The 456,889-nt window shown below is 40.1% G+C and overlaps 5 protein-coding genes across 9 annotated transcripts; 4 read left to right on the plus strand and 1 right to left on the minus strand.

Moving 5' to 3' along the window:
* Nucleotides 1-31,581: 31,581 nt before the first annotated feature.
* On the minus strand, nucleotides 31,582-299,556 carry BASP1 (brain abundant membrane attached signal protein 1). Of its 3 annotated transcripts, XM_053466321.1 has the most exons (3): nucleotides 299,542-299,556; nucleotides 63,444-63,627; nucleotides 31,582-33,194 (listed from the first exon to the last, which is right to left on the minus strand). In XM_053466321.1, exon 3 carries the CDS (start codon nucleotides 33,182-33,184, stop codon nucleotides 32,468-32,470), a length of 717 nt encoding a protein of 238 aa, XP_053322296.1. In that variant the 5' UTR covers nucleotides 33,185-33,194; nucleotides 63,444-63,627; nucleotides 299,542-299,556; the 3' UTR covers nucleotides 31,582-32,467. The 3 variants fall into 3 exon arrangements, with proteins under 3 accessions (XP_053322296.1, XP_053322295.1, XP_053322297.1); XM_053466320.1 differs by lacking the exon at nucleotides 299,542-299,556 and having other exon boundaries at nucleotides 63,444-63,634; XM_053466322.1 differs by lacking the exons at nucleotides 63,444-63,627; nucleotides 299,542-299,556 and adding an exon at nucleotides 46,307-46,488.
* On the plus strand, nucleotides 118,977-233,968 carry MYO10 (myosin X). Its single transcript, XM_053466323.1, has 41 exons — nucleotides 118,977-119,377; nucleotides 142,405-142,503; nucleotides 166,287-166,445; nucleotides 186,133-186,320; nucleotides 187,864-187,998; nucleotides 188,960-189,084; nucleotides 189,430-189,443; nucleotides 189,536-189,620; nucleotides 190,136-190,239; nucleotides 191,727-191,856; nucleotides 192,238-192,356; nucleotides 193,184-193,330; nucleotides 194,006-194,106; nucleotides 194,675-194,741; nucleotides 195,793-195,885; nucleotides 196,955-197,023; nucleotides 197,359-197,441; nucleotides 197,550-197,655; nucleotides 197,956-198,036; nucleotides 213,058-213,182; nucleotides 213,326-213,440; nucleotides 214,054-214,160; nucleotides 216,044-216,358; nucleotides 216,506-216,545; nucleotides 217,634-218,539; nucleotides 219,254-219,377; nucleotides 221,240-221,483; nucleotides 223,120-223,215; nucleotides 224,812-224,905; nucleotides 225,465-225,520; nucleotides 225,677-225,819; nucleotides 226,454-226,648; nucleotides 227,054-227,211; nucleotides 227,753-227,876; nucleotides 228,269-228,566; nucleotides 229,796-230,003; nucleotides 230,451-230,587; nucleotides 231,370-231,490; nucleotides 231,673-232,125; nucleotides 232,308-232,499; nucleotides 232,867-233,968. The coding sequence occupies exons 1-41, from the start codon at nucleotides 119,357-119,359 to the stop codon at nucleotides 232,975-232,977; spliced, it is 6,288 nt and encodes a 2,095-aa protein (XP_053322298.1). The 5' UTR covers nucleotides 118,977-119,356; the 3' UTR covers nucleotides 232,978-233,968.
* RETREG1 (reticulophagy regulator 1) lies at nucleotides 236,898-286,362 on the plus strand. Of its 2 annotated transcripts, XM_053466316.1 has the most exons (9): nucleotides 236,898-237,297; nucleotides 244,726-244,832; nucleotides 245,751-245,781; nucleotides 279,614-279,737; nucleotides 282,970-283,054; nucleotides 283,595-283,732; nucleotides 284,096-284,160; nucleotides 284,529-284,652; nucleotides 285,525-286,362. In XM_053466316.1, the coding sequence occupies exons 1-9, from the start codon at nucleotides 237,101-237,103 to the stop codon at nucleotides 286,004-286,006; spliced, it is 1,353 nt and encodes a 450-aa protein (XP_053322291.1). In that variant the 5' UTR covers nucleotides 236,898-237,100; the 3' UTR covers nucleotides 286,007-286,362. The 2 variants fall into 2 exon arrangements, with proteins under 2 accessions (XP_053322291.1, XP_053322292.1); XM_053466317.1 differs by lacking the exons at nucleotides 236,898-237,297; nucleotides 244,726-244,832; nucleotides 245,751-245,781 and adding an exon at nucleotides 271,281-271,510.
* ZNF622 (zinc finger protein 622) lies at nucleotides 296,366-303,872 on the plus strand. Of its 2 annotated transcripts, none has more exons than XM_053466315.1 (7): nucleotides 296,366-296,406; nucleotides 297,676-298,313; nucleotides 298,632-298,898; nucleotides 299,735-299,897; nucleotides 301,394-301,509; nucleotides 302,939-303,082; nucleotides 303,697-303,872. In XM_053466315.1, the coding sequence occupies exons 2-7, from the start codon at nucleotides 297,701-297,703 to the stop codon at nucleotides 303,822-303,824; spliced, it is 1,431 nt and encodes a 476-aa protein (XP_053322290.1). In that variant the 5' UTR covers nucleotides 296,366-296,406; nucleotides 297,676-297,700; the 3' UTR covers nucleotides 303,825-303,872. The 2 variants fall into 2 exon arrangements, with proteins under 2 accessions (XP_053322290.1, XP_053322289.1); XM_053466314.1 differs by lacking the exon at nucleotides 296,366-296,406 and adding an exon at nucleotides 296,565-296,669.
* Nucleotides 303,873-350,021: 46,149 nt separating this feature from the next.
* On the plus strand, nucleotides 350,022-376,648 carry MARCHF11 (membrane associated ring-CH-type finger 11). The gene is made up of 4 exons (XM_053466319.1): nucleotides 350,022-350,376; nucleotides 361,198-361,353; nucleotides 371,240-371,432; nucleotides 376,144-376,648. The coding sequence occupies exons 1-4, from the start codon at nucleotides 350,212-350,214 to the stop codon at nucleotides 376,467-376,469; spliced, it is 840 nt and encodes a 279-aa protein (XP_053322294.1). The 5' UTR covers nucleotides 350,022-350,211; the 3' UTR covers nucleotides 376,470-376,648.
* Nucleotides 376,649-456,889: the final 80,241 nt, after the last annotated feature.

A 456,889-nucleotide genomic window follows, 5' to 3' on the forward strand; every position in this document is an offset into this window, starting at 1 on the left:
TGTTGAAGGCCAGAGGATGAGTGATCTCCCCAAAGAACGTGTGGAGCCTTCTCCACCGTTTGTGTATTGCGGTATGGATTGCTTTGGTCCTTTCATGATTAAAGAAGGAAGGAAACAGCACAAAACTCATGCAGGTGGTGAATGGGAGCATCAAATTAAAACCGTAGGGAGTGTTCTTATTACTACAGTTTCCCTCTCATCAGGCAGACTCAATGATGCTTCACTACGCACTTTGTTTAATGAAGCCATGGCTATAGTCAATAGTCGCCCCCTTACAGTGGACAACCTAAATGACCCCAAGATCTTAGAACCACTTACACCTAACCATCTGATTACCATGACATCCACCACAGCCCTTCCACCACCAGGAGAATTCACAAGAGAAGATTTATATGGGAAAAAGAGATGGAGACGAGTACAGTATCTTACTGAACAGTTTTGGAGCAGATGGAAAAAGGAGTATCTTCTCAACATCGCTACTAGGCAGTGTTGGCATGCTTCCAAGAGGAATTTTCAAATTGGTGATGTGGTCATGGATGCAGATGATAATTTGCCAAGAAATGAATGGAGACTTGGACGGATTATAGACACCATAATCAGCCCAGATGGACTAGTAAGGACGGCCACAATAGCACTTGGTGATAAAACACTAAGCAAGAAAGGAGAACGGATAAACAAGATCTCAGCAGTAGAGAGACCAGCACAGAAGTTGATCTTATTATTGGAAGCTGAATGACTGAATGTTCTAAAGGATTTCACTATAATTTATTATAGTTATTAATGTGTTATTAAGTGGAAATTACTCATGTTTGGAAAACATGTATAATTTGGTGGGAGTGTAACAGACTTAACTCTGTCATTTATGTTATAATTTGTTGTATTCATGTTCTCATAGTTTTTGCAAGTTTTAAATGTGGATAGGGTTTACACTGTCCATGTTGCAGGGGGAATGTGTTTGGGGTAGGACTGTTACTCAGAAGAAAATGGTCTTGGGATATACTGGTCATAACAGTCATACTGGTCATAACTGTAATACAAGAGAGCCAGCATATCAACAAGAGTTATCAGAGTCCATCCTCATATACAAGGTTGTTTAGCAAACCCCTGAAAAGGCATAAGCTCTTACGGTTAATTTTTGGAGTTAAAGGAAAGTTTACAATAAAGCTTTTAAAAATCATCAGTAAAGTTTTAGCCATCATTCAGACGGGGTCTGCTACAATGATGAAAGGTATACACAGAGGCATGAACTTTGGAGTTACCTTAGGAAAACCCCTTTCCAGTTGATTTCCTTGATGTTAAGAGCTAGAATATGACATCATATCCTGCCACCCCACCAATTAAGAATGTGCTGCACCTGAGAACAGTGTGCTATGGAGCTTGTAAAGAAAAGACAAGGATTATTCTGTTACTTATTTTAATGTTTACTTTTTTTAAAACAAAATGTGCCCATTGTCAGCCATTTCTGTCTTTTTGCAGATATCTGCAGGTGTCAATGGACATAGAGTTAATGTTTTTGCTTTTCAAAACATAAATACTGTAAATTCAGATTTCCAAATAGAGCATTACCTTATAGGAGAAAATAGTGCACTGGTGTAACTACAGTGGTCCCCTTTTTCCTGTCTCCCCATGCCGGTTCAAAATAGTTTAAAATGGGTCCTTCCGAACCTGGACCACAACACTCCAGGTCGGGAGGGCTCTTTCTAAACTATTTTGATTCAGCATCGGGAGGTAGGAGCGTATCGATGTCACATTACGTCACGTGACCCTGCAGTGAAACTGAAGCTGCTCGCACAGTGTGTGAACAGCCGGAAAGCAAGATACAGGAGCGGTGAGAGGTAAGCGGGAACGGGTGGCTTCTATGTACAGTATATGTGTTTGCTTTTATGTATATATGTGAGCATGGATGTGTAATTGTGTATGTGTATGAGCATGGATGTGTAACCGTGTGTGTGTGAGTGTGCATGGATGTGTAAGTGGGGTGAGATTGAGTGTTTGTTTTAGTATGAGTAAGTGTGTGTAATTTGTGTAAGTGTGTTCACATTGTACAGCGCTACGGAATTTGATGGCGCTATATAAAACAATAAATAATAATATGTTGGACACTGACACGTTGTTTGGGGGCAATGATGGCACAGACCAGCTGTTGAAGTTGGGGGGCCCGGGCTGACTTCGGCACCAGGGCCCCATGGTTTCTAGTTATGCCCCTGAATTTGTGCTATAAGTCCCACCATACTGGCAGGTGTTCTTGTATGTTGAAACGAAAAAGCTTTCTTCAATATTTACTTGCATGAAAGCTTAACAATGCTAGACTGTGCTTTCTTTTTTGAGGTTTTTGCCCCAGCCTAAGCTGTTTATTGACTGGGTGCCATCATTGCACAGAGGCTGGGCACATAGTCTTCTTTCAGTGATATGTTGCAGACATGTGTCAATACCATGGAAAAGTCATGATATGGTCAGCAGTTTGACCCTTCTCACAGGAAGACTTGTCAAAGTCATTTCCTACCACAGACACTGTGAATCCAAGTTCACTGTGAGTTACACAATTGCATTCACAACTCACATGTGCTTAAAGTGCTCACCTCCTCTAGCCACTTACAATGTCTCATCTGTTCTATTAACATACCTTTAGCAAAGCTTTGTTTTGGGAATACACCCTTATGTGTTTTCAATTAAGCTGCATGACTATCTGACTTCACATTTGGTCATGAAGATACATTTTTAATCTTTAAATATGCCTTTAACTTATTTTTAAAATAAAAAGAGGAAGCTGGGAAATGTGAAAAATCATGCATACCTGATCAATTTTCTGTCTTGAATGTCTTCCTTCTAACCCTTTTCTATCTTACCCTTTCTAAATCTGCCTAAACTGCTCACCAACAATCAGCAATTTATCAATAGATGAGAAACCAATCAATGATGCACTTTGGTCCCTGATTTAATCAACAGATGAATTTCCACAAGAACAAATGTCCTCTGTTGGCCTTCCTGTTCTACTGCTGCCCACCAACTCCCTTCTACCTCTCCCCATCCCCTCCAGCTTCTGTCTGATCTTTTCCAGCCCCTTCCTGTCGCCTAAGCTCATCTCCCTCCAGGGTCTCTCTACTCTGACTTTTCTGCGGAATGGGGGGAAACTGGCAGTGTGTATAACTCCAATAAATATAATATAACAAAGGTAAATTGACTGCAAATGTTACTGTTGGGTCACATACAAGAAAACCTGGGACAGGTTCCAAGTGATTAAGTTAAGGAGAGGAACGGTAAGGATATTAGAGGTGAATTGAAGAGGAGACGAGGAGGGGAGGGAGAGAGAGATTGAAAGGCGAGAGAATTATTAGACTTGTGCATTCGTATTCGGGCAAACATGAAAACGAACACGAAGGGTGTGTTTTCGTTGTTCAACTCGGATACCGAAGAAACTAACATGGCGGCCGCAAAAGTACATGAAGACACACAACACGAAGAATTTTCCTGTTCATCTTCTTTAATCTACTAATCTCCCTGATCCCTTCCCCATCTAGCCTACCTTATCTATGCAGCATCACAGGGGTTAAAGGCAGCGGAAATCCGTAGGTTCGCACGAGGAGTCCGTGCGAGTGACTCTTTTGGTCGCCTGCAGGGGCCTCCTCTGGCATCAACCAATTGGCGACCAATAGAGTCGCTCTTCTAGGCCTTTAACTTGTGACGGCGAAACACAGGCCTAGTTTTGGAGTCTGGATTTAATGGTCGCTCGTACGGACTTTTACCTCCTGGAGCAGATTGATCTCCCCAGGCAGAGTTACACCGTCGGGAGTTAAAGGTCTGTACGAGCGACTCTATTGGTCGCCGGCAAGGAACTCCCCTGCAAGAGTTGGCCGGCACCCAAGTCTAGTATGTTTGTTACAGCTGTAGAATATACATTTCCATTATTATCCATTTTTAAAAGAGACACTCCAGTGTCCCATGCCGCCTCACCAAAAAATAAGTCGTTTAATACGCATTCTCCAACCTGTTAGTAAAACATCACAATGATGCTTTGATATTATGGGAGCTTTGCTAAAGCTTGACAACACACACACTCCTCTATATCAGCAATATTCTGCAAACTTCTCCTTTATGTAAGACTTTAAACATTCCCATCCAAATTACCAGTGTAGCAATTGACTAGAAATACATATATGGCTAACCCTTGGTGTGTTACAGAAGTATTCCTGTTTAATGTAAATTTACCATAACGGGATGCAAACAACAAACCTCATAAACACTTAAATTACGCTGCAGTCTTTCTGACTTTTTATATCTAGGCAGCTATAAAAAAATCATTTTATTTTTTTATTATATTGAAGTGACGTTTGACACATGCCTGCACTTCCTGTATCCTCTGACACGACTGTGGTTGATGTGGAATTCAGAGGCCCAGCTATGCAATATCCTGACCAACCGATATATATATATATATTGCTGCATTTCCTAATATTGTTACTTCATGGCTGCAAATAATAATAAAAAAAATTAGATAACGTTATATTTACAGACAAATAAAAAACGTTCATTCTCAGATAAAGGTTTTCAGGGCCGAATGAGTTAAGTGTGGAGAAAAACAGCATGAGTCAAATACTAGATTTTCCATCTATATTTAGCCTCTTTTGTTAATAATTAGGGGCTGTATGAGTAGCAGCATTTCATTTTATGTTAGAAGGAGTCAGGGGAAAGTAATTTGCAATTTTTGCACTCAGCGAAAAACATTCCAGGGTTATTTTCTATTAAAAAAAAGCAGTTTTGGAGCAAACTAATAAAAATGGGGCAATTACCATAGCAACCAATTAAATATTTTGTTCCTAATTATTCTACTCAAAAGCCCAACGTGGGAGTTATAGAGGTTATGATGACAATGAAGCGAGACCTTAATTGTGATTTAATATGTTTATTATCAAAGTGATAGCATGTGTATTCGTATGAAGTGTAGCATTTTAACTGCAATCTAATTCCTGTGCAGTTGTGTTAAACTGCTTATGCAGAGGACAGCTGATTGTAAAAAAAAATGAATCCTCAGAAGGTAGCTATGTTAGATGCACTATAGATAAAGTGTACTATGTTGGAATGCAGCTATACCATATATGTAATGCTATGCTATTTATCATCCATACTCATATGTTAACATTCAGTTACCTATGTTAAAGAAACATTTCCTTTCATTTTATATGGAGATTTAAGGAAATAAAGCCAATAATAAATATACACCAGACAATTGAATTCATACTAGATTATGTGGCCCAGAGTCTTAAAAAAATCAGGGGAGATCATTCAATCAGCTGTTTCCCAAGATGGCCCTGTATATGTTCCTTTTTACTTGTGGCCTCTCCATGATGTCCAAGGAATATTGGAGATCTATGTTTTTTAGTCTGTGCAGAGTTTTCAGTTCTGTAACATATTTCTATCTTATATATATATATATATATATATATATATATATATATATATATATATATATATATATATATATCTTAATTTAAACCAGAATTACATCTGAAGAAGTGACCTCTTAGGTCTTATTAAGGTCATCTTAGGTCTTAAGCTTATTCAACTGTACTTCTCATTCTATGAATAGAGGTCCTCTAAAAAGAACGTTCATTGGAACTCTCAGAGTTTGAACTGTCTTCTTTAGTTGAAGCACTGCTTCCTTGGGTAACAAGGTCAGTTTTTCTTCCTCAGGTAGGGGTACTACCCACCAACTTTCCTCCATTGAAAACTCTGGGGCTTGCCCAGCCCTATATGCAGTTAGCCTCTTACATACAGTTAGCCAGGGGAGGGCTGGCAGCCTACAGCCTGGGGGCAAGTCTAGTCAAGTGGCCCATTACGCAACCGAATCAGCCCACCATCCATGCCCATCTTTTCCTGATTTTTTAACACATATTGATGCAATTTGATGGGATTGGGAGTACATCAGTACACTAAAAAAGTCATCATGCATGGGATGCCTGAAGCCACAATTTAGTGCCACTAATCCTTTTTTAATAAGATATGCAGAATGAAATAGAGTAAATAAAACAAAACCTTTACTTTTCCTCTCACTGATTTCTGGGCGTAGAAAGTTTTGTCCTTTGAAGTGACTACATATTCAGGAGGGCATTTTATCTCTGAATAAGTAAAAAAGCTCCACATTGTATATTTGTCCCACCACCTAGCCCCCCTTTAGTATTGATTTATGTGATGCCCCCAGCCAGCACCCCCTTGTGAATTAATGCCCCCAGCACCCACTTGTGAATTAATGCCCTCCCCTTTAGTATCATGTCAGTCCTGGTGCCCTGATTGCATTCACAGGATATACCCAACACCTAGATTGGAAGCATAGGACTTGCCACCTTTGCCCCACACAACCTGCCTGTGGCATCATAGCCTCAAACAGCCTCCCTGTTCAATGCTTTCCCCCCACTTACACATCCATGCAAACACACACATATTCATTTGTTCTTTTACTCATTCACAAACATTCATTTACTCATATATTCATTCACATATACTTTTCAATCATGCATACTAATTCATACACCCTCCCCCACCCCATTACCTGAACTGCAGATCTCTCGCTCACCTTCTTCCACAGGGGGCGCTGTTGCCCTCTGCACAACTTCTCTTGTACTGCCAGGGAAAGCAGGAACGAAGTGTCCTGAAGGAGTCCTGAGTTCCTGCTTGTTCTGGGCGGAACAAGAGCACAGGTAAGCAGCAGGGCCCCTGTGGAAGCAACCCCCACGGTTGCAGCAGGCTTTTCTCCTGCACTAAAGATGGCCCTGGTGGCCAGTTGTTTAATTTAGATTTAGGGTGGCCTGGGGGGCAATTGCCCCTCGGCCCAGCTCGCCCCTGGCCACGCTCCAACGTGTGGCTAGTCGCACTTCTTCAGAGTGCATGTACATTGAAGCAAATAATCATTGAAATGGCCTGAATGGCAGAAAAAGTATACAACTACAGTTTTGGACAAAGGCAGAGCAGAGCAGTGAAATCATAAAGAAGAGCTCCACTTCAGAAAACCAACGTCCAAAGAAGGCCTCAGTTCAAAAGCTTACAGTCTAGCTGCAGTTCGCTGCTTCTGGTACCAAACAGATATGTCCAAGATATATTCCTTTTAGATTAAGAGAAATACAACCTGCGCCATGATTGGGTGTCCATTCTCCTTTTAATTACCTTGCTTCAGTGCCCTCCATTTCCTTTCCCTCCATGTTACATGTTAGCAGATTTTTCTTCAATCCTTGGATTTTTAATCCATCCCTGGTTAAATCCTTACTGTGCATAGGAGAAACAGCAAAATAGATCTGATTGTCCCAAAACCTGAATTCAATGTTCAGGTATGCACAATTTATGAGCAACAGACTCCAGAAATGTCATGGGTATTACTCTGGGAGAATGGATATTAGGATCTAAATGTCTCAGCAAAAAAATAGGCCAAATTTGGCTGTGAAAAATAAGAAGTGACAAATAGATGCAGTGCAATTATATCTGTTTAACTGCTTAAATCTCTGCTTAAATTAAACTGCTTGTTGCATTTTTATATTTAAAATCAGAATTGCAAAACTTTTACATTCTTTTAACATCTAGTGTTACTTGCAGTTCTATTGACCACATGTCTGGATACAATCCATCTCTTTAAATGATTTACTGCTTCCTTTGGCACTTAAACTCTTATTGTTAAATAATAGAAAATTCCAAGATTCGCATTTCTTTTGAGAATTCTGGGTTATGATTAAAAAAAACATCTCATATATCGCAATTCTGGCTGGAGCCTGACTGTAGTATATTTCCAAGGATTTCATTTGAAAATATACAGAATTGGCAGCAAATTAAATAAAACACACAGGATTCCAGTTAAAGAGATGCACCACATTTGCTTATGTGCAAAATATTGCCACCTCAAACACATACCTCCCGAGAAATGGCCAAAGACCAAAACTTCTTTTTGGTGGTGTGGTTAGTAGAGTGGCATGAGAACCGAGCTTTCCACATTTCTTATAATCAATTGATAGATGTTTGTGTAACTAAGACATTTAAAATACTCTTCACACACATAGTGACTTTAAGGATGCAGAAACATTATGTGCTCCTACAAAAGAGGGTTGTCTTCCAAATCAGAACACCTTTGTGGAAGTATGTGGCAAGGGGCAAGAGTAGTGGGGCAACTTCCAGAAGTGGATTGGGCTAGAGGCATGCATGGTCATTACCCACCTTACCCAAGGAGTCACCTTGCCATGCTCTGTACAACAGCCCAGACATATTTTGCCTTTACATCTCTTTTGATTTGTTTATATTAAAAAAAAACTGGTTTTATATGATTTTGTTTCAATAAACATATTTTATCTTCAAATCTAGAGACTGTCATTGAAGCCAGGAATGTGATATTTTGGAAGACTTTTCATGCATCAGGCACAGGTGCTGGGCATTAAAAACCCCTGGAGCCTGATATTCAGAGAGACTGTTGGGGGAAGAGGAAGTTTCCCTGAGCTCCCAGGGCAAGGAGAGGCCCTGAAGAAGACAATCCCTGAGCCAAGTGAGGCAATACCTGCCTGGATATTTTGTGTGCTGTCTGGGGGAGGTTTTCCAGAGCCTGGCGTAGCTGGGTCTGGTTGGGAGGTTGAGGTAGTGGGTGATTAGGCTGGTCAGTTGGGCCAGCATAGTTTAGTTAGAGAGGGCTCCAATTGGGAGCTAGATTTTGTTTTTATGATTTGGTTTTGGGGTTTGGCGATTAAAAATAAAGCACTGTTTTGCTACAACTGGTGTTCCTGACTCTGATTGCCCTAGAGGGCTGTGCTTAAGACCCCTTACTGTGATGTTTATGGCCCTCGTGCTACAGGGTTTGTCACAATATATATATACATATATATATATATATATATATATATATATATATATATATATATATATACATTAAGTTCTCTTTAATCTGTAAACACCATTACATTTATTTATTTAGTCTACGGAATTTGAAAGGTATGATTGATAACCCAATGTGGATACAACTTGTGATTTAATAATGGTTAACGCAATTATACCCAAATTATTTGTAAATAATAATTATGCAAGAGTGTTCTGTGTATTTTTTAATACATATTCTGTGGGTTAAATTGAGTACTTTTTTATTTATCAAACACATGGAGAAATAAACTGTAAAGTAATGAATAGTATCTCCAGATGTTTTTTACATTTAAAACAATGTCACAAAACACTCAAAACTTTTCTCAAAATCCATTCAAAGGCACCTTACAGGAGATGATGCAAGGCTTGTAAATGAAACCAGTCTAAAATCATAGCACGTATGATATATTAATGTTTAATAGTGAAAAGAAAATATTGGCTTTATATTTTTATGACATGGTTTATATGACAGTACTAGTCCCCTGAGCAGACCTTGTGTGATCCAACTGTCCAAATATTTATACTGTACTCTTTATTGATATTTATAATAAAATAATGCTAGGTCAATAGAACACATTTAAGATGCCCTTCTAGGTTTTATGGTTAATGAAATTCCTCGATAGCCATACTTCCCAGCTGAGATGCCCTCTCCAAGTCCCTCTGACATAAGAATTAGGTTGCTATGGAAACACCAAGAATGATGATTAAACAACTGCACACTGTACTTGCAATAAGCTGTAATCAAGCAGAAACCATAGATTTGAAGCAGCATTTTGATTTACTTTAGTTACTCTGACAATTAAAAAGGGTCACGGAGGAATCAGAATTGCTTGGCTAACTCCAGTTCTCAGGATGATAGTGTGCGATTTCTATATACATCAGTCTTTATAAAAGAAAAGAGTTGTGTTCCTCTTAACATGCACTTATATGACACAAAAGGAAACTAATACCTGCCAGCTTTCCAAGGAACAGGCTGTTATTGCCTAGAATCTGAAGGAGCTTGCTGTGTCTGCTTCACAAAATGTGTTTATTATCTCTTTTTTTTTTGAGAAGGAGGGAGGGCCACAAGTGAGCTGCATGAATTATCAGAGAAAATGAATGTTAGTATGTGGTTATATGTGTATGTGAGTGTATCGTTTTAGATGTGTGTGTGCATGTTTGTTTAATTGTATGGTGTTAGAGTGTGTGTGCATGTAGGCATGTATGTTTATATATCATGGTGTTAGGGTGGCTATGTGTATGTATGTATAAGTGTATGGTGTTGGAGGGGGTGTGTTTGTATGTATGCATAATTGTATGTGTATGTTGTAAAGAGGTAGTGGGTATGTGAATATCATTATGTATGTTTATGGTATTAGAGTGGCTGCATGTATGTATTAGTGCAGACCTGCCCCTGACCATCATCATACCCCCAGCATCTTAATCCATTCTAATACCCAACCATAATCAGTATTCCCCAACAACCATATTCATACCCGAAACTAAAGTATGATATTTACCTGACTTTGATGAATCCTGGTGATATTGATGAAACTTCTGCTTTGGGATTCAGAAAACTTCACTAAAAATCACTGAAAAGGATAAGCTTCACTTTGTACTTTTGCTAGTCAACTATGCATCCTGTTGCAAATAATAGCCATTAATCTGCAATGTCAAAAAAAACCAACCAAAAATGTGTCTGTGCACCTAAATAAATAAATAAATAATAAATAAATGTATCAAACAAGTAAAATAATATATAATATCCCTTCCAGTGGGAATATGCACAGAAGATATCCAATAGGCTCATAAAAAGGAAAAAAAGATAAACAACATATAGTATGTTAAATAAATCCCATGGATCACTATAAACCAAGACAGACAATAAAGAGGCCATTGATATGCCCATATGTAAAGTAGTATGCTCTCCTGCGATCCTAACGCATCCCTCTAATGTCATCACGTTTCGCTTACCGCTTCATCTGGTGCTTGGTTACAACGAGAAGTCCAGCTGGTAGTGTCAATAGTCCAACTTATTTGTGAATCTTTACTAAGATTAGTTATATCAGACAATATATAAATAAAATATATACATGTGTAAAACATCACCTTATAAGTATATCACCTATAAATATAGAAAAAAAATAAAAATCATTCATAAATACTCATATTCATATATGAATAGATAAATACGCATAAAAATATAAAATATTAAAAAATATAGCACTGTTCAGCCCATTAGGAATTAAGGTCTTAAGTCCAAAACTCTATTCCATCTGCTGTTGTGCCAATTTTCTAATAAAAGTATCTCCTCTTTATTTATTTTATTTACAATTCCACGAATACACTTACTTTACAAAATTCCTATAACTATCAGCATTAATCAGGATGGCATGTTGTATTGACCTCAAAATGAATAAGTAAGCCATTATTTTTATACCGTCAATACTATTTATTGTTTCAATGTGATACATTCTTTAGTTCAAATATTTCACATTTTTATGTGTACACGAGTAACACATATTGTTGAATTGTGTTTTACTTTAAAAAAAAAAAAAAACTAGATAAAAATGAAAGTAACAGATGCAGCAGGATATAAAGGCTATTGTTCCATTGTAGAAAGAGAACAGATAATACTGTTTAACTATAATCTATCCATTGTCCCATAATACTTCATGGGTTTTGTCAAGACAGCTCAATTAAACACAACATTCCCAGTGTTTCAATGCAATCTAAATCTTAACTGCCATCTTCAAAAGAAAACACTCAGCAGCAAGGTATGAACCAGACTGTTTTTAAGTTGAGTATCTGGAGAGCTTTCATCCTGAATATTAAACTAAACATATTGTATAATGTAAATGTAAGTCACAAAGAGGTGTGGAAATGTTTTCACTTTTTTGATGTTCCCATTCCATTGACCCAATAGAAGATCAAAATGATAAAATCATTTTGAGGTCTTGCATCCCTAACTACATCCTTAAATCTTGCGTGTGTGCGAGTGTTATAACCAGAATGCAGAATTTGAACGTTTTAATACTAATAATCTATTCCTTAAGGGTGTTTGAAACAAGCTGCAGTGGATTTCATCAACATTTTTATGGATCCACATATTTTGTGTATAAGAGTGCTCCATTTTCAACCATGCCACTTATTTTATGAAAATATTTTCCCAATTTGGGAGGTATGATTTCCTAAAACCAAATTTTGAGCTGTGCCATAGTATTCTTTAAGGCTTAAGTCCTTTATTCCATTGCTGATGTCCTATGTGGAATAATATCTGATACATGCTGTGCAGAAACTATGAACCCCCCCCCCCCAGTTAGCTGCAGAGAAAGACAATTTATGTGGCTGTATTAAATTATAACCTGTCATAGTCTTCATTTGAGACATTTGCTATGAAACAATACAGTGTTATTCCAATAAGCATGATTCACAGAAGGTTCACAGAAATGGGCACAGACCACAGTGAATAATAGCTTACTCAGAACAGTAAGCTATAAAGGTGAATTACAGTAAATATGGCCATTGGTTATTTGAAAGCTAGTCACTGACAGAATGTTATGCATTGCTCATATGATCCCTTTGTCTGTTTTTGGCAACATACTTTAGCTTTTGTTTAATTCTGTACTAGTTTAATTCATTATTTTTTAAACTTTTAAGTAATAATGAATTTACTCAGATAGCTAAGCATTGATCATTCCATATAATGAAAATGAAATCATAATCATAATAGTTTTTAGTTAATTTCAAAAGGAATCTTTTTGTTTGTAATGCTCAAGACTTTATACTCAAGAATTATACTATCATTTTGCTACTTTGCCATTCTTCAGTCTTGTACATGATCTGGATATGTTTTCATAAGCATGTACCACAAAATGTCAAACAAGAAACACGAGATCTGTGATTAGGAAATAAAATACCACCAAAAATCTCTCTGGGGATATTTACCACCAAAATATGCTGTAATTTACAATAAATTGTGCAAGACCTTTGACTACAGTATATGTCCTACATAATCTAGATTGTTTACAGCTTGTTAGTGTCTCATATGACAACTAAATAAATGATCAGTTTCACCCTATAGCATGTGCCATTTCTGTGGTCTAGGTTGTTGTAAGCCACTGCACATTTTGCAGTGCAGAATCAGATAGATGACGTTTGGCATAGGGAAGAACACTGGGCATGCTCCAGCAGACATGTTGACAATCAGATCCTGCTGTGGTGCATGGCCCACCCCTCTCCTCTCATTTCTGTTGGCTGTCTTATTTTCATTCTCTCCTTTCTCTCTCATCTTGTTTCGCGCTCATCTTTTTTCTCTTTCTTGTTCTTTTGCCTCCTCTTGTCTCTCTCTTCTCTCTTTCTATTATACCCTTCTAATCACCCGGTCTGGTGACCTCCTCAACCCGCCGCAAATCTTCTGAGGCAGTGGTACCATCTCCCAACCTGCTACCTCGCTGACCTCAAGGCTTCTTTTGGTTCTGACCCGGCTCGCTTGACCACGTTTCCTTCGGTTCTCCTGTCTTCAGTTTACGCTGTATTGTTGACTGAGGCCTGGCCTATCCTGCTTAACGGGATCCTCTTCTACAGACATTACAGATACATGAAAGGCAAAAACTTAAGGAAGAAGTTAAGATACATCACTACTCTTGTTGGATTAATGTTACACTACTTTAGCATCAACAGCAGCCTTATTTTCTCCCCAACATGAGCTAGATGAACAGTATCTCTCATATGTTCTGTTAGAAATAGTGGGTGCAATATCACTGGTATTCTAGAATCCTCTTGGTGCTTAATTTATTCATCTGGTACTAGCATGAGAACATCTACAAAGACATATAAATAGGAATCTTTATATCCTGTCTCAGGAGAGGACTGGCAGGGGGGGAGGAGGCAATTGAAGACTTTAAGCCACAGCCAAAAGCCTTTTCTGTTTGGTTTACTTACAGTTACACATATAACCACAAGGGTCTCTAGGCTCCTGGCCTGGCTAGCAGTTGTGCCCCCAACTAAAACACTGTCAGGGATGCTGGATAAGTAGGGCCAGCTGATGAGATCAAAGACCGAAGAGGAACGAGGTCTGTTTATATAGGGAGACGGTGGTTTGCATGAACAGGTAGCACACACTGAATGGAGCAGGGAGACAGCAGCCTCCATGAACAGACATGGCTCTCACACTACAACAAAAAATAAGCTAGTGAAGGAGAGAGCTAGATGAGGTGTAAGGAGAAAGGGGACAGTTGGAGAGATGGTGAGAATGGGGAGAGATAATGAGAAATAAGATAGATGGAATTAAAAGAGAGAAAGCTAAAAGATTCGGAAAAGGTTGAGATATAACCAGAAATGGGAGAGATAATGAATACGAGGAAATATAGGGAGAGATGGGGACAAAGGGGAGAGATAAAGAGAAAGAAGAGAGATGGAGACAAAGAGGACAGATAAGATGAGAGAAAAGAGGAGAGATGAGGGATTAAAGAGAATGAGAGATAAAGAGAAAGGGGTGGGCTAAGGAGAAATAAGAGAGATAGAGAAAAAGGGGGGGAGATAAAAGATGGTATAAGAGACATTGGAGAGATAATAGAAAAGATAATGATCAAAGAGAGGGAAGAGATAAAGAGAACCAGAGGGAAAGGGATGAAGAGATAAAGAGAAAGAATAAAGAAAAATAAAGAAAAAAATGGAAGCGAGATAAAGTGAAAAGAGAGTGCTGGCATAAAGCGAAATGGGAGAGATGATAAGAAATAGGAGGATCAAAGAGAAAGGGAGAGATAAATAGAAAGGGGTAAGGAGAAAGAGGAGAGAGATAATGAGATAGGGGAGAGGAGGAGAGGAAGAGGAGTTAGAGTGTGTGTGTTTTGAAAGTGTTTGTATGTTAGAGCAAGTATATTTAAGGGCAAGCAACTGTGTGGATGCAAGACCAAGTATAAGGCAGGATGTTTGTCAAGTGTGAATGTGCATTTGTATGTATGTGTATATGAGCAGGTGTTTGTGTGTTTATGGGCAGGCATTTGTAAGGGTAGAGTATATGTGTGTATTCTGGCATTACATTGTAGTTACTGCTTTGGGGCTTAGAGGCATGAACCAATAAAGGCTGAATGTGAGCCACACCAAGAGAAGCCTTAACTGAGAGGAGGCCATTGTGTGTCAGGACTGGGTTGGGACCTTTCAGGCAGAAGGTGTAGACACCCAGAAGCAGACGGTCCAAAAGCAGCAGTCAATTATCAATCCAAAAGGTCAAAGGCAGGCAGCACAGGATCGTAAAGGGTAAACAAGTCGAGGTTGTGGAGCAGGAGATAATCAGGATAATTGTATAACAAGCCAAAGGTAAAAAAAAGTTGGGAGGTCAAACGAGGTCAAATGGGTTAATGAGCTGTTGCAAGAACAAGGAGCTGGTAACTGCACATGGACAGGTACAACAGCAAAGTAGTGAGGGTGAGCACGGTTTAAGTAAGGCTGCAGGTAACTGTATCCTCCCAGTCATTAGAGTTGATTGTCTGCTACAGGCCTGGTATGTCCATCTGAACTATCCACAAATGAGAGCTAGTTGGACACACCCCTCTGCAACTGCAACCTTTTCACTCCATGTGGATATTAATGATCTCTAGGTCGAGAATGCGGCCTATACTGCCTCCGTGTCAATGGATGTGGTGCACCTTCTACTTGAGGCTGGAGATGCGGTATGTTTTGTGTCCGGGGGTGCGGCCTACTCTGCAACTGCCTGGACGGAGCATCAAGAGGCAGGGTGCTGAGAATGCAATCTGGGCATTTTCTGGGTCTTTGTGTAATCTCAGTGCTGGACCAAGTCCATGTGTACATATTATATAAAGTTAAATGGGATATCTAAATCAGATAGATTGACTGCATATTTCACAAAGGTTGTTAATTTATAAATTTGTATGTGCGGTGTGTTTAATTTAACGCTTTTGTAGCCAAATGCTGCATTAGAAATATAATTTCTTTAATTATTCAAACTTTTGCTAGGTTGATAATTTTTACAGGGAACGATTAACTCCTTAAGGACCAGGCTAGTTTTTGTACCGTTCGTGACCAAGGCTGTTTTAACACTTTTGAGGTGCTCATGTTTAGCTGTAAATTTCTCCTCTCTCATTTAGTGTACCCACACAAGTTATCTATTGTTTTTCCAAGACAAGAAGGACTTACCATTTTTTGATCATATATATATATATATATATATATATATATATATATATATATATATATATATATATGTATATATATATATATATATAATGACAAATTGAAAAAAAGCACCTTTTCTCACTTTTATTAGAAAAATCTTTCGCCCATCTTTAAAAGCTAATGAAAAAACCTGCTAAATAGATTCCACTATTTGTCCTGAGTTTAGAAATACTCAATGTTTTTATGTTTTTGGGGTTTTTTTGCAAGTTATAGGGCAATAAGTGCAAGTAGCGTTTTGCTATTTCAAACCCATTTTTTTTCTAAATCTGGTCATCCTGCCCCATGTGCTATTTGGGACATCTTTGAAGCTGGCCAATTAAATTTAGCCCATCAAACCTTATATTTTTGAAAACTAGACACCCCAAGGTATTTCAAATGCTTGTATTTTAACCGATTCCATGCACTAATTCTACTACTTTGTGGTAGTAATTTATTTTGTGTGTTTTCATCACACAAATTGTACTTCAGGTATGAATTTATAGCTGGTATATGGCACTGTCAAACAACATCCCAATATGTGTTGAGTAACATCTCCCGAGTAGAGGGATACCAACCATGCATTGGTTTGTTGGGTTGCTTGGAAGCCCTCTGGCAGGGCACACGGCTTGGAAGCCCTCTGGCAGGGCACACGGCTTGGAAGGTAGGTAAGTCTGGGACACACCTGGTCTGGTACACAAATCAGGATTGAGAACATAGCCAAGGTCATACACAGAACAAGTAAACGGATCTTTAGCTGCAAGCATACTAACTGGGACCCAAGCGAAACAATGCAAAGTCCCGTAACTGAAGGGCAGAACAGGTATAGAAAGGGCAGGGCTAAACTCAGTTAACGAGGCTCAGCTGTCCCAAGTAATTGGATATAGGTGCTCCTGAGAGGGAAGGGTGACCAAGAGTAGCTGCAGGTAGACAAGAGTTAAAATAATTAATGCATTGTTCATTCTGCATGTTCTATTTGGGACATCTATGAAGCCGGTCAGCTCAATTTACCCCATCAAATCATATATTTTTGAAAACTAGACACCTCAGGGTATTTCAAATGGTGGTATTTTAACCCTTTCCATGCACTAATTTAACCACCACAAAAGGTGTCAAAAGATAAAGCTGACTGTAGAGAATATAGATCAGACACGTCTTATTCCCTAGTGAACCTTACAAACAAAGTCCATGCCCTGCCACAAATCTGTCTGGTACTATGCGACAATGATTTATTGATTGATCTAATAACCTACTGCTGTTAGCTAAGACTGAAGTTAGTCAAAGATGAGCTGATGGAAAGGAGGTGGTAGTGGAGGGGGTTAATTGGTCCTAATGGCAGATAATTTACCATCAGGGTTCTTGCTAAGCTAGCTGGGAGCCTCTAGGGAAGGGCATATATTGGCCATATGTGCCATTGACTGTCAAATTGAGCTTGTCGGGATTTTAAATCATGCAAAATGGCAACAGAATATTTTGTTTCCTTGACCAAAAAGGATCTACGGTGCCCCCATATTTATAGTTAGCTCAACGCTTTTATATAGATACAAATCCAGCTCCTCTCTACAGTGCGGATGGACCAGGTATATGACAACCTATATAGTCTTAATGCTAACACAAACTCATGAATTGACTGTCTCTGGATTTAATGACCACTATTTTCTACTAATTCGTGGGATGCAATCAGAAAGGAGACCAAACTAACATCTTTCCCCTCTAAGGTGTCTTTCCTCAAGTTGGCCAGAATAAAGTGCGCAGGCATGATGATTGGAGGGTTGACTGTGACCATACCTTGAGCAGCAGGCCCTGGGGCTGCCTCTACATTTAAGGGCCTGTGCCAAAGGGGAGGACCAAGCCTCTAGGGATGCCTGTATGTCCTGAACAAATTTCACCATAGTCTGCATCTAGGAAAGATGAGTCCTCTTGAGTTTCAGAAGTGGACACTCGAAATGGTGAGGCAGGAAAAGCAGTTCAAATAGCTGCTGGATACGGAATGTCCTTGTGTGTCAGCTCCGTCATTGGTTGAGGAATTGTCTGTGATCTGATCGTGACCAGGAGTTAGACCTGTCATACCCTGTGGGTGGTGAGTAGGGGTACTGGGAATTTTCAACTAATCTGACTGGACCGACACCTCATCATCTATCAACACCAAGGAGAAGTAAAACAAATGATTATGTGAGATAACCTAGGGGTTACCTCCCCTTTTTTTGTACGCACATTCCTAATCACGGAATTCTCGTGACTGCCATTCTTGGGCCGTGGGAAGGATGGCCTGTAATAAAGTACCATTTACACCTAAATGTACCTGAGCCCCCCACCTGACACTACTGAATAGGGTTGATTATAACTATAATGTTACCCCAAAATCCCCTATGCATTGTATGGTCACATGATCCTCTATCTAGCCAACGAGTAATGGAACACCCCCGACAGATGAGCCATTGAAACTTCTCGAAAGTCACAAGAAGCAGTGCCTCAAGGGATGATATTCTGAGGGGGGACTATAAATACCCATGTGACTCTCACAAATATAGGATGCAAAGAGTCTTTAAATTAGCACACTGGAGAATTAAATATATGTGTATATATATAGACATACAGTATATATGTATGTACATCAATCAGCCATACCATTATGACCACTGACAGGTGAAGTGAATAACAATATAATTCTTGTTATCTTGGCACCGCAGTGAGTGGAATATTTTAGGCAGCAAGTGAACATTTCGTCCTCAAAGTGGATGTGTTCTGGAGTGTGTTCTGTACCAAAAGCGGTCCAAGGAAGGAAAAGCAGTGAACAGGCCACAAGGTCATGGGAGGCCAAGGCTTACTGATGCACGTGGAGGCTGAAGGCTGGCCCGTGTGGTCAAATCCAACAGATGAGCTGCTGTAGCTCAAATTGCTGAAAAAGGTTAATGCTGGTTCCGATAAAAAGGGTGCCAGAAAACACAGTGCATGGTTGTTTGTTGCGTGTGGGGCTGCGTAGCCAAAGACCAGCAGGATGTCCATGCTGACTCCTGTCTACTGCCGAAAGCACCTACAATGAGCAAGTAAGCATAAAAACTGGACCACGGAGAAATGGAAGAAGGTGGCCTGGTCTGATGAATCATGTTTTCTTTTACATCACGTGGATGGCTGGGTGCGTGTGCGTCGCTTACCTGGAGAACACATGGCACCAGGATGCATGCATGGATGCCCCACCTCGCAACTTATAGGACTTACAGGACTAGTGGTGTCCATGCCTCGACGGATGAAGGCTGTTTTGGCGACAAAAGGGGGACATACACAATATTAGGCAGGTGGTCATAATGTTATGGCTGATCGCTGTATAAAATAAGGTATAGGTAGAACACCACTAAGCTCCAGAGAGGCGTCCATATAACAACTTTTGCAAACCAAAAAAGAAATGTTTCTTTACTTTTCAAAGCCAAACTATTACATATAAATTTGGTATTTTTTTAGGACTAATTTATGTAGTTGGGTGTGCACAGTAATATAATAAGAACAGTAGGATATGTACATTTTGATGAGGGTACAATAGGCATAGCCAGAGTCTGCGGTGAAATGCAGCTTCCCAGGGTCTCTTTTCCGGGCAGTGTTTGGTCATGCCAACTTCCTGCCTATATCCCTTCTTGAAGAATTTTATTAATAGATTTCATGGACACTAATAGCTAATTTGATAATAATGCAAAAGCACAATGAACACAACCAATGGGTGGAATTCCAAGTGAGCATTCTGAATTATAGTTGTGTAGTGTACTGTGGAGCATATGCTTCCTGGGGCCATTGTGTGAATGTAAATTCAGCACTATATAGCACTGCTGTGTTCTAAGGAATCTCTTGGTGAGCACTGTGCTATCAGCTGAAGCATCTGGAGTTTCTAACTATCAACATAGCTTTGTTTAACTAATCTGAAGTCGCAGAGCAAGAAAACCTAAATGAGGACATTCTTCACAATAAGAAACCAGGACGGTATTCAATCCTGAAACTATATTTAGGGCTTCAGTTGAAAATAATGAAAACAATGTGAGTTTCATGGTAGTTGCAATGGAGACAACAGAATAGTCATGAACAGTTTATATAATGCCATTGGATTACCATACTATGTGAGTTGCATTTATATATTATGAACTGTTTCCTTGTGATCTTATGTTGCTTACAAATGTATTTCGCATATAAAACAGGATTGATAATGAACTTACAAAATATTCATTGGGTATAATGAACTTGGACACAAAGCCAAATTCTATTTTCAAAGACCTGTCCATGGTAAAGGACTGTGGGTTGTGATAAATGCACTACTCATGTTAAAACATCCATTTAAAGTATATGGTGCCAGTGTTAGAGTAGATTGGATAAAAACACATGCTCTTTAAAGATTGATCATACAGCAAAAGTAACTATACTTGACAATTCCCCAGGGTTGGCTGCCCAGAGTGCCCCCTCTTCTGAAGATGTTGTTGCTACCAGGAGACGAGGCTTGACACAGTTAGACTTTTAATGGACACAATATAGCCAGAGACTATGACAAGGAATTGGCATGAACAAAGATTTCTCCCAACCTGTAGACTAATCCATCCCAGAGTCTATGGGTAAAACCATACAAGTTCCTAGGTATGCAAATAACCCATTTCAATTTATTAGCATAGCAGGGTAATAAACTCCAACATTAGACAATTCTTGCAGCTTGGCATTTTTATTCAGAGGAAGTAAGGTCTATGGTGGCTCCTGGTGTGTATTGTTAGATGGCAGTAGACTATCAGTCCAAGTTATGAAGGTATGCAGAACAACTGCTTGGTATGGCTTTCAAAGTAAAACTATTTGTCTAGATGTGGCATAGCGCTGCTCTCAACAAGGAATAAAGTGTATACATGAAGAATAAATGTTGTATTACTTAACTATGAGCCATAATGTCTACTCATTTTTAGGATTGTATGTCATGTGGCATTCTAGTATCCATTTCTGTTAAGCTCAAAAGCTTAGATCCCATCAAAACCATTGTATACTAATCAAGTTGGTCTTTCGCCAAAAATCAAATAATATTAATGAAAAAACATAAAAATGCCTATGCATATTTTAGATTAAGATTTGTAGCTCGTAGTGAAAACATAGTAGAATTCATGATTTCCCCCCATATTTCCTGCTGTCTACATCAAAAATGTTACAAAGATTTAGCAAACTATTAAATGAGCAGCCAATCAAGGAGAAGATAAGGTACACGGGGAGACAGAACAAGAGACAAGATATTACTAGTGTCTATGTGCATGTCCCTAATCTAAGATCTGTAGATTTTTATTTTAACCATAATCGTGTAGATATCGCATGCTGTACTGGAATATTTAAGCCTTCAAATAGGCCGTGATGTTTTGGAATTCCTATGACTGAATATACGTGACACACAAAACGAAACCATCGCTGTTTGATTTTTAAGAGGCTTTTTAGTCCTCATTTCAAGACCTTCCTGAAGAAAAATGAAAAATACAGACATTGTTTTGCATTACTGATTAAAGGAGAACAACACACACATCAGCAGGGATCCCATTTCCTGAGCCTTGCGTTGGACTTATTTGTAACAGTCTTCTTCCTATGTAGGTCAGTAAGCAGCATCTGTTTAACCACTGAACTGCTACACAGACCAGTAGAGCATTCCTGAAAAAGAAGCACAATATCCACATTGACAGCAACCTCAGTATCCAGTATGCTCTCTCAGGATTGTGTAGTATAAACAGCACATACAACTGATATTCTAATCAATAAAAATATATGGAATGCCACCAGCCTACCTTGGGGACTACGATCAACTTTTTGTAACTCATGGGGATAGTAAATAAGTAAATACGTCTCATGATTTTATTGGACTGCCCTTTAATGAGTCAACATTATCCGATGTCAGTATTAGTTTTTCATTTTCATTTTATGTTGACTGTTTCTCCGGCTTTGGATTCTCGAAACAAACAATCCCCTGATGGCAGCCACTTCTAGGGGATTACCAGTGAGTCATGCTGTGGGATCTGATAACGCTGCATAAATTCCTTTACACACTGCAAATAAACAAAAGGGAATCAATGATAACAGAGATAAAAGTGTGTTTTAACCCTTTAGGCCCGAATCAGAAACACAGACTTTACATTCCAAAGTATCCAGTAAAAGACAATGCAGAATGAAAACATGATTTTTGGCTGATCTTGAAAATAAAAAAATCTATATTTCATGGGCTTCTTCTGGGCACACAATGTAAATTAAGTCATATTAACATAGGTGTGTAGGAAATAACGTATAGGTACATAACTAAGTGGCGGTAGCCCAATGCTCTAAATATTTTGAAGACCCCTCTACGCTACTCATCTCTTCCACTTTATCTCCATTTACAAAGGGTGTCCAGGGCCCATAGTGTTGGTGGGCTAGTGGGGGAAATAAGGAGATCTGTACCTCTTTCTACACCAATCCCTCTACTCCTGCCAACTGCAAGAGTAACAGATAAGAACATGGGACCATAGCAACACATTTACTGGTGATTAAGAGAACAAGAAAGATCTGTACTGACATGTTACATAAGTCCGAAAGCACACACTGTGGAGAGCCCTGAGACTCAAGACTGGCAGAACTGTACAAATCCACATTAATACTGTGGGATTGTGCAAGTCTGCAGGCAGGGGGCACAGTGGGGACTTGTTCCTCCATGATGTTATGGCCAGCGAACCTCAGTCAATTTCATGATATGGGGAAGCAACTATGGCCCATTATAAAGAGGGAATATTAAGACTATTTGGTGCCATGTGATAAAGGTTAACAGGAGAAAGAACTTGTTTAAGTAAAATAAGGTATGGAAATGAGAGAATAAGACATAGCGTTGGGACTTGATAAGGAGAATGAATATTTTACACAATCCAAAATATATTCAGATATACCTAATGTCCCAAAAATTGTGGAACTACCATCCATGCATTAAAGTACAGTATGTCATGTCAATTTTCCATTAATGTAATGTAGAAAGTTGAAGATAATAGCCTGGGCCTTGCATATTGTTTTTTTATGTATGTATGAACATATGTGGGGACTTGACTCTTTGTTTTGTTAATAGCCATGAAAGAAATCACTATAGGTTGAGTATATATTATACATGTTATATGTGATCATGCATGTCTATGTATAAGTGTGTGTGTGACCATGGATGTGGATATTTAAGTGTGTTTACATATGTGTGCCATGGTGTGAGTATGAGTAGTGGGACAAGGGGCGCTGATGACACAGACAAGCTTTTTGGTGGCACAGATTAGCTGTTTGGGGCACTGACAAGCTAGAGCAAAGAAGGCACAGGCAGGCTGTCTGAGGGAACTGATAAGCTGCTTGAGGAAAAGGTGGCGCTCACAAGCTGTTTGAGGGCAAAGATGGAACTGTGGGACATGTTGTTCCCATCTTGTGCATCCCTGGCATTAGCACGGCTGCATCCAGAAATCTCACTGCCACCAAAACTAACAACGATCTTTAGAAAAAGATAAAGTTAGATATATAGACATATAGAAAATGGATAGATTTACAAAGTTTACAACTTTAACTGTAGTCCCACCAAATGAAGGGAACTTGTGGGGCTCTCAAATGGTGGGATATGTTTCACTCAGGACTAAATTGGACCTTCAGACATTTTTGTGAGTAAAGTGAGATAAAAACTAGGTGTTTCTTCGATATGACACATGGATATTAATCTGTTCTGTCCATTCAAGATCAAATTGCCCCAAAATAGTTCTAAAATGTGACACTGCATTGCAGTCTATTTCAATCTTGTTTGAGCAGGGCCCTCCCTTCCTTTTGTTTCTGTAAGTGAAAATTATATGCTATACACTATTTGTTATGTCCTATTTACCTAGTCTACAACACTATGTGAAATGATGGTGCTTTATAAATTATTAATATTACTAATTTCACTCGTAACTGCATAGGCAACATCACAATGGATATTCAGAAAATTCCAGTTGTTCCCCAGCTGCATTTAGCAGAAACCCTTAAAACCTAGTAAGAAAATAGTGAACTTTGTAAACTGGGGGCAAAGAACTCCTTGGCTTGGAATAGCTCCGTAGATACAATAATTAGCTTTTGGCTATAGTCATCCAAGACTGGTAAACTTATAACATCTAAAAAAAAAAAAACAGATTCATGTTTACATCATTCCTCTAAAGATTCCAACAGTGGCGTAAATATAGAGTCACAAGATGCCAGCTGGAATTCAGTTTGCAATTGATCTACTGCAGCATACTCATAACAATTTAATAGAACACGGTTGTATGTCCAAACTTCTCCAGGATGCTCCTCTTAAGAAGCTGACATAAACCAGCACAGAAATAGCTCTATACTTCATTAGCACTGCCACAAGCCCTTTAGAATTAGCAGCTCTGACAATGAACATCCATTCCTCATAGGGAATCCAGTATTAAATAGCTACATGGGCAAGAATACTAAGGAAAATGATGTGCACTGCATATACTTCCATGTTCCCACTGAATGGTGGGCTATGGACTTAACTTGCATGAAGGGTACCTTGAAGAAGCTAATGTGCTGTGTTAAGAATGCTTTAAGATTTTAACTGTTTTATGTTTTTTGTATCATGACTACCGTTTCTTCTTTCAATGTTCAATTTTGAATTTAGTGTATAAGCAATATTTTTTGTTAAGCTGTTAATGTTGCGTTCTAAGCCACTTCTCAGTTTGCTGTGTATATGATATGTATGTTCTGACTTGGATTAAACCCAATCGAGCCACTCTGTAAGGTGTCTGTAGTATCTCGGAGAAAATACCTGCATGCTCAGGTCTTCAAAGGCAAAGATCTGGTTTAGCATCTTGTTCTCTGAGTTTATTCCCATTTAAGCCACTTTTTAAAGCATACATTTGTCCTGGCTTTGTGCACAGATTGCTGCTGGTAGTCCCCTCCCTGTCCTTCTGCCTTCAAAGTACCCTTTTATTTATCAACCTGCCCCAAGTTATGCACATCTGCCCCCCAGAAATGCCTTATACCCCGTATATGCCACTCTCCCTCCCTAATAAGCCACTCTGCCTCCGGATATGCCTTTTAACCCCCTATTTGCCACCCTGCCTCCCAGATATGCCTTATATACCCATATATGCCACTCTGCTTCCCTGACATGCATTTTAACCTCCTATATGCCAATCCCCCCCAGGTATGCCTTATACCCCCTATATGCCACTGCCTCCAGAAAACCATTGAACCCCCCACATGCCACTGTTAACCTCCCTGCGACTTACCAATGCATCCCTTTACTTGTGACCCATGCTTCAGACTCCCTGGTGTCTAGTGGGGTAGCCGGTGTAGGTCTCCGTTGCTGGTGGACAGTACCGGAAGGTCATGTAATGCCGGCTTTCCATCATAGAAGCCCCCAGAGGAAGTGCCGGCAGCAGTAGAGGCTGCCAGAGAGAAGGATTCGGATCCTCTGCAGTGCTGCGGGGGATCTGGATCTTAGTCTCATAGTCAGACCTCTATTTGAGGTCTGATTAGAAGACGTCCTCGAATAAACCTTGTCTTATAATAAATTACGGTAATTCACATGTAAACTATTTTTTTCATATTTAATAAAAACTATGACTGAGAAAAATGAATTTTTTGCTTTTTATTTCCTTTTATTTGTTAACCTGCCCCCCGCCAGTTATGCACATCTGCCCCACAGCTTGCGACTCTGCCCCCAGATATGCCTTGTTCCCCCTATTTACCACTCTCCCCCCCTGATATGCCTTATTCCCCCCTTTATGCCCCATACCTACCGATGCATCCTGAGGTTTGTCCCCCGTGCTCCAGACTCCCTGGGGTCAAGTGGGGGCAGCTGGTGGACGTCTGCACAATGCATCCCGGACTTCCGCTGGGGCTTCTATGACTGAGCCCCGGAAGGTCACACCGGTGGTCCGTCACAGAAGCTCCGGCAGAAGTGTCGGGTAGTAGTGGAGGTTGTACAATGTATACAAAAAACAAAAACTGTCTGCGCTTCTTACCTTAATAAAGTTGCAACAAATATATAAACATAATACAAATGAGAGGTTTTGGTTATATGAATAGGCCAAAGCATAATTAAGCTCACCCGCCACGTCAAGGCACACTCTCAATAGGGTGAGAACCTACTCTCACCTCCTACATAGTGGGCACACAAAGCAGTTTATACTGCTACCAAAACCTTATTAATGTGTTGGGGAGGTGTAATTAAACCTCCTCCCCACTAACCCCTGGACAGCAAGCTGCAGCCAGACTGATGAGGAGCCAACAACCTCAACTATGTGCAAACAGGGAAAAGAAAACATTTTGGTGCGCTAGTCTCAGGCTCAAATAAGTAGTGGAGGTTGTCTGCACGCATCGCACAGACGTTCACCAGCTGCCAGAGAGGAGGATCCAGGTCCCCTGCAGCGCTGCGGGGGAATTTGAATCTTAGTCTTGTAGCCAGACCTATATTTGATTATAAGATGACCTCGAATATAAGACATTTACTCTGAAAAAAAACTAATCTTATAATTGAGCAAATACGGAACATCATAAAAAGCAAAACATAGATAACAGCAAACTAAAAGTATTCTCACTTTTATGTCATATCCATCTTCCACAAAATATGACAAAATACTGTGTTAACAAAGCACAATTTCAATTAATGAAAATGTGTTCTCATTTATGCCCACAGCCTTTGAAATTAAAGTTAGAATATTTTATGGTTCAAACTTGTTTGGATGTTGAGTTTCCTGAGAATTGCAGATCTGGGAGGAAAAGCAAAAATTCACTTCCTCAGAATTATCATTTTTTTCACTGCCCTGCATAATCAAAATCGACCATTGTCAGTGTTTCCTACTTTATGTCCTTTACATTTCTTTCAAAGCCATGATTAAATATCTTGTTACAGTGTACAGAATAAAAGTCTTCCATTCTAGTCAAGTCCTAAAATAAATCCTTAAAGAGGAACTCCTACATTTGTTTTTGTTTGTTTATGGAGGTTTCCTTATTATAAAATAGTTCTAGTTTTTTCATAATATAATATTTTTAAACAGCTGCATTTTAGTCATTTGTATGTGTTATATCTCTGTTACCTAAGACCAATCTACTAAACAAACTCCTTGGCCAAGGCAGGATTAACCAAGAGGCATATGGAGGAATTGCTTTGGGGCCTCAGAGTGGTAGGGCATCCTAAACTCCTTATGATATAGTAAAATTCCTCGACTTGTAGTCAGGGTTGTCTTTAATATTGATTGGATCCTGAGCAAGCATTATCTGGACCCCACCCTCCATAGCATGGAATTATGCAAGTGACCTGAAATTGACCTGCAAGTCGTGATCAGAGCCGGCCTTAAATGTGCCCCCCCCAACATCCTCAGGGCCCCTTTGTCCCTCTTTCACTGTGCTACACCTCTCTTGGAAACACAGCATTGCAGGTATTTATCCAGCTGAGCACCATTAAATCCATTATTCAATTATTAAGAAATGGAAAGAATATGGCACCACAACAAACAAGCCAAGACAGGGCTGCCCACCAAAGCTCACGGAACAGGCAAGGAGGGCATTAATCAGACCATAGATAACTATGAAGGAGCTGCAAAGCTCCGCTAAGGAGATTGAGTACTTGTCCATAGGACCACTTTGAACTGTACATTTTGCAGAGGTGGTCTTTACGGAAGAGTGGCCAGAAAAAAACATTGCTTAAAGAAAAATAAGCACCTTTGCCGTTCACCAAAAGGCATGTGGGAGACTCAAACATATTAAGAAGGTACTCTGGCAAGATGAGACTAAAAACACTGTGTCTGGCCCAAACACCTCTCATCATCCTAAGAACACCATCCCACCACTCACAGTGAAGCATGGTGGTGGCATCATCATGCTGTGAGGATGCTTTTCATTGGCAGGGACTAGGACACTGGTCAGGATTGAAGGAATGATGCTATCCATCATTCCTTCAATCCTGACCAGTGTCCTAGTCCCTGCCAATGAAAAGCATTAAATACAGAGAAACTCTTGAAGGACTGGAATGTTGAGGGAGGTTCACCTTCCAGCAGGACCGTGATCCTGAGCATGCTGCTAAAGCAACACTTGAGGGGTTCTGAGAATCTGTGGTATGACTTAAAGATTGCCGTACACCAGCGGAACCCATCCAACTTGAAGGAGCTAGTGTAGTTTTGCCTTGAAGAATAGGCAAAAATCCCAGTGGCTAGATATGCCAAGCTTATAGAGACATACCCCCAAGAGACTTGCAGTTGTAATTGCAGCAAAAGGTGTATCTACAAAGTATTGACTTTGGGGGAGGGTGTGAATAGTTATGCACACTCAAGTTTTCTGTTTATTTGGCTTATTGCTTGTTTGTCTCACAATAAACATTTTGCATCTTCAAAGTGATTGGCATGCTGTGTAAATCAAATTATATAAACTCCCAACAAATCCATTTTAATTTCAGTTTGTAATGCAACAAAATAGGAAAATGCCAAGGGGATGATACTTTTGCAAGACACTGTATTTGAACTTCCCTATCATACATCCACCCTCTATATCAGGGGCGTCCAACATGCGGCCCGCGGGACCTCGAGGTGCGGCCCGCGTGAGATCGGCAGCCAGGATCGCAAGAGCCCTGCTGCTTACTTGTGGGAGGGTCTATGCTCTGCTTCAGTCCTGCCTCCTCTGTGGGGAGAACGAGGGAGGCCGCGCCCCCTGCTGAAGTCAGTGATCAGCATTGAGAGAGCTGTAATGCAGGTAAGGGGGTGGGGGAGTGTGTTTGAATGAATATGCCTGATTGAGGGAATGAATCTGTGAATGAATGGATTTGTGTGTGTGATAGCATGGATGTGTAAAAGCTGGAACATAGGCATGATGGGACTGTGATTGCTGTTAACAATCCCACTCCTATCATGCCATGTCAGCCAGTACATGCTGAAACCTGGCTAGCTGCCCCCTTGTGTATTGATGCTGCCAGCAGTATGGGGTCTGCACTGTACTGGCTGACTTGGGATGATAGGAGTGTGATTGCTAACAGCTAACAGCAATCTGCTAACAGCAATCACAGTCCCATCATGCCTAGGTTCCAGCATTTACTGGTTGCCTGGGTATAAAAAGAGTGTGTTTGCTGTTAGCAATCACACTCCTATCATGCCAAGTCATATTGTTGATTTTTTTTGTCCAATTGTGGTGTGTTACTTTTAATAAAAGCATGGTTACACACTAAAATTGGACAAAAAATACCGGTACAATGCCCAGCCAACCAGTACATGCTGGAATCTGGGTATGCCCAAGATTGCTGTTAACAATCATAATATATAATTTTTTGTACAATTTCGGTTTGTAACTCACTTTTATTAAAAGTGTGTGGGGGTCATTTTCAGTTTCGGCTAAGTGAACCCTGAATTTTCAGTTTTGGTCCAGAATTTTTATTTTAGTGCATCGCTAAAATAAATAGAACTATTTTATTTTTTACTTATACAGAATCCTGCATTTTAGTCACAAAACTTTCTAGGCCCAGAAATCAGTGAGAGGAAAAGTAAAGGTTTTGTGTCATTTAATTTATTTTAATCTGCATATTTTATTAAAGGCCATATTTTCTCACAGTGAAAAAGGAGTGCGGCCCGCGCACGTATACAATTCTGATGAAGTGGCCCACTGCAGAAAAAACTTGGACGCCCCTGCTCTATATGTTTAGATCAATGGTGTGCAACTGAAGTGCTACAAACTGGCCACAAGTATTTTGTTTCCTAGCTTCAGCATATGCATCTTATTTTAAAAAAATACATTAAAGTACTTGTTTTCAGGCAATGATACACAAGGATGCGCGATGATTGGAAATATGTATCCCTGGTTTAATCTTATCATTCACATACAAATAGTCATCTTTCATTGAGTTCTTTCCAGAACATCTACATTATTTTGGATGGGGCCATCAATTACTGCACACAATGCTGTAGATGAAAACTGACCAATAATATGTAAAGTCGACTACCCCCTTCATCCTTTTTCTCTAGCTATACAACTTTACAGTTTCTTGCCTTTGTTGCAGGTTTGTCCACAAACCCATGTCTTTTGTTGACCCCACCATTGAACAGAAGTGGAACCCATCCTTCACATGCACATTGGCACCTACAGATATACCTGAGGATCCGAGCCCACCCCTCTTCCATTCCAACAGAGAACACTTGTAAGATGATGAGCATCGGCACCCAGGTACATCAGCTGTGGATATCTGCAGAAGACTTTACTGAGCAGATCCCCATTCATTTTTTAAACAGTGCCTACAGCTTTATTTTATGTGCCTTTACGCTCCTCTCCTGCATCTTCATATTCGTTTTAATTAAACCTCCCAGTCTGATTCAAAGCTATCCCTTTATCATGCTAGAAACCCCACAAGAGTAACGCAGTGGTACTCAAGTGGATCAGTATGCAAATTCTTATTACCCTCAATTCTATTCTAATGATCAAGAATACATTTTATGCATTGGTGTGGTTTTCAAGTTTGTTTTCCCAAATATATATTTTTATGAATTTTAATGTATTTTTATTAGCAATGCTTGGGGTTAAAAAGCCTAATATTCAACCACAGATGGTTTCTTGGTGTAAATAAAAAAGCATTAATAAAAAATGTTCAATGCAGACATTTAGTAACATATTAAGCTATAAGACCATATTAAATTCCACATAGATAATTCTGACTACACATTTCCCTAAACTTGCTGGTTTCTTTTTACACATAAAGCCCTCAATTTAAGAGATTAGGAATGTGCTAGTTGCATAAAGTAAAATAAATGTTTATGTAAAGACCCCATGGCCAATAATACTTTTCAATCAGGGACTGAAATAGGGGCTGCTAACATATTGGAAATGCTATTCATTACTTAGAATAGCAAAAAATATATATCATCTGGTTTAATCGCAATTTAATTTAAATCGCTGCTCAAAACAAACCTTCTAAAAACTTGACTCAATAGTCTACAAACTAAATGTATAAAAAAAAAAATCATTTACATACCTGGTCTCTTGTGCAACGTTCTCTTGGCATTCTTGTGGTGGCCCATTCTCTCCTTTATCACCAAAATTACTGGACGTCTTTACTCCCAAACAGTAAACTTAGAGGAACATAGATTCCAAAATTATTTTATACTTTAGTTGGCATTTGTGCTAAAGAAAATCACCATGAGAAGTCCTAGACATGAATTAAATGGAATCCAATTTTTATGGAACGTTTGTTACCCTGGAGTGTAAGCTCCTGTGCCTAATGTATTGCTTTGTCTTCATCTGTCGATTCTAGTTTTGGCATACCCCTTGTATTGTAAGAACCACTGTGTTAATATAATATATTAAGTTAAAGATAATACCTTGCTTTAATTTGATTTCTACTTCCTTGTGCTTCTCTACCCTATGTCAATAATAACCCTCAGCCTTAATTGCCTCCATTATCTCAATTTACCAAGTGTATTTTGTTCATGAATTCCTCAACAGCCAACCTGGCTCCTCCCCAAACATTTTTAATTAAGCTTCTAAAAACATGACTACAATCGAAAAGTCATAAAAAATAAAAATATGGGAAAAAAATGATTCAACTTTTAAACATTTTTGTCTTAATTATTTTACTTTTATTACTGTTGCACCATTTATACAATTACATATATTTTCAATGCATCCATTTTACATCTTCCTTAATTTTTTTTTTGTATTTTTATTTTTTTTATTTTTTATATTACTTGTTTTCCAATAAGTGTTGTGTTGGTGTCTGTGACATAGAATGGAAGAAAAACTGGAACTGCAAATCAACGCAGACTTTTTTTTTTTTATTATTATAATTTCCACTGACCAATAAACAGAACTACAGGTGCACCCAACCACAGACATGCATTAATTCATCATGAGAAATCTAGGTAGACTAAGATGAGGATGCTTTTACTCCCAAAATATCTGGAGAGGAATAAGAGACAGCTAGAGTGGGTTCATTTGGAAAAAATTTGGCCATTATCCACTGCATTTAAAAAAAAAAAAAAAAAAAAAAAAAAAAAATACTATTGACTGCAAATAAAAAAAATAATCTTGTTTTAGAAAGATTTGATTGCCTTGGCACAAGCCCTATGGGCAAATTCAAGAACATTTCTCCTGCAATCTTATTGCAGAAGAAACAACAATATGCTGAATTACTTTACTTTGCAGCTGTTTAGATGTAAAAAGATTCACAAACAACTATCCTAAACTGGCATACCTTTTTGCTTTAATTTACTTGTTTTATTAACAAGAGTAGGTGGAATGTGTATTTTGTTTTTGTACATTTTTTCCCACAAAAATACTATTTGGATTTTTTTTTTTATATCCCATCTGGGCATTACATGTACTTATTTCAGATCTAAAATCAAGTTTGTTAGTATAGCTGAAAAAAACAAATAATCAAAAACAAAGAAGAAAACATCATTGCAGGTTGTTTTAAGTGGTTATTTCAAACAGGCTGTCCATTTTACTCTTGAACTGCTACGGTTTGATCAGAATTAGCTGCTGCGGCCTCAGGTGCTTTAACTTCATCAGCTGGTCCTGCAGGCTCAGAGGCCTTGGTAGTAGAACTAGGTGCTTCGGTTTCTGGAGACTTCACGGAAGATGGAGCAGCCTCACTGCTAGGTTTTGAGTCTGAAGCTGGGGCGGCCTCACTTTTGGCTTCTGGGGCTGAGGGAGCCTCAGTCTTTTTGGCTTCCCCATCCTCTTTGCTCTTGTCGTCTACTTTATTTGCTGCTGGTGCTTCTGAAGGCTGGGATACCTTTGCCTCAGTACTGGGCTCAGAGGCTTTTGGCGCTTCGCTGCTGGCAGCTGGAGCAGGAGCTGCAGCGGACTGCTCCTCTTGTTTAGAGACGGGTGGCTCAGTGTTCTGAGGTTCCACCTTAGCATCAGAGGAAGCCTCGGTCTTCTCACCCTCCGTTTTTTGCACTGTATCTTTATTTGGTGCATCATTCTCTCCTTCCTTGACTTCTGTTTTGTTCTCTGCAGGTTGAGAATCCTTATCATTCTTCTCATCTTTTGTTTCCTTTGCCTCTGCATTCTCTACAGCAGATTGGTTCTCCTCATTAGCTTTGGGTGCTCCTTCTTCCTCTCCATTCGCTCCTTCTGCCTTTTTGTCTTTGTCTTTAGATTTGTCATCATTTACATTGTATCCCTTCTTCTTCTTGCTCAACTTGCCTCCCATTATGAAAGCCCTGTAAATAAAAACATGCAAAACATTAAAAACTTTGACAACATTGTCAAAACAACGTATTTAAAATCATAAGGTCACTAGTTCTATTGGCAATGTCTGAATTAGACCTTCTGGTAGCATATTCTACACACAAAATCTATAAAAAAGGGTCTTGACACCAAACGTGTTTTTTCCCCACCAAGTAACTTCTCTACACAAGTGCCAAAAGGTTCCACGTAAAAATATTATTTCTTTAATGGTGACAGGTCCATTAGACTGCTTGTGTTCATTTTACATAACCATGTTACACAAAAACATTGTACCTTTTACCTTAAACAGACATTAACAGCACTTTCTACAACTATTTCAAATTTGCATTAGCCCAAAAGGAAAGACATTAACAACATTTTTCCCAACAGCAATCTTAACGGGAGTATAGATCACTCTAAGTCAGCCAATCCGCGTTTAAGCGTGACCTCATTCTGCCACAGCAAAACACTAACACAATCTTCCATCAACTCCAGGCATGACTAAATGTCACAAGCGATAAGCGTAAGCATACAGATTTTTAATCTCTACTGACAGGTAGGCTAAAACATTTTAGGCTTGATCTTCTTACATCACAATTTACTTGAGGACTAATATACCCTAAGAAAATGAAGATATTTGATTTGTTACAATCAGAGGTACTTTTCAAGAAAGAAAGAAAAAAAGTTACGAGGTGACCTCAATCTGGGTGGTCTGTTTCCGCTCTACACTTGCTGTGTTATGCAACAAGGGTTGAGTAGCAGCTAGATATTACTTGAATTCCAACAGTGGTCAGAGTGGTTGTAGAAAGACAGCAATGTCCCTCAACTTAAAATCCTATATGCAAAAGGCCAGGTTGGAGCGACTCTCTGGAAAACAATGCTGGCTAGAAACATAGTTTGGCACAACCTTTTACTCCCAAGGAGGGGATATAAACGTGCAAGACTTTGCCGCCACAATTGAAGAGATATGCGACGGCTGCTTGCCTACTGAGGTCAAGAGGAAATCACAGAAACCCACACACATCCAAAACGCAGAATTTTGCTGACCAGTTATTAATACATCTAAAATCAGGACAGTATAATTGAAAAGCAAGTACCTGAATAGGTCACACATTTGGGCTGAGAGCAGCCATAAGGCACACCGCGCGAACACCAAATGAGCTGTGCCTGACAACAACTCAAACCTACTTTTAGTGAGCAACCGCACATCTGTATTTTATCAGCTGCTGGCCTTAAAGTGCCAGGACTGATTTTACCTCAATAGCCCAGTACTGCATACAATAGATTCCTATTGACAGTCTCAGACTACATGGTTGTTTGAAAAAAAGAAAAAAAACGTGTTACCTGTTGTAGTTAAGGACAGTGAGAGAGACCATCCTTAATAAAACGTTTGCCTTTTATTTCTAATCTTCAAGCTAAAAAATATGTCCCTCCATGACACACGACAAAAAAAACCCCCCAAAAATCCTCAATAGAGTAGTAGTCACCGACTCGTTTCATCCATATTGCTGGTCTCTCTCACTGTCCCTAACTTCAACAGGTAGCACGTTTTAAGCCTGATTTTTGTTTTAAATGACGACTTGAAGAGGCAACAACTATTTAAGTGGAGTTGCTACACTCTATGGTACATAGTTGCTTGGCAAAGGAAGAATGGGGTTTTAAACTATAAAATGGTACAGGGAGCAATGTTTTAATGCATAAATAAGACAGCCCCATTCTACATGAGTAAAATAGCTTATTGATTCAAATAGTTGTGCTTTACTTAACACCACTGGAGTGTTAAAAGGGCATGCTTTCCTCCTGGCATTTAAAAGGTTAAAAGTAGCCAAGAAGTGTGTTTCAAAGATTTGGTATCATTACCACTCATACCCCCAGTAAGGAATGGCACAAAAAGATCCAAAACCCAACAAACCATCTATCAGTTCTAAACCAGTGGTTCTCAAAAGCGGCCTGCAAGCAGTCTGTGGTCCACAGAACTTTTTAGGTTTCCCATTAAATCATACATTAATGGGAGGATATGATGTTGAATCTAAAAATATATCTTATTTTTAGGTGAAAATCAATAAAATGTGACCTGCAGTGTATATGAAGACTGCAAGAGCCATAGGTCGGATGATCTTTGGTTTTGGTTATAAATAACTATATTGTAAAAGTTTGAGATTTTGAAATATGCAGAATATTATTATTTTTTTTTTTTAAGGACTAATCAGAGGCACAAGATCACAAATATTAGTAGGAGCAGTGAAAACACAATCACCGTTTGTAAAGAAGGAAGCAGGATACAAAATGACAGAAATGTGGATTGTGGTATAACTGCCGGGGAATAAAAACTAATCCTCTGTGACTCATGATTGGATAATCCGTTCTGCCAGCGAGAGGATTAAAATTAAAAATGAGAGTCATTCTTGTCATAGCCCAGCTTTGCACAATTACCAGAATCAATGAATTTACATTCCAAGACTACAATGTTTATTAGGGGAGGATGGGTGTTTAACAGGTAGGGACATGGGGTGTAATATGCTGTATATAGAGTCAAGAATAATCATTATAACCCATGTATTAATAACCAAATTATCCAGTACATGTTTAGTGCTTCACCTGAAGTCACTTATTTGTAGTTTTACATGTTACCTGGAACTTGCTGTAGATATCTTTCCATAAAACGTGTGGGGTTAAAATCTTTGCATAAATTATACTAACTGCCTTTGTTTGTATATCTAGGAACAGACAACAGAACAGGTGGAGGAGCTAGCTGCCAAACTCCTAGCTGGGATTAGCTTTTAAGAGACTTCCCAGGACAAGAAACCCCTCACCCCAAGAGCTCCCATAGAAGGTGCAAGGCTAAGAAAGTTCTAGAAGCACATAGGGATTAATTAATTAAATTTATAGCTGTTATGGTGAAAGCATTACCATTTCAAAATTCATTCTGAAGGGCCAACACTGGGAACTTTCTCCTGCAAGAAGGACTGAGCTGGTCCTACATAATGAATAGTTTAATGCGTGAAGAGGCTTTGAAGAAATCGCGCTGATTTATACATTATACAGGGTGAACTATGCTCTTCCTGTAGCAGAAGTTTTGTCTTGCAAATAGATAACATAGTTGGGGGCTAGCCCCAAATAGCATTGGAAGGGACAAAGGGTAGGTGGGACCCACACAGGTCATGTGTGCCTGGTCAAATACTGCTCCAACATTCAAAGATTAAAAGGGACACTTCATCATATGACATGTTTAGGCTGTTGCTTTTGGAAATGCATGGGGGCATTCCGCTGAATTCCCCATATGCATTTGCCCCTACCTCCTCCAGCTATTTTGCATGCAGTAAATTGTCCCTTTTAATTTATACAAGAGGACCTGATAATCAGATCTGAGTTATGAAGTCTCTGGATGGAATACTGAAGGCCCCTGGGTATGAGGATCAGAGAAATACACCTTTCATTGTAGGCTGATGGCACAACTGCAAATACTAGACACACAGGACAAAAAGGAGTACGTAAGGATTATAAATATCTTTTTAAAACATTACATTGTACACAGGTCATAAAAATGGACATATCTGGCCCAAAGCAAAGCATAACATTTTGATTGATGTATGGGATTCCAGCTGCGCAGTGCCTATTATCATGGCTGTTCAGGATCTGAAGTCAGAACTAAAATAATGGAATTTGCTACACAAAAACATACACCTTCCAGCCAATAACGGAGATAGTGGTTCACCTCGTTACAGTGTTTGCTTGTTGACAAAACTGGGCTATGTTCAGTTACTGGAGATAAAGCTTAACTCTAGGAAATGAAAATGCATTCCACCATACAAAGCAGTGGCACTGAATTCACTGCGATATACCACCTCTGTTACTATTCAGCTACTAGGCTACTCAATCATAACTATGGTAACCATTATAGGCCTCTCCCACTGCATCAACGGGGTCCGTCCACCGAACAATCTGTTTTAAAGCAAATTAAACCGTCAGCAGCCAATCACACATTTGTTATTTCAATGAAAGCTTAGCCCCTACTTCCACTCGACTTCACTTAAAGCTTATCTCCCGTTGACTTCAGATGTTGAAGAGCTTTAAAACAGCACTTATAACGTTAACACGTAGTTTGGGTAACATCAACGCGTTGGTTATCTCTCTAGCACTCAAAAGAATTAAAAATTGTGGCCGCTTCATCTGTTGTATTCAGCATTAATTCTGAATTCTTCCTCAGAAAAGTATTTTTTTTAAACATTTGCTTTTTTAATACACACCAAATAGTAGGTCCCAGTTTCATACCAACTATTGTATTTTCCTTCTCAAGCATATTAACCTTAACAATCACTCTTTGTTTTACAACACACCTGGGCATGAAGAAAAAAAAAAAAAAAAGGTTTATATCATCTGAAGACGACGACAACCTAGTGTAAGCTATGTAAATATATCAAAATACACTTAGGAAATGAATGTCTTAACCATTCATATTCTGTAAAGAAATTAAAATTTAAGTAGTTAATTTTTATTGTTTTCACATACTTCACAAAAATAGTCCAAACTAAAAAGTTGAAGGAACACAAAACTATTTTATCATTATTTTCCATTAAAAAAAAAAAAAAAAAAGAAGCTTATTAGAAAGGACACTACAGCACTTCAATGCATGTGACAGCTGTGTGGTCCATTTACATTTTCGGGAGGTCCCCCATATACGTGTGCAGTAAGGGGGTTAAAATTAGGACTAGAAATATTTAATACAAAATACATGAATCTGTGGAATTATCAGCTGCATGCTCACCAGCAAATATTTTGGGTTGGAATTACAACATCCATTGTAACCATGTCAGAAACAAGTACAGGTCTATTGTCGGTTTCACAAGTAATAACACATAAAAGTAAATACATTATTGGCTCAAACACTGCATCATAAAAATCTTATTCATTACAAATAGATTTGCTTGACTTGCCCTTGTTTGGTAAGCTGCAAAAAGAACTACCGTTATATGGAGACATGGAGCGGTCAACAGCGCATTTCTTTCTTCACATACCGAACCTTTCCAGCTAGTCTACTTGACATGTTGTAAGCTTCTGACCCTGAATACCTCAACAGCAAGTAAAAACACTTAAGAACAAATCTGGATCAGAAAATCAGTGGGTGGGGATGATAATGTCGGAGAGTTGGTGCAGATAGCTTTAAGGAGGCTTGGTGTCTTATTGGTTCTATAGGTACGGTATGAATAGTAGAATCTCAGAACAAAAGGACTTGCCCAGAGCTCTATCCCTCACTCTACCACATTGTATAGAACCCAGGAAAGAGTAGAGCTGGATGTAAAGGGGGTAAAGCCATAGCCTATCATTTCAGGTACCCATAGCAGGACAATGGTAACAGAAGAATACTTCTTTCTAAAAAGAATTGTTGCAACTGAACTATTGAATTTTTTTTTACCCAAGTAAGCATCACCAAGAGAATATATTTTATCTAAATAAAAATGTACCTTTACACAAAAAAAGAACTGCCATGTCAAAGTTCAAGAAAAGGTCAAAAAGCAATATAGGTCTCAAAATATGTATTTAGCTATACCAATTATATATTATATATAAACTCACAGCCTATGAGTGCTAATAAGAAATATGATATACACTTAAATAAAGAAAATATTCAGAGGCTGGGCAGACTAGATAGGCCGAATGGTTCTTACCTGCCATCACTTTCTATGTTTCTATAAGCAGAGGTTACCAATAAGAAGTTTGTAGCCAAACACATTTAAAGTCAAGTGAAAAATGTGTATCTGTATTCCAACAAAGAACGGATTCATACAGATCCTAGGGTTTGGCAATCAGACATTTCTGGCCAAGCTTCTAAGGGAGAAGCAAATGTAATTGGTACTTTGGACACATAAAAAGGCCATGGCACAGACTCCAGCGCCCTAGATTTGGCAATCTCTAAGAGCTTCCGACGAGTGTCGTCAGCAGTAGTTGAGAAGTTCACAACCTTGGTCTCATGGCCAAAATGGTTTTTGCAATAAAGAAAGGGAATTATTACAGTCACAACAGTAAATGTTGTTAACCTATATATTATATATATATTGCTGCATATTTTCTGCATATATAGCTGTATTTGTCCAAGAAAAGATTGGGTCTTTAGCAGAAAGTGATACCTTTCACATAATCCTTCAGGACCTCGGATCTCTTCTTCAAACTATTTTGCAAACTTTCTCTAGAGAAAATTCACCACATTCTTGAAGTGTTTTCACATTTCCTCCATTAAACACGATTTGAAAAGTATACAATAGGGAAGCCTATTAAATACATCTCTACTTGGCTATTGTTTGCTTTGTCAGGCTATGTGAATATTCCTATTTGAGATAAGCTTTTACACAACAGAAATCACAGAGGCATTGTTTATTTTCATTGATTACCGGTGGGAGAAATGCTTTCCAAAAGGGACTTGTTTTTAAGCTTGTGTATGGGAATGTGGCGTAAACACGCCTTGTTGGTAGACACAGTATTCTAGAAAACATATCCAAAGACTTTTGTAATTTGTACATTTTTTTAAAATAATATATTTTATAGTATGTATATTTTCTGCAATTAAATGGTTAAACAGCAATGTAACCAATTAATCAGGGATAAACAAACTTAGGTGCCAAGGGAAGGCTAGCAACCATCACCTCAGAGGCAAGCTCATTAATATTGCGGCTAAAGAAGAAACACCTGGTCCAAAAGATATTTTATCCAATGAAAGCATATAAACGAAATCTAGGAGACTACCTCATATTTCCAACTGCAAGACGGAAACAAAGATCAGGTTCTAAACCAAGCATAAACAGTAAAAAGAAAATAATAAACTCAGGTCACAATTATGAGTGGGTTACATAACTCTTGTAAAAAAGAAGAGACGTACATTTCTATGGTACTTATTAGCAGCAATATATTTTTTTTTTAAAAAGTGGGGGGAAAACATAATCCGTGCTTTTGCAATAGGCCCAGATATACAATAAAACAGTTATATATATGTATGTTAAGGGGGTACTTTGACCCTCTAATCACATCTCCTAACTGTCCCATTTTTCCCAGGACAGTCCCCTTTTAGAGGCACTGTCCTGCTTTCCCAAGGAGCAGTGAGGATCAACAGCCAATTGGGGAGATCCTCTTACCGCTACTGATCAGCCTACTGCTGCAACACAGACCTATTTTACAGAGGCCACAATGCCACCTAACAATGCTGGGAAGCTGAGCACTGCAAGGTGGCATGGCACTTAAGTTAAGTGGGAGGCTATGCCCTGGCATACCCTATCCAACATCCTAATGAAGGGTCCTCTAACAGACCTCTAACAGTTTCTCCCTCATCTCCTGTGCACCCCTTGCACAGACCTACACTGTGCATAGTTGGGTTCCATAGACAGCCCTGACGAGAACTCTTATCTTAACATAGTAAAGGTGCTCAACCCCAAATAATTTTTTCCTATATTTTATCTTAAGACAACAAAATTGCTGATGATGAAATATTTTAGACAAAGACATCGCTCAATTTTGTTTATAAAAATGTAGGGCTGCAACAACTAATCGATAAAATCGATAATAAAATTCGTTGGCAACGAATTTCATTATCGATTAGTTGAATCGATTATTATCGATTATAAAATGAGGGTTTTTTCAGAGCAAACGCTCTGAAAAATCCCCCTCATTATATAATCCGTTTAGTCTGACTCACCGTCTCACCGCAGCAGCTCCTACTTACTCCCCCTCCCTGTAATCACTGTGACAACTGGCCCCGCCCCTTCCTTCTCCAGGCCAGAACCACATGGCTGTGACACTCATCTAACTGTAAGTATATGTATATATATATATATATATATATATATATATATATATATATATATGTGTATATATGTATGTAATATATATATATATATATTTGGGCTACTGAAAGTTAGGGGAGGTGGGGGTTAATTTAGGGGCAGTTATGGTTAGTGGGGTGTTTAGGGTTAATTTAGGGGCAGTTATGGTTAGTGGGGTGTTTAGGGTTAATTTAGGGGCAGTTATGTTAATAGGGTGTTTAGGGTTAATTTAGGAGCAGCTGTGGTTAATGGGGTGTTTGGGGTTAATTTGAGGCAGTTGTGGTTAATGGTGTGTTTAGGGTTAATTTAGGGGATGCTGTGGTTGATGGGGTCTTTAGGGTTAATTTAGGGGATGCTGTGGTTAAGGGGGTGTAAGGGTTAATTTAGGGGCAGTTATGGTTAATGGGGAGTTTAGGGTTAATTTAGGGGAATCTAAATCCTGGGGGCAGTGAAGTGACATATCTGGGGGTATAAGGCATATACAGTATATAAGGCATATGTGGGGAGGGCAGTGTGGCATGTCTGGGGAGGACGGAGTGGTGTGTCAGGGTGTATAAGGCATATCTGGGGGTAGAGAAGTGGCATATCTGGGGGTAGAGAAGTGGCATGTCTGGGAGGCAGGGTGGCATGTCTGGGGAGGATGGAGTGGGGTATCAGGGGATATAAGGCGTATCAGGCACAGTGGCAGATGTGGGAGGCAGCGTGGAGTGGCAGATGTGGGAGGCAGCGTGGCATTTGTGGGAGGCATTGTGGAGTGGCAGATGTGGGAGGCAGCATGGCGTGGCATATGTGGGGAGGGCATGGTGGCATGTCTGGGGAGGATGGAGTGGTGTTTCAGGGGGTATAAGGCGTATCAGGCACAGTGGCATGTGGGGGGTAGAGTGGAGTGGCAGATGTGGGAGGCAGCGTGGCGTGGCATATGTGGGAGGCAGCGTGGAGTGGTATATGTGGGAGGCAGCGTGGAGTGCTGTGGTAGGCAGTGTGGCATATGTGGGGGGGCAGCATGGCATGTCTGGGAGGCAGCGTAGCAAGCCTGGGCTCAAATGTGCATATATTGGGGGGCTGGTTGGGAAATAAAGACAAGAAATGTATTATCAAAGTTTTTTTATTCTGCTGTTTGTATTTAACATCATTTGTTTAGTAAATTATTTTAAATAAATGAAAAATTTACATTCATTTTTTTTATCCGATTAATCGAAAAAATAATCGGCCAACTAATCGATTATTAAAATAATCGTTAGTTGCAGCCCTATAAAAATGTAGGCACAGCTTAAGGCCATGTGACCACTTTATCAGATGTTGCTACGGTAGGAGGGATAGGTGGCCATGACTTAAATGCCGCATGAACCAACATTTTCCCAGGTGACTCATGGAGTGCAGGTCTAGAAGTAATGTTCTTCAGTTTTATGCCAAATGTAAATAAACTATTATATGGTTAATACAGATGAAACTGCTTTTACAACAAAACACGTTGTTTTTACTGTATTGATGAACTAAACAGTATATTAAAGAAAAGGGTTTCTAAAATTCTACATAAATGTAGTTTAGTGGCATGGCTCGCAATAGCTATTCAGTATAAGAACACTGCCACTTTCCAGAAAAACATTTGGAACTCATTAAATTACTTGAACTGTGTCTGGAACTATCTGCTTCCAACCTATTTGGCACCCAACTATCTGAAACAAGCCAAACTCATCGTTTTTGTGACTGACAACATTCACTTCACTGCACTTCTATAATACATAATGAGTACATGTTGGCACAGCAATATTTTGCGGCTATTACCGGTGGTTCACATGAAATGCTACTAGTATATTAAAATTAAAACATTTATTTACACAGAGGCTAAAACCTACATTTATATGTACATCTAGAATTACATAGAGAGCTTGACAGTCCCAACACGACGTGGTGTTGGTTGGTCTTCAACTTTTGACTTGTTTCTGATTTTCAATTTTACTTCTGGGTTTTTTTTTGTTTTTTTTTTTTAATACTGGCTATTAGAAAGTAACAAAAAACCCTCTATGGTGGCATCTAGATATTTCAAGGGGCACTTTATCGATTTAGAGCTGTTTTGTAAGGTGGTGACACACTGCCAACTTCAAAGGCTTTCACCACCCTGTAGGTAAACTCAACTCTGTTAAAAGAAGCCGTGTGAACATTAATTTATGCTTAATTTAACCCCCAAGTCGCCACAAAGAAACATTCTGTGGAGACATTTAGTACTGCTCTTTTTGGCTTGATGTCACTTTCACGTCTCATTGTTAAACACAGTACAGAGATAAATTCCCACTGTTTGTTCTCTTTACCTATTGTTTGCTCATAACCTCATATGCCACATTTCTAGTTTCTATAAAAGGACTATTTAAGAATTACAGTCCTTTGTTTTATCTCATTGACCATCACTATAAGAAGCACAGTCATCCCACACCCATGCACATGAAGTTTGCACCGAGTTTATTGAACACACCTAGAACAAACACATCCCACTTTTGATATATTTTATGAATGTGTATTCATAATGTGAGTCAGTGTCCCAGGGAAATTATCATTGCAAATAGTTACCCTGGCAAAATCCAAAAAGCATGGTACAATGCAAATATAGGTGAACCATTTCTACCTCCCTTACACTACTAGCAAAAGCCGCCTACACCCGGTTTCTCTTACTAGATTTCGAGCATATCAGCTTTTCAAATGTCTTCCAAACATCTCCACCAAAGCTTGATTATTAAGCCTACATGACATGTATACTACATATAGATTATTTTCAGATTGCAGGGCGAGGTTAAGAAAATCCTTAGATATAAAAGATGCCGCTTATACTGAAGATCAAGGAGTCAGAAGGACTTTTTAAGGAATCAAAACTCAAAATTACGATTTGTGTTCTAAACATTAATCCAAATGGGGTTCACTGAATAAGAAATACGAGTTTTTACAAGTCATACAAGCTTTCTGGATTTCAGAGGATTACTCTTTAGATAGAATGAGAAGACCCGCATGTCCCTAAACTTATTTGCCTCTATATCTTTTTCTCTGTGGTCCACTAAAAGGGATCAACTTCAACTAAAGACTAATCTCTCTTGGACGGCTTTACCAGATTCTCCTTACCATCCCACCCTGCTACTTTCATTGTAACTTGTCTTCCACAATTATGTTTTTCCAGTCTCTGGCACACAGATACTGGTTGATCATGATGGAAGTTGCATAAAACCAGGACTTCATCGGAATGGCCATAAATCATGTGCTCAGCGTCGTGCTTGGTTGTAATCAAATATCACATGGCTGCCTACAATGACGACCTGAAGTTGAACAAAGATTATAGAACAATGTGACCTGATATCTTCAATGCTACAATATACTACTATATAGAAATAATAAAAAAAAAAAAAAAAAAAAAAAAAAATGAAGAGACTTTTCCTTTTTATATTACAGAATATAGGCCGCACCCCTAAAGTTTGGCGTTAAAGAAAATGCAATAATAATAAAAAGCAAAACAAGGAAACATTACTAGAAAGCGACAGTGTTTTTTCACTCAATGTCTACCTTCCTTGTCAGCTGTCTTTCATTTGTCCCTATGTGTTCAGTCCCGACTCCCAGCACAACGGAGCTTCCAGGAACACCTGCCCCCTCAGTTGTAGGAACGGGGGAGAGGATGTACCAATGACTGCAGAAGTACCCTAAGAAGCCATAATGTTGTAGACAGATTTGGAGCGAAAGTGCAGAATTGAGTCTCTTTCTCTGCAAATCCGTATTCAATATTATGGCTTCTTGGGGTACTTCCGCAAAAGAGCAGAGTAATGGGGACAACCTCTTACGAGTTCCTCCAAATGGGAGCATGGTGTGTCCAGAAGCTTGACCTTTTTGCAGAAGTGCGGCGGAAGTTAGGGCTGAACACACACAAGGACTAGCGTTAGAGAAGCGAAGCCACGTGAAAGGAGACGGAAGTGGTCTCCGCATAAGGGGGACAGCCTTAATTTAAATAGGGACAATGAGATGCTTTATCACTAAACCATAAGGTAATAACTGAAGTGCAATTGCCAACCTTTATCAGTTGTGCCATCACCAAACAATGAGAAAATGTAGACGTTATATTTTTTTCTGAGATAGAAGCTAAAGAAACAAAAAAACCTGAAAAGCTATAAAACACTTTATACCCGAGGGGGCCATAGCCCAATATTTTATTGTTCGCTTATACTCTTGGGTTTATTCACTTATGGGAGAGCTGAGCTTCAGCTGCCTTACTTCACTATTAATTATGAGGTCCAAGCTCAGTGAGCTTCTACTGCAGGAGATAGCCTTGCACTGTATAATGTATAATTCAGTGAGTTCTTTAAAGCTACTTACACATTGAATAACCCAAACATATGAAAAGATCGTACCTAGTAATCTAAACAGCAAAGTGAAAGTGGTGGTATCATATGTCTTTAAATCCTATATTGTAATGAACAAGATAAACATTTTATTTATTCTTTTATCTTATGCAAACTGGTGGTTCTTAGCCACTCAAATGACTTCTGAACATAATTTTGGAGAGTTAAGCTAAGGGAACTGGTACAACATATCTGCAGAGTTTGGGGGTGCAGTGCAACCGCTTCAAAAGCCAATAAAATTCTTCTCACTGGACCATACCATTGCTGTGGTGATAGGACCACTCTACCCAAGAAATTGAAGCCCCTGTACCATGTTCCCTTCAGGACTTAACTATGTTTTTATCAGAGAGGAAAAAGTTACAGATCACATAACTAAGTTACAGGTACATTTAATAATAATAATTTAGTATCAAATTAGGACTCAAAATAAGGTTCTCGCAAACGCTGGTAAACAAATTACATTTTTAATGCATTTGCTGTCTAATTTACACCTGATGGTTTGGCAGTTAAATCAATTTTTTAAACACCCAATTGAGGTCCAACCCATATGCTTACTTGCAATATTGTATATTCAATAGCTTAAAACACCTGATCATGGACGTCAGCCATGCAGGACATAGACAACAACTCTAGTCTATCCATGCCAGTTACTCTCTGGTAATGATATGAGTTGCGGTGTTAAGCTCCCATCACAAATATCCAGCCAGATGATAGGAGTTGCTTTGAGAGTTAAAGTTACCTAATCAGCAATATCCACTTGCGGGCAATTAGTAAAACAGTAAATGAGGCTACCTAAAGTGTCCTTCAAATATAGAAAAAACTGCTAAGTGCTGCTTAAACAACAGAACATTGAATCTGATAATATGGCATGTATAAAAGATATTGGAGAGAAAAGCAAGTTAAACATACAGAGAAATAAACACTTACCCGGACAAACGGTACTATCTATCTGTATCAACAAGCACGCCGGCAAACGCAGGAGTCATTTGCTGAAAACAGCAGGCGGTGGAACGGTTCTGTACTTTCTTTCAGTGGATCAGGTGCTGTCTTCTGAACCAGTTTGGTCGCTGCGAGGCTTTGAAACGTAACCACCCCTAACACGATATGACCAAAGCTGCCAGGAGCTAATCTACACTAGAATTTGCAATTATCTGGAACAGTATACACACTGTTCTTTGTATTACGGAGGTGGGGTCGCTATCAGCCCTCTCTACTCAATGAAATGAATCGTTGGAATCTATATGAAGGTTACCAGCCCTCCCCTTAAAAAAAACATATTACAAAGGGGGAGGTAGTGACTAATTAAATTACAACATTTCGGAACTAAACCAATATATAGTAACATAAAGTACAGGCTTTGATCTAAGGTACATGCGTACAAGTCCTTACGTAAAACAAGGTGATCCAATTATTTTTTCTTGTTTTATATAACATGAGTATTTATTAAATAAAGGGGCAGTGAAATTCAAAGTGAACTTCTGCCTATTCTGCTGAATTTAAAGGGACACTCCAGCCATAAGCACTTTAATGCATAAGATAGCTGAATGATCTTTTTATTTGTTCATGTTTCCATTACCTATTATTTGGGGTGCAGCAGATGGGGGGGGTGCAAAACACTGGCTCACAGAGGAGGCATTCTGTTGCAGCTGGGGAGCTGCAGCTTCTCACTATGGTAAGTTCTATTATTGTTTCTTGTGGCAGGATTAAAGAATGCATTTTAACCCCTTAATGACAAAGCCAGTAAATGTACGGGCTCAAAATGCATTGTTTTCAATGGGTTTAGGGACCGCCCATTGTCCTTAAGGGGTTAGAAATGTTTAAAAGTATTTTTTTTTTCAGGAGGTTGAAGTGTCCCTTTTAACACTAATCGCCAATTACAGAATTAGGAACATTGCTCTATTATTGTAACCACCATGGTCATTTCCCTTTAACTCAAATTTGACGACAGTATGTCGAAATACCGTATTACACATAATGACTTGCATTAGCCGTAATCCTATGTGCAATGGTTGTAAACTCATGAGAGGCATCACATGAAAGGATTGCTTTATGTGTATACATCTTACGGATATAGTAAGCAGGATATACACAATATGAAATTTGTGATGGGGATTTAGCAATTGGAACTCTGAAACATGTGAGTACAGAATGTCAAGGATTGACTAATAATTTGAACTACCAACACAAATCAGTAGTCAAGCATGTGACCGTTATGAGTTGTAATGCAAAGCATGATTATGGGTTAATTTGTAAGCTAAAGTGGCCAAATTTCTACACACAAAGAAGAGATTTTCTGTGTGGTTGCGATGGTATCAGTGCTGCCATGAATGATATATTTTGTAGGCATTGCCAGTTAAAGAGACACCTGGATACGTTACCTTGACCCACTAATCAGCCATCACACTGCAGAGAGGGTATGTGGCGAGACCACCTTCTTTAAAACTTTGTGATTTTTTTGGTTAAAAAGGTCGTTACCCAATCTTATATTTTACAGTTCATAGTCTGAAATATGCCTGTATAATGTGTTTTCTTAAACTTATATTAGAAACCCTTGTATTAGTATACCACATCAGCAGCCACCTTAGCTTCCAATAATTTGATTATTCCTCCCCATTAAGTTATTGCTGCTCTGCTTCGTAGCTTTTATTGGTGAAGCTGTGCTACTTAAGGTAGTTCCAATGGTAAAGCAACGCTGCACGCTCTCCCCCTCATCTGTTAGTAAGGATTAAAATGCATGATGAGCTGAACACACCTGTGACAAAGGCTTATACAAATACCTGTCAGTCTAGCCCAAAGGTGCTATTCCACCTCCAATCTGTTAACTAGATTGTTAAGTTTGATTGCAAAAAAGATTGTTTCTGGATCGAGTTCAGGTTTTGGGTAATAACAGGAGTGGTGCGTCTAGGTCTTTAAAGCATTCGGTTTAAAGAGCCTGATGCATAATCCTGTTATTACCTAACACCCCAACTCTATCTATTAACAATCTTTTTTTCCATATACTTAAACCTGTAGTTACACGACACACTTAGTGAATAGTGAATGTAAAAATGTAGAATAGCGAATGTAAAAATAACATTACATGGTTCTACTTTCCTGACAAAGTGGGGACTCAACAGTGCTTCACAGACTGAACAGCGCTTTGCTGACTGGTACCTCAGACCAATAAGCTTCATTTTATAGATTTTGCCCACAAATACCATCAATTGCCATGGTGAGTCTGACATTGTTCCCAAGTTTGTGTGTCATTGCTCTACACTGTAGTCTAGAGTTGAAATAACTTTTGAGCTAATTAGGATGATCACACTGTCTTTCACTGCAAACCTTGGCGAACTTCAACATTTAGTCCTTTTTTTTCCAGAGACATTTAATCAATATCACCTTAACAACCAGGAATACTGTAGGACTTTCATTCAAAGTCCCCTTAGTTAGGTTGTGTTGGCCTTCTGCCAAGATCACATTAGTTACGACTGATAACAATGGTATGACACCTGCTTAATGAAACCTGACCTGTAGATAATGTATCCGTGGGCCTCCTGCAGTGATTGCAGCTAAAAAACTCAAAAAAATCTGCCTGTTTAGTATTTGTATTAACACAACTCTCTTTTTTTTAATCTCTACCTAAAATGTCATAGGTTGAGAGTTGACATAATGATGTACGGTTAGCTGAAGCACACAATGGGATATGCAAATAAGAATATATTGTTTTCTAAAATAATGATGCAAACAGTTAACATCCAGTTAACAGCTACTGTATGTTTTAGAAATACGCACACTTGGGCGATGTAAAATGTAAAGTTTAGCCATTCTCCTCCCCTGTCTCCTTGCTTGAGCAAGCGTATATCTCTCACACAAGGCTCAGAGAACCATGTGCTTTACAATAGGGAATTGAAATGCCTGTTGCAATCCAGATCACATGCCCTGAGTCAGACTGACGCTTTCCTTAGTGGCTAGTCTGTATGGTTTGGGTTGATAACATTAGGGACATGTACAAAATAAAATACTTCTAAATGAGCTTAAAGGGACACCCCAGTCATCCTATTTACTTTAATGCATGAGAGGTACGTTTGAATTTGTGACCAGTGCAAATACATGGAGGAAATCCCTCCATTAACTACCACCCCCTCCAGCTATTTATCATGCCAGAGATCAGTGGCGTAACTAGAAACTACAGTGCCACATTTGCCCCAAACAGCTTGTGAGTGCCAACTTTTCCCCAAGCAGCTTCAGAGAAACCCTAACCCCAAACATCCTGCCTGTGTCATCTTTACCCCCAGCTTATCAGTACCCCATATAGCTTATCTGTACCATCTTTGCTCAAAACAGCTGTTCTGTGTCATCATTGCCCTCAACCAGCTTGTCTGTGCCATCATTGCCTCCAAACAGCTTGCCTGTGCCTTCTTTGCCTCTTGCCCGCCCTCCAACATACACTATGACACACATATGTAAACAAACACAAATTTCCACATGCTAACACATACTTACCCATACTCACTAATACACATGTACACACTCATTGTAACACACATACTCCCTCTTTCACCACTCCACCTCACACTACTTTCACTTACATGCACACACACAAGCACATACACATGCATGCTCACACACACACTTCCATGCTCACCTGCACTTACACACAGACTTCCGTTTTGGTGGACAAAATGGAAATGTGAGGCACTCAAGTTGCTTATACTGTAAAACTACTTTGAAGTATAAATGTATTTTAATTAAAAAAAAAACTATACTGTTTAATAACCTGCTCCAACCATTCAAGTTATATTTTGTATTTTATAAATACTGTTCTCGAAGCATTCACAGAGACACAACATTAATTTATTTATGTATGATGTAGCCTACATGTAGAGAGACGGGTGTCTATGCAAAAAGGCAAGTCTGTAAGCAAATTTCCAGACAAGTGTACATTAAAATAGGGTTCTAAAGAGCAACATAACCAAATTACATAGACACACCCAAATCTTTTCAAGTACTAGAATCCAAAACTATTGTCCGAAAGAGTATTGGGCTCTCGTAGCAAGTCTAAGCTTTAGGGATCAAGCAAAACCAACTCCAGTTATGAATATGTCAGCGTGATTGGAATTATTTCCTGTGATTAAGACTGTTGGTGTCACCTATTTTACTGAGTAAACAATTGACATTTTTAATTGTTTTATGACTGTTATCGGATCCTTTGGCAACCCAGCCAATAGATTTGCACATAGTGAGTAATTAAATAAATAGCAACGGTTAAAAACAATTTCAGTGACGGGTAAAAACATTTTCCTATTGCTGTCCTGTCTTCTATTTAAAAAATTTAAGCAATTTGTATGTGTGTGTAGTATACCGTATTTATATATATATATATATATATATATTTATAGCACACGCATACATACATACATACATACATACATACATACAATGGAGTTATGTTTTAAGAACCACTGTTCTATAAGTTACTAACTAGACCAAACTTAACTAGTAGTGTTGCTTGTTCAATAAGACAACCGCCACTCTTGTCAGCCATGTCTGCTCTAGAGCAGTGATACATTGGTTATCAACATTCTTAAAAGGAACAGAGCAGTCCCTCCAACAAAGGGAGCTTAAAGGACAAATCACAGCAGTAAGCCAGCTGTGAATAATGTATAGCTAAACTAGTAACTTTTAAGGAATAGTCTATATTACCTATGCTTTCGTACATTTTGTTTTTAATGCATAGAGATTTCAGTAAGCTGAAATGTTCAACTCTCCAGCAAACCCTTTTTTTAATAAATAGACTCTATCATGTATGAACCCAGAAATTGGTTGGTATTTCCCAGGGATATATCACAGCTGATGTTCGGAATTCACACTGTGAATTGAGCTATTAAGCTGTGCAACAGCCAATGTACAACGCCTGCCAATGTTGCTACAGTATATTAACACTCAAACAATTTACAGTTATGGATTAAAAAAATAAGTGGCAAGGTAGCTTAATAACCATGGTGATTATGATTTGTTAAATGGGCACTTTGGCCTTAAAAATCGCCTGCATCAGAAATAAGTTAATTACTTTTTGTATCCAGTATTTAATATGCTGTGAAAACACTGAGATTGGCATATGGATTCTAGGCAGGACTCTGAGCTGCTTCAGGTCATGTAGTTATAACAGGTGGCAGCATTTCAGAATTTATTTCAGCTTTGCCATGTAGTACTTCATAAATTAGTATCCTACTAGGATGTATATTGATTAATTTTTCTCATATTGTTAATATTTCATGTACATTATCCTTGGATAATTAAAATTATAATGCTGCCAACTATATAATTATTATAAGTGTCTTCATGCTAACCTTCTCCACACCATTCTTGGTCACATTCTGAATAGATGCGGGTCAAATCACTCTTTAACTGGGCACCCGCAGGTTTTCAGGGGCTGCCCTGAGTGAAATATTCACTGTTTGGGTTCAAGGTACTGAGGGATTATTAGAGGTGGACAATTTGGCTTGGCTCGTGCTTGTACTCCTAGAATCCTGATAAGTCAGGCAAGGTGTCAGTTTCTAGCTTTAGTCCATACTAGCTTGCCAACTGTATTTCCTAAATAGGTTGTACATGAAACTTATCTGGGCTCTTTATGTTTTCGGAACTTTTAGTGCATCAAACCAACTGTTGTATTTATGAACTTTAGTTATAAAGGACGACTTCAAAATTCCACATCAGCTTTCTACTCTCTTTCCTTGTAGTACAGCCAAATGATTCCCTAAGGCTTCACACTGTAAAGCAGATTATCTTTATGAGAAGAATTTTTAATTTTACCATCTTAATATTTTTACAAGCTTACACAAGAAAATATTGCCTGAGTATTAATATAAACAAAATCTATATAGCAAAAGCCGCATAATTTTAACATTAAGATTATACAATCTAAGACGTAGGCAATTTTGGGCTGAGCAAGTGAGTCTTACGTCCTTAATCTTCATAAGACTGACTATCTCAAGGACGCATTAAGACCACTAGATAAACACTGATTTGTCTGCATGCAATAAAACAATTATAGATTAGAAATAAAAACATCGAATATTCCACATCAAATAAGCATGAATATAAACACATCTTACACAACATGCTCACGGTCCACCATACAATCAAAATATAAAAAAGAGGCAATTGCACAGTTGAGCGTTTTAATCTTTGATGTTTTATTGGCATCCTGAAGCAAGTTTCTCTTCAACTCAAACTAGAGTCATTGATTCTCATTAAAATTTGAGCTGCACAATCAAACAAAAAAGCAAAAGATGTCTAGGGGAAAATGAAACGCATATTGAGATTTTATAGGTAATTCATTACTTTCTTCACTGTAACGTGTAAATGGTAGAGGACATTATGTTATATCAGTACTATAGCCAGTTCTGTAGACCTTACACCTATTGACAGCAATTCAAATGTTATGGTTGGCTTGGTTCAGGTTCATCAAGCAGGACAGGTCTATATTCTTTTCACAGGGTTGGCCCAACATGACCCTTAACACTGTACAGGTCCACTCAGCAACGTTAAGTGGCCCCCACAGTGGTTGTGTGGCAAGGAACTGAAGCTAGGTAAGCTTACATGTGATGGAGTGAGTATGTCTGTGCCAGTGTACCTACAAGTCATTGCTTAGTGATTAAACCTCAACGTGTTATTATGCGCTTTCTCCAAACGTGTTCTGCATCTGTATGAAACTTGAGATACTAATTGTCCATCAGATTCAAAAGACACGGACAGGCATAGATGATATAGTTCTAGATATAACATTTCTGGACAGTTAGAAGCAAATTAGATGAAGAAAATGAGAATTATAAATTCAGAAGTGCTATATTTGGGTGAACGTTCTCTTTTCACAAGCAGTTACAGATCAACCTAAAACACCCAATTGGCATGTAATTTGCCTACATGGCTAGTATAAGCTCCTCAACTGCTCCAATGTTTCTGTGAGTTTGCTCATTTTAGGAGTTTATTTGTATACTCTTGCGTGAGTTTTTACAGAACAAAATACTTTGCAGGATAGCGGTTACTTTATATCCCTGACTCCTGCTGACCAATATACTGACTGCTACGGTGATAAGACCACTTTTCAAACGCTGTACTTTTTATACATAACCCCTATTATACCCTAAATTGTGTAGCGCTGGTACTTTGCCAATTGGGCCCAAAGCATTACTATGCATTTGTACTGAAGCCATTCTTGTGTCTCCTAACTGCCAGGACACCCTGTGTGAGGCAAAATAATATTCTTGTGCGAAAGCGGATCACAAGAAGAGATTCAATACTACTTGAACTGATGCCCATTAGTGTTAGTGTTTCCTGTATATCTTTAGAATGGTGGTTTTGTGTCCGACATGCAAATCTTCCTATTTTACTATTCGTCGGGAGTACATCAAACATACTGTAACATTTCATGTGTATTTAGGAAAGAGACAGATTCTTTTCCTTCCTGTTATTCCTTCTAACGTCCCTTATGGTTGCAAATTACAGAGGCTTTATTGAGGTGATTTCGGAGGATTACCGAGCTCCAAACGCTATTAAATTCTCCAATGTAGCAACGGCCGAGCTTTAGAGAGTGAGGTTAGTTCAGCCCATAAGGATTGTATAAGGCTGACAGTAAATTTCAGTCCGAACGCTATTAAAATCATGCATGTGTATATATGCATAAAATATATTTAAACATAACCAGACTTTTTGCTTCCAAATATAATCTGTGAAGACATTGGGATTTATTCACTAAATGAGGAGTTTACATTACAATTAAGATTTTAACTCTCTGGAGGGTTTCTTCAACAAAAAGCTAAACTGGCCCCGTATAATGCATAATTGAAACCGTGATCTCACTAATTTAACATGCATAATTATACATGGCCAGCCAAGCTAATCCTGCAACAGAAGCTCACTGGGGTTTGAACCTTCATATAGCGAGGTCAGGGAGATGACACATAACTCTCCTGACGACTCTTCCATTAGTGAACAGACCCCTTTGGAACAGTCTCCATCGTACATTTCAATTAACACCACTTAACACATTAGATTAGCGATCAGTGATTACAAAGAGTATGTCAACGGGAAACTATAACAAACGATAAAGAAAATGGGGTTGAAAAAATAGTTATTCCCCTGCACTGCTTTATCTTTTTTTTTTTTTTTTTAGCCCTAAAGGGGTTAATGCAATGTAAAATCCTAATATGCAGAGGCATGTGAACAGCTCTCTGGAAATAACCCCGCATTATCAGCATGAGATTATTTGGACAATCACTGTAAACACTTTAAACCGGAGCTATTATTGTGGAATCCATTTACTGTTACACATTGCTACACTACGAAAAAAAAAGGGAGTGTATAACTAATTATGTAGAAAATAATATATATGTGTATTGCGTGTATATATATATATTTTTGGCTTCCATGCATTATATACCCCTGGGGCAGTTTGCATTATAAAGCAGGGTTACAAATTTGATTGCTAAGATAAAAACATATTTTCAGAGGAGAAAAAGATACTTCTGTAATTTTTGTAATCATGCATCTTCCAGTGCTAACTTTGCCTTCTGGAGTCTCTGCAAACAAAACTGTGTTTTAAAATAATAACCTATCATAAGTGTAAATAATTACCTCAGATTGCTAAGCAAACTTTAGACATGTGAGTCTGTGTCAACACATATATAAATGAGACGAACTGACAAATATTCAATCTTTAACCAGAAGCTTATTTTATGGGAACTGTGCTGCTCGATAGAGAAGAGTGTTAGTATGATTGTGTGAGCGGATGGATCATAAAATATTTACTACTGAATTCACAAATTCCAGAAATGACCATATCCAGATTAAAACTCTAAACATCCAAACTATTGACATTTTTAACAATATGTTCATTTCAGAATATATTGATGTTATCTGTTGTGTACATAGCAGGCATTGTAAGCAAAAGCTCCCTCCATCAAACAACTGAGAGTTGGAATTGTCGGTAGTGGCCATGCTTGCCGCATAAGAAATCACACATCAGTCACTTGTTACCTGCTCCTTTCTAAATACTTGGGCATTCTGTGCAGGCCCTTTTTATTTTGACACAATTTGTAATTCCTCTACATTGTCATGCTATTATTGATTTTATAGCACCACCGTACTCCCTAGTGCTGTGCAATGGTTAAACAGCCCATAACAAGTAGTGCCTCTTATAACAATTTGGACTTCTCCTGCAGGCCTCACTGCTACAAAAGGCTAAGTGTTGTCCTGTTTTTCAGAGGACAGTCCTGATTGTCAGTGTAGCTGATCTAGTGGGGACCAGCTGCGGACCTCCTCTAAAATCAATGGCGGCCTTTAGGTTTGGGAGGTATGCATAAACTCTAAGGAAGACATACATAATATGCTTGTGTGCAGCGTATAGTGAGAGCATTTATGTTGTAATGTGTCCATGGTAACTAAGTGCAAAGGGAATTACCCCCCCCCCCAAGCCTGCCAAAAACTGCACATCCCTGATAGTACACATCGCACTTTTGGAGATGTATTATAGGACTGTGAACCTAGCAGTGGCTGGGTTTTTGCCTACAATACCACCATCAGCAAGATGGCAATTATTTCTTATTTTTCTGCGTAGGTCCCCATAGATTTGGTGGCAGAACCTGCTAAGCCTATTTTATATTAGCATGAGTATGATTTAAGAAGTATACCAAATAACTGCTCTGTAACAACATAACAGGTTGCGTAAGATAAACACATAATAAGCAAACACAGGCATTCCCCTATTCAGCATTCAGTTAGGCATTTTAAACATTGATACAATACAACACATCACTTGGTGTTCTTTGTTCAGTTTAAAGCTGCAGAGACAGATAGGGACGTTGGGAAACATGCTCAATAATAAAATTAACCCCTTCTTTAGTGTTTTTGTGCCCAAAAACCTGACTTTTTTTAGTATTTTTACAGTGTTTCATTAACTATGATTCTTCATTTAAATTTTTTCGTGCACCCACACAAATGGTTTACCTGTCCTTGAAAAAACAATATATATATTAGTTCAGTTGACCTAAATACCACAAAATATATGAATGTGTCTTGAAGTTGAAAAAACCCAACATGTATAGGTTTTTTTATGTTTTTTTGAAGTTACGGGCACAACATGTTGGTTCCCTTTTCCACCAATCCCTGGCATTTAACATTCATTTTTGTTTTTTTGCAGAGGTTACATGCAACTGCAGAGAAACCCACCAAAATATATCCGGATGCATCTACAGATTACACAAATACCCCACATGTATACGTTTTATATAGGTTTTGGAAGTTACAGGGCACAACATGCCCTTTGCCAAACTTTTTCCAAACCAATTTTCAAATTTAATTATGTGTTGCGTATGTCTCATTTGGGACATTTTCACAAATGTGCTAGCCTTTTTGCTTTTGTCGTGCACCTGCTTTTGTGAGCCACAACTTCCATCACCCTTATTATCTGTTTGGCTGAGGGTGATGTGAATTTGTAATCCACAAAAGTGGGTGCATGAGAAAAGTCAAAAGGCTGGCATCAGCCCATTTCTAAAATTAATAATAATAATAATGTAGGTGTAGGGTATTTCAACTTATTTTTGTTATTTGTTACATTTGTGTATTGTTTGTGTGTACATGTTATAGATTTTAATTTGCAGGTGGGTGATTGCTGGTTTTGGCTTAACTTATATTTTAATTTTTTACTTTATATATTTATTTAATTATGATTAATATTTTTAGTGTGACAGATCAGGAGAACTCACTTTACATGAATAGAGCATTACATTCATTGACAACGCGATGCATCCATTCATAAAGGAAGCTTGCATGACTTCCGGCACTAGAAGGGTTAATGACGGTTCCCGAGGATTGCCTAAGGTGCAAGGAACAGGGAACTACAATTAATGGACAACTGGATAACGGTTCTTTTCATTATATATATAAAAATATATATTTTATTTTTGTTAATTTTTTCACTTTATTGAGGCTGCTGATTAGTCTCCGATTGATCAGAAGCATTCACTACCTATGAATGGATCTTCAAGTTCGTTGAGAATGCAAGGCATCATCCATTAATAATGAAAGTCTTTTTTTGCAAGTTAATGGTGGAGCCACTGTTCATGTTGATCCAGTATAAGTTTTATTTTTATTTTGTAATAATTTTTTTTACACAAATGCATCCATGATGGTGCTAGACTTCTGGCTTGGGGATCATAAATGGAAATTCCTCAGGTGAACCACCGGATAGCGATGTGAATGGAAGAGCATACAACTACTTTCTTTGACCTTCCAAGTCATCATGATAGGTTTTTGGGCAACTTTTTTCATGATGGCATGGAACGTCATGAAGGTTTTAACGGGTTAAAAATGAGGTTGTAAAAAAAATGTTTTTCAGGTTGTTTTTTGAGCATTGTGCTGTCAAAGTATTTCTTCAGTTCTGATTCTATGATAACATGTCATATAAAAAGTCCGTGATCTGTTCAGATATGTATTTAGGTCATAAAGCAAATCATGAGTGAATTGAAAACGTAAAATGGTTAAATCCGATTCACCAATGTTTGGAGATGCTGTTGGCTTCCAAAAAAATGGTAGGAGACGCATATTGTTAGGCCAATTGAACAGGCAATGTTGTATCTTTATAGTGTGAACTGAAGCTGTCAACCATTTTGTCTGTGAGGCAATGTAATGGTCTCATTAAATCCTCAAGTTGCTACACTGCTTTCTCACATTTATTTCTGTCTCTCGCAAAGGCAACTGCCTGCATGTCATAGTGAGTGCACCGTATCAAGCTTACGAGACACTTCCAAATCCATTAGTCTGGAAGCCCACATTAAATCTATAAAGGGCTAAATTATATGATGCAACATGGAAGTTACACTGCAGCAACATCTTCAATAGCTGTGTTACTCAATGAAGCATATCTAACTGATTTTAAGCTTTTTTGTTTGTGGGTTTTATAGCATCCCCCAGGAAATAGACCCTGCTTCATTAAATACAGCAAAAGCTATCCAATATATCATCCTTCACATTAGGATTGGCTTTACTGCTATGGAATGTGTGACTGCATTGGCACCTTGAGTTAGGGGGTGTAGATTTCACTGTGGCCACAATGTACATCCACAGATCAATGTAGAATGCAATGGGGGGCACTGTGGGGCAAAAAGTGTGATAACCTGCTAGCCTTTCTCTTAGCAGGTCCCATAGGGCACCAGCATCCTACATGCTTGAAAAAACTAAATGGAAAAAGCATTATAAAATGCATTTTGGAAACTGTATGTGTGAATGAATGTGGCTATATTTGGTGTGCATAAATCGGTTTCTTTATGTGTGTGAATAATCAAATGGATTTTACAGTGTATATGAATGCGTACCAGATGTATGTATGTGTTTGCAACAATATTTGTGTGCATACATGAATATGTGCCATGAATGCTTGTATTATTGTTAGTGGCGTGTATTTCCTATATATATATATTAGTGTGAATGTGTGGGTGTTTATGAGTTCCCTATGGGGATTTTTGTGGGTATTGCAAAGGATGCCTGGAGGCCTAAAGACTACCCCTGCCTCACATATTCAGCATCCTTGAGGAATTAATAGACTTCACTACAAAACCCTCATATTTTTGTTTTCCACACAGTTATGAAAAATAGGTCTTTTCTTAACTGACGTTGGACTCCGATATCCTCCATCAGTCGTATCGGCCAGAAGTGGATTTTAGCTGGTACCATACATCATATAACAGACATACAGGCCTCCTTGATGTCTAACTTCTCCACTTAAATAAGCAATTCCTAAAGTTTCACAGGGCAAAAAATCCCATAACATCATGAAAACCTAACATTTTTTACGTTGAGAACAAAAAGACTGAACTGAAAAACTGATAAGGAAAGATAATTTATGAATACTTCTCCCACGTCTCCCACAGTTTCCCAAGCAGTTCTTTGTATTGTATGCAATGAATTGGATGGTTACTGTAAATTTATAAACGCAAACTGATAAAACTAATAAATCGACCAGTTTCCAGAACACTTCTTATGGCACATCTTTTTTTGGCAAAAAACAGTTAAAATGAATGTGTATGCTGTAAGATCCTTAAAACCAGTTAAAGTAATTCAATATCAAAATGAGCCAATCAATGTGTAGTTTACAACGGTATTATTTAACACCCCTGTGATATATTTTTCTTTCATATAGAAATATCAATGTATTAACAAGATTCAATTTTACAATACAACTAAATGAAGAAATGCCACATTCTTTATAAAAGTATTTGTGTGCCTTTGTGAAAAGACACTGTATTTACTACATTTGTGTTTTCTGTGATTTTCACTTGTATCATAGCATTATTTTGCAATGTGCAGTGGTTTCCTACAACATTCAGCAGAGGTTTATACATAACTTTGATGTAGACAAACACTGAAATTTAGCCATCTTTAAGTTTTTTCAGCTTCTATAGCAAGAACCTATCGGTGCATGTATTTGTGCCATGTGACAATTAAGTATTCCCAGCAGAAATAATAAATGTGGGAAAATGTAGCATTTCTGGGAAGGGATTGGATATTTAAAAGTACTAAGAATGAAGGATTTGAATCATTTATTTAGTTACAAATCTGTTATAGTTGGCAGAGGAAGAGGAAGGTACCTTAAACATTGATTGGGCTAAGAAACCTTAAACCTCCTAGGGCTGTTCTCGAAACAAATACAATCCCCACCCTACAGATTAATTTACTGGTGCTTCAAAATGACATGGTTATGTATAGTTACTTTGGCAAAATTCTGGATCCTGCATCCTTGATAGAAAGGAAGAACTGCTAGGTAATTATTGAGTACACCATGTCTCAGCCAAGCTGGAGCCAAGTAGGTCCAACAGGACTCAAATTGTCCTGAGTTCAAATGTCTGGCTGAAATTCTTCATTAAGTGACTAATCTTATGAAACACATGGTTTACCTGAGGGCACATGGTTACGGTTCAATACACAGATATAGGAATGACTTACACCTGCAGCAGGTAGGTAGGTAGATAAGATAGGGGTAGTTTTCTTGATTTACAGAATGTAAGTAAGTGTTAGGGAAGATATGTCAATAACATTGTGCCTAGGAACATAATAGCATAAAACTCTAGTCTAGTAACTACCACATGACTAATACATCATAAGACAAAATATACAAAGCTTACGCAATATATCCAGAAGCCAAAATTAATCTGTTGCCAAGTAATCACGTGAAACCATTGAAAACAATAGTAGAGGGATCGCTAAATAGGACAATAAGAGTCATTTTAAGAGATTCATCTTCACGGCAGGATGTTACCATGGGATCGATATATATATTCCTGAAACCCATGCTAGCATTCAGACAATAATGTGTTTTTTTATAATCCAAATGTTATTATTTTCACCAAGAAATAGCAAATCTGTTTTTATTTCAAAGGTTTAACTTTATATTGATTAAACGAAACACAAAAGAATTGGGCCAAACCCAAGATCCTTTACTGCACCACATGTCACAAACAATTGGGTTCATCTCATCTGGGTTTGATTCCATTCCAATTATTTCAAGAGAAAAGCATTACAGTTTAACAGAAAAGAACTATGTACAAAAAAAAGACCCATCTGTATAAATCATAAAATTCCATTGCATATTCAACAAAGGAGGATACATTCCTGGACAACAAGTCAGAGAATAAAATTAGAAGCTCAAACATCAACGATATAAAATACTTCTTCACCAAGAGCGAGGTAGATAAGCAGAATGGTCTCTAAGCATAAGTCACAGTAGTAACAGAGTAAGGGAATGTAAGAACCCCAAATCCAAGACAAGCCATATGGCAGGTTGATATATGTCCCATACTACCCTATTGAAGACAACCTGCTCAATGCAAGGTATCAGGTAAGTCAAATCATAAGAGGTCCAAAATCTTAAAATCTGTCCTCACTGCCAATGCTCTCCTGCACGGGTATTTGTATAGCTGTTCTGGACTTAAGGAAAGGCTAAGGACCGAGTAAGTTGTAAGTCTTAAAGCAGGTAGCAAAATGGACAGAATAGATGGCTCTTGTGTTTCTAGTAATATAAGCTATTGTAAAGCGCTCACTGCAGCAGCTTCCAACCTTATACCAGGAATAATTATATGGAAAATGGCCATCTTACATAGCCTGTGGTATTAATATATTGCCCTGTCCTACCTTCTCCTACCGTCTCAGACATTTAAATTATTTAATATTCAGGTTTTTTTTATTATTTCTTGCCACACAAAAGGATTCCTACACACATCTTTAGAATAATTCAATAGTTCAGAGATAATGAACTCTGAAGCCCCACGCTAGAAAACGAAGCCATTCATGATTAAAATTCTGTCTCCAACGAACGCAGACGTGTCGCTGATTTTTCGCAAACTGTCCCTTCTAATTGTGGTGGCAACTAAGGGGTTAAGTTGTACAATTGGCGATACGGCTAAGCTTAAAGGTTGCATGCCGCGTCACGGCGGCGTGACAGGTGGCAAGCCCTCCATTTTATGGTGGTGGGCTTGAGAGTTTTAATATGGCTCTCGGTATCAAAGAGGCTGACACCCATTTGGCATCCATGTGGTCAGTTGAATAGACAGCAAAAATATAGGAAAACACACCCTAATTGAAAAAAATATACACAGAGAGATTAATTTTATATATATATATATATATATATATATATATATATATAATGACTGGCAGTGTGCATTAATAATGTAGTGAAGATTATATACCCCCTCCCACTATACATTCCTAATGCACACTGCAGAGAATGAGAATGAAGCCTAATGTAGATTGTGCATCCATGCAATCAAAATGGTACCCTGTGCCTGACAGCATCCTGCCAGATTGACAGCCATATTACAGTGTGAGTACCAGGGAGAGCTACGTGTAGGGCAGGCGGCAGCTCACCACGCCCCGTGCATGTGGGCATGCGTGAGCCAAAGACAAAGGAATTGATAATTACAGTAAAGACCCATTGATGCCCACTGCAGTGTTCATCACTTCGTTACCGTGGATCTCATTAACCGACACCATACACGGCAGCCTATTTGTTGTTTTGTTTTTTTCATCTCCCGATGCATTCATGTGAGTCACAACAGATCACTAGCCCAGATCTGATAGCTGCATTCACCCATTTTTAATTAAAGCATTAATGGAAAAAAACGAGCTGATCAATAACGCTCGACCAGACAGTGGGAAACGGGGCAATGGGGGCGGCAGCAGGTCTCCTGGACGGATGCATGTCGCTTGCATGCATGCAGCTGTTGCATGTGCATGGTGACTGCATCAAGCATTGGATTCCTTTGCCATCAGCGCGATCTTTGGCTAACACGAGCGATCGGTCCAATTCTGTTCATATATGGATCGGTCCAATTCTATACATTTTTATGTGTTTCTATATGATAGCCTCAGCAGCCGTTACAATCGCACAGCCAATTCATCATCACACCGTTTTTGCGAGAGCTGATCACGGTGCTGTGGCTTTTAACCCATTCATCGCACACAGAAACGCCCAACCGGATCGCATACTCTAATGCCACACAATCCACGACTGTAAGCCCAAGAATGCCCGAAAAGAACAGTATTTAGGTCATCCATCCCTCAAAAGCAACTCATTTCAGATTAATATGTGCGGATCGCTTAACGAGAACGCGCAGCTTATTGTACTAAGATGTGGACAGTGACGTTCGATTTTCCCAAAGCAGCCCCCTCCCAAACGTAGCCCCTCTCACCATTTTTATTCATCCAGCAGCACTTAATCCGATGAATTAAATGTACCTAAAGTGGATTCTGTATAAAAACACTGATTCTTCTTAAGCATTTCCTATGCACCATGTCCACTTGCAGTTCCTCTTTTCTGCATACATTGGTGGCTTTTATTTTAAGATGTAGCCTTACTTCTAACAAATGAATGCACAGAGTTTTCCTCTTTTCTCCCCATTTTTACATGATCCCCCCACCCCACCCCATCCAGGTACTAGCTGGGTTCCAGCTGCTCTCATAGAAGTGATCTGGGTGATTGAGGTGGAATATGTTCAGAGTATGTGTGATGGGCAGTGTTTTTCCTTCTTACCTTGCTGAATGTCCTGTGTCTGTTCCTGTGTGTTTGTGTGCCCTGGTGTCACAGAGGTTCCTGCTTGGCTACTGCCTGCCTGGGTTTGTCTGGGTGGCTTGTGTCTCCCTTGATCGGTGGCTGGGACTGTAGTGATTAGCGCCCGATGGAGCAATGCTTCTGCTGCTGTCTGCAATTTCTCCCTCTCCCTCCTCCCCCTCTAGTTCTCTTCACTCTCCACCCCTTGTCTCCCCCCTTTTTCCCTTTTCTTTCTCTCCCTCTCTCTCCCTCCCTCACCCCACACCATAAACCAGTCTCTGGCTTTTTTTTAGGATTAAAGTGTCTGTGTGCTGTTCTTACATACATTCAGATTTAGGATAGCTCCATGATCTGAGGTGTAAATGAAGACATGCACATTTGGTGATTGAGAAGGTTTCTGGAATCATGAATGACAGTTTACTTGGTAAAGTGCATTCTCTACCTTGTTGTTGGACCAAAAAGAATGGATTGTACTTTTGGGGTGTGCTAATCCAGTGGAGAAGAGAGATCACTCAATATGAGATCTGGATCATGGTTGTTTCTTTCCAAGCAAGAGCAGAGCTGATACATTAGGCATCATCAATTGTCTTGGTTGAACCTAAGCTCTTTCTAGCTATGGAAGGTCCTGTGCTTGTCTATTACTTCTGCCCAGGAGCAAGCCACTGTCTAACTGGCTAGACAAGTGATCAACTCCAGAGCTTCAACCAAAGCCACTATGTGGATTCCTCTTGGAGTACAGTTAATGACTTTTGGAATAACATGAAACTTAAATAGAATAGTAGGGTAACTATTTTATCTATATATAATACTGGATAGGTTTTATTACTTTTTTTATTCCTAAAATTCCAAGATCAAGGTTTACGCTGCTGGAATCATCAGGCCAATAACTTTGTCGTGCTTATTTAATTGTGATCGCCTCAATACCATCTGTAATTAGGATTGTGCGTGTGTATGTGAGTCTTTGCTAAACTTTAATTTTCAGATCTCTGGCTCCCTCTGCAGAACTTATCGGATAATAGAACAGGTGAAAAAGTGGTGAGATAGCGTCAGGAACATATATTTTCGATAAGTTAGAAGCCATGCATTCTGGATATATTTAGTTCTGAAATCTGTACCCCCATCAAATCTATTTCGTACACCGGTGCATGGCTTACCGTGGTGGATGGATTTAACCACTAATATATGGAGTTGTGTTTTTTTAGGTTTTGGTTTGTCATGCTCTGTACGTATGTTCCTCTTTCATTTGTCTAGGCCATTCTGTACAGTAAGCTGTAAGACGGGTACATGCATGTGGAAGTATTTTAAAACATGTATAGAGATCATTCATATTGGGGCTGTTGGTCCTAAATGGCACATATTGCACATTTTATATTAGTTTTAGGGTAATATCTTATGTTATGTCTCAGCGTGGTCAGGGAACAGGGAAGAGAATGGTACCCAATGATCCCATACTTCTCACTTGGCTACCGGGTACAGCTGGCTAGGGAGACAGACCTACTGTCCTCTGGGCCTGGTTGCCCTGAACCATCTGTGACTCCTGAGCTTACTTCACTGCATGGGCATCCATATTTTATTTGAATATAGATGTATTGTTTAGTCCATGAAAATAATTTCGAAAAACTGATGATTCTGGCTGGAATATAAATTAGATAGACGTTAGATGGATGATTTTGCTTTGCGCAGATGGACCATTTAGATGTTTTTTTGTTTTTTTTTTAAAAAGAGCTATAAAAAGGCTGGTGTATACGGAGACGTTCTGTAGTTGCCATAACAACAGTATGTCAGTTCCGTCAGGAAAATGGTGTGACAGAAAACCGTGTGACAGAAATAATTCATTTTCCGTCATGGTAACATAGGTGAAATATTGGGTTTTCAGTTGATATAGACATTTGCGTATGATTGTTTGTGTAATTTTTGTGCTGAGCAAATGTATAGCTGCGTAGTTTTTATAGTGTGTCTCTGCACCATACGGTGAAATACCAGCAAGGTGGCAATTCTGGTTATTAACCATGTAACTAAAGCACGTTTTGGTTATTAACCATGTAACTAAAGCTCATCATATGTGGTATTACTTATTCTGAAGGTTTAATTACTAAAATACCTTTTACTTTTGAATTCTTTGTGGCAACAACCTTTCAATGCCTGCTTTTGTGTTACATGACAACTTAGCGTGGCTTGAAAAATCATGAATGTGGCAAATTTAATATGATTATATAACTATTAATGGGAACGATTTGAGGATTTAACAGTAATGAGGTTTCTAGCGCTGCATTTAGTTATAAAAATACTAAAAATGTCTCCTTTATCTGTGCATTATACTTTAAATTATTCTTTTTTTTAATAATAAGAAATAATTTTCTAATCTGGGTCAGTATGAACACGTCTCCCTAGTTAATGATTCACAAAGCCAAAAAAGAGCACACAAAGAAGGTAAACTTTTTGTTTTATTTTGTTTGCTGTAACTAATTGAATGATTCGCTTTTAAACACTTATCTTTTATTAACCCCGCCAGCACCCAGACTCACTTATCTGGGTGAGGTGATTACTTAAAAAAAAAAATTCAAAGCAATAAATCAAAACGAGTATATCTGCAATTAAAATATTTTCTTAAATAACACAACCTTTAAACAGTCTTCTAAAACCTGTAAGAAGTTAACCTTTTACCCCGCTCTTGTTGGTTTTAGAAGAGAGTGGATTTTGCATGGTATAAAGTTCACTTTCTGTGATTTAAAAGCAGATAGGTACACCATATATGAATTAAAGTGCAGAATTAGCCTTATGTACTACCTCTCTATGGTTCAGTGTACTGCATGAATAACACAAATTTTCTATACAATGTCTTTTGAAAATATGTTTGCGTATACTGTGTATATATGCGTGTCGTTACAGAGCACAGAACCCTCTTTTTACAACAGGAGGTTAGATATATAAAGTCTTTTAAAAGAAGTCTTATCACCATAGCAACAATGGGATGCTTCAGTTGGTTGCTATGGTCATAAGACCACTGGTTAAATGTTGTGGCAGAATCAATTATTTAAACATGACTACCAGCTTGGGGAGGGTTTTGTGTGTATATATATATACATATATATATATAGATAGATAGATAGATAGATAGATAGATAGATAGATAGATAGATAGATAGATAGATAGATATGTATATATATTGTCTGAAATATTGTGAAATATTGTGATTAGTCAACACGTTTCCTAGAATTATTTAAAAAGCAACAAGAATTTCACTTTTTAAAGAATGTGTTTCAAAGCATTTGTCTCAGACGGCACTGGGAATTGGGATAATATATGCATTGTGATTGCAGGTAAAGTGAATGTAGACACATTTAAGGGTTCCCTTTACAGGATGTAAAAATGGCTGACATCAGTTGATAGGTTGTTACATCGTGTTGATCAAGGGAACCTAATAGGTAGCTTTCCCGCAGTTGTGGAACCACATTAGCACACTCTTTCTTGTAGGATGTCGGCTGTGTATAATTTAACAAAAGGGCTATAGAATTACAGGATGGCTACCTCTGGGGAGAACATGACACACCATCAAGGGAGCTCTATCAAACCATTTGGGAATTCTTATAACACCACTTACTGTTCATGTGTTGTGTCTGCACTGTGCTACATATTGGGGCAAATAAAATATTCTATTAAAATGTGTACTTTGTCTCAAAGTAAGCATATATTAAAAATAACCATAGTCAGCTAGGCACAAAAAACATTGAGCCATTACTCTCAACTTGCTGGCTTAGAATAATATAATTATAGCCGTAATAATTATTATAGGGTGCTTATTAATTACGTAAGTTAGATTCCTACAATCCAGGTATGTGAAATGTGGAGAAATAATACAGTAGGATACAAAAGGCAATGATCCTCTTGGAATATTAACACACCTGGTAGATGTATATGTGGTGTATTATGTGCTAAGATGTATGTTATTAAAAGCACTATAAATTACCGTATTTCCCCATGTATAAGACGCACCTTTTTTTAGAAAAATTTGGGGTCTAAAAACTGGATGCATCTTATACAGTGGTGGTAGATTTATTTTTTTTCCGGAAAGGGGACCCGCTGCTTACCTCTCTGTTGTTCAGTAGCGTCTCTTGATCCGTCGTGGCGACACAGGAACAGGAACTGAGCGGAGCCATGTGATGTGATGTACATTCACGTGACTCCGCTCAGTTCCTGTTCGATCAACGGAGAGGGAAACAGCGGCCCTCACGGAAGTCTGCGAGCCGCACCAGAAGATCTGCAGTTCAGGTAAGGGTGAGGGAGTAAATGAATATATATATATATATATATATATATATATATGTGGGTGGGTGTGTTTTAGCATGGATGCGTGTGGAGGGGGCACAGGGAGGCTGAAAGTGATGTGCATGTACTGGCTGCCTGATCATGATAGGAGTGCGATTGCTAACAATTGCTAGCAGCTAACATCAATCACACTCATATCATGCCCAGGCAGCCAGTACAATAACTTTATGTAAAATATTTTTAAAAAAATTTCGGCCCCCAAAATGAAGATGCGTCTTGTACATGGGAGCTTCTTATACTTGGGGAAATACGGTACATTTTGTTCTGTTTTGGGCAGATTTAAGACAATATATGACAGGGTGTAAGCCTATTTTTCAGTATTTTTGCCAGGGAAGCTCTACTATATAGGCAGTCTAGGCGGATTCAAAGGGCTCTGAGCTATTAGGGTGTGGTAACGTGAGGTTCTCTTCACAGCAAAAATAAGGGGCTTACTGGTTGAGCAGAATGGATGTTATCTGCTATACTAGGAAGGAGAGGCATTCACAAGAGGTCCAGAGACATAGTTCTTACTGGGCTCCAGACCTAGGTCCGACCTGAGTTCTGTGTGGTCATTTTAATTTCCAAACAAAACTGTATACTGTTTTTCAAAATGACACGGATTGATAGTGACTGGCACTTGTGCAACATTCAGTTTTTACTGCCAAATTTATATGTATTAGTCAGCAGAATAAACTCTCCAGACAACAGCCTGTTCCAAGAGTACAGGAGAGATGTCATTCCATATCAACTGATCACAAAGCTGCACACAAATGTCTCCATTTGTCAGCAAGTCCTACCCCCCTATCACAGTGACATCATTGCAATAACTAGGCACCAGGAAGCCCAAGTCATTATTCCACCAGGAATGGGACCTGACAAAGCAACCCACCTAAAGCAATATATTAGGAGCAGGGCAGTGTGTGGCATCATGCTCTCTGAAGTGTTCCAGGGCCTTGAGCAGTTCTGTGCTCTATTGTTAAAGGCGGCACACCCCAGTGTCCTCGAGTTTTGCTGGAATCACATGGAAAAAAAAAATTGGCATTGCCATTGTGAGTCAGCTTAGTGTTTTGTTTGAGCAAGGGAAGTAAGCCAAAATATTACGAGACCCTACAATGGCAACTTACTGGTCTACAGATGGAAGTTCATCAGAACAAACTAAACTGTATTTCCACTAATTCCTATAGGGTCACAGGCAGTCTCTCCTGCATCAAAAGTAGTAGTGACCATTCATGGAAATGTCCCATGGTAGGCTACCCAGATCTCTCCCTTTAAGGGGGATAGCTTTGTGTGGGGATATGGCTAGCCATGTGTGAGCTGTCCATAGGGATGGGGCTAGATCCAGATAGTATTAAGTGGGCAAAAGCAGACCCTCTCTTTGCCTGGAGACTCTGGGTCAAACTAGGAGACTTCCCAGGTATGTGATCTTACCCAAGTCAAGAAGATGAACTTTAGAAGGCATCACATTTCTTTCAGGCACTGCATTTTCCCAGTAAAGTATGTGCACTTTGAGATCCATCTTAATATAGTTCTCATCATAGTTCCCCTTAAATACTCGCAAGGGGTATATCTCGGAAATTACCTCCTGACTAAATATACTGCAATCACAAATATAATTTATACAACTAAAGCAAATGTTGCAGATCTTGAGCCTTGGACCCATGACTGGCCTTTAAAAATATGGCACACTCAGGGCCAGTCCTTGACCAAAAGGTATGAGACAAGAAACCTTTTTGTGGTTCCCACCATGTGTTTTTATAGAATGCAAATATAGACATAGCTCCTTTGCTTTGGAGGGGCTTCTGTTGTGTCTCTGACAAGTACCAGACCTTCTTCCACGCGTTGGTGGTATTTCCTGGGGTGATGCTTGGCAGTAAGACCGGCCCTGGGCCCACTCTAGTTTTCTGTAACTACTTCTTGCTAATAAATATTTGCTTGAGATGTACCTCCTTCCCCACAGACAATTGTTGCATTTTGAAATACGCATATTAGCAGTGTGTAGCTGTGAGTATGCTTTTCCCCCCTGATGAGAGAGGAACTCTGAGCACAGAGAGTAGTGTGATTGGAATAATGATCTTTTAGTTGCTATGGAAACTAGAGCAGATTCAGAAGCAGGAGTATGTGTGGGGGTGATATGTCTTCAGAATACGTTGCTGTATTTGTTTCTGTGTGTTCTCGCAACATGGTGAGGAAATACTGACCAGCAGAAACATTAATTCATGCGAACATTATTTGAACCTTTTTCTTAAATAATGGGAAGATGCGTGCACAATTAACATGTTGCTAATTGCGAATACACTGCGTCATTAGTAATGATCTTGAACTATAAAAAATGCAATTATTAGCAGGTGTCCTCCTATTTATAATTTTATTTGATTTAGAATAAGGGAAAAGGAATCCTCTGCACTTTCAGGGAAAGATTACAGTTCTCCATTAATATATCTAGCACAGCAAATTCTAGAAGAAAAAGGAAGTTTAAAAAGAGGAACAGGTAACCAGATTATCTGCTTTAATGAAACAGAAAAATATTATGGGGAATAAAAACAGGAATTGTATGTTTTTGCTATTGCAATGTGTAAAATTAGTTTACTACAAGTCTGGGGTACCACTGGAACTAAAAAGTTTGTTATGTTTAACTGGAGGACTACAGGTCAGATGCAGTCCATAGTGGATCATGTCCAACCATGATTTTTTAAATTGATAGATAACTTATAGAAATATAGAACCATTTGGCCCATCTAGTCTGCCTATTTTCCCTGTTGTAAAGACAACATATAGGCCGCATTTGGGGTTTAGCGCAGGAATGCACAATTCAAATCGCCCGACGCCCAGGACCTGCAGTTCTGGGCGCCGGGCAGGCAGCAGGGTTAGGATACAGATCCCCACAGCGGTGCAGGGGACCTGCATCCTACACTCCGATGCGATTAGACAGCCTCCCCTGCCAGCACTTCCCACGGGGGGAGTGCCGGCACGGGAGGTTGTCTAAGCGAATCGCGCAGACGTTCACCACGAGGGGAGTCCCGGCAAGGGAGATTGTTAAAGCACATCGTGCAGACGTGCCGGCAGCGGAGGTTGTTTACGCTTGCATCGCCGCAGCCGGTGAACGTCCGCACGATGTGTTTTACCTCTGCCCCCAAGACTTACCAGAGCAGACTCCCGGGTGTCTCGCGGGGCTGGCGGGGGACATCCGCTGAGTGCAGGCACTGGAAGTTGTATACGCTGTGACAAAAGGTCTGGTAAAGTGGTAGATGGCAGGTATATTAGACCAGCCTTGGTCAATAGTAGTCTGCCTTAAAATATGTCCCAGGGAAAGATGTTGTTTGACTACAAACTGCACTATTGGTATGTGACAAAAGGTCTGGTAAAGTGGTAGATGGCAGGTATATTAGACCAGCCTTGGTCAATAGTAGTCTGCCTTAAAATATGTCCCAGGGAAAGATGTTGTTTGACTACAAACTGCCAGTAGTGCAGTCTAATATACCTGCCATCTACCACTTTACCAGACCTTTTGTCACAACGCGTATTACGTAGATGTCCCCCACCAGCCCCGCCAGACACCCGAGAGTGTGCTCTGATAGAGCGGCAGCATGTCTCGAGGGGGGGAGGACAGAGTGGCAGCATATCTCGGGGGTGGGGGGGACAGAGTGGCAGCATATCTCGGGGGTGGGGGGGACAGAGTGGCAGCATATCTCGGGGGGAAGGGCAGAGTGGTAGCATATTTATTACAAAACTTTTTCTTTAAAAAAGCACCTAACATTTACGGTGTGGCCTATATTCGGGTGCGGCCTATATCCGAGCCAATACGGTATTCATACCTGAGAAATCACCGCTTCTCTGGGTCACTGTGGGGGGAACTCAGGGTCCCACTACACGCCCCAAAAATTGCTGTTTTTCCTAGAGTGTCAGCGGGACTGCCTGCAACATCAGTAGGACCATCCACTGACGGTGGGACCTCCCACAAGGGGGACTTCGGGCAGCCAAAGCCAGAAAGTTTCCAGATATACATGTATTGCACCTGTGTATATGGAGTGATCAATAGTAGTAGTTACATGCAGTGGCGTAACTACAGCGGTCACAGCGGGCCTGGGGCGTACTAGTTCACAATTGTTTAGAAAGGGCCCTTCCGACCTGTACTGCTTTCTAAACTATTTTGAACTGGCACGGAGAGACAGGAACAAAACGTGACCCTGTGGTCAAACCGAGGCTGCCAGACAGGAAGCTGCTGGGGAGGTGAGAGGTAAGTGGAGGTGGGCGGGGATATGTTTGTATATATATATATATATATATATATATATATATCGTATTTGCCCGAATATAGGCTGCACTTTTTCCCCCCCGCTTTAAGTCTTTAAAGTGGGGGTGTGGCCTATATTTGGGGTTCAGCGCAGGGATGCGCAATTCGTTTCGCCCGAAGCCTGGGACATGCATATCTGGAGGGGCAGATTGGCATTTCTAGGGGGCATAAAGCATATCTGGGGGGCAGAGTGGCATATCAGGGGAGCAGAGGGGCATATACCTTTAAATGACTATTGGCTTTCAGAATTTCTGTTTATATATAACATATGCTGACTAACTGCATAATAGATACCAAAAATGTTAAAATACACGTATTCCTGTGTATTAGGTAAAATACTGTTTTTCCATTCCACTAATGTGTATTTTCTCTTTAAAAATATTTTTTCTTTAAAATAGCACCAAACTTTTAGGGTGCAGCCTATAATCGGGTGCGGCCTCTATTCGAGCCAATACGGTATATATGTATCTGAACATAGATGTGCATGTGTAATTTTGTGTGAGCATGGATTTGTAATTGTGTGTGTAAGCATGGATGTTTAATTGTGCATGTGAGTATGGATGTGTAATTGTGAGTGTGTGAGCATGGATGTGCAATTGTGTGTGTGAGAGAGCATGGATGTGTAAGTGAGATTAGATGTGTATGTTAGAATGAATGTGTATATATATGTGTTTGTGAATATGAGTAGGTGTGTGTGATTTGGTGACAGCTCCAGGTAGCTGCAACCTGAATGTTCTCCAGTATGGTTCTAATGCATTCTTTATCTCCCAGTACTACACAGGCCATCAACTCAGTTCCCCCTTTTCATTTATTTTTCAATGAATATCATACAATAAATGACATCTAATTATAGTGGAAAAAATAAAAGCCTGGACCATTAGGCAATGTGTTTCAATTTGTATTGTATTTGGACCATTGCCTCATATTCTAACAGTTTAACAAACTCATGGATGAAATCTTAATTCACTAAATAATATTGGTAATTTTCTGAATGACCTAAGTAGCTTGTTCCTCAAAGATTCTGAGTTATTTTGTTGTTTTCCTGTTGACTGGTGTGAAACTAAGATGACAATTTCCCATTAGAGCAGTTCATGTGCTTGTACGTCTCACTTTTGTTATTAGATACAGTGAAATTAATAGCATTGTACCCCATGTGTAATTAACCAGTCTGGAAAATCTAGTCGATTTTCTCCTAATTCACTTTTATCCAAAAGTGCATTAAAGCCAACCCTTTAACGCACTTTTGGATAAAAGTAAATTAGGAGACGTATAGCGCTTAACGTAGATTTGACCTGATTACCAGACCTCAACAATGCTTCTGTGTAGTGAAATTTATCAAGTACTTTCTTTTTATATTTCTTTTCAACTTAAGAATGTTTATTTTACAGCTTTGATATAAATCAGCTTAAATACTGTGCAGAGGTCTTTCTTTCTCCAGAATGCCACTTTTTGAGGGGCACTGAGGAAGTTTTAGGGTTTTTTCTCAGACAATTTACTACATATCCAGGGTAGAATTCCAGGCCAGTCTGGTTCAACTCATCTGCCAAACTCACTGAAGTCCAATTCAAGGCTAATCAGTAAATATGTTGAAATGTGTACAGATTTATTATACAGACTTTACAATAAGGTATAACCATGTTTAATGATGTTAAACCGTGGTGTTTTACCATTCAAACATCAGATGTATTAAGTTTAAAAATGTGCATTAGAAAGCGCTTGCAATGCTGTTGGAATGGCGGATCCTGACTCTGCAAGCAATGAGGTGGGACGGGCTTGGGGTTAAAACCGCCTAACCAATTTAAGGCCAGTGGCTGATAAATTATGTATTTGCAGCTGACAGCTGGATACATGTGGCTGCGCTCCACACTCTTACACTTTTGCCACATGCAGCCTTGTGTATCGCACGAGTGGCAATAAAGGTAAGTGGAGGTGCCTTCAAGGCACCAGCCTACTAAGCATTTACCCAATGACCAGTCTTAGCCTGGTGCTGAGGCAGTGAAATACAGAGAGCAGGATATTTAAGGATAATAAACTCATATTTCACAATGTCAGTAGAAAAAAGCCATTACCACATAATGAGGAAGAGTGCAATGAAGACATCGTAATATTATAAGAGGACAGTAGCTGGATTGAGAAGAATGTCCCTAGTTATTATGCATTCCTAACAATGACCCATGGATCCCTATTAAGCCTAAATAAAACTAGTAATGTGAGCAGAGCATGACTCAAAATTACACTGCATACACATGCTGTCCAACTTTCCGGAACAATCAGAAATGATTTACTATATAATTGCATAAAAATGTCTGTTGCAGGAATTGAGGGTCTCTAGGTGGGCTCTCTGGACATCATGTTGATGTCATTCTTGGGTCCTTTGGGAATGATCCTATGAAGCACATTTATTGAAGGTGGCCAATCCTGGCATCTCCCCTATCAAGCCTCCTATCATGCTTCTGTTCCTTGACAATGTCCCCAGATTTTGCTTTACAAATCTGGTCAATTTCAACCTAAGAATGTTTATTTTACAGCTTTGATATAAATCAGCTTAAATGTTTTGCAGAGGTCTTTCTTTTTCCAGAATGCCACTTTTTGAGGGGCACTGAGGAAGTTTTAGGGTTTTTTTCTCAGACAATTTACTACATATCCAGGGTAGAATTCCAGGCCAGTCTGGTTCAACTCATCTGCCAAACTCACTAAAGTCCAATTCAAGGCTAATCAGTAAATATGTTGAAATGTGTACAGATTTATTATACAGACTTTTCAATAAGGTATAACCATGTTTAATGATGTTAAACCGTGGTGTTTTACCATTCAAATATCAGATGTATTAAGTTTAAAAATGTGCATTAGAAAGCGCTTGCAATGCTGTTGGAATGGCGGATCCTGACTCTGCAAGCAATGAGGTGGGACGGGCTTGGGGTTAAAACCGCCTAACCAATTTAAGGCCAGTGGCTGATAAATTATGTATTTGCAGCTGACAGCTGGATACATGTGGCTGCGCTCCACACTCTTACACTTTTGCCACATGCAGCCTTGTGTATCGCACGAGTATAGAATATTTGATACTGTCCTATCCTCAACGTGTGAGGAAAGGGATTTAGGGGTAATTATTTCTGAGGATTTAAAGGTAGGTAGACAATGCAGTAGAGCAGCAGGTAATGCTAGCAGAATGCTTGGTTGTATAGGGAGAGGTATTAGCAGTAGGAAGAGGGAAGTGCTCATGCCGCTGTACAGATCACTGGTGAGACCTCACTTGGAGTATTGTGTACAGTACTGGAGACCATATCTCCAGAAGGATATAGATATGTTGGAGAAAGTGCAGAGAAGGGCTACTAAAATGGTTTATGGATTACAAAATAAACCTTACCAGGACAGGTTAAAGGATCTTAACCTATATAGCCTGGAAAAAAGACGGGACAGGGGGGATATGATAGAAACATTTAAATACTTAAAGGGAATCAACAAAGTAAAGGAAGAAAGTTTATTTAAAAGAAGAAATAAAACCGCAACAAGAGGACACAAGCATAAACTAGAGGGGCAAAGGTTTAATGGTAACATCAGAAAATATTACTTTACGGAAAGGGTAGTGGACGCATGGAATAGCCTCCCAGTGGAAGTGGTTGATGTTAATACAGTAAAGTCATTTAAGCAAGCATGGGATAGGCATAATGCCAAGCTAGATATAGGATAAGGGCAAGTACTAAAGGAGAGTACTCAGAGGTTGGGCAGACTGGATGGGCCTTCTGGCTCTTATCTGCCGTCACTTTCTATGTTTCTATGTTTCTAATTTATTCTCCATGTAATATAGTTGGAATTTTGTGTCAGGATACACACTACATTGCTGGATTAGTTCAGGTACCCAGGTGCACAATAAGGCAGTTATGGCAGGGACAGGGCTGTGCTCGGGGTAAGAGGGAGCTGAAGGGAAGTGTGCATTGCACGGATGATGGGATAGGGTAGAGGAGGAGAGGAGTGATACAATGTGTGTTAGCCTTAGAGTTTGTGAGAGTGTATGGTGTTAGCGTGTGTGTGTGTATAGTGTTAGTGTGACGGAATGTGAGTATGTAGGTTAGTGTATGGTGATTAGAGTGTTTTAAGTGAGACTTGGGTTAGTGGCCCATGGAAGGTGAGGAGAGGAAGAATATTGTGTGTATGTGGGTATGGAGGCCCCCTGGGCCTAGTCGGCCGGATGACAAGACTGCCATTAACGAGAGCCAGCTATGGCTTACACAGATGTTTCATGGGCCAAAGTCATGCATGTGAAGAAAGCACTCACAGTTATTGGGTGTAAAATGGTGTAAAAATAAGACAAAGACAGTTGGAAAATGTCAAGCATCTTCATATGACTGGGTTAATGTTTCCACAGAATAATGTGTGTGAAGTTTAGTTCTAGGATAACCCCTTTATGCTTGAGGAGATAATCTATAAAATTGATCATCTGCCACATACACAAAAGGGGATCATGAATTTCTCTCACTAGAGTTTCCAGATTAAATCTTTTTATATAACCAGACAGTAAAATTATTATAGCTTCCAGCTTCTTCATTATTGTTTCACAAAAATAGATAAAATTCTAATTAATACATTATTATACTTAGATCCTGCTTTATTTATTTTTTTAATGTAATGAATTCTTTTGGATTCCAAAGTATCATCTTCACAGCTTTTAGCATAACTGAGGTCTTCAAAAGTATAGCGTAAAATTTACCTCAGAATGTGATTGTTGTCTCAACAGCTGTGAATCAGCTAACATTTTCTAATTCAATAGCTCCCCATCTAGTCATTATAACAGACTAGCTGTGCAAGATTTGGTAGTTACCAAATTCTATTCCAAGGGCAAAGTCAAAAAACCTGAACTGTTGGTGTGTCTTGAGGACTGGGCAGGGAAACACTAATCTAATCATTCTCATATGCTGACGTTACCTTCATTCTCCTTAAACTACCTTTACAAAGGCTGCATTAACCAATCAATAAACAACCACCTAACAGGAGAGATATAACTTAGTGGGGGTATAGTCATGGAGAAAGAACAAGAATATAGGTGCTCCCTTGATGATAGGGGAGGGCTGGCATCTCCTGGCCCGACGGGCTGATAAAGCCAAGTGGCCCCATCGGCCTTTGTGCATGCCCCCCTCTCAGAAACTCACATATGCACTGGCACATACTTAGGAACACATGCTCTCGCACACAATTATACATATTCACTAACACATTTTAACACACTCCCTCTCATACACATACATAAATTAACTCATTCAACACATTTGCACGTTCATTCTTTCACACAAAAGAACACACACATATTCATGCTAACACACTGTCAGTCTATGTCCCAATACTTTTGTTCTTTAGTGTACATAAAAAAAACCTTCCTTGCCCAATCCAAATTAAGAAATTAAGCAAAAACAGTATAGTATGTAAGGAAGCATATTGTTCTAGTCTTTATCAGTGGCACCCAACTTGTAGAAGAAAGTACAATTTTATTTTTTTTACAGTTTTTTATTAATAATACTAAATCACAGGTTACATGAACAAAGTGGTATAACAAGAACATTTTTGCTGATATGCTGTGTTTTATGACATTGTGCTGTGCACTATGGCCAAACATCTCCACTTTGGTCACGTCTATGCAAAAGGACATTGTTCCAGAAGTCTTGTGGTTTATTCAGATGCAACTTTGCAAACCTAAGCCATGCTGCCGTGTTCTTCCAAACAAACCATACTTGTTCAGTCTTTTGGTACTGTCGTGAACATTAACATTTAACATGCTAACTGAGACCTATAGAGTATGAGATGTTTTTGGGTTTTTTTGCATTTTCTCTAAGCTTTGTACGGTCTGACCTTGGGGTGAATTTTCTGGGACATCCACTTCTAGGAAGATTGGCAGCTGTCTTGGATGTTTTCTACTTTTTAATAATTTTTCTCACTATAGAATGATAGACTTCAAATTGCCTGGAAATGGCCTTATAACCCTTCCGAGATAGGATATTGTTTCTCTAAGATCCTTGCTGATGTCTTTCCTATTTGGCATTATGTTAACACACACCTGAAAGCTCCAGACAGCTAAAACTTTTGCTTTTCTAGAGGTGGTCACACTTTCTGATGATCAATTAATCAAGGGCATTTGATTAGCAACATCTGTCTGCTACTTAGCATTTTAATTCCTATGGAAGCAGTAAAGGTGTCATTAGTGTTTCACACATGGCTTCTCCATTTTGGCTTTATTTTGTTAAATAAATCATGACACAGTGTAATATGTGATGTGTTGTTGTCCATCTGAGGTTATATTTACCTAAATTTTAGAGATGCTAAGGAACAGGTGATTGTTATTATATCCTGATACGGAAAACCATAGAATTCAAAGAGGGTGTACTTTATTTTTCAAATGACGGTAATACAGGACCACAATAGGTTTAATCCAGCACCTAGTATGCCCCACCCTAGCCACGTGTCATAGATGTGCCTCCTGCTTCGCGTGAATATCAATGTGTCTCTGTAATTTTATCAATTAAAGCATATTTTTTAAAAAAAACTATATTGTTGGGATTATTTGCATTTATTTTACAAAATTTTGCAAGATCAAGGTGGCGACCTACAAGTTGTTACTGAATTAAATTTTAAATTGCATGAGTATTAGTCGTATTAGTGAATATACAAGATCTTTGCAGCTGTTGGCATGCAAGGGTATATAGCCAAAGTAGTGTGTTATCAGCTGAGTTAATGCTTGACTTCTTGTGAAGTCCCTAAAGACCTCATAGACTTTCTGATATAGTAGGGATGAGTGTTATGTACTGACTGCTGAGTGCAAAGCAAGCCTAGTCACCCGGTGGCAAAATGTCTCCTTTTATGTTTATAGTGTTATAGCAATTTTATGTCTGTGATCTCTGGGGTTTTTTCAAGACGATAAAGAAGTTCCTTTTCGTAGCTACGTGAAGTAGTTCACTCTACATAAACCCTTTTTATGCATTCCTGATTCTTAAATGATAAAATATGCATGCCATTGAATTCCTAATTGGCTGCTCAATTTGTTATTTGTTATGTATTAGTTGTAAAAAAATATATATCTAATGAAAACATTATATTAATACAAGCCAAAATGCTTATTCCCTAATGAGCTAGGATTACATATTTTTTATTCTGTACATCTCTACGGATTTATAAATTATTTTGTATTCCAAATAATGTTGTTTAGGTGTTTGTATGTCTGTATGTGTCAAAGGACAACATTATGTTGGTTCTGATAATTTTTTCACAGTGTGAGCTTTATAGACTGTACCAGCAGAAATACAGGAGTTTAGACTCTGATCTATGAAATTGCGTACTCATTATGCTAGAAGTCTGCGTAAGACTCTCAGGGTAGAAGCCTTCAAAAAAATACTCAAGTTAAGTATATAGATGTCACATTCATCCCTCGGTACACAATTTAAGTGAATATTATGAATTTTATGAACTTACCTTCGATGCTGCCCTAGGCATAACCCTAGATAGCACCAGCAGCAACCCCTACATCTTTACATGCCATCCTTACTCCTAAAGCACCGGATATGATTTCATATCCCAGCGCACCTCCTTTTAAGGATGCTCAGCATCCGGCAGAACTAAACTATGGCACAGCCCTTCATAGCCGAATCAGCACCTCCATCCATAGTAATCTCCCTTTTAACCGACTTGGTGAGCAGTGGCACTATGGGGAGCCCCATCACCCAATAAGCCCTGTTATGCAGCAAATGGCCTGCTGCCCTCTTAAGCCTAGTTGACCTACGCCAGAATACATCATTGCATACAAATGTCCCAAAAATGTTCAGTCCATTTGTGGATGTGTCATCAGAAATAATGATTGATCTAATGTTTTTCCATTATTGTGGAAAAGCACTGCTTCAAGCAATACCTATACATATGACAAAAACATCTCCCGAGGCATCATGTACTTACCACCAGTCGGATCCAGCACTTCATGACGAGCCGAGGGTTAGTAGCACCAAGGTGCAGTATTTCTTCAGTTCCCCCTTAGTAGCTATCCCGCATACATACTAACACGCAAATTCGCTCTCTCAGACCAACTTACTCACTCTAATACCATTCGCATGCATGCATACATACAGATACATCCTCTCTCCCGCTCCTCCTTTTCCTTTCCAATGCACCACTAAGCATAGATTAACACCATACAGTCACTGACTCCTACCCACACATACATGCTAACATCAAATTCTTACAGACATACACATGCATGTTAACACCTTACACCTTCACACTCTAACACCATACAATAACAAACACACATGCAAACACCATATGCTTACAAACAGTAACACCTTATAGTAACATACAAACGCTAACAGCACACTTGCACACGCAGTCAAGCACCATACAGTAAACTTACACGTATACTATCCAAAATACACTACCACACACACTGACTCCAATATATACACACTCATATATACATACATATATATATATATTTATATAAATATACTTATGCGCTGACTTTAGCACTATACATATACACACACAATGACTCAAACACTATACATATAAAGACACTCTACTCATCCATCCGCCACACAGTATTGTCTTTCTCTCCCCCTCCCTCTTATGTCGCAGAGTCCTGTCTTTGCTGCAACTTGTACTCTCTGTGTTACCCCACTGGGCCACTCAGTCAGGTGCACATGGCACCTGGCTTAGCTCCCTGCTGCCAATACTTGCTTTGTGTATGCTCTGGGGCCTCCCGAGATCCCAGTGTGCATTGTAGGTTAAATGAATGGATATGTAAAATTACTTTCATATGTATTCATTGTTCAGGGAGCACCCTGGGACACTGGAGTGTCTTTTTAACTGTGAATTCAAGCAAGAATTTTTAGCAACCACAAGCACAGGGCACATTGAATACATAGGAATATGTAGGAAATACACAGTTGACATTTCTGGCCCTAGTTTCCCTGCTAGGTATCTCATATGTAAGGGTTAATTTATTTCTGTTGAATACTGTGATACATTCATACCCATCAAACATTCTTCCCTCTTTAAACATCAAGGCAGTAAGAACGTACAGAGGATTTTAGTACAAAGAACTGAACCTGTTAAAAAGGTATTTAGAGGGCCTTGCTTAGATTGTAAGAGATCATCAGTGCTTTTTTTAAAATAAAAAAAGTAGATGCTGCTTTAAAAAAAAATTAAAAAATCCCATCTCTTCTTGTGTACCCTGGGCAGTGATCTACTAAATTTCAAACAGGACATAACATGTAGTATATAATATAACAATTTGACTTACAGCAACAACAGGTGAGACGAGCCACGCTTAAACAAGCTTACATACAATCTCTCTTACCTCTGTTTCTTTCCTTTCTCCCCATTCTTGTTATTTTTGCCTACCACTCTTGACTTTTCCCTATATCTCATCATTTTCATTTTCTTTCTCCTTTGTCCCTATAACTTCCCTTTTCTATCCTTTCTCCCTATATCTCTCCTTTCCCATATTCCGGTGCTCAGCATTAGCCTGCACACAGCACGAGGGAGCAATAAAAAAGAGGCCTGTAGGAGCAGGCTTCACACTTCTTTTATTTTGGGGCCAATTACAGAGAGATCCATGATCACCCCAGTCATAGTTACATATAGTTACATAGTACATAAGGTTGAAAAAAGGCCATCAAAGTCCATCAAGTTCAACCCTACCTAACCTTCCTACTCTAAAAAGCCTCTAATTAAGCTTCTTCGAATTTAGCCATCAGGGGGAAAACTTCCTTCTCGACTCCAAAAGGCAATCAAATTTCTCCTTGGATCAAGAAGCTCTAAAATATTAATTCTCTTTATAGCCCTGTATGTCATGTATTTCTAAAAAAAAAATCCAGACCCATTTTGAAGGCATCTAATGTATTTGATAACCTTGGCAGTGAATTCAATACCTTTATTGTCCTTACGGTAAAGAATCCCTTCCTTTGTTATCTATGAAATTTCTGCTCTTCCAGTCTCAGGGGGTGACCTCTTCTTCTTTGTTCATTTCTGTTAATGCACAGGTCACTGAAGAGCTCTTTATATTGGCCCTGCATATATTTATATAATGTTATCATATCCCAAGTCTCTCTCCATAACTATTATCGTCCAATCCATATATTAACTTTGTAGCCCTTCTTTGCACTTTTTCTAGTTCCATAATGTCCTTTTTAAGGACTGGTGCCCAGAATTGTACCACATATTCAAGGTAATGTCTTACCATTGACCTGTAAAGAGGCAAGATGGTATTATTATTATTATTATTATCTATATAGCGCCATCAAATTATGTAGCGCTGTACAATGGGTATCCTCCTCCCGTGAATCCCCAAGGATATTCCATTCATAGTATAGGTTGCATATTTATAATTTTTTATATAATGTATAACCTGGCAGAGGGGACCTGGATAATCCTCTTTGGCAGCTGGTGGGCGTCTGCGCAATGCAGACAACCCCCGGCTGCCGGCACTTCCGCCGGGGCTTCTATGACGGAGCACCGGCATGACATGACCTTCCAATGCTCCGTCGAGGAACCCCCGGCAGAACTACCTGCCAGCAGCAGCAGAGGCTGTCTGAGCGCATCGGCCAGTCCCAGCAGGCAAGCGCCTGTGCAATACGCACAGATAACATCCGCTGCTGCCAGCACTTCCGCTGGGGCTTCTTTGACTGAATGTCTGCATAGAAGACCCCCACAGAAGTGGCGAGAAGCAACAGAGGTTGTCTACGCGCGTCACGCAGATGTCCACCTGCTGCCCCCGCAAGACACCAGGGAGTTTGGAGGATGCATTGGTAATTCTGGGGGAGGGGGCATAATGGCATATCAGTGTGGCATAAAGCATATAAGGGGCAGAGTGGCATATCTGGGGGGCAGAGTGGCATTTCAGGGGTTATAAAGCATATCTGGGGAAGAGTGGCATATCAGGGGTTATAAAGCATATCTGGGGGCAGAGTGGCATATTAGGGGTTATAAAGCATATCTGCAGGACAGAATAGCACATCAGAGGGGCATATCTATAAGTAGCGTGCATTATGAATTAAGGGGGGACCTTAAAATGGCTATTGGCTTTCCAGATTTTTGTTTGTATATAACCTATGCTGACTAACCGTATAATAGATACCAAAAATGTTACAATACATGTATTTCTGTTCATTACATAAAATACTGCTTTACCATTCCACTCATGTGTATTTTTTCTTTAAAAATATTTTTTTCTTTAAAATAGCACCAACCTTTAAGGGTGCAGCCTATAATCGGGTGCGGCATATAATCGAGCCAATACATATATGTATTATAGATGTGTTATAGATCCTCTAGATTGTAAGCTCATTTCAACAGGACTCTCCTTACCTCTTGTTTCTGTAAATCAACTTGTTATGTCAAATACTACTTGTTCTGTTTACCCATTGTACAGCACTGTGGAATATGATGGCACTATATAAAACAATAAGTAATAATAATAAATCCAAGGTTAACATACCTATGTTAGATCTCAGACTGGCTCTACTAGTTTGTGTATTAGCAAATATTGTCCACAAGAGGGTGCTGTTTGCTTGTTTTTTTTTTTAGTCATTTACATGTATAACTTTTATCCAAGAACGTATTCATTTCCATATTTAGATCTACAAAAACATTGTCTCTTTTGGTTATAGTTTATAAATAATATAAAATATGTGGGAGGTGGAGGAATGTTGAATCTTTTTAGCATATTTAGCAAGGTGTTAAGCAAAATAAGGAGTATGTATTCAACTTGTGCATTCAAATTCGTTAATTTGTATGAATGGCTGAAAATGAGGATGGACCCTCAACGAAACATACGAAAATGAAGCAAAAAGCTCTGAATTTTTTACTCTCACTCTCTCTCATCGACGCTGTCTCTCATGATCTCCCACATTCCCTCTCACGCTCTCTTCCGTGTCCCCATTTCCTTTTCCACAGTTCAGCTTGTTGTCTTGCCTCTTCTTGTTCCTATTTCCCCTTTCTTGGTCCACTTCTACTCCCTATCCACTCTATTAACCAGGAGGCATGTGGAGGCCTTACCCCCTATTGGAGGAATGAGGGAATGAGGGAGAGGCTGTCCCCATGGTGCTGCTCTGTAACGGCTGTGAGAGGCCTGGATAACACAGCAGATAGTGGGGAGAAGCAGACCAAGAAATAAGACAGAAGAACAAGATGCTGCGCAATGGAAAAGTAGACAGGGACATGGAAGTGGTTTATGGTGACGGTAGGGATAAAGAGAGGGTGAGAGAAGGTGAAAGAGAGTAAGCAAGAGTGTGAGTGAGAGAGAGAGAGTGAGTGACAACAAATTTAGTTTCTATGTAGTATAGCTATGTAATGGTCGCAAAGTCACATAAAAAGTATTGGTAAAGCCCAGCCCCATAGCCACAACTCTAACCACATGCCCTAAAACAAAACCATTTCTCAAATGTTGGGAGGTATTTTCAAAGAGTATTCATCTCCCATTGAGCACAGGTGGATGATTATGAGGGTAAAGATTCTGTTTGGTCATGGTTGTCCCATAACCCTTCAAAGGCTTGATGCTTTATGCCCATAGCTTTCATTTGCATAATGAATTTCAAAATTCTGAGTTCTGACAAATAGTTGGTGTAGTTTGTTATTTATATGTGTCACGCAATGCTTCCTACAGTGGGAGGGGAAGAGACATGGAGGGGGCATTGCTTGATTCAGGGATATCTTTTGGGATGAGCAAAAGATGTTGCAACACAGTGCCCATACGTTCCTTAGGGGGTTACAAATGTCCCCCTATGAGAAAACTATTGAAAAACCACAACGGAGGAGGGAAAAAGATATAGGAGCTTAGCTGAAAGGTTGGAAAAATGTGGTACTGATTTGCATTCAAGAACGAGTCCGTGCCCCCAGGGTACCTGCCATTTAGTACTCCGTTGAGCGGGACTGGAGAAGCGAGGACTCTAGGGCGGGTGTGACTGATGGACCTTATTTCTCAAGATACGGGTTAACAATGACAAAATTATATTTTTCCTTTATTAACCTTATGTCTAAACTGATAAATACTATTCCTAGAAAAGAACAAACAGGAAATAGCATTTGCAAGATAAGACAACACTGAGCCAAATGACAAAATGCCAAAAAATTTCCTTAAACTACGTGAGAAATACAGAACTCTGCACTTCTTTAACGGAAATGCTTTGATGACACATTCTATAGAATTATTTGTTACCCAAAGCCACATAATTGTGAAATAGTCGATAATATATCACTCCTTAGTGAACTGAAATTCTATAAACAATGGACAAAATTCAGTATCTGACAACATTCACTAAAATGAAAACTCCATTTTCATATTCATTGCTAAGTTAATCAGTAAATTGCATCTTTCATCAACATCCTCCAATTTTGCTTCCAATTGTTTGGTTCTCAGCAGTGTTTTATAATGACAATTATATTGTTATGCCCGACTTACCTGCATAGACAGCCGCAGCTTTTTCCCACGCTGCGGTCATCAGGGAGACTTCTCTCTATACCTCCCTGCAGCAGCATCCTTCCAGAGCCCAGCCGAATCCAATATGGCCGCCAGTACAGTTGACAGCTCTCCGAGCACGCATGGGGATATACCAATCCCCTTTTCTCACATGAAGGACAGGTTTCTTATCGAGGCCATTTAAATGCTTCAGTAGGTTTACACTTTGCCTACTATAGAGTCTCCTTGCAGTTTCCCTAGGCTGTGGTAATTTCCTGTGTATTGACCTTTGACATGCCTCTGACTACTCTGCCTGCTCCTGACCTTGACCACGGCTTGTTCTGGACTCCTTGGCTTGTTTGACCAGTCCTTGTACACGGCTCTCAAATATTACTTTCTGCTGGTTGTATGTTTCTGAGGAGGTGGATTCTCCTCCCAAGGTTACTTGCGGTTACAGGTCTTCAAAGTTCTTTTTTGAATATTTGCTACTAGATATGCTCCAGTGCTATTGATTTTCAGGGCTAGTTAATTCTTAGTGGAAAATGTCCTGATCCTGTTCAACCAGACATATTAGAATTGGGTGCTGGTGCAGTGCTCTCCCAAAGACAACCATTCTCAATTTTTCCAAATGATTCACACCAGCTGAATATAACTACGGGCTATGGTCCAGAAGAAAGATCCTGGGAACCTGTTTCCAACATCCATGCCTGTGCAAGGATACATGAGTTCCATCTTCGCTAGCCTGATAATCCTGCTCCTGGGCACTCACAGCATGCCCCGTTGTAAGGAGGGGTATTGTCACCCCCACTTACGTGCACAGATGACATCCTCTGTTCCTGCTCCAGTTACTGCTGAAGCTCCATCACTCGATTGCAGGCCTGCAGAGAAGCCACATAAAATGCCTATCCTGGAACACCAACAAGATTGCAGAGGGCTCCTGAGCAAGTGTCAGTTGCATTTTTGAACACAACCAAGGACATTCTCTTGTCATTCTACCAGAGTGGTGTTCATTATTAATCTTCTCTGAGGAGAGGCTGGCCTGGGCCTTCCCCCTATTCACCAGATTCACAACTACTAGAATGTTCTGACTCTTTTATAGCTACAGCTTCTGTGCTGTATTTGACGCCCCAGGTCCTCTTGATAATGATGAGGCTAGTTTTAAGGAAAAACAAGCCAAGGTCAGGAGCAGGCAGAGTAGCAAGAGGCAAGCCAAGGGTCATACAAAGCTGGGCTCTGGAAAGATGGTGCTGAATACTGTAAAATACATAATTGTAACACACGTTGACAAATAACTGAAATATCATATTTGCTCGATTATAAGACGACCCTGATTATAAGACGACCCCCCAAAATCTGAACATTAATTTATGAAAAAAAGAAAAAGCCTGAATATAAGATGACCCTATAGGAAAAAAGTTTTACCAGTAAATATTAATTCATGTAAACTATGTGAACAATTGTTTGTTAATAAAAGCTACGATTGAGAAAAATATTTTGTTTTTATTTCCAGTTATGCACATCTGCCCCCAGGCTTGCCACTCTGCCCCAGAAATGCCTTATACCCTATATATGCCACTGTGCCCCATGATATGCCTTTTAACCCTCTAAATGCCACTGTGCCCCATGATACGCCTTTTAACCCTCTATATGCCACTGTGCCCCATGAAATGCCTTTGGCTCTACATGCTCTACATGCTGCCCAGACTACGTACCGGGGACTCAGAAGCATTGGTAAGTTGGGGGGGCGTAACACAGGAGGATCCAGGTCCCCTGCATCGCTGCGGGGGATCTGGATCTTAGTCTCATAGTCAGACCTATTTGAGGTCTGATTATAAGACGACCCCGATTATAAGACGAGGGGTATTTTCCAGAGCATTTGCTCTGGAAAAAACCTCGTATTATAATTGAACAAATACGGTACATATATTTACTAAATCTATTTATCGTAAGATTAGGAGCTGTAGATTTCTAAATACCCGTACTTTATGGATGTTATATTTTTATGTCTAGAAAGCCATTGTTACTCTGATCAGGGTCTGATTAAAACACCTGAATTCAATAATTAAGAGGTGGGTCCTAATACCTTTGTCCATATAGTGTACCTGAGAACATCCCTAAGGCTAGCCTCTCCCTCTCCTTCTCCTTACTGGAGATAGTGGGGCTAGCCCCAAACGAGCGTCAAGTGAAGAAGGGCGTACATTATATGAGTGTAGAGTGTAAAGTACCAGTGCTTTCTAAAACACAGTAAATGCACAGATCCAAATCTTCAATTCCTTCAACATATTAACCTCTACCTATAATACTAGCAGACTGTTCCCCTTATCTACTAAAAAAAAACAGCCTCATAAGACTTTAAGTAAATGTCAATGTTAATTAGACAATATGAATATCCAATGTGATTCAGCTCATATGCTTTGTCTGTACAACATATGTTGTGTCTGCTTATTGAATGGAAAAAGCCATCAGTATTTGGTAGCAAATACACCAAGTATGCCAGCCACATTGGCCAGAATAAGTTACAGAGTGGTGTCATCAACTGGCACAGGGGCTTCAACAAACTATGTATTCTTGCAACAACCTTTCCATATAATCTTAGCTTCCGCTAAGAGCATCTTCGGATAACATTGTTATTATAATTTGCATATGAACATATAAAAGGCTTCATTCTACTGTGCTGTTCCTCTTGTGAAGTATGGGGACAATCTTACTCATACATTTATCCATGTCAACTTTGAACAGGTACTTCTAATGGAAATAAATTTGCATCGCAAGCTATTAAACTCTAAAATAAAACTGGCATTGCGATGCTCTCTGCGCTTGACAGAAGTATCCCCTGGGGTACATGTAGCACAGATTGAGAAAGTATAAGGCTGGGAATTTTGATTTTGGAGCTTTTAATGCTTAGAGCATTACAAGACTCTGTCCATCATTACTACTGATTCTGGAAGGGCTAAGATGGTCCTACGGCAATGTCGATGTTGATAAGGCATCAGCTGCCATTTTCGTTGATTCATAACGAATATCCATAAATGAGGAGGGACCCTCAACATAGCAGATAGCTTGTGTTGCTCTCCCCTTTTAAAGGAACACCGAAGTGATCGGCAGAGAAGGTAGGGAGACATTGAGAGTATGAGAGAGAGCGAATGAGAGTTTGAGAGAGTGAATGAGCATGAGAGAGTGTAATTGAAAAATCCCTTTGAATTTTGTCAGGACCAAAAGAGCAGGAAACAAAATTCATAGTCTGAAAAAATGGATCAAAGTGTCTTTTTGAAAATATCTATATGGAGCAAGGATAAGGGTGGATGCTATATTTTACTGTCAGCGGTGTAACAAAACATGCCGGGAACTCCCTGCAAGACTTACAGCGGAGGGCCTAACACCTCCTTCACACACGGTTACATACTTAGACATACACTATAATATACTTACAAACACACACTATCATACTAACAGTTATACTTATACACACAGTACCATGCGTACATACACACAGTAACATACACACAATAGCATAACTAACTTGCAAACACACATACACATAGCATATTTAAGCACACACACAAACATAACACACACACACATTAACAAACTTAAACATACACACACACAGTAACATACTGTACTTGCACACACACTTTGAAATATAATTTTTCAACTATATTGCTACTCCATGGGCTGTCTGAAAGGCATCTGGAATAGATTTGGGTTCAGTAAAAAAGTGTAATGTGCAAATATTTAGTTAACATTTTAATTCATAAATGAAACTGAAATCCTTATACTTTTGGCTTCCAACAATAATACCCCATATAATTTCTGTAATCACACCAATTATTGTATTATTTCTAATAATAATTCACAAATTAATTTCGAAACATTGAATTGAGTGCGATTGAATTACAAATCCATAATGGCGAAAGATTGGTTGCTAATGCTTACCTCCTGAAAGAATGCAGATAATTGTACCATTATTTTTACGGTATTAATGCAGGTGCAAAAACACTAGAAACAACTTCCTAATTTAATAAGTTAATTAAAACAATACAATTGGCATTTTCATAGTTTGTTCCTTTTACACAGAAATATATGTCCAATGCAGTACTTATGTGAGCGCTATATCGGTAGTGGTAATAGGGTTTTTGATAAAACATGTTTTGGTGATTCTAAATTGGCAATAAATCCTGAAGTTGGTTGAGTCTTAAAACACAACAAATTTGCAGGCTACTTGTTTAATCAAAAAATGAAAAAATATGTGACGCCTACTTCTTTAAGGATTATCGGTATTAACATATTGAGTCCGTAATCTCATGGGTGCTCAAACAGAGCAACTCTGGAAACCACAGTTTTCCAATGAATCCCACTGGTATATATGACATATGCAAATGATTAGCACTACTTTAATGAAGCATTTCCGATGATATGATGTGAGAAATATGAATACATACTTTCATTCCCTATTTGTACATCAATTACAAAGTTTCGGTTTTGCACTTTATGAACAGAAGTAAATATGCATTGGAATGTTTAATTACTTAATTACTTAATTTTCAAATGCTTGCCAGGCTTAGGCTATATTTCCACTTGGTTTTTTTATGCTAAAAACGCCCATAAAAACGCCAATAGCGCCACCTGGCGTTTTTTTAGTGAAAAACGGCTGCAGCCAGATGTTAGCTGTTCTTCAATAGGAAATCGCAAAATGCCATTTCCACTTGGCGTTTTTCTGTTTGGCGTTTTTTCAGTCCTCTTTGGCGTTTTTCTGCTTTTTTGGGCTCTGTGGCAGTTTTTCAAAATCGCAGCATGTTGACACTCTGGCGTTTTTTGCAAGAAATCTTGGCGTTTTTCTCCAATAGAAGTCTATGGGAGAGAAAAAACGCCATGAAAAAGCCATGTGGGTTTATTGCCTTGGCGTTTTTTATGGCGTTTTTTCCACAGTTACAATGCAGAGGATGGACCCAGTATCTGTGTGTCCTACGAGAAATAGGCTGAAAACAAACAGTTTCACACAAAACAAAGTCCTGGACTGGTTCATATTGAATTTTACACCATTTGGAACAAACATGCCATTACAAACAAACATATACGCGACTGGATCCTGCGTGCCAAAAGCAACAGCAAACAATTTGCACCATCGTTTGGGGCCAATCTTCCCAGAGGAGCAGACATTGTAAAGGCTGGAAAAACTGCCTAAGGTCAAAAAAAGCAATTTCCACAGAAAGGCTAAAACGCCAGAAAAAACTGCAGAAAAAACGCCAAAACGCAGGTAAATGCAGTGGCAGTTTTCTTGGCAGTTTTCCTGGCGTTTTTCATCAAGAAAAAAACGCCGGACAAAAACCCAAGTGGAAACCTAGCCTTAGACATGGGCCATTAACATGCATACCAACCTTTGTCTTTGTAGTGCACGACAAACAATCCAAGACATTATGTGCTTCTGATTTGGCCATAGCATATGCCATCCATCTATAGTGTCCTCAGCAGCCTGGGCATACGTTTGGTTGTTAGGACTATCTTTTTGAGACTATCAATTTGAGACTGTTGGTAACTATGCAATAAAAAGAATAATATTAATGTAGTAAATGTGTAGACAGCACAGGAACTTTTCCAACTGCAAAAATGTACAAGAGCATATGACAACTCAAGCACAGATAATCTTGTCTTGACGACTTGAAGGTAATTAGAGCAGCAACTGTCCGCTAGTTTGTCGCAATGGATAAATATCAGTTGTGAAGATAGGAACCATTCTAGGCCTATATAAGCACCATGAAGGTGTGTGCCACTCTGCTGAGTAGAGTGCCGTGATATGATGTCAAATGCCAGCACTCTAATAACCACCTTGAAATTCTCGCATTGTGACGGAGGCCACCCACGTGGGAGCTGTAATATCACTGATCAATTGATTTGTAAACTCTCTTGGCTGGGCAGGGGAGATCTTACCAAAGTTGAATGCATTTTCAAATGATTACATGCGTTCTTAAATGTTATTATCAATATTGTGTTTTAGGGCTGCAACTAAAGATTATTTTCATAATCGATTAGTTGGCCAATTATTTTTTCGATTAACCGAATAAAAAAATAAATGTAAATTTTTCATTTATTTAAAATAATTTAATAAACAAACAGGATGTTAAAAACAAATAGCAGAATAATAAAAACTTTGATAAAAATGCATTTCTTGTTTTTATTTCCCAGTTATGCACATTTGAATCCAGACTTGCCACACTGCCTCCCAGATATGCCACATACCCCCAGATATGCCACATGCCTCCCAGATATGCCACTCCGCCCTCCCCACATATGCCTTATATACCCTTTATGCCACTGATATGCCACTGTGCTTCCTGATATGCCTTATACCCCCAGATATGACACTCCGTCCTCCCCAGATATGCCTTATACCCCAGGATATGCCTTATACCCCCAGATATGCCATAGTGCCCTCATAGATTTGCAGACTTGTATACTGCACACTGACACAATACAGGATTAATCTTAACTGCCCACCAGTATTTAGATTTCCCTTAGTTTGCCCCCCTTTACAACTAACTGCACCTTATTAAAATTATTTAAATTAACTCTCAGTCCTCAGCATTAAATTAACCCTAAAGACCCCATTAACCATAACTGCCCTTAAATTAACCATAAACACCCCATTAACCATAACTGCCCTTAAATTAACCCTAACAACCCCATCAACCATAACTGCCCTTAAATTAACCCTAAACATCCCATTAACCATAACTGACCCTAAATTAATCCTAAAGACCCCATTAACTATAACTGCCGATAAATTAACCTTAAAGACCCCATTAACCATAACTGCCCATAAATTAACCCTAAACACCCCATTAACCATAACTGCCCCTAAATGAACCCCACCTACCCTAACTTTCAGCAGCCCAAATATTAATTTTATACTAACTGTTAGATGAGTTACTGAGCAGTGTGGACGCTATAAGGAAAGGGACGGGGCAATCATCAGCGTGACTGCTGGGAGATGAGGGCCCTTCAACACAGCTTGCAGAATGAAGAGGTACATCATCTTGCATTATGCCACAAACACACATTACCTCTTAAAGTACTGCAGCTAATCGCCTGTTTGTTTTTGGCTTAATAACATCAATATAGAGTATGATGAACAGTCAACACAATACACAATTATGTCTGGAGATTTGAAAGATATTGTAAAACAGGGAGTAACAAACCGCACAGATGTGCTTTTTCCACATGTTTAGATTTGTGCTACTAGATAGCCCTGAACTGGTAAACAGTTTAACAAACCATCCTAGAATCACATACTTATTTTTTCGATATTAGTCCTCCCTATTGGGCTTGTAAAACTCCTGCCTAAAAATGCTTCTTGTGAATGTTTTGCAAATCTTTACAGTCAATACCATTCTCAGTAAAAACGATATAACACACCTTTAACCTACATACTAAGGTAGAAGTTATCCGATTCAACATCTGTTTTTTGCATTTACCTCAGAACACAAAAACATAAAAAAATGATGTTGGATCAGTGCAATATAACAGTGGCGGAAATATGTTCTGGAAACACAGGGGACGTATCCGTTTAACTTCAGACATAGCTACACTTCCACAATTATTAAAGAAACATTTCATGTCAAAGAAGTATGTGAAGACATCTTTTATAAATTGGGATACTAATGGAATTAATCCCCCCTTACTCCAGAGACATCCGGTCCTCATCAACTGCACTTGCAACAAGCAAGAAATACCGCAAGAAAAACCGAGGCATCTGTTCATCTTCTATACTAGGTAAACAGCTCTGCAACACCTTCCCTCCAACTACAAGAACAACAGAAGACCGCCCCACATTCAGACAGAAACTAAAAACGTGGCCCTTCAACAAGGAGTTCCCAATATATATGTTTTTCTTAATGAGAGCCCTACAGTCTTTCCTGACTGGTCATGTTATTTTATGCATAGCCCAAAAAAATAGTTAAAAATACATGTCTGCTAAATTTGCATTTCAGCATGGACATCATTTTATATTTAGTTTTCAATTCTCATTTTTACAGCATAGATAGGATTCTGGTAATCCCTAGTTGTGGTATAACGTAAAATGCCATATCCTCGCTCTGCCTGTTGACGGACCCTTTCTCCATGTATGAATCCCATTTTGAATCTAGATGTTGGTGTCTAGGAACATGTGACTGGCAGTTATGCTAATAACACAGTCTTTATCACTTGCTGGGTAAATATAGGCAAGCAAGATCAGCATTTTACATACAATATTCAGGTTGTCCATCAGCTATTGGTAAGCACTTCTCAAGACCTACTGTAGCTTGCCATATGAATCCATAGGTATCAGGTATTAAACAGCTGATCCTACAACAATTCAATAATATGTAGCTTCATGTTTAGTAGTGTAAAAAAATAATTTAATATAATTTGTCGTTTTTTCCTTCTTCATAGAATCCAGCATCCATAAGATTTTGCTAACGGGAATCTGCTGCTGTATGAACTTGTCATAGAATTCCTATCATCTCTACATGACAGAGAAAAGTTATTTCCCTCCAGACATACAGATGACTGGTAACCTTAAGCTGATCTTCAAGTCAAACACACTTCTGCTGCTAGACCACCAGTTACAATGCTGCACAAGAACTCTAAACAGGTTAATTTTAGAATCACAAGAAGAAGTAAACTTGGATTTACACTTTGCCTCATCAGGGGTATGCTGGTAAGGGGGGCCGCTGGTAAAGGGGAAAAGGTTTTTTTCTGATTTGGGAAGAAGTTGCACATTTTAACAATGACAATTATACATTGATATAGTTCTTAGCTTTAAGTATGTTCTTATAGTTATGTGATTCACGTTTATAATTTAGCTGGATTATACATAAGTATTCTACACTTGTAGTAACTAGTGTTAAGTATTGCTCAAACTAGGGCTATCAATGTCTTTCTAAGAAGGATTTCCTGTAGGACAACCCAGGTTACAGCCTAAGACCCCTGGCACATGAGGCACACTGTCATAGGTGGAGATTAACATACTATCCAAGACAGAGGAAGAGCCAATGCCAATGATTTATAGCAAATGAGGAGCCCAAAAATTGAAGGAAATAATGTTTTATCTGACATTTCACTCATCTCTCCGGATGAGCCAGGACTTGGCCTCGGAGCTGATTCAAGCCTACATGGGGTCATCTATATGGACCACAACTAATATAGAATCATAGATAGTCCTATGGCCTTCATATTGGTTATGTATTATAAGGACCTTAACTGTATTTATTTATACAACACAGTTTCATAAAGGTTAAAAACATACTTCTGTTTCTCATGAAACAGCATTCCCTTTCTTAAATGACTGTGTACATTTCCCCCATATTTTTGTTTCAGGTTAAAAGGAAACCAATCATGAGACAAAACAGTAGATATTAGCATGTGTATATTTTTTAATATTTCTTGGCACTTGCAATTAAATTACCTTGTATGACCATAAAAAATTAATTATGTGCTATGCTATCTTAGTTTGTCTGACCTTCATGCCTCAGGGATTGTCTGCCAGACAAAAACACTGGAGCCAGTACCAGACTATCGTATATTATTACTGTTTATTTAAAATACAGATTAAACGATGACACAATTTATTCGGTTTTTTTTCAAGGCATTACTAATTATTAAAATAAAAGCATGTTTACCTATGTGAAACCAGTTTTACGAGTAATAAGGTATACAAATATCACAAGCACAAAAAGAATATATGGCCCTTGAGCTCACAAAACACAAGAGAAAAAAATGAAAATAAATCATTTGGAAATTTGAAAATTCAACCTCCCTGGCAATCATGAGATGTGACATGAGGCTGCATTTAGACCCGCTGAGTTAGTGATAGTAGTTATAGACTGTGCTTTTAATTTGTATTTGTTTGCTTAAGAATAGAATGGTGTTAATATCAATGCATCAAAAGGCTTTTTGTAGTCACACGTCAGCAGGGGTAGATCCAGACACTAATACACACGCACATAGACATTCAACAGTAACAAACAGCAGGCATACTAACACACACATCTAGACACTCACACTAACATGCTCAGACACTAACACTGTAAGGCACTTACCTCTGGGAGTCACGACTCGCCACCAGCAAACTCCTCTTCTCTCTGACGATGCAGACAAAATCGTGGGCCGCATCCTTGATTCAGCAGCATTGCTATGGCGAAGGAAGACCCGAATATGTTACTGACTCTCTGGAACCGACCCCCAGGCTGTTTAAAGCTGCCACACAGTAATGCCAGTGCTCAGTTGTACTGTGGCTCCCTAGTGGATGGTCCTGCATCCCAGCATACTCCTGAGTATTCCCAGTATTTCCTTTGCCTTAGACTAAATCTGCTTCCTTCCAGTCTAAATGTGTGACCACGTGTCCTATGCATAGTCCTGTTTATGAATAGGTTTCCAGGCAATAGTTTGTATTGGCCCCGAATATATTTATATAATGCTATCGTATCCCCTCTGAGGCGCCGTTTTTCTAAACTAAACAGATTTAAATTAGTTAACCTTTCTTCATAACTAAAGTGTTCCCTTTCTTTTATGAATTTTGTAGCCCGCCTCTGCACCTTTTCCAGTGCTATAATATCCTTCTTTAGAATAGGTGCCCAAAATTGCACATCATATTCAAGGTGTGGTCTTACCATTGATTTATAAAGAGGCAAAATTATAGTTTATTCCCACAAATTGATGCCCATTTTTATACATGGCAATACCTTACTGGCCTTAGCAACTGCTGACTGACATTGCACATTGTTGCCTAATTTGTTGTCTATAACAATTCCCAAATCCTTCTCATTTGCGGTTATCCCTAATTTACTACAATTTAGGGTGTAAATTGCTTGTGCATTCCTTACCCCAAAGTGCATAACTTTGCATTTATCTACATTAAATTTAATCTGCCAATCCATCTGCAGCAAAGCAATATCCTGCTCACATTTACAGAGTTTAATGTCATCTGCAAACACGGAAACATGACTTTCAACGCCTATTGCCAGGTCATTTATAAATATGTTGAATAAAATTGAACAGAACAGAACCCCGAGGGACGTCACTTACCACTTTTGTCCAGCTTGAAAATGTACCATTTATGACAAGTCTCTGTCCTCTATCATTAAGCCAATATTCTACCCAAGAACAAGAATTCTGTTCCAGAGGGTAGAGGCAGCATTCTGCATTGTTTTTAATTGAAGGGTCCCCCTCATACATAGGATTCATTGTGTGTGTGTTATGAGCTGATACTTTTATGGGGTCAAATATTTTAGTTTTAGGTATATGCACTGATTGATAACTGGTATCCCCTTTCCTATACCCTTTCCTATACAATTTTTATTTTATTGTTCTGTTGCTGTTTGGGAGAGGTTGGGGACAGGCTCTAGTACATGCAGGATATATCAGCAATATATTTTAGGTCTAATAATTAGTTTCTAAATAACAGGAAGGCTCCATTCTTGTCGCTGTGGTCAGGATATATGCTTGGCTCAGATTCCTTACATCATTGACATTTTATGAATTTTACCCATTATTTGGGGGTTTTACTGACATCCTGTTTCCTTCTCTGAGATAACCAATTTACTCTAGTAATGGTCTCTATTGTCATCTACCTGATATGAGGTTTCCAAGGTTTATCTATTCAACTTCAACCTCTGCCACTGTGTTAGGATGTTTACAAAATGCAGGGTATATAAAGTCCATATAGCTCTAAATAACACCCTCTGTATGAGACATTGATCTTATACAGAGGGTGTTATTTAGAGCTATACGGACTTTACATACCCTGCATTTTGTAATCATCCTAACACAAGTACCTTATTGCTTGAGTGTGTATTCTCCTCAGGGTCCACTGTCTAAACAATAATTTTATTATATTATCCATATTATTATCTTTATTTTCTATAATTTTATTATATCTTTTTTGTTCCAAAAATCTGTCCATCTTTTAGCATGCTCCACCCATGATGTCCATGATAAGGCTTTCTTATAATAGGGTATCCAGCCCTGGATTCCAAATATCTGGTTTACCAGTCTTCTAGGTCTAAGCAGCATTAGTCCCGTTTGTGCAGTGGACTGGGTTGTTTCTTTTTCTTTAAAATGTTTTACAATGTTTTTTTTTATGCTTAAGACAACATATGAGACTGTATAGATATGTAGCTTTATAGCTCACATTTCTTGCATTATCAGCATTCATTGAGAAAAAACCACTCACATATTAATATTTTTAATTTTGCTTAATCTAGTACATTGTAGATTAAGATGTTTTTACAGTCTTGGTGCATAGGCCTATTTCTCATACTGTTTTATAGGCAACCTAAAAACCAAATGTATAGCATTTTCTAAATCCATTTAATTCTTGGTACTGCCTTATTAGACATCAGTGGGACTTAATTATTATTGTTTTATATACAGCAGTGTGAAAAGAAAGTACATCCTCTTTGAATTCTAGAGTTTTACATATCAGGACATAATAACAATCATCTGTTCCTTAGCAGGTCTAAAATTAGGTAAATAGAACCTCAGATAAACACATGATGTATTACACTGTGTCATAAATAAAGCCAAAATGGAGAAGCATATGTGAAAAAATTAAGTACCACTTTAACAGCTTGTTGTAGTCAGTCACTCACTACTTTGTGGAGAAATTTTTAGCCCACTCTTCTGTACAACATTGCTTCAGTTCATTGAGGTTTGTGGGCATTTGTTTATGCACAGCTCGCCACAGCCCTGTAATCGGGTTGAGGTCTGGACTTTGACTGGACTATTGCAACCAGGGCCGGCCCGACAATGGAGCCGAGTGGGGCAACCGCTCCAGGTGGCACTTCGCCGCCCCAAGCCCCTTTTTTTTTTTTTTTAAAGCGAAAGAGAGAGAAAGGGGCGCCGAGTGGTCAGTACCCTCTCGGCGCCCCTCTCTCTCTCCTCAGCATTACAAGCCGGCACCGAAACCGAACAGGGAGTCTCGCCGCAGGACTGCTGAAAGGTGAGTATGGGGGGGGTAGATAATGGGGCGGGGGGCGGCAGGGACAGAGGGAGAGGAAGGGTAGATAAGGGGGGGGCGGCATTTTAAAATTCGCCCCAGGCGGCATTTTGCCTTGGGCCGGCCCTGATTGCAACAACTTGATTTCTTGATTTTTCCTTTTTCAGCCATTCTGTTGGTGTGCTTGGGATCATTGTCCTATTGTATGACCCAATTTCGGCCAAGCTTTAGCTGTCGAACAGATGGCCTCACATTTGACTTCAGAATACTTTGGTATACAGAGGAGTTTGTGGTCCACTCAATGACTGCAAGGTTCCCAGGTGCTGTGGCTGCAATACAAGCCCAAATAATCACCACTCCATCACCGTGCTTGACAGTCGGTATGAGGTGTTTGTGCTGATATGCTGTGTTTGGTTTTTGTCAAACGTGGCACTGTGCATTATGGCCAGGCATCTCCACCTTGGTCTCATCTATCCAAAGGACATTGTTCCAGAAGTCTTGTGGTTTGTTCAGATGCAACTTTGCAAACCTAAACCATGCTGCCGTGTTCTTTCTCCTGGCTTACTCCTGGCAACCCTTCCAAACAAAGCATACTTTTTCTAATTGTATTGTCATTTTAACATTTAACATGCAACTCAGGGTTGTAGAGTCTCAGATGTAACTCTTGGGTTTTTTTGCAATTTCTCCGAGCATTCCACAGTTTGACCTTGGGGTGAATTTGCTGGGACATCCACTTCTGGGGATATTGGCAACATTCTTGAATGTTTTCCACTTTTTAATAATTTTTCTCACTGTAGAATGATGGACTTTAAATTGTTGAAAATAACAACAATATAGACACAAGTACTGGGACACCTGACCACTACATCAACAGGGACTTTTAAGACATTACAGTCTAAATACATAGGCATTACTATGTTGGCTTCCACTCTTTTGGGAAGCCTTTCCTCAAGATTTTAGAGTGTTGGAAATATGTGGGAAATTTTGCCAATTCATCCAGTAGAGCATTTGTGAGTGCAGGCACTGATTTTGGTCAAGAAGGCCTGGATTGCAATGTTTGTTCCAGTCCATCCCAGAGGTGTTCGATGGGTTAATGTCAGGGATCTGTGCAGGTCAGTTGAGTTCTTCCACACCAAATTCATCCAACTATGTCTTTACCTTTATGGTACACTGGGGCACAGTCATGCTGGAATGGAAAAGTACCCCCCAAAACTGTTTAAAACGACCCATTTTAATCATGAATGTTTGTAACTGCGGACTGAGGTAGGACCTTCATAAAGTATAGTGAAGTCAAGAAGTTGAAACACAAGTCTCCTGACAACCCTGCTTTGTGTAATAAACTGTGTTAGTGCCCCTGGCATTGCTAGAGCTAGACAACTTCTGTTGGAACAAGTTAAATTGCCTTGGACGCAAACTAGCAGTTAACTGAAGCTTTGATTTCATAACAGAATCAAAGAGCACCAAACATAAGGAACATTTGAAATTCAACATTTGAAATTCGTCAATTACACAAACCCTGACTTCTACAGTATATTATCTAAAAATAATTTACAATAATCTGTAAAAGACATGCCTGTAAAAAAGTCTTTTAAAATAAATAAAAAAAAAAAAATTTTTGGGTTTGTCAATTTTTTTTGCATCTCTGTCTAGTTTACGTGAGACATCTACGACTATGCCTTGTTCTCTAAAGTTAGTTAAAAAATTTTCTTTATCCAATCAAGCTTTCTTTTTTGAGAGACAAACAAATATTTCTGATCAAACTCTGAGACCATTAGAATATCTGGGTCTTCCCAGGTGTACACACTTGATGACACCACTTCAAGCCACATTAAGGGTGAGGATAGGCAGATCCATGCTAGATACAGGAGGACAGCTCACATTATTGTAAGTTCTCTGGAATGAGTATTTGTGTTTCCTAGTCTACTCTATACCATCGTGTTAATGGCAAAATATATTTATTAAATGTTAGCAGGGATCTGCCATTTTTCCTACATTTTACGTTTTCTAGTCTATTACACTGTTCTCAGGATCTGCATTATATATATATATATATATATATATATATATATATATATATATATACACACATATTTATTATAATATTCATAATAATAAATGATAAATGAAGTTGTCTCTCTCCTATTGTTTAGTTTCTTATTCTTGATGATTGGTTCAGACATTTTAAGGGAGGGGTGATTAATAGTAAGACAACTTCAGAACAGGAAATTCTGTTCTGTTAAAATAGTCCCATGCTACTTACACATATGTATATATGTACTTAAATATCTACTCAAAAAAAGAGCATATCTTCATACATATCTTCATCCAAAATTGGGGTCATCTTACTTTAAAATGTACATGCAGAAACTGGTTCAAACATCCATGTAAATTCTTGAGCCCATGTGAGTATTTGTGCCAACCATGCACATTCATTGACAATTGTGTGAAGCATAACATTGCATATAAAATGCACACAAGGTTCACACAGATGCCGTCACCAAAGCATCTAATTTGGACGTTTTTGAAATCAAGCACGTAGGTAGAACAGAAGAACACATGTTAACAATATGAAGCGGTATTTCATGATTGTGTTAACATTCCTTCACCAGCAGACATAGTTTACATTACTTTACTAGCATAGACTATAATATGTTGTGTAAATTTAGCAAAAAGTGAAATGTTCCATATAGATTAATATATGAAATACAGTTAATACTAAGTTTTTCAATACACTTTGAAAGCAAAATATAGCACATCTGACCAGTTTAGTTTTCCAAAATAGAAAAAGGCTCCAGGCACTCATGGGTTCCATCAGGCAGATTTATTGGAAGAGATGAACAACAACGTTTCGACCTCACGATGAGGTCTTTATCAAGTTGACCACACAAGTAAAAAGTAAAAGTTTAAATAGCACATATCAATAAATGGATAGCCAATCAAAAGACCGATCTAATCTAACACCATGTGTAATATAATTGATAATCATGTATTAACATAAGTAAATATTCAAAAGTATACATCGCATAATAAATAAATGATACTTGCAGATATAGTTTTCCAAGCATTATCAGTGTCCCTGTCCTACAAAAAAAGACAAATACTAGTTATTAAGCATTAACACAGGAACGTACTGCCAAAATGCTGCTATGGGTGTTTGGGAATTTGTAGGTCATAATTCAATGCAATCCTTCTGAGGTACCTATGTATTAATCATAATGACTAATGTATTGATGTAGCACCCCTGCAGACTGCATACCTCCTAACTTGGTGAAGTGAGAATGAATGCTAAACTGACTCACAGCATGCCACAAGTCCAGCCAAGCTTACAACCTAGCAGTTTGACCCCATATAAGGTCTAGAAGGGAAGGGGCAGTTCCCCACTATAAGTCGGAGTTCTGTGTATTTCTTCGTGGACAAAATATTAACAAAGTGCAATATCTAAGCTTAATTAACAAAACCTACAAACTGAACAATGATAGGCTGTGTTGGTCTAGTGACCTTGGTGCGTTAATGGATAATCTGGCTCTACTGTACCCAGAAGGCTGGCTCCCAGTGGGGTCACATAACACTGTGTTATGTGAGTAGTATCTAGGTGCCTGACAGGAAAATGTATAGGCTTCCATGAGTAAAGTTTAAGCTGTTTATAATGCCTTCACATAAATATAACTATAGTAAAAAGTTCAAAAATTGTACTTGACTACTACAGGGAAAAATGTGTCCAGAGCCATGGGATTCAATAGTTTAAACCTGTTCACTCCCCTGTACACGAACTGGTACATTCATAAAAGGCATGGCATCCTATGCTAGAGAACCGGCAGTCTAATGACAGCCTAGACTCCCTCTTTATCAGAAGCCAGCATAAATGGTAAAAAAATATGTATGTGGAGTATTATTGTAATCAGGGTTTGTTGTCAATAAATAAATTGGGTCATTGTTCAGCAGTGGCTCTTACTGTATACAAGAAATCCTAAACAAAATTGCAAAAAAAATGTTTCTTTAGTGTAGGTTTTTTAATTATTTTTTTTATCTATAGTTTTAAAATCCTTCTTAATGATGTATAATGTATGTGGGTACATCAAACACACAGAAGGGGATTCTTACATTGTCAAAAAAAGATGCTAAAAACCCTCTGTACTGAAGGGGTGAATTTACACCTGCAAATATGCATACATTCATTTGATGTAACTTAGAAATGTCTTTTTTTTTTAAAGAAAAGTAATTTTTTTCTGTAAAAAAATAAAAAAACATGAAATGGATCAGAAATACAGACAAGGGCAGATGCAGAGCCTGACCTCTGGAGGGGCACACTCAGGCACGCACATCCAGACGCTCCCAGTAACGCACACACACAGACACTAACACCAACACAAGCATTAACACACATATGCTAAAATGTAAGATGCTCCTGAGCAGGGATGCACCTCCGGACAGGCTATTATGGGGCTCTCTGTACCTGGACATACACTAACATACAAAGACACGCAAACTGAAATACCCAGGTAAACGCACACTAACATACCCGCAGACACACAAATACATACCCAGGCAGACATTAACAGACAGACACACACGCACTCACACACACTAAAATACCCAGGCAGACACACACTAACATACCCAGGCAGACACTAACATTTATACCCGGGCAGACACTAATATACATACCCATGCCCACACTAACATATAGACACAAACTAAAATATGCTGGCTGACACACACTAACATACCCAGGCACATATACATACCCAGACACATGTACATACCCAGGCAGACACTAATGTACAGACACACACTAAAATACCCTGGGAGACAACCCACTAAAATATCCAAGCAGACACACACTAACATACCCAGGCACACATTCAAACCCAGACAGACACTTACTAACATATCCAAGCAGACACATAATAACATACCCAGGCAGGCACATAATAACATACCCAGGCAGGCACATAATAACATACCCAGGCAGGCACATAATACCATACCCAGGCAGGCACATAATACCATACCCAGGCAGGCACACAATAACATACAAACACACACATTAAAATACCCAGGCACACACACACTAATATACACGCAGCTCACTTAGCTTCCAAAGCTTCAGCCTGTGTCTAATGCAGCTACCCCGTGGGGTCACACAAATCAACATTGCGTGATCCTGCCTCCTCCTGGAAGTTAGGGAGATAAAGAGGTAAGTCCAGGTGTCGGAACTGTGGAGACTGTAAATTCAGAGCATAATGAAAATTGTGACCGCAATCTAGAAATGTTGGTGCCAGCAAGATGTGTCCCTCTAAAAGAAAGCCACTTGAAAAGTATGTATAACTTCTGCTACATAAAAAATATTTATGACAGATAAAAGTTTTCACACAGGCGCGTTAGATATAAAAGAGTAGGCTCAAAACGTTAGGCCTTGGGGAAGCCAAAACATTTTCATATGATGATCCAAAATCATATGGTGATAGTAAATGATCTTAGATATAGTATATGAGTTTTCTTGTAACAAGCTATCAACGTTTTCTTAACCAGTACAATATTGCGTTACCTATTTTCTTCTCAAAATGAATGTAAACATTATGCAGACAAAACAAGTCTTTGTCGACAAGGAATGTGAACGAAGCAAGACTCTTTTCCTCCTGTGTGCTTAGTTGAAGTGGATGCACTATATATAAGTAACAACTGCAGGAAATCAAGTCAAACTATTTAAAAACATGATTCAAAAACGTCCACTTTGTAAATGGCTACAGCAAAGCCCTAGGAAGGAAATTGCATTTCCCTTCTGTGTTGATTAAAAATCTCATACTTAGGACTTTAATAGCAGACAAGGAAGAAAGATCTTATCACACTTTTTTGGAAAAATGTCTAAATCCTGTAATTCACATTAGAATTGGAAAGCTCATACGAAGTTGTCTTATTAAAGTGTAGAATTTGTTTGATTTTTTCAGACTCAATGGAAATTTTTCCTCTGTAAGGGCTCAAGAGAGCTTAAACTTGAGATGCTCCCAAGCAGGGATGTACTGAAGGACAGGCTATTAAGCGGCTGTCCATCCTCTGTGAGTTCATCTGAAACTTGTTCTGTATAGCATTTCTCCTTACAATGATCTCTTGGGTACCCCAAGTGATAAGGTGAAACCAGATGTGTACCTCCTTGCTCTCTTGTGATTAGAGGAATATCAACTGGATCCTGCCGACAAGGCCCACTAATGTAATGGCACAAGAGAGCTAAAATGTGAGATGCTCCATCCGGACAGGCTATTAAGGGGCTCTCTGTCCTCCATGATTTCATCTCAGATTTGTTTTGTATGGTATAATTTTAAACAACATTTAAAGCAAGTTATTTAGATTGTGGCATAATTATTTCAATTCATCCTTATTTCAGTTTTTTAAAGAAAGATAAGAAAGATCAGAAAGCAGGCTGCATAACCCTACAAGGCCTGGACAAAAGGGGAATTTGATTTGGCCCTTCAATCCAATATGGCTGCTTGCTACCATGGTGACACATATTTAAAAAAAAGAAGTTCAAGTGGCTGCATGCTGCCAGCTAATCTATTGTGAGATCAGCGGGCTGGCATTCTGATAAAAAGCTTGATCCCTGCTAACATGCATTGATCACTATTTGCAATGCTATAGGTACCCCTCTTCCATATAAATTCCATCCACCAACAAAAGCACTGTAAAATAACAACACATACATTTGTATAAATAAAGAAAATGAGCTTTTGTGGAATACAACTTTCAGCATGCTCAGCAAAAATACAGATATGGGCAAATGGTGTGCAAAATGGGCACAATACTTGTAGACCCTCTGAAATTATATAACCTCACGCCAAGCATTAGTGTTTGTGTGTCCTGTTTCATGATCTATTAGCTGGCCCCTAAGTGTTAAATGCCCACATTTAAAATGTTTGTATACACCCAGTCTGCTCTCCTACTTTGTTAACAATGCTTCTTCACACATACATTGTATGTAATTTTAACAACTACTGTATTTAACTAAGCAAATACAGCCAGGTGTGTGTGTGTCAAGAAAAAAAATACAACAGCGTTTGCACCTGCAAATGTTTTCTTAAGATGGTTTGCTTTGCATAAATCCGTTGATGGCAGAAATGCTTTGAGGCATATTTTAACTGCTTAAGGGACAGAAATAAAAATTCCCAACATGATTCATATATCAAGGTTTTCCGGTCTAGCATTTCTAAACTGATCAGCAGTATATGAAAATTATGTTTCCTGGAAAACATGAGCCGTGTGGGCACCTAGTGTCAACATCAGGCACAATGACCCAACTTTTATAGGCCTCTGTGGAATTCTCGGGCCCTGGTCAGCTATCCCTTTTTCCTGCCTTAATGTTAATTGTTTACCATGTATTCCTTTATCCTTTTAACCCAGCCTCCCCATGTTCTTTTTTTGTAAGCTTTCACAGGCATGCAGCTTACATAGTTACATAGTTACATAGGCTGAAAAAAGACATGCGTCCATCAAGTTCAGCCTTTCCTATATCTGTTAATTTGTTGCTGTTTGATCCAAAAGAAGGCAAAAAACCCCGGCTTCGCTCTTTCCAATTTTGCACTAACCATGGAAAAAATTCCTTCTTGACCCCAAAATGGCAGTCAGATTTCTCCTTGGATCAATAAGCTGTTAATTAAATATTATATCCCCGAATATTATGTTTTTCCAGGTATCCATCCAGTTGCAGTTTAAACGTCTGTACAGACTCTGATAAAACTACCTCTGCAGGCAGAGAATTCCACATCCTTATTGTCCTTACTGTAAAAAACCCTTTCCTCTGCTTTAGTCTAAATCTCCTTTCTTCCAGTCTAAATGCATGACTTCGTGTCCTATGCATAGTCCTGTTTATGAACGGATTTCCACACAATGGTTTGTATTGGCCCCGAATATATTTATATAACGTTATCATATCCCCTCTGAGGCGACGTTTTTCTAAACTAAACAGATTTAAATTAGTTAACCTTTCTTCATAACTATAGTGCTCCATTCCTTTTATTAATTTTGTAGCCCGCCTCTGCACCCTTTCTAGTGCTATGATATCCTTCTTTAGAAAAGGTGCCCAAAATTGCACAGCATACTCAAGGTGCGGCCTTACCATTGATTTATACAGAGGCAAAATTATATCTTTATTCCGCGACTTGATGCCCCTTTTTATACACGACAATACCTTACTGGCCTTAGCAACCGCAGACTGACACTGCACATTGATGCCTAGTTTGTCGTCTATAACAATTCCCAAATCCTTCTCATTTGTCATTACCTTGAAGTATTAAAGCTGTTAGTTTAGCATTAGTTTGTTCAGCAGGCTGGAGTGCCAATGGCGTTCACACGTTGCATTGTATGCGAATGCATGCATGCAACAAAGTATACACCGTGCAGAAGATCTGATGACTAAGAGATGGGTGGCCTTGTTCAACAAAGGAAGTTTGCCCAGGCGGTGATGGGGGAAAGCAGAATTGGGGATACTCATTTTATTTTTAAAATCCCCCTAACTGAAAAGAAGAACCCCCCCCAAAAAAAGATGCTGAGTATGCTAAAGCAGGGGTCAAAGAAATTACACCATGTCCTATTGTCTCATGCACTTCTTCAAAAAAGGCGGAGCCACAGGGACAGCCCCTCCCCTGTTCCTCCAAATGGGAAAGAGTGTGTGCCTGGAAGCTCCGCCCTGTTGCAGAGTGCACAAGGAGCAGAGGCATACTGCAAGGGAACCAGAGAGGCAGGATTGTAGTGCGATCACATGAAAATATATAATAAAATATTTACAAAAATGTGAGTGGTAAACTCACTTTTGTGAGATACTGTAACACGATATACATGATTAACGCCCCTAATTTCTAATTTTCTAGGTTAATCATTACTGTGCTACATGTTAAGTAGCTGTTGCTTAAAAGCTGAAAATCTATTAAAATGATGTTGTTAATAAAGCTATGCTGCAGCATTATTAAAACCATTCTAGGGCTTCCTGACATTTTTAACCAGCCTCTGAGAAATGTTAATCTTTCACATCTTTAATCCCCAACACTGCCTCCAATTACATTGCAAATTCAAACAGACTCCAACGTAAGACCATTAACCTGCCTACTGTTCCTTGATCAAATCACACTCTCATGTGGGCCGTGTATTGAAACCCCTTGTAACGCTAGCTCTTAGCAACCAGTGGATCAGAATAAGCCTCCCAGTGCCTTCTTAGAGGCTGCTCACATAAAAACGCTACTCAAAGGTGCAATACATCAATCCATTCAGTGGGCTCAGAATCACATTTGCTGCACTCTCTGAACAATCAACACTTCAAAATACATTTTTCTAATATTAGATTTGAGAATTACCTTGGTTGTGCTTGTTTGTATTCATGAAATAGTATGAATGTGCCTTTTTCTTAACTTTTTTTGCCAGCATTGATATGTCATCAGAGATGCAGTCTCATAAGGACTATAGGGAACTATCAAAGCCTTTGTTGACATTAGGCTCAGAAGCCACATATGATTCCATGTTATTATTGACAAAGTGTATCCAGGTCTGTGCACCAATTTATAGGCTGTTTAAAATAAATGTGGCCTTGTGCTTAGGAAAAATAAATGTGTGGCTTAAAGCTAAGAACTAATTGAAACCATCCACTAACTATTTCCACACAGAGCATCCACCCCTCTTGTGATCCACCGTAGGTATAAAGGTGAGTCCAGATGTGGACCTCCTTTCTCACCTGTGCCTTGAGGGTTACCAAACACACCACTGAGGAGGCCCAAGAAGGTTAAAATGTATGTTTGGGGTTGTTGTTTCCCTTGTGCACAGGAAATGTGCTTCATATTTTGGCTTTGGACTGTCTTTTGTAGGCAGGGTCAAGGTCAACGGACATTTTTCCTCTGTAATGCTGTTAAGTGAACTAAAACTCAAGATGTTCCAAAGCAGGGATGTAGTACCATGGTGCAGGTTATAAAGCTGCTTTGTTGGATGACCTGTTCTCGAACATTTTTTGTATGTAGTTTTCACTTTGATTTAAACAGAAAATTGTTTCAAAATATTTACTTGTGCCAATATTTCTAAATGCATGCCGGCCTATTGTTTTGGCCAGATAAACTCACGGAATTTATTATGTTTTAATAATAGGAACAGTGTTTGCCTAACAAGACAAGTCAATATTCCAAAAAGCTTTTAAGAGAAAAAAGACATTTATCTTCTAGAAGAAGAATTTATGCAAGCTGTCTTATAACACACTTAATGCAAAAGCATTCATTTCCTCTATTATCTTGCAACAAAAGCATCTCACCTGTCGTCAGAAAAGCTTCATTTCCTATGAAATGTTTTCATATGAAACAGAAGGTATGTTAACACAGGATTGGTAAACACAGTAGGACACTATGTTATTGTTAATGGTATCAAATATAAACATTTTGATGGCTTAAATGATCATCATGTAACATTGTGTTGATTTTTGTCACACTAGCATACCTTTCTCTCTACTCTCCATCCTTTAATGTGATCCAATAGATACCCATTGATCTTTGGATGATGAAAACTGTTGCTTAACTGTTTTAACATTACCAATGTGAGAAGGCCATATAGCTACAGGAAGCGTTCCCCATTAAATCAATACAAGCTGGGAGCCACCCAAAAACCTTTAAAAGCCACATCAGTCCATCGTTTGGACTCACAAAATGTTAAATTTAGTCCAGGTAACCATCATATAATTTGAAAAACAAACCGGCTAGTACATACCGTGGGGCTGTTTGGTAGTAAGCTGGATTTTTGAAACTATTTCTTTAGAAGAATATGATGTAGGGTCAAATAACATTTTAAGACCTCATCTGTGCAACCTAAGGAAGAACGCCGGTTTATCTCATTAAACAGTATTCTACTCTACATGTTAGCCTAATGGATGATACCACAGACTTCCCGAGACTTTCTTTCTTTGGACCAATATAAATAAATATTTATGTTGTGAATTTTCAAACGCTTTTCTATTTATCAGTGACTGGTCCCCTTCAACGTTTCAACTCAAAATACCACGGTAACAAGTATTAGTATCTCAGTCAAAATATATAGTATATGGAATTAAAATTGAAGTAAGACATTTTATATGGAAGTTAGGCATTTAATCAACCACACAAGTATTCTTGAGAAGAAAAGTTTGACTACCCAAGGGAAAAAATCTTTATCGCTTAGCAGTATGGTTCTCTGGTTCACAATACTTGGGTAGGCTATATTTCTCTAAATAGTGATGGAAGCCTAGGGATCATTTTGCCTTCTCCATTCTAATTTCTGTTTATGTATGTGCTCATATTATATAAAGATATATAAAGATACCTTCATTGTTTGAGATCAAAATAAAATGGGAAAAAGTTTGCGATGCATATGCTTTCTATCTCAATACGACTTGGGAAATGGACACTATGGCCCCACCAGCTATGTAACATTAGGTAGACTATAATGATATTGGAAAAATGGTCAAAAAGTAGGCTTTTCTTTCTCAATGCCAACCCACCAGTGACTGACAGCATTTAACTTCCCTTAATAATGCACATGGACCTTATCTCTGGGCCTTAACAACTCCTGCAGCTCAGTCCCTTATGTGCCCATAGTGTGTCACTATTATGAACACGCTCAAGTAATAAATGTATTTTAATTAAGCAGGGAGTGTTTATGATTATGTGATTACCCATGTAATATTCCACCTAGAAACTTGGAAGGAGTCCACAAATATCAAACCGTAAAATGTTTGAGGTGAAGACATTTGTTGGCACTTGCTGAACAGGCAGGAGAAGTTAGTCACCGTTTTGTTGTTTCATGGTTTAAAATCATATACACATTCATGCGCACCGGTAATTTTCAGGTGTTCCTCGTTTTGCTCGCAGTGAATCATAGTTTCCTGGGAAGGAAACACAAGCTCGTTCTAAAGCGCATCCCAACTTCCTGGCAAAAGACTGTACTAAATGAAACTGGCATTTAGCATTATTACATTTCATCAGGCATACCTTGCTCAGATGGATGCCAGAGATCTATGCAAGTATCATATGCATAAATGCATCCTCTTTTGGCTGTGTATATGTATTTATTTGTCAAATGCACTTGATATCTCACTAGCTCCAAAATGTTTTTTCTTACAGCCATTCAAAAGCTAGAAAAAAACTGAACAACGGTATTATCCAATGCAATATTATTACAGTAATTATTAGTATACCTGATTTCATGGATATAAATTATATGACACTGGAATAAAATGCCTCTTGTGGCCATCTGTGGAAACTCTCAGGATCTGAGAACCTGATTTTCTGGGTTTTTACATCAATCTTATTGAAGAAGGAGCAAATCACCAATGTCACACAGCCTACAGATGACTCCTAATACGGTATATTGATAACATTTGAACTGGTGTTTTTTCAGTATATATCTCAGTTCCAATCCCTGCTTGAATACAGACAACATAATTCCAAATATCAAGTCATGACAATTCATGTTTTCACAGGGACAACTACTGAATCCATGTAGTTGCCAGCATTACAAAGACTTTGCAACAGGGTTAGTATTCCAGTCTCAGGGCAGCTATAACCCTTAAGAATTAAGTACTTGATTAAATTTACTGTGAAAATGAGTGATGATTGACAACATGATCTGATAAGATATCCTCATACTTTATCTGGTATCTTGTTATCGCCTGATTTTCCACTATGGAAGGGCAAAGTTGCTGTTTCTTCATCGGTTCTCTACAATATCTAAACTATCTTGGGTCCACTTTATTTTACCCCTAGCAACCCATACCAAGTGCTACCAGTTCTTGACTCACAAAGTGGGCTTGTGAAGGAAGTTGAACAATAGGAAGGTGTTACTCTATTTAAAGTACCCGATTGTAATAGTAAGGCCTTTTATCTTTAGCAGTCAGATAAAGACACAAGGGAAAACTTTAAGGGAAAGAATGTGGGATTCCAGGTTAACCAAAACAGCTAAGGTAAAAACGTAAACACCCTATAACTGTCGACCCCTATAATATATATAACCAGAAGGAAAAGGGAGCATTGTGAACAATTATGTTTAACATTAATAGCATGAACACATATTGCATCTGATAGACATCGTCAAGAATGATTACCACTTCTTAAGCTGTCTCTATAAAACTTGTCACAGAACTTGTTTTTTGAGAAGACAATATTCTCTTTGTAGTATTTCTCAAACTGAGAGCCATGACTGACTACTTCCTGCCAGAATATACTTTGAAAATAAGTTGTTTCTTTGTGGAGTCCAGAACTCATGCATGCATCAGAGATGAAATCTTTGAATACATCTAATGTGGCCGGGACAAAAGAAGACTTCAGTTACTTTTTTTGGGTGGAGAAGAGGAAGTAAAGTTAAAAGGAAATCCTTTAATCGTATAATCAGTTATAATATTAAGTATTATAATAATTGATGCAAATTACATGCATAAAATATTAAGGAACTGGTGCATTGTATGTGAAGTAATAAAGAAAATACACTTTTAACATACATCCAACTTTCTCACACAAGAATATTTTGGATTTACTCAATTTCAGATGGTCCTTCTTAAATACCAAAATGGGACTAAAAGTATTGGCCTGAACGGGACATACATTCAGAGCCAACATGACTGGGCTGGCTGTAAATTACCCAATGTATATTTTCTATGTGGTAGCCCAATGGCGACCCTCTGTTAGGAGATTATGCTAATGTTAGCTGTTACCCCTCTCAAGGGGTATTTATTTCTACACAGGGGGGATTTTCCTTCACTTTTAGAAAATTATACAGAGTGATGTTTCCTTGTGTTCTGGGTATGGTAGGGGTTCCCTCAGCGTCTGGCTTTAGTGCGGGAGTTGGCCATCTGAAGTATGGCAACTCAGGACTCTCATGACTCTCCATGGGATGGCCCTAGGGAGTTCATATCGGTTTCGACACCGTTCAGGGAGGACGTCGGTAAGCACTCTTAACATCGTTAATGCCTGCGCCAGCATTCCCAGGGGATCCCGTCCAATGAAAGGATGTTCATTGGTTATGCACTTTTTGATGATGTTATTAGCTGAGGCTAATTGCGGGTTATGAGTATATGTTTACATGTTTGAAGTTTACCTTTACGAATAATGTTTAATAACATCCAGCAGGTCTCTTGTCTTTATTGGGTGATTGATGATCGCCCATGCCCATGTCATGTAAATCTGCCATGTGAACAAAAAATAATCATGGTGGACAATTTAATGCTGCTCTGTGGACCTTCACAAACCTTGCCACGGACCCTGGTATCGTTGTGAGTATGCTTTGCCTATCCCTGTAAAATCAATGGAGGCGTGCAGCACATACCTCCATTACAGCTCCCATGTGGCTACCTTGTGGTGCTCATCTGCAGATGTTGCTTTGGGTAAGGTGGGTGGATGGCCATGCTTTTGACCCACTCCATTCCTGGCATTGCTCCTTCCTGTGTCTAACCATCCTCAACACAAGTTTCCCTGTAACAGAGTCCAATGGTGGAAATGTATTGCAATAATAGAGGTGGTCAGCAGCACCAAAAAATCAACAGAGGCATGAGCCGGGCTCCACCAAAACCCTTAATAACAAATAGACAGACAAAGGCTCAGCACTTCAAGTTGTGAGGTGTTTGTAAGGTGTTTTAATGTCCACAGTGGCAAAGTTTTGACCCCTAGAGGTCTTTATCAAGCCTTATGGAGTCCAGACCTAATAACATTACAGCTATTTTAAGAGGAATTTCATTCTTTAAGTTAAGGTCAGGTGACATGTTATAACATGGACATACTAATAACAGTATTTGATATTACTTTATATTTGGTTGTTATTGTCTTTTCTTGTTTACAGGTTTATGCAGTTAAGAACACTGATGGCGGTGGACGGTGCTTCCTTTTTGATTTTTCTCTACATTTCAAGACTACAGTGTATCTTGCTGAGTTAAATGTATTCTTTCAGTTATGTTGCTCTCGTCAAAAGTAATCAGTCAGATTATGAACTGACCTACCCCTACCACTGCAGTCTTATTTCTTCAAGGATTTGACTGACTTTTCTGGGGAATTCATAAAAGTGCTATCAAGAGATCAACAAAAAGTGTCTAAACACAAGAAACAAACCATTTCACATCCTTAACCCCTTAATGACAAAGCCTGTACATGTACGGGCTCAAAATGCATTATTTGCAGTGGGTTTAGGGACCGCCCATTGTCCTTAAGGGGTTAAACACAAAGCATTGTGTCTCTTTTCATGAAATCCAAGAACATGGTATTTAGCTTAAGATAACTTTGTTGTGTCCTTTCACAGAGCATAATGTACAATATTATCATAAGATGAAATTATTGGGTATCGAACTTCATTATTGCAATAAAAAATGATGACACGAACATCGATGTATTGTTTTTATTCATAAAATGACACTGAAATACCCCTCATATCCCTCTTCTGTAATTAATTTCCATGCATTGTCATGTTGCCCAGTCTAGCTCAATGTAGAAAAAAGCATACTAACTGTATAAGTATGGTAACTTGGAAGAAACTGAAAGATGAATTAAGCAAACATATTTCTATTCCCAACTGTTTACATGCACCATTAGCAATAATATACATTTCACTATGCAGACCTCCCAGACAAGGACCTAAATTATGCAATATTTTATATATCAAGTTAGCAATAACAGGCAACATAAGCTGTATCAATCAGGAACATCTTCCTGCAAAGCCACCTTTTGATGTGTTTATTAGAAAATTAAACTTTAAAATAAAATGTATGGCACCATCATTGCTATACACATGGCAGTATATAAAAATTTGAAAAAGGGAACATTTATATTTTCAGACAGTTCTAGTGCATAATTTCCTTTTGCCAAACTACAATTTTCTATGGCAGCTGAAAGCCAGAGCTGAATGCCTGTGGTCCTCAGTACTAAGCATTCCCTATACTTGGCTTCAAAAAACTCCAAAAATGGTCTTTATGTTACATTATTAATATTTGTTTAAAAAGTAAGAAATAAATATAGCTGTTGTGTGCTTTCATAAAAGAATATTATATTTAAAATATTTACTTCAGGGTGGTTTCAAATGTTTAACTGAATGCAGGGGTTCCATGGGTGGAATGGCAGCAACTTTTACACAATTACTCTAGCGCCCATTAAAAAACACTGGTTCTGAAGGAAAAGAGGAACTTTAGATTTGGCTTTCAAAGATCCAGTACAGTAGTGCAATCCAGTACTGTCCACCATACACCCACCAAACACAATTGCATGAAAGTCCAAAAGAAATGTACAGAATGTAACCAGTTATGGTAAATGCTGACTGAAGTCTTTTACCCTAGTGGATATCTGTGGAATTGCAGGTAAGATAAACCTCCTCGTCTTGATTGTGCCCAAATTCTGGTGCATCTGTTTCACAAATCAACAATGTTTTTCTCTTTTTTTTAGGTTATAAGTGGATTCAATTTCCATTTAGCTTTGGGGACATCAAAACCATCAAACTTGCCTTTGTCATGTAGAATAATATGTATTTCTGCCTCTTTATCTTGGACAATCCCCCTCATATTTAATTGTTTATATTTCCTTAAATTAGAGACATATGCTACTTTTCTGTTTTTTATTTAGTCTCTGTAGGATATTAGGAAACAATATCTGAAAGTCATTGAAGAAAAAGAGAAACACATTATGTAAAAATGCAATCATAAAATCCCACAGTCCTTGCCGTATCACCTACCTCTTGGGTTATCTGGGGTTATCATACTCCCTATGCCTACATTCTGCAGTTATTATGGACCCTCTGATTCATATTTATTTACTGGGGTAGCTGTTTTTTTTAGTTTTTAAATTCAATCTGCTTTACTGTAAATATCCGATAACTTTTTCAACTTAGCTCAATGCTATTTTCCAAATGACCAAGTTGAGTCAAATCAAGTAATTTAAAACAGTAGTGGGAATGGGACAGCCAGATTCAGCCCACTTGATTTGTTTAAATGGAAATGCAGTCATGGTAATCTCATAGCCTTCCAAACAAGATTTCAGGAGGGGAGCCTTTTGGCCTAGTTCCCCAAACACTGCCTAGAGGCATTACTAAGGGGCAAGAGTGCCCTGGAGTGGTAACTTGAATCAGACTCTTTATCCTCTAGAGGAAGCTCTTACTAATGATGACGGGCTTGAATCCCCGTCTCACAGAGGAGCTTGAGATGTGGGGAAAACATTTAGAGTTCTTACGCGATTGATTCTTGGCACTTATCTTGGTGGAGGAGGTTCAGTTATAGAAGAAGTATATTGCTAGGCTGCAGCGAAACCAGGCCTTGACTGACCATCTGGCCAACGTCATTCCATACGCACCCAATCTGCTGCTCTAGCAGTGTGCAGTCACTAGCTGTATATGTCTGGCCACGAGCCACGTGAGGATAAACCCATAATGTGCGGCCTCTCATATGCACCTGTCTGCTGCTCTTGTGTCATTTGGTGGTCGCTGGACCTGAAGTATCCGGGCCACCTCGTCATCTTCAGTCCGGCCCTCACAGAAGCTAATACTATGCCATAGGGTGCATTTATTATAATGAGAGAACGTATGCCAATCACACCCCCAACGATTTATGCCTACCATATGTGTTCACAATCAATTAATTGAATCATACAGAACTGATAATTGAGACTAGGCAGGCTTCCGCAATCCATTGCCCTCAGCTATTTGCTTATTTCCAGAGGACAAACACTGTTTCATTTTGTTGTGAGGCCTGAGATTAGTCTCCTTGAAGATTACCAAGTAAAGCCTTTTAACAGGTGCATAATTGCAGCATTTGTTTAAACCTCCAGCTGGAGCCAAGATCCAAATCATGTTAAAGGGTTGCTCTTGGCTCTTCAGATATTATGTCTCCTCCCAAAAACCTCAGATGTAACAGACCTTTATGAGCACCATAGGAGTTGCAGTCCACGGTAGCTGAAGTGGCAAAGGCTGCGTAAATTTAGCCTGAACTACATGTTGACAATAACAACGTAGAATACCTTGGTTTAATATATATATATGTTTGTCTTTTCCAGACATCAGTAATTTCTCTAAAATCAGTAGTTTTAGAGAAAAGCTAGCACACTGTGTTCTGGCGAAACTAGATCTAACGTATTCACAATGTGCCTTTACAGAATATGTATAATCAGAATATGTATAATCATAGTTAAAGGATAGTTTAAATTTCATATCCACATGTCCTGGAGCGCTGGGTTATCCTTACCTGACCTACCGGCATACCCGGAGATTGCCGGGTGAGCGCCGCTCCTCCGCCCATTTTTTCATTAAATGGGAGTGTTTCCCACTGCCGTTAGCGGGAACGCCCCCGACGTCAGCTGGAACTCCCCCGGCGTCAGTGGGTACTTCCATTAACGTCAGTGGGAACGCCCACCAACGTCAGCGGGACCACCCACCAACGTCAGCGTGATATATATATATATATATATATATATATATAATATTTTATTTAGCGCCAACAAAGCATGCAGGGCTGTATGAGGCAGTTAACACATACATAACAAACATACATTTGCTTACAGCATACATACATACATATATATACATATATATATATATCTATATATATATATATATATACACACACACACACATATATATGTATATATATATATATATATATATATATGTGTGTATATATAAAATCTCTCTGTGTGTATATATATATATATATATATATATATATATATATGTATATATATATAGTCTCTTTATATATATATTGTGTATAACAATACACATTGTTTTGTTGTTTTTGCGAGGTTCGGGGTTTGTATGTACATGGATAGATAGGTGAATAGATCAATCGATTGATAGATAGATCTTCTTGATTGTAGGTTCATCTGAGCAGGGCCCTTCTCACCTGTTGTTTCTTTATGTCATCTTGTTATATTATATACTAATTGTTATGACCTGTGCAGAGGCGTATCTAGGGTATGGCACCTATGGCTCGTGCCATAGGCGCCATTTGAAAGGGGGGAGCCAGTGAGCGTCTTTCAAACGCTTTTTTTTTTTTATGCGGAGGAGAGAGGGGCGCCTAGCAACCGCTCGGCGCCCCTCATTCTCCTCCACGAGGCCTCTTCCTCCGTCCCGGTGCCAGCATTTCATGCTGAGCGCCGTAATATAACGTCATATTTTGGCGCTCAGCAGTGAAGCAGCGGGCGCCGCAGCAGTGCAGAAAGACAGAAGCTTCTTGCTCCCGTCGTTGGACCTCAAGGTGAGAGAACTAAAAAGGGGGAGAGGGTAGAGAGTTAATATGTGGATGAGTTGTCTGTATGAGGGAGAGCATGAGTTAATATGTGGATGAGTTGTCTGTATGAGGGAGAGCATGAGTTAATGTGTGGATGAATTGTCTGAATGAGGGAGAGCATGAGTTAATGTGTGGATGAGTTGTCTGAATGAGAGAGAGCATGAGTTAATGTGTGGATGAGTTGTCTGAATTAAAGTGTGAATTAGTGAGTGACTGTAAGAATGTTTGTGTGTATCATAGATGTATAATTGTGGAAGGGCAAAGATGGTACTAGCAGGAGGTTTGAGCCTTGGGGACCAAGATGGCACAGGCAGGGTGTATATGGGACAAAGATGGCACAGGCCGGACTGTTTGGGGACAAAGTTGACTTGTGCTGGGCTATTTGGGGACAAAGATGGCAAATCTTTTGTGTGTTATCAGGGTGCTGGTCAGGTTCTATGTGGGCAGTGTGGGCGCAAGGGCTGACTTTGGGGTGTGCAACCTGTGATCTATGCCTGTAATTTAGGGGGTTTTAAATATACCTTTTAATGCTGTGTTTTGATGTGAATTCCAATTGATCTATACCTGCAAAGCTGGGTTTTTGTGTTATTCTGTAGATCCATATCTGCTATGCTATTTCCATACATTATTTATGTATACCTGCAAATACAGGGTTAATATGTCTTATCGGCAGCAGGGACTAATATATTTATATATATATATATGGGCAGCAGGGGCTAATAAATGGGTTTTAGATATTTGGACAGGGGCGCAATTTCAGTGCTTGCCATAGGCGCTATTTTCAGTAGCTATGCCTCTGGTCCTGTGTACCCTTTGTACAGTGCTGTGCAACCTGGTTGCGCTATATAAAACGATAATAATAATATATAGATATTAGATAGATATTACATGGATAGATAGATAGATAGATAGATAGATAGATAGATAGATAGATAGATATATAGATATTACATGGATAGATAGATAGATAGATAGATAGATAGATAGATAGATATATAGATATTACATGGATAGATAGATAGATAGATAGATATTACATGGATAGATAGATAGATAGATAGATAGATAGATAGATAGATAGATAGATAGATAGATAGATAGATAGATAGATAGATAGAGCAGTATAGGTTGTAAAGAGCACTGGAATATCCAGCCTAGCAGGGAGTAGCAGAGAGCTTCCTCCAGGGGGAGGGATTTCAGGACACCGGGGCTGTGGAGGCCAGGCTTCCAGAGGCAGCTACCGGACTCCCTCAGTGTATTCACTGCAGCCTGGCCACGGGCACACTCAGCGCAGTGAAACAACCTGGACTACACTAGTGTGCACTCACAAGCCAGACCACTTCCAGTCTAAGGACAGACTCTGGGAATCGGGAGGACAAAAGTGAAGCCCCATTGGCCACAGCGTTAAGGATCTCTGTATCTGTGAAACTTCGCTTAGAAGTCTTATGGGCAGCACTAGCATGTCCTGCAGCAGCGGCAGCCAGCTACAGATGTGAGGATATCCTGGAAACAAAGAGCCTGGGTGAAGGTGCCTTACTGAACCTCGGTGCATGCGGAGGAATGGATTACCTACACATCTAGAGAGTTATGGTGTGCACACGGTCAATGCAGACCCTCTCATAGACTTAAAGGAACTTGTCTTCGAATACACAAACAATGGATCATTTCTTTACTGAGGTCAGTTCGCTTATGTCCGATTATATATTTGTTGTAATAGCATTGTTTAGACATACAAAAAGTGTTATGTGGAAGCTGCCCTTCTTTTCTGGATCCATGTATATTACCTGGACCATAGTCTTAGCAGAGATTCGGTGATGCCCCTGGAGGGGTAGCTGATGATGGGATCTTTCTATGAATGAAGTTCCTTGGCTGTGATCACATGTTAGTGTCCTCGGTGTCTACCTTTGTAGGGTTTGATCACAGTGCACACTCATTTAATTCAGCTCCTGATGTGAGAATTAGCATTACAGTGTAATATATTAAGCAGACGGGATCAGCAGTCTATTGTGCAAAGTATGTCAACTTTTCCTGGATGGCAGGGTGGCTCCTGAATAGTTCACCTAATTCCTGTCTCCTCTGACTTTCCTGTTGTTTTCCTTGTGTAGCAAGATCACGACAGTCACAAAGGACAAATAACCCCCTGGTGCATTATAGCACATTGATTTTAGTTCACTATTTTACCCTACTCCTCTGTTCCTTGTAGTATCAGTATGCTTAGATACTTGAAGGTTTTAGCATTACACCATCTATCTGCTTAATGATCATTAGGTATCAGTCTTTTTTTTTTTGCCTGATTTGACTTCAAGTAGCCAGAAGTTTTCAAAGTACACAAATATGCACCTTAAATATAAGGTCTGCCTCATCTTTGGTTTCTGTTAGTCTAAGTTGTTATGTGATGCACTGCTTATGAAGTTTTGTCCTGCTTGCTCACTGTACATCGCTGCAGAATATGATGGTGATATATAAATCACATAATAATAATAATAATAATAATAATAATAATAATAATAATAATATTTAAAAAAAATAATATATATATATGTTTCTGTAACATGGGGATTGTACATCTCTGCTGGATATGATGGCGCTATATAAAGCAATAAATAATAATAATAGGGACATAGCTAAGTGCATGGTATTTCCTTTGAGTACTTTTCGGTTTCCTGTGAGGGGCACCTTGATGGATGGGGATACAGTTCATTATGAAGCCATGGAGTAACTTGAGACAGGACAGAAAAGAGCCCCCATTTTGGAGCTATAGAAGAACAAAACACTAAGAGAATTATGTCCAGCTTTACAATGCAATATATCCACAGTGTGTAAATAAATAAATAAACAAAAATCATACCTCTTTATATTGCAATGCTCATTTACCGGACTAACATGAATATTTCAATGCACATATGTATGTGTGTGTGTGTGTGAGAGAGAGTTCAAGTGGAAATAGGATAACCCTTTAGAAAAGTAATTGTTCTGTGGAGCAATCAGCAGGGCTTCCACCACTTATGCATATGGCTCGGGCTATCTATTTGAGACTCCAGTAGTTTAAATTTGGTGAAAATTGAGGCTTTTTAAGAGTTTTACAAATTACGTGTCAGTATATTGGTTAGAGGTTTAACCAGTTTACCTATGAACTATATCCTATCCTGCCCCCCCCACTTCACTTTATATATAAACATGACTTCAGATGTAATCTGACAAATTAAACTGGTTCAAAAGGACGCTGTCATTTGCAATTCAAAAATAGCATTTTACCCCCTTTAAGCAAATGACGTTTTCAAGGTGAGAGCTAGGGCAGCGCTTCATTGCGAAACCAGTTTACCTGAGTTCAGTAGCATGATGCAGAAACGCACACCTCGTGTGATTCATCAATCAAGAGAAGTAACAGTTCAATGGGATAATTCATGCTTTTGCTCCTAGGTTGTCGTGTCTCAACCCCAAATGACTGCTAGGGCAGGGAAAAGAATGGGTATATATGAAATCTATATATCTATCTATGTATATTCTCTGTATCCCAGGAGCATTGTGTCGCTAGTATGTGGCCAATATATAATGTTGTATATAGCAAAACAATCATGTTCTCCCTTCATTCTAAAAAGTTTCTTTCTTGGACTTGTCAGCTAGTGGCTAAGAATTAAGAATCAGCCATTATTTTCTGCTGTGTGTGTTCATTTTAAACATTTAGCTTGTTGGCACCTGAATATCACACCAGATCAAATAACATTGATGAAGCAGAACTATTCCATTGGTTGCTATGGCGACTGCACTTCTTTGCATATAACCCCCATGTATGTAATGTCATTTAGCTCTAAACCTATTTTTTTTATTACCGTATATATTTGTTTCAAGAGGCCTGTAAATTGAGTACGAGCAGTGGCTTTAAAAATGTTTTCCTTAAGTCTACACAACTATTTCTTTCAATTATTTTGTTAACCTTTTATTAGACCTGACACTGTTTTAATTCTGGTTCTGTTTGACTAGCAGTGTTGTGGTCTGCAGCAGCTGGTGTAGCAAAGGTTGTCGCCAAAGTGCTGACTAAGATTATGTTAAGTATCTTGTAAGTAATTTACTGTTGTTGGGATAATTGATCATGGATTGAATGGGCCCTTTTAACATTTTAAAGTGGTACATAACTCAGTCAGGCCTGGTTCTGCGATTTATTATCATGGGTGACTGACAACTATTGAAGAGCTATAACTCACATAATGCTCAGCTACCCATAGATACGTTTTCGTTTAGGGCAGTAGATGAGCACAGTGTTCAGTGTGGAGTTGCAGTTCCACATGAGAGATAGCTGCTGGTTGGCTGTTTGTGGTCTGTGGACCTTTCTAAGAAAATAAGATCACTAGAATTTAAGGCAAGTCATTAAATATCTACATATATATATATATATATATATATATATATATATATATATATATATAATGGGGTCTGAAAACTAAAATTAGTTTTGCTTGTCATGTTCTGCCGCAGGAATGTTGACCTGTACTGTATGGCTGCACAGTAAAATCTGAATACTATTGCATGGAAATGTTGAATCTTGTAATTTGCAAACAAAATATGTTAGTGTAGTATCTGGATGCTCTAGGTTGCAGTATATTTTCTTTAAATTTACTAAATGTATTGTAATCTTGGCTTACCATTGTTTTTGAAGAGTTTGTTTTATATGATTAAATTAAATCAGTTTTCTTTTTTCTGTTGTTTTTTAATTGCAGATATTCTATATTATATAAAAAACATTTTTTTTACAGCATTTTGTACTATAATAGTGAAAAGTTATCCCACTGTGACACAGAATTTTAGCCCACCATATGTATAGTTATTACATATGTAGTCAGTTTGCTGTAATGCGCATATTGTTGTGTTAAACCTTTAAATTTAATGCGGGCACATCAGGGTATTTGGCACCAGTGGCAGATCCTCGAGGCAAATAAGTTTAAGTAAATAACATGTACTGAACAGATTTGGTATAATATAACTCCTATCAATACCGGTATATACTGAGCCAGACATTGATTGTGGTACAGCATAACCCCATCACTATATACTGAGCCACACATTGATGTGGTAGGCCTCTGCACCTGAAGCAGCCTGTCTGTGCCACCTCTGCCCCCTTAACAGCCCGCTTGTCCCATTTCTACCCCTAAACACTTATAACATTCACTCACACACTCATTGATTAATTCACTGTCCCTTTAATCGTAATTACTGAAATTTGCTTAAGCATTTTAGATATTAACACATTAAGGGTTATTTATAAAGACTCAATTTTGGTGGTCTTATCACCATTGTAACCAATGGAATGTTTATGCTGATTCAGTTGCTTTGGTAATAAGATCACTTTTAGTACTTTGCACCAAATTTGTTCTTTGTATATTACTATATATTTTTTTTTCTATTATATTTATGGTAATAATATGCTACAGTATTCTATGGAAACATTCCTAATTAGAATACAAAGGAAAAGCCAACAGTTTCCTTAACGCACAGACACACACACAGCCAGCAGGTTTAGCGGGTTTAATCGCGAGGATTGTACGATAAGATCACTTTTTTAAACATTGCACCAGAATTACTTTTTTCTTCAAAATGTAGATACCACATTCAGAATTACTATAATTAGATCACTCCATCATTTCTTGTTTTGAACTGTTGTTTAAACATTTTTGGATTGTTTGTGAAGAGCAAATTTGGTGCAAAGTTTTATTTATTTATTTATTTTGCTATGGTGATCACTTTTCAAATTTTGCACCAGAATGTACCGTTCTATATCGTGATCTTCTGGATTCCAGCACAGCCATATGGTAAAAGGCAGCCATTTTTTTTTTACTGTATAAACAATGTGATTCAAAATGTTGCATATACTGTATAAATGTATATGTTTGCTACATACAGAGCAACAATCCTGTGTGTGTCTACTTGTGATTGTTACAAAAGGATACTTCATGTAAGAGGAACCAGTCTTTTGTCCCTTTGAGTAAATAGAATTTGCTTACAGCCTCAGTGTATTCTATGTAAGGAGCTGTCCTGTGGAAAATGTATCACCTGGCGCTTATTTGTTCAGGTAGACAGGTGAGAGCAGTACAAGTTGTTTTATGTGCATTGCGACCAAAGCTTGTGCCCTTTGTACAGTATAATTCCTTTCATTATACTGCCCTGATTCTTTTTCAACTTTGTTGTACGGGAGCTTTCAAGATCAAAAAGACTTTTTTTTATTTTTAGTAGGACCATAATAAGGATGGAAACTTTATTTCTCTCTTTATTTAAAGTTAACTTGAAAGGGTTGCTAATAATTATCTGGAGGCAGGTATAGTGAGCAATAAAGCACTCCTGTTGAAGCTGTAAATGACTACATGTTGGTGCTTGCTACGTTGTGACATCATTAAGAGCTAATGCAAATTACCTCATTGTAATGCATATTATTTTACAAAAACTAGGTAAGCAAAACACTTATATATATATTTATATGAGTCATTCTGTATTTGCAATTGGTAACTTTTGATAGTAGAAGAAAGCAAAAAAAAAACATTATAGTTTAGAGTTAGTAATGTTTTAAGGATATACAGTAAACGAGACATCACATGTAAGACATATGGTCTGTGTAATTCCAATGTGTGAACAATAACCACTGTGTATATTGGCTGCGATTTAAAGTTATTCAAGTGCTTGAAATGTTACATAAAACATAAAAGATATACACATAATGTGAGAAATACTTTTAGGTATAATTTAATGGAAAGATCTTTTTCTGCTGGACACTTCTGTATTAAGATCACATGAGTAGTTTCTCAATTCTTTTCTGCTACCTGTACTGCCGCCCAATCTCCACTTTGCACGTGTATTGTCTTGCATTAACTGTCTGCCATCTTTGCTTCTGTCTTTATATCTGATCAGTTTAAAGACTCTTTGTATTGGAATTGCCAATAAAGAGATCTGGATTATTATTATTCAAATACAAGCACAACATTGAAATATGTATGTAATATATATATATATATATATATATATACATACACATTGCATAATTTCCATTTAATTACTATTGAATATCATGTTACAGAAACACAGCCAGATGGTGGACTTCATGAAGGTATACAGTGGATTATGACATCACTGGACTTACATAGTAGGAGATTAGTCAGGCTAACAAACAGTTGGAGGTGACATGTTATTGTGAATTTAGACAATAAGCCTGTCAATTGCAGTGTTTGGGCTACTTACTCATTTTCCTCATAATGGGTTACATACATTATTCTATTATTTGTAATACATAATAAACTTCTGTCGGCATATCCAATTAATATTTAATCTCCTTAAACACAATCTGCTGCCATCATCGTACATGAGATACGTAAGGGCACTATCTCTTTGTAGTTCAAAGCAAAGCAGACATGGTGAGGATATGGTAGTTGACAGGCATTCATAGGTCTGTTGTCATGGAACCTATCAGTGCCTGCTTTTGTCCCACATGACAACTCTGTGTTCCTGGAAAAATGATGAATGACATAAAACTGTACATGAATAAAGTATTATTTCTAAGAAGAGTGTCATCTTTATGCTTAGCCTAGGATGACTTGATTTTCCATATAACTAAGGTGCATACGAAAAGAAAAACAGCAGCAATGAATGTAATGCAGCTCTTATGCTGGATTTTAATGATATGTGTGGATCATGTCGTAGTGTGAAACTTCATTTTCTATCCTGCTAAGAAAAATGAGCCTGTTTCTCTGTTATATTTTTTCTTACAAATGGAATTTGTTTCCTTGAAATACGTGTGTTTATTTTCCCCCCTCACCCATCGCCCTTCACCCCCTCTGTAATACAAACCATACAGAACCCTAGAAAAGATAAACATCTACTGAAAGGCTTTCCAATTGCTACCTTTGAAGACTGATGTCAATTTGAACTCTACTAGTATGACTGGATTGGCCATACCTTCTAAGTCTGTTCTCCCAACTAAACTACGAACTAGAAAGGACCACATTTTCTAACCAAATGTTTTGTATCCAGAATATGCAAGTAATAGACTTGACAACCTCTTATCAATGCTGTAAACATGCTGTAGGATGATGATGAAACTTATAGACCAGATGAAGGGTTTCAGGTTGCCCAGCCCTTCTGGGGATCTTTTCCAGATATGTTTTAGAGTGTTGTGGAGAGCTGTATGAAAGGACCACCAGAATCCCATTATGACTGAAAAATTAGTACTTGCTTATTTACATATTTAATACGATCCAGGAACCCTTCTAGTGATGTTCACTGATAAGGCCCACCCTATTAGAAATACTGAAGATTACGGTCTACAATGAAAGACTAAAATGAAAATCTAAAACAGTACAATTTGGTAGAAAGTTCTTGCTTTAAAAAGCCTCCGAGTAACCTACAATTTTTTAGTATCTTTTGGTGCACACAAAAAATGTTTAGCTTATGTATGTTGTCAAAGTTCATTAACTAAACACGTGTGCACTCCATCGCTTAGAAGAACTTTTGATATCTTGCGACAGGCGTCCAGATCACAGCCTGGGGCGAGTGTGAATGAGGCCTGTGTCATTGAATAGAAGAATAGGCTGCTTTCAGAGTTAATTGTAACCAGCAGGGCATATGCTCTTTCATTGCCAGGCATGCAAAGTGTGGCTCACCCAGGAGATAATTTAACCTATTTTCCCTAAAAATCAACAAGTTTAGCTCCTAGTAAGAAGGGTTCATGGTTTGGAATTATCATTCCTATTGTTGCTTTTGTAATCCCTCATTAAACAATCCTTGCCTGCCTTGGATGTTTTATATATCACCACAGGGTCATTGGGTGGGGTGCAACCTCTACTTAACAAATCTGAAAAGCAAATAGATTAATACTTGCCAGTTCATAAGCTTCTTCCATCTGTGTAAAAGGACCACCAATAGATAATGTTTTCTAACCTGTTGATCAGAAGTGGTCACCAAGGATTTTTGTTTGGCCCCATAGGTTTTATAGTATTAAAATATTGATTTGTTAGGACCCAACTCACCAAAACAGGTCGTGTCACCTACTAAATTATTGCAGTGCTTGCCCATCAAACAGGGTGGTAAGATACATATCTTCTCCCGTACGTGCTCCATCACTTAAAAATTGGGCAATGTTCAAAATGTAACCTTTTCATGGCCATTGTGAAACGTTTATAAATAGGTGTTCTATACTGTATTTGGTACATATTAAAGCCACTTCGCTTCAGTGGATACATAGGTTTCATGACACATTAAAAGGAAGAATGCCATAAGCTATAAAGAGATTTTTTTTGTGAGTAGATCTTTATTGTTTGTTTACATTTATTTATAGTATTTTGATTATAGGATTTTATTTATGGCATGTTAAGTTTTCTGATTTCAGCATATTCTAGCTTTAATTGGGTTAGTTGTTTGGTTTTGTAGATTAATTAGTGTGTATTTTGATGGAAGAACGATGACGGTGACAAAAAGGAATGTCCTACCTACAAAGGAGTACAAAAACTTATAGGTAGCAACATGACCCTAAAAATGATGTGCTTGGTGTATAATTGGCTTTTGTGCAGGGCTTTGCTCAGCTCATGAGGGTGTTAGATACATTGAACAGCCTCCCAGCACAGATGCAACAGATAGGGATATGGCTATTCTGAATCTAAGACAGAACAGAAGACTGATTAAGGTCTGGGTCTCTACATCGGGAAAAACAGGCATACTAAATGGGCAGAATGGTTCTTACCTGCCATCAAAGTCTAGGTTTCTATGCCATGCCACTTAGTTGATATGTGTAATACATGGACATACTATGTGTATGTTGAATGTTCAGTAATGGTTGCTTTCATAGAGGCAGTAATAGCTGTGCCCTAATTATCCAATAAGTCTCTCAAAGACCCTTTTTCTTATTTTTTCAAGTTTAGCATTAGAATCATTTAATTATGCTTAGGCTTTGTGAAGCTTTGGCAGAGTAATATTCTTTGTGAATTTAAATTTGACTTAATTGTTTATTTATTCTCGTTCGAAAAGTTTGGTTATTATGTTTTCAGAAACTAGAGAGGTCCTGCTTTTGTCTTTATTCAACAAATTCTTTGTTATTAGAGAAGTCGATGGAGCTGTTATAAATAAGACTTCTGTTAATTTCATTAAATAATTATGATCTTGTTTTTTTAATAGCAACACATCAAAGAAGTCTTGTTCTTTGTGTATTTATGAAAATGTAATTATAAGCCAACACAAAATAATTTAATCTTAGTCCTTCCATTCATTTATATGGTCGTAGTGATCTTTTTTGATGTGATGGTTCCTAATATATTTAAATTTTCTTTGTGAATGTGTTAATATGTTTGAAGTGTTTTCAGTAAAGTGCAACACTCTGCCTTGCTGTCAAGCTACTTACCTTTCCGTGGTGATGATGCATAACAGCAGTCTATTAGGCTAAGATGACAGCTGCGTTGTCAAGATGCAGCTTAGTTTGGTTCTGAACTCAGCCACGTGAATACACGCCCTTAGTGCTGTGGACAGATATCAGCAGAAACCCACAGGTACCGTATTGGCCCTGATTATAGACAACCTCTCAAACTTTGGGTCTTAACGAAAGAAAAAAGAAAAGGCCCCTTTTGAAAAAAGATCAAGACCACTGTTTTGGTTTTGTTGCTGTCACACTCTCATTCACCCTCTTGTTCATCTTTCTTCTGTAGTCTTTCTTCATTCGCTTCTCCCCAGAATCAGCTCTGATTGGAGGAAAGAGAGGTGCAGAAATGCATCTCTCTCTCTCTCTCTCTGGGAGCAGGTCTGCAATATTCTGGCCTCTTGGAGTACTTCTGCCAAAGAGGGCGGAGCCACCATGCTTACTATAGGCAGCCTCTCCCCGTTCCTCCAATCCGGGGAGAGGGTGTGCACAGAGGCTCCGTCCTTTTGCAAAGATAAGAGAGCTGATACAAGGATGAAGAGAGAAGAACAAGGAGAGGCAAGGGAAGAAGTAGCGCTGTGGAAAAGGGGACAGGGATGGCTAAGAAGTTAGGGAGAAAGTGAGAGAGAGAGCCAATGACCTTGAGGCCATTTTATCAAATGATTTTTCACAGTAAGCCAGCAAAAAGCGTTTCCTTTAGAAATGCTTACACTGTTTACTGAAATGTGGGTCACTAAATGTAACACTTGTTTGCTCCACTAATCCCTGAAGAAATTGGAGTTGGTCCTTCAATGTGCATAATGCACAGAGATAACTTTACACTTATAGTAAAATATAGTACGTGTGTATAATAAAAATCCATAACTTTAGTTTCACATGTTATTTTAGCATCTCAAACCTACACACATTTATATATACTCACCCATTGCCTCACATAGGCATCTACATTTATGACCCCCCCCATACTTTCCTACTTTTGTAGACTCAGCAAGAGTCTCATCCTTTGTGATCCAGTGGCCAGTAAAGGATCTGTTCTCCTTCTCCCTTGTAGTCCTCACAAGCTGCCTGCTTCTGAACTCCTCAATCCTGATATCTGAAATGACTTTATATCCCGGGGTTGCTGGGATTAAGGAAATGGAGATGGAGAGGGCTTCGGCAGCGGCCACGCTCACCACTATCACTCTCCATTTAATTGCTATGTAAATCTAAGCTCCAAAAAAAGTGTTTGTGTGAAAAAATACTTTTAACAGAATTAAGTTTCATATACCGTATTTGCTCGATTATAAGACGACCCTGATTATAAGACGACCCCCCAAATCTTAATATTAATTTAGGAAAAAAAGAAAAAGCCTGAATATAAGACGACCCTATAGGAAAAAAGTTTTACCAGTAAATGTTAATTCATTTAAACACTTTTTTTAATAAAAGCTATGAATGAGAAAAATATTTTGGTTTTATTTCCTTCTATTTTCCAACCTGCCCCCCAGTTATGCACATCTGCCCCAGAAGTGCCTTATACCCCCTATATGCCACTGTGCCCCATGATATGCCTTTTAACCCTCTAAATGTCACAGTGCCCCATGATATGCCTTTTAACCCTATATGCCACTGTGCCCCATGATATGCCTTTTAACCCTATATGCCACTCTGGCACTTAGAGGGTTAAAAGGCATATTATGGGGAAGAGTGGCATATAGGGAGGTTTAAGGCATTTCAGGAGGCAGAGTGGCATTAAAGGGGTTAAAAGGCATTTCACAGAGCACTCTGCCTCCAAAAATGCCTTACATCCCCCCATTTAACACTCCCTCCCCCTCCTCCAAACTTACCGGTGCTTCTGAGTTGGGGGGGGCGCATAACACAGGAGGGTCCAGGTCCCCTGCATCTGAGCCCCAGGTGCTTAGTCCGGGCAGCATGTAGAGCTCCACGCGAATCGCGTAGAGCTCTACACGCTGCCCGGACTAAGCACCGGGGACTCAGAAGCACCGGTAAGTTGGAGGGGGCATAACACAGGAGGATGCAGGTCCCCTGCATCCTCCTGTGTTATGCCCCCCCCTCCAATTTACCGGTGCTTCTGAGTCCCCAGTGCTTAGTCCGGGCAGCGTGTAGAGCTCTATGCGATTGTATCGTGTAGAGCTCTACGCGATTGTATCGCGTAGAGCTCTACACGCAACCCGGACTAAGCACCGGGGACTCAGATGCACCAGTAAGTTGGGTCGGGGGTTAACACAGGAGGATCCAGGTCCCCTGCATCTGGGTCCCCAGTGCTTAGTCCGGGAAGCGTGTAGAGCTCTACGCGATTGTATCATGTAGAGCTCTACGCGATTGTATCGCGTAGAGCTCTACACGCAGCCCGGACTAAGCACCGGGGACTCAGAAGCACCGGTAAGTTGGGGGGGGGGGTTAACACAGGAGGATCCAGGTCCTCTGCATCGCTGCGGGGGATCTGGATCTTAGTCTCATAATCAGACCTATTTGAGGTCTGATTATAAGACGACCCTGATTATAAGACGAGGGGTATTTTTCAGAGCATTTGCTCTGGAAAAAACCTCGTCTTATAATCGAGCAAATACGGTATTTACTATATTAGCATTGCAGCATTGTAAGAAAATTGCAAATTCAACATAAGTGTTTTTTTATGCAGGGGTAGTGTCCGTGAAAAGGCTTGTGCTTATGGGGCATTAAGTTAAATGCCTTTCACAAACAATGCTGTGGCCTACTACTGTTATATAGTAAAGTGCAGCATGCCAAATGTTTCTACGCAAGTCATGGAGCCTCCATAATATATAAGATTTTTAGAAATGGACGCTATTTTGTACAATATAACTTTCAAGCGCTATGTCCTCTTTAACCCATTGTATATGACTGCAAAATCCGATGGCGTTATGTAAATCAATAAATTAGAATGGGTCCCTTTTTGTGAGGGGATTCTCTCTTTGTGACCCAAATACCCTTTTTTCTCCTTTCCTCTCCTAATGTCTCTCTTTTCAGGGCGTTCATAGTGTTTAGTGGGTATGAGTGTATCACAGTGCAGTGTAAGTATAAATTATGAATTCATACCTCTATAAAGAATTTCACCACATTGTAGTAGATCTCCAAAAAGTTGTTTTTATTGGATCTTATGTTCCTGGGAATGTAAGCTTATATAGTCTTAAAATGGTTCCACGGTTTCTATTAATTCAGCAAAAGACATGGTTTCAGGAACAGATTATAAAATTTAGAAACGCTCTCTACACTTAAAAGGGATTCTACAGGGAGGAGTTTAAGATTTGCAGCCAAAAGTGCAGAAATATATTTCATAAATAATTGCTTTCAAATTAATAATAGAAAAAAACAGTATGGATTCCCCGCTGAAAATAGTTGTTTTGTCAACCTAACACAATAGTATTAACTTGAATTAGACTTGTAATTGGCAAGATATAACAACCAAAATATTAATTTTGTGGATAGCGTTGGATTCTAATGTTAAATATTGCTCCCAATAAAAAGCCTTGGAACTTTCTCAAGCCTATTTTGGAAGAAAATTTCCCATTGTAACTACCATTTCTAAAAAGAGTTAATCGAAGCTGTTTTGGCACAGAAATTTGAATTTAAGGTGATATTCCAGCCATCGTATGCACTTTAATGTATATAATAGTTGAGGGTGTCTTGTGAGACCCCCATCCTTATGCGCATTCAATGGAAAAGCATTCCTGCCACTGAATGGCCGCTTCAGGCACCCATTCAGTGGTGAGAAACCTTGGACCATGGATGGTTGTAGGCATCTTCTCTATAAAGTATTATTTTATTTATGAATTTTAGTTTACTCGGTATATATTAAATTACTTACAAAGTGAGTTCAGGGGTGCCCCTGTAGTGTCCCCTGGAGCATCAGCATTTTGGGTTACCAATGGTATTTTTGAGTGAATATTCACGTGATTAGTTTAGCCAATTATAGTTGTAGAACATGCGCCATTTGGACACATGAGATCAAACGTGTGCATTTATGTATGCTGAATCTAATTGTCTTGAGAAGGTCATTTCAAAAGTCCAGAAGAGTGATGGTATTTTATTCAGTGCTAACCGCTGAACAGAAAGTATCTAAGCTGGGTCATTAGATACAACTGCAAAAAGTCTTCCTAACTATAATAAGCTTTTTCGGAATTGTGGATTTAAACCTTAGTATATAGCACATACCTCATCTTTTTATGTTACATGTTACTATTCAGAATGCAAAGATAATGAGATTTTGTGGGTTACATCTTAAAGCAGAAGTTATTTTAGTATAGTGATGGATGATAGTTTCATGGCACACCCCATTGCTGTATATACCTTTTTTTGAATAAAAGCAACGATGCTTTGAGTTGCTGATAAAACGCATGCCTTCTTAGCTTTCCACATTGTGGAGATCTTTTTAAATGTAAGCCTTAATTTTTGCTATTTATATTTAAAGAGAGTTTAACCTAAATGGAAAAAAAAAACATGCTGTTACATCAATTGTGTGTGAGAAGAAGGAAGGAATTTAGTACTATTAGTACATAATATTCTTTGCATAGTTACAATACGTATATTTACCAGAATTAAGGGGTTTTCCCCAAATATATATATATATATATATATATATATTAAATATGCATTCCTATACTGCATTTAGATTTAAACCATCAGTTTGTGTCCGCCGGCTGGATACATGTAGCGGCACACTGCAAACGTGTAAGGGCATAACGTGTATCCAACAGGCAGCTGCACATATGTAGTGTATTGGCCACTGGCCTTAAAGTGCCAGGGCAGATTTCAAACCCCATTTGGGCCTTGTGCTGTATTTTTGTCTGATATTCTTGGGGGCAAATCACATTAATTCTTGATGTTTTCAAAATAAATTCTTAAAAGTTGGTTTATAGACATCTCACTCTCTTTGTATTTGTGCTGTGCTGGTCTCCATAGTTGTGCCTGTAGGATGCTTGACCGATTTAGCTCATCCATACTAATTAAACTAAACCTGGTTATTTTATTTGTTAGTCCAAGTTAGTCGCTTGTGTTCAAAGACATGTTTGTGTTAAAACATTATGAAAAGCAGATGGTGCACTTTGAAATATGCTATATTTTTAATCTGTTGTCTGACTCTTTGCTTTTTCAGTATCCAGTCCGCCCGACCAGTAGACAATGCTTTCTTATAAATAGTTTTTCCAATAGTGATAAAATCTAAAGCAAACTGATGCTTTCAGAGTAGAATCCTTTTTCATATGTGAAGACTGCTGCCTAGCATTTTAAGTTAATTACTTCAGGAACTATAATTACAAGCTCGAGTAATCAAACAGAGGTCAAATGGTCAGAAGGAATGGTGGTTACATCCTACCATGCTTTATACCTGCATATCTAACCTCTTTTCCATACACACTCCTAACAAGATGGAAGGTTTTTTTGAGGGAGACCAAGAAGTGAACAAAAAGTGGATTTTGTTGGTAAAAGCATTTTTTGTCTCAAAATGTTCAAATTACATTCTGTGAGAGATATACAATATATACAATAGTTGGGCACCAGACCATAACATGACTTTAGATCTTTTGAACGGCTGATGACAAATTTAAGGAAACACAGCAAATATGTTAAAAATGCTAGTCCCTTTTAAAAAATAAAATAATGAAGCCTTCATGAGTCAATCAAGTTTTACAAGGTTTGAAAACTAAAAGTTCACAGCATTTTTGTACAAAACCTCGGTTTGTCGTACAATCAATGAATAGAATAATATCACCTTAAAATGTTTCTGAATTTAGAAACAGTTATGAAGGCTTTTACTGAAAAGGATATATATATATATATATATATATATATATATATATATATATGCACAAAAACAACAGTAAAAAAAAGGTAATCTGTGCCTTTTTACTTATGAGCTAATACAACTTAAATTGTTAAACAAAATACTTCAGGAAGACTGAAACCTGAATCCCGGATAGGAAAAAATCCAGGGATCAAATACCGTCTGAAGGTGAATACACCAAGAAAAAGGGCAGTTAAGGTGGACCTGGCAATTACTATGTGCCAACAGTGTACTGGAGCTTATGTCTGCCAGATGTTGTGTAAGAGAATACATGAATATTGAGTACAAGGGAAGAAAAATCCCTATAATGTTTTACTATCTTGGCAACAGACCACAGCACATGCGTGTCACATTGAATGCATACCTATGAAAACAGAAAGCGCCAAAGATGAAAACAGAACTGCAATATTCGCGAGTTGGCTCATTATGAATGGGAGGAAAAGGTTTCTGTCTAGAGAAGTGCTGGTAGTTAAAAATATAACTGTTACTCATTAGGCAGTCTGGGTGGGCACAGGGTAAAGGAGACCAGGAATTTCATTTGCCACATGGTCAGGAATGATGTGTTTCTGGAGTGGATGTGTCACAAGGAACAGAATCGTTAAAATGAGTCCTTTTATTCCTTGCAGGTTTATAACTGCAAGCAGAAACTAGCAGGGATTAGGGCCATGCAACATATAATGCGTGCTTGATTGCGGAGCTCTCAATTATTTAACTGGTTAAAAAAAAAAGAGTTAAACATTTCATTTCCTTTTCCCATTAAAAAATGTCCAGGACCTTTTTCTGACGGTGCTTTCCAGTAGTGAGCACCAGCACCTCATTTAGATCCTAATTAGAAAAACAATACCTATGTTCCGAGAAAGCGGCGAGTGCAAGAACTTCATTTTCTTAGGTGTTTGAAACAAGCCTGGCTTTTTAGAGTCTGTACCTCTGCCATTGATTATATAACAGGGCATTAGTCATCAATGTATTGTCTACCCATGAATTATACTCATGGTCTGTAACAAAACAATAAATTATTGTATACTACGGCATTGAGGCTTGTGACGGGTATAGGGATGGATGTGACATCATTTTATTCCTGACGTCATGCTTAACACTTATTATGGTTCCTGCAGAACACATGAGGCTGAACTGATTTTTTATGAGGAATCAATGGAACACACGCTGCTATTTTAACTGTTTTCTGTGGATTTGTGTGAGGGGCACACGAATAGGATTAGCGGAACGGAGAACCAAAGACCCAGAGAGGGTCCATTCGGTCTGAGGTGTGCCATGACTGACGTACCAGGTAGGCCTATAGAGGGCCACCCCGTAAATAGAAATGAAAGAAAGGATAGAGGAGAAAAGACATGTCCGTGGACATTTTCCTCCTTTCTGTACTTACTAAAAGGGTCTTGTATGCACTTCTTTTTGGTGATTGGTAGAATTCCTAAACATGACTGGCCAGCATGCATCTAGCTTGCTGAAATATCATGATTATGCTACATGTACTTTTGGGTGTCATATTCACTACTGTTTGTAGTGTGCCACCTGGGCTAAAACAGGTTTCAAACCACAGACCTCTAAAAAAAAAATCCAAGTCCAATAATCTTCTCCACTGCACACATATCTGCCCAGTCTTGTGGTCACATTTCCCTTGCCACTACATTCATGAATCCTGATCATCATCTTCACAAATGCCTCCTCATACATCCATTGGCACAAGCTCTAAGAGTAATTACATGTGCAATACATTCCTTAGGAATAGTAACATAGTAACATAATAATTAAGGCTGAAAAAAGATCATCAAGTTCAAGCGTACTACCTATCCTTCCTGCTTTTGATCCAAGGAAAAAAAACAAAAAACAATGACCCTATTTTTCGGATTTTGACACTTTATGAAAAAATCCTTTATGACTCCACAAGGCAATTTCGCTTTGGATCAAGAAGCTCTAAAATATTAATTATGGTTTACGCACAAAACAAATGCTTTCTTGTTAAATGACTTAGTGAGAGAGAGAAATATGTTACGAGAGAATTGCTCATCTGACTTCTTGGAGCTTAGCCTGAGGGGGTCAGATGAAACTGGCTGAAGAGTAAAATAGCTAATACTGATGAAGCAGACTACATGTGATAAAATATGTTTGCTTTGCAGCTTGTGATATGAATCATAAATCAGGACAGTACATGTCGGTTGAAATTGTAGGTTTAAGAACAGGCCTTGTTCCTGGAAACATCTCACAGAGTTAGTGTGAGTTATAGGTCTGCTATAGAGGGATGGACCTAGAATGCTTAACTCAAGCAGAACATCAGACTAAAATGTAAAGATATAATACCTCTGCACCTGCACCAATGATTCACTGCTTTCCACTATGAACACCTTTGCTCATAGCAGTTTAAATGTACCTTTGCCTTTTACTTGCACTGGGATGGTGCCATCCTATAAGCACATATTGCTTAGGAGCCCCATTTCTTTCCTTTATTCCCCTAAAAAGAGGAAAGAAGAAATTGCTTACAAATTTATATCACAAACATGTGCTTAGCATTGTGCTTCTTAGTTTAAAACTATGTTTTTTTTTTAATAAAGTTATAGAACCCTGATCAATCTTTTAGATATCCATGTGAACACATTTTAAACAGTGAGTCAGTAGCTCTCTTTGCCTATGTACCTGTATTCCCGGCATTTCAAAACATACTTTTTCCCTCCTTTTTTTTGAATTGTGTTATCTTTTCGACTTGTAACCCTTGTACCCTTCCTGTCGTCTTTGTGCGATAGGTATGTTTAACCGTTAGTTGCAGGAAGCAAAAAACCGCGGTCATTTCAAATTACTGATAATGTGCTTGATAGAAGGAAGCAGGCAGAGATGTCATAAAACTTGTTTATATTCAAACAAGCCTGACTTAGCTTAGTCATTTGCTGTAAAGTAGAGTCATAGATTTTCTATTACATAATAGCCTACTGTTTAACGGTTTACCTTATCAACACTGGTAAACAAAGGTTTACCCTACTAACAATTCCTCCCTATAAATGTACTCTAGGGTGCTGTCACTTTTACTAACACTGTGCTTGCATTGCGAATTGGCCTCTGAGATCAGACTAGAAGTTTCCATTTCTTGAAGGTGCTATAGGGAAACTACGAAAGGCGCTTCCCAGAAAATCTTCTCCGCGTTTTCTCATAACTACCCAAAGTGGGATTAGGTCCCACCACACCAGGGGGAATATTAGAGAAATTAGGATATCTTGGTAAGGGTATGTTTTTTCAGAATGACGCCATTATCTGGTGAACCAAAACTCAGTTTAATGAGTGCCTAATGTTGTAACATGTTGTCTGTTTAGCAGGCAGTTTCACTTTTAAATGATATCTCCATTGGTTTTCCAATGCTCCATTTTCCCAGTGTTTCTATAGGAGATAAGGCTGGAGGACAGTTTACCTATGACTGCTGTGTTTATTTGGCTTATAAAGACAGCTGCACCACACCATTTGCAAACCCTTTTATCCATAAAAGTTAAGATAAGAAATCTCTTTCTCATAACATCTTTTGATGTCTGCATAGAAGGCATATTTTGGTCTGGGGAGAATAGGCATCAGAAACAACTTACCATGTGAACAACATGCCACATGCCTTCACAGTTTTAAACAGAAATCGAAATGGGATCACGGACAGCTGAAAAAATACGCTACTCTGCTTTTCAAAGCTGAAATATAAGCATAGATAACCCCTGATACTCCAGGTGATTACACGATTTCTCCATATTTGCTTTATATGTACCAGGATTGACCAACTCTCGTGGACACAGAAGACTCAGAGTGCCTCAACTCTGGCCCAGAGGCATTTTTGCCAACAAGTGGCTATGTATTGCATCACCATCCTTGGTTGTATACAAAATTCCCATAGCTGGTGTGGGCTTTCCGAGGCTCTTGAGATACGCAATCAATAACATCCTGACCACCCAGACATTTTGGAATTTCTAGTCTACAGAAGCAGGACAACTTGGTGTTGCCTGTTTCTCGATATAAGTCCAAAAATATTTCTGGCAGTTGAAAGTCATGACCACACACCTCATTTGCCTAACACACAAGATTTTGGTCTTGAAATGGAGACAAGTTAGAGTTGTTTCAATTGTGAGAACTCCATAAGTCTGCAATCAAATAAAGTACATACCAGAAGCAGTAAACCAACACCCGCTAATGCAATTATTATAAGTATTGTCTGGAAAAGTTTGTGTTCCATAATCAGTGATGCTAATTCACTTTTACAATGACCAGAAAACCTAATAAGTCTGAGTCCTTGTTTACACAGCATGTTTCAAATTACCAGCTGAACTTTGCACTCCAGGTTCTGCACGCCTGCTGGGATGGTGTAGGTACCACGTGACTCAGTCTAAACACATTTATTCTGTTACTAGAACAGTTTCACCTTCAAGCTAAATAGCAGAACTTCAAGTAGTCAAACATAAACCAAGCAGAGCGCCATCAAATTATGTAGCCTTGCACATGTTACAGATTTTAGGACCTATAAAAGTCTGTTGTTTCTCATAACCACATTCATTTGTATGTGCAGCTGACAACTTTACATAATTTCAACTCACACATATAGGGCCAGAAAGTTATATGTAAAACAAGTATTTTCACCCTTCTATGTTTTGAAAGTGGTTTGATCCACAACACGCTTCAGTCTTGTGAGTCGCCCCTGGACTGGTTTTTTTTGTAATACCTGCCTTGATGTTTTCATTTAAATCCTGCAATACAATCAAACTTTGCTGTCTTTAGTCACGTGTCCACCTCCTTTGCCCTTATCTCTCCGTATTCACACCTGTGTTAGCAATCACCGAAGTGTAACAGCTTGTGTGCCTGCGATTTGCTTTAATGATCACAATGGATCATATTACAAAGTAATTAAAAAAAACGTCAGTAGAAGAGGAATTCCCCGCAACCTCTAGAAAAATGATATTCTTCTAGTTTTTTTTTTCTAATTATAATGTAAATGTCAGCAAAGAAGGAGAGATATTTTATGCGAGTAAAGCAAGGTCAGACTAGCTTTGTTATTTTTTTTGTGGAGGTCTAATTAATGTATTTTCCTGAAGTGACAACCTCGATATTTTGTGTTTTGTAAGTGCTACAAGTAAGTAAACTACTTGATGCGCTATGCCATTAAAACTTTTTCACACGCTAACACACTCTACATTTCACACGCTGCTGCAGATGTAATCGCTGCCTTGCAATATATGGCATATACTACCCATATCAGAAAGGAATCAGTTATATTTCAGGGTAACACTTTACAAACGCAACATGTCTGAAGAAGGTGTTTAGGTTGTCTTGAATGCTTGTAGCCTTATTCTTCTTAGCTAATAAAGGTATTACCTTGACATTATTTGATTCTTACATGTACTGGTCAACAGAGAAATGTATGCATACCATGGGCCGATTTATGAATTGGTTATATCCAGGGCAACGATGAATTTGCTGAATTATTGTTAATGTTAATACTGCAAAATTTAGCTCTGTGCTCTCTAGAAAGAATTGATATTTCTCTGATATTGTTACGGTATAACAGGGTGCTAAGTTACTAGGTGTGTTCTGAGTCATAGTCACTTATGATAATCATGGTGCGTTGGCTCCCCTGCTGAGCAGAGGTAGCAGTTCTGATTGCCTAGTGCATCTAATTTTGAAACAGGGTTCACAGATTCTGGTATCCACTAAAACAAGCTGGAAGTTTCCTCAAGAAACCTACAATAATGCAAAAATGAGGTCACACACTTAAGGTAGATGAAGATGGCTTACATGTTTCTAATACCTTACTACTTTTTTCCGGCAACATTTTTATTTAACGAAAAAGGCATGATGGATACTCTCAGTAACCACGTTTAGAAAAAAGCTTGGTAACATCTCAAGGCACGTCAAAGTGGGAATTGTTGGTCACATTGGGCAGTACGTAATGGGCTGCTGGTTGTTATGATCGAACAGTGTATATTAGGGTTCTAGTTCAGTATGAGGAAACACACATAGTTGTAGGATGTCCCACGTGGCTTAATTTCTGAAATGTGTTTGTAATTGTTTATTGATAGGTGGTGGAGGGGTTGTTATTGTGTATACCCTTAGGATATCTGGAGTGTAACCATACTTTGCCATGATGAAGTTGTCTATGAAGTCTGTTGTCCCTTGAAGACCAAAACCAAGTAGACAATTTTGCAAGTTCCATAGATGATGTAGATATAATTATTTCCATCCAGCTGAAATGAAAACATGTTAGAAACCTTGCAAGTATTGTGTATGAGCAATGCAGGTTTAGGAAAAACACAAGAGTCACTATAAGACAAGCAGTTGGTCAGCTGGGAAGGAGTCTGCCAAGTTTACCAAGAAAGCAGCTGTCCAACAAGAACCGAATTGGCCAAGGCTAAGAGGCAGCTGCAAGTGTCCTTTTTATCTTTTCAGCTACCGTTCTTTTTTTCACATATATATTTTTACAATCAAGACCACTTTGGCTCGAAGGATATGAATCTGTCTGTGGATACTCGTTCAAGTTTCATTGCTCTTCCTGTTGTGCCATTTGTCTGTTAAGATATTGCTTTACAATAGAAGTTGTCAGCGACTGTGTGTTAATTCTGTGTGTTACAACTGATATGTTTCAGAATTAGAATACCCCCTATTGATTATGAGAGGCAAAGAATAAAATGTCTTGTCTACCCCCCCTGGATGTTAACAGATTAATATTAACATCTTCCATGGCTAGATGTAGTTGTACTATAATGTTTTACCTTGGACGGTTTGTTGTTCAAAACCTAGACGAGTGCGGGACATGGGTTAGGAACAAGCATTTACATTTGTTTAGGGTACACTCATACCTTTAGTTTGAAGTAGTGTGGGTCTGTGTTGCCGTTGACTGATTTTCAGGGCCCCAGTTATTGCTATGGCCCTAACAAAACCGACTCTTCCATGTAGGTTTTTTCCTCCAGTTACCGTTCTCTGATATGTGGCGAGGAAAAGTGGAAGGACCTCTGCTGAAATCATAGACTGTTCATTCTCTGGTACCATATGACTTGTCATAAACTTGGCCATTCTAAATCTAAAACCAATGGATGTCCAAGAAGATTGCAGTGTTGTATGACATTGAGCAAGGTGTGTAGCTCCAATCACAAACCAGTAGATAAAGCTCAGATGGTATGTTCTCATACATACATATTCCAATGTGGCCCTTGCATAATGGAGTCCAAGCTTGTGGACCAGCTCCTATATAATCACTTGGGTTGAACGCCTGGCTTCAGTCTGGTATTTCTAGTCTTTGCTACCCAAGAACATCTAGAAGCAGCTGTAAAAATCAAGTCATTAAAAAATATTAGCCACATTCTTGCCTGCGATTTAATAATGGTCACTTGTCTGGTAATTGATTCCACATGTTTACTCCTTTAAACAGCTATTATAGGGTAGCACTGAGAAAGGAAAATAAGCCTATGTGAAGTAAATATATCCTATGTCATAAACACCTTTTTTGATTGGTTTAATGAACATGGCAGTTCAATGCCCTTTGATTTCACTAGTCTGCAGCATGTATAGGTAAAGGTAATTTGCGGGAAGGCTAGGATAACAGTGAGAGTGCATGTACCCAACTTGGATAAAAGTGTCCCAGAGATCAGCATCAGACCGCCACATACAAGAAAGTTTAAGACTGGCTGGTTCCTCAGAGAATAACCTGGAAGAAATAGGTGGTTCTCTCGATGGTTGTCATTCCCCTTAGCACGTCTATCATTCCCCAGGATTCTCTATATAGTAAGTTCTCATATTGGCTGCCTTATCCCTCACCCATTGGTGTCCGTCTCTTTGCCCCAGGAGTGCACATTAACCCGCTCCTGTTCAGTGGCTAATTTGTCTGAATAGTTCCATTCCATTTGTCTAGATGCCCAATTTGAGTTATCTGTTTGTTTTATCGTTCTTCTTTGGACTATACCAAATAAAAGGCTGTGCTTTTCTCATATTAAAGTGTTAGTTTTTATTCCCCTTAACCATATTTTGCCTGGTTCTTTGTGGGATACACAGCTAGAAACGGCTTTAGTATTGCTCTGATACAGTTGTGGACAGCAGCAGAACAATGGTGAGACTCAGAAAAGGGATAACTAGGGTTTAACCCTTACAAACCTGGTATAAGTCACAGGCCACGCTTAATAAAGCATGTCAACTTGTCAAGTCTATCTTAACAAAATGTTAGTGTTCAAAGCAGTGTTTTGGGATCTACGTCTTATAAGCATGCCATGGTGTAAAATGCATAGACCTGTCAAGGGAAACAGGGATGTATAAAACTGAATTTTTTCTTGAAGAAATAAATCTTAACATTTCTGTGTGATACAGGGGTAGACAGCAACAGTGTTTGTGAAAGACATTTGACTAAATGCCCCTAAGCAACAATGACTTCAAGCCTTCAACAAGTCTGGTCACAGACACAGGTGTCTGAATATGGACACATTGCCTACCCCCAGTGTGGTATCAAGCAGTCAGGCCCTTTGTATGTATAATGCTGACCAACATATTTTTCTTTTTGTCTTACAGGGGTCACAGGTCTGGTTACGTGAAAATGGTCAACACTACCCAAGTTTCGTTCAGTCCTGTGCCGGGGGAGTTGTTGTATTTAAGACATATTATAATAAGGTAGGATTCTTATTTATAATGTTTTAACTAGACATGCTATACAACAGTTCTGGGATCAATTTCCTAACATTAAGACAGAAGCACAAAACCGTAATCAATATCACTGCACATCTTCAATGTCTTTTGTTAAAAATGGAAGGAGGCTATATATAAAATATAGTTTTTATTATGGGACCATGCACCACAATTAAACATGTTGGAGAACAGTGCTTTTTCCCATTATACGGTAGCTTTACAGAGGCACACTAAGAGCGTTCAGTCCAGATGACATGGCCTGTAATAATGTCTGCGTTAATACATAGAAATAAAGTACCAGGAGACATATGCTGAAAGCTATAACAAAGTCACCTTTTCTTTTCTCATCCCTGCTTCCTGCAGGCTTTATGTTTAAGGGTGGTTATTAAATGTTAATTAAAAAGAGAATCTATGATCGTACTGCTTCGGGGGTGGCAGCGGGAGTAGCAATGTACTGATGATGTGATACTGTTCTCTGACATACTCTCCTCAAGGTTAGGTAAACTTCCTGCTCAAGGACTTGTTCTGCTGATCAAATGTCCAAGTATACGGCTGTTAAAAATGTCAGATAACCAGTCTGCCACATTTAGACCTATCAAAGATAGCCGTCCAGTTTGAACAGCAGTTTGACTAGGGTTCAGTGTAGCACATGAAAGAAGTGCAATAAATAAGTATGGAGAGCACGCAAAAAAATATAGATAAATAACTAATGCCATACAGCACACTGGGGTGTAAATAGTTAATGCCTCTTGAAAAAGGCTCTACTAGATGACACCCTTGGGTCGCAGCCCTGAGCTTGTGCCTGTTAGCTTGTCTGGTAAAGTATTGCAGTTTGCTTTGCAGACCTTTTGTCCACATTATGTTTTCATTAAGTATGTTTTTTATATTTTGTATATGTATTTTTTAAGTTTATATTTGTTTCACTATAGGGTGTGCACTAGTCGCTTTTCTTCTGTGACATGAAAGGAGTTGCAATGGCTGTGCTTGTCGCTCACTGTTTTCCCTTACAAACTGCTTACAATGTCTAATTAATATGGATCTGCTTTACAGTGACTGCCTTATTTTTGCACATTCAATGCAATAAAATAGTAGGTTTTTAGGACCTACTCTTCAGTTGTTTGATTTTTTGTCATTTCTGAGAAGCCACTTGTGTCTGGTAAATGCACATTTTGCAAAACCTGATGTTACTGGGCAATTTGTAATCAAGAACCCTAACCCTTCAAATACTGGTGTCCGTATAAGTATGAAGGGTGCTGCGTTGCCAGTATAAAAGATGGCGCTGATGTTTCCCTAAAAATGATGCTGCTAGAAAAACAAATCTGTTCCATATCCCCAGTAAAAATGAATATGGATTAAATACATCATTACGCACTCCACATTTATAGAGCGCCAGTATACTCCATAGTAGGGCTGCAACTAACGATTATTTTAATAATCGATTAATCGGCCGATTATTTTTTCGATTAATCGATTAATCGGATAAAAAAAAACAATATGCAAATTTTTCGTTTATTTAAAAGAATTTAATGAACTGGATGTTAAAAAACAACTTAAAATTTACATTAACATTCTTATTTTGTTATGATGTAATAAAAAACAATATTTTCAAAGTACAAGAACCCAAACACAATATTTATGAAACAAAATAACCCCAAACATTCTGAAAAGAGGTGGACTATTACTGTTCAAGAAACTTTGCCCCAGCACTTTGCACTTTGCACCCAGCACTTTGCACCCAGCCCTGGCACTTTGCACCCAGCACTTTGCACCCAGCCCTGGCACTTTGCACCCAGCACTTTGCACCCAGCACTTTGCCCCAGCCCTGGCACTTTGCATCCAGCACTTTGCACCCAGCATTCAGCACTTTGCACCAGCACTTTGCACCCAGCCCTGGCACTTTGCACCCAGCACTTTGCACCCAGCCCTGGCACTTTGCACCCAGCACTGGCACTTTGCACCCAGCACTTTGCACTGTGCCCCTGCACCCAGTCTCTAACTCTGCCCTGCACCCAGCCCTGCCCCCACATTCTGCCCTGCCCCCACACTCACACTCTGCCCTGCACCCACTCTGCCCTGCACCCACACTCACACCCTGCCCTGCATCCCCACCCCCACTCTGCCCTGCACCCAGTCTCCCACTCTGCTCTGCACCCACACTCACACCCTGCATCCCCACCCCCACTCTGCCCTGCACCCAGTCTCCTGCCCTGCACCCCCACCCCCACTCTGCCCTGCACCCACACTCACGAACCGCTCTGTGCGAATGGAGCCACTCGCACAGAGCGAACCGCTCTGTGCGAATGGAGCCACTCGCACAGAGCGAACCGCTCTGTGCGAATGGAGCCACTCGCACAGAGCGAACCGCTCTGTGCGAATGGAGCCACTCGCACAGAGCGAACCGCTCTGTGCGAATGGAGCCACTCGCACAGAGCGAACCGCTCTGTGCGAATGGAGCCACTCGCACAGAGCGAACCGCTCTGTGCGAATGGAGCCACTCGCACAGAGCGAACTCTGTGGCTCTGTGCGATCCGTGCACATAGACATGAAGAATACTTACCTCCGGAACGCGTCACATCCGTCACGTAGCTAAAAGAAGGCGGAGACTGCAGAGCGTGTAGCAGAAGCGGGGAACGCTCGCGGAGGTAAGTAAAAGGAGCCGAGTGCTCCAACAACGAATTGATCACTCGATTAATCGATAACGGAAATCGTTATCGATGATTTCCGTTATCGATTATTATCGATTTTATCGATTCGTTGTTTCAGCTCTACTCCATAGTGCCATTACAATAGAGGCCTCCTTTGTGGCCACGTTCCTTGATGCCGAGCACCACAATGACATCATATCCTGGTGCATTAGATCTTAAGGACATGCTGGTTGAGGTACAGTGTGTCCAATAGGGCTATTGACCTAATTTTGGTATGATGCCATCCCCCAACCTAATTAGCCTAGGCCAGAATACCCACGGGGTAGATTGAGGATTTGTGATGAGGAACAACAATTAACTGCGTCTGCCTTTGTATCACATGACACTTTATGTTATTGGTAAAATATTTTGAATGAGACAGCACTTTAGAATTTTTCTGACGACAAATGTTTGGGCATTCAACAGTGTTATTAAAAAGTACTATTACAGTACGTTTTTAATTGTGCATTTAGCTACAAAAGTGTTAATTTAAAAAGAGTACTTGGAATCGCACATTTAAGCCACATATGGCCAAAGTAGACCAGTAAACTCCTCCAACAGGAAGACAGATAACATGCCACCTGTATTATACAGAAAGCATATTAATTCCTTATATCCATATTTGACAATAGATTACGTTTGCAGAACTGATTGTAAAATTCAGAGAGTAGATTTAACTGTGCTTTGTCGCACAGATGGTGACTGATAAGATAATCTTTTTAATTACCACCAAACATATGTCTGCTCATGTGTTTCAGTTTGATTTTTAAGTGTCAAACTCATGACACCCCAGTGAGACACTATTGGAGTGGACAATTCGCAGGTAGAGTAGAATATATTTAGTTAACTTAGGAAAAAACGGCTGTGTGATTAATAGAGTGAGAAGATTGACATACGGGAGGGCCGAGGAAAAGGCTAGTTATTGATGAGAGAAGAAAGAATTGGCAATGTAAAAATCTTAGACCACAGCGAATGTTGATGCAGTGTAAAGGAGCGATGAGTATAGTCTTCAGGGAGTGCATGTAGCTGGTGACAAATGGGAAGGGGTGCTAGCAGCAGGTAAGATATAGGAAGGGAGTGGTAGCGGCTGGTGATATATGGGAAGGGGCTGCTAGAGGCTAGTAATATATAGGAAGAGGGTGCTGAAGGCTGGTGAGACATGGGAAGGGAGTGCTACTGGTGCGTGAGATAGAGGAAGATGGTGATGTGTGAGATTGGCATATGATGGAATATGAGAAGGGGGTGCTAGCACCTGGTGAGAGACTGGAAGAGGGCACTAGCGGCTGGTGAAATATAGGTAAGGGGTAATAGCGGCTTATGAGGTATAGGAAGGGGTTCCAAAGGCTGAAGAGATGCAGGAAGGGAATGATAGTGGCTGCTGATATATAGGAAGGGAGTGCTAGCAGATGCTGGTAAGATATAGGAAGGGAATGATAGCGCCTGATGAGATATAGGTAGGGGGTAGCGACTGGTAAAATATAGGAAGATAGTGCTAGGCGTTCCTACCCAATTGCAATATCAATCCAAATTTTGAGGATCAATATTTACTTTTAAATATAAACTATTATTTACTAACATGCCAGTAAAATCGTGCATGTGTGAAACAAGAGAAACACTTGCTAGAAAAAGAGAGAAAAGAAACAGGAGAATATAATTATAGTATGTTCTGCCAGAAGCATCAGAGTTGTTTTAAAAGTGTAACATGTTCTAATTCAGTGGCTCTTCAAAAGTTATGCCTCGTTAACATGTGATCATTAGTGTTTTAAGGCTAGTAGAAGAAGTTTTCCGAGCCCATTATCAGTGAAAGCCTATCACCTGGCCTGTCTCTTGACGAAATAGCAGCTGGGTGGTGTCTGTCAGTTCTAGATTTGTCATTCCCTTTGAACGTATGTATGTGACGCGTACCTTGTTGGCGCCATATAAACAAAAAGATAATAATAATAAATAATAATCTTTTGTATGGACAGCAGGTCTTTAAATAGCTTTTTTGTGCAAGTAAAAAAACAGCGGTTTGTCTGCTAATGGTTACAACACAGATGTTATGAATCAAAAGCAAATTACAGCATCTGCCAAAATAGCTATACCTGATTTTGAGTTACAATGCAATCTTTCATTCTGGAACGTGATGTCAGCCAAGCTTCTCCGACTACAGCGTTTGTTTAAAGAATAAAAAATTCAAATAGCTATGCGAAAAAAAATATCTAGTTATCATGGTAAAAGTTAAGCATGGATATACAAGATCATTGGAAGAAAGATAAGGATTTACAGCCAGCTGTGGATTAGTGGGACAATGGCTACATATTTGTTACATAGAATTTGTGACACCTGCTAAACACAGTGGTTAATTTGCATATAAAGCAATCATGGCGCAAACATTGAAAAGTGGTCGTGCTACACTGCACTGAGCTTTCTTTTTATACATAACTCCCAATGAATCTGTGAACTGTGTGTGTCGTCTCAGGTGACTACACCACTGGCTAGCCCCGTACACAGCACAAATGCTCCACTGTGGCATTTCCAGTGGGTGCAAGTTCTGTGAATACTCAATCAAGCAGTCACAACAAAATGACACATGCATATAAAACAAAAGGGTGCATTGTGCAAAAACAAAACAAAAAGTGTCATTAAGGCCCCATTTATAAAAAAATTGCATCATCACCAATCAGCCATATGCCAAGCCATTGTGGAGACCAATAAAAAGTACAAGGGCAGGGTATGAGTATCAATGGTGCACGTATCAACCCAACCACAGTGTGTAACCCATACACAAATCAAACCTAAGGCTCCATTAAGATACATCAAGCTGTCATTGCACCCTCAGCCATGGTCTAAGCTTTCCCTCTGTCACACTTTGTCACAGGTACCAACATAATCTTATCCAATGGGCTGAGCACCCAACAAATCTAGATATACATTTCTGCTTTCATAGGTCTCATCAGTGGGGTGCAGTCAGTACCCCATAGCCATACGCGAGCAATGAGATCCACATCTGGTACTGTACTTGCAGTGTATCCCAAAAGATGCTTAAGGGAAAAATAGTGTACAAAGAGGTATGAGACCTAACCAAAAAAGGAGAACAACTTAATAACCTACACTACTGTGATCCCTGCTTGGACTTTTTAAATGTCTTTTGTGCAGAGGAAACTTTTGGTTCACACTGTTTTGGTTCAGACTGGTATATCAATGGAGATTTTTCCTCTGTAATGCCACAAGTGACCCTACCTATTATTTATTTCATTAACTTTTGCAAAATTGTCAGGTTTTCTGGAAGTCATTATGAGGCAATTCCTAGCAAAGGCTCAAGGACACACTTAAGCTATCAGATACGTACTAAGTGGAGATGTTCTAAAGATCAGGGCTGAAGCTAGTGTGGAATTTTATTAACATGCCATTGATAAAGCAGAAACAAAATAAAGACTTCTTTATGTCAGAGTTTACTTTGTTCTGGGCGTAGAGCATCTGTTAAAAGGCCCCGTAAACAGAGCCAGAAGCAGCTGTTAAATAGTCAGTGAAGAGATATATATCCCTGGTGACAATGCCTTCCAGCATATGCTACCCAAGGATGGTCTTTAGCTGGGCAGGTTTGTTTGTCTGTAACAGTGCTAGAAAATGGCCTTCTTTGTAATGAAATCCAGATAGTGTTTCAAGCATAACCTTTTAAGACACAATAACAAACCATATATCTGGTGATCTGCGTAATCCAGGCAGAACTACCTGTTTCAGCTTTTATTCTAACACAACAAACTTTTCTCCGCTACAGACAAACCGACGGCAAAACCCAAGCAATTCATTAGCAAAGTGCTCGATGATTGCTCCGAGCATAATATATTGACCGGAATGTCTCAAAATGTTGCCGTAATAATCACATTTTTATATTATCCACCCCTTAGATAATAATATATGAAGGAGAATGAGGTAATACGCTTGCATTTGGCATATTTTACATCTTAAATTCCCAAGTGCCTGTTCATGTACCTGTTCCACACATATACAATGTGATTTTTTAGCATAAGACCTAGCAATTCACAAATACAAACACACATATATATTGAATATAGATAGATTTTCATATTTATTTCCAGTGAACACCGAGTTTGCAGTATATGTTGGTTTCATGGTGATTGTGAAGAAATCAGGTCTTTTTCTCACAGGTCACCAAGTTCCAGAGAAGTCATTTGACCTTTAAGCTAGTCCCCAGAAAGGCAAAATCTCATTCATGATTTGTGGTGTAATTTGCATCCAGGACAAATAGGCCATCCTTCTGATAAAGAGTTACAAAGCTTTGTTTGAGGACCACAAGACGGCATGTGCATGTGTGTAGTAACATTTTAAAAAAAGACATAGCAATGCTTTGTCAGCTCTCTGGTTGCAAAGAAACCCAACCCAGGGCTCAATGAACTACAGATGTCAAATATAGTCAAGATTCCAGCAGAAAGAGCTACAAGGTCACAGAAGACTGGGTCTTTTGTGTGCCTGGTTGGTATTTTGCTGCTGACTTCTGAATTTGTGGAACTCCTTCATGACTTTTCTTCTCTACTCTTGCTGTGCTCTCCCTTCAGTAGGAATCACTAAGAATAGCTATTGAAACTCGAGGACAACCAAAAATAAATATTGGAGCAAAAGTTAAAAAAAGAAATAGAAAATAAATGTGTAGCATGTGTTTGTGGTAATCCTTCAATTCTCATGTTTATTCTATTTAAGTCACAAGATAATCCACCTTGAGGGATGTTCGTTCCTACAGTGGTGTGGAGACACAGGATGGGAATACTCCTTTTGTCTTGGAACATTAGCTGCAAAAGATGCTGCTTTTCTGTAGGAAGGCCATAGCATGGAGATATCCTCAATCATTTTTTACTAAACAGAACATATTACAAGTGTCCCTTTTTGTGTCCTGATTTTGGGGATTTTTTACAGCTCCTTTGCCTCCTTGAGACACTCTGCAGCTAAACGTTGCAACTGTATTCCCAGTTTGGTCAGCTTATTTTTTTAAACAACATTTTATAATTATGTGGTTTAATATATGTTTTATTTAAAATCCTCAACTAATTTGGCAGCTTTACAATACGAGTTTCAATGAACAGAGACAGAAAGTATGAATGAGACTGCTTGTTGAGGTTGGGCATGACCTATGGCATCCTTTGGATCGGGTATATGGAGACATTGCCTACTGGGGCTCATAGTTTGGCACCAAGCATGTTGTTAAAGGTTATGCTGTATTTAGTTTTAATGTTTGATTACAGTCAATATTAAAATTGCATGTTAATTAAAAAACATTGCTGACACTATGGCTTCTATTGCAGTGGAAGCATTGTACCAGTTAATAAACTCAAGATTCTTAGTCAACAGAACACCCAGGCCTGGACTTAATAAGTTGTTAGAGGTTCATAAAGAATAGTAGTACTGATCAGCATTATTTAAAGTGGCACCACCCAAACATAATCTACTAACCACAGACGTGAGAACACACCTTAAACCGTAATTACACCCAGTACCTTGGTTCTTATACAATTACCTTTTATCTCAGTATTACTGGGTTAACAGTGCTACAGGTGTTTGGGGTAAACTGCTTACTTCCCACTACAGCATCGCTACAATTAATCTTCCTCTTTTAAAAACCCTCAATAGCAAATGATGATTATATATGTTAAGAATATATGTTATTAGGATCTCAACTTGGTCAGAGGGCGCTATATGAGTATCACTGCAACTCTTTAGTCTCCAGGTGGGGGAGCAGTGCTTGGTCACACTAACTTCCTGGCCAGGTGATGTCCACTTCTCAAACCTTTAGTCTGCTTCCTACCCTCTAAAGGCATCTGAATGTGTTGTTTGGGGCTTTTAGAGCTTCCCTGTCTGGTATTAACACTGCATTATTTGTAGGTGGTTGTGCACAAGAGATCATTTGACACTTTGCAAACTTTTCACCAAAGTCATTGAAATATGTAACGCCCAGTGTCTCAATTTCTTTATAAATTAATCAACATTTGTTTTTGTTTTTTAAGGGAAAAAGGCTTACTTTGACAAATTGTATATGAAGCCTCTGGTGAACCGGAGGGTTGGACATAAGAATGTCTTGTCTAAAACAAATAAACTAAAATATTCTTATGTATATCCCTTAAAGGTTGTTGGTCGGAAAATGATGGAAATTAGATATTTTAACATAGGCAAAGATAGAAAAATATTCAGAGAAGCAGAATTATCATGTTATGGAGATGGTATGGTAGGTTAGAATGTCAGAAGGCAATGGAAGTGAGGAGATTAAGGAGGAGAAATGATCTATGGTAGACACTAGACCTGGGGTGTGTGTGTGTGTGTGTGTGTGTGTGTGTGTGTGTGTGTGTGTGTGTATATATATATATATATATATATATACAGACAAGTTCATTAAATACACATAAAATAGAATAATTCAGGAATGTCCAATTCTAGTCTTGCCTCTCTAATCTCCTGTTAGCTCCCAGATGGAGAAGGAGACAAGAAGTCCAGGCGTGAGAAGCTCCCAGGTGTGATCCTTCTGATATCCAGTGTGACAAATAGTAGCCTATAAAAAAAACAGAATGCTTTGAATGGAGAATTGGTGTGGTTGTCCTGCGAGTGGATGGTTCCTGCGAAATCAGGAGGAATTACAAACTGTCAGAGAAATTGCATGCCACAAATGACGCAACCTGTAGGATTGTTTTAAGAAAATGCATAACAAATTGTTTCTCAATATGACAATAAGTAACAACATAGGTTTCGGAATTTAAAACAAGAAACATCTGTGGCTTTTTTTGCGATAACTCCAGAAATAGCAGTGCTACTATTCGTTTCGGATTAGGCAGATGTTGCGCACAGGCTTACATTTTCATTTCTTTTTGTCAAGGATATAACACATTTCAGCTGTTGGGGAAACAAAGCTGGAAAATGCTCCGAAGCTGAGAGTCTACTGGAAAACAGAGAACTTATTTTGATTGTCGACAGAATTAGTTGTTGTTGATAAAAGTCTAGCAAAGCATGAGAATAAGACATGAGAATGTTTACCAGGCTAAGAGAAATGTGATTCAAAGATCCAGTTCACATGCAAAAATCTCGGTTTGACATGTGACTAATAAACAAATTCTAGATGGAGAATTATATATTCCCATAAAATTGGTACTACTGGTATTTGTATTTATGCTGCTATTTTGCAGCAATTACCAACTTTTGGCACAACAAAGCCTATGGAGGTGATGACAAAGTTTGATACAACAAAGAAAAATCTTCTTGAGCATAAAACACTGCTGCTGTGTGACATAGGTTAATAAAACCTGTTTTATTTTATTTGGCTCCTATAAACTTCTTTTATCTGTAGACCTAGGGGTTGCCATTGCATTCAGTCATGTGACCTTCCCTGTTTAATCACCACACTGAGGTGATTCTTTACGGTAATGGTAATGAAGTCTGTTCCTCTATAGCATGTATGGCTGGGTGAGTAACAATGAGCCATTGTATTGTTTATAACATGCAGTATGAGAAGGACTTGGGTGTTTACCTAGTGAATTGGGCTTAGGGATCAAAGCTAGAACACATACAAATGGCTGATATGCAGATACCTGAAAATATTATATTATGCAAAAACTAGAAGTGTCTTAAATAAGAATAAAATACATTTTTAAATGTTTGTTTAATCTTTGACCAACTGGGAGGGATTGAAAAATATTAATGGGCTTCATTTGGCACAGAAACGACAAAACAAAATAATTCCTTCAATAATGAATTGTTTCTGTGCAGTTCCTGAATCCTTCATTCCTCTTTCTATATGTATCCTATGTCTAGATGCAGAGATGTTGCCCCAAGCCATCGCAGGGATCATTGCAGTCAGTGACAGGGATACCGTCAGATTGCTTTGAGTAGTTTTACAGTTGTTTTGCTTTGTGCTTCCACAGAGGAAATACGGTATAATTATTCCAGAATTTGTCTGGCATACCCTAGCTAAAAAAAACATAATAGATCAGCTCTGGCGATCATCTGGATTTGTCTGTTGACATATGTGAATAAATGAAAATTGTGGTATATGGTGCATGGTATGTATAGATACATGATATAAATAGTAGCCCTTGTTAGTAATAAGTGTAAAACAAGGCCTTTATACTTAGAAGGTTGGCCCTTTAAAAGTCTGAGGCAGCACATACCTCCATATGGTATTCCGGTGTTACTAGAATGGCCATATTGGCCATTTTTTCCAGAATATATCTAATTTTTACATGTTGCTGACCACCATCTGCAATTCTATTTACAGTAGGTGGGATGTATAAACTTACACAAGAAGATGTATTACTAATCCAGTTTGTACATTCTCCATAATGCAAGGAATCACTTATTTGATGGTGGTCGTCTTAAAAATTAGATGTGGCTTGGTGGTCGTGAAAAAATAAGATGTGTGAAAACCGACTGTTGTGGCTGGCTTCAAATGTGACATAATTATGGTGCGACAAGAAAGTAGGGAGTTCACAACCTGGCACCGTATTTCTTCTCTCCCTGAGAACCAATGCATTACATCTTTTGGTCATCTATAATAAGTTGGCCAGCTTTTTTTTAGAGGCCAAGCGTTGTAGGAATTGTGACCCCCAACAACTGGAGAGCCACCAGTTGCTTATTCTTGCACTACTGAATAAGCTATATTATGAATCAGTCAGCCATACCTAATATAAGGAAACCAAAAACCTTAGCTAGTTAGGTGGTATGTGGTGGGTCTGTAAAAATATTCCACCGAGCCTCAAATAATGTTAAACTCTATTAATATATTCTGGCAGATGCACACTGGAAACGCTATATTACTAAACCATCAACTTTGTAATTATTACCTTGTATAGATCGTTGCCTTCTTCCATCAAATAGTTCATTACATCATAAACGTGCATCTATGGAATGCTTAGATTCGGTGTCAGAATTTTCACATTAATATGTGTTCAACTCCATAAACTGACACTATTACGGTATTTATACGGGCACCTATTCGCCATTGGAGCAGCATTGTAATTTTAGAACACTTTTTTTTGGCAAGGTATATTAGGAAAGAAAACAAAATGGTCTGAAATTCCTTCCACCCAACCGGCGCTTACAAAGTTCTATAAATAAAATTTAAATTGATGCCATCTTTTCACTACAGAAATGTCAAACCGCAGTAATTAGTTTGGAGCCTGCTTTTAAAAATTCCCCAATGTCAGGAAATTCTCAGCTGAGTAGCTCTGACTAGTCAGCGATCAGAAGACAGCACATTTACGCATATATCTTACATAAATTATTACTCTGCAATAGGGCAGGCATAGTTTAATTAGTTGTACAGCGCTGTGGAATATGGATCAATATATAATAATAACAAATTAATATTACTGTAGCATAAAGACTATTTTTACCCATTTTTTCAATTACTATATATTACGTCAAATAACTACATCAATGATATATTAAGGATTTTGCAACCCTTGTCTATGTACTGTGAAAATGATTAGGAAGCCTTGTCCGCTTTTACTAGAAAAAGCTATACTTTCTCGGTGGATTGGCTCTACATGAATTGTGTGGAGTCTTCCCTGCACAAGGAATCACGTACACCTACATTATTTTTTTTTAGAAATGGTCTATCTTTATTTGAATGCGCTCACAAAGTTAAAAAACGTATTTCACTATACAGCAAGATTCCCCCAAATTTGATGGTGCTTTGTAAATAAAGAGCCCTTATCTGAGATCACGCAGTGTGCATTTTGTGTGGTAGTTTCTAGCATTTGTAACCATGGGTCTGATATTTCCAGAAACTTCTGGTATTTATTTTTGGGCACGATAAAAAGCCCATTCTTCATGGCTTATGTGGACCAGTAGCTTCCAGACTTTTTGTATGGTGGGTACAATGGGATTTTTAAAATGTCTTATAGATATCTCTCTGACTAGTTTCCTGCAGTGTGGCGAATATCCCGGTGGGAATATGTTTAGTAACACTCCATTGTGTGAATATGAGTGCATATAGTGATTACTCGAAATGTGGCAGACTAGAGGGGACAGCGTCTGGGACATTCCCACCATAAGTGTCTCATTGTACGCCTTCTTGTGCATTCTCTCCAACATGACTCCCTCAAACCTAGATCCTTTTCGACAGCCTGTTTTTTTGGTAATGTCCAGGTGGTTTGAGCAGTGGGATGTTCCAGAAAGTCCCTTAAAAGCACCCAGCCAAATACGTACAGACGTTTCAATGGTTAGATGATGTGGTTGCGGTCTTCTGAGCCACATATCAAAGCTGGCATTGAGAAATAAAACAAATGAAAGGCCACAGGTTGTTAACTGGCATTTAATGCTCTGGTAGTGTATACTTTGCAGAAATCACAGATTATAGAAGTACACATTTGTAGATGCAGAAATGACTGGGTTGCGTCAAACCAGAAGCTATGTTCCAAATATACTCAAACAAGCTTTTGATGACACTATACCAGTAGGTCGAACACAGGAAATAAACTGGGTGTGTGCGCAAAATACAGGTCCTGCTGCATGCTTGTGGTAGATGGTAAAAACAGCTGAAAAATAAATTTACCCTTGCTTACAATAGAGGTTTTATTAAGTTTTAAGCAATGCACGCATCATTCTGTACTTAACAAAGTAAGACAATAAATACAAATTAGAGACAGCTAATTAGGTATAGACAGCAAAGTTGTAGTCTACAGTAAACTCACTTAACACCAGACTAGTGATGGAGCACCAGTGGCCTATAGTCCACCGGGCAATTGCCTGGTGTCCCAGATTGCCAGTATGGAGCCTGATTTAAAGGGACAGTCCTGCTCATTTTTTTTCAGGTAATGGTGAAGACAGAAATTGATGTCCTTCGTAGATGTATTTCACTTGGTAATGCACTTTACTGTTACTTTAGCTACTTCCTACCGTCGTTCAGGAAGTACTACTCCATAATGCTACTGTAGCATATGGACCATTTTGACACATTATGTCATATAACTAAAACAATTGTTATACTATAGAAATATATTCATCTTTAAATGAGAAAGGAATAAAGCAGAGTCAATAAGTGTTTAAGGCTTCCAAAAATATACTTCTCTTGGAAAAATGTTCCTTCTACATGTGACGTGCGCAGTAACTGATATATTTAGAAGATAAAATGGCCATTGACTAATCATACACCAATTATCTGCTAATTTGCATTGGCTGTATCATTTCTTTAATATAATTAACTAACATATTAATTATCTGCAGAAATGTCAATTATATTGAAAAATAACATGGTAACTTCTTGTAGAGCCTCCCCCAGGGCTAATTCACTTCCACTTAGACGAGAAGAGAAAGGGTGCCGGACTTGACTCAAACACCTGTCTTCTGTCAGGATCGGTGCATATAATGGAGCAGTTAAACAAAAGCTCTACTTGTTTATATATTATGTGATGTATACTAAATGAGAAAAGGCATAAATGCCTAAATTGCACTGGTTCTGCGGTGTAAAACAGCTCTGGTTCTGAAGAGGTTAAAGTTTAAATAATGGATGTGAATAACATTTTGTATTAACTACCCAAGGTTAGCGGAGGTTTTTGTTTGGCTTTAGTTAAGGAGACTAATGTGTCTACTCCTAATCTTATTTACATTCAGATGGGACCACTGGTGACAATGTGACGTATTATGCTGTGTAATTAACTGATTCCTTCTTAGAATTAAATGCTCCGTGTAACTTTATTTAAAAACACTGAGCAGTTTTGAAACAATAAGACATCCCTTTCACATGTCTTATTTGTATGTAGCCGAGTTTGTCAAGAAAATATTTGTATAACCTAGTCTACTTTATTCTCCTTGTTTTACAGTATCCCCAAAATACTAAAAACACCATTTAACTTAAACATTGATCACAAATACATCAAGTATAAGAGGTGTGTGTGTAAAGTTAAATACAACATATTTTACCGTAGGAAAGGCCTAAAATTTCCACTTTTGAACCCTGTAGCTTGACACATGTCATAGCCACAGAGGCTGTGAGGACAGAATGAATGTTAGGAATGAAACATTCTTACTTTTTCTGTCGAAAAGTATCACTAGTCTTTATTGTTTTATTTTCACACAACTATTGTGAGAATTAAATCACCCAGATAGATTTATATCACTTTTTTTTCAGTAAAGTTTCATATTACACAGAATTGTTATGGAGTCCAGAGCTGTTATAAAAACGACAACTCCATTTTCTTATGTCATATTGTATAATCTTTGCTATATATTGATGTTAACCATCTGGGTTATAGTAAAGGTCCAAGGTTATTGGGATAAAGGGCTGAAATTTATAAAGGGCCACCGCTGCCATCCTCAAGAACTATTTTCCTCATGGAGGCTATCTTGTCCTATAATCATGACCCCCCACCCTTAAAATAATATTTCCCTGGGATCAGTTCTTCACACATAAAACAGCGAACGGTTTCTGCAGGATACGGAAGGATATCGGCTACAAGAGTACGGCATCCTGCTACTAATCCATGGGTACATAGCTGACAGGAAAACTGGCAAATTCCAATGTGTCTGTGCGAAAAATGTAATTTAGCAGACTATGATGTTCTGTAATGATCTTCTTGTTGCATTTTCCCTACACATATTCACAAATTAGAAATACAAAGATGTTTGTTGCTAAACTGACTTACGAAACCTAACAATATCAGCCACAGTCCTATAGAAAATATGAGTAGCAGCATTCATTAACCTTATTGCTCATTTAACTCATATAAATCAGACAGTTAATTGTCGGGATTTTTTATAAAACACGGGTAATCCCCTGCAACGCTTAACTAAACGCGAAACCTTGCGGATTGACTGCTTAGCCATGGAACTCTAAATGGCTTAAGGATATGTAATTAAATAACATTTTCATGTATGTTAAAGTAAGGTGGAAAGTCCCCTTTCTGCCTGTTGCTTGTGAACAGAGTAAAGACTTTGTCTATGCTTGTGTCTATCGGTTGAAGATATTTTTTAAACTATCATTATTCAAATTAATACAATTCCTGTAAAACAGCACTGCAATTAACACTATTATTATGTTTTTATATACCGTATTGGCTCGGATATAGGCCGCCCCCGTATATAGGCCGCACCCTAAAAGTTTGGTGCTTTTTTAAAGAAAAAGTTTTTTTCTTTAAAAAAGCACCAAAAAAAACATGCTGCCACTCTGTCTCCCCCCCCTGAGATATGCTGCCACTCTGTCCCCCCCCGAGATACGCTGCCACTGTCCTCCCTCCCCGAGATATGCTACCACTGTCCTCCTCCCCCCCCGAGATATGCTGCCACTGTCCTCCCTCCCCGAGATATGCTACCACTGTCCTCCTCCTCCCCCCCGTGATATGCTACCACTGTCCTCCCCCCCCCCCCCGCGATATGCTGCCACTGTCCTCCTCTGCCCCCCCCTCCTCGACTTACCGGAGCAGACTCCCGGGTGTCTTGCGGGGCCGACGGGGGACATCTACGCAATACGTGTATGCAACTTCCGGTGCCAGTGTCTTCCGGTGTCTCCCGCCGGCCCCGCAAGACACCCGGGAGTCTGCTCCGGTAAGTCGGGGGTGGGCAGAGGTAAAACGCATCGTGCGGACGGTCCGCACGATGCGCTTAGACAACCTCCCGTGCCGGCACCCCCTCCCCCCCCCGCGGGAAGTGCTGGCAGGGGAGGCTGTCTGAGCATATCGGGGAGTAGGATGCAGGTCCCCTGCACCGCTGCGGGGGATCTGTATCCTAACCCCGCTGCCTGCCCGGCGCCCGGGACTGCATATATAGGCCGCACCCCCACTTTAAAGACTTAAAGTGGGGGAAAAAAGTGCGGCCTATATTCGAGCCAATACGGTGTATATATATATATATATATATATATATATATATATATATATATATATATTTATATATATATATCCCATAAAACTGTGTAACTGAGAATGAAGCTTCATTGATGTGGGAGAAAATCAGGCTTAAATCTAATGGAATAAATATATATAAAAAGGAAGACAATTTTAAAACATAGAAGGCAGATTTTCTAAATGTCATAAAGAAAAGGTACAGTAAGGATGACCTTGCTGTCACAATCACAGAAATAACCCAAATCAGTCAATTTAACTTATCCTGCCACTACATCAAAGTACCCCAAATTTGGCGAGTCCTATCTAATTTTTCATGACTATATTGCTGACCAAGGAGCTGAATCAATGGGACTGCACTGCCCTTTAACCCACTCTCACCTCTACCTTCTATGCTAACTCATGCAAATGCATTGTCCTGTTGGTAGTTTTTTTTTAGAGGATATATATATAAAAAAATCCTGCAGATCATGTAAAAACAAGCAAAAAAATCATTATGATCTAAGGTTTGGAAACTCAATCAATGAAACAACAGTTAAATGGGTATAAATCCAGTTACAAAAGTGTAGCTGTACATTTCTGTGATTCTTTAAAAATATTTGCACGATACAGAGATAACATTACCCTTGAACCTCCAGAATTTGTTCTCATTTCTAGGAGATTATTTAAAAACAAAATAATGTTCTGGCCTAATGGAGATAATTGAACATTGGGGGGTGATTTATATAAGGTGCACGACAGCGCCCTAAATTGGATGCTTGCGAACAGGACCCGCTTTAACTAATTTATCAATTTGTCTTAGGCTCTCAATTCTAGTTTTATCATACCCCTTGAAAATATATATTTCTGTTCCAGATTTTTTTTAATGCAATAGGAGCACACTTCCAGCTTTACACTTACTTGCCCACATTTAAGTGTTTGTAACACCCTAAATCACACATATGCTCTTTAGAACCGGAAGCAGTTCCCCTGATGTGTACTAATGCTGTACCATACAGTATTAAAACTAGTAACTGAAAAAGAGATAAAAGCTATGCGGTTTTGTTATGGTAAACTAGTCAAGGATGCAGTGCATCTCATGGTCTCATTTTGAGTCATGGCTAAAGAGCTTAGCTATAAATCTTTTAGATTGTTTGGGTTTAACCATTATCTAACAGCAGATTTTAAAGCAATCAATGCTGTACAAGGTCATTAACAAAAGAATGTTAAATAAGAGGAAAGGGGAAGGTTTGTGAGCGGCACCTGAAGGTACTTATAAATCTGCATTACAGAAACATAAGACAGTTATGGATAATAACTCTTTGCGTATAATGTAACCTTGTTTAATTTTAAGAATTAATGTTCCATTGCTGGGTGACAAAACTTACTATGGCATACAACAAAAATGTACAACTATATTTTGCTTAAGTGACTCCAAGACTATGGCCAGGGACCATTGGTGGCTCCCATTAACTCCACTTATGTTGAAGTTTTAAAGACTGGCTAGTCAAACTAATAGGGTTCTCTGGTCTACCATAAAGTTTTACATTTTCTAACCTTTTCTGTTCTTTATGGAAAACACTATTGGAGAAATAGAGTTGGTCTACCACAACATTTTTTCATATACATAGTAGACTACAAGACTTTCTTTTTTCAGAGGAAAATATTTGGCTACTTGACAATCGTTACAGCAATAGTTACCGTTATGTGCAAATACTGGATTAGATTGCAATAAAGCAAGCATGTGAATGTATGGGTTGTGCCAGTTTACCAAGGAGTTGTGAAGAAAGTAAAATAAATCAAAATCAGCTTGACCGGTAGCTTTGACTACATCTCAATGCAGATCAATAAATACTGTCTACGTATATAAATAAAACATTTTCAGCAGAAGAAAAGCTTACCTTGCATGTATACCTTTCTTTCAAGGGGTATAGTTAATGGCATGGATTGGGTTATGGCTTTACCAATTTTTATATGAATTGGTAACCATAGTTGGTTCTCCAGGTCGGCCTAGACTACAACGTTCATGATCCCATCTAAGGCTTTGGTTGGCAAAGAGTAATTTTAAATGATATTTTGTTTACTTTCTAGCAGATGAAGTGCATCTACCTTATAATTATCCTTTCTCCAAAGTAAATGACCTGAACAAGCTGTTAGAAACAAATAGTCCTCCAGCAGTTGTTAAACGGAATGTTCCTTGTGATCTTCAGCCCTCTTGTGTTTGTAAAGGATGTCTGAGGAGCATGAGGTTTATGGTTCAGTACATGCTTTGTAACATGATTTTTTTTATAATAAAACAAAAATCAGTTTGTGTTGTTGCGTGTATCACACCAGCGCTCAGCGTATTCCCTAGTGAGCCAATTATACTACAGAACAGAGCAATATAATGGAAATGCTTACTTAATGTTTTCTTATTATCTGCTATCTTTCTTAAACCAGTTCAAGTGTTTTTTTTAAAGTTTTCTTTTTAATATCAGTTTGCACTATGTAAGCAAATTGGTTTTACCAGTAAACTTTACCACACATCACACTAACCCATAGGGACACACAACTGCGTATTATTAAGCCATAGATCTAGTTATCAAAGCAAAAGTAGGACTGTGTTTGCCAGCTCCAAAGCCTCACTGGGATTCTCCTTTTCTTGTCATACAGCATGGGAAAACAAAAATTGTGTATATTTTATAAACATTTCAGATGGACGATTCAAACACATTATCAAAAATGGACATTCTTTTCTATAAAGTGTTTTTGTATGTAGATTTATATCGGACAGTGAGGTTTCACAATCAGTACAGGATGGAGCCTCCATCAGGAATGAAACTAGGCTGGCTGTGCAGTTCCACAGGTTAAGATGTTGTGTAGCTCCACCTTGGTTTGTGCCACACTTTTGGAGGCTTAGCCACCTGTAGCTTATTTACAGCAACCTGGTATTGGCTGGATCAGTGGCAGACCACCATATTGGGCAAAATGACATCTTCTGTTTGGGCCCGATTGGGTGAGATCTGAAGTGCTGTGTAAGGCAACTCTTCACGCATTGCAATTATATTTCAATGTTCAGACTAAGGTGATACAAGGACACTGAAGGTTATAGAAGACGCAGGTGACAGCTTCACGTATATATGTGGTAATTTCAGATTACAAAGAAGTAAAGGAATTGTATTGTAAGAAAAAGTTACACTAAAATATGAAATTACACACAGTCCACTGGGCTGATATATGGAAGTGAGGATACAGGATAATAAAAATAAAACATTCTATATGTAACATTGGCGCCTGAGTTCAAAGGGAAATACCATATTACACTATTTTTTGAAAAGAGTGCCATTTTCTCTGGTAACAGAATGTAGCGTGTAGCTTCTCCTGTTTGCTGCCAGTGCCAAGGTAATAACTTGTCACATTTTCGGGACTTCAGAAGTATCTCCTTCAAATGGAATGGCCCTCTGTGGCCGAAAGCTTAAGTTTCCAACTTTTTTATATGTTGGCCCAATAAAAGGGATCACCTTCTATTAAAGATGCCATCTTCTCTTGGACCAAAAAAAGCTCTCTCAATTTTTATTACCGTATTTGCTCGATTATAAGACGACCCGATTATAAGACGACCCCCCAAAATCAAAATATTAATTTAGGAAAAAAACAAAAAGCCTGAATATAAGACGACCCTATAGGAAAAAAGTTTTACCAGTAAATATTAATTCATGTGAATTATTTTTTCATGTTTAATAAAAGCTATGATTGAGAAAAATATATTTTTTAAATTTCCTTTTATTTGCCAACCTGCCTCCCCCCAGTTATGCCACTCTGCCCCCAGAAATGCTTTATACCCCCCTATTTGCCACTCTGCCCCATGATATGCCTTATACCCCTATATGCCACTCTGGCATATAGGGGGTTAAAAGGCATATCATGGGGCTGAGTGGCATATAGGGGGTTAAAATGCATTTCTGGAGGTATATAGGCATATCATGGGGCTGAGTGGCATATAGGGGGTTAAAATGCATTTCTGGAGGTCCAGAAATGCATTTTAACCCCCTATATGCCACTCAGCCCCATGATATGCCTTTTAACCCAGCATGTACTGGCTGCCTTGGCTTGATAGGAGTGTGATTGCTGTTAGCAGTTTGATATATATATATATATATATATATATATATATATATATAATCTATATCAAACTGCTAACAGCAATCACACTCCTATCAAGCCAAGGCAGCCAGTACATGCTGGAACCTGGGGATGATAGTAGTGGGATTACAGCCTCCCTATGCCATGCTACAACCCCCACCCCCCTTACACATCCATGCTATCACACACAAACACATTTAAATACTCATTCATTCCATTAATCACACATACTTCACACATAAAACACACATTAATCACACATACTTACCCAAAAACCCTCCCCCACCCCCTTACCTGAACTGCAGATCTCTCACTCGAAGACTTCTGCAGGGGACCGGCTGTAGAGCAACTTCTCTGGCCCCGCCCCCAGAGGAGGGAGGGGGAGATAGAGCTCTGTGAGGACGCTGCAAGCTTCCTGTCCTCCTGCTTCTAACAGAAGAGACGCTGCTCGCGACCGGTAAGCAGCATGGCCCCAGCAGACATTTTTTGGGGGGTCTGAGAAGACGACCCCGATTATAAGACGAGGGGTATTTTTCAGAGCATTTGCTCTGGAAAAAACCTCGTCTTATAATCGAGCAAATACGGTATTTGCCCTCTGAGGTAACCCTGTACTATTTCCAAGATCACTTTCTGCCTTAAGCTTTACCATACAGCCCACTGCCCTGTCCTTTACTGGCATACCTAGGAGTAAGGGAAGAGGAACAGTTTTGGATCGTTTTGTTTATGTATTGTAAATATTTACAGTTTCTAGAACCTGTGATTGCAAATTTGCCAATATGGGGGCTGTATTTGGACCATTACACCCAGTAAGAGCACTGATCATTACGCAACCTACTAATCCTGTACACCCCAAGCACAGAATCTTCAGTGTTCAACTTTCATTTTTAATATCCCAACATGTTTATGTAATGGTTCCATTAAAATTAATATGGTGACACTCATTCGACTGATCTTTATTTCTAGATGCTTAACCCTGGGCTTTAACATGACAGTGGGCTGATTCTGATCTTTTACCACATTGGATGGGTTATAACAATAAGATTTAGTTGAAAAATAGATTTTTTAAATATAGTCAGATACGCTTTGCTGTTCCTTACATAAACATTCCTGCTGAACCTAGTTTTGCATCTTGATAGACCCTTGACCTGTTGTACATACTATTGGCTAGACATCTGCTGTCAATATGCCACCTTCAGTCAGCGACCTATCAGTCTGTTCATGGAAACCATGTGCAACCTGTTGGAATTGTCTGAGAATGATGGGGTGAGAGGAATGTATTCTCCTGGCGCATCACCCTGTCTGCAGGTCGCAGATGGAGCTGGAAGAGTATTGATCATGATAGATGTCTTCAACACAGAAGCTTTAATCCAGCTGACATGTTCTGATTAGGCAACCCTGTCAAAAGAGATTTTCTTCATTTCAGAGAGGACTGTTCATTGCATTAGTGAGCAGTGGGACACTATATGTTGCTATGTTTCATTCACCAGAAAACACAGTGCATTGGTTGCTGGTTGGTCAGCTCAATGAACACCGCATTTCTATTAAGTGGGCAGTGTAAAAATATGTGGTGCAGTAAAGACAGAAGGCAACAACGTTTGCTGTACGATAAATGTGTAACAGTTTAAATGTATTTTTACAATGCAGTAAAAACATTTTTTCCTCTAGATTTTATTGTACATTCTCAAAAAACATGTGCCCTCCTAGGTGATGCTTTTTGACCTTGAATGGATTTGCATGACAAAGTGTGACTGTCTCCCCCCCTTACAGGGGCCTAATGTTATTAAACCCAAGGCCATCTTTAACATGAGGGTCTGTTTTTTGTCAATGAAAAAGTCTAAGCTGAAGGGGTTTTATGTACAGACTTATAAGGAGTTTTGCTAGGTAGCATTGGAGCACATGGGACACATAATTGTGGAATGTATGTCGAAGGTCACGTTTATGTCTGGAGAGAGCATACTGCAGGTTTATGATCCAGAATTTACACAGAGCAGTTTACATTTTTAAAATGCTAAGGCCTGAAGTGTTTGTTCATTTTTTAGGTGTCGTTTTTACTCATTTATGAGAGCAACAAAGATTTAGTGTAACTGATGTGATCAACAACAACAAATGAGAAAACATACACGTGAAATAAAAATCACTGAAATAAAAAGCCTGCGTGATTCAGATTCCTGTGTTTTTCGTGAAGCTCATTGATCCGGGTTATCGAAATTCATAGATCTGATGAGCTGATAAAGCATTATCTTTAGTGGGGATCTAGGTTCTTACTGACTTTGGTATAATCTCCCCACCAGTGTTAGTTATGGGAATGGGTTTCTGAGTTCAGCTGAACACTGCAGCTCAGTGTTAAATGAAGTTAGAAGGGTCCATCATGAAATCTCACTAGTTATGAAAAAACGTAGCTTTACTGAAAATAAAGCCACTGTTTTCTGTCCCACAAATTAGTGGATAATTAAGCGACGCCTTTTAATAATCTTGGGGTACAGAAGAAGAATGCAGAATGCTTGGAAGTATAAATTGCTTATGGTGGCCTAAATGTATAGGTTGAGAGAGCCTTGGAGTGGAGACTTTTGTTTGTAATTATAAAAGAGAAAAAAATATTTCATGCATTTGTCTATTAATGTGGCCTAAATATATTGGTTGACCTTCTGGAAAAAAAACCACCTCTGAATTCTTAGTTCTTTCTCTGCAGGACATCACATTCCTTAGTGTAATATGAACCACAGACCTCTCTCCCCCCCATAGGGCAAAGGATGGAGAGTTAGAGCAAGCTTAGCGTGTATGTTATCCTCACTAAATATAGAAAAACAATCATGGCAATACCTTTTAACCTTTTTTAGTACCAGGAGTGCAATTTTAGCAGTTAGTGGTTTAATGAAGTATTAGCCACATTTAGTGTTTTAAGTATTTCTATCAGCTTTTATTTATATCCTCTTTTTCTTAGAGGCTGATTATTTTATGTATGTTGTACTCTTACTTTAGTGATCCATATGCTATCTTCAATGAACAAGCTTTTAATACTCACTGTACTTTAGAGAAAATGAATGGTAAATTAATGTATATCTTCCAACATTATAATAAACAAATGTACTACATTGTATAATCTGTGATAATAAAATGGGTTGATGAAACGAGTATTACATGCTTTGCTTTATGCTGTTTTATTCAGGTATTCACCTATAAACAAAGCACAATTACGCGACAGAAGGTGACCACTATGCACCCAACCAGTGTCGATGGAGTGGAAGACATGGCGGCACTGAGTGATCTCCATGAAGGGTCAATAATGTTTAACCTCTTCCAGAGGTATCAGCACAACAAAATATATGTAAGTTTCGTGCTGTCTCTTTCTATTGTGATGACATGTATGTATTTATAGGGATAGATACAGTATTTATTACTAGTTGGATGGAAATTGATTAGGTGGTTAAAATCTAAACAAAATACTGTGAACACATAAAAAAAAAAAATTAATGTATAATGGAAGTGATGAACGCCACTTTACAGATCTCTGGTCAGACTTCTTCTAGAGTACTGTGCACAGTTCTGGAGACTCATCTCCATAAAGATGAATAGTGAATTGTTTGCGTGATAAAAATTATCAGGAAAGACTAAATAATCTTAATATATATAGCTTGGAGGAAAGAAGACAGAGAGGAGATGTCATAGAAACACTGAAATACATGAAGGGATTTGACAAAGTAGAGATGGCAGGGTTATATCAAGGAGAGACGATAGAACCGAAGGCCATAATCTAAAAGTAGAGAGTCAGACGCTAACATGGAATGTTAGCAAGTTGTGCTTTACTGAGACGGTGATGGTAGAGAGAATTAAACATGCATGTGATAAGCATAACGCTATACTAAACCAAAAATGAGACCAACAAATGATTATAGTGTGAGACTTTGTATCAGGAAAAAGAGCAGACCAAATGGGCCAAATGGTTCTTATTTACCGTTTTCCTAGTAAACCCATTATGCATTACTGTACTACTTTTATAAGACCTAACCATGTTCTGAAAACAAGATATTTTTGTTTCAAGACCAGATTATATCATGAATTTAAAATGGTATTCCCTTTCTTTACTAGTATTTAGTTTTTTTACTTTAATTTCACATGTAGATTTAGCAAATGTTAGTATGAATATAGTCCTGTCACCACTAAATAATTTTATGTATTTTCCATCTGTTGTGTTGTTGGCCAAGTTGTAAAAGATACCAGTGAAGACAGTATTTGGATTATATTTATTTCAGAAGTTTAATCTTTCCTTTGTCCTGCAATCAAGTAAGGAATAGAGTAGTATATATATCAGTTCTGGCATCCGTTATGGATTTCTGGTTGTAAATACCTGTCAATCCTCTGTGTGAGGTACATAAATCTGGAATGCCCAGCTGTCAAATCCAGTAACCATTACAGAGGATCATTTGACAAACTGATGTCCAGACATCAAGATTGTCCTCAAGGAGGTGAAGATATGATATGTTGTTGCTACTTCTTGGTTCGGTACTGTTCATACTCTTTTGATTATATATTGCTTCTACTCCTTAGAAGTTTCAGCGGAATACCTAATGCAAGAACAATGGTCTGGGATGCAGCAGCCATAATCCTCCTTATGCATTGAGCAAATTGAGTTAAATAGTGAAGTTAGACAGGATGCTTCCCAGACTGTGAGTTTAGTTCCCACCAGAAGGTCATATGATGAGGAGTTATGTTATTGTCAATGTCCAGTGTGTACTGCATTTTTGATCAATATTAGTAAAAGTCAGCTCCCGGTATAACACAAGCCAAAAAACAAAATTAGGAATATGGCCACAAATATTTTTTTGCCACAGGTCAGTGTACAACATCCATCCGCTTGTAAATCCTGCACTATACACAATGGCATTTATTTAAATGCCCATAGAAACCCAGAAAAGCAACATGGCCTATAAATCTGGTTAATATTGAAATAGTGGAGTAAGAATATGAGGTGTGTTGTATAAAGCATAGCCTGGTTCTCTATTCCTGATGATATAAGAGCTTCAAGACTTGACAACATATCCTAGAGGTGTCACTGAAAACTATCTTGAAGTGTTGCAAAGGAGCAACATAATAGGAATTATGGCAGTCAGAAAATGGAGATCATACTCCAGCTTTCCCACAAGGAAACCAAAAATTCCACTTGCTGGTAGCCAGTGTGGAAGGAAGGAACAGTACCTAACCAATTCTTTCACATTCGAAAATATGGTGGCCCAGTAACACAAGAAAAACTCTGAAAGGCCTGACTTCTCCTTCTAGCTATATACAGTGAAATATAGCAAGCACAAAACCTCTACTTCCAGGCACTATTTCACTTGGACAAAACATTAATTGCACTCTGTAGTACTTTAAGCAAATAAACTGTAGCAGATCTGGTATTTTATTCTTTCCTTTAAAGGTTTAATTACATAATAACAATACAGGTATTTAAGAATCTGGTTTTCTGTTTCTATAGCAACAACCTATCGTTGCCTGCTTTTATGTCACATGACAAATAAGTATTGGCAGCAAAATTATTAACGAGACAAAATCTAGGATGACGGAAGAACTATTACTGGTAAGGGTTTGGACATTCAACAGTGCTAAGGGTTATCTTTCTAATACCGCATTTAATTGAAACTGTAACATTTGACACAGTAATTGTAATCCAATACCATTTCTGCAATTCAAAATGAAATCCATTTTCTCTTCTTTTATTTTTCCGTGGCTCATGCTTTTAATATTTGCCGTTTACTGGCTGTTCATTTATAATAGGGAATAGGGAATGCAATGAATTCCCATTAGCTTGTGAATATGCTGATTTCTAGCGAGTAGGGACTATTTATTTTTGAAGGTTGCATTTTTTTTTTGCCCTGACCTTTTGCCGCAGGCAATAGTTTGTTCATTTTTTTTACTGTATTTGTTGATTAGCTGTCACTTGCTAAGAAGCAAAAGTCACTGGACACTTATTTGCTAGCAAACAATTCCATCTCTAGGACAACCCCATAGAAGCAAATCCATATATAATTTAATGCTAATGACCTACATGGACTTGTTCTCCTTTGCAGAGTTAACTGTTTGCATGCATGCATGTTAGCTCTGTAAACGTTTAGCCTTTTAAAATGTAAAATCCTTTTTATTCTGTTTTATTCTGATTAGCTGTGAGAGAGAGAGAGAGCGAGTGAATGAGGGAGCAAGCGAGCTATAGTAGTAGGTGTTAGGATTTCCCAGGATAGGAAGACGGTACAAATGATTTTAATTTAACATTAATAATGTGTCTACATTTGCAAATGTATTGTTGCATGATATATATTAATATTATATTTTTTAAGGATTATACAGTATGTTTTTTTTTGCAGTTTATGCTATGCTTTAGTGTAATAAGATTATAGTCAGTAGTAATATCATTTTTCATTTTGGGATTGAATGGAAGTGATGAGATTCAACACTCTCTCCCCCCAAGCATTGTATGAAACTGTGCAATTGATACCATCTTCCCACACGATATAGAATATGTTTGGAATGCAAATCATTACGAACAGGAAACCTCAGTCCCTATATGCAGTAAAAGCCCGTCTTAATCCACTGGCTCTGTCTTCGGAGCAAGAATCTTTTCAATTGTACTAAAAGCCTGCCTACAGCTGTGAGGAGTATCATATGTAAACTGAAGAATGAGATGAATTGCAGAAAGAGTACAAAAGCTACTTAATTTAGAATCGGCATGCAAAGGAATGCCAAAGATTTTAAATAATAAATAGTTCCTTTAAGTGTAAGATGTGGCAGATATTCTCATATATTTTGGCCGATTGTCAATTATCCTTGGAAAGAGAGGGTCTTTTCCTTCTTTCGGCCATATCTTCTCCTCATCTCTACATAGTCCTGGTTTTCCCAGGAGAGTCGGAATTTTCTGGCATTGTCCTTTTGACCGGGTAGTTGCCCCGCTGGTTGTAGTACTGGAATGCTAATATCTCTGCTCGCCAATTGCTGTCTGCTGTGAACTAATCTGGTGCCGGGTTATGGCCCATGAAGATCTCTAACTAGGTGAACAAGTATTAGCCACAGGAGGGAATAAACATAATTGTGGTGCAAAGTATTAAAAGTTGTCCTATTACCTTAGCAAGTGATAGACTTGTTTCTGCCATTCAGCCATTGCAGCGGTTGCTATGGTGATAAGACCACATTTCCATCTTTGAAGATTTTATATATAAAATGTTATTCTTCAAAGGCGATCGCAAAAAAAGGCTGTTTAAACTACAGCCAGGTCATTTAAAAAAATAAATAAATAACGCAAAGGACCTCCAGCACTCCATGAACCAGGAAGTCAAATTGCAGCAAAGGTTTCACCTTATAAACAAAAACAGCAAGAACTGCCAGAGTAATTGCAATGATACAGATGCTAATTTAAGAATGAGAAAAAACATCCATTTCTTCCTTTCCAACATGAATTAATTTGGATTATGAAATCTTTGTTTACACCCTTTACATTAGGTGCTATATATATTTTTCTCTACTCTGTATTTTGGTTATAAAATGTGATTAATTATGGCACGCCTGCCCAGAAAAAATCACAGAAATAAACAGAAATATAAATTAGGTATTTGCCGTAAATCTGGCATTCAGTGCTCCACTTCTCTTATAGTATTAGTGGGGCCATACATATCACAGCAGGTAACTTCTAAATGTATGGAAGTTAAAAACTGATATCCTTCTAATAATATCAGACATTTTATTATCTTTTAAACATAAAATAAATGATATATATTGAATATCGTGTCATCAATAAGACGAATTAAAGATTTTTTAAATGCAGTAGTATATTAAAGATATACCATTCAAGGAGCTACATATAGATAAAAGATGTTTTAAGATAGCGTGACAACCCAAGTTGTTTATGCGTGAATGATTTCTAAAGTGCTTAACATTAAATTGCCCGTGAATATAAGAATTTTCATATTTAAACACATGCCTAATTATGTCTAGAATGTTAGCAAGTACTGTAACCGCGCAATGGCAATAAAAGCGACCCAGCTGCATCCAACAATTAGCCTACTTTCCAACACAGCGGGGTTGTAAGATGGTGAGCTGGCCGGTGTCAATGTTTAATTGTTACATAAGATGTACACCAGGGCAGGCAACCAGCCACACTCTGACTACAATTCCCACAATCCTCTATTGGCTCAGAAGTGTTATATCTGGAATGTAGGATACTGCATCTCGCTGTCCCTCTCACTTTAACTAGTGGCTCCGCCTCTGTATTTGCCTCACAGGTCAGAGAGCACGGTGGCCATTTGGTAGAGAGGTTGTTAAGCAGTGATGCAGCTTGGTATGATACTCTGATTTGTGTCAGCATTAAATATCCTGATGATTCATTAATGTTCAGCAATAAAGCAAGGTTGTATTAAACTACTGGTATTATATATGAAGCAGTTAGGACTACAACAGTGGCGACGAGGATGGGATTTACAAAGGCCCTACTCAGCCTGAACTAGAAAATAACAAGAGGTATTGTAATCTTTACTCACTGCCATCCACAAACAGCCCAGCAAGATAATGGCACTGATAGGCACATTATGTGAGTTTGATGGAGAGCAGACCTCCTGGAGTTCCTGGACTGAAAGATTAGAACATTACTTCAGTGCAAACACCATACCACCTGAAAGGCAGGTAGCTGTATTCCTGACATTGGTGGGAGTTAAAACATATGACACTGTAAGAGACCTTCTGTTTCCTGAAAAACCAGCAAGCAAAACATTAGTGGAATTACTAAAACTACTAGGGGATCATTTCCAGCCAAAACCTCTGGAAATTGCAGAAAGATTTCGCTTTTATCAGCGGCAGCAGCAATCCGGGGAAGATATTAAGGCCTATGTGGTAGCCATTCGCAAACTGGCCTCCACCTGTTCATTTGGGGAGTACCTACCCATAGCTCTTAGGGACAAGTTTGTCCTGGGACTGAATAGTGAAACCATTCAAAAGAAACTTCTGACTGAACAAGGACTCACCCTTACACGGGCGATTGAGATTGCATCAGTCATGGAAATGGCTGTCAGGGATACTGAGGCATTAAACCATCAGGTTCACAAAGAAGGAGTGAAAGAGGAGGTTTTCAGAGCAGCAGTCACTTCTGCTACATCCAACTGGAAATACAGATCTCCACCCCAAACCAAATCAGCTTGCTACCGGTGTGGCAATACAGACCATGACTCCAAAACCTGTCGATTTAAGGACCAACCTTGTCACCATTGCGGAAAAATGGGCCACCTCAGACGCGTCTGCCGTAGCAGGAACATAAGGGAAAAACAACCGCGGTACATCAAGAAGAACACGTACAGAGTTGAGAAACCTATCTCTTCATCTGAATCAGACAACGATGAACCATTACACAGATTAACTATACATCGACTACACTCGTTAAACCCTGCAATGACAGTAGAAGTAACCATTGAAGGAAAGGCACTAAAAATGGATGTTGATACAGGAGCTGCGGTTTCAGTCATCACACAAAGACACTGGAGACAACTACATATTCAGGCAACTATCCACCCAACCCCAATCAAGCTGCAGACATATTCCGTGCAAGTACTCCACCCACTTGGTTGTGCAAAGGTACAGGTATCATACAAGGGTCAGACAAAGAGACTATCATTATATATTCTGAAACATGGAGGACCACCTCTCTTTGGTAGAGACTGGATTGCTCATCTGGGAATGCCAGACATCATCAAGAACCCTTGCAACACCCTTACAGTCCCATCAACACAGAATGATGGATGGGTGGAATCCTTGAAAAAGCATTTTCCTGAGATTTTCAAAGACCAGTTGGGAAAAATAAAAAATGACTGTGTGAAGCTCAAGCTGAAACCAGATGCCCATCCTAGATTCTTCAAGGCCCGGACAGTACCATTTGCCCTTCGAGCAGGAGTGAAAGCTGAACTCATCCGGCTAGAAGAACAGGGCGTCATTTCCAAAGTAGAACACAGTGAATGGGCATCGCCTATTGTGCCAGTAAAGAAATCAAATGGGGACTTACGCATCTGCGGGGATTTTCGCATGGTATTGAATTCTCAACTGGACGTAGACCAGTATCCTCTACCCAGAGTAGATGACATCTTTGCCTCACTTGCTGGGGGACAGAAGTTCACTAAGATTGATCTCCGACAAGCCTACCTACAGTTTGAGGTCCACCCCTCTTCCAGGAAATACCTCACCATTAACACGCACAAGGGCTTGTACGAATACAACCGTATGGTGTTTGGCATAGCACCTGCACCAGCCATCTGGCAGAGGAAGATGGATACAATCCTAGCAGATATTCCTTTCACACAGTGTCTCTTAGATGACATGCTCATCACTGGTCGTACGGACCAAGAACATAAACAGAATGTAGAGCGTGTTTTACAAAGACTTCAGGATCATGGTCTTAAGGTGAACTTAGCAAAATGCAAATTTATGGTGCCCAAATTGGAGTTTTGTGGCCACCTAGTAGATGCTGAGGGTATACATACCACTGAAGCCAAGGTCCACGCTCTAGTCAAAGCGCCAGCCCCATCAAATGTCCAACAACTAAGATCATACCTTGGCCTACTCAACTACTATAATAAGTTTTTCCAGACCTGGCTCATACCTTGTTCCCACTGCATAAGCTTCTAGAGAAACAATCGAGATGGGAGTGGTCAGCAGAATGTCAACAGGCTTTTGAGTTCTCCAAACGTAAACTATTGGCCTCACGTATGCTTGCACACTACGACCTCCACAAGCCTCTCATTTTGGCTTGTGACGCCTCACCTTATGGTCTGGGTGCGGTACTTTCCCACCTCCTACCTGATGGTTCTGAGAAACCAGTGGCATTTGCCTCGAGATCCTTGACAAAGACAGAAAGCAACTAGGCCCAAATTGATAAAGAAGCACTTGCGTTGATATGGGCAATTCGAAAGTTTCACCTTTACCTCTATGGCAGAGAGTTCACCATATTAACGGATCATAAACCTCTACTTCAAATCTTTAGCCCCGACAAAGGAATCCCCCAGACAACGGCAGCCAGTCTGCAACGCTATGCCCTGTTCTTGGGCGCATATAACTACCGTATACAGTATCGAAGCCATGATGCAAATGCCAATGCGGATGCAATGTCCCGGCTGACGGAAATGCTTCCAAACTCTTCTCCATCTGTCAAGGTTTGTGGGTACACCACCACACACCTCCTGACTTCTGGAGAGATAGCAGCCCATACGATGAAGGATACTGTTCTGAAAACAGTGCTTTCCTTTGCACAAACAGGCTGGCCAGTGACTATAACAGAGGATTATGAACCTTACTACCGAAGGCGGATGGAATTGACTGTGAATGACAATTGTGTCTTATGGGGAGAACGAGTGATCATTCCAAAAACCCTGCAGAGACATATCTTGGACTTGCTACATGCTGGTCATCCTGGTACCACACGGATGAAACAGAAAGCACGAGGCTATGTGTGGTGGCCTTGCATAGATGCCGATATCACAGCCTATGTCAATGCTTGTATAGGATGTGCACAAACTGCCAGAGACCCACCACGAGGATGTATTCAGCCCTGGACTTGGCTCACGGTTCCTTGGTTTCGCCTTCATTTGGATTTTGCAGGTCCAATAAAGGGGCAAACCTTCTTGGTTATAATTGACGCCCACTCGAAATGGCCCGAGATGTTTCCGATAAACCAGCCAACTACAAAAGCTACGATTGTCATATTATTGCATCTCTTTGCCACATTTGGATACCCTAGAGAGATTGTCACAGATAATGGGGCCCAATTCACAAGCCATGAATTTAAGAGTTTTGTTACTGTTCATAACATCAAGCACAAGTTAACCGCGCCTTACCACCCAGCGACCAATGGCCAAGCGGAACGGTTTGTACAGACTTTTAAGAATTACTTCAAGGCCACAGTGGCTTCAACTAACCAAAGGTCCCTATCTCCTCAGAAGTTGGACTCTTTTCTTTTCGCTTACAGAACAACACCACATGCTACTACTGGTACAACACCAGCTGAGTTGCTTTTAGGCCGACGGCCATGGACTGCTTTTGACATGCTTCATCCTAAGACTGTTCATGACCATGTATTGCACTCCCAGGAGAAAATGGTCACGTCCAAAGAGTCACCCATTTTTGAAGTCCGCCAAGCGGTCTGGACACGATCTTATGGATCTTCCAACACTCGGTGGCTTCCTGCCACTATTGTGGAATCTTTGGGACCCAAGATGTACACAGTCCGTCTGGAAGATGGTTCTGTTACCAGACGACATGTAGACCAATTAAGGTCCCGTTCCCCCCAAACTTTCCGATTTCAAATCCAGTGAGACGGAGGACATCTGGAACGGCGTTTGGGTTGACTCTGAAAGCTTGAATTCACCTTCTGGGGCGGTCTGCGATTCGGGTTCTGAGGTTCCTCATGGTTCTGAGGTTCCCAGCTTGAACCCACCACATACCCCTTCGTCCTGTCCTGCCACCTCTGACACCCTGGCGGCTGGGGGCCGTCCCCAGCGCCACCGCCACCCTCCTGACCGCTTACAACTTCAAGAACGAATACGCGACTTCAGTCGGTCCTTCCATAGGACACGGAAAAATCCTGAAGGTTATTCGTCCCCTCACCTTCCTTCAGAAGACTAGCCTTCTGCCACCAGTAACACTGTTCCTGTGGATTAACTGTGTTCAGATGGATTTTTATTGTTTTTGTTATTGGGACATATGTTTATTTTGTTTGTTTGTTTTGTTTTTGTTTTTTTGTTTTGTTGGAAAGGAGGTGTTATATCTGGAATGTAGGATACTGCATCTCGCTGTCCCTCTCACTTTAACTAGTGGCTCCGCCTCTGTATTTGCCTCACAGGTCAGAGAGCACGGTGGCCATTTGGTAGAGAGGTTGTTAAGCAGTGATGCAGCTTGGTATGATACTCTGATTTGTGTCAGCATTAAATATCCTGATGATTCATTAATGTTCAGCAATAAAGCAAGGTTGTATTAAACTACTGGTATTATATATGAAGCAGTTAGGACTACAACAAGAAGAATGTCTGGAATGAATGGATGAAATCTTTGTTGCTGATGGCATATTGTGTGTACAAACGCATGTCCAGGAAGTGTGGTACAACTTCCTGTTTGTTTGAAGGACTACAACATAGTCTTTACTGAGCGGGGTTGGGGAATGGAGGAACATTTGTGTAAAACAACACCAACAGTTTTCACACATTTTTTTTTTAATTCTCATTTGGGATACAATAATCATACTCCCTAATTTACATTTTGTCTATTTTAGTTTACTCTTGCTTCCCCTGTGCCCAATTAACTATCAATCTGATCATCATTACATTGAACCCTTGTGTTAGTACCTTGTAAACTTGAATTCTCCTTTAATATCAGCAGACCATTTACTAATTAAATTTGCTGTTTTGGGGAGTCGTTTTTCCGCCTGATAAGGGAGGGGCAATGATTAACGATTTTAATCCTATTATATAACGAATGATTTACAATATGATCACAATATGAAACACTTCAAGCTGCTTGTTTTTTTCTTCTGCTGTGATCTGTTCTACCCTATATGAAGATTATTAAACATTTACCAGCCTTGGATTGGCCTTTAGGACTCTGTAGTTATTTCCTTTTTGTTGTTCTCGTTGATTTATGTGTACTGAAAATTTAATGTCAGATCTGAAATATCTAAATCTAATGAAAAACGAATATGTAAAACCAAGAATAGTATGAGAAATAGGTGTTTTTTTTACTGCTGGAGCTACTTATGGTTTATTTGATGTGACTGTTTCTCTTTAACAGCCATACAAAAAATCATCAAAGATTACAATTCTTTGGTAAATTACGAAATTTGGTAAATGGCCTCGTAGTGGCCTCATTGTTATGCAGATTTAGATGAGAGAATAAAACAATATAACACTTTGATGTGGAAACTGCTCGTTTGCAGAGACCATTCAAATAACTAGGAAAGTTTAAGTACTTGCTAAGCCCCCAGAGTTATTTTAGATGTATAATCTAGGTTTTATTGGAAAAGTGTGATCCAAAATCTGTGAGTTCTGGGTCGGGCAGACACACTTATTTGCACTGAACACTGCACTGGGCTGAAAGGCTCTTTAGTCTCTGTCATCAAGCATAGGAACCAGTTTATAGGCAGGGTCAACCTGGCAGAGGACCATGGCTCTGACCAGGAGGCTTAGATCTCCAGACTGATGAGGCCTATGGGTGGATGCTGGCCCCAAGGCTGGAGGGGCACTCAAGAGTCTCCGGTACAATGGGCCTGAATGTAACAGTCCACAATAATGCTGAGGAAACACTTGTGCATGGTGGCAAGACTGCCAAATGGGTGTCTATAGCTAGAGAACATGAACAGTCAGTGCATGTAGCGGAAAATGTAGTAGGAGCTTGGTAGACTGATCTTGGGCATTGGGAAAACAGGTTGGGGAGTAATCAAGGTTAGCTAAGCAAGGGCCTGGTACAGAAGCGTATGAGGAGAGTAACCAAAGTCCAGGTCAACCTAGATACCAGATAATCAAACAACTGAATGAGGGAACAAACTAGCAAAACAGGATCGATGTCAGAAGCAGGTCTATAACCAAATAATCTATCAGGCCGAAACGAGGTACTAGAGAGATGAGAGGCCACTAATTACTTAATCATCCACAAGTGTATCAGGAACCAGGCAAGCATGACAAGAACTTGGGCAGATAGGGATTCTTGTATTCCGACAGCATCCTGGTGGCAAAATGGACAGGTGCACAGCTTTCCATGCTGGTTCCAATCCTTAGGTTCCTTACAAAAGGTAACACCAATGTGAGGGTTTTGGGTACTGCAATATTCAGTTCTTTTTTTCTAATGTGACTAAAGCGTGTTGAAAATTTGCATTGCCAGATGGTTTGGGAGTACCACGAAAACTGGTAGAGATTCCTGCTTACATGGTTGTGTCCTGGAATATACTGTGTGAAAGCCATAGTAATGTTGCATGCCTGTGCAGTGTAGAATAAACCATACAATAGACATGGCCTCAGTGACAATCCCTACAGGACTGCAATCTGATGATTTATTTTGGCTAATACCAATGTTCTTGTAAATAAAGCTGGCGAGGAAATCTATCATAATACGGTCATTCAATTTAATACGAGTAAGCTGTCGCTTTCAAGGTCACAGGATCCTGGGGTGACCCTACAGCATGTGTGCCACTCATGCACGTTAATGTTCCCTAAGGCAAGTAAAGCTTGCGAGACCAATATGTGCTCACATGGGCCTGGTTCTCCTTTAGCCTTATATTCAAAACATATGTCTAACTGAACTTTAAAGGGAACGCTCACCATTTTTATTACAACTATCACAAATAGCACAACAGATGCAATTTTTACATTAACTCTTACATGAAAAGAGAAAAACACAGAATGAATGCTGTGTGTAGCTGTACGGATTGGGGATCATAAGAGATGTTCAGGTTTTATTGATGTTCATTTAAATGCCTTTAATGTTCACTGTGCACTACAACTGTAGTTTTATTCTTAATTAAATATCTCGCTTTGTTGAGTAGCACACCATATTTTATCTTGACAGTATATGTAAGCTGTGAATTAACTTAGCGCACGCGTAAGTGCTCTTTTGTAGGAACCACTTGGCCACAGCAAGAAATACTGTATAAATATTTCATAGTTTTAAAAAGCCATTGGACTGTTCGGGTTTGGTGTACTGAAACACTTGGCTTTGTGCCTGTATCCCAGGCCACTATGTGGTCACCACGAAATAAATGTAGAGGCATTAGTAAAGTGGAGTAACAATCGTATGAGACATAAAATGGAACAGTTTGGTTATTTATTATGCACACCGTTGTGGCTGCCCAGTTTTTTATTAGAAACATTTCTTATCAATGTAGTCTTTGTTAAAGGTTAGTAACTGTATAAAACAACAGTAACAATAACATTGAATGCAAATGTTTAATTGACGCAAAAAGTCAATGCATCAGATAAACAACACAGAAGTATCATTTAGATTTGGATTTGACAATGATGAGAGCTGTCACCAAGATTTATTTTGATTGCATTTAGCAAAGACTGGCAACTTGGATGTGGTGAACATCGCAACCCAATGTTTGTGGTTAGAGCCCAGTGTGCGTGAGAGCATTGTATCTACCTGGTGTCACTGACATAGCTGGCACATATTCATCATCGTACTATACATAACATCTGTATGGCCGGCAGATTCATGAAAAGGATTGTTATGCTCCAACCAAGTGCAATAAACACAAAGGTGTTTTATTTGGATGTTTTCGAGCGCGTGTAACCCTTCTTTGCAGTGTTCTGTAGAGAAGTGACTGTTCTCAGCTGTGAGTGTGTGATCTACATCTGGGCTTTTCTCCAGTGTATCCAGTTTCTGGTTTGGTCTTGGAAATCTCTTTCTGTTTTACTGGCAGGAATTTACCGGCGGTTAACGTCTTCAGATTTTTGAACCTCTCGGATATTGCATATTTAGACAGGCAGATATATAAATAAAGGCATTTGATGGACGGATAGATGAATAACTTAAATGATGGAGAGACTGAGAGGTGTGAAAACATATATAAACACACAAGAGTGCCTGCTGAAAAAATGTTGGATGGCTGAATGCTTTTAGATATGCATTCATCCAAGTAACACAAGAACTTGTTTTTTGTTAAGGTGTGTTGTGTATGTATGTGTACAAGTTTTCTCTCTTTAATTTAGCCTTTATTTCATGTCAGATATGTGCTCCTCATTTGAACTTTCATTAAATAAGGATGCTCCATCCAAACAGCCCGCAGGCCAGTTGCTAATTAATCCCAGTATGCCTGTTGTCAGTAAATCACTTGTGATCAGTCAAACCTAATTTTGATTATAAATGTTCCCAGCCTTTCATTTCAGTTAACAGTTTATTACATATTTTTTGACATAATCTGTCCAGAGTTATATACTAAGCTCCAAAATCCTTTTATGTAAAGCCTACAGAGAAATTGGACATTACAGACCGTGTGCACTGTATTCTATTCTTGCTAGGGTATGTCTAGCCACATTTAAAATATCACTAGTGACATAATCTCTCTTAATCCTTAGTTATTCTATAAATCTGTTATTCATTTCCAACTTAATATCCCATACGTTTATTCAAATGGATGGCCAAAATTATAATTGTTGTTCTCTATTATCTTGGAAAAAAGGTTTATTCCTATTTTTAATGTCTGAGACATCTGAAATACATGGAAGATACCCATCTAGACTAGACAAGACTATGTAGCTTTGTACATTCATACTGTTGTGAAGGTAGTTAATTGCTAATGCAATGCAATTTAATATAATTTAAATTACATTACATTACAGAGAGGCCCCATCTTTAGAGACTTTTAAAAAAAGACTTAAAACCCATCTTTTCTCCCAATCCTTCAGATAATTCACTCCTTGTCCCGTATGTACATACCTGTAAAGTGCTTTGAGTCCCACCGGGAGAAAAGCGCTATATAAATACTCGTTGCTCTTGTTGTAAATGTATTTTTAAGGTTTACCACTTTAGAGATGTGCAAAAATGTTTAAAATAAATACATAAACATCACCTATTGCCGGTATAACAGATTTACCAGCCATTGAAAACCTTCTAAAACCATAAATGTGCCCAGTTGCTGACTTCTAATGTCCTTATGTGACTCATGACCTTAAAAAAGATGTCAGGTACCACTGGCTACCTCCCTGAACGACAGCATTCATTCAGATGTTTATCTTGCCCTTCTAAAAATAGACTGACCTTAGTCTTCATCTTCAAACATCTGTTTGAAAGCAAATCTCACCCACAGTAAGCGTTTTATTTCAGCTTTAGGCAGCAAAGTTTGTAATGATGACTTGGCCATTTCTGAAAATTTAAAAAACAAAACAAAAAAGCAAATAAACAGAAAAGCTGGACCTACATCAAGAGCGGTTTGCACACAAACCAGATCTGAAACAGCAGGAGGAATTGAAGGCCTTCCTTGTTGGCATGAAAGGTCAGACGAACCACTAGCTAAATAGGGAAAATAATTTTGAGAAAAGGTCTGGAAGCTGACCATTTGCAGACCTGCTCATTCATCAAAGTAAAATAAGCCCCTCAGGGATTTAGGATTTTTATGGAATGTGACAATAAGAAAATAAAAGATTAACAAGTATTTTAAGTGACCTTACCTTCTGCTTCCAATGTGTTGGAAACTTTTATTTTCACTGCCATGTTGTCTTGTGGCATATTCTGGCTGCTGCTTTTAATTAGTGTAAACTGGAGGTAATGGTTGTTCTTTCAAGTTATATGAGCTGGAATAAAAAAAATCAGGTTCAGATCTCTGGGTTTCATTTGTGTGTCACAGAAATAGTAACATTTCAGAACAACTGCAGTTTAATCCATTGCGCATAGTCAAGTAACATTTGTAGGCCCCATGTCTACCCCCATCTAAGTATTTAGGCACCCACAGATTACATTTTTAAGCTAAGAGAGGTTAATATGGGACAATCATTTTAACAACGTCATTGCTCTGAAATTATCATTAAAAACTGGCATATTATGTCATAAAAGGTAAAATTGATTGTTAAAGTGGATATATTTATTTCCAGGATTCAACAATTATTTCCGAATCACATACAATCTATGTCATTTTGACCTTGTCGTACATAGAATCCATGTCTGGCACTGACATTGACAGCTAACAATATGATGTATAATGTGTACTGTACATATGTTTATAGATAAACCCCTATCTAATAACAGTGTGCCCATTTGTTTCCTGTTACAAAATCTTTTTTGTCAGCACATGCACCTTGAAATATATAAGAAAAACTATTTTTTTTACTTTGCACATGACAGTCTTTTGGACTCAAGCTGTGAATATATTTTTGTCTGTGCCAGATCTTGTACTACTATCGCCCCCATGTTTTATTATGCAATTGTAAGGTGTGCCAGACCTCAGCCTGGAGGTGAATAATAACACTCACAACACATGAGGGTGCAGAGCATACCCATATGAATACACTTGAGTTTGTATGTACTGGGCACATATACGAGGATCACATGACAATGATTAAAAATCTGTAGTATAATAATCTTGTGAGTCCATTGATAGTTCATTTTTCACATCTTACTTGCTTATCCTCAGGCAGAAGAACAGACATATATTCAGTGCCTAAAAGCTTGGATAGCTGGTTTCCACCACAGATTTAAAGACTTGGAACTATGATTTCAAATCCAAGATTCCAATTGCATGTGTATAAATCGGATGGTCAGTTTTCTTTTGAGTAATGCATAACAGTGTGATGCAATTTCATTATTCTAGGGCAACAAAACATAATGTAGATTATTGTCCACCTTTTACAAAATAGTTCCTAATGGCCAATGTTGTTCCTATTGTTGTATCTCTGTGAATTGCTTTGTCTAGCACAACTTATTATAAAATTGTGAAAGATATTTTTACCCATCACATTTGCAAAACAAAAAAAAAAATTGTCTGGATGGTGTATGATGTATTGGGTTGTCTCTCATTGAACTATTTCACACAGTTGTCCGCTTCCAAAATGGCATCACCATACCTGGGAACTACTGGGCTCCGGCTACCCGGAGCCTTCCCTTGCGGGACGCGGCCAGGACTGCACACTGATGTCAGCGGGCAGTCCTTTGATGTCGGTGGGAGGTCCCGCTGATGTCGGTGGGCAGTCCCGCTGACTTTATGGGACTTCCCGCTGATGTCGGGGGTGTTCCCGCTGACGGCAGCAGGCACCACCCCCATTGAAAGAAAAAAATAGGTGGGTAGTGGAGCGTGTCAAGACCCCGCTCCCGCGACCCGGAGGATTTGGGTCTTGACCCAGAGAACCGGAGAAGCAGTGCTCACCCGGCAATCTCCAGGTCAAACCCGGAGAGTTCCTAGGTATGGGCATCATTCAGATCTAAGTGGGCTATCTAGACCCGTTGTACAAAAACTGTCCATAAATATCAATATGTGCAGGTTTTTAAAATATCCACAAAGAATGCAGGTGGAATAATCAAAAGGCTGTTTTATGTATTTATTTAAATTCCTATAAAAGTAGTGTATATACACACATCATGTTTTCAGCTGCTAACCGGAGTAACGAGTTCTTTTGGCATACTGGCACAAGACAACCAGTACACATGGACAAGCCACAGTACAAAGAATGTGACCTCGGATGCTCAGTTTATAATTTAAGGAGACAACTGGATGATGTCCAGTACAAATTAGTGAGAGACAAGAAGAATTACTGATCCCGTTCACCACATGCTCTAAAATCTAGTTTAGGAGCTAAAACAAGGGTATTAATTATCTTGTCTCTGTTTATGATGGATCAGCAAATACATTCCAGAAGTAATGTTTTTGTAGTGCATGTAACATCTTGTGACTTTTATTTGTGACCTAGCGGGGAAGAATGAATATATCCAGCTGCTGTGTGTCCTCAGTAGATCTTGTGCAGTTAACAGCACTTTTTTAAGCCCTTGATATTTCCATGAATTTATTGCTAGAAGGTGATTAGTGGTATATGCATTTTACCTCCCTTTGGACACCTCCACCTACACACATCTACACACACATGACAGGGTTTTGTCTAATTCAACTATCAACTTTTGGGTTGTGAGATATTAAGTGACACCTTATTGTATGTATTTTTTTTTATAACACAATCTCATGAACAAACATTTACATGAATCCTCACAAAAAAACCACCAGAGCTGTAGGATCCTTTATCTTCTTCTTGGGCAGACTGTGTCAGAGCTGGATTCCATCAATGTTTTTTCTTCCTGGACCCTCTTTTTACAAGTATGTGTCTTTAAGGACATCAGAAGTATACCCAGCTACCTAGGTTTAGTAGATTTTGGCGTAACCTGATAGTGGTAAATTATACTTTCATATGGAATAAAAGGATGTTACTGTGCAGGGGCTGTTGGTATTTCTCTACTGACGTTGTGTGCAGGGAAGACCTGTCCCCTTTGGTCAGTCTTTGGACTCCACTGCACCAGCAGAAGATTGAATGAGTTAGTGTAGCTCGATCTGATAAAAGTAGGTAAACTGTCATTACTTTTTATAATTATAGAAATAAATATCAGTGGTCCAGTAGTTGACTTAATTTGTTTCTGTCGAATGTGCTTGTATACTTTTAGCTCACAAATAACAGAAAAAGCTAATTGTTTTTGTTTGTGAATAGTTTTTGAGTATTACTGCTTTTTTGTAAATCAAATCCACCTGTACTCTGTCATCTGCTTTATGTGCTCCCAAAATCAGATAGGTCTAGCATATACTTTATTTACTCACAAAATGTGGTAGGCATAAAGTCTACTTCAGTTACTCACAAAAGTGGGTAGGTATAAGGTCTACTTTATGCAGCCCAATAATTGTTGGAGTTGACTATTTGAACTTACAAACAGGAGCCAAGCAGAAGATCATTTAAGATCTAGTCTGAATTAGGATGTCGGAAAATACTGTACGTAGATCTGTAGAATTTTAGATAGAACTACAAAACAGTCATTGATGTTTCTTTGAGCTGTGGATCTGTGGCTTCTTGCATATGTCAAACCCTAATAAAGAGTGAAATGTAAAGACATAACAGGCTTGGTACACAGATCACAGGCATTCTCAAGGTTTATTGGTTACCACTGGATATTAGTCATATACGTTTCATAGGCATCCTATAGGCCATTGACTTTTCATTGCTTATTGTTTGGATATGCTGTTTTAAAGCGTTCTGTACAAGGTTTAATGCAGCATCACGCTAATGCTTACATCCCTTGTCACTGGAAGAGTTAAAACAATATGAACCACTTAATATACCGATCCAAGTCCAAAATTTGAATTCTTGGAAAATTCCCTGTTTGTGGTTTGGTATGAATAGAAACGCTATTGGAAAAAAAAGAAAGAAGGCATATTTGATGGATCAAAGGAAGTAGCTGCTTGAAGTCAGACGGGGGGGTGTGGGGGGTGTTTAAAGGAAACCAAGAAGAAATGGGAACGACTTAGCCCTGCACAAACAAGAATATGCACAGTGCCGTCACGTAATGACTGCAAATGTTATTTCTTATGCGTGCTTTGTTGTTGTTAGCCGCTCTGTGATGATGTCGGCATAGTCGGTAACACAATGACTTTTTATTTTAATACTTGCTGCCAGTCTGACATACACTTCAGCCCATTCTACGGTCAGAAGTTTCTTTGAAGCACTTTGGGGATCCGACGTTACTGTAACAGACGTTTAGGGCTAAGTGTTCAAACAACATGCAGAAAAAAATCAAATATGTTCTCCTAATTAGCTAAATGTAAGACACGCTGTAAGTATATTAGGATTGTATTAGTATATCGTCTGCTGTTTTCTGAAAATTTGATAATCTGAATCGTTTACAGTGAAATGGTCTCATGACGCTGGTCACTATGATAGATGCAATAAACAGTGAGAAATTGAGGACTCTTTAAAAGAGGCCTATTCAGTTCCCACAGCAGTAGTCTGCTCTACGTAACGCTTTTATAACTGAATGAAACCCAACTTCTAGTACCAGGGGCATATTCTGGCCTAGGCTGATTTGACCTATGCCTAGGGTGGCAGCTCCCTTACATGTAATCAGGGACATAGTTCTATTGAGTGACCAGGCTCCCCAACTTGCCACTGGTCCTTGGATCAGTTGGGGTGGTCCCTTGTAGCTGTCCCTCATAGCAAACATATTTGATGTTGCAGGTCCTTAAAACGCAGTGCACCAGGATTTTATATCATATTTCGTTATACAGTGTTAGTAAGTTGTGAGGCAAGCTGCCCTGGGTTAGGCTTAGTGCCACACTAAGCCAAAATTAACCCTGTCTCGTATTGCCCAAAAGCACCACAGGAATCATCTAATCACATAAAATTTAGCCACAGAATTTCATAATTGTCCCGCGAATGCTTGCCATGTGAAACAAATGCATGTTCTGATATGAGTGAAGGGAAGGGAAAACAATAGTAAATTATGAATGAAACTTTGATGCTTTACTTGTGTTTACTTGTGTTTATTTTTGGTTCCAGACATATATTGGATCCATCCTGGCCTCTGTGAACCCTTACAAGATGATCACTGGACTGTATGACCATAACATGATAGAGTTGTACAGCAGACATCACATGGGAGAAATACCACCTCATATCTTTGCTGTGGCCAACGAGTGTTACCGATGTCTTTGGAAGCGCCATGACAGCCAATGCGTTCTCATCAGGTAATAGACGTGTCACACTAACAGGTATTCTTGTCCTTATAGAGAAAACATGTCTGTTACGTATTATCTAGCTAACTATTTAAAAGAAATTAACAAATGAACAATCAGATATTTCAAACGCACTACTTTAAAGTAATCTTCTTGTGATCAAGGCATACATGATGAGCAAAGCATATTATGTTTAAATGTAGTTGAAACATAGGCTAGGCTGCACACACCTTAATCATGCGTGAATGCATCATATCATCATTTTGGTTTTGAATCAGGTGAAAAAATTAACATTTCACAATCTCTGGGGCAAACGTCCCAACACATCCCAACACGTTCTGGTGTGGCAACTCCTATGCCATGAAACACATGCCGGATGTGCAGTCATGCTCAGTTATGGGAATTGAGGGCTACAGCCTTTAAAAATGTAAGTAGCTATATAGGACCCTCAATTCAGTCCTGGGGTCTTCATTTGATGTGAGACGACAGTGTATGTGATACACAGGCTTTTGTGTTTTTAGAATGAATCTTAACACTGTTTGTGTCTAAAGACACCTAAAAAGAATGGTAAATAAGCGGATCAGACTCCCAACAGAAGTAACAAGGATGGGAGAGGCAAGTGGCTCTCCGCAATCTAAGACGAGACCAAGGACTGATTACAGTCTTTACATGAAGAAAAATGGGCAGACCAGCGGGCAGAATGTTTTTATCTGCTGTCACATTGTATGTTTCCAAAAAGCTAGAGACGGGTATCCGCAGAAACTTTCACCCTGGCAAAACAAAGCCTAAATTAGAAAAGTACAGTGCAAAGTATACGTCCCAAGCAAGATTGTAAAATAAAAGCTACTGTGGGTTGTAGGACTGGGGGAGTTTTTCCAAATGGAACTTGTTATACATAAACCCCAATATATGCATAGCATAGACAAAATGTGACACATAGTCAAGATAGACATGACAATGTCCCTAGCCTTCAAGTGACAAGTTCCTTCTCTTGCTTTAGCTTGTAATATCTAATATTATTAAATGTATCAAATCAAATTATTTTATTTTGTGGTCATAAAAAAGGTCATGTACTTTCAGTTAATGAAATGTAACAGTTTAATTTACCATCAGATGTCTATAAAACTAGTAACTGGGAATTGTGTTTCTCAGAATGTTTTGTCCTGAGATAACACTGTATATCCAGTTTAGCTTGAAATCCCATGAAACAGAATCGTGGAATTAAACAAAATTCTAATGTTTGACATTAGTTCCACTCTCTAAAGACCAAACTCCTAACATTGTAAGCCCTTAGCGCCCCCTAGTGGGTTTGAAAAGAATTATGAACCGTCAGTAGGGTGCTTGGAACCTGCATTCCCTGTATCACTAAAGGACCTAAATGAGTTGGTTTTTACCCATAGAAATATCACATAGCACATGTCTACCCCAGACCTTCGGCTGTAGAATATAGCCTCCTTTTTTTTAAAAGAATGTCTACTAAGTGGTGTTAAGCCCAATAAAATCTCATTAAAACAATGATTTCCTTGCCCAATGATGCTCTGTTGTTTTGTCGCAGTGGTGAAAGTGGAGCAGGAAAGACAGAAAGCACAAAACTTATTCTAAAGTTCCTGTCTGCCATGAGCCAGCATTCCCTGGAAGTCTCTTCAAAGGAGACAACAGCGAGCGTAGAACAAGCAATACTGGAAAGCAGGTAAGCGCTTTCTACACATGCACTGAACAGACCCCCACCCGCAGCCTTCTCCAAACTAACAATGAAAACGAGTGTATCACGTGCAGGGAGATGCGTTTTGATGCATATGGGGCATTCTGCAGCATCCCCCCATGCATTTTCAAAAGGAACACCATGACTATTTAGAGGAACCGTGCATCTATCGTATGATTAGAGTGCATATGACAGCTAGAGAGTCTATTTAGATGCAATTTTTACAGCATTGATTTTGCTGTATTTATGTTTATTCCAATCAATGGCAGCTGCTCTGTTTCTGGATTTCACACTTACATTTAATCAAATAAGAATGGCAAAGCACTGCAGAACACAATACTCCCATCGGTGTTACTACTGGTATCACAGCCTTTCATACTGGTGTCCTATTGTATATCAGTAAATCTTTCCAGTGCGCAGTGCAGTAGACAGACTTCTGTACAAAGTATGCTGTTCTTTGTCCAAGTGCTTCCCTGGGGGTTAATCTGATTATGGGTCCATACAGAAATACTACAAGGCAGCAAGAAAAAAAACATAATATTGGTTGGTCTTGGATAAGTCATGTACATTCCTAAATCTGATTAACTACAGTACTTGTGACAATAAAAACCTTTGTTCCTTAGTGTAGACCTCCTGTTAATGTCTTTTTTGCCGCAGTATCAAGCACTTCCAGGCACAGTATTTGTTCCTTAGAAAATCATTTTATATTATATTGTAGAAGACATTTTGACAGCTGAATGTAGGTGAACATTCTCCTGTATCTCTTTGAATTAGCTATTGAAATGATCTTTTATACATCTATTTACAGAACAACAAAGATCATATTTAAGTTATGCAGTGATATGAATTTAAAATAACATGCCTAGAATACCAATAATCTGTTTAATAGAGGTTTATTATATGTTTTTTTTACATGTTTTGAAACATAACATTTCTTTTATCTGCACAGTCCAATAATGGAGGCCTTTGGGAACGCCAAAACTGTTTACAATAATAACTCAAGTCGTTTTGGGAAGTTTATCCAGCTGCACATATGCCAAAAGGGACACATTCAGGGTGGACGGATTATAGACTGTATCCTTTTTTTTATTAAACATTTCATTTTACTTCTTACTTATTGTTCGTACTGCTAAAAGGTAAACATTATGTTGAATGGATCAATGTATTAGCTTCTATACTTAACCAGGAAAATGGATGTAGCCATATTGATCCAAGAGAAGATGACAAGAAATGGGAATTTGCAAGACAACACTAGTTTAGACATAATTTTATCTTATCTGTCGTTAAAATCTATGTTCCTAATTTGGGTTATATTCCAGGTTCTGAAAGGTTCAGTGACTTTGCATCTTTTTCTGCTATTTGTCACACTTACATGTTTTGCGTTGTTTCCACCTTAACTTCACTGCTTTCCTGATGAAGATTTATTAGAAAAGGTAGGTGCCAATTTCCTTTTTGGACTTAGATATTATTTTCCATTGATACATTTGAAAATGAAAATGAACTGAAATGATTTCCATTCTCGTAGAATCGTGTGGTACGACAGAATCCCGAGGAGAGGAATTACCACATATTTTATGCACTGTTGGAGGGAGCTGGAAAGGAGGAGAAAGGTGAGGAGAAGCAAATGCATCCAGCTTATACAGAAGATTAAAATGCTGAATGCTGAGGAATAGGATATCCGATTTTGTATGCCAGTTTTCCCTTATACACATAAATCTTTAAATGTACATTGTAGATATGGCTTAATATGTAGAAAACTAGACACATTGATGGAAATCAGACATTGTTATTAAAGAGGCCTTGCATTGGTATGATCATACGCACCATTGCAACTGGTTACTGGAAAATGTATTCGAACAGTTTCATGTAATGAAATGTTTTATTTTGCATTATTCTGCTAAAATCAGTTCACATAATTTGAACACGAGATTTGATTAAGGCTCTATGTAGATGAATTATAACCATTTCTTTGGTGGAATAATGAAACAAGGTTCTCACGCTATGAGAGTGCTGGATCATACCAATGCCAAGGGTTCAAATATAGTCATGCTATACATGTTCACAACTGGCAAAGAGTTTATTAATGACCAGTGTATTCATTTTATTTTACTATTATCTTCCACAGAAGCATTTTATTTATTACAAGCAGAGAAGTACCACTACTTGAATCAATCTGGATGTATCACGGACGAGACCATGAGTGACAAGGAAACATTTCAGGAAATTAAAGTAAGAAACCTGATACATTAACATTATTATTCTATAAAATCATTCATGTACTAGGTTTCATTCTCTTGGTGTTTGCGCTTTGTCTCAGTCAGTGACGGGGTACATTATTGTTTCCGTTGAATCAGCAACTAGTTGATCCTGTTTTGTTTATGTCTTGACAAAATGCTTAAATGGTGTTTTTCAACTGTTTTGCAATGTTTCGAGTGTTAAGATAAAGATTGTGTGGCGTAAGAGCACAGTATGTTCTGTGCATGCAAAACGCATTATGTCGGAATGTGAAGTATTTGAGAACTCACTTGGGAATAGAAGCAGAGACATTATAAAACAGAAGCACAAGGCAGGCCATGATGCGGTCAACTGATGAAATCCATACGTGGTCAGAGGAGCAAGTTTTCCTCTGTCTGGTATGCTTCATATATCAAAAAATGAAGTGTGATAGCAGAATCAGCTAGTCAAGGGCAATCAGGTCTGTTCAAAACAAATGCAGACTGTGGCAACATGCATCTTTGAGAAAGCCCACTATATGTTGATATAAGTCCATTACTCAAACATGCTATGGGCAGGTGTGTAGAGCATGCAAATAGTATGCATTGCTCTTGAGAAAGTCCTAGCAGCTGTACAGATCAAATAGCCAATAAACCTATTAATAACTTTGTCTTCTTTTCCGGAAGATGTTGTTTTTATGTTTCCAGTCAAATACAAAAACCTGATGTACTTTCTGTAATGCATTTCTTGCCCAGTGGGTTTACAGCTGATAGGCTGGTAGTAAGTAAAGAAGCGTGAAAATTCCCTGGCGAGATCAAAATTGGATCTCCTTTTTTTCGTTAGGGACTGGGCGCCTTTGAAATGGTGGTTCCTGAGGAGAATATTTAATAAAGTGTCCATAGCAATAGCATCCACCTTTGGATAAAAATACGAAAATTGGTAATAATACTGAAATAAAGTTAAGAAAACATGTTTGCTAAAGTTTTGCAGCTTTTCGGTCAATTCCACCCAAACCTAAATTCCAGCAGAGAACTACTGTATTTTCACTAGTAAAGCCGGTCTTGCGTATCTGTTTGTTTAGTTAGGATATTAGCTTACAAGCAGGGCCCTCAAAAAGTCCACCTGAACTTTGTGCAAAAGTACCTCAAGGCTAGATGCCAAGCTTACGAGCATGTTTCTCAACTCCTCCTGTGTCTGTATGTGTTAATGTATATTTGTTATGTATGTGTTAACACCCCCATTTAAATTGTACAGCTCTACATAATTTATTAGCACTTAATAAATAAAAGATAATAATAAATAGTTGGGATTAAAATTAGACCATGTGCTCTTTTGGAAGGGGATATGTATGCTCAAGTTTGCCAAACCTTAATTAATATTAATGAATTGCTACGTGCAACTGTCAAACTATGCGTATCCTTATGTATCTATTATAATGACAGTTCAGTTCTCTTCACCCTGTTTACATGTCTTCTTATGCAATAACGTTCACATCATTGCAGACCGCCATGGAAGTCATGAAGTTTACCAGTGAGGACGTGCGAGAAATCTTTAGGTTACTTGCTGGGGTTCTGCACCTGGGAAACATTGAATTCATTACAGCTGGTGGGGCACAAGTTTCCTCAAAGACAGGTAAAAATGATCATACTGGGAAAATACCCATTGTACAGGGCCACCTTAGATCTTCTTGCAGGAGAAATTCACTCAGGGTTGCCCTTCTTTATACGCAATAATATCAGAGAAACATGATATTCCACTTTCTTGCAAACTACCTTTTTTGTTTTGACATATGTAACTTCGACACTGCCCTAGGCATCACATACATTAGCACTTCTAGCTGCCCATGTGGTGGCCGCTATATGTCGCAAAGGGACCTGCTGCCCTAGGCTTTGTTGTCCTACACCAGAACATTATATTATTATACTATTCTGGTACCCCCTCCTGTAACTATTGCTTATAAGGGAATACATTAAAATGTTGTTTTTGTCTTAATCCCTGACTTTTTGTTCCTAGCACTGACAAGGACGGCAGAGTTGCTCGGGCTGGACCCAGAACAACTGATGGAAGTGCTAACCCATAGGTCAATGATCCTCAGGGGGGAGGAAATTTCTACACCGCTCAGCATAGAGCAGGTACTTACATCCCCTCAGTAAAGTATTTTGACCGGCATTATGTTACGGTGTACAATGTTTGTAAATGAAAACATGGAGAGTGCCAACGCTGCATGTTGATGCCTGCCTCTGCTGTCTTACATTGGGAAATCCTACCAGGTGCCCCAATACTTGTGTCCATATATTGTGTACTTAGATGAAACAGGATGGGTACAAGGAGTTTGGTGGCTTCTCAGCTGGAACCCATGTGCTACTGCTGCCCCTATCTCTCCTCTTTCTCAAAATATCCTCTTTTCTCTATCTCTCCCCTTTCTCTTTTCTCATTATCTTTCCCCTTTCTCTTTTCTCATTATCTTTCCCCTATATCTTTCTCTTTAGCTCTTCATTTTCTCACTATCTATCTCTATAACTTTCTAAATTCCTGTGGTGTACCTCTGTTTTAGTGCTCCATTGCGGTTTGCACAGGATATGACATCATATCCTAATGGTCATCATCAATAGCCACTGATACCGCAAGGGAGAACTGAAACAGAATTCTATTTGAACAAACCTCTCGCTTACTTTATTTCGGCCTGAAAACAGAAATGTAAATCTCACCCTGCCTTGTATGAGTCAATGGTACCAGAGCAGGCTCTTCAAAATTCACAAGCGTTAACGTTAACCGCCTCTCGCCCATGACACCAATTGAATTGGTGTCCTGGTGTATAAGGAGCATCTCAGGAACACCATTAGTGTGTCTACCATGATTACCTGCCTGTTACTGATACCACATGTCATAATTCGTTTGAATCCCCATCAAGATGGCAGGTTGGGTTGGTAATAAATGCTGTTATTGTATAATTTCACAGGCTGTGGATAGCCGGGATTCGGTAGCAATGGCACTTTATTCACAATGCTTTGCATGGGTAATCAAGAAGATTAATAGCCGGATAAGGGGAAAAGATGACTTCAAATCTATTGGAATCCTGGACATCTTCGGTTTTGAAAACTTTGAAGTAAGTTTTCAGCCCTTATTCATCTACAAGTGTGCAGAGGTAACAGAAAGAGGCTGGGCATGTCAGGGTAGAATTTGAAGGTGAAAATGGCTATAACAAGGGAGGGGAGTAGATCTGATTTGAAGCACTACATGCACCCTTCTGAGAAGATTACATGAAAGCTTCTGTGAATGAGGCATAGGCAGGAGCATGCAGGTTGACATCACTAAGAGGATAGTAGATACGAGGAACAACCTACCAATAGAAATAGAAGAGATTTATTCGGTGAGGAAATGTAAGCATGTACTGTATGGGACAAGCATAGGGCTTTCCTAAAGCACATCTTGTGCCACTTGTGCCAGGCCACCGGACAGAATTTGGATATTCCTACCACCATATTATTGTGGATATTTGTATTTATTACACATACAGTATGTGGTGAATATTATGGAAGTATAATGATAGCTCTACTTACTACCCAATGGGATATTATTCAGTTTATGTCCCATATTAAAAAAATGAGAAAAGAGATTACAAAAGTAACCCTTTTCATTAACGTGAAGCATGTCATTAACTGAAGCTAATGTGATGGGCTGTGTCTGCTGAACTTTCATTCCTTGGAAGTCAGCTTAATTATGTGCCCCATCAAATATTTAGCTAAAGAGACCTCATATGTATGTGCTGTTACCCATGCAGGTCAATCGCTTTGAACAGTTCAACATAAACTATGCAAATGAGAAGCTGCAGGAGTATTTCAACAAACACATCTTCTCCCTGGAGCAGTTAGAGTACAGCAGGTACATAAGTGTTATATCAGATGTAATATAAGACTGTAAATGCAGTATGCTGTGAAGATAAAGGTACCAGCTGGGTGGAATATTGTGTCCTTCAGCATTATAACAACCTTTCACCAGCAAAAGTAAATTTGTTTTGAGATCTTCTTGTTATCCAGTGTGTATCACAAAAAGAATAACCTACTAAGCTCTCAGATAACGCGAGAAAAGGAGAATTACCCATGTTAACCATATCTCATCCATGTGCCTCGGTGAACTTAACTTCATGATGTCTAAAGCGCACTTTAGAAACACCACTGTTGTAAATTTGATCTCCAATGTATTTTGTTATTAAGAAAGAGAATCCCAATTATACCAACCTTTTTACATTGTTTGTGAAGGACCAAGGTGCATTCACTGGAGAGTTATATGATGTCCTATCTTGGTCAGCGCAGAACAGAATACACTCCATATATTTATATTGAATGAATGTCATGCTGTCTCGGTAACTGGTGGCATGGTGACATTCACAGCCGTTCTGTGCAGTGTGTGAAACTGTGATCCCCAAAACCTTATTTTGTTTCCATTTTAGAGAGGGGCTTGTGTGGGAAGACATTAACTGGATAGATAATGGAGAATGTTTGAACTTGATAGAAAAAGTAAGTATTTAAAATAATAGCTCCATCTTTCTAGTTAGATGAAACACTGTGCAGCATATTAATGGAATAGTAGACAAAACAGTAAACACTCCCTCTCTCAGATGTTAAGCAAGTAAACCTTAGAAAATCTATCACTGTATTCTTTCATCTGAAAGTTTAGGCTCATCAAAATAACAAAGAAACTATTAAGAAGTTTATCCATGACCAAATTATGCTTATCATTGTGCATTTAGTTAAAGAATGGTCTATTTTTGACTTACTGTAAAGTAAAGGCAATAAGTCCATACCTTGAAAGTTTCTCCTGGAGACTCTGGGTGAGGCACTACTTCCTTGGGGCTCTGAGTTAGGGATGTTTGGCCATGTCTGCTCCAACCAAGATTCCCACTCACCGCTACTCCTCTCCAAAATTCTAAATGGGGCTACCTCCATCCCACAACTGTGACCGCACTGAACGTGACAAGGTGGCCTTGGCACTTTAAGGCACTTTGACACAGGATGACTTTAATGCCGCTGACGGCTGGATATGAGAGGCCACACATGATTTTGGCGAGCTCTCCACTTGGCATTTGGCTGGTGGGCCAGATGGCCAGTCCAGGCCTCATCACAGCCACACACAATAGCGGTTCTCTGGGCAGTCATTTCATAGGATTGTTTCAGGATACTACTAAGGATACAGTATCCTTGCTACAGAAAACGATGTACCAGTAAACTATAGAATGACATAGGCACTGCCATTTTATTAATGATTCATCATATTAGATTGTTATTAGATAATTAATTCTAAATACTTAGTTATCCAGGGTAGCAATGCTCAAGGTTGGTGGAACTGAAAATGCAAACACATTAAATACATTAAATACACATTAAAAAATCCACCCTTGTGTAGATGCATGTATAAAGAATATATTCAAGTTTAATTGACTAATTGAGAGAGACCAGTTTATAAAGTAGGTTGTGTTACTTCTATAAGGCAATGTTTTACTAATCTGTATGATCTTTGTTCCATTGATATGGAAAATTCAATTGTGTCAATGGTTTGTGTCTTCCTTAGAAACTTGGCTTGTTGGCCCTAATTAACGAAGAAAGCTACTTTCCACGAGCAACTGACTGCACTCTTCTGGAGAAGTTACATAACCAGCATGCTGTACGTGGCAAGAATACCCATTCTGATTCATTTGTATACAAAATATAAAGACCTTTTATTGATTTTACTTTATTTTCAATGTTTTTTCCATATAAAACAGCTGTCAGGAAAAAAACCCAGAAACTTAACCCTTTTCACCCCTTAACGAAGTATGTAAATCAAGATCATACAATACATAACACATACAATGTAGGCACAAGTACAGTGGACTAAAAAGTGTTTCCATATTGTAGGTACCCCAACTAATTTGAACTAGTAGTTAGGTAGTGCAGAAATAGACAATAAAACCCTTCCATTTGACAAAAGCAGCTTTAACATATTTGAGATCAGAAATTTACTTTGGACCAAGTATACCCAGGTTGGCTCCATCTTAGCCAGCCATTCCACAAATGTAGGGGTTGAAGGTGATTTCCAATATAGTGGCATAAGCAATCTCACAGCGTCGTGCCATATAGTAGAACAGCTGCCGGAAAAACTTTAAAGATAAGGAGCAATGACTTCTTTGATGATAATTGGGCACCAAACTGTTTGTACTCTGGTGCAAGACCACCAGATATGTAAAAGGTCACCCTCAACTGATTGACACCTTCAAAAATTATTGAGGTACAGAGGTGGCTTATGCCATCTTGTCCCTTAAATACGCACCATCACTACATCTCTACAGCTTTTGCATTGTTCATTAAGATTCATCGGCTAGTTGGGGTATCTGGACTAATTAACACCATTGGGTAAAAAATTTAAACAGCTAAATTGGAAAGGGGAATGTTGTATGGCTAAGAGGCTAATACAAGTAGTAGTCACCTTTAGGCCAGCTTTACTTACATTATTTTGTAATAATGTAATCCCTGGTCGTACATTAATACTGATGCACATCGCTATCACATGCTTAGTTTATTATAAATGAGTACAATTAAAATACAATTTATGGCTCTTTCCAATGGTAAGGGATAAACAAAAAAAGTTATGAATGGAAAAATAATACTTTAATAAAGTATATAAACATAAAAAATAAGCGTCTTTAGGTTGATTAGTCAACATTTACTTATTCTCCTGATTGTATTATTTTCAGAATAATTCTATCTACGTGAAACCAAGGGTCGCAGTCAACAATTTTGGAGTGAAACATTATGCCGGAGAGGTAAGTGCTCTTTAATCCAGTAACACCTTTTCTTTACACCAGTTAACCTTTTCATGACCTTTCGAGTCTTGTGTAACCGTTTGGATGTATTCATAAGAATAATTCACTGTGTCAGTGTGTCACTGTACGTATTTGTACGCATGCATGTGTTGTGTACAGATGATATATATATGAGTATGTATGTTTGTGAGTGACTGCATGATGTCTACCCTTGTTCTTGTGGATTTCATATAGGGTGCCTGATGACCTAAGACCAGCCAATATGACACCAATGCCATCTCTTTATAGACATGCTGAATAGGTATATATAGTGATCTCTTTTGTTCCCATAAAAGGTCCTGTATGATGTCCGAGGTACCCTGGAAAAGAATCGGGATACTTTCAGGGATGACCTTCTGAATCTATTGCGTGAAAGCAGGTAAGGGAGTTTGGATTCTTTTTTAGCAGTTTATGTGTTTATATTGGAGAGCAAAATATTGATATTTATACCATTTTGGTGTATTTGCCTATATTTCTCACCGTACAGGCTTGATTTCATATATGACTTGTTTGAGCATGTTTCAAGTCGGAATAACCAAGATACACTGAAATCTGGCAAGCATAGGAAACCCACTGTCAGCCTACAATTTAAGGTTAGTACAGATTGTGGGACCTAACATTCACTTACTGGTCCATCTAGGATAAATGTTTAAGTTAAAATGTATATTTGGTAAGCTTTGAAATCTGTAAATGTTGACATGTCAGATGCTTTTTCCTATTATTTGGAAGAATCACTTAGTGAACCCTGCACCAATAATATAAAGGCATTGAGTAATACTATATGTGACCAGCAGGGGGTGGTATTGTATATTGTAGTACTTACACATTGACCCGAGATTCATGTTTTGTGCTAGACTGTTTTTGAGATATGTGTGCATTGTTCTTTATCATAGGAATCGCTACATTCCTTAATGGCAACATTGAGTACATCAAATCCATTCTTTGTTCGCTGCATAAAGCCAAATATACACAAGGTAAGCTGGAGTTTCGCTTGCTTATCTCTGGTATCTCACAATTTTTGTCCTGGCTTATGGTGTGCCACATGTTAGTTCTCACTGTCCCCACTTGCGCTACACACCTTTCTCTGTAAATTTAATGTCAAATGTACTTCCTCTGCAACGGAACAAGCAACGCATTCTTAAAGTGAACCACCCTCAAAATAAAATGGAATCGCTATCTCTGTGATATCCATTTTTTTCTGATTCTAGTATAAAAATTCAACTTAAAGGTTCAAAATATCATTGTTTTTGTACCTCTCGGTGCTATTGCTTTAATTGTTTTTGCTGATAAATAATGCAGCTTTTGGTGCACCTCAACAGTCGTATAAGAGGTCCAAAGGAATACAAGGTCATTGTATTGGTGCCACAGATAAGTGTCCACTCTCCTAGTTGTAAAAGTCGCCGTCTAGAAGAGTGGGATGAGGCTACCCTTTAGGGTACCATTTAGAGGAAGGTTCCCTGTATAGTTTATATATGTGCCTATTCTGTATATGTCACGAACCGAGGACACAGGTTGATAAGGAGCCCAGGTGCAGGGGATACGAGGGGCTCTGTCTGTATTCCACGATGCTTGATGGCTTGGAGTTGGTACAGACAGGCGTCAGAAATAAACCACAGACAAGAGATGCGGATTATGAGTTGTATTGCATATGATGTTACAATATACATACAACAATGAAAGTCTCTTGGCTGAAAGCCCGCTGTATGGGGCACACACGGCAGGAAGCCCACGGGATGGGGCACACACGGCAGGAAGCCCTCTTGCAGGGCACACGGCACGACTAGAAGCCCTCTTGCGGGGCACACGGCACAACTAGAAGCCCTCTTGCGGGGCACACGGCACGGCTAGAAGCCCTCTTGCGGGGCACACGGCAGGTTGCCCACTTGCAGGGCACTCAACCAGGGTAGTCCGCTAGTGGCAGTCATCCTGGGAGTCGCGATGCAGGGCACTCCTCTTGGGAGTCCACTAGTGGGGCGCTGGCCGCAACTCAGGAACACGGCAGGTTGCCCACTTGCAGGGCACACGGCAGGTTGCCCACTTGCAGGGTACTCTACTTGGGAGTCCACTTAGTGGGGCGCAGGCCGCAACTCAGGAACACGGCAGATTGCCCACTTGCAAGGCACACGGCAGGTTGCCCACTTGCAGGGTACTCTACTTGGGAGTCCACTTAGTGGGGCGCAGGCCGCAACTCAGGAACAAGGCAGGTTCCGGAACAAGGCAGGTTCCGGAACAAGGCAGGTACCGGAACAAGGCAGGTACCGGAACAAGGCAGGTACCGGAACAAGGCAGGTACCGGAACAAGGCAGGTACCGGAACAAGGCAGGTACCGGAACAAGGCAGGTACCGGAACAAGGCAGGTACCGGAACAAGGCAGGTACCGGAACAAGGCAGGAACCAAACAGGTAGTCCTCTAACTTCAATGTCAAGGCCCAGACTGTAGGGCTGGGCAGGTTTATAAAGGCTGTCTTGATCATGAGATCAACTGCAGCTGGACCTGATAACCAGTCTGAGTGGTTCTGAATGGCAAGGGCGGCCACTAGTGGCTGGAAACGTAAAATGAATGGCACAAAGTTTAACCAAGTCCATACAGCGAAGGGTGAACGTTACAGTATATCAGTGTATATATTTTAGCATCCCCCTCTCCATCTCTCTGTCATCTCCCTCTCTCTGTAGGTTTGAAGCAATTGAATTACATCAGTGTAATATTATTTTTTTTTCATATACTGCATGTTTCCTGTGTAGCTAAATTACCAAATCAATCTGCTTTTTATCCTCTGATAGCCTGCCCTCTCTTAACATTCCTGTCTCTTTCCACCCCCTGTGTCTCGACTCTTAATCTCAAAAGCTGAGCAGCACCCGTTCAAAAAAAAAATCTTTGAAAAAGACATTCCTCACATATCTTTATTGTGATGTTTGCGTTTTTGTGTTCTTTTTGTACCGTCTCTTTGCTATTAAAGACATATCCTTCCATCTTTGTCTCGTAACTAATACATGACTCATGATACAATTATTGGTATGTGTATCATTCTGTCTGGCTTCTACCCCTTACCTCTACCTGATCTATCCCTTAGACTACAGACGTTTAATATGCTGCCGTAATATATTAGATCATTGGAATCATTATAATAAGGCTATACAATGGCCTGGCTTTGTGTTGCAGACCTACTCATTGAGCAGGAATTATATATGTAGGAATTATATACCAGAAAAATTAGGAGCAAGAAAGGGACAAATCCATAATGTAAGCTTGCAAGCATGGCTCTGATTTCTTAGACTATCAGTTCTAGTTTTGTTGTACTCCTTGAGTTTTGTTATACTCCTTGAGTATATGTATTGCAAGAAGTAAATGATCTGTGCTATATAAATAATTATGATAAGATAATATCCCAAAAATATAGGCAATGAATAATATTTTAGGAGCCATAGCTACCTGCCCACTGGGATTTGCTCAGCCCTGCAATGATATCACATGGCTATGTAGATCTTTTGGGTCTCTCTTATAACTAAAGGGAAACCCTGATGATGTCATGGTGGCAATACTTATCTAATCTCAGAATATTACACATAGTATTCAAAAAAAAAAGGTGGAAGGGATTTTTTAAATGTTGGATTTGTGTATGATGGTGGGTATATGTGATAACCAAGACCTACTTTTTACCCATCGCCATCTGTCATACCACCTTGTGCTTCCCTTTATTGCTAGATCTGTTTTGTATTTAGGCAGAGTTATATATAAAGTAACAGAAAATAAGGAATCAAAAAGTAAAATGCCTTGTGTCCTTATTTGCATGCCTCCTCCTAGGATTCTTAAACGTTTGATGGGACATATGTTTTGGATTCAGAACAGGTTTCTTTTTAGACATGCTCGTATTGACAAAAATGCAAATTCTGCTGACAAAGTTTTTGTGTTACTTTTGTTTCTAATCTCATAACCCTGTTTAATATTCAACTCAAAATAATGTTCACATTATTTAAAACAAAAGTCACATTTGTGCTACAGTCGAGCTGCGTCAAGGCCAAGTGTGGGCTATGTTTTCAACTAGATATAAAGTCACGGATCAGCAACACTCACCGGACTTGACACCAAGGAATGTTTTTTCCTGTTTGCATTGAGCATTCCTCCTCTGCTTAGAAAAATAAAGTCGGGATACAAAGGCATGCACAGAAATAATCTGTTTTGATGCATTAACTATGCACTATTAAATCCATTTTTGAGTCAATGTAAGTTCCATTAGTTGGAATCAATTCTAACTTTAGTTACCCTAAAGGTTCACTCACGGCACACTACATTAATACTTTCTGTGCACAGTATAGATGTACAGATAGGACACAGTAGCCTACATTGAAAGCCCTACAGTTAAATATGTCTGTGTTCTGTCTGTAGGATTATCTCTGATGCTAGAGATCAATACTGTCCCAGTGGGATTTATATATATTTTTATGAAACCAAAGAACAAGCCAATAAGTACCATCCACAATATTGCAGCTATTATTATTTTTTTCCGGATCTAGGCAGTACAATACCCTCATTCGTTAAAGAGCTGTAACTCTTGTATCTTACATCGAATGACCTCAATTTAGTGACCTAAAGTGCAAATCCAAGTAATTTGGGCTGAATCGTACATATTTAGGAGCTGTAATCACATCTACCTCCTAACCACTGTAAGTCGAATACAACCAAAGGAAAACGTCTAATTGACATCAGAGTGCTTCAGTACCACAGCAGAAGCCCTGTGGTAGACCGTTAGTGTGTATGTTAATGTTTGCCGATGTTTGTTTTGATAAACATCATATATTGAATACAAAGCCATCCTTTTGGAAGTGACTGTGAATGAGGCATGATAATAAATAGGCCTGTATGGCTCCTAATTCATATACTTAAGCCTAGGATTCGTGCAGTGGGTTTTTAATTGCTACAGGTCACATGTTGGCAATAAAGGGTTAAATTGTCTGGTATACTCTGTTAGTTGCCTCTCTGTGCATGCACAGGGGGTTGGTTTCAGCTTTCTATGACAAGGGGCAAAAAGGACAGCTGCCTCAAGCCCAGACTTCACTTAGGGCCCATAACAGCTGTATCCTGGGCCCCCTGAGCAGCTGCCATAGTCCAGTAGAGGGTGCATTCCCTGCTATTAGAGAGCGCTGGTATATGAGGTCATATTCTGTCACATGACTTTCTTTTTAGTGGTTGTCTTCTAGAATCCATGATCTCTTTTTGGAGTTTGGTACGTTTTTAAGAACTGTCAACAGAATATTAAGGTTTAGACAGATCATTAGATGAAGCCCAGATAGCCAACCTGAGTCTTTGGTACCTGTAGATTCATGAGAGACTGATTCACGTGCTTCTTTTTAAATGCAGCAACTATTTAAAGAAAAACATAGATTAATTGTAATCAAATTCATCGATAACTATTTGATAGTGTAATATATATATATGTATATATAGTTAACAAATACAAAACAAAAAAGAGACACTGGCTGGAATGGTCTTATGGTACAAAGTTCCTGGCACGAATGAGTTTATCATGACTCCACTCATGATATTGCATTCTATAATCAATTGTATTTGTTAAATTATATTGTTAATTGAGGCAAAAGGAGGGTGTAGGGTGTAAAAGTAACTCTAATCTAAGGATTGGGAGGGTTAGAGGTTGTGGTTGGATGGTGGCTTTTCTAATGGCTTGAGGTGTCGCAGGAAAGGCTGTTTTACCTTGCACGAAGCTTCTGGCAAAATACATACCGGTAAATAGTATTGCTTTTAGGGCTCCTATTGTGTTTACACTGGAGCCCTTGGCAATGTATATCCCGCCCACCTTCAGAAAGAAAGCCAGTCAGTAAAGTAAGTGTCCAGTTGCTTTGTTTACCCTCTTGAGGGTCTGGAACAGAGCATAGTGAAGGCTGCAGTGGTATGTCCACCCCAGTAGGCTAGACCTGCATCAGGTTGGATTTTCTTCTCAGAACGACTCTCCCAAGATTGTTATTGGTTTCTGTGCTCAAGGACTCTTCTAGCCAGCTAAAGTATTTGAGTTCTCAAGTGTTACTTGGTAGCTATTGCAGTTTTTGTATGTGTTGATAACGCTAACTTGCAAGGCTGTCCTTCAAGTCTAAGAAGGAATGAATTAAACAAACTCAGCCAAGGATATCACATGCAAGACTTGAAATACCAGCATGCAGAAGAAAAGCCTTGTTATGTGCTCAGGACGTGCACTGAGGCTGTGTATATCTCCGCGCTGTGATTGCCACTAGCATGCAGACCATGTAAGAGGCAGCACACTAGGCGAGGAACGTTGAATTAAGTGGAGGTAGGTGGGCTGACTTTATTATACCTTTCTGTAACAGACCAGTGTGTGGCAGGAGTAATCCAACCTGCAGTAACTACACTTTAAATATAACACAAAGAGCGGTACTAGACCAAAAATCCTGAAATGCATTAACAAGCAAACACAATGTATTTTACTTCCTAATGCATATGCCTATTGGTGTCATATTAACTTAAAATAAAAAGTGCCTTCTTGGTTAAAAAAGAGGCTTGATAAATACTAATTGCTTGATAAAAATTCCATTTGTGATTAAACAGAGATTTCAGCAATTTGCAAACAGTGGAGGACTGGGAAAGATGAAACCGTTTCACGGGTTATACATTCGTTGTTGCCATTATATGCATAGTTTCAGGATCACCCTACACATTTTCAGATATCATTGTTAGATCGTCAGCTCTTCTTTACAAGGATTTTCTCTCTTTGAAATGTTGAACTGCTATTTTCAAACCTGCAGACGGGGTATATCTACACATAGAGGCTATTTTGATATAACGGTGTTAGAAATTGCGCGATTAAAATGTACATTTCATCAAGCCAGCCTCCTATGTGACATAGGGGTTTCTCAAGACCCATACATCAAACTATTTTATCACATAGCACATTTTAACGTGATTAATGGGATCCTCGGTGAAGCTAACCTTTATAATTCACGGGGCATCGTTTATTATTTGGGCCTTTTTTAATATTCCAAGTGCGTGTACTTGTACACTTCAGTCCTTTTACACCAATGTTTTGATGCAAAGACAGAATAAAAGGGAAGGATAAGGACACGTTGTTATTTGTGCATTAATACCATTTCTGAATGGGACTGTTTGTTTGTGAGTCTTACACGTAGTTCTGATTTTTTTTTCTTACTCCAGATCAAATTCAGTTAACACCAACAGATGTGTTTTTAAAAGCACATCTGATGCCAAGTGCGACCGGTATCACTATTATTAGTACTATTTCTGATTGCTCTCACTTTATATGTTTATACATGTCCCTTGTTCCACGTCCCTATATATGCTATTATATATGCATTCTACAATTTTGTTTCATTTTGTTTTTTAATTTGATTATTGAATAACACAAAAAAAGAAACACAGGTCACAAACATAGTAGGTTATAGAAGTCTATGATAGCCATGGCCAGACTGGGGGATGTGGAGGAATCCCTGGCATTTTTAGCCCGCCGACCATCCAATGATGTAAGTGCAGCCAGCGGCATATGAGAGACTGCATGTTACGTTTTCATGCTCACTTGTTGTGCGGCCAGGTTAGCAGATCATTGTTGGCCAGCAGCCCACTAGGCATTTACTCGTACCAGATGGCTAGTCTGGGCCTGATACCTTTAGTGGACCAAAGTTCATAGAGTAAAATCTTGAGTCACAGCTTTGCAGACTTCAAATAGATGAAGTTTTCTTTATTTGCAGCAATTGATGAAACATGTAAATTTTATTACACTTTACGCTTTATATTTTACACTTTTAGTCCAACTTGGGTAGGTTTGATCCTGCAAACTCACCTCTCGACATTCAAACAGTGATAAGATATAAAAATGGTGGGCTTGGCTTTTGTGAATGAACCAAACCCAGAAGAGGTCCGGTGAATACAGAGGATAGTCAAATTTTAAAACAAAATATTAAGTCATTCAGTGAATAACATGTATAACATGCTTAATGAGATGAAACGGAAACCTTGGTAATACACTTGCAATGATCAAATAAAAAATATTAGTATGACAAAAAGAAACGACACATGGACAGTTACATTTGTGCTCAACAGCAAGCACGGTTACAAAAGAAGAACAGTTTGAAGTCTAATATAGACACATTTTTATCTTTATTGTACTTGACCTAGATACAAATGATTGGGTTTCTGATATCTGTGTTGCTGCCTTGAATGGTTGCTCCAGATTTGTCCAAAACGAGGTACCTTTTTGAATGTTTTGAATGCCCTTCATCACACCAGGCATTGAATGTCCCTTATTGAGCTGAAAACATGCATTCAATCAGACAACAATGGCTGGGTTTTTAAAGTCAGGTACATTCAGTTATGTGCCTGCGAGGCTTGAGACATTGGAGAAATGACCATCTTAACCCATTCTGTGGCACACAAATGTTACAAGAAGCCAAGAGCAGCCAACCTCTGCCAATCCACCATTTGTGGACTTTAACATCTATAATGTTCAGCCTTGCTGGGGATCTTTGGTAGTGTCAGCCACAGCTACTGGGGGGCCAAAAGTACTCTGTCATTCTAGCAGGAGGGTCCACTTTACAGGTGGTAGGGAGACACTCTCCTGGCTTTTGATATACCATTGTCCCCTGCATAATACTGTAGATGATATTTAGAACACATGAGACCAGTGATGTTTCTAGTACTTCTAAGAGGGTCCTGTCTGCTAATGTTTTATTTATTTTAAAAAATGTTGGGTTTTCCCCGCTTTTCTATGTGGTTTAGCTTACATCAAAATATTGCTTTTTCCACGTAACCATGAGTATTCCCTACAATGTTTGTTTAGGCTAAAGGCAGGTGTTAGACTTGCACCATGCAATATTTGCAAGGTCTTCTGAGTTTTTCCACAGCTGGTATATACCTGTAAACGTTTGCTGATCACTCCAAAGGTAAAATGTGATTAATGAGTACATTTTGTGACTGTTTTTCTTTTCCACGCCTTGACAAAAGCGACTTCAAAAAATCTTTACACAGGCAGCATTCTCGCTGAAAAAAAATGTATGTTATATAATGACAGCTTCTTTTTAACCTGTTGGTGCCACTGCAGAAAAGGTTGCACCCACTCGGTTACTGTAATAGTACGAGACTTCTGTATAGTGTGAATATTTTCAAAAATGTGTAGTTTTATATTTTATTAAATCAGATTTGTCATTTTCCCTCAAATCCTACGTTTGTAAAGGTTTGTTGAGGAGAGGGAGAAGCTCAGGACTCTAACCGATTAGGTAATGCTGCCTTTGTCACAATTACACTGATTGCTAAGCTATAGGTAGTTTCAACAAAAGGATTTATTTATGCTAAAAGCTGTGACATAGACAGATGTCCCCTTCTCAAGAAAGTGTCCGAGTGAGATTTACTATATTTTGTGTCTATGCCAACTCCCTTTTGTGTGTACCAGCAGCCTAGCCTGCATCGGTGCTGGTTTTTCAAGGTATTCATCAGACCATCAATAGAGTGTGTGTTACCTAAAACTTTGGATAATCATACAACATAAAACATACAAACATGATACCAGAGTGAGATGTTCTAAATCAGGTGTTTGTTCTGTGGTACTTTACATTGTTTAAGTGAATATTATAATACTTTGGTACAAGCAAGCACCAACAATGGACTATAAACCCAACCAGACCCTTGAGGTTTCAATTGTTCTAAGTAGCTGAGACAGGCCAATTGATAACTAAAACGTATCTGTATAGTTACCTATAGGAATATTCAAATATAATATTCCGAACAAGCTTTGATCTCACTAGCATCCTTAAAACATTGGCTTCCCTTCTTCACACTAGTGCCATTCCCAGGCAGGTGCCAGAGGTGCAGTACCCTGAGAAGAAACCAGTCCCTCAACAGTAAAGTTGCCCATGTATTTAAGCATCCCCTGGGAAAGAGCTGCCAGAGATTATTGTATGAGAGAGAAAGGGGTCAATGCCTATTTTGTGACCAGACACCATTGCATATGGTCCCTCATGGCTTCTGTAAACTGTACACAGGTATGGCATCATGTTCCAGCATTCTGAACATAGACCAAGAAGAAGCAATTACATGAAATGATTATCATAGATAGAAGATTTCTCTGAAAGCTATAATTCTCCTTGAAATTTCATAATATATATAATTATTATTATTTGTGAATACAGATAGATTGAAATATGTAAATGTTGCCCCTGTTTCCTTTTGTAAAAATGAGCAAACAAAGCTTTCTCAGGCTCTTAAGCTGTTTGCTGAGTGGTGACAGTATCCTGCAAGTCCCATGGTAGCGTAGCAACTTGACGCCGGTGGTGTCCACAGTGGTGTTTTATTGCAGTCCCCTTTTTCACGTATCACGTTTGGTCTACGGTCCATGTTTTTCCTTTCAATGCTAAACAAACAGGCTCGCAATAACATTTGTAAGAACTCTACCAAATCTGTGTTTCCTAGCTAGGAATGAATCCCACGTCTCATGTACAGAATACGTTGCAGATGTGATAGGAGTAAGACTGGAAGTTATTCTTTTTACTTTTTAAAAATATATCTATTGTAAACCCCAGACTTCGCATAAGGATTTCAAACCAGCAGGTATTACATTTTGTGCGTCTGTTGGTTTAGTGAATGCATCTCCCTGTTGATTTCTGGGTAATGCATTTCCTGCTTTGCCTTTTGTGCTGGGATAGACTCATGGAAGAGCAGATGTCACGTAATGGGTTTCCAATGGCCTGTTTATCATGTTAATCTATCCTCCATCCACGGGTTTGATTGATTTTTTTTGGAAAGGATGAAGATGATCACTGACAATGGCAGCAGAGGGATGATAGATCATCACTACAGTGTGGAGATTTATCTTCAAGAGCATGGAATGAGCTTGACATTAGTCCATATCATTAACACATTAAGGATAGATAGAATTGATGTGGAGTCTTAGAAGGTTCAAGTTTGGAGGACCAAAAGGTTTATTGTACATTTAGTCTTTCCATCTTCTTAACATGAACCTAAATACATTTTGTTTATTGAATACAGCTAAGTATACTGTTTATATCATGCGTCCATATTTGCACAGTGCTATTGGCCTCAGAGCATCCAGTGGAAAAATCCACTGCATATGTATACATAATGCATGAAAACAAGTGGCATGTCTTTCCTACTAATTAGAGAGACATTTAGACTATATATATATATATATATATATATATATATATATATATATATATATATATATATATATATATATATATATATATCTGCATTATATGCACAATCCCTAAATTGGTGCTTGTTAGTTCTGCTGGTTTATTTTGATGCAACAAGAATTTGTATAGGATGTCCTACATGTTATGGTGAAATTGTGAGCTTTCTTGTTTCCTCGTCTACATTTTGGACAGTAGGCTTATGGAGAAAAAAGCTTCAAAACAAGCTATCACTATTTTGAGCAATTTCCCCCTATTCTCTATACATAACTCATATTACGTTATCTTGAGGTTCATTCAGTAAAACTTGAGGTAGAAGATTAGTTTGTGGGTTAGGGACAGTTGTGGTTTCGACACATTTATACATTATGAAGGGCCATCTCTGGCAAGTTTCTTCTGGTTTAGGAACTGGTCTAGCTGTGCATAGTGCATATAGGTTACCTTTTTAAGAAACCTCCCTATATAAACGATACATAATATAGGGCAAAACAAAGCTCTTGTAGCAAAAGCTCTCTGGTTGTCCCATCGTAATGCATTGTGATGAGTTTAAACTTAAACCATCCTGCAAATTCTCGCTTTAGTGGCTGATTAAGATGACGCACTATGTAACTTAAACAATAGTAAATACAGTTTGTTACTTTAAAAAAAGATTCTCTGGGTCAAAAGTTTCATGATCCTTGGGGTCCTATAAGAAGGGCTTACGTATAACCATACAGAACCCTGAATTATAGTTAATATCCCAATCTTTACTCTGCTATATCCGGGGAAGGATGTCAGACAGCAATATGTTTTCAGTGTAATGCAATTACACAGTTAGGTGGTTTGAGTAGAGAATATATTCTTCTATGCTTTTGGACAGAGTAGTCTCCGTGCCAAGGTTGGCGCCTCATGGCTGTCTCAATTAAACCATCAATGTGTTGGCAAAGTGGAAAACAACTCATTAATCTGATACTGAAAACATTAACCCTTTATGAGTCGCTGGAGATACATTGCCAAATGGTTCTTATATTGTACATCTCATAAAGGGATACGTTGTTTAATTAATTAAAACTTGAATTGATTTGGCTTATACAGAAGAACTCTAAAAACCCAGTCTATTAAGCAGTCTTTGTAACATACATACCCAGTAGCAGGCATATCTGTTTTTTTTCTGTGCAGAAAATAACTTGTACGTCTTTTAAGGTGAACAGGGGAGTGGTGTACCTATAATGTAAAAATGGCGATATAGCTGCAATTGATTAAGATGTTAATAGTTTGCAAACAAGACACACCCCACTAGATAACATAATTTTTCAATAAGTACAAAACCATGGCTATTAGTATACATGAAAGGGCATGATTTATGTGCACAAGACCTTTGGTGAACCCAGTTAACATTGTTAGGCAGCCGAGAGAACACCAGACAAAGAAGAATGATGTGCTCCTCCAATTCATTCCCGTAACACAGCTTGTTTTATATAGCTCATGATGCTTGTAACGCTACTGAAACCGACATTGAATACTGTGTATAAAGCTAAAACTATGCTGTAGCTGTTATATGAACCCCCAAATGATGGGGGTACCGCTGATACTTGTTCTTCCTCTGGAGTAATCCGGGGGATAGTCTGTCGTTTCCTACTAAGGGTTGGCAAGTCACCGTGGGCTCAAGCCAAAAATGCCTGACTTAGCACAGCTGTGCTGGAAGGAGAGAAGCACAAGTAGAAACAGAAACAAGCTAATGTGATCTATGGACAGTGGGCCATCGCAGCCTCCCATACTTCCCAAGTTTCCCATTTTGAGTGCCCTGATGAGATGAGCCACTTTTTCTTTTTTTTCCTATTTATCTCTAAATGTTTGCATAATGCATAGAGGTCTTTAACGGTGGAAGGGAAATATATTTATATATGTTTGATAGTTTATTCAGGGTGGGGCTTTACTAAGCTTTTTATTTGACTTCATAACCAATTGATAGCTATTCATACACACAATATTGTTAGATTTATTGCTGTCTATCCCTTTGATACACTCATACCTCCCAAGCATCCTGAACTCTTATTAAAAAAAAAGGGAAGGGGCCATCAGGACTAAACAGAAAGAAATATTGTTTTGGATCCCAAAGATGGACTGTTGTCTGACCTGGCAACTGGCTCTTGACATCAGGTAGGTAGCACCACTAGGTACTTATGGCCGCACAATGCAATCTCCCTTTGCTACTTGGTTCAGTAACTAGACGAGCTAGGGCAGCAAAGAGTATCTCCTTGAAATATACTGTGATTTGCTGTAGAAAGGCTTATATTTTAATTACAAAATAAACAGTATTGTAGATTGTTCCTTTAAATGAGATGTGTGTCCTTTGATGAGGTCTTGGATTTGTCAGATGTAAATTGCTGTTTATGGTTTTAGATTTTTCAGATTTCCTCTGCTAATATAAACCTGGATAATTGGTTTACTCAGTGCTACGTGTTATTTAACCTTGATAAGTGAACTTGGACCCTTGTTTCATGAGTCGTGTGCACAGAATAGAGGCACTTTCCTTATGTTCTGTTGCAAAAGCTTCTAATATATATATATATATATATATATATATATATATATATATATATATATATAATATTTAATACTGTGCAGTAAAGAATTTTACAATTTTGTGGACAAAAAACCCATGGTGTTTACAGCTTATAATAAGAAATATATGTATTGGAAATATACCTTAAGTGTTTACCATGAGATAAGGCATCTTAATTGTTCTTGGGATCTACTGATGATTATTCCTCCTCATTTAGATTATTCTTCCTCATTATGATGCTGATTATTAATTGGTTCAGGCAGTCTTTGTAAAGGTGCAAGGACAAAAAGAGATATAACTTCATGTGTTTGCCAACTTTTGACATAGATCTTGGTTTCCCTGTTCCGGCTGTGCCGGCTTCATACAGATGCTCTTTAGTGTACATGAGCGCCAGATCTCTGATCTCCCCAACCACCTCCTTGGGACAATGCCTCCCCGGGGAGCTTGATTGCTCAGTAGGGTGATCTGCCTCTGGGCAGAGAGGGGTTGCCACTCTAGGTTTAGTCGACCTGGGCCAAAATACACAACTGTTCCAAGAGTTAATAGAATTTCACATGACTTTATCCTCCCCCGTTGGAATACCACATCTGTGGGGACTGGACTTGCTTCGTAGAGCTCAAATTACTGACCATATAAATTCACAATTAGATAGAAGAGAACCGAATCTATCTGTTTTGGGGTTAATAACTCATTTGCTTTGATGAATGAAAAGTAATTTTGTAGGCACATTAACATACTATTATGTACGCACACCAACCTCTGTTAATTATGTATTAAAAACATACGTGTAGCTTAGATTTTAACCACTTAATTGCTCCTTCTATGCACGGCATAGCCGTCCGGCAGGAAAACAGTTAAAAGCACTTCCCTCTTCTCCTTTTGGAGCGATTCGGAATGGCTGTTAGCTTTAGTCGGCTCATTTCTGAAGGTTGGAGAGGCCCTACAAAAGCATCATATGAATGCAATGCCCTTCCTGAGAATGGGAAGGGTTTCTATGGTGACCGAGCACCTTTTAAAGCATGGGACTGCTCTTCATTATCCGCCACTCTCTTCATCTAACTGGTAAAGGTCAGTGTCCCTGTTGTTCTCTGTCCAAATCTGAGTGCCGGAGCAGGAGAATGGGGGAGACCTAGACATCTCAGCAACCCTACTGTGTTTAGGTGAAAGAAATGCTAGCTCTTTCCTTGTAACGTGTAAAATCAGAATTTAATGCATCTGTCTACGGAGTGCTGTTAAAGCATTAACACAGGTAAGATTATTTGGGGTGGGGGAGTGCATATTTAAATAATGTATTTTCTTTGCCCCTAGCCCTTTAGCTTTGTTATCTATGGAGCTCCTGGCATGTCCTGGGGATTTACTCATTTAGCTTTGTTAAAACCACACAGATTATTATTTTTTGTTCAGTTAAAGATTATGTGTAATCTTTGCAGGTATCTGATACAGTTTAGATTCACCATTTATTTCAATATATAATAATATAGTGATGCTTACTGACAGTAAATAAGACCTAACATTAAGCGCTGGTACAACTTGAAGAATAGAGAACATATGGCAGGCTGGTGTACTTCTACCAAGTTCAGCTACTGAATCCCCGTTGAGGTCTTCAGGGACTCACAAAGTTCTCTGAACAGATAATAAACTTTAAAGACTGATTGTTGCTTTTCCCAGAAGTCATCAAAGCACACACCTCAAACCGAACAGCTCTGCAGCCAGTTTTAACACACTAATCACTCTGCTTTTTCAAGCCGGAATAGTATAGAAGGATCTCGTTTTGGTGATGTCTATCAGCCTGGGGTGAAATAAAGCAGGTCATTGTAGGAGCAGTGAGTGAATGTTGCCTACAAGATCACTGACAGCAAACACGTAGCACCTGTCAGTCAGCCGAGGCGGCTATCAGCAGCTCCAAAATTGATTGTGGGGATACAAGTGTTACAATCGTATGAAGTCCACTGTTCTTTGTAACGGTTTGATTATGTTCACGATTGAGACATGAAGATTGTATGAAACAAGTGAACACGTTTAACTTCTACTCTGAGGAATGGCTTGACTAAGCAATTTTTATTCATATACTTGAAAATGGGCTGTCTTTACGATCAGTGGGAAAAAGCAAACAGCGCTTTTATGGTAAAGGAGGGGTTACTTCAAAGGCTACAGTACTCAGAGCGTTATACACAAATAACCATGAAGGAGAAGCTCTGAATAATTATGCACAAAGACTGATGGTGGATATCCCTTAATCCAATGAACTATTCCTTTTCTTCTGCAGATGCCGGACCAGTTCGATCAGACGTTGGTTCTCAACCAGTTAAGGTACTCAGGGATGCTGGAAACAGTCCGGATCCGCAGGGCTGGCTTCCCAGTCAGGAGACCTTTTCATGATTTTTATTTGAGGTATGGATATTTTCACTTTTCTAAATGTCAAAATCAATTCATCGCAGCATTTTACATACTTGTGTTCGTGTGTATTTTGTGAGTATCGTAGAAGGTAGTTCATTTCTAAAATTGAACTTTGCTAACGTGTTGACATCAAACAGGTATAAAGTCCTAATGAGAAACCTGAATCTTCCTGAGGATTTGAAAGGGAAGTGTGAGGTGCTACTTCATCTTCACGACACAACCAATACCGACTGGCAGCTTGGAAAAACCAAGGTAACTTGCATATTTACTGTGACAGTGATGGGGCAAATGAGCTCCAAAACAATGTGGGTTTTGTTGCCAGTCCTTTGATGTTTGTAAAATAATTAAATGTGTAGGAAATATCTTGTTGTCCTCAAGGCCTCCCCTAGTGAAGATTTACTATTTCTATGTGGGCCACCAGGCTAGCTCATGAACAAGCACAGGTCATAAAGCTAAACATTAATTGATCCACTTTTGCTATATATATCTAATTATTTTGTAATCTGCTTGTCTACTGGCAATGTGAGAAAGTGATATGTTTTCTCTGTCTGCATATTAACCATTATATGGGTTCTAGCCCAATTACCCTGTCTGTGGTAAACAATAGAATGGCTCAGTCTTAAGCACCGAGCCTGACACTCTGAGTAATGAAAGTCTACAAAGTCCACACGGAACCCACTCAGTGTGGTGTTTGAACACGCAACATATGACATCGCTGACAACAGTGGCAGACTCCAGGGGCAAAATAAAACCATGTTTTTCTCGATTCTTACCTACGCTTATATATAATGCTCATGGAGAAAAAGATTTCTTTTTGTTTTATGCATGGGATTTCACCTTTTTATATATGTTTTGTTAAATGTAGGTGTTTCTGAGGGAGTCCCTGGAACATAAACTGGAGAAACAGCGTGAAGTTGAAGTGTATAAGGCTGCTTTAATTATCCAGTCCCACATTATGGGATTTGTGGCAAGGTGAGTAAAACATATTTTTTAAAATGGACTGCTATATCCAGACTGACAATATACTGTATTTTTTTTACCTTTTGGTTTCTACAATCAGCATGCTCTTCCTTATTAATTCATATTAATACCGTGTGTTCCCCAGAAAAGTTCTACATCACAGAAACTAGGGATTTCTAACATCGGTTTTCCCCAATGTTCCCCAATACATTTTCAGGATCCCCTTTTTTCTGAGCACAGGTGTATATTTGAGAATGAGTGGGGCTGATTCACATGTACTCCTGCCTGGAGATGGAAGGCATGTGGTTACATCTGCTGTCCTTTGTGAATTTTGTAAATTATTTTCAGCATTCACATGTGATTACTGAAGCACACAAAGTTGTGCGTTATGTCCCCGGGGAAGAGACTGGCGGGCCTTACCCATTGAATAAACATTACGAATGCCCCCTCTTGACCCGCTGTCATACTGGACACTCTGGCAAGGCGTTTGCTCCTCTAGCAGCTGGAAATAAGATTTTTTTAAAAATCATGGCTCTTCTGTAGCGTTAATAGACCATATCAATTCAGTTTTGTATTAAGGTGTCTCTAAGCATCTGTGCATAAGATCAGCTGCTCGGTTATGTTACATATTGAGTGCTTGTGCAACACTTTAGGTTCGTATTTGTGATCGTATAGAGATGGGCTGCTCTAGTATACATTTTATCCCATGTACAGTCAGTTCTTTCATATTGTTATACAATATATATATACACACAGCAATAACATCAATTGAAAAATGTCCCTCCTTAATTATACAGAATTATATATACAGAATATATATACAATATATATATACAGAATATATTGCTGTGTATATATACAATATATATATATACACAGCAATAACATCAATTGAAAAATGTCCCTCCTTAATTATACAGAAATATTATTAATATTATTATTTTATGGTAATATATCTAAATTAAAACATTTAACATTTAGGAAAATGTAATTTCAAAACTTAAAGGGACAGTATCATGAAAATGATTGTTTCACCTAATTCTCCTGTTATACCATGGCTTGAGTTCTCTAAAGACATTTAATTTGTTAACTTTTGTAATAGGGAACAGACCCACGTGCATGCTTTGGTTGGCAAACAAAGCATACATTATGTTTTTTGGGGTGGTTTTTGCATTATTTCCCTTTACACAATCACTATACAACATGTTATTGCATTTAATCGTGTCCCTTTAAATAAACGGCGAATAGCCTATTTAATGCTGATTTGATTATCTGTGACATCATCCTCTTTTCTGTGCCAAAATAAAAAGAATCTAAAAAAAAAATAGGGATGTCTGTTGATAGTTGTAGGCTGTGTTGTGTTGTTTATTATAAAATGTCTGCTTAACAAAATGCCATAGTTTGTGCATTAAATCCAGGGCAGTACTCTGCATCTGTTTACTTTGTATGTCATCAGAAAGTCAATAGTGACCAGTTCAATAGCTGTTTGCATAATGAGATAATCTCCTTTCATGTGCATATGAGCTGTAGCCATACATACAGGACAATATGTCACCCAGAAAGCCACCCCACTGTGTGTAATTACTTTCTCTGCAAGCATGGCATATATCAGAGCCCTTTTCTTTCTCTTCCAAAGCAGTCAAGGCAGTATCAATAAACAGTGCAGTGTTAAACATTAGCTTAGCTGGGATCCAGACACTACAAAGTCCTTGCATTATTTCCTCGGTGAGTGTAAGCCAAGATGCAGTAATTGTGTCTGGACCGTACAGTGACACCTTGTCACCTGTTTATTTATTGCCACCACACCGCCATGAGTTAAATGAGATGCAGAGAGAGGATGGATAATGTCCTATCGAATCACTTTTATGGATTGGGTCTCTTCCTTGTTTTCTCAGAAAGCAGTACAGAAAGATACTTCACTGCGTGGTGGTTATACAGAAGAACTATCGAGCGTATAGCTGGAGGACAAAATTTCTGCGTCTTAAAAAAGCTGCACTGACCTTCCAGAGACAGCTGCGGGGCCAGTTAGCCCGTCGTCTGTACAAACAGCTACTGGAGCAAAAGCACAGAGAAGAGGAAGAGAGGCGGAAAAGAGAGGAAGAGGCGAGGAGAAAAAGAGAGGAGGAGGAGGAGGAGAGGCTGAGAAGAGAAGAGGAAGAAAGAAAAAGAAAGGAGGAAGAAGAGAAGATAAGGAAAGAAACTGAAGAAAGGTATGTACCCAGACAAAGTAATGCCCTACAGGCTGCAGTTTTGCTATTACTTATTCATTATTATTTATTATTAATATTATTATTCTTTTATAGCAGAAATCGATCCAAAAAGCAAAGTAACACTGTTATTCTGTTTTACGTTTTCAGGGAAAAACAGAGGCAGGAAGAAGAACGTTTAGCCAGACAGGTAAGTCTAATATAATCATCTGTGCATTTTTAAAAGCTAAAAACTGTGGACATTCCATTTTAACAAAGGTTGGATCACCCTTGCCTGAAAATCTGCTTCATAGCATTTGTCAGCAAACAGGTCAGTTGAATACAGTATATATGCCGACCGACCTGTGCACTCAGGATAAACACATGTTAGGTGGCCAGGTGCTAAACCAATCCGTTGGATGTGACCTCTCCTTTCAATCTAGTCCATTTATATACAAACTTGGGTGCTTAACCCTTTATAGTTAAGCTGTCTTGATTTTCTTTTATGTTTATATTGTTGTCACTGACATGTTCTTTTTATTTTAATCCATTTATAAATAAATGCAATCATATTTATTTAAAGAGACATCTTGTTTTATATATGACAAGGCTATTTAAATAAGGGAGCTCTTCTATTCAATGCACTGGCCTTTATTCTCACTGGCTTACAATCTAGAGGTTAACGTTATTTGTTTTACTTCATAGACAGTACATTTATTCATTATATGATTAAAGTTATTTAACTTGCCTGTATTGAATATAAAGTCAATTCATAAGATATTGACTCATTTTGTGAAGTGAATTTCTCAGTTTACTATTCATTCAATCAGTTTTACTATGGCCAAAATCAATTTAGATCACATCTATTAGGTCTGGGTTTGTGGCTATCTGGCACCAAGAGTTGAAAGACATTCTTAACACCAGATCTGGGCGATAACACACCCTTATATTGTATTCAGTCCAAGTACACAGAACCTAGATAAGCTTGTATTCATGCGGGCTGGGAGGATAAGAAAGACAAACACATTAACCTTATTACAAGAATAACTAAACTGTGAAATTGTTATAATACCACACTGTTAAGCCCAAAGATAATATGCATTTAAGTTTATAGACCTTGTCCTCAGAGAATACCTGTAAGAACACCTTTCGCAGAATGTACTTGGCATCTTTCTGTTTCCAGACCTTTAGAAAAAGGTGGCAATATTTTTTTCCTTTAGATATACATATGCACATTTTGTTACTTAAATATGTATATTGTTGTCCTTTACTGCTATGGTTTAACTCTTTGTTTTTCAGACTGAGGAGGCAAAGAAACAGCAGGAACGTGCTGCCATGCTGGAAGCCCAAAGAGAAGCTACACTAAAGTGTGAGCTGGAGAGACAGAGAGAAAGCAAGCAAGTGGAAGAAATCCTCCGTCTGGAGAAAGAAATTGATGACCTACAAAGAATAAAGGAGAAGCAGGAACTCTCTCTTACAGAAGCATCATTACAAAGACTCCATAAGCTCCGGGATGATGAGCTAAAACGCCTAGAAGAAGAAGCCTGCAAAGCAGCTCATGAATTCTTGGAGTCACTGAACTTCGACGAGATTGATGAATGTGTGAGAAACATTGAAATGTCCCTCTCTGTAAGTGATGGATTTTCAGATGAACTATCCAAAATAGCTGGGATTGGCAACAGTGAAAAACCAACCTTCAATTTCAGTCAGCCATACCCAGAAGAGGAGGTGGATGAGGGCTTTGAAGCTGATGATGACACATTTAAAGATTCCCCTAACCCTAGTGAGCATGGACATTCGGACCAGAGAACTAGTGGCATTAGGACCAGTGATGATTCTTCAGAAGAAGATCCTTACATGAATTATACCTTAGGACCATCAACTCAAGGTGCGCCCAGTAACACATTAATTCCTCCTGTGCAAAACTCAGGAATCCTTAAAAACTCATCTGGTGAAGTGTCAACGTATTGTGTGCCAGAAAATGTGTCCAGTAAACCCCAGATTCCAGGAAGCCTCATACCTCCTGGAGGAGACTATAATTATGACCGTAACATGGATTATGAAGATGGAGCTATCACATCTGGGAGTAGTGTGGCCTTCTCCAACTCACAAAGCAGCCAGTGGTCTCCAGACTATCACTGCTCTGTTGGAACATACAATAGCTCTTCTGCATATCGGTTTAGTTCAGAAGGAGCTCAGTCATCAGTAAGTTCCTCATCTCATTTTTGTAAATAATTTCTTTACAACTATGTGTGTTTTGAATTGCTCATTTACATTAAGGAGGAACTTAAGTTGTGTATTGAAGGAAAACATATCTATTGTGGCATTCACTATTCTTTTTGTTTTTCATGCTTCAGCAAGCATGAAAAACAAAAAATAAATATAGATCCTTTCTGTTGGTTTTGTGAATGATATAGAACTAATGTTAACACTTAAAATCCTTAGTACGAAGTACATTTTGTATGGTTACAGGATATTGCTGTTTTGCTGTTTTTACATTGCAGTTGCTTTTGGATATCCCAGTGTGTGCACATGCAACTCAATAAAGAATTCATTAAATTACTTATTCTCAGCCAACAATACCCAGAATTTCTTGCCTCTCTGTGGCCCTCAAGACCCAGAGTTAAATACCGCTGTTAGATGATAAGGCTTGTGGTGTTCTCTGGTATGCTAAGGGCCTTATGAAAAGGCCATCTACAACTAGACAAACAATACCATGGGTGCTATCTCATGAAATGATTTCTTTAGCAGATGAATCAGAATACCTTAATCAGTAGGGTCAGCTATTTCCGAAATACAAAGGCTTTTTAACGTGTTAATGGCCAGCTGTAAATACCCATCATACACTTTTCATATTGGACAACACAAAGATCCTGGAGGTTCTGCGGTCTTTTGACCAAATGGTTTGTTTCTTTGCAGTTTGAAGACAGTGAAGATGACTTTGATTCCAGGTTTGACACAGATGATGAGCTTTCCTACAGAAGGGATTCTCTCTACAGCAGTGTCAGTCTACCTTATTTCCACAGCTTTTTGCACATGAAAGGTAGGTCACAGCCAAACACAGTATTATGGGTCTAACAGTATATAGGCATTAATACTAAGACCTAAGTGCATCATGCTGCCTACTCTTACAGGCAATGGTACTAGAGGTTCATGACAATATCTGCTGTGCAGCGATAGGTCTTGGGCCACCAAGGGTCTGGAATTTATGAATACTCCGGTCAACGAGAAACCCATAATTCCTGGACTCTTCTTCAGAACCACGAGTATTTTAGTGTGTTGGAGAACTGAACGCATTTAAAAGGGAATTAAACATCAGAGATACCATATATACATTTTCAAGAACACACTTAGGTGTGGAAAAATATAGGATGAACAACTAGTTAATCAATGCCTTAAAGATGTTATGGGTTTATAATAGCACATGGGTATACATCATTTTCTCTGTAAAGTTGTTAGAAAATGATATTTTATATACCAGTTACAAACAGAAAGATATCATTTAGCATATTTTGCCCTGGTTCTTACTTGTCTAAAATATCATGAAAGGGATTAGAACTGCATTCTATTTAAGTCAGACAGCCATAAAAACAAAGGAATTGTAAAAACAGGCAGAATAGTAAAGATAAAGACAGTTTACAATACAAAACATTTTTCCTTTGGGTTATTCAGAGATGTCAGACTTAAGAAACTAACATATCACAAGGAGCAGACGCCCAACAAAGAACAAAAGACTGGCATATCAGTAAATAATGGCGATCTTGTAATGGATATGTAGAATTAAGAACGCAAACATAGCTCTGTGCATCTGACGTCAATGTACCGGAAACTATTTATTTGGGCCTCAAGCAGAATTCCCAGTCCAAGTCTGTCAAACCTGTTTTTATAACAGATGGAAGAAGCGACTGTCAATCAGTTATTGTCCTTATTCCTCATCCATATGGTTCTAGACAATTGTCATTACTGGCATCAGAATAATGTGACAGTCAAAATTATTTTACAATATTCTATATAAAATCACGATTGTTTTTTGTTAAAAATGTTGTCACCTATGTTTTACAAAATGACTTTAGAAATTGCAATTTCATTAAATCCACCTAATTCCACAAGTTTTCGGAATATCGTAAAACCTCTAACATTTTTGATCATTGGCTTTGTCTTATGTTCTTGAGAGCCTTATGCTAATACTTAATCACGGTTATCCACTACTTTTTCACCAAAGAAATACAGTCTTGCATTATATGCTATATTCTATATACTATATATTTATTTGACAGTCCAGTTTGCTAAATCGCGGTGCTATGTTATTTTATTATCTTTGCAATCCATCTTTAACACTGACTAGTTAAAACAATCCTAAACCCCACATGCTCATTTCTATACATTGTATACAGTGTTTTTACAATGTTCTTATCTGTCATCAAATTCTATGTTCCTATGAATGCTGCTTAGGAGGTTACCACCTGTTAGCACTCTGGAACTTAAACCGTGTGCATTATCACTCATGTGATAAATGGTCACACACAAAGTCCCAATGCATTCTCTATGGTGGATTAGCTCCACAAATCTGCTAAAGCTTTTGTAACCCTGTGAAATAGCTGTGAGTCTAATAATAATGGAAAATCGATGAAAACCTTTGTACTTCTATAGGTAATTTGAAAGTTGTTGACCATGGAGCCTAGAAGGATTCTTCCCCTTTAGGGTAAAATTGACATTTGCTTAAAAGGAAGATTTGTTTGCCTTCCTCTCGATCAATGCAGTTGGGGGAACATTGAACTACACAGGCTTATGTCTTTTTTAACCCTTACTAACTATATAAGTGTAAACTATCTTTCCTTTGGGGTCTGGTTATTTTGAACCTGACAATGCAGACTGTTCATGTTGACCGTGTCACTTCTCTGTCAGGTGGGGTTATGAACACATGGAAGAAGAGATGGTGTGTGTTGAAGGATGAAACGTTCCTGTGGTTCCGATCCAAGCAGGAAGCGTTGAAGCAAGGCTGGCTTCATAAAAAGGGCGGTGGGTCATCTACGCTGTCCCGGAGGAACTGGAAAAAACGTTGGTTTGTTCTTCGTCAGTCCAAGCTGATGTATTTCGAAAATGACAGTGAAGAAAAACTGAAGGGGACTTTAGAGCTTCGACAAGCTAAGTATGTATTACATGAGAGAATGTGCAGATGTTTGATTATGTTTTGCTTTGGGTAGACCTTAGACATGACAAAAGTATATTTCTTTTGTAATAAGTTGGAAAATAACCTTAGTTCTATTCAGACATTATTTAAGTGTATTGTAAATGTGATGATCCCAAGCTCCCCATGTATGGTCTTTATCTTCTTGGCATCTAGAACAATTGTTACACATTACTACTATGTTTAGGAGGATAATGTAGACTTTAGAGGAAAGCTTCAAAGTTATCCTGACATTCAACAGTCATCAACCCATGGAAGTGCAGTCAGATAAAATGTATTGAAAGTGTTGCAACCCAAATTCAGCATGATGTGAAAAGGTTTCCTACCTTCCAATCACCTTAAAGATGTCTAACTCATGTCACGGGTAAATATTTCAAACACAGGTTAAATTATCTGTCTTTCAAATCTAATTCTCATGACCAGTGCAGGTACCCGGTAAGCAGTTTTCTGATCACTTGTACTCCGTTGTGTATATGGCTACATAGATCATCGTGGGCTGTATTTTATTTTTAAACTACGCAAGTATTTTAAGTAGTGTAGGATGTTAGTTAGAGAGGAACATTTGATATTAGGCACCAGAAAACCTGCAGCTTATTCTTAGAAGCAGCCTGGCCTAAGTAGCCAGACAGTCTTTGCTGCTATTTCAGTGAATATATGTTTTCAATGGAAAATGCGTCCTTGTAAACGTGCCCTGGTGGAAAATAGACATCGGTTATATTATCCGGCAGGCATAAAAATAAAGCTACATCGCAAAGGTCACCGTACTTTTATTGTCGGTTTGGCAATGTCTATGGTGTTTACCGGTACAAATGGAAGAGATCTGCAGGGTGTTCTCTTAAATAAGAAGTTCTGAAGGCTCCAGCACGGACTCTAACGATTGCCATTAAATAAAGGGATTTTGTGTGAGTTAAGCCAATTTGTATAAATACAGTAGTATGTGATCTAATAAGCATATTGAATATGCAGTATAGAGTTAAAATGTAAAATCAGGAGGATTTACGCTGTGTTCCCTGTCTGATACCTAACACTACATGCAACCATTCGTAAAGGGCTTGTTTAACAGTGTGACACCCTAGGATCATAATTACACCAACATTCAGACAAATGATTGCCTTGCGGAACTCTTCGACAAACAGCGTTCTCTTTTTTGGCAAGTGTCCCATTGAGTTAGTCCTTGTGACACATCATGGACATCTTAAAGTATATAATAGTGGATAGAAAATCATTAGAATCTTCACAGTTTGTGATGTAATCATATTTTTTTTTACTATTTTGGTCAAGAATGGATAGGCTAACCCAGTAAAGCGACAGTTTATCCCTAGTGACATCATGCATAGTGATGTCATCAAGTTGTAATTTTCAAATAGTGTTGCCAAGTGGTCAAAGTGGGTGCAAGATGGTATGGCTGCGAAGTGGGGTGCTTGGACACTGTTACTAATATGCTATGTTGAGGCCACTTTTTTTTTTTGAACTGCAAATAACCTCTTTAGTGAATGGATGCCTATAAGTTGTATTTCCCATCTAGCTCCATCTTATTTAAATGTGTGTAAATTACAAATACAGTGGATTCCATCTGACAGTTGTTACTTTTTTTTAGAGAGATTATTGATAATACTGGCAAAGAAAATGGGATTGACATAACGATGGATAGTCGGACTTACCATTTAATTGCTGAGTCTCCTGAGGATGCAAGGTAAGATACATTTATCGTAATCAATTCTGCTGTAGAGTGGATAACAGCAGGCAGCTTTAATGTCTTTGCTGAATTATATTATATATCCAAATGCCGGCTCAGCATTCTGGTAGTGATTGCAGAGCAGCAGTCGGAGAGCCAAAGCTGCTTAACACTGGTATATTTTCTTCACATGCTGTACTCCCTTTTCCTTGTTACATTAAGGCTCTCACACTATTTGGTCTTGTTAAATGGTAGAAATACCCTTTCTCTAGGGAAACATTTATTAGGGTGTGAGAAGTGGGGTCACTTCCACTGTAGCCAGTTTACTTAATTTGTAGTTTAAAAAATAACACAACCATAAAATCATTTTTATTTTACTTATTCTGCAGAAATTGTGAATTTATTCCATGATTTTTTATATTATTATAAAGTTTTATACTTTTCATAAGGAAACAAGGAGTATCATTTTGATGTATCAGCGCCATCTGCTGGCAGAGATGTTTAATGGCAATAGGCTGCCTTGCAACCCCAATTAAGTAAAACTGATTTTTTTCATGTTGATAAGAATTCCTTTACTTTTTTTAATACTCAATTCCTGTACCTCCCATAAAGTTATCAGAGGATAATATTATATTTTTATCCTTTGGGGATAAAGGAGAATTTACCAGGGATATTATCTCTAGTAATTAAATATCGTGAAAATGCTCTATAATATCAGTTTATTGTCTTAGCAGCTATAAATGGCTGGTTTATTTTCTTGCATATTTAATTACAAACATTTTTTATGTAGTTAAAATTGATCAGAAATTCAGTTGACTTTCAATGCCGTGTCTGATAAATGAACATGGCATTTCTGTTCTTCAGTTTGGGAGTTGGCTATTTTATTAAGAGATTGCCAAAAATAAAAAAAGATGTCAACAAAGTGCATCATGCGTTACACATTTGGCCACCGATGACTAACTTTTCCAAAACACGAGGGAGGTGGCAGCAATATGTGCTTGTGTTTCCAGTAAACACGAGCAGAGGCTCCTATCAAGCCTTCTGCACGTCCACATGTCACTCAGCCACTGCACCTAATCATATAGATAAATACATAGAACTGTATAGAACAAAACACGTTATATGTTTTATAATAAATATTTTAACACATTTCAATGTATTAATTTTAACACACTTAAATATACTCTCTCTCTCTCTCTCTCTCTTTATATATATATATATATATATATATATATATATATATATATATATATATATATATATATATACACACACATACATATATATTTGTTGTATCTATGGTATCGGTTTCGCATGACAAGCAAAATGGACAGTTGGGATTTATGCAGAAAACGTGGTCAGCAATTCATCTTATTTTCAGAAAGCAGCAGATTTCAAGCTAAATTGACTGAACTAGTTATCTGTTTGTCATTTGTTGGTATATTGTTGTCAAAATGGCCTGGAGCAGTTTAAAAAATTCTTAGAAATTAAGTTGGACGATGTTTATTATTGACAAAAACTCGGACGGAAAATGCGTAGGAATGAAATAGCTGCAGGTACTTGAGATATGTTCTGGAGCTCATGATCTGATGGCTGATTTTGTTCCCCTCACAGCCAGTGGTTCAGTGTGATGAGCCAGGTTCATTCTTCCACAGATCAGGAGATTCGGGAGATGCATGATGAGCAAGCAAATCCTCAGAATGCTGTGGTAAGTGGAAATGCTTTGATTGCCCATGTGGTGGAGTGCATGAATGCATGGATACTATAATCCCTGTAAGCCTTTCACTGGGGCAGACCATGGAGGTTTCAGGTTTCCATCATACCATTAGCTTTGTTTGTGAATGGTGTTCCTCAAATTCCAGGGCTGGTAACCTTCCCCATATAATTTCTAGAGTCCCAAAAATGGACATATTTCTATAATTATGAAATATAATGACTCTGGGTCATTTCCCATTTGCTTTCTGGTAGTGTTCTATGCTATTGCTTTTTAGTTCTTGTTTCCAACAAAAAGGCAGAGGGGCATTAGAGTATTTCTTCCTGTAACCAGCATAAGTTCAGACAAATGTCTTAGATTGTATCATCGACTACTTCCCTTCATTGACAATTTATCATTACAGTGGAATAAGTTACTCTGTCAGACAGTTATACTTGTTTAGTCCAAAAATAGAATTTTGTTAAGCTTCCCCATAAGCAGATGACATATATGCCACTTCATTATTTCTCTTTCATATATATGTGTAATATATTATCATTGTCGTTCCAAACAGGGTACTTTGGATGTTGGACTGATTGATTCAGTGTGTGCTTCTGATAACCCTGATAGGTAAGTTAAGGCAACATACTTACGTACACCAAAATGTACCATGTGTGTGTAAATATATATATATATATATATATAATATATAACATATATCACGATGACCAGTGGCCTTGTTTCTGATACAACTAACTGATTTTTCCATTGCCTTTCTACATTCAGACCAAACTCATTTGTCATAATTACTGCTGATCGTGTGCTTCACTGTAATGCTGATACCCCAGAAGAAATGCACCACTGGATCACTTTACTTCAGAGGTCAAAGGGCGACACAAGGGTTGAGGGGCAAGAGTTCATAGTTCGAGGTATGCATGGTTCCACAATAGACATTTTCTAAGTGGTGACCATGGTTGTTTAGCGCACTGGACTGTATTGTATTAACCTAAAAATACACTGGCGTCAAATGCTAAAAAATGTATGAAATAAAGACCTGAGCTTGGGGTTAATGGTGCCTAGGTTCAGTAGTTTTTAGTCCCCCCCTATAACTAAAACACACACACACATACTTACTCACTCTAACACCATACACTAACAAATAAACTCTGCTGCCATACAGTAACACACACTCACTCTAACAACATACCCTTACATATACACACACTCCTCAGCACCATACACTTACGCGTATACACACTGACTCTTACCCATAATCAGTGCAGCCTGCCTGCTCTCTCACCCCCCCCCCCGCTTACCTCACAAGGATTCCTGTCTGTGCTGCAGCCCGCACTCTCCATGTGGGCGCCTCGGTTACTGGGCAAATGGATGCCGTACACCCGTGGCAGTGTCCTTATGCACCCCCTGAATAAAGTCTTTGTGCTAGTGAGAATTCAAGGAAACACAAATTACATAAGCAGAAGGGATTGTGTGGCACAAATTCCTCTTTTATAGATCTGCTTTGAAAATTTTGTTCTAAGTGGTGATTCTTTGATCATTTTCAAGGTTGGCTACATAAGGAAGTCAAAAACAGTCCTATAATGTCTTCGCTGAAGCTTAAGAAGCGCTGGTTTGTCCTCACCCACAATTCATTAGACTATTACAAGAATTCAGAGAAAAATGCTATGAAGTTGGGTACAATGGTGCTTAACAGCCTCTGCTCTGTAGTACAGCCAGAAGAGAAAATCTTCAAGGAAACAGGTAAGCTCCTTTACCATAAATTCAACGCACAGGCTACTTAATTCTATCCTGAATTTACTTCAGAAGCCCCCAAAAAAACAGATGGACATATACTGATATATTTATTCTGAACCTTCACTTTTTAGGTTCAAATGTGGAGGAGGGGTGAAATGTATAATGAATATATGTCAATCACTTCACAAATATAAGAAATTTAGAGTAAAAATGATTAGATAACACGGCCATTAAGTAATTGTGGTTTGCATACAAACTTAGTATGCTTTATCATTCTCCCTGCAAAATGTAACAGGTCAATTGTACTCAAAAGAATGCGTAGACAGCCGTTATGGCACAAATCTGGAAAACATACCCTTTTGGTTTGCCATCTCTCAAACTGAATATCCGTACGGGTGACTGTTTTTTTAGGCTACTGGAATGTGACAGTGTATGGACGCAAGCACTGTTATCGCCTTTACACAAAGCTACTAAACGAAGCTACAAGGTGGGCTAGCGCAATTCAAAATGTGATAGACACAAAGGCTCCAATAGACACGCCAACACAGCAACTAATACAAGACATAAAGGTAAGATGTGTTTTGTAAAAGGCAAGGGTTATTGGGGAATAGCACCTAATACTACATAAAAAAGTGTCTTGGTTTAGTGTACAGCTCTAGTCCAAAAGGACTGTGGAATGGAGGAGACCCTAGAGGAATTGTGTGTCCTTGACTGAAAACAAGAAGTTCAACAAATTTCTAATTAAGAAGTCTGGGCTCAAGCTGGAATATATATAAGAACGTAAAACGCGTGGCCTGCTTGCAACCCTCTAGGGCTGAAGTTCTACAGCTTTTGTACAGCGTGCAAATCTTCATTAATGTAGTACTAAGGGATCATTTGAGACTCTGCTACCAGATTTTCCATCTGTTTGGTTGTTTGATGGAGAAGCACAGTAAGACCCAGAGTGCCTCATTTTAGACGCAAAAGACTCTTCCTCTAAAAGTGGGAATTGAGTAATTGTGTAGAAATGCATTTTTGATTAGAACACGTTATTGATAAAAGAGGTAATGGTGCGTCTTCATGACATTGATACTATAACTTTAACTGACAGAGCATTGTTTGTTTTTTAAGGAAAATTGCTTGAATAATGAAGTTGTGGAGCAGATTTACCGCCGGAATCCAATTCTACGTTACACCCATCACCCTTTGCACTCTCCATTACTACCACTTCCTTATGGGGATATCAATCTAAACCGTAAGTGGATTAGACCATGCTATAGTACTCCATGAATAACATGATCTGGATGGATCTTCAGGCAGATGAAACATTTGTCCAGCTTGTTTCCGATTGGTTGCATACATAGTTGAATTTTCTATATTCTTGATTATGTCTACGTTTTCTTACAACAAATGAGGTTTAGATAAGTTTCAGGTTGAAAACTGTAACCAGTGAAAGCTTCAGTTGGTGTTTTGTATGCTTGGGTGTCTGTTTATGTTCTATAAAGTTTAATTTAGCCAGTAAATATGTTTTTAGTAAAAATTGTTATCATTGTTAACTGTGTTCACACTACCAGAATAGATTAGTCTTAACCTTATATTACGTACCAAGGAATTGCTAATGTCTTTTTCTCTTTAATTTGTTTGTAGTGCTAAAAGACAAAGGCTACACAACGCTGCAGGATGAAGCGATCAAGATTTTTAATTCTCTTCAACAACTGGAGTCTCTGTCTGACCCTATTCCAATCATTCAGGGCATCCTTCAGACAGGTCACGATTTGCGACCCCTCCGAGATGAGCTCTATTGCCAGCTCATTAAACAGACAAACAAAGCTCCCAATCCAGGCAGCACCGGTAACCTGTATCACTGGCAGATACTCACCTGTCTGAGCTGTACCTTCCCACCAAGTCGAAGCATCCTCAAGTACCTCAAATTCCATCTTAAACGGTGAGACTTAGCATTCCAGAATGACTCGAATCGAAAACCTTTTCATTTATTCTGCTGGTGGTATCTAATTGTCGATCTGAAATCAATCAATATATATATATATATATATATATATATATATATATATAGTTGATATTTTTTATTTTGGATAATATGGTCTGCAATAATAAAGACTCTAATAGAAACTAATGGCAGGTTGCTCTAGCACACTTACCCTGAGTTTTTCAGACATGCTATCGAGAAAGATATAAAAAAATACAGGGTTAATGTGTCCACTGTTTTTTTACAGTGATACACTATCTTACAGTTTTCCAGTACTCTAAACATACACATGTGCTACACAAGTCCTGCAGTTAGCGCATGACCACTACCCTTGAGTTAAATATAACCATCCTTGATCTGAAGGTTACAAGTCTGTTCTCTGGTTACTATCCAGTCCAATGGAAACGTTGTTGAAATGTGTTCCTTCTTGTACAGTTAACTGGACAATAAAGTATTTTTTTAACTAGGTATTGAGAAACTTCTCTTTAATCCCAAAATTAAAGAGAATCAAACAATGTTGTGTTAGGAAATATATAATACAATACAATATAGCCGTATGTTTTGTTATATAGAAAAGCATAATCACACAGATGCAATGATCCAGGATTCAGCCTTTGTCCTTTTATCCTTATGTCCACAGTGCTTATTAAAATGTGTAAAAATTAAGCAAAATACCATACATCAAACTTAAATTGTTAAACGTAAATGTGGTAAAGGACACAGAGAAGAAGTGTACCCAAAGAAAAAGTAAAGGCGTATAGGTCATTTCCAAATGTAGGTCAGCGCCATGTCACAGATAATAGTATATTAGATTATATAATATTATTAGATTATTAGATAATCCTGTGTCCTGGGATGTTCTAGATTGGACTCCTTTAATGGATTTGTCAGAAACTAGCTTTTGTTGATTATTTTCCAAATTATTTCTCCTAAAATAAAAGTCTGATGGTATTGGGTATGAAACTGATTACTATATATATAAGATGGAGTTGGTGTTCTGCTCCTCTACATACAAGCTTCCTGTTCGATTCCGGCAGCCAATCTGGAATAACCAGAAGTGGGACTACTATTTCATAGAAAAGACCACCAGTTCTATTCTGCAAGCTATGAGCTAGTTACTTACACCAGAACACGACGAACAGTGCAACCTATGTGCTCTTTTAATGTTGAATTTTCTATTTTGGCAGAATACGGGAACAATACCCAGGCTCGGAAATGGAAAAGTATGCCATGTTTGTCCACGATTCGCTGAAGAAAACCAAGTGCAGGGAGTTTGTTCCGTCACGGGATGAAATTGTAGCGTTGATTAACAGACAAGAAATCACAACCACTGTATACTGTCACGGTGGAGGAGCCTGCAAGATCACAATCAACTCCCACACCACAGCCGGCGAGGTGAGTATTGGATAGCATCCATTGCACTCCAGCACTCCAGCACTCATGAATGCTCACTCAGCCTCTTACACCAAGAACAAAAAGAGAATAGTAAATATATGGTACTTAAGTACATTAATTACTAAAGTGAAAACGTATTTACACCACACTATAATGATACAGATAAAGGGTTAAGACTACTGAATTGTTGAGAGTTGGCATTGCGTCATGTTACATTATGAAGCTTTCATGGCCTGATGGAAAGCATATTTAAATTAGTGATTTGAAAGTGACCTCACTGAATCCTAAAATGTCACCATAACATTTTTACTTCTATAAACCTGTTTACTGCGCTCAACATCACGGAAATAGTCAATTTAGAGAAACATGCCAAACCAGTCATTTTCCATGTAGAACGTCTCCCGTGGTTTGGTTTAATGCTTTATTAATGCGGTGACTTGTGTTTAGGTGGTGGAGAAGCTAATTCGAGGGCTGGCCATGGAAGACAGCAGAAATATGTTTGCCCTTTTTGAATACAATGGGGTCACAGACAAAGCCATTGAAAGTCGAACTGTTGTGGCTGATGTATTGGCTAAATTTGAAAAGTAAGTAAGATTGTTTTAAATTATGTGTTTGTGCTATCTATCTACCAATGCATCTGTCTGTCCACCTGTCTGCCTGTCTACCTAAATGTCAAGCTTACTAAAATTATCTTCATTTCAATTAATTACACCCCTTTTACCCTTGTTGCTAAAAAAATAGTTAATAGATTTTAAATAGTGTATGATATGCTATTATGGTAACTTCCTTGCAAATATATGTTTGAAATCTCTGAAATGTTATTATGTATAATGGCTTCTCCAGTTCTCCAGTACAGGATCATCCAGTGCTCGGTGGGCACTCACTTATGTCCCGTATCCGCTAATGTGTGATGTAGGGAGAGACCCTACGTTACATCACAAACAAATATTATAATGTATGTCAAACACTACCCTTGTCTGTTTGTTCCTAAAAGGAACCAAACAGTCCATAAAAAGAAACATGGCTTTTGACCTGGCATGATCCCTGAGCGTCTATACATTTTACCCCCAATTTAATGCAATACTGAAAGATTTCAGTTTAGTTGAGATGCTACATTAACTATGGTAAGGCAGCAAACAAAAAAGAACAGCTTTTAAATCAAGTATTAGTGATATCAAATAAATTAAGCTGTTTATTGTGATATGATGTGTAATACAATCAGCGAAAGTACAAATACCGTGAAATCTGTAAGCAATTCATTGAAGCAGTTTATTAAATAAAATGAATGTTTGGTCGTCCCATTCTTTCTGTCACGCCGTAAGGTCACTGTGTCTCATGCAGAACAATGTGCTTGTCTCGCCTACAGACTTGCTGTCAGCTCAGAAGGTGGAGATAAACCTTGGAAATTCTACTTCAAACTTTACTGCTTTCTGGATACAGAGCATGTGCCAAGAGATAGTGTTGAATACGTGTTCATGTTTGAGCAGGTAAGGACAAATAAATGCGAAGGGCTTAGGAACATGCAAGATTAAGGATTTCGTTTTCAGTAGACCTCTTAATTTTCCAATTTATTTTATGATGATTCCTGTCTACTAAGCTATTATTCTCCTGAATTAAAAAAGATTGTTTGCAGCTTGTACAACTTGTATGTTGATTTCTTATACTTTAGGCTCATCAAGCAGTTATCCGTGGTCAGTACCCCGCACCAGAGGAATCTCTTCAGGTGTTGGCTGCTTTGAGGTTACAATATACGCAAGGTGACTACAGCCTACATTCCGATGTTCCAGACATGGAGGACTTTTACCCCTTGCAGAAACTGAAGTCGCGAATTACACAGTCCACCAAAACATACACTCCATCGGAGAGAACAGAAAGGAAGAGGTCTAGTTTCTTGGAAGGAACATTAAGGAGAAGTTTCAGAAGTGGCTCTGTTAGTAAGCAGAAGGTGGAGGAAGAACAGATGCTGGATATGTGGTTGAAAGAAGAGATTATTTCAACACGAGCAAATATTATTGACAAGTGGAAAAAGTTACAAGGCTCAAATCCAGATCAGTGTATGACCAAGTATATGGCTGTGATAAAGGAATGGCCTGGGTATGGGTCTACACTATTTGATGTTGAGGTGAGAATGTAAGATTATGAAAAGTCACCTTTTTGTCATGAAACCCCCAAGTGTGCTGCAGTATATTTTTGATTCTAAAAGGAGCAACTAGCCAAATTGTGATATTAGTGTAAATGTGTAATTGTAAATGTGTGGCTATGATATATTTTGTTTGAGTAATTTGTGATTTTCCTGATTTGTAGTGTAAGGAAGGTGGATTCCCACAAGAGCTCTGGTTGGGAGTCAGTGCCGAGGCTGTTTCTGTGTACAAAAGAGGGGAAGGTCGACCTCTGGAAGTGTTTCACTACGAACATATCTTGTCTTTTGGAGCTCCGTTGGCTAATACCTACAAGATTGTTGTAGATGAGCGGGAACTTCTCTTTGAAACCAGTGCGGTAAGTTAACTTTAAGTAGCGTTTTAGTAGGCCTTATGACGGCGAACAATTCTGATTTTATCTGGTTTCATACATAAATGTCATGTGATAATACTAACAATAGTGATATATTATATGGGATTAAAGGTAACAAGACCACTGTTCATGAAATCTAAAGTTAAATATAATACTATTTTTATCAATTTACTATGGTGCAAGCATTTGACATTTCCTCAAAACATACATTGTTTGCATCATTATTGCATACAACATTATACCACAGTATAAGTACCATCAGAGTACAGACCTATTATATCTTACTTCTGAATTGCAGTAAGGTATGTTGCAACAAATTAATAAGATTTTTTTCTCTTTGTCTTGATAAAAGGTGGTTGACATTGCAAAACTGATGAAGGCCTACATCAGCATGATTGTGAAGAAGCGGTACAGTACCACTCGCTCTGAGAGCAGCCATGGAAGCCAAGCCAGCTCCAGATGAATAGAGCAACCGTGGCCTCCACGTCCCCTGCTGATCGCCATGATCCTTACCTTACTCCCAAGAGATGCTCAATTAACAGACAGCAGCACCCAGACCTGAACATGGGTGCCAACTCTGAAGCCAGAGAGATCCAGTGCCTAAAATATATATTACCTGCCAGACAGATTTCCAAAGCTTTAATACTTCGCCTTGCCTTATGATATCCTCGCCACTGCCTACAGCGCGGTGTGAAGTGCCTCTGGACTGCATTCACACGCAGGCCTCCTATTAGGAGATCTGCCATAACTTAAAAAGTATTGGTATTTGTGGAAAGCTGCAGGCAGCCTTTCTCATGGACCTGGGGACTAGTTTATTGGGGAAGTGCATTCCCGAGGGGGGTCATGAGGGTTTTGTGCCTTTGTTTTTTTTGTGTGTGTTTGAAAGTTTGTCCTATGTAAATCCTAATTTTATTTCCATTATTGAATAGCTCCAAGCAGTAAGCGGGTGCTTTGGGTGCTCTGTATACTGTACAGTCTTAAATTTCCACATCGCCAGTATGTATTATCTGCCTACTGTATCCTATCCCTTCAAAGGCATAAGGGTGCTTTCATTGAAAACCCCCCCCATGGCGTGTAAAGGCTTAAATGATCACGTTACCTAGAACCCGTGGCTGGGTGGAAGTCCACCCAGAGAACAGCTTTGCCCTAGTCTTGTTTTAAAATAATAAACAGTATTTTAAAATTGATACAGCAAATATTCTACTAGCACTTGGTTTAGAAATATTTCTTCTACCTGACACGATCCACCGCATAAACAGTCATCAAATGAATTGTAAATAGGTTCATGAATGCAAGTGGTATATTTTTTTATATGGAACGTTTGAAGCCAAAGTATAGAGTTTTTCAAATGTCAGATTTTCTTCATAATTCTGAAAATATGTTAAAATGTTTGCTTACTGTAAAAAAAAAACTATTTGTCAATAAAATATTGTATTTAACTTTAATACAGCTAACATGAGCGTATATGCTTGTCATTCTTTAATACATGTTTGTTATGGGTGGGAGTGGGGCTTAAAGTGTCATGTTGTCTAGCAAAGGGCATCTCATTGCCATCTGCAAGGCAAGTGAACTTCATAGCTATAATTGGAAATAACGGCTAGCACAAACGGTTTGTCTCTCCAAAGAATGGTAAAGAAGACACATCCAATTGAGTGCAACCGTGTATTATTTTAGATATCCAAAACTACTTATTAATCACATAGAAAATGTACCGTTATTTCAACCACAAATGATCCTCATCAGGACCAAGAAAAAAATACTCCAAACTTTTTTTTTTTGGCCCTGATAGAGACCATTTGTGTTCAAAAGGCAGGTACATTTTGCTATGCGATTAATGTTTTTCTTATGTATGGGTGTGTGTGTGTGGTTGCCCTCTTTTTGAATGTTGTGAAATAGCACAGTATGTTTGTTACAGTTATCTACATATGAGAATCGATATAAACAAACCTGGGGGCTGATGTGCCTTGGAATGCATCCTTTTTAATGCAGAATCATACTTGCATACAATAAAGGAAACCACGTTGGCCATAAATTTCCAGTACACACATACATTTTACATTGTTACTAACGGCCCTGCAATATGTAGTATGTGAGTTTATACATCCCGCATACTGCCGGGTATTCCTTTCCAGGTGAAATGTATGTGTCCTGGGAAAAAAAGGATAGCGTAATTATGGATAGCACCATCATGCCCCGTAAAAAATTAGCAGTGAGATCTGCAAAGAATATGGAAAAATGACGTGCGTCCAAACTGCCTCCTGCTGTGAGCATTGTCCCCCCACAGTGTATCAGTTGATTCATTGAATCACGCTGAAGAACGCCCGGCACAAACAAAGGTTCCTGGCGAGCACAAATGTTGCCCATCTGTTGCAAATGTGATGGATCCGATTATGCTAATTAAAAACCCATATGTAAGAATAATGTATCACACAGAAAACAGCACTTGTAGTATAGAAATAGTATATATACTATATAATTACAGTGTTTCTTGAACATACCTCAAGTGAATTATTGGATGCTGGGTCCTATAGTAAAAAAAACATGCTGCCCTTTTAATACACTGTTTTGTGCGACTGCACATATGAATAGTGAGGATCCACACATCTTCCAGTTTGCTTTATGAATATACCTTTATCCACCAGAAAAAATACGACAACTGGGACTCCCAGGCCAACTGTCACTGGATCGTTCGGTGTAGGACATGATTCCACAGTTTTTATGGCATTGGAGCACTGCTCTCTTCTTCAGGCTGGCTGCCCTGACTACCAAAAGAAGCCTACACACTTTTGATCAAGAAGGATGCAGTTATGGTTCAGATGTCCAGAGTAATAGTTGCCAATCACGCCAATATGGTTGAGATCATTCCCACAGCGGGATTTGTGCCTCACTGACTCCAATGCCCCAATATTGCAGCCAGTGAATATGAGTAATGCCTGATTTGACATGCAGCAGACACTGCATAAGTTTTGACATTACATGAGTACAGCGTGACATTACCCAGACATCTAGACAGAGTGTGACAGAACAGAGCTTGGAACATGGGCTTATTCCAGAATAGAACATAATGTTAACTACTTGAGGCCACAGGGTTCTATGGAACCCACCGACTCTTAACTAAAATCTCTGTGAACACCTGCCACTAGTGTAGCCACTCTACCATCATGCCTGGATCCCACATAAGAATGTGGGCACCTTTATTTACATTCATATGAACACAGAAATTATCCTTTCCTGTATTTTTACAACTCTGAAGACCGCCTGTTGTGGACACCATGTTCCTGGTGTTCAGTGGCATCCACTAATTTAGTCCACTTAATTTAGCAAATGAGGACACTCCTCACACATCAACAGAGAGGGGCATGAAGATGATGGAGAGGAGGAGGTAGCACTGGCATGAAAGAGGACACGAAATGTACTGCTGGAGAGAGGGGGGTATTAAGTTGATAAGGGGCAGTGGAGACATGCAGAATGTTTCCTATTAAATGGGTAGGAGGAATGGCCCATTGGTCAGGTCTTTGGCAGAACATATAGCTCAGCGTCATCATCTGAGGACCTGCGTAATAATTTATAATAATAGTAGATAGATAGATGATGATAGATAGTAGATGTAAAGATAGATAGATAGATAGATAGATAGATAGATAGATAGATAGATAGATAGATAGATGATAGATATTTAGATAGATGATAGATATTTAGATAGATAGATAGATAGATGATAGATATTTAGATAGATGATAGATATTTAGATAGATAGATAGATAGATAGATAGATAGATAGATAGATAGATAGATATAGTAGATGGATAGATATTAGATGGATAGATGATAGATATTAGATAGATAGATAGACAGATAGTAGATGGATAGATATTAGATAGATGATATATATTAGATAGATAGAGATAGATAGATATTAGATGACTAGATTGATGATAGATATTAGATAGATAGATAGTAGATGGACAGATATTAGATAGATGAAAGATATTCGATAGATGGACTCATAGATAGATAGATAGATAGATAGATAGATATAGATAGATAGATATTAGATGGATAGATGATAAATATTAGATGGATAGATATTAGATAGATGATAGATATTAGATAGATGGACTGATAGATAGAGAGATATATTAGATGGATAGATAGATAGATAGATAGATAGATGATAGATAGATAGATAGATAGATAGATGGACTAATAGAGAGATAGATAGGTAATGGATGGATAGAAAGATATATGGTAAGTATGGATATATGTAAGCCTGTGTCACGTCCTGGCAGCCCCAGCACTGCAGCAGTGAAATTCGCGCCCAGCAGCAGTGTCTCCGGCGGCTAGCCCAGCGCCCGCTGTGACGTGTGGGGAGGCAGCGCCACTCATCCTCCCCAAGCCTCGGCAGCTCCAACCAGCTCATAACCAGCCTCTTGCAGAAGGTGGGAAGGCGGGCACGGCGGATCCTACCTGCGGCCCTTCTATGGGGAGATCCCGGTATCCTCAGCGGACCCCCTAGATGAGGCAGGTCGGGGAGGGGGAGCAGGATACAGAGATCGGAGGACAGACTTGGACGTTCTCCAGTCAGAATGTCCGAGACAGCGGCACGGGGTGACACAGACCTGCTGCCCGGGGGCGCTGCAGGAGGTCAGGACCAGGGCAGACCCGAGCCCGCATCGCCACCGGCTTTGGGGGACAACATGTTAATGCGCTTCGGAAACACCCTGACCTGGCAGAGGCCCCTCCTCAGCCTGGTCACCTTCATCTGCGCCAACTTACTCTTCTGGTGAGTAGGAGACCCCTGGGGTCATGTCTGTCTAGGCATCGGTGGGCACCCTAACGATTGTTTTATATATATATATATATATATATATATAATTTTAGCTCCTGTGGACCGGGGTGTGTGCTTGCTGTGGTGTTTAAAGGGTTAAGGTCGCCTTACGATAAACATCATTGTGAAGGTGCATGTCACGGGCGAGGGTGGAGCCGTCCGTGGAATTGTCTCAGGGTCCATTGAATGGCAGTGGGTGGCTTGGTTGCTGATGCCACACATAGTCCCACCATCACTGTGCTGCATTGCCATGCAGAAGGCCTCTGGGTGGGTTCCTGTATCTACTGGAGAAACAGCTATTTGTGTCATCTTATTCCTGCAGAGATGATCTCATTGCTCCACAATCATATAGTCCTTCCGCCCTGGATTTAATTAATCAGCTGCTCAAGGTGATCCTTGCTACCATCTACCTTCACGCAATTACACCTGTTTGTGTAGTAAAACAAATAAAAGAAATACAACATAACACAAAGCGTGTTTGTATCATAACAATGCAGTGGTTACAATTGTTTTCAAATGTCACTGCCCAAGCCAGGAGATGCATAGACTAGCTGGCGCATTGAGAAACGTCCCCAGTCCATCCATGGTTCTTCTACAAAGCCTGGTTAATGCATACTGAATATGTAATTAAATATGAGGAAAAACAACCTGGAAAGACAAGTGTTTCTGAAAGTTTTCTGTAAATTTTAAGTGCAGCCTAAATAATTGGAATGCTGTAGAGAACTAATTGTTGGTAATAATTTTTGGTGAATAGACGTTTGTCTGTGAAGGCCATTGTTATGGCTCTACCCTGGACATTAGATTTAGGCGAGGGGACATTGGTGCTGGCTTTTAGGCCACGACCTCCCTCTGAAGACTTTGACAGATTTGGAGGCCGAAGCATCTGAGTGTCCTTGTGGTCGAAAAGGAAACAAAGCGTCAATTCAATGTACCTCCAAGATGACCAAAGGCCACCAAGCCCCAATTCCAAGGAGTGTGGAGGTGATTCATAATTAATACCAGGACCTGATTGTCCACCATGGCTTTTTTCACCATCATTGGCACAGAACACACAGTCTAGGAGATGCCATATATTTTGTTTAAGGGTGGTAGGTGAGTGGAACAACATCTTAGCAGATATAGTAGAGGTTAATACAGTAAGGCAATTTTAAGCATGCAGGAGGTAAGCATAAGACTATTCTGAATCAAAGACAAGACCAAGGGCTGATTCTTTCCATCAGGCAATATGGTCCAAATGGTTCTAATCTGCTGTCATTGTGGTACATCTACCCATTCTACAGCTCTGTGGAACGTGTTTGTTTATAAGGTTTCCTTAAAAAATCTTAGGTCTGTGTGCAAGTGATAAAGACAAGACCTATGAAACATTCATGTCAATTCTGTTTTCTGTTCCACAGCAGTCCTTGTCTGCACTTTGGATATTAACCATTAAATATGCTCTGTAAATCTATGGCAGTAGTGTGAATGTTGGTACATGGTTGACCTTTTTCATCGCACTGGATACTCAATTTGTTTTGCCAGGCAGATGTCATGTAGAGAAAAGCTTTTCTCTAGTGCTTTAAATGCATGCACAGAATAGGTGAGGCAGACACGTGACAATAATGGCTTCACCCAAACAAACAAAAACATTACATCATGCCTTGGCCTCTCCTCGGAATCCCTGCAGAGACAATTCTTTTCCTCCCTTAGGAGGATCACAAAGAGCGTCTGCCAGAATCACATGTTGTGGAAATATGTAGGCCAGCGGTGTATGCCACTAGGGTGCCTCTGTCATCCGGCTGGGGTTCATAAAAAACACAGTTTAGCTTTAAAAGTAACATTTATTTTTATATTCTTGTAGACACCACTTTGGGGTTTTTATAGGTATTTGTGTTTGAATATTGTTCTGCAGTTATTATCTTTCACTCCTCGCAACATTTCAAATGTGTGGATAGAATGGGACTAGGGGCAGGGCTTCACCAGAACTCGTGTGTGACCCATTGATAGTTAACTAGATCATTTCAGGACCTTTAGGCAGATGCAAGTGAAGCCCCACCTAGGACCCACACTTATGACAATCCAGAAGTGCTACTGCTTACTGCCCTTTTCCTCATTCTCACGGTCTCTGAATCAGTAAGTGGAGCACTGAGATGTGATGTCATATCAAAGCTCTTTGCTTCGCTCAGTGATGCACAGACCATGAGAAAGTGATAGAGTGGGAGCTCTGGTTGTCCCTTTCTAAGGACAAAGGGGACCTACAAACCCCAAGGGTGACCCTGTGTATAACATTCACTCACATTCTTTTCATACTATTTAGGAGGGGCATCAGGGTGGTATGTTCCTTAAGTGCCATCTCCCAGTTGTAGATAATGTCACGAGTAGAAAAATGGCATCATGAAACCTACTACATATAAAACACTTTAAAACAGTAAAAAACAGGGTTGGTATGTCAGATTTCTTTGAAATGATCCTTGTTTATTTCCTGCCTATCATTGTCTTGTGTGGAAGTCATAACTTTATCTATAAATAAAATGGCTGAAGGTTGCAACAAGTGAGGACTCTAATCCTGGTTTTCCACAACACTGTCTAATGTCGCAGAGTGACAATGTAAGTGATCTAAAGGTAAATGAAAAGTTTACCTCATTAATTAATTTTTATTCTGTTAGAGAAGTCAATATATTTAAGTCGATGACATCATAGCAGTTGGTGGAACAGTTTTATAGTGATTATTGAAAACAAACAAAAAAAATCAGTAATTTCTTACTAAACTCACTTTTGTGTGATATGTAGTGGGAAGCTCACTGTCTCGAGAAAAAAATAGTGTCTCACAATAGAAACAAGGTGACAGAAATTAGTTCAAGGCAGAGCGGTGGTTCAGTAAATAGTCAGCTTTGACTAAAGGGCCAACCCAAGAAGGTTTCATCTGTAAAAAAACTGGCTAGGTTGGTACATCATAATAAAAATTGGTGCCTTCCCCTTTAAAATGCCCTCACCCTTTGTTTAGCCAATTATAGCTTGCTCACGACTGTAGTGGTTCCGGTAAAATGCTCTGGCAGAAAGTGGTTAAGCGACTCTTCGTTCAGTAACCACCATAAACTACGACATAGGGTGTAACCCCAATACTTTCCAACTACCATTCAAAAGTTTGGGGTCACTTAGAATTCTCTTTGTTTTTGAAAGAAAAGCCAATGTTGTCTATTACAATAACATCAATCAATTTGAAATAAAGTGTAGAAACTGTTAATGTTGTAAATGACTATTGTAGCTGGAAACGATCTTTTAATGGAATCTCTTCATAGGCATATAGAGGGCGTTTATCACCAACCATCACTCCTGTGTTCCGATGGCACGTTGCGTTTGCTAATCCAAGTTTAAGTTTAAAAGGTCAATTGATTATTAGAAAACACTTTTGCAATTATGTTACAGCTAGAAATGCCCCCTAATGTGACCCCCAACTTTTAAACAGTAGTGTTTGCGCCATACTTTTTATTAGAATTTTGTTTTCACCATTGGTACATTGGAGATGTGTGCGTATGTGTTAGCTGCATTGTTTACTTAGTATTTACTTGTCTTTTAACCCTTTGGGCTCTAAGTGCCTTTTTCACTTTTATATTTGAAAATATTACGGTCCATCATAATGCACATTGAATCTGGGGAGGTGATATATGTTATCTCGCCACACATGGCAGCTGACAGAAAAGGAGTGGGGAAGGGATACAGAAACACACTGTTTGTGATCCAGGCATAAACCCACAGACAGCAGCGCTAGGCAATCCACAGCTCTATGGCATTCTGCTGTCACGGACACTTTTACTCCATGAAAAGTATTTGTCACGTCATCAGAAACTGCACCCCTTGCACAAGTCTTACTGTCCTGCTTTTTGGGTGATTTAATTAACCAAAGTAACAGGTAAGGTAGAGCGTTTTTGTGATAGTTCCTCTTTAATGCCTTATCCTAGAATGCTGTGTTTTGATGACTGTAAATGTTCTTCGTGTTCTGGCCTGCTGGGTGTACTCGGGGAGATAATCCAGTTCCTATCTACTGTATTAGTGCAAACAATGCATAAGTGGTTTATAATTGAAGTATATCTGAGGATACTTGGAGTTTCTAAACAAAGCAATAAAGGCATAACATTTAAAAGCTCATACAGACTCCTATATACTTATATGCTTATGATAATATTCAATTTGTAAAAGAATAGGATAAGCTGGAACCCTTTCATAATCACAATTAAACAGTGATCTCATGATAATTAAATGGATTATTTAAGCAGCTTGGGGCCATATTAAAGACCGTGACTAACCCTAATGACTATAGTTTAAATTGAAAGAATATTACCCTCTCTCCTTCTGTCTCACCCTCCCCCCCCAACCTCCTAAAAGCCTGCAAAAGTAGGACCGCCTTCATTCATTACATGTATGTATTAACATGTGTTAATTCTATTGTCAATTGCATTATTATGATTCATTTTAACTTTTCCCCATTTCCATGTTACTCTTCATAATATGGAAACACATAGTAGCTTTTTAACATACAGTTTCAGATCAGAAGCAAATTCATTCCAGGCCAAAGATTTCATCTCCTTTCTGTTCTTTTGCCTTTCTTAATTAGGACCCACCACATTCCGGATCAACTGAAATTCTAATTTATAAAGAAAAGTGCAACATGTTACTCGTGTGTTCTTTTTTTGAGTGGTGGCTTTAATTGTGACTTTATTACATTATTACTCTATAGTTACTACACGCAGTTGTATAGATGGGTTATTTGCTCTGTGTGTAATGACACATTGATCATTACAACACTGTCCAAAGCAATATGACAAGTATGAGAAAAGTAACACGATACTGTCAGGCTGCTCACCCTAAGTCTCAGGTGCTTACCTACGATAATATAATGTTGCAAATTATATTGCATAAAAGCCATAATATATTGCTAAATTGTGGGTTGATCACATTTGGAAACCACATATGCTTTGTTGTCCTGGACATTTAAAATAGTTCTATTGGATGTACACTTTATTACCTTACCTTGCTAGCATACTTTCTACAAGGTGCTGGAAACATTCCTCCGAGATTTTGGTCCATATGGACATGATGGCATCACGTGGTTGCTGCAGATTTGTTGGCTGTGCATCCATGATGTGAATCTCCCGTTCCACCACATCTCAAAGGTGCTCTATTGGATTGATCTGGTGATTGTAGAGGCCATTGGAGTACAGTGATCTCATTGTCATGTTTAAGAAACCGGTGACTGGTCATAAAGGGATGGGCATGGTCAGCAACAATACTCAGGTAGGCTGCCACGTTTAAGCAATGCTCAATTGGTACTAAGGGGCCCACAGTGTGCCAAGAACATTTCCCCTAGACCATTACACCACCAGCCTAAACCGTTGAAACAAGGCAGAATTGATCCATACTTTCATGTTGTTTACGCCAATGTCTGACCCTGCCATCTGAATGTCACAGCTGGAATCGAGACTCATCAGACCAGGCAATGTTCTTCCAGTCTTCTGTTGTCCAGTTTTAGGGAGCCTGTGCAGATTGTAGCCTCAGTTTCCTGTTCTGACACGAGTGGCACCCGGTGGGGTCTTCTGCTGCTGTAGCCCATCTGCTTCAAGGTTCTATGTGTTGTGCATTTACAGATGGTATTCTGCATACCTTGGTTGTAACGAGTGGTTATTTAAGTTACTGTTGCCTTTCTATCATCTAAAACCAGTCTGCCCATTCTCCTCTGACCTGTGACATCAATGAGGCATTTTCATCCACACAACTGCTCACTATATATTTCCCCTTTTCGGACCATTCTCTATAACCCTAGAGATTGTTGTGCGTGAAAATCCCAGTAGATCAGCAGTTTCTGAAATACTAAGACCAGCCCGTCTGGCACCACAATAACAAACTGGTACAAAAGGAAAAAAGGACCATGCTCTTGCAAGCTTACAATCTAGTCGACTAGGGACCTGCTTTGGTCCAATGGCCCCCAGAGTATATGGGAGCAGTGGAAAACAGATACTTCTTAAATTTCATTCTCATACCTCATCATTGTTCAACAGTGTCAGATACTTGCTTGCGAGGCATTAGCTGGTTTTGTGATCTCAACTCAGCTTCCTTCTCATATGAATGTTGACAGCATCCTGAAGGATGCTATTTATATTTTTTTGAAACGGGGCCACTCTAAATCACTTAGATCTTCTGAAAACCAAGATGAGGCACTATAGATCAGTACTGCGGTATGCAAGGTCTGCGTTACACATTAGTTTATAAACTCAGTAACCTAATCTAACAATGTTTGTCCCTTTGTGTTTAATGTGGATTTATGACGTTGCTGACTGGCTTCACCATTGTTTAAAATGTAAAATTTGACATTGGGAATGGTGTATTTGGTACACAATCCAGCACTTTTCCACGTTTTTTGTAAATGATACTTTTTTTTTAGCTTTATGTAAGTTTTTCTCTATCAACTTGCAAAGGATTAGAAAAAAGAGAAGGGAAAAGGAACATGCATATAAACCTAACATAATACAATAAATCTGGAACAGAAAAGAGATTTATTAGATCACAGATGAGAAGGAATTATTAGATACTATGTTAAGACCTTTAAAATTGAACTACTGAAGGGCCACCAATGCTCCATAAATTGGTGAAATCAGGTAAAGGTTGGGATATTTTTTGTTTTAAAATATTTGTTTTACTATTTTGACAAGTCCAGAATTATCACCAAAAGGAGAGTTTACAAGAGTTGCGGTTTCGGACATTACGAAGACGCAACCCTAGCAAGCTTCTTCAGCAATAAAAGCTGACCCTGTTCAATGCACAGTTCATTTAGTGAGGCAACATGGATGGGTTGTGATTAGGCACCTCAGACTTTGCCCATACCAGTACTGCATAATTCATAAATACGCTTTATGATGTATATAAAGAGTGACTGTGGTGACAAAGCAACAAATGGAATGGCACAAACAGCATTGACTCGTTTGCTATGGGAATATAATCAACTTTTGTCTTGGTTGAGCAGTCGTACTAATACATCTTCATCACCAACCAGTATCATATCTAAAGGACAGGGACATGACTTTTTCCTGACCTAACAACCTTTATAAACCTCGGAATTAATGGTGACTTGCCCTTAGTGCTTGTTTGTGTAGACAAAACATATTAAACTGTGTTAACTGATTTGACACTGCTGTTAGCAAGAACATTACATCATGTGTTACAGGTAAATTTAGAAAAGTTGGGTTTGAATATCCCCTTTATTTTGTGCCAGACCCGTAGTTATGGTCTGAAGACCATTAAGGACTATTGGTAATGGATGGGGTTGGCCTTAATAAGCTAATACAAGTTGGCAGTAATAGAAGCATCATGGCACGTGCATTGTAATGATAATACACAACTTTATTTTTATTTCAGGTTTCTCGCTCTGACTCCTTGGAGAATGTATCATTTAATATCCCTCATTTTACTTGGAGCTGTGATGGTTCAAATTATCAAGCACTTTATACTGTCTAGACGTAGCGGTAAGCATACACTTTTAAATGAATCTATCTGAATTTCTCTTCCCCAACCAACAGCATACAGTCAATAATCATTATAATATATAACTTTATATAGGACCTTATAATTAGATTAATCAGCACAATATATATTTTAATTGTCTGAATTTCTGCCTTTTCATAGTTTACGTGACATGGTGGCATTTTGTCTAATGATTTTAAGTCATAGGCTGTATCATCAATATGCAAAACGGTAAAAAAAAATATTGCTACTTTGTCTGAATATACACATACCCACAATTCCCACTGTTCTGGCCTGGAATACAACGAAACTGAGAATAGTATTAAATAATTAAGGTAAACGTCTTCTAACTGTACATTACTTTGAGAATTCATCGCAACTCTATCGCAATGTACATTAAGTGTATTTCACATTGATAATAGGTCATCACTATATTAGTCTCCTGGAAGGAATTTCACTTGCAGAAGAAATGTCACTTTTGTAGTAAATCAAATTTACAGGTAACACAAGCAGAATAGCACCAAGCTGGTGTGATGTTCTTGACCCATAAATACCAGGTAATTCAAGGTTATGGGTGTTAAGTCGGCAATCTCGGAGTTTAAGCAAAGGCTAATCCTTGATCTTCTTGCCTGCCGTCTGACTTTTCGTTTATAGCAATACATGGCTTCAATAATGTAAAGCAGGTTTTATCAGATACATCATACCAAACATATAAACTGTGAACAGGCAAGGCGAAATAAAGGTAATACAATGTAGATTTGTCATGCTTGCTTACATGTTTGTTATATAACAAAAATATGACAGTGCATGTATATATAGTGACAGTCCTTACTCATAGGGAAGCTCCTACTTGGCTATATCCATAGAAAGTTAAATTATTTAATTTAATTATGTTACAGTACATTTATGTTTACCTCTAGGTGCACAACTGTGGAGAAAGATCAGCAATAGGTAAGATCCTATTCATATTTTTGTTAAAAGGATACTCCATTCCTCTGCATTTATTTTTGTTGAAGATGCGTCCACCTAGATCCCGTAAAGTTCCCTCATGTGTGTTCTTAGAGCTTACTGCTATGTAGCATCTGAAGGGGTTGGTAGCAAAGATTTGCTTTAAAAAAAACATTCATTTTCAAGGCGTTTGTACTGTATCGTATTTAAGACTAATGTGTTAAATAAAAAATATTGGGGCCAGAACCCGACATGTGCAGTGTGTCCAAAAATGTCACCATGGAATATGAGGCTGGTATTGAATTATTTCCAGGGCTGGTTTTAAGTCCCAGTCTGGCCCGGTTTCTATGAAACTCAAGAGTGCTAGATAACTTTGGTTCAGATTTGGTGTTATGTAAAAATCACTACATTCTGACCCATCGTCTAAGGTCTAAGGGTCAGGTGTTCACATACTTTTGGTCATATAGTGTGTCTGTATAGTGGATTGTGTTTTTGATATTTTTCCTACATTTAGTGTTTGCTGAAATACTTATATCTTAGTTATTGAAACAAGGCTCATTTTCAAGATTTATATTATCCAGTAGCTTTCTAACTTCTAGATCAAACCCTTCCAATTCTCAGTGTCTTTGCATATCCACTGCATTTCAGAGAATCAATTCAAAGCAGTTACAGTGAGTTGGTGGTGGCACCTGATGCACAGGTTTTGTTTTCATAATCACAGTGATCATAATCACTCTTTATTTATACTGCGCTGTGCTCCTGAATTGGGAACAGGGCTGAAATAAGTTCAGTTGATTCCTAGTAAGCACAGATGAATGGAACTTGACTTTTTAGTGTTACAGAGAGGTTGAGCAAGAGTTTGGCAGTGTTATTAGATTAGAGCTTCTCATGTCAGATGGAGTCTGGTTGAGAAATCCGTTTACGCTCAGAGAAAATGTTACACAAACAGAAACTGCATTTCAGATCATTTCAGATTAAATTCAACCTGTCATCAAAAAGTATTGGATCTTAAAGCTCTATATATCAAGGCATACATGTTTTCAAGGAAGTAGAGCAGGGGTGTCCAAGTTTTTTCTGCAGTGGGCCACTTCATCAGAATTGTGCACTCATTTTTCACTGTGAGAAAATATGGTCTTTAATAAGATATGCAGATTAAAATAAATTAAATAACACAAAACCTTTACTTTTCCTCTCAATGATTTCTGGGCCTAGAAAGTTTTGTGACTACAAATTCAGGATAATTAAAAATGCAATAGTTCTATTTATTCTAGGGATGCACCAAAATGAAAATTCTGGACCAAAACATTCACAGTTCACTTAGCCAAAACCAAAAATGACCCCCCACCTAAATAATAATAAAAACTCACATTTTTAATAAAAGTAGGTAACACACCACAATTGGACAAAAAAAAATAGCAATATGACTTGGCATGATAGGAGTGTGATTGCTAACAGAAATCACATGCCTATCATACCCAGGCAACCAGTAAATGCTGGTACCTAGGCATGATGGGACTGGGCTTGCTGTGATTGCTGTTAGCAATCACACTCCTATCATGCCAAGTCAGCCAGTACATGCTGGCTGTAAGTGATGTGCAGACCCCATACTGCAGGCAGCATCAATACACAAGGGGGGCAGCTAGCTAGGTTTCAGCATGTACTGGCTGACTTGGCATGATAGGGGTGTGATTGCTAACAGCAATCACAGTCCCATCATGCTTAGGTTTCAGCACTTACACATCCAACCAGTAAATGCTGGAACCTAGGCATGATGGGACTGTGATTGCTGTTAGCAATCACATTCCTATCATGCCAAGTCAGCCAGTACATGCTGGTACAGGGTGGCTGTAAGTGATGTGCAGTCCCCATACTGCTGGCAGCATCAATACACAAGGGGGACAGCTAGCTAGGTTTCAGCATGTACTGGCTGACTTGGCATGATAGGGGTGTGATTGCTAACAGCAATCACAGTCCCATCATGTTTAGGTTTCAGCAGTTACACATCCAAGCAGTAAACGCTGGAACCTAGGCATGATGGAACTGTGATTGCTGTTAGCAATCACACTCCTATCATGCCAAGTCAGCCAGTACATGCTGGTACAGGGTGGCTGTGATGTGCAGACCCCATACTGCTGGCAGCATCAATACACAAGGGGGGCAGCTAGCCAGGTTTCCGCATGTGCTGGCTGACTTGGCATGATAGGAGTGTGATTGCTAACAGCAATCACAGTCCCATCATGCCTAGGTTCCAGCACTTACACATCCATGCTATCACACACACACTCATTCATTCATATACTCATTCATTCACAGATTCATTCCCTCAATCACGCATACTCAAACACCCTCCCCACCCCCTTACCTGCACTGCAGCTCCTCGATGCCGCTCACATACTCCAGCAGGGGGCGCGGCATCCCTCTGAGTTCTCACAGAGGAAGCAGGACTGGAGCAGAGTCATGTGATGTCACGTGAACTCTGCTGGGTTCCGCTTCCTCTATGTCTATGCAGTACAAAAGACCCTCCCACAGGTAAGCAGCAGGGCTCTTGTTGTAGCAGTGCTTCGCGGTGCGGCCCGTGTAAGATCGGTTGCCCTGGCTGCAGATCTTACGCCGGCCGCACCTCGAGGTCTCGCGGGCCGCATTTGCCCCGCGGGCCGCATGTTGGACGCCCCTGAAGTAGAGGCTCAACAGTGGAAGGCAAATGGGAAAACCATTTAAAAACCCCTTGTCAAGCAAAACTAAATAAACTTAAGTTAATTAAGGCTAAAAGTAGTGTCCATTATCTTGATTTCACGGTGCTATTACTGTTGGAAAAAAGAAGAGATTTTGGAATTTTTTTGCTGGAGAACTATAGATACACTGGAAGAGGAGAAAATGTACAGTGTATACAAGTATATGCCAGTGGCTGCCTCTTTAAGCACTTTTGTCAGGGGAGCATGCAGTACTGATTGGTTGTTTGGCAGTCTGTTACACACTTTGATCCTAGCACCAGCACAGAAAATGTATAAATACATACAAAATCTATAAAACTCTGTTACATATCTGCTAAAAAAAATTGGCATATAAACTGTTTTACTCGAGAGTACCAAGCCACCCTGAGGGAGAGTATGAAGAATTTTCACCTTGACTGCTTTTTCAGCTGTAGCTCTAGAAAATCCAGATATACAATTGCCATGACTAAGCACGGGTTGGGACAAATATATTCCAACCTTACTTAAAGTCTGACACTGACTTTTGGATAATGAGCATCGCAAAACTTACTGGAAAATCCTTTTAAAATCTGATGCCAAGTCAAAATGGTATCAATGCTACTGTTAAACTACAGGTCTGTATCATTGAGATTACCAATGCCGGGGATGTACTGACAACCAATTGTTGTATATTGTTGTATAATGCCAGTTAAATTGGCTCAAGGACATAAGGCAAAATGCCAGTAAAATTGGCTCAAGAACTTACATTATCTGGTTATCAGTCAATTTTTATTATTTAATTTATTTAACAGTGCATTTTACTTTGAAGGGAAGCAGACTTTTTGCTGTTAATTTAGTTTTAAAAAGCAGGTAAAGCCACTACTGAGCTCTTTTTTGTTTGAAAACAATAGTGGTAACTGTGTTGTAGTGGTAGACTTCAAATCAAAGTAGATTGTTTAATTTTATTTTGCCAGGTATTCCAAAAACCTAATTCTACTCCCATCTTTGTTTAGGTCCAAATCTTAAATATTAACCTGTGCGTTGTGGACATACCCAGAACTGTAGCTTTACTTTATGTGTTCTGGACATTGTACCCTGATATCCCCCTATCTGCACTGCATGTTTGTAAATAAATCTTATGCTTTCTAGACATCATGTCCAGATGAAATGATACTATTGAAATCAATTCAGTAGAACGTGTCTTCCGAGTAGCTTAGTTCTCAGAACTATTAGCTGTACACTATTTTTACGGTACAGCAATAACAAATTTAAAGGGGAACTCCATGTTTTTTTTGTAGAATACTAGTAATTTAAAACAGTTTTAAGATATAGTGTTATATTCTGTTTAAGCAAGGCTCCACAAAATACAATGTTTGCAACAACAATATGCTATGTGCTTAGGTCTTCTACCTTTATCTACTAGACAAACACACAGTTCTTGTTATACTGCCTTCTGGTAAATGGTAGAATGTCAGTATCATAGACCAGGAGGAGTCAGCTTATATAGCTACCTAAAATGGCAACCATCAGGGGATACAATCAATACTTGTATGGGGCCCAGACAAGCAGGTGGCCTTCCTTATCTATCACATGCCCCTATAGCATCCCTTTGCAAACTACTACTGGAAACTGAGCCCTTATGGCTTTCTATCCGTATCAGGGGTCCTTGCGAGCTTTGGTGCTCAGATGGCCCCTTTTTCCAGGGACTGAGGCACTTTCTGGACTCCGGGGCCTAGTGGCCCCATTGCAAGTATTGGTGGGGAATTGAAGGAAACATAGAGAAGAGGAGTGGGACAGGGAAGGGGCCCCTGTGTGTACTGGGCAGGAGTAGGCACCAACATTGGTTCAAGGTGGACATTTACTGAGATCTGTGGTGGACAAGTCACCGGCTGCGGGATGTGCACAGACCTCCTCCAGCTGCCGGAGAGGAGGATCCAGGTCCCCTGCATCGCTGCGGGGGATCTGGATCTTAGTCTTATAGTCAGACCTCTATTTGAGGTCTGATTAGAAGACGACCTCGAATATAAGACAATGGTTATTTTTCTGAGCACTTTGCCCTGAAAAAACCTTGTCTTATAAACGAGAGAATACGGTAATTTACATTATAACTTCTATGCTTAACATACATTCTGAGAACTACTACTAAAATGTATTGAAAACAATACAATACAACAGGGTTGAGTTGACAGATCCTCCAGTGTTGTTTTGGCCCCTCTGGTGGTGTATTGGTGAAATAACACAACTAATCAGTTGTGAATCAGTCAGCCACCTACTTGATTGGGTCCTCTGATCTGTACAATTATTATTATTATGTGTTTGCTAATTTATATATGGACCTTGGGCTGAATGTTCCAAGTTAGTAGTTTGAATATTCCATCTCTCTGTAATGTTTTCCTTTTATCGAAGCTCACACTAAAGCCAAAGCAAAGGGAGGTTTTTGGCTCTGAATTTTACAATGGCGAGAAGTGGCTTAATAAAAAAAATGATTATTGGTTAATAATAAGGAACAGAATGGGTTGTAGTTATAAGGAATTATTAGAGATGGTCTCCATGGGTGTCCTGAATGCATGAAGTAAAGGTGTTTTATTTCTTCTGTACAATTTAAGAAAAAAAGTAATCAGACAATGCATCACTGTAGAATATGGTGGCGCTTTATAAATCAATGAACTTTTGACAGCGTTGAGGAAAATACATTAAAAATATGTAAAAGCTGATATTCAATTCCGAATTGCTTTCCAATTGTTGAATTAGCTCCAGTAGATGAAACTAAATAAATGAATCAATATTGAAGCAAAAATATTACTGGATATAATATTGTAATATTAAGAAACAAATTCTGTATACATACATTTATATTTAGGTATCCACACATAACTACACATAGTAAATGATATATGTAGAAATATTCATTACTATTAAGTCAAGAAGAAGAGAGGGAAAAAAACAACACCTACGTATACATGTATCTCAATAGGCCCATATACATATATACATACACACATATATATATATCCCTACATAAGTATGCACAATATACATACCTGGGAACATCAGCGGGCGGTCCTGCTGCCGTTGGTGGGCTGTCCCGCTGACATTGGTGGGCGGTCCCGCAGACATCGGGGGCGTTCCCGCTGACGGCATTTCAAGGAAAACATGGGCGGGGAGCAGGGGGTGTCAACACCCCGCTCCCACGACCCGGAGGATTCGGGTCTTGACCCGGAGAACCAGAGGAGCAGCGCTCACCCGGGAATCTCTGGGTCAATCCCGGAGAGTTCCCAGGTATGACAATATATATATATATATATATATATATATATACACACATATAGACATTCACACACCCTGTTTTCCTTCCTCTTCTCTCCTTTTTTTTAACTACCATATTAAGTAATAAATAATTAATTTTTTTTAAAGAAGCACATTGTACTTTCATGCCCGTTAACATACCAGTAGGTGGCAGCTTTGTAAGGACAGTTTTTCCCCCTCAGTTGGCTATTTAAAGTGCATGCATTGTTACAAGCATGCTTTAACCCATTCTTCACCAAAGGAGAGAGCAAAGCACAGACACATGTACACACACAGACCTAGAAGTAAAATGTAGTAGTAAAATACAGATTTAAAGAGAACCTGTTCCCCCAAATTCATGAGGGAGATAAGTTAGTATATAAGATATTATATAAACATTGTCTAGTTTACCAGCGCACAATGCACTTTGCTCCATCTCATTCTATGAATGGAAGTGGGGCCTACAGACCTAATAATCAATATATGCTTCTCATCTGATACACAAGCAAAAATATCATCCTGAAAAGCACGTGTAACAGATTATTATAGCCCATACATTATATGCCGTGACCTTTAATGCAGTTTTAGTATTCTGTCATTTTTATGCACTTCAAGATCTGTGGTTTTCTGTCTCTGGTTGTCTGCTTTATATGTCTACAGATATGTAGTAAAACTGTTGTATACTTGTTGTAAACACGTCTGGAAAACCTTTATTGTGAAGCAGCATTGTGACAGCTTTGGAGTGTCTCCACCCTAAACAAGGACGCGTGCCAGGGTAAAAAAATACATTATCCAATCCTTTGGCTTTTAAATCACTCACTGTATTTGTGTCAATCTTCACTCACGGCCACTGTGAGTAATAATAGACTAGGGCACTGTTGGACAGTGTATGTAAAAAACCTTCTAATCACCTCTCTCCATGAGAAGGCTAGTATGGGAGTGATGGGTCAGTGCCCCCTTTGCCAGACTGATTTAAAGATTTGGGGCCACTACCTCCTTCATTTTTTGTGTTTTATAGCAGTTTTACTTATGGCTATGTAGATGTCTACAGTAAGAAGGATGTCAGGCTGTATATCCATTCATATTTATGTACCTATGCCTCCTTAGATCTGACTCTAGAAGGGTTATGGCTAGTGCTTTACCTGCTTGGAGGTCACTGAGATGTTCAATTACGTGGTGTATATTATGTGACACCATAAATTATTGGTCAATGGTGTTGAAAAAACTCAGTGACTTGCCTGAGTATCCTGTGATGCTATCACTTGAAAATTGATCTGTTGCTTTAACGTTGAGCATAAATATGTTGTCACAGTCCTAAGAACTCTGTGACTTTCTTATATAGCAGTTGGTGTTATTATCTCTTGGAACTGTTATCTGGAGTATTTTTTTTATTAATAGCACACTGCTAATAAGGTTGTTGACGTCATTAATGATAACCATTCAGTTCAATGCACCTTTTTGAAACTTGAAATGTTCACATTTTAGTTTCTGAAGCCTATGGCTCATTTGGGACTATTTAGCAGCCCACCAGCTCAAAGTACCCCCACAAAGTATATATTTTTGAAGAGAAGACAGTTCAGGGTATTTCACCAGGAGCGTATGGATACTTGTCATACAACCATTTTGTTACCAATCCCTAGCAAAAGGGGTGGTAACATTAATTTAATTGTGTTTTCACCAAGCTTTCCATGCTTTTTAAGATGGTTTGCACAGATTACACGTAACTGTAGAGAAATTCACCAAAATGTATTCAGCTGCATCTCCAGATTTCTGAAATGTCCCAGAAATGTCTGTAAATCTATGTGTGCACTATGGCATATCTGGGGGTATAAGGCATATCTGGGGAGGAGGGAGTGACATATCTGGGGGTATAAGGTATACTGGGGTATAAGGCATATCAGGGGGCACAGTGGCATATCAGGGGGTATAAAGGCATATAGGGTATATAAGGCATATGTGGGGAGGGCGGAGTGGCATATCTGGGGGTATGTGGCATATCTGGGAGGTAGTGTGGCAAGCCTGGGCTCAGATGTGCATATCTGGGGGGGGGCAGGTTGTAAATTAAAACAAAGAAATGCATATTTTAAATAAATGAAAAATTTACATTTCTTTTTTAATCCGATTAATCGAAAAAAATGATCGTCCAACTAATCGATTATGAAAATAATCGTTAGTTGCAGCCCTACATTCATGAATCCATAATAAGCCTCTGGGTTCCAATGAACCATTCTAAGGGTCATACTGACCAAATGAAGATTGTTTTGGACAGTAGAGAACCTTCAAAGATATACCTGTCCTTCCACAATCAAAGAGCATACAACACGTCTCATAGAACTGCAGGACTCAGCTGAGGTCAGTGTACATGACTTCCCTTTCAGACAGTGCAAACATTGGATTCAAGGCAAAGTAACAATATGAAAACCGCTGTTAACATGAACATGAATGTGTGTGCCAAAAAGCTCCTAGATGCTCCTGAAGACTTCTGGAACAATGTCCTATGGGCAGATGAGTCTCTTCTATGTTTGTTGCTATAGTATTATTATGTCTGGCAATAATTAAATATGGCATTATAAACATCATAACAGCTGTCTAGCCTGATTATGTAAGTGTCATAGTTTGGTGGTGCTTTGCTGCCCATGCAGCTCTCTTCAGGGCTACTCAATATCATGGAAGAAAACATGAGTTACTGCCAAAGGTGTATCCAGCTTTTTAGCGTAAGGGGTAGATGACATTTTCCAGCATTTATATAGCATTTGGAGCTATATAAATTTATTTATACATAAATGACAAAAGCATCAACATTAGGTGATGTTTCTTCATTCAGGTTCTCTTTTGTCTAATATTAGATGTTGGTTAAAGATCTGATAACCTTCAGTACAATATGTACAATGTGCAACAATGTATACAAACATAATTGAGACAAATACATTTTCAAAGAACCGTATGTTTAACGTGCCACAGTGTGGATATTGCTGTTGTATAAGCTTAGTAACTACTTGTGTTAAAATGTTGACAGCCAACGCGAGGACTGTCACATTGCAGAGGTCAGTTATTTACACTGGGTTACAGCTGGAATGCATAGTATTCTCTCCTGTGGCTCAGACACTTACGGCTGAGGCAATGATAGCCTTAGGCCAAATCTTAAATAGGATCAAATAAACATCAGCAGTTACAGAGCATACGTGCATTCGTTATTTGTCTGCGGATGTTTATAAACATATGTCTGTAAATGTTAGCATATCTTGCCAAATCTTTTTGGCATTGGTATTAAAAGTTGGTTACTTACTTGGTTAGTGCCAGAAGCCGTTCATGTACTCCTCTCTGTCTATAGTACAGACACGTGTGGATGTATGTGTTTACAGAGACTAAGCATTAGAGTGGGTACCTCTGGGTAGCTGGGGATCTAATTATATACTAAAGACTTCAATACAAATATTTTCACTTGTTAAAAAAACAAACATTATGTAACATTATGGTACTTTTTGCCACATTTCAAAAGGTCTCCCACAATTGACCTCCTGTGGTGAGTCCATGGCACAGCCCTATGTATCACACGTTTTGGAGTGAATCAAACTTTGAATCAAATCAGGACAAATATTTTCAAATCAAACCCCCAATAGAATCAGTAAATTATTTATATATATATATATATATATATATATATATATATATATATATAAAATAATCAAACATAATTCCTTTTTACTTTACTTCTAAAAAACCTTAGCACTCACAAGCTCCTGGTACCTCTTCCAAACTACCTTCTCCTAAACACTTTAACCCTATTTCTTACTTACCATCACCTCACTATGTCCACTCTTAAGTTCATAGTTTCTGTGGCTTCTTCATGGCACGCGGGGCAAAGGTTAGGACATACAATGAGTGGGAAGCATGATGTGCTCCTGCAATACTATTAGCATGGCTGGATGTTTTCTTTCAACTTATTCAAATGTGAATCAAATATGAATGTTCATAAAACTTTGCAGATCCCTACCCAATCAATTTTAAACCTATGACCAACTACTTAACCTGCTTATAGGTTAATGAGAGTTATGGGTGTGTGGTACATTATGCCATTTGTGAGCTAGCCCCTACACCAATAAATATCATCAAGGTCCATTCAAGCCTATATAAAGACATCTCCACAGTCACTGCAACAAATACATAACAGAACATAAGTATGTAGTATGACCAAGTATATAAAGACGCTCTCTCTAAAGGCAGCATACTTGTTTGCATTGCAATAAACATTTCTACTTTGGAGTGCTGGGTACTTTGGAGAATGAACCAAGATATTAATGAATTTTGATCTTTGGATTTGTGACACTGGTGAAAAATGCCTTATCACTTCTCATTTTCTTGTCTATGTCATTAATGACATTCATTTCACACATGCAGTAATTTCTGTGCCTAGCTGAACAAAGGGTTACCTGGAGCTCTCTCTATCTTCTGGGGGTGGCTTTACAAGGGGGCAGAGCCAGTTGTATGTGTAGACAGAATAAACATAAGTATGCATGGGGCAAGGTGGACATATGTATTGAGTATTGAGTAGGAGGGAATGTGGGTAGAGAATGGGCATGGCTAAACACCACCTGGGAAAAGGGAGAAGTGACCCCGAGATTCCAGGTCAAACACAAAGAATTCCCAGGTATGATCACAACCAGCTTGAGAACTTGCACCCACCTTTTGATGGCAAAGAATGTTGTGTGCTCAAACACAGCTTTACACAAAGCCAAGTACTTGCCTCAAAAGGTTGAAGACCTTTTACACAGAAAGGCTACATTTTTGCATTGTTGCTTTCACCCTTTTTACTATGAAGTTTCACACTTAGTATCATATAAAGCTGATTGCTTAAAATGATCCAGGTCACTTCATTGTCAGCTATCACTGTGGTTTGTGTACATGGTGCGTGTCATCTCTGATGCCCATACATGTTGAGTCAGGTTTTGTGTTCTTTAAGAATCAGTGCAAATGCACGTTTTATCACAGTTCAGAGTCTTAACATATTATGTATTTATTAGTATAAATAAGTATAAACTATTAGAATAAATATTTGCGGACATTAATGTTATGACCAAAAAACAACATGTACTTAGTAACATAATGATTATATGATAAGTACACTTACATGTCATCTTGACACCTTTTCCTTGATCTTAGTTGGTTTTGTAGAAGCAGCACAGTTCTAATAATTTTGCTGCAGAATTATATCTATTTATGTTTACTCCACCTGGCTAGAATAATTGCATAACAATGTATTTCTTTAATTTCCTTAATCCTTGAAAAAAAAACAGCAGCCACGGTACTTGTTTCTGTTGAATAGGACTAAACAAATCTAATTTAGGTAAATACACAGTACTTCCTTCCTAACAATAAGGCCACTGTTTCAGTCCCGTGATGTAAGCTGGCTCTGCAGGTGCATGTTTGCTATGGCTTAGGAAATGTGATATTATTTGTTCAACAATCTTTAATTACGGAAACATTTAGGTACATGAAATATAACAAACTGGTTTTTCAAAAGGGAAGACTTTGCTTATGGAACATTTTAATATCTCTTTTTTAACATACAAAGTATTTATTTATTACTTTGTTACTCTATTATGCACAACATATTTTTGGCAGTATAGCAATTGGATTAAACTTTTTGTTTATGCTCAGTATAAAACACTTCCTTGTACCTAGCAGAGTATTTTTATGTGAGCCACTCTGCAGTGATGCAGAGACCATCCCTTTCCTGTAATATGGCAAGTCAGATTGTTAGCCTTCAGCACAGTCATTTTGATCTCTGTGTTGGAATAGTGCCAGACAATGTTAATCCCTATCACTTTCTGTTTCCTTTAATAATTCACCTGTAACTAGCTATAACTATCCCTAAGCTAGCCACATAATTCACTATAATTTCTATGTTGCCATTTGGAGAAAAAAGGGGAGACCAATGAGGCAGCATTCCCAAGAGGTTTCCAGGCATTACCATAAAACATAATTCAAGTGGAGCATAAAGGAGAACTCCACCAGTGAGGTCATTTTGGGAAAATTGCCTGTCCCAAGTCAACCCTAGCAACCCAACCCTGTAAAAATCAGCTTGGTACAGAAATGTTAACAAAGATAACAGAGACTTTTAGCCATTAAGAAGAAGGATTTTCAAGTCGTAAACACATGGTGCTTAGTAGTGAAAGCAACAAAAAAGCAGCTAAGCTGACGACCCTTTTCCTACCAGGAGGATTGACATTGGCACATGGAACGTGAGGACAAAGAATGAGTTTGGAAAGACTGCACAAGTTGCAGCAGAGATGAGGAGCAACAACCTGACCCTACTAGGCGTTAGCAAGGCAAGTTGGACGCAACTGGCAGAGGAAACTGATAACAGGAGAACTGTTGCTGTACTCTGGACATGAAGAGAGTGATGCACCCCACACAAGAGTCGGCTTCATCCAGTCCTTGGAGTGGAACTCCTCATTGTACATCAACTTTGTTGACTATGAGAAGGCGTTTGACAGTGTGGATTGAGAGACACCTCTGGAAACTCTATTGACACCACAGCACATTGTTTACCATGATCAAGAATATGACAGATTGTCCTGTAGAGTGATCCATTGAGGACAGCTCACAGACAGCTTCCAAGTGTGAGCCAGAATCAGATAATGGTGCTTGCGGTCACCTTTTCTCTTTCTCCATGCCATTGGATTATGAAGACATCAATGAGCACGGAAATTGAATCAGGTAGACCTTGTGGACCCAGCTTGATGACTTGGACTTTGCCAATGACCTTGTACTCTCTTCGCACAGCAAGCAGCAGATGCAAGAGAAGACCAATATAGCTGCAGCCAGATAATTACAGGTAGGTATCAACATCCACAACATCAATGACCCAGTCACATTGAATGGAAGCCAGCTGGAAGAAGTGCAGTCCTTCACCTACCTGGGCAGCATCATTGACTCCCATAGTGGCACAGTCAAGTTAATATTTTTAACATGCCACAGGGCCGTTTTTATTCATAATACATTTTTTTCATTGCATGCAATGGCCCCCTTTCTATTTGACAAGGTAATAAGAAAACAATTAGGATTTCTTCTAGTATATGCAGTCTCTAGATGAATGCCCGGTTTACATTCTTTCATATATATACTTTTAAACTACTTTCTTTGTCCTTGTATGTCCTTGTGTACTGTTTTTTTTAGACATTAAAGTTCATATAGGTTCATATTCTCTCCTGTAACATAAATTAGCCATATATTTATATTATTGTACATGAATGTTCAAGTTAGTGACGTAAGATGTGTTTATAGCTTATAAGTCAGAGTACACATGAGAGATTGCTATTCGCAGTAACTCTGTGGGCTATCCTGGGTAAACCAAATAAATAGAACACCTTGCCAAAGTATTCACCTCCCTTGACATTTTTCCTATTTTGTTGCATTACAACCTGGAATTAAAATGGGCTTTTATTTGGATTTCATGTAATGGGCATACACAAAATAGTCCAAATCGGTGAAGTGAAATGAAGAAAATATCTTTTTAAAGAGAATTAAAAAAGAAAATAGGAAAAGTGTACTCACCCCCTTTGCTCTGAAGCCCCTAAATTACATCCAGTGCAACCAGTCATCAGAAATCACTTAATTAGTTCACTTAATAAAGTCCACCTGCGTGGAGTGTAAGTGTCATATGATCTGTCACATGATCTCAGTATATATACAACTGTTCTGAAAGGCCCCAGAGTCTCCAAGACCACTGAGGAAGGGGCACCACCAACCAAGCAGAACCATGAAGACCAAGGAGCTCTCCAAACAGGCCAGGGACAAAGTTGTGGAGAAATACAGATCAGGGTTGGGTTATAAAAAAAATCTGAAACTTTAAACATCCCACAGAGCACCATTAAATCCCTTTTTAAGAAATGGAATGAATATCGCAACAAACCTGCCAAGAGAGGGCCGCCCACGAAAACTCACAGACCAGGCAAGGAGGGGATTGACAAAAGAGGCAACAGAGAGATCAAAGATAACGCTGAAGGAGCTGGAAAGCTTGACAGTGGAGACTAGAGTATCTGTTCATAGGACCACTTTAAGCCACACACGCCACAGAACTGGGCTTTATGGAAGAGTGGCCAGATAATAAAGCAAACATGTTTACTATTCGCCAAAAGACATGTGGGAGACCCACGAACATATGGAAGAAGGTGCCCTGTCCAGATGAGACTAAAATTGAGATTTTGGCCATCAAGGAAAACACTATGTCTTGTGCAAACCCAACACCTCCCATCACCCCTAGAACACTGTGGTGGCAGCATCATGCTGTGGGGATGTTTTTCATCAGCAGGAACTGAGAAACTGGTCAGGATTGAAGGAGTGATGGATAGCACTAAATACAGGAATTTAAAGACATAAAATGATTTAACAAAGAACTGGAGAGAAGTTTATTTCACAGGTAAAGAAATGTTAGAACTATACATTATAAACTAAAACTAGATAGTGAGAGGTTTAGATGTAATATAAGGAATTTTATCTTTACTGCGAGGGTGGTAGATAAGTTGAACAGCCTCCCATCAGAAGTGGCAGGGACATAAAGCTATCCTGAATCTAGACTGTAAACTTATGAGCAGGCCCTCTACCTAATGGATAGTTTTGTCTTAGTCTGTCTATTCTAATGTAAATTGTTGGCTCAATATAAATAAAAGATAATAATACTCTAGGACAGGGGTCCAACATGCGGCCCGCGGGCTAAATGCGGCCTGCGAGAACTCGAGGTGCGGCCCGCGTAAGATCGGCAGCCAGGGCAAACTATCTTACGCGGGCCGCACCTCAAGCCCTGCTACAACAAGAGCCCTGCTATAACAAGAGCCCTGCTACTTACCTGTGGGAGGGTCTTTTGTACTGCACAGAGGAAGTGGAACCCAGCAGAGTTCACGTGACATCACATCACATCACATCCTGCTTCCTCTGTGCAGTACCAGAGAACGCAGAGGGAGGCCGCGCCCCCTGCTGAAGTCTGTGAGCGGCATCGAGGAGCTTCAGTGCAGGTAAGGGGGTGGGGAGGGTGTTTGAATGAGTATGCGTGATTGAGGGAATGAATCTGTGAATGAATGAGTATATGAATGAATGAGTGTGTGTGTGTGATAGCATGGATGTGTAAGTGCTGGAACCTAGGCATGATGGGACTGTGATTGCTGTTAGCAATCACACTCCTATCATGCCAAGTCAGCCAGTACATGCTGAAACCTAGCTAGCTGCCCCCCTTGTGTATTGATGCTGCCAGCTGTATGGGGTCTGCACATCACTTACAGCCACCCTGTACCAGCATGTACTGGCTGACTTGGCATGATAGGAGTGTGATTGTTAACAGCAATCACAGTCCCATCATGCCTAGGTACCAGCATTTACTGGTTGGATGTGTAAGTGCTGGAACCTAGGCATGATGGGACTGTGATTGCTGTTAGCAATCACACTCCTATCATGCAAAGTCATATTGCTAATTCTTTTGCCCAATTGTGGTGTTACCTACTTTTATTAAAAATGTGAGTTTTTATTATTATTTTTAAAGGTGGGGGGTTTTGGCTAAGTGAACCATGAATGTTTTGGTCCGGAATTTTCATTTTGGTGCATCCCTAGAATAAATTTTTAATTATCCTGAATTTGTAGTCACAAAGCTTTCTAGGCCCAGAAATCAGTGAGAGGAAAAGTAAAAGTTTAGTGCCATTTACTTTATTTTAATCTGCATATCTTATTAAAGGCCATATTTTCTCACAGTGAAAAATGAGTGCGGCCCGCGCACGTATACAATTCTGATGAAGTGGCCCACTGCAGAAAAAACTTGGACACCCCTGCTCTAGGACAAGACCAAGGACTGATTTAGGTCTGAGTGTTTACATTAGGAAAAAAGAGCAGACTAGATGAGCCGATTGGTTCGTATTTGCTGTCAAATTCTTTGTTTCTATGTTCTATAAACACAAGTTTTATTACTTAACACATGGTCACGACTGAGTTGCAATTTAATAAGGGCAGGATAGATGTGACTTGGGTGAAGATTCCTCAAACCTCATGGAAGCCTCTGGCCAAAGCACACCTTTTGGCACAGTAGTGTCTGCTCATTACTAAAGAAGTAATAAAAACCTGCAGGGACCAACTCGAATTTTTAGGAAAAAGGAGCTTTTTTAGTAGCCCTGTGTTTATATTGTGTAGCGATACCCTGCTTCGTATTTGTCTCCCGTTGCTGCATTCCATCTCTTGCTTGTAGAATATTGCTTGGATACAGATGGAAAGTAATATGTCAATAGCATGCAACTGGATTAGCTTCATACAGTTTATTTTTATACTCTGGTGTTAGGAATCACAAAGTCAAATGTTAGAAAGTGCAGACACCAAACTCTGATTAATAGCACCATTGCTACAAGTGCTTTTTAATGTTGTGACGCTCATGCTGGGGACTTTTCAGTAATGATTTTTCTAACATTGCATTGGAACAGTAAACCGTGGCATCTTTGTAGGGAATGGGTGATCATGCCTATACAGTGACTGCTATATTTGTTAGCTATTTTTATCCCATGAAAGGTCATATTTTAAAGAAGGCATCCAAGATGAAAGGCCAGCAGGGCACCTGGTATTAGAATATCCCAGACTAATGCTTTCCTAAGGCTTCCTCACATATTAATTCACCACAACAAAATTGTTCTCCATCACATGCAATCCAGGACATTCAATGAATAATGTAAATACGCTGAATGTGCAATGTCTTAGGTATGGCTGGGCCCAGGGCCTTATTATTATTAAAGATATATGGAGGCTGTCATGGCTAGAAACATATTTCTGTAGCATAAATGGGCCTGGTTATAAGAGAGATCTTTTATATCTCCATCAATCCAGGGGAGGACTGGCACCTTCAGGCATGTAAATCCAGGTGTAATGGTATGCCAACATTCCTTCATTGTAAAGAACACTAAGACACACTAATGCTACACCAGCTTATACATAAATAAAATTGCTAACAAACACACATAGTCTCTCTATATACATACTCACTTAACCTATGGAGTGCCTGAGCCTGTCTTCAAAGCAGCTTGCACCCCTGCTAACACAGGGTCATGTGTAACATTGCATTATCTGACTCCAGACCAATTTATAATGCCACCAGCTAATGAGGATGTGGCTGACCAGGATGCTGATAACCCAGAGCACCGTGTAACCAAGGCACCCAGAACTGAGATACCCAGCAAGGTCACATAATGTGTGTTACGTGACCCTGCGGTAGTAGGGTGGCAACAACTTGTACTCTCTGTGCGAGGTAAGATGGATGGAGAGGTTGCAAGCTGCACTGATGATGGGAGAGGGAGTGAGAGTATGTATGCATGCACGCATGTAATTATGTATGTGTAAGTGTATGGGGTTAGAGGTTGTGTATATTAGTGGTGTTAGTATGAGTGTGCGTGTTAATATTTGGTGTCAGCATACATGTGTGGGTGTTAGTACAAGAGTGCTAGAGTGTTAGAGTTTAGCCTTGGGTTAGTGGTGCGAGGGAGGGGATGGAGGAAGATGCGCAGGTGTACAGTGTTAGAGTGAGTAGGTGTTTGCATGTCGGTATATGCGTGGGTTATGGCTGGGGGGAGGGACACAGAAGAAATACCGCTTCCACATATTTGAAGAAGAGCCATTAAAATGTTTTCATCATACATATAAGATGCAGATGTGTATTGGGATGTACATTATGTCACTGCAGTAGGTAACCAGGTCTCATGACTGCTGTAATGAGCTGAAGCTAAAGGAACGACCACCAACTTTTTTATAACTATGATCAGATTATAAATACGTTTTCATAAAAGTATTGTAATGTTTTTTTGTTTTGTTTGATGGAGTGTAAATAGTAGACGTGAATATGCAGGTTGGACATTTAGTCTTTCATGTATTTTATGTTTCCTGCTGCAAACTCACCTCCACTTCCATGTTGCATTTACTTGTAGTTTATGCTATAGACCCAAGCACAGAGTATGAAGCAGTCAAATTCAGTTGTTTGTTGTGACAGTCAATTGTGTGACTTTGAGAAACCATCCATTCACCATGAAACTCAGGATCAATACCCTGTATATATATTCATTGTTGCTGTGTGCACATCGGAACAGTGGAGATCCCCTGAAGAGAATAACATCTCAATTCGCTGAAAATATTTTATTTATAAAAAAAATTTAGCATATAAAATGCACCGGTTTATCATTTTTAAAGGGGCAGTAAGGCTCACATCTAGGCATAAGTAAGGCGTGCACAGGCATTGGGGGCACACACTTGTATATTGCTTTTTACCTTAGCGTTAAGGTTATCTTTCTGGCACAAAAGCCTGGTAACCAAGGCCAAGCGGCCATGTAGTTTTGCCGCTTTTTAGCCTTTCTTATAGAATGCTGCAGTAACATATAGTAACATATAGTTTACTGCTTGCAAAGTTGTCCTCATTGTTAAAAGGCTATAGAGCGGCCGTGCGTGCTAGTGTGTGCTTCAAGGATCTGTGCAAATATCCGGGTTACTGTGTCACAAGGAGGTGTGCATCCTAAGCTTGTCAATGATTGGTCACTGAACTCCAATGGAATGTTCTCTTTCCTTGATAGCTTATCAAAGCATGCAAACAAATCAACAAAATAACATGTTTTTTTCCCCAGCTTTATTGACAACCACAAGGTGTATTCAGTACAGGTAATCTTTCAGTGCTGTGAGAACTTGATCTTTGGTTTTAAAAAAGAGCTTCTAAATTCAGTGTTGCTGGTTGTATATTAAATTGCCGCTCACTGTTGATTCTATGAAGTAAAACTTAGTTAAATATTAATAACTATTCTGTCTCCCGTAAAATGTCCATGCAATGTGGTTCATTTATTTACTGTGCTTTTTAAATAGCCAATCACAGCAAGTGTATCCTGTAAGAACCATTGAGAAGCCCCTGTATAATCTATAGGCTTCTAATTTACTTACGTGTTATTAATGGCCAGTTCAGCCCCAAGATGAGGGGTTCAGTTGCCCACTGCAACCCATCTGGGAACTCACAGTTTAGTGAATAAACCCTTTGCAGAAGTATCAGCTATCATTTATTAAACCACAGATACCAAGGATACATTTTAACAAAGTCTAGGATTTCTAAGGAAGAGCATATATATAATTTCATATATTTGGGGACCCCAGGTTGCTTTTATTACCCCCAACTCAGGTTATTTAACAGATGGGTTTTATTATTATTATTGTAAATGTAAATAGTGGAAGATCCACAAGAGGTGATGAATACCTGGGAGAACTCAGGACTTTTTTCAACCTTACTAATTATTATTGCAAATATCTGAAAACTGTGATATGGTGGTATGAGTTTTTTTTTAAAGCATGTTTTTATAAGCTATGGTTTAATATTAAGGGTTTTTTGGTACCAAACTTTAGTATCTGTTCTGCACTTAATTTTGTTTAACATTTCAGCATAGACTACATACAGTAGCCGAGTAATTACATTTATTTATAGTTTTTAATTAACCATAATGATAATTAACATGTTTGGGAATTAAGCCAAATGTATGCCATTTGAGTAGATTCCTGGCTGAAATATAGAAACTTGCAATATGATGAGCTGATTCTGTCTTGTGTAGGATAAAGAATCACAATGTTGCATTTTCTTAAAATAATATGTTTTTATTTTTTTAGTTCAGTCCAAAAACACAGGTAACTGAGTCTCAACTCACAGATTTCACATTCTATCCCATGGAGGTTGCATGTTGCCTTGTGAGTGCCCCCTCATAGTAAAACACATACATACTAAATACATAATAATAATAATAAAACCCATCTGTTAAATAACCTGAGTTGGGGGTAATAAAAGCAACCTGGGGTCCCCAAATATATGAAATTATATATATGACCATATACCAAAGGGATAAGATTTTTTTGTTACAAAAATCTTTAAAAAGGCAAGGACTCCATTACATGCCCCTCCCCTCCATTAATCTATGCCCTGTGGGATGAAAGGAGTAACAATGTTTTAATAAAATAAATTAAATATTTTTAAAAACCTACCTACCTCTGTATCTGAGTTCTTATGTGGGGGAAATAAGGTCCATCCAATAAATCTCCAGGATCCCTCCTTTACACTCTTTACACTTCCTCCCTTGGTAAACTAATTCCATCCTTTGGCTTTTAGTACCACCTTTATGCCGGTGACACAGCAGCCATTTTAGAATGGCCCTAAAAGAGGGTCTTTCAAATTAGCATTAGTTAATTATAGCTAGTTGTAGTTTATACCATCACTGGGATACTTCCAGCCTACCACTAAATATAGAAAGATACTACATAGGTTATTCAAATAAATATATATTTCTAGTGAAATGACATACAATTCATCCATTTCAGTGTTAGCAGCAAATTCTCCAGAATCTATAAGAAACCATATTAGTGAGTTGTGAAAGCCCTTGCTACACAGTATTTACTAATGTGTTGAACCCTGTGAAGCGATACACCATATGGATGAGCCTTGTGACAGTCTGTGTCAAGCTGTTCCCAGAAGCTGTTTATGTTCTGTGCACGGCATCCTCTAGAAAAATGTCACAGAACTTAGAGGTTACCAAATATTATTTTTATTTTTAAAATACCCTCCATTGTTATTTGCTGTTTTTCTGGTGCCAAATATTTTTTAATAATAATAATGTTTTTAGAAACCTTAACCCCTTAATGACAAAGCCCGTACATGTACATTTTGATATGGGCCTACTTTTGGTGGCTAGTGGGGGCCTATGATGTGTGCCACTGTAGCTGGTGTATGTTAGTATGGTGAGTTCCTATACAGCCTTTGTTGGTGTGTGATGTGGAATCTCATGATATGATGTCATATCCCAATCTTCCTACTCAAAAAGGTGAGCAAAGGCTGTATAGGAGTGTAGTATGCTGATATTTGCAGGATAAAGTGGCACTGATCATGGATCCCAACTAGTCATCAGGGAAGATCCCAATTGTGCTCTCCAATAAGGTAGAAATGTTCCTTCTGAATGGACAATTTTGTTGGTAATAGCACCACTTTTAAAAGTTTGTTATAGAATTGCTCACAATAAATAAGCTGAACTATATAAAAGTATGACATGTAGCACTACCTATTTAACAAACCACCATTCTGGTAGAAAGAAGGTAATGTAGACCTACCAATGTAATGCTGAACAACAGAAACAGGTGATTATTAGTGTAAATGTTATTGAATGAACCTCAAATCCCATGCAAATGTTGATGCAGGTAAAGTGGAATTGAGCATTTCTATTGTGTGGGACGCAGAATCACAATTATGCAGGTAGCTGACGCTAGTTATTTAGTAACACCATTTACTTTTTCTGTGGGAGCTGTGTTTGTCAAAAATACTATGGTGCCTTAACAAGAGTACAAGAGTTAATATTATTCATGTTTGTCTGTGGTATACAAAATCTTTATAAATGATTCATAAAAATCACATAGGTTGTGGCACGTTTATCCAAGCTTGGGTTTATCTGTAGAGGTAGAAAAAAATTAACTCAGGAAAAGGCAACGAAAATCTAGATTCTAGGCAGTATTCAAATATTACAGAACATGTAGTGTAGTTCCCAATGACCTCATCAATCAGACCTCATCAGATTTTTCTGAAGTTGTTTTAAAGGTAATATAAGTAATGTTTCTTTCATTTGTCAAGGTGGTTGCAATAGTAACTAAGTTATTGTATTACAATAGTAGTTTTGTTAAGAGCTTCCAAAGTTCATTGTGTTCTGTCTGATTGATTGCGCTGGTAACGTCTGTGATCATTGCTTTTGGTGCTTCACTTTCTCATTCTTGCCCTTCTCCATTTCCTTTTTATGGCTTTAGAGCATTTTCTCCTTCAGGTTAATTTACTTCTACAAATTTCCTTCTTAATGGCTGGCAATAGAACATTTTATTCTTTACATTAATTTACTATTTATTCCTTTAATTTGACCTTTTTATATTGTCTGTGTAACGGAGCTGGATAGTCTGACCGACTACCTCTGCTGACTTGTGCTCCCTTAGCCTGGGACACCACACTCTTTCCCCGGTTTCCCAGTCACTAGCTGAGACTCACTGTAGGGTATAAACCAAAACGAAGACTGATTTATTTTAGACACACATGGCTGGAAATATCCAGCAAAACAACATTAACATAAATCAAGATATTGGGATACAAACCGCTCCCTTAATCTGCCACCCAGAGACAACAGGGGCAGTAACAGGATTAACTATACAATAGGGTCCCAACCTCCACTATCACTGGCCAAAACCAGTTCCAGGGATGGCTGGGGTAAATGTCTGTAGTGGTGGAACTGGGGGAAGGGGGGGCAACATAGTAGTGCACCATGGGGTGAGGGGTGTCTGATATTAAAGTAAAACTATGGCTGTCACTCCCTGCTTGCAGATCCTAGCTGTCTGCCAGGGATAATCCCCTCAGCAAGTGATGAGATGATATACTTCTGGGGGTAGCCACAGAAGTATCTACAAAGCCAGGGCCCATAGTCAATAGGGAGGAGGCTTGCAGTCAGGCCTCTCCAGGGGCCCCGGTGATGGGGGGTTCCGTCACAGTCTGTATTATCTCCGTATAGGATCCCTATATTTTGAACTTTACCATCGGCTTGGGATATTACGCTCAGTATTACCCCCCAAGATGTCTCAAGGTTTCCATGATTCAGCAATGGGTTGCTGATGTGCCACACAATCCTGGTAGCTCAGAAGCCAAGGGGTTTTTGGATAGAGCTAAACCTATCCAAACTCCAGCATTCCCAATACAAAGACTATGTGACTTGCTCAGGCAAAAACAGACAGCTTTATGTAGCTTGCTCTAAGGAATTTTCAGATTTCTGTTGAGTTCCATATTCTTGATTCTAACAAAACTTCCCTATCCACAGTTTTTAAACTTTCTTGAATCACTGCTGTTGTCATAAAGGTGTTCATAAGTGCTAACTAGCTAAGCAAGTGTAAGCTTTAGGACAATAACAGATTACTCTTACATCTTTACCTGTAGTCTCTTTAAGTCCTCTCAGTTTCTACAGTCCCTTTTAGAAGAAAGATTAATGTTTACGTCATTGTTGGTTGCTCATGCTATTTAAGTAGGATTAGCAGATGCCTTATGCTAGACCACAATTGTTTTACCATGTTTCTTCTGAGAAACACGTCTGCTAATCACATGAGAGTAGCTCACAGATATTTAAGAGCCATATTTATAATGATCATTATCGGAAGTGCTAGTTGCATATTCACATCACAAATTATCATTTTTTTATTCAATAGTCTTGATTTGAAGATAGCTGTAACTCTTACATTTACTGACACACAACCACAATAGCACAACCCTCAATACAAACTATTCTGGATGCATGGCGGGAACACCCAAAGCCTGCCAAGGCATTTCCTCCATAATCTGAACCTGTTTGTCATGTGGCTCTGGAAAGCGACAGAGTTCTCACATGACAGACTGTTAACAGGGATGGCTGAGGCAGCTGCTGCCAGTTTATTCCATAGACATGCACTCTGTCTGTTCCTGTGACAAGCTGTTGGTACATCGCATTAAAAACTCTTGACCTATGCCCTGCCTCTCCTCCTAAATCTGTCTTCTGTGCTTCTAAAAAGTCTTCTGTGCTGGCTGGATTTTTACTGTTGATTTAAACAGACATAATGCCTTCCCTACGCAGCATATCAAATTTGTAGAGGAAATGGTCGCCTAATTCCACCAATCAGCTGGCACTCTTGTACAGTGAAACAATAATGTGACACACATCAATATATATCATATCTATTTTTATATAACATTTAAGCACAAAAACACACTCAAATGTACTAATTCATCTAGTGTTTTATCTTGTATCCCCATATCTTCCAAGTCACATACCAAGATATTATGGACATTGCTATGTTTCCAACATTGTGGGAACAGTTTGGGGAAGGCCCTTTTCTATTCCAGCATGACAAAGCAAGGTCCATAAAAAGAGGGTTGCATGAGTTTGGTGTGGAAGAACTTGACTGACTCACACACAGCCCCAACCTCAACCCCATCGAGCACCTTTGGGATGAACTGGAACGGAGATTGCAGGCCAGGCCTTCTCATCCAACATCAGTGCCTGACCTCAAAAATGCTGGATGAATGGGTAACAATTCTCACAGAAACAATCCAAAATCTAGTGGAAATCCTTCCTAGAAGAGTGGAAGCTGTTAAAGTTGCAAATGGGAACCAACTACTAATTAATGACTATGTATTTAGGATGCAATGTCATAAAAATCCCTGTTGGTGTACTGGTCAGGTGTCCCAATACTTTTGGAAAATTGGTACAGTTGGCAAGTAATTAAAGAAATCACTGTGGTACTTCGCAGAAGTGGCAAAAATAGTAAAAACCAAAAAGATAGACAGACTATAAGATTAGGCAGAAAGAGCCAAAGCAAGTTATAAGAGCTGCCAAAATGGTCAGAGCTGCGGCAACTGACGTTTAATGTGGATAAATGAAAAATAATACACCTAAGGCATAAAAACCCAAGCAGAGTATATAATATTTGATACTGTCCTAACCTGAACGTGTGAGGAAAGGGATTTAGGGGTAATTATTTCTGAGGATTTAAAGGTAGGAAGATAATGCAATAGAGCAGCAGGAAATTCTAGCAGAATGCTTGGTTGTATAGCGAGAGGTATTAGCAGTAGAATGAGGGAGATACAATAGAAACATTTAAATACTTAAAGATAATCAACATGATGAATGAAGGGAGAGTTTATTTAACAGAATAAATACTACCAGAACAAGTAGACATAATACATATATAGATATATATACAAGTAGGACACATATGGTAGTGGATGCTTGGAATAGTCTTCCAGTGGAGGTGATAGAAGTTAATACAGTGAAGGAGTTTAAAGAAGCATGGGATAGGCATAAGATATGATATAAGGCCAGGGACTAAGGAAAGTATTCAGAGGTTGGGCAGACTGGATGGGCCGAATGGTTCTTACCTGCCATCCCTTTCTATGTTTCTGTAAGTAGTGAGAAGGGAGAAAACTCAAGACAGCAAAAAACAAAAAATATCTCCAAATAATTACACTGATCAAAAAACAAAAGCTATAGGCAGTTTTGATAACTGTATTTAGTTATGCTAAAGCTCTGAATAAAACAGCTTTAGTAACAGGGCTTGTCTTTTAAGGAGCCGTTTCAGCTTCTATGCCAGCAACCTATCAGTGTCCCAAAACTATGAAACACTCCCTAAAAAAGCATGAATAAGGTCACACTCGTCATGAGAACACAAAAAAAGCAAGGGGAGTATGTTTCTTATGCCGCATTAAGTTATAAATACAGCACCTTTGAAGGTTAAGTATGGACGTATTGCAAAAGGTCCAGTTTCCTGTAAGGCTGCCCTGTGTTTTTGTTGCTGTGGTTAGGACATACAGCAGGAACTGTCAAAATAAAAGTAATAAAAGTGGGTGTTGTCTGCTCACACCACTGAATAACATGCCAGCAATGTAGGAGAGAAGCACAGCCCAGGAGACTCGGGTCTGTGCGCTCACTGTGAAGTCTATATATAGAAGCCAATCACTACCGTCCTACCGTGAGCTTCATTCAAGACAAGTTGACACACAGGAGGTTTGTAAACACAGACTTTCTGAGCACCGAGCTTATAGGAGCTGGCCAACTTTTTTTTCCAGTTCTCCTTGTGGTGAAGGTGAAGTTCAAGAGAACCTCTCTGTCCCTGGATTAAACTGGTTGTTCTGGATAACTATAGAACATGGCTGAAGGAGACGACTTTGAACTAGACGAAAGGTACCACCTTCTGCGTATTTCTATTGTTGTTTTTGGTTCTTGGTAAGCTGCGGACATTGGAAAGGCTGTCTTATTGTCTTCCAAGCAATGCTATCTGCAGGCTTAGGTGGTGTGGCAAAGGGTTAACAGCAGTAGAATTTAACCACAGTGACCAACAGCATTTATTTTCTTTAATGCGAAGTCTAAAAAAAGTAATTGGGAAATTGTGGATGTGAAGCAGAAGTATCCGTTTATGATCATCTTCTGTTTGCTTCACGTCATGATTTACAAATGAGGCGTATTTAAACATTGGGTACATACTGAAATTTGATGGAGCCACACACAACTTCTGCAAAATATTCTTGTTTTGCTCGTACTCCATTCTTAACCTTTCTAAACACCCTTCATATAGACTTCTCTAACCTATGGACAAATTTACATCAACCAGAACCCTCCTATGGTTGTACTGGATTTTTGGATATTCTTGTAAACATTGTTGGATACATTGTAAGCATTAATGCTTTATCCCTAGTTTAATTATGCAAGGTATTCTTATGTGTATTTAATTAAATATGCTGATAACATTTACGCACACCCTCGCTTCATTGTGTTTTTAATCATTACAATAAATCCCCCGCATAGCTAGAGTCAACACTGATGTAACTCCAGACAGCGCAGCGCAACTAGTTCACTTCATCTCCTCTCAGTACTTTGTGTACTTACTATGAACTCTGTGTCCCCTCAAACTCTCCATGGAAGCAATATGCCATATTAAATGAGGGCATCTAGATCAGAAGGAATAACTCTGTTGGTCTTACATTAGTGTGTAGCTTATACTGAACACTTAATATAGGGCGTAATGTTTTGTTCCTAATCTCTCCTCCACTTTCCCTCTGTCCTTTCAATTTGGTATGCATTATACCTGCTAACCCTGTCCCTTCCTTTCTGTATCTGTCCTTGTAACATTATCCGTACCACCTTAATACCATCGCACTACTGGCTGCCAGCAGAGAACTTCTCCTGGAAAGTTCCCAGTTTATATCTGCATGTAAAAAAATCACAAATGAGTGCCTAGGTCTCTTCTTATGTATGAATATATCTGCTCTATTTATAGAACCCTAAAAATGAGTACTGTGTAATAGTCACTTTCAACCAAGAGATAAAGCTCCACATATTGTGGCATTTGCCTTTTTTGTAAATCCAGATCTTACCAATGTTAAAAAGTACAGTAGCTATCCATTTATTGATGAACTGCCTCCAATGGGGCTTGTCAAACTAATACCTGGAAGATGCAGTTTGACAAAAGCCATTGGCCCTCAAGTAGACCTTGACCTTGTTCCACAGTCAGAAAATTATAGGTGATTTCCAGCTGTTATACGGTATGCACTTGAATATATATGATACCTAAGTGCCACCTTATATCATATACCATTCTTGATGACCACTATTGATTTTCAGGCGCTGTTCCATGTATCTGTCCTCTTGCCCTACATTTGTGAGCAGTGGGGATCCCCTGGTCCCCCCAATGGACAGTAAAATCAATTGCCTCTGATGTTGCATTGCAGGTCCCATGCAGCCTCCCCCAGATGCTCTGCATCTGAGTACCGCTAGTTGGCTCTTTGGGTAAGGTGGAAACCCTCCTAACCCTGCCCAATCCTGTCTCTGGCCCGACCCTTTCCTTGTTTCTAATAGAGGTTTGGGAATTTGATATGAGTCATCTTTCTTACATTGCATTTAGTTAGAAAACCAAAGTAAACAGAGTAGGAAAAACAATGCTTTTAAGAGCAGAACCCTTCCCAGTTTATGAGTTCTGCAGAATATGTTGACTAAACAAACCAATGATAATAATACAACTTTTTTTTAGCTTATTCACACATACTTTGAGGGGAATGGATGATACCCAATGATCAATTTAATACAATTTAACACACTGATTCACATACACACTGATTCACATATACTATTATATATTAATTATTAGGAAGCCTTGGAAACCATGTTAATTTCAGATTTAATAATATACATACAATCATTACCCAGGCATGAGAAGATTCAGAGTGTTAACCCCTCTATTACCCAGGCATGAGCAGATTCAGAGAATTAACTCCTCTTTTACCAGACATCACACACACAGTCACACAAACAGACAAACACGTCACATACATACCTGGTGCTGGCTGCAGCTTACACTGAGGTTGGTGTGAAGGAGGGACTCTGCTGATTGGCTGAGACCTCCTTCACTCAAACTTCTAATTCTGGGACAATGCATTGTCCCGGATTGAGGCTGACTGGGACCCGGGACATGTGGTCACCATAGTTCAACTGCATTTCTGTGCAAGCTGTGAAGTCGAAGGCCATGCAACCATTCTTAAAGTGGAAGTCCCGTGTTTTTGTTTGGGTATTACCTGCAGTTCTGCATAGTTATCTAGTTTCTACATTGAAGGGAAGAACACTTTATTTTATGTAATATAAACCTCCTTTATCTTTATTTGGGGTGACTTTCCATGAGCGTTTAGTGCTAATGTTCTGCACAGATATATTGGAGTCATTTCTTTTATAGACTTTTGTTTTGTTTTAGTTATTGAAACTGAGTCCTTCTATTATTGACCACAAGAACGTTTAATATTGTGTCACAGTGTTTGTCTAGTCTAGTTGCCTATGATAACATAACTAGAACATATTCATATCACCAATATGCAGTTTTCTAAAATGAATATAGTATGTGAACTCTAGAATTGTTTTAAAACAGTTTAACCACTTGTTTTTATTGTGGTACTATCTATAACATGGCTAATATGGACCCACTCTACCATTGAGCCAATGAATTTTATTTGTTTATGATAAACCATGTTGTGTAAATAATTAAAACACAATAGCCCTGGTGGCTTCAAAGAATGTACCTGGAATGGCTTGTTTATGACAAAAAAGTATATAATTGACAGCTAAGCAAAACAGAAATGTTTCTTCTTGTCTAAACACCCACAGATAGAGTTACATTGTTTATTGTCGCCTGTATGTAAAATAGTTGCTGTAAATTCATATACAGCACACATATTTTCCATATATAGGGACACTGGGTCCAGGGCTGCCATCGGGGGGTTACTACCGATACATATGTACCGGGCCCGGCCTCCCTGCTTTCTTGGCTATAGTGTCTCCACAACCGTGCGGTCATGTAATGTTATGTGGCCTTGTGTTAGTAGAGACACTTGTGTAAAGAAGGCCACCTGGGCCCCTAGGACCAGCTCCAACAACGACCCTCAGACGTACTGCCACGCTTCCTTAGCCCCAACATGCTGAGTGTAATGCTGAGTCTCAGTGTCGGAATACGACGTCATTTCCCAGTGCTGACGTATCTTGTAAGGACCGTGAGGGATCAGGGTCATATTGAGGGATAAGTACATATGTTAGTTTGTTAGTGTGTGTAAATATTTACTGCGTGTGTATAAGAATGTTACTGTATGTATGCAGGTCCTAACCTTACGCCTCGCAGGGGGGGCACCAACATTTTTTGTATTTATATATATTATATATATAATATGCACACGAACTAACTATGCATACTGTAAATACACAAACATATGCACACAAACCCCAACAATATATCGTTTATATATATATGTGTGCATGTATATGAGAGTTGTGTAGCCTGTGTGTGCGTGTGGTGTTGTGTGGGGGTTACTGTATGGCATTTGCATTAGTGTGTATATCAGCATGTAGTGCTAGAGTGTTTGTGTATTGGCTTATGAGGTTAGCATGCCTGCGCATGAGCCTATGGTGTTAGCATTCGTGTGTGTTACTGTTTGGGAGCATATAATGTTACCATGTGTGTCTGTTACGGTATGGTGGTATATAGTGTGTAAGTGTATGGTGTTAGCATGAGTGTGTGTGTGTGTTCGTATTTGGTGTTAGCATGTGTGTGTGTTATTGTGAGTTTGTGAGTCAGCGTATGGCGTTGGAGTGTCAGGGGTCAGCCTATGGTTATTTGTGCCTGGAAGGAGGAGAGGAGGAGCATGAAAAAGAATGTGTGTGTATGTAAGTTTACAGTGTTTGAGTGAGTGGGTGTTAAAGCGAGTTTACGTGTTCATATGTATGCATGTTAGTTATAGGGGCCTAGAATAAATACTCCACCCAGACGGCACTAACCCTAAGCTTGCCCCTGTTCTCATTAGTACCTATTAAACTCAAAAGTATCGCAATTATCTATAAATAATGCATAAAAGTTGAGTGTACATAAGCATTGCCTGATGTGTGTCAGATTATTAACATTTGGAAAAACCTGTTCAGTAATGTGTTGCTCCTGTTTTCATGCTCCCGCGTTAGCAGACAGTTTTTTTTCAGTCCTATTTTTGGTATGTTAACAGGATCCAGCCATCATGATGAAGCAGAGTTATAAATGCATGAATTATTACCAGGCTGTACTGGTCATCTGGCAAACTGGCCAAATACTAGGTGGGCCGCTTACTTCACTGCCAGTCAAAACAGATCTGGTCCTTTAATGTGCAGCTGGTGGCTGGATACGCATGGCCGCACACTATGCAAGTGCAAGAACATGGAGTGCAGCCGTGTGTATCCAGAAGGTGGCTGCAAATATGTAATATAGTGGTCACTGGCCTTAAAGTCTCAGGACCAATTTAAATCCTTATTTGGGCCCTTATTTGTATATACTATACATACTCATAATAATAGGCCCATGTCTATCTCATGGGTAACCAACAGATTAGTGTTTTGGAACTACAACTCATATGATGCTCAGCCAGCCCTCTACAAGAAAACAATTGGCATTTGCTTGCTGAACATTGTGTGATTTTCTTTTCTACAGCACTCGGAGAGCTTTCTGGTGGCTGCTATGTCTCCATTGCAGGACTGATCTTTCATCGTCAGCCTTAGCATTCCCCTCTTACTTGTATTGATGCCTGAGAAAATGTGTACATATTTTTGTATCTGTAAAAACATGTTTTGTATTTGACACCTTGCTAAATAATCGTTTGCTCCTCTCTAGTATCCCCAAAATATAAAATTCTCATGTAAAAATCTAAACCAGCTTTATGTGGAAACTACTTTATACTGACCTGATATCTTCTATTATATTGTAAATGTAATTTCTTTTTATCTATCTGGTATCATCTTATCGCATTTTATCTCTAGAGCACCAGCAGATTCCAAAGCCCTCTGTGTTTTTGTCTGTTTTTTTAAAACTAAGTTCAGCTGTATATCATCCTTTATAGAGTCCAGATCCCTACCATGTAATTCATTGGCCTTCCTATCGGCAAATAGTCATTACACAGAAGGCAAGGTAAACCTGGTTGATTATAGAGACTATGTCTGCAAGATAAATTGATATCTCCAGGCTTTCTCCAGAGCTATAAAGACTAGACCAACAGCTGTCGGTTAAACATACAGGGCGCAAAGAACCTGCCCGATAACTGCTGGTCATGGATTCAGGAAGACTTGCCAGACAGTTTTACATAGCTGGGAATGTGATCCTAGATTAGTATGCGATCCTTTCTTATTCTTTACTTTCCTCATTTTCCAGTTGTCACATTCGGTTCATCATGTTCTTCTGAGCAGTATGCCAGGGTAGTCATTTTCTGCTTCTTACAATTTAATCACATGATTAGATTGTTCCAGGAGTTCTCAGTTGCAGGTTTTGAAATCAGCAACCTGAGACCAAGTGACCTTTCTGAGAAAAGGCTCGTGGAGGTGGGGTTGGAGGCTGGTCACTGACATGGCAGATTATGGGGGTTGCCTCATCAGATATTTACTATACGAGAGCACGAGAAGGTTAGCAATGTTCGTAGAATGAAATATCCCAAGGTTTGTTTGACACGGTGATGAGTAGGGGCAGCTGTTAGTGGCAGCTGCTAGGTGACTGTCCGAGAGTTATGTGTGTATATCCATGTTTGTGTTCCTGACCAGATCACTTTCAGTAGACCTGGTGAGAAGCCAGAATGGAAAGACGGCAGATTGAAAATGGCTGTTATCATGTGAGCGCTGAAAAAAGCAAACAACGTTAACCAACAGGGAATCACATGAATTCTCCACGTGCTGAATCCTTTGACAACAACAACAAAACTCGCTAAGGTTGTGTTTAATAGCGTTTTTCATAGAAAAGTAAGGAACAGCAACTCACAACTGGAGCATTACAGGGGTTTTGGCATAGGTTGCTGAAAACATATCGTGGAGAAATTCATAAAAGCTTCCATCTGTGATGTTCAGATTTTTTTGGCCTTTAATTTGTAAGAAAACCCTGAACTTGACTTCTCTTCAAAATGAAACGTGCCAATGATACTCTGGCCCAGACGAGTTTTTATTTTACTTGGGAGGGGCTGTCCTTCAGCTTGGACCTGTATACAATTTCTATAACTAAATCAACTAATATATCAGCAATCATCGGTCTGGTGCTTACATTGTTCCTCGCTGTGGTATCTGAGCAAAATCTCAATAAATACTACCAGGTTCCCAGGGGTGCTTCCTACTGGCAACAAAAAGAGGGGTACTCTATGATCAGGTGTCTGAGAGCTCCTGGAGGCTGATGTAATTAGACTAGATACAATTTTTTTTACCAATGCATGCTAAAGTGAATGTATCAGGATAACACTATTATATACTGGAGTTTCCATTTTCTATGATGTTAAAATGCCATAAAAAATAAATGTAAAACCTACTTTTCGGTAGCTACATATAAGCAATGTGTGTGTAAAGTTACACAAGAACAAAATACTTCTATAATGCAAACAATGTAGACTAAAATATCAGTTTGATGATGTGTATACATCATGTCAGAAACATTATTTGCTTTTTTTATGTAAGGAATTTGCAATAAATTGTAAGATGTCACAATCTTGAGAGCCTGCCTTGATAACAGTATCCTCAAAACTGAAATTTGTCCCAGCGCTAACAAGCTGCAGTAAAACATGCTTAAGACCATGTCGGAATATTAGATTGCAAAATCGTAAAAGTGCCGCGATCAACAGAAAAATTATTTTGGGTGATTATCTCAGTATTTTCACTTTCATTTTGTAAGAAAGGAAGCAAAATGTGGGAAGACTCAATGGGCTTTATGGTTCTTTTCAAAGCATGTGCTTCTAAGCAAGATAAATATGGAGTAGCTGTCTTGTTGTAGCTAACAATTACTATGACCAAGTCATGGGAGCATGGTTTCCCTTTTTGACAGGGTAACTATAATTTACATGTCCACGAGTTAGCACCGTACAGCAGATGCCATGGAATTCTTGCCAGCAACTGACTAAGATTGCTATTGGCTGCTGTGATGACATGCATTCGGTTGGGAATCACTAACTATATGTATGTGCGCATACTACTGGGAAATATTAGCGGATCCAGTAGCACAGCTTGGACATCTCAGCAACGAGTCATCTCCCTCCAGTGGCCCATGACTCATATCACTCTGCAGATGGACTGCTTATTATAAAACATATATATATATATATTATAAAATGTATATATGATGCTTCCTCATTTATATATCCATTAGAGGCTTCATAACAAATCTTCATACTCACACACTTTTTAATACAACCGTAGTTGGTGGTACATTGTTGCAAACTAAGAACTCTACTTTTAGGACATTTCACGTACCTGACATAATTTCTTTACAATGAATAATGTTAATGATGGAAAGATTGGGACTTCAATTATCTTTTTAATCTTGAATAAATCTCCAATTGTGTGTTTCCACTGCCTGACATTTGAATATTTATTTTTCCAGAGATATGTAAGCTTGATAATACTGGGGAATAATGTGACCACCAGCCAACATCACAGTCACTGTTTACTGCCTCCTTTCATGTCTCCAATGGTTTATGTAGACATTGCAAATAATATTTGAACGCACATATATGTATATATATTTTAGAGGGTAACAAGAGTGTTTTGAATAGAGGTGGAATCCAAGCATCGTTGGATGTGTTCCAACAACATACAAGCTATGTGACTGTGTTAGCTGTAGTTTCTTCTGCAGGACCTACCCCATCCCCCCCCCCCGCACAGCATCTTCTACAAGAAAAATAAATACATCCAACTAAAATTTGTTATGGTTGTATGATCTTCTTCTGTAATTGACTCTTTTTTAAAAAAAAATCTTGTGTTTTCTTCACTCAGGTGGGAGATTATGACCGCCTCAGAATGCAAACCCAAGCTGAGTCAATGCATTGCAGAATCATGGTCGAGTTACAGCTCATTTCTGCAGGAACTCTCTCATTTTAAACAGCAGAACCCTGGCAAGGTATATCACAGCTGCCTGGTATTAAGTGATCCGTACAGAACTAGTTAGGAACGAATTAGGAAGTGCATGAGGGGTTATGTATAAAAAGTGGTTCTGGTGCAAAGTTTGAAAATCCGTCTTGTCACCATAGCAAACAGCAAAATGTTTAATGCATAACCTTTATGTATCAAACAAGGATAGTAAGACCCATGAGAACATTGTCTTTTTAGCTTACTCCAATTGGTTCTTGTTTTTAGAAAAATAAATAAGAATTATATTGAGTGGAAAAACATGGCATCACACACAGATAATGTGAGATAATGTATGATAAGTATATGCTACAGGGACAGCAGTTTGAAATTTGTTTTTATTGTGTGTTAGCTTTCTGGTAAATGCTTCCTAGCACGTCCCTCTCTTTCCCTTTCCTCTTTCTTGTAGTTCATGGGCTCGGAACCACCTTATTCTTTCTTGGCAGCTCTATCTACACTCCCTTTCCATAATTTTCATTCTCATGCGTGCTGAGCATACCTACAAAGAGCCCCCTCTTGATTAAGCCCTTCCGTAGCATTTCTAAAACCATGGCTTTTAAAATAAGATTGCCCCTCTTTTGGGCATTTTGAAATGTTGAAAGGTTTGGGAGAGTGAAAGTGGGTGAGCTGGTTGCCACATTGTGTGTTTAAAAACAACCATGTTATTCCCAATATTTTTTTATTAATAGCCCAAATCAACCAGATTTTACCTGTTGGTTAATGAAACTGTGCATCTTCTGAAGAGGGCAGGGGCATAACTAGAATCCACAGGGCCCTGGGGCAAGAATTGCGCCAGGGCCCCCAACTTCACAACTTGTCCGTGCCTTTTTTTGCCCCTTGCCCCCTCGTTCCAGCATACACTCTGGCACACATATGTAAACACACTTACACAAATTCCACACACTTGATCATACTCACTAACACACAATTGCACCTTTAATCTAGCACACACTCCTTTTCACCCATACACATAAATGCTCATATACAAACACCAACACATATATGCTCAAACACATACATGTATATGCTCACGCACAAAAACCTACACATACATGCTCACACACAATTATACATTTATGCTCACACAATTACACATCCATACCACACAAAGTACACATACATGATCACACTCACAATTACACACCTGCCTGCCCCTGCTTACCTCTCACCACTGCAGCAGCTTCATCTCCAGTTGCTCCCACTGTGCAGCCAGCCTCTGTTTCACCATGGGGTCATGTGACACCAATACGCACCAGTCTCCTCGTACCGGTTCAAAATAGTTTAGGAAGGGCCCTTCCGACCTGGAGCGGTGCGGTCCAGGTCAGAAGGGCCCTTTCTTAACTATTTTGAGCCGGTACGAGGAGACAGGAACATGGGGTTGCAGGGGTCCCCTAGAGGTTACGCCAGTGGAGGAATGGCTCTAGGTTTTTAGGGGCCCTAGGCATGACATTAAGATGGTCCCCATATCTAGGAAAATCAATCTACAGGGAAAAGGAGGAGCCTAGAAAAGACACACATATAGCTGTAGGAATAATACTTTATTGAGTATTCTGTGATTTGCATTAATTTTGTACTTTAAGGGCTGGCTTATGATTTCACTTACATTTTCGCATTATATGTGGCTAGCAACAGAATCTATGCAATGCAATATTAATCATATATATATATATATATAGGTATGACTGTATGATAATGTGAAGCACATGAATATTAATTACATCTAAATGAGGTACTATTAATGGTAAGCACACTAACCTAGATCCAAAAAGGAATGTGGTACAGAATTGTATTTGAATCACGATGATGCACACGGTACATGGATACCATATGTATATATATATATATATATATATACACAGTTGCTATAACCATGATGTGGATTGTGTTGATAGCACCTCAATCTATTTATAATGAATGCTGTACACCAGGGCTCGACAAATTTGCTCCACATGCAGGAGGCAGCCACAAAATCCAGAAGACACCATACTACTGCCGTGTCATGTGACGTAGCACATACTAAAGAAAAGCTGGCTCTGTAAAGAGCTGGTTGCTAAACATGGTTCGTGTGTCCAGTAGGTGAAACGCTAGGTGCCTATTCATAGTCGACATGGTGACCTGGCACCTGGACTTTGTCAAGTCCTGCTGCAAATACCTCACATTGATACTGTAGGATTTCATACAGGGAGGTACTTTATACCATTAAAGTCTTTAATTAAGAGCTGTTTTATATAGTGATACATATGTAGTGATACACATGTCCAGATTAACCTTTATAGACCTTTATATTTAAAGTGCCCTGTCCATTTTAAAGGCATCAATTGGATTTGTTTCAGGTCTGTGTAAGCAACTTTCAGCAGTGTTTAAAATGAGAATACGGATAATAAGACTAAATGAATCCAATGGTGTGACACAACAATCAGAAACATACTATTACTATTACCTTTCCCACAGCAGGGCATGTCTGACCAGAATAAAAGGATACTGAAAATGAGTCTTTTAATAGACTTATGGCATGAGTTTAAACACTTACTTGTCATTGTAGAGGCTTGTCATTGTAATTTAGGACTAAAGGGTAGGACACCTTCTCCTACATTTTCCACATTCCATGTACACAGTACATCTTAAATGATGCTTCAAATGCTACAGTTGTAATGTCAGGCATTTGTTATAATTAACAATGGTAAACAGGTTGATGAATCATCTAATAATCACAAGTCAAGGAAGTCTCCAAAAGATTGTGTTTGACCTGGATAATAACCGTATGTTATCAGCCTGGAGGACTAATAACAGTGTTCATAAATACCCAATGAAAGCCATTCAGATATCAGCAAGGTTCTGGATATTTCTCAAAAATGTTCTACAGCTCTTGTGTCTTCTCTGAAGATACAGTCAAGGCGAGGACTACCAAGAGAAGGGTCAGGAAGGAGTGGCTCCCCATGATTCTTGTATTTCTAGCACTAATGGGTAACCAGGACATATAGGAAATGTTAATAGAAATACATACCAGGTATTAAACTTTTTTACTCACGGTTTTTATTCTGAGGTCTGCTGGGCCAACACAATAAAGAGTCCTTAAGCTCCAATCAAAACAGACCTGATGTATGCCGTAGAGACTGAATGTTTGAATGTGTATTTACAGTACCTTTAATTGTACCAAATGATGTATGAAGTTAACCAGTGTAGACCATAGATAGCTCTGATAACATTATGTATTTGTTTCCCAGTTCTGCCTTCTGGTCTGCAGTGTGTGCTTTTTCTTCACCATCTTGGGAAGCTACATTCCTGGAGTTGTTCTATCCTATTTGATATGTAAGTATTTACTAAATATGCCTCCCCCAGATTTTATCTGTTATTAATATTATCTATTATTGATATAACACCAACAATTTACGCATCGCTTCTTACAATACATATATCCAAGGGGTAGCATTGACAGATTAAGACGAACTGATACTTTAGGTAAGAAGGGCCCTGTTCACAAGCTTACACTCTTTGTGACTATGGTCTTTGCCCAATAATACACCTGTAAAGTTGACAGAGCTACCCCTCCAGTTCCTGTGTAATATGGGGTTTGTGCTAGAATCATAGTTCATAGTCGGTCTGAAACACAGTGGAGGTTTCCTTGATTCAGAGGAAATTCACAGGGCTGTCCATTCTACAGAATTATTGTCATGAGATGAAACTCTTCCTTTATCTTTAACTCACCTTTTAGTGATTAAATCCAATAGAAATCAGATATTAGATAAATTCTGCAATTAATTATATCTTAATTCATCTCATTTCTTGTATCATTATTATCGGTTTGGACATCAGTTACTAAAACCTTTCCCCTTTCTCTTTTCAATACAGTATTGTGTGCCTTTTTGTGTCCATTATTAAAATGCAATGAATTTGGACAGAAAGCATGTAATAAAATAAAGCCAGTTCTGCAGAAGCTGGATTTTGGATTGCAATCCTACGTCAGCCAGTGGATGAAAGTAAAATCACGTGAGCTGCTTGTTTCCTACTGCTTTCATACCATCAACAAAGTAGATTATCTTTTCATAAACTACAGCTGAATAAGGGGTAACACAGTGTCTTAAATCTTTAGATTCAAATTCAGTTTGTTATGATATATCACTGAGTTTACAACCGTATTAACACTTTCTACACTACATATCGAAAGGCATTCTAGCAGATGTCTGGAGGGGAGAAACGAAAGAAGGGTTGTTTGAGATGCTTCATTTGGTTCCTTTAAAGTCTCAAAATGTCCTTAGTATAGAACATTCTACTAAATAATTAAACATTGTGAAAATATAGCCAAGTCTTCAGTAGATACATGTTTTAATCTTATTTTTTTTCCTTTTTCAGAAAAGGGAATCGACAGAAGCCCAGGAGATACAAGTGAATTAGACCTGTCTGCACTATGTCCACAGGTGTGCTAAAAAAAACAAGTATTAAGGACTATTAAGGTTCCTGTTCTACCTACACTAAATGTGGCGTTAGTACTGCTAGTACTGTTGAAAGTCCATTTTTTTGAGAGATATTTATTTAATCAAATGATTTTGCATTATTTATAATTTTGCTGGAGACACTTAATTGTCACGTGGCAAAAAGCATGCTTTGGTTATTGCAGTAGAATCTGAAAAACCTTCTTAAAAGTTTCTGTGTTGGTTTCATGTGATTAAACCTTATAGGCCAAGGGGTGTAATTAATATTATGTTTAAGTGGAACAGCTCCTTTAATATCCTATACTGATGATATGATTCTGCAATCTCAGTGTTCTGTTTCTGGATTTCCATAGATCAGTCCAGCAGCAGCAAGGGAACTTTCAGTGTCTGACACTGAACCTTCAGAAGTATCTTGGACAGACAATGGGACATTCAACCTATCTGAAGGCTACACTCCACAGACAGACACATCAGATGGTATGCTATGGTATACCTGTTGTCGGGTGTACAGCAAGTTATCCGCTCAGTTAAATTTACCTCTTGTTATATATGTTCTAACACTGTTTGGATCATCGGCTTCTGTTTTGGAATGCAGAACATCCTGTTTCAACTGGATTACTTGCTACCTAGAACTCACTGTGTAGCTATTGCTATTTGTTAGTCATTCAGTTTAATTCTTCATACTGTGACATTAGCAGCTGTTGATATGAAAGCATGTTGCAGACAGATAGGATCTGTTTGTAAAAGTGGTTTGAGCCAGAATTTCCAAACTCAGCAAAAACATTGATGGTTTAGAACAATTAGAATACACCACCACCTACTGGCCAATGTACTCATATGAGGCTTATTGTAGATACAAACTGTATATCCAACTCTTGTTCATTTAGATTTGAATGGAAATTTTATCAACATCTTACTGTAGGTGTCCAAGGAACCATTATCCCCCAAATTGTATTCCTTTAGTATCAATTATTTTTGATACATGTGATGGCAAACACTATGCACTTTAGGGAGATGATGAAACTTGTGTATTTAATTTTATTTAACATTTACATTTCTAGTGTTTAAATGACTAGCCCTTGCATTTTCAATTCTGTTTATCTAAATTATCAGTAAATTGGAAATTAGACACACACATGCATAGTATCATTTAAAAAAGCACATTATAAAGATGGTATTAGAAAGTTAACATGTATAACCTGCCTTGCTAGGTCATGTCTCCAAAAAATAATTTTCCCTCAATGACTCTGCGATCTATATCCACATAATCTATTCTGTTTTAAGCAGTACGTTGTTACTTAGGTATTTTCTTTCTTAAATGTAATTGTATGAAATTTATCTGATGACAGATTTTGATCGGCCAAGTGACCTGGAAGAGGCCTTTTGCAGACACTTGGCAGAATTCCCTTCACCGGAGAATGGATCAGGCTCTAACGATGACGACTCAAGCATAGGCCTGCCTTTGATGACAAAAAGTAAGCGTGGAAAAGTCAACAAACCAAGTTTGGAGACATATTCAGAAGCTGCCTTTTCACTTTTACTGGATAAAGAGCAACCTTTCCACTTAGTTAGTGGAGTGGCCAGAGAAGCCATAACGGCTGCTGTCTCTGCGGCTATCACAGACCAGTTACAATCAGTCCTGAATCCACAGCCTCCTCCAGATGTTACCTCCAGTGATGATGCTGACGCAGAAGAAGCCGATGACTTTGAACTTCTGGACCAGTCAGAGCTGGAGGATATTGATGATGATCTGGGCCATGCATCAACTCAAGACCCAAAAGGCAAGAAGCCATCATCAGGATTTCTATCCAGCCTTCTCGGCAGGCATTAACCCATCCTAATGAAAGAACATGATTAACACAAAGAAACAACAAATCAAACAGAGAACAAAACATGCAGAAGAATAAAGTAGGGGAATCATTTAAGCTGTACGCTTTAAGTATTGCTCATCATAGAGATTGTCGTTGCTGTAGGCCAATGTGACCTGTATCTGGATATCAGCTGTCCCACTCATTGTGTTCCCATTGCATTTCTGAAATTGTCGCATGGAGTTCAATTACTGTGTATGTACTCTGACCTTGCAGGTATGAGCCCTAAAGGCTATATGTTCTGAAAATATATATCTATTAAGGCCTTTTGTATTTTTTCACCTGGTAGATATAACGTATGACCTATAAAAATGAAAAAGGATGTGCAATATGAAAACTAGAGATGCTTTTAATTGAAGGTATAATGAAAAAAATTATTAGGTACATTGTTATTTTGCCATGCTAATGTATAACTAGTGACAGAAGGAACGTTACAAATCACAATACACTCTGTCAAAGCAGTTGGTAGACGTTGTAGACATATTATGTAATCAAGGCTAGGCAAAGTTTAATTAAGGTTGAATTGAGAATGCCAATCCTTTTTTAAAACGTCCTAGGGGTAATTTATTAAAGAAACACTTCAGCCTCATTTTCATGTAAGATGCATATTGTATAGAGTTTATATTCTATAGAGTCCAGTGCATTTACTGCATTCATGTCTGTGTATGCATTCTTAACATAGTGGAAAAGTTCCCTCATTGACATTACCGAAAAGCACCTAACTTCTCTTCCTGCACATGTTCTGTAGCACTTCCATCAAGGTCAATATAATTATTGGTGATTAATCACAACATGTAGCCAGCACATATGAGATTGACTGTTATTATGGCCTTTTATTTGAATGAATATAAGAAATGCACTTTAGTGTGCTGCCTGCTTTTAGTAGAGGCAACAGGGAAGGAGTAAAATGAGAAATAAATCTGTTTTTGCAATTCCTACAACAAAAGAATACCTGCACTGATTTACATGCAGTAGAATGCAATGGAGTCCAGGCACAAGGGACCTGAATATGCATCATACATGAAAATAGGGATGGGTTGCTACTTTAACAGTTCGGTGTATACCACATGATTACTCTATTGCATTACAAACAGGGACTTTAAAAGCTTACTGTTCACGTGTATACACTAGAAGATTTTAAGTTAGTGAACATTAGAGTTTTCTGATGCCAGAAATAGTAAAATCACTGGTATCACAGGTGACTGCAACACCCATCATCCTAGGCCAGTTTTTAAAATATAGATGTAGTTAAAAATAAAATTGCAATTCCTGTCTTTTCCTGACTACAAATTATACGGCTGGTTGAAAGAGTGCACCTTTTTCCCCAAAAAAATAAAAATGCATCCAAGTTCTGTGACCTTCTGTCACTGAAAACAATTAGAACTATTAAGTATTTTGTCAGTGAATCAATTTTTTCACCTGAGCTTTTAAAAACATTTTACATTCTAATATGAATTGACATTCATAAATCATGTAATTGAATGAGACAAAGATGTCAGCAGACAATATATAATCATGTTTCTTAAAAGTCATTTTATTTTTGTGAAGTTGGGAGATCTGACATAGGTATAAAATCCCTTTGTCAAAAAAGCAAAAAATAAATATGAATATCACAAATTTATACTAAAAATAGGGACCAGAAAAGCTACACCCTGCACATTGAATTCTCATTCACCCCTGAATGCCAGCCTGAGGAAACTACAACAGGAAGCATGTACATAATAATCATAGTGCATTGAGTAGATGATTCTTCACAGTATATAACCCCGACAATGAGAGGTTACTAATGTAAACACTAAAAGGCACCTTTTAAACAATTTCATATCATACATCCCAAGTGTCCCAGTGTTTGTTGGGTACTGTACCTGCTCCATTGTCCCACTTTTATGGATAGTAAGGATCATGGGCTCCTATAGATCCCCTGATCTCCCTAGGCCATCCAAAGGAGTTGCAAAATCAATAGATATATGCGCTAGGAATAGTGGGTGGTTCTGTCTCAAACCATGCCTCTCTTTTGTCTGGCCCTTGACCTGCCTCTAGTCACTTCCCAGAACAAGGGACCTGAATATGCATCATACATGAAAATAGGGATGGGTTGCTACTTTAACAGTTCGGTGTATACCACATGATTACTCTATTGCATTACAAACAGGGACTTTAAAAGCTTACTGTTCACGTGTATACACTAGAAGATTTTAAGTTAGTGAACATTAGAGTTTTCTGATGCCAGAAATAGTAAAATCACTGGTATCACAGGTGACTGCAACACCCATCATCCTAGGCCAGTTTTTAAAATATAGATGTAGTTAAAAATAAAATTGCAATTCCTGTCTTTTCCTGACTACAAATTATACGGCTGGTTGAAAGAGTGCACCTTTTTCCCCAAAAAAATAAAAATGCATCCAAGTTCTGTGACCTTCTGTCAATGAAAACAATTAGAACTATTAAGTATTTTGTCAGTGAATCAATTTTTTCACCTGAGCTTTTAAAAACATTTTACATTCTAATATGAATTGACATTCATAAATCATGTAATTGAATGAGACAAAGATGTCAGCAGACAATATATAATCATGTTTCTTAAAAGTCATTTTATTTTTGTGAAGTTGGGAGATCTGACATAGGTATAAAATCCCTTTGTCAAAAAAGCAAAAAATAAATACGAATATCACAAATTTATACTAAAAATAGGGACCAGAAAAGCTACACCCTGCACATTGAATTCTCATTCACCCCTGAATGCCAGCCTGAGGAAACTACAACAGGAAGCATGTACATAATAATCATAGTGCATTGAGTAGATGATTCTTCACAGTATATAACCCCGACAATGAGAGGTTACTAATGTAAACACTAAAAGGCACCTTTTAAACAATTTCATATCATACATCCCAAGTGTCCCAGTGTTTGTTGGGTACTGTACCTGCTCCATTGTCCCACTTTTATGGATAGTAAGGATCATGGGCTCCTATAGATCCCCTGATCTCCCTAGGCCATCCAAAGGAGTTGCAAAATCAATAGATATATGCGCTAGGAATGGTGGGTGGTTCTGTCTCAAACCATGCCTCTCTTTTGTCTGGCCCTTGACCTGCCTCTAGTCACTTCCCAGAACAGGTGTCCCGATTTTGACACCTGAAGTGTTTGGGGATAAGTCATATGATTAGACAGCTGGGCATTGTGGCTATCATACCCCATTACTATGGCTCGGCAATAGGAATAAAAATTGCTGTTAGTGTTTTGCTTGATCTGCCATAATGAAATACTTCAAACATTGTTGCCTTTTTCTGGGATGTTCAGGGATTTCAGTTTCAGTTATTTATGACTGTTCCATACAAAATGTTACTACAATTAAAAAAAAATATTATAGGCAGTAAATAACATTAGCAGTACAATCAGCCCTTGAACATTTACTACTTTTGCAGGACGTATGACGTAAATTTAAAGCATGTAGTATACATATTGAGATGGCAGGTTATACTGATATGTAATACACAGGAAACAATATTAAAACAGAGGCTCTACTGCCTTCTATTCTGATTACGTGTTCCAACACGCTTTCTGACAGTACCCTGAATCATGTAAAAGCTTTCTGTAAGGTACACAATACAGAAGAAGCTGACATTAGAGGCAAACAATATTTGCAAAAAACCCTACCCAGGTTAGATTTTTTTAGCACTTAATTTGCTCACAAGATAATCATTTGCACAGTTAACAATCATCTTTTGGACATTGCATACGCTGGATTTTATTGCTCAACTTCTGCACAGAGCACCAGGATATAGATTATGCAATAACATGTTATTTCATTGTGTCTGTTATTGAGAAATAAAATCTTATTGTTTTATTGCCGTTTAAAAGCCAGTGCTGTAAACATCAGCCATTCCACTGACACTGAAGGCTGATAAGCATGTCTTCTAATCGCTCTCAGATGACCGAAGCAGTCAATCACTTCTAGATGGTTATGCCCAGCACTTACTATGATGGCATTTCAGGTGAAAGCATCGCTTTTAGGTTCAGTTGTTGTTTAAGTTATACCTTTTCCCATTCAGAAATGCCAAACACATGTTGCCTTCCTCTGCTTAGCTCTGTCTATAGGGAAGGCCATAATGACTACAAAATTCTATGTATACTAAGAGACATTTTTGCACACTCAAAGATTATTGTGCTACACCGAGCTGCATGCCAGGGGGTTGTTGTTTGACCAATATATTCGGACAGTCAAAATGTTGCAATGTCACTTTAGAACATTAAATTAGACATTGCTTTACTTATTTACTGATCGTACTAACTAGTTTATGTGTAATACAGTTGCTCCTCTCTACAACAGTAAGCTTAACTTGCAGGAAAGGCTTGGTTGGTCTTTCACCATGTATAGTTTTTGTGTTGAGGTTTCTCGAATGTCCTGTCACTGACTGAACTATGCATTATGCAGTGTGAGCACAACCCTGGTTGCATGAGAAACTCATCTGGGTTTCCCCTTTATAACACAATTTCAATTTACTGAATGCACCCCCTTTATTTAAACATCTCCCCAATATATCTGTTTTTTAGCATGAAGTGTAAGAAAAACAGCAAGACACAGACTTTGTGTAGTAATAATGTGAGCTCTTCTTGAAAATCATGTCAAGAGTTTAATAAAAATAGGAAATGTGCAGAAACAAATTAAAATATGGCATACTTAGGAATTCATAAAGTTTGTGAAAATATATATAAATTGGTGTTATTTCATTTTCATATGCAACTGTAGATCTGAGTGAATTTACAAAAGAGCCTTTAGATACAACATCATCTAGCTCTTTGGAGACATAATTCTTGAGTAATTAAGTTGTGTTAATAACGGACAGCCCGATTCTGCACAAAACCTGGCAGTACTCCTCAGTGAACACATGAACATTTCATGCACACACCTGCAGGTACACTTTAGAATAAAAGTTTTTTGGGTTTATTAACAAAGGTTTGAATTGTGCAGCATTGACAATAGAGTCGAGTTGCTGAGGCCAACTCAACTGCAGCCTCTACTGCAGTTAAAGTCAACTTGATAACCAAATCATAAGAAGTTCTTAAGAAAACATAAACACTCACCTCATTGAACTGAGTTTGCTTCAGTTCTACAAAATCCAAAAACCTTCACAGAAAGGAGGCAACCTGACTTAATTCCATTAAACCTAATACGGTTGTCCAACTGGACAACTGACTCAAATGACTGCAAATGTCTTGCAAAGTCAGTTCAGCTGGCAGACTTCATTATCAACTCAACAGAAGGACCTTAGTGAATTGATGTGCTTGAACGGATGGAATTCAACACCAAGAAAATGTATCTACTGCTCATTCATATGGCGAAAAAACATAATGAGCTCATCTCTTACTCTTGCCTTTAAATCACATTGTTAATCAGGGTACATAATGTAATTTGCTATTGTAGGTAATGTGATGTTTCTTGTCTGGGTTTAATGGAGCTTTGTGAATTTTAGCCTGTTTACCGAGCAGCACATCCTAACTAGGACGTTCACTGCAAATCTCATTTCAGGCAAAAAAAAAGGTTTCAAATAAATAATGCACTTTATTCTTTATGAGAAAAAAAAACCCTTTATTTGTATTTCACACCAGGCTACTTTACGTAACAATAGTGCGGACAAATAGAAAAATAATATAGAGTTGCTATGTCTATGAATGATTTCCGGTTTTCATAACAGAAGCTAGATGTGAATTGTATGTTGATTTTTTTTCCAGTTATTTATTGTACATTTTGCTGAAAGATGCTCGTAACATAAAAATTTTAAGATGCACTTTGATATTTTACTTATGTTGAGTGTATATTGCAACCGTTCAATGGAACATGAAATTGTTTAGGGCTCAAATAATAAAGTGGGCAACTTAAAACTGGCTATTGTGTTGAATCTGTACAAAATAACGACATAATACAACTACATAACAATACAACTACATAACACCACAAGAATATTGGTGTAAATTAAACATGGTACAGTGACCTAGATGATACATTGTTTTTGTAGAGTTTGTCCATCTCACATAGAATAGAAATACACACTGTTCCTGTAAGTCAAATTGCTATGTTATATACTACTTGTTAAGTCCCGTCTACCCATCGTTCAGCTGTATTGAATATGATGGCGCTATATAAAACATTAAGTGGTTCTACGGGTAAGTCCTCTACAGCAAGCCATGCCTGCGTGCCACCCCGCAAACATCTATTATTATTATTTATTGTTTTATATAGCTCCATTAAATTCCGTAGCGCTGTACAATGGGTAGACAGGACATAACAAGTAGTATGTAACATAACAATACGACGTACAGAAAATACCGGTGAGGAGGGCCCTGCTCAAAGGAGCTTACAATCTAGAGGGAGTTAGGGTGTATTACACAATAGGTAAAAGGTAAAAGTGCCAAAGTTAGGGATGGACTAGCCACAGTAGTGTAAGTATTGCAGGAGAGGGACTAGGAAAGGTGAACTAAAGGAATATAAGTTCCTTTAGCTCATATTGTAAGTCCTTAAAGAAGTGGGTCTTTTTTTTTTGAAAGACCGAAGGCAGGGGGAAAGACGTATAGGCCAGTGGAGGGCAATCCAGAGGATAGGGGCAGCCCTTGAGAAATCTTGTGGGCGCGCATGAGAACTAGGAATCAGAGGAGAGGATAGAAGGAGATCATTGGATGAACGGAGAGACCGGTTAGCAGTGTATTTAGAGATGAGTAAGGAGATGTATGTTAGGGAACCGCTGTGCAGAATCTTTGAAAGTAAGTGAATCCTTGAAGTGAATCCTGAAGCGGACAGGCAGCCAGTGAAGAGACTGACAGAGGGAAGAGGTGTTAGTAAAGCGATGGGAGAGGAAGGTAAGTCTGGCAGCAACATTCATGGTGGATTGTAGAGGGATGAGACGGTTAAGAGGAAGACCAGCAAAGGCAGAGTTACAATAATCAAGGCGGGAGATGATAAGGGCATGGACAAGAGCCTGAATCCTGGAATCCTGTGTTAGGAAGGGACGTATGCGGGCAATGTTTTTAAGATGGAGACGGCAGTTTTTAGAGACTGAATGTGAGGGGATGAATGAAAGGTCGGAGTCAAGGGTGTTTCAGGAAACATGCAGACATCTAGGTAGAGACAGAGGCGAGACGATCTAAGACAGAGGGAGAGAGATCGGAAGAGGATAGATAGATCTGAGTGTCCTCAGCATACAGGTGGTATTGAAAGCCAAAGGATGAGATTAGTTTGCCAAGTAAGCAAGTGTAAAGAGAGAACAGGAGGGGTCCTAGAATTGAGCCTTGGGGTACTCTGAGAGAGGGATGGGAGGGGAAGTGGTATTAAAGACAGAGACACTGAACGAACGATTAGACAGTTAGGGAGTGAACCAGGAGAGAACAGTGTCACGGAGACCAAGACCATGAAGAGTTTGAAGGAGAAGAGGGTGGTCCACAGTGTCGAAATCAGCAGAAATGTCCAGTAGGATTAACACAGAGTAGTGGCCCTTGGATTTATTGGAGTCTAGGTTTGCCACTTGTTTAACCCCTTAATGACCTATGATGTCAAAAAACATACATGGCAAGCCTGGTTTTTCTTTGATAGGACTGTGAAAAGGTGCGATTCCTAATCTAAATCCCGGCAAACCTACACTCAGCTTAGAAAGTTTAGAATGTGATCTACGATTAAATGGTGTTGCTGTAATGCCTTGATGTCAAGGAATTTAGCAACACCGAGATTGGCAATTTGGGGCCAGGCATGTCTGGCCCCTACTCGAGTGTCAACATCAGCCATACACTGTATGGCGGCAGACGCCTGTTTTAAAAGTGTTTAGGAGTTGATTGAAACTTCAATGGTGTACCTGAAATGCCTCAATAGCGAGGAATTCAGCAACACCGAACACCCACCCCAAGACACGCTTTGACCGCTCCGGAGAGAGATTTTGCCACTCAAAAGATGACGGCACGTTCTTTAAAAAAATAACCAAGTTGCGAAAGTGTCTTGAGAACTCTGGCTCCCCTTGCAGGTTGAATACAGGTACTGCATTCAACCATGCAAGTCAATGGAGCCCAGCTTTCTAATCACAATGTGATCCTGACATGGAAATAGTTCAAATAAAAGCATTTTAAATACCCAAGGGGTGTCTACATAAAAAAATGAACGATTTGATGGGGTAAATTGGAGTGGCCGGGTTAAAAAATAAGGCATAGGCACAGGCTGACCAAAATGGAAAAAAGTGCACTTCCCAAATGTGTCATTTTAGCCACCAAACAACCAGAGAAACCCATGCATGGGTGGTATCACTGTAATCAAAAGATGTTGATGAACACATATTGGAGTGTTGTTTGATATATACCTGGAGCTGTAAATTCACACCTGAAGTACAATTTGTGTGATAAAGAAATACAAAAAAAATTACTACCACAAATTGTGGCAAAGGCTGGTGGTAAAATTAGTGCATGGAAAAGGTTTAAATACCACCATTTGAAATAACCTGTGGTGTCTAGTTTTCAAAAATATATGGTTTGATGGTGTAAATGTGAGGGTTAATTTAGGGGCAGTTATGGTTGATGGGGTGTTAAGGGTTAATTTAGGGGCAGATATGGTTAATGGGGTTTTTAGGGTTAATTTAGGGGCAATTATGGTTAATGGGGTCTTGAGGGTTTATTTAATTAATTTAATAAAGTTAACTTAAGGTGGGAAAACTAAGGGGAATCTAAATCCTGGGGGCAGTGAAGATTATTAATGTATTTATTTATAACATTATTGTGTCAGTGATATTCTCTGAAGGATTCGAATCTCTGAAAGATTTTAATCTCTGTAAGATTCGAATTTCTGTAGGATGCAAATCTCTGTAGGATTCGAATCTCTGTAAGATTCGAATCTTTGAAGGATTCGAATCTTTGAAGGATTCAAATCTTTGAAGGATTCGAATCTCTGAACGACTCTCTGAATCTATGACTCAACGTTCCTCTGTGAATTAATGAGCTGTAACCTGATCCAATAGTCTGTGTCTGAGTGCTGTGCAGATGACTCACTCTAGGATCAGGTTACAACTGCATGATTCACAGACTGAACTGTTTCAAATGAATCGTTCAGTCTACTGAACCGATTCATCCAGATCAGATCACTGGAACCATTAGATTTCTGAGGGGAAAAGAAGCCTTCTGTCTTGTCTGGTGTCTGTAGATGAGTGTTTAATAATACTTCCACTACCCCTTAAATTTAAGTGAAAGGGTTTTCCATCACCTTTACCCACTATAACGTATGTTATGGTTTTTCTTGGCTATCCCAAGCCTCAACTATTATGCCAGTATCACAACCTCATGCTGATGAGTCCCATTAAGGACGAAACGGCTGTCCATAAGTGGTGGTCTGGCTATTGCACCTCTTACCTGAGTTTTGCCTAAAGGCTATTTTGTACAGCGGGCAATTACTTTCAAGGGATCCATGTATAAAAAGGATATATAGGCAAAAGGTGATAATTGTTAACCTTATTTGCATGTGCCTACCCAGAATCCTTTGTAGTTGTGGCAGCACCATGAGATTTCTGAGGGAAAAACAAGCCTTCTGGCTTCTCTGGGGTCTGTAGATGAGTGTTTAATAATACTTCTACTACCCGATCAAAAAATAGTATCTGAAGAAAGCCCTTCTTGTCCTGAAAAAAAAACAATATATCAAACTTATGTGGGTTCAGTAAACGGGAGAGAAAATTAGAGCTAAACAAAAGCACTGCAAAAGTGTTAAAACAGCCTTGGTCACAAAAGACACAAAAAAAAACAGCCTGGTCCTTAATAATGTTATTAATAACTCCCCTTACGTCAGTGGGAATGCCGCCGACGTCAGCAGGAACTCCCCCCAGTGTGCAGTCTGGGCCACGTCCCGAAAGGGAAGGCTCCGGGTTCCTAAGTATGATAATTATAATAATAATCTCAACACAGACTAAATTTGCCACATGCCACGTCATTGTGCAGGATGAAAGTAAGTGGATCCACCTCCACTCATCTTCAGACCCTTCTGTCTGCAACTATGACTATGCAATTGTCATATGACTACCCAACAGGATTTTTACATTTATTTAACAAAATCTTGCTAGAGGACATTTGGGAAACAACTATTTTCTGTCAACTTGCATCACAAACACAGCAACTCCAGTATCACTAATGAGCCTGTGGCTTGGTCCCTGAACTACCAGCAGGTGGCAGCATAGTGTAAGCAAAAAACAAAACACAAAGCAATAACCCAGACTTTGGGCAGGGGGCAAAAGCAATATGGCCGCGTCAGAATCAATCAACTTCCGTGTTACGGGCATTCTAGTTCGTTTCAGGAAGTCATCGTTGGTAGGACCGGAAAAGGAAAAGAATCCGACAGAAACGCGATAGTAGAGTGAGTATATCGTTTCGGTGGGTTTTAAGTGTCTGGCGTATGGTTTTGTTTTTAAGTTCCACATGTGTTTGTTTTGCTAAATGCATGAAATCACCCTTAGTGATCGATTAAGGTATTGGTAAAAAGAACTGCGATTACAAGGCGGATCCATGAAAAATATTTCCTCTGTAAAGTGTGGAGCCATGTGGCAGTTCCTCCGACTTTTAGCCAGACCACTGTGCATGAGACTGATATACTCACTGGCATCATGATCGTTTTATATGGTGGGGCCGATTTTTTAATAAGCAGCTTTTTTTTTATATATAAGAAAAATACATCCTCAGTGTTGGTCCCATGTTCCTCTGTCCTGCATTTTCTCCCCTGTTGTCTGACGTTTTTTAGATGCTTTGGGTGTTCTATAGGTCTGAGTGAATCACAGTATGTTAAAGCCCCGAAGGTCAGTATAGTGGACATAAGAAAAACCGATTTGGTAACACATTTCAAATGTGATCTTATATCCCTAGCTTTCAGAGAATGAGTCCTCCTGGTTAGGCCAGCCCATTTTAGGTATTGTGGTAAGGCAACTTATAACAATTTGCACCGAAACACTTTATCTGTCATCCCAATGTGTATATAAACAGACCTTGTGTTTGTACATGAAATGATACAAATAATATACATCATTGTACATCTTTTAAACCCCTTGTTTGGTTTTACATATAAATGTTAGAAAAACATAGCCCCATGCTTTCTAATCGCACCAGCAGCAGACAGCCCTGGCAATTTAAGGTTGGCAGCTGCCTGATGACATCAGTATATGTCATCATATGTAGAGTGCAGCTGGGCATATCCAGCGACCCACCTAGCATTTGCCAGATGGCCAGTCTGCGCATCAATCCCTTTAAAATAAAATTGTCCCTTGGGTTGTTGAACGATGCTTACCTAATATGCACCTCTAATATACATCTCTTAAAACCAAATGTCCCACTAACTATACTTTTGGGATGTATGCGGTTTACTTAATATAAACTTCTCATATATTAGACATTTATCAAAGCAGCACCACTATTTTTATATGATAATAGCAATAATGAAAATGGTATGGCTGTCAAGTAGTCGTATGCTTTCAATCTTTGCACCTGTAAATATTGCTGTTCGTCAGACATATGCCCCCATTCATGCCATTGAACACATGTAATCAAAATGGCTACCCATTAGCTAAAATCTCTAGTAAAAACTTTAAATCTTGTAGGACTAATGTTTTTGTAATTGCTATTGTGTGTTTTGCAGCTCTCCAAAAGGTTTGGTTTTAGAGATGGCCTCTTACACATGCATTACATGCCGAGTGGCCTTTGCAGATCCTGATGTCCAGAGATCTCACTATAAAACTGACTGGCACCGATACAATCTGAAGAGGAAGGTAGCTGACATGCCCTCTGTCACAGCAGAAAATTTCCAGGAACGTGTATTGGCCCAGAGAGCTGTGGTAGAGGAGCAGAGTAAGGAGACAGCGACCTACTGTACAGTGTGCAGTAAGCGATTTTCCACTTTCAATGCATACGAGAACCACCTCAAGTCCAAAAAGCATTTGGACTTGGAGAAGAAGGCAGCCCAAGCTATTACCAAGAAGGTGGAGATGTTGAATGAAAAGAATTTGGAGAAGGGTCTGGTGCCCGACTGTGTGGATAAAGATGCCATGAACACAGCCATTCAACAAGCTATTAAACCACAACCTTGTATGTCTCCCAAGAAGAAGGCTAACACAGGGCAGGAAGGTGGCATTGCTCCTTCTGCAGAAAAACAAGAATCCCATCCAAAGATCAAACCTGAAAAGCCCCCTAGATTGCAGTGGTATGAGCAACAAGCCAAGAGGATGCAGGAGGCTGAAAGTCAAGCAATGGCTGAAATAGCTGAGGTAGAAGATGGAGGTAATAGCACATTTTATCTGTTTCTATTTTTTTGTCTGTTTATGTATATGTATACTTTTGAGATGATTCCTAAAAAGTGTTATTACTTTTTTGAAGTGTTGATGGACCACATGCCAAAGGCACATACCCCAAGAAATTGATAATGCTCTAGAAAGTGGTTTATAAGCCTTACAAAAAGCCTGAAAGGCTGCATCCTTGCCCCACCTGGGAATCATCTGTGTAAAAGGTTACTGACTGATGTCCTGTATTCAGTTTTACAGGCCATATTTAGGGCTTGTTCCCTCTCTTCGGTTTTTTCATAATTGTGTTTACCAACAGGTTGGGAAGATATGGATTCAGAAGAGGAGGAGGAGGATGTTGACAGTGATGAAGAAATGGAGGATGTTGTTGGTGGTGAAGAAGGGAGCTTGTCTACTGCAGAAAATGTTTCGCTGCCTGGGGCAATTCCTATCACAGACTGCTTGTTCTGTGGTCACCACTCCCGGTCACTGATGAAAAATGTTGCTCACATGACAAAGGTGCATAGCTTCTTCATTCCTGACATTGAGTATCTTCAGGACCTCCAGGGCTTAATTGCTTATTTGGGTGAGTATATACATAATCAATAAATGAGCTCTGTCCAGCAGACTTGGGAAACATGTAGCTTTGGAGCTGCTCTTCAATTTTTCTTTTCCTTTCCAGCAGATCTGTTTTTATTTTGAAAGATCTTATTCGCTTGTATTATTTTTACTTCCTAAAATGCTTTTACTGTATTACGTGCAGAAGTTGTTCTACAAACAGTTCTCATGTTGGTGAAGTTGACATTTTATGTGCTACTAGTTCAATAACATACAGACCAAATGTTTTTTTCTGCTGCAAGCTTGCATGATGCTTATGCATATTATCTCAGAACCAATAGTCAAGATGGGCAGATATATCAGCAAACCCTAAACTATTGCTGCAGAACGTGACAATTTTGTCATTACCTGTCCAAAGTTGACAGATGTTTTCATTGCTGCACACACAAAGCTTTCCTGGTACCTGAGCCATGTTAAAATTAGAATGGTCTATGTAAATAAAAGTTCCAGAGGTGTCTGATCAAGCATTTTAATTAATCACTAAGGTCATCTAAAAGTAAACACAGTGATTCTCTTCATGGAGAAGGGAACATGGATATTGTGTATAAGGATTCAGATGTGATAAGAATTGTACAGTATTTGTTGTGAGCTCTAGATAGTCATCTGTAGACTATCGTTGATACCATTTTTTGGCCCAACATTAAAAAACTATGTAAAGTCGCACAATGTTTCAGGGTCTGAAAGGTGTCCTCTTCACATAGAATGCAATTTAATTACATGTTAACTGTTTTTTCTTTCATTTTTTTTAATACAAAACCTAGGTTTTGTAGGTTTTTTTTAATAGCCACTTCATTTCCACTGCAGGTGAGAAGATCGGCGTGGGGAAGATCTGCCTTTGGTGCAATGAGAAGGGGAAGTCCTTTTACACAACAGAATCAGTCCAGGCTCACATGAATGACAAGTCCCACTGCAAGCTCTTCACTGATGGAGATGCTGCTCTGGAGTTTGCAGACTTCTATGACTTTAGGTAATAAGTTAGATTGCTTAATGATTTTATTTTGCCTAAAGGGACACTCCAGCCATCATATGCACTTTAATATGTATGATAGCTGCATGGTCCCTTTCATTTTTTTTTGTCAGTTTTGCTGGATCCCTCTATATACATTTGACCCTTTCCCTACCCTCCCCAGCTAAATGTTGTGCAGGAGATGTGTTAGGCTGAACACATTGCCCTGCACGTGATATACACACCTTCAGCTTTGCCTTGAGGAACACTATGCAGAGGTCTGTTCAGACCTCCATGCACATGTGTGGAGAGTCTTCCCATTGATTTCAGTGGGAAGACTTTGCAGTCACTGATTGCTTCAAGAGATTAATAAATGGCAAGATGTGTCAGGCCATGGAGGAGGGCGCTGCTGCAGCACGGTTGCCTCTTTACTGCCAGGTAAGTGCTTAATTTTTATTTAGTTTTTGTTGGGGAGGAATGCACTGCTGGCAGAGCATTTTTTGTGAAGTGTCCCTTTAATGAACACATTTATTTGGTTAGTTTTCTAATTATAAAAACTTTTGGTGCCTCTGTGTGGTACTTTACAGGATTACAAGGAAACACAATGGGTTGTCTTTAAGCCACGAGCAATGTTTATTTCAGCAATACAGGTTCCAGACTTGAGATAGTTATTGACCCTTTAAGCCAACACAAACCAAAAAAATGAATACTGAACAAACAAATCCCCCAATTTGGAGAACCTACTAAACTGGGCCAAGGCCAATCCCTAGCTATGAAAAGTACTCTGCTAGTCTGAAGCACTTGAAACATAGCATTTCTTTCAGAAGCAAACATAAAGTATACAATCTCCAGCCAGCATTTGCTGGGAGTGTACTCCTGTCAGCTGACCCAGACCTAATGGTTTTAAAGTTTCCTCTTAAAATCCCTATATATAACTGATGGCCTGTTTTAACCTGTTGCTGACAGCGGTTATGCACAACCTCTACTTTTCACCTATACAATCTGTCACACCTTCCCGTTCCTGGTCTATCATTTTTGTTGCTTCATCTTTTCTAATCTGCACTTTAGTCTTTCATGTCTGCATTCTGTTGTTCCATTTCCTTTCGTTCTGGGTATAGGTATAATCGCTGACTGTTTGGTTCAGCTCTTAAATAAACACAATAAACATTGTCCCTTCTTTAAGGAGTAACCTATGGGAATCCAGAAGGTGTTTTTGCAGCTCACTTAAGCCTTTCTTGAAATCGTGAGACATTGGTTTAACAGTTTTATTTACCTTATATGTACCGATGTTTGCTATTCACATGCAAACATGTCGCAACAAACAAGATGCTGAATGGACTCAGTGGCCGTATTCATAGCTTCTGCTTGCACATCTATGGCTTGAACATTTTGCCACACCTGGACTCATGAGACTTCAGTACCATAAAGTCTCCCATTTAAAAAAAAAACATGGGTTTCAAGTTCTAAATATTTAGATTATTTTCTGAAGCATATTTGCAATATTCCTTCTTTAACAGGACTAGCTACCCAGACCATAAAGATGGGGAAGATGTTGAGATGCTTGAAAAAGAGTTACCTGGAGACAAAAATATGGAGTATGATGAAGACACCATGGAACTAGTTCTGCCATCAGGCAAGTGACTTTGTGTGCTATCTGAGCTGCCCATTACTGCCAACAGTTAAGATAGAATTTTTTTCTCAGGTAGCCCTTGATCACGATTTTTTTGTGTTTTTTTTTTTTACCCAGATAACTATTTTTGTACTACACTTTAAACATACATGATTATCGATAAATTATGTTCAGTTTTTGCTAATCTGCACTGTGGCACCACTGTACGTTAACTTCCTTTGCTGAGATGGGGGGCATTGATTGCATGTCTTTTCTGATCAGCACACGCACAGAGATCAATGTGGGAAGATGATGGGGGGGAAAATAGTAATACAAATAACAATAACAAATAATATCAGGACACTAGTCATGCCAAGAAATTACTACCACAAAGTTCTGGTGGTAGAATTAATGAATGGAAAGAGTTAAAATACTAGCAATACTAGCATTTTGAAGACAAAACACCTGGGGTGTGTTGTCTTCAAAAATATATGGTTTGATGGGGTAAATTGCATTGGTTTCAAAGATGTCCCAAATAGCACATGGGGGGCAGAATTACCAGTTTTGGAAAAAATTGTTTTTGAAATAGCAAAATGCTACATGTAATTATTGCCCTATAACTTGCAAAAGAAAACCCATAAAAACATTGGGTATTTCTAAACTCAGGACAAATAGAACCTTTGTAACCTTTACCACATCTACTGGGAAGCACTTATCAGCCGCTCTTATTGAAGTTAAATTCACTACATTTCATCTACTTCCCATAACCTCTAATTCTTTCTTTGTTTTTAAAGTAAAGAATTTAAGAAAATTATGACATTTCAGGTTACCAATCTAAATTTGATCTTGTAGAGCTTTTACTGGACAGTATCAATATCATGTTGGTTTTTCATGTAGATCCTCTTCAATATTGTGTAAGTAATTTGATGCCACTGTATTATGATTATTATTAGTGTATGTGCCCATCAATAAAATTACATGCACTTTCTTCTCTTTTTTTGATCACCCCCCTGCTCACAAAACTGAGGCAGTCCCTCCCCAATGTACAACAATATCACGCTACCACTGTGCACATTGATATGCTGCAAAGGGTGAAGATGGCCTTCCTAATATTAATAGTTTAAGTCAAAGTTCTGATTCAGTTGTTTCTTGGCTTTAAAAATAATATTCCATTGATAGGTAAGATGTAGTAAGGTTAAGACTAGAAAAAGACATTTTCTTATAGCTGTGTTGTTGCTTATCTGCGGCAATGCAAACTTGATGCATGTAGTTAATTGCAAATTTGAATTTGGGTATAGGTTAACTTTTTTTTTTATCTTAGCTGTAATAGGCTTTAGATCTATACTGCCAACATGAACTAAAATTGAAAGCAATCACACCAGATACCAGTTAATATATTTATCTCTAGAGCCATCTTTTACCCTCAGATACTGACTTTAATTGTTGTTTCCAGGAGCAAGAGTAGGACATCGTTCTCTAATGAGGTACTACAAGCAGAACTTTGGTGTATCCAGGGAACTGGTTGTTTCCAGAAACCAAAAGGCTGTGGGCCGAGTTTTACAGCAGTACAAAGCACTGGGATGGACAGGTGGGACCGGTAAGTCTGAAACAATAATTGCAACTGGACACTCCTTTTTGCATGCCGTAAAATGTGTTCCTTGCAAAATGAGATTTATTAAATGTGCAGAGTAGCTTGATGTTGACTTCCTCTTCTGCGTCCCAGTGGACACAACCAGTTACTGATGGTATAGACACAGGAAATGTTAATTTATGTGTTCACTTCTGACAGTGTGAATGGACCCTTTAGAACCTGCAGTTTTAAGAATTGTGTCTAATCTTGCATTTAGTTGTAAAAGTGTTAAATTCAACAGAGCAACTTTTCCTTCTAAAAAGGGAAATGCTAAGATTCTGGCACATCTGTGGCCCTTGAGAAACCGCAAGGTGTGTTTTATAATATGGCTTCGGGTAAAGAAACAAATCTGTCCAATGAAGTTTTGAGTGCTCCCAACACTTTACCGTATTCTCCACAGATACAACTAATTAGCAGTCTTCCTATGTCCTCCTATGGAACTGGCATTCTTTACTTACCTTGTGTTTCATGTGCACAACTTTCCGTCACTATTGTAGGTTGCTGAGCATAGCCTTCTCTGTTTCATGAATTCAAGCCTATCCACACTTCTTATGCATTTTTTACCTGTTTATCTGTCCCAGGTTCATATCTTCAGTGTGGCCGGGATATGAAGTATATCCAGAAGATGAAGTCCAAATGGATGCTGAAGACTGGAATGAGCAATAATGCAACTAAGCAAATGCATTTCCGATGCCAAGTCATGTTTTAAAGTGGTAATGGTTTATTACACTCAAGTGCAGTGTGTATCAGTTTAAACACAGGTCTAGATACCACTCACTGTCTTGGGGTTTGTGACCTGCAATGGTCCTAGATTTGGGATAAAGAGTTCATGAGGCATCTGTTTATGAAACCTTTACACAGTGCCTTATTAATTTATGTTAATTAGGAAACAGGAACTGTTAAGCAGCAAGGGTTGTCCAGACTTTCCCATAGGAAGTATTGTTAAGTGTTCTAGTGTAAACGGAACTTGAAAGTGTTTAAAGCACCTTTGATTTACTAGTGAGAGGGAAAAATGATCATCAATTTTGTGAATGTCTATTAATAAGCAGAACATATCAACAGGATGTTAAGAACCACATTGACATTGGTTAGGGAACTCTAACATTTTATCATAAAATGATGCACCTTTTTGTTAACTTGTTATTGTTTGATTTGGGGCCAGAAAAAACTCATATTCTTGAATATTTTTTTGACCTATGCCTTTGAAAGGTTATTCTTTTACAAACCCTGTTAATTCAAATAAACATTGCAGATCACTCACATCTTGTCCTTTTATAATATTTATTTTACATATTAAAGTAAAATACAAAGTGCTGCCTAACTGAATGTCAAACGTGAGCCTTACTTAATACATATTTGTCATAAAAATATTATAGTTTAACAGTCTGGCTTTTGTATCGGGATATATACAAAAAAGAACCAGGTGTGTCTTATTAACCCCTTAAGCCTTTTGTACCCTTTGAGACCGAGGCTGTTTTAACACTTTTGCAGTGCTCCTGTTAAGATGTAATTTTCTCCTCACTCATTTAGTGTACCCACACAAGTTATATATATTGCTTTTATCAGGACAACAAAGGCTTTCTTCGGATACCATTATCTAATTTACTATATAAAACAAATAATAAAATATGATGAAAAATAGAAAAAAAAAATTCTGACTTTCACCAGAAAAATCTTTTACTCATCCAAAAAAGCTAATGAAAAAACCTGCTAAACAGATTCTACTATTTGTCCTGAGTTTAGAAATACCAAATGTGTGCTTTATTAGGCAATAAGTGCAAGTAGCATTTTGCTATTTTAAGACCATTTGGTCATTCTGCCCCATGTGGTATTTCAGGTATCTTTGAAGCTGGCCAATGCAATTTACCCCATCAAACTGAATGCCTCGGCATCGAGGCATTACAGCAACACCGTTTAAGCAAAAAAAAGTGATCATAGATCACTTTCTAAGCTTGTTTAATGAAATGACATGCCCGGCCCATCATTGGTCGTTAAGTACCGTATTTGCTCGATTATAAGACGAGGTTTTTTTCAGAGCAAATGCTCTGAAAAATACCCCTCGTCTTCTAATCGGGGTCGTCTTCTAATCAGACCTCAAATAGAGGTCTGATTATGAGACTAAGATCCAGATCCCCCGCACCGCTGCAGGGGACCTGGATCCTCCTCTCTCCACCCCCCCCCATACACACACTTACAGGTACTTCCTGCTGTATTGCCGGGGCAGCGATCCGCGTAGACAACGTCCGCTGCAGCCGGAAGGAGGTGTGGCTAGCAGCAGCGGTTTGTCTGCGTCCGTCGCACAAATCCTTCCCCGACTGTCAGATCAGAGTTCCCCGCACCGGTGACGCACCGGTGCGGGGAACTCTGATCTCTGACATCCGTGGAAGGTATACGTGACGGACGCAGACAAACCGCTGCTGCCAACTCCACCTCCTTTCGGCTGCAGCGGAAGGAGACGTCAATCCGCTGCCCCGGCAAAACAGCAAGAAATTGGAAGCACCGGTAAGTGTGTGTTAGTGTGTTAAATGGGGGCATAGGGCATTTCTGGAATGCCTTATACCCCTATATGCCACTCTTGCACTTAGGGGGTTAAAAAGCATATTATGGGGCAGAGTGGCATATAGGGAGGTATAAGGCATTTCACCTCCCTATATGCCACTCTGCCCCATAATATGCCTTTTAACCCCCTAAATGCCAGAGTGGCATATAGGGGTATAAGGCATTTCTGGAGGCAGAGTGCGCTATACAATGCCTTTTAACTCCCTTAATGCCACTCTGCCTCCTGGAATGCCTTATACCTCCCTATATGCCACTCTGCCCCATAATACGCATTTTAACCCCCTAAATGCCAGAATGGGATATAGGGGTATAAGGCATTTCTGGAGGCAGAGTGGCACATAGGGTCAAAAGGCATACCATGGGGCACAGTGGCATATAGAGGGTTAAAAGTGCCACAGTGCCATATTGGTGTGGCAGATGTGCGTAACTGGGGGACAGGTTGGAAAATACAAGGAAATAAAAACAAAAAAAATATTTTTCTCAATCATAGCTTTTATTAAAAAAAATAGTTTACATGAATTAACATTTACTGGTAAAACTGTTTTCCTTTAGGGTCGTCTTATATTCAGGCTTTTTCTTTTTTTCCTAAGTTAATATTCAGATTTTGGGGGGTCGTCTTATAATCAGGGTTGTCTTATAATCGAGCAAATACGGTAACTGTTTTTGCGTGACGTGCCTGACCCATCAATGGACGTTAAGGAGTTAAATTAATTGAGTGAATCAGGGAAGGAGGGCACTGTGAGAGATCTAGGAAGGCAGTCTTAAATATACTCTGACAAGGCTTTTCTGTACCTGCAGCTGCATAAAAATTTGTTCTTTGTACCGTGTTTCCCCGAAAGTAAGACAGTGTCTTACTTTCTTTTTATCCCTAAAAGCCCCACTATGTCTTACTTTCGGGGTATGTCTTATATTGGGAAAAAATTGAGAGTGATGGGAGTTATGATGTACTTTTAGAGCATAATTAGATCATGAAAAAGACATTGGAAATGGTACAGCATAACACCCATCACTCTCACACACTTACCAATCAACACACCTACCAATCCACACGTATACCAATCCACACACATATACACAAATCCACACACGTATACACAAATCCACACACATATACCAATCCACACACATATACACCAATCCACACACATATACACCAATCCACACACATATACACCAATCCACACACATATACACCAATCCACACACACATACACCAATCCACACACACATACACCAATCCACTCTCACTTAATTCTTTCCTACCTTTCCTTTCTTCTTTCAGCTTCTTTTCCTCCTCTTCGCTCCTCTTCTTCAGTTCTGTCTTCTTCCTGGTTCAGAGGGCACGGACAGCGGTGGGGCGCGGCTTCAGTGTTGTGCGCCGGGATCTGACAAGAAACCCTGGCGCACAACAGCTGTTGCCGCGCAGATCACAAGGGAGCGGTATCGGAGGTCATTAACAGACCTCCGGCTCCCTTGAGTGATTTTAAGCCGGGTTGAACCCGGCTTAAAATCACTCAAGGGAGCCGGAGGTCTGTTAAAGACCTCCGATACCGCTCCCTTGCGAGCCTGCTCCTCCGGCGGCGGACATTACTGTCCGTCTCTGGAGGGGTGCCGGGTGCCGCAGGTTGGCACCCCCTGGAGTGTGGCGCCCTGTGCGGTCGCACACCCCAAAGGTCGGCCCTGCTCTAAGGGGCCGGCCTTAGGGGTCTGCGGCCGCACAGGGTTTAAATAAAAACATCGGGGTTTTTTTTCAACTTTATTTAACATCCTCCATGTTAAATAAAGTTAAAAAAACTTTATTTAACATGGAGGATGTTAAATAAAGTTAAAAAAAAACCCCGATGTTTTAATTTAAATCCTGTGCGGCCGCAGACACGTAAGGCCGGCCTTGGTGGGGACTTCCCGGCCCCTTAGAGTGGCGGACCCGGCAAATCCCCCGTGTTTCCCCGAAAGTAAGACATATGTCTTACTTTCGGGGTATGGCTTATATTAGCCGACCCCTCTGAAACCCCCGATACGTCTTACTATCGGGGGTGTCTTACTATCGGGGAAACACGGTATTTAACTGTTTTCATTCCATGAGAATTAAAAACAGACATAAGATAAATCCCTTTTCAAAAGAAATTTAAAATAAAATGTCTTCTACACGGTAGATACCACTGCTGAATTATGACCTAATTTATGTTCCGTAATATCTCCCAATTACAGTTACATCCCACATACATAATTTCTTTTTTATATTCTATATCTGCCCCTTAGATTTTACCCTACGGTGTTTAAGGGGGTCACTTGTAGTGTTAGTGCAATATAGATAGATATCCTTCTGGGGATTGAGGGGATGAATCAGTGAATGAATGAGTATATGAATGTGTGTGTGTGAGTGATAGCATGGATGTGTAAGTGGGGGGCATTGTACAGGGTCACACTCCTATCATCCCCAGCCAACCAGTACATGCTGAAATCTGGGTATGCCTGAGATTGCTGTTAACAATCATTATATATATTAACAGTATTACATTTTTTGTACAATTTTGGTGTGTAACTTTTATTAAAAGTGTGGGATTTTTTTTTATTATTTTCAAAGGCTAAGTGAACCCTGAATTTTTGGTTTTGGTCCAGAATTTTCATTTTGGTGCATCCCTAGAATAAATAGAATTATTTCATTTTTACTTATCCAGAATCCTGAATTTATAGTCACAAAACTTTCTAGGCCCAGAAATCAGCGAGAGGATAAGCAAAGGTCATTTATTTTTTTAATCTGCATATTTTATTAAAGGCCGTATTTTCTCACAGTGAAAAATGAGTGCGACCCATGCACGTATACAATTCTGATGAAGTGGCCCACTGCAGAAAAAACTTGGACACTCCTGTACTAGAACATCCATAGGGTAGCAAAGGGGTTAAAGCACTTACCTCAGAAGGTGCAGCTCTGTGGTCTGACGATTGTTACTCATTGGAGTTTTCAGGCAGGGAGCCAACCAATTAGGTCTGATCAGTTACTTGTCACTGTGCAACACATACGCCACTTTTGTGTAGACACAAGCTGCTAACATATCTTGCATCATAACAAACAGTCTGCTTACTACCACCTCAAGCCAAGCTCTTGCAAGCTATAAAAGGTATTCAGATTAATTTGGACTGTTATGCCAGATCTGCAAGCAAGTTTACTAACTCATATTATGCATGTTTTCCTGTATATGTACCAAATATGTTCCACATATCCACCTCTCATTAAAGTTAGTCTTCCTTACATTAAATAAAAGGAAAAATCTCAGCAAGAGCATAATTATGCAAATTACAATTAACCATTTCAGTGTCTCAGGAAAGTTGTGCATTAATTTACCTATATAGACAAACAAGAATTATATTATTTCAGAGTAGCGTCCATGGTGGTTGCTGCATCTGCAAGAGATCAATGGAGACAAGAAAACAGCTTGAAAAAGGTAAGCGACCAGGGAGCACATAGAATTTTTTTTTTCCTGTCGTATAGTGTCAGTACCACGGGGTGTCGCTCTTCCTAGGGACAAGGACCTAGAACCGAAGAGGTTAAGATACCTCCTAACCCCTCCTACTCCTCCCTATAAGAGCCCCGGCAGCCCCAATACCTCCAGTTCTTCCTTGTCCCTTGTCAGGGACGGACCTTTTTCTTTTTTCGTTGGTGGGGCACACGGGTTGTGTCCGGGGGTTCCCTCCGATTGCTCCCCGGGTGGTGAGCAGAGCGAGGAGTAACGTCTGCATCGGCGGACGTTACGGAGCCATTTAGACGCTGCGCTCTTATGCCGGCAGGAATTGGAGCATGCGCACAGCGGTGGAACGCACGCCAGAGGGCGCTGCGTTCCACCAAGAGTACTGACACGCTATTGAGCATGCGTGATTCAGTTTCTCTTTTTCAGGGCGCGAAAACTAACTGGTTTTTCGCATATATATATAGCAGTGCTGCCCAGTCTGACAGCAGAGGAGCTTGTCAACACTGGGATTTCCGTGTCACCAGCCCCCCCACACGGATTGAGGAGTTGTAAGGTAGGATTTGGTTAATCTTATCCCTTCAAATCCTCTGCCCTGTATTTTTTTTTTTTGTGTTTTTTTTATATTAGATGTCTAGTCCGGTTTCACCAGATAAGCCGGATAAGGAGAAATCTTTTACACCTGCTCCAAAAAAGGCTGTGGTTAAAACTAAACATTTATCGTGCACTGAATGTGCCACTCCGTTGCCGGATGGTTGTAAGAAGAAATTTTGCAATGCCTGCTCCGCTGAGAGTTTGGCAAAAGAAAAACAAAAAGACATGCAGTCTTTTTTAGGTTGGTTCCAGGACAACCTGGCACAAACGTTTGAAACGGTTAAGGCAGCAGCAGCTACACCTGTGGAACCCGTAAGAATTAAATCCCACAAACGTAAGAGGGTATCATCCCCTCATTCTGATTTATCCTCTGGAGAGGTTTCTAGCTCATCCTATTCGGCTTCATCTAGCGAAGAGTCAGAGGATGAGACTAATTTTCCTCCACAGGAGCTGCGTAAATTTGTTAAGGAAGTCTCACGGCTTTTTCAGGATTCAGACCTGTCGGCGCACCCTAAAGGGTTGCCTATGTTATCTCACATGCAGAATCTCATGTATAGATAGTGGAATAATCCAGGCAAAAGAGCCTTTATATCAAAGCACTCTAAGCAGCTTTTTTACCTTCAAGGCGATGAAAAATGGGAAGATATCCCTAAAGTAGACGTCCAGATAGCCCAGCTTTCCAAACGTACGACCATTCCCATTAGTGAAGTGGCTGGTCTTAAGGATCCTATGGATAAGAGGGCAGAAACGTCTTGTAGACGGGTGTACCAGTCATCTGGGTTCCAGTGTAAAGTGGCGTTGTCTAGCGCATCTGTGGCTAAAGCGCGAGGTGTCTGGTTGCAGTCCTTAGAGGGCAGTCTTTCAGAATCTATGGATGAAGGTTTGTCTAAACTATTTAAAAACCTGAGACTGGCTAATAGCTTCCTGCTGGAAGCTGCAGTTGAGAGCCTTAAGCTGTCAGCCCGTAACATGGGTTTGTCTTCCGTTGCTAGAAGGGCATTATGGCTACGCTCCTGGGCAGCAGATACTGCCTCCAAATCTACTCTATGCGATCTGCCCTTTGAAAGAACCAAACTATTCGGTTCTTCCTTGGAGGAACTGATCAGACATGTCTGATACTAAAAAGGCACTTCCTCAGGATAGGAAAAGCAGATGGAACAAACGATACCAGTATAGACCTTCCAGGCCTTTTCAACCAGTGTTCAAGACTCAAGCCTTTCGTAAACAACACGATAGAAAATTTCAGGAACACCCTAAGAAACCAGAGGGTAGGAAGTTCTGACGGTGTTGGAGGTCGTCTGCAATGGTTCCTACCAAAATGGAGACAAACCACAAACAATTCCTGGGTCCTCAGAATCATTGCGGACGGGTACAGGATAAAGTTTTCCAGAATTCCACGTCCTCTGTTCCTGATTTCGTTTTACCCCTCTCAGGTGAAGAACTCAGCACTGTTTGCCGAAAGCCTTACCCTTCTAAAAAAGGGTGTCATAGAGCCTGTTCCAAAGAATCAGGAGTTTCAGGGAGTTTATTCCCGACTCTTCCTGGTCTCAAAACCGGATGGGTCCTTCCGTCCAATCCTGGATCTAAAGAGAGTCAATGCTTGTGTTCCTTACCGTCACTTCAGAATGGAATCCATTCTCACGGTTACCCGCCTGTTGAGACAAGGGGACTTTATGGTTACATTAGACCTAAAAGATGCCTATCTCCATGTGCCTATCGCCATAGCCTCCAGGAAATATCTCAGGTTTGCCATAAGAGTCGGGACAAGAGTTCGTCATTTCCAGTTTACTGCTCTCCCTTTCGGCCTGTCGTCAGCTCCTCGGATCTTCACAAAGCTTTTAACTCCTATTGCAGCGGCTTTACGGAAAGAGGGGGTCACAGTCGTCCCTTATCTAGACGATTGGCTGCTGAAAGCAAGTTCTTCTCAGGAGCCCCGGGCACATCTCAGCTTTATGACCCGATGCTTGGGGGAACACGGCTGGATCATAAACCACAAAAAGTCCAACCTGATTCCAACTACGAAGATCCAGTTTCTGGGGCTCATAGTGGATTCCGTCTCATCGAGACTTTATCTCCCACGCTCCAAGATCAAGAAAATAAAGAATCAGGTTTCCTTTCTGCAACAAAATCCAACCCTTCCCTTCAGGTTGGCTATGAGTATCCTGGGCAGTCTTACAGCGTGTATTCCGGCAGTAAGCTGGTCCAAAGCACAGTTGAGACCCCTGCAATGGGACATCCTACAACAGTGGTCCAGGAGACCGGAGGATCTGGATGTCACCTTCACGGTGTCCAGAGAGGTTTTACTCCGGCTGAATTGGTGGAAAGCGAAGGGGCGCCTCACCCAAGGGCGATCTTTTCTACCACGTCATTGGGTCACCCTCACCACGGATGCCTCCAAGGTAGGCTGGGGAGCTCATCTACTCGACCTCTGCAGTCAGGGCAGCTGGTCCTTAATCGATCAAGCCCAATCATCAAACTTTCGGGAACTGAAAGCTGTGTTCCTGGCACTCAAGACCTTCAGTCCAAGATTACGGGGGAAAGCTGTGAGAATTCAGTCCGACAATGCCACCACAGTCTCTTATATAAACAGACAGGGTGGCACCCGAATTCCAAGACTACAGGACCTGTCAGACCATCTCATGCGCTGGGCCCAAAGAAACCTGGAGGATTTCGCAGCAACACATATCAAAGGAGTAGACAACAGTCTGGCAGACGATCTCAGCAGATCTCGTTGCTCCCAAGCAAACTGGTCCCTGGACAAGAGCATTTTTTCTCTCCTAGTTCAAAGATTCGGCCTGCCAGATATAGACCGTATGGCGACCAGACAAAACAGGAAATTGCCAGTTTTTGCCTCCCTTTACAGGCAGGACAATCCTCCCCTGCTAGACGGAATGTCAGTGGTTTGGTCTTTCAAGATGGCTTATGTGTTTCCTCCAGTAGCCATGATTCCTCGGATCCTCCTAAAGATTCGGGTAGACAGAGCCAGGGTTTTAGCTATTCTCCCTTATTGGCCGAATCGAAGTTGGTTTTCGGAGCTGCTCAGTATGGCGATTTCAGTATGGGAGCTGCCAGTTTCCTCCCATCTTCTGGAAAACAAGAACCTGTCCAGGGATGTTCTTCTACAGTTCAGATTGACGGCCTGGCTGCTGCAAGGATGATCCTCCGGAGCAGAGGCATTTCCAATTCTATGTCAGAGATCCTCCTGGGTTCAGTACGAAGATCTACGTCCACTATTTATCTTCGAGTCTGGAATAAATTTCTCCACTGGTGTATCCCCAAAGGTTTGGATTTCTCTTTTCCCCCCACAAGTTCTGTTCTGGACTTTTTGCAGGAAGGTTTTTCAGCGGGTCTCACAGTCTCGACGCTTAAGGGACAGGTTTCAGCCCTGAGTCATTTTCTCCTGTCTGAGTTGGCGTCCCAAGTTCTCGTCAGGCGTTTCTTTAAGGCTGCCATCATTCAACGGCCTCCCAGACGTTCGCATTTTCCGTCCTGGGATTTGTCATTGGTCCTCCAAACACTCTGCTCTGAACCATTCGAACCTTTGGAAGAGGTATCTCTAAATTTTTTATCCCTCAAGACGGCTTTTTTGGTAGCCATTACCTCAGCAAGGAGGGTCAGTGAACTTCAGGCTCTTTCCGCGGCTCCAGAATTTACTATTTTCCACCAAGATAAAGTCGTCCTGTATGTTAAACCTTCTTTTTTGCCCAAGGTTATCTCTGAATCTAATGTCAATCAGCCGTTAATTTTACCCTCTTTCTTCCCATCTCCTTCAACTCCGGAAGAATCACTCTGGCACACTCTAGACGTCCGCAGAGCTCTACGACTTTATGTAGACCGCACTGCTTTTTTCCGCTCTATGGATCAATTGTTTGTTAATTATTTTGGTAGATCCACAGGCAATGCGGCCTCCAAGCACACGATATCTCGATGGCTTTCCAACACTATTCGCTTAACCTACTCTCTCAGCGGTCAGGTTCTTTCATCCCACGTTACTGCTCACTCCACCAGAGCTATGGCTACATCCTGGGCTGAAAGGTCTTCGGCATCTCCGGAAGAAATATGCAAAGCAGCTACTTGGTCTTCCTTTCACACGTTTATCAAGCATTACCGGCTAGACATCTTCTCCTCCTCTGATGCTGACTTCGGGCGTAAGGTGCTCCAGGCAGTTACCACGTGACCATTTTCCCCACCCAGAGGGGGTCATCTTGCTATATCCCCGTGGTACTGACACTATACGACAGGAAAAATAGTAATTTTACTTACCGTAAATTCTTTTTTCCTTAGTGTAGTGTCAGTACATATATCCCTCCCTGTGCGTTTTGTATTAAAATTATTTTTGCAAGCTATCTTGTGTTTCTTGGTACTTTCAGGAGGTATTGGGGCTGCCGGGGCTCTTATAGGGAGGAGTAGGAGGGGTTAGGAGGTATCTTAACCTCTTCGGTTCTAGGTCCTTGTCCCTAGGAAGAGCGACACCCCGTGGTACTGACACTACACTAAGGAAAAAAGAATTTACGGTAAGTAAAATTACAATTTTTTTTTTTTGTACAACAGATTTTATTTTTCCCTGCCATCCCCGGTGACACTACTGATAGACTCCTCCTCCGTACCTGAGATAGGACAGGACTCAAACACTTAAAAGCCCCTCCCTTCCCGGATAGCCCCAATGTTTTTTCTTTCCCTACATTCGGTAGGAAGGACTCGTCACCCCGTCTTTGGTTCTAGGTTGAGCCGAGGTCCTGGGCTAAGCCCCCTTGGTCGGAGAAAACCCTTTGCACAGTTTGCTGTAGCCATGCTGCCCGGTACTACTTACCTTTGTCGCCGTCACTGCTCCTGGCGCCTCCAATGTGGCTTCACGGGTTTAAGGGTGGCTGGTTCGACGCTTTGTCTTGAGGCTCCGGTGTTTCCCGGGGCCCTGCAGAATCCATGGTGGCGTCTGTCATGGCAATCCTCACGTTTCCGTTGGAGAGCACTACGCGTTTCCGGTAGTGTGTTCCTAGCCTTGTTTTTGGATAATTTCAAAATGTTTGCAGCAGTTTTCCTGCCATCCCAGGTGACACTAATGAGAGACTCCTCCTCCGTACCTGATAGGGTAGGACTCAAAAGGTTAAAAGGCCCCTCCCCTCCTAGCACCCTCCGTGTTTTTACCTGCCCAACATCAGGTAGGGAGGACTTGTCTACCCCGTTTGTTGTGTTATACGGCTCTAGGTTGAGCCTGTTCTCCCTGGGTTAAGCCCCCCTGGGTGGGGGATACCTTCACCTTAGCCGGATGGCTGGTGCCTCGCTGCCCCGCGCTTACTCACCTTTGCTGAGCGGTTGTCCCTCCGGCTTCCTCTCCTCTGCTACCGGCTCCTGCAGATCCGCCTGTGCCTTCAGTGTTCTTAGATGCTGCGGCCCAGCGTCTCAGCATTTTTCAAGATGGCGTGTCTGCTTCTTCCGGCTAGGATTTTTAGGCATGTCCGGTATGCATTCCTAGCCTCGTTTTCATCACAATTCAAAATTTTGGTGACAAATTTGCTGCTGTTGCAGCTTGTAGCCTGGTATGGAGCTATTTAAGCGGTGTGGTGAGTTGATGATTGATTATTGTATGTTTCTGCCGGTGCTGTTGCATCCTGTTTGATTATGTCTGCTCCAGATAATATCCTCCCTTTGTTGAGCATAGACCTAAAAAGGCTGTAGCTAAAACCAAGCATGCACAGTGTTCTGGTTGTCACAAGCCTCTGCAGGATTCCAAGAAAAAGCTCTGTTCTGCCTGCCTAAAGTCCGTTGGGGATTCTGAAGCCTCTGGTGGGAGAGAGTTTTTGGCCTGGCTTAAGGAGGAGATGCAGTCCACCTTTTCTGCCTTTCGTCAGTTGGTTCCTGCTCCTTCCCATCTTCCGGCGGTACGGGAACCATCTCTGCTGGGTCACCAGCAGTTCTCTGACTCCGAGTTTGATTACCCTGAGGCGGAGTATTATTCATCAGAGGAAGGAGAAATCCGGGAAGAAAGTTCCTTTTTGTTTCCGGTGGAAGAAATTGATACTCTCATTTCTGCTGTAAGGTCTGCCATGAACTTGGAGGAAACAGCTACACAGCTACAAACTGCTTAGTTTCTCTAAGCAGTCACCTTCTTTCCTTGTACATCCTGCTTTATCCAAGATCATTAAGCAGGAATGGCATCATCCAGAGAGAAGAGTTAACCTGTCCAGGCGGGTGAAGCGCCTTTTTCCTTTTGATGAGGACTTTGCCCAATTCTGTGCAACTCCGTTGGTTGACACCGCAGTGATGAAGGTCTCCAGAAAGACTGCTTTGCCACTGGAGGATGGCTCTCATTTTTCGGACCTCATGGAAAAGAAAGCTGAAGCTGCCGTTAAAAAAATCTTTTCAGGCCTCCACTGCTGCCTTTAAACCTGGGATAGCATCTGCCTCAGTTTCTAGGGCTGTTAAAATCTGGCTGTCTCAGATTAAGGAAGATGTTGCCGCAAAAACACCTAGAGAGACTATCCTCAAGAACATTGCTGCTGTGAAATTGGGGGTGGATTTTCTCTGCGATTCCTCAATTGAAAAAGTCAGGATGTCAGCCAGGGCTTCTGCACTTTCTGTGGCGGTCCAAGGGGCCTTATAGCTTAAAGCTTGGGTGGCTGTTTGTCGAGGAACTGGAGTCCCTGCTTGAGAAAACTACTGGGGATAAACATTGGATGTCACAACGCAGAACTGCTTCCAGAAGACGGCAGTCCTTTCGTCCATACTTTTCAGGCCAGTCCAGGGGCTATGGTTCTGGTTTCTTTCGCCCAGCAAGGGAACATGCCTTCCGGGGCACATTGCATCGTGAAAGGGGTAGACATGACAGGTTTGCCTTCCCCAAAGCGGCCCAGGACCCCAAAAGCAAATGACTCTGCCTGCATCCCGGTGGGGGGAGAAGACTTTTTGTGGACAATTGGTTCTTCATCACCCGAGATCCCTGGGTATCTACAATTCAAGATCAGGCCTGCAGACCAGTTTTTGATTTCCCACCTTCCTCAGAACCTGGAACAGCGGGGATTCCTGTTGTCTGCTATCCAACAGTTTGCAGATACAAAAGTCCTGATTCCCATGCCCCTGCGGGAACAGGGTCAGGGAATTTACTCTAGGGTCTTTTTGGTTCCCAAAGCACCAGGGGGATTTCATCTCATAATAGACCTACGTTTCCTGAACAGTCACCTTCAGTTTCTGAGGTTCAAGATGGAGACTGTAAGATCAACTCTGGACTCTCTCAACCTCTGAGACTTCATGGTCTCCATAGACCTAAAGGATGCGTATCTTCATGTCCCTATGCACCCTTCCCATCAACGGTTTCTGCAGATAGCTATTCCTTGGGGTTCAAGGATCAGACATTTTCAATTTCAGGCTCTTCCATTTGGCCTGTCTCCAGCCCCCAGAGTATTCTCCTGGCAGTGGTGGTGGCCCATCTCAGATGTCAGGGCATTTTGGTCATCCCTTACCTGGACGATTGGCTGATTCACACTCATTCGGTAGCTCTCCTTCAGTCTCACCTTTCCCGGGTGGTCAATACGCTACAGGATCTCGGCTCCAATGAGACACTCTGGCCACAGGAAGACTATGGGCTCTGTCATCCAAGGAGCTACTTACCACAGACACAAGCAGAACAGGCTGGGGAGCCACTTATCAGGACAGCTTTGTACAAGGCCTTTGGTCTCCTGCCACTCAGCTCCTACCCTCAAACTGCCTGGAGCTGCTGGCGGTAGAGAAAGCCCTACATCACTGGGAACAGCTGCTAAATCCCAAGGGTCTTTGAATTCCCAAGCCGATTTTCTGAGCAGGACTTCCGTTCAAAGCAACGAATGGGCTTTGCATCCAGCAGCCTTCCTCATGATTGTCCAACGGTGGGGATTGCCCGAGATAGATGTTATGGCCTCCAGGGGCAATGCTCAAGTTCCAGCATTCTTTTCCCTCAATCCTCAGGACCAGCCGCTGGCGGTGGATGCCTTCACCCAGACTTGGAGTTTCAGCCTCGCCTATGTTTTCCCTCCGTTTCCTCTAATATCCAAGGTTCTGCAGAAAATCCAGACCGACCGGGCGTCTGTTATACTGGTGGCCCCAGACTGGCCCTAGTGTGTCTGGTATGCAACCTTAGTCACACTCAGTCACGCACCGCCCCTGCGGCTCCCGGCCTGGAAAGACCTGCTTCACCAGGGTCAGTTCCTTCATCCAAATCCTGCGGTATTTCAGCTGACGGCTTGGAGGTTGAACGGAACATTCGGAGGTCTCAAGGTTTCTCTAATCCAGTTACAGAAATGCTTCTTCGCAGTCGTAAGAAGGTCACATCCCTCAGATATATTAAAGTGTGGAAGAAGTTTTGTAGCTGCTACATCTCCAGAAAAATTCTTCCATCAGACCGTTCACTGGCAGCCATTCTGGAATTTTTACAAGTGGGGTTTGACCATGGGCTTCAACCTTCTACCATCAAGGTCCAGATTTCCGCCCTCAGTGCTCTACTTGGTTTTGATTTGATTTCTATTTCAGTCATCAGGCGTTTTCCAACGCTATGGTACGTATTCGTCCTCATCCTGTCTCCAAGATGGTGCCCTGGGACCTGAACCTGGTCCTTCGCAGGCTGATGTTACCTCCTTTTGAGCCTCTTCAATCCGTTTCCCTACACCTGTCGTCTCTGAAGACGGCCTTCCTGGTGGCTAATACCTCTGAGAGGCATATTAGTGAACTCCAGGCCCTTTCTATGAAGGAGCCGTTCCTGCGTTTTTTTCCGGATAAGGTCGTTCTCGCTTTGCCCCCAGAATTTTCACCCAAAGTACAGACAGCTTTTCAGAGGGACCAAGAAATTGTGTTGCCTACATTCTTCCCGTCCCCTCGATCGGCGGAGGAAGAAGCTCTTCATACTTTGGACTTGAAAAGATGTCTGTCGAATTATCTGGAACGTACACGACCTCTGCGCAAGTCTTCCAGTTTGTTTATAGCCTCTTCTGGTCCCAGTAGAGGTCTTAGCATTTCCAAACGTACGATGGCGAAATGGATTGTGTCAACTATCAGCTTGGCTTACACTGCAGCTAGCGGTGTTTCCCCTCCCGGGATTCGTGCCCACTCTACCCGCGCAGTTTCCACTTCATGGGCTGAACAATGTCTCTTCTCGCCTGAACACATCTGCGTACATTTGTACGGCATTATAGACTCGATCAGATGGCGCAGGAGGATGCACTATTCGGTCGTACGGTTCTTGGGGCTGTTTTCCCCCCCTGAGGTTTTGTTTCCCACCCTTCTTCTTTGTTATATCTCTCATTAGTGTCACCTGGGATGGCAGGGAAACAAAGTTCTACTTACCGAGAGCTTCTTTTGCCTGCCAATCCCTGGTGACACGTTTGGTTTCCTCCCTTCCTTTCAATAAATTTTGTTGCATCAGTTCTGTTTTCCTGTGTGGTCTTTGATATTCACTGAGGGTGCTAGGAGGGGAGGGGCCTTTTAACCTTTTGAGTCCTGCCCTATCTCAGGTACGGAGGAGAAGTCTGCCCTAAAAATTTTAAGAGCGCAAACTGATATTGTAATACGTGTTGCCGACAAAGGGGTGAGGTGGTTTTGCAAGACACCAATGACCCTACAGTTGTTTTCTGACAAGAATTTCTTTTTTGCCTCCCATCTGATAACACCAAACAATTTCACTAAAGAACTTTGTATATTATTACAGTCTGCCCCCATTGGGGATTATTTCTAAAGAGGAGTATAGGTGTTTACTTGTCGAGGATCTTCGGATAGCTATGTTCTACCACCTCTCAAAGTTTCACAAATGTGTGGGTCAACCCCCAGGTTGCCCCATTGTGTTGGAAATTGGTTCCCCAACATCAAATCTTTCATTATATGTGGCTCTTTTCCTACAAGTAGTTGTGCCTTTGATGCCTGCTTATTTGTGAGATAGTACAGAACTTAATATACTAGATAAAACCCCTTGGGATGTAGATCTATATCTCATTACTGACATCCAGCCTCTCTATACCTCTATAAGACATCAAGACGGTATTAGGAGAGTAATGAATGTTCTTGATAAATATGATTTCCTGAGTGTTCCTCATAGAAAATTCATCGAGGATAGCATGAGATTTGATGGTGACATTTTTCTGCAAATTTGCGGCACGGCGATGGGGACACGTTTCACTCCCAGTTATGCCGACGCTGCAGTTAAGAAATCATTTGAGGCTTCTGCTGCCATCCTTAAACCAGGAATTGCTTCTGCCTCCGTTTGCTGTCGTGAAATTGGCCGTGAATTTTCTCTGGGATGCCTCCATTAAAAACATCAGGATGACAGCCAGAGCTTTGGCGCTTTCAGTTGCAGCTAGAAGGGCCTTGTGGCTTAAGGCCTGGGCGGTGGATAATGCCTCTAAGAACAGACTTCTTAATATCCCTTTTAAGGGTAAGACTTTATTTGGGGAAGAGCTGGAGTCCCTTTTGGAGAAAACCACAGGGGACAAGCATTGGAGGCCTCAGCAAAAGTCCTTTCTGCCATTCTTCCTGGGACAATCTAGAACTATGGCCTCCAGAGGACAGAGCTTCCGAGGGAGATTCCCTCGAGGAAGGGGGAGATTTGACAGACTCGCCTTTCTCAAAGCGTTTCAAGACCCCAAGAACTCTGCATGACGCCTCCTCCATTCCGGTGGGAGGAAGGCTCCGATTTTTCAGGGACAGTTGGTTCTCACTCACCCGAGATCCTTGGGTGAGAGCCATTGTATCGCACGGCTATCGTCTTCAATTTCGGACCAGACCTTCAGAACGTTTTGATCTCCTACCTTCCTCCAGACTAGGCAAGGCGGTCGGTCCTGTTATCTACCATTCAGCAGTTGACAGACCTCAGAGTCCTGTCCCTTGGCTGGAACTGGGTTTATTCTCTGTTTTTTCTGGTCCCCAAGAGGCCGGGAGGTCTTTGCCTAATAATAGACTCAAGCTTTCCTTCCTCCTGCCAGGATCAAGGGTTCGGTTTCTAGTGCGCAGAGTTTGCTCTGTGCACCGAAGCTCCTTGAGGTTATGCATGTCCCTGCTGGGCAAGATGGTCTTCGCTAGATGGTCTTCGCTAGGTACGTGGTGTTCTCGGCTCTGGCCCACATGAGAGTTCTTCAAAGATTTGTCCTCAACCATCTAGAAGACAACCCATTTGCTCTGGACAGGCTTGTCTGTCTTCCACCACTTCCCTCTCCTGGTGGCTCCATCAGAACATCCTTGCTGCGGGGAGAAGATGGCCTCGTCTCCAAGGTACTTCTCACCACCGACGCCAGCGTCAGGGGATGGGGAGCTACGGATCAGAACCTGTTCGTGCAGGGTCTCTGGTCTCCAGCTACGAAACTTCTTCCCTCGAACCGTCTGGAGTTGCTTGCAGTAGAAAGAGCTCTGCATCACTGGGAACATCTGTTCGCCGGCAAGGACATTTTGCTTCGCTCCGACAACCAGGCAGTGGTAGCCTATGTCAACAGACAGGGGGGCACCAGAAGCCCTCGACTTCTCCGTATATAGCTCAGGAATTCCTTTTGGGCAGAGTCCCGTCTCATGACTCTGTCTGCTGTCCACCTCAGAGAGACTTTGAATTCCCAAGCAGAACTCCTGTGCTGAGCGGCGAGTGGGCTCTGCATCCGGCAGCCTTCGACCTCATCGTCCAACAGTGGGGCTTACCTGAGATCGACCTGATGGCATCCAGAGACAATGCTCAGATCCCTGTCTTCTTTTCCCTCAAGCCTCAGGATCATACCTTGGCGATAGATGCCTTCGCCCAGGAATGGAATTTCCATCTCGCCTACGTTTTTTCCTCCCTTTGCTCTGATCTCCATGGTCCTACAGAAAATCAAGAAGGGCCGTGCCTCCGTGATCCTGATACCACCAGACCGGCCAAAGCGCGTCTGGTATTCGGACTTGATCACTCTAGGTCTCTCTCCCCCTCTGAAGCTCCCGGCTTGGAGAGACCTTCTGTGTCAGGGTTCATTCCTGCACCCAAATCCTGCCATGTTCCAACTGACGGCCTGGAGATTGAACACAAACTGCTGAGAGCACAAGGTTTTTTCTTTTCCTGTGGCCGAGACTCTTCAGAGTAGAAAGAAGGTTACCTCTCTGCGAAAGATTAAGATCTGGAAGAGATTTCACGGTTGGTGTTGTTCCAGGGGAATTTTGCCATCTTCCTGTTCCTCGGCCTCTATCCTGGACTTCTTCCAGCAGGGATTCGACAGTGGACTTCAACCTTCTACTATCCGGGTGCATATTTCTGCCATCAGTGCTCTCCTGGGGTTCGAGCATACATCTCTGCCTGCGGTCAGACGTTTTACCAAGACCATCATCCGGATGTCACCAGGATGGTTCTGTGGGACCTGAATATCATCCTTCGTAGACTCACATTACCTCTTCAGTTGGTTTCTCTGTATTTATTATCACTGAAGACAGCCTTTTTAGTAGCCATTACTTCCGCTCATCGGATTTGTGAACTTCAGGCTTTGTCTATGAAGGAACCGTTTCACCGTTTTTTCCCGGATAAGGTGGTTCTCTCTCTACCGCACCCAAGGTTCAGTAGGCTTTCCACAAGAACCAGGAGATCATGCTGCCTACCTTTTTTCCTGCTCCTGGCTCCTCTGAAGAAGCTCTTCACATTCTCGATCTGAAGAGATGTCTCACCATCTATTTGGAACGGACTCTGCCCCTGCGTAAGTCCTCTCGTTTGTTTGTGGCCTCTTCGGGGCCCAACAGGGGTGTCAGCATCTCCGAGTCTTCCATCGCTAAGTGGATTGTTGCGGCCATCAACGTGGCATATTCTGAAGCCTGCCAACCTGCTCCTGTGGGGATCCATGCCCACTCTACTAGGGCAGTCTCCACTTCCTGGGCCGAAAGATGTTGTATTTTGCCTGACCAGATCTGCAAGGCGGCTACTTGGTGAACTCTCCACGCTTTTGTACAGCATTACCGTCTCGACCAGATGGCTCAGGAGGACTCTCATTTCAGTCGGAAGGTCCTTGAGGCTGTTTTGTTTCCTTAAGTTTACCCACCCTTCTGCTCTGGTTCATCTATCCTTAGTGTCACCTGTGATGACATGGAAACAGGAAGTTCTACTTACCAAGAGCTTCTTTTCTCTGCCAATCCCTGGTGACACGTTTTTGTTCCCTCCCTTCCTTTCAATAAATGTTGTTGCATCAGATTGCTTTTCCTGTGTGGTCTTTGGTGTTCACTGGGGTTAGTAGGAGGGAAGGGGCTTTTAAAGTTTTGAGTCCTGCCCTATCTCAGGTACGGAGGAGGAGGAGTCTATCCTTAGTGTCACCAGGGATTGGCAGGGAAAGGAAGCTCTCGGTTAGTAGAACTTCCTGTTTCTCTGGATAGAACAGCCGAGAAATTCAGAACCACTACATTTTTTAAATCTGTGGACAAAGATACCTCCCTCCGAGCAAAACAGTTGCCATGATAGGAAATGGATTGAGAATATGCCAAAGGGTCAATTTAGAAGGAATTGTTCTACCCTTGAAGATTTTAATATCCAGGCTGGGTTCATTAGAGATAGATTCCTCGAAAGAGGTGACAATAAAAATGTTGTGATGAAGGCCTTTTGGGAAGTCAGAAAGATGGACAGATATATATAAATCAAGGCAAGCATTTGAACAAATATAAAAAATATAAGATTGAGAAGGTGAATGGCTTATGCCTCACCCAGAATTCTTCTAGTGGCTTTAATATGGGCTTCATCATTACTTTTTCTGATAGAGTGCCAGAAATTCAGATGATTTTAGATAAATATTGGCACATCATTAAGGGCGATCCTTTCCTTGGAGACATATTACCTGCTAGTAGCCAAATTATCTGCAGGAAAAATAGTAACTTGAAAACTATTTTGGCTCCAACTGATATATCCAAAACATTACAGGCAGAAAAACCCAGATGTGAGAGATGAGACCATTGTAGCGTCTAACACTAACCCAAAGAAAGTTTTATGAGCTTTATTAATAAGACAATTTTTAAAATTCAAAGACATTACCTGATACATGCTGGAGTGCCCTTTGGCCGTACCAGTAGGAGATTTAAGAAATGACTGTATGAACACCGATAACATAAGACTATGTCAGGGTACCAGTGAATCAGGACGGAGGCAAAAAGGTACTGGTCAAAATGTTTATTAAAATAAAATAATAACAAGAATCCAAAACATAAGACAAGTGGGTGGTCGTAGAACAAGCCAAGGTCAGGCGCCAGAACGGGTAGTCATACGAGCCAAGGTCAGGAGTCCAGAAATCCACGTAGTCCAAAAGCAGGCAGGAGTCAGCACCAGAATGGGAGTCAGACAGGCCAGGTCATACACAAGAATCAACCACTGGAAGGAAGCGCGCACTCACAGGTCCGGAACCACGAAAGGGCAACCAGCAACTGAACTAGCTGGTTAATATAGTCACAGCCTGCAGGAAGAGGAGGGGTTAACTTGGACATAAAGTTGGAAGAGGAAGGGGGCGCGGCCTAACAAACATGAGGAGGAAAGCCAGTGCAGGTAGGCCGAAACCCTGACAGACTGGGATATAAAAAGCATACAATTTCCAAGCACTTTAAAGATTGCCATCGGAAAGATGACTCCCAACTTAGGGCGTTTGCTATGGAGCAGGTGTGTTTGGAGCCAAGATCCACTAGGGGGCGCTCGTGTATACCATTCGATATAAATGGAAAATAAAGACAAAAAGAAAAAAAACTAATAGTGTAGATGTTGAGATAAATGTGATTCACAGGATATATCCCGAATTTCTCACTCACAGTGTGTCTGTGTTAATCAAGGTACAGTCAAGGCAAGTCTCGGGATCCACATATGAAATGTATGCAAGAAAGCACAAAAACAAAGAGGATCCAATAGTGTGGTACTGTTTCAAAGGCAGGGAACGCAAATGTGGTAATGTGCTTACAATTATGTAGATCAATCAATGCCCATAGTTCCTGGGTTCCTCTGCTCTGGATATCCAGGGTTTTCTTATGATCAGGTTCCAGAAAATGTATAGTGTCTGCCAAGGAGCGACTATAAATTGCCACACCATAGATATAGTAAAAAAAGTATTTTATTCTGGATCCTTTCCAGGGTAAAAATAAACTAGATATGTATAAGACAGCTAATATTTAAAAACACTATAGTAAAAAATAATAAAAAAGCTTTTAAAAGTCCATATGCAGGTCCTTATAAAAGACTGTAGAGCTATCCAAGAAGTTCACTCAACGCGTTTCGCCGTTCTGGCTTCATCAGGAGTGTTTGAGTGTAGTCTTTCGGTGTTCTTTTATATGTACGGCACCATCTTTGTGCCGTCTCCGTCTCAGCGTCTGACGTCAGTGTGATCTTCTTCCGGGTTTCATTCATGATCCGTATGTCCGATTTCTCTTCATGTGGATGTGGTAAGTAAGTGAAAAGAAAGGTAAGTGTTTGGAGCCAAGAAAGGGGAACAGATTGATTATGCTACAGACGCAAGAGACTTTTTGGATTTTGAGTGATCTTATATCGCCCTCTAAGCTTATTTAATTCCATGACATGCCAGGCATGTCATTAAGTGGTTTATAAAATCTTTTTGGTTTTTAAAGAAATGACTTTAAACATACAAAAAAGATTACTTATCTTTTATAAGCCAAAGCCTTCTAAAAAGGCAAAATGTTTCATAAATTTGTGGGCAGGTAGATAATCAACACGTATGATACAAACACAATGTTTCAAACACTCTGAGCTGTCCAAAAGGAAGATATTGCTTTATAATTGAAAGGAAGAACCTTTTCAAAAGGCAAATTTGTGGAAAAAATGATAATAAATAAATGGAAAATGCCAGACTTTCAGAATAAATCTGCATGAATCATTGGCAGCTTCTGACGAAAAACAACCAAGCTGCTTTTATATATTTGATGGAAAGCATTGCCACAATAATAGAGACAGATGTTTCATGGTTGAGATAAATTGGCAATTAAAATGAAAAGAATGCAAATCGTTAGTGACAATAGTTTAGAATATGTTGGCAAAGGGAAAAGCAGGGTAATGGCAAAAATAAAAAAGGTCCAAAAAATCAGTTTGCAATAATTCCAGAATATTGTGCTAATTAAACTCAGGCTTTAGCTTCCTTTTATAGGTGCTATACTTTGCCTTAAAAGGATCCCCGTTTTACTGCCAAAATGAAATCCACATTATGATAATTCTTAGATGACACATCCTGGTAAAGAACTACTTTAACAAGGTTCTTGGATTTTAGTCAAAATTGGTGGCAAAGCTGGTAACTGGCAAACAATCGTTGAGCTAAAAATGCAATGCTTTATGAGTTATGCATAGAACTTGTTAGCATCTGAGAGTTTAAAGCAAATTCATTTTAATGAACATCTTTGTTGATAATTGTTATTTTAAATTCAGAAGCATAAATAAATCAAATAAAGGCTGTCTGTGTGTGCGCGCGCGTGCGCGCGTGTGTGCGCGTGTGCATGTTTCTAAAGAGGACAAATCAGTGTCTGCACAGTTCTTTTCAGAAATTGGGCACAGACCATGTAATGGCTAACTGATTTCAGAAATCAGTGTAAAGTATGTCTAACCTCAAATAATTTCCATATAAATAATAAAAGCAGCATATAATCGGCTTGAGTAAAAGATCTAGTTGGCTGTGCTACAGAAAATCAGTCAAACATTCAAAAACCGTAAATTTGAAATCAGCTATCACTTTATTGCAGACCTTACAGTAAGAATGACTTTGGTTGTATGGTTATATTAATCATGGAGCTGCAGATAGCTGTAATTGTAAGGAATCTTCTGCAAAATGAAACTACTAAATATGCATTATGTAAATATCACTGACAGAGGAGGAATAAACCACAGGCTGTTCTTGCTGGATAAAATGAAAAACCAATAGCAAATATACAGCAGTGCAATCAACCCAAAACTGAGTTCCTGGTAATCAACATCAAGCCAAGTAAACCGTACTCAGAGTGGTTGTCGCATTTGGGTGTCATTAATGCATGATTACAATTGTTTCTACGGAAGCCCTTGTGCATCAGTCCCTTGTCAATATGTGCAGGAAAATTTATTTGACTATCTCCATCTAGAAGAGATGGAGACAAAAATCTCCTGCAGCTACTGGTACATAGGTCAGTAAGTACATCAATAATGTCAGTGCTTCATCATGAAGTAATGTCATTTATATTGATGTGCATATTTAAAGCAAATCCCACTAATGATGCACACGAATGTCATCTGAGCTACAAACATAAAAATATTCAAATAAGGTAGTAGACTGAACAAGCATACTGAGACTGCATAAAAATGTTCAGGAAAATCACCACCAATTGCCAGGAATATAAAAATACTACTTTCAGTTAAAATACAATTTACGCAGGCACATCATTTCTCATTTTTATTAAATTTGGCAGCGGTAAAACGTTTTTTGCCATCTCCATGCATTATTTAGAGAAGCAATCTAGCTCTGTTTTATTTTTAAATACATACTGAATATAATTTTGCATGGATACTAGTGTGTTTTACTGCATGTAAACAAGTGCATTAATTGCCTCTACTGAAAGCAGGGAGTATTCTTGCACTTGCCCAGTAAAATTCCCATTCTAGCCATTGTGATTGGCTGCTGCTTTTGTAAATTCAGTGGAAGCGCTGCTAAGCCTGTGTGAGAATTTTACATACTAATGAAACTTGGTTTAAGCAGAGGCAGCTGGAGGAGCACTAACTCAACTAAAGCTTCTTAATGAAGATTTACATTCCCAAATTCTTCTTGGAAGGCCTAATGTCTGTCCAAATATGTAAACTATGTCCTTGTTTTTGAGTCCTATAGGACATGGTGCATGCACCATGGGGAATAGGTACAAAAAAAATGAGTGATCATTTGAGTAAATGTGTTAACCCAAATTAGGTTTATGACATTCATGCTAACATGAAGCAACTCCTACATTGTAATGGCAATGAGTCCTTACCTCAGATGAGGAGTCCAAATGCAGGAAGAGACACCGCACCCCGTACAAATGTAAAAACTCTCACAGTTGGGTGATAGAAACACCAGCTGAGAATCTGTGCACGAGGGCAACAAATAGTCCAGAGGCGAAGGACAGAAGGGAAATCCAGGGGTTAGATTGAGGCAAATGGCCAAAGGCAGGCAGTGTAGCTTTGTAGTCAGGGTCATAGGCAAAAGGTCAAGGCAGGCAGCGGAGGTTCGTAGTTGGGGTCACAGGCAGGAGGTCTTGGTACACAGAAAACACTTGAGAAGCAGGTAACACAGGAAAAGGGCAACCACAAAGCAGGTAACACTGACTCCACATTGACAAAGCAATGAACTAATGACATGACCAGCTATAAACAGGAAGGGAAGCATTAGTTAACTGAAGGAACCCTCCTACCTTCAGGTGGCTGGCAATGGTTGCTTATTAGCTGTTGCCGTACACATTGGTGATTCAGTGATACTTCCTTATTAGGCCATGCTTCCTCCACAGACCTCGTTTAATGACATTGAGGGAACTCTTGTCTTGTTACTGGTCTCCAGAGATCTGCAGCCACCAACCTTGTTTAGGGCTTTGTTAGGATTGCGGTGTATGCAGTCGCCATCTTTGAAGAGGGCATGGTTAGATACATTGTGAGACATGCAGCCATGATCTTGGATTCTGACGTGAGAGGTGCCTGTGTACACAGAGGGTGACAGGGCAGAGACAGAACACTGGTGTGCTGGCGGTATGATATACATTCACTAATATACAAGTTGCTTGTGGCTTCATGTGACTATAACCCCTTTACAACAATTGACGTGCCTGGCACGCCATAGAGATACATGCAGTTGGTGACAACTGATATGCCTGACACGTCATGGGGCTAAAGGAGCTTAGAAACCAATCAACTATTGCTTTCTTTGCTCAGCTGGTGTTGTTTAAATGTTTTGAAATTGAGGCACTCGGCAACACAAAAAATACAGTAGATCCTAGGAGCTTTTATCTTCACCATATTGAAAGACTGTATGCCTTTTAAATATGGCGACTAAACAAAAAGTGATTAGGAGGTGAGCAACATTAACCCCTTGAGCTCTGCCAGTATTGCTGAAGTGCCTCTATACCGAGCAAAACATAAATAAAGGTCAGGATACCAGCATTTTCAGTACCCTGGGGTGTCTTTCAAAAATGTATGGTTTGATGGGGTAAATTTAATTTGCTGGCTCTCAAGTTAGACATGGGGTAATATGACCAGATGTCAATATTCCCAAACACTTGACTATGCACGGGTGGTATCACAATGCTCAGATGTTGCTGAACACACATTGGTGTGTTGTTTGGTGGTGACAAATACCAACAATGCGTGTGGGGGGAAAAAAGAAAATAACACCACAAATTTTGACAAGGGCTGCTAGCATTTGAAATACCCAGAGTGTCTAGTCTTTGGAAATATATTGTTTTGATAGGGTTAATTTAGTTGGCTGACTTCAAAGAAGACTAAAATAAGACACGGGGGCAGGATGACCAGATGCACAAATTGCAATTTGAAAAACTGAGATGTGCATGTCCAAATGTGGCATTTTAGCCCCCAAACAACCAAAAATTTCAATTTATCACCATATTTTATATTTTCATCTAAATAAAAAACTCTTCTTGTCCTGAAATAAAACAAAAAAATAAAATTTAGGTGGATACAGTAAATGAGAAGGAACAAAATTACAGCTAAACAGCAACGCCACAAAATGTTAAAATGTTACCACAAAATGTAAAATACTTCAGGGGCTTTTCTACACAAAAGGATAAAAAAAATTAACAGTTCCGTCCTTAAGGGGTTTAATTTGCCCAACCTGCAATTTGCAAATTTCATTTAAAAACATTAAATTTGTTTAATTTAAATAAAATAAGCAGTAGTCCCCATGCCCTACCTTAACCAAGGAGAGCTGGTAAGAGACCCTTATTCCTTTCACCCTAATGCCTGGAAAGGTGGGATGAGGGAGGCTTTTTCTACCCCCCCTGCCCTCATTTGGTACGGCACTTCCTCTCACCCCTTTTTCCTGTGCAGGCTGGAGCTGGGCTTGCACAGATGGAATCAGCACGGTCATCTGGGACAGTTCTTCAGGCTCTGCCGGGCGCTTGTTGGTGAGTTCTCTTCACAATCTTTGCTTTCCCTCCTGTGTAGGTGGGACTCGGCCGGGGTATCCCCCTCAGCGGCTTCCGCTCGCCTGTCGGGCCTTAGCTTTCTGTGTAAGATGATGGGGTTGTCGGATTTTATTAAGGACTTTCTTGTCCGGCAGGCTGTGAAAGGATGGCAATGGGGTGTGATTTCTAGGCATGTTAGGAGGTCTGTGTGCGTTTCAGAATTTGAGGTTCGGTAGTTTCGGGCGGCGTTTGGGTTGGTGTTTTTTGGGGCTATGCAGATAGATGAATTGGTTAGCCCTAGTAAGCAAGTTCCTGGGGGTGTTATGGCAGAGGACGTTGAATTAGTGTCCAGGGATTCGTGTTTTTGCATTCGTCGGTCTAAGACTGATGTGCTGGACAAAGGTGCTTGGGTTCAGCTGGGTAGTATGTTGGGCGCATCCACTTTTGTCTGGCAGCCAGTGGAGGTCTGTGCGATGCGATCCTTTTTTTGCTGGCCTTCATTCTTCCACTGTAACACAGCAGACTGCTCTTCTCCCTCATGCTCTTCTCCCTGTCAGGCAGTGACAAGCAACTGTTCCGTAAGAGCCCGCCCCCTTCAAAGGGGCGGGACGAAGAGCCTCAGTCAGTGATCGGCATGCCGGCAATCCATTAAGCAGCCAGCGGAGGCGGTTTTACAGCCGCTTTGAAACGGTCAGCCGCATCGGCTGCAATTGGAGCTTAGTGTTCCAGTACACCGGGTCAATGGTATAGCGTTTCAATTGGGGGGACACACTGGGGGGCACTGCATAATGTGGGGGGGCCCTAGCCCCCTCTGCCCCCCCCGGCAACACCACTGATGATTATTAGGGATTTGTCGTGGATTTTAGTTCTGTTCCCAGAGGTTCAGCTTGTTTGGTCTGAGGTGGTGGCTCGGAATTTCTGGTGTCAAGCTAATAATCAGCGGGCGCTGGAAAGGTCACGTGTTAAGTTAAACAGATGGGTGACTGTTTGTAGGGGGGTTGTCGGTGCGGCATAGGGTGTTTGAAAAGGATGCTGCTAATGTGTTTCGGATTGATGGCGTTCATTTGAATGAGGTTGGTTTGGACCTTTTTAATTTGGCGCTGTAGGAGGCGATTAGTCAGGCCATGATGTTAGTTTGGGGGGGGCGCTGATTTAAGGGGTTAAACAGCAGGGCTTGTGGCGGGTAGCGTGTCCTTGCCGGTCTGGTTTTGGTAAGTTATGGATGCTGGTGAAAGAAGGCTCAATCCTCCTCTGACCTCTGGTGTTTTATTGGATGGGCCCACCAAGCTTATGGTCGGCTGGTGGTTAGCATTGGTTTTGGGACAGCAGAAGTTAGCTGTAAGGATTTTTGGACCAAGGGGGAGGTGAGTACCTGTGGTTTGGATTGTATGGTGTTGAGCGGCCGGCAAGGGCGGGGTTATTTTCAGTTACTATGTTGGATATGTTTGAAGTATTATACTTTTGTTGTTTGGTTGTTTATTGTGTGTTTATGTTGATTTATGCTTTGTGTTTTAAGGCCAACACAGTTTTGTTCTTTTGTTAATAAAGTGTGCTGTGGCCTGTTTTATCCAATTCAGTCTCTGTGTCCTTATATGGTGGGTCTAGGTGGTAGTTGGGTGTCAGAGCATGGTACACACTACCTATATACATGGTTAGAATTAATGGTCTCGATACTAAAAAGTACACACAGATAATGATCCATCATGTAATACCATCAGGGAGCTATCTAAGTGGCCCCAAATGTATTCTGCAGCATGACCCCAAAGTAATGTTAAGCATAAAAAAGGTGTCCTAGAAACGATTATATGGTTCCCCCATAGAGCCCTGATCATCATCATCAGGTCTATCTAGGATTACATGAAGCATGAAAAGCAACTGAGGCTGGTCATATCAAATATTGCCTTTCCTTTCTGGTCACTTTGCATTATGATAAATAATAAAAATAAACTAGTTTTTAACAGGTTTATTTTTGAAAGCATTCTCAGTTTACAGCATTTTTCAAACCTACCTAAAAAAAACTTTTGCACAGCAATCTGTGTGTATATATATAGTATAAAAAGGATATTATAAGAGATGGTAGATGTGATACAAACATTTAAAAACTTAACAAGTGGTTGTAATCTAAAACTGGAAGGTAACGTATAGATGCAATGTAAGGAGGGTTTATTTTACCCAGAGGGTGGTGATAAATTATGTATATCTATATCCATATATATATATATATATATATATATATATATATATATATATATATATATATAAAGCACTCTCAAAGGATGGGCAGCACTCCAGGTCTTCAAGTTAACAACTTTTCTTTATTCAAACAAAGTCAAGTCACACACACACTGGGCACTTTATTAGGTAAACCTTGCTAATACCACTTTTGCCTTCGTTCTTCGTGGCACACTTTCTACAAGGTGCTGGAAACAATCCTCAGAGATTTTGGTCCATGATGGCATCAAGCAGTTGCTGCAGATTTGTCGGCTGCACCTCTATGATGTAAATCTCCTGTTCCACCACATCCCAAAGGTGCTCTATTGTATTGAGATTTGGTGACTGTGGAGGCTATTGGAGTACAGTGAACAGTTCAAGAAACCAGCTTGAGATAATGTGAGCTTTGTGACAGGTTGCATTATCCTGCTGGAAGTAGCCATCAGAAGATGGGTACACTGTGGTCATAAAGGGATGGACATGGTCAGTTGATACTAAGGGGGCCAAAGTGTGCATTACACCACCACCAGCCCGGACTGTTGCTACAAGGAAGGATGGATCCATACTTTCATGTTGTTTATGCCAAAGTCTGACCCTCCCATATGAATGTCACAGTTGGAATAGAGACTCATCAGACCAGGCGACGTTCTTCCAGTCTTCTATTGTACAATTTTGAGCCTGTGCAAATTGTAGCCTTAGTTTCCTGTTCTTAGCTGACAGGAGTGGCACCCAGTGTGGTCTTCTGCTGCTTTAGCCCATCTGCTTCAAGGTTTAACGTGTTGTGCGTTCAGAGATGGTATTCTGCATACCTTGATTGTAATGAGTGGTTATTTGAGTTACGGCTCTCTTTCTGTCATCTCGAACCAGTCTGCCCATTTTCCTCGGACCACTGACATCAACAAGGCATTTTCACCCACAAAGCTGACGCTCACTGGATATTTTCTCTTTTTCGGATCATTATGTATAAACCCTAGAGATGGTTGTGCGTGAAAATCCCAGTAGATCAGCAGTTTCTGAAATACTCAGACCAGCCCGTCTGGCCCCAACAACCACGCCATGTTTAAAGTCACTTAAATCCCCTTTCTTCCCCATTCTGTTGTCTACATGCCTAAATGCATGTAGTTGCTGCCATGTGATTGGCTGATTAGCTATTTGTGTTAACAAGCAATTCAACAGATGTGTCTAATAAAGTGGCCAGTGAGTGTATATATAAATATGTATATCTATATCTATCTATATATCTATATATATTATATAGACAAGGTTTCAAATGCTCTGAAAAATATCCCTCATCTTATATTCGAGGTAGTCTTTTAATCAGAACTCAAATAGGAGGTCTTATAAGATCCAGATCCCCCGCAGCACTGCATGGGACCTGGATCCACCTCTCTGGCAGCCAGTGGAGGTCTGTGCGATGCGCAGACAACCTCCACTGCTGCTGGGGCTTCTATGACAGAGCGCCGGCATCACATGACCTTCCGGTGGTCCACGATGGTTGTCTGTGCGCATCCCGCAGCCAGTGAGCGTTTGCGGGATGCACACAGACAACCCCCGCTGCTGCCGGCATTTCCGCCGGGGCTTCTATGGTGGAGCACCGGAAGGTCATGTGATGCCGGCGCTCAGTCATAGAAGCCCCGGCGGAAGTACTGGCAAGCAGATGCGGAGGTCTGCATCCCAGAGGCTGCGCCATTGGACACAAGTAAAGGGATGCACTGACAAGTCGGGGGGGGGGGTTTAAGAGTGTTATGGGGGTTTCAATGGTTTTCTGGAGACAGAGAGGCATACAGGGGGTTAAAAGGCATATCAGGGAGGCAGGGTAGCATATAGGGGGTATAAGGCATATCTGGGGGGAGTGGCGAATAGGGGGTTAAAATGCATGTCAGGGAGGCAGAGTGGCATATCGGGGTTAAACTTAAAAGGCATATCTGGGGCAGAGTGGCTTATTGGGGAGGCAGAGTGGCATATAGGGGTTATAAGGCATTTCTGGAGGGCAGAGTGGCAAATATGGGGTTAAAAGGCATATCTGGGGCAGAGTGGCTTATTAGGGAGGCAGAGTGGCATATAGGGGGTATAAGGCATTTCTGGGGGCAAAGCGGCGTATAAAAAGGGTATAAGGCATTTCTGCAGGGCAGAGTAGCAAATAAAAGGAAATAAAGACAAAACAAAACATTTTTCTCAGTCAAAGTTTTTATTAACCCCTTAAGGACAATGGGCGGTCCCTAAACCCATTGAAAACAATGCATTTTGAGCCCGTAAATGTATGGGCTTTTTCATTAAGGGGTTAAATATGAAAACAGTTTACGTGTGAATATTTACTAGTAAAACAAAATTCCTATAAGGTAGTCTTATATTCAGGCTCTTTTTTTCCTAAATTAATATTCAAATTTTGGGGGGGTCTTATAATCGAGCAAATACGGTATATATACATACAGTTTATATATATTCCTGCATGTTAGTTTACGGTTACACAATGAGTATTGCACCAAGACAAATTTCCCTCATTGTGTCTTAAATACTTAAAGCTACAACTGGTTTATGTGTCTTGGTCCCTCAAGAACTCTGAGGTTTTCATAGGTTTGTCCAGACACCTGTCAGGTATAAAGACTTAAAAAAATTAAGTGGAATCAAAGAACCAAATCTTTTAAAGGACACACATGAGAGAACATAACCTTTTCTCAACCTCTGTGCCAGACAAATTGAGAAATAAATCAGTCCTATTTATATTCTAAGCTCTCCCCAAAATGGTTCAGTGTTACATATCGATCGCTCAGAGCTTAAAAACACTATGGCTTTCACTCACGAAACATATGGCGTTTAATAATGAATAAGGATCTATAGATTTTGCAGATTTCTGTAGATTTTTTGTTTCAGAAACAAAATGACAACAGAAATACTCCAGTGTTTTAATTTACCTCTGATGCTATCACCAACAGGGCCAAACAGAAATATAGTAGATCCATAGGGACAATGATTCTTGCCAGAGGTCACAAAACAGACAGGACGTCTTTTTCTAAATGCCTAAGTTAGAGCCACGCCAGAACATCTGTTAAATGTTAAGCAGTAAAACAAAAGCAGAGGATGGGACCTTTCAGAACTTCAATTACTGAACCTGGTTCAATTTAAGGATATGAATTTCAATAGACTACTAATGTGCCTAGCAAAAAGAAATACACAGGGAAGAGTATACAATATGTTAAAACACAAGGCATATTTTATAACAAGGGAAATCTTTGGAAAAACACTACAATCAATTATAGTGTTATCCATATGTAACAAGCAGTTTCTCAGGTCGGATTTTACTCTGCGTGGCAAAAAGTAAACTGTACAAAATGTATGGCTGAAACTCCCACTGAATATGTTACTGTTCCTGTCCAGGAGCTCATAGCTGTCACTAAGATGTGCTTATGGAGTTTATGGCTATTGTAATTTAGACATCAAGTATTGATCCAGTGTTGCAAAGGGCAAACATATTCTAAAAATATGTAGATTTACAGCTCAGTATTGTAATATTATACTGCTTTACGATATTAATCTACTTTACTAATAATTATTGCAATTTAGTGATGTCCAGAGCTCTTCCATGTTCCACTTTACACACACAGTATTGTTTAAACAATATTTGAAATTCAAGGATCTATTCCAACATTGCATTAGACCATTTTTTCCTAGAAGCTGGATGTCTGGTTGTATCTATTTGAAAAAACACCACCTTAAAATGAATGTGCAGATGTAGGCTTTCATGCTTATTTGATCACAGGGCTGCAAGGAACGCATGGTATTTTAAATACATTCATAGGAAAGGTCACAACAACCGTGTCATTTCTGATGTGTAATATATTCACTTAAAGAAGAGTATGTTATCATAATGACATTAATGAAATCAGATGGCATCGTTCACGCTTTTAACTTCTCCTTTCTTGTCTCGAGAAGTAATAGATTATGTCCCAGGTAAGTGCAGGGCCGGATTTACACGCCAGACTTCCATTGGCAGATTGCCGCATGTGGCACGTTTGAGGTCTGGAGTTGGGAAGTTGGAAACCTTTTCTCTAGATGCATGCTTAGTTTATCTTATAAATACTGCGTTTGGCTTTGAGTAAGTGAAAACACTTGCAAATGTGGAATAAACATACATTTTGTGTTTCAGTCTCCTGAAAACCACCTCATGGATTTGAAATAGCAATATATACATTTAACCATATGACAATAATAATTTGAGTATTTATATTATTTTTTTGGCTGTATGGCTTTGTCAATTCAAATTCCCTAACGTTCAAAATGGTCTGGGTGATATGCTTAGGATGCGGCTTTACAAAATTCCCCCTCTGTAGGATCGAAACCATTACCATCGGTGCTGAAATAAAAAGACAATACAATACATTACTGTTTTTCAGACTTTGTATCTGGATTGGGTGAACTCCTGCTAAGACACCTGTACTGTTAATGCTGCCTCACATTATTTGATCATACATGATGAATGTGTCCCAGTGAAAGGGACACTAATGGAGAACTTTGAGGTATGGTTAATAGAAGGCCTGAGCAATGTCATCAACCAAACTTATAATGTGCTAGTAACTTGCAATTTAGCATGTATTTTCTGTTACCCTAAGACCTGCACCAGTCTCCGTATCCCTTATCTGACCCGGCTAACGGCCTTAAATTACATGCTCTTTGTTACACTCTGGCTTTGGATCATATACCCTGTTAAAGCATTGCTTAACCTGGCTTTCTCTACAACTACATCTAATACTTCTTTTGTATATAGTCTCAGGAATTGTATTGAGTTTTACATTAGACTTGAAATTAGACTTGGGTGCTGGCGGTGGTGTATTTGATGAAATCTGTCCGTCTCTGTATTCGTTTAACAAATTCGTCCAACGTGTTAGTTTTTGGAAATCCGATTAGTTTGTTGATTTGCCGTGGAAAGAAGAAATAAACGGGTAAAAGAAGTTCAATGGGGACTCTGAGACCAATGGATGGAAGAAACAGGGTCAAAATTAACTTACAGTTATAGGGTTAGTAGTGAACTGTCAACTTTTAAAACATGGGATTTAATGTAATGGATGAGGCTCTAGAACACAATTCCTGTTTTATATTATATAATTTTAGGGTCCGATCTGAAAGCTTACACTTCAACCATAAATCTAGCAAAATACATATATGCGGACATAGCAACAGGATATCAAAGAATCCACAATGTGTTGGTTACACTTAATCAGTTTTACTTTACTTAACCCCTTCCGTACCGGGACGTACCTGGTACTTCCTGGTTAACAGTCACCGGTAGACCGGGACGTACCAGGTACGTCTCCTCCAAAAAACGCCCCCACATCACCACAATCGCGGTGATCGTGGGGGCGCTGCTGTCTGCCCAGGACTCCTGGGCAGACAGCACAGCCTGTCTAAGTCCGCCCCCAAGCCTACGATCACTCCCACGGAGTGATTTTGTAGGCAGAAACAGCGATTGCAGAAAAATCTGCAATCGCGGTTTCAGCTGCCACAGGCAGCTTCAGGGAATGGGGGGGGTGTTGAATGGGTCCCCACACAAGTGTGGGGACCTGATCCAACACCCCCCTGCTGCCTGATCGCTCCATGAGAGCGTCAGTGCAGCGTTAACCCCTTCAATGCCGCGATCGCGGCATTCAATGCCGCGATCACGGCATTGAAGGGGTTAATTGCCGTTTTGTAGGGGGCTCTGCTGCTGGTGGTCTGCCTGGAAGCCCAGGCAGACCAGCAACAGCAAAAACGACCCCCCAGAAGTCCTCTGATCAGTCCTGTAGGACTGATCAGAGAGACTCCTCCCCTACAATCTCCAGTCTATTGGAGATTGTGTCCCAGCTGCCAGAGGCAGCTTCAGGGACAGGGAGACAGGGTTCTTTGGTCTCCACATGAGTGTGGAGACCAGCCCCCCCACCCCCTCCCTTGCTCAGTTAACCCCTACCCCCCCTCTTCCTCAATTAACCCCTTCAATGCTGCGATTGTGTATGACCCCCCATCGCAGCATTGCAGGGGTTAATATTAGTCCCCACAAGCTTGTGGGGACTAAATATCAGTCAATGCTGTGCTTCAATGGAGCATCAGCATTGAAAGAGTTAAAAAAAAATAAAAAAATAATAATAATAAAGAAAAATAAAAATAAATAAATAAATAAATAAATAAATAATTAATAAAATAATAATAATAAAAAAAAATAACAGCACTGACCTGAAAGTCCAGGGTGCTTCCAGGTCAAATGCTGGGCTGGGCTGATCAGATCGCTCCTGGCCAATAGGAGTGATCGGATCATTATGGCAGCCCATGGATGACCCTGCTCTACAAAGAGAGAGGGGTCATCTAGGTTAATTATGAAAAAACACAAATTATTAATTAATAAAAAAATCATAATTATTATCTGATCACTTGTCGGTGACATTTTAAGTCGCTGATTATTGATCGGTCTCCCTGATTGATGTCAGCGGCCTAAACCTGTCACTTACAAGTAATCTGATAAAAAAAATATTTAAAAAAATGTAAATGCACATGTTCCAGTTTTGCCCTCATAGCTTCCTCAAAAAATGCATGAACCATGCATGTGAGGCCTTGTTGGAATCATGGGATGTTGGTGAACAAAATGTGGTGTTTTCTTCCACGGTTGCACTTATACTGTGCAAGAAATTCAGTGCAACATTGAAATGTATGCGTTAAAAATGCAATAAAATAATTTCCCTGTGAAGTTTGGCAGACATCAGTGAAGAAATGGCTGGCTGAAAACTGTCAAAACTACCCTAGTTGAACACCTTGACTCGTCTACTGTTCATAAATATATACTTTTATGGGGTAATTTACAGTGGGGGGCTTCCAAAATGTCCCAAATGGGATATGGGCTCAGCAAACCAATTTCTGAAAATTCCAAATTTGAAAACTAAAATGCGCATGTTCCAGTTTTGCCCTCATAGCTTCCTCAAAAAATGCATGAACCATGCATGTGAGGCCTTGTTGGAACCGGGGGATGTTGGTGAACACAATTTGGTGTTTTGTTCTGCAGTTGCACATATTCTATACAAAATATAATATAAAATCTAAAGCAACTTTGCAACATATGCAAAAAAAACATAAAAATATAAAAATACCTCAAAATTTGGCAGCAATTGGCGATAAAATCCCTGTTTGAAAAGTGTCAAAATGACCCTAGTTGTACACCTTGACTTATCTACTGTTCATAAACATATAATTTTGGGGGGATAATCAGTATCTGTGACAACTATTGCAGTTATTAGACTACCATGCCAAATTTGAAAAAAATTACATTTCAAAAACGTAATGCATGCCTTGCAATATTTGCCCTATACTGGTCAAAATAGATAAAAATCCTGGCCATGTTGGGTGGTTTCCAAATCAGGACAACTTAATGAATATATTTGGGATAATTTTTTCCCATTGGTACAATTTGTATGTATACAAAACTGTAAAAAAATGCTTTTTTTTCATTTTTTCCCCACTTTTTCCAGTTTATTTCAAACAAAACAAAGTACTACCCAGCTTAATATGGTTTCAAATGAAAGCCCTACTTGTGCTGAAAAAAACAATATATGATTTGTGTGGGTGCACCAATTGATAAGAGAGAAATTACAGTTGAAGAAAGATATGGCAAAAACACAAAAACGGCTCTGGTCCTTTAGCGACACGTTAGTATCAAAATCCCGGTCCTGAAGGGGTTAAAGCCTTACATAATTCAAATAATATAAACAATACAATTCCCACATACACCATATATATACACAATGCCTAATTTTACAAATATAGAACATACATGATCTTAGCTACCTATATATTGGAGATCTCTCAGGTATGTTGTTACCTCTCCTCCTGTTCCAACTCCAACTCTCCTCCCTAACCATTTCAATAGCTCTCTTGATGTAGGACTTCAACTCATTTGGTTTACATGGGACAATTTGTGATTGGTTGGTCTTAGGTTGTAATTCCTGTCCCCTGGCCACACAGGACACCCCTACCATTCCCAAGGGGTCTTCCCATGTTTGCACAACTGTATATGAGTTATGATGCCAATAGTACCACCTGGAATTTCCCAAACCCTGTGGACAATAGGGTCATAAATCTGCCCTGCCATCATTCCCTTATCTGCAGTTTTATGGACACTGCCCATCCCAAAGACCAACTGCTTTTATCTTGATCTATATTCCTACCCCCCCCCCAATTCAACAGATTGCCCTGAAGCTGTCACACCCATAGCACGTTCTAATACTTGTATACATTTTTAGCATTTCTACATACATTTTGATTCATTCACAGTTTTATGAAGTTTTCATAAAATAAAATAAACCTGCAACATCTTATAGTGTAACAACTGGTTAAATGATCTTCATTAAATCATAATTTTAGAGTCTTAGAGACTGAGGCTGAAGAATCTTACACTAAATTCTGAGATGTAGCACAGCAATGTCACATAAAGCAGTCAGAGTAAAATGTAGGCTTTTTTCTTTGAAAGATGCAGCACAGCTATTGAACAAGCCCTCAGTATATGTGAATTGACTGGACAAAACAAGATCAGCTCACTCAATGCCCCTCCTCTAAGTGCGGGCAAAATGGAGACGGAGTGAATGAACGTAGATTGTGTATATTCGTTTTCCGTTTATTTCATCCAGTGTTGCATCCGTTCTTTTTAAGTGGACGAATGGACGAAACAGTAACATTCGCCACAAAAAACGCATTTGTCCGAAAACAAATGCTCAAGCCTAGATGAAATAAGCTTCTCTAAACTGAAGATCATTGAAAAATATGATTCTTCAATGTCACAGGAACGGCTGGTGGATATTGCCATGCTTTCTATTGAGAATGTCATTGCTCAAGAGATTGACTGAAACATTGCTGAGGTCATTTTTGTAGAACCAATAGCCATTGTAAAACGATGCTTGAACAGCTCACAAATTAAACATGGACACTTCCATTATTGATTGTATTTAAGTTTGCACTGTTATATGTTGTTTTGCATGGATTTTATAATTTGCTCTTTTGCACTTCTATTTACTGCTGCATATTTTGTCTTTTATTGTATGTATTTACATATGTGAAAACTATTGAAATGTTTGCCCTTTAATGTCTTTTTTCTATTTATATATTTTATTTTATTGTAATTTTGTGTTTGGGAATCTTATTGCCATTTCATACATGTGCAATGCTGCTATGTTTTGCATATGAAAAAAATTTATACAATTAAAATCTACCATTTTAAATTTTTTTGAATTATTTGTTCCAAATGCTTAATTGCGGAGGCGGGGCTGTAAAATATCCAGAATTAGGGAGTCTAGAACTGTGACAATGACATGCTATCCTCTAAATTTGTCAAACCAAAATCTGTTAAATTAGTATATAAAAGTTGCTAAAGTAACAATAATTAAAAATGGTGGGGTATGAGGATGGGACACAAATGGGGCTGGATAAGAAGGGGTGTGGCCACTAGGCAGCAAAATTAAGTTTTGCCTAAAGTGCCAAAAATCCTTGAACCAGCCTTGTTTAGATCAATGGCTTTTATAAATGTTCCTAGATGTCTGATGGGATTTATTTTAATTGAAAACCTCACATAGGGTCCCAAGATGTTGTACGCCTGTAGCACTGATTGCTATGTAAAAAGCAGGTGCACAATACAAAACCTGAGCTCAGACAAGGAAAGACAATCCCAGTGATGTATTAACACAAAGCGTTTCAAATCACAATGTACTTGTGTCCACTAGTAATGTATTTAAAGCATGATTTATCTGCTTCTTTTAACATAGACTTTTCTGTCGGGAGCTGACTGTGTTCCAGATCAAGAATATCATTCCAAGTTTAAGTGTATTTCAGATTTTGACAGAGGTATTCAATCTTGGACCTGAGCACAGACACAAAGGAATAGGAATAATGAAAAGCTTAATTACAAAAATCTAGAATCTAGAAGTTCCTATTATTTGACATACATCAAAACAATATTAGTTTCACTTACGTAAATCTAATAGCATTAAGATTCATTTGCCAATAAACCGCAAGAGGTCAATACTCCATGCAATCACACACATTGTAAACAGCTTCTTGTAACGAATTGGAGTTCATCTATACTAAGTAATGACATCTCATTTGATGTTCGTTAGCAAGCAAGGACTGAAAACTGGTTTAAATTTAAATTGTTTTACTTGGACATGAATCAATGTTTCTAGCCTGAAGTATTTCCAAGACATGTGCTGTCAAATATGTTATCTGATTGAGATTGTCGTCTACAAAACTTAATAATTCACCATCATTTCACGGTCATCACGTCTTCTAGATATATATATATATATATATATATATCTATATATATATATATATATATCTATATATATATATATATATATAGATATATATATATATATCTATATATATATAGACATATATAGACATATATATATATATATGTAAATCAAATCTATAGTCCTTTGCACTCAGCAGACTAAAATATTATTAGTATTACCTAGGTGCCATCAGCGATAAATATATATATCCAAAGGGTAAAGCACTCTCAGGATTTTCACTTTAGCTAAAGACATAGTTTATTACAGCATCAACGTTTCAGTCTCTCTTGGGAATTTTTTTTTCACGAAAAGTGACTGTGACCTCCAAGGGAGCAGCGATTGCTCCCATGTATGCCAACACGTTCATGTATTCATATGAAAATACTAAAATTCTACCTTAATAAGCCTTCCATGATGATATCTTGATCAAGTACAGAGGAACAACTGGTACAGACTTGAATATACGACTCAATTATAGCTGTGATATAACATCTAATTTTTTTATTTAAACTGTTTTGTGAAAAAATGGCAACCAGATTTGATTCTTTCTGGAACAAAGTGTAAAAGGCCAAAATGCATTTGCTTCGGGCAGATTATTCTATGAGTGCTTTAGAGTGACACTATTACCATATTCACATTTTTTAAGGGCTATTAAAAGCAACTGAGATAGCTAAGAAAGTATTCATCACCCCTGTCAACAGAAGCAATGTACTATTAGACACAGGATAACTTGTCAAATTATGTGGTCTATAAAAAATTGAAGACTTCAGGGTTATCAGTCAGCTATTTGCACCACCTATCGGATGGAAATCCAGAAAATCCAGTGGCAACACATTTCTTGAAAGAAAACCATCACTTTATCAACTTTAAGATTCAGCACCATTGGTCATGTACCATTGCTGAGGGGAGGAAATACATCTAAAAAAAACTGCTTCAGAGAGAAGCATTCTGGATTATGATGCTCGATACAGTGGCTCCATGGAAGCTTGATGAAAACCTTTCCGATCTTCTGTTTTCCAGATAGGTTGATGGCTGTGGCATAATGGTGATTAGAGATACATCACTAATTTATCCATCCTTTTGTTAAAATGTATCAATTGTGAGGCATTATGTAAAATAAAAACAAAAAAAAACAACAAATAACCATAGTAATCATATCATCCATATGTACTTTAGTGTTTAAACCTTGTATATATATCTAGGGTATAGGCCTTACGTTGCATTCTGTGAATCATATGATTAACATTCATATAACATTGTTAGAATTACCTTTGTGGGCCAGTTGAGCAGGTCTATCTTGTAACCAGCTAATTTAGTATCTGTGGTTTGCGACCCTCTGAGACAGAGCACCAGGAGTCAGCATGTACCAGCCCTCTGTTCTAAGAAAACAACTACAAGAGATATTGCACCCCCTAAAAGGGGTTAATATCAGCTACTGATTTATTGGATGCCGGAAGGAAAATTTGCGTTCCTTTTAGCATTCGGGGAAAAAATGTCTTTGTATTCTATGAAATTTGTGGGATACGGTCTTCAGAAATCCGATTGGTCCATTTGGTGGCCCTTGGAACCAGAAATAAACGCGTAGAAGAAGCTGAATTAAAATGCCACACATTTCTTCCTTTGGTCCAATGTTGCATTCGTTTGTTCGTTATTCATACGAAAACGGTAAAATTTGGCACAGAACTCTACAGGAATAGCATTGGTTGGCTCTTTGTGTACCTAATTTTTATGCCCTATTAGTCACCCATGAATGCTGCCTACAAGAATGTAAATTACAAATAAGCAAGGATCTTACATGGTTTTACTGGTTGTTCATAGTAAGCAAAGGCTCTATTCTACTTACACAAAACATTAACTGTTAGCAGACCTAGCAGATCTGTAATTTTATTCTTTAATTGGTTTAAATACATGAAAAAAAATTAAGAGGCGTTTTCATTGCTTTGTAAAAATCTATCACACCATGCAGGTTTGTTTCATATTACATGGAGTCCCTTTAGGGCACGGTCCACTGCAATATGGCTTCATATGCCGAAGGCCGAGTATCTTAAAGGCATGGCACACTTTTTAATGTGATGCCGACAAGGAGAGGATTGTTGGGTCGCTGCCTTTAAATAGCATTGTATTATTTATAACGAATGCTTTCACTAGATAAAATCAGAGGATGCTATTACGTTTGTCAATCCATATTCTTTTTATGTAGCTTTCAAGTAAAGGTATAGATGCAATGATATATATCAGCATAACCCACAGATATAGCTCGGGTTTAGCATATGTCATACTACACATTTGTATTTCAGTCTACAGCAAAGATAAACATAGTTCAGTTGTCAGTTCTATTCATGTTTAACATTTAATTCTAGGAAATGAAGTAGAAGAGTTTTCTTCCTGTTGGCTGTATATTCTCTTGTCATTTTTAATTCCCTATGTGTCAACAGTTCCACTGACATCAAGATGAACATTTCCCAAATGCATAAAACTGTCATTTGGTGAAGTAGATTGCTATAGACTTACATCTCTGGTAAGCATCCTGTTGCTAGCTTTTGTTGAGCTTGTGATGTATGTGACAATACATTTAGGGTAATTTGTGCAGCAGGTAAGAGCAATAATAATAATAGTACTGTTAGAATTTAATCAATCAATAGCAATACAGTACAAATACAAGTGTATGAATCAAGAACTGTCAGATGTGTTTTATGGTCCATAAAAGAATGACATTTGTGTTCCGGAGACTGGGAGTCTGAATTTGGTTGTTTTTTTTAATGAATTTTAGCAGATTTTGGCAGTTTGACCAAACTCTTCACTCCAGTTTAAACCTGTGGGGGTGATTCTATCTTTAGGGTCCTGCCACAACCCAGATAGGATGACCCTTGTGGCACTCAAAAGTTACTTACCTAATGTTCCTCTACCAGTGGGACTTAAAACATAGTGGGCCTAAGTAATTTTTTTTTTTTTATTCACATAATCCCCTACATTCTCCATCATGTGCACCCATGCACATAGGTTGTGGAAAGAGGGCCCTCCCTACCGTTAATAGTTTTATTAAAAAAAAACACTTTTGTGAGTTTCAGCTGAGGACATGCACGTTCTTTTCGAACTTGCATGTCATATTGAATTTGCAAGTTGTTCTGCAAGGGTTAACATATACTAACTTCTCGTCAGCTGCGTCAACTCTTAACTCAACTGACCACTTAATTTCTTAGTAAATATATGCTGTGGAATTCCTGTTACACGAACACAAGAAACATCCATTCACAACCTAAGAAACATCCATTCACAACCTTAGAAACAGATATCTGGCATACTATTTCTGAGAAAGTGATATCCCAAAGGATCTGTTTGCTTTAAAGTAGAAGAGCCAGTTGATGAATTTAAGCGAAGCTGTTATCCACCTATACAGTCCCTGTCCATTCTACTGATCACCAATTTAAGACATATCTGAGTTCTCTGTCACAGAAGATACATTGTGCCGAGTCCAGCATTCTTTGAAACTGGTGCAAGCCAGGTACAAACCTTCACAATTCAAACTCAGTTTGACAATTTAGCTTTTACAGTGGCTATAAAAAGTCTACACACCCCTGTAAAATGCCAGGTTCTTCTGATGTTAAAGAATGAGACAAAGATAGATATATCATGTCAGAACTTTTTCCACCTTTAATGTGACCTATAACGTGAACAATTCAATTGTAAAACAAACTGAAATCTTTGAGGGGAAAAAAAAAAGAAAACTCACAATAACCTGGTTGCTTAAGTGTGCACACCCTTAAACTAATAAATATTTTGTTATTTTATTATAGTCTATTAGAGTCTATTAGCATGGCATTTCTTGATGTGGCAATATTTGCCCACTCTTCTTTGCAAAAGCGCTCCAAATCTGTCAGATTGCGAGGATATCTCCTGTGCACAGCCCTCTTCAGATCACCCCACAGAATTCAATCGGATTCAGGTCTGGGCTCTGGATGGGCCATTCTAAAACGTTAATCTTCTTCTGGTAAAGCCATGTTTTTGTGGATTTTGATGTGCGCTTTGGGTTATTGTCGTGCTGAAAGGTGAACTTCCGCTTCATCTTCCTAACGGACATCTGAAATTTTGGTGCCAAATTTGCTTGGTATTCTGAACTGTTCATAATTCCCTCCACCTTGACTAAGGCCCGGTTCCAGCTGAGAAAAACAGCCCCAAAGCATGATGCTGCCACCACCATGCTTCACTGTGGGTATGATGTTCTTTGGGTGATAAGCAGTGTTGTTTCTGCACCAAACATACCTTTTGGAATTATGGTCAAAAAGTTCAACCTTGATTTCATCAGACCTTAACACATTTTCCCACGTGCTTTTGGGGGACTTGATGTTTGTTTTTGCAAACTTCAGCCAGGCTTGGATGATTTTCTTTGTAAGAAAAGGCTTCAGTCTTGCCGCCCTACTCCATTCATATAAAGAATATGGGAGATTGTTGTCACATGTAACACACAGCCGGTACTTGCCAGAAATTCCTGCAGTTTATTGTAAGCCTCCCTGACCATTTTTCTTCTTGTCTTTTCATCAATTTTGGAGGGACGTCCAGTTCTTGGTAATGTCTCTGTTGTGCCACATTTTCTCCACTTGATAATGACTGTCTTCGCTGTATTCCATGGTATATCTAATGCTTTGGACATTATTTTGCACCCTTCTCCTGACTGATATCTTTCAACAATGAGATCCCTCTGATGCTTTGGAAGCTCTCTGTGGACCATGGCTTCTGCCCTGAGATGCAACTAAGCAAATGTCAGAAAAAATCCTACTAGAACAGCATAACTTTATCCGTGATTAATCAGTCACTTTAAATGATGGCAGGTGTGTAATGACTTTTATTTAACATGAGTTTGAATGTGATTGGTTAATTCTGAACACAGCCCCAGTTATAAGAGTGTGCACACTTATGCAACCAGGTTATTGTAGTCTGTCCCCCCCCCCCTCAAAGATTTCAGGTTGCATTGAAATTGAATTGTTCACGTTAAAGATGAAGAAAGTTCTCACATGATTTATCTTTGTCTCATTCTTTAACATCACAAGAACCTGACATATGTAGACTTTTTATATCCATTGTAAAATAATTTTGTCAATTCCTGAACAATAACATAGTATTCTAGCTACAAATAAAGACAGGTATAAAAAAACATGTATGTTTTAATACAAATATACTGTATATTTACATCTATATATTACATTTATATCTATTTCACATTTTGGAAGATGCTAGGCTTTCATCAGTTTACTCCTATGTACTGACCACTCTGCAAAACTTTTCTTTTTTCTATGATGAGCAATCTCCATCTGTAATTTTGCAATATGGAAACTGATCATTTTGTAATTATACACTGTCAATGACAATCACATCTATCCCTTTCTGTAAAATGACCTATGAAAATTGGTCATTACTATCCCACTGAAAAACAAACTTAGTAATTAATGATATTTTTTCATTAAATGCACTTGTATAATGAGTATACAATGCAAATGTTATGATGTCAGAAACATGGATGCACCCTTAATAAACATGAGTATTTGGTGAAATAAAATTATAATTATCTTTTTGGAAGCCATGTTGCCATTAACCATTCAAATAAGTGGGTTTTCACACTGTGGCATCTACCAAAATATTACTTGATCAACAGCTTGCTTTAAAACATATATGCAAGTACAAAGTCATGGTTATGTAAGATATACGGAAATATAACAAAAATATCCATAAAGTATACAATGTGTTCGTCTTTTGTTTGCACAGATTATCATTCTTGTGCTTAGATGACCTCATGATTTTAAAATGAGTAGTAATAGCCTCCAGCAGGCCTTCAGTGAATTACACCATGTTCTCTGTAAACCGTTAGAAACCTTTTCTAAATCAGTTTATGGTGATTTTTACCATATTCGTTTCAACACTTAATGGCAGCGCAGGCCATCTGGCTCTGTAGTGGGGATTTTGTTTGTTTCTTGACACATTCATGACACTGCATTGCCACGAATGTCGGATTATCTGTATGATTATTAAAAACTCAGGGCATGCGACCCCCAAAACCGCACTAAACGTTAACGCCAAAGAGTTACAACAAACAATACCCCGACACCCCCGCCCCCGCCGCCCAAAATAAAACCCCACGGTATTCCCTTCCCTCAGCCCCGCGCTGCAAAAACGCCAAATAAATACCACATCGCACTTCCGGGTAGTGCCGATTGGCTGGCGGTGGTGATGACATTTCCATCGCCCCGCCCGCTGCTAGAGCGGAAAGGGAACGCGGTAACAGCCTAGTTTCACATCTATTTGAAAACTAGACGCCGTTATTGTAACGTACGTTGAGGGAAGGAGTCACACATAATGGAGCAAGGCACGTTTGTTATTTATTACAGGTTCTAGGAACTGGTCTATCCCTAACTGGGGAGACGAATGATATATCAATCAGTTATTAATTGCACCTTTCAATAGTTGTTCGGTTGGGTATATGGAGTGTAAATGGAGAAATGTCAACTATACATCATACAGGGCCACCCCAATGCTTCTTCAAGCCATGTATGATGTATAGTTAAATCAGTAAGATTTACAGCAGTAGGAAAACCTTGCTTATTGAACTGGAAGGCAAGATCAGCCCTTTCAAGAGTAACTTGCTTTGGACGCCACATCAACATGTATTATGAATTAGATGGCTTAAAACCACAGCTGTCCTGCTAATCCCGCTTTAGTGAATAAACCCTAACCCTTCTCTTAATCCCTTTCCTTTTGTCAAATAATAGACAATTGAACATGGGATACAGAATAAGATAGCCTGCCCTGTCTCTAAAAAGCAGCAGGGCTTAGCCTCCCCTTTTTGATCAATTAACAAACTTCAGTTTTCTTTTTAACATACTGTTTATTTGCTGGATACTATATTTGAACAGCTGAAATATTTCATGAATGGGGTTGGAAATCGCATCAGTACCCTGACTATTTCAGGAACTGTGGCAGTGGGTAAAGGCATCATTCTAGTGATGAAGCCAGTACATCCCGACGGTTCTGCATCAGCACCGCATGTATTTGTTATGGCCATACATAATGTCATTAGAAATTCCATAGTTCCCATGCATTCACGTGTTCCTTTTAAATTGGAGATTTATCTATATTTATCCATAGACTGACAGCAACACACTTCTGATCATGGACGTTACCCCCTCTGTCTGCACGGTAGAGCGTTACTTACCCATTTCGGCCATCTCTCCCCGAAATCGAAAGAATTCTTACTAAATGAATTTCGCTTTCTGTTAGTTGAGATGTGTCTGGGGTCATACAATTCAGATCAGATTTCTTTCTGAAGATGTACAGCACGCAAAACAATTCAGTTACTGTAAACATTGTCAAAGGACTCTACCGATCACAGCATTGCTTTCCAGAAACATTTCATGCAGAGATAATATTATTGACACGTTACATATCTAAGTAACAATATCAACACGAGCACCGGTGCTAAATGCAGACTACACACAGTATTGGCATGGGGAATATATGTATGACTGTGTGTATGTATGGAGAGAGACATATATATATATAGACTGACACACACATATATATATGTACACATATACACACACACGTATAGGACTCAAGGGCAGCACATATTGCTAGCAACTCTGTAGAATGGAGGTGACCTATAACATTAGGAGCGGTAGCTGTGCCACTAATTACAAATCCAATAGTACGTGCGATATCGGCGTTAGACGGGATGCAGCGCATATTCCAGGCGGCAGTCAGTCTCCTCCTCCTCATGTTTCCATCAGATGATTTGCAGCCTCGTCCTGTGATGGAGCCGGACACACGCTGACCCCGGGCTGCACCTGCTCTCTGTCACATCCATACACGCCGCATTACACACGCACGGTGAACAGGACGGACGGACGGACGCCCGCCGCTGCTGCTGCTGCCTGGCGGGATGCAGGAGGAGCGGCCGGTTGATAAGCAAGTCACGGAGGATGATGGTGATGAGCTTGCGGGAACAGCCTGTCAACCAGATCCGAGGAACGACTCTGACAGTGTGGAGAGCAACGGGACCCCCAGCCCTCCGACCTGCAAGATCTGCTTCCAGGGGCCCGAACAGGTAATGCACTTGCCAAATGGTACTTATAGCAACCGGATCACGTACTGTGCAGCAACTAGCTATCTATATAGTACATGACCAGATCGACCTGCTGCTCAAGGATACACCCGACCTTTAAAATATGCGTTTCGTGATCGCCTCTGAATATTACATCCACATCATGTTTGCCTGTCAATCCTTAGCTCTACATCTTTCTGTCTAGCTATCTATGTATCTATCTATTTTATTATACCCATCTCCATTTATATATATATATATGGGGAAGAATCGTGTACAGACACCGAGTCCCAGTCCATATACACACACATTTCCTATTTGAAACTGTATCCACCCCACATGTGCATGCACTTTACTGCTATCCTTCATTCATATTTCCCAGCACACACCCATCTACTCATCTTCATGTCCCACCTACATGTCCTCATCACTAGTGCTAACTCTCTGTAACACACATCTGACTATCATTTACCACCATCTTTTGCACATACTGATGTAAATCGCATGTGCCGGTAAGGCAAGCACAGCTGTGTTTGGATGCTGCGAGATAGAGGACCTGTTTTTTTGTTTTCTTGAGTATTGGGATGTTAGAGGATTCTTGACCCTTACAGGTTAATGAGCTCAAGGACACAGTGTATTTTCCCTAATATGTGGTCTTTAGTCAAGGTTCTTACCTTTTTATTGGGCAAACAAAGAAAAAATTTAAAGTAAAACGTTAGTTTTCAGGACCTCAGATCCCGTAAAGCCTTCATAAGTTTACATCTTTCTCCCTCTTGATCCACTAAAAAGTATAAACTCCATTTTTTCTTGGTTTAATGTGGCTGTATCCAAAGACACATCTGCACTGTAGTTTATGTGTTATATTCACATCTTGAATAGATCTGAAAACACAAAAATCTGTTCCATACTACATACAGATCCCTTCATGATTACAAATGTATAATGTCTGAAATGTATATAAAGGTATGAGTGGTATATGTCCAAAGCTTTATATAATAGGAACATTGTTTATATAAAGTACATACATACAGACATATATGTAACCATCATTGATATGGAACCAAGAAACCCTGGGGACATTTAAGAAGACAATTAGTGCCATGGACAGAGGAATTCATTTGGGGTGGTTGACAGGCATTAGGGACAATCAGGTATTGCATCTACATTTGACATTTTTGAGTACTTTATAAAAAACCTTGACCCCGGCTTCTCAGAGTTTGCCTCCTTAGTATGCCTGCCTCCTATATCCTTCACATATTTGTTGATCCCTGCTTTAGGAGGCCTTTATTTCTATGTGATACAGCATGCATTTATCCTGACTGTACTTCGTCAGCTGCGCCAATGATTGTGTATTAACTCTAAGTATGTTTTCTACCCTGTGTGAGTGTGCATCAGTTCATTTAATTCTGTTTATTGCAGTTTGTAATGTTTTGCGATGTGCAAATCAGTGCTATGTGATTTCCAATAACTACAACCATTAACTTGTGTTCAGAAGCTCATTGATCTCAAAAAGGTTCTAAACATAGCACCAGCATTTAAAAAAAAATTGTTCTATCTACCAAGCAATTTCTACTTTTCGTTTTTTACTTATTAATTCTTTTGGATAGCCTTTTGCAGATCCCAGAATTTCTTTAACTCATTTATTTTTGTTGCCTGTACTGCTGCTTCTGGAGGTATTCTCCAGTTATCTACCTTTTCTGTAAAGTATAATTTTCTCAGTCTTCTACCCTCTAACTTTAAATCAATGCGTCTAGTTCTAGCACCTTTATTAAGAATGATTTGTTTGTGAATGTGTACAGTTTACCGTAGGGTAGTGCTTTATATGGGTTCGAAGAACAATGACTCCAGTTGAATGGACAAGTAGGTTACCTGATTTCTATAACAACTAATTAACAATAAAACAAATTAGCAGGAAGTATTTGTAATGGATAGAACCTATTTCAAATAATACAATTAAGAGTGTTATTCTAAATTAATTGTTGGATAATCCATGTGTCTCTGTATTGCTATTTAGAATATCCTTAAACTAGCATGTGTTAAAGTTAACAGAGAACATAGATAAAATGTACACTTTATGGCTTGATCTTTTTTTTTTTTAAGAAGGCACTAAAAGTGGTGTATTGAAATAAAACCAAATCTTGATTAATTCACAACACTTTCTTCTTGGGGGGGTTCACAAAACAGGGGAATTGGCAGTTCAGTTGAATGTATGGTTTAAATGAAGTGGAAAGAAATAAGGTTACGGATTTGGAATAATACATTGGTGGTTGCGTAAAAGAGAAGGAAATGGAGGTACCTCTGTGTAGTATACTATAATTATAATAGAAAAACTTTATATTATGTCATCAAAATACACAAGCTGTATATGCAAAATAAGTTTGAATTATTTTTGTTTGCCGTTCATTTTGTTGCTGATATTTTGATTTGATATTTTTTTAACCTAAACATTTATCCCATGCAATATGGGAAATATAACCGGCAGATATTTCTCTTTTGAGCATAAAGCTATTTGCCTACAGTTTGATTGGAAGGCTACCATTGTGGTAGGTTGCTTTTGCTTGATCCAGATACTGTTAAGCAAAATATTACAAATGGGTCCTTGAACACCCACACATGTGCACAGCACCACTTTAAAGTAAGCCTTTTTGCGATTACAGTGCCACACTTCATTATACCATTAATCTTGATATGCAGCATACCCTCTCTCTTGAGCAGTGCTGTTGTATTCTTTGGATTAAGTTGATCAAAACACATTCAGGTCTATTCCTTTTTCAATTATTTTAGCTGCAGCACTGCACATGCATAGTGGTATTATCTTACATGAGTAGACCCTCACGGCCCTATAATGTTTTTGGAGATGGCATGGTTAAAGGGACAGGCCTGTCAATAAGTGACTTTGTAAGTACTTTAATATGGATGCATAAAGAAAATTAAGGAGATACTTCAGGTCTTGCATACTGCCCCCTCCATGGCCACGTTTTCCCCTCACGTCTGGATTGAAGCAGGCAATCACATCTTCTCCAAGCCTGGAGGAAGGGGGCAAAAATACACAGGGGGGCAGTCTGCCGGATCTCCCTCATACATATGTGAGAAGGGGCACATATTTGTTTATCAGCATGAAATGAGAATTTGTGAAGCTCATTTATTCAAGAGTAACTAACTCGATCTGCAATTATTGACATCATATGCTAGGGCAGAGCTAAATGTCTAAAATGTGTTTGCTAGTTTTTATTGTATCTTTTGACTTTGGATGGTATGTTATCTGTCACCTTGTGTTGAATTCAAAGTGAAATCTGACCTTTGATCGCAAGTGATGGCTTGTCTGTGGTAGGTTGAAAGGTTTAAAAAAGTATATGCAGTTAGATGGAAAGGATCAGAATATAACACAGTATACCCCACAGTATAAAATGGGTTCAGTAGATACTTTATACTTCCCCTTTCCTCTTCTTCCATAAGGTGTTCACACTGGGGCAGAAATATCTCCAGATATATCACGATGGCAGGATCAAGCCAATAATTTTTGTCCTGCCATAGAGTTATGGCCAAGATACCATTTATGTAATCAATAGTGTCTATTCAGTAAACTGCAAGTACCTGTGAGATTACTAAAACTGTCAGTTTGCAACAGCAATCTCAGTTTAGGAAGGGATGGGCTGAATATACTTGGGTCTGTTGCCCAACCACACACTGTGTGTGTAGAGTAGGGGCCCCTGTTTCATTCTTTTAAAAATGTAATTATTTATATTACTGAGTTTTAGGCGAGGACATGAAAGTTTTTATCCAACCCAGGTGCCCTCATCTGAATCTTGCAAACGGCTCCTATATTAGTGAATATGCATGTTGCCTCAGACCTCTGTCTGGCCAGTTAACGCTCAGTTTGACTCACCAGTAAACTTCTTATTGAATAGACCCAAATGCGTAATTTACCTTGGTATTGCATATTTTCAAAAAGAAGCTATAGCTGTTTTGATGATCTTGCCGAACAAGCTCAATCTGGGATTGGGTGTGCTGCTGCTCCTGTTGTTTTAAAGAAAAAAAAGAAAGCTTTTTGCATATACACTGAGGGCTCTGAGAATGTTAAAATAGCTATAAACAGCTTTTATGTGTTGGTTTGTGAGCATAAAATGACAGAATCTGATAAGCCTTACCTGCCCAACATAAAGTGTAATGGATGTTTTGTCAAAGTGGGACAGCACCTTTAAATCAGTAACAACAGTTGATGTCATTATAAGGTGTTAAAATGCGGTTAAATATTAATATACATTCGTAATGTTAATATAAAAAAAGAAAATAAGTAGTTAAAAGATGACTGAGGCCATCAGCACCACGGACAGTTCTCTGTTTGCAATTTTACAGTGTATTCAACAACTGGCCATTTATAACCTATTACACCAACACAGGCACATAATAAAACCATGGGTCTAGAAGGGACCTAGATACAGGTAAACCTGAAATTCCATTTTACAATTTAATATGTGTCATCCAAAAAGTCATGGTAAATATCACAGACTGAGATTGTATTTCTTTAGCGCGAGTATTGCACATAACCTCTGTGATTTGTCTGCCTACCCTGCAATATTTTGTGTAGTGTTACCCCCTGGGTATCATGCTCAGTCTGTATATTTGTAAAGCTGCACAAACTGGATAATTTAAGTAATCAAATTGGAGCTTTTAAGAAAAAAAAATGTTTTTGTCACAGTTTTTATTTGGTTTGGCATGAAAAGGGAAAATAATTAGTAAAAATGTTTTGTTAATTATAGTAGATCCTAATTCTTACACCTGCTTTTATTTTGCGTTTATGCTGTATATTAGATTTACCATCATCAAAATATTACTCATAACAGCTAGTTAGCGCCAAAGGCTCGTGTGCATCTTAAGAATACAGTTAGCATTCTGGAAATTTGTTATAACTGTCCCATATGGATGGTATGATGGTCTTCACTGGTGGGTCGTGGCAAATAAAGGAAAAAATGCATGTCTGGGCTTTGCTTTTTATTAGAGCTGGAAAAAATCTAAAGCACTCTAAAATTACTCTAAATAACCATAAAATTGTTGTTTTTGGTGATAGAGTGTGTCACTGTCCTTCATTAACAGCAACACTATAGCCCATTTTGAAGTAATGTGGTAATCTTCCAGATTGTAAACTAGGGAGCAGGATCCTTTTTACCTAATGTACTAGCTCATCGTAGTCAAACTAGTAGTCTTAGTAAAAAGAAGTGCTACCTAAATTGTTGGCGCTATATAAATAAAAGATAAAAAATAATACTGTATGAAAAAGGCAGTCCAAACAGAAGCGGACGCTTTTTACTTATAACCCTTGATGAGTCTTACAACTGATGGCTTGGCTGTTTCTGTATTTGTGGGATATGCATCATAGGCTTGAAACTGTATGGCATGCTGGACATTATTTTGTCATAAACCTGCATGCGTTTGCCAGCTGGACATTTCTGTATGTGCCAGTACAGTAACTTTATGACAAACGAAAAAGTACACAATGTCTGTGTTAAAACAAGTGTATAACTGTAAGAAAAGATTCTTGAGTTCACTTATAAAGTAAAATAAAGTTAAAGACTGAAATGATTAGAAATAAGCTTAATGCATTTGCTGTCTGCTAGGATCTATCCTCTTGAAATTAGATTTTTTACCCTGGATGGTTTCCCAATGTCTTTGGTGAAGTTAATCAGAATGACTGGACAATTTTGCTGCTTCTATGAGGTTGAGCCTTCGCCATTTAACAATGATGCACAAAGAATAAGAAACTAGTGCATGTAATTTTCTGATAGGAATGGAATATTCACAAATACATGGCTGTTATCCTGTTTTTATTTTAGGTAAGGTTTTTTTTATTCAGATGGGCTATAATGTTGTGTAAATACATGTATGTATTGTATCATGTTTGAACTCTGTGTATCTCTCATATCCTAACTCGGCTAGTTACCCTTATTATACCTCTGCTGCCTATCCTGATCCCGGCTCGCCTACCTTACTTTCGCTTTTGCCTTTGGCTCTGAACTTTCGGAACTCCCTTGTATACCTCTTGGCCTCCTTGTTCTCCACCCTGCTCCCAGCTCTTCCCGAAAGGGAGCCAACAAAAAAAGTTAAGAGCCAGCTTCTTCCCAAATCATGTTTTTATTTTAATATATTACCCAACCTAGCATCCGGGGTTTGTCAAGCCTTGCCATACACTAACATACATTTACATACTCACCATACAGCAACAGACACACACTACCATCTTATGCTCACACATGCCCACATTCTACGTTTATGAACACACATGCTAACACCATACACTAATACACACACTCTTAACAGTATATGCTAACATACACACTCATGCTAATGCCATACTGTAACATAAACAACACCATACACGCTATCGCCACACTCTTATACACTTACACACACACTGGCTAACACTACACATATATAAAAATACACACTAAAACACTATAGACACATACACACTGAATCTGGCACTACAATACAGTAGACATATTGACTCTGGCACTATACATTTACACAATCACTGAATCTTGCACTATACATATAGCACTCATCCACACCGATACTATAGTATATACACACACTCAGAGACGGACTCCAGCATTAAACATATACACACTGACTCCGACACCATAGTACACACACACTCACTACTCCCCCTCTCCCCTGCCACGCCGCTGCCTATCTTCTGCCATTGCGAATCAGGTACACTATGATTTCCTGTGGGTGCGCAGTGAAACAAGGGACATGAGGCACCCAGCAGGCTCACATAGCGTGCATTATATGACCCCGCTGGGCGCCTCATGGCTCTTGCTACACCAGATTCATGATGGCAGCCTTGCAAGACCCTGGACTCCAGGAAGTGGTTTCTAGTCAACATGGTGACCTGGTGCCCTGGTTTGACAAGCCCTGACTTAACATATTATATTTCATATTGTGTTTTTTGATACACACCTTTGCTGGGAACTAGCTTAGTTACAGCTGCATATATTTGCCGTAAACCCCTATCCAGACTGCATAATTGTTATCTTGAAAAATCAAATTTGACAGCCGTCAGGCCTGGACAAAAGCCAGTCACCATGGTGACTAAAATTGCGTACTTGTGACTAGATTTTTTTCAGTCAAGGCGCCTGTGTGGACAAATGCCTCGGGTGTTAATATATAGGATTTGTCTTTTATATAGTGTGTCCAAGTGGCAGATGTGCGCTTATATAATCACGCAAGAGTAATTAGTAGGCCAGAAATTATTTTGTTTTCGCACAATGAATTGTGTTTCCTACCAATTTGGTTCTGAAATTTTAAAACAAATTTTTTTGTAACTCACTCTAATTCACTCTCTCACACTCTCATACTCTCCCCCATGTCTCCCTACCTTCTCCGCTTCCGTGTCTCCGCCTTTCCATATCCTTCCCCGACAGTCCTTCTTCTCTGCTCCTCCCATGCTCGCTTTTGTGTACTTCCACAAGAGACTGGAGCCTTTGTGCACATACACCTCCTTGATTGGAGAAATCAGAGAGAGGCTGTCGGCCGATGCTCTGCCCTGTACTATTCCAGGCAACAATAATACAGAAACAAAAAAATGGAATAAATGAATCAGTGGTCCATGAATACATACTTTCATGCCCCAGGGTATGCCAGTGTTTGGACTATGCATTGCATACTCCATTGACTTAAGCAGAGCAGGTGAGTGAGGGCATTATAAATGAGCACTATATATATATATATATATATATATATATATATATATATATGTAGTGGAGGGAAAAAAAAGGGAGTCGATCATTTCCACCCTTGATTAATATGCGATTTTAGGGTTCCCTGTTTAATGTATTGTTAGTGGATGTTAATATTTCCACATTTTTTTCCAAATTGCCAGTGATGAAATGCCGTTTTCATTTAGCTTGCATGTGCTTGCCTCCACGCACAAATAATGAAATATATGAGCTGTTAGCATGCCACCATTAACTCTAAACTCTACTGACCACTCAATGTCTTATTAAGTATACTCAATTGTCTTCTTAGGTTGTGCTTCATAATCTTTTTTATAGGAGTACAAACCTGGTCATTAACTGTTGTACAAAATGTGAATATTTATTTCATCCTTTGCTGGAGTATGGTAATTTAATATTACCTTCTTATGCAAAGTTAATATTCCTGTGATGTAGTTCCAGCAACATCTAAATGGATAGTTTTATTTTGTACAATAACAGGACACTCCAGCCATAATGTTCACGTGAATGCATATGATAGTTGCGTGGCCCTGTTACATTTTCATATGGTCCATTTTGCAAAGGCATGGGAGGGTTCTTTATTTGCATTTTTCCCGCCCTAAACTAAACACCATCCAGGAGATGTGTTTGGCCTAACAAATCTCCTTGGATGTAACATCCAGTCATCTCCATCATGGGCTCAGGAAACGCTGTGGGCGGGGGTCTCTTCATTCATTTTCAATGGGAGCACTTTCCTGCCACTGATTGACTGCTACAAGTAGCCAATCAGTGGCGTGAATAGTTTGACCATGAAGGAGGAGGGCAACACCTGTTGCAGGGCAGCTTCGCCTGTGTCAAGTAAGTGCTTTATTTTTACTTTAATATGTATTCTTCTATAGTGGGGGTGTTAGGGACATCATATTCTCCCTTAAATGCAAATATTTTACATGCAAATTAATGATCACCCAAAAATAATACAGTTACCCATATCAGTCCCTTGGAAAAGTATTTTTTTTATTTAGGAAGCATGCCTTTTATTAAATGCCAGCTGATCAAGGAAAATTTTTCTTCAGTGTAGAAGGAAATGTATGTATAGATAGCATCTATTTTACTTATATTTGCAGTATGAAAGGCAAAGCTTTATAATGTGTTTTCTTAAAAAGGCCACATTTTAGATTGACATGTACTCAGTTATTGAATCTGCTATCAGAGTCTTCAAGGCTGTTGTCAGCATGCCTCATTCGTAACTTTCTATCAGTGATCGAGAACAGATGCCCACGTAAATGTATCTTAAATCCATTTAAAAGATTTCAGAGTAGCATCGTGTTTAAATTTTCCCAAGAGCAATTGCTTAAAAGCAAACAAACACTCAAAAATATTGCTAGATTTCTGTGGTATGATTTAAATTCATCATTGCATGCTTCTTTTTGTTAAACCATAACTGATGCGTATTAGTGTGTAAAACCTTTTTTTTTTTTACTGGTTAATGACAGTTGGCATCATCACAGCTAGTGGCCTGCAGCCAACAGTACAAGCTATCACTAAGCGCCACGAGGTGCTAAGTCTGTCTTTCTGTTTTTGTTACCTTGCCAAACCAACAAGTTTAATCTTTTCTGTGAAGGCCTGAGTTATGGATTGTTCATTATTTTTAAGGACCTTTATGAAATACTGTGCTGTGAACTCACACCAACTGTTTGTTTTGACACATATGAAACTATTTGAGGGCTTAGGGTCTGTAGAGAATTGATTACTATATTGTATGTTTCCTCCACCCTCAGCCAATGTTAATAGTCAATTAAAATACATCGTGAAAAAATGTCAAGGTGTCACTTTGTGGTGGTAACCTTTCACCCAGGGCCAGACTGGCAATGACGGGGTGGCCCTGGAACTTTAAGGCCAACGTAAGTGGGCCAACGGCTGCATATGAGGAGCTGCACAGTACATTTTTCTGCTCGTGTAGGGTGCAGCCAGGCATATCCTGCTGGTGGCTACGCACTGCAGCACACAATCTTTTGCTTGAGCAGCAGAATGGGTGACTGTGTGGCACTGTTGGCCAGTGGCTCACCGGGCATTGGCCCAGTGTGCCAGACAGCCGTTCTGGACCTATATAGCCAATTGGCTAGGCAATGTACTGAAGAAAAAATATTCATCCTACATAATCTGTATGCCAGCACTATATTCCTTAAAATGTAGTAGATGAGTAACCAGTTAGGAAGAGATGGTCATGTACATTTAGGGAAATACCTCATAAGCACCAAAATACCCTAAAACCACTGAAGAAAACCGAAACATTTTGATATCGCATACAGTTTTTGGGTTTTGCTGTGTCAAACTAACCTATAGGTTATATTTGATTACATTTTATAATGACTAGCCCTATTGTTATGGAATATCCCACACCGGAATTCTGGGCAGTACTACAAAACCAATTAATATGGCACAGTCACCAAGTGTCCATTGTGGAGGAACGTCCCCATCTTCATTTCTCTGATCTCCTTCTTTCCTAGGAGCTCAAAATAAGTATTAGGATATGACTTTGTTCTACACGGCACGATTTTTTATATTATTGTATTTTATGTCTTGATATGACAAAGCCAATTCCTCAGTTTTACTGTTATTCATATTAATGTAAACAGGCTAGTAAGGGCAGTTGTGTGATAGTTCGCTTCCTAATCTGTTTTTTTTTTGTTGTTGTTGTCTTTGGAATGTCTTTGGTATGTTGTTTTTTAATACAATTCTTATAAATAATGCCTGCACTTCAATATCAGTCTCAATGTTTCCTTTTAAATAGTTCTGCATTGCAATGTAAAACTCATAACTGCCATCTAGTACAGATTTCCATGAACAACCACATGTTTTTGCTTAGTTTGCTTATATGCTACAGTCCTAGCATTTGTCCCAACTTTCAATGACTGTGTAATGTGGTGTGCTACACAACCTTTGTACGTTGCTTCACTGTGCTTTTAATAAAAGTTTGTGTATGTTCTAATGTGTGTTACTATTCTCAATAATACATTTTGGGATGAATGGATTGAAAATAAATATCCATCTCATTAATCTAAAGTTTTGTTATTCCTTTTTTTCTATTTTTGTTTATTTGTTAACCAAGGGTGAATTACTTAATCCATGTCGATGTGATGGATCTGTGAGGTACACACACCAGCTCTGTCTGTTAAAGTGGATTAGCGAAAGGGGATCTTGGACCTGTGAACTGTGCTGCTATAGATATCAAGTCATAGCAATCAAAATGAAAAAACCTTGCCAGGTAAGAAAAATCTGGACTACTTGTTATGTACACACAGAAATACATGCATATTTTGTATTCATTCCTTTTGGTATGGATGGTTCTTCAAATGACATCCACTGATTGCATTATATATTACTATTATAAACATCATACAAGATCTTTACAAATTCCAGGAGACAGAAAGACATATCTCCAGAAATGTTTTGCTACTGTTGTCTTGTAGAGACCTTAACATACAAATTATGTTTGGATCCAAGAAAAATTGTATGTCTGTTTTCTGGATTATTAACAAATGTACTAAGCCCAATGTTACACTATTAATTTAAAACTTAAAAAATATGCATGTTTTATGTAGTGTATCTGTATTTATTTATACATTTATTTATATTCCTGTCTTTGAAACATGATGCGGAATGACTAAACATATTGGGTACAGGATGGTGCCCTTCACCTTTACAGTGTTCTTGTATTTAGCACGGGAAATAATCTGAGTATGTAATTTAAAGTAATCACAAATTGTATACTGCAGAAACAAAATAATTAGAAATATGCATAATTATATTGGTAAAATACATGTACCCTCCCTTAGATAAATGTATGCATCAATTATGTCTTTAATATAAAGGATCCATTGTACTATTTTTACCAAAAATATAGACCTTGATGAATCATAAGGAAACCAAGAATAATATCTTTAGAATAGATGTCACAAAATTGCCACATCCTTTATTGAAACTACAGAGGTCTTAAAAAAATGGCGAAGAACTATACCAACTATGAAATCAAACAAATGTGGCTACTGACAAGGCGGAGGTCTGTTCAGATCCTCCTCTAGACGTAATGTGATGTTATGTAATGGTAACAAATATTGGTAAAAGATACTTATGCGCTTGACTTAGGCATCTAGAACAAAAATATATGTATTTCATTAAAACACGTGTTCTGCTATTTCAATATACATTATTGTGACTTTTAGAGTCACTTTCATGCCCACCAATTTATTTTTAGTCCCAGAGAGGGACTAAGGGTTTAAATCACAAAAGAGAACTTGAGTTGTGTTTCGGCTCATTCACTGTACATTTTGAAGAGCCAACCCCATTGAGTGTCTGCTGCAGGATGGGTTTGGCTGGACCTGATTTATAGTTAAATATGTGAGATTTCTTCAGTCAAACTAGACATAGCATTACATAAATAATGCAGGGCCAACTGAGCCCTTGGCACTAGGGAAACGTGCTAGTGTTGACCCCTCATAATAAATAGTAAAGTGAGTGTTAAAACCATAACTCTTCTGCCTGATCTACTATTAGTGAATACAGTGCTAACCCCCTAAAGAGCCTTAGGTGATTGTTGCATTCCTAAATGGTACAGCATAATGACTAAAGTTAGTCATCATGGTAGAAGGGGAGACCTCATATCTACAGAGACTATACAGCTTATTTTTATGATCAAGTTTTGTGGATTTATCTATAATGACAAAAAACTGCCATAGGGACAGAAAAGGTATCACAAAAGGATCAGGGAAATATGAAATAAAAAATAAAATAGAAATTACTAAAAGAGGAAAAATAGACATGACAAATACTGGCATGCTGCCCAGAAACCGAAAATACTGTACTGAAATAGCAACATAGACGTTTTAAAGAGAATTATATTACAAAGATATGATTAGTGTGACTAAGTAAGTCAATTGCTGGTGCTTTTTCAAAAATAAATGTGTTTTATTCACAGTTATCTGAGTTGTCCATGTTTAGAAATTTGTCACAGTTTGTCACAGCAGCAGAGCAGGAAAAAATAGTATAAAGGGGCATAGCTACCACCAGTGGAAGGGGTTCATCCTCGAACCCCTAGGTGCTGCTGGTGCGCTTGAGTATATATAAAAGCTACCAAACAACATGCAGCCATTTCTCTTCTGGCACAGAGAGCACTATTTGTTTTATCTTGCGTCTCATTTTTTTAATTGTTAAACTTTTTGGCATGGTATCTTCTGATGAGCTGAAGATGAGTACTCAAGAGTGTCAATAATTCTGCATAGAATAACAGGTTAAGTTTGGGTGCCAAGGGGTTGAACAATGTTTTTTATGAGACCCAGTGGTATTGATTGGCATTGGATAGTCCTTTTTAACCTTCATATGGTGGATAGACACCATACCTCTCAAAGAGTTAACATTTACTTTAATTCATCAACCCATTGGGGACAGGCTAGAGGGTGAAGGGAGGATGTAGATGTTCATTAGTTGAACAATGTTTGGTGTTTTATTGTAAAGATCTTTTCATATGAGGGGATTGTGGGAGTGACAGTTAAGGGCATTTGAACAGCTCTACTTGTGTCGACCTTGGTTGAAATACTCCTCAAGGTCATAATATACTTTAAATTTAAACTGTGCTCAGAGATTGTCTTACCTACCTACTTACTGGTTATTTACCACCATACTCATGCCATTGCTTACTAAATAGCTAATTTTGTGTACTTGTAAAGTTGGCAGGTCATGATTGATTATGTATATGGACAAAATGAAACATTTTTCTAACAATTTACTTTTTTTACAGCCAGTCTGAAAATGAAATGAATGACTATAGTTTTAGTACAGGGGCGTCCAACATGCGGCCCGCGGGCCAAATGCGGCCCGCGAGACCTCGAGGTGCGGCCCGCGTAAGATCGGCAGCCAGGGCAACCGATCTTACACGAGCCGCACCTCAAGCCCTGCTACTTACTTGTGGGAGTGTCTTCTGGACTGCACAGAGGAAGCGGAGTTCACGTGACATCCTACTTCCTCTGTGCTTTAGCAGAGAAGGCAGAGGGAGGCCGCGCCCCCTGCTGAAGTCTGTAAGCAGCATCGAGGAGATGCAGTGCTGGTAAGGGGGTGGGGAGGGTGTTTGAATGAGTGTGTGTGATTGAGGGAATGAATCTGTGAATGAATGATTATATGAATAAATGCGTGTGTGTGTGTGTGATAGCATGGATGTGTAAGTGCTGGAACCTAGGCATGATGGGACTGTGATTGCTGTTAGCAATCACACTCCTATCATGCCAAGTCAGCCAGTACATGCTGAAACCTGGCTAGCTGCCCCCCTTGTGTATTGATGCTGCCAGCAGTATGGGGTCTGCACATCACTTACAGCTACCCTGTACCAGCATGTATTGGCTGACTTGGCATGATAGGAGTGTGATTGCTAACAGCAATCACAGTCCCATCATGCCTAGGTTCCAGCATTTACTGGATGGATGTGTAAGTGCAGGAACCTAGGCATGATGGGACTGTGACTACTGTTAGCAATCACACTCCTATCATGCCAAGTCAGCCAGTACATGCTGAAATCTAGCTAGCTGCCCCCCTTGTGTAGTGATGCTGCCAGCAGTATGGGGTCTGCACATCACTTACAGCCACCCTGTACCAGCATGTACTGGCTGACTTGGCATGATAGGAGTGTGATTGCTAACAGCAATCACAGCGAGCACAGTCCCATCATGCCTAGGTACCAGCATTTACTGGTTGCCTGGGTTGCCAGCATTTACTGGTTGCCAAGTCATATTGCTAATTTTGTCCAGTTGTGTGTTACCTACTTTTATAAAAAATTTGAGTTTTTATTATTATTTTGAAAGGTGGGGGTCATTTTCGGTTTTGGCTAAGTGAACCCTGAATGTTTTGGTCCAGAATTTTCATTTTAGTTCATCCCTAGAATAAATCTAGGGAATCCTGAATTTGTAGTCGCAAAACTTTCTAGGCCCAGAAATCAGTGAGAGGAAGAGTAAAGGTTTTGTGTCATTTTACTTTATTTTAATCTGCATATTTTATTAAAGGCCATATTTTTTGTCACAGTGAAAAATGAGTGCGGCCCGCGCACGTATACAATTCTGATGAAGTGGCCCACTGCAGAAAAAACTTGGACACCCCTGTTTTAGTATCTTGTAATCTGGCATAAGTTGTTATCATTGATTTGGCTAAAATTGCAAAGATATAATAATATATATAACCGTGAATGTCCTAACAGAAAGGAAATTTGTGAGGACTGTCACTGGTGTACCTTAGTAGATGCTGCAAAAAATGCCTGAAAAGAGTGAATGAGCAAAGAACCAATAGAATGGGGACAACTACACAAACTAAGTAACACGACTTGGTTCAGCCTCCGTACCATCTAATCAGCACTTAAAATAGAATAAATGATAAACATCAAACCTAAATAAACAATAATAAGACACCTCCAGAAATCATAAAATATAACCAGCAGGTGTTAGACAATAGCTGTTCATTCTGTTAAAAAATATGGATAATGATAGTGTGAACCATGTGCTTCCTGTGCTTACTTTTAATTCATAACTTACAGAATAAAATGTTTACAAAAGCATCCGATAAAAAGGAAAGGACATCTTTCACAAGCTCAAGAGTATTTTAGTGTTGCTTCTCTAGATTGCAAGCTTGTAATTCTTATTTTTGTTATAGATGAACAACATAAATTTCATAGGCGGCAAAAAATTTTTATTTGCATTATAAAAAATATTTTTAAAAATGTCCATCAAACACATCTGAATAAAATTTGCTGAACACACAAAGTTAATGTTTCCAAGTATGATGAATGCCTTGGCTCTGCATGCAAAGAAAAATATTACATCAGGACATTCTCAACTTTCTGTAATAGCAAATCAAGCATAGTCCTTACAAGAAGTGCCAATGCCATCAAATTGTATGTTCTATGGTAGTTAAATTCTAATGGGTGTAGAACAAAACTAACGTTTCAGCCCACTGACTTTACCATGCATTAGGAAGGGCTTACCCTATGAGGTTTTCTGGCAAGAATGCCTTTTATACAACATAGTGGATATAGTGGTTTTCTCCTTGCTGATCAAACTATACATTATACAGGAACAACCTGGCCCTTCAAAAGAAGAAGCTTTAAAATGTTTAGAAAATGTCTACTAAATTTAGGACTGAGAAATGTTCCATTCTCATGAAAACTAACAATAGATCAGCTGGCATCATTGGTTACCATGGTACCAAGCAGCTATATTGGTAGCCTGCTTCATGGATCTAATAGTTGTCGAAAAGCATCAATAAAATTTGTTTTGTTTATTGTAGTAAACACGAGCCATTTAAAGTGCCAATTTAATAAGAAAAATACATATTAAAATAGTTTAAAAGATACTTACCTTATGAAGAAGCAATTGATCAGCTCTAAGAAAGCACTCCCATTGACATCATGGGAGAGTTTTTCGCTCATATGCATGGAGGTCTGGTTACATATAACATAATCACCCTTCATCTGGGTGCTGTAAGGCAACAGGATCCGCTTCACGACACTGCTGCCAAACATAATAAATTATGTGTTAGTTGACATCAGACCACAAGGCAATACATCCATAAAATAAGAATCTTTATTGTAGTCCTTGGACAGGATAAAATATAGCACACCATCAGATACAGGACTCAACCCTAAACGTGCTTAATCATATAAAATATTTAACAGCATGTCTATGGTTTGTTTGTATCCCGTTCCATCTGTCTATTTAAAGGCTCGGTTTAATGTCCCTGACAGCCTCAACAATGCAGAATGCATATTAAAGTACTTTGTGAGTACTTCAGTATGCATTCTCTAAAAAAAAAAATAAAGCGCTTACTTGAGCTGGTCCAGGTGGGAAGGGTTCTCTCTAAACTATTTTGAACCGGCATGGGGAGGCAGGAACACATCGGATTCTCATTACGTTATGTCACTTGACTCCTCGGTTAAACTAAAGCTGCTCGCACAGTGTGCAGAACCGAAGCTGCAAGAGAGGTAAGGAGTACCTCCTCACGTACTGATGGAAGGTCGGGCAAGGGCATGTATGTTTTTATGTATGTGAGCATGAATGTCTATGTATAAGTGTATGGGAACATGAATATGTATAAGTGTATGTGAGCATGAATCTGTATGTGAATGTTCATATGTACAAGCATTAATGTGTTAGTGTTTGTGTGCTAGCATAGATGTGTATGTTTAAGTGTTTGTGTGTGGGAATGTATGTGTAAGTGGTGTAACATGGAGTGTGTGTTAGTATGAGTGTGTGTTGGTGATAGCAAATGAATGTATGTGTTGTGTTTGCATGTAAGCAAGAATGTGTATATAAGTGGTGTGAGAGGGAGAGTGTGTTATAATGAGTGTGTATATCTGTGTTAGTGATTATAAGTAATTGTATGTATGTTAGCATGTGTAAATTTGTGTAATTTTGTTTATGTGTGTGTCAGGCTTTATGTTGCAAGGGGCAAAGAAGGCACAGACAAGCTGTTTGGGGGTTATTGTGGCACAGACAAGCTGTTTGAGGGCAATGGTGGCGTAGACCAGCTGTTAGGGGACAACAGAGTGTTTGGGTGGCACTGATAAGCTGCTTGGGGGCAGTGGTGGCGCTCACAAGCTGTTTGGGTGCAAAGGTGGCACTGTGAGACATATTGTTTGGTGAATTTTTGGGGCCTCAGGGCAATATTCTTGTTACATTTATAACTTAAATTTATACATCATAAGGTGAAACTATCATTCCCTATGTATAATATACATTCAGTTTTAATGTGGAAAACATGATGATTAGTCTTTTGCAATTTTCACATCTAGTGTCCATGCATTTAATCCGTAGGAGCCAATTGTAAGCCATCATACAACAATGTCTAGAGTACTTGAAGGCTTTGATATTCTGTCACTTCAGAATCCATATTAATAAGTATATAAACAGTAAAAGTAAAATATTAAATAAATGAGAGTAACATCATTAATATTTTTGAAACTAGACTTTTTCCTAATGAAATTAGTCTTAGATATATCGCACCTATGTATATAAATAACCCAAAGTTTTGTTTTTAAAATGTAGAACAGTTGCAAACCTTGTATTTTGAAATGTTTGTGTCTTAAGCATTGAATGAATTATGCATTGTGAAAATAATTGTCAGCCACCAGTGGGGTGTCTGTGTTATGAAAGGAGGAGGAGGAGCCCAGTATGCAGGATGACCGGAGGGAATGGTAAAACAGTCCAAAAATAGCGTAGTCAGGGCACAGGCAAAAGGTCAGGTTCAGGCAGCAATCCAAATAGTGAAGTCAGGGCACAGGCAAAAGGTCAGGTTCAGGTACAGGTACAGGCTAGAACAAGGACAGGAGCACAATACTGGGAACGCTATGTGGGACACAGAGCGTCTCAGAATATCTGAGTGCTGCCATAAGGGAGCTAGGGTTTTTTATAGGAATCTCAGGCGTGACGTATGACATCACGTCTGTAGATCCACCCTCCGTGCCGCCCTTGACACAATTTGTAGTAAGAGACTGCGCCGGAGGCGCCGCTTCTCCAGGAGAGCCCTTCACATTCACGCCTCCCTTCTCCTCCTGCACACAGTCGGCAGGAGGAGGAGGTGCCAGAGCGGCGTGTAGAAGCGCAGCCACCCGTCGTGGAACCCAACACCACGTCGCCGCCATTCTCCCCAGCTCCGTGCGTGAACGCAGGGAGTAAAGAATACACCGACCACAATGGTGCCGGACCAGGGAGCCTGCCAGGAGCCGCACCTGACAGTAATGCTGCATTAACCCCTTAACGACCAATGACGTGCAAGACACGGCACGGAAAAAATGGTCAGTTAACAACCATCTAAGAGAGTTTTCTTCGTTAAGCAGTGTTGCTGTAATGCCTCAATGTCCAGGCATTCAATACAAAAAAAAAAAAACACAAACAAATTACTACCACAAAGTTTGACAAATTCTGGTAGTAGAATTAGTGCATGGAAAGTGTTAAGGGTGTCTATTTTTCAAAAATATATGGTTTGATGAGGTGTAAATTGAAATTGCCAGCTTCAAAGATCTCCCAAATAGGAGATGGAGACAGGATTACCAGATTTGTAAAAAATAGTTTTGAAATATCAAAACGCTACTTGCACTTATTATTGCCCTAACAAATAAAAAAGCAAAAAAACATAGAAAAAACATTGGGTATTTCTAAACTCAGGACAAATAGAATCTATTTAGCAGTTTTTTTTTCATTAGATTTTGTAGATGAGTAGATTTGTCCAATTTCACCATGGTTTATTATTTTTTTATTTGAAATTATAGGATATCATTAAAAAATTGTATCAGAAAAAGACAATATATAATTTGTGTGGGTGCACCAAATGAGAGAGAAGAAAATTATAGCTAAATCACAAAGGGTAAAAATATTAAAAAGTGGGCTAAGCATAATGAAAGACATCAGAATTTATGCTTCACTTACCTTTTGTGTTGCATAGATCAATGAGACAACACATTTTGGGTTCAGTTTCAACTTTTATTTTTCCACATGTGGATCCACAGCATGTAAGAACACTGTATCATATTAATATTATCAATATTGTCTTGAGTTGTAAGACAGGGTGGGAAAAGACAAGGAAAATGCTACCATTAGCTCCTTCTTGTATGTGTCTTTTTTTTCTGTGAAAAGAAACAAATGAGAAATAAAAACATTTTTTTAAAGAAAAGAAAAATTCTTTTTTTGGCTTAGGAAGAAATGAAAAGTGAAGGAAAAGAGAAACTAACAGAAATGAGCTGCTGCCAACATGAATGAGCAGTTCCAAAATGCCATGGAAAGAATAAATGCAACTATGGTTTATAATGGCGAGCACTGATAATGGAGAACAGGGCAGTATACAAAAATAAATACTTTTTAATATAAAATACACAACCAGTCAGATATATAACGTTTAACAAACTTGCATCAGATTAACAATTTTTAGTGTTAAAACATGACATCAGTATGGCAGATGTAAAGACCTGATGCGTTTCGCCAGAGTATATCACTATATAACAATTATAAAATTTAGCAGGGTTTACAATGTTTTTTTTTACCTACATTATGTATATTGATATGTTATGAATTAAGAGACTACTGTTACTATTGCTATTTTTTTAAGTAATGAAACAATGTTCATAATATACAGTACATCATACCTGTTGTATGTTTGCTATGATTCCTTACCTTATTAGTTTCTCCCATCATCTTTTTTCAAATCATTCAGCTCTCTATTGTTCATTAGAACTTTCTTTCCCTTTTTTATTCAGGCCAGTAGTGCAAGACATAATTTTATCTATGTACCTCCGAAGAAGCCACGTTTGGCGAAACATGTCAGGTCTTTACATCTACCATTCTGAGGTTATGTTATAACACTAACAATTGTTAATCTGATAACCGTAATACATCTGTTAAACGTAATACATCTGATCGATTGTGTATTTTATATTAACAATTGTTTATTTTTAAATACTGGCCTGTTCTCCATATCAGTGATCACCCCATTATATACCATGGAAAATAGAGATTTAGCCTTTTCTGTTTTCCAAGTAAACCGTTACCCAGTTTAACTGGTTTAAATAAGTATGTGGATGCCAAGAGTTTAGACCTGCAGTATTTTTTGGTATTATGCTCTTATAACCTCCAGATTAGTATATAATATCTGGAAAGCATACTGCTGTTTTTTTTCCATTCTGCATTTCCTGCACAGGAGCTTGTTTATATATTCCCATGTCCAAAGTGGTTGGAGAATGCATTGAACAGACTTTTAGTGTACAACAGATTCTCTGTAAGCAAAAGCAAAAAAGAAAAGAAAATTTGACAATGACTGTGAGGTCACTACATTATAATAGATAATCATCATAATAGTAGCATATATATATATATATATATATATATAATTACTATTTGGGTGAATTGGCTGTTTGATTGTATTTTGTTTTTTGGTTTGTAAACTTCCCAGCCCTTGTTGGTAATAAGAGTTCTATAACTCCAAATTGGTTTTCAAAAAATTAAGCTAATATAATCATCTAGAGAAACATTTTGAAACATTGATATGGATTATAAAAATACGAAGTCCAATTTGAGTTTAAAAACAACAAAATCTAGCCAATTAATGTTTTTTCATTTGTATTTTTTCAGTGGCAACGTATAACTGTAACGCTGGTGGAAAAGGTCCAAATGATTGCTGTAATCCTCGGATCACTCTTCTTAGTATCAAGCGTTACATGGCTTCTCTGGTCCGCATTCAGTCCTTATGCAGTGTGGCAAAGAAAAGACATTCTTTTTCAAATCTGCTACGGCATGTATGGTTTTATGGATCTAGTTTGCATTGGTAAGTTTACTAAACATACGTATAAATTTTACCGCCAGGTATCAGCAGTGATTGATGCAAGTTGTTTTGGTGAATAATATGTATGGTATAGAAAGGAACTTGAGTATTGAGAATGGCATGGAAAGGAACTTATCAATTTTAGTTTTATTTATCGTTGTTGTTGTTTGGGTAATTTATTTTGGAAACGTAAACTCAAACTGTGTATTACAAAGGTTTTAGCTAAAAAGCTTAGAGCTCTATTTAACTGCACCAACAGGAGTCAATACTGAACACCAAGTTATTCCCTCTTTCTGTATATTTATACCTGCATGATTATGCTTTTGAATTATATATTGTAATCTTTTTAACTGCAACTTCATAGTCTTAGAGAAGAGTGATAACATGGATGTACCAAGCAACCGATAAACATTCATTTGTATCAATGTCATGTAAAAGGTGTTATATTTCCAAAACATGTATTTAGTTGCTGTTCATACTTAGCAAAGCCATGGGGCCATCTCTCTCTGTTTCAGATACCATTTTCTTGCCTTTAAAACTTGTTTGACAGTATTTAAATAAATCCATGCCACCATAATTACATTTAGTTATTTTGTTGGCATATTTTACAACACAAGTATTAACCAATACATGTTAAAGCAAAATTTAAACAAAGGGTGTAAGACCCTAAATCTATCTAAAATACTTTACGGCTAAATATTGTGCTGTGAAATTTACTGAATGTGTCATTTTTGTCATTGTGTGTTGGCCCACACATATTATCTGGTGCTCAATATCTACAACACTCTTTACTCACAGCTTTACTTTGCTGTAGTCATTGGCTCCATGAGGTCATCTAGTACTATATTGCCCAGCTCACAAACTGTAAAGAGTTATAAATATTAATACCATAAATCATTTAAACAAAGTGTGTTGATTAATTTAAATATTTTGTTTATTAACATTTAGCTCTGCTAATTTAATAACTTTGGCCTAGATGTCTTTGGGCAAAATTAAAGCAGAAAAAGACAGTGTGACATTTATTGCCATTTCCAAAACAGTGCATAAAGCGCCACATGTTTTGGATTATTAGTAATTGCATAGCAAGCTGACCAGTCAAGCATGATATGTTGAACTTAGCTCCCTGCGGGCATGTAAGACTAGTTTCTGATTAGTACTTTTAGTTTTTGAATTGATACTGTCATAGTTTTAAGTTTATTTTGACTTTTTATAATGCTGTACAAAGCCACTTATGGATTTAGTATTCCACCTGTTATTTATTATACATGTGGCTTTATCTTTATGTTTTAACCCTGGGGTATGTTTGCTGGCACTCTTACCTCCCCATTTCCTTTAGTATAGTGGTGATCATTTATCTCAAGAGTAAAAATCATATTATTTTAATTAATGTGTGGGACTTTTGCTATACATGGAATCAGTGCCGCTTATGCAGTAAAGGACAGGATGCTAAGACAATTGTCTACCTGTTTACATGTAGGGATCAGAAATTGTGTTGGCACCAGTGTATATACCTATCTAAGTCCCAGGAAAGAAAAAAAAACACAAGGCTAATATATATTTATTGTTTAATTACAAAAAATAAGCAGATGATCACTTGAACTGAACTGATCGCGTGAACTGAAAGGGTCTTTATTGTAACCCACAAAGCCAGGGGTACAAAAAGGCTGGCATCATTGGGAAAAAATATATTTTATACATACATTCTTTTGCCAAATTCTGACAAATTAAATTCTGTCAAATGTTGCATATTTTTGTCTCCATTGGTTTTGTGACCTATATACATATACACCAATCAGCCATAACACTATGACCGCTTAATATTGTGTAGGTCCCCCTTTTGCCACCAAAACAGCCCTGACCCGTCCACTAGACCTCTGAAGGTATGCTGTGGTATCTGGTACTAAAATGTTAGCAGCAGATCCTTTAAATCCTATAAGTTAAGAGGTGGGGCCTCCATACATTGGACTTGTTTATCCAGCTTATCTCACAGACGCTCCATTGGATTGAGAGCTGAAAGAAGGTGGCCTGGAGACCAAGGTCCTGAAATTCTTGAAACATTTTTTCTTCGGGCACATTATCCTCCTGAAAGAGGCCAATGCCATCAGGGAATACTGTGTCCATGTAAGGGTGTACATGATCTGCGAAAATGCTTGGGGAGGTGGTAAGTGTCAAAGTAACATCCATGCAGGACCCAAGGTTTCCCAGCAGAACATTGCCCAAAGCATCACACTCTCTCCGCTGGCTTGGCTTCTTCCCCTAGGGCATCCTAGTGTCATGTGTTCTCCAGGTAAGCGATGCACAAGGCCATCCACCTGATGTAAAAGAAACCGTGATTCATCAGACCAGGCCACCTTCTTCCATTGCTCTGTAGTCTAATTCTTATGCTCACGTGCCCATTGTAGGTGCTTTTGGCAGTGGACAGGGGTCAGCATGGGCACCCTGACTGGTCGGCAGTTATGCAGCCCCATACACAACAAACTGTGATTTACAGTGCATTCCGACTCCTTTCTATTAGAACCAGCATTATTTTTTTTCAGCAATTTGAGCTACAGTAGCTCGTCTGTTGGATTTGACCACATGGGCCACCCTTTCTCCCCAACGTCCATCAATGAGCCTTGGCCACCCATGACCCTGTTTCAGGTTCAGCACTTTTCCTTCCTTGGACCAATTTTGACCACTTCAGACTGGGAACAGCCCACAAGAGCTGCAGTTTGGGAGATGCTCTGACCCAGTTGTCTAGCCATCACAATTTGGCCCTTGTCAAAGTCACTCAGATCCTTATGCTTGCCAATTTTTTCATCAACTTTGATGAACAAAATGTTCACTTGGTGCCAAATATATCACATCAATTGACAGATGCCATAATAACATGATTATCATTGTTATTCTCTTCACCCGTAAATGGTCAAAATGTTATGGCTGATCGGTTATGTCCATATATATGTGTATATATCCATATATATAGATATATATATATATATATATATATATATATCGTATTTGCTCGATTATAAGACAAGGGTTTTTTTTCAGAGCAAGTGCTCTGAAAAATATCCCTCGACTTATATTCAAGGTTGTCTTCTAATCAGACTTCAAATATTGGTCTGATTACAAGACTAAGATTCAGATCCCCGCAGCGCTGCAGGGGACCCGGATCCTCCTCTCTGGCAGTCTCTGCTGCTGCTGGCTTCTATGACGGAGCGCCGGCATCGCATGACTTTCAGAGGACTCCCATTAGACTATGCCTTTAAAATCAACAGACTGGGTTTAACAGAAGGTCACAGCAGTTAGATATACAATTTTGAAGGTGATATGCATCATGTTTTGGGACGCCAAGTTATTTTAAATGCGTTATTTGTGTTTAAAGCATTTCACACAGCATTGAAAAAATTTAGTCTTTCAATGGCTCAAGAATCATGAAACGCTAGTTATGTGGATAGCTATTCTCAATATACGTATAATTCATGACCTTGAGATTTAAATATAGTCACTCTGAAATCAAGATTTACTGGAAGGCATTTGTTTTTATAGCAAAGGAATATTATTAACTCGATTACTTCACACAGGAAAACCATGTTCTCAAAAATACACTAAAAAATAGTATACACAGGTGTTCATAATCATAGCATAGAAGTCAGCAGCCCAAAAAGTGCAGGATATTTTACACTTAAGGACGCAAGCAGTTGGCACATTTGTAAAATGTTTGCTTTACCTTAACATTAGGTGTGCACTACTTTTTAAATAATTTTTCTAAATGTGACATGCTGGGACATAGCCTTAATAGCATTTACAGATCGTCGCCCCCTAATCTTAATTCGTCCACCCCTTCCTGCCAAGGCTACACCTCTTCCACATTTCCTCCTGTTAATTCCACCGCTTTTCTCTTTCAGCTTCTCCACTTCCTCTCTGCATACTAAGAGTTGATACTGAGTATTACTCGTACATTTTGTTGTTTTGTGCATCATTTCAAATATTTTATTTATTATTTTAAGAGATAATAATCTTTAAGTGTAAATTCAACCACTTTCCACAAGGTCAGTCATCCATGTCAACTATTATAGAGGAATCACAGATGCTCTAATTGGTTGAATTAGCACATCTTTCCATGATGTAACAAATGCTCACTCTGGAATATCTCTGGAACACGGCTGGAAGCCCTCAGACAGGGCACACGGTTGGAAGCCCTCATACAGGATACATGGTTGGATGCCCAGAGACCGAACATGCAGAAGGGCACAGGATACATGGCAGGAAGGGCAGAGGTAGTCAGGCAAGCCGGGTCAGAACCAGAAAGACGATATCAATGCCGAACCAGAATGGGCACTTCTCTATGATTAACCCTTTGCATGTGGGGTATTTCCATAATCTAGATATGCAGCTGAACAAGTTATGGTGTGTTTCCTACACAGAAAAATAATATCTATGTAATATGGATGCTTTATGAAATAACAATACAACATTGTCAGAGATTCCAGCAAACCAGCTGCCTAACATGTACTCAGATGTTACTAGCCAGGTTTTCTGCTTTTCAGAAATACATTTCTGTGGGTTACTTATGGGTCTTTTGGGATATTTTTATCAACTAATTTAGTGATAATTATAACTGAATCAACTGTAAAATGTATGTGTGTGGGGAGGTCATCATATAAAAAGTATTTAAATAAATAATAAATAAGTAACTGTTTTTTTTAAAAAACATCTTGTCTGATTTTAGGTTTAATAATTCACGAGGGAGCAGCTGTTTACAAGGTTTTCAGGCGATGGCGAGCAGTTAACTTACATTGGGATGTGTTGAACTATGATAAAGCTACAGATATAGAAGAATCCACCCGTGCTGTGCCTTCTACTAGTAGGACATTGTGGTTGCCTTTGACCACATTAAGGTCTAGGACTTTGGTTCATCCTACACAGCTAAGTTCTCCTCGGTTGCAATGTGGATATGTGTTGCTACATTTGTTCAACAGAATGAGACCGCCTCAAGAAGAATCACCAGAGGAAAGCAGTTCTGGTGAGGTTGTAATGAGAGTGACTTCAGTATGAAGAAGAACTTTGTTCAGAGGAGTATAATACTTGTTTTCCCTACTATGAACAGTATTTTGGAATGTTGGTCCAATGAACACAAAGCACTTTCAAAAGATTTAAATATATAGCAAAACATTTTTAACTTAAATCTTTTTTATAACTACTGTTATATTAAAATACTCTTTTCAGAAACAAAACACTTTTGTATTGTTTGGTTGAATATTTTCCTATATGATTCTGGAAAACCCCTAGAAAACAAAAATATGGCTTCATGGTGGTTGCAGTCAAATAGCATTTTTAGCAAGTTCATTTTTAGCAAGTTCACTTAGCAAGTTCATCGTTGTGTGTTTATATTCTATATTTAAAGAAGTCACAAGTCATCTATACATGTCAAAAAGTACACTAAATATACAAGGTATCCTAAACAAATGAGACAGGTATATAAGCTTCTTTTAATTCCGGTCAGTGAATACATTTTTAAATGAGAAGTGTTTTAGTCCGAATAACAATGGTTTCATTTTTATGTAATTAAATCTTCATGGCAGTATGTAACTTAGGGTTGAGACTAAACAAATGTATTCTGAAAATATAACCAGAAAAAATCAAAATGTATTTTATAGAAAGGTAGAATAATGTTTAAAGTGTCTCTGTGTTATGTCTGCCAAAGGTGTCCTTGTCATTGAAGGGTTTTATGCAATATTTCATGACTTCTAACACAACATTGACTTCTAACATTGCCAGAGAACTTCTTACAAGTGATGGGTTGACTGCAGCAGGATATTTAGATCAAGACTTCAACAAAGACTATTATAACTTTACAATAAGATGTCTCAGACTTTATAATTGTGTGCTGCCTTTCCTCCTGAAAGTCCTGAAAAGCAGCTTTCAAAATATTTTGACAAAGTACAACATTTTGAAACAACTGAACTTGTCTTTTAATGTTATAATTGGAAACTCATAGCTTGATGAGATAACTGAATAGTAGTACAAATATAAAGTTAATAATTTGTCCATCAGATGATGACATTATGTACTCAGTCCCTATTGCTTTCAATGGCCAGTGATGCTACATGGTCAATTATGTTTATTGAGGTATAATTAATTGATTCTCAGAATACGTATAAATTGTGACCTTACTGTGACACTAATTGCTCCATGTTTCATCTTGTCTTGTTAAGCTTTCATAGGTAATTGATATGTTGATTCAAATGATACCAGCAATTCTAGGGCAGTGTATAGTTGCTGGTTATGGCAAAATACAGGATGAATACATACAATATGTATAGCAATTAAGCTAAATAAAGCCGAAAGGAACATTACAGGCATCATAAACATTTAATGCATGTGACCCTTTCCACACCACCCCACTAAATGTCTTGCAGAAGATGTGTTTGACAGAACACAATTCCCAGCAAGGCATATACTTACATCCAGTCAGTTCTAGTGCTGGATGCAGTGACTGCTGTTTAGGCCCCAGTAAGCATGTGTGGAAAGTCCTCCCACTGATTTAAGTGGCAGCAGTTTTCTGCCACTGATTGACAGCTTAAAGCAACCAACAGTTGGATCACTAAGGAAGAGAGCAGCTGCTGCAGAAGGACTGAAACTTCTGTGTCCTGTATTATATTCTCATTTTAGAAGAATGCATATTAAAGTCACATTGCACTTTAGTATGCATTCTTCTATAGTAAGGGGTGCCAGGGCATTAGATTGTTCCTTTAAAACCTATAAAGCAGAAGTATGACTGGAGATGAAAGGAAGGAACTTCAGGTTTAAGGTACTACCATGTCTACACAACTAAGTCTAGGATACAATCCTTATATGCCACATGTAATACAGTCAGATTTAACAAACGTAGGTTTTTGCTAAATATGAAAAATGTACTTGCCTAAATTTCATGCTAGAGTAATTTGAATCTTTATTGCTCAAAACCCTATTCATGTAAAATTGTTACATTTGAAGTGGTTAGTTCCATTGAGACTTGTTATACTTAATAAGTATAAGCATTAAGTATATATATATAGCATAATTCACAGACTTCCGTTAAGACTGTACGAGTGAACCATATTTACTAAAAATAATTAACACAATCACATGTGTGAGTGTATTTAGAGCACAATGATTTTTCTTGCAAAATGCTAGTTTTAAGATGGGTCAATTAATCTGTTTCAGGAGAGCCAGGTTAAACAGGAGCAGATCTCCAGCTGTCCTGGGAAGTAGGGAAGAGTAGTAAATGATCATTAGAACTTTGTTGGGGGTTTGTAGCATTTGATTTACACAGCATGTCTACCACTTTGAAGATGCAAAATATTTTTATTTACAAACAAAAAAAAAAACAACAGAAAACTTGTGCATACATCACTATTCACCTCCCAAAGTCAATACTTTGTACAGCCACCTTCTGCAGTAATTACAGCTGCAAGTCTCTTGGGGTACATCTCTATAAGCTTGGCACATCTAGCCACTGGGATTTTTTACCATTCTTCAAGGCAAAACTGCTCCAGCTCCTTCAAGTTGGATGGGTTCTGCTGGTGTACAGCAATGTTCAAGACATTTAAATGTTTGCCCATAAACCACTCAAGTGTTGCTTTCGCAATATGCTTAGGGTCATTGTCCTGCTGGAAGGTGAACCTCCGTCCCAGTCTCAAATCTCTGGAAGACAAACAGGTTTCCCTCAAGAATGTTCCTGTCCTTCAATCCTGACCAGTTTCTCAGTCCCTGCAGATGAAAAACACCCCACCAGCATAATGCTGCCTCCACCATGCTTTACTGTAGGGTTGGCGTTCTCGGGGAGATGAGAGGTGTTAAGTTTGTGCCAGACGTAGCGTTTTACTTGATGGCCAAAAAGCTCAATTTTAGTCTTATCTGGCTAAAGTACCTTCTTCCATATGTTTGGGGAGTCTCCCACATGTGTTTTGGCTAAGCAATGGCTTTTTTTCTGGCAACTCTTCCATAAAGCCAAGCTCTGTGGAGTGTACAGCTTAAAGTGGTCCTATGGACAGAAACTCCAGTCTCCAGTGTGGAGCTTTGCAGCTTCATCAGAGTTATCTTTGGTCTCTTTGTTGCCTCTATGATTAATGCCCTCCTTGCCTGGCCCGTGAGCTTTGTTGGGCGGCCCTCTCTTGGCAGGTGCCATACACTTAAAAATTCTTAACAATGTTTAATGGTGCTCTGTGGGATATTCAACATTTTGGATATTTTTTAAAACCCAACCCTGGGCTGTACTTCTTCACAATGTTGTCTCTGAACTGTTTGAAGAGCTCCTTGGTCTTCATGGTGCCACTTGCTAGGTGGTGCCACTTACTCAATGGTGTTGCAGACTCTGGGGCCTTTCAGAACTGGTGTATATATACTGAGATCAGGGGCTTCATGGCAAAGGGGGTGAATACATATGCACACACTTTTCTTTTTAATTTTTTAGATTTTTTTTTTCTTCATTTCACTTAACTAGTTTGGACTATTTTGTGTATGTCCGTTACATGAAAACCAAATAAAACGCCATTTTGATTCCGGGTTGTAATGCAACAAAATATGAAAAATGCCAAGGGGTGAATACTTTTTGGAAGGCACTGTATATGGAGTTTTTTTGGAGTTATTCAGCTGGTGGTTGAGCTATCACCTTCAAACAGTAGTAGGTACAGGAAAGAAAAAGCAAATGGAAGTGGAAGAGATTTTAAAAGACCGAATATTTACAATAAGATATGAAAGAATTGCAAAACTGAGGGCTAAAATAACTAAAAAAACAACAGGACAAGACCAGGAAAATCCAGCTCACTAACACAGATTAGGAATGATTCATCTAAATGATTGTATATAGGATGCCAATAGATGTCAAAACCATTTGTTGACTATGTCTATCTGTCCCCTTTTAGACATAATAATAATAATAATAATAATAATAATAATAATAATAATAATAATGTCTAGTGCATATTTTAACCAAACAGGGGCCACAATATGCTTCTTAAAATACGTATATATTTTACAAAATAGTTTAAAATATTTTGCTTAACAGTAAACCACTAAATTAAGGCATTTTCTTTCTCCCATTTTAATTATTGTTTTTGCTTGGCTGTTTTTAATTTAGCTTTGTGGTCTATGATGTCACTTACATCTATAAATTGCATCATATTCTTGCTATTTACAGCTGGTTACTTTTCTTATATCTTTTAATTCAGTGTCTGGTTTTCTTCCACATATCTTCATCCTGACAAGGCAAGATGCCTGAGGCAAATAAAAAAAAAAAACATTTTGTAATCCATCTAGTGTCTTTAATCAGTAATACCTAATTCCAGAAATATTGCACACAGCTGAATTTGAGAAATCAAATCTAGGTCCCTTCATATTTCAATTATTAGCATAACTGTTTATTTTTACTGCCTTGCCTACCTCTTAATATCAGTATTATCAATCAGTTTCATTTGAATGGGATAAGCTACAAACAAAAATGCGTCAATCAAATGGTCACTGGGATTTTCCTGGGGCTGGCCACATAGAACCCCCTCTTTTGCTCGTTATAGAATACAAGAAGGGAGTTTGGCCTTTATAACCAGCCAAAGTTAGTCATACATAGGGATTAAGCTAGGTAGACTTTGAAGAGGTGGGAAGTGGCTAGTAAGTAGGCAGGATTGGGCAAAACCTAGTATGGAGGTTTTCTCCCAGTTCTGGAGAATGAAGACACATAAATTAAGCCACAGGCAGGGGCGTACCTAGACTATTTGGCACCCGGGGCAGATTCTGTAAGTGGCACTCCCCCACTTCAAAATGTGAAAATTAATGTTGGCAAGAATATTTATTTCTGAAATTTGTAAAACTATGTCAACTGGGAAAAAAACTAGAAATCTGAAAAAATAAATAAGTACTGAACAGATATGGTACAGCATAACTCCTATCACTATGCACTGAGCCAGACATTGATGGTAATGTAGCATAACCCCAATCACTATATACTAAGCCAGACATTGATGTGCTAGGCCTTAGAGATTGTCTGTGCCACCTCTGTCCCTGAAGCAGCCTGCCTGTGCCACCTCTGCCCCTGAAACAGCCTGCCTGTGTCACCCCTGCCCCTTAAGCAGCCTCCCTATGCCACATCTGCTCTTTAAGGAGCCTACCCATGCCACCCCTGTCCCTTAAGTAGTCTGCCTTTGCCACCTCTGCCCCTAAACACTCATTAATTCACTCATTTATGTATTCATTCATTCAGGAATTTTGTTACTGCAAGGCTAACCAAATACAATGTAACATGTATGCTACATAAAAATTTATTTTTCCAGGAAATCTTATTTAAAGATATTCCATTTTGTATTGCCTTATACTTTCAATAAGACTGTACTATTGAACCTTGTGTTTCTGTTAAGCAGACAGAGATCTCTATCCTCATTGATTTGTTTTTTCTGTATGTTAATATGAAATACTCCATTTTTAATATAAGCTACCCAGCATACATCACTGGCATTATATAAATATTAATAATCAATTCACATCGAGTAAATCACAAAAATTAAGTTATTTTGCAATGAATCAGCACTCGCATGGATAAATACCATGGATAGACCATCTATAGCAACAGTACACTGGATTTAGCTAGCTACGCATGATGAGAGTTGTGCAAAGCAGGTAAAATATCAGACACCTTTCACATATTAATGCTTTCTTAATAACACAAGGTCTATCTTTAAATGTATAGTACACATTGGTTGATGAATGGAGGAAGTCTATGGCTCAGTATGCAGAAATAGACTACACACATTAAAAATTAAACAGAAATTTTCATAAATAAATAAATAACCATTATTTGATCTGACCGTCGTCTAACAATGATTTGAATTAAAAAAAATCATTTTTTATAAAAAATATATAATTGCCACACTAGTGCTTCAATAGAAATTTGCTAAATTTGATGTAGTTTAAATACTACTTATCAGTAATATTTTTTAAATGAAAAGTGTCTTAAATATATTAAAAGGGATATCTGGGATTAGGAAATCAAAACTAACCTTAAACTGATTTGAAAATTACATAAAACGAGTTTAAATAAAAAGGCCTATGGGTTACTTACAAAATAGGCAAGTACACATTATTTATCCTTTTACAGTTGAGTATTACAGAAGCTGACATTAAAGAAACCAGGCCCCTGTTCTGTAGAGAACTGCCGTGAAGAGCCATAATCTCAGACCGGCTACTAATCAAAGTGTAGTATTACCAGTCAAGAAACAGTTAAGGGCCTCTGAGTGATATTGATGTCTACTGTATGGATGCTGTATGGAGTCCTTCCTGACTTCCTTGACTACAACCATTATCTCTGAATTGCAGGCATTCATTAGTACAGGATGCAGTATCTTGCAGATATATCATATAATCTATGATCTAAGATCATACTTGAAATAGATTCTCCAATTAGCAATTTTTATTACCATATTTCCATGATGTGTTTAATCCAGTATAATGTTGAATTGTGTATTTTGTATTATTCATTTATACAATTGGCCATATTACAAATGAGTCGATGCCACCAGTATGTTTGGGAAATAAAAGTGTGCCAGCAAATGATGTTCATATTTGGGAATCTCAAGCAATTGGAGATTTAGTAGTGTATATACTAGAGTCTATTGCAGTGACTTGCTAGTGGGCCCAACAGTACATCAAAAGATGAATATAGTCTTAATTAACTAGCCCCTTTCCAATTAGGAATTTCATTTGCAATATACCAGTGAGAAAAGCAGCATTTTCAATGCTAAGATATCATTAAATCAGAATAAGGTTTAAATGAGTCAGCTTCAGACTCTGTGACCCTGAGAACCTTCCTGTTTACACTGAGACCCTGAGAATGGACAAAAAAACTTGGGGGCAAACCCTGAAAGTTCTCAGATTTAGTTTTGTTTTAAACGCAACATATTTATCATTTTTGTCATAAATTATATAAAAAGTAAATTTTACTAAAATGCAATTTTAATAGAATTTTCACAAATATGTGAAATAAATCCACACCAAGTAAATCATTTAATATTCAATAGAAGTGTTAATGTAGATGTAGTTCAGGCTTGATAATGCACACAATAGTTTCCTGCTGGGTAATTTTACAAAGGTCAGATATGTTTCTCTTTTAAAACTGCTGATGGCTTCCTTTTTACAGCAATCATTTTAAAAATAGGAGTACATTATCAAACTCTGAATTGGTGGTGATTGGAATGCATTCACATGTATAAAAACAGAATGTAGTATGTTTGAAGCAATTGTACAATTCTATACATTTTGAGGGTTTTTTTTTACTGAAATCACTGCTGCAGTGTTGTATACAGCACTCATAAAAATGTATATTAATACAGAGCATGTAGGTTGACTTGAAACTTTTTCTTAAAAAATACACAGATTTCAGTATTAAATAAAGATATTTTCTTTTGGTGTGCAAAATATGACTGCAAGTTTAAAGACAGGAGATAAATTTACGAAGCCAACCTAAAACATTGATGTAAAGATGCAATGCTGTTATGTTTACAAGCCGATGTCACCATAATGTCCTGTTGCAACCAGATATCAGCCAAGTTTTCTCCTGAGCAACAGGCCATGACTGTCCATGTGGCAGGTTGGGCAGATCAACGTTGGGCTTGTGGCAATGGTACCTACACTTACCTTACCTACTGCCGACAGATCAAGTGCAGATTAGGTGCTTCCGTGTGCAGTCTGAAGCCATACACTGTTAGATTGTAAGAGAGTAGTGTCTGGCCACAGGTATCCACCTGAATCTACATTATTTTGTAGGAAAGCATGCATGTGTAGCTCGTTAAAGAGCCATTGTTGTTGAGACTGTCGCAACATCACAGGATTATTGGCAAATATGTGAGAGTGATTCTAGAACTGCTCAACAACCTCAGCACATGCTAAAACCTAGAAATATTTTTTTTCCTTGCTCCCAAACCAAAAGTTTAAATAATAATAAAAATCATCAAAAATACTGTAGATTTTAAAAACAAACATATGTATGCAGAGTATTGTCCTACTTGGATGATGTTGTTGGTTTTTAAAGGTTTTCTGTTATTTTTTAATCTAGTATTTTTACTGATTTTTTGAATATATATATATATATATAACAGTGGTATCAAAAGAAAGCCCTATAAGGACTTGCGGGACAAAAAACATATGCATGCAGGGTATTATTCTACATGGAGGCTGCTGCTGAACATAAATTAGGGATTTTTCATCCATTGCACCTTGCAAAAATGTGGGTTTCTAAATGTTTTCTAATGCACTTGAAAAAATCAGTGTATAAATTGTGTTGGTACACAAAACAAAAAAATGGCGGTCACAATTGAACAAACATATGCAATCGTGATTGAAAAAGCCATATGGTAAAAAAAACCTTTGGTCACTAGTGTGGGAAACCCCCTGATAATGAAGGGGTTAAGCGTCTCACCAAAATAGGTAACAATTTCATATTCTTACCAGAGGAGGGGCATATATGTCCATGAGTGGCGATCTGGCTACTGCACCTCTTACCCGAGTTTTGTCTAAAGGCTGTCTTGTACAGCAGGCAATTACTTTCAAGGGTTCCATGTATAACGTGGATATGGAGGCAAAAAGTGATCATTGTTGACCTTATTTGCATGCACCTACCCAGAATCACTTGTGGTTGTGGCAACACCATGAGATTTCTGAGGGAAAAAACAAGCCTTCTTGGTGACATCAGTGGGAATCAGTGGGAAATTATTTGTACATTTTACTATTTATTTTTTTATTATTATGATTATTATTTTTGGGCACGTTTTTTTAATTGGAACTTTGACATCTGGTCCTACTGCCACGATATCCTTATTGGGCCATCTTTGAAGCCGACCAATGCAATTTCACCCCATCAAACCATATATTTTTGAAAACTAGATATCCCAAGTTACTTCAAATGCTGGTATTTTTACCCTTTCCATGTATGAGATTCTACCCTTTGCCGAAGTTTGTGGTAGTATTTTTTTTTATTTTTTATACAAACATTTTTACTTCAGGTATGAATTTATAGCTCCTGGTATATGTCAAACAACCCCCCAATATGTGTTCAGCAACATCTCCCGAGTACAGTGATACCCCCATGCATAGATAAGTCATGTTTCTCAGATATTGTGGAGTCAAAACTGGAACATGCGCATTTCAGTTTTCAAACTTTTATATATATATTTTTATATGTATAGCTATCAGATCACTTGTAAGTGACACATTTAGGCCACTGACATTTATCAGGGAGACTAATCAATAATCAGTGACCAAAAATGTTATTGACAAGTGATCAGGTAATAATTATGTATTTTTTATTAAAGTCCTTCGGTCGTCAACAGGTTAAAGATGAAACAGCTGTCTATGAGTGGTGGTCTGGCTTCTACACCTCTGTCCCACAGTACCGTATTTGCTCGATTATAAGACGAGGTTTTTTCAGAGCAAATGCTCTGAAAAATACCCCTCGTCTTCTAATCGGGGTCGTCTTATAATCAGACCTCAAATAGAGGTCTGACTATGAGACTAAGATCCAGATCCCCCGCACCGCTGCAGGGGACCTGGGTCCTTCTGTCCCCCCTCCCATTTAACACTCCCCCACCCCACACACACTTACCGGTGCTTCCAATTTCCTGCTGTATACCGGGGCAGTCGGGGAAGGTCTGCGCGATGGATGCAGACAACCCCCGCTGCTAGCCACACCTCCTTCCGGCTGTAGTGTAAGTTGTCTAGGCGGATCGCGTGGACATCAACCCGCTGCCCCGGTATACAGCAGGAAATCGGAAGCACCGGTAAGTGTGTGTGGGGTGGGGGAGTGTTAAATGGGGGGGGGAGACAGAAGGAAGACTGCTGCCCCGGTATACAGCAGGAAATTGGAAGCACCGGTAAGTGTGTGTGGGGTGGGGTGGGGGTGTTAAATGGGGGGGAGACAGAAGGAAGACTGCTGCCCCGGTATACAGCAGGAAATTGGAAGCCCCGGTAAGTGTGTGGGGGGGAGGGTGTTAAATGGGGGAATAGGGCATTTCTGGAGGCAGAGTGCTCTATGAAATGCCTTTTAACCCCCTGAACGCCACTCTGCCTCCTGAAATGCCTTATACCTCCCTATATGCCACTCTGCCCCATAATATGCCTTTTAACCCCCTATGTGCCACTCTGCCTCCAAAAATGCCTTATACCCCTATATGCCACTCTGGCATTTAGGGGGTTAAAAGGCATATTATGGGGCAGAGTGGCATATGGGGGTATAAGGCATTTCTGGAGGCAGAGTGGCACATAGGGGGTTAAAAGGCATATCATGGGGCACAGTGGCATATAGAGGGTTAAAAGGCATATCATGGGCCACAGTGCCATATTGGAGTGGCAAGCCTGGGGATAGATCTGCATAACTGGGGGGCAGGTTGGAAAATACAAGGAAATAAAAACAAAAAAATATTTTTCTCAATCATAGCTTTTATTAAAAAATATAATAGTTTACATGAATTAACATTTACTGGTAAAACTTTTTTCCTAAATTAATATTCAGATTTTGGGGGGTCGTCTTATAATCAAGGTCATCTTATAATCGAGCAAATACGGTATATATAATGAAAATAATTAACATTTTGAATTCAATAAATTAAAAAAATAATTTCAGTTTGTCCTATATGGGACACCACTGAAGCCAGCCAATTCAATTTACCCCATCAAACCATATATTTTTGAAAACTAGACCCCCCCCCATGGTATTTAAAATGCTGGTATTTAAACACTTTCCATGCACTTTTGTCAAAGTTTGTGCAAGCAATTGTTTTGTGGTTTTTTCACACATGTTGTACTTCACGTATGAATTTACAGCTCCTAGTATACGGCACTGCAAAAAAACACACACTATGTGTTCAGCAACATTTCCTGAATACAGTCATACCAGCAGTGCATAGATTTGTCAGGTAATTTGGAAACTAAAAGGCCACATTTGGGAGGTGCGCATTTTTCACTTTGGAACTTTTATCTGGTCACCCTGCATCCATGTCCTATTTGGGACATCATTCAAACCAGCAAATAAAAATGGTTGCTGGAGTCAGCTGACTAGGCTCAGCCAATCAGGGGCTCCCCCTCAGCCCTAGCCTCCTGATTGGTGGGTGGTGTCACCTGACCAGGGCTGACCAATCAGAGAGAGGGGAACCTGGGCCGGCTGCTGATTGGTTCCTGGAGTCAGCTGACTAGGCTCAGCCAATCAGGGGCTGCCCCTCAGCCCTAGCCTCCTGATTGGTGGGTGGTGTCACCTGACCAGGGCTGACCAATCACAGAGAGGGGAACCTGGGCCAGCTCCTGATTGGTTGCTGGAGTCAGCTGACTAGGCTCAGCCAATCAGGGGCTGCCCCTCAGCCCTAGCCTCCTGATTGGTGGGTGGTGTCACCTGACCAGGGCTGACCAATCAGAGAGAGGGGAACCTGGGCCAGCTCCTGATTGGTTGCTGGAGTCAGCTGACTAGGCTCAGCCAATCAGGGGCTGCCCCTCAGCCCTAGCCTCCTGATTGGTGGGTGGTGTCACCTGACCAGGGCTGACCAATCAGAGAGAGGGGAACCTGGGCTGCCTGCTGATTGGTTGCTGGAGTCAGCTGACTAGGCTCAGCCAATCAGGGGCTGCCCCTCAGCCCTAGCCTCCTGATTGGTGGGTGGTGTCATCTGACCAGGGCTGACCAATGAGAGAGAGGGGAACCTGGGTCGGCTGCTGATTGGTTCCTGGAGTCAGCTGACTAGGCTCAGCCAATCAGGGGCTGTCCCTCAGCCCTAACCTCCTGATTGGTGGGTAGTGTCACCTGACCAGGGCTGACCAATCAGAGAGAGGGGATCCTGTGCCAGCTCCTGATTGGTTGCTGGAGTCAGTTGACTAGGCTCAGCCAATCAGGGGCTGTCCCTCAGCCCTAGCCTCCTGATTGGTGGGTGATGTCACCTGTCCAGGGCTGACGAATCAGAGAGAGGGGAACCTGGGCCTGCTGCTGATTGGTTGCTGGAGTCAGCTGACTAGGCTCAGTCAATCCTACCCTACTGTTTGGTGCGAGGTATCATATGGCACTTTATTATTTATTATTATATAATTATGAATTATTAATGGAATTTCACCCATCTCTGTAGCGCATTGGTTTAGGTGTTAGCGTGATTTTAGTTTAGGTGATTCCCTGAGGCTTATTTTTTACGTGGATCACCACGTAGACCAAAATTTAAGCCATATTGTCTCTGTCCCTACAAGCCACCATTCTTTAGTTTATTTAGTGTGTTTGTTTGGAAGTCAGGCCAGCTAGAGGACTTTTTTTCCAGTCCCTTCTATCCAGGCTCTGTAGCCTAATGGCTAAGGTGTTGGTCTTTATTCCTTGCAGTTCTGAGTTCAATTCCCCTAGGTTTCAACTGTGTCTGTTTTGGTTTTTAAGTAAGCACATAGACCAAAACACAAGCCATTTTGACTTTGCCCTTACAAGCCACTCTTCTTTAGTTTATTTAGTGCATTTGTCAGGCTAGCTAAAGGGCTGTAAAAACTAAAGGACTGTTTCTGTAGGGCCTTATACCTGTTCTCTGTGGTGCAATGGTTGAGATGTTGGATTTAGTTTTTGAGGTTCTGGGTTTAATTCACTCCAATTGATTTATTTGGTGTGTTTGTTTGGGAGGAAGGCACGCTACAAGATTGGAATGAGGTCAAAAACCAATGGATTGTTTGCAGGGGACAGGTTTGCTAGTGTCTGTAGTGTACATGCTACCCTTCTTTTGTTTATTAATTGTGTTTGTGTGGGAGACAAGCTAGGTGCCATTTTCATATGGCTATGTAGAGTAATGGTAAAGGAGCTGAGCTAGAGTACTTAAGGTCCAGGGTACAATTCCCTTGTGCTCCATCTTGAACTTTCTATCAGCTCTCTTCTAAGTTGTGTTTTTTTGTTGTTGTTTGGTGAGGGAGAAAAAAACTATTGTTAGCAACCAGGTAGACCAAAACACAAGCCACCCAGTTCATGCATTTAAATTGAATGGTTTACTCAAAGAGATTTGAGTCACTCTGTCAGCATTAGCCATTTTCCCCACATTTGGATATTTATATCATCATTCACAGGCCACACAAAATCAACTTAAAAATTACCCCTGCATTGTATATTTATCCCACCATACATCCCCACACTGTGCATTTATCTCACCAGACAGCCCCACATTGTGTATTGATTTATGTGATGACCCTCAGCCAGCCCTACATGTAAATGAATGCCCCATTGCCCCCCACACCCTTGTGTATTGTCCTCATCCATTTTCTTTGAGAAATCCAGGTGCTGTGGTTGCAGTGGGATGTGTCTGATTGGCTGAACCTGGTCAAGTGACTTCACCAGCCAACCAGGCATTGGGATTGAGACCCGGGGGTGGGGGGGAATTTAAGCTTCACTTGCAGCCCTTGGTTCTTTTGATGTTCATTTTCTTTGAGAAATCCAGGTGCAGTGGTTGCAGTGGGATGTGTCCAGGCCAGGGCTTATCTTTGTACAGTATTTCCCCTGTCTCTGTTTTTATATTGCCATTGGCCCTATTCTTTTGTGTTTTAGTTTTTTTTTTTCCTTCACTTATCATGAGTAGTTTTTCTTCTTTCCATAGCTTTAACATGTCCTGTTCAATTCCTTTTCTGTTGCGTTGTGTCTTTGAAGCTAACATTCCCTCCCTTTATTAGTCTCTACCGCTTCTGCTGGGAGGCTGTTCCATTTATCTACCACTCTAGGAGTAAAACTTCTTTACATTACATCTAAGCCTCTAACTCACTAGTTTCAGATTATGACGTTGTTTAACCATTTCTCCTCTTTTGATTCAAAACATCCCTCCTGTGATTTGTTAAATGCCTTTAAGGATTTCAAGTATTTTCTCCAAGCTTATACATATAGAGATTCCCTAGTCTTTCCTGATCCTGAGCCTGAGCCTGTGTTATTCTTATCTACAATGGTAAGTTGAACATTTCCTTTCACTGTAACTCATCTAGTACTCATAGTTTCCTCAGAGAATTGTGTTGCTTCTTTACATGTAGAGATACATATAGTTTATTGGTTTTGAATTGTCGTTTCAGCGTTTCTTCCTTTTTTTTTTTTTTTTTTCAAAAACCATATATTTTTGAAAACTAGACCTCCCCATGGTATTTAAAATGCTGGTATTTAAACACTTTCCATGCACTTTTGTCAAAGTTTGCGCAAGCAATTGTTTTGTGGTTTTTTTCACACACGTTGTACTTCATGTATGAATTTACAGCTCCTAGTATACGGCACTGCCAAAAAAACACCAACTATGTGTTCAGCAACATTTCCTGAATACAGCAGTGCATAGATTTGTCAGGTTGTTTGGAAACTAAAAGGCCACATTTGGGAGGTGCGCATTTTTCACTTTGGAACTTTTATCTGGTCACCCTGCATCCATGTCCTATTTGGGACATCATTCAAACCAGCAAATAAAACCACATATCCGTGAAAACTAGACACCCCAGGGTATTTCAAATGGTTACATTTAAACATTTTTCATGCACTTATTAAACCACCAACTTTGACGAATTTCCCTGTCCTCTGCCATATGCTTTAACCTTAGCTATCTGACAGATAGAATGACATCTCCCTGATCCCCAACCCCCTGTCATATGGTTTTACCTCAGGCCTCTTCCATAACCCCCTGTCCTCTGTCATATTTCACCCAATATTACAATAATAGCTAATTAATTGGGTAAATCATTTAGAGCAATTTATTAATCTGTTGTATCTGCATATGTTATTTATTGATTTAGCGTACTTATATATACCCCACATTGAAAGCTCCAAGACAAGACAGACACTAGGGAGCAATAGAGAGCACAGAAAGTTTATGCTTTTGCAGTACTGTCCATCTTAACCTTTAGGAACAGTAACTTATTTTATGGACACATTAATCGACTGTACTCAGAGTAGCTTTAACATACTCCCCTAAATACACACAGAGGATGGATTGTTCACTAACCACATTAACCACCAATGTCACAGTGGATTAAAGCTAGATTTAACTGTTTGACTAACTCTGTGTTTTAAAATTTACAAATTCCAAATTGTGTCAATGATTACACAATGACTATATGAGTATAAAAAATGTAAAAAATTTCCTGCATCAATTGTCTATTTTGTCACATTAACGGCTCGGTGGAGTTTGCTATCCCAGTTTGGAGTTAACGGAAGTATGGAAAATGCTACACCCAATCACAAATGGAGTCTTGCTGTGCCAATAGAGACGCAACTCCCACCTAGGAAGTGGCTTGACGTGGCACATTAAGGAACTTCACATTTTTTTTTATCTTTTATGGAAATAAAATGAATTATTTAAGTGTGTGTATTTTTTTTTTAATTATATTCCTTTGGTATGTAGCCTTCTGCTTTCCCTACTCCAGAGTGAGGATTCATGGACTGTTGTACAAAAGCAAACATAGGGGTTTAATTTGAGTGAATTTGCAGCTCTGGACAAGATAGTCCTAGCTATTTGTAGATTGTTGCTATAACAGACTACCTCAATATCAGAAGCAAGTCTACGGCAGAGACCTGATTTAAACTCCTTGACTTTGCTATACATTCTAATTGCAGCGTAAAGAGCTTGGGTGGCCCTGTATAATGCATAGCTAAGTCAATGAGATGTCGCTGAAAAATCCCTGACCATTTAATTATGCACTATACAGGAGCAGCACAATTCCTATTCCTATTCTAGCAGGAGGAAACTGTAAGTATGGGCAATATGGACTCTCCCGTCAACCCTCCTTCCAGGGAATACTCTCCAATTAAGGAAGTGACTGCTGGAGACTTTCTCCTGCCTGATGAGCCAAGACAGGCTTATCCTAGTCAAGCAGCAGCTGCCCCTCAGCCCTAGCCACCTAATTGGTGGGTGGTGTCACCTGACCAGGGCTGACCAATCAGAGAGGGGGGAACCTGGGCCAGCTGCTGATTGGTTGCTGGAGTCAGCTGACTAGGCTCAGCCAATCAGAGGCTGTCCCTCAGCCCTAGCCTCCTGATTGGTGGGTGGTGTCACCTGACCAGGGCTGACCAATCAGAGAGAGAGGGGAACCTGGGCCGGCTGCTGATTGGTTGCTGGAGTCAGCTGACTAGGCTCAGCCAATCAGGGGCTGCCCCTCAGCCCTAGCCTCCTGATTGGTGGGAGTTGTCACCTGACCATGGCTGACCAATCAGAGAGAGGGGAACCTGGGCCGGCTGCTGATTGGTTCCTGGAGTCAGCTGACTAGGCTCAGCCAATCAGGGGTTGCCCCTCAGCCCTAGCCTCCTGATTGGTGGGTGGTGTCACCTGACTAGGGCTGACCAATCAGAGAGAGGGGAACCTGTGCCAGCTCCTGATTGGTTGCTGGAGTCAGCTGACTAGGCTCAGCCAATCAGGGGCTAAACCAGCGCATTGGTTTAGGTGTTAGCGTGATTTTAGTTTAGGTGATTCCCTGCCAACTTAATACGTTTCTGCAGCGTAAAGAGCTTGGGTGGCCCTGTATAATGCATAGCTAAGTCAATGAGATGTCGCTGAAAAATCCCTGACCATTTAATTATGTACTATACAGGAGCAGCACAATTCCTATTCCTATTCTAGCAGGAGTAAACTGTAATTATGGGCAATATGGACTCTCCCGTCAACCCTCCTTCCAGGGAATACTCTCCAATTAAGGAAGTGACTGCTGGAGACTTTCTCCTGCCTGATGAGCCAAGACAGGCTTATCCTAGTCAAGCAGCAGCTGCCCCTCAGCCCTAGCCACCTAATTGGTGGGTGGTGTCACCTGACCAGGGCTGACCAATCAGAGAGAGGGGAACCTGGGCCGGCTGCTGATTGGTTGATGGAGTCAGCTGACTAGGCTCAGCCAATCAGAGGCTGTCCCTCAGCCCTAGCCTCCTGATTGGTGGGTGGTGTCACCTGACCAGGGCTGACCAATCAGAGAGAGGGGAACCTGGGCCGGCTGCTGATTGGTTGCTGGAGTCAGCTGACTAGGCTCAGCCAATCAGGGGCTGCCCCTCAGCCCTAGCCTCCTGATTGGTGGGAGTTATCACCTGACCAGGGCTGACCAATCAGAGAGAGGGGAACCTGGGCCGGCTGCTGATTGGTTGATGGAGTCAGCTGACTAGGCTCAGCCAATCAGGGGCTGCCCCTCAGACCTAGCCTCCTGATTGGTGGGTGGTGTCACCTGACCAGGCCTGACCAATCAGAGAGAGGGGAACCTGTGCCAGCTCCTGATTGGTTGCTGGGGTCAGCTGACTAGGCTCAGCCAATCAGGGGCTGCCCTTCAGCCATAGCCTCCTGATTGGTGGGTGGTGTCACATGACCAGGGCTGACCAATCAGAGAGAGGGGAACCTTGGCCGACTGCTGATTGGTTGCTGGAGTCAGCTGACTAGGTTCAGCCAATCAGAGGCTGTCCCTCAGCCCTAGCCTCCTGATTGGTGGGAGTTGTCACCTGACCAGGGCTGACCAATCAGAGAGAGGGGAACCTGTGCCAGCTCCTGATTGGTTGCTGGGGTCAGCTGACTAGGCTCAGCCAATCAGAGGCTGTCCCTCAGCCCTAGCCTCCTGATTGGTGGGTGGTGTCATCTGACCAGGGCTGACCAATGAGAGAGAGGGGAACCTGGGTCGGCTGCTGATTGGTTGCTGGAGTCAGCTGACTAGGCTCAGCCAATCAGGGGCTGTCCCTCAGCCCTAACCTCCTGATTGGTGGGTGGTGTCACCTGACCAGGGCTGACCAATCAGAGAGAGGGGAACCTGTGCCAGCTCCTGATTGGTTGCTGGAGTCAGCTGACTAGGCTCGGCCAATCAGGGGCTGCCCCTCAGCCCTAGCCTCCTGATTGGTGGGTGGTGTCACCTGACCAGGGCTGACCAATCAGAGAGAGAGGGGAACCCGTGCCGACTGCTGATTGGTTGCTGGAGTCAGCTGACTAGGCTCAGCCAATTAGGGGCTGCCCTCAGCCCTAGCCTCCTGATTGGTGGGAGTTGTCACCTGACCAGATGTGTCTGATTGGCTGAACCTGGTCAAGTGACTTCACCAGCCAACCAGGCATTGGGATTGAGACCCGGGGGTGGGGGGGAATTTAAGCTTCACTTGCAGCCCTTGGTTCTTTTGATGTTCATTTTCTTTGAGAAATCCAGGTGCAGTGGTTGCAGTGGGATGTGTCCAGGCCAGGGCTTATCTTTGTACAGTATTTCCCCTGTCTCTGTTTTTATATTGCCATTGGCCCTATTCTTTTGTGTTTTAGTTTTTTTTTTCCTGTTTCCACCTTTGCTGTTACTGAAGGCACAAGGTGTCTCAGACCCTATCGTCTCCAATAATACTAATGTATTTTCCTTCACTTATCATGAGTAGTTTTTCTTCTTTCCATAGCTTTAACATGTCCTGTTCAATTCCTTTTCTGTTGCGTTGTGTCTTTGAAGCTAACATTCCCTCCCTTTATTAGTCTCTACCGCTTCTGCTGGGAGGCTGTTCCATTTATCTACCACTCTAGGAGTAAAACTTCTTTACATTACATCTAAGCCTCTAACTCACTAGTTTCAGATTATGACCTTGTTTAACCATTTCTCCTCTTTTGATTCAAAACATCCCTCCTGTGATTTGTTAAATGCCTTTAAGGATTTCAAGTATTTTCTCCAAGCTTATACATATAGAGATTCCCTAGTCTTTCCTGATCCTGATCCTGAGCCTGTGTTATTCTTATCTACAATGGTAAGTTGAACATTTCCTTTCACTGTAACTCATCTAGTACTCATAGTTTCCTCAGAGAATTGTGTTGCTTCTTTACATGTAGAGATACATATAGTTTATTGGTTTTGAATTGTCGTTTCAGTGTTTCTTCCTTTTTTTTTTTTTTTTTTCAAAAACCATATATTTTTGAAAACTAGACCTCCCCCATGGTATTTAAAATGCTGGTATTTAAACACTTTCCATGCACTTTTGTCAAAGTTTGTGCAAGCAATTGTTTTGTGTTTTTTTTCACACACGTTGTACTTCATGTATGAATTTACAGCTCCTAGTATACGGCACTGCAAAAAAACACCAACTATGTGTTCAGCAACATTTCCTGAATACAGCAGTGCATAGATTTGTCAGGTTGTTTGGAAACTAAAAGGCCACATTTGGGAGGTGCGCATTTTTCACTTTGGAACTTTTATCTGGTCACCCTGCATCCATGTCCTATTTGGGACATCATTCAAACCAGCAAATAAAACCACATATCCGTGAAAACTAGACACCCCAGGGTATTTCAAATGGTTACATTTAAACATTTTTCATGCACTTATTAAACCACCAACTTTGACGAATTTCCCTGTCCTCTGCCATATGCTTTAACCTTAGCTATCTGACAGATAGAATGACATCTCCCTGATCCCCAACCCCCTGTCATATGGTTTTACCTCAGGCCTCTTCCATAACCCCCTGTCCTCTGTCATATTTCACCCAATATTACAATAATAGCTAATTAATTGGGTAAATCATTTAGAGCAATTTATTAATCTGTTGTATCTGCATATGTTATTTATTGATTTAGCGTACTTATATATACCCCACATTGAAAGCTCCAAGACAAGACAGACACTAGGGAGCAATAGAGAGCACAGAAAGTTTATGCTTTTGCAGTACTGTCCATCTTAACCTTTAGGAACAGTAACTTATTTTATGGACACATTAATCGACTGTACTCAGAGTAGCTTTAACATACTCCCCTAAATACACACAGAGGATGGATTGTTCACTAACCACATTAACCACCAATGTCACAGTGGATTAAAGCTAAATTTAACTGTTTGACTAACTCTGTGTTTTAAAATTTACAAATTCCAAATTGTGTCAATGATTACACGACTATATGAGTATAAAAAATGTAAAAAATTTCCTGCATCAATTGTCTATTTTGTCACATTAACGGCTCGGTGGAGTTTGCTATCCCAGTTTGGAGTTAACGGAAGTATGGAAAATGCTACACCCAATCACAAATGGAGTCTTGCTGAGCCAATAGAGACGCAACTCCCACATAGGAAGTGGTTTGACGTGGCACATTAAGGAACTTCACATTTTTTTTTATCTTTTATGGAAATAAAATGAATTATTTAAGTGTGTGTATTTTTTTTTTTTATTATATTCCTTTGGTATGTAGCCTTCTGCTTTCCCTACTCCAGAGTGAGGATTCATGGACTGTTGTACAAAAGCAAACATAGGGGTTTAATTTGAGTGAATTTGCAGCTCTGGACAAGATAGTCCTAGCTATTTGTAGATTGTTGCTATAACAGACTACCTCAATATCAGAAGCAAGTCTACGGCAGAGACCTGATTTAAACTCCTTGACTTTGCTATACATTCTAATTGCCAACTTAATACGTTTCTGCAGCGTAAAGAGCTTGGGTGGCCCTGTATAATGCATAGCTAAGTCAATGAGATGTCGCTGAAAAATCCCTGACCATTTAATTATGCACTATACAGGAGCAGCACAATTCCTATTCCTATTCTAGCAGGAGTAAACTGTAAGTATGGGCAATATGGACTCTCCCGTCAACCCTCCTTCCAGGGAATACTCTCCAATTAAGGAAGTGACTGCTGGAGACTTTCTCCTGCCTGATGAGCCAAGACAGGCTTATCATAGTCAAGCAGCAGCTGCCCCTCAGCCCTAGCCACCTAATTGGTGGGTGGTGTCACCTGACCAGGGCTGACCAATCAGAGAGAGGGGAACCTGGGCCGGCTGCTGATTGGTTGATGGAGTCAGCTGACTAGGCTCAGCCAATCAGAGGCTGTCCCTCAGCCCTAGCCTCCTGATTGGTGGGTGGTGTCACCTGACCAGGGCTGACCAATCAGAGAGAGGGGAACCTGGGCCGGCTGCTGATTGGTTGCTGGAGTCAGCTGACTAGGCTCAGCCAATCAGGGGCTGCCCCTCAGCCCTAGCCTCCTGATTGGTGGGAGTTATCACCTGACCAGGGCTGACCAATCAGAGAGAGGGGAACCTGGGCCGGCTGCTGATTGGTTGATGGAGTCAGCTGACTAGGCTCAGCCAATCAGGGGCTGCCCCTCAGACCTAGCCTCCTGATTGGTGGGTGGTGTCACCTGACCAGGCCTGACCAATCAGAGAGAGGGGAACCTGTGCCAGCTCCTGATTGGTTGCTGGGGTCAGCTGACTAGGCTCAGCCAATCAGGGGCTGCCCTTCAGCCATAGCCTCCTGATTGGTGGGTGGTGTCACATGACCAGGGCTGACCAATCAGAGAGAGGGGAACCTTGGCCGACTGCTGATTGGTTGCTGGAGTCAGCTGACTAGGTTCAGCCAATCAGAGGTTGTCCCTCAGCCCTAGCCTCCTGATTGGTGGGTGGTGTCATCTGACCAGGGCTGACCAATGAGAGAGAGGGGAACCTGGGTCGGCTGCTGATTGGTTGCTGGAGTCAGCTGACTAGGCTCAGCCAATCAGGGGCTGCCCCTCAGCCCTAGCCTCCTGATTGGTGGGTGGTGTCACCTGACCAGGGCTGACCAATCAGAGAGAGGGGAACCTGTACCAGCTCCTGATTGGTTGCTGGAGTCAGCTGACTAGGCTCGGCCAATCAGGGGCTGCCCCTCAGCCCTAGCCTCCTGATTGGTGGTTGGTGTCACCTGACCAGGGCTGACCAATCAGAGAGAGGGGAACCTGGGCTGGCTGCTGATTGGTTGCCCTAGCCTACTGATTGGTGCGAGGTATCATATGGCACTTTATTATTTATTATTATATAATTATGAATTATTAAATTGTTAATGGAATCATTAATAATGAGATTTTTTTTTTTGTTGCCACTTGAGTTTACAGGCACCACTTTTGCTATGTAGGGTTTACACCTGACGTTACTGGCGTGGGAACAAGCCGGCAGTAGCCGGATTTGAACTCACAAGCAACAGGGTGAGAGTCCAACAACTTAACCACAACTCCAAGTCAGAGATACTGGAGTTCGCCCATCTCTGTAGCGCATTGGTTTAGGTGTTAGCGTGATTTTAGTTTAGGTGATTCCCTGAGGCTTATTTTTTACGTGGATCACCACGTAGAGCAAAATTTAAGCCATATTGTCTCTGCCCCTACAAGCCACCATTCTTTAGTTTATTTAGTGTGTTTGTTTGGAAGTCAGGCCAGCTAGAGGACTTTTTTTCCAGTCCCTTCTGTCCAGACTCTGTAGCCTAATGGCTAAGGTGTTGGACTTTGTTCCTTGAGGTTCTGCGTTCAATTCCCCTAGGCTTCAACTGTGTGTGTTCTGTTTTTAAGTAAGCACATAGACCAAAACACAAGCCATTTTGACTTTGCCCTTGCAAGCCACTCTTCTTTGGTTTATTTAGTGCATTTGTCAGGCTAGCTAAAGGGCTGTAAAAACTAAAGGACTGTTTCTGTAGGGCCTTATACCTGTTCTCTGTGGTGCAATGGTTGAGATGTTGGATTTAGTTTTTGAGGTTCTGGGTTTCATTCACTCCAATTGATTTATTTGGTGTGTTTGTTTGGGAGGAAGGCATGCTACAAGATTGGAATGAGGTCAAAAACCAATGGATTGTTTGCAGGGGACAGGTTTGCTAGTGTCTGTAGTGTACATGCTAGCCTTCTTTTGTTTATTAATTGTGTTTGTGTGGGAGACAAGCTAGGTGCCATTCCCGTATGGCTATGTAGAGTAATGGTAAAGGAGCTGAGCTAGAGTACTTAAGGTCCTGGGTTCAATTCCCTTGTGCTCCATCTTGAACTTTCTATCAGCTCTCTTCTAAGTTGTGTTTTTTTGTTGTTGTTTGGTGAGGGAGAAAAAAACTATTGTTAGCAACCAGGTAGACCAAAACACAAGCCACCCAGTTCATGCATTTAAATTGAATGCTTTACTCAAAGAGATTTGAGTCACTCTGTCAGCATTAGCCATTTTCCCCACATTTGGATATTTATATCATCATTCACAGGCCACACAAAATCATCAACTTAAAAATTACCCCTGCATTGTATATTTATCCCACCATACATCCCCACACTGTGCATTTATCTCACCAGACAGCCCCACATTGTGTATTGATTTATGTGATGACCCTCAGCCAGCCCTACATGTAAATGAATGCCCCATTGCCCCCCACACCCTTGTGTATTGTCCTCATCCATTTTCTTTGAGAAATCCAGGTGCTGTGGTTGCAGTGGGATGTGTCTGATTGGCTGAACCTGGTCAAGTGACTTCACCAGCCAACCAGGCATTGGGATTGAGACCCGGGGGTGGGGGGGAATTTAAGCTTCACTTGCAGCCCTTGGTTCTTTTGATGTTCATTTTCTTTGAGAAATCCAGGTGCAGTGGTTGCAGTGGGATGTGTCCAGGCCAGGGCTTATCTTTGTACAGTATTTCCCCTGTCTCTGTTTTTATATTGCCATTGGCCCTATTCTTTTGTGTTTTAGTTTTTTTTTTCCTGTTTCCACCTTTGCTGTTACTGAAGGCACAAGGTGTCTCAGACCCTATCGTCTCCAATAATACTAATGTATTTTCCTTCACTTATCATGAGTAGTTTTTCTTCTTTCCATAGCTTTAACATGTCCTGTTCAATTCCTTTTCTGTTGCGTTGTGTCTTTGAAGCTAACATTCCCTCCCTTTATTAGTCTCTACCGCTTCTGCTGGGAGGCTGTTCCATTTATCTACCACTCTAGGAGTAAAACTTCTTTACATTACATCTAAGCCTCTAACTCACTAGTTTCAGATTATGACCTTGTTTAACCATTTCTCCTCTTTTGATTCAAAACATCCCTCCTGTGATTTGTTAAATGCCTTTAAGGATTTCAAGTATTTTCTCCAAGCTTATACATATAGAGATTCCCTAGTCTTTCCTGATCCTGATCCTGAGCCTGTGTTATTCTTATCTACAATGGTAAGTTGAACATTTCCTTTCACTGTAACTCATCTAGTACTCATAGTTTCCTCAGAGAATTGTGTTGCTTCTTTACATGTAGAGATACATATAGTTTATTGGTTTTGAATTGTCGTTTCAGTGTTTCTTCCTTTTTTTTTTTTTTTTTTCAAAAACCATATATTTTTGAAAACTAGACCTCCCCCATGGTATTTAAAATGCTGGTATTTAAACACTTTCCATGCACTTTTGTCAAAGTTTGTGCAAGCAATTGTTTTGTGTTTTTTTTCACACACGTTGTACTTCATGTATGAATTTACAGCTCCTAGTATACGGCACTGCAAAAAAACACCAACTATGTGTTCAGCAACATTTCCTGAATACAGCAGTGCATAGATTTGTCAGGTTGTTTGGAAACTAAAAGGCCACATTTGGGAGGTGCGCATTTTTCACTTTGGAACTTTTATCTGGTCACCCTGCATCCATGTCCTATTTGGGACATCATTCAAACCAGCAAATAAAACCACATATCCGTGAAAACTAGACACCCCAGGGTATTTCAAATGGTTACATTTAAACATTTTTCATGCACTTATTAAACCACCAACTTTGACGAATTTCCCTGTCCTCTGCCATATGCTTTAACCTTAGCTATCTGACAGATAGAATGACATCTCCCTGATCCCCAACCCCCTGTCATATGGTTTTACCTCAGGCCTCTTCCATAACCCCCTGTCCTCTGTCATATTTCACCCAATATTACAATAATAGCTAATTAATTGGGTAAATCATTTAGAGCAATTTATTAATCTGTTGTATCTGCATATGTTATTTATTGATTTAGCGTACTTATATATACCCCACATTGAAAGCTCCAAGACAAGACAGACACTAGGGAGCAATAGAGAGCACAGAAAGTTTATGCTTTTGCAGTACTGTCCATCTTAACCTTTAGGAACAGTAACTTATTTTATGGACACATTAATCGACTGTACTCAGAGTAGCTTTAACCCCTTAATGACAAAGCCCGTACATGTACGGGCTCAAAATGCATTGTTTTCAATGGGTTTATGGACCGCCCATTGTCCTTAAGGGGTTAACATACTCCCCTAAATACACACAGAGGATGGATTGTTCACTAACCACATTAACCACCAATGTCACAGTGGATTAAAGCTAAATTTAACTGTTTGACTAACTCTGTGTTTTAAAATTTACAAATTCCAAATTGTGTCAATGATTACACGACTATATGAGTATAAAAAATGTAAAAAATTTCCTGCATCAATTGTCTATTTTGTCACATTAACGGCTCGGTGGAGTTTGCTATCCCAGTTTGGAGTTAACGGAAGTATGGAAAATGCTACACCCAATCACAAATGGAGTCTTGCTGAGCCAATAGAGACGCAACTCCCACATAGGAAGTGGCTTGACGTGGCACATTAAGGAACTTCACATTTTTTTTTATCTTTTATGGAAATAAAATGAATTATTTAAGTGTGTGTATTTTTTTTTTTATTATATTCCTTTGGTATGTAGCCTTCTGCTTTCCCTACTCCAGAGTGAGGATTCATGGACTGTTGTACAAAAGCAAACATAGGGGTTTAATTTGAGTGAATTTGCAGCTCTGGACAAGATAGTCCTAGCTATTTGTAGATTGTTGCTATAACAGACTACCTCAATATCAGAAGCAAGTCTACGGCAGAGACCTGATTTAAACTCCTTGACTTTGCTATACATTCTAATTGCCAACTTAATACGTTTCTGCAGCGTAAAGAGCTTGGGTGGCCCTGTATAATGCATAGCTAAGTCAATGAGATGTCGCTGAAAAATCCCTGACCATTTAATTATGCACTATACAGGAGCAGCACAATTCCTATTCCTATTCTAGCAGGAGTAAACTGTAAGTATGGGCAATATGGACTCTCCCGTCAACCCTCCTTCCAGGGAATACTCTCCAATTAAGGAAGTGACTGCTGGAGACTTTCTCCTGCCTGATGAGCCAAGACAGGCTTATCATAGTCAAGCAGCAGCTGCCCCTCAGCCCTAGCCACCTAATTGGTGGGTGGTGTCACCTGACCAGGGCTGACCAATCAGAGAGAGGGGAACCTGGGCCGGCTGCTGATTGGTTGATGGAGTCAGCTGACTAGGCTCAGCCAATCAGAGGCTGTCCCTCAGCCCTAGCCTCCTGATTGGTGGGTGGTGTCACCTGACCAGGGCTGACCAATCAGAGAGAGGGGAACCTGGGCCGGCTGCTGATTGGTTGCTGGAGTCAGCTGACTAGGCTCAGCCAATCAGGGGCTGCCCCTCAGCCCTAGCCTCCTGATTGGTGGGAGTTATCACCTGACCAGGGCTGACCAATCAGAGAGAGGGGAACCTGGGCCGGCTGCTGATTGGTTGATGGAGTCAGCTGACTAGGCTCAGCCAATCAGGGGCTGCCCCTCAGACCTAGCCTCCTGATTGGTGGGTGGTGTCACCTGACCAGGCCTGACCAATCAGAGAGAGGGGAACCTGTGCCAGCTCCTGATTGGTTGCTGGGGTCAGCTGACTAGGCTCAGCCAATCAGGGGCTGCCCTTCAGCCATAGCCTCCTGATTGGTGGGTGGTGTCACATGACCAGGGCTGACCAATCAGAGAGAGGGGAACCTTGGCCGACTGCTGATTGGTTGCTGGAGTCAGCTGACTAGGTTCAGCCAATCAGAGGCTGTCCCTCAGCCCTAGCCTCCTGATTGGTGGGAGTTGTCACCTGACCAGGGCTGACCAATCAGAGAGAGGGGAACCTGTGCCAGCTCCTGATTGGTTGCTGGGGTCAGCTGACTAGGCTCAGCCAATCAGAGGTTGTCCCTCAGCCCTAGCCTCCTGATTGGTGGGTGGTGTCATCTGACCAGGGCTGACGAATGAGAGAGAGGGGAACCTGGGTCGGCTGCTGATTGGTTGCTGGAGTCAGCTGACTAGGCTCAGCCAATCAGGGGCTGTCCCTCAGCCCTAACCTCCTGATTGGTGGGTAGTGTCACCTGACCAGGGCTGACCAATCAGAGAGAGGGGAACCTGTGCCAGCTCCTGATTGGTTGCTGGAGTCAGCTGACTAGGCTCAGCCAATCAGGGGCTGCCCCTCAGCCCTAGCCTCCTGATTGGTGGGTGGTGTCACCTGACCAGGGCTGACCAATCAGAGAGAGAGGGGAACCCGTGCCGACTGCTGATTGGTTGCTGGAGTCAGCTGACTAGGCTCAGCCAATTAGGGGCTGCCCCTCAGCCCTAGCCTCCTGATTGGTGGGAGTTGTCACCTGACCAGGGCTGACCAATCAGAGAGAGGGGAACCCGTGCCGGCTGCTGATTGGTTGCTGGAGTCAGCTGACTAGGCTCAGCCAATCAGGGGTTGCCCCTCAGCCCTAGCCTCCTGATTGGTGGGTGGTGTCACCTGACCAGGGCTGACTAATCAGAGAGAGAGGAACCTGGGCTGGCTGCTGATTGGTTCCTGGAGTCAGCTGACTAGGCTCAGCCAATCAGGGGTTGCCCCTCAGCCCTAGCCTCCTGATTGGTGGGTGATGTCACCTGACCAGGGCTGACCAATCAGAGAGAGGGGAACCTGGGCCAGCTCCTGATTGGTTGCTGGAGTCAGCTGACTAGGCCAATCAGGGGCTGCCCCTCAGCCCTAGCCTCCTGATTGGTGGGTGGTGTCACCTGACCAGGGCTGACCAATCAGAGAGAGGGGAACCTGTACCAGCTCCTGATTGGTTGCTGGAGTCAGCTGACTAGGCTCGGCCAATCAGGGGCTGCCCCTCAGCCCTAGCCTCCTGATTGGTGGTTGGTGTCACCTGACCAGGGCTGACCAATCAGAGAGAGGGGAACCTGGGCTGGCTGCTGATTGGTTGCCCTAGCCTACTGATTGGTGCGAGGTATCATATGGCACTTTATTATTTATTATTATATAATTATGAATTATTAAATTGTTAATGGAATCATTAATAATGAGATTTTTTTTTTTGTTGCCACTTGAGTTTACAGGCACCGCTTTTGCTATGTAGGGTTTACACCTGACGTTACTGGCGTGGGAACAAGCCGGCAGTAGCCGGATTTGAACTCACAAGCAACAGGGTGAGAGTCCAACAACTTAACCACAACTCCAAGTCAGAGATACTGGAGTTCGCCCATCTCTGTAGCGCATTGGTTTAGGTGTTAGCGTGATTTTAGTTTAGGTGATTCCCTGAGGCTTATTTTTTACGTGGATCACCACGTAGACCAAAATTTAAGCCATATTGTCTCTGCCCCTACAAGCCACCATTCTTTAGTTTATTTAGTGTGTTTGTTTGGAAGTCAGGCCAGCTAGAGGACTTTTTTTCCAGTCCCTTCTGTCCAGACTCTGTAGCCTAATGGCTAAGGTGTTGGACTTTGTTCCTTGAGGTTCTGCGTTCAATTCCCCTAGGCTTCAACTGTGTGTGTTCTGTTTTTAAGTAAGCACATAGACCAAAACACAAGCCATTTTGACTTTGCCCTTGCAAGCCACTCTTCTTTGGTTTATTTAGTGCATTTGTCAGGCTAGCTAAAGGGCTGTAAAAACTAAAGGACTGTTTCTGTAGGGCCTTATACCTGTTCTCTGTGGTGCAATGGTTGAGATGTTGGATTTAGTTTTTGAGGTTCTGGGTTTAATTCACTCCAATTGATTTATTTGGTGTGTTTGTTTGGGAGGAAGGCATGCTACAAGATTGGAATGAGGTCAAAAACCAATGGATTGTTTGCAGGGGACAGGTTTGCTAGTGTCTGTAGTGTACATGCTACCCTTCTTTTGTTTATTAATTGTGTTTGTGTGGGAGACAAGCTAGGTGCCATTCCCGTATGGCTATGTAGAGTAATGGTAAAGGAGCTGAGCTAGAGTACTTAAGGTCCTGGGTTCAATTCCCTTGTGCTCCATCTTGAACTTTCTATCAGCTCTCTTCTAAGTTGTGTTTTTTTGTTGTTGTTTGGTGAGGGAGAAAAAAACTATTGTTAGCAACCAGGTAGACCAAAACACAAGCCACCCAGTTCATGCATTTAAATTGAATGCTTTACTCAAAGAGATTTGAGTCACTCTGTCAGCATTAGCCATTTTCCCCACATTTGGATATTTATATCATCATTCACAGGCCACACAAAATCATCAACTTAAAAATTACCCCTGCATTGTATATTTATCCCACCATACATCCCCACACTGTGCATTTATCTCACCAGACAGCCCCACATTGTGTATTGATTTATGTGATGACCCTCAGCCAGCCCTACATGTAAATGAATGCCCCATTGCCCCCCACACCCTTGTGTATTGTCCTCATCCATTTTCTTTGAGAAATCCAGGTGCTGTGGTTGCAGTGGGATGTGTCTGATTGGCTGAACCTGGTCAAGTGACTTCACCAGCCAACCAGGCATTGGGATTGAGACCCGGGGGTGGGGGGGAATTTAAGCTTCACTTGCAGCCCTTGGTTCTTTTGATGTTCATTTTCTTTGAGAAATCCAGGTGCAGTGGTTGCAGTGGGATGTGTCCAGGCCAGGGCTTATCTTTGTACAGTATTTCCCCTGTCTCTGTTTTTATATTGCCATTGGCCCTATTCTTTTGTGTTTTAGTTTTTTTTTTCCTGTTTCCACCTTTGCTGTTACTGAAGGCACAAGGTGTCTCAGACCCTATCGTCTCCAATAATACTAATGTATTTTCCTTCACTTATCATGAGTAGTTTTTCTTCTTTCCATAGCTTTAACATGTCCTGTTCAATTCCTTTTCTGTTGCGTTGTGTCTTTGAAGCTAACATTCCCTCCCTTTATTAGTCTCTACCGCTTCTGCTGGGAGGCTGTTCCATTTATCTACCACTCTAGGAGTAAAACTTCTTTACATTACATCTAAGCCTCTAACTCACTAGTTTCAGATTATGACCTTGTTTAACCATTTCTCCTCTTTTGATTCAAAACATCCCTCCTGTGATTTGTTAAATGCCTTTAAGGATTTCAAGTATTTTCTCCAAGCTTATACATATAGAGATTCCCTAGTCTTTCCTGATCCTGATCCTGAGCCTGTGTTATTCTTATCTACAATGGTAAGTTGAACATTTCCTTTCACTGTAACTCATCTAGTACTCATAGTTTCCTCAGAGAATTGTGTTGCTTCTTTACATGTAGAGATACATATAGTTTATTGGTTTTGAATTGTCGTTTCAGTGTTTCTTCCTTTTTTTTTTTTTTTTTTCAAAAACCATATATTTTTGAAAACTAGACCTCCCCCATGGTATTTAAAATGCTGGTATTTAAACACTTTCCATGCACTTTTGTCAAAGTTTGTGCAAGCAATTGTTTTGTGTTTTTTTTCACACACGTTGTACTTCATGTATGAATTTACAGCTCCTAGTATACGGCACTGCAAAAAAACACCAACTATGTGTTCAGCAACATTTCCTGAATACAGCAGTGCATAGATTTGTCAGGTTGTTTGGAAACTAAAAGGCCACATTTGGGAGGTGCGCATTTTTCACTTTGGAACTTTTATCTGGTCACCCTGCATCCATGTCCTATTTGGGACATCATTCAAACCAGCAAATAAAACCACATATCCGTGAAAACTAGACACCCCAGGGTATTTCAAATGGTTACATTTAAACATTTTTCATGCACTTATTAAACCACCAACTTTGACGAATTTCCCTGTCCTCTGCCATATGCTTTAACCTTAGCTATCTGACAGATAGAATGACATCTCCCTGATCCCCAACCCCCTGTCATATGGTTTTACCTCAGGCCTCTTCCATAACCCCCTGTCCTCTGTCATATTTCACCCAATATTACAATAATAGCTAATTAATTGGGTAAATCATTTAGAGCAATTTATTAATCTGTTGTATCTGCATATGTTATTTATTGATTTAGCGTACTTATATATACCCCACATTGAAAGCTCCAAGACAAGACAGACACTAGGGAGCAATAGAGAGCACAGAAAGTTTATGCTTTTGCAGTACTGTCCATCTTAACCTTTAGGAACAGTAACTTATTTTATGGACACATTAATCGACTGTACTCAGAGTAGCTTTAACATACTCCCCTAAATACACACAGAGGATGGATTGTTCACTAACCACATTAACCACCAATGTCACAGTGGATTAAAGCTAAATTTAACTGTTTGACTAACTCTGTGTTTTAAAATTTACAAATTCCAAATTGTGTCAATGATTACACGACTATATGAGTATAAAAAATGTAAAAAATTTCCTGCATCAATTGTCTATTTTGTCACATTAACGGCTCGGTGGAGTTTGCTATCCCAGTTTGGAGTTAACGGAAGTATGGAAAATGCTACACCCAATCACAAATGGAGTCTTGCTGAGCCAATAGAGACGCAACTCCCACATAGGAAGTGGCTTGACGTGGCACATTAAGGAACTTCACATTTTTTTTTATCTTTTATGGAAATAAAATGAATTATTTAAGTGTGTGTATTTTTTTTTTTTATTATATTCCTTTGGTATGTAGCCTTCTGCTTTCCCTACTCCAGAGTGAGGATTCATGGACTGTTGTACAAAAGCAAACATAGGGGTTTAATTTGAGTGAATTTGCAGCTCTGGACAAGATAGTCCTAGCTATTTGTAGATTGTTGCTATAACAGACTACCTCAATATCAGAAGCAAGTCTACGGCAGAGACCTGATTTAAACTCCTTGACTTTGCTATACATTCTAATTGCCAACTTAATACGTTTCTGCAGCGTAAAGAGCTTGGGTGGCCCTGTATAATGCATAGCTAAGTCAATGAGATGTCGCTGAAAAATCCCTGACCATTTAATTATGCACTATACAGGAGCAGCACAATTCCTATTCCTATTCTAGCAGGAGTAAACTGTAAGTATGGGCAATATGGACTCTCCCGTCAACCCTCCTTCCAGGGAATACTCTCCAATTAAGGAAGTGACTGCTGGAGACTTTCTCCTGCCTGATGAGCCAAGACAGGCTTATCATAGTCAAGCAGCAGCTGCCCCTCAGCCCTAGCCACCTAATTGGTGGGTGGTGTCACCTGACCAGGGCTGACCAATCAGAGAGAGGGGAACCTGGGCCGGCTGCTGATTGGTTGATGGAGTCAGCTGACTAGGCTCAGCCAATCAGAGGCTGTCCCTCAGCCCTAGCCTCCTGATTGGTGGGTGGTGTCACCTGACCAGGGCTGACCAATCAGAGAGAGGGGAACCTGGGCCGGCTGCTGATTGGTTGCTGGAGTCAGCTGACTAGGCTCAGCCAATCAGGGGCTGCCCCTCAGCCCTAGCCTCCTGATTGGTGGGAGTTATCACCTGACCAGGGCTGACCAATCAGAGAGAGGGGAACCTGGGCCGGCTGCTGATTGGTTGATGGAGTCAGCTGACTAGGCTCAGCCAATCAGGGGCTGCCCCTCAGACCTAGCCTCCTGATTGGTGGGTGGTGTCACCTGACCAGGCCTGACCAATCAGAGAGAGGGGAACCTGTGCCAGCTCCTGATTGGTTGCTGGGGTCAGCTGACTAGGCTCAGCCAATCAGGGGCTGCCCTTCAGCCATAGCCTCCTGATTGGTGGGTGGTGTCACATGACCAGGGCTGACCAATCAGAGAGAGGGGAACCTTGGCCGACTGCTGATTGGTTGCTGGAGTCAGCTGACTAGGTTCAGCCAATCAGAGGTTGTCCCTCAGCCCTAGCCTCCTGATTGGTGGGTGGTGTCATCTGACCAGGGCTGACCAATGAGAGAGAGGGGAACCTGGGTCGGCTGCTGATTGGTTGCTGGAGTCAGCTGACTAGGCTCAGCCAATCAGGGGCTGCCCCTCAGCCCTAGCCTCCTGATTGGTGGGTGGTGTCACCTGACCAGGGCTGACCAATCAGAGAGAGGGGAACCTGTACCAGCTCCTGATTGGTTGCTGGAGTCAGCTGACTAGGCTCGGCCAATCAGGGGCTGCCCCTCAGCCCTAGCCTCCTGATTGGTGGTTGGTGTCACCTGACCAGGGCTGACCAATCAGAGAGAGGGGAACCTGGGCTGGCTGCTGATTGGTTGCCCTAGCCTACTGATTGGTGCGAGGTATCATATGGCACTTTATTATTTATTATTATATAATTATGAATTATTAAATTGTTAATGGAATCATTAATAATGAGATTTTTTTTTTTGTTGCCACTTGAGTTTACAGGCACCACTTTTGCTATGTAGGGTTTACACCTGACGTTACTGGCGTGGGAACAAGCCGGCAGTAGCCGGATTTGAACTCACAAGCAACAGGGTGAGAGTCCAACAACTTAACCACAACTCCAAGTCAGAGATACTGGAGTTCGCCCATCTCTGTAGCGCATTGGTTTAGGTGTTAGCGTGATTTTAGTTTAGGTGATTCCCTGAGGCTTATTTTTTACGTGGATCACCACGTAGACCAAAATTTAAGCCATATTGTCTCTGCCCCTACAAGCCACCATTCTTTAGTTTATTTAGTGTGTTTGTTTGGAAGTCAGGCCAGCTAGAGGACTTTTTTTCCAGTCCCTTCTGTCCAGACTCTGTAGCCTAATGGCTAAGGTGTTGGACTTTGTTCCTTGAGGTTCTGCGTTCAATTCCCCTAGGCTTCAACTGTGTGTGTTCTGTTTTTAAGTAAGCACATAGACCAAAACACAAGCCATTTTGACTTTGCCCTTGCAAGCCACTCTTCTTTGGTTTATTTAGTGCATTTGTCAGGCTAGCTAAAGGGCTGTAAAAACTAAAGGACTGTTTCTGTAGGGCCTTATACCTGTTCTCTGTGGTGCAATGGTTGAGATGTTGGATTTAGTTTTTGAGGTTCTGGGTTTAATTCACTCCAATTGATTTATTTGGTGTGTTTGTTTGGGAGGAAGGCATGCTACAAGATTGGAATGAGGTCAAAAACCAATGGATTGTTTGCAGGGGACAGGTTTGCTAGTGTCTGTAGTGTACATGCTACCCTTCTTTTGTTTATTAATTGTGTTTGTGTGGGAGACAAGCTAGGTGCCATTCCCGTATGGCTATGTAGAGTAATGGTAAAGGAGCTGAGCTAGAGTACTTAAGGTCCTGGGTTCAATTCCCTTGTGCTCCATCTTGAACTTTCTATCAGCTCTCTTCTAAGTTGTGTTTTTTTGTTGTTGTTTGGTGAGGGAGAAAAAAACTATTGTTAGCAACCAGGTAGACCAAAACACAAGCCACCCAGTTCATGCATTTAAATTGAATGCTTTACTCAAAGAGATTTGAGTCACTCTGTCAGCATTAGCCATTTTCCCCACATTTGGATATTTATATCATCATTCACAGGCCACACAAAATCATCAACTTAAAAATTACCCCTGCATTGTATATTTATCCCACCATACATCCCCACACTGTGCATTTATCTCACCAGACAGCCCCACATTGTGTATTGATTTATGTGATGACCCTCAGCCAGCCCTACATGTAAATGAATGCCCCATTGCCCCCCACACCCTTGTGTATTGTCCTCATCCATTTTCTTTGAGAAATCCAGGTGCTGTGGTTGCAGTGGGATGTGTCTGATTGGCTGAACCTGGTCAAGTGACTTCACCAGCCAACCAGGCATTGGGATTGAGACCCGGGGGTGGGGGGGAATTTAAGCTTCACTTGCAGCCCTTGGTTCTTTTGATGTTCATTTTCTTTGAGAAATCCAGGTGCAGTGGTTGCAGTGGGATGTGTCCAGGCCAGGGCTTATCTTTGTACAGTATTTCCCCTGTCTCTGTTTTTATATTGCCATTGGCCCTATTCTTTTGTGTTTTAGTTTTTTTTTTCCTGTTTCCACCTTTGCTGTTACTGAAGGCACAAGGTGTCTCAGACCCTATCGTCTCCAATAATACTAATGTATTTTCCTTCACTTATCATGAGTAGTTTTTCTTCTTTCCATAGCTTTAACATGTCCTGTTCAATTCCTTTTCTGTTGCGTTGTGTCTTTGAAGCTAACATTCCCTCCCTTTATTAGTCTCTACCGCTTCTGCTGGGAGGCTGTTCCATTTATCTACCACTCTAGGAGTAAAACTTCTTTACATTACATCTAAGCCTCTAACTCACTAGTTTCAGATTATGACCTTGTTTAACCATTTCTCCTCTTTTGATTCAAAACATCCCTCCTGTGATTTGTTAAATGCCTTTAAGGATTTCAAGTATTTTCTCCAAGCTTATACATATAGAGATTCCCTAGTCTTTCCTGATCCTGATCCTGAGCCTGTGTTATTCTTATCTACAATGGTAAGTTGAACATTTCCTTTCACTGTAACTCATCTAGTACTCATAGTTTCCTCAGAGAATTGTGTTGCTTCTTTACATGTAGAGATACATATAGTTTATTGGTTTTGAATTGTCGTTTCAGTGTTTCTTCCTTTTTTTTTTTTTTTTTTTCAAAAACCATATATTTTTGAAAACTAGACCTCCCCCATGGTATTTAAAATGCTGGTATTTAAACACTTTCCATGCACTTTTGTCAAAGTTTGTGCAAGCAATTGTTTTGTGTTTTTTTTCACACACGTTGTACTTCATGTATGAATTTACAGCTCCTAGTATACGGCACTGCAAAAAAACACCAACTATGTGTTCAGCAACATTTCCTGAATACAGCAGTGCATAGATTTGTCAGGTTGTTTGGAAACTAAAAGGCCACATTTGGGAGGTGCGCATTTTTCACTTTGGAACTTTTATCTGGTCACCCTGCATCCATGTCCTATTTGGGACATCATTCAAACCAGCAAATAAAACCACATATCCGTGAAAACTAGACACCCCAGGGTATTTCAAATGGTTACATTTAAACATTTTTCATGCACTTATTAAACCACCAACTTTGACGAATTTCCCTGTCCTCTGCCATATGCTTTAACCTTAGCTATCTGACAGATAGAATGACATCTCCCTGATCCCCAACCCCCTGTCATATGGTTTTACCTCAGGCCTCTTCCATAACCCCCTGTCCTCTGTCATATTTCACCCAATATTACAATAATAGCTAATTAATTGGGTAAATCATTTAGAGCAATTTATTAATCTGTTGTATCTGCATATGTTATTTATTGATTTAGCGTACTTATATATACCCCACATTGAAAGCTCCAAGACAAGACAGACACTAGGGAGCAATAGAGAGCACAGAAAGTTTATGCTTTTGCAGTACTGTCCATCTTAACCTTTAGGAACAGTAACTTATTTTATGGACACATTAATCGACTGTACTCAGAGTAGCTTTAACATACTCCCCTAAATACACACAGAGGATGGATTGTTCACTAACCACATTAACCACCAATGTCACAGTGGATTAAAGCTAGATTTAACTGTTTGACTAACTCTGTGTTTTAAAATTTACAAATTCCAAATTGTGTCAATGATTACACGACTATATGAGTATAAAAAATGTAAAAAATTTCCTGCATCAATTGTCTATTTTGTCACATTAACGGCTCGGTGGAGTTTGCTATCCCAGTTTGGAGTTAACGGAAGTATGGAAAATGCTACACCCAATCACAAATGGAGTCTTGCTGAGCCAATAGAGACGCAACTCCCACATAGGAAGTGGCTTGACGTGGCACATTAAGGAACTTCACATTTTTTTTATCTTTTATGGAAATAAAATGAATTATTTAAGTGTGTGTATTTTTTTTTTTTTATTATATTCCTTTGGTATGTAGCCTTCTGCTTTCCCTACTCCAGAGTGAGGATTCATGGACTGTTGCACAAAAGCAAACATAGGGGTTTAATTTGAGTGAATTTGCAGCTCTGGACAAGATAGTCCTAGCTATTTGTAGATTGTTGCTATAACAGACTACCTCAATATCAGAAGCAAGTCTACGGCAGAGACCTGATTTAAACTCCTTGACTTTGCTATACATTCTAATTGCCAACTTAATACGTTTCTGCAGCGTAAAGAGCTTGGGTGGCCCTGTATAATGCATAGCTAAGTCAATGAGATGTCGCTGAAAAATCCCTGACCATTTAATTATGCACTATACAGGAGCAGCACAATTCCTATTCCTATTCTAGCAGGAGTAAACTGTAAGTATGGGCAATATGGACTCTCCCGTCAACCCTCCTTCCAGGGAATACTCTCCAATTAAGGAAGTGACTGCTGGAGACTTTCTCCTGCCTGATGAGCCAAGACAGGCTTATCCTAGTCAAGCAGCAGCTGCCCCTCAGCCCTAGCCACCTAATTGGTGGGTGGTGTCACCTGACCAGGGCTGACCAATCAGAGAGAGGGGAACCTGGGCCGGCTGCTGATTGGTTGATGGAGTCAGCTGACTAGGCTCAGCCAATCAGAGGCTGTCCCTCAGCCCTAGCCTCCTGATTGGTGGGTGGTGTCACCTGACCAGGGCTGACCAATCAGAGAGAGGGGAACCTGGGCCGGCTGCTGATTGGTTGCTGGAGTCAGCTGACTAGGCTCAGCCAATCAGGGGCTGCCCCTCAGCCCTAGCCTCCTGATTGGTGGGAGTTATCACCTGACCAGGGCTGACCAATCAGAGAGAGGGGAACCTGGGCCGGCTGCTGATTGGTTGATGGAGTCAGCTGACTAGGCTCAGCCAATCAGGGGCTGCCCCTCAGACCTAGCCTCCTGATTGGTGGGTGGTGTCACCTGACCAGGCCTGACCAATCAGAGAGAGGGGAACTGTGCCAGCTCCTGATTGGTTGCTGGGGTCAGCTGACTAGGCTCAGCCAATCAGGGGCTGCCCTTCAGCCATAGCCTCCTGATTGGTGGGAGTTGTCACCTGACCAGGGCTGACCAATCAGAGAGAGGGGAACCTGTGCCAGCTCCTGATTGGTTGCTGGGGTCAGCTGACTAGGCTCAGCCAATCAGAGGCTGTCCCTCAGCCCTAGCCTCCTGATTGGTGGGTGGTGTCATCTGACCAGGGCTGACCAATGAGAGAGAGGGGAACCTGGGTCGGCTGCTGATTGGTTGCTGGAGTCAGCTGACTAGGCTCAGCCAATCAGGGGCTGTCCCTCAGCCCTAACCTCCTGATTGGTGGGTAGTGTAACCTGACCAGGGCTGACCAATCAGAGAGAGGGGAACCTGTGCCAGCTCCTGATTGGTTGCTGGAGTCAGCTGACTAGGCTCAGCCAATCAGGGGCTGCCCCTCAGCCCTAGCCTCCTGATTGGTGGGTGGTGTCACCTGACCAGGGCTGACCAATCAGAGAGAGGGGAACCCGTGCCGACTGCTGATTGGTTGCTGGAGTCAGCTGACTAGGCTCAGCCAATTAGGGGCTGCCCCTCAGCCCTAGCCTCCTGATTGGTGGGAGTTGTCACCTGACCAGGGCTGACCAATCAGAGAGAGGGGAACCCGTGCCGGCTGCTGGAGTCAGCTGACTAGGCTCAGCCAATCAGGGGTTGCCCCTCAGCCCTAACCTCCTGATTGGTGGGTGGTGTCACCTGACCAGGGCTGACCAATCAGAGAGAGGGGAACCTGGGCTGGCTGCTGATTGGTTCCTGGAGTCAGCTGACTAGGCTCAGCCAATCAGGGGTTGCCCCTCAGCCCTAGCCTCCTGATTGGTGGGTGATGTCACCTGACCAGGGCTGACCAATCAGAGAGAGGGGAACCTGGGCCAGCTCCTGATTGGTTGCTGGAGTCAGCTGACTAGGCTCAGCCAATCAGGGGCTGCCCCTCAGCCCTAGCCTCCTGATTGGTGGGTGGTGTCACCTGACCAGGGCTGACCAATCAGAGAGAGGGGAACCTGTGCCAGCTCCTGATTGGTTGCTGGAGTCAGCTGACTAGGCTCAGCCAATCAGGGGCTGCCCCTCAGCCCTAGCCTCCTGATTGGTGGGTGGTGTCACCTGACCAGGGCTGACCAATCAGAGAGAGGGGAACCCGTGCCGACTGCTGATTGGTTGCTGGAGTCAGCTGACTAGGCTCAGCCAATTAGGGGCTGCCCCTCAGCCCTAGCCTCCTGATTGGTGGTTGGTGTCACCTGACCAGGGCTGACCAATCAGAGAGAGGGGAACCCGTGCCGGCTGCTGGAGTCAGCTGACTAGGCTCAGCCAATCAGGGGTTGCCCCTCAGCCCTAGCCTCCTGATTGGTGGGTGGTGTCACCTGACCAGGGCTGACCAATCAGAGAGAGGGGAACCTGGGCTGGCTGCTGATTGGTTGCTGGAGTCAGCTGACTAGGCTCAGCCAATCAGGGGTTGCCCTAGCCTACTGATTGGTGCGAGGTATCATATGGCACTTTATTATTTATTATTATATAATTATGAATTATTAATGGAATCATTAATAATGAGATTTTTTTTTTGTTGCCACTTGAGTTTACAGGCACCACTTTTGCTATGTAGGGTTTACACCTGACGTTACTGGCGTGGGAACGAACCGGCGGTAGCCGGATTTGAACTCACAAGCAACAGGGTGAGAGTCCAACAACTTAACCACAACTCCAAGTCAGAGATACTGGAGTTCGCCCATCTCTGTAGCGCATTGGTTTAGGTGTTAGCGTGATTTTAGTTTAGGTGATTCCCTGAGGCTTATTTTTTACGTGGATCACCACGTAGACCAAAATTTAAGCCATATTGTCTCTGCCCCTACAAGCCACCATTCTTTAGTTTATTTAGTGTGTTTGTTTGGAAGTCAGGCCAGCTAGAGGACTTTTTTTCCAGTCCCTTCTGTCCAGACTCTGTAGCCTAATGGCTAAGGTGTTGGACTTTGTTCCTTGAGGTTCTGCGTTCAATTCCCCTAGGCTTCAACTGTGTGTGTTCTGTTTTTAAGTAAGCACATAGACCAAAACACAAGCCATTTTGACTTTGCCCTTGCAAGCCACTCATCTTTGGTTTATTTAGTGCATTTGTCAGGCTAGCTAAAGGGCTGTAAAAACTAAAGGACTGTTTCTGTAGGGCCTTATACCTGTTCTCTGTGGTGCAATGGTTGAGATGTTGGATTTAGTTTTTGAGGTTCTGGGTTTAATTCACTCCAATTGATTTATTTGGTGTGTTTGTTTGGGAGGAAGGCATGCTACAAGATTGGAATGAGGTCAAAAACCAATGGATTGTTTGCAGGGGACAGGTTTGCTAGTGTCTGTAGTGTACATGCTACCCTTCTTTTGTTTATTAATTGTGTTTGTGTGGGAGACAAGCTAGGTGCCATTCCCGTATGGCTATGTAGAGTAATGGTAAAGGAGCTGAGCTAGAGTACTTAAGGTCCTGGGTTCAATTCCCTTGTGCTCCATCTTGAACTTTCTATCAGCTCTCTTCTAAGTTGTGTTTTTTTGTTGTTGTTTGGTGAGGGAGAAAAAAACTATTGTTAGCAACCAGGTAGACCAAAACACAAGCCACCCAGTTCATGCATTTAAATTGAATGCTTTACTCAAAGAGATTTGAGTCACTCTGTCAGCATTAGCCATTTTCCCCACATTTGGATATTTATATCATCATTCACAGGCCACACAAAATCATCAACTTAAAAATTACCCCTGCATTGTATATTTATCCCACCATACATCCCCACACTGTGCATTTATCTCACCAGACAGCCCCACATTGTGTATTGATTTATGTGATGACCCTCAGCCAGCCCTACATGTAAATGAATGCCCCATTGCCCCCCACACCCTTGTGTATTGTCCTCATCCATTTTCTTTGAGAAATCCAGGTGCTGTGGTTGCAGTGGGATGTGTCTGATTGGCTGAACCTGGTCAAGTGACTTCACCAGCCAACCAGGCATTGGGATTGAGACCCGGGGGTGGGGGGGAATTTAAGCTTCACTTGCAGCCCTTGGTTCTTTTGATGTTCATTTTCTTTGAGAAATCCAGGTGCAGTGGTTGCAGTGGGATGTGTCCAGGCCAGGGCTTATCTTTGTACAGTATTTCCCCTGTCTCTGTTTTTATATTGCCATTGGCCCTATTCTTTTGTGTTTTAGTTTTTTTTTTCCTGTTTCCACCTTTGCTGTTACTGAAGGCACAAGGTGTCTCAGACCCTATCGTCTCCAATAATACTAATGTATTTTCCTTCACTTATCATGAGTAGTTTTTCTTCTTTCCATAGCTTTAACATGTCCTGTTCAATTCCTTTTCTGTTGCGTTGTGTCTTTGAAGCTAACATTCCCTCCCTTTATTAGTCTCTACCGCTTCTGCTGGGAGGCTGTTCCATTTATCTACCACTCTAGGAGTAAAACTTCTTTACATTACATCTAAGCCTCTAACTCACTAGTTTCAGATTATGACCTTGTTTAACCATTTCTCCTCTTTTGATTCAAAACATCCCTCCTGTGATTTGTTAAATGCCTTTAAGGATTTCAAGTATTTTCTCCAAGCTTATACATATAGAGATTCCCTAGTCTTTCCTGATCCTGATCCTGAGCCTGTGTTATTCTTATCTACAATGGTAAGTTGAACATTTCCTTTCACTGTAACTCATCTAGTACTCATAGTTTCCTCAGAGAATTGTGTTGCTTCTTTACATGTAGAGATACATATAGTTTATTGGTTTTGAATTGTCGTTTCAGTGTTTCTTCCTTTTTTTTTTTTTTTTTTTCAAAAACCATATATTTTTGAAAACTAGACCTCCCCCATGGTATTTAAAATGCTGGTATTTAAACACTTTCCATGCACTTTTGTCAAAGTTTGTGCAAGCAATTGTTTTGTGTTTTTTTTCACACACGTTGTACTTCATGTATGAATTTACAGCTCCTAGTATACGGCACTGCAAAAAAACACCAACTATGTGTTCAGCAACATTTCCTGAATACAGCAGTGCATAGATTTGTCAGGTTGTTTGGAAACTAAAAGGCCACATTTGGGAGGTGCGCATTTTTCACTTTGGAACTTTTATCTGGTCACCCTGCATCCATGTCCTATTTGGGACATCATTCAAACCAGCAAATAAAACCACATATCCGTGAAAACTAGACACCCCAGGGTATTTCAAATGGTTACATTTAAACATTTTTCATGCACTTATTAAACCACCAACTTTGACGAATTTCCCTGTCCTCTGCCATATGCTTTAACCTTAGCTATCTGACAGATAGAATGACATCTCCCTGATCCCCAACCCCCTGTCATATGGTTTTACCTCAGGCCTCTTCCATAACCCCCTGTCCTCTGTCATATTTCACCCAATATTACAATAATAGCTAATTAATTGGGTAAATCATTTAGAGCAATTTATTAATCTGTTGTATCTGCATATGTTATTTATTGATTTAGCGTACTTATATATACCCCACATTGAAAGCTCCAAGACAAGACAGACACTAGGGAGCAATAGAGAGCACAGAAAGTTTATGCTTTTGCAGTACTGTCCATCTTAACCTTTAGGAACAGTAACTTATTTTATGGACACATTAATCGACTGTACTCAGAGTAGCTTTAACATACTCCCCTAAATACACACAGAGGATGGATTGTTCACTAACCACATTAACCACCAATGTCACAGTGGATTAAAGCTAAATTTAACTGTTTGACTAACTCTGTGTTTTAAAATTTACAAATTCCAAATTGTGTCAATGATTACACGACTATATGAGTATAAAAAATGTAAAAAATTTCCTGCATCAATTGTCTATTTTGTCACATTAACGGCTCGGTGGAGTTTGCTATCCCAGTTTGGAGTTAACGGAAGTATGGAAAATGCTACACCCAATCACAAATGGAGTCTTGCTGAGCCAATAGAGACGCAACTCCCACATAGGAAGTGGCTTGACGTGGCACATTAAGGAACTTCACATTTTTTTTTATCTTTTATGGAAATAAAATGAATTATTTAAGTGTGTGTATTTTTTTTTTTATTATATTCCTTTGGTATGTAGCCTTCTGCTTTCTCTACTCCAGAGTGAGGATTCATGGACTGTTGTACAAAAGCAAACATAGGGGTTTAATTTGAGTGAATTTGCAGCTCTGGACAAGATAGTCCTAGCTATTTGTAGATTGTTGCTATAACAGACTACCTCAATATCAGAAGCAAGTCTACGGCAGAGACCTGATTTAAACTCCTTGACTTTGCTATACATTCTAATTGCCAACTTAATACGTTTCTGCAGCGTAAAGAGCTTGGGTGGCCCTGTATAATGCATAGCTAAGTCAATGAGATGTCGCTGAAAAATCCCTGACCATTTAATTATGCACTATACAGGAGCAGCACAATTCCTATTCCTATTCTAGCAGGAGTAAACTGTAAGTATGGGCAATATGGACTCTCCCGTCAACCCTCCTTCCAGGGAATACTCTCCAATTAAGGAAGTGACTGCTGGAGACTTTCTCCTGCCTGATGAGCCAAGACAGGCTTATCATAGTCAAGCAGCAGCTGCCCCTCAGCCCTAGCCACCTAATTGGTGGGTGGTGTCACCTGACCAGGGCTGACCAATCAGAGAGAGGGGAACCTGGGCCGGCTGCTGATTGGTTGATGGAGTCAGCTGACTAGGCTCAGCCAATCAGAGGCTGTCCCTCAGCCCTAGCCTCCTGATTGGTGGGTGGTGTCACCTGACCAGGGCTGACCAATCAGAGAGAGGGGAACCTGGGCCGGCTGCTGATTGGTTGCTGGAGTCAGCTGACTAGGCTCAGCCAATCAGGGGCTGCCCCTCAGCCCTAGCCTCCTGATTGGTGGGAGTTATCACCTGACCAGGGCTGACCAATCAGAGAGAGGGGAACCTGGGCCGGCTGCTGATTGGTTGATGGAGTCAGCTGACTAGGCTCAGCCAATCAGGGGCTGCCCCTCAGACCTAGCCTCCTGATTGGTGGGTGGTGTCACCTGACCAGGCCTGACCAATCAGAGAGAGGGGAACCTGTGCCAGCTCCTGATTGGTTGCTGGGGTCAGCTGACTAGGCTCAGCCAATCAGGGGCTGCCCTTCAGCCATAGCCTCCTGATTGGTGGGTGGTGTCACATGACCAGGGCTGACCAATCAGAGAGAGGGGAACCTTGGCCGACTGCTGATTGGTTGCTGGAGTCAGCTGACTAGGTTCAGCCAATCAGAGGTTGTCCCTCAGCCCTAGCCTCCTGATTGGTGGGTGGTGTCATCTGACCAGGGCTGACCAATGAGAGAGAGGGGAACCTGGGTCGGCTGCTGATTGGTTGCTGGAGTCAGCTGACTAGGCTCAGCCAATCAGGGGCTGCCCCTCAGCCCTAGCCTCCTGATTGGTGGGTGGTGTCACCTGACCAGGGCTGACCAATCAGAGAGAGGGGAACCTGTACCAGCTCCTGATTGGTTGCTGGAGTCAGCTGACTAGGCTCGGCCAATCAGGGGCTGCCCCTCAGCCCTAGCCTCCTGATTGGTGGTTGGTGTCACCTGACCAGGGCTGACCAATCAGAGAGAGGGGAACCTGGGCTGGCTGCTGATTGGTTGCCCTAGCCTACTGATTGGTGCGAGGTATCATATGGCACTTTATTATTTATTATTATATAATTATGAATTATTAAATTGTTAATGGAATCATTAATAATGAGATTTTTTTTTTTGTTGCCACTTGAGTTTACAGGCACCACTTTTGCTATGTAGGGTTTACACCTGACGTTACTGGCGTGGGAACAAGCCGGCAGTAGCCGGATTTGAACTCACAAGCAACAGGGTGAGAGTCCAACAACTTAACCACAACTCCAAGTCAGAGATACTGGAGTTCGCCCATCTCTGTAGCGCATTGGTTTAGGTGTTAGCGTGATTTTAGTTTAGGTGATTCCCTGAGGCTTATTTTTTACGTGGATCACCACGTAGACCAAAATTTAAGCCATATTGTCTCTGCCCCTACAAGCCACCATTCTTTAGTTTATTTAGTGTGTTTGTTTGGAAGTCAGGCCAGCTAGAGGACTTTTTTTCCAGTCCCTTCTGTCCAGACTCTGTAGCCTAATGGCTAAGGTGTTGGACTTTGTTCCTTGAGGTTCTGCGTTCAATTCCCCTAGGCTTCAACTGTGTGTGTTCTGTTTTTAAGTAAGCACATAGACCAAAACACAAGCCATTTTGACTTTGCCCTTGCAAGCCACTCTTCTTTGGTTTATTTAGTGCATTTGTCAGGCTAGCTAAAGGGCTGTAAAAACTAAAGGACTGTTTCTGTAGGGCCTTATACCTGTTCTCTGTGGTGCAATGGTTGAGATGTTGGATTTAGTTTTTGAGGTTCTGGGTTTAATTCACTCCAATTGATTTATTTGGTGTGTTTGTTTGGGAGGAAGGCATGCTACAAGATTGGAATGAGGTCAAAAACCAATGGATTGTTTGCAGGGGACAGGTTTGCTAGTGTCTGTAGTGTACATGCTACCCTTCTTTTGTTTATTAATTGTGTTTGTGTGGGAGACAAGCTAGGTGCCATTCCCGTATGGCTATGTAGAGTAATGGTAAAGGAGCTGAGCTAGAGTACTTAAGGTCCTGGGTTCAATTCCCTTGTGCTCCATCTTGAACTTTCTATCAGCTCTCTTCTAAGTTGTGTTTTTTTGTTGTTGTTTGGTGAGGGAGAAAAAAACTATTGTTAGCAACCAGGTAGACCAAAACACAAGCCACCCAGTTCATGCATTTAAATTGAATGCTTTACTCAAAGAGATTTGAGTCACTCTGTCAGCATTAGCCATTTTCCCCACATTTGGATATTTATATCATCATTCACAGGCCACACAAAATCATCAACTTAAAAATTACCCCTGCATTGTATATTTATCCCACCATACATCCCCACACTGTGCATTTATCTCACCAGACAGCCCCACATTGTGTATTGATTTATGTGATGACCCTCAGCCAGCCCTACATGTAAATGAATGCCCCATTGCCCCCCACACCCTTGTGTATTGTCCTCATCCATTTTCTTTGAGAAATCCAGGTGCTGTGGTTGCAGTGGGATGTGTCTGATTGGCTGAACCTGGTCAAGTGACTTCACCAGCCAACCAGGCATTGGGATTGAGACCCGGGGGTGGGGGGGAATTTAAGCTTCACTTGCAGCCCTTGGTTCTTTTGATGTTCATTTTCTTTGAGAAATCCAGGTGCAGTGGTTGCAGTGGGATGTGTCCAGGCCAGGGCTTATCTTTGTACAGTATTTCCCCTGTCTCTGTTTTTATATTGCCATTGGCCCTATTCTTTTGTGTTTTAGTTTTTTTTTTCCTGTTTCCACCTTTGCTGTTACTGAAGGCACAAGGTGTCTCAGACCCTATCGTCTCCAATAATACTAATGTATTTTCCTTCACTTATCATGAGTAGTTTTTCTTCTTTCCATAGCTTTAACATGTCCTGTTCAATTCCTTTTCTGTTGCGTTGTGTCTTTGAAGCTAACATTCCCTCCCTTTATTAGTCTCTACCGCTTCTGCTGGGAGGCTGTTCCATTTATCTACCACTCTAGGAGTAAAACTTCTTTACATTACATCTAAGCCTCTAACTCACTAGTTTCAGATTATGACCTTGTTTAACCATTTCTCCTCTTTTGATTCAAAACATCCCTCCTGTGATTTGTTAAATGCCTTTAAGGATTTCAAGTATTTTCTCCAAGCTTATACATATAGAGATTCCCTAGTCTTTCCTGATCCTGATCCTGAGCCTGTGTTATTCTTATCTACAATGGTAAGTTGAACATTTCCTTTCACTGTAACTCATCTAGTACTCATAGTTTCCTCAGAGAATTGTGTTGCTTCTTTACATGTAGAGATACATATAGTTTATTGGTTTTGAATTGTCGTTTCAGTGTTTCTTCCTTTTTTTTTTTTTTTTTTTCAAAAACCATATATTTTTGAAAACTAGACCTCCCCCATGGTATTTAAAATGCTGGTATTTAAACACTTTCCATGCACTTTTGTCAAAGTTTGTGCAAGCAATTGTTTTGTGTTTTTTTTCACACACGTTGTACTTCATGTATGAATTTACAGCTCCTAGTATACGGCACTGCAAAAAAACACCAACTATGTGTTCAGCAACATTTCCTGAATACAGCAGTGCATAGATTTGTCAGGTTGTTTGGAAACTAAAAGGCCACATTTGGGAGGTGCGCATTTTTCACTTTGGAACTTTTATCTGGTCACCCTGCATCCATGTCCTATTTGGGACATCATTCAAACCAGCAAATAAAACCACATATCCGTGAAAACTAGACACCCCAGGGTATTTCAAATGGTTACATTTAAACATTTTTCATGCACTTATTAAACCACCAACTTTGACGAATTTCCCTGTCCTCTGCCATATGCTTTAACCTTAGCTATCTGACAGATAGAATGACATCTCCCTGATCCCCAACCCCCTGTCATATGGTTTTACCTCAGGCCTCTTCCATAACCCCCTGTCCTCTGTCATATTTCACCCAATATTACAATAATAGCTAATTAATTGGGTAAATCATTTAGAGCAATTTATTAATCTGTTGTATCTGCATATGTTATTTATTGATTTAGCGTACTTATATATACCCCACATTGAAAGCTCCAAGACAAGACAGACACTAGGGAGCAATAGAGAGCACAGAAAGTTTATGCTTTTGCAGTACTGTCCATCTTAACCTTTAGGAACAGTAACTTATTTTATGGACACATTAATCGACTGTACTCAGAGTAGCTTTAACATACTCCCCTAAATACACACAGAGGATGGATTGTTCACTAACCACATTAACCACCAATGTCACAGTGGATTAAAGCTAGATTTAACTGTTTGACTAACTCTGTGTTTTAAAATTTACAAATTCCAAATTGTGTCAATGATTACACGACTATATGAGTATAAAAAATGTAAAAAATTTCCTGCATCAATTGTCTATTTTGTCACATTAACGGCTCGGTGGAGTTTGCTATCCCAGTTTGGAGTTAACGGAAGTATGGAAAATGCTACACCCAATCACAAATGGAGTCTTGCTGAGCCAATAGAGACGCAACTCCCACATAGGAAGTGGCTTGACGTGGCACATTAAGGAACTTCACATTTTTTTTATCTTTTATGGAAATAAAATGAATTATTTAAGTGTGTGTATTTTTTTTTTTTATTATATTCCTTTGGTATGTAGCCTTCTGCTTTCCCTACTCCAGAGTGAGGATTCATGGACTGTTGTACAAAAGCAAACATAGGGGTTTAATTTGAGTGAATTTGCAGCTCTGGACAAGATAGTCCTAGCTATTTGTAGATTGTTGCTATAACAGACTACCTCAATATCAGAAGCAAGTCTACGGCAGAGACCTGATTTAAACTCCTTGACTTTGCTATACATTCTAATTGCCAACTTAATACGTTTCTGCAGCGTAAAGAGCTTGGGTGGCCCTGTATAATGCATAGCTAAGTCAATGAGATGTCGCTGAAAAATCCCTGACCATTTAATTATGCACTATACAGGAGCAGCACAATTCCTATTCCTATTCTAGCAGGAGTAAACTGTAAGTATGGGCAATATGGACTCTCCCGTCAACCCTCCTTCCAGGGAATACTCTCCAATTAAGGAAGTGACTGCTGGAGACTTTCTCCTGCCTGATGAGCCAAGACAGGCTTATCCTAGTCAAGCAGCAGCTGCCCCTCAGCCCTAGCCACCTAATTGGTGGGTGGTGTCACCTGACCAGGGCTGACCAATCAGAGAGAGGGGAACCTGGGCCGGCTGCTGATTGGTTGATGGAGTCAGCTGACTAGGCTCAGCCAATCAGAGGCTGTCCCTCAGCCCTAGCCTCCTGATTGGTGGGTGGTGTCACCTGACCAGGGCTGACCAATCAGAGAGAGGGGAACCTGGGCCGGCTGCTGATTGGTTACTGGAGTCAGCTGACTAGGCTCAGCCAATCAGGGGCTGCCCCTCAGCCCTAGCCTCCTGATTGGTGGGAGTTATCACCTGACCAGGGCTGACCAATCAGAGAGAGGGGAACCTGGGCCGGCTGCTGATTGGTTGATGGAGTCAGCTGACTAGGCTCAGCCAATCAGGGGCTGCCCCTCAGACCTAGCCTCCTGATTGGTGGGTGGTGTCACCTGACCAGGCCTGACCAATCAGAGAGAGGGGAACCTGTGCCAGCTCCTGATTGGTTGCTGGGGTCAGCTGACTAGGCTCAGCCAATCAGGGGCTGCCCTTCAGCCATAGCCTCCTGATTGGTGGGTGGTGTCACATGACCAGGGCTGACCAATCAGAGAGAGGGGAACCTTGGCCGACTGCTGATTGGTTGCTGGAGTCAGCTGACTAGGTTCAGCCAATCAGAGGCTGTCCCTCAGCCCTAGCCTCCTGATTGGTGGGAGTTGTCACCTGACCAGGGCTGACCAATCAGAGAGAGGGGAACCTTGGCCGACTGCTGATTGGTTGCTGGGGTCAGCTGACTAGGCTCAGCCAATCAGAGGCTGTCCCTCAGCCCTAGCCTCCTGATTGGTGGGTGGTGTCATCTGACCAGGGCTGACCAATGAGAGAGAGGGGAACCTGGGTCGGCTGCTGATTGGTTGCTGGAGTCAGCTGACCAGGCTCAGCCAATCAGGGGCTGTCCCTCAGCCCTAACCTCCTGATTGGTGGGTAGTGTCACCTGACCAGGGCTGACCAATCAGAGAGAGGGGAACCTGTGCCAGCTCCTGATTGGTTGCTGGAGTCAGCTGACTAGGCTCAGCCAATCAGGGGCTGCCCCTCAGCCCTAGCCTCCTGATTGGTGGGTGGTGTCACCTGACCAGGGCTGACCAATCAGAGAGAGGGGAACCCGTGCCGACTGCTGATTGGTTGCTGGAGTCAGCTGACTAGGCTCAGCCAATTAGGGGCTGCCCCTCAGCCCTAGCCTCCTGATTGGTGGGAGTTGTCACCTGACCAGGGCTGACCAATCAGAGAGAGGGGAACCCGTGCCGGCTGCTGATTGGTTGCTGGAGTCAGCTGACTAGGCTCAGCCAATCAGGGGTTGCCCCTCAGCCCTAGCCTCCTGATTGGTGGGTGGTGTCACCTGACCAGGGCTGACCAATCAGAGAGAGGGGAACCTGGGCTGGCTGCTGATTGGTTCCTGGAGTCAGCTGACTAGGCTCAGCCAATCAGGGGTTGCCCCTCAGCCCTAGCCTCCTGATTGGTGGGTGATGTCACCTGACCAGGGCTGACCAATCAGAGAGAGGGGAACCTGGGCCAGCTCCTGATTGGTTGCTGGAGTCAGCTGACTAGGCTCAGCCAATCAGGGGCTGCCCCTCAGCCCTAGCCTCCTGATTGGTGGGTGGTGTCACCTGACCAGGGCTGACCAATCAGAGAGAGGGGAACCTGTACCAGCTCCTGATTGGTTGCTGGAGTCAGCTGACTAGGCTCGGCCAATCAGGGGCTGCCCCTCAGCCCTAGCCTCCTGATTGGTGGTTGGTGTCACCTGACCAGGGCTGACCAATCAGAGAGAGGGGAACCTGGGCTGGCTGCTGATTGGTTCCTGGAGTCAGCTGACTAGGCTCAGCCAATCAGGGGTTGCCCCTCAGCCCTAGCCTCCTGATTGGTGGGTGATGTCACCTGACCAGGGCTGACCAATCAGAGAGAGGGGAACCTGTACCAGCTCCTGATTGGTTGCTGGAGTCAGCTGACTAGGCTCAGCCAATCAGGGGTTGCCCTAGCCTACTGATTGGTGCGAGGTATCATATGGCACTTTATTATTTATTATTATATAATTATGAATTATTAAATTGTTAATGGAATCATTAATAATGAGATTTTTTTTTTTGTTGCCACTTGAGTTTACAGGCACCACTTTTGCTATGTAGGGTTTACACCTGACGTTACTGGCGTGGGAACGAGCCGGCAGTAGCCGGATTTGAACTCACAAGCAACAGGGTGAGAGTCCAACAACTTAACCACAGCTCCAAGTCAGAGATACTGGAGTTCGCCCATCTCTGTAGCACATTGGTTTAGGTGTTAGCGTGATTTTAGTTTAGGTGATTCCCTGAGGCTTATTTTTTACGTGGATCACCACGTAGACCAAAATTTAAGCCATATTGTCTCTGCCCCTACAAGCCACCATTCTTTAGTTTATTTAGTGTGTTTGTTTGGAAGTCAGGCCAGCTAGAGGACTTTTTTTCCAGTCCCTTCTGTCCAGACTCTGTAGCCTAATGGCTAAGGTGTTGGACTTTGTTCCTTGAGGTTCTGCGTTCAATTCCTCTAGGCTTCAACTGTGTGTGTTCTGTTTTTAAGTAAGCACATAGACCAAAACACAAGCCATTTTGACTTTCCCCTTGCAAGCCACTCTTCTTTGGTTTATTTAGTGCATTTGTCAGGCTAGCTAAAGGGCTGTAAAAACTAAAGGACTGTTTCTGTAGGGCCTTATACCTGTTCTCTGTGGTGCAATGGTTGAGATGTTGGATTTAGTTTTTGAGGTTCTGGGTTTAATTCACTCCAATTGATTTATTTGGTGTGTTTGTTTGGGAGGAAGGCATGCTACAAGATTGGAATGAGGTCAAAAACCAATGGATTGTTTGCAGGGGACAGGTTTGCTAGTGTCTGTAGTGTACATGCTACCCTTCTTTTGTTTATTAATTGTGTTTGTGTGGGAGACAAGCTAGGTGCCATTCCCGTATGGCTATGTAGAGTAATGGTAAAGGAGCTGAGCTAGAGTACTTAAGGTCCTGGGTTCAATTCCCTTGTGCTCCATCTTGAACTTTCTATCAGCTCTCTTCTAAGTTGTGTTTTTTTGTTGTTGTTTGGTGAGGGAGAAAAAAACTATTGTTAGCAACCAGGTAGACCAAAACACAAGCCACCCAGTTCATGCATTTAAATTGAATGCTTTACTCAAAGAGATTTGAGTCACTCTGTCAGCATTAGCCATTTTCCCCACATTTGGATATTTATATCATCATTCACAGGCCACACAAAATCATCAACTTAAAAATTACCCCTGCATTGTATATTTATCCCACCATACATCCCCACACTGTGCATTTATCTCACTAGACAGCCCCACATTGTGTATTGATTTATGTGATGACCCTCAGCCAGCCCTACATGTAAATGAATGCCCCATTGCCCCCCACACCCTTGTGTATTGTCCTCATCCATTTTCTTTGAGAAATCCAGGTGCTGTGGTTGCAGTGGGATGTGTCTGATTGGCTGAACCTGGTCAAGTGACTTCACCAGCCAACCAGGCATTGGGATTGAGACCCGGGGGTGGGGGGGAATTTAAGCTTCACTTGCAGCCCTTGGTTCTTTTGATGTTCATTTTCTTTGAGAAATCCAGGTGCAGTGGTTGCAGTGGGATGTGTCCAGGCCAGGGCTTATCTTTGTACAGTATTTCCCCTGTCTCTGTTTTTATATTGCCATTGGCCCTATTCTTTTGTGTTTTAGTTTTTTTTTTCCTGTTTCCACCTTTGCTGTTACTGAAGGCACAAGGTGTCTCAGACCCTATCGTCTCCAATAATACTAATGTATTTTCCTTCACTTATCATGAGTAGTTTTTCTTCTTTCCATAGCTTTAACATGTCCTGTTCAATTCCTTTTCTGTTGCGTTGTGTCTTTGAAGCTAACATTCCCTCCCTTTATTAGTCTCTACCGCTTCTGCTGGGAGGCTGTTCCATTTATCTACCACTCTAGGAGTAAAACTTCTTTACATTACATCTAAGCCTCTAACTCACTAGTTTCAGATTATGACCTTGTTTAACCATTTCTCCTCTTTTGATTCAAAACATCCCTCCTGTGATTTGTTAAATGCCTTTAAGGATTTCAAGTATTTTCTCCAAGCTTATACATATAGAGATTCCCTAGTCTTTCCTGATCCTGATCCTGAGCCTGTGTTATTCTTATCTACAATGGTAAGTTGAACATTTCCTTTCACTGTAACTCATCTAGTACTCATAGTTTCCTCAGAGAATTGTGTTGCTTCTTTACATGTAGAGATACATATAGTTTATTGGTTTTGAATTGTCGTTTCAGTGTTTCTTCCTTTTTTTTTTTTTTTTTTTTCAAAAACCATATATTTTTGAAAACTAGACCTCCCCCATGGTATTTAAAATGCTGGTATTTAAACACTTTCCATGCACTTTTGTCAAAGTTTGTGCAAGCAATTGTTTTGTGTTTTTTTTCACACACGTTGTACTTCATGTATGAATTTACAGCTCCTAGTATACGGCACTGCAAAAAAACACCAACTATGTGTTCAGCAACATTTCCTGAATACAGCAGTGCATAGATTTGTCAGGTTGTTTGGAAACTAAAAGGCCACATTTGGGAGGTGCGCATTTTTCACTTTGGAACTTTTATCTGGTCACCCTGCATCCATGTCCTATTTGGGACATCATTCAAACCAGCAAATAAAACCACATATCCGTGAAAACTAGACACCCCAGGGTATTTCAAATGGTTACATTTAAACATTTTTCATGCACTTATTAAACCACCAACTTTGACGAATTTCCCTGTCCTCTGCCATATGCTTTAACCTTAGCTATCTGACAGATAGAATGACATCTCCCTGATCCCCAACCCCCTGTCATATGGTTTTACCTCAGGCCTCTTCCATAACCCCCTGTCCTCTGTCATATTTCACCCAATATTACAATAATAGCTAATTAATTGGGTAAATCATTTAGAGCAATTTATTAATCTGTTGTATCTGCATATGTTATTTATTGATTTAGCGTACTTATATATACCCCACATTGAAAGCTCCAAGACAAGACAGACACTAGGGAGCAATAGAGAGCACAGAAAGTTTATGCTTTTGCAGTACTGTCCATCTTAACCTTTAGGAACAGTAACTTATTTTATGGACACATTAATCGACTGTACTCAGAGTAGCTTTAACATACTCCCCTAAATACACACAGAGGATGGATTGTTCACTAACCACATTAACCACCAATGTCACAGTGGATTAAAGCTAGATTTAACTGTTTGACTAACTCTGTGTTTTAAAATTTACAAATTCCAAATTGTGTCAATGATTACACGACTATATGAGTATAAAAAATGTAAAAAATTTCCTGCATCAATTGTCTATTTTGTCACATTAACGGCTCGGTGGAGTTTGCTATCCCAGTTTGGAGTTAACGGAAGTATGGAAAATGCTACACCCAATCACAAATGGAGTCTTGCTGAGCCAATAGAGACGCAACTCCCACATAGGAAGTGGCTTGACGTGGCACATTAAGGAACTTCACATTTTTTTTATCTTTTATGGAAATAAAATGAATTATTTAAGTGTGTGTATTTTTTTTTTTTTATTATATTCCTTTGGTATGTAGCCTTCTGCTTTCCCTACTCCAGAGTGAGGATTCATGGACTGTTGCACAAAAGCAAACATAGGGGTTTAATTTGAGTGAATTTGCAGCTCTGGACAAGATAGTCCTAGCTATTTGTAGATTGTTGCTATAACAGACTACCTCAATATCAGAAGCAAGTCTACGGCAGAGACCTGATTTAAACTCCTTGACTTTGCTATACATTCTAATTGCCAACTTAATACGTTTCTGCAGCGTAAAGAGCTTGGGTGGCCCTGTATAATGCATAGCTAAGTCAATGAGATGTCGCTGAAAAATCCCTGACCATTTAATTATGCACTATACAGGAGCAGCACAATTCCTATTCCTATTCTAGCAGGAGTAAACTGTAAGTATGGGCAATATGGACTCTCCCGTCAACCCTCCTTCCAGGGAATACTCTCCAATTAAGGAAGTGACTGCTGGAGACTTTCTCCTGCCTGATGAGCCAAGACAGGCTTATCCTAGTCAAGCAGCAGCTGCCCCTCAGCCCTAGCCACCTAATTGGTGGGTGGTGTCACCTGACCAGGGCTGACCAATCAGAGAGAGGGGAACCTGGGCCGGCTGCTGATTGGTTGATGGAGTCAGCTGACTAGGCTCAGCCAATCAGAGGCTGTCCCTCAGCCCTAGCCTCCTGATTGGTGGGTGGTGTCACCTGACCAGGGCTGACCAATCAGAGAGAGGGGAACCTGGGCCGGCTGCTGATTGGTTGCTGGAGTCAGCTGACTAGGCTCAGCCAATCAGGGGCTGCCCCTCAGCCCTAGCCTCCTGATTGGTGGGAGTTATCACCTGACCAGGGCTGACCAATCAGAGAGAGGGGAACCTGGGCCGGCTGCTGATTGGTTGATGGAGTCAGCTGACTAGGCTCAGCCAATCAGGGGCTGCCCCTCAGACCTAGCCTCCTGATTGGTGGGTGGTGTCACCTGACCAGGCCTGACCAATCAGAGAGAGGGGAACTGTGCCAGCTCCTGATTGGTTGCTGGGGTCAGCTGACTAGGCTCAGCCAATCAGGGGCTGCCCTTCAGCCATAGCCTCCTGATTGGTGGGAGTTGTCACCTGACCAGGGCTGACCAATCAGAGAGAGGGGAACCTGTGCCAGCTCCTGATTGGTTGCTGGGGTCAGCTGACTAGGCTCAGCCAATCAGAGGCTGTCCCTCAGCCCTAGCCTCCTGATTGGTGGGTGGTGTCATCTGACCAGGGCTGACCAATGAGAGAGAGGGGAACCTGGGTCGGCTGCTGATTGGTTGCTGGAGTCAGCTGACTAGGCTCAGCCAATCAGGGGCTGTCCCTCAGCCCTAACCTCCTGATTGGTGGGTAGTGTAACCTGACCAGGGCTGACCAATCAGAGAGAGGGGAACCTGTGCCAGCTCCTGATTGGTTGCTGGAGTCAGCTGACTAGGCTCAGCCAATCAGGGGCTGCCCCTCAGCCCTAGCCTCCTGATTGGTGGGTGGTGTCACCTGACCAGGGCTGACCAATCAGAGAGAGGGGAACCCGTGCCGACTGCTGATTGGTTGCTGGAGTCAGCTGACTAGGCTCAGCCAATTAGGGGCTGCCCCTCAGCCCTAGCCTCCTGATTGGTGGGAGTTGTCACCTGACCAGGGCTGACCAATCAGAGAGAGGGGAACCCGTGCCGGCTGCTGGAGTCAGCTGACTAGGCTCAGCCAATCAGGGGTTGCCCCTCAGCCCTAACCTCCTGATTGGTGGGTGGTGTCACCTGACCAGGGCTGACCAATCAGAGAGAGGGGAACCTGGGCTGGCTGCTGATTGGTTCCTGGAGTCAGCTGACTAGGCTCAGCCAATCAGGGGTTGCCCCTCAGCCCTAGCCTCCTGATTGGTGGGTGATGTCACCTGACCAGGGCTGACCAATCAGAGAGAGGGGAACCTGGGCCAGCTCCTGATTGGTTGCTGGAGTCAGCTGACTAGGCTCAGCCAATCAGGGGCTGCCCCTCAGCCCTAGCCTCCTGATTGGTGGGTGGTGTCACCTGACCAGGGCTGACCAATCAGAGAGAGGGGAACCTGTGCCAGCTCCTGATTGGTTGCTGGAGTCAGCTGACTAGGCTCAGCCAATCAGGGGCTGCCCCTCAGCCCTAGCCTCCTGATTGGTGGGTGGTGTCACCTGACCAGGGCTGACCAATCAGAGAGAGGGGAACCCGTGCCGACTGCTGATTGGTTGCTGGAGTCAGCTGACTAGGCTCAGCCAATTAGGGGCTGCCCCTCAGCCCTAGCCTCCTGATTGGTGGTTGGTGTCACCTGACCAGGGCTGACCAATCAGAGAGAGGGGAACCCGTGCCGGCTGCTGGAGTCAGCTGACTAGGCTCAGCCAATCAGGGGTTGCCCCTCAGCCCTAGCCTCCTGATTGGTGGGTGGTGTCACCTGACCAGGGCTGACCAATCAGAGAGAGGGGAACCTGGGCTGGCTGCTGATTGGTTGCTGGAGTCAGCTGACTAGGCTCAGCCAATCAGGGGTTGCCCTAGCCTACTGATTGGTGCGAGGTATCATATGGCACTTTATTATTTATTATTATATAATTATGAATTATTAATGGAATCATTAATAATGAGATTTTTTTTTTGTTGCCACTTGAGTTTACAGGCACCACTTTTGCTATGTAGGGTTTACACCTGACGTTACTGGCGTGGGAACGAGCCGGCGGTAGCCGGATTTGAACTCACAAGCAACAGGGTGAGAGTCCAACAACTTAACCACAACTCCAAGTCAGAGATACTGGAGTTCGCCCATCTCTGTAGCGCATTGGTTTAGGTGTTAGCGTGATTTTAGTTTAGGTGATTCCCTGAGGCTTATTTTTTACGTGGATCACCACGTAGACCAAAATTTAAGCCATATTGTCTCTGCCCCTACAAGCCACCATTCTTTAGTTTATTTAGTGTGTTTGTTTGGAAGTCAGGCCAGCTAGAGGACTTTTTTTCCAGTCCCTTCTGTCCAGACTCTGTAGCCTAATGGCTAAGGTGTTGGACTTTGTTCCTTGAGGTTCTGCGTTCAATTCCCCTAGGCTTCAACTGTGTGTGTTCTGTTTTTAAGTAAGCACATAGACCAAAACACAAGCCATTTTGACTTTGCCCTTGCAAGCCACTCATCTTTGGTTTATTTAGTGCATTTGTCAGGCTAGCTAAAGGGCTGTAAAAACTAAAGGACTGTTTCTGTAGGGCCTTATACCTGTTCTCTGTGGTGCAATGGTTGAGATGTTGGATTTAGTTTTTGAGGTTCTGGGTTTAATTCACTCCAATTGATTTATTTGGTGTGTTTGTTTGGGAGGAAGGCATGCTACAAGATTGGAATGAGGTCAAAAACCAATGGATTGTTTGCAGGGGACAGGTTTGCTAGTGTCTGTAGTGTACATGCTACCCTTCTTTTGTTTATTAATTGTGTTTGTGTGGGAGACAAGCTAGGTGCCATTCCTGTATGGCTATGTAGAGTAATGGTAAAGGAGCTGAGCTAGAGTACTTAAGGTCCTGGGTTCAATTCCCTTGTGCTCCATCTTGAACTTTCTATCAGCTCTCTTCTAAGTTGTGTTTTTTTGTTGTTGTTTGGTGAGGGAGAAAAAAACTATTGTTAGCAACCAGGTAGACCAAAACACAAGCCACCCAGTTCATGCATTTAAATTGAATGCTTTACTCAAAGAGATTTGAGTCACTCTGTCAGCATTAGCCATTTTCCCCACATTTGGATATTTATATCATCATTCACAGGCCACACAAAATCATCAACTTAAAAATTACCCCTGCATTGTATATTTATCCCACCATACATCCCCACACTGTGCATTTATCTCACCAGACAGCCCCACATTGTGTATTGATTTATGTGATGACCCTCAGCCAGCCCTACATGTAAATGAATGCCCCATTGCCCCCCACACCCTTGTGTATTGTCCTCATCCATTTTCTTTGAGAAATCCAGGTGCTGTGGTTGCAGTGGGATATGTCTGATTGGCTGAACCTGGTCAAGTGACTTCACCAGCCAACCAGGCATTGGGATTGAGACCCGGGGGTGGGGGGGAATTTAAGCTTCACTTGCAGCCCTTGGTTCTTTTGATGTTCATTTTCTTTGAGAAATCCAGGTGCAGTGGTTGCAGTGGGATGTGTCCAGGCCAGGGCTTATCTTTGTACAGTATTTCCCCTGTCTCTGTTTTTATATTGCCATTGGCCCTATTCTTTTGTGTTTTAGTTTTTTTTTTCCTGTTTCCACCTTTGCTGTTACTGAAGGCACAAGGTGTCTCAGACCCTATCGTCTCCAATAATACTAATGTATTTTCCTTCACTTATCATGAGTAGTTTTTCTTCTTTCCATAGCTTTAACATGTCCTGTTCAATTCCTTTTCTGTTGCGTTGTGTCTTTGAAGCTAACATTCCCTCCCTTTATTAGTCTCTACCGCTTCTGCTGGGAGGCTGTTCCATTTATCTACCACTCTAGGAGTAAAACTTCTTTACATTACATCTAAGCCTCTAACTCACTAGTTTCAGATTATGACCTTGTTTAACCATTTCTCCTCTTTTGATTCAAAACATCCCTCCTGTGATTTGTTAAATGCCTTTAAGGATTTCAAGTATTTTCTCCAAGCTTATACATATAGAGATTCCCTAGTCTTTCCTGATCCTGATCCTGAGCCTGTGTTATTCTTATCTACAATGGTAAGTTGAACATTTCCTTTCACTGTAACTCATCTAGTACTCATAGTTTCCTCAGAGAATTGTGTTGCTTCTTTACATGTAGAGATACATATAGTTTATTGGTTTTGAATTGTCGTTTCAGTGTTTCTTCCTTTTTTTTTTTTTTTTTTTCAAAAACCATATATTTTTGAAAACTAGACCTCCCCCATGGTATTTAAAATGCTGGTATTTAAACACTTTCCATGCACTTTTGTCAAAGTTTGTGCAAGCAATTGTTTTGTGTTTTTTTTCACACACGTTGTACTTCATGTATGAATTTACAGCTCCTAGTATACGGCACTGCAAAAAAACACCAACTATGTGTTCAGCAACATTTCCTGAATACAGCAGTGCATAGATTTGTCAGGTTGTTTGGAAACTAAAAGGCCACATTTGGGAGGTGCGCATTTTTCACTTTGGAACTTTTATCTGGTCACCCTGCATCCATGTCCTATTTGGGACATCATTCAAACCAGCAAATAAAACCACATATCCGTGAAAACTAGACACCCCAGGGTATTTCAAATGGTTACATTTAAACATTTTTCATGCACTTATTAAACCACCAACTTTGACGAATTTCCCTGTCCTCTGCCATATGCTTTAACCTTAGCTATCTGACAGATAGAATGACATCTCCCTGATCCCCAACCCCCTGTCATATGGTTTTACCTCAGGCCTCTTCCATAACCCCCTGTCCTCTGTCATATTTCACCCAATATTACAATAATAGCTAATTAATTGGGTAAATCATTTAGAGCAATTTATTAATCTGTTGTATCTGCATATGTTATTTATTGATTTAGCGTACTTATATATACCCCACATTGAAAGCTCCAAGACAAGACAGACACTAGGGAGCAATAGAGAGCACAGAAAGTTTATGCTTTTGCAGTACTGTCCATCTTAACCTTTAGGAACAGTAACTTATTTTATGGACACATTAATCGACTGTACTCAGAGTAGCTTTAACATACTCCCCTAAATACACACAGAGGATGGATTGTTCACTAACCACATTAACCACCAATGTCACAGTGGATTAAAGCTAAATTTAACTGTTTGACTAACTCTGTGTTTTAAAATTTACAAATTCCAAATTGTGTCAATGATTACACGACTATATGAGTATAAAAAATGTAAAAAATTTCCTGCATCAATTGTCTATTTTGTCACATTAACGGCTCGGTGGAGTTTGCTATCCCAGTTTTGAGTTAACGGAAGTATGGAAAATGCTACACCCAATCACAAATGGAGTCTTGCTGAGCCAATAGAGACGCAACTCCCACATAGGAAGTGGCTTGACGTGGCACATTAAGGAACTTCACATTTTTTTTATCTTTTATGGAAATAAAATGAATTATTTAAGTGTGTGTATTTTTTTTTTTTTTATTATATTCCTTTGGTATGTAGCCTTCTGCTTTCCCTACTCCAGAGTGAGGATTCATGGACTGTTGTACAAAAGCAAACATAGGGGTTTAATTTGAGTGAATTTGCAGCTCTGGACAAGATAGTCCTAGCTATTTGTAGATTGTTGCTATAACAGACTACCTCAATATCAGAAGCAAGTCTATGGCAGAGACCTGATTTAAACTCCTTGACTTTGCTATACATTCTAATTGCCAACTTAATACGTTTCTGCAGCGTAAAGAGCTTGGGTGGCCCTGTATAATGCATAGCTAAGTCAATGAGATGTCGCTGAAAAATCCCTGACCATTTAATTATGCACTATACAGGAGCAGCACAATTCCTATTCCTATTCTAGCAGGAGTAAACTGTAAGTATGGGCAATATGGACTCTCCCGTCAACCCTCCTTCCAGGGAATACTCTCCAATTAAGGAAGTGACTGCTGGAGACTTTCTCCTGCCTGATGAGCCAAGACAGGCTTATCCTAGTCAAGCAGCAGCTGCCCCTCAGCCCTAGCCACCTAATTGGTGGGTGGTGTCACCTGACCAGGGCTGACCAATCAGAGAGAGGGGAACCTGGGCCGGCTGCTGATTGGTTGATGGAGTCAGCTGACTAGGCTCAGCCAATCAGAGGCTGTCCCTCAGCCCTAGCCTCCTGATTGGTGGGTGGTGTCACCTGACCAGGGCTGACCAATCAGAGAGAGGGGAACCTGGGCCGGCTGCTGATTGGTTGCTGGAGTCAGCTGACTAGGCTCAGCCAATCAGGGGCTGCCCCTCAGCCCTAGCCTCCTGATTGGTGGGAGTTATCACCTGACCAGGGCTGACCAATCAGAGAGAGGGGAACCTGGGCCGGCTGCTGATTGGTTGATGGAGTCAGCTGACTAGGCTCAGCCAATCAGGGGCTGCCCCTCAGACCTAGCCTCCTGATTGGTGGGTGGTGTCACCTGACCAGGCCTGACCAATCAGAGAGAGGGGAACTGTGCCAGCTCCTGATTGGTTGCTGGGGTCAGCTGACTAGGCTCAGCCAATCAGGGGCTGCCCTTCAGCCATAGCCTCCTGATTGGTGGGAGTTGTCACCTGACCAGGGCTGACCAATCAGAGAGAGGGGAACCTGTGCCAGCTCCTGATTGGTTGCTGGGGTCAGCTGACTAGGCTCAGCCAATCAGAGGCTGTCCCTCAGCCCTAGCCTCCTGATTGGTGGGTGGTGTCATCTGACCAGGGCTGACCAATGAGAGAGAGGGGAACCTGGGTCGGCTGCTGATTGGTTGCTGGAGTCAGCTGACTAGGCTCAGCCAATCAGGGGCTGTCCCTCAGCCCTAACCTCCTGATTGGTGGGTAGTGTAACCTGACCAGGGCTGACCAATCAGAGAGAGGGGAACCTGTGCCAGCTCCTGATTGGTTGCTGGAGTCAGCTGACTAGGCTCAGCCAATCAGGGGCTGCCCCTCAGCCCTAGCCTCCTGATTGGTGGGTGGTGTCACCTGACCAGGGCTGACCAATCAGAGAGAGGGGAACCCGTGCCGACTGCTGATTGGTTGCTGGAGTCAGCTGACTAGGCTCAGCCAATTAGGGGCTGCCCCTCAGCCCTAGCCTCCTGATTGGTGGGAGTTGTCACCTGACCAGGGCTGACCAATCAGAGAGAGGGGAACCCGTGCCGGCTGCTGGAGTCAGCTGACTAGGCTCAGCCAATCAGGGGTTGCCCCTCAGCCCTAGCCTCCTGATTGGTGGGTGGTGTCACCTGACCAGGGCTGACCAATCAGAGAGAGGGGAACCTGGGCTGGCTGCTGATTGGTTCCTGGAGTCAGCTGACTAGGCTCAGCCAATCAGGGGTTGCCCTAGCCTACTGATTGGTGCGAGGTATCATATGGCACTTTATTATTTATTATTATATAATTATGAATTATTAATGGAATCATTAATAATGAGATTTTTTTTTTGTTGCCACTTGAGTTTACAGGCACCACTTTTGCTATGTAGGGTTTACACCTGACGTTACTGGCGTGGGAACGAGCCGGCAGTAGCCGGATTTGAACTCACAAGCAACAGGGTGAGAGTCCAACAACTTAACCACAACTCCAAGTCAGAGATACTGGAGTTCGCCCATCTCTGTAGCGCATTGGTTTAGGTGTTAGCGTGATTTTAGTTTAGGTGATTCCCTGAGGCTTATTTTTTACGTGGATCACCACGTAGACCAAAATTTAAGCCATATTGTCTCTGCCCCTACAAGCCACCATTCTTTAGTTTATTTAGTGTGTTTGTTTGGAAGTCAGGCCAGCTAGAGGACTTTTTTTCCAGTCCCTTCTGTCCAGACTCTGTAGCCTAATGGCTAAGGTGTTGGACTTTGTTCCTTGAGGTTCTGCGTTCAATTCCCCTAGGCTTCAACTGTGTGTGTTCTGTTTTTAAGTAAGCACATAGACCAAAACACAAGCCATTTTGACTTTGCCCTTGCAAGCCACTCATCTTTGGTTTATTTAGTGCATTTGTCAGGCTAGCTAAAGGGCTGTAAAAACTAAAGGACTGTTTCTGTAGGGCCTTATACCTGTTCTCTGTGGTGCAATGGTTGAGATGTTGGATTTAGTTTTTGAGGTTCTGGGTTTAATTCACTCCAATTGATTTATTTGGTGTGTTTGTTTGGGAGGAAGGCATGCTACAAGATTGGAATGAGGTCAAAAACCAATGGATTGTTTGCAGGGGACAGGTTTGCTAGTGTCTGTAGTGTACATGCTACCCTTCTTTTGTTTATTAATTGTGTTTGTGTGGGAGACAAGCTAGGTGCCATTCCCGTATGGCTATGTAGAGTAATGGTAAAGGAGCTGAGCTAGAGTACTTAAGGTCCTGGGTTCAATTCCCTTGTGCTCCATCTTGAACTTTCTATCAGCTCTCTTCTAAGTTGTGTTTTTTTGTTGTTGTTTGGTGAGGGAGAAAAAAACTATTGTTAGCAACCAGGTAGACCAAAACACAAGCCACCCAGTTCATGCATTTAAATTGAATGCTTTACTCAAAGAGATTTGAGTCACTCTGTCAGCATTAGCCATTTTCCCCACATTTGGATATTTATATCATCATTCACAGGCCACACAAAATCATCAACTTAAAAATTACCCCTGCATTGTATATTTATCCCACCATACATCCCCACACTGTGCATTTATCTCACCAGACAGCCCCACATTGTGTATTGATTTATGTGATGACCCTCAGCCAGCCCTACATGTAAATGAATGCCCCATTGCCCCCCACACCCTTGTGTATTGTCCTCATCCATTTTCTTTGAGAAATCCAGGTGCTGTGGTTGCAGTGGGATGTGTCTGATTGGCTGAACCTGGTCAAGTGACTTCACCAGCCAACCAGGCATTGGGATTGAGACCCGGGGGTGGGGGGGAATTTAAGCTTCACTTGCAGCCCTTGGTTCTTTTGATGTTCATTTTCTTTGAGAAATCCAGGTGCAGTGGTTGCAGTGGGATGTGTCCAGGCCAGGGCTTATCTTTGTACAGTATTTCCCCTGTCTCTGTTTTTATATTGCCATTGGCCCTATTCTTTTGTGTTTTAGTTTTTTTTTTCCTGTTTCCACCTTTGCTGTTACTGAAGGCACAAGGTGTCTCAGACCCTATCGTCTCCAATAATACTAATGTATTTTCCTTCACTTATCATGAGTAGTTTTTCTTCTTTCCATAGCTTTAACATGTCCTGTTCAATTCCTTTTCTGTTGCGTTGTGTCTTTGAAGCTAACATTCCCTCCCTTTATTAGTCTCTACCGCTTCTGCTGAAAGGCTGTTCCATTTATCTACCACTCTAGGAGTAAAACTTCTTTACATTACATCTAAGCCTCTAACTCACTAGTTTCAGATTATGACCTTGTTTAACCATTTCTCCTCTTTTGATTCAAAACATCCCTCCTGTGATTTGTTAAATGCCTTTAAGGATTTCAAGTATTTTCTCCAAGCTTATACATATAGAGATTCCCTAGTCTTTCCTGATCCTGATCCTGAGCCTGTGTTATTCTTATCTACAATGGTAAGTTGAACATTTCCTTTCACTGTAACTCATCTAGTACTCATAGTTTCCTCAGAGAATTGTGTTGCTTCTTTACATGTAGAGATACATATAGTTTATTGGTTTTGAATTGTCGTTTCAGTGTTTCTTCCTTTTTTTTTTTTTTTTTTTCAAAAACCATATATTTTTGAAAACTAGACCTCCCCCATGGTATTTAAAATGCTGGTATTTAAACACTTTCCATGCACTTTTGTCAAAGTTTGTGCAAGCAATTGTTTTGTGTTTTTTTTCACACACGTTGTACTTCATGTATGAATTTACAGCTCCTAGTATACGGCACTGCAAAAAAACACCAACTATGTGTTCAGCAACATTTCCTGAATACAGCAGTGCATAGATTTGTCAGGTTGTTTGGAAACTAAAAGGCCACATTTGGGAGGTGCGCATTTTTCACTTTGGAACTTTTATCTGGTCACCCTGCATCCATGTCCTATTTGGGACATCATTCAAACCAGCAAATAAAACCACATATCCGTGAAAACTAGACACCCCAGGGTATTTCAAATGGTTACATTTAAACATTTTTCATGCACTTATTAAACCACCAACTTTGACGAATTTCCCTGTCCTCTGCCATATGCTTTAACCTTAGCTATCTGACAGATAGAATGACATCTCCCTGATCCCCAACCCCCTGTCATATGGTTTTACCTCAGGCCTCTTCCATAACCCCCTGTCCTCTGTCATATTTCACCCAATATTACAATAATAGCTAATTAATTGGGTAAATCATTTAGAGCAATTTATTAATCTGTTGTATCTGCATATGTTATTTATTGATTTAGCGTACTTATATATACCCCACATTGAAAGCTCCAAGACAAGACAGACACTAGGCAGCAATAGAGAGCACAGAAAGTTTATGCTTTTGCAGTACTGTCCATCTTAACCTTTAGGAACAGTAACTTATTTTATGGACACATTAATCGACTGTACTCAGAGTAGCTTTAACATACTCCCCTAAATACACACAGAGGATGGATTGTTCACTAACCACATTAACCACCAATGTCACAGTGGATTAAAGCTAGATTTAACTGTTTGACTAACTCTGTGTTTTAAAATTTACAAATTCCAAATTGTGTCAATGATTACACGACTATATGAGTATAAAAAATGTAAAAAAATTCCTGCATCAATTGTCTATTTTGTCACATTAACGGCTCGGTGGAGTTTGCTATCCCAGTTTGGAGTTAACGGAAGTATGGAAAATGCTACACCCAATCACAAATGGAGTCTTGCTGAGCCAATAGAGACGCAACTCCCACATAGGAAGTGGCTTGACGTGGCACATTAAGGAACTTCACATTTTCTTTATCTTTTATGGAAATAAAATGAATTATTTAAGTGTGTGTATTTTTTTTTTTATTATATTCCTTTGGTATGTAGCCTTCTGCTTTCCCTACTCCAGAGTGAGGATTCATGGACTGTTGTACAAAAGCAAACATAGGGGTTTAATTTGAGTGAATTTGCAGCTCTGGACAAGATAGTCCTAGCTATTTGTAGATTGTTGCTATAACAGACTACCTCAATATCAGAAGCAAGTCTACGGCAGAGACCTGATTTAAACTCCTTGACTTTGCTATACATTCTAATTGCCAACTTAATACGTTTCTGCAGCGTAAAGAGCTTGGGTGGCCCTGTATAATGCATAGCTAAGTCAATGAGATGTCGCTGAAAAATCCCTGACCATTTAATTATGCACTATACAGGAGCAGCACAATTCCTATTCCTATTCTAGCAGGAGTAAACTGTAAGTATGGGCAATATGGACTCTCCCGTCAACCCTCCTTCCAGGGAATACTCTCCAATTAAGGAAGTGACTGCTGGAGACTTTCTCCTGCCTGATGAGCCAAGACAGGCTTATCCTAGTCAAGCAGCAGCTGCCCCTCAGCCCTAGCCACCTAATTGGTGGGTGGTGTCACCTGACCAGGGCTGACCAATCAGAGAGAGGGGAACCTGGGCCGGCTGCTGATTGGTTGATGGAGTCAGCTGACTAGGCTCAGCCAATCAGAGGCTGTCCCTCAGCCCTAGCCTCCTGATTGGTGGGTGGTGTCACCTGACCAGGGCTGACCAATCAGAGAGAGGGGAACCTGGGCCGGCTGCTGATTGGTTACTGGAGTCAGCTGACTAGGCTCAGCCAATCAGGGGCTGCCCCTCAGCCCTAGCCTCCTGATTGGTGGGAGTTATCACCTGACCAGGGCTGACCAATCAGAGAGAGGGGAACCTGGGCCGGCTGCTGATTGGTTGATGGAGTCAGCTGACTAGGCTCAGCCAATCAGGGGCTGCCCCTCAGACCTAGCCTCCTGATTGGTGGGTGGTGTCACCTGACCAGGCCTGACCAATCAGAGAGAGGGGAACCTGTGCCAGCTCCTGATTGGTTGCTGGGGTCAGCTGACTAGGCTCAGCCAATCAGGGGCTGCCCTTCAGCCATAGCCTCCTGATTGGTGGGTGGTGTCACATGACCAGGGCTGACCAATCAGAGAGAGGGGAACCTTGGCCGACTGCTGATTGGTTGCTGGAGTCAGCTGACTAGGTTCAGCCAATCAGAGGCTGTCCCTCAGCCCTAGCCTCCTGATTGGTGGGAGTTGTCACCTGACCAGGGCTGACCAATCAGAGAGAGGGGAACCTTGGCCGACTGCTGATTGGTTGCTGGGGTCAGCTGACTAGGCTCAGCCAATCAGAGGCTGTCCCTCAGCCCTAGCCTCCTGATTGGTGGGTGGTGTCATCTGACCAGGGCTGACCAATGAGAGAGAGGGGAACCTGGGTCGGCTGCTGATTGGTTGCTGGAGTCAGCTGACCAGGCTCAGCCAATCAGGGGCTGTCCCTCAGCCCTAACCTCCTGATTGGTGGGTAGTGTCACCTGACCAGGGCTGACCAATCAGAGAGAGGGGAACCTGTGCCAGCTCCTGATTGGTTGCTGGAGTCAGCTGACTAGGCTCAGCCAATCAGGGGCTGCCCCTCAGCCCTAGCCTCCTGATTGGTGGGTGGTGTCACCTGACCAGGGCTGACCAATCAGAGAGAGGGGAACCCGTGCCGACTGCTGATTGGTTGCTGGAGTCAGCTGACTAGGCTCAGCCAATTAGGGGCTGCCCCTCAGCCCTAGCCTCCTGATTGGTGGGAGTTGTCACCTGACCAGGGCTGACCAATCAGAGAGAGGGGAACCCGTGCCGGCTGCTGATTGGTTGCTGGAGTCAGCTGACTAGGCTCAGCCAATCAGGGGTTGCCCCTCAGCCCTAGCCTCCTGATTGGTGGGTGGTGTCACCTGACCAGGGCTGACCAATCAGAGAGAGGGGAACCTGGGCTGGCTGCTGATTGGTTCCTGGAGTCAGCTGACTAGGCTCAGCCAATCAGGGGTTGCCCCTCAGCCCTAGCCTCCTGATTGGTGGGTGATGTCACCTGACCAGGGCTGACCAATCAGAGAGAGGGGAACCTGGGCCAGCTCCTGATTGGTTGCTGGAGTCAGCTGACTAGGCTCAGCCAATCAGGGGCTGCCCCTCAGCCCTAGCCTCCTGATTGGTGGGTGGTGTCACCTGACCAGGGCTGACCAATCAGAGAGAGGGGAACCTGTACCAGCTCCTGATTGGTTGCTGGAGTCAGCTGACTAGGCTCGGCCAATCAGGGGCTGCCCCTCAGCCCTAGCCTCCTGATTGGTGGTTGGTGTCACCTGACCAGGGCTGACCAATCAGAGAGAGGGGAACCTGGGCTGGCTGCTGATTGGTTCCTGGAGTCAGCTGACTAGGCTCAGCCAATCAGGGGTTGCCCCTCAGCCCTAGCCTCCTGATTGGTGGGTGATGTCACCTGACCAGGGCTGACCAATCAGAGAGAGGGGAACCTGTACCAGCTCCTGATTGGTTGCTGGAGTCAGCTGACTAGGCTCAGCCAATCAGGGGTTGCCCTAGCCTACTGATTGGTGCGAGGTATCATATGGCACTTTATTATTTATTATTATATAATTATGAATTATTAAATTGTTAATGGAATCATTAATAATGAGATTTTTTTTTTTGTTGCCACTTGAGTTTACAGGCACCACTTTTGCTATGTAGGGTTTACACCTGACGTTACTGGCGTGGGAACGAGCCGGCAGTAGCCGGATTTGAACTCACAAGCAACAGGGTGAGAGTCCAACAACTTAACCACAGCTCCAAGTCAGAGATACTGGAGTTCGCCCATCTCTGTAGCACATTGGTTTAGGTGTTAGCGTGATTTTAGTTTAGGTGATTCCCTGAGGCTTATTTTTTACGTGGATCACCACGTAGACCAAAATTTAAGCCATATTGTCTCTGCCCCTACAAGCCACCATTCTTTAGTTTATTTAGTGTGTTTGTTTGGAAGTCAGGCCAGCTAGAGGACTTTTTTTCCAGTCCCTTCTGTCCAGACTCTGTAGCCTAATGGCTAAGGTGTTGGACTTTGTTCCTTGAGGTTCTGCGTTCAATTCCTCTAGGCTTCAACTGTGTGTGTTCTGTTTTTAAGTAAGCACATAGACCAAAACACAAGCCATTTTGACTTTCCCCTTGCAAGCCACTCTTCTTTGGTTTATTTAGTGCATTTGTCAGGCTAGCTAAAGGGCTGTAAAAACTAAAGGACTGTTTCTGTAGGGCCTTATACCTGTTCTCTGTGGTGCAATGGTTGAGATGTTGGATTTAGTTTTTGAGGTTCTGGGTTTAATTCACTCCAATTGATTTATTTGGTGTGTTTGTTTGGGAGGAAGGCATGCTACAAGATTGGAATGAGGTCAAAAACCAATGGATTGTTTGCAGGGGACAGGTTTGCTAGTGTCTGTAGTGTACATGCTACCCTTCTTTTGTTTATTAATTGTGTTTGTGTGGGAGACAAGCTAGGTGCCATTCCCGTATGGCTATGTAGAGTAATGGTAAAGGAGCTGAGCTAGAGTACTTAAGGTCCTGGGTTCAATTCCCTTGTGCTCCATCTTGAACTTTCTATCAGCTCTCTTCTAAGTTGTGTTTTTTTGTTGTTGTTTGGTGAGGGAGAAAAAAACTATTGTTAGCAACCAGGTAGACCAAAACACAAGCCACCCAGTTCATGCATTTAAATTGAATGCTTTACTCAAAGAGATTTGAGTCACTCTGTCAGCATTAGCCATTTTCCCCACATTTGGATATTTATATCATCATTCACAGGCCACACAAAATCATCAACTTAAAAATTACCCCTGCATTGTATATTTATCCCACCATACATCCCCACACTGTGCATTTATCTCACTAGACAGCCCCACATTGTGTATTGATTTATGTGATGACCCTCAGCCAGCCCTACATGTAAATGAATGCCCCATTGCCCCCCACACCCTTGTGTATTGTCCTCATCCATTTTCTTTGAGAAATCCAGGTGCTGTGGTTGCAGTGGGATGTGTCTGATTGGCTGAACCTGGTCAAGTGACTTCACCAGCCAACCAGGCATTGGGATTGAGACCCGGGGGTGGGGGGGAATTTAAGCTTCACTTGCAGCCCTTGGTTCTTTTGATGTTCATTTTCTTTGAGAAATCCAGGTGCAGTGGTTGCAGTGGGATGTGTCCAGGCCAGGGCTTATCTTTGTACAGTATTTCCCCTGTCTCTGTTTTTATATTGCCATTGGCCCTATTCTTTTGTGTTTTAGTTTTTTTTTTCCTGTTTCCACCTTTGCTGTTACTGAAGGCACAAGGTGTCTCAGACCCTATCGTCTCCAATAATACTAATGTATTTTCCTTCACTTATCATGAGTAGTTTTTCTTCTTTCCATAGCTTTAACATGTCCTGTTCAATTCCTTTTCTGTTGCGTTGTGTCTTTGAAGCTAACATTCCCTCCCTTTATTAGTCTCTACCGCTTCTGCTGGGAGGCTGTTCCATTTATCTACCACTCTAGGAGTAAAACTTCTTTACATTACATCTAAGCCTCTAACTCACTAGTTTCAGATTATGACCTTGTTTAACCATTTCTCCTCTTTTGATTCAAAACATCCCTCCTGTGATTTGTTAAATGCCTTTAAGGATTTCAAGTATTTTCTCCAAGCTTATACATATAGAGATTCCCTAGTCTTTCCTGATCCTGATCCTGAGCCTGTGTTATTCTTATCTACAATGGTAAGTTGAACATTTCCTTTCACTGTAACTCATCTAGTACTCATAGTTTCCTCAGAGAATTGTGTTGCTTCTTTACATGTAGAGATACATATAGTTTATTGGTTTTGAATTGTCGTTTCAGTGTTTCTTCCTTTTTTTTTTTTTTTTTTTTCAAAAACCATATATTTTTGAAAACTAGACCTCCCCCATGGTATTTAAAATGCTGGTATTTAAACACTTTCCATGCACTTTTGTCAAAGTTTGTGCAAGCAATTGTTTTGTGTTTTTTTTCACACACGTTGTACTTCATGTATGAATTTACAGCTCCTAGTATACGGCACTGCAAAAAAACACCAACTATGTGTTCAGCAACATTTCCTGAATACAGCAGTGCATAGATTTGTCAGGTTGTTTGGAAACTAAAAGGCCACATTTGGGAGGTGCGCATTTTTCACTTTGGAACTTTTATCTGGTCACCCTGCATCCATGTCCTATTTGGGACATCATTCAAACCAGCAAATAAAACCACATATCCGTGAAAACTAGACACCCCAGGGTATTTCAAATGGTTACATTTAAACATTTTTCATGCACTTATTAAACCACCAACTTTGACGAATTTCCCTGTCCTCTGCCATATGCTTTAACCTTAGCTATCTGACAGATAGAATGACATCTCCCTGATCCCCAACCCCCTGTCATATGGTTTTACCTCAGGCCTCTTCCATAACCCCCTGTCCTCTGTCATATTTCACCCAATATTACAATAATAGCTAATTAATTGGGTAAATCATTTAGAGCAATTTATTAATCTGTTGTATCTGCATATGTTATTTATTGATTTAGCGTACTTATATATACCCCACATTGAAAGCTCCAAGACAAGACAGACACTAGGGAGCAATAGAGAGCACAGAAAGTTTATGCTTTTGCAGTACTGTCCATCTTAACCTTTAGGAACAGTAACTTATTTTATGGACACATTAATCGACTGTACTCAGAGTAGCTTTAACATACTCCCCTAAATACACACAGAGGATGGATTGTTCACTAACCACATTAACCACCAATGTCACAGTGGATTAAAGCTAGATTTAACTGTTTGACTAACTCTGTGTTTTAAAATTTACAAATTCCAAATTGTGTCAATGATTACACGACTATATGAGTATAAAAAATGTAAAAAATTTCCTGCATCAATTGTCTATTTTGTCACATTAACGGCTCGGTGGAGTTTGCTATCCCAGTTTGGAGTTAACGGAAGTATGGAAAATGCTACACCCAATCACAAATGGAGTCTTGCTGAGCCAATAGAGACGCAACTCCCACATAGGAAGTGGCTTGACGTGGCACATTAAGGAACTTCACATTTTTTTTATCTTTTATGGAAATAAAATGAATTATTTAAGTGTGTGTATTTTTTTTTTTTTATTATATTCCTTTGGTATGTAGCCTTCTGCTTTCCCTACTCCAGAGTGAGGATTCATGGACTGTTGCACAAAAGCAAACATAGGGGTTTAATTTGAGTGAATTTGCAGCTCTGGACAAGATAGTCCTAGCTATTTGTAGATTGTTGCTATAACAGACTACCTCAATATCAGAAGCAAGTCTACGGCAGAGACCTGATTTAAACTCCTTGACTTTGCTATACATTCTAATTGCCAACTTAATACGTTTCTGCAGCGTAAAGAGCTTGGGTGGCCCTGTATAATGCATAGCTAAGTCAATGAGATGTCGCTGAAAAATCCCTGACCATTTAATTATGCACTATACAGGAGCAGCACAATTCCTATTCCTATTCTAGCAGGAGTAAACTGTAAGTATGGGCAATATGGACTCTCCCGTCAACCCTCCTTCCAGGGAATACTCTCCAATTAAGGAAGTGACTGCTGGAGACTTTCTCCTGCCTGATGAGCCAAGACAGGCTTATCCTAGTCAAGCAGCAGCTGCCCCTCAGCCCTAGCCACCTAATTGGTGGGTGGTGTCACCTGACCAGGGCTGACCAATCAGAGAGAGGGGAACCTGGGCCGGCTGCTGATTGGTTGATGGAGTCAGCTGACTAGGCTCAGCCAATCAGAGGCTGTCCCTCAGCCCTAGCCTCCTGATTGGTGGGTGGTGTCACCTGACCAGGGCTGACCAATCAGAGAGAGGGGAACCTGGGCCGGCTGCTGATTGGTTGCTGGAGTCAGCTGACTAGGCTCAGCCAATCAGGGGCTGCCCCTCAGCCCTAGCCTCCTGATTGGTGGGAGTTATCACCTGACCAGGGCTGACCAATCAGAGAGAGGGGAACCTGGGCCGGCTGCTGATTGGTTGATGGAGTCAGCTGACTAGGCTCAGCCAATCAGGGGCTGCCCCTCAGACCTAGCCTCCTGATTGGTGGGTGGTGTCACCTGACCAGGCCTGACCAATCAGAGAGAGGGGAACTGTGCCAGCTCCTGATTGGTTGCTGGGGTCAGCTGACTAGGCTCAGCCAATCAGGGGCTGCCCTTCAGCCATAGCCTCCTGATTGGTGGGAGTTGTCACCTGACCAGGGCTGACCAATCAGAGAGAGGGGAACCTGTGCCAGCTCCTGATTGGTTGCTGGGGTCAGCTGACTAGGCTCAGCCAATCAGAGGCTGTCCCTCAGCCCTAGCCTCCTGATTGGTGGGTGGTGTCATCTGACCAGGGCTGACCAATGAGAGAGAGGGGAACCTGGGTCGGCTGCTGATTGGTTGCTGGAGTCAGCTGACTAGGCTCAGCCAATCAGGGGCTGTCCCTCAGCCCTAACCTCCTGATTGGTGGGTAGTGTAACCTGACCAGGGCTGACCAATCAGAGAGAGGGGAACCTGTGCCAGCTCCTGATTGGTTGCTGGAGTCAGCTGACTAGGCTCAGCCAATCAGGGGCTGCCCCTCAGCCCTAGCCTCCTGATTGGTGGGTGGTGTCACCTGACCAGGGCTGACCAATCAGAGAGAGGGGAACCCGTGCCGACTGCTGATTGGTTGCTGGAGTCAGCTGACTAGGCTCAGCCAATTAGGGGCTGCCCCTCAGCCCTAGCCTCCTGATTGGTGGGAGTTGTCACCTGACCAGGGCTGACCAATCAGAGAGAGGGGAACCCGTGCCGGCTGCTGGAGTCAGCTGACTAGGCTCAGCCAATCAGGGGTTGCCCCTCAGCCCTAACCTCCTGATTGGTGGGTGGTGTCACCTGACCAGGGCTGACCAATCAGAGAGAGGGGAACCTGGGCTGGCTGCTGATTGGTTCCTGGAGTCAGCTGACTAGGCTCAGCCAATCAGGGGTTGCCCCTCAGCCCTAGCCTCCTGATTGGTGGGTGATGTCACCTGACCAGGGCTGACCAATCAGAGAGAGGGGAACCTGGGCCAGCTCCTGATTGGTTGCTGGAGTCAGCTGACTAGGCTCAGCCAATCAGGGGCTGCCCCTCAGCCCTAGCCTCCTGATTGGTGGGTGGTGTCACCTGACCAGGGCTGACCAATCAGAGAGAGGGGAACCTGTGCCAGCTCCTGATTGGTTGCTGGAGTCAGCTGACTAGGCTCAGCCAATCAGGGGCTGCCCCTCAGCCCTAGCCTCCTGATTGGTGGGTGGTGTCACCTGACCAGGGCTGACCAATCAGAGAGAGGGGAACCCGTGCCGACTGCTGATTGGTTGCTGGAGTCAGCTGACTAGGCTCAGCCAATTAGGGGCTGCCCCTCAGCCCTAGCCTCCTGATTGGTGGTTGGTGTCACCTGACCAGGGCTGACCAATCAGAGAGAGGGGAACCCGTGCCGGCTGCTGGAGTCAGCTGACTAGGCTCAGCCAATCAGGGGTTGCCCCTCAGCCCTAGCCTCCTGATTGGTGGGTGGTGTCACCTGACCAGGGCTGACCAATCAGAGAGAGGGGAACCTGGGCTGGCTGCTGATTGGTTGCTGGAGTCAGCTGACTAGGCTCAGCCAATCAGGGGTTGCCCTAGCCTACTGATTGGTGCGAGGTATCATATGGCACTTTATTATTTATTATTATATAATTATGAATTATTAATGGAATCATTAATAATGAGATTTTTTTTTTGTTGCCACTTGAGTTTACAGGCACCACTTTTGCTATGTAGGGTTTACACCTGACGTTACTGGCGTGGGAACGAGCCGGCGGTAGCCGGATTTGAACTCACAAGCAACAGGGTGAGAGTCCAACAACTTAACCACAACTCCAAGTCAGAGATACTGGAGTTCGCCCATCTCTGTAGCGCATTGGTTTAGGTGTTAGCGTGATTTTAGTTTAGGTGATTCCCTGAGGCTTATTTTTTACGTGGATCACCACGTAGACCAAAATTTAAGCCATATTGTCTCTGCCCCTACAAGCCACCATTCTTTAGTTTATTTAGTGTGTTTGTTTGGAAGTCAGGCCAGCTAGAGGACTTTTTTTCCAGTCCCTTCTGTCCAGACTCTGTAGCCTAATGGCTAAGGTGTTGGACTTTGTTCCTTGAGGTTCTGCGTTCAATTCCCCTAGGCTTCAACTGTGTGTGTTCTGTTTTTAAGTAAGCACATAGACCAAAACACAAGCCATTTTGACTTTGCCCTTGCAAGCCACTCATCTTTGGTTTATTTAGTGCATTTGTCAGGCTAGCTAAAGGGCTGTAAAAACTAAAGGACTGTTTCTGTAGGGCCTTATACCTGTTCTCTGTGGTGCAATGGTTGAGATGTTGGATTTAGTTTTTGAGGTTCTGGGTTTAATTCACTCCAATTGATTTATTTGGTGTGTTTGTTTGGGAGGAAGGCATGCTACAAGATTGGAATGAGGTCAAAAACCAATGGATTGTTTGCAGGGGACAGGTTTGCTAGTGTCTGTAGTGTACATGCTACCCTTCTTTTGTTTATTAATTGTGTTTGTGTGGGAGACAAGCTAGGTGCCATTCCTGTATGGCTATGTAGAGTAATGGTAAAGGAGCTGAGCTAGAGTACTTAAGGTCCTGGGTTCAATTCCCTTGTGCTCCATCTTGAACTTTCTATCAGCTCTCTTCTAAGTTGTGTTTTTTTGTTGTTGTTTGGTGAGGGAGAAAAAAACTATTGTTAGCAACCAGGTAGACCAAAACACAAGCCACCCAGTTCATGCATTTAAATTGAATGCTTTACTCAAAGAGATTTGAGTCACTCTGTCAGCATTAGCCATTTTCCCCACATTTGGATATTTATATCATCATTCACAGGCCACACAAAATCATCAACTTAAAAATTACCCCTGCATTGTATATTTATCCCACCATACATCCCCACACTGTGCATTTATCTCACCAGACAGCCCCACATTGTGTATTGATTTATGTGATGACCCTCAGCCAGCCCTACATGTAAATGAATGCCCCATTGCCCCCCACACCCTTGTGTATTGTCCTCATCCATTTTCTTTGAGAAATCCAGGTGCTGTGGTTGCAGTGGGATATGTCTGATTGGCTGAACCTGGTCAAGTGACTTCACCAGCCAACCAGGCATTGGGATTGAGACCCGGGGGTGGGGGGGAATTTAAGCTTCACTTGCAGCCCTTGGTTCTTTTGATGTTCATTTTCTTTGAGAAATCCAGGTGCAGTGGTTGCAGTGGGATGTGTCCAGGCCAGGGCTTATCTTTGTACAGTATTTCCCCTGTCTCTGTTTTTATATTGCCATTGGCCCTATTCTTTTGTGTTTTAGTTTTTTTTTTCCTGTTTCCACCTTTGCTGTTACTGAAGGCACAAGGTGTCTCAGACCCTATCGTCTCCAATAATACTAATGTATTTTCCTTCACTTATCATGAGTAGTTTTTCTTCTTTCCATAGCTTTAACATGTCCTGTTCAATTCCTTTTCTGTTGCGTTGTGTCTTTGAAGCTAACATTCCCTCCCTTTATTAGTCTCTACCGCTTCTGCTGGGAGGCTGTTCCATTTATCTACCACTCTAGGAGTAAAACTTCTTTACATTACATCTAAGCCTCTAACTCACTAGTTTCAGATTATGACCTTGTTTAACCATTTCTCCTCTTTTGATTCAAAACATCCCTCCTGTGATTTGTTAAATGCCTTTAAGGATTTCAAGTATTTTCTCCAAGCTTATACATATAGAGATTCCCTAGTCTTTCCTGATCCTGATCCTGAGCCTGTGTTATTCTTATCTACAATGGTAAGTTGAACATTTCCTTTCACTGTAACTCATCTAGTACTCATAGTTTCCTCAGAGAATTGTGTTGCTTCTTTACATGTAGAGATACATATAGTTTATTGGTTTTGAATTGTCGTTTCAGTGTTTCTTCCTTTTTTTTTTTTTTTTTTTCAAAAACCATATATTTTTGAAAACTAGACCTCCCCCATGGTATTTAAAATGCTGGTATTTAAACACTTTCCATGCACTTTTGTCAAAGTTTGTGCAAGCAATTGTTTTGTGTTTTTTTTCACACACGTTGTACTTCATGTATGAATTTACAGCTCCTAGTATACGGCACTGCAAAAAAACACCAACTATGTGTTCAGCAACATTTCCTGAATACAGCAGTGCATAGATTTGTCAGGTTGTTTGGAAACTAAAAGGCCACATTTGGGAGGTGCGCATTTTTCACTTTGGAACTTTTATCTGGTCACCCTGCATCCATGTCCTATTTGGGACATCATTCAAACCAGCAAATAAAACCACATATCCGTGAAAACTAGACACCCCAGGGTATTTCAAATGGTTACATTTAAACATTTTTCATGCACTTATTAAACCACCAACTTTGACGAATTTCCCTGTCCTCTGCCATATGCTTTAACCTTAGCTATCTGACAGATAGAATGACATCTCCCTGATCCCCAACCCCCTGTCATATGGTTTTACCTCAGGCCTCTTCCATAACCCCCTGTCCTCTGTCATATTTCACCCAATATTACAATAATAGCTAATTAATTGGGTAAATCATTTAGAGCAATTTATTAATCTGTTGTATCTGCATATGTTATTTATTGATTTAGCGTACTTATATATACCCCACATTGAAAGCTCCAAGACAAGACAGACACTAGGGAGCAATAGAGAGCACAGAAAGTTTATGCTTTTGCAGTACTGTCCATCTTAACCTTTAGGAACAGTAACTTATTTTATGGACACATTAATCGACTGTACTCAGAGTAGCTTTAACATACTCCCCTAAATACACACAGAGGATGGATTGTTCACTAACCACATTAACCACCAATGTCACAGTGGATTAAAGCTAAATTTAACTGTTTGACTAACTCTGTGTTTTAAAATTTACAAATTCCAAATTGTGTCAATGATTACACGACTATATGAGTATAAAAAATGTAAAAAATTTCCTGCATCAATTGTCTATTTTGTCACATTAACGGCTCGGTGGAGTTTGCTATCCCAGTTTTGAGTTAACGGAAGTATGGAAAATGCTACACCCAATCACAAATGGAGTCTTGCTGAGCCAATAGAGACGCAACTCCCACATAGGAAGTGGCTTGACGTGGCACATTAAGGAACTTCACCTTTTTTTTATCTTTTATGGAAATAAAATGAATTATTTAAGTGTGTGTATTTTTTTTTTTTTTATTATATTCCTTTGGTATGTAGCCTTCTGCTTTCCCTACTCCAGAGTGAGGATTCATGGACTGTTGTACAAAAGCAAACATAGGGGTTTAATTTGAGTGAATTTGCAGCTCTGGACAAGATAGTCCTAGCTATTTGTAGATTGTTGCTATAACAGACTACCTCAATATCAGAAGCAAGTCTATGGCAGAGACCTGATTTAAACTCCTTGACTTTGCTATACATTCTAATTGCCAACTTAATACGTTTCTGCAGCGTAAAGAGCTTGGGTGGCCCTGTATAATGCATAGCTAAGTCAATGAGATGTCGCTGAAAAATCCCTGACCATTTAATTATGCACTATACAGGAGCAGCACAATTCCTATTCCTATTCTAGCAGGAGTAAACTGTAAGTATGGGCAATATGGACTCTCCCGTCAACCCTCCTTCCAGGGAATACTCTCCAATTAAGGAAGTGACTGCTGGAGACTTTCTCCTGCCTGATGAGCCAAGACAGGCTTATCCTAGTCAAGCAGCAGCTGCCCCTCAGCCCTAGCCACCTAATTGGTGGGTGGTGTCACCTGACCAGGGCTGACCAATCAGAGAGAGGGGAACCTGGGCCGGCTGCTGATTGGTTGATGGAGTCAGCTGACTAGGCTCAGCCAATCAGAGGCTGTCCCTCAGCCCTAGCCTCCTGATTGGTGGGTGGTGTCACCTGACCAGGGCTGACCAATCAGAGAGAGGGGAACCTGGGCCGGCTGCTGATTGGTTGCTGGAGTCAGCTGACTAGGCTCAGCCAATCAGGGGCTGCCCCTCAGCCCTAGCCTCCTGATTGGTGGGAGTTATCACCTGACCAGGGCTGACCAATCAGAGAGAGGGGAACCTGGGCCGGCTGCTGATTGGTTGATGGAGTCAGCTGACTAGGCTCAGCCAATCAGGGGCTGCCCCTCAGACCTAGCCTCCTGATTGGTGGGTGGTGTCACCTGACCAGGCCTGACCAATCAGAGAGAGGGGAACTGTGCCAGCTCCTGATTGGTTGCTGGGGTCAGCTGACTAGGCTCAGCCAATCAGGGGCTGCCCTTCAGCCATAGCCTCCTGATTGGTGGGAGTTGTCACCTGACCAGGGCTGACCAATCAGAGAGAGGGGAACCTGTGCCAGCTCCTGATTGGTTGCTGGGGTCAGCTGACTAGGCTCAGCCAATCAGAGGCTGTCCCTCAGCCCTAGCCTCCTGATTGGTGGGTGGTGTCATCTGACCAGGGCTGACCAATGAGAGAGAGGGGAACCTGGGTCGGCTGCTGATTGGTTGCTGGAGTCAGCTGACTAGGCTCAGCCAATCAGGGGCTGTCCCTCAGCCCTAACCTCCTGATTGGTGGGTAGTGTAACCTGACCAGGGCTGACCAATCAGAGAGAGGGGAACCTGTGCCAGCTCCTGATTGGTTGCTGGAGTCAGCTGACTAGGCTCAGCCAATCAGGGGCTGCCCCTCAGCCCTAGCCTCCTGATTGGTGGGTGGTGTCACCTGACCAGGGCTGACCAATCAGAGAGAGGGGAACCCGTGCCGACTGCTGATTGGTTGCTGGAGTCAGCTGACTAGGCTCAGCCAATTAGGGGCTGCCCCTCAGCCCTAGCCTCCTGATTGGTGGGAGTTGTCACCTGACCAGGGCTGACCAATCAGAGAGAGGGGAACCCGTGCCGGCTGCTGGAGTCAGCTGACTAGGCTCAGCCAATCAGGGGTTGCCCCTCAGCCCTAGCCTCCTGATTGGTGGGTGGTGTCACCTGACCAGGGCTGACCAATCAGAGAGAGGGGAACCTGGGCTGGCTGCTGATTGGTTCCTGGAGTCAGCTGACTAGGCTCAGCCAATCAGGGGTTGCCCTAGCCTACTGATTGGTGCGAGGTATCATATGGCACTTTATTATTTATTATTATATAATTATGAATTATTAATGGAATCATTAATAATGAGATTTTTTTTTTGTTGCCACTTGAGTTTACAGGCACCACTTTTGCTATGTAGGGTTTACACCTGACGTTACTGGCGTGGGAACGAGCCGGCAGTAGCCGGATTTGAACTCACAAGCAACAGGGTGAGAGTCCAACAACTTAACCACAACTCCAAGTCAGAGATACTGGAGTTCGCCCATCTCTGTAGCGCATTGGTTTAGGTGTTAGCGTGATTTTAGTTTAGGTGATTCCCTGAGGCTTATTTTTTACGTGGATCACCACGTAGACCAAAATTTAAGCCATATTGTCTCTGCCCCTACAAGCCACCATTCTTTAGTTTATTTAGTGTGTTTGTTTGGAAGTCAGGCCAGCTAGAGGACTTTTTTTCCAGTCCCTTCTGTCCAGACTCTGTAGCCTAATGGCTAAGGTGTTGGACTTTGTTCCTTGAGGTTCTGCGTTCAATTCCCCTAGGCTTCAACTGTGTGTGTTCTGTTTTTAAGTAAGCACATAGACCAAAACACAAGCCATTTTGACTTTGCCCTTGCAAGCCACTCATCTTTGGTTTATTTAGTGCATTTGTCAGGCTAGCTAAAGGGCTGTAAAAACTAAAGGACTGTTTCTGTAGGGCCTTATACCTGTTCTCTGTGGTGCAATGGTTGAGATGTTGGATTTAGTTTTTGAGGTTCTGGGTTTAATTCACTCCAATTGATTTATTTGGTGTGTTTGTTTGGGAGGAAGGCATGCTACAAGATTGGAATGAGGTCAAAAACCAATGGATTGTTTGCAGGGGACAGGTTTGCTAGTGTCTGTAGTGTACATGCTACCCTTCTTTTGTTTATTAATTGTGTTTGTGTGGGAGACAAGCTAGGTGCCATTCCCGTATGGCTATGTAGAGTAATGGTAAAGGAGCTGAGCTAGAGTACTTAAGGTCCTGGGTTCAATTCCCTTGTGCTCCATCTTGAACTTTCTATCAGCTCTCTTC

This window comes from Spea bombifrons, chromosome 5 (genome assembly GCF_027358695.1).
Source record: "Spea bombifrons isolate aSpeBom1 chromosome 5, aSpeBom1.2.pri, whole genome shotgun sequence".
NCBI lineage: Eukaryota > Metazoa > Chordata > Amphibia > Anura > Pelobatidae > Spea > Spea bombifrons.

Excerpts from the sequence above, each read along its gene's own strand:
- RETREG1 (XM_053466316.1), top strand. The coding sequence starts at position 237,101 with ATGTCCGAGACAGCGGCACGGGGTGACACAGACCTGCTGCCCGGGGGC. Across the intron at positions 283,055-283,594 it reads TGTTCTATCCTATTTGATAT|TATTGTGTGCCTTTTTGTGT; the intron begins GTAAGTATTTAC and ends TTTTCAATACAG. Across the intron at positions 283,733-284,095 it reads GTGGATGAAAGTAAAATCAC|AAAAGGGAATCGACAGAAGC; the intron begins GTGAGCTGCTTG and ends TTCCTTTTTCAG.
- MYO10 (XM_053466323.1), top strand. The coding sequence starts at position 119,357 with ATGGATCATTTCTTTACTGAG. Across the intron at positions 119,378-142,404 it reads TGGATCATTTCTTTACTGAG|GGGTCACAGGTCTGGTTACG; the intron begins GTCAGTTCGCTT and ends TTTGTCTTACAG. Across the intron at positions 226,649-227,053 it reads GAAAATCTTCAAGGAAACAG|GCTACTGGAATGTGACAGTG; the intron begins GTAAGCTCCTTT and ends CTGTTTTTTTAG.
- BASP1 (XM_053466321.1), bottom strand. The coding sequence starts at position 33,184 with ATGGGAGGCAAGTTGAGCAAGAAGAAGAAGGGATACAATGTAAATGAT.
- ZNF622 (XM_053466315.1), top strand. The coding sequence starts at position 297,701 with ATGGCCTCTTACACATGCATTACATGCCGAGTGGCCTTTGCAGATCCT. Across the intron at positions 298,314-298,631 it reads AGCTGAGGTAGAAGATGGAG|GTTGGGAAGATATGGATTCA; the intron begins GTAATAGCACAT and ends GTTTACCAACAG. Across the intron at positions 298,899-299,734 it reads GGGCTTAATTGCTTATTTGG|GTGAGAAGATCGGCGTGGGG; the intron begins GTGAGTATATAC and ends TTTCCACTGCAG.
- MARCHF11 (XM_053466319.1), top strand. The coding sequence starts at position 350,212 with ATGCAGGAGGAGCGGCCGGTTGATAAGCAAGTCACGGAGGATGATGGT. Across the intron at positions 361,354-371,239 it reads AAATGAAAAAACCTTGCCAG|TGGCAACGTATAACTGTAAC; the intron begins GTAAGAAAAATC and ends GTATTTTTTCAG. Across the intron at positions 371,433-376,143 it reads TATGGATCTAGTTTGCATTG|GTTTAATAATTCACGAGGGA; the intron begins GTAAGTTTACTA and ends GTCTGATTTTAG.